At 44.3% G+C, this 574,839-nt stretch overlaps 13 protein-coding genes and 6 long non-coding RNA genes across 47 annotated transcripts; 6 read left to right on the top strand and 13 right to left on the bottom strand.

Moving 5' to 3' along the window:
• Nucleotides 1-9,074: 9,074 nt before the first annotated feature.
• On the bottom strand, nucleotides 9,075-10,785 carry LOC102530315 (metallothionein-2-like). Its single transcript, XM_006214531.4, has 3 exons — nucleotides 10,632-10,785; nucleotides 10,001-10,066; nucleotides 9,075-9,306 (listed from the first exon to the last, which is right to left on the bottom strand). Exons 1-3 carry the CDS (start codon nucleotides 10,657-10,659, stop codon nucleotides 9,215-9,217), a joined length of 186 nt encoding a protein of 61 aa, XP_006214593.1. The 5' UTR covers nucleotides 10,660-10,785; the 3' UTR covers nucleotides 9,075-9,214.
• Nucleotides 10,786-14,351: 3,566 nt separating this feature from the next.
• On the bottom strand, nucleotides 14,352-16,209 carry LOC102531083 (metallothionein-1F). The gene is made up of 3 exons (XM_006214534.4): nucleotides 15,907-16,209; nucleotides 15,275-15,340; nucleotides 14,352-14,581 (listed from the first exon to the last, which is right to left on the bottom strand). The coding sequence occupies exons 1-3, from the start codon at nucleotides 15,932-15,934 to the stop codon at nucleotides 14,490-14,492; spliced, it is 186 nt and encodes a 61-aa protein (XP_006214596.1). The 5' UTR covers nucleotides 15,935-16,209; the 3' UTR covers nucleotides 14,352-14,489.
• A 2,644-nt stretch (nucleotides 16,210-18,853) lies between these two features.
• LOC102530835 (metallothionein-2A) lies at nucleotides 18,854-20,869 on the bottom strand. Its single transcript, XM_006214533.4, has 3 exons — nucleotides 20,390-20,869; nucleotides 19,756-19,821; nucleotides 18,854-19,089 (listed from the first exon to the last, which is right to left on the bottom strand). Exons 1-3 carry the CDS (start codon nucleotides 20,415-20,417, stop codon nucleotides 18,998-19,000), a joined length of 186 nt encoding a protein of 61 aa, XP_006214595.1. The 5' UTR covers nucleotides 20,418-20,869; the 3' UTR covers nucleotides 18,854-18,997.
• A 3,402-nt stretch (nucleotides 20,870-24,271) lies between these two features.
• Nucleotides 24,272-26,022, bottom strand: LOC102530573 (metallothionein-1D). Of its 2 annotated transcripts, XM_031680603.2 has the most exons (3): nucleotides 25,877-26,022; nucleotides 25,225-25,290; nucleotides 24,272-24,504 (listed from the first exon to the last, which is right to left on the bottom strand). In XM_031680603.2, the coding sequence occupies exons 1-3, from the start codon at nucleotides 25,902-25,904 to the stop codon at nucleotides 24,413-24,415; spliced, it is 186 nt and encodes a 61-aa protein (XP_031536463.1). In that variant the 5' UTR covers nucleotides 25,905-26,022; the 3' UTR covers nucleotides 24,272-24,412. The 2 variants fall into 2 exon arrangements, 1 of the variants encoding a protein (XP_031536463.1); XR_012075653.1 differs by lacking the exon at nucleotides 25,225-25,290 and having other exon boundaries at nucleotides 25,877-26,007.
• A 2,859-nt stretch (nucleotides 26,023-28,881) lies between these two features.
• Nucleotides 28,882-34,482, bottom strand: LOC107034566 (metallothionein-1E). 6 transcript variants are annotated; one of them, XM_072967403.1, is made up of 5 exons: nucleotides 34,346-34,476; nucleotides 30,682-30,793; nucleotides 30,115-30,188; nucleotides 29,419-29,484; nucleotides 28,882-29,059 (listed from the first exon to the last, which is right to left on the bottom strand). In XM_072967403.1, exons 1-5 carry the CDS (start codon nucleotides 34,395-34,397, stop codon nucleotides 28,968-28,970), a joined length of 396 nt encoding a protein of 131 aa, XP_072823504.1. In that variant the 5' UTR covers nucleotides 34,398-34,476; the 3' UTR covers nucleotides 28,882-28,967. The 6 variants fall into 6 exon arrangements, with proteins under 6 accessions (XP_072823504.1, XP_072823505.1, XP_072823507.1 ...); XM_072967404.1 differs by having other exon boundaries at nucleotides 30,115-30,167; XM_072967406.1 differs by having other exon boundaries at nucleotides 30,115-30,167; nucleotides 34,357-34,432.
• Nucleotides 34,483-35,564: 1,082 nt separating this feature from the next.
• Nucleotides 35,565-36,493, bottom strand: LOC102531330 (metallothionein-2). Its single transcript, XM_006214535.4, has 3 exons — nucleotides 36,388-36,493; nucleotides 36,017-36,082; nucleotides 35,565-35,800 (listed from the first exon to the last, which is right to left on the bottom strand). The coding sequence occupies exons 1-3, from the start codon at nucleotides 36,413-36,415 to the stop codon at nucleotides 35,709-35,711; spliced, it is 186 nt and encodes a 61-aa protein (XP_006214597.1). The 5' UTR covers nucleotides 36,416-36,493; the 3' UTR covers nucleotides 35,565-35,708.
• Nucleotides 36,494-44,929: 8,436 nt separating this feature from the next.
• LOC116281902 (uncharacterized) lies at nucleotides 44,930-52,486 on the bottom strand. 2 transcript variants are annotated; one of them, XR_012075650.1, is made up of 3 exons: nucleotides 51,940-52,486; nucleotides 47,748-48,029; nucleotides 44,930-46,472 (listed from the first exon to the last, which is right to left on the bottom strand). It is a non-coding gene; the product is annotated as an uncharacterized lncRNA (long non-coding RNA). The 2 variants fall into 2 exon arrangements; XR_012075651.1 differs by having other exon boundaries at nucleotides 52,012-52,486.
• Nucleotides 52,487-53,742: 1,256 nt separating this feature from the next.
• On the bottom strand, nucleotides 53,743-55,940 carry LOC102531570 (metallothionein-4). Of its 2 annotated transcripts, none has more exons than XM_015248104.3 (3): nucleotides 55,831-55,940; nucleotides 54,532-54,597; nucleotides 53,743-54,006 (listed from the first exon to the last, which is right to left on the bottom strand). In XM_015248104.3, exons 1-3 carry the CDS (start codon nucleotides 55,859-55,861, stop codon nucleotides 53,915-53,917), a joined length of 189 nt encoding a protein of 62 aa, XP_015103590.1. In that variant the 5' UTR covers nucleotides 55,862-55,940; the 3' UTR covers nucleotides 53,743-53,914. The 2 variants fall into 2 exon arrangements, with proteins under 2 accessions (XP_015103590.1, XP_006214598.1); XM_006214536.4 differs by having other exon boundaries at nucleotides 54,532-54,594; nucleotides 55,831-55,934.
• A 7,992-nt stretch (nucleotides 55,941-63,932) lies between these two features.
• On the bottom strand, nucleotides 63,933-66,711 carry LOC140698477 (uncharacterized). The gene is made up of 2 exons (XR_012076272.1): nucleotides 66,583-66,711; nucleotides 63,933-64,940 (listed from the first exon to the last, which is right to left on the bottom strand). It is a non-coding gene; the product is annotated as an uncharacterized lncRNA (long non-coding RNA).
• LOC140698478 (uncharacterized) lies at nucleotides 65,041-73,324 on the top strand. Of its 4 annotated transcripts, none has more exons than XR_012076274.1 (4): nucleotides 65,041-65,333; nucleotides 71,038-71,146; nucleotides 71,718-71,845; nucleotides 73,083-73,324. It is a non-coding gene; the product is annotated as an uncharacterized lncRNA (long non-coding RNA). The 4 variants fall into 4 exon arrangements; XR_012076273.1 differs by having other exon boundaries at nucleotides 65,041-65,360; XR_012076276.1 differs by lacking the exon at nucleotides 71,038-71,146.
• An 8,329-nt stretch (nucleotides 73,325-81,653) lies between these two features.
• On the top strand, nucleotides 81,654-108,303 carry BBS2 (Bardet-Biedl syndrome 2). Its single transcript, XM_006214537.3, has 17 exons — nucleotides 81,654-81,949; nucleotides 86,275-86,502; nucleotides 90,543-90,668; nucleotides 90,931-90,993; nucleotides 91,775-91,852; nucleotides 94,754-94,858; nucleotides 94,942-95,028; nucleotides 97,525-97,660; nucleotides 97,900-98,039; nucleotides 98,896-99,040; nucleotides 99,128-99,299; nucleotides 99,934-100,063; nucleotides 101,267-101,398; nucleotides 101,896-102,033; nucleotides 102,801-102,913; nucleotides 106,979-107,127; nucleotides 107,824-108,303. The coding sequence occupies exons 1-17, from the start codon at nucleotides 81,833-81,835 to the stop codon at nucleotides 107,928-107,930; spliced, it is 2,166 nt and encodes a 721-aa protein (XP_006214599.2). The 5' UTR covers nucleotides 81,654-81,832; the 3' UTR covers nucleotides 107,931-108,303.
• A 5,697-nt stretch (nucleotides 108,304-114,000) lies between these two features.
• OGFOD1 (2-oxoglutarate and iron dependent oxygenase domain containing 1) lies at nucleotides 114,001-133,183 on the bottom strand. Of its 2 annotated transcripts, XR_012075648.1 has the most exons (14): nucleotides 132,953-133,171; nucleotides 131,282-131,427; nucleotides 127,642-127,688; nucleotides 125,943-126,043; nucleotides 124,315-124,431; nucleotides 123,626-123,717; nucleotides 123,303-123,431; nucleotides 122,895-123,008; nucleotides 121,333-121,412; nucleotides 120,752-121,065; nucleotides 117,560-117,682; nucleotides 117,061-117,119; nucleotides 116,329-116,552; nucleotides 114,001-114,131 (listed from the first exon to the last, which is right to left on the bottom strand). XR_012075648.1 is itself a non-coding variant. In XM_006214538.4 (13 exons), the coding sequence occupies exons 1-13, from the start codon at nucleotides 133,104-133,106 to the stop codon at nucleotides 116,391-116,393; spliced, it is 1,638 nt and encodes a 545-aa protein (XP_006214600.1). In that variant the 5' UTR covers nucleotides 133,107-133,183; the 3' UTR covers nucleotides 115,386-116,390. The 2 variants fall into 2 exon arrangements, 1 of the variants encoding a protein (XP_006214600.1); XM_006214538.4 differs by lacking the exon at nucleotides 114,001-114,131 and having other exon boundaries at nucleotides 115,386-116,552; nucleotides 132,953-133,183.
• On the top strand, nucleotides 114,071-119,353 carry LOC116281901 (uncharacterized). Its single transcript, XR_012075649.1, has 2 exons — nucleotides 114,071-114,244; nucleotides 117,940-119,353. It is a non-coding gene; the product is annotated as an uncharacterized lncRNA (long non-coding RNA).
• A 165-nt stretch (nucleotides 133,184-133,348) lies between the features above and the next one.
• On the top strand, nucleotides 133,349-148,420 carry NUDT21 (nudix hydrolase 21). The gene is made up of 7 exons (XM_006214539.4): nucleotides 133,349-133,609; nucleotides 136,614-136,814; nucleotides 137,674-137,737; nucleotides 141,844-141,933; nucleotides 145,948-146,023; nucleotides 146,787-146,901; nucleotides 148,137-148,420. Exons 1-7 carry the CDS (start codon nucleotides 133,494-133,496, stop codon nucleotides 148,156-148,158), a joined length of 684 nt encoding a protein of 227 aa, XP_006214601.1. The 5' UTR covers nucleotides 133,349-133,493; the 3' UTR covers nucleotides 148,159-148,420.
• Nucleotides 148,421-155,299: 6,879 nt separating this feature from the next.
• AMFR (autocrine motility factor receptor) lies at nucleotides 155,300-193,110 on the top strand. Its single transcript, XM_072967399.1, has 14 exons — nucleotides 155,300-155,819; nucleotides 163,800-163,892; nucleotides 168,244-168,408; nucleotides 169,771-169,923; nucleotides 172,310-172,350; nucleotides 172,516-172,648; nucleotides 174,073-174,206; nucleotides 175,075-175,185; nucleotides 178,622-178,812; nucleotides 180,547-180,650; nucleotides 186,012-186,146; nucleotides 187,793-187,876; nucleotides 190,512-190,696; nucleotides 191,465-193,110. Exons 1-14 carry the CDS (start codon nucleotides 155,553-155,555, stop codon nucleotides 191,610-191,612), a joined length of 1,944 nt encoding a protein of 647 aa, XP_072823500.1. The 5' UTR covers nucleotides 155,300-155,552; the 3' UTR covers nucleotides 191,613-193,110.
• Nucleotides 193,111-195,475: 2,365 nt separating this feature from the next.
• GNAO1 (G protein subunit alpha o1) lies at nucleotides 195,476-345,863 on the bottom strand. Of its 3 annotated transcripts, XM_072967400.1 has the most exons (9): nucleotides 344,871-345,863; nucleotides 344,608-344,650; nucleotides 269,200-269,341; nucleotides 221,012-221,172; nucleotides 216,012-216,140; nucleotides 215,136-215,265; nucleotides 201,196-201,349; nucleotides 197,762-197,977; nucleotides 195,476-196,726 (listed from the first exon to the last, which is right to left on the bottom strand). In XM_072967400.1, the coding sequence occupies exons 1-8, from the start codon at nucleotides 344,986-344,988 to the stop codon at nucleotides 197,790-197,792; spliced, it is 1,065 nt and encodes a 354-aa protein (XP_072823501.1). In that variant the 5' UTR covers nucleotides 344,989-345,863; the 3' UTR covers nucleotides 195,476-196,726; nucleotides 197,762-197,789. The 3 variants fall into 3 exon arrangements, with proteins under 3 accessions (XP_072823501.1, XP_072823502.1, XP_006214603.1); XM_072967401.1 differs by lacking the exon at nucleotides 195,476-196,726 and having other exon boundaries at nucleotides 197,170-197,977; XM_006214541.4 differs by lacking the exons at nucleotides 195,476-196,726; nucleotides 197,762-197,977; nucleotides 201,196-201,349 and adding exons at nucleotides 208,303-208,869; nucleotides 211,028-211,181 and having other exon boundaries at nucleotides 344,871-345,859.
• A 134-nt stretch (nucleotides 345,864-345,997) lies between these two features.
• CES5A (carboxylesterase 5A) lies at nucleotides 345,998-570,505 on the top strand. Of its 15 annotated transcripts, XR_012075642.1 has the most exons (18): nucleotides 345,998-346,577; nucleotides 347,636-347,737; nucleotides 393,936-394,010; nucleotides 494,071-494,203; nucleotides 548,287-548,415; nucleotides 549,514-549,718; nucleotides 551,624-551,762; nucleotides 553,213-553,346; nucleotides 556,414-556,567; nucleotides 557,010-557,114; nucleotides 558,729-558,833; nucleotides 560,139-560,279; nucleotides 563,059-563,127; nucleotides 564,101-564,248; nucleotides 567,553-567,702; nucleotides 569,568-569,712; nucleotides 569,838-569,910; nucleotides 569,999-570,015. XR_012075642.1 is itself a non-coding variant. In XM_072967388.1 (17 exons), the coding sequence occupies exons 4-17, from the start codon at nucleotides 494,071-494,073 to the stop codon at nucleotides 570,225-570,227; spliced, it is 1,914 nt and encodes a 637-aa protein (XP_072823489.1). In that variant the 5' UTR covers nucleotides 346,004-346,577; nucleotides 347,636-347,737; nucleotides 393,936-394,010; the 3' UTR covers nucleotides 570,228-570,505. The 15 variants fall into 15 exon arrangements, 13 of the variants coding, with proteins under 13 accessions (XP_072823489.1, XP_072823490.1, XP_072823493.1 ...); XR_012075643.1 differs by lacking the exons at nucleotides 569,838-569,910; nucleotides 569,999-570,015 and adding an exon at nucleotides 569,810-569,827; XM_072967388.1 differs by lacking the exon at nucleotides 569,568-569,712 and having other exon boundaries at nucleotides 346,004-346,577; nucleotides 569,999-570,505.
• LOC140698131 (uncharacterized) lies at nucleotides 372,455-410,326 on the bottom strand. Its single transcript, XR_012075646.1, has 2 exons — nucleotides 410,098-410,326; nucleotides 372,455-372,709 (listed from the first exon to the last, which is right to left on the bottom strand). It is a non-coding gene; the product is annotated as an uncharacterized lncRNA (long non-coding RNA).
• On the bottom strand, nucleotides 424,919-429,893 carry LOC140698130 (uncharacterized). The gene is made up of 3 exons (XR_012075645.1): nucleotides 429,714-429,893; nucleotides 425,613-425,744; nucleotides 424,919-424,997 (listed from the first exon to the last, which is right to left on the bottom strand). It is a non-coding gene; the product is annotated as an uncharacterized lncRNA (long non-coding RNA).
• Nucleotides 570,506-574,839: the final 4,334 nt, after the last annotated feature.

The following is a 574,839-nucleotide window of genomic DNA, read 5'->3' as shown; positions in this document are numbered from 1 at the left end:
GAAAGTTAAGTCTGATTGTCTTACCCTTTTGATGTGCTGGGTCGGTTGACTAAATTGGTATTTCCCCAGCCTGCGATGAATGAGATGACCACCAGGTGGCAGAAAACACCCAATAAACAAAGTCAAATCCCTTTCAAACTATAAAGTGCTCAGACTTGCAGATTGGAACCAGAGCTGGGATCTATGATACTGGGAGGGGGAGTATGTACAATTCTGGGTAACCATAGCTAAATTATGTTGCTGATAAAAAATGTATTCAGCCTTCAACCTACTTATGATTCCCCCCCTACCCTTATCTAGGGCTATGATTTTAAGAAAGCACTGACCAGGTAAATGACTCAATGGATTAAACCAGTTTTCTCAACTGGGGATTGTTTTGCCCCACTTCCCCCAGGGACATTTGGCAGTATCTGGAAATAGTTTTGGTTGTCACAACTAGGGAAGTGCTACTGGCATCCGATAGGTGGAGGCCAGGGTTACTGTTAAACACCCTATAATGCACAAGACAGGCCCCACAGCAAGGGAGTATCTGACCCAAAATGTCAATGCTGAGGTTGACACACCCTGGATTAAACCAACAAAGAACAAAATCCCACTCCTGGTGAGGTGAGACCCGGGCTCCCTGGGTCTCTACTTTCTGTATCCCAGTCTCTGTTCCACGGAGGAATCACTGAGTAATGCTGCCGCACTGAACTGTGTGAGAACACAGGAAAACGGACCCCATGGCTGTCTCTGAGGAAATGGTAGTCTATAGGGGCTGAAGTCTCAGATGCCTACGTGGCTGGGGAGTTAATAAAAGAGGGATGATGTGAACCAGAAGAGAAGAAAATGGGGAGTGGTGGGGGCTGTGATAAGCTGGAGGCTCTCAAAGGACAGTCATCACTGATCCCGGCTCGCTGCCACCACGTGGGAGAGTAGACCCAGTGCTGCTGGACCTTCTGCCTTGGGGAATGTAAAGGGGTAACATTTGGGCCAATCCCTGAAGTGTGAGCAGAATTTGTGTAGGTGGCAGGGAAACAGGCCAAAACTAGCATCCCAGACAAGGATGCCCCAACCAGGAGTTACAGATTGATGAAATCTGGCCCTCTAATTTGTGTTTGCTCTACACAATCTTTCTCTCTTTCCCCCTCTCTCTCTCTTCCTCTCTCTCTCTCCTTTTAACACAATTTTAAAAATTGTAGTAAAGTATACATAATATAGAATCTACCATTTTAACCCTTTTTAAATATATGATTCCATGGGCTTAAGAATACTTAGAGTTTTACAACCATCACCACTATCCAATCAACAATCAATAAACAATAAATTAAGACCAGGTTTTTGGTGTTTGCCAATTTAGGCATTGTAAAAACTGCCCAGTTTCAAGCTACCAATGTGATGTCACTGAACGCAGACTTGGGAAGAGATGCAAAGTACTACACTTTTATATAGTATGTTCATCAATTAGGTACAATAGGTGTAAGCAATAAATAATGGCTAGTGGGCCAAATTGGGCCCCAGGCCTGTCTTTGAATGCCCCAAAAATGGTTCTATATTTTTAAAAGGTTGTAAAAGGGGGGAAAAAGGGATATGTAATGGAGACCATATGTGGCTTTCGTATTAGTTATTAATGAAGGGGGAGAGTATAGCTCAAAGTGGTAGAGTATATGTTTAGCATGCACGAGGTCCTGGGTTCAATCCCCAGTACCTCCTCTAAAATAAATAAATAAATAAACCTAATTACCTCCCTCCCCCCACCAAAAAAAAAAAAACCTAAAAAAATTTAGTTATTAATGAAAATAACAATATAAACCTGCATTCATATAGAAACTGCACTTATTCATCAATTGCAAAACATAGATTGGCTGTAGTTACAACAGTTCAGCAAAAATTAAAGCATTCTGTGAAAATCAATAGATGAGACAGACAATAGAGTATTGCATATTTCGTGATATTTTCAAAATTGTGGGCTACATAATCTCTATATCATTAAACATTTATAGTAAATTTATGTACTCATGTGTATGAATGCACATTTTCCCTGGAGAACTTCTGGTCACGGAATATCTACCGTCACTCCCCTGAAGTTCTAGCATCTTGTGATGGGAAGATTTCGGATTCTAAAGATGCCTGCTCTTGTTCTTTCTCTCCCTCAGCTATGTGAGGACAAAAGGAGAAGGGAGGTGTCTGCAAGCCAGGACAAGAGTCCTCACCGAAACCTGACCATGCTGGCATCCTGATCTAAGAACTGTGAGAAAATACATTTCTGTTGTTTAAGCCAAAAGGAAAAAAAAAAAGTCTGTGTTCCCCAAATTGATCTGTGGGATTCAGTGCAATTCTGATCAGAATCCATAGGAAATTTTCCATGGAATTTTTATAAGGTGATTCTAAAATGTGTATGGAAGAGCAAAGAGCCAGAAATACCCAGGACGTTTCTGAAGAATAGCAGGGTGTTGGGAGTAAATGGTGAGCGACAGGGAGCTTATCACCACTAGACATCAGGGCTTAACTCTGAAGCTTTAGAAAAGAGATCCCAGAAGAGATGGCCTCACACATCTATGGCTCTTTGGTATGTGACAGAAGTGACCAGTCCGATCAGTGATGAGAGGAAGGAACATTCACTAAATGGACCTGATCACTCACCAGGAAAAAGATGAAATTGGATCCTTGTCTCAACCCTGTCACAAAAATCTATTCCCAGATGGATGAATAACTTCAATTTAAAAACAAAACTTTACAAGCTATACTTTAGATATTTTTAGACATTCAAATATGTTTTAGACCTTGGAGTAGCAAATGATTTCTTAATCAAGCCACCAAAAAAACTGACTATATAATAAAATTTGGTAAAGCTGACTACTTTAAAAGTAAGACCATTTTCCTGTCAAATGATGTTAGACAAAGAATGAATTTCAAGAGTGTATGATGGAGGGAGGGTACAGCTCAGTGGTAGAGCTCATGCTTAGCATACACAAGGTCCTGGGTTCAATCCCCAGCACCTCCTCTAAAAATAAATAAATAAGTAAACCTAATTATGCCCTAAAATTTTTTTAAAAAATTCCAAAACCAATTATCAAGAGTGTATAATGAACACCTATAACACAATAGGATACAAACAACCCATAAAAAATGGGCACAAACCGGGTTTGCTCAGTGGTAGAGCACATGTTTAGCACGCACAAGGTCCTGTGTTCAATCCCCAGTACATCCATTAGAGAAATAATAATTACAGGCACAAACAGAAGCGATCTGATTTGAAGTGATTTTCTCTTAAAAAGGAAAGAACGAAAACCCACAAAGATAGGAGTATGTCAAAGAGACACAGGAGCCAATTGAAAGAGCTTCCAATGTCCAAAGCTGAAACAATTTGAGCTATAAAATAAAATACTATTGGATTATAACCCAAAGTGTAAAATAAATCTCCATGAATCTATGCTGACATAAATAAACAATAATTGAATGAATGAATGAAGAAAAAAATTTCCTGTGTAAGAATTCCAAATAATTAATGTAGATGCTTGCCCGTAAGGAGCATAACCTCCTACTCCTTAAATGTGGAAGTACAGAATGACTTCCTTCCAAAGAATTAAAGCATGGAGAGGGGGCCGAAAGAGTTCCCGTACTGGGGAGATGCCTGCCAAACACTCCCTCGGCCAGGTGGTCAAAGTCAGCATCAATAGTGCTAAGCCAAGTTGATACTGGATGGTGACGACCTCTGTGGTCGTCCTCCCCCAAATCCATAACCCCAATCTAATAAGGAGAAAAACATCAGACAAACTACAGTGAAGAGGCATCCTATGACACTCCTCAAAATTGTCCAGGCCACCAAAAACAAGGAAAGTCTGAGAAACTGTCCCAGCCAAGAGACACCTAAGGAGACTTGACAACTGGGTGGAATGTGGTATTTTGGATGAGATACTGGAACAGAAAAAGGACGTTAGATAAAAAAGAAGGAAATCTGAATAAAGTATGGGCTTCATTTAATTTTTTTTAAAATGAGCACAAGGTATTGACAGGCATTTCTCAAGGGAAAAAGAAAACATATATGTCAATAAACATATGAAGAGATATTCCATAGCACTGATGTTTGAGAAAATGCAAACTAAGGTCACAATGAGATACCATTTTGCATCCATTTGAGTGGCAGAACTTTAAAAGTCCATCGATCCAAGAGAGGAGGTGTGTCCACAGGTTCTATGACGGCTCTGTGGGCTCTCGTGAGGGGTTTGGCTTTCACAGGGAATAAGACGGAGACCAGGGCAGGGTTTTGACTGTTCTGGCTGCTGGGCTGAGCATAGGCTACAGGGGAGCAAAGGCAGACGTAGGGAGAGTCACGAGAGGGCACACGGTGGCTTGGCCCAGCCTGGCAGCAGTGGAGGTGGCAGGAAGTGGTGGCATCTGCTTGATGCCACATTGCCTTCTGTCACCCTCTGTTGAATTCATCTGTGTTCTTGACTCGCCCCATACCCATACTATGGACAAAGGGCCCCTGGAGGGTGAAGACTTTCTTAGTCATCATTACTAACCAGTGCTTGTTAGAGGCCCACACAGTGGAAATACCCAGAAATGCATGATCAGCCCCAGTCACATTGCTTCCTTGCCCCTTAACCCTTCATGGCTCCCCGTGATCTGGGAAATGATCAAATAAGACTTTTTCCCCATCTGCAAGCCTTTTCTTATGCTGCTGAGGTGGGCATGCTGTAAGGAGAGTCAGGGATGCCAGGGGCCCTGCACACTTGCTCTTTTGGGGAACTTTCCCTCTAGGGAAGATTGCCTTTGGGGCTTCTGCCTTGTTTGTTCATGAGAACCAGGGACCCAGAACCATGTGACCTTTAGGGTCATAAGAACCTCATCTGACTGTACAAATTTTGAATCCCTGCCAGGAAAGTAATTTTCCCAAGCCTGAGAGTGGCAGGCCCTCAGGGCAGGAAACACCTACCTTCTCAGATAAAACCTCACCCATGGGCGTGTCTCACAAGCCCAGGCAAGACAGAATGGGGCTCAGGATGGGAAGTGATGTTCAGGCTCCTGGTCTTATTCTGCCCTCAGAGCCTGGCATCTGGTGAGGCCAGGCTTGGGCACAGTGTGTGGTCCGGTGATGCCATGGAGGAAGCCCCCTTGCCCCATCAACATCTGCTCCACACTCCCTGGTTACAAGCAATAGAATGAAGCTGAGAGTCATTTGCTGGATGATAAGAGATGAGGGACCACGAGACCAGGCTGGGAAAAGGGGCTGGAGCGAGGAAATGCCATAGGATTGGGACGAGAGATCCACAGGCCTGGTCTCTGGGGCCCAAAGGATCTAGTCAGTGCATATGCCTGTGACAAATGTCCTTGGAACTCATTTTAGCCCATGTTTGAGTTCCAGGAAATGCCTGATTGGCTGAGGCTCCCTGGAGAGCAAGGGTCTGGACTTCTAGGTTTTTAACTGGACCCCTGGAGTTCCCTCCCTCCAAGTCTTCATGCAATGGAAGCAGAGGGAGTTCCCCAAAAGGAAGTTGGGGGATGGATGCTGGACAGCTAAGTTGATCAATGACCATCACAAGCTTGAATCCATCCCCAGAGTCACTTCTCTGAGCAAAGCATTTCCCTTTCTGAAGGATCACATGATGCTGGCAAAGCTTCCCAGCTGGGGTGACCCAAGGTCACTGAACTGAGGTTCTGGCTTAAGCCTTGCTCTGGGTGTATAGGGGTGCAGGGGTGCTGGGGAGGTGTCTTGGAGACAGAGCCGAGTCTAGGCAGCCTGCATATGGCTGTACCCCTACCCCCAGTGATGGCTGTGCTCCCCACCCCCAGCCATGACAATGATGTATCAGACAGGCTAGGGTGGCTGGTGATGGGGCTTATATCCCCAGCTTTCCAAGGCAACCTCTGGAATTTCCAACGGGCTAGTCCATTGAGTCCTTACATATCACCCAAGCCTCGATGACAACACTGTCTGCCCCATCTTGCCTCTGCCTCCTCCCTTGAGTGCTCAAAAATTAGTCTGTCCAGTCAGAGGCAGAGGCTCAGAGGAGAAATCTCTGACCCCTGAGAAGTCTCTACTGCTGGCCTCGAGGCCAACCTTTACAACATACCCCAAATTCTCTGCTTCCCACTAAACAGAAGCGTCAGCAGAGGGAGGGAGAAAGGCCACCATGGAGGAGGGAAAGGGCCAGAAAGGGGCTGGGTGTGGTGGTAGGATACGGGGGCCGGGGAACTGGGAACTTTGCTGGAGTCTTAGCTTGGCCCAGGGCAGGAGGTGGATGTGGGCCTTCAGCCAGCCAGGAGTGCCTCAGAGATCACTCTGAATACCCAGCAGGTATTGTGATGCCATGGGTGGGGCCAGGTGAGTGTGCTGTGGGGACACACAGGTGTGCAGTTCAGCTTCTCCTCCCACCCGCCACCCCTCAGGGGCTCTGAGTAGACTTACTGGCCACACCTGCAGAAATGCCTGCAGTGTCCCTCCTCCCCAATCCAGAGCCTCCACCGTCATCCTTGACCCCCTCCCTCCCTCCAACCCTTTGAACTGAATTCATCCTTGGATTAGTTAGATTCTTCCAGGTTGCAAGGAAGAGATGCATGTGGCCTTTGTTGATAGAGGCACACCCTGTCTGTGGGTGCACTATGTGCCTTCCAGATCCACTCTCCACCCTCCCCTAATAAGCCAGGGAGTGGCTGGGAGCTGTATCTGAATCCAACAGTATCTGGCTGGGTTCAGCCAATGGGCACATTGGCGGGAGATGGCAGAAGGAGGACAGGAGGACACAGAATGCGTTTTCCAGGCTCCCTTCTTGCAAGGTTGAATGCCAGCCTAGCTGAAGTTTACAGCTCCCGTTGGAGTGTCCTCTCCTACAGCCACAACTGGTCTCTGGGCCCAGTGACAGCCCCTTCCCTTCACCTTCCAGGCCTAAGCCTGGCAATGGCTCCACTGCTACAAGCCTGGCAGTCTTCCCATTTCTTGCTCATTTCTCTTAATCCTTCCAACTCCTTTGTGGGGAAAAAAAAATCTTGAGGTGATAAACAAATGCTCCCTGAATTCAACAGGCACTTGAATACGACCTCCTCCAGCGAAAGGACTGGATCTTATTTACACATTACCTTCCCCCTCAGTGCCCAGCACACTGATTCACATACAGCAGGAACCTAATAAGAGCTTGCTGAATCAAGTGGAGAGCATTTATGGATCATCTACTGATTGTCAGACACGTGCCTGACTCAGAAGGAAGTAACACTTATTGAGCCCTTGTTATGTGCCAGGGACCGTGTTGGACCCAGTAAACCTCACAACAACCCTGAGGAGTGGGTACATCATTGTCCCCACGTTACAAATGAGATCTGTGATGCACAGATGGGCCACAAAACTTGCCTAAGTAGTGGAGCTATGCTTCTAGCCGGGCAGTCTGGCTCCAGAGCTGATGCATTTAACTGCTTTACCAGGTAAACAAAGTCATGACTTCTGGAATAAAACAAAGCATTCTTATGTAGTCATATCAAATTTTTACAAAATGATTATACATTCATCTATCCCACAAACGTCCATAATGGTCATGACTGGCCCGCCCCTCCAGGAGACGCCACTTCAGACGTGACTTGGAAAATAAAAAAGCTGCCAGATGGATGGTGTGTTTATCAGGCCCAGTGAAAACATGGTGTACTCTTCCCCAGAGAGGTTTGGCAGCCGTGTCTCCAAAGCAGAATTATGAAAGAACAACCACCGGACAAATTTGTGACTTTGGCACCAGGACTTCCAGACCGAACAGGGCAGTGCCACACTGCACCCCTGCCCAGGCCCCACAAGGTCCGTGCTGGGCTCTCTTACCAGGAAACAGTGGCCAGGACATCAGCCCCCGTGACACCCAGGTAGTTTCCGTAGCTGGAGCCCACAGGGAGGCTGCAACCACCCTCTCAGCCTGGTTTCTTCTCTCCGAAGATACTTGCCACATCCTGCAGGGTGAGGCCTGCCCGCCTCTCCCTCCACAGACAGACAGGAACTGGGTACCTCCATGTTCCCTAGGCCTCCAGTACAGGCAGCCACATGTTGGGGCAGTTGGCTCCAAATACCAACTGGGATGGAAATGTTTCCTGGCAGAGGCTCAGTGCATTTCACTAAATGATTCCGTGTGACCACGTCAGGGGATTGTAACCTCAGGTACTTGTGGAAAAATGAGTTCCCCCCACTCATCATGGGCCTAAGAAATCAGATTGGGGGCTGGGAAGGGGGCAGTGGGCCAGTGGCTTGGGACATTTTTTTTAATTGAAGTATAGTTGATTTTTAATGTATTAGTTTCAGGTGTACAGCAAAGTGATTCAGTTATACATACACATATGTATTTTCAGATTCTTTTCCATTATAGGTTATTACAAGATATTGAATATAGTCCCCTGTGCTATAGAGTAGGTCCCTGTGTTTATTTTATATATAATAGTGTGTATCTGTTAATCCCAAACTCCACGTTTATCCCCCTGCCCCAAGGACACTCTAAGTGACTCAGCTCAGCAGTTGAGGAGGGAGTCATTCAGAGGAATGGGTCTCTGCTCTCCCCTCCCCACAGTGACCTTGGACTACTCCCCTCCCATGCTGTCCCTGACACACTGGCCTTTTGTCTCTTTCCTGAACACACCAAGATCTTCTCAGCTCCAGGGCCAGTGCTCCATCCCTCCCCTCCGGCAGGACTGCAGCTCTCAGATCTCAGCGCAGAGGTCTCCTCACTCAGGCTCACCCCTCAGTATTCTCCGTCACAGCCCTTTTGTTTGTTCTATTCAGTCACTGTCTATAATTCTGTCTGTAATTACAGCAGTCTGTACACTTGCTGTTATGTCACCGCTGAGAACCCAATGTCTGAGCATACAGTAGACACATCATTGGTGGCATTGAGTGAGTATAGGCAGTGACACAGATACACAAGACAGGGCCAGAACCAGTTAACCCTCTAGAAGGTAGGAGAGGAAACACTTTGCCATAGTTCAAAACTCAGAGCTGAGCCCTGGCCAGATGGCAGGATGCCTTGACCCCACCCACCTTCCACTGCCCATTCTTCCTGACATTCCCCAGTGCAGGCTCCCCTACAACCCAAGTCCCGAGTTCCCAACACATTGTGAGGCGTTTGAAGCCAGAGAGTCTAGGTAACTATATTGTCATTCAAAGATTTCATAGAAAAAGGGAATGTAACATCAGGTTAGGTTGTATGAAAAATAATAAATGCAGGCTTGTCCACGTTGCTCTATTTACATCTGGGGCAGGGTCTCCCTGACATCAGGCACAGCAGCTGCACTTGTCAGACGCCCCTTTGCAGATGCAGCCCTGGGCGCACTTGGCACAGCCCACAGGGCAGCAGGAGCAGCAACCTGGAAAGAGAAGGCAGAGTGAGGGTCAGAGCACACATTAACAGGAACCACCCTTCCCAACCGCAGGCCTCGCACAAGCTCTGTCCCCAGGCCCAGACCCTGAGTTTAGGACGGGGTGCTCTGTCCTGATGCAAATGATCTCTGACAACATGAAAAGGCTGCCTGCCCCCTCGGAATCCAGCACAGGGCAGAGAGCCTTGGAGAGACAGTGACAGGGCCTCTGGGAAAGTGAAGGTTGACCCAGAACAACAAATAAAGTGAGGAAAGTCCTCTGGATCAGAGGAGGCAAACCTGTTACAGAACTGCTCCCAGGAGGGCTGGGGAAGCTTTGGGCTGCACCTACAGGAAAGGGCTGCACTAGCCAATTAGAAAAAGTACACGTGGTCACCAAGTTCATGTATAAAGAGCTTAGGATACTGGAAGGCTCAGAAGGCTGCATAAGGAGACAGAGGACCTAGGTTCTAGTCTTGCATCCATCTTTGACAATATTTGGTGACCACTCTGGGCTCAGTTTACCTTTCTAGATTGAGAGGTTGGGACTCAATCATTGCTAAGATTTATTCACCTCTGAGTCAGTCCTGAGGGAGGGATGTAGGGAAGCTGGGTCCCTGCCCTGCTCTTGCCTGCTGAGCTCTGGGCTCCCTCCTCTGACTCAGCCCTGACCCCAGGTTCCAAGAGAAAACCCCACACTCACTCTTCTTGCAGGAGGTGCATCTGCAGTTTTTGCATGTGCAGGAGCTGGCACAGGTGCAGGAGCCGCCTGCCAGGAAGGGAAAGACCAGCAGTGAGCAGGACGTGGGATGCAGGAGCTCCAGCAGAGTCAACAATCCCTCCCTGCAGCCTCCTCTTCTGTCAGGACCCAGTTCTGGGAGCTCCTGTCCACTCAGGCAGATAGAGAAACACTACCTTCTCTCTTCCGGTCCAGGGAAGGTAGATTTCCTCCTGATTTTACTCCACGGAGAAAGTCCTAGGCTCCAGATTCTGACCAGGCAGACTGGGGCTGGGGACCAAACCCTTATGACCTGAACCATAAAGAGGTAATGCCCCCTCCTCACATCAAGTCCTGGCAGCTCCAAGGCCAGGACAGAGCACTGGGTCCCAGTCTAACAGTCTCTTGACATCAAAAAGGACAGCCTGGAGCCTCAGTGCCCTCAAATGTAAAACAGAGGCAAAGGGAGACTGGAAATGCTCTCGGGATCCTGGCTAGGAAGAAAGCTCTGGACCAACGACAGGAGCCCACCTGAGCTCACGCTCAAAATCCTCCCTTCTCTAACCCCAGAGACATTCTGTCCCGTGCCTAAGGCTCAAAGTCAGGGGTCCCTTACCAGGGGAGCAGGAGCAGTTGGGGTCCATTTGGAGCCGAGGTGAGGCAGGAGGTCCAAAGAGAGTAGCGACGATCTGCTTGTCTCGTAGGAGGCGTGTTGGAGCCAGGGAGCGCGCGTGTTACGTTTATACCCAGAGAGGGCGGCCCGGGCGCAGAGGCCCCGCCCCCGCCTTGCACCCGCGCCGCCGATCCGCGCCGCCCGCAGCGCCGGGCCGGGCTGTGAGCAACAAGCGGGCCGAGAGCACGATTCCAGGAACCCGGCTGGTCTCCGTGCGCACCGCGGGGGCCTCCCCCTTGGCGCCCGCCAGCGCGGGGGGACTTTGTGCCGGGCGGCACGCAACGACCCGGCCTCCCTGCCCGCCTCTTCCCAGTGTTCCACGCCGTCCGCAGCCACCGGGAAACCAGCATGCGTGTCCTCACCGACTTCCCCACCCCCGGCCCCTGAAACTCTGCCCTAAGTTTCACCCTTTCCCGGAGCCCGTGTTCATCCCAACCTCGCGCTCACGTCCCAGTCTTGGCCCCCTCTTCCCCCAGGATGCCTGTCCTAGTCCCCAGGATGGTCTTTATTCAGCGCTTCTCTAACGGTCCTCCTGTAATAGCAACGCGGCGAACGCAGCCTCTGCCTCTCTTCCTTCCATTCTCCACTGCTGAATGGATGGATGGGCACATTTTGACTGGGTGCTCCTTTGTCTGAACTTTTCAGAATATTCCTCAGCCTAGCTGGTCACCCTACTCCAGGACCGAGGTTCCCAAAGCATACAATGCCCCTAGGGAAGGGATCATTTTAGAAGGAAGGCAGCCCTGGCATTAAACAACAAAGCAAGACAGGTGGTTATTTCCCTTTCTGTATTCCTGACAACTTAAATACCATGGAGTCTGTGTTAAGCCTTGCTTAACCACTTTTGCTCCTTAAATTATAACAGCAACCCTAAAAGGAAATACTGCTTAGGAGCCCGTTTCCAAAAGGCAATGCTACTTAGAGTAGAAGGCAGCTGCTAACCCAGGGTCCCAGTGGTGGGGGTGATGCCCTGGACCTGATTCTGGTCACTTCCCCAAGGGAAAGAGAGAGTCAGTGACAACGTGTCCCTTTGGCCCAGAGGCATGTCTTCAGCACCTCTCTACTGCATTAGCTTAATCCTGGCAGTGACAAAAGTGGTAGAAAAGGAAAGCATATGTTTTTGTGGCTACCGTTTATGTCTAGAAACTAATTCTCATATTAAGTAGTGGTAAAGAGTTTGCTTTTCATATAAATAAATTTACACACACATACACAATGTTAAATAAAATCCTGGTGCAAGTGACAGCAGAAGTGGCAGGCATCCTCCTGCATCTGTTTCAGGGACATCCACTGTCTTGACCTTGGTTTTATATCCCTAGTGCCTATTCCTCTTTTATGGGAAAGAGGATAACCCACTCTGGGCAACAGTGCAAGCTCACATGGTTGTTCAGGGATCACTGGAAACAAAGTCATGCACACCAGTTCTGGCTTATTAGTCTGGAAGGAGGAAAATATCTCCTATGAAATGAGAGATAATAATAAAATAACATCTACTATTACAGGTTAATCACCGTGTGCCAGGCTTTGTTCTAAGGTTGCTGCATGTATTGAATTCTTAAATAGCCGGATACTGTTATTTTGCCCTCTTACAGCAGAGGTGACTGAGCCATAGAGAGGTTATGTCACCTGGCTATAAGTGACACAGGTGGGACTTGCACTCATGCAGGCTGACTTCAGCTTCATGGCCTCACCCACCACCAGCACCATGACATCACACAAAAGATGAGGACACAACACCTGGCAGAGGCAACCATGGAAAAGCACTGAGCAGGCAGTAAGATCCCCCTGCATAGCTCTGCGACCTCTCTGGGCTTCAGACTCCCGTCTCTCCAGCCAGGAGCACAACTGGACTGTCTCAAAGGACCCTTCCAGCTCTGAATAAGGAGAGGCAGGATTCAGCATTCAGTGACATCATAATAGCATCCTATGGCCAGGAGGTGAGTCAGCTGTGGTGTAGGTTCAGATCTCTGACTCTGAGCTGTGTGACCATGGGCAGGTTGCTTAACCTCTCTGGAATTGGCACAATCACTCCACTCCCTGCATGTTCACTCTCTCACTGGCTCCTGGCAGATTGAATGACACCAAGGTGGGGAAAGACTTCTGTGTCTGTCCAAATGATGTGGCAGCATCTGTCCCAAAGGGCTTATGCAGGTCATCCACAATTCCCTTGACACCAGACAGGCAAGGTTCCAATGTCATCTCTAACTTCCACTCAGTAATGCTTACAAATCAATGAGCCTTTCTCCAGGAGCTTCTTGGGGCTAAAAGGCTTCTCTGTGCACAAATGTTAGTGTGGATATAGTGATCATAATGGCCACTGTTCAGGAAGCCTAGATAGGACCAGACCATTATCTCACTTAATCCCCGCATTGAAATATAATCCCTTTTATAGTAATGAGGAAGTGGAAACTCAGAGGTTATCAGTGACTTGCCCAGGTCAGGAAGTGGCAAGGAGGCTGTGAACATGGATGCCTGACACCAAAACCCATGCACCCAGCGCAAGCTGGCTCCTGAAAGCCCCTCTTCACACAGGGCACCTGTGGGCGATCTTGGACCTGACTTCTGAGCCACAGGCCTCCTCTTTCTCTTTGACTGAGCATCAAATAGCAATTCCCTCCACAGTCAGGGGACTAACACTTTGTGTATATTATCATTCACTCAGCACACGCTCCTTCCCAATAAACACCACCACGCCCTGCAAACTGCAGAGTAACATCCCCCTGCAGAGGAAGACATGAAGTCCTTCATCCTGAACCAAGTCTCAGATATACTGCCTCTTGCTGGGAAATTCCCTCCAAATCCAATGCCTTGGCTGGTTTCAAGAGCCAAGGGCTGGATTTTGAGGGAAGGGCAGATTTCAGCCTAACCTAGGGAGAAACTTCCAAAGATTCAGAGCCAAGTCACCACAGGGAGCTGTGAGGGGTGGTAGCGGTTTTGTCAGTGGGACTGGGCAAGCCAAGATTGATGTTCCCTGTGGGGATGCTGGGGACAGAGTGTATGTGGTCCACAGAGTGGGGCATTTGTGAGGTGTTTCCAGGACTCCTGCACGCCTTCAACGAACATATGTGCAGCATATAAAAGCCTCTAATTTAAAAAATTTGTTGTTCCCATATTTATGTGATTATGTGTTTGGAAATGAAAAATGAATTTTAGATATTGTGTCCTTTAACAGTTTTTTTCTTAGCAATTCTTTTTATTCATCTAAATTTGAAACTGTCCTAGAAAAGAAAAACAGGACTCTCTATAATGTTTTAGAAGCAAGCTCTGTACAGAAATCAACCAAGTGGGGAGTTGGATTCCATCCCCTCTGGGTACTTTTGAAGGCTTATATCACTGTGGACTGAGTATGGCAGGGTCCCATAGAGAATGAAAATGAGAAGTTGAGAAGTTTCTGTGACATCAATACTCATAATGAGAAGAGAGGGGAACCTGTGTATGTACGATGCCCTATGTCCTCTGGTCAATACTTTCATTTTGAGCTGAGAACCTGAAGCTCATAGAGGTAACCTGACCTACTTAACCCACTCAGTGTATGGGGGCTAATATTTGCTTCAGAACCCAGGTCTCTGCACTTGTAGTCTTAATTTCCCACCCCAGACCTGGTGGGCATGAAGTCATAAAGTCTCTTATTTCCAAATAAAATAAAGAAAAACAAAGCCAGAATAAAGCTCACAACTTTTATTATAATTCACATATTTCACAGAGAAAGAAATGTAGCATTAGGTCAGGTTGTATGAAAAATAATAAATGCAGACTTGTCCATGTTGCTCTGTCTACTTGTGGGGCAGGGTCTCCCCGACTTCAGGCACAGCAGCTGCACTTGTCAGACGCCCCTTTGCAGATGCAGCCCTGGGCGCACTTGGCACAGCCCGCGGGGCAGCAGGAGCAGCAGCCTGGGGGAAAAAAGGGCAGAGTGAGGGTCAGAGCACACATTACTGGGAACCACCCTTCCCAACAGCAGGCCAGGCACAAGCTGGCCCAGACCCAGAAGACCCTGACCTTACAATGGCAGCTCTGCCCTGAGATAATTACTCTCAGACACTAGGTTAAAGCTGCCTGCCCTACTGGAGCCCAGGACAAGACAGAGAGCCTTACAGAGACAGTGACATGGCCCTGGGGACAAAGGAAAGCCAGCCCCCAGAACCATCAAATGAAGTGATAAACTTTTTGAGATCAGAGTCCAGGCAAACCCCTGACAGAACAGCTCCCAAGAGGGCCAGAGAATCTCTGGGCTGCCTCTACAGGAAAGGGCTGCAGTAGGTCAGAGAAATCACACATGGTCACTAGTTCATGTCCACAAAGTCCTTCAGTCCCTGAGAGGATTAAGAAAAGTTAATCAGAAGATAGGGGAACTAGCTCTTGTGTCAGGTCTGAGAATGTTTGGTGGTAACCCGTTTGGGCCTCAATCTCCCTGTTCTAGGATGAGAGGTTGGGTCTCAATCATCTCTAAGGTGATTCTGAATCAGATCCTGGTGAAGGGGATGTAGGGAAGATGGTTCCCTGCCCTGTTACTACCTGCTGAGCTCTGAGCTCCCTCCTCTGACTCAGCCCACACCCCAGATTCCCAGAGAAGGCCCCACACTCACTCTTCTTGCAGGAGGTGCATCTGCAGTCTTTGCATGTGCAGGAGCCAGCGCAGGTGCAGGAGCTGCCTGTCAGGAAGGGAAAGACCAGCAGTGAGCAGGACGTGGGATGCAGGAGCTCCAGCAGAGTCAACAAGTCCGCCCTAAACCCTCCTCTGTCAGGGCCCAGTGCTGGGAGCTCCTGTCCCATTAGGTAGATAGAGAAGCCCCACATTCACTCTTCTGGTGCCAGGAAATATAGGTCGCCTCCTGATTTACTCCACAGGGAAGGTCCCAGTCTTCAGATCCCGCCTAGGCTGATTGGGGCTGGGGCCAGGGCCTTATGACCTGAACTCAGAAGGAGCAATGTCCCCTCCTCCCATCAAGTCCTACAGCTCCAAGACCTAGACAGTCCCCTGACCAGCTGGGCGAATTGGAAAAGGACAGCCTCGATCCTCAGTAACCGCAATTCAAAAATAGAAGCAAAGGGAGACTAGAAATGCTCTCGGTAGCCTGGCTAGGAAGAAGGCACTGAACCAACGACAGAAGTCTACCTAAGCTCACACTCCAAATCCTCACTTCTCTAATCCCAGCGACACTCTGTCCTGTGTCATCCAAGGGGAAGGGGGCATCCAAGACTCAGAGGAGTCCCTTACCAGTGGAGCAGGAGCAGTTGGGGTCCATTTGGAGAGGAGGGGAGACTGGAGGTCCAAAGGAACGGGCGATGCAGAGGCACTTGTCTGTTGGGAGGCGTGTTGGAGCCCATGAGCCAGAGTGTTCTGATTATACCCAGAGGAGGCGGCCCGGGTGCAGAGGCCCCGCCCCTGCCTTGCACGCGCCCCGCGGATCAGCGCCGTCAGCAGCGCCCGGGGCCGGGCTGTGAGCAACACGCAGGGCCGGCCGAGCGCAGGACTCCAGGAAGGCGGCGGGGCTCCGTGCGCACCGCGGGAACCTCCCCCTTGGCGACCGCCCGCGCGGTGGAAGAGGGGCGGTACTTTGTGTGCCGGGCGGCAAGCAGTGGCTCAACCTCCCTACCCTCCTCCTTCCACTTTTCCAGGTGGTTTTTCCGGAACCCAGCCCCTGTATCCCGGCTGTCTTCCCCACCCCGCTCCCTCACGCCGCTATTCTCGCTCTTTCCGGGAGCCCGTGTGCAACCCCATCCTCTAGCTCAGGTCCCAGGCTTGGCGGGAGCCTGGGAGCTGTGTGCAGAGACCGCCCTCCCCGACCCCAGGATTGCATGTCCCGTCCCCAGCATAGTCTTTAGTCAGAGTTTCTCTATCGTTTCTTGTGTAACAGCCACGCAGCGAACTTAAGCCTCTGCCTCCCATTCTTCCTTCCATTCTCCAGGACTGAATGGTTAGATGAGCACATTTCACCAGGCTCCTTTGCCTAAACTTTCCAGGGGCTTTCCTCAGCCTGACAGGTCCACCCCACTACAGGATGGAGGTTCCCAAAGTATGGATGCCCTCCAGGGAAGCGATCATTGTAGGTGATAAGCAGAACTGGCATTCAGTAACAAAGAAAAAAAAGCGGATATTTCCCTTACAGTATTCCTGCAGTCTCTGCCAAGCCTTGCTCAATTTTGCTCTTTGAATTCTAACAGCAACTGTAAAGGGAAATACTAGTTAGGAGCCCATTTACCTGAGGCTAAACTAAATAGAGCAGAAGGAGGCTACTAACCCAGGGTCCCAGTTCTGAAAAGTGGTGCCCTGGATCTGATTTCTGTCACCTCCCAAGAGAAAAAGAGCCTCTGGACCAGAGGTGTGGCCTCAGCACCTCTCTACTGCTTTGCACTCAATCCTGGCAGTGACAGAAGTATTAGAAAAGGAAAATAATTATTTTTTTGTGGCTACTATCTATGTCTAGAAGTAAACTGATTCTCATATTTAGTAGTGGTAAAAAGGTTGCTTTTCATATAAATAATTTGGGGATAATACACACACAACATACATACAATATTAAGTAAGTAAAATTCTGGCGCAGGTGAGGGCAGAAAAGCCATGCGTCTTCCTACATCTGTTTGGAGGACGTGGACTGCCTTGATGGTGGCTTTATATCCCTAGTGCCAATTCCTCTTTTGTGAGGAGGAGGATAACCCTGTCTGGGCAATGGTACATGCTCACGTGACTGACAACACGGAACACTCAGCCACGCACACCAGCCCTGGCTTACTTGTCTGGAAGTTGAAATATGTCTTCTCTGCTATTAAGGATATTAATAAAGTAATAACTGACATTATAGATTACATGCTCTGTGCCAGGCTTCATTCTAGGTACTTTATATTTATTAAATTCCTTACTCCTACAAGCCAGACAATATTATTTTGCCCTTTTACAGCAGGACAGTCTGAGCCAGAGAGGGTATGTCATGCGACTATAAGTGACCCAGGTGACACTTGCACTCATGCAGGCTGACTTCAGCTTCATGGCCTCACCCACCACTGGGCACCATGACATCACACAAAAGATGAGGACACTGAACACCTGGCACAGAGGTAGCCATGGAAAAGCACTGAGCAGGCAGTGAGATCCCTCTGCACAGCTCTGTGACCTCTCTGGGCTTCAGATCCCCATCTCTCCAGCCAGGAGCACAATTAGACTGTCTCAAAGGACCCTCCCAGATTTGAATAAGGAAAAGCAGGATTCAGCATCCAGGGACATCATCAGCCACTTTTGGCAAGTGAGTCAGCTGTAGCAGAGGTTCAGATCTCTGACAATGAGCTTTGGGTGGGGTGCTTAACGTCTCTGGAACGATGCAAAAGCACCTAAGCCACTGCACATTCACTTATTTACTGGTTCCTATGCAGTTCAAATGACACGAAGGGTAGGAAAGGCTTTTGTTTCTGTCCAAATTATGTGGCAGCATCTTGTCCCAGTGGCTTATTGGAGGTCAACCACACACACCCTGGCACTTGATCACAGCAAGGTGAGATCATTTCTAGCCTCAGCCCAGAGTAATGCTTCCAATGCAATGGAGCTTTTTCCTGGAACTTTATTGAAGATAAAAATGTTCTGTCCCCACGAATGTTGGAAGATATAATCATCAAAATGGCCACTGTTTATAAACCCTAGCTAGGAGCCGGACAGCATCTCATGTAATCTGCCACATTGAAATATAATCTACTTTATACAAATGAGGAAATGGAGGCTAAGAAATTATCATGAATCTGCCCAGGTCACAATGCCAGGAATTGACAAGGTGGCTGTGAACCAGGATGCCTGACACCAAAACCCATGCACTCAGCACAGGCTGGCTCCTGAAAAACCTTTCTTTACACAAGGCATTTGCAGGCAAGTGTGCACAGAACTCCTGGGCCACGTGATGACTCTTTCTTCTTGATTGAATACCAAATAGCAATTCCCTCCAAAAATAGCCAGGGAGAGAAACCATTTTAATATATTCCAAGTCACTGAATGCCTCACTCCTTCCTAATAAAGATCACCACACTCTCCAAATAGCAGAATAGCCATCGCCCTGCACGGGCAGATACAGTAATCTGTCTGGCATCAATTCTCATGTATACTTTCTCTTGCTGGGAAGTGACTGGCCTATTCCCTCTAAATCCCTAGAACTTTTCTGGTTTCATGCAAAGCAAAACAGAGCCAGAATAAAATCAACAACGTTTATTACAATACATGTATTTCATAGAAAAAGGAATGCAGCATCAAGTCAAGTTGTATGAAAAAATTTAAAATGCAGGTTTGTCCATGCTGTTTTGTTTACATCTGGGGCAGGCTCTCCCCACCATCAGGCGCAGCAGCTGCACTTGTCAGACGCCCCTTTGCAGATGCAGCCCTGGGCGCACTTGGCACAGTCCACAGGGCAGCAGGAGCAGCAACCTGGAAAGAGAGGGCAGAGTGAGGGTCAGAGCACACATTACCAGGAACCACCCTTCCCAACAGCAGGCCCAGTGCAAGCTGCCCTCAGACCCACAGGACCCTGACTTTAGGATGGTATGCTCTGTCCTGACACTAGGAAAAGGCTACTCCAGGACAGGGCAGAAAGCCTTGGAGCCTCTGGGCGAGGAAGTCCAGCCCCCAGAACGATCAAATAAAGTGAGAAAAGACCTCAAGATCAGAGAGGAGGTAAACCCCTGACACAGCTGCTCCCAGGAAGGCCAGGGAATCTCTGAGCTGCCTCTACAGGAAACCCCTACATCAGCAGTTCACAGAAGCCACATGTGGTCACCAAGTTCATGTACATAAATTTGCTCAACATATTGGTGGAGGGTTTAGATGGCTGTATCAGAGATAGGAGACCTGGGTGCTAGTTTTGACTCCATCCTCGAAGCTTAATGGTGACATTTCTGGGCCTCAGTTTACCATTCTAGAATGACAGCTGGGACTCAGTCATCTTATGGCACTTTCAAGTCAGATTCTGATTCAGTGCTGAGAGATGGGATGTAAGGAAGCTGGGTCCCTGTCCTGCTCCTGCATGCTGAGCTCTGGGCTCCCTCCTGTGACTCAGCCCAGACCCTGGATTCCCAGAGAAGGCCCCACACTCACTCTTCTTGCAGGAGGTGCATCTGCAGTCTTTGCATGTGCAGGAGCCGCTGCAGGTGCAGGAGCCGCCTGTCAGGAAGGGAAACACCATCAGTGAGCAGGACATGGGATGCAGGAGCTCCAGCAGACTGTCAACAATCCCTGCTTAAACCCTCCTCCTCTGTCAGAATCCAGCACTGGGGGCTCTTGTCCCACTCAGGCAGATAGAGACGCCCCCCTCCCCTTTCTGGTGTGAGGGAAGGTAGGTCCCGTCCTGATTTTACTCCACAGGGATGGTTCCAGGCTCCAAACTCAATCTACGAGGACTGATGGGGGTGGGGAGGCCAAACCTTATGACCTGAACCACAAGATGTCCCCTCTTCCCTTCAAATCTTGGCAACTGGATGGAGCCCTGGATCCCTCTACAGTAATTTCCTCACCAGCTGGGTGACCTCAAGAAGGACAGCCTCAAATTTAAAATAGAGTCAAAGGGAGACTGAAATTGCACTCAGGAGCCTGGCTAGGAAGAAAGCTCTGGACCAACGACCAGGGTCCACTTGAGCTCACACTCAAAATCCTCCCATCTCAAAAGGCAGGGACATTCTGTCCTGTGCCTGGGAAGGGAGCATCTTAAGTCTCAAAGTCAGGGGTCTCTTACCAGTGGAGCAGGAGCAGTTGGGGTCCATTTGGAGCTGAGGTGAGGCAGGAGGTCCAAAGAAAGTGCAGAAGAAGATCTATTTGTCCGGTGGAAGGCGTGTTGGAGCCCAGGAGCCAGTGTGTTCAGTTTATACCCAGAGAGGATGGCCTGGGCGCAGAGGCCCCGGTCCGGGCGCAGAAGCCCCGCCCCCGCCTTGCACCCGCTCCGCGGATCCGCGCCGCCCCGCAGCCACCGGGGCCGGGCTGAGAGCAACACGCAGGGCCGAGCTCAGGACTCCAGGAACTCGGCTGGTCTCCGTACTCACCGCGGGGGCCTCCCCCTTGGCGCCCGCCAGCGCGGAGGGACTTTGTGTGCCGAGTGGAAAGCAGTGGCCCAGCCTGCCTGCCTGCCCACCCCTTCCCAATTTCTCCGCGATCTGCAGACACCGGCGTTCCTGGCTTTTCCGGGAAACCAGCCGGCGGCATGTCCTCACCTTCTTCTCCACCCCCACCCCCCCACCCCACCCCCGCCCCCGAAACTCTGCCCTAAGTTTCACCTTTTCCAGGAGTCCGTGTTCAACCCCAGCCTCGCCCTTAAGTGGCTGGCTTGGCGGAGCCCGGGAGTTGAGTGCAGAGACCTGTGGTGGATGTGACCTTCACCCCAATACCCCTCTCTCCTCTTCCCTCAGCATTGCCTGTCCTGTTCCCATGATAGTCTTTAGCGTTTCTCCTGTAACAGCAACGCAGCGAGCGCAGACCTCTTCCTCCCTCCCTTCTTTCCAGTCTCCACGGCTGAATGGATAGATGGGCACATTTGACTGGATGCTCCTTTGCTTAAACTTTCCAGAATATTCCTCAGCCTAGCTGGTCCACTCCACTCCAGGCTGGAGGTTCCCTAATCATGAGATGCTCCCAGGGCATAAATCATTTTAGATGCTAGGCAGACCTGGCATTAAATAACAAAGCAAAACAAGAGGTTATTTCCCTTTCAGTATTCCTGACAATTACATACCATTGAGTCTGTGTCAAGCCTTGTTAATCACTTTTGCTTTTGAATTCTGAGGGCAATTCTAAAGGGAAATACTAATTAAGAGTCCCTTTCCCAAAGACTGAACTACATCAGCACAAAAAGTTACTGACTCAGGGTCCCAGTATCGGGAAGTGGTGCCCTGGGTCTGATTCCTGTCACTTCCCAAGGGAAACAGTGAGAAAGCTTCCCTTTGGCCCATAGGTATGTCTTCAGCACCTCTCTACTGCCTTGAAGTCAATCCTGGCAAAAGTGATAAAATATATATATATATATGTATATTTATATAAATATATATTTATATAAATATACATATATATATATATGATTTTGTGGTTACCTTCCCTTCAATGTCTGAAAGAAGATGGACTCTTATTCTCAGTCACTATAAATAATCTGCTTTATATATAAATATATTTAAGAAAATATGAATCATTGGAAAAACATTCAGTAAATCCTGGTGGAGGTGACAGCAGAAATGGCAGGATCCTTCTCTATCTGTTAGGAAGATCAGGACTCTCTTGTTTATGGCTTGATATCCCTTTGCCAATCCCTCTTCGAGTAAAGAGAGGATAAACCTTTCAGGACAACTGGTCACATGCTTACGTGGTTGATGAAGACAAGAGAGGACACACAGCCATGCACCCCAGTCCTGGTTTATTGGTCTGGAAGTTGAAAAATGTCTCCTATGCTATTGGTGGTAATAATAAAGTAATATCAAATATTATAGGTTATTCACTGTATAGTATCATCTAAGTTCTTTGTATGTATTATTTGTCCCTAGTCCCAAAATGACTATTTTGCTCTCTTAAAGCAGAGCAGGCTGAGCCACAGAGAGGTTGTATCACCTGGCTATAAGTGACACAGGTGGGGGTTGCACTTATGCAGGCTGGCTGCAGCATCGTGCCCTCAGCCACCACCGGACATCAATGCATCACGTGAAAGATGAGGACACTGAACACCTGGCACAGAGGCAGCCATGGAAAAGCATTGAACAGGCAGTCAGATCCCTCTGCACATCTCTGTGACCTCTCTGGGCTTCAGACTCACATCTCTCCAGCCAAGAGCACAACTGGACTGTCTCAGAGGACCCTTTCAGCTCTGAATAAGAAAAAGCAGAATTTAGCATCCAGTTAGATTATAATCAGCATCCTGTAGCTAGGAAGTGAGATCATATAGGTTCAGATCTCTGACTATGAGCTGTGTGACCTTGTCCAGATTGCTTAACCTCTCTTGAATTGGCACAATCAACTCCAGCCCCTGCATGTTCACTCTCTCCCTGAATCCTTTGTAAATCAAATGACATGACAGGTGGGAAAGGTTTCTGACTCTGTCTAAATGCTGTGGCAGCGTCTTTTCCAATGGGGCTTATTAGAGGACATCCACACTCCCTCTGGCACCAGAGAAGCAAGGTTCCTATCATCTATAGCCTCACGCTGAGTATATTTTGAAACAAATGAGTTTTCTCCACGAGCTTCTCGGGAGCTGAAAGAAATCTTATCCTCACTAATGTCCATGTGCATATGGTGACCATAGAGGAAACTGTTGAGAAAGCCCTAGCTAGGAGCCAGGCCACCATCTCATTTAACTGTCCACATTGAGATATCATGTCTTTTACACAAATGAGGAAACGGAGGCTGAGAATATGGATGACTTGCCAGGGTCTCATGGCCAGGAGGTGGCAAGGTGACTGTGAACCAGGATGCCTGATACCCAAACCCAAGCACCCGGTACAGTCTGACCTCTGAAATACCTTGTTCACACAGGGCGGCTGTGGAAAAGTGTGGTCCCAACTCCTGGGCCACGTGGCCCGTCCTTCTCTTTGATTGAACATCAAATAGCAATTTCTTCCACAAGCAGCCAGGGAGAGTAACCATTGGCATTAATAACAAAGTCACTGGGTACCGTATTCCTGCCAAATAGGCACTACCACACTCTCCAAATTGCAGAATAGTCTACACGGGCAGACATGAAGTCCTTCTTTTGGAACCAATTTTCAGGTACACCCCATCTTGCAGGGAAATGGCTGGGTGATTCCTCCCAAATCCCTAGTGACTTTGTTGGTTTCAAGCAGCCAAGGGCTGGATTTTGAGGGAGGAACTTCCCAGGATTCAGAGCCCAGCCAACATAGGGAGCTGTCAGGGGTAGCGGGTGTCCTCTCTGTGTCACTGGGCAAATCAAGACTGATGCTCCCCATGGGATGGGGGCAGTGCTACACAAGGTGTATGTGGTCCACACAGCGGAGCATTTGTGAAGTGCTTCCAGTGCTCATAAACGGCCTTGATGAACATATGTGTAGCCTTTAAGTCTTATTTTTCTTCTTGGTTCTTCATATAGTAACAAAATTATGTGTGTTGAACCTAAAAATGGGTTTTATATATTGTGTCCTCTAAAACTTTTTCTTAGTAATTCATTTTATTTACCAAAGTTTAAATCTGTGGGTGTTAGAAAATAAAACCTGGTCCTTCAACAGTGTTTTAGAAGTAAGCACTGTGTATAGGTAAAACAGCTGGGGCTTGAATTTCATCCTGTCTGAGTTCTTTCATAGGCTAACATCTTTGAGGACTGAAGTTTGGCAGATGATAAGAGAGAGTGAAAATGAGAAACTGAGGAGTTTCTCTGCCATCAACACTTACAAAGGACAGAGGTGAACCCATGTGCCTCATTCCCTTATCACGTGTGGATGATGCTTTCATTTCTATCTGAAAACCTGAAGCTCAGAAAGGTAACTTGACCTGCTCAAGGCACTTACTGTGTTTGGGACAACTAATTAGGTCCAGAACCCATGTCTCAGCACTTCCAGCCCAATCCCCCACCCCAGTCCTGGTGACCATAATGTATGTTACTTCCAAGACACACCAACAAAAACAGCCAAAATAAAGTCAATGAATTTTATTACAATTCACATATTTTATAGAAAAAGGAATGTAGCATCTGGTCAGAGTAGTAGGAATAAATTTTGAAATGCAAGTTTGTCCATGCTGTTTGATCTATATCTGAGGCAGGGTCTCCCCGACTTCAGGCACAGCAGCTGCACTTGTCAGACGCCCCTTTGCAGATGCAGTCCTGGGCGCACTTGGCACAGCCTGCGGGGCAGCAGGAGCAGCAGCCTGGGGAAGAAAAGGAAAATGAGAGCCAGAGCACACATTCCTGGGAATTGCCCTTTCTAACTGCAGGCCTTGCACAAGCTCTGCCCCCAGGCCCAGAGGACTTAGGTGGGTGTGCTCTGTCCTGAGAAAATTGGTCTCTGACAGTGGGAAAAGGCTGCCCTGCTCTGTCTACCCCAGGACAGGGCAGAATACCTGAAGACTGTGGCAGGGCCTCCAGGGGCAATGGAAAGCCAGCATCCCACCTCACAGAACCATATAGTGAATTCCTTGAGGAAATACTCTTGAGAAAAGTGGTTAAGATTAAACAGGGAGCAAGCTGCTGCCAGAGCTGTCCCCAGGAGGGCCAGGGAAGCTCTGGGCTGCGTCCACAGGAGAGGGCTGCACCAGCAGATCAGAGAAAACGCACCTGGTCACAGAGTTCAAGAACCTAAAGTGATCAGGACACTGGAGGGTTCAGATGGCAGCATCCAGAGAAAGGAAACCTAGGTTCTATTCCTGGCTCCATCTTTGACACTATTTGGTGACAACTCTGGGCTCAGTTTACCTTTCTAGAATGAGAGGTTGGAACTTCATGACTCTTTCACCTCCGATTCTGATTCAGGTTCTGAGGGAGGGATGTAAGGAAGCTGGGTCCCTGCCCTGCTCCTGCCTGCTGAGCTCTGGGCTCCCTCCTCTGACTCAGCCCTGACCCCGGATTCCCAGAGAAGGCCCCACACTCACTCTTCTTGCAAGAGGTGCATCTGCAGTCTTTGCATGTGGAGGAGGCGGTGCACGTGCAGGAGCCGCCTGCCAGGAAGGAAAACACCAGCAGCGAGCAGGCAGGGGATGCAGGAGCTCCAGCAGATGGAAAACAATCCCTCCCTTCAGCCTCCTTTGTAAGGACCCAGCAGCGGGAGCTCCTGTCTCACTCAGGCAGATAGAGAAGCCTCCCATTCTCTCTTCTGTTGCCAGGGAAGGTAGCTCCCTTCCTGATTTTACTCCACAGGGAATGTCCCAGGCTCCAAACCCAGATCAGGCAAACTAGGGCTGGGGGCCAGGGCCTCATGTTCTGACCAGGAAGAGTCAGTGCCCCCTCCTTCCATCAGTCTTGCAGCTGTGAGGCCTAGATAGGACACTGGGTCCCAGTCTAGCAGTTTCTGACCATCTGAGTGACCTCAAAAATGACAGCCTGAAGTCTCAGTACCTTCTATTCAAAAACAGAGGCAAAGGGAAACTGGAAATTCTCTCCTGACCCTGCCTAGGAAGAAAGCACCCGGAGAACTACAGGAGTCCACTTGAGTTCAAGTTAAAAATTTTCCCTTGTCTAACTCCAGGGACACTGTCTTGGTGCTGGGAAGGGGCCATCCAAGTCCCAGAGCCAGGAGTCCCTTACCAGGAGAGCAGGAGCAGTTGGGGTCCATTTGGAGCCGAGGTGAGGCTGGACGTCTAAAGCACGTAGCAAAACAGATTCACTCGTCTGGCGGGAGGCGTGCTGGAGTCTGGGAGGCCCCGCCCCCGCCTTGCACCCGCCCGGCGGATCCGCGCCGCCCGCAGCGCCCGGGGCCGGGCTGTGCGCATCTGGCCGGGATGAGGTCACGATTCCGCGAGCAAGGCTGGAGTTGGTGGCAACCGCAGCGCCGGGGGCCGGGTTGTGAGCAATACGCCGGCCGAGCGCTAGGTTCTCCCAGCGCACCTAAGACTGTTGTACACACCCAGGGCCGTGTTTGGTGCCTGTTCGCGGGGAGGGACAGTTAGCCAGAAGGTACGCGGTGTCCTAGCCTCCCTGCCCTCCCCTTCCCAATTTTCCCAAGGACAGCCGCCGCTGGTGTCCCCAGGTGTTCCGGGAACCCGTGTCCTCGCCGTCTTCCCCAGTCTCCGCCCGCCCCCGCCCCCCACCCCCCACCGCACCTCTGTCCTCAGTGTCGCCCTTTCTAGGAGCTCGTGTGCAACCTCAACACTTGCTCACTTTCCAGGCATGGCTGGAGCCTGAGTTGTATGCAGAGATCTGTGATGGATGCAACCTTCACCACCAGTCTCCCGCCCCGAACCTGCCCCCAAAATTGCCTGCCGTGGCCCCTACGATGGTTTTTAGTCACCGTTTCTCCGAAGTTTCTCGCTTAACAGCAACGCAGCGAACACGGGCTTCTGTCACCCTTCCTTCCTTACATTCTTCATGGCTGAACGGATGGTTGGGCACATTTATCTGGGTGCTCTTTTGCCTAAACTTTCAAGGGCGTTTCCTCAACCTCCCAGATCCACCACTCCAGGATGGAGTCCCCAAAGCATGGGATGCCCCCCCCCCAGGAGAGGGATCATTGTAGGTGATAGGCAGATCAGATATTAAATAACAAAACAAGTGGTTGTTTCCCCTTATTCAGCAGTGGGAAGAGCAGAGTTGGCAGTCAGATCCCTCTGCATGGCTCTGTGGCCTCTCTGGGCTTCAGACTCCCATCTCTCCAGTCGGGAGCACAACTGGACTATCTCAACCCTTCCAACTCTGAATAAGGAGAAGCAGGACTTAGCATCCAGTTAGATCATAATCAGCCATCTTTGGCGAGGAGGTAAGACAACTGAAGTATAGGTTCAGACCTCTGCATGTGATCTCCGTACTCTTGGCCAGGTCGCTTTAACTTTGTGTAATTGGCACAGTAACTCCAGCCCCTGCAAGTTCTTTGTCACTCATTCAATGTAGATCAAGTGACGTGAAGGGTGGGCAAGTCTTTAGTGTTTGCCCAAGTGCTGTCACAGCATCTTATCCTAGGTAAGCTATTGCAAGTCATCCACATTCCTTCCAGCACACATTCAGTAAATTTCCAGTCAAACTTTAACCTCCAACTCAGAGTAGTGCTTGTAAATCAACTAGCCTTTTCCAAGAGCTTGTTGGGCTTCAACAAGATTCTGTCCCAGAAAAGTCACTGAACAGAAGGATGAGAATAGACACTGTTTATTGAGTCCTAGTGAGAAACCAGGCCACTCTCACTTAATACCACATAGAGATATAATCTTTTTATAGAAAATGGAGACTTAGAGTGGTTGAGCAACTTATTCAGGATACACAGCAGGTAAGTGCCTTATTGGTCTGTGACCCAGGACTGCCTGACCCCAACGCCCATGCACCCAACACAGGCTGGCTTCTGAAAGCCTCTCTTCACACAGGACACCTGTAGGTAAGCGTCCTGAGTTTGGGCTACGTAACTCATCTTTCTCTTTGACTTTACATCAAATGGCAAATCCCTCCAAAACTTGTCAGGGGGACCTAGCCATTACCATTATTTATAAGTCACTCAATGCCTCACTCCTTCCTGATAAACACCACCACAACTTCATAACTACAGAATCTGCCTTCACCCTGCTCAGGCAGACATGAAATCTTTCATCTGGAATCGGTTCCCAGGTACTTTCCCTCTTGTTGGGAAATGTCTGGGCATTACCTCTAAATTTCTAGTCATTTTGCTGATTTCAAGTAGTCATGGGCTGGATTTTGAAGAAAAGGCAGATCTCAGCCTGAGTAATGTGAGAACCTCCAAAAATTCAGAGCCAAGTCAGCACAGGGAACTCTCAGGGGTGGCAGCTGTCCTGTCAGTGGTGATGGGCAAGCCAAGATTGATGTCCCCTGTAGGGCTGTGGGGGCAGTGCTTCTCCAGGTGTGTGTGGTCCACACCTTGGGGCATTTGTAAAGTGTTTTCAGTATTCAGTGCACACCTTCAATGAATAAATGTGTAGTTTTAAATTTAAAAAAGTTTTCCTGTCTTACTCTGTTCCTTATATATTTATTCAAACATGTCTGTTAAACAAAATCTGGGTTTTGTATATTGTGTCCTTTTACATTTTTCTTAGTAATTCACTTTATTTTATATTACCAGAGTTTAGGTTTGTGAAGATAGAAAATAAAAACCATGGCTAGAGAGTTCACATCAATCTTTTGGCGCAGGAATTTTGAGTCTCCTAGGTAGGGATTTAGGTAAGTAGGGGTTTGATTCCAAATTCTTTACAGTCTATCAAGCCTGAAATCTATGAGGAACTGAAGTTGTCCAGGGAAATCAAAGGATGGAAAATGAAGAATTGAGAAGTCACCAGCCCTTGCCATCCACCAACCCTTGACATGAGAACAGAGGGGACCCTGTGTCTGCTCCAAATCATTATAGCATCTGGCGTAACGCTCTTCCATCTCACAGAAGATGAACTTAGTGAAGAAGTGTGTCTTACTTTAGGTACTCAGTTTATTATGCATTAGCATTCTGTTCCATTACCCAAGTCTCTGCACTTCTCATCCAGTCTCCTATACCAGCCCTACCTAGATGGCACACAAGCCATTATTCCCATGCACAGGAAAGAAAGCAGAGTCAGAATAGTGTCAACAATTTTTTTTTTATTACCATTCACATATTGGAAAAGGAATTGTAACACTCAGGTCGGGTTTGGATAAAAATGCAGGTTTGCCCACGTCCCTGGGCATTTACATCTGGATTAGGCTCTCCCTTACATCAGGCACAGCAGCTGCACTTTTCTGATGCCCCTTTACAGACACAGCCCTTGGCACACTTGGCGCAGCCCACAGGGCAGCAGGAGCAGCAGCCTGAGGAGAGATGGGGAAAGTAGATGCCAGAGATGACTTTCCCAGGCACCTCCCTGCCCAACACCAGGCTGCCCAACAGCCCAGGCACAAGCCCTGAGACCCAGAGGACCCTTAGTGCAGAAAAACATGCTCTGTTCCAAGACAACTGGGAGGACCTTTGGGATTTGGGTTCCACTAGGAAATGACTGCCCTGCCCCATCTAAGCCCAGGACAAGGCAGAAAGTCAGAAGCAGCAGTGACAGGTTCCAGGGGACAAAGGGAGACCAGCTCCCCAGAACCATACACTCAGAACCAGCTCTTGGTTCCCTCCCTCATCCTAGCTGCACACCCCAGTTTCCACAAGAAGGCCCCACACTCACTCTTCTTGCAGGAGGTGCATCTGCAGTCTTTGCATGTGCAGGAGCCGGCGCAGGTGCAGGAGCCGCCTGCCAGGAAGGGAACGACCAGCAGTGAGCAGGATGTGGGAGGCAGGAGCTACAGCAGATGGACAACAGTCCCTCCCTAAATCCTCCTCCTCTGCCAGGACAGTTAACAGTCCCTCCCCACATCCTCTTCGTGGGTGTAGGGCCCTGCGCTAGGAACTTCTGTCCAGCATAGACAGAGTCTCACCCCACCTCCTCTGCCCTTTAGCTACAAAAGGCTGTGTACTGCCTTATATTTACCCCACAGGAATGGCTCCAGAGCCCATCCAGGAAGCCTGGGTCTGGTGGCCGGGTACTTATGTCTGAGCCCAGAAGAGACAAAAATCCCCTTACTCCCATTCAGCAAAAGCAAATCTGAGGCCTGGACAGCGGCTGACCCAGCAGCCCCCAACCACCTGGATGATGTGGGAGAGGACAGCCTTAAGCCTCAGGCTTTTTGCCTCTTAAATGGAAGCCGCTGGGAGGATGGAAAAGCTCTAATGGGGGCGCTTGATCAGGGAGAAAGTCCATGCTGGGGTTAACTACGGAAGTCCGCTTCAGCTCAAGCTCAGCGTACTCCCTTCTCCAAACCTAGGGACTCTTCTTGATTTGGGGGAAGTGGCATCCAAAGTCCCCGAGCCGAGGGTCCCTTACCAGTGGAGCAGGAGCAGTTGGGGTCCATTTGGAAGCGAGGTGAGGCCGGAGGTCTAAAGCAAGCGGAGAAGAAGCTTCACTTGCTGGTGGGAGGCGTGTTGGAGACCAGGAGCCCACGTACTATGTTTATACCCCAAGGAGGCAGCCCCGGGCGCAGCGGCCCCGTCCCCACCTTGCACCCGCCCAGCCAGGTTGTGCGCACCTGGCTGGGCAGAGCGCAGGGTTCCGTGAGCAAGGCTGGGTCTGTGCGCAGTGCCCGGGACGTCCCTTTGGCCCTAGAACTCACGGAAGGACTGCGTGCCGGGCGGTATTCCGTGTCCCAGCCTCCCTGCCCGCCCCTTCCAAATTTTCCCAAAGTAGGCAGTCACCTTTGTTCTGGGATCTTCCTGGAACTCTGTCCTCGCTCTGTTTGCTACCCCAGGTCCCCGTGCCTTTGTCCTCAGCTATGTCCTTTCCTAGTGCCCGTGTGCAGCCCTAGCCTGTGCTCACATCCCCGGCTTACGGGGGGTGGTGGAAAGTCCCAAGGGTGTTGTGTGCAGAGGCCCAATGTTGGAATGTGACCTTTACCTCACAGTGCATTTCCTCTCCCTGAGCCCACAGGGACTTTTGGCACTATTTTTCTGTTCTTGATTTCCAGGCAGACACTGTTTTCTGCTTCCGTCCTTCTTCCACTGTAAATCTGAAGGGATTTATGAGCACATTTGTCTGAATCTTTTGCATAAAACTCTCCAGGGACTCCACAGCCTAGCCAGCCCACCTCACTCCAGGAAAGCTGTTCAGAAAATGGGATGCCCCCAGGGGAGTGGCCATTTTAGGTGATAGGCAGATCTAGCCTTACTTAACATATCAAGAAAAGTAATTTTTTCCTTTTCAGTATTACTGAGCATTACACAGCATTTTGTATGTCACACCTGGCTGATAATTTTTTTGATCTTTCAAACCTCACAAGGACTCTGAAAGAGGAATATTATTATTTATGAGCCCATTTGGCTGATGGGAAAGGTAAGTCACAAGTATGTTAATCTTCCCAGGGTCTAAGCCCAGAGCTAAGACATAGTGCCACTAGATCTGAATCCAGTCAGCTTCCCAAGGGAAGGAGAAGGCCAAGGATAAAGTTTTCCTTTGGCCCAAAGTTTTCCTTTGCTGTATCTTCAACATCAGTGTACTGCTTGAAATCTTTTAAACGGAGATAATCCTCAAGCTTATCAAGTCTCCAGTCCTATGTCATGATTTAGTTCTCATAGACCTAGACCAACTTTTGCTTCTACAAGACACCACACAGGTCCAGTACATTGATGATATTATGCTGACTGGAGCTAGTTGCAAGAAGCAGCCACTACTGTTGGCTTACTGGTTAGACTCTACAATGGCGGTCCGGAAGGCTGTGGAATAGAGGGGTCCCTTAGGGCATCTCTTAGTACTACCCTGCCCTGTGATTAAAGTCATGGAAAATTACTCTAACAACCCAATACAGGAAGGACTGCCAAAGGCCCAGACCCTTAAAGACTTAGGTCACCCCACCAGGTAAAGAACCATGAATGACTGAGTAGCATGCAGGCAGCAAAAGGAATATGGAATAGGTAGTCGAAGGTGTTTATAAATGTCAGCTATGACCACGTGACCAGGTCCAGAAACAGAAATGACAACTATAACTCTTATGAGTACTTCTTCATTATTTTGTTTTATATATATATGGCAATATTTGTGTTTTCCTCCCTCTTTTATCCCCTTATCATTTGACATAGAATGTATTGACTTTACATCATAGTATTTATTTAGTTATGTATTTAAGTTACAGAATATCAAGTACCAAAGTGACCATCACCCAAGGACTTTGCATCCTCCTTTGGGGAAAGGGTCAGTACTTTTCAGTTGTAGGTAGGATAGTTGTATCGTGTTAGGTAGAAATATGACCTTGTTATTGTCTTTTATGGTTTAAGAAGTTGTATGGGTGCCAAGTTGACAAATGGTGGTCTATAATGGTCTAACACTAACCTGATGTTGCTGTGAAGGTATTTTTTAGATGTGGTTAACATTTAAATCAGTAGATTTTGAGAAAAGCAAATTAACGCTTCATAATGTGAAAGACACTCATCCAGTCAGTGAAGACCTTAGAGAAATACTTGAAGGTCCCTTGAAGAAGGGGGAATTGTGCCACCAGATTGGCTTTATTTTTATTTATTTTTTTATGGGTTATTTTTTATTTTTTAGTTGAAGAATAGGCAATATACTACACACAGCAGACTGCCTTTAGACTCCAGATTGCAACATCACCTCTGACCAGAATTTCCAGGCCACTGGCTAGCCTTACAAATTTGTCATGCCAGCTTCCACAATTGCATAAGCTAATTTCTTAAAATAGATCACTATCTATCTGTATACAACCTACTGGTTCTGTTTCTCTAGAGAACGCTAATACAAATATATTTTAAAACATATAAATCATCTAAAGGAAAGGTGTTAAGTAAAATACTGGTGCCAGTGGTAGCAGACAGGGCAGGCATCCTGTGTATGAACCATAAAGGCGTAGACTGCTGGGCTCAGGGGTATAAATCCCCCCAGTGCTGATCGCAATTTTGTGAGAAGTGTGATTGATTGACTCTTTGGACTACAGGTCATGTGCTCAAATGGTGGATGAGGACAGACAGCAGGGCTTTTAGCACCGCTTCTTTGTCTAGAGGTAAATAAATACTCCCTATTGTCGGAGCCAGCCGACAATGAGCAGGTCCAGGAACCTGTGCTGCAGGACTGAGAAAAGAAAGACGACACTAAAAGGTGGGGTTGAGAGGGTCGCACTCTAAGTCTGCAAGACGCAAGACCAAGAATGGACGACGAGTTTATTTTCAGCAGTTAATTTATACAATTTCAACCAGCTAGAGTGTGCATTCCTTCACGTAGGCAAGTAGGCAAAGGCATTGTCTTCTAAACTTAAGACCACCTGATAGCGTGTAGTAAAATCATTAACTTGTGTATTGTTCCCATAAACCGCCATAGGCTTAGATCAGTAACTTGTATGCTGATTGTATCTTCTTGCCCAAAGGCCATTAGTGTCTCATTAGCATAGGACGTTCCTGAGGTTTTAAGATTCCTTGGCGCAAACATCTCAAAGGGGTGGCGGGACAGAGATTGTCTTTGATAGATCAACCTCAAAGCCTGACGCTAGCACTCAAGATTTATTATCCTGTTTTGTGCCGGCTGTCCTCAGGTCATGAGTGGCTCCCCACGCCCTATGTTATATATAACAACAACAACAATAATAATACACTAACAACAATAATAAAGTAATAGCTAACATTATAGACCGCTCACCACATGCCAGGCACCAGACTAAGTTCTTTACACGTACTAACTCTTTAAACCTCTGAGCTATATCCTTTTATTTTGCCCTTTGTCAGTGTAGGAGACTAAGCCACAGAGAGGTTATGTCATGTAACATAAGTGACATAGGTGGGATTGGCACTCATACAGGCTGACTGCAGCATCCTGCCCTCACCTACGGCCCTACACTATGACTTCATATGAAAGATGGGGATGCTGAAAGCGAGCACGGAGGCAGCAGTGGGAGGAGCACTGAGCAGACAGTCTGCACAGCTCTGTGACCTCTCAGGGATTCAGTTTCTCATGTGTCAAGCCAGGAGCACAACCGGTCCATCTTGAAAGGTCCTCCTAACTCTGAGAAGTGAGAGGCAGGATTGAGCATCCAGAGACAGCATGAACTGCCAGCTATGATGATGGCTGAGGTCAGTTGTAGCAGAGGTTCAGACCTCTGACCTCCGAGTTGTGTGATCTTGGTCAGGTAGGTTAACTTCTCTGAAACTGGCACAATCACTCCAACCCTCCCACACATTCACTCTTCACCGGTTCCTGTGCAGATGAAATGACATGAGGGTGGAAAAGGCTTCGCTTCTGAGTCTGTCCAAATGTTATGGCAGCATCTTGTCTCTGGGGGACTCGTGGCAGGTCATCCACACTCCCTTTGGCACTGGATCAGCCAATTTCCAATCCCATCTAAAACCTCCGACCCAGAGTAACGTTCCTAAACCAATGAGCCTTTCCCCAACAGTCTGTTGGGAGCTAAAAGGAGTCTCCACAAATGCCAGTGTGGACATAATGTTCATAACACCCAGTGTTTATTAAGCCAGGAACCAAGACACTATCATTTAATCCCCACATGAGATATCATCTCTTTACAAACAGGAAAATTGAGTATCAGCAATGTTAGGTAACTTACCCAGGCCATACCTCTTGTCACAAAGTAGGCTGTTATCTGAGATGCCTGACATCAGTGTCCATGCACTCAGCACTGGCTGGTTTCTGAAATCCCTCTTCACACAGGGCACCTGTGGGCAAGCGTGGTCCTGACTCCCGGTTCATGTGACTCATCCTTTCCTTTTATTTTACATCAAATAGCAATTCCCTCCACAAATAACCAGCGGGACAAACCGTTGGCATTAATTACAAGTCACTGAGCACCTCACTCCTGCCAAATAAACACCACCACTCCCTCCAAACTGGAGAATCTTCCAGCACCCAGCGTGGGCAGATGAAATACTCCATCTGGAACCAATTCTCAGGCACACTCCCTCTTGCTGGTAAATGGCTGGGTAATTCCCTCCAAATCCCTAGTCACTTTGTTGCCTTCAAGTAGCCAACGGCTGGATTTTGGAGGGACAGGATTCAGTCTGAGCAATGGAAGAACTTCCAAAGATTCAGAGCCAAATCACCACAGGGCGCTCTCAGGGGTAGCGGGTATCCTGTCAGCAGCACTAAGCAAGCAAAGACTGGTGTCCCCGTGGGGGTGCCAGGGGCGGTGTTATGCAAGGTGTGTGGGGACCACACTGTGAGGTTAGTCTGTAAACTGTTTCCAGTGCTCAGTGGACACCTTCAATGAACGTATATGGGGTGTTTTAAAATTTCTAATTTTTTAATTTGTTCTTCATATTGATATTCCGTGTGTTGTTCTTTTATGACATTTTTATAGTAATTAAACTTTTTTTTTTAACCAAGGTTTAGGTCAGCAATGGATGGGAAATAAAATCTGTTTCTTCATCACAGGGGTCTTTTTTAGAAGTCCTATTTGGATTAAATAAAGCAGGTGGGGAGTTTTCCACCCCTTTAGTCACTTTCAGCCTAAAATTTAATGAGAAACTGAAGTTGGGCAGGGAAACCATGGAGAATGAGAATTCTGGAATGAGAAGTTTCTGGGCCATCGACCCTTGACATGAGAACAGAAGGCACCCTGTACCTACCCAACACCCTTATGGCATCTGGCCTAAGTCTCTTGCGTTTTACTGAAGATGAAGCTTAGTAAGGTAATGTGGCTTGAACAAGGCATTGAGTTTGTTAGGGACTAACATTTCCATCCAGAAACCAAATCTCTGTACTTCTAGTCCAATCCCAACCCCCCCTACCCCCAGCCCTTGAGGGAAAGCCAAGGAAAACAGCCAGAATAAAGCCAACAACTTTTATTATCATTCATGTATTTTATAGCGGGGGTGGGGTGGGGGAATAGCAAACGGTTCAGGTTGTATTAAAAAAAAAGGCAAGTTTGTACATATTGCTCTATTTACATCTGGGGCAGTGTCTCCCCGACTTCAGGCACAGCAGCTGCACTTGTCCGACGCCCCTTTGCAGATGCAGCCCTGGGCGCACTTGGCACAGCCCACTGGGCAGCAGGAGCAGCAACCTGGGGAAGGAAAGGAGACGGCAGAGATGAGCGCTTGGGACAAAGGATTAATAGATTCCCGTCCTCCCCAGTGGAGGCGCCACCTTCCCCAGGGAAGGGGCCCCAGCAGCGGTATTTAAATTTCCCTCCGGGTAGACGCGGTGTATGTGTGTGTCCCTGGCGCGGGTAGGGGCGGGGGGTGGCGTTAGGGGTAGGTATAGAGAAAATTTTACTTACTCTTCTTGCAGGAGGTGCATTTGCACTCTTTGCATTTACAGGAGCCAGGACACGAGCAGGAGTCACCTGCAAAGAGAAAGTCAGGGGTCAAAAAAAAAAAGGGGGGGGGTCCCTGGAGACTTGAACGCGGGCATGGGAGCTAGGAGCCCGAATACGAGTCCCAGTTCCAAAACCAACTCGTGGGAACTTCGGTAAGCCATGAACTCTGATCTTATCTGGTAAAACGGGGCCTCCTAGTTTAACTTCAAGAGTAGAGGTGGGTACACCAGAACGCTTTAGAAAGGGGCAATTAGTACCCAGAAACGGAGTGATGAGTCAGAAATTGCTTCTCAAGCTCTACAACTAACCCAGCCCCGGACCAGATTTCTTACCGGAGGAGCAGGAGCAGTTAGGATCCATGGCGAGCTGAAGCAGAGGCTGGAGTCCAGAGACCAGAGACGGATGCACCAGGTGTGGCGAGTAACTGGATAGAAGGGCGTGCTGGAGCGGAGCGCGCGGTGGGCTGCCTTTATAACGGCAAGAAGCCGGGGCGAGTGCAAAAGCCCTCGCGGGTCGGGCGCCGCCTGCACACGCCCCACGCTGAGTCACTGGCGGCCCGCGCGGCGCACGGGGCTGTGCGCACCCAGCCAAGCTGTGCACACGAGCCTCCGGGCACCAGTTCCCAGAAGCCGCCCTATGTGCGCCCCGGGGCCACTTCGGCGCGGGAGGGGCCAGGTGGGAGCGCGAACACAGAACACCGCATGCAGGGCTGCCGGGCCGTGCGCCGAACCACCCGCTCCCCCCTCGCCCTCGGCCCTCCGCTTTGTGCACGGCTCCCGCCACCGCCTTCCCCCTCCTCCAGCCCCCATCCCCGTGCCCTGTAACTTGAACCCGAGTAGTTAGAGAGCGGATCTAAGCGAGTCTCGGGGATTCTGCTCAGATGGAAAGCCAGATGGAAGTCACGGCAGATTACAAAAAAACTCTTTGTACCTGTCAAGGCTTAATAATTGTGTAGCATCATATTAAACCCTTGGGATGGTTATTAGTGACATATTGTATATTGAGTGCTTCAGCGTGTGATAGGGAAGGTAGTAAGCGTGTTATGTGCGAGCTCTCATTTAATGCTCTAACAACCCTGTGAGGTAAGGACTATTCATTTCCATTTTAGACAATGGCAGTCCAGAGAGATTAAGTAACTTGCCCAAAGTCATAGAGCTAGCAACTGGGAGAGCCTGGTGATTCAAATCGGTGGGCCCAGCAGCTGCTTGAAGGCCCTCAAAGGGTAGGCATCACCAACAGGGCAGAGTAAGAATCAAGAAGACACAAGCCTTGTGCTCAGGAAACTCAGCACCACAGTAAAAGAGGAAAAGTGATAACAGGGTCATAGCTAGGGTAGAGGTAGGGGGAGCAGAGAGGGGAGCAGAGAGGGGAGACACAGTCCAGTCTGGCAGGAGGTGGGCCACTGCCTTCTCACTCTGAGGGTGAGAATGTTTTTGCCGGGCAGGGGAGGAAGAGGAGAAGTTGTATTCCAGCCCCTGGAGAAAGCAGCCAGCTGGAAAGTTGGCAGTGCCCTGGGGCATTTGGAAGGGAAAACCCCTCAAGAACTTTCTTCCCTAGAGGTGCTAAGGGGAAGAGGTGGTGTCCAAATTCCTCTCTGAAGAGGCACATCCTGCTTTCCTGCTGGCATGTGTCTTGACTGCTGTGTAACGGGTCTTAGATCATCATCCTGGGAATATCCAGAGTGTGTCATCAGAGGAGCGGGTTACTGGAAGGTTCCTGGCGGACTTAGGGAATGCTGGTTGCTGCAGTGGGGAGTTTAGTGAGTAGGTGGGCGGAGGACAGGTGGTCCTGGCAGCATTTACTGTAAAGTCTTGTGCAAATGTCATCATAACTCAGCTCAAACGTCACTTCCTCTTGGAATCCTGTCCTGACCCCTGTGCTAGGTCAGGAAGCCAGTGGAACACACTGTTTACCAGGCTGTCCTTTTCCTTCCTGGCACTTCGCATGGCTGTAATACGTAGGAACGTGTGTGGTTCTTGGAGTGATGTCTGTGTCCTTCTGCACCTCAGCCTGCCACTGGAATCAACAGGTGCAGTCATTGCCCCTGAGATGTGTCTCCAGCCCCCAGCCTAGGGCCAAGTTTGCAATAGGCACTTAATAAACATTTGTCAAATCAATTAATGGGAGTAATCTCTTCCCTGTCTCTTTTCTTCCCAGGCCTGGCCTCTTTGCATTTGGGCCAATTACAAAAGAAAAGTTAAAAAAAATGCTTTTCACCACTCTGGAACCTGTGTACTCACTCAAATAAAAACACCAAGCAGAGCGGGAGAGCTGAACTGTCAAAAGGACTAAATTCTAATGGTCACTCTGCCGCTCACTTGCTGAGTGACCTTGGGGCCCATATGTGCAAGGGCTCCCCTGAGCCTCAGTTTACTAGTCTGTCAAATGATGAGAACTAACATTTGCAGGTCACATGCAAACATGCTCTGATTTTAGAGCCAAGGTCTCAGAAATCTCACTGCGTCCAGTAGCCCTGTGGACTGAGAGCACTGAAGGGCTGCTGTTTGGGTGGTGGCATTATTTACATGTGTACACATATATGCAAAATTTCTGGTTTCTAATAAATCAGATGGTCACTTGTCCACTCAAGGGAAACAATCCAGCTCTATGAGGAGACAATAAGGCTTGCTTTCACCCTGAAAAGTACTGAATCACCCTGAGGTTAGGCCATCTGGGTTGGCAGTAAAATTTGCTTCCAGGTCTAAGCCATCTCCCTTGAGTCATTTTGACTCTTTGAGGAGAGAGATGACCAATCAGCGAAGGTGAAGGGGAGCCCAGGCCCAATTTTGCTAATCTCTGTACCCATGAAAGCCTCACTTGGTGGGGGACAGAGATGGAGAGGGAGGAATTTCTAATGCTTGCATTCCTCATATGGTTGGAGGTGAGGAAAAGAAGCCAAGTGGCATTAGATGAGGAAAGATACCCCTCTTCAAGTCTGGTATGAGTCAACAGTGTGAGGCAATGATATGGCCCTAGCCTGCATTAATAGACGTATGTCATCTAGAATGAGGGAGGTAATTTTTCATCCCTTTCTAACTGCTAAGGTGGATATTTGTGGTTCTTCTGCCCAGTCATTCATTCATCCTTTCCCAGTGACAGTACCCTTAGGTTTCCTTTGTAGAATCATTCTTCCCTACTCTTAGTCCATATGGCTTGGATGGAATAGGCCCCATCCATGGGCTCCCTGGCCAGGGTAGTTGGCTCTGATTGGGTCACCCAGCCACGAACCAGAGAGAATCAGTGGAACTTCTGCTGGAGATGCTGGGAGAATGGCAGATACTCTTTCCACTTGAACCTGAAAGGATGTGAAGCTGAGTTTTAAAGCCTTTGTCTCCATGAGAAAGAGCCTGAAAACAAATTCATTGTAAAGGAAATGGAACCTGACAATATCATTGGAACACCTGGATCCAGCCAAGCCTGAAGCCACCATGAGTCAAAAATTTCTGCTTTTGTTCAAATCATTCTGGATAGATCCCTAACTGGCACAGGTGGGCAGACCACCCTGAGGGCTGTGTTCATTGTTGGGCTTCAGTAGTCTAGGAGAGAGTTGATCACAGTGGTCCTAAGACTCAAAGCCCCATCATGTGAGAAACAGCTGAGGGGTGGGCAAGTTTAACCTAGCAGAAAACACCTGCTTTCAGATATATGGACTGTAGTGACACCAATTATGTGTAACTTTGCAAAAAATTACCCAAAACTTAGCCGCTTAAAACAACAACCATTTTATTGTCTCTCCTGGTTTTGTGGGTCAGGAATGTGAGAAGGGCTCATCTGGGCAATTCTTTTGTTTTCATGTATCATTGGCTGAAGTCATTTGGTGGCATTCAGTTGGTGGATGGGCTGGTCTGGAGGATCTAAGACTGCTTGACTCACGAGTCTGGCATCCTGGCACGCGTGGCTGGAAGGCTGAGCCTAGCTGGAACTAAAGACCAGAGCTCCCTCGTGTGGCCTCTTCAGCATGGTGGCCTCAGGGCAGTCAGGGTCCTTATATTCAGCTCAGGGCTCCAAGGGTGAGAGAATATCAAGAGACAGGAGTGGTAGCTGTGAGTCTTTTAAACTAGCACAGGTAACTTTCACCACATTCGATTGGTCAAGAAGTCACAGAGCCTCGCTAAATTCAAGGGGAAGAAGGATGAAGACCCCATGTCTTGATGGGAGTAGTCAACACATTTGCAGTTACCTTGAATCTGCCAGCACCTACTATGTGTGCATCAGGGCATTCTGAGTTCACTTCGCTTAGACCTCCGCACAGCGCTACGTTTCACAGATGAGGTGCTGAAGAGTTCCGTGGCCTGCTCGGGGTCACACAGCTATAAATGGCAGCATGGGTATTTGAACCCAGGACTTTCTGACTCTACACCTGGGTGTTTATACCATGCCAAAAAGAAGAAATTAGACTTGTGCTCTGCGGTCCCAAAGGCAGAACCAGGAATAAAGATCCTGCTCTGGGTGGGAAAGGCCTTTCTGGCAATTAGAGCTGGTCACGACTAGAAGGGACTGCCTTGGGAGATAGTTTCCTGCCACCATGGCAATAGAAACAGAGGCTTATGGATTCAAGCACTCAATTGTGGGATAGAATGAATATTCATATTTATCACGAGAAGATCATCAACATTACGGAAGGGATGAAGCAGCATGAGTGCCTGCCTGAGATGCCCACGTGGTCAGAGCTCAACTAGGTGTCTGACAGTCCCGGGGGACATGCAGCCCCATCTCTACAAGATCTTCTTCCAAATCAGCAACACCCTTGGGCACCTCTGTCACCACCATCATGCGCAGGCTCATCAAAGACATCCTTGCCCATAGATACATGATATATACAGATGTGGAGTTTTAATTTCCTTTAATGTGATTAGCATTATACTATACATGCAACTTTTTTTTCACTTAATGGTAAGTTGTGGAGGTCTTTGCATAGCAGTACCCTGAGCCTAATAGCATTCTTTTTATTAGCTGTTCGTTATGACCATTTTAATACCTCCATCCTGAAGGATACTTAGCTGATTTTGAGGCGTCTGCTGACACCAACCATGGTACAGTGAACTTTCTGGATGGATGGCATGTACGTTTTAAATTTGCTACTGTTTTAAATAACTACTGTTAAAATACCCTCCAACTATTGCCTCAAGACCTGGCTTTCAATTCTTTTAGGTATAGACCCAGAAGTGGAGTTGCTGGGTCATAAGGTAATTCTATTTTTAATTTTTTGAGGAACAACAGTTCTACACTTCCTCCAACAGTGCACAAGCGTTCCAATTTCTCCACATGCTTGCCAACATTTTCAAATAGTAGTCATCTGTTATGATCTGAGTGTTTGTGTCCTTTGAGGCCTCTGGGAGGTTCTTAGGTCATGAGGGTGGAGATCTCATGAAGGAGATTAGTGCTTTTATAAAAGAAACCCCACAGGGCCCTTAGTCCTTTCCGCCATGTAAGGATACAATGAGAAGACTTTGACCCAGAAGAGGGGCTTCATCCAACCATGCTGGCACCCTAAGCTCAGGCTTCTAGCCTCCCAAATTGTGAGAAATCAATTTCTGTTGTTTATAAGCTACCCAGTCTGCGGTGTTTTGTTATAGCAGCCCAAATGGACAGACACCATCCTGATGAGTATGAGGTGATTAAGGTTTGTTTCAATGCTTTTGTAACACAAAGCAAGCCAGAAGCTAACAGAGAAGATAAGCCTTTAAAGTGTAAGGGCCTAGACTTTGGTCAGACAGCCTGGAATCAAATCCTGGCTCTACCACTTTCTAGCTTTGTGACTTGTTAAAAACAAGACAACAGGACCAAAATGATGTTGCTTATGTAAGCCTCTTGTCACCAAACTGAGACTTTGGCTGTCCCAGAAATGGAATCTTTAACCGATCAGGTCACCTGATCAGCTCTAGTTAGGTAATCTGCCTGATGGACCCCAGCCATCCCCTAAAGGAAAGTTACTGCAATAATCAACTTGCTTTTTTTCCCTATTGTAACTTCTTTGTTCCTGCTCCCTTCTGCTATGAAAGTCATCATTTTGTGCAGCTCCTTGGAGCTCCTATCTGCTATATGTGGATGCTGCCTGATTCAAATAGATATTTGCTCAAATAAACTCTTATTTTTAATATGCCTTCGTTTATCTTTTAACAGACCTCGTGCAAATTATCCTAAGCCCTATTGCCCCATCTGTAAAATGAGTATAATAATCATACCGTTCTAGGATCAAGTAAGATTAAGGACATTGCTTAAGAGGACTTAACGGCAAGATAATCTTATACTTATCAATCTTTTTTTGGTATCTTATTTAAGAGTCATCTCTACCCCAAAGTAATAAGCATTCTCCTATTTTCCTCTTCCAAATTCTTATACAGCTTTGATTTTGTTCCTAGGGGTTAAAGTCAATTGAAAATTATTTTTTATATGATATGCAAAAGGGTAGCCAACTGTTTCTACATTTTCCACTAACTAGTGTATCCTTTTGCTACTGATTTGATCATCTCTTCCTTGCAGCTGCATTGGAGTCTGTTTTTGAACTATCCTCTCTGCCCTACTGATCTCTTCCTGAGCCAACACCGCTTCCTAGAGCTTTAGAACCGGTACTGTTAGAGTGTTAGAGCAAGCCTTTTTGGTTGTTTCTTTTCGAAACTGGCTTGGCTCTTCTTGCACTCTATTTTTCCAAACTTAGCCCATTAGGTTTAAAAAAAAAAATCCCAGTGGGCTTTTGAATGGACTGTCCTGAAGAACTAACTTGGAGGAAAACTGGAGTTAATAGAATCATGTCTTCTTAACTGGGAAACTTTTCTCTCCCAGAATTCTATTTTGCTTTTCCATTCAACCCAGGTAGATCTGAGTGTTCCCTTTCATCAAGGGCTGTACCACAACCACTGTAGATAAAGCTCTTATTACCCTACTTCCCCTTAAAGAAGGAAAGAGCTGAGGACAAACTGCCAAATGAGAAGATTTGAAAAGGAGCTGAACAATCTGTTTAGGGGAGACAGGCTTTTCAGGGCAGTGAAACCTTGGAAACGCAGCTGACAGTTTGCCAAGATGGCCCCGGGCCTCCTGGACTCTCCTCTGATGACTCTGAAAATAGGCAGTTTTGCAGGAGCAGCTAGAAAATCCCAGAAACTGCAGGACTTGGGGGCTAGAGTCTGGTTTTAACTTTCCCCTAACCCCATTGTACAGATAGAGACAGTGAGGCTGAAAGGTGGGAGAAAGCGACAGACCTATATGGGTCTGGTCTCCTGTCTTTCCCCAGAGTTGAGCTTGACTTGGTAGGGGGTCATGTGCCATCTGAAGTGAGGGGAGGATGTATTCTGCCCCCAGAGCTCTGTCCCCACCCCAAATAGATCAGTGGCCACTCTCAGGATTTTACCTTTCAAATGGGCAGTTCCCTCATATTAGGCTCCTTCTACCCCCACCCCCAATCCCCTTTAAGAAGAGACCAGTCCTTAGCTTATGCTATTCATAGGATTTATTGTCACTTGCCAGTGGCTAGCAGGGGATGGGGACACACTGCCCAGCCTCACTATGGGGACAGGTGGCACTGGGCCATGAAGCACTATTTACACACGTTTCACACGGAGGGGGCACATCCTCACTGGCAGCAGCTACACTTCTCCTCCTCAGCCTCAGCGCCCTCTCCACCTTTACACGCACAATCCTTGGCGCATTTCTCACACTCCGCGGGGCAGCAGGAGCAGCAGCCTGCAGATAAAACAGGGGCACCCAGTCTGATGGCCTCTCTTCTGCCACCTGTCCCCATCAAAAGGGAGGATGTTCACTGCCCCTTTCCTAGTATTACACCTAGGTTGACTCAGCATCTCTGGTGTGTCAGCTGCATGCTGGGCTACTGTGGAAGAGAGGTATCCAGTAACTAGCACCCAGCCCCTTCAGTGAATGCAGGAGTCCCCCGGATGGTGGGGTTAGCCCGAGCTGGGGGAGTGTGAAGCCTTAGGGAGAAAATATCCAGGGTAAATCGCCTTGAAAAGGGCCCTGAAGGATAAACTGGAGGAGAAGAGATGGTGCAGGTGTAGGGGGTCCAGGAGACCCATGGGGGGCCGGTGCCTAGTCTTACACACGAAGGAAGAAGGGCATTCCCCATCCCCTCACCTTCTACATTCCCTACATATTACACTGCTTTGGGAAGATTCGGGGGAGGTAAAACTGAAGGGATCCAAAAAGGCCCGAAAGGGCCTAAGGGACCCCAACCCCAGATCTAACCCCCAGACTCACTAATGGCTCCCCAGGCACTGGACACTTTGAGGGGAGGGGCTGGACCAGGGGAGCAGTTTTCAATCCCAATTGTCCATTGCAATCTTCCAGGAATTTACAAAAACACCCTGCCACAGGCTTAGGTGTCAATCACTGATGGAGGGACCCTTGTGATTGTGTGTCTTAAGCCTTCCGAGAGTGGTTCTGTTCCAGTAAGGGTAGGAAGCAACGTAACAGGGGACCTAGAGATCGCTGCATATTGCATGGACAGATGCTGACTCAGGGGAGCACAGAGGTCAGGGGCAGAGGCAGAGGAGTCCCCACACTCACTCTTCTTGCAGGAGGTGCACTTGCATCCCTCACATTTGCAGGAGCCAGCACAGGTGCAGGAGCCACCTAGAGAGGGGAGTGCCACAGGAAGGGTTAACGCAGGAAAACTCGGGGTGGAGCCAGGCCTAAAAGGAGGAAGTGGCGTGCCAAATCTCAGTGCCCTTTAGGATGCAGCCGCCCCATCCTTCATGAGATTACAAATGAGAAATAAGGGTCCCTTCCCCCAAAAGTCCTTTAGCCAAGGGGTAGGACATGGGGTTCTCTGCAAGTAAAGGGGAGCGCTCTACCGCAGGATGGGGGCGGGGGCTCACCAGTAGGGCAGGGGCAGGTCTCAGGGTCCATGTCGAGAAGAGCTGCCGCTGGAGAAGGTGAATTGGCTTCTGGCAACTGGACGCACTTAGCGGCAGCAGGTGGCGAGGCTTTTATAGCCCCGGGCGGGGGCGCGCATGCACAGCCGGCTCGCTCGGCGCGCGGCGCCCCCTCTCACCGTCTGGGATCACGAGCCTGGGCGGAGGCGCGCATTGCGGCAGCGGTCCCCACCCCCTCACAGTGTGCCCGGTGAGGGGCACTCCCCCCGCCCCATCCCAATGCCCTTTGCACAGCCGGGCGCGCGCCTCCCTCCCCAACTCGCCGCCGTGCGCGAGCAGCCACCCACTTCCCACCGTGTGCACAGGGGACACTCCCCGCCCGCTTGCCCGCCAGTGTGGACCGCTGCAGCGGCCTCCCGCATGAAGTGCGTGCTTCTCTCCTTTGAAAGTGGAGGGAGAGAAAAGGGTGTTCTTACTTACCAGCTCTTCCCTGCCTCATCCTTCCTCCCCCTTTATCCCTTGTTCTAGGATTTTCCTGTGCGCCAGATTCGCCCAAATGGGGTGCTGAGCCACCCTGCTGCTCTAGGACTCCGTTCCCTCATCTCTCTTCTGGGCAGACAAGCTTAATACAACTGGAAGGGTCTCACAAACTGGCTTGGGGAGGGACCTACTTTGGAAGGCCTCAAGGGCAGGCCTGGGGTGACTAGTGGGAGTTTGGAGGGGCGGGGAGGGATGGTGGTGCTAGCTAGCTGCATCCTAGCTTCAGACGGAAGCAGATCTCCTTTTATCTGTTCCTTCTGCTGAGTTTCTCAGAGTCCTTTGTGCCTGTGGTAGGCTGAAAAATGGCCCAGCAAGAGACATCCATGTCAAATCCTGGAATCTGTGACTATTGCCTTATTTGGAGAAAGGGGCTTTGCAGACATTATTAAATTAAGGATCCTGAGGTGAGATCATCCTGGATTATCCAGATGGGCCTCCAGAATCCAGTGATGAGTATCCTGTAACAGCCGCAGAGATTAGAAGAAGAGGCAGAGATGGCGTGAAGGGGCAGGCAGCCACAGAATCTGGACACAGAACAGTTCATGTCCTTACTCTAAGTCTCAGTGTCCTCACTCAGCAAGTCAAGACACTTAATCCCCAGAAGACAGAGGAGCAAAGAACAGCATGAGACAACTGATCAAAGGTAAAGAAGTAGAAGAAAGGATTGCTAATGGCATTTCAGACAGGGCAGTCACATGATGACCCCCATGGGGAGGCCTCGCTTAGTTTTCTTGCTTGTAGTGCAAGCACCTTTCATACGGTTGTATTGGGCTTCACAAGGGCAAGCCTCATCTAGAGACAGAGTGAAAAAAAACTTATCCCAGGATCCCTGCAATAACATTTGAAAGGTGGAAGTGGAAGGGGTTAGCATCCGGCATTTGGTTGGAACACCTATTGCCTCCCCAAGAATGGAAGTTCCTCCACAAGCCCTTCCAAAGGGATCTTATCCCCTCTCACATCCCAATTTACCTTTTTTAAAAGAGATGCTGAGATAGGCTGGGACCTGGGCCGCTCCACCAGAGTGCTTGCATTTGCAGCTGGACAAACGTCTCCTGGAGCAACAGAATTCAAAGAAACTATGTGTCTAAAAATAACCACATGCATGTGCAGTCGCAGCAATTTATGAATAGTATACAAAAAGGCCACAAACCAACTGCCACTTCTGAGTTTCAAGGAGCAAAAGCAAGGTACTATGTGTGATCCCTGCGCGCAGCACCACCAAAGGGCTGGGCAGCTTACTTAAGCCACCTCTCTGGCCCGATCCACCAATCGGCCCCTACCCTCATCCTATTTAAGGAACCAGCCTGCCCTCCTCAGAGATAGAACAAGAACACCTGTTTATTGTTTTCGCTTCCTGGTGCTGCAGCACGAGCCCCAATAAAACCTTGCCTGAATTTCTTGCCTGGCCTCCTATTGATTTCGATTTCTATTGATCACAGAGTCCAAGGACCCTGGTTGGTAGCAATGTCCCCTTAGGACTTGCAACCCTCCCTTTGTGACAGTCCCAAGGCTTCCCCCTACAATGACTGCGGGTCTGGTGCATCTCCAGACTTTGATTTTGCTGAGTGGGACAGACTGAGACTCGCGAGGAGACTGGATCTTGCTCCAGAAACATCCCCATTGAAAGATGATCCTCTGTTCTAAATCTGAGCTGAGCAAGCACTTTAAAATGTCAGATGGAAACTCCCCACCCCCAAAATATTAGGTTGGGGAGGTGCTGCAAATGGCCTCAACTAAGGGGTTGAGCTAGATGGTTTCTCCAGGCTTTTGCAAGTTTACTGTGTGTTGGCCCACAAGCCTAAGTTTCGGTAAAGTTGAAGGAAGAAAAAAAAAAGAGGAAGAAGGAAGAGTCCAGAGAGGAGATGCTATCTTTTAACATCCCAAGATATTTAACGTGAAACCGAAATTGGTTCCCAATTGGCTTTGTCCAGTTTCAGATGTTAGAGCTCACAACTTCATTTCTTGTTTGTTTTTGTTTTGCCTAAGAGCACTCTGGCCTCAGACTCATCTGGCCTAGGCCCTAGCCTTGGCCGCATTCAAGGCCTCAATATCTAGGACTTTCAGTGCCAGGCGAAATGTGCTGCCAACACACTCAGCCAAAGCTGCCTCCCCGCCGTTTCCCCTCAGGCCTCTCAGATTTCCCTGGGATTAAGTCTTCAGAGCTGGGAGAACCATCTCCCCGCATCTCCCACTGTGATGAGTAATTTTATGTGGCAATCTGACCCGGCTCAGGGATGCCCAGATAGCTGGTATGACATTATTTCTGAGTATGTCTGTGAGGATGTTTCCAGAAGAGATTAGCATTTGAATCAGTAGATCACTCTTACCATTGTGGGTGGACATTATCCAATTTGTTGAGGGTCCAAGGAGAACAAAATGGTGGAGGAAAGGTGATTTGCTCTCTGCCAGAGCGGAGATATCCATCTTCTCCTGCCCTTGGACTCCTGGTTTTCGGACCTTTGGACTTGGGCTGGGGCTTACACCATTGGCTCCTCCATTCCCAGGCTTCCAGACTCAGGCTGAATTACATTACTGGCTTTCCTGGGTCTCCAGTGTGCAGATGGCAGATCGTGGGACTTCTCAGTGTCCATAATCATGTGAGCCAATTCCTAAAATCAATCAATATCTCTCATACTTTTTTTCTCTGTGTATCTCCTACTGATTCTGTTTCCCTGGAGAACCCTAATATAGCACCCCGCACCCAAGGGTGACCAGGATATTGAGAGGTCTGAAAACCATAACATCTTTCTGGAACACCCTCTCCCCCATTCCTCACCTGGCTGGCCCCTCATCCTTCAGTTCTCAGCTTGTGACCTCTGAAGAGCATTTCACATAGATGTGTTGCTCCAGAGGGTCCCTCCTCACTCCTACCTTTATTTCCCTCTGACCCCTTGTTAATTCTCACAATGTAAAATGATTCCGTGCTCCCTCTGCCTGTGATGCTCCTTCCCCAGATATCCACATGGCTCACTCCCTCCTTTCTTCTAAGTTTTTTGCTCAAATTTCACCGTCTCCATGAGGCTCACTATGATTACCCTGTTTAAAACTGCAACACACACCTCAAACCCCCTGGACTCGTGATTCCTCATATTTTGCTCTATCTTTTCTTTTTTTCATAGCATTTAACACCTTCTAACAAACTAAATACCTTATTTATATGTAAAGCTTATGTGCGATCTCCTCCTCTAAAATTTAAGCACCATGATCCAATAAGGAATCATTGCTTTTGTTCACTGACACATCTAAAGTGCTTGGAATAGTGTCCTGTACACAGGAGACATTTATTGAATGAATGAATGAGTAGCTCTGAAATCAAGCCGGCTACGTTCACAGTCTGACTCTGCCACTTACTAGTAATATGGAAAGTTACTAGCAAGTTGCTAATATTTTTGTGCCTTGGGTTGCTTGAGGGTAAAATGGGAACAGGTTTGTCAGGGGCTTAAATCGGATGGCACTTGGAAAGCTCTCAGAGCAGGGCTCTAACCATGTTGGCTCTTACCAACCATCTGCAAATGAATCTGAAACTCAGGAGGTCAGATGAGAACCCTGCAGGAGCCTGAGATCCCTATAACTCCTAGCCAACACCGAGCTCCATTGTTAACCTCAGTTCTGTGCTTCCTGAATTGTAGCTGCAGTTCAAACAAAAAAAGAGGATGGCAGGTGTTGGCTTGGGCCAGCTGAGTCAGACATCAGTTTTCACCCTGGAGGACTGATGCACCCAATTCCAGTGCTTCCTGGGAGAAGGGAGTTCATGGAGATGCTTATCTTTTTAATTAGATTGGGGCCAGCAGGAAGGACCAGGTAGGCTGAGGGCTGAAGATCACTCAGGGTGATCAGATCACTCTTAAAGAGTTTCCCAATTTACTCTCCTGTGACTAAAAATTGGCCAGGAGTTAAGGAGCCTGGGTAAATAGTAGTTTATCAAAGGAGTTTACAAATATACTTAATCTGCAGATGAAGTCATTTCGGGGAGAGATCTGGATTTATTAGTAGAATGAATGTTGAATGAGCAATGTTGGTCACAGGGGCAGCTAAAGCAGGAGAAGGGGCACTGGTCTAGGAGCCCCATGGTTTCTAGTTCCAGTTCTTCCAAAAACTAGCAAGGAATTCTCTTCCCATTTTTCATATAGGCCAACCAGATGACTGCTAGTGACTAATATGGAAAGTGTCCAGCATTTGCTGAGTGCTTTCTATGCACTAAGCACCATAAGCACCATGTGGAGCTAAACACTCCACATATTATCCTATTGACTCCAACCAATAACCCTATGATAGGTACTGTTAACCCATTTTGCAGGGAGAGGAAACTGAGGCTGGGCAGAATAGGTGATTTGGCCTGGAAGCAGAGCCAGGACTTAAATCTAAGCATAGTGCTATTCAGCCTGCTCTGATATCTTTAATTCAATTTGCCATGAATTCCAGTTGTTAAGCACCTATTAGGTGCCAGGCTCCTGGATAGCCAAAGATGCTATGATACCCTAAGCAAACTTTATGGAATTTCAGAATCTTCAGATTGGCAACAAAGGAACTTATCCTGCCTCCTTTCTCTACCTACAAGGCAGGTCTGAGGCCCCTGAAAATGCCCTATATGGGCCCTCTGTGACCTGCAGTGGCCCTGAGTCAACCCAGCCTGGCCCACGGTAAAGGTGGTTTTTCACACCTGAGAGCAGTAAGAGGCCATCAAAGCCCTGACCTTAGACCTCCTAGTATAGATGGACTCTCCACTCCAAGCCAGCCCTAGCCTGGACCAGGTCCCATCCCTACAAAGTCAAGGGCCCAACTCTCATCTCCAAGGGACCACATCTTTGTGCCTGAGACAGTAGTGAGTTGCCATAACTAGGTTCTGGGACCCAATTCTAGCCTTTTGTGACATTGACTTTCCAATTGCCACCAGTTTACTGATGCACCTGGGGTCTTACTCTCAATTTGGCAGTGTCCTTCCCCCTTCCTGTCCTATCCTTGCCCCACTCACCCCAGGATTTGAACAGTGATTTTGAGACTCCTCTCAAAAACCCATGCCGTGGGAACCACCTGTCTTATTTTAACAGATGAAGAGACCCAGAGACAGCAAGGGTCTTGTCCAAAGTCATACAGCAATGTTGTAGTGAAGCCAGAACTTGAAACACGTCTCAACTCCAAGTCTGATACCAGTGGTCCAGCTTCTCAAAGTGAGATGAGTTTATAAAATAACCTGGACTCGCCATTTCGGTTCTCCATCAATCTGTCTGATTCCCTCAGCTTGGTTTTAGGATGTCTTCAATGCTTTTCCCACACTTGCCCAGCTCCTCTTTTTAACAGAGGGAGAGTAAGGTGTCAGGGAAAGGACAGCGAGGGAGCCTCAGTCTGCCACAAGACCTAGCTAAACATGTAATAAGCTTGCTTCGTTTCCTCCATATCTCCATGGTTACTCCATGTTTATGGCAAACGATTCCATTTCTCCTCTACAGTAGTGATACAAAGTTTCCTTTTAAAATAAATATAAGTATGATATGTGGTTATGACTGAAAGCATGCAAGTGGTTCTCGAAGCACTGCAGTTGGGGAACTATTATTGCCCTACACCAGGCTGACCCCCTGAGTGCTCAAATCCTACCTGGCTGCTGGTTCTGTCTCCTCCCCTCCTGCGTCCTCCCTAGCTGGGCATCGGCACATTTGTGTTGTTCTAAAGGCCACAAGGAGAGTCGGCTCTTTTCTTTGGCCATTGGCAGGATGAGGGGTGTTGGAGGGAGGAGGCGGGAAGACCTGCCTCCTCTCTTTCAGGTTTTATAAGGTGGCCAGGATGACCTCAGCAACCATGCCAATATGTTGGTTCTCAGTGTTTATTCCTGGCTCATAGGATTGCAACGTGGAGTGTTCCTAGAGGCTGAAACTCCTCAGTAGAGACAGAGGGGCCTGCAGTCTCCCCTCAGTGGGGGTTCTGGGGGAGTAGTCATTAAACCCTGCATGAGTCAGAGGCTGGTGGGTTGGGGTTCAAGGGTCACTCTGTCATGGAAGTTCTTGTGCATGGCTGGGGCCAGACATCTGTGGCTCACAGGGAGGGAGTTATGAAGGGGAAAGGGTCCACTTTCACTGGGGAACCCAGAGAAAGCCCTCAGGGCTTCTGAACTGCAGGGACCACTCTGGGGTTACTGCACTGCCCACTAACCTGGAGCACCCTGACACTACTGCTAGAATCTTCCTAAACACAGTGAGTGAAGACTGAAGTTCTTAAGAGTGACTGGCTTTGGTGTCAGACAGATGAGTTTGAATCCCCCCAGACCCCCTCAGCTACTCAGTGGGGATGCTAACACCCCTTACCTCCTGGGTTATGGACAGCATTAAACGAGATTTCATGCAGATTGCCTAACATGTAATTGGTGCTCAATGAGCACTTCTCTGTTCAGAAACCTTCCAGGATCCGGAACTAGCAAGTGATAGACTCCAGTTCCCCTTGGCCTACTTTTCCAGTCTCTCCAAGGAAGAGACTGGCCCCCACCTACTCTCACAACCAAATGGAACCCATGCTAACCCAGAAATATACCTCAGGCTTTCCTGCTCCTCGCCTCCGCTCAAGCTGTTAGCTCTTCATGGAATGTCCTGCCACAATTTCTACCTGTTTAAAATCCTGTGTGTTCTTCAAGTCCCTGCTCCAGTGCCACCTCCAGCAGGAAGTCTTCACTCTTGCCCCCAGTAGGCAGATGGAACTGCCCTCTTTGGAACCTTTGTGGGGGTTTGTCTAGAGACCTTCTATCCTGTAGGAAAGAGGACAAGGGGGTCTTCCTTCTACCTGTTCTCCTAAGTGGGAAAAAAAATCAGCAGAGAGTTTACTCTGAGAGAAAACACTTGCCCACTTTCCCCGGGTACGTATTATGTACGTGCATGCGTGCGTGCATGTGTGTGTGTGTGTGTGTGTGTGAGAGAGAGAGAGACACACACTTTATGTCAGTGTGCTTATGCAGCCATGGAATATCTCTGGGAGTTGACACCAGTGGTGAAAATTGTCCTGGGGCTGGGGCACAAAGGTGGGAAGGAGTCTTATACCCTTTGTAGCTTTTGTGTTTTGTACACCATTCATGAAGACCTATTTAAAAATAATTTTAAAAATAGATTTTAAAAAGTTTCTTCTGTATAACACAGGGAACTATGTTCAATGTCTTTTTCGTTTTGTTTTGTTTTGTTTTTTCGGGGAGGTAACTAGGTTTATTTATAACTAGGAGCTATACCCTCCCCCCTTTCAATGTCTTGTAATAACCTTTAATGAAAAAGACTATGAAAACAAATATATGAATGTATATGCATGACTGGGACACTGTGCTGCACACCAGAAATTGACACATTGTAACTGACAGTACTTCACTTTTAAAAAACATTAAAATTTTTTTTAAAAAATCAAGGATTCCTCCACACAACCCACCCTTTGCAGAGCTGTTACAGGGATTAAACGAGGAGCACGTGTGTGCAGTGCTCAGCACGGGGCTGGTGCATTTAGCTGGTGCATAATGGCAGCTCTTATTATCATCAAACTTAATTGGAATTGTGCTGGTGGAGTGAGCACTAGATACATGTGTCAGCAGTCTGGGGCTGGGGGTGGGGGATATAACAAAGAACTCAGTTTCTCTTTACATTGACTTCTGTGAAATGCAAGAGCTTCAGAGAACAGCTCCAGCTTTGCCTGGTCCGTGTCTGCCCAGTCACCCTGTCCTAAAGGTGGACCCAGATAACTCAACCAGCTAATGCCCTTATTGTCTTAGCCTTGGGGGTTTTCTTTAGATCTGCACAGACCTACTTGTTCATGGCTGGTTCGGGGCTAAAGTCCCTTAAACAGCATCATTCGCACAAGGCATTCGGGGCCAACACTGTTCTAGGAGAGATTGGGTTACCCCCAAAGCAGACCCTATACAAGTAGTTTCTTTGGGTGGTGACCCCAGGAAGCCCCAGAAGGAGAAGGGAGAAGTGGGGCACTGAAGGAAGGAAAGCAATAAGGAGTATGTTAATGAGCAGGTCACCTCCATGGGCTATTGGAGTTCAGTGCTGCTGAGGACTTCTGGGAGATGGTATAGAACGTAACTCAGATTTATCCCACTGTCAGGATAAAGATGCTGGTGGTATTAATCCACTAGCTCCTGTTTGTTGTCGGTTAAGGGCTGTTCCCAGGGGCATCCTGCCCTGTGCATGCATCAAGCAAGCTCATGCAGCAGGAGAAACCCCTCAGGTAGAGCGGCAGGATCTCGAGGTTAGCAGCCATCTGCAGAAGGGGTGCAGGCTGGCACCTACGGGATATGCACGGGCTCAGCACTTCTTGGTCCTGCTGGGTTAGGGTAAAACAATGCTCTGAGCCACCAGACAACAAGAAGTGTAAACTTTATTGCTCCAAGCACTTCACATGAACATCACCAACACCTGACTTGGACAGATTTATAAAAAGCACAATCTATTGTACAATCATTCAACTTCTTGACTAACGCACTGTACAGATGCTTCCCAGACCTCGTCTCCAGCACGAGGATGGATGCATTTCAGGGGCAGCAGCTGCACTTGTCAGATGCCCCTTTGCAGATGCAGCCCTGGGCACATTTGGCACAACCTGGGGGGCAGCAGGGACAGCAGCCTGAAAGGGTCAGGAGATGGACAGATCAGCTTTGGGTCAAGTCTCCCATATGACCACTTCCCCCATCACCACTTAGAAGTAGAACAAGAAGGGCATGCCACACACGGGCTCTGATCTACGTGAGCAAAAAACCTGGGACCAGAAGTTACGGGACATTAGAGCATAAAGGGACCTCGGGTCACTCAAAGTCCATCCGAGGCCCAGGGAGGGGAAAGGTTTGGCCCAAGGCTGCTGGACGGTGGCAGACCCAAAGGCTTATGACGCCAGGCCAGTGCTCTATCCCCTTCACCACAGGGCAGGCTCAAACACCCTCCAGTCCTCTTATCCAAACCTCTGAAACACAGTGGATGCCCTCATCCCCAGGTGGGCTGTAGCCCTGGGGGCTCAGCTTTTATTTTAGATCCCTCCCAAATGAGTAAAAGGCACCCAGAACCCCCTCAATCCCATGATGGCTGGAGAGTTGAGGATGGCGGGAACAGACTCTCCCAGCTCCAGACCAGCAGTGCCCCCGCTCACCACACTCACTTTTTCGACACGTTTTACAGTTGCAAGTTGTGCATTTGCAGTTGTCTCCACAGATGCAGATTCCTGCTAGATAAAAGAACAGAGCTACAAATATGAGGACCAAGGTGGAGCGGAGCACACAGGCGTGCTGTAGGCTGTCATGGTGGCAGAGATTCTGGGCTGTCCTTGGGCAGTGGCTGGACAAAAGGGTGAAGATGCTGCCAAGAATCACCCCAGTAAGGACTGTTCAGTGGTTCCCTAGTCACAGTCCCTGGATGGAAACTGGGGTGGCTGCATCAGCATCCTCCTGGGGCACTTGTTAAAATGCAGATTCCTCAGGCCAACCTTGAGATATTCTGATTCATGGGTCTGGGTGGGGAAAAGGGGTCAGTATTTTTAAAAAGCAACCCAGATGATTCTAATGCACAGCTGGTTTGGGAACCACTAGGCTAAGCCAACTCTACAAGTCCAAGGTCCCCCAGGGACTGTTGAAGCCTTTAATATCCTCCTCACCTTTTCAAGGTATCAGGCAAGATGGAAGCCCTGAATGGGTAGGAGGAAGAGCAAAGGACTGAAACAAGCCCAAAGTGAGAGCCCCAGCTACGACTTGTTTCCATGTCATAAAGACCATTTACACTGGAAAAGAAAAAATCCCACCTATAATTTTGAGTTTCAAAATGCTGGAAGCTTTTGTCTTTTTGGCAAATTTTGGGGACAGACATGTCCTTTTAGGGACCAAGGAGGCTTGTAAGACTTCTTGATACTATTTCCCAAGGCCATAAAAACCAGGATGGCTCTGAACCCCAACTTCCTTCCTCCTGGCCAACATGCGTCCATGGAATTAAGCAGTTTCAGACTCGGAGGTCCACCTGTGCTTCTAATAACTCCCCTGACATCTGCAAATGCTTTAAGATGCACTTTCACAGCAACCCTGGGAGGTGGGCAGCTGGGGATGATGAGTAACTCTAGTTTTGAGATGAAGAAACTGAGGCCCGGAAGTAATCAGTGTCAGGAGTGAATGGCAGCAAAGGACTAAAAGCAGGTTGTTCTGGGTCAGAGTTCTTCCCCTGCCCTGGTGGCTGCCTGCAGGGTCTTACTACTAGGTACCCCCCACAGTCATCCCTAAGCCAGGCTATTAATTCTAGCAAATCAAGCTGGTACCCAACAGAGCATAGGAGCTGCCCCAGAGGTGGCCAGTCTGGGATAAACCCCACTGATGCTTCTAATTGGAAAAAGAGAAGCATTAATCCAAGTCCTGCAGGCTCCCTGTAGGAAGCTGGTGAGAGGTCATGGGACCCTGGGGTGGGCATCCTTACTCACCAGACATGCAGGTGCAGTCCCCGGGGTCCATGGTCCAGGTGTCTGAGAGGCTCTGATGCTGTCACAGCTGGGGAAGGGAGGCTGAGTGAGCAGTTGCTCAAGGCGCCCTATTTATAGCCATGTGGGTGTAGACCTGGGTTCACCCCACCTCTCCCTGGGGCCAGACGCCCTGCGCACGGCCCAGCCACTGTCTGGGGGTTGGGGAGAGCAGGCAGAAGGAGGGCAGAGGAGCAGGTAAGCAGTACAGTCATGCTGGTGGCTGTACCTGCCCACCTGCCAAGGTGTCAGGAAGCCAGGCTCAGGCTCACATGGCAGTCACAGTGCTCAGACTAGGAGCTACCTGTGTCCCCTCCCCAAGTCATACCCATTCTATCATCTGCCATTTCTGTTCCCTCCTTCACAGGGGCTGTTCCTGCCCTGGCCCAGGTCTCATTCTGTCTTCCTGGTTGACTATGAAAGCCCTTACCATGGGCATGTGGGGACCCCTATTCTGGGCCCTAGGCTTTAGAAGGCCCCCTTGGGCCCTCTCCTGGCCTTGCTTTCAAAAGTCAGGGGCATGTGCCCAGCCAGAGCCTGTAAGCTCTCTTTCTAGACCACACATGGAGCACTCTGGATTCTGGAATTTTCTATCTTCCCAAGCCCACTTGCTTCTAAGGATTTGCTCAGTCCTCCTCCCCAGGCTTCCAGGGACAGATGTGCAGCCAGTGTGTGTCCCTCTAGGCCTGAGGGGTGGCTGTTCGCCGGTGGTGCAAACACAGTTTGGACGTGTGGGCTGTGTGCCCATGGGTGTACTGAGGGAAGAGCTAGGGGTGGGTAGCCTGGGGAGTTGGGCCACAGATTGGGGTGGGACCATGGGGTGGATCTCCTGGCACCTCCATGCTCCATGTTGCAATGAAGCTGTCTTTGTCGAGGTAGGAGGGCAGAACATATTTCGTTTGCTTATTTGATTTACAACTTTTAAATATTTTTGCCAGGTGGTATGGGGTCCTCCACTTGTACCCTTGCTCTGTACCCTGACCATTAGGGCACTAGCCTGGAACTAGCCTCCTCCAGTCTCACCCCCTCCTCCTCATTCTCCTCACTGCCTCAGAGATACGGCCCTGAAACCAGCATTGGCCATGTCACTCTCTTGCCCAGAAACTTCTATGGCTCCCACCATCTGCTGAATGAACTCCAAACATCTTCACCTTGCATTCCAAGCTCAACTTACCTTTCCAAGTTCCCTGCCCACTACTCCCTTCTTCTTGTTCCCCTGACACCTGAGGACTCCAGTCTCCCTGTCCTTGCCTTGAACTTTCCCCACCTCCAGGCCTTTGCTCTGTTAGGGGTTCATCCTTCCCTTGTCACACTGAACCCAAATAAATCCTCCTCGTTGACTGAGGCATGAGCGCAAATGCCATTTCTTGGGTGGCAGAAGCAAGAGGAGACTCTGGGGAGATTTAACCACCTTCCCCAATCGCCATTATAACCTCATTCTCTGATCTAGGCAGCTGACTACTCTTCAGTCTTATGTAAAGTGCCCGCCAGATGATGCAGCTTCCCCCGCAAGCTGCCATCCTCACCTCACGTTCCATATAGAAATTCCGGTGCTAATGCTGGTTACACTTACTCCAGGAAGCTTCCTCTGATCTCTCCCCTCTCTCAGATGGAAGAAATCTCTTCTTCTCTGGTGCTTCGGTGATATGTTTGTACATTTCTCATGACATTTACTACTTTTTACTCTGCTGTTTGATTATTTGTGTTCATGGCTCTTACACCCCTCGCCCCAATTTGAGAGCTCTCAGGGGCAAGACCTGTGTCTAAAACATTTCTATATGCACACAATATTTTACACGTTTGGTGGCTGTTGAATGAGTAAATGAATCACATGAATAGCCAAATGACTGAAGACATGAGTGAGTGAGGGAGTAAGTGAAAATGTAAGTGAACAAATGAATGAGTGAATGAATCTCTTGCACGTGGGTCCAGAAGACCTCTGCTGAAAGATGCTGTCACCATTCAGAAAGGCCATAAAAGGAGTAGGCCTGGCCACAACCAATAGAGATAGTTCCTCCCATTTGTAGGTTAGTGGGGTCTCCATCCTCATCCACAAGGACCACCAGGGCCTCAGTCTGACCCATGGAATCATGGGTTGGAGCTGAGAACTTCCAATGAGGAGAAAGGGATTCAGCCCTGTGGTCATCAGGGCACTGGGGAGGGTAGGTAGGGGCCACGTTGTAGGGATCCCAAGTAGTCCCTGCCTGAAAGGAGTTTACAGCCTAGTAGGGGATCCAGGCATGTTCATTCATTTGGCACCTTTCAAGGGCCAGCACTGTGCTGGGCACTGGGGAGCCAACGGCGAGTAAAAACAGAGCTAATATTCAGAAGGGCAGAAGGACATCTCAGTCCAGGAAACCCATAACCAGACAGGACTGCTTTCAAAGTCCAGAAGCTGGATCCGTCTAGCTAGGCCTGCATTCTAGCCCAGCTGCAGCCCATCTCCTGGCAGGGCCAGCTTCTCCCATTCCTGCACCTCTTGGGAGTGCCCTGAAGCAGATATAAATGCCTTGAAGGTCTGGCCATACCAAGTGAGCCCAGAGAAAGGAAAGGATTTTCCTTCACCCTAATCTAAGCCATCTCTCCTCCCTCCTCAATCTCTGAGCTAGGAGTTGCCTCTTCCTTGGATGACAGGCACTGCGATGTTGCTTAAGGCCTCAACTGAATGGTAATATCAAAATCCAATCCCCAAGCATGAGGATATTTCCCTGTTTCTGGGCTGTGCAGGTAGAAACGTCCATGTGTGGCATCGGGCAGTAGAGTTCGTGTTGACTCTGTGTTGGCTGCACCCAGGCTGTCCAGTGCCTGGGGAAGCACATCCACATGCCCCTCCTCCCCTCCTGCCCATCTTCTGGGCTCTTGGCTCCTGATCTGTGCACGGCAGCAGGAAAATAAGAACACACACGCTGCCACAAGAACATGCAGGGGCTGGCGGGCACAGCTTAAATCCACGCTTAGACAATACAATCGGCCCTCCGTATCTGTGGCGGCGGAACCCACGGCTGTGGAGGCCTGACTGTATTCGCCGTTTTCTGTAAGGTACTTCAGCGTCCGTGGATTTTGGTATCCCCTGGGGTCTTGGAACCAGTCCCCTGTGGATACTGAAGGATGACTGTATTTCTTTGGAGAAGTGATCCTTAACCTTCTCAGGGGACTCAAGGGGCCCTTTGAAAAATCTGATGAAATCTCTACCCAGGAAAAAAATACACAAATACACATTTTCCCCTACCAGTTCAAGGGTTTTGTGGATCTCCTAAATTCCATTGCTGGGCCTCCTTCTGCTCCCCTCTGAGGTACGAACTGCTCTACAGAGCAGCAGTCCTGCCTGAGCAGCTCTTCTATGGTCACAGAGCAGTTGTTGTCCCTTTGAGCCACTGAGGTCTAAATACTCCTTCTCCAGTTCTGGCCTCCACGTGAGAAAATTCAAGTGTTTTTCTCAGAAGAAGGAAAAGTTTGTTCCAAAGGAGCAGCTAACACTTCCCCTCTTAACCTAAAATGACTGGGTTTTCATTTCCCCCATCCTATAAAAGTGAGAGCTAAACACCTACTGTTTCTGTACCCAGAGATCCCAGGACTCATGTTCTGGGAATGAAGGTTCAGCCACGGTGGTGACAGCAGAAAGGCCTCGTGCTGCCACTCCACAAGCTAGTCTGTTTTGCTCTTGGGTTCACCATCCTTTCCCATACAGGGCCCCTCTGGACATATACATCTCCCCAGGAGCAGCCTGGAGCCATTGGTTTTATTACACTGGTTTATAAACTGACCTCTCTCTAGACTACAAGCTTCTCATGAGCAGAGGCTATGCTTATTAATCTCAGCATCCCCGCGGCCAGGCACACTGAGTGCTGCCACACAGTCAGTGCTCAGTAAATATTTACGAGCTGCTGATGAATAAATGGCTCAATTAACAGAGTTACATCCAGGCTGTCTTCTCTGGCTCTTGTTGAAGAGATTTAGAGGACCTTGTCACTCATCAAGAGTGGTCAAGAGCTTGGGATCTAGAGTCATAATGCCTGGGTTCTAATCCCACCTCTTTTGCTGTGTGACTTGGGGCAAGTTGCTTAAACTCTCTGAGCCTCAGTTTCCTCATCTGCAAAGACTGGCTGATGAAAACCATAATCCTATAGCACTAATGCTGTGAGGGCTAAGTGAGAGGATGCATTCAGCACTAGGTTCAGAGTCTGGCACATAAATATCACCATTATTTCATTATTAATATTATTATCATTATTTACGTCTCTTACAACTTGGCAGATCGATTCAGCCACCCACCCATTTGTGTGTTTCCAGCTCAGAGACTATTCTTCAACTGGTCCCTGGGGTCCTGAGTGGGATGCATTCATCAGCAGTAAATATTGTGAAGAGTTTTAGTCTCTGAGTTCCCCAATTTTGGGGAGGGGGTTAATTAGGTTTATTTATTTATTTATTTATTTAATGGAGAGATACTGGAGATTGAACCCAGGACCTCATGCATGCTAAGCATGTGCTCTACCACTGAGCTATACCCTCCTTTCTACAAGGCCCTCTAATGGGTATTTATGGCTTCCTCTGTAGGACTAGACATAAGATGTGGATGAACAAAATCAAAGCCCTACATGCCCTAGGAGCACCAGCTTGAAACTAGATGGTCAGCGCTGCAAGAACCCTGAGATGTCACAGGCCAGCTTCTTGTCCATATGGGGAAGCAGAGGCCCATGGAGAGAGGGTCCACCCCAGGTCACTGAGCTCAGGTTGCTGGTGGTGGGGATTTGAACATGGCTCCTTAGCTCATTGCTAGCACCCACTCTTTAGGTCTAAGGCACTCACGACAGAACTGCTCAGCAGTTTGGAGTCTTGTGGTTTTCTAAACTATTTAATCATTAATTGTATTATTAAAAAGTTCAAACATACTAAAAAAGTACAAAGAATAGTATTACAACCACCACTGTATTTATCACCCAGAATTAACAGATGTCAACATTGTCATATTTGCTTCAGCTCTTTTATTTATAAGACATAAAAAAATTAACAGGCTCATGGCTTTAAACATCATCTATGCGCTAGTGACTCCCCATTCACATCCCCAGCCCGGGCCTCTCTTTTGAACTCCAGGCTCACATTTCCGGCTGCTACTCAACATCTCCACGTGGAATTCAAACTGCATCTCAAATTTCCCAAAGAAGCTCCTGCTCCCTGCATCACTTCTAACCAGATCCTCTGAACATCTTGTCTGCCTCCATGGCTGCCACCTGGTTTGAGTAACCATCACCTCCGGTGAAGATACAGCACTCAATGCCTAACTGGTTTTCTTGCATCTGCCCTTGCCCTGGGCCCTTTTACCACATTTTCTTTATTATAAAGATGCTACAAGGAACATCCCCATTCATGTCATGTATATGAGTATACAAGACTCACTCACCCCTAAAAGGAGGACGGCTAGGTTAAAGGGGACAATTGCTCTCCAAAGACCCTATATTAATTTACACTCCCTCCAGCAACTTCCAAGAGTCACCATTTTCCCACTTCCTCCTCTGATACTTCCTCTGTTCAGACTTTGAAATGTCTGCCCACTTGACAAGTGCGAAGAAGTGTCATGGTACCTCACTGAAGTATTATTTGCATGTCCCTGCCTCCCAGCTTCACCATCCATTAACACCTAGGACGTGAGCCCTGGTCTAGTCGTTCTTCTACCAACTGTGCACATCTCATCAGCCTTTCACACTCTAGCAAGAATGAGCATGGTGAAGAATAAGGGCTGCTGTCCTTCACACATGGCTCCAATTCTGGCTCCTTTATCTGCTTGCCATACAAGCTCAGACAATCTCCTTTATCTCTGTGAACCTCAACTATAAAATGAGGATAACTTGGTCTACTCATGGAGCTGTGGTGAAGATTAAGAGAAGATGAAGAAGATTAGGCATTTAACACACCAAATGCTTGCAGAATGGTAGGTATTACTGAGATTTCATGGTTAGAGGGAGTGATATGTTTATAGGCAGCTTGATAAAGAGTCAGATATGCCTGGAGTTCCACCCTTGTGCTTTGGCAACGCCTGTCACCTCTCTGAACATCAGTTGGTCATCTTTAGAAGGGAGATGGCAAGGGCAAGACAGGAGATGCTAGAGTAGACAGCTCAAAGGACAAGTAGGAAGCCATGAAGAACATAAAGGGCAAACATCTTAATCCCACATCTGCCCATGTCCAACCGGGAGAAGCGGGACACACAGGGGTGAACACCCACACAGAGCCCCGAACCCTGGCGGGAAGGGCTTCAGGATGGGAGGCTGGTTGAGAGGAGCAGGGGCAGTTCCCCTACCTCCCCTGCTGGGCTAACAAGATGCTGCCCTCTGTGTGATCCAAGTTCTGAGGGCTGGGCTGAGGGGATTTTAAAGATCTTATCATCAGGAAGAGGTTCTGTAGATTTTGAAAAACTCTGAGGTTCTACGTGTTTCCTTTAAATATATTTTGTTCCAGAGATTTGTTTCATCACCTAAGGTGACAATGTGTATCTGTGTGTTTTTGTGTGTGACAGAGAGACAGAGAGAGAGGCAGACAGACAGACAGACAGACAGGGAGATTGAGAAAGCTGTACATGCCAGGGAGGCTGGGTCTGCTGTCTTTCAAGATAGTTCTAAGAAATACTCTCCCCCAACCAAAATATGCACACACACAGAATTCTGCTTTTTTTGGCCCCCATTTCTACTCATGGAGTGTTGGTAAAGAACCCCCACAGCCTGTGTGTAACCAGCCTGGGAAGAGGTGGGTCCCAGCACTGTGGCCTGTAAAAATCAGGCCACGGCTAATTAGGAGCCACCTTGCTCAGTGCCTAATCGCCTGCACACTGGGCAGACTTCACAGACTCTCCAGGGCTTGCGGCTGCTGGTTAATTATATAGGACTCCCGCTCCACAGCTATAATTCAGTACCCACTGGGCAAGTGAAACCCTTCGCTTTGCACACGGTCCCGGAAGAAGGATGAGTAAGGCCAAAGAGAGTAATTACCCACACTCATTGCCCCAAGCAGCAAAGTGGCTAGTCCAGGTTGGCTGGCAGCCCAGAGGCAAGCTTTGGAGATGGGGAAGGAGGCTCATATCCGTCCATCCTTCCTTATTTCATCCTTTCCTCTTTTCCTTCCTTCCTTCCTCCCTCCCTCCCTCCCTCCCTTCTTTCCCTTAATCAATTATTCAGCAAACATATTCAGCACCTACTGGGTGCTGGCTTCGGGCTAGCCCTCTGGATGGGGTAAGTGAGCCAGACACAGGGTCTGGTCCAGCTGAGCTTGCTTTCCAGGAGGGGCAATGAGCAAGCGCATAGCTATCAGAAGAGGAGGAGGGGAGCAGGGTTTCTGTGAGGACACCCAAAGGTGGGGTGGCACTTGAACGACCCTGGGAGTGAATCCTCCCTAAGTGTTGCACCTGAGGTGCCTCTCTTGCCTCACCCTAGTCTCAGTCCTTTATTTCTCCCCATCTAGATTCCCTCAGGCTTCCTCATGGAAAGTGTGGGCTGGATTAGGGGTTTCATATTGTGCAGGCTCGGAGCCCCAGGGCTTCATGGAGATGTATCGCAGGGGCTGCTGTGGATGGGATGCTAGGTCCCATTTGTGTCCCCATCTCCTTATATAAATAGGGCAAATCCTCTTTTTAAAATCTGCTTTGTCTTGTGCACCGCCCCCATCCCTCTTATAATGATTTTATTCGGGACTGGGGGGTTGTTACAGCTAGAACCAGTAGGAAAACCACAGAAGACAAGCCCTGCCTTCCAGATTAGCGGCCTTGCCCAGGGGAGCAGCAGGAACTTACAGATCTGTCCCTGGAATCCCAGGTGGGACTCAGGCCCAATGCATTTCCCTGTTTTCTCTTCTTTTTAAAAAATTATTTTAAAAATTCTGAATGATTTCAAAAACATAAGAATAGTAAGTTAAGTACAGAAACTTCCAGCATTATCAGATATTGAGTCCTGTTCATTTCAATTTTTAAAAGAACAAAACAATCAGAGTGGAAACTCCCTTGTGTGAACCTCTCATATCTCATTCTTAACGCCACCACCAATCCCGGGAGCCAGTTTCGCGAAGTGTTTATCACGCCTGTGCATGTTTTTCTACTTTTAATACATATGTAGGTAGCTATAAAAATTACATAGCCTTGTTTTACAGGTTTATAAGCCTTATATAAAATGACATCATTCTCTACGTAGCCTTTTACAATGTTTTTGGCTTTTTTTGATTAGCATTTTGAAATGTATGATTTTCAGCTAATTTTTATTATCCTATTATGTGACTATTTCACAGTGAACCCAGTTGATGGGCATTTAGATATTTCCACTTTCTCATCACAAACTCTACTGCAGTGAATACCCATGTGTTTCATTCTGTGAAATGTGCCAGAGTCTCTCTGGGGGGCACACCTGGGAGTGGACATACTTATTCTGTTTTACTGGATCTTTCTAAATTGCTCACCACAGGGGTTTACACTCCCATGACCAATGTACTCAATGGCCCGATTTTCTATGGCCTTTAATACTTCTGTTAATACTTGGTATTATCAGACTTCATTTTTGCCAGTTTGACAGACATGAGATGGCGTTTCCTTGGCTGCTGATTTTCGTTTCCCTAATTACCCCTGAGGCCGAGCGTACTATCATAAGATTTTTGGCCCCACGGGTCTCCTCTCTGTGATCCACTCTTCTTCCTAAAATGCCACATTTTACGGTCACTCGGTGGGACACAGCAATAACCAGTCCCACTTTGGGATCAGTCTGTATGTCATTTTCTCAGACACATGGCATGTCTCTGTCTTCCCCCATTCCTGGTTTTTAATAATTTCCCTGTTCAGGAGGCTCAGAGTGACCTTGGTTGATGAAGAAGTTGAACATCTTGGTGTAGACCCAGGTAGGCCACCAGAGGTGGGGGGAGGCGCTGCCGGAGCTGCACCCTCAGCCTTCAAGTCCTCCGCAAGCCCACGGGGGAGCGGCCAAATTGGCAAAGCTCAGCTTAGGTGCCTGCATCTTATCCTCTTTGTTTAGGAACCCTTCCTTTTGGTTGAAATTGATTCCTAGCAAGGAGTTCTGGATTTGCTCTGCAACGCTTCTCAGGAATTCCTGGAAAAGAAGGAGGGAAGAAGAAAGAACTCCTGGGATTAACGTAATTCTAGAATGCCAGAGCTATAAGGGCCATAGTGTGTTCCAAACCTTGTCTCAATCCCAGCCCCATTTACAGATCGGGAGGCTGAGGCCCCACAGGGGAAATACCTTAGCCATCATTCCACCCACAGTGCGAATCAGCCGGGCCAGGTGATAAACTGGGGAGGAAAACCTCCCAGGTCCTGTGAAACCTTTTAGGTGACTATGGAGTCAGCTCATTCACAGAATCAACTGCTTGGGTTAAGCAACCACTGAGGGCCCCACACGGTGCCACACGCCTCACCCAAGGGTACAAAGAGGAAGGCTTTATTGTGTAATTGGGGAGCTGAGACACCAGAGAAGAAACCATTGGTGAGCATCACAGACCCGCGTGCTCAGGTGGGGAAATAAACAAGGGTGCCGCCTGTGCCCATCTCTCCCTCTGCCTCTTCTCACTCCCCGTCCCTTCTTCTGCTTGCCTTTCTTCCTCCTCTTCCTCCTACCTCCTCCTCTTCTCTCATTCCCCCTTCATCCTCTCATATCTCACTTTTTCTCTTCTTTCTTCTTTTCTCCCTCCTAGTGCAAGAAGACCAGCCTGGGAGTCAGGGCTGCTGAGTCCTCTAAACTCACTCACTGACATCGCTCACTCATAACTTCACTTCCCTGTCCTGGGCCTCAGTTTCCCCAAAACAATAAGGAGGTGTCCATAGCTGGATGGCTACTTGGGCCTCTACCAGCTCTGTTCCAGGTACTGGTGAAGAGACAGCTATTTGGAGGATCCTGTCTCTAAGATTTCTAGAGGGGTAATCCCCTCAGCCAGCATCCCCTCAAAGCACTCTATAGCATTGGGATCAAAGCCACTTTTTGGAGAAACTTCACTAATTGTTAATTGTCTGCAGGCCCTTTTAGCTGAGCTTTTCCTCCAAAGATGTGGGGGTGAATTCAGCAGCCCAGGCCCTGCAGCCCCTGCAGCGTGTTCTCCCACGGTGGACTCACCAGATCGCCAGTATTTTCTCCAGTTCCGAAATCCTGGGGCCTTCTGTCAGAACAGGCCTCTCAGATAGAGGGACCAAGGCTAAAACCATAGAGAACACCCCCCACCCTGCCCCGCAGAGATCTCACTAGTAACTCAGAACCTTAGTGTACCAGTTATTGAATTTGTTGGTTTCTCCAATATAAATACATAGTTCTCTGAAAATAATCAGATCATCCCCAATTAACATTAAGGAGAAAAAAAACAAAGAGAACAGTTCGAGGGTTGTATAGAGGAGAATAATTGTACACGGCAGTCATTTCCTGTGTTGTAAAGGGGTTAATGACAGAACTTGTCGCCTCCCTCAGCACCTGTGGGGTTACTGACCTAATGTCTTTGCTTAGCTGTGGTCTGGGAAACCCAGCGTGAGAACCAGGAGGGTGGCCACAAACCCAGATGGTCAGGAACGCCAAGGTGTGCTAGGATTCCTGGGCCAGATACAGGTCTGTGTGAGCCTCAGACAGACATAGATTTACACTGCCACTGCTTTGATTCAACTCCTTCTTTCTCTCTGTAGCCTTGGGCAAGCCATTTGGCCTCAGTTTTCCTGCCAATAAAATGGGGATAATAACATTCTTCTAAAAGTACCTCTTAAGAATAATTGGCCAGTTTTTGCAGGGCACTTTGAAGAAAATTGCTGTGACGATGTTCTACTGGCTGGCCCTGGAATTTTCCTTGGTGCAAATATCAAACAGACGAGGATGGCCAGTGTTCTGATTCTGGAACTCCCAGCTGAACCATTTTCTCCAGTTCATTTGGAAGAGAGGAAGGGGGCAGGGCGGGGGCTGTGATCACAGCCTGGGCTTGCCTAGAATATTAAAGGCACAACCCTGCCTTTGATGCCTGCCTGCAACGCTTGTTAATTTTAATAGGAAACGAGCAGAGGTGGGAAGGTTCTGCCTGGCAGAAGAAAAGAGGTCGAGACTGAAGAGGATTAGTGCCAGTTCGATTCAGATCTTGTTTGGCTTTGAAGTCCTTGGCCCCAGTGCTGGAGTGACAGGACAACTCCTGGATGTCAGCAGGGGGAGAGGCAGGGGGCTGGGGAAAGTGTGGACCTGAGACCCCTCAGTTCCCAGCTGAGCTGGGAGCAGATGGCCCCTGTCTCAATTTGGGAATCACTGTAGGATCTCCCAAGCTGGTGAATTTCTAGGAAAACTTCAAATAGGGGTCTCAAACTCAAGTGACTTCAGGGCCTAGGTAGCTAGTGCATAATAGCACAGTGAACAGATGATAATAATAGAGAGTGGTGGGGACTGTAGCTAATTGTTCTATTGAATCCTGGAATTTGGGAATAAGGGTCAAATTTTGCTGTCTCTTCTGATTCTATAGGGAAAACTAAAAAACTGGATTTTGTGTGTGAAATATTCCAATTTTTGAACATTGATCACAATTATTTATTTGTTATTTTAAAATATTCTCCTCATGAACAAACACACCCACAGGCCAGAACAGCCCACAGGGTCCGGTTTTGTGACCTCTGTCTTGAAATCCTAAAGCTTCAGGAGTGCAGAGTCCCTGAAAATTCATCGAGATGTTTGGTTACTGTTTTTTAGAGACTTCAGGTGGGTCCCTGGTTGAGGGCATCAGAATCACCCAGGAGGAGCTTTTAAAAAACACAGATATTAAGGGATTCTGATTCAGTGGGCTTGGAGGGGGAATCTGGGAAGGGTCTCCTATTTTTTTAAAAACTCCTCAGATGTTTTGATGTGCACCCAGGGTTGGGAAAGGGTGACCTCACTATGTCCTCTCAGTGATTTTTAATTTTTTTTAATCATAAACATTTTTGAGAAGCTGAAGAGAGTTATCAGTACTTTCCTCAAGGAAAAAAAAAAGATTTTTCCCCAGAAAAACTTTGCATATAATGTCAGGGAGTCTGAATCGTTTCCCTCTGAAGGCCATGCAAGACCACTCAGTGAAGAATCTAGGCAGTCCTTGATGCTGGAATCCCATCTATAAGAGCCATGAAAATAGCCTCTGTGTTCTCACTTGTACTCCTCCAGAGACAGGAAGCTCATTACCTTTGGAGGAAGCCTGTCCCCTTTTGGGGAGCATTAGTCTTCAGCAAAGTCCTTTTTGTAATGAGCAGAATCCAGCTGCTGCTTCACACAAACAACCTTCTCCACTGCCTCTAGCTTCCAGCCACATTTGTCTTCTGGCTGACCGTTCTTGTTTTACTGAGGAATAGAGGAAGAGATGCTGCAGGAGGCCAGGAGAAGCTGGGGGATGGCCAATGGGGAGGAGCTATTCCCCCTGGGATTTGAGACTTCAGGAGCAGATTGTTGATCAGATCCTGGTGATTCCTGTTCATGCCACCTCATCCCTTTGTCCTCGTTAGGGACTGCCCCCCACCATGAATCCAGCATGAAATGCCAAACCTACTTCATCTTCACCATCCTCTCTCCCTGTAGGAGTGGCTAACCCTCAAGCCTAGAAGATGCACTCTGTCAGCATGAGTTAGGTGCAGCCTGGAGAGACTAGAAGCATCAAATACACGATCATTTGACTCCGTGGAGCCCAGCACCCTTGCTTTGACCAGAGTCTGGTGGCCACTTGCAGGAGAGGAATGCTGCTCTGACGTTCATGCCATTACTTATTCATGCAACACTGGCCAATTATTGACCACACAGTTGTAAATGGACCTCCAACTCAGCCATAGACCTGTCACCTAGCAATCTGAAACCTTCTTAAAACTGTTTTTATTCTTGCCCATCCTACCTCTACCTTGGGGTAGAAAACATCATAAGATCCTTCTGAGCAAAGTAGGTTGGGGTGTGGTGCATGTGTGTGGCTTTTCTTTGCCTTAAACTCTCTTAAACTTCAAGGGAGACTTCTCCTTCGTCTAATAGTTGAGGTTGGAGGTCCATCATCCTCCCTTTGCATTTTATAGATTTAATTCAAGCCAAGCCTCCTTTTGTAGCTCTGTCATCTCATCATCCCTTTGATCATGTCAGTCACCTGTACTTGCCTGACAAATGTACCCAGGTTTGAATGCAAATACCCTAAGTGCCCTCACTCACCTCTCATCCCAGAGCTTCTGGGAAAAGGGGACACATGTGCTTGCACAACGTGGGCTTGAGTGAATCCCACAGGGAGGTGTGGAAAATGGCCTTCTCTTACCAATCCTGCAGGAAGACAGGGAAGATTCGCCCCTTGTCATTGAATGGATGCCCATGGGCCTGGCAGAATCCCACTCATGCATTCAAGGGGTCATTCATGCATTTATGCCACAAATATTTACCAATTTCATAAGATGGGCCAGGCTCTGGGCTGCATGCTGCAGATGTAGCAATCAATAATATCAAGGAATCCTTGCCCTCTTGGGGTTTATATTTTTGTAGGAGAGACAAAAGCAAATAAATAAACACACCCATTAATAATTACAAGTTGTGATACGTAATATGAGAGATAACTACAGATCCATTAAGGGGAACCCAATTCAGACAGAGGAGGTAACCCTTCAGCCGAGACTTGTGGAGGGAAGTATGTTCCAGACAGCAAGAATAGCAGATGCAAAGGCTCTGGGGCTGTCAAGAGCTTGGCTTTTTCAAGAAACTCAGAGAAGTTTAGGGCAGCTAGAGGTAGTGATTAAGGGGGAAGCTACACTTCAAGAGTTGTGATTTGAATGCCTACAGGGCTCAGTAGGTTTTGTGAATGAGAGAAGTGAGTCAGGTCAGAGACAAGAGGGAGCAGTGGGGACTGTGGTAAATTGACGAACACATACCCTGTGTAAAGGAGACAGTCACTGCTCAGTTCCAGACAGCCTTATACATGTGAAAACGGAATCTTAGCCAGTATGGCCAAACATTTTGATTTTTCAAGAGAACTCTCAAATCTAGATTTTTATAAAAAGTCTTTTTTTTTTTTAAACATTGAGATCATCACAGCACACGTTTGAGGGTTGAATGTGGCCTGTTTGGGTGCTGCTTCTTGGTGGCCTCTGATTTGGGTAAGTCCACAGTAGAAAATTGAGGAACTGGAGAGTCGGGAGGGTCCCTGCACACATGTAGAGAAACTGAGGCCCCAGGTACTCTCTGCTTCCAGCGCTGGCTCCATCTGGTGGTTTCCTGAGGAATGAGCAGCCTTTTAGGCTGATTTCCTTTTTGGTCCTGGGCAAGCTTTTAACTTTGAGGCTCAGTTATTCTAATTTGCAAATAGGAGGATTGAGGCCAAGTTTGGTGGTTCCCTGGGGCTATATCTTGTCGGGTAATTAGAATTTGAAAATGACTTTGAAGCTTCCTAGGGCAAAGTACCTACCAAAGTTCAGAAGGGGATTTCAAAGGGCTTGTTCCTTAAAGTGCCACCAGGGGACACATTCTGTCCCCTCTCCATCTCCAGGGGATCCTCCCAAGATAAGAAATGCTGTGAGATTTCAGGAAGCGCCCCACCCCTGCCCCATATACCCCTATCTTCCCCACCAGCCTGTCCTTTCCTTCCTTCCCTTCTGTTCCCTTTCAGTCGTTGCCCAGAGACCAGGAGAGCTCCTTTCCTACAGTCACAGAGAGTCACAGTGTCAGCTCTAGGAATGCATCCTTGTGGGACTTGCAGCCCAGCAAGGAAAACAGGGAGCCAGAAATTACATATGCAAGCGCCTGTTACAAGATGGAACTTGCAGGGGGTCATAGGAGCAAATAATCCATCTCGGTGGGGTTCAGGAACCCCACCCCCATCCCAAGTAAGTGATGCTTCAGCTGAAAACTGAATGTTGAGCAAGAGTTAGACAGACTGGAGAGACAAGTGGAGGAATATTCCAGGTCAAGGGAGCCTCCAGGATCAGAAGCTGGAGGAGGAGTGAGGGTGCTCTAAGTATTCATAGACCTTAACTGAGGCCCACACTTCCAGGGCCTCAGAGCCCTGGGCCAAGTGGTGGATTGCTGGTTAGCAGGGTACAAGGTCCAGCTTACAAGGGTCTTAGGAACCAGGGCAAGGATTTTTTATTTATTTTTTACCTTGAGAGAAATAAGGTAGTAAGAAGTTGCTAAGTTTCAACCCAAAAGGAAATGTTAGGATTTGATTGAATTATTCCAAAACTCTGGTTGCTCTCAGGCTCATCTCCTTAGAGGAAAGCATGGCCAATGACCATGTATTCTGTGATCTTCAAATGCTCTTTCTGCACCTTCTCCGCAGCCCAAGACACCAGCATCTCACCTGCAATGTAGGTACTATTGTAAATCCATATTTGGGATGAGAACACTGGCTCAGAGAGGTCATCTGCTGAGGTCATCCAACCAAGAAGGGGCAGAGCAAGGATTTGAACCCCCGTGTATCTGTTTGAAACCCCAGGCTTTGTCCATAATGCAGGCATGGTTGAGATAAGGACTGATGCTTGGAAATACCATCCTCAGGCTCCTTCCCAGACAGAAAAAGTCCATTTGTGAGCTCTCCTTGCAAATGCTGGAGGGAAAAAATCCTGCCTCTAAGATCAACATCTGCAGGAGCTGGGTCAAGGGGGAGCTTGGAGGAGCAGAAGCTCTGTTTGCATACTAATAAGGCAAAGACGCCAGTGGCTAATTAATGAGGACCTGACCTCCAGGGTTCCAAGGATGCCAGCTTTTCTGCAAGTCTTTTCTCTTTCAGAGAATACTGAGCTGGTTCCCGGAATTGATGCAGCACAAAAGGGCCTTTCAGGGCCTTCTTTGAATGAAGTGTTCTGTTCCCACCACAGCTTTTTAAAGACGTGGGGAGAAAATAGAAACCCAGAAGGACTAAAAAGTTCTTTTCCTCAGAGGTGGGCAGGCAGGAGTGCTGCGAAGTCTGAGGACAGGCCTGCCGTGGGAGACGCACCTGCATCCTGCTGGTCGGAGAGCTCGGGGCTGCCCTGGGCCTGGGATGCATCACCTTCCCAGGACCTCTGGTAAATGATCATCCTTGGCTTACAGAAAAAACAAGAGGAAACTTGAGTCATTGTGCACGATTGTGGTCCAGATGCATCAGGAGATACAGACCTCTTCTTTTCAGCCCTCAGAGGGGTCCAGAGAGGGCTCAGCCTGAGACTGAGCCATGGGTTTCCCTGTGGGAGGGCTGGGTCCGTGGTCCAAAATTTACAACATTCACATAAGAGCAGGGAGAGATGACAGAGAGAAAAATAATACAAATGACACTTAGGGCAAATGATAAGATACTCATCTATATTTATATTAATAGAAATGCAAATTAAAACTATAATCAGATATCATTTAAAAAAAAAAACCTATCTGATTGGCAGAGAGCCCAAAATGTGAAGTATGCCGTGTGGGAGGGCTGTGGGGAAACGGCATGCTCAGTCCTGGACGATGACGTGCAAACTGCAGGAGAACCACAATGTCTCCCCAGATTTAAAGGACAAGTGTGTGTCAACTTAAAAAAAAAAAAAAGGCAGCACAATGTGAGAGCTGTGAGTTTCAGTCTTACTCAGGGCCCTTACTGAGGACTATGGCCTGGGAGACCGCCTCTCAGATAGTTCTGAGGAACTGCTCAGAAGAGGCAGGGGGAGAGGCCAGTATATATGTGATTTTGGCCAACGAGTATATGCAATCTAGTCTACATCTTCATAGAAGGCTACCGCTAGTCATGAGGAACGGATATCTCAGTTAATGATTTTAATGCTTTTCTGAGTACAGGAAGATGCAAGCAGATGGGGTCATAAAAATTTTTCTCCTGAAATGTATCTAAGGGCCTTCTTTGCCTGTTTTCCCAAAGCAGAAGAAAAGCAGTGGGAAGCCTCCCTCCCGAGCCAGCCATGCAATGCTCCTTCCTGAAGCGACAGCTATTCCCTATTTTTTCTGTCTCTTTCCGTCAATATTTTATACAAGCATCTGGCGAGAGGCCAGAGTGTGGCGACTGTCTAAAGAGCAGCACACAGGATGTCTCCATCCACGGCGTTGTTTCAGGAGGGTGGCCTCTGACCTGCTGCTTCCCAGGATCTCTTAGGAGGCTCCTCTGGAAACAACCAAAATCCCCTGGTGCCCAGCCCAGTGCGGGGAGGTGGGCCAGCCCTCTGGGATCAGAAAGCAAGCTCTGGCTTTCAAGACATGCAATGAGCATCTTTCCATGGTGAATAAATACACTTCTACATTATCATCTAAGGAAGCCTTTTTCTGCCCTACTTCCAGGAGGCCTGAGATCCAAGGATTAGAAGCAAGATGTGGAGGTGTGTGAGCAACTGGGAGCACCAAGAGCAGTTAGGGGTCCAGCCGAGATGCTGCTACTAATCAATTGGCCGGCTGATCCCTGGCAAGTCCCTTTCTCTTTCCATGCCTCTTTCCCCATCGGTAAAATGGGCATAATTCCACCCCTCACATAGGGTTGTTCTGAGGAATGAATAAATGACCTTCTGTAACAGGAAGCCCCAGGAGCTCGATTAGCAGGTGCTCAGTAAAGTAGCCACCTCTTCCCAACCCAGCAGGGAGGTGAAACCACAGCCAGCAGGTAACTGTTGGAGCCCCCCTGGACCCAACACACACCACTTCCAGAGCCACACTGGGCAGCAGCCCTGCCCCCAAGATTGTGGCCACCTCTGGGGCCAGAGAAGGAAATTTTTGAAACGGCCTGGAAGCTCAGTCTCCTGGCAAGGCTCCCCTGCCTAGGAGTTCCTGTCCTGCTTCTACACTGTCATCACCACAGCCTCTTCCAACCCAGCCCTGCCTCATGGCCTGCTACTGTGGGAACTGGCCCTTTTCACGGGCAAGGTCATCTTCAAAGTGCTTTTGGCTTGTTAATTGGCTGATCTACACCAAGCTGACTAAAGATCCCACACATCCCAACAGAGGAGGGCTGATGTCATTGGCATGGGAACACCCTGCCAGGCTGTGGCTGGGCCCCATCCTGGAGAGTCCTGGGCTCTGCGTTACAGACCAGCCTGGGAGAGCAGCTTCACCACTTTAACCATCTCTAGGAGCCTTAATTTTTTTGAAATGTGAGGGTTGATAAGGTTGTCTGGAGGACTCAACAGATCAAGTGGCTGGTGTATAGCAGCTGCCCCATAAATGCTGGTTCCTTTCATCCCCAGATGCCAGTTTTTCCACGAGGCATTTCGGGGTTCCTCATCATCCCTCCTCTAACCTCCAGAATATACCATATGTTCCTCTCTTTTAACACCGACCAGTTCTCTGCTTTGCACTAGGGTGAACTATGCCCCTGGTACAGTCCTTAACTCATTGAGCTTGGGGCTGTGTCTAAGGTGTCATTATGCCTCTCGGTAGGAAGCCGAGAGCCTGGTATGACATTGTTTGTGTGCCCAAGAGGCAGAAGAGCCCTGGAGCCCCACTCTGTGGATGCAGTCTCCATCCTGTCATTCATTAGCTATGCGATCTTAGGCAACTCACTTACCACTTCATGCCTAGGAGTCCTGACCTGTAACATAGAATTCATGAATAATGGTACATACATTATCAGGTTGTTGTGAGAATTAAATAAGTTAATATGCATAGAACAGTGGCTGCCACCTGGGAGTTTTCTAGATGTTGGCTCTTATTATGCCAGCATCTTGCAAAGGACTTTTTCCTGGTGTGGCCTCCGTAAATGTTTGTTAAGCTGAACTGAAAGGACTGTACCCCCATCCTCTCCTCGTGCGTACACACACCTGGTAGGTTTCTGAAGTTCTCTCATTCTTAATTCATTAAGACATTATCCCTTATTAAAATGCAAATGTTGCCATTTTCCAATGTTAGCTGAACACTTTCTGTATAAAAGACTGTGCAGGAATACCCTCTGTGGCATTAAAAGTAAAATGCGGGTATTTGCCACAGCATATTGTTAAGTGCAAAAAGCAAAATATAAAACCCCATGTCTAGTAAGGTATCATTATGGAGTAAACAAAAGCTAGGGAGAAAGATATATATAGGAAGAGAGGACTTATCTGTGTAATCACAGACCATCTTCAGAAGGAGACCCAGGAAACTGGTTTCAGCGGATTCTCCAGGGAGGAAATCTTGGTGGTGAGGATGGGGGTGGAAGGGGTCTTCCTTTCATTGTACGCATTAAAGACAAACTCTCTCTCTATATAATATGATATATATACTTTTTATATGTAAAGTGTATATATACTTTTTTAGATATATAAAGAATTTATATATACTTTTTAACTATTTTATATATATATATATACACACACTGCTTTATTATGGAAAAATATACATAACCTAAATGTTATCATTTAAACTATTTTTAAGTATACAATTCAGAGGCATTAAGCATATTCACAGTGTTAACCATCACCACTGTCTATTTCCAGAACTTTTATCATCTCAAACAGAAACTAGAACCCATTAAACACTAACTCCCCATTCCCTCCCTCCTCCCTTCCAGCCCCTGGCAACCACCATTCTACTTTATCTATGAATTGCCTGTTCTAGTACCTCATATAAGTGGAATCATATAATATTTATCCTTTTGTGTCTGGCTTCTTTCTCTTAGCATAATGTCTTTGAGGTTCATCCATGCTGCAGCAGCATGTTTTAGTACTTCATTCTTTTTTATGGCTGGATAATATTTAGTTGTATGTTATCACATATGGCCATATATACCACATCTTATTGATCCGTTCATCTATTGGTATATACTTGGGTTGTTGCCACTCTGGGCTATTGTGAATAATGATACTATAACATTGGTGTATAAGTATCTGTTTGAGTTCCCGTTTTCAAACCTTTTGGGTATATACCTAGGAGTGGAATTGCTGGATCATATGGTAAGTCTGTTTAGTTTTTTGAGGAATCATCATACTGTTTTTCATAGTGACTGCATCACTTTATATTCCCATCAACAGTGCACAAGGATTCCAACTACTCCATATCTTTGCATATATGCTTTTATAGCTTTTAATTTTGTATGATATCAAAGTGTTACCTATTCAAATAATAAATTAAAATTTAAAAAAAAAGGAATTGTGCTAAAGAGGTTAGGGTTCAACAATAAAACAAAAAGCAGCCCTGATATTCAGAAGGAAAGCATGTCTGAGAATTCGAAGAGTTGAATTTCAGTCTCTGCATTTCACTGGCTACATTACTACAGCCCTCTTTGGGGACTGGGTTTCCTCAAGGGTCGAATGAAAAGGTTGGATTAGGTGCTTCTGAGTTCCTTTCCTGCTCTTGTCAAGTGAGGGTCCTTGGCTTCTCACAGGAAGGAATTCAAGAGTGAGCCATAGTTGAGTGAAAGTAGATTTATTCATAGAGATGCACACTCCATACACAGAGTTGTGGGCCATTGCCAAAGCCGAGAGAGAGAGCTACCATGAGGTGCAGGGTCATTAGTTTTTATGCGCTTGGTAACATTACATGCTAACAAGTGGGAAGATTATCCCAACTACTTTGGGAAAGGGGCTGGGATTGCCAGGAATTGGGCCACCACCCACTTTTTGACCTTTTATGTTCACCTCAGAACTGTCATGGCACCTGTGGGTGTATCATTTAGCATGCTAATATATTGCAATGAGCGTATAATGAAGCTCAAGGTCTATTGGAAATCAAATCTCCAGTCATCTTGGGCCGCAAAATCTATTGGGTGTTGAAATTTCCGCCATCTTGGTGCTAACTGTTGTGTCATTCTTTTAATGGTTGTGTCCTGCCCCCTTCCCTCCTGCCTCACAATCATGGGAAGTATTCAAACAGGGGTCGGATGGTGATTCTTGTCTTGTTTAGAAACCTGGGCTGGTTATCTCTCTGGCTCCCTTCTACTGGGAAGTGCCATGATTTGTAGAAATGGAACTTGGAATTTCCTTTAGCCTGCTCTGCCCCCTGGAGATAGAATGCTCAGATGTGGAAAGCTGCACTCTGCTTCCAGCTACGGGAATTCAAACGAAGATAGAAAAACTCACAACTTCCAGGGCAGGTGCCCCAGAGGTTGGCTTCCCATCCAAATAGGTGGTTTTCAAAGCTGAGTCAGGTCCCAGCCAGCGTGGGATGCTGTCCACACCCACGTATGGCCTCAGGGGGCTATGAGAGCACACTCCTTGGAAACTGGGACAGACTCCAGCCATCAGCTTTGATCTGAACCCTGGGGGTGGGCTGGGCCAGGAGCTGGTTCCTCTGCTCCTTGGATGCTGAACTTACTGCATCCTGTGCAGCCTCCTCTAATTTCAAAATCACTGGAAGACTGTTGGGTCTTTGTTGCCCTGGTAGAGCCGACTTGTCATTGTCAGTACATCTCCTGTCATGCCTCTCATCAATCAATACCATGTACTACTGTGGACTTGGCAAGTGGAGATGAAACTGGGAGGAGTTTTTCAACAATCACAACAATAGAAAGATTAAAGAGTAGATTTGTAGATTTAAAAATAATCACGACTTATGTAAATTACATAAGGATTTTGAAATCAGAAGCTTATGCTTAAAGCCAGAGAATGTTAAAAAGAACGTGAACAAAAATGAATCAAAATGTGCTTCTTTGAGTGAATTGTTTGACAAGGCTATTATAATATTTGAATGCTACCAAAGAAAAGATTTTCTTTACTTTCATGAAGAGTCTTTACATGTAACTTACTGAATAAGTCTTTGAATAACTGAGGATGCAATGCTTTAAAGCATTACTTTATTGTTGTTTCTATTAAAAAAAAATTAACTCCTGGTCCTTGTATGTGTGTAAATGGTAATCAGTCCCCCATGGCTTCCGTTTTTCACTTCATGCTCAGAATCATGCCCAGGATCTCAAGCATGGTCTTGTGGGTGTCATGGTACAAAACAAGAAAAAGAAATAGGTGCCACTTCTCATTGCTTATTAGTACAAAACCATACAATTTATTTTAAATTGTTCAGTGTGGAGAAGTTATATAGGCCAGTCCTACAGGGTGGAATTGATAAGGCAGGGTAATGAGAAAGAAAGACAGGGGGAGTAGGAAGGGGGTTGGGGGAATTCCTCCAGGCAGGCCTCTCTGAGGAGAGGAGTGTTGAACTGAGATTTTATTTGACTGACATATGGGAGCCTGGCTTGAAATGATCTGGGGGCTGAGCTTTCCAGGTGGACGGAACTGTAAGTGCAAAGACCCTGAGGTGAGACCACACTCAGGGTGCTGGGATGATTCACAGACTCCAGAGTTCTGAAGACCAAGTTGAAGGTTTGGATTTTGTTCAATGTAATGGGAAGCCACTGGAGGATTGTATGTATGGGAGTGACATGATCTTGTATTTTGATTTAAAAATGTAAACAAATAAACAAATAAACCCAACTTCCTAGAGGCATCATTTCCATACTATAAAATTACTTATTTTAAATGTACAGTTAATGAATTTCCATAAATGTATACATCTATGAAACCACCACCACATTCATAATATATAACATTCCTATCACCCCAAAAAGTTCCCTCATGCCCCTTTATAGTCATTCCTCCCTCCCACCCCAATCCCCAGCCCCAGGTGAGAGTTCCTGTAGACCCTTCATCCAACTTCCCCTAATATTATCATCTTTCACAACCATGGAGCATCTGTCAAAACCAAGAAATTAACACTGGTGAGATATGACTAACCAAACTGTAAACTCTAAAGAGATTTCACCGATTTTCTCACTAATGGCCTTTTTCTGTTCCAGGATCCAATCCAGGATTGCATTTACTAATCATGTCTCCCTAATCTCGCCCACCCTGTGACAGTTTCTCATTCTTGCCTTGCCTTTCATGACTTTGGCAGTTTTGAAGAGTACTGGGCAGGTATTTTATTGTATGTCCCTCACTTGGGTTTTATCTAATGTTTTCTCTCCTGGGAGTTTCAAGTCCATTGGAAGCATCAGAGAATTCTCCCATCACAAGAGGCCACTGGGAGCTCAGACAAGGATTCTGGCAGCAACCACAAGAGACTGGAGGTCAGAGACCCCTCTCCCCATTTTCTGGCATCACTGGCCTCCACAGGTTCTGATGGGTCTCTGACATGGGGGGTGGGGTAGAGGGGCAATGGGAAGACACCTGATGCTGACTGACAGCATTTCCTACCAGTTCAGTGAAATGTGCAGGTAGGGGTAGGGTAAGCAGAAGGGTAAAGGAAAATTGGAGTCGAAATTAGTTTCTGCATCTGTAAAATGGGGATAATAATAGTACCTGTCTCATAGAGTTATTATGAGGATTAAGTGAGATACAAATACAAGTAAATAATTTAGACTCTGGCACATAGTAAGTGTTTGACAGATGTTAGCTTCTATTATTTATTATCATTATTAAGTAGTAGCTTTTCCCCATCTGCTGACAAAAAAGTCACCTGTTTCTGTTTTTCACAAGTGACATGCTGTTAAGTGGCTCTGAATATGAGTCTTCACCTCCTCATTTCTCACATGTGTGAAACAGGCTGATGGATGAGACTGACATGGACGGCCTCACCCTCAAGGCCCCTGGAAGACTCATCGCAGAGTTACCAGGGAGTTAGGTGATGAAAGACTGAAGGATGGGACATCCAGGAGGGCTCCTTGTGAGACGTGCTCAGTGCCTTCTGCTCTGCCTCAGCGGGTCCCTGGCCCCTGCCCCTGGGTGGGCTGGGGAGGGATCCTAGTGGCCACTCCCCTTAAGTTTGGGGAAACTTAAGACTGGGGTCCTTTACAGGCAGGTTCCAGGACAATCGGTGGAGAGATGCTGTGGATCTCTGAGGGTCACAGACAGCCCCTACCTTCACACTCCTTTATTTTAAAGTTGCATGTATTTGTTTATTATAAAAGTAAAACAGCTTGCTATAAAAACAGCAAACACCACAGTGCATAAAAGAAAAGGCAAAAATCCTCCTCTAGCTGGCTCCCCTGCGCCAGTCCACTTCCTATAAGTCAACCTTGGGACTAGAGGAGACTCAGGTCCCAGGGGGCCGTCTCACCCTGCCTCCCTCTAGGTCTTTAATCCTGAGTCCTAAGGTGTGAGAACCTCTATTATTTACACCTTGCGCACCCTCTAGTGGGGGTGCTTTGCATACACAAGGTGAGGACACAGATGGAGAAGTAGGTGGCAGGGGTGACCTAAGGTCCCTGGAAGGTCAAGATCTAAATTCTTGGTCTCGCCACGTCCCACAAGACCTTGACCAGCTAGGTTGGTTTTTCTGACCCCAGGCCTGAGAGGATATTAGGAACAAAGGTACCTGCTTAAAAAAGAAAAGAGAAGAGAAGAAAAAAGACAACAACTTTATTATAATAGCAACCCTAATAGCTCAAAAGCAGCATTTTCACTTAGAGGTAATAATAATATCCTTGTGATAACAATGATATAACTATTTATGGGATCCCTTATTAAGTGCCAGGTGCTGTTTTAAGTGCTTTATTTATATTAGTTTGTCTAATTCTCACCAAACATTCCACAGAAGTAGTACTATCAATACTTCTCTTTTCTATAAGAGACACCGGGGCTTGAGGCACATGTGCAGTGGTTAGCAGCTCAGGCTCCAGAGCCCTGACCACCTGGTCGGGCCATCTTAATTCTGCCACTTACCAGCTGTATGATCTTGGGCTGACGTTATATAACCTCCCATGATTCAGTTTCCTCTCTTGTAAAATGGGATGGTGACAGACTCTCCCTCAGAGGGTGGTTGTGAGGATTCAATGAGTTAGTGGTTTGAGCGTCTCACACAGAGAAGACACTCAATAAATGTGAGCATTAGGATTAAATGATGGGCCATGTCTCAGCTAGTGAGCGACGGAGGAGGAATTTGAACCCAGGTCTGCAGGCTGTCAAGGCTTGTGGGCCTACTTACTATGGAGTGTGGCCAACCTAGAGCCTACCCGCTCCTCCCTGCCAAGTCCTGGGTCCTCAGGAGCCCTAGATCTCGCTGACGTGAAGATATGTCCCCTCTGAAGAGGCAGTGATTCCTAGAGGGTCATGAGAGGTAGAGGAGACTGTGGGCCAGTCTCTCCTGGCTGTCGGTGGAAAGCCTCCAAGTCCCCTGCCCTGATCAGGGCTCGGCAGGGAGAATGGGGATTCTCTACCCAGTTTGGGATCCACGCTGTTCCTAATTAGGGCTGGGATGCAAAGGCTCAAATACCCCCAATATGGCAAATGCTATGACTGCTGGGGGACCCATGGAAGCACAGAGGAAGCACCTAAGTGCGGTAGCAGCTGTGAGAGAGACAGTCAGACATGACTCCCGAGGTTGGTGCTGCCCAAGCTGTGAAGTGAGGGTAAGGACAGCCCAGGCACAGGGCTATTGTGAGGAGAGGCAGAGAGACTAGAGATAGGATCTGAGAAAGGAGTGATTCTGAGGCAAGAGACAGCAAAAAAAGGAGGCTGCAGAGACCTGGGAGAGCTTTGTGTAATGTTGAGAAGTTTCATGACTTTTCAATTTTGCATGTTTGCATTTTAAAACATACAGGGAATTTTACAAAGGGCCATGGACTATTTAAAGGTGAAGAGTTTAAAGTGTGATTTTGGGGAAAGAGGGCGTTGGATTGATATACTTAATGAAGTAACTACTGTAGGCATTAACCTAACAGCTTAAGTAAGGGGCAAAGTAGGCATTAATTTATTGAATTAATGACCCTCTGGAGTGCGGTAGAAGTGTGTGCAATCTGCAACGGTGCAGCAGCTTGGTTGCGGTGCTAGAAGGAGAAGCCCCAAAGGGGCACTGGCTAGGACACTGACACTGTGAGCTGAGTTGTCGAACCCAACGCGGATAGGTTATTGCAGAAAAACACGCAACCCAGCCACGCAGACCCAATTTCAGCCTCAGCTTCAGCCCAGCGTGAGGCCCGACCGCGCAGCCGCAGACTTAGGAGGGCGGGTCTGCGCAGCCGCAGAAAGAGCTGGTGGCCTGCGGTCCAGCTCCGTCCCTCTCACTTTCCCGCCCAGGCCTGAGGCGGCCGGAGCCTGTCTGGTCGGGTTTGGTCCCCGCGTCCCTCACCTTGGCGGTGAGGCCGGGTCCGGGGCGCCGGTCTCAGGCCACTAGCCCTTTTCTTCTGAGTCACCGCCATCATGCTGCTGCCTGTGTTCACCCTGAAACTGCGCCACAAAATCAGCCCCCGCATGGTGGCCGTAGGGCGCTACGACGGGACTCACCCGTGCCTGGCGGCCGCTACCCAAGCGGGCAAGGTAACTGCTCCCACCCTCTCCTATCCGCACGGGGCTGGGACCCCAGTAGTCCCCAGGGCCTCCGCGGGCCGCGCCCCTGCAACCCCGCCCTTTATTCTCCAACTCCGCCCCCAGCCAGGGTTGCCCGGCAACCGGTCTGTCGTCTAGTTAGCTCTCCATCCTGTGCAGAAATGATGAATAATAACGGGGAACGACTTTTCTGAGCAGTTAACGTTGTCTCCAGGCACTTAGACTCAGCCAGTGTTGGAGTCTCTGTGCAGATAAAGAGCTTAGGGAAGAGAAATCCCCAGGAGGCAAAGGGCTTGGATAGGGTTAGCAGTAGTGGCAGACCCCAGATTTGAGCCTAGGGCCTCTGCCTGGCTCTCTGGAACTACCTAGTATGTCACACTGTCTCTCAGAGCCAAACAACTTTACGGAAAAAAAAATTACAAAGATCCCTAACTTAAATTACTCAGATTGCACTTATGATCTTTATTCATGTATATTCATCTCTTCCTATAATTTATTCAGTAAGTACCTATTAGGTGCTTACTATGTGCCAGGTGCCGTGCAAGGTGTGGGAGTCACAGAGACGAAAAAGGCATGGTCGTTCAACATTCACCAGACTTACTGAACACCTCCTTTGTGCTAGATCTTGGAAATTCACAGATAAATTTGAGTTCTTACTTTCAGAAAGTTTGTAGTCCAGAAGGACAACAGACAAGGCAGATCAACAAGGCACTGTGTATTGATGGAGACATGCCCAAAATACATGGAGTATAGTGACACCAGGCGTAATAACTTCTAACAGGTGCAAAGCCTTATTACATTAAGTATCTCAGGATCCTTTCTATACTGCCAACGGCAGCAGCATAGCACAGGTTTAGTAGATCCTGGCTCCAGTACCTACTAATTTCATGACCCTGGGCAAGGTACTTAATAACAGTATCTACCACATAGGGTTGTTAAGAGGATTAAATAAGTTACTACACGTCATGTGCTTGGCATCTAGGCAGTGGCTGTTGATTGTTAGCTGTCATTTTCTTTTTATTACTCCCACTTTACTGATTAGAAGTAGCGGTTCAGAGGGGTTCAAAGCAATGTTTGAGGCTGCTCAACTGGAAAGTGTAGAAATGAGATTAGAGTGCATGTTCTGTGACCCAGTGTGGATTTAATAAGCTAACATTTATAGAATGATTTATAGTTTTCAAGACACTTTACCTATGTTGTATGTTTTCTCATATGCTACATTTTCGGATGCATAACAAAAAGTAATGATTCATTTTCATTAAATGGTATATAATAAGAGTAAAGCATTTACAGAGCCTGGTGGATAATAATGTTATTTGTAATACTGTTAGGAGGCACTGACAAATACCAAAAATAAATTCATATTTGTTCTGCTATAGATGCACAGCAGCTAAATAAATAGGCTGAAAAGGTCCCATTGATATTAGCTCAGCCCCTGATTCATTGAGGGCTTGCTGTGTGCTGGGAACTGTTCTTAGCTCTGCAGGTACAAGGGTGAATGTGACAGACAAGTGAGGTTACCTTTGAGAGAGGGAGCCAGACAGTTAATACACACATACACACACACACTCACTCTCTCTCTCTCCATAGGAGAGAAACTGAGTAAGGGGATGGGGCTGATGGGAGATTGCTATTTTAGACAGGGTGATCAGATAGGCCTTTGAGAAGATAACTGTGAATCAGAGGTCTGTAGGAAATGAGGAAACAAGCCCTTCAGACAGGTGGAGTAAGTGTCTTCCAGGCTGAGGCAACAGCAAGTGCAAAGGCCTTAGGGTAGAGGTATGTTTGGTGTGTTCCAGTTCCTGGGAAGGCTGCTGGAATGGAGTGAGGGAAATGGGGAGATAGCTAGTGGCAGGACCATCTAGGGCCATGGTAAAGACCTTGGTTTTAATAAAGTTAGTGATGGAATTTGGTTTATGTTTTAGATAAAGGGTGACTGGCTGGTGTTGGCAACAGAGATGCAGGGAGGTGAGTGTGGCGGCAGGAAGATCAGGCAGAAGTTTCTATGGAAGCCTTTTCATTAGAATGTGACCTAGAATGAGAGGCAGGGACACAATTCTAGGTCTAGGGTTTTGGAGCTAGGGGGGAAAAGGAGAGAGAGAGAGAGAGAGAGAGAGAGAGAGAGAGAGAGAGAGAGAGAGAGAGAGAGAGAGAGAGAGAGAGAGAGAGAGAGAGAGACAGAGAGAGAGAGAGAGAGAGAGAGAGAGAGAGAGAGAGAGAGAGAGAGAGAGTGAGAGAGAGAGAGAGAGAGAGAGAGAGAGAAGGTCCTATGTTCCTTGTAATTGGAATACTTTATGCTCAGAACTTTAAACAAATCTGAAAAATTCTGACCCGATCTTTTATCTTGAGACTTAAAAAAAATTGGTAATATTTTATGAGCCAAATAATATACAAATATATTCTCTTTTAAAAACAATTAAACATTTCAGGTAAGGCTACAGCCCTCCTTGACCATTGGGGCCCGTGTCTCTAGAAACAGGATTTTGTCATTTTCAGTGGGACTCTGTTGTGAATGGAGAGCTGACTTATTGGGATCTGGTTTCTGAACCTGAGCAAGGATAATTTAAAAAGGAGTTTCTTGTAGAATGAACATCAGTGTTTTCCTCTGGATGCATGTTTCTTCTCAGCATGGAGTTGAGGGACTTAGTTGGCTTGATATTGTCAGCAGCACCCCCTCAACTAGAACAAATGTGTGAACTTCAACCAGTCCTTTGGCTGAAGGCACTGGGAGTAATCTGTTGTGTGACTGAGCTTGGCTTTCTCCTTGCCTGTGGGACAGGTGGGTCTCCTGGGCACTGATTTCTGTGTGCAGAGAACAGCAGGAGGGGAACTAGGGGGAAACCAGACTCCTGGGATACTTGTTGCTTTTGGCATCAAACCCTAAACTCTTTCCCTTCCAATAACAATGAATATGAAGTCCATAGGTTATTCCCCCTCCTGTTCTTTCTTAGCATCTCTAATTACTAGAAGACTCTGTAAGAATTCTTTTGTTCAGAGCTATTATAAAAGGAAGTAAGATGTGGCTTGAGTTTAGAATCTAGAGCCAGACACCAGGCTTGTGTCAGCCCTGTTACTTATCAGTGGCGAGACCTTGGGAAGGGCCTTAACCCCTCTGACCTCATCTGTATGTCAGGGCTTGTTGTGAGGACCAAATGCAGTAACGTTTGTAAAAGCATATTATTAAGTATAGATAAAGGAGAACGTGAACACAAAATTCAGCAAATACATACCTTTTATACATGTTTATATATTTTTCTACATATTCTATATTTAACCGATCTTCTGAAATTTATTCTTTGTTGAATAGGCTACCTTGTTTATATAATAATTTAGTATGAATCCTACTTAGATTTATACAAAAGGGTTGAAATGCTTATTTAAAATTAGCAAATTTTAGAATTAGAAGGGACTTAAGGGATCTTTAGTCCAAGTTCCCATCCTTTTTTTTTTTAATTGCCTCCCATGGAGCATTTTTTTTTCAGAAAATGAAAATTTCCCGAATGAAACTTAAATACCATAGATATACTGTATATCTGGCTTTTTTTTTACTGGCCCTTTGGGGCTCCACAAGCCATTCTAATGTCTCAGATCCCCCCCCCCACCTAGTTACCCATCTTGGGAGCAGTATCACCCCTCTTGAGAATGCATGTTCTAGTCCAGACTTCCTTACAGGTGAAGCCCAAGGAAACTGAATGATTTGTGTGGACACTCAAATGATTATATTTATGATTGTTGAAATTGTTAAATTAATCAACCTTGAGCAAATTATTTCTGCCTTACTAGTATAGACTATGAAAGCCTTCAAGAAACTTGATGTGTGTGACTCAGTTTAGGTTTGTGAAACAGATTTACTAACTACCACATTTAAAACTACCAGTTTTAAGGGTTAGGAAGTGAATTTGTTAGACACTTGGATGAAAAATACTAACGGAATTGTTTATTACTCTGTTTTCTCTGATGCTGCTGGTATGTAGCAATTTCATTGTAACTGGTAGCAGCTTCCTATAGGTTGATCAAGAAAAGGCTGGTTTTAAGAGTACTTTAACATCCTGCTAGTGGGTAGTGTATAAGCTGCCCTGATAAGCTACAACTAGATCTTGGCCATTACATTGTTCTTTACAAGGTTAAGAACTACTGGATTTCCACAATTCATAGTGATTGAAAGCTTGCCACGCACAGAACTGTGTATGGGTGTTTCAAGTTTTGTATGTGATTAAAGTGACCTATTTGTTGATAACCTGAGTTTTTAGAAAGATGTATGTTGTTTTTACATTTTTGGTATTTTAAGGGGATATAATTAACTGTTTTTGTTTCAGGTTTTTATTCATAACCCTCATACACGGAGCCAGCATTTTGGTGCATCCAGAGTCTTTCAGAGTCCCCTGGAGTCTGATGTTTCTCTTCTCAACATTAACCAGGCAGTCAGCTGCCTGACTGCAGGAGTATTGAACCCTGAACTTGGCTATGATGCTCTTTTAGTGGGGACGCAGACTAATCTTTTGGCTTACAATGTCTACAATAATTCAGATTTGTTCTACAGAGAGGCAAGTATACCCCTTTATAACCATAAAGCTCTGATTACCTGTTAATGTTCATGATTCTTTTTATACTTGAAAAAGATCAGACATTTATTTTGGTTTATTATGTGACTGTTGTAGTACAGTTAAAAAATACGAAGATTTTGCCATTTGTATCTCCTTCATGTACTTGACATTTATTTGGTCATGGTTGGTAACCACTTGTTAACACTCCAGCTTATCTCTCCTGAGATATATCTGGTACTACCGTCTGTCAAGATTTTCCATTGAGAATTCAGCCAACAGCCAGGAAGCCAGCAAACAGGTCTCTTGGTGGCTTTGCATTGAAGTTTAGTATAGTAGTTTATAGGAGAAGCACTTACTGTAGCCTGCCATCTGCAGGCTGTTGAAATTTTAATATCCAAATAATCCATATTTATTATAGAAGAGATATGGAAGCAAAATAAAAATAACTACCTATAATTTCTTCATTTGGAAATAACACTTAGCTCTTGAACTGATTTATTCAGACTTCTTACTAAGTATTTGTGAGTGGATTTTTTTTCTTACAAAATGGGGTCATACTATGTACATGTAGCTTTTACTTTTTTTCTATGACAATTTTATTGAGATAAAATTCATATGCCATATAATTCACCTATTTAAAGTATACAGTTCAGTTGTTTATAGTTTGTGCAGAGAGTTGACAACCATCATCACAATTTATTTTAGAACATTTTCGTTATCTTGAAAGGACACCCAGTACCCATTGGTAGTCACTCCCATTTTCCCCCAACTTCTCACCCTTAGGCAACCACTAATCTACTTTCTATCTCCATAGATTTGCCTATTCTGGACATTTTACTGCATATATCATACTTCATTCTTTTTATGGCTGAGTAATATTCCACTGTATGTGTAAATAAAATTTTATTTATCCATTCATCAGTTAATAGACACTTGGGTTGCCTCCACTCCCTGGCTATTACATGTGGCCTTTTTATTCAATAATATATACATTGTGAAGTATTTATATCAAAGTTATTATATATCTTTGCTTTATTCTGGTTGTCTCTATAGTATTTCATTGTGTTAACATATCAAAATTTGTTTAACCCATTCCATATTGTTGCATATTTATATTATTTCCATAGTTCCTCTGTTATAATTGATAATTTCATAAGCATATATCTTTGCCAACTTCTCTGACTATTTCCTACGGATAAGTTCTTAGAAATGCAAATTTTTCTTTGGTATTTTTTTTATTAAGGTAAAATGTACATAAAGTGAAATCCACATACCTTAAGTGTGCAATTTGATGAGTTTTGATCCCTGTAATCAACACCCCCTTTAAAAATATAGAACACTTCCATTATTTCAGAAAATATTGTGCCTCGTTCCATCAGTTCCTATTCCCCATAGATAGTCACCATTTTGATTTCTGTCACCTTAAATTAGCTTTCCCTGTTTTTGAACTTCATACAGATGGAATCATATAGCATACAAATGAAATCATACAGAATGTACTCTTTGGTATCTGGCTTCTTTCACTCAGCATGTCTGTGAGAATCATCCATGCTGTTGCTTTTAGCAGTAGTTCTTTTATGTTGCTGAATAGTATTCCACTGTGTGACTATGTCACAATTTGTCTGTTCTTCTGATGATAGACATGTGGGATGGACATTTGGGTTGTTTCCAGGCTTAAGCAATTATGAATAAAATTGCTATAAACATTTTTGTACTAGTCTTTTTGTGGACATGTTTTAGTTTAGGAGTAGTTGTACCCTTTTACATTTCCATCAGCAATGTATGAGAGTTCCATTGCTGCACAGTCTTTGTCAACATTTGGTGTTACCAGTGTTTGTAATCTGAGCCATTTTAGTAGGCGTGAAGTGGTATCTTACTGTGGTCTCATTTTGCATTTTTCTCGTGACCACTGACATAGAACACCTTTTCTTGTGCTTATTTTTTTGTTTGTTTGTCTTATTTTGTGAAGAGTCAAAGTCTTTTACCTATTTTTTTATTGGTAGTTTGGGTGTATTATTGATTTGTAGTTGTTCTTTGGATATACTGGGTATAAGTTCTTTGTCAGATTCACATATAACAAATATTTTATCCCAGTATGTGGCTCATTCCAGTAGGTAGATGTCTTTTGATGAGCAAAAGTTGTCGATTTTGATGAAATCTAGCTGATCAGTTTTTTTCTTTAATGGTTAGTGCTGTTTCTGTCCTAAGAAATCTTTGCCTATTCCAAGGTCACCAAGATACTCTTTCTGTAGTTTTGTACAAGACTGAAATCGAGTTTAGGACTGTATTAGGGTTCTCCAGAGAAACAGAACCAATAGGGTGTGTGTGTGTGTGTGTGTGTGTGTAGAGAGAGAAAGAGAGAAAGAGAGAAAAAAGAGGGATTTATTTTAAAGAATTGGCTCATGCAGTTGTGGAGGCTGGCAAGTCCAAAATTTGCACGGTAAGCCAGCAGGCTGGAGACAGAGGGAAGAGCTGATGTTGAAACTCAAGTCCAAAGGCAGTCTGGTGTCAGAATCCTTCCTTCTTCAGGGGAGGTCAGTCTTTTTTTTCTATTTAGGCTTTCAACTGATTGGCTGAGGCCCACCAACATTATAGAGGGTAACTGATTTAAATGTTAATCTCAGGGAGAGGGTATAGCTTAAGTGGTAGAGTGCATGATTAGCATGCATGAGGTCCTGGCTTCAATCCCCAGCACCTCCTCTAAGAATAAATAAATAAATAAACCTAATTACCTCCCCTCACCAAAAAAAAAAAAAAAAAAAAAAAAAAAAAAAAAAAAAAAAAAAAAAGAAAAGAAAAAGAAAAGAAAGGAAAAAATGTTAATCTCATCTAAAAAATACTTTCACAGAAACAGCTGGAATAATGTTTGACCAATGTTGGGTACCATGGCCTGGCCAAGTTAACACACAAAATTAATGATCACAAGGATTCAGCTTTTCAATTGCTGAGTTAAAAACATTTTTTAAGTGAGATTTTGCGTAGATATTGCTAAATTGCTTTTTAGAAAGATTCCTGTCTTTCCGCCTCCCCCTCAGAATATGAGAGTGCCTGTTTTATCACAGCCTAACCAACAACAAATAGTATTGTCATTTTCCATCTTTGCTAATCTGGAAAGTGAAAAATGACATATTGTAGAATGAACATCTTTCATGTTTGTTGGCTATTTGTATTTCTTCCCTTGTGAATTTCCTGTTTATTTTTGCTTAGGTTGTTTACCCTTTTCTTATTTATTTACTTTATATTAACTGTCTTATTAACAAAAGCTATTAACTCTTTGTCTTATATATTGCAGTTATTTTTCCCAGGTTATTTTTTACCTTTTAACTTGATTGATTGACCATTTAGTAGTTTTGATTTCTTATGAATTCTTTTCTTTCTTTTATAGCCAATCTATTTTTTTTATAGTTTTCATAATTAAAGACTATGTAAGTAAGGACTGTTTTCCCATACAATAAACAATTAGTGTTTCCGAAGATGTCCTTGAATCTTCCAAAAATAAATTAAATTATTACGCTTATGTACTTTACTCAAGTCTAAGACATTTATTAATTCTGGATGGTGGGCCTATAGGTGTTTGTTTTATTGTTTGTAGTTTTTAGTGCTTTACAATTAAAAAGAGCAGTAGTAAGAGAATTGGGTAATAAGTATTAAAATGATTTCCATCTGAAATGGTTAAAATAGATTACAAAAGTTTGGCTGTTTTAAAGGCATAAGTATTGATTCTCTAGGGAATTTGGCCTCTAGAACCTGGTGGTCCAAGAGAGCCTGACATTTTCTAGCAGGCTATCGTAGCAGATTAGTGTGGGAGGCCAAGGGCCCGAGTTTATCCTGGATCTCTGATCATCCTTGCATGACCACATAACAGCCCCAGACACTGTCCTCTGTGGACAGCCCTGGCCTGCCTCTCAGGAGACCATGTGGCTTCTCAGAAGTGATGACAGTGGAATTTGAGTATCCAAATAAAAATAAGGATCTGTGTTAACTCTAGCGTGCCTGCGCATCATTGTGTTTGAGAGTTTATGTCTTTTCTTCCTTCTCAGGTAGCAGATGGGGCCAATGCAATTGTGCTGGGGACATTGGGAGACATTTCCTCTCCTCTTGCAATTATTGGTGGAAATTGTGCTCTGCAGGGCTTTGATCATGAAGGAAATGATCTCTTTTGGACGGTATGAAGAACAAAACATTCTCTTTAGTGCCCTTAAACATTTTTACTTTTACTCTTCTTTAGGTCTTGTTTGTTTGTTTTACTACCGACTCTAATAAATAATAAAAACAAAATAGAACAATACTTCTTATTCATACATTAGAAAAGAATATGAGTAATTTGAATTTTAAATTGGTGGTTTGTATCATTCTCTTTCATGTGGCTCATATGTTTGCATTAAGTGAAAAAAGATGCCATATCAATGATTTTGGTTTTATTTTTAGGTTACTGGAGATAATGTTCATTCCTTGGCCTTATGTGACTTTGATGGTGATGGGAAGAAAGAGGTATGTGGGGGAGGAGAGACTTCTTTTGCTCAGCTCAGTGCATACATTTTCCCATGACAGTGACGTTAGTGTTGAGAGAAGTGTTAGCTTCTTATGGTTGATTTTGGTGCTCTGTTACCTAAATGATGAGCCAACTGGCCTCATTTGTCTTTCTCCTCTCTTTTGAACAATAATTCACTTGTGTCAAGACCATGATGTTTCAAAGACACAGGACAGGGAGAGAGGGCAGAACAGTTGATGGGATTGCAGTCATATTCCCAATCTTATAACTCGATTCTGATGCTTTGAGTACCTAGTTCTCCATTTTGGCCATCTTTTCCAAGAATCTAAAAGTTTTGGAGATTGGCTCTTAGCCTTTTTAAAGCTATTCTATTGGTAACTCTAGAAATTAGCTTCTTGAACAGCTGGTGAAGTACTGTGTTGGGCAGTGACTTACCCTCCACCTGTTCACGGATACTAGGCTCTGGCTTTTGAAACAGGGCTTCTACCTGGAAGCAGACAGACACTGAAGCAGGGAGCATTTCAGGTGCCTGGTGGAAGAACTTGTTCTGGTGGGGGGGTTCAGCCCACATGACAGGGTCTGTAGTAGCAACTTTTTCTTCACTGACCGAATCTTGACATCATTAGAGGGAACCTTTCTGAGCATCACATTACTGGGAAATTGGAACTTTTGGGTGTCTGTAGCAACATACAAAATATCATGCAATTTTTTGTTTTATTTATGGAAATTTTGCTGTGTTCACTTGCTGAAAAAATATGCATGATTTTTTTTTCCTTTCAGCTTCTTGTTGGATCTGAGGATTTTGATATCCGAGTTTTTAAAGAAGATGAGATTGTGGCAGAAATGACAGAAACAGAGGTAACAAGTGCCACCTCAGAATTATGATAACCTTGGGCAAGACAGATCAGCACAGTCAGATATAACTTCACAGAGAGCATGGGCATCTTCTCACAACCAGACGGTTTTAGGGTAAAAAGTGTGAAGATTAAACAGAGCTGCACATTACAGAGAAAGAAGCATTTAAATATCCTTTATCAAGATATATTTTGAAAAGACTGATTAAATAGAGAAAAGTTATATTGAACACATAAAGGTATATCTCTTTTAATGAGCCAATACATATTAATAATACTAATGACAACCATTTATTATGCACCTGATATACGCCAGGCACTGTTCTAAGTGCTTTACACGAACTTCCTCACTTAATCCTACAACAGCCCTATTAGGAAGGTATTATTAATTCTCATTTTACAGATGAGGGAACATGTTAAACTTCTTTGTTACATTACTTTCACAAGGTCATGGCTATTAAGTGGCATGGTCTAGATTTGAACCCTTGTGCCTTGTCCTCCACCTCTCCATCATGTGTATTAAATGGGATTGCATATTGAATGAAGGGCATAAATGAGATTTTTATACTTATCCTCTTTCAAATTAAGTACTTCTGAGGCATATTTCTGTAGGTAAACTTAAAAATTAGATGTTGGAGAACTTGACTAGTTTCTTTGTGATTAGAATTACTCATGTAATTGAACCTGAGATGTTTCTTAAAGAGTTAATTTTTTTAAAGCAGTGTCTAAAGTTTGCTCTTATCCTTTGTAGTTTTGGTATTCTTAGGCTATTTATATGCTGCTGGTCTTCCAGGATTGGGCAAGATAGAAACAGAGAAAAGAATTGGGATATTCTGAATTAAGGAGGGAGAAGAGGATAAAGGAGCAATGGCTTGTGAACATTGTCAGTGGGTAGAAAAAAAACCAACAGAAGGAAGTCTTAGAGATCAAAATGGTGGAATTGTGCAAAATTTAATCAGGTGATATTTGGAAGTCTGCGTTAGAAAAGCTTGAGGGCACTGGCCTCAGTACTGACCTTGGCCACTTGTCCTTGCTTCTCGCCACTTACCAAAGCTGTCTGGGAAAGGCAGGCATCTGTTCCCCTAACTACAGAAGGAAGACCAAAAGCAAAGTATGCATATTGGAACATGAAGCGTTATCAATGATTTTAACTAGTTTACCTGTATTATAGATTTTTACTTTTTATATGTTCATAGTTACTATTGTAATTGTAAGCCGATAGTTGTGGATAGAGGAAATTGAAGGGGAGAAATGAGTGCCCAAAGCAGCAATCTGAAGCTGTGTGTCTGTACAGAGGATTCTGTTTGTGTGTGTGTTTAACGTGTGCTCTTCTGGAGAGAAGATCCTTAGCTATCATTAGCTTCTTAAAGGGGGTTGCCATCATGCTGTTACCCATCCCTACAAAAAAAAGCAGCTTGAGCACTGGCCTGCAAGTGCTGTGTCCTGCACTACCATCTCCCTTTCATTCAGATATGTAGCAAATCTTTTTCCATTTGGTGGGAATCTTTGAGGTTTTGCTGGCTTTCTGTTTATTGTCAGTACTAGATGTGAGGGAAATACATTCTTTGAAACACCTTTTTCCTAATTCTACAAAAGGACAAGAGAATATGAAATAGAGCAAGAGGTTTGAGATGCCTGTTGATCCTCTAGTCCACAAAAGAAGAAAGTAGTGAACTAATGAAGGACTAAGGAACCTAGGGAATCTGGGGCTAAATTTGTGAAACTGTGGACTTTATAACGTTGTTCATTTCAGGGCTGTTTTCCTGTCCTCTGGGTTTGATTTTGCTCCTAGTTCAAATGCCTTTTTGCACATCAGCAAAATTATAATAAATTTGGCAGTCAAATAGTACTGCCAAAAGAATGTCTTGAGCTAAATAATTCTGGAGTCCTACACAGCACTTTGTATTCAGAGTTAAGTGAAGTGGGTGGTTTTATAGAAAAGCTGTGGGTGTAGAGGAAATTACATAACTATTCTCTGCTTTACACAGTTTATTTCCTAAATATCTCTTATATTAATGTCAGAGTTAGAAAGTGGATCTGCAGGATCATAGATATCATTAAGCTTTAGTTTTAACTTTGAAGGATAATTTCATTCAGTATCTAAAATTTTATCCTTTTAAGTATGTTAAATCCTCAAATATTTCTGTAAATATTTTGGTATAATATATGCATTCTGTATATTGTTAGATACATACACAAATCCATGTGCTGGGTTTTCACTTTTCAAAGGATTATATTTTCTTCTAAAAATGTCTTTCATCTCTAGCAAACAATAAATCATGTCATAGGAAAGTATACACTTAAAGGATGTTTAATTGTGGGTTTTAACTGTATTCAATACATTGTAATAGTCTATAATGAAAAAGAATATGATAAGGAATATATCTATGTATAACTGAATCAATATGCTGTATGCAAGAAATTAACATAACATTGTAATTCAACTATACTTAAATAAAAAAAGTCTTTAAAATTTAGACTGTAGGAAAAAAACTTAGGCTGTAGGATATTGTAAGTAAGGAAACTAGAATAATCATTAAAGCATTTTGAGTTATTGTGTGTTATGTCTGTTGTATGTATTCCAGATCTTGTATACTAAGCTTATTCCTCAATTCCTCAATTTTATTATTAAAAAAATACTTTTTTTGACACTTGCTACAAATGCTTGATCTAAAACAGTAAGCTTTGTGAGTTTATTTAGTTCTGATTATCCAACTCTGAAATAGATGACACAGATCAAAGAGAAGAGGAATATATTCCCCACTAATGGATTGGAAGTGCATTTAAATCTAATTTTAACCCACTTATAATAGCAAGGCATGCAATTTTATAAAGCCACACTTTGCATTAAATTGAGCCTTAGTGAAAAGATGTTGGTTGTATCTTTATTATTATTTTTTTGCAGATAATAACCTCTCTTTGCCCCATGTATGGCAGTCGGTTTGGTTATGCCCTTTCCAATGGCACAGTTGGAGTTTATGACAAAACAGCCCGATACTGGAGAATTAAGGTTAGTATGATCCAGCCTCTGATATTCAGGGATTTTATACTTACTGAGAGATTTGTATACTAATTATTGAAATTCCTTTTCAGTCCAAAAATCATGCCATGAGCATTCATGCTTTTGACCTTAATTCTGATGGAGTGTGTGAACTGATAACTGGTTGGTCCAATGGGAAGGTAAGTTTAAATAGTAGAGTTCAAGTATAATTCAGAGTAATAATTGTCTAAGATATATTGGCTGTATGACTCAGAACAGTAATGTGAGAATATAAACTTGAGTTCCTTGGCTGTGCTTTCAAATTTAACTTCTTAATCTTTCCACATTTTTTCTTCCTGCTCTAATTATCAACACTGCAGAGTGAATGGGTATCCTTTTGGTCTTATAAGCCCTATATGGGGGAAAGTCTCCAGGAAAGCTCTAAATCTTTTCTTTGAAGGAATGAGAATCAGTTTAATCAGGTTGATCTAGGCATAGGCAAGTTAAAAAAAGAATTTTTAATAAGCTAATAATGAGCTGTTTCTATAGTTCTTTTCTAATAAATCTTCAAGTCTGACTAAAAGCTTAGAATTAATGGGAAGAATCATGTTACATTGTTTTCCCAGCTATAACTTCAAAATAGAATTTTTTGCTTCTTTTTTAACTTCAAATAAGAATTTTCTACCGTCTTTTGGCAAGTCAGGATTGTCTTGTTAGGACTGTCTATGTAGCTGCGAGGTCTCCATGGATACCATTTGCCCCAGCTCTTTTTTCTGTCAGTTTCCATTGCCTAAAGGAGATCAGCTAATTCCATCTTTTCTTCTTTGGTTTTTCTTTACTTTTGGCCAGTGCAATGTAGCCTTCCTTTGCTCTTGTGTGAAGAGTAGATTCTAAAAAACTGTTAGGTTGGTTCTTGCTTCTCCATTTGGTTTTGTCTTTGGTATGGGTATTGACAATTACAAAGATAGATTATGTAGTTGCTTATTAAGAAACTTGAAAATCCATAAAATGGACTCTATTCTGGGGGAATATCAATTATTATGATTGGTCCAAGAATTAGAAACTACCTGACTTGAGAAATTATCAGAAGTCACCTTCAGATCTGACTCTGGACCTAAATTTTTTATAGTTAAATGCTTTCAAAATTTTAAAGAAATCTCTATTATATAATCTGTTTGAGAGCATAAAAAAGATAAGTAAACTACATGGTTCATTACATAAGTAGAAAAACTGATATCTGCACTAAACCAGAATAGCATTAAGGAAAAATATACAGATCCAGCAGGTGAATGTAGGTGCAAAATTACTAAATTAAATGCAATTTAATTGTCAACTATTCAGTTTTAACTAGCCAATTAATTTTGTCTTTAGTATGTCATTTGTTGAGTTGGAGGGTCATCTCTTCCAAAGCAAAACCTTCATGTTGGATAAAGCAAAAAAGTAGAATATACAAAGGAATATAAATTTGTAGCCCTGTTTCTTAGTTAGCAAATGAACCCTCTTCTTTGCTAAATATTGTGGAAATGCAGTGCCAAAGGCCATTAAGTAGCTAGAAAGAAGCAAGTTCAGTTCAGTCTGAGTTAGAGGGTTCTGTTAAAATGCTAAGAGCTTTGGTTAATACAGTACATTCATTACTTCACAGGCTTTAGCATCCATAATTTTCAGGCTTACATGATGTTGTTATTAAGAGCATGGTATTCTCCAGACAAGGGGTGGGAGCTAGTAGTAGACTATGACCTAAATTGATGTATTTGTTTCATTGCAAAGTTTGGCTCAGAAAAATATTTATGGAAAGACAGAAACAGTGAGTGGCACCAGTCACTGAGATGCTTGCTCTGTCAGATTTTCTGCAGCTAGCTGCTTTTGATGATGCATGTGTTCTTGCTTAGAACAAAGTCATCATTTTAAGTGGTTATTCTCGTGGTTTTGAGATGCATTTGTTTCTGATGGGTTGGTTATTAACTTGCCTCTCGTGGGAAGAGGAGACTCAGGATAGGAGGACTAAGGTATCTCAGTAAATTATGTGGAAGAGGGACTCTTAAAAGGGGCTATTATAGAAGGTTATATGGAGAAAGATTGGGCTAGCTTGGCATTTTTCAAACTTTAGACATAACTATACTTTATACATTCACATCTAATGAAGATAAAATCTTTATACAGAGTTAACATGTCTTCTATACCTCTCTGTGCCAGGCCTTGTTTTAAGTGCCTTACATGTATTAAATCCTTCAGGCCTCGTTACAACCCTGAGGTGTCGATTCAGTTATCTTCCTCGTGTTCTTATTATTGATCTCCAGATGGGAGACCAAGCACAGAATGGTTGAGAGACTTGCCCAAGATCCCACAGATAGTAAGTGGCAGAGCTGGAATCCGAACCCGGGCAGTTTGGACTTCTGCACTATGCTTTGTATTCTAAGTGTACTGCCTCTCAGCCAACCCCCTTCTCCAGATGAAATACTATGTGAAGGCCAATATGTGAAACAGCTTTTGTTTAAAAAGAAAAAGAAGGGATAGCTGACTGAGGTCCCTTGTGGTCCCCTTGGCCTTAATGGTTATAGGTGCCTTCTGAGAAGCCACAGGGCTCCAAGGAGTACTCTTGAGAACTTGTAGACTAAAGCTGATTTCATTTTAAAATTTTGTGTGTTTTTTTTTAAATGTAGCATAAGCTATTTTTCAAGTTCTTGTTTTATTTTTAGGTCGATGCTCGAAGTGACCGAACTGGAGAGGTTATCTTTAAAGACAACTTTTCCTCTGCCGTTGCTGGTGTGGTGGAGGGAGATTACCGGATGGATGGCCACGTACAGTTAATCTGCTGCTCAGTGGATGGGGAAAGTAAATTGAGATCCTTCAAGTAAATCCTTGAAAAGTCAGATTTTCAATTTGATTGGGTCAGAATACCAGAAAACTCCACTGTAAAGTATTTGTGTTGATAGCCTTTCATCCTAATAAATTCTCCTAAGTAGGGGAAACGAGAACTTAGGTTTTAAGAACAGGTGATTGATGACTGAAAAGTAGACCTGGCTGTACTTGGGATATTCCTCAGTCTGGTGAGTGTTTTTTCCTCCTGTCAGTCCGGGGCTACCTGCCAGGCACAGCCGAGATGAGAGGGAACTTCATGGACACCAGCGTAGAACAGGACCTGGTCCGAGAGCTGAGTCAGAAAAAACAGAATCTGTTACTGGAACTTCGTAACTATGAGGAAAATGTCAAGGTAAGTCCTTACGTGCAAGGCAGATGAGAGTCTAAAAAGTGGAGAATGGCCAGGAGGACTGGCAGTTTGAAAGAAGGAGAGTTTCAGTGTCTGCCATGGCGTGGGCTCCCCAGCCCACTGGTGGAGGCACGGATTGCTTGGCCTCTGCCAGTGTCCACATTAAGAAGGCATGTATCCTTTAACCTAGAAATTCCACTGCCTGGCAGTTAAACTCTGGAAATGTTCTCATGAACATTCAAAGACATTTACCACACCACTATTTTAGCAGGGAAAAGTCGGAAGCAACTTAAATTCTCATCAGTGGTAGGAAATGTGTGCTGGGAATATTAAGCAGCTTAGAAGAATGAACTATATATATGTGGATTGATATGGAAGGGTAAGGTATTGCTGAGTGAAGGAAATATGAATAGAGTATCTTTTATCTATTTCAGCAACAAATAACATACAAATTGGCAACTACAGAAACTCTGTGTGTGTGTGTTTGTGTGTTTGTGTGTGTATATGTACATGTACATACCAAACTGGCTGGTGGATGAGCTGGGGAGTAGGATTTTAATTTGTCCTGTCATGCATAACTGAGTTGGAATGTGATGTGCTAAGTGAATTTCTGTATTTAAAAAAATACAAAAAAATGTAAAAGGCATGCTAGGGTACAGTGGACCCTAACCACAGAAAGGGATGAGGGTATTTTCCTTTGGGACATGGCCTGGTAGAGCAAGAGCACTACTGAGGTGAGTCCTCTGAAGTCTAAAGAATCAGATTAATAACATGATGGAGAATCTGTCTTCTGAAGCTGAAATTGACATTAGTTTGCTGTTCTGGTGACCAAGTTGGAAGTGCGTGGGGTGTTTCGCAGGCTGAACTGAGCAGTCCAGTGAACGAGGTGGATGGGCATCGGGGGATCATCCCAGCCAACACCAAGCTCCACACTGCCCTCTCCGTCAATCTGGGGAGTGAGGTGCAGGCTGCCCATGCAGAGTTGGGCATTTCCACTTCTAATGGTGAGTTGTTACTTACAGCTGGCATTTACTGGCACCTGTGCTGTCTTGGAGTGGTTCTTGGAGTGCTGCCTTCTCTCTTCCCTGCAGACACCATCATCCGAGCAGTCTTGATTTTTGCGGAGGGAATTTTTCTAGGTGAAAGCCACGTGGTGCATCCCAGCATTCACAACCTTTCCAGCTCCATCCGCATCCCGATTACACCTCCCAAGGATGTCCCTGTGGATCTGCACTTGAAAACCTTCGTGGGATACAGAAGCAGGTGACTCTTTGCAAGTCACAGTTCATTTCCATATCTCACCTAGAGGAGAGCAAAATGTATAGACTTCCCATTATGCCTTGGATTCTCTGGGGCCAGATAAGCCATTTAATGATTTTTTCACACCCTGGCAAGGTTTCCCATGATCTCTTATTTTTCTAATTTGAAATCTTTCAAAAAAATAAATGAAGAGGATAAAGTTTAAGATGGTTATTTTCTGGTTTTAGTCAGATGATCTCATTTTCACAGAAGTTCCAAAAATACCTTTAATTGATGATTTAGTTTTGGCCTCTAAGACTATAAGGGTCAGGTTGTACCTTTACAATAGAGTTATATATAACCTCAGCTAGTGAAGAAAACCATGAGATTCATGGAAGACAGAAGCCTTTTCACATTCCTTTTAGAGTGTTTTAAACCCTTGGTGCATGCATGTATATATGCAGACTCTTATTATCTCTAAATTCCAAACTGCTTTACTATGGGACTTTAACCCCCAAGGTTTTGGGGAAGGGATTTCTTCAGTAAAACCCTAAATGTCAGCTTAATGACCTTGTAGTGACTTTATTTTCTGGGCCTTGCACTTTGAAGTAACAGTCTACACAGGCAATTCTCTTGTGTTCACATTGGTTGGCCGTAGCACCCAGTTTCATGTATTTGAGTTGACGAGACAGCTCCCCCGATTCTCCATGTATGCGCTGACCAACCCAGACCCTGCCAGGGAGCCACTCAGTTACGTCAACTTCATCATCGCAGAACGGGCACAGAGGGTAAGTATCTGGTTTTTTTCTTTCAACACTTTTGCACTTTAGAATCCTTTGGATATTATTTCATAGAAGGGGGAAGTTACGTGAATGTGTTATTTGGTAGCAGTAAATATGACATGAATTATGTAGCTTGGAGTTGGTGTATAACCTGTAACACAAATATTGCTAAAATATCTTCCATTTTGGAAAATTATTCAAAATACTTATTTTAGATAATCAATTCAAAGATATTTATTTTGGATAATCAATTCAAAGATTTTTTTTGAATAATTCACAATTGTTTACCTAAGCAGTCCTTAGTTATAGGTGAATTCTTAGCCGTTTTTAATTCCTGTCTTTCTTTTGTTGTGGTCTTAATGTGGTTGTCCTGATCTAGTGTTTCAAGAGGAGCCTGCATCAAAATGGAAATGGGAACATTTTTGGGTTCAAGTACTCCCTTAACTAATTAAATTCTTGGTGGTCTTAGGGAATTCCCCTTACCAGTCAGAACCCCAGTTTTCTTACCTGTGAGGATAGTCTTACCTCTCAGGAGGCTCCTGAAGATTACATAATTGGTACAACAGCACTTCGTTTAGTTTAAAGGACTAATATCTGTGGATTTTAAGCTTGGCTGGGCTTCAGAAAGCCTCTCAGTGAGGCTTTGTAATCATATAGATTTGCAGGCCCTGGTTGGCCTGTGAAACGTGAAATTCTATAGGCAGCCCCCTTCAAAAGGCCTCACAGGTGGATGGATCTTATGTGGAACCTTTATTGCAAACCACTGTAAAGTATTATAATTTATATTACAAGTTATTCTTAACTGTAGTGTGGATGTATCTCTGTGTGCTGTGTGTGCATGCATACTTCATTTAATTTTTTTTAAAGGATGGGATGGAATGATTTTAAACAGGGTGTAGCCACAGAAGAGCTGTTGTGTAAACAGAATTAGCATCATACCCGAATAGTTTCTACATTTTATATAAGATTATGTCTAACTAGAAAATGATGCAAAATCATGCATGCTGTGGGACCAGGCATAATTATGACTGTTACTTAAGAACATGTATGAGATAGGAAAAAGGAGTGTGAATAGTGTTTTCTTGGTAGGAGGTGAAGTATAATTCTTTTTTTTTTTTAAACCAAGCGGTAAAACTAGAAAGAAGGATAACTCTTAATAATGACTGTACTTTAAAAATGGGAGTTCACTTCATCCTCTTCATCTTTAAGGTTGTTATATGGCTCAACCAGAACTTCCTGTTACCAGAGGACACTAACATTCAGAATGCTCCGTTTCAAGTGTGTTTCACATCCTTACGGAATGGTGGCCAGCTGTATATAAAAATAAAACTTAGTGGAGAGGTAATTTTTACTGTCATGGACATAGATTTATTATGAAATGTTTACCATTCGGTGTAAAGTGAGATGGGTGACACCAATCCCAAGGTCATAAAACCACATGTTTCAACCTAGTCTGTTAGTGTTATCATCTCTTTCACGGGGATATAACCTAGAACAGTGGTTTTCTGCCTCTCTCCCTCCTACCCTTCACCCATTCCTTGGCTAATTTGGGACAGGTTAGGAATACAGACGAGAACAAAACATTTTCACTGTGTCAGTGACTTTGTTTTTCAGTTTATAAGGCAAGAGGATTGATTTTTTTTCTTTTTTTGCCTGCTGCTGGAAGTAATGAATGTGATTTGTAATTTCCTTGAGGGTTAGACCTTATCTTTATTTATCACCACATATAAGTTTATGTTTAATAAATGTGTTTAACATGGGGACATTCAGGTACTATTTCAACTAAGTTTGTCTTTAATATCCAAGGATGCTAAACTTATCTTTTTCCCTCTGGATAGATCACTGTAAATACTGATGACATTGATTTGGCTGGTGATATCATCCAGTCGATGGCAGCATTTTTTGCCATTGAAGACCTTCAGGTAGAAGCAGATTTCCCTGTCTACTTTGAGGAATTACGGAAAGTGCTGGTTAAGGTGAGGGCACCTCGTGAATGCATTTCTGACACTATGGTGGTCTAATGACATTTGAAATATTTCTCTTAATGATACTACAGATGAACATGTTACATGATAGTCATATTTTAAAGAGTTTTTGCAAATTCTTTTTTTTTTTAAACACAAGTATTGGGGATTGAACTCAGGACCTCATGCATGCTAAGCATGTGCTCTGCCACTGAGCTGTACCTTCCCTCAACTTGCAAATTCTTAAAATCCAAATTGAACTAACATTAGTTAAAGGGTTTCTTTTATAAAAGTGAGTGGTTAGCTTGTGACCACCCTGCTTTCTTTGTTTGGTTTAGGGGGATACTTTTAAAAACCTGTATTAACATTTTCCTTTGCTAGCTCTTCATCTTATCTGTTGTATCTACTTTGCTCTTTGATTTAGTGTTTTCCAACAACCCAAAATCGAAAGAAAAGAGAAAAACAAAGATTGTTATTGGCTCACACTTAATAACAACATTCCCATCCCTGATCTCTAAAATGTTACTATGTATGTTGCTTTAGCTCATGATGCTAACAGGTGGAAAGGATTCACATGAATGTCATCTCGAGTGTTGGAGGCAGCATAGACTAATTATTTCATTGACGGGGAGGTGAAACAATGGGAGATAGTTAAGATGGGACAAGTGAACGGTGAAAAGAAAAGGGCCTTGGTATATAGTCAGGCGTGTCTTCTCAATTTGTCCAGTTTTCAATAAGTTTCTGAGGCTTTTTAAGTCCTGGGTGTTCACGGTCTCCAGGTGGATGAATATCACTCAGTGCATCAGAAGCTCAGCGCTGACATGGCTGATAATTCTAATGTGATCCGAAGTTTGCTGGTCCGAGCAGAGGATGCTCGTCTGATGAGGGACATGTGAGTATTTACCATGGCTAGGACAGGTGCATGGTTTAAAATGTCAGCAATATGGAGAAACACATGTCAGATGCTACTAGTGGGAGTGTAAATTGGTGCAGAAACTTTGGAAAATAACATGGCATTATCAGTAAAGTTGAAAATGTGCATAACCTATCACCCAACAATTTTTCCGGTTTATAACCTCAAGAAACATGTACATATAAACCAGGATATTAGTACAAGAATGTTCATAAATGCATTGTTCATAAGAATCCCACATGGAAGCAATCCAAACTAACATCAACAGTATAATTGATAAACTGTGATATATTCTGTATAATGAATACTACATGCGATGAGAATGCATGTGTCTGAATGACATACAACAACATGGACAAACCTTATAAACATTAATGGAGATTGAAACAAGTAAGACTCAAAAGAACATGTACAAAATTTTTCCATTTATAGTTTGGAAACAGACAAAAACTAAACTATATCATTTGGGAAGCATAAATAGATGATAAAAATATAAAGAAATGCAGGGACAAGATTATTATATAAGATAGTATTTTCTCCTAGGGGAGGAGGGAAGCTGTTCAGAAAGAACACTTTGGGAAGCTTCTGGGATGCTGGCAATGTCCTGTTTCTTGACCTGGTTAACAAGCATTTGTGTTCTATGAGTTTTTCTGAGTATGTATTATATTTTATAATAAAAAAAAGTTAAAAAATTTGTGCAGGTCTATCTTCTTGCTAAGATGCAAAATTTAGCTTGGCAATAAAATGTACGGAGATGGATTCAGTAAAATAGTTAACCAATGTCAGATAAATTTATATGTGTATTTTAGAGGTTAGAGCCTAAGGTGCTGCTTGTTTTTTCCTGAAAGGCCTGAATCATTCGCAGATTGTTAAATTAGTCTTGTGCAGGAGTAAGTGATTTTTAAAATAATTATACTGTTGAAAATTTAAAACACATACAGAAGTAGATTGAATTATGTAATGATTTCCGGTATACCAGCCATTTAGCTTCAATAGTTGTCAGTAGTCATCAACTAAGGGCTCATCTTGTTTCGTCTCCACATTCACCTTCTTTCTCTTCCAGGCACTGTATGATTTTGAAGCAAATTCCAGACATCATATAATTTTAGCCACAAAGACTTCAGAAATGAGTCTTGAAAAAACAATAACCACAATACCACTATCGCACTTAGAAAAGTGTAAAATAATTTCTTAATATCACAAAATATCTAGTCAGTGTTAATATTTCCCCAACTGTCTCATAAATGTGTGTGTTTTAAGTTGTTTTGTTCAAATCAAGATCCAACCAAAGACCAAAGATGATGCATTGAGTTTGGTTGATAAATCTTTTAGTCTATGTGTTTGCTTGCTCACTTTTTCTTCCAGGTCTCTCCTGTAGTTTCCCGTTTTGGATTTTGCTAATTGTATCCTTGTTGTAATGTTTAGTATTACTCTTCTGTCTTCTGTATTTCTGTTAGAATGGTAGTTAGATCTAGAGGATTGATCAGATTCATATTCAGATTCAGTTTTTCGGCAAAAATACCTAATAACTGGTGCTATGTACTTTCATGAGGATGCATGTAATATCTCGTTGTCTCTTTTTATTATGTTATCAGCTGTTGATCTTTGCTGAGATCAATTACTTCTTTTGGTACTTGCAAAATAGATATTTTAATTGTTATTTTTTCATATATTAGCTAAAATACTTCTATAAATAATAATATTCTCTCATACACTATATATAAAATAGATAAACAACAAAGACTTACTGTGTAGTACAGGGAATGATATTCAATATCTTATAATAACCTATAATGGGAAAAATATGAAAAAGAATAGATATATATCTATATATGTATAACTGAATCACTCTGCTGTATCCCTGAAACATTGTAAATCAACTATACTTCAATTAAAAAAAAATTACATTCCCTCATTAATTAATAAATTATTTGTTTTCCTGAGGTACAGTTTGTACTGGAAAAGCAGGCTATTTATTTATCAGCTTTAAAATAATGGGTTGGTTCCCTAGCATCTCCAAATTGACCAATGAGATTCTAAAGTCCTTATTAACATATTTAAATCTGCTTCAGTCCATTTCAGTTATTCTTTATGATGGCTCAGTTGTGCTGTCTTTGGCCAGTGGAAGCCTTTTCCGGTTGGCTAGTTACCTGTGGACGGGACCCATCAGTTCCATTAGTTTGTTTTCTTGTATAAGATGTTTTAGGCTTATCTGATACATATTCTGTTCTGAATCTGGAATCAGCCATTTCTTCAATGCTCGTTCTTTTTAGTGGGAAATGGTACGTAGAGATCATAGTCTGAGCGTTAGAGATACTCATTGCTACTGTGACGGTTATTGATTCTAGCCCTTTTCAATGGATAAAGCTAGGAAATGTATTCATACTATTTCCACTTCAAATTTAAGAGTACAAGCTCTTATTTAACTTTGATATTAAAGCTATATCTCTTCTCTCTCACATCGAAAATCATGGCTCTAATCACTATCAACATAACTATTGGCTTTATCTTATAGTACACACAGAACATTTAAGGATGAAACCAATATAACTATCAACAATATGATTGCCAAAAATGGTGTAAGATTTTTTTTTCTAGTTCTTTGTGTCTTTAGAGTCTTTATGTTTGTTCAAGGCATGTTTTTTGTCTTTGAGGAGTGTTTTATGGTTTTCTTCATGTAGATGTCAGACATTGCTGGTCAAGCTTGAGCCTAGGTGTTTTCTTTCTGCAGTTGTAAATAGGATCTTCCACATTGTATCTTTCAACTGGTTTTTTGTTTGTATATATGAACACTGTTGATTTCTGTATGTTGATTTTATAGTCTACTACTTTACTCAGTTATCTTATAGTTTAGTTTTTCCAGATATATACTTGTATTATTTGTAAATTAAAATAGTTTTACCTTTTACTTTCCAATTCATTTTCTTCCAGTTGTTTTCTCTGAGGTATATAAGATTTTCACTTGTTTCTTGCCAAATCGCTAGGGCTCCCCCTTTTTCTCTCTCTCTGGCTTTTTTTTTAAGTCAAAGAGATGTTGCTGGCTTTAGGTATTCGACTGTGCTAAACTTGAGAAGTGACCAGCAACTTCTAAATTCCCCCTTTCCTGGTTTATTTATACTTCCTTTAGAAACTATCGGATGTACATTGTATTTATTTTTTAAAATCAAGTTAGTTGATATATAATTTACAATATATGTGCATAAAATTCACCCATTTTAGGTTTACAGTTAATAAATTTTGGGAAATTTATACACTTGTGTTGCTACTACCACAGTCAAGTACCTTTCCTAACCTCCAGTCCCTGGCAACCACGAATCTAATTTCTTTTCCTATAGTTTTATTTTTTCCAAAATGTCACAGAAATGGAATCATACAATATGTAGCCTTTTGAATCTGGCTTCTTTCACTTACATAATGCCTTTGAGATTCACCCATATTGTTGCAAGTTATCAACAATAGTTCATTCTTTTTTATGGTTGTTTAATACTGTTCTGTTGCATGGCTATCCACACTTTGGGCATCCATTCTGAAATTAATTGACATTTGGGTTGTTTCCAGACTTTGGTGATTGAGAATAAAGCTGCTATAAATATTTACATACAGGTTTTTTGCAGACATGTTTTCATTTCTTTTGAATGAATACCTCATAGTAGGATTGCTGGGTTGCATAGTAAGTGTATATTTAACTTTATAAGAAACTGCCAGTATTATTCTGAAACTTGGAAGATAGCCTATTGCCTTGCTCAGTTTTCCCCACCCTCATATTGTGGGCACGGTAATTCTTGGTTCCTAAATTCAAACAAACCATGGATAAATAACTAAGGAAGGCCACTTATCTTCCATGTATTTGGAAGAAATAAGACTATTTGGTAGAAAATTCTCAATGTTTTAAAAGCAAACTTTAGTATTACCCTGTCTTAATGACAATACAGCTAAAAATCTGGTGTGTGTTCCTTTTTTTGTATCTAAGAAGTTTGCATATCTTTTCATTTAAGCCTGCCATATTGAGGTACAGTGGTGTTAAATTTCTACTTATGTACACAGGAAAACAATGAAGAATCGCTATATGGAACTCTATGACCTTAATAAAGACTTGCTAAATGGATATAAAATTCGCTGTAACAATCACACAGAGCTACTGGGAAGCCTCAAAGCAGTAAATCAAGCGATTCAAAGAGCAGGTCGTCTGCGTGGTAAGTCACTTTGTAGCACTGTATTTTGCCTGTAATTTGGGGTGAGAACCATTGAAGATGGTGGTAGTTTCAAGAATTCATATCAGGGCTTGTATCTATAAAGATACCTTTCACACTCAGGCTGGTGCCGCTCACTTGAGGTGTAGTCAGCCTATTTTTTGGCTTTAGTCTGTCTCCAGACTTCAGAAGGAAAGAACACTTTCAGCTTCTTCCCTTAGATCTTGCTACATCCTCTAAAGAAAAACCTAGTGACATATGACCAAGAGGAAAGCCTTAAATACTCCTGTCAGAAAAAAAGGGAGACGGAAATTTAATGAGTTAAACGTCCAACTTAAAGTTTAGATAAAGAACAATAGAATAAACCCAAAAAAGTAGAAATATAGCCAGAGATTTATACTTGGAATCTGCTGTTTTGGGTCAGTGCTTTGACCTCCTTTTAGAAATAATCTTTGCTAGGTGGATATGAGCTTTGATCCTTTTCTGTGAAACTGGCTCTTGGTTTCTAGTTGTGAGATGGTCTCTCAGCTTGATTTGTGATAAATTCCCTCACAAAGGTATCTTTTTTAGGGAATGGAAAGATAAATTAGTTAAATTTGCACTACCTACTTTTATGTTGTTTAAAGATGGCCTCTGATTTATAATTTCATTTTTAATAATCTCTTGGCTCATATGGATTTGGTGCTTCTTCTCACACAGTTGGAAAACCAAAGAACCAGGTGATCACTGCTTGTCGGGATGCAATTCGAAGCAACAACATCAACACCCTGTTCCGAATCATGCGGGTGGGGACAGCGTCTTCATAGGAGAGGAAAGAATGGGTAACGAAGTTTGTAGAAAGTGTTTTTCTGTAAAAATCTAGGCTGGTTTGCTTTGAATCACATCCTGTGAACCCTCGGTGCTGAGAATGAAAACAACCTTGGTGAATTGTACAAATGAAAGACGAAGCATTGCATTTGAAAAGTGTATTCTTTCTATTTTTAAATCAGTAGTACTGTTGTCAATACTAGGTTTGTACAGAGGAAAAGGAATACTTTTGAAACATTAGGGCTTCAAAGTCCTGTTTTTCTGTACATATGTAAAATCAGTTATAGAAACATCTTTTTCCTTGAAATTGTAATTGAATTTGTAATTAAAAATAGATTGTCTACTTTTTCATTAAAATTTAAAGGTGTTGCACTTTGTGTTGACTTATTGTAAAATAACCACCATATCAGAGTTACATAAAACTGTCTGTATTATGAGGAGAAAAAAATATGGATATTCAATTTGTGTCTTTTTAAAAACAATCATATCAATTTATTGATGTGTATTTATTAAGAACTTACTTACAGTAAGAATGTTCTCAACTTTGGAACCATGCTCAAAAGTGGAACAAATATATAATACTCTATATAACAAAAATAAGTTTGAAATTTTCAGAGTTGAGTGTGGAGAAATGTGAGTGAGGTCTAATGTAGTTATGGAGGTTTGGCTCAAATTATCTATTCCAGTTTTCTTCTAGTATGACTTCCCTTTCCTGTGAAGAGTGGGAAGCTACAACAGAAATTTCTCCAGTTCATTTTCAGCTGGTGACCCAGGTTTGATACAGCTTCCGTTTCAGGTGCAATCACATGAGACTTGAAATTTGAACTGAGATAGGTGGGATATTGGGCATGTATCCGATGTAGATGGTAGCAAATGTGGCATGGTTCTGGAGCCAAACTCTTTGTCTCGAGGGTTGCTGATTTAGCAGAAATAGATTCTGGATAGTAGGAAAGGTGGCATGATGTGAGACCCTGAAGTTAGAATGGCAGCTTCCTGATTTGCAAATGAGGTTTCCTAGATGCTGAGCCAGAACCGTAACTGTAGCTAATTTAGCAGTAGACTGAGGCAGGCCTGTGTATGTATAAGTAATAAGGGGTGCCTCCTGCTTTCACAGGCAGCTTCCTGATCTGGTAGAAGCAGCAGCTACCTTTGGCAGCCTGGTTCTACAGTACGGACTTAAGACTAGATTCTGGAATTGCAGCCTACAGATTTTTATTCAACCACTAAGAATTCTGTAAGCCCTCTGGCATGCGGTAGTCCCTTTATTCAAATTGTCTTGTGAGGAGTCTCTTCTCTGCATCAGAATATTGACCAATATGAAACCCCAAAGAGAATATATGGAACACATAAAAGGAGAGGTTTGTTTTTTTTTAATGGCTATTTTTAAAAAAGTAAATCAAGTAATTGAGTTGAACAACAGGTCTCACATTGCGATTTCTGTTTTAACTCCTAGTTATTTTCTGCTTCTTTCTCTCGATTCCTCATCTGTCGCTTTACCATTCAGAGGAAAGGTGAGAGAATTTTCACCTGTAACATCTGCGAGGAAATGTTCTCTTGAAACGCAGAAGTATCTTACCGCTAGTTTGCATTGTTTGGTTCCTCCTCGACGTGGTGCAATCATCTTAAACTCATTTTCTGCTTTGTCTTCAAGTGTACATTATCTTTTTTCCTATACTTAAAAAAAACTCTTACTCCTAAACTTCCTTCTTTTTTGTCCTCATTCCCTTTTATTTCTTTTGAAAGATTGCATTTTTTAAAAATTTGGTGTATTTAAACTAAAACAAAGCCAAAAAATAGTTCACCCATTTCTTCCCCCTCCCCCCATACCTCTTTAAACCACCAATCTGTTCTCTGTATCTATGAGCTTCGTTTTTGTTTGTTGTTAGATTCCACATACAAGAGATGATACGGTGTTTGCCTTTCTCTGACTTACTTCACTTAGCATAATGCCCTTGAGGTCCATCTGTGTCAACACAAATGGTAAGTTTTCATTCTTTTTTAAGACTTTTTTTTTTAAGGCTTTTTACTAGCTTCCTCCATTCGACCATTTAGGATTACTTCTATTTCTGAGATGTGTGTGTACATCACATTTTCTTTATCCATTCATCCATTAACAGACACAAATTATTTCAATGTCTTGGCTATTGTAAATAATGCTGCAGTGAACTTAGGGATGCAGGTATCTTTTCAAATTAGTGTTTTGTTTTCTTCAGATAAATACCCAGAAGTGGAATTGCTGGATCATGATAGTTCTATTTTTAATTTTTTTGAGGACCCTCTATACTGTTTTCCATAGTTGTAGCACCAATTTACATTCCCACCAACAGTGCATGAGGGTTCCCTTTTCTCCACATCTTCACCAACACTTGTTAGTTCTTGTCTTTTTGGTAACAGCCATTCTAACAGGTGTGAGGTGATATCTCACTGTGGTTTTGATTTCATTTCCTGATGATTAATGATGCTGAACATCTTTTCATGTACCCATCTGTACATATTATGTTGGCCATCTGTATGTCTTCTTTAGAAAAAATGTCCATTCAGATCTTTAGTATGTGTCTTCTTTTTAATCACTGAAAGGTGAGTGTAAACAAATTTGTATTAAGGGTGATTCAATTTAGAGTGATCTATTAGTTGGAGTAATGTTAGCTGCTAAAACAAATAGACCTCAAAATTCATAGTGACTCATTTATTTCTCATTTATGTTAGAATTTCTCTGTAGTTATTCAGGGACACAGATTCCTTTAGTCATATAGCTGTATCATTTCTAGGGCAGCCTTTCTCAACCTGAGTTCTCTTGAGAAATAAGCTTCAGGAAAATGATTTGGGTGACTATTTCACATTCATTGCATACAGTGAAGACCTTATAGCATTGGGGCTTAATTCTCTCACTTGGAACCCCATTTGAGAAGTGTTGTTTTGGGCCTTAGTTATTTATATCAAAGCCACTGGAAAAGCAAAGGTTTTAAAAGCTCTAGTCTGGAAATAGGACACTATCATTTCCACTCACATTCCATTAGCTAACGTGGCCACACCTCATGGCAAGGAGGCCAGGAAATGTTACCTGGTTATATGCCTGCAAGGAAGAGAAAGCTGGTGTTTGTGCCAACAGCTAGCAACTCCTTCCCTAAGAGTTAAAACTTTGCCTTAAGGTAGATTTTAGGGCTGGTTTAGTGCCAAAACATTAGTTTCACATCTTAAAAGCATTCATAAGTAGTTGAGGGAAAAGGCCTTGTCTCTGTGGTCAGTTAATTTTACTAGCTTCCTCCATTTGACCATTTAGGATTACTTCTATTTCTGAAATGTGAGCTTTAAGGAGTCCTACTTTTTATAAGACTGTTTGCCCCTGTAATAACTTTGTTTTGCATTTTCAACCTGTAAGCTCAAAAGATATCCACATATTCTATTTTATTTTCAGTAATCCTCAAAATAGTAAAGTATCTTACCTGCTTCAAAGATGGGGAAACTAGTGTTAGGGATTAATTACTTGCCAGAGTCACAGAGCTACTGGCAAAACTCAGGTCCCACTGTGAAGTCTTTCTGTTTTAGCCATAGTCTTATACGTTCTGAGATTAAAATTTCTAGTTGGTATTGGTTTTAAATTGTATGGCACCATTCATTTTTAGGGACCCTTAAACAATAATCTCATTAAAGATCATTCTGTTGTTCTTTGGTATGAAAACTTCCTTCTTATACCTAAAAATATTCATGGGCAAGGCTTGAAGGGGTCGACCTGCAGGAAGATATCTTTTAATAGCCCTGATATATAGCTTACAAGTCAGTTATTTTCACATTAATTTGATCCTCTTGATATTAGTATCTCTGAGCTCAGAGAGGCAGAATGTAGGGTCCTACAGCTTGGAAAGTTGCAGTGTGGAAGTTTGAAACCAAGTAGTCATGGCCCTTTCTACTATTTCTAACTGGTCCCAAGTGAGTGAAGACTAGATGAGAGCAAAATGTTCATAAAACACTAACTAAATCACCTTTTTTATCCTCCTGTAAGTCATGTTCAGCTTAGGGGAGAGAAAAACTGTTCGGTTATCAGCTACTTCTCTATTTTGTTGCCATATTTTTCTATCCTGTAGAATCTGAGTACCTTCTAGAAGCTACAGCTTTAGCTCTGTTTTGTTGCTGAATTTTGTTGAAGCTTTAAGTGAACACCCTGCCTTTATTTAAAAGTTGATCTTGAGGGTTCAGGTATGTGGGAGAACACTTTCTAGTCATTTTTTGAGCTTTCCCTTTAAAGTCACCCTTTTCACACCAGATTCAGGTATTCAATATTTTAGAGAGAGTATAGTTTTTATTATTTCCCACCATGTCTGCCTATTCAAATGCATTAAGGCTCAGTTCAGATGCTTTCGAGACCTCCCTCTCTCATGTCTATTCTTTAACCCTTTTTACATTCGGTGTTTATATAAATCTTAATCCCCTATTAAATAAGAGCAGAGGCTGCATCTTAATCAGCTTTATCCTCCGCACAGTGCTGAGCCAGTGCCTTGCGCACAGAAAAGCATCTGCTGCTCTCTGTGGGAGTGTCTGTTCTCACTAAGCCTGTCAGTAGCTTCAGAAACCAAAGAACTAGGAACTTTACAACTATTAATTGCAACCCTAGAAGGGCTTTACCAGAAAAATTTTCAACATTATTAACATTTCAAATTTTATAATTAGCAGTTATAAATCTGCCAGTGCAAAGTCCTGTGATCATAGAACTAAATTATCTCCAATTTCACTTTGACACTAAAATACAGTAAGATACCCATTACAGCCTGGTGTTTTGCATTTTTGCCTCTTGCCCATCTGGTCCCTCACCACACTATATGTTCATGAGTCATCTTTTTATTTGTTTGGTACAGAAATCTGCTATTCCTGAAATGAAACCACATGTACAATTTCCAAGTAGTTTTCAAAATTGTCTGTGTGGACTGATTTTAAATCAATCAGAGAAGGAATCATCTGCTTTTGTAGGCATGTCCAAGTTTCCCATGTGGGCTGGAGAGCCTGCCTCTGGTATCAAGGACCCTTTTAACAGGATTTGTGTTTTCTCATTCAGTTGTAGTGGTAAGTATCTAATGGTGTTGAAGAGATAATGTAGCCAGAACCTCTTTGTTAAGGAAATGCTGGTCTGGGACAGATAGCCCAAGCATTGATTTCTCTCAGTAGTCTATGGGAAAGAAACACCACATTCAGAGGAGTTTGGGAGACAGTCAATGAGCTGTAGAAAAGCCAGGTTCACAACCTAACAGCCTCTTTCTCTTCTAGGCTTCATTTTCTATGTCTTTAAATGAGGAACTGAAGTTAGATTATTTATAGAGTTCTTCCTTAAACATTTTACTTTTCCTTCTCCTAAAAGAAATACTAATAAGCTCTCAAATACCTTTATGAAAATGTTCTTAATGTATATCATGATAAAGGGGATTTATGGGGACTTGACCTTACACAGTTGTAGGAACTGGCAAAGTAGTCTCTGTATGTTCTCTAGTCCGATGCTGGAACTTAAAGCCCACAGGACAGGCAGTCAGGATGTAGAGCTGGGAAGGACAAGAACAAGCTGGAACCACAGGCACGAGATGGAGCCTATGAAGACATGTTAAAATCTGTGGCAGTTCTTGCCTGTGACCTTGATGGTGTGGGCATCCTGCAGAAACTGAGGCCCTTCAGAAAAACTGAAGGAAGATCCAGGGGAAGGTGGAGCAGTTGCAGGTGTAGACATGGATTCACACTGAGAAGGTGAGCCAGTAGGTAAGCTACAGGGTGTGTGAGTTACGGAATGGCTGCTGCCTCATTTGGGCCCTCCGTGTCTTGCACAAGAATTTGTGGCTTATCCTAACTGGAAACATGGAAAGGGAATGTAGTTCAGTCCAGCCAAGTTGATATATCACAAAGTACCATGGTGGTTGTCACAGGATGGTGGGGTTCCAGGTGACCTTTACTTTGTATTTTCACAACGTTGTATTAACTCTTCACAATGAACATGTGTCATCCATATAATCTGAAAAAAATATAAAGCTATTCTCTTTGGGGGGAAAAATCTTCCTTTATTAAAAGGAACTATAAGAATTGGAAGTTCATTGTTAAGAATTAAGAAAGGGTGACATATCATACAGGTGACCATCATAGCTTTTATCTGCAAGAAGTATAAAAAGGATGCCCATGTTTTAATTCCTCTTTTGCTACTTAACAGTTGTCGACATTCGTTCCAGGCCCTAAAAAGCAACATGAAGAATGAAATACTGAGGAAAATCAACTTCTTAATCACTGGGTATCTTCAGTGCAGAAAAGTGACCTGCAAGTTACACCATCCTTCACAGTCTAAGAGGTACTGCTGTAGATGATGTAACTGACTGCAACATCACAGTCTGGCTCTCAGGGATTCCCTCCCCTTGGACACCAGAGTCCTTTTCTGTACTGTGTATATTCTGCTGTGTTGATAGACCATAAACACACTGAGATTAAGGAGAACTTAACAAGTAAATTTAATTCCTTGTGGAGGATCTAAGACTTAGACTCAGGGCTCCAGAACTTTTAGATGTTACTTTGGACCGTAAGTCTAAAACTATTTTCCAAGGTTGGCACACATGATGGTTTCTGGGCTCAGCCCTATTCCCTGGGGCTTCCTGGGTGATGCCACTGACAGGGAGTTAACTAGAACTTCACCCTTCTCACTCCCACTCACATAAACACATTAGAAAGCAACTGAGTGAAAGTAATGGTATAGGGATGACCTTCAGTCTGCAGGAACTTGAAACAAAAGGCAAGCTTTGAAATTTAAACCATTAGTGACAGAGTCGCAGTTGTAATCCTACTTGAGTGTCACCAAGCTATGATTAAAAAATTGTGGTCCCCAAAACAGTATGCATGCAAATGGTCCATTGCCATGTGAGTGGGGAAAGACAGTATTAGAACTAGTTCTAGGCATTTCTTTTTATCTCACCCTTTAAAAATTTGTAAGTGTTTGTACTTAATATTAGTAAATGTATAAAATTCATAAATACCCATATAATGGGCATACATGTGAAAACATTTTTTATTGACTGGCATGCAAAATCAAATTTTTGAAACCATCAACCTAAAAGAAAGTGAAACTTATTTTCTTCATTTAAATGGAAATTTTAGAAAAAAGTTAGTACTCAAAATCTTAGGAGATAAAAGAAGATAAAGTCCAATGCTTTTCCTATCAGTTAGTAAAATCCAAAATAAAAGCTACTGCAATAGCTAATAATAAATGTAAAAAGGAAAAGCTTAACAGGGAAACAGCATTGGGATGGAACGAGAATAGCATCTTTCAACTAAAGAGGCAGTGACAGCTTACACACCCATCCACGCACACCCACGCACACAGGCAGTAGCTATTATATAATCCCTCAGTGTAGGGGAAAGAGAATGTAACAACATGGACAGCCTCTTGGCGTCTTGATGTGGCCTTTAGCATTTGATTTCTTAAAGAAAAGAAACGCAACTAGTGTTACAGTGACTTTATTGTACTTAGGAAATGAAAGCCATGTATGAGATAAGCATCATTTAGTTGTACTGGAGCCCTAACTCCAGGATGAAGGAGCCCTGGCCACCTGGAAATGGCTACCCCCAGCACAAGCATACATCTTCCTTACTGACCCAAAGTCTCCTGGGGCCACAGGGTTTTAGGCCAGGCCTTTTCCAAGGGAATATACTACACATCGTCTAGGTCTGTTCAGTCCAGGAAGCGTCACAGTGGGACAAAGCCACAGGCAGTGGGAGGAAGTGTAATGGGCCCAGAATGAACAAGATGTGAAGTTCTGTAATCGTCTAAATCAGTGTGATTAGGAAGGGAAGAATCCACAATCATAAATTTATGAGTATATATTTAAAAAAGGTCACTAGGAACATGGATGAACCTCGAAGATTTTATGCTGAAATAATAAGCCAGTCACAAAAGGACAAATATTCTGCTATTTGTCTTGTGAGGAATATGAGTTGTCAGATTCATAGAAAGTAGAATGGTGTTTGTGAGAGGCTTGAGGAGGGGAAGTAGGGAGTTACTATTTAATGGGGACAGAGTTTCAGTTTGGGAAGATGGAAAAGTTCTGGAGATGGATGGTGGCTGCACAACAATGTGATTGTACTTAATGTCACTGTACTGTACCCTAAAAAATGGTGAAAGTGGTACATTTTATGGCACATATATTTTACCACACACACAGAATTTTTTTTAATCACTGAAGAAGCTAATATAGAAAACAGAACTGAATGTTAAAGAAAAAGCCAAACACTTTTTGTTTTTTAAATCAAGCTATAAGTACCTAGCTCCCAGCTCAAGGTCTACACTGAGGACAGTCATCTTGAGCCCTACTAAAGGACAACCACACAGTTCTAAGAACGCTGCCTCCCAGGTCACCTCGTGGCTCTCCTTCACTCAATGCCTACCTCTTCCAGATGTCCCAGCACTGCGGAAGGCTCTTCTCCTTTTGCAGCTTTGCCCAGCCTTGTCATTCATAATAGACAAATGAAAAGTCCCAGAAACCTGTTCTGTGTGGGAAGGTTTTTTTTTGTTCTAGGCTTCGGTGGTTAATATGTTTGACAAATTTCAGAGTCTCTCTATCTCTGTAGACCAATGCCAAAGAATTGTTTTCTGGATTCACTGTTAGCAGCTGAAATAGGCAAATACAATGATACATCAGAACACAGAACTTAATGTCACCTCTTCAGTGATTCACCACTGAACAGCTGCTGGTTTCCATTATCATGTACTCAGACTGGTGATAGGGGATCCTTTAAAAGATCCCTTACTAGGAAGAGCTATTAATATTGCTCTGGCCATCAAGACATTTTCCAAAACCCCCACTCTGGTACATACCCATAAAGGTTCTACCTAATGCATTTATTTCTCACTACACTGAAAGATTCATAGGATTGCACTATCTGACTCTTTATTTGGAATTTCTCAGCTGGCTAGAATGAAGGCTTAGTGATTATCTTTTAGCATCTTTATTTCATGCTGAGTATTTTCTACTAGAAATTTGAACCTCTGCCAGGCAGACCAACATGGATTTATCAGTTAAAGGCACTGGCAGAAGAGGGTCATAACAGTTGGGTCTCTGAATAACGAAAGTGTCTTCATGAACTAAAAAGGATAGTTTGCTGTCAGAAGCAACTTACCTCTTCATCTTCACCTTTGGCAATGTAGGAGGTAAAGCCACCATATTCTGGCTCCCAGCCTTACAAAGGGAAAACAAACGGTATTCAGAAACCTCTCAGTGCAAGAGTTTCATCATCTGTTTAAATCACTGATCTGCTGCTGCTTAAAACTGGGGGATCTGGGAGTTCAGTAGTAATCAACTCTGACTTATGAGTCTGAACTTGCCATCGAATCAATAAAGAGTAAGAAGTGAAAACTCAGAACTAAATATAAAATATACCTGGAAGGACAATTGCCTAAAAGCTCTAGAGGGTTCCTTAGAGGGAAATTATGGTTCAGTCCATCTGCTATACCTCAATCACAGACACAAATCATACTTTGAGTTGGAAGACTTAAATTCATGACCCCTAAGATTGCTTCCAACACAGAGCTCCTGTGATCTGAGATCCTGGCCATGGCAAGTTACTTTTGAACTTGTTCAGCTGGACCGGGTCCCTCAGGAGAGACTGCCCCTCTTACCTTCACAGCCACAGTAGAAAAGTAAGTCCAGGGCAAATTCAGTCTTGCTGTTGTCATGGATTAAAGTGTAGTGACCAGTCTTCCAATGTCTCAGTTCCCCCTGGCATGTGGGAATACTTGATTCTAAGAAAAAACAACAGAAGGCCAGAAAAAAAAAATTAAAATAATCTTGATGCCACTGCTAGATTGCAAAGGAATGATAATTAGGAATAGTACAGCCCTGAAGAAAGACCATTTCCATAAATCTCAACTGACCTACTGCTCCATTATAATATTATATATAATATGTAAGCCTTATAATGATTAGCAGAAATTACCATTTCTGACTATTTGAGGGAAAAACGTTGACTTTCTGTTTCTCTCTTTACTGTAAATTTCAGATGGAGCATATACTTAAGCTGTGAAACTGTCACTGGTCCTTTAAATCCCCTGCAAGTCACTTAAGCCAGATGGGGACGGGCTTGCAACAATGGGAGGTTGTGCAACAACGATGGCTGCCCACTTCTATGTTTGCACCTCTGGATCAAAAGCAGCAATCAGCAACGGAACCAGAGCCCCAGTATTTGGAGGACAGGGTCCCCTTTGCCTACCCTGGCTCCCGCAAGCTGTGCACAGCTGCTGGCTGAGGGTGAGGAGTGGGTAGCTACTGTGCTAAGACCTGAAACTGATCAAATAACTGCAATCTATCATCACAGCCTTCCCCTGGAAGTTGCAAGCCTTCGAGAGACTCCAGAGGTCCAAAACAGGTACACTGGACAGATTCTACAAGTGCAACTGTCTTCTAGTTGGTGCCTCTAACTTTGCTATCTTCTCAGAATCCTCTGACTATTGTTTTATCTACCCTTGGGGTACAGAAGAGATTTCTAAGTCTATCACCACCAAAAGCAGAAACCATGAAAGGCTAATACAGTCCTGAGTATGGAAACATTTTATGAAACTGAAAAAGTTGTAAATGAAAATAAAAATAACAAAAGCTCAAAGGAAAACTATGCTGAGGTCATGAAAGGCAATTTGTGAAAGAAAATCATCAAATAACCGATAAATACAGGGAAAAATGTAGACTCATTGATCAATGAAAGGCAAATACCGAAAAGTTGGAAAATACAATTATTAGTTTGTCAAGGAAGAAGGAAACCACCATCATGTACCACAGCGCTGGGAGAGCAAGCTGACACAAACTCTGGGGAGGAGAACTGCCTTAGAATCTGGTGCAGTCTTGGATATAGCGCTTGCCTTTCTCCAAGGCTATTCTGAAGAAAGAAATGGTTGCATCGTTGTTTATTATGATAGTGAAGAACTGGAAAGAATCTGAATGTCCAACACAGGGCTGGCTAAGGTCATCTGATGAAAGACACTACAGTCATTAGAAATTACATTAGGGAACAGTGGCTTTCAAAACTTTTAACTGTGGAATACATTCTTCAAATAAAAGTTTCTAGAAATGCAGTGTTGGCAAGGAGCTATCTCTAAAGCTACTTTGGGGGAGGCAAGGGCTTCCTAACTGAGGTGTTGCACAGACCTGTTACATAAGAATGTAACATAACAAGAGATTCATTAAATATTAAGTGGGAAAAATATATCATCCCATTAAGACATGAGTGTATATACACACAAACGCCTGTATATATGCAAATATGTATGTGCCTACAGAGCAACAAAGACTGGAAGGATCTGTTCTAAATGTCAATAGTGGCCACCTGTGGATGATGATTATTTTCTTTTTTCTTGTTTTCCAAACATTCTGAAGTTGTCGTGTTCTTTTTATAGTATTAAAAAATTCATAATTGTCAGGTCTGCAATGGTCCTGGTTCTCTTGCTGGATGTGCCCAATCTCTGCTAGCAATTAATCCTGCTATTACATGCCTCACAGACTTTACAGCTTTTACTTTAGAAAGTTTTATAGCTTTTCTTTAAGAGGGTAAATTTTATAAATAGTGACTTTTCTTAGTTACTTTTGTATTCCCCACTCTAGTTTGGCCCAGGGCATTGCATACAGTAGATGCTCAATAATAGAGTAAAGCATCTTTTGGTTGCCTGTGTAGATTTCCTTCCAAGTTGTAGATTCCCTTAAAAAATGAAACCAAAAAGGAATAGAAGTGGACAAATACTTTTTTAAAAAGCTCTTGAGGCCCCACAGATCTTCACCTGATTCCTTTCAGGGTCTAGGTACAGATGCCAATATCGACTATGAAGGAAAACCAACCTTTCAAAGAAAGGCTGTTGTGTCTATTGATGCCAGCCACCTGTGTCTGGTTTTTCTAAATATCTGTGGTGACCAAGGGGACAGGTCGGTCAGTTTGGGAGGCTACAGAACCTGAGTTATGTCGCTCATGGTTAGCAACTCACACTGAGGGTTTTGATCCCCGGGCGTCCACCTCCCTTGTCTTTGCTCTTCAAACAGCATGGCATCCTCCTCAAGAGATTAGAGAGGAAGCAGCGGAGGGTAAGACTGAGGAGAGGAGCTGGGTAACAGATCTCATCTGATTTAGCAGGTGCTGAAACACGCAAGCTGAATTTATAGCTGCTCAGCTAACGGTGCAACAACGAAATTTCCACAGAAGTGTTCCTCTTAAGTTTCCTGTATCTTTCTCTTTTCCATCTCGTTTGTAGATGATTAAACTTCCTCTACTTTCAATAATTTCCTTCTATCTATTTGTCCAAATTCAAGCAAGTTTTTCTCAGTCTGTTACAGGCTTAACAGAAAGAAGCCACTCACCTTCCTCTCCTTTATGTTCTTGTGTTTTAGTCATTTTAGACGAAGCCACTTGTATTTCTCTCCACCATTTGTATTGCTGTTAGCCTAACAGACCAGCTGTTCTTCCTACCTAGAATGCTCTTCCCACAAATCCTTGTCTTTCAGATCTGAGATTAGATGTCAGCTCCTCAGACAGGCTTTTCCACATTGCCCCATTCACCTGAGAGGCCACCTTCCTCAGCACATAACCCTATTAAAATTGTCTGCACAGCACCTGTCCTTATTTGATGTTTTCTTGTTGTTTGTGTTATCACTGAGTCTATGTCTCCTACTGGAACATAAGCTCAGGGAGAGCACAGACCTATCTCTCTTGATCTCCAGTTCCTGAAACAGGGCCGACCACAGAGTAGGTGCTCCAGAAATATTTGCGGCATGAATAAATGACTGAATTGTGAACACTTCATGGTAAATAATGACAATGCGTACCAGCAGCTTACCTTTCTTTGCTTCGTCTTCCTCTGGCTCTGGGTCTGTCTGCTCACTGCTCGGTTGGCTCTTGTTGCTGACAGCCGCCTGACTCTTCTCTGGCTCAGAGGAGCTGTGGCTAGTCCCTTCTTCAGTGTTATCGGCAGCAGAGGCTGCTTCTCCCTCTTTTTTGTCCTCAACCTCATCTTCTTCTGAGGGGGCCAAGAAGTGAAGTCTCAGGCCTGTGAAGTTGGAGAGCAGCAAGAACATTGCCTCGGAGCGAAATAAAGCCATGCAGTCCTTCAGGACGTCAGGAAGCCCGTTCTCCTCAGCTTTCTCGTAAAACCTGAAAGGCAGCAGTGCCAAGGTGTTCATCAAAGCCACAGATGTAAAATTACTCATGAATGAAAGCTTTGTACCTCTCTCCCTAAACCCTGGCATAACTTACTAAAGTACAAGTTGTTACAATAGTGAGATTCTGTTAGGGTCTGCTACTGGATGTCCCTGGGAACAAAACATCATTAGGGCAAATGTCCTATTATTAGAGGTAACCCTTGTGGACAAATAGGAGGTGCTGAATACAGGAATAAACGTCTTGGACGATGGTTTCTACCTTTTGTTAGGAGGACCTCGGCTGCTCCATTCCACATCTCCTTTCTCCAAAGCCTCACACACCTCTGCAAATTTCTCAGGCTGGAAAATGAGTAAATAAAACAGCAGTTAGCAAGTCTCCTTATGATTTCACACTGGTCTGGCAGGTACAGCAGCTCTGCAGAATCATTCTGGCTGGTTCCTCAAACGGCCAAGTGGCTCTCACACCTTTCACATGAGATTCCCCAGTCCTGGTATGGTGAAGCCAGAGCAAAGACTGGATAAATCATCAGCATTCTTTAGCCAAGTGACCTGAGTGTCAATTTGGGGCATTTTCTTAAGTAGTTGTATGTCCTATGACAAATTGCTAAACCTCTCAAATTCCTGTGTTTATAACATGAGGATCATAATACAGACTTAAAAAAAATTTTTTTTTAATGGAGTTACTGGGTATTGAACTGAGGAACTTGTGCATGCTAAACACACTCTACCACTGAGCTATACCCTCCCCCCAAACTCTTTAATGCATTAAGATGTGAGAAAAATAATTAAACTGCATAAACAGGCAAAGTTACAATCAAAATGTCTATATAATAATACAGATTCTTTAGGCCTTAGCTCATTCCCTTTAATTAGCATTCTCAAAGTCTAGTATAGTACAAGAGGCTGATTAATCTATTGAAATATTCTCAATATAAAGAAGCTTTATAAGTACTTGTTTAATGCATTTTCCTAAGGAGGGTTCTACAAACAGTAATCCTATCAGTTGTAAAACAGGAAAGAGGATCCCCAAGCATGGTTTAGGTAACCAGCTGAATTAAGTAGGGTTAAAGAAGTTTATTTACTGTAATACTTCTTAAATTCCTTGGCAGGAAGGATTTAAGGAATTATGCTATTGGCAGCTATACAGTTCCAAGAGAGGCAGTGTGTAGTCTCTCTCAATCTTTTTTCGTGGAGGGACCAGCTCTTGGGACTGTGATTCCATGGGACCCGGGGCCAACTGGGAAGCACCACGTCAGCGTGTGTGATCTCGTTTGGCCCTCACAACTCTTTAAGATGGGCAAGGCAGGTGTCGCCAGGTTTAACTGATGATCAAATAAAAACTGAGATCTTTAGTGATTTGCTCAGATCAGTAAAACCACACAGCCAAGGCATGACTATAAATTCTCTGACTTTTGATCTAGTTCTCGCTCCACTATAACGTGCCCATCATTCTCAAACACTTGTTAATAGGTGTTGATCAATTAGTAATATATTAGTAAAAGTAACAGTAAACACCATAGTCATCAAGTGAATAGGAGGGGAACTACACACAACCCCCAGTATAGAAGTGTGTGTGTGTACCATTAAAGATTCTGCAGAACTGGGGAGTACCCAAGGGACTCAACCCACTAACAAGCATCTGATACCAAGGTTACCTATTACCATCATTTCTCTATTTTATTTGAAGATGAGGATGACAGACTTTCTAATCTGGAACAAAACAAAAAGCAACATAAACTCTCTTAGTGATGCCTATTCAACTACCCGAAAAGGAAGACTACGTGCCAAACATGACATATTGGACAGGATATGCTGACCTACCTTAAGGAACTCTTTTAGGAGAATTTCAGAGCTTTCTTCAAAGTCTTCCTGAATTTGTACTTGGTACTCCATATTGAGATAAGTAGGGTTGATCCAATCATACAAAATTTCATGCTGCAAAGAAGCAGCAAATGCAAAGAGTGAGTAAATAATTCCTACTGCCTTTGTCCTGACATTATTTCACACTAGTAAAACATATGCAAATCCTCATTTATAATTTTTTCCTTGTTAAATAAAGTTCTGGAAAAGCTCTGCCTTAGACTTTATGAAAGTGTACCTAAGAAGGGTGGAAAGGCAAGCTTAAAGCCTAGTTTCATTATCAAGATGGGCCACTTTTAAAACCAGAAAAACAAATGATACACCACAGATTCTAAGATGAGAATTCCAGCAACAGGAATTTATCCTTACATCTTGCGGGATGTGAGGGCTCCGAGGTACGGGGGGTTCAAAGTAGTTGGGAGGCCTGGACACCGAAGGACCATGAAACCAGCCGCTGATAGACAAACGCGACTTTTCTTCAGACAGGACTTCAGATACCTGAAAAGACAAGACCAGCAGCACAAAGAATATTAACGCATAGAATAGAGGAAAAGAGTACCAGGCAACACACACTGATTTCAGGGCCCTTCACACACTGTCTGAAAACAACCGGAAGCTGTCACATTCAGATAATGGGTGACTGAAAAGCATGCTCTTTGGCACTCAAAGTATTTGTGGCTTACAGTCTTTACCTGGTGAAAGGATACTGGAGACACTTCAAAGAAAACCAGTGTGTTCCACGAAGGGATAAGAGACTTGACAATCTGCTTCGGCTGGAAGTGTTCTGCACCAGGAGAGAACACATCCATAAACGTGGTTTCATGATCATTAACCACTTCCAGGCAGCCTCGTTTCATCTTGACCATTCACATATCTCTAAGGGTATCTAGATGTCCCCTTCAGGTCCTCAAATGCCACCCCTTCCGCTTCTCTTATACTTGCTAGTTCTGCTAGGCGACATCTGTTTCTTACCACACCTTTCATCTAGTACCGATAAAGGGTGGAAAAACTTCTGAACATTTTCTGGAGTCCAACTCTAGTGTTAATCATTCAAACAAAAAAAAGGTCCCTGACCTCCTGCCAAATGGGCTGGTCCGGGCAGATTCATAGCCACAGGCAGCTGTGTACAGCTCTCTTCCCTTCCATGGCCAGCATTCAGAGGCAGGGTTTGACTGTTCCCCATCTCAAATTGACTCTCATTTATCTCTGGAGTAACGATTATTTCAAGTACAACTTAGACAGGTGGTTCTCAGGGCTGGTGTTCATTCCCCCAGCAGTCATCACTCTGGTGGACAGCTTCTGTCTCCTTAGTGGAGTGCAGACACTGTGTATGAGAACTCAGAAGTGGCTGCTGGTGTTGAAGGGCATGCACGGGTCTTACCATCGACACTGTACAGGTCCAGGGTGCCCCCCAAGCTCCTGTCCCAGGGAGGAACCAGGTAGAGAATGAAGGCTATCCGGCGCCCTTCCAGCTCGTCGTCATGGCAGAGCAGGGCATCTGCAACAGTTTAACGCACACCTGCATGTCCCTGAGCGGACAGGGAGCAGCTGACATCTGATTCTGCGCTTCCTAACTGTCCATCTCATAGTCCTCTGAAATGTCAGCTCCTCTAGCTTTAAAATGACACTTATTTCTCCTCTTTTATAATTACAGAAATAGAACTGTCAATATGGGAAACTCTAAAAACACTGAAGAACACATACATAATAAATAACTCAGAGATAATCATTAATATTTTTACATATATTCTTCTAGTACTTTTCCAACATACATGTATTAGCTTTTTAAAAATATTCTACACTGGCTGTTTTGTGACCTGCTTTTTTTTTTGTTTTTATTACACAGCAAGCGTCTTCCACATAAATACACACACTTAGCATCTTTTAATGGCTGGATACCTATTCCACTATATGGATTATGAATTACCTCCCTCCCCCTTTAATCAATCTTCAATTTGTTAACTAAGTTGTTTCCATTCCTTGTCTATTATAAAGACTGCTTTAATGAACATCATTGTATATAGCTTTTTTGTACTTTTTTTCTTTAAGAATATATTCACTTATTACCTTCAAAAGGAAAAAAAAAAAGGAAAAAAGGCATTGAGGGAGATATCTGTTTCCTAGGAGAGTAAGAGTAGAGTTTATAATATCACCTCTGAATTTCCTGATATTGTATGCAAAGTGTGAGTGTGCATTATCAACATTTTTCTGAAAATATCAAAACTGAGCAGGACCCTGCATGGATCTTCCTAAGTACAAAAGCCCTTCTGTGTCCCCCCGTTTCTTGTTTATAGGATAAAAAAAACGCTAGACCTTCCCCGAGTTCCCAAGAGCAGGCTCAAGCAGTTAATGATTAGGACAGCAGAATAACAGGGCTCCTAACTCCTCCTGAAGGGATGTAGATAACAATCTGATGCATGTACTTGAGTTGTTCTGCAGAAACTTAAGAACTCCCTACTACTCAGGTGAAGGATGGTGACTACATGGCACTACATACCACAGGCACTAGACCCCAGACTGGCTGGAACCAGAAGGTTGATGATTGAGATTCCTGAAACATGACTCTGTTACCTCACCACCAACCAATCAGAAGGTTCCATGAGCTGATGATCCTGTATCCTACCACCCTCTCCCCTAACACTAGATTAAGAACCCCTGCCTGAAAGCCATCCAGGAGTCTGGAGTTTTTGAGCATGAGCTGCCTGTTCCTGTTTGGTGCCCTCACTTTGCTGCAAACACCTGCCATCAGAGTTTGGCTTTCTGTGCTGTGGGCCATGAGCTTGGTTACAATATGGTCAACAGCTTTCATCATATTCCCCAAAAGAACCACTGCCTTATACCTTCCAATAAGATGGGCATTTCTGTATATGAGCTGGATCAGATCTTCCTCATTAAGAAGATTCTAACTCTGTGCAGGAACACGTAGTCTAGGATTTTGGTACACAGTCACCATCATTGTTTAGTTAAAGCCTTTAAATCTTAGACACATCAGGGTTTTATCTTTCTTACCTGAGAATTCATATTTAGCACAGGACATGTCAATGGTTGATTCCAGGTCAATCTTGGAAATGTCAGAAAGCCAAGCCCGGAAATGTTCAAACAGAATTTTCCTAGAAATGTAAACAAAAGATAACTTGTTATACCATCATGTGGGCTCCATTTGGATCTACACCACAGTTTTCTCCTGGAGGTTTCAGTGTATGTGAGAACCATTCTCGAGAACGTCCCTCACTTTAAACTTGCATAGTTTAGGACTAATATTCCGACAAGTAAATGTAAGCCTTTCTACTGTAATGTATTTTTGTTCCACTGTTTCATTTTATTTTCTTCCTCCTAAATTTATAATACTGCCTGTCATGGTAGAGGTCTGACTTTTGTCATAACAATTTATCACACCAATGTTCCAGTCTAAAGTTAAGGATTTTTAGACACGTTTTTCAGCACTAATACTTGCTCCATTGTTTAATGAACACTTGGGTAGATGACACTGTTGTAAATTAAAAACTTTAAATTGCAATAATGGTGAATATTATGCTAACTGTGCAATAATCAGTAGACTTTTTCACAGAAGTTCTGGTATTAACAGGATACCAAAAAATGATGGTGGAACACTTCCATTTCCCAGCGTAAGTGGCTCTGTTTAGAAATCTCTTTAATAAATTTAAAACTCACTCAGCCAACTTTGAAATTCTGCTAACCTCGATGAATTAAAAACACTTAATGTCAATTATATCTCAATAAAACTAGAAAATATTTTTGAAAACATTTTAAAGGGTCTATATTAGTTCAAATTTTGCAAATGAGGGGAGTATTTTCTCTATCATCTTAGTCCAAATGTACATAACGGAAATCCCCATAAATTGCAGTTGTGCTGTTGATAACTAAATATCAAGTCTCCATGTTGATCCTTTGACATTTTATTACCAAATATCTTTTTATGGGCAGAGTTGCAAATTATACAGAATAGGCCAACACAGCAAACCCTAAACCAGGCTTCAGGTAGTGTGGGTGCTCAACATTTCTGCCAAGTCTTACGTCCTGATACTTTATGCACCTAATATTATCAGAAGCCTTCAGGCCCTCTTTTACTGGTAACATCAGCTTCCAAAATGTATTCCATAGGAAGATCCTCTTCCAGTCTTGACAGGTGGCCATTTCATTTGTATGTAATTTTTCACCATTATAAACAACATTACTATAAACAATCTTGTATGGAATCTTTGAGTATATCCTTAATTATTTTCTCAGGATAAATTCTTGTAAGTATAATTACACTACAAAAAGACAAGCATCATTTTAAGGGTTTTGATACATCTTTCAAAACAACCTTCTAAGAAAGACTGCAGCCATGTATAAAGGTATCTGTATTTCTGGAGTTTTTTTTTGATATTTGCCAACCAAATATGTCAAAGATGGTACCTCCAGCGTTAATTTGTTTCCTTGATTACTAATAAGGTTGAACATTCTATCATAGAGAACTTGGGCCATGGAATCCGACAGACTTGGGTTTGTAAGGGCTTGTATCTTAGCTCCCTCAATCTTTACCTTGGTAGCTTTGAAGAAGTTACTTAATTTCTCAAGAGTCTGTTTCCTCCTCTACAAAGAGGGCAATGATGCCAACAAAGACTGTAAATGACATAACATTTAAAGCACTTACTCCTCTGCCCAGCACACATTAGGCACCCAACAAATATGAATCCTTGTTTACCTTAAAGCACAGATGTGAGGCTCTCTTCTCTTCTTCAAATCATCAGACTTTATCATGAAAAAAGAAAAAAAGGATTTCCTTCAGAAATCGGGCACACAGAGGAGAGGAGTTCAGTGAGGACTCTGGAAGCACGGCATTGTGGTTAAGGGCCTGGACTCTGAAGCCAAACTGCTTAGGTTTGATGCATGGCCCCTCTGTTTGGCAGCTCTGTGACTCAGGCAACTTAGCCTCTCTGTGCCTTATTCACCCAACAAATACTTACATAGTTATTATAGTGGAGTTTATGTTCTTGAGGGAGAGAGACAATTAACCTAAAAGTTGATTATTAGTATTAGAGAAGGTGATAAATATATGAGGAAAATAAGAGTATGAGGGACCAGGGGTGGGGAGATGGGGAATGGTTTGCAAATGAAGGTTAGACTTCACTGAGATGAGGCAAAGACTTGACGGAGGTTGGGAGGTGTGCCAACAGAATGTCTAGGCAAGGAGGATTCAAGATCCTGAGTGTGTAGAATGCTGGCCTGTTCCAGAAATTGCAAGGGGGCTGTGTGGCCGGAGCAGAGTGGGGGAGAGCAGTGGGAGCCTTAGAACCACTTTAAGTAGTCTGGCTTTTAGTCAGAGAAATGACAACCTTTGGAGATTCTGAGCAAACGAATAAAATGATCCCATTTACAGTTTTAAAAACTGAGATAAAATTCACATAACATAAAGTTTACCATTTTAACCATCTGAAGGTAATTCAGTGGATTTTTAGCATACTCAGATGTTGTGCAACCATCACCACTAAATTCCAGAACATTCTCGTCTCTCCCAAAAGAAACCCTGTACCCATTAGGCAGTCACTCCCCTCTCCCCTCCCTCCAGCTCCTGGCAACCACTAATCTACTGTCTCTTATATATGTTTTGCTGGTCATTACATACAAATGGAATCATACACTATGTGGCCTTTTGTGTCTAGTTCCTTTCACTTAGCATGTTTTTAAGGTTCATCCATGTTACAGTAGTATTCAGAACTCCATTCTTTTTTTCTGGTTGAATAATGTTCCACTGTATGGGTATCTATTCATCAGCTGATAAGACACTGGATGTTTCTACTTTTTGCCTGTTATAAATAATGCTGCTATGAACATCTGTGTACAAGTTTTTATGTGAACAAATGTTTTCCATTCTCTTGGGTCCATTTATATTTTAAAAGAACACAAGGGCTGTAGGTGGGCAAGGATGGAAGTAAGGAGACTGGTTAATACACTAATAATCCTGGTGATGGAAAAAGATGGCTGGGATCAGATATTGGCTATTGGCAGTGGAAGTGAAAAGAAATGGGTTTTTCTGAATATATCCTGAAGGGAGAGCCAGCAAAATTTCCCAATGGACTGGATATAAGATGTGAGAGAGGAATCAAGGATGACCTCAAGGTTTTTGGCCTGAGCCACTGGATGGATTGAGTTTCCATTAATTGAGATGCCATTAACTGAATTGTGGGTGGAGCAGATTTAGGGGGAGATGATCAGGAGTTTAGTTTTGGAGTTAAGAGTGAGACTTAATAGATACCCAAGAGTTGAGGCAAAGCCATCAGACTCCCTGGAATCTGTCTGGAAGGGACCCAAGGGCTAAGCCCTAGAGTACTTTATCATTAAAAAGTCAGATATAAAAGGAAGACATACCAAAGGAAACTAAAGACTCGCCAGTGACAAAAAAGGGAAACGAAGAGAGCATGGTGTCCTGAAAGGAAAGTGAAAAACAATGTCTCCAGGAAGGAGGAACAACACAGTAGGCCAAATACTGCTGAGAGTCAAGTCAGACCAGGCCTGGAAACTGCTGACTGAACTTACTCATGTGCAAGTTGTGAGTGACCTTGACAACAGTTCCAGTGGGGGGGGGGGTAAAATGCGAAAGCCTGGTTACAGTGGGCTTAACAGAGAATGCAAGAGGAATTTAAGACAGTACAGAGGACCTGTGAGGAATGCTGTCAAGGGGGCACAGAGGACTAGGTGATAGGTGAAGAGGGAAGTTAGCTCAACATTTTTTTTTAAGATGAAAAGAACTAAAAGCTTTTTTTTTTTTTTTGGTATGTTGAAGGAAATAATCCAGAAGAGAAGGAAAAACTGATGTAGTTTCTTCATCAGTGGAACAGGAATAGTAAGGTATTGTTATGAGGATTTAATGAATTAATAAACACAAAGCATTTAGCATGGCATAAAGCATGCACTCAATAATGCTTACTTTAAAATAAACACAGAATATCAGGCTACTCCTAGTGACAAACCTGGTTGGGGAATTAGAGGACATTATAAACCCAATTATCAAGTCAATTCATAGCACAAGCAAAGAAAAAGGGACATGAGTGAAGTGAAAAGGGACAGGAGACTGAAAGCAGATTTTCTATTTATATTTACATTTATATATTCAGTCCCAACGTGAGCACAGTAAAAAAAAATATTCACAGCAGAGAAGAGTTTCACCAAGCACCCATGAGAATCTAAAGTAATGGTTTCTTCTTTTCCCCCTCAGCACTAGGGCTCTTATTATTTTGCCTCTCACTGACTTCACAGTTGGAAGTATTTTCATCTACTAAACAGCATTAAGTGAAAACCACTTTGATTTCTCAATTTCAGCAATCAGAGATGCAACTGCCCTAAAGCAACAAAAGAGGCCCAGTGTTATCTGAGTTGATATAATTACAAAGGTAGACAACTATGTTTTTTAATTAACCTATACAACTTTACTCCGGATAAAGTGTATTTTTCATTAGATTTTCTGAATTATTAAGAGTCACACCATTTGTGTAGTCAACCTGGCAAATTCATCATATGTACAGGGTCCAAAGATCGACAGACGGGGGACACAATCAGCTCTAGTGTAAAAAAGTAAAAGCAAGACAGAAATGTTACTGTCTTAGCCCAGAGAAAAATAAATCAAAGGGAAAATGCAAAACAAACAAACAAAAAACCAAAAGAGTTTTTTGTCCTTTTCATTTTTATTTTATTTTCTGTGAATTTAAGGGTTGATATCCTTGAGGTTTTATAAAGGATTTCCAAGAGTGATGTACACCACATACTGAAAGATACCCCCGAAACTGGGGAAACCAATGACCTGCATACCTCTATACCTACACTGGGTCTGTCTTCTTAGAAAAACCAGCCTTGATTTTGCGATAGTCTTTTGTGCCAAATTAAATTATCCACCAAAAACAGAATGGATCTAACTCTCTGCAGGACATACTGTAATACATCAAGCCACCTAAAACAAAGACATGAACTCAAAAATCTAAATGGTTATTATCTTCCAACGTACTCTCTCTTCATTATACCACTCCCCGAAATGTACTTCTCTCCTTTGTTTATAATGTACTTTACTCATTGGCTTGACTATCTTTCACTATCACCACCCACTCTGTTATTTTAGATTTTAAATGCTTTCAGGGCAGCAACTGGCAAAGACTCCCATATAATATAATTACAGCACCTAACGCACAGTTAACACTCAGTTTATGTTAAATAAATGAATGCTTTTAACAAAGTCAGAGCCAGGACCCTCCATGGCAAACACAAACTAAAACCTTAAATCTAAAGGTATTGAATGATTTTATAGAGAATGAGCTTCTAAAGCAGAAAAGCTAATGTGAAAGGGGCATAAATACCTGCTGGAACTTATATAAATCGTTATACTTTTCATGGAAGTCCAAGTTCAAAAGTTCCTTCTGAAGTCCTTCTAAGAAGTTTTGGCTTTGGATGAAGTTTGGGATCACGCAGTGAAGAAAGGGGTCCATGTCCATGGCAATGGCTTCTGTTGGGAGGAAAGCATTATCTATGGCTTTTTCCCTTTTGTATTTTTGACCCGTGAATAGTACAGTAGAGAGAATACAAAAGGGATGGTCATGAATTTTCAGGAACCTAGTACGTAAAGTCTAAGATATGGGGGAAGAATTATAAGCTCTTCCCTTTTTCTCTTTACCCACTCAATACTACTTTTTAAAGATATTGTGCTTAAAAATATTACTCCTTAAGGTGAGTACAGGTGATGTCACTAAAATAAGGCTCCCATTCTTTTTGCTTTTTTTTTTAATTCAATGATTACTTATTTAATTGAGTGTATTTCAAAGTCTTAATTCATTCCTGTCCCCAAACTTAAAATGAGAGCAGCAAATTTAAAATGAGAATAGCAATACTGGTTGGCAATTTTTCTTCAATCCTTTTTTCCTTCTCCAAGTTACTGTCAGAAGAAGTTACAACACACATACTTTTAAAAAAAAAATTTAGGCATAACCGCCTCTAACGCCTTAGTTTTTACCTCAATGTTTTGCCCACTGCTTATAGTGGGATAGATTAAGCACCCCTCTGATCACCACCACCACCCCCCACCAGGTGCCAGGCACAGCGGTGCTTTACATGCATTATTTAATTTAATCTCAACAACTCTAAGGTAGACAGCATCAATATCTTCATCCCACGGATAAGGAATCTGAAAAATCCTTGAATGTACAGAGCTTGCACTTTAAACACTGAGCTATCACTTTCCACAGGCATCTGGAAAACCCAGGATTCACCTCTTCAAAGCACTTAACCACCGAAACAAAAATCATGGCAAACTTTCGAATGGAAAGCATGATGCATTAAGCAGAGTTCTTATCCTATAGGGTGATATTTGAAGCTGAGGCTGGAATCGTTCCATGTAGGTTCCTTCCTTTAGTCAAAATATGTTTATTTTCATGGGTCATGTTGTTGAACTACAGGCCTGCAAAATCGAGTAAGCTTAGGTGCCTGCTATCTGGCAGCTCACAACAATACGCTTTCATGGGACAACCAAACGTGATCCTCGGAAGAAAAATAGCATAAGCCACTCAAGTATGAGTCCAAATGTTTACTGGTCCTTATTCAGGAAGACATGTATTGATGTATACATACATTACTTTATTGATCTCATTCAACATGAGCTCTCCAAGGGAAATACTATTAGTTATTCTACTTTACACAGGAAGGAGCTGAACCCATTGCTCAACCAAGCACAATTAGTGGAGAAGATTCTAACTCAGTAATCACTAATTTCAGAATTTCCATAACTTGCATGTCCTCTACTTCGAGAAAGTCCCTGGCCTAAATTTCTTTCTCTTCTAGGTTTCTAAATCCAAACATAACTTGGAGTGAAAAGAGACAACAGGCCAAGTAGGCGAGTCGGAGGTGGCCAAAGTCACACTCTCTCCAAGAGCCTCTTCCCTTTTCGCCTCGCAGCTCAGGAATCGGCTTGAGCGCCGGGACTTTTTCAGAGGCCCCCAGATCCGCGCTGCGCTCCTCTCTTCACAGTACCCGCTTACCGTGGTGGAACGGCGTCCTGCGGCTCCAGGCCTCAGCCACCTGCTTTTTCAAGATTTCCTCCATGACAGCATCCGAAAACTTCGCCATTATCTCCTTCTTTCCTTTTTTCCCCGGCCGGCCGGGGCCGGGCTCAGCAGGCCGCTTCCCATTCATCTCGCAAGCTACGAGACCCACGCCACACTGATCAAGCAGCTTATTTCCTAAGGAGACTACAATTCCCAGAATGCCCGCTTTCCTGTGCCATCCAATAGTAAGTACCAAAGTGAGAAGAGGCGGGACCAGTAATGATAGACCAATCGAAGCTCCATATATTGCAACTATCTCAGCAGCGATTGGTCCGATGGTGCCCTGCCACCGCCTCTCTACTTCCTGCCGCCAGAGGGTCAAGATGCATTTCCGGCGTGCGTACGCCTCCTCTTGCGCTCTCATCTTAATGGCGGGCGGCGGCTGCTGAGTGGGACGTAGATAACCGCTGCCGGCACAGGGAAAGTCTCCCTGCCTTCCCCTTTCCACTCGCAGCTAGCGCCGGAGCTCGCCAGCATGTCCGTGGTGCCGCCCAATCGTTCGCAGACTGGTTGGCCCCGGGGGGTCAACCAATTCGGCAACAAGTACATCCAGCAGACCAAGCCCCTCACCCTGGAGCGTACCATCAACCTGTAAGTGCGGCGTGGCCTTCGCGCGCTATCTACTGGGCATCCCCTTCCTCGTGAGCGCTCCGAAAGACTCCAGTCTTCTTCCGGTGGACCCCGCGCCTCCCCACCGCCCCCACTCCTGCTCTCGGGGGCGCGTCTTCTAGCTCTCTCACGCCCCTTCCTCGACCTGCAGAGCCATGGTGTTGGAGTCCTACTTGAGAGGGTTTCCCTTTCCCCTTTTCTGGAAAGAAGGTGTATTCCCCTGTCTCTGTATTAAGTTATTGTAGGAAAAACCCATTTGCTTTGAACTCATTCTTTCCCCACCTCTCCAGAGGTAACTAACCGAAGACCGTGGTTTTTATCCTTTCGGTCCAGTAATTATGCTTTTACGTCGCATATATGGTATTGTTTTGTGTGTTTTTATTTAGTATAAGTGGTATAACGTAGCATCGTTTTTGCGGTTTTCCCTTTGCACCAATAGTAAGCTTTTGAAATCTTAACTGTAATGCGCAGGTTTAGTAGATTTTTCTTCTATTGCTTTATTGCTTTTCAGTTCCTGAGTACACCACATTTTATTTATCTTCTCAGGGCTGTCTGGGTTGCCCTTTGCATACACATGTCTTCTCTGCCGCAGCTACAGCATCCAAGCACACTGAAGGCCCCAACTTGGGAAGGTGCTGAGGCTTTCCTTGTGGCTGGGCTTTCAGACCGTGGAGGGGACCAAAATGTAGCTCCAGAGAACCTATTGTTGACCGCGTTTTATTTTCAGCATCTTTCTGATTAACCTCTTCAAGCCATTGCATTTCGAATCCACTCTCGAAAGTAGTCTCGCTGTGGCAGAGAATTGACATTGGACTGTGCCTTGCTCAAGAAATTGTTAGTATGGTCTTTTTTTAAAGAGATCATTTCTGAAAGTTTGTGAGCCACCGTGATGCTGACCCTAATGGAGGAAAGTGGCCAGCTTATGCCGGTCGGTGTTTAAAAGGTGCAAGGATTTAGTGATACTGGTGTTTTGGTAGGACACTTTAGGTGTTTCTCTGTTTTGTATTCAAATAAATGAACTTTTCCTCCTCAAAAGCAATTTGAAATTGAAAAGATAATTATCTTATTTGACAATTCAGGTGCCAGCTTGGAAATACAGATAATAAAAATGTTGGATTTAGGAAATCTGGAATTTATTTAATAGATAGTTACATGTATGCAAATTGATATCTCTAGCCATTACATTAACATAATAGCGTTTTAATTTCATATCACATATTTTTAAAAATCCTCATAGTTTCCCCATGAAATGGAAAAGGCAAATACTCTTTTATGCTCTTTTAAAAAATGGGAAAGCACAACCTCTGGATTACTTTCAGTGGTAATTAAAGCTAGAACTGACAGTTTTTCCTTGATTTACCTTGATTACTGGATCAATTTGCATCAAGCCATTATGTAGAACTAACTTGGTGAACATGTTTTCATCTTGGCTCCAGTAAAGTTATGGATTAATGGTGTTGTAGTATTTTAACTCCTATATAAATACAGTATTCAGAAATAATTGTGTTGTGCACTTAGTTCACCTGGATGAGTAATGGTCTAAATGGAAAACAGGCTCTCTCCCCTCCAATATATTTCATTAGTTGCATGAATGCTAACTTTGTAGCAGGCACCAGGCATAATGCTGGGTATAGAGTGGTGAGGAAGTAAGGTGCAGTCCCTGCTTTGCAAAGCTCACACTCTGATGGAAATGATACAGATGTGTTTGAACTTGATTTCACAGCTGAAAATTCTTAACATTTGATTTTGATGGCATCTCTATTGATGTGAGAGCTGACTTTTCTGGTAGAGATGTGTTAAAGCTATCTTTAATTTTTCTCACTCAGGTTGTGAGAACTAAATGTTAATACATGTATAAAGCATTTTATTTAAAAATCTGCGGTGCACACTGCATGTGTGATTGTTGCTACTAATGATGAAGATGTTAGATTTAGCATTGGGTCTACTGGGAGAAGTTCTTAAAATCTTTAAAGCATCCTAGAAATAGCTCATTTTAGTTATTATAGAGCTGTTTCACTTATGCCTAGAATTTGGCTTCTGGAATTAAAATAAGTTTTGAAGTTCTGGAAACCTTGATTTGTTCCCCTTTTAGGAATAGCTAAGTGCATTAGTTATGTAGTTGACTTTAATGCAAGGCATTTTGGTAGAATAGATACCTTGGGGATAGGGCAGGTGTGGCCAAAGCATTCTTAAAGGCTTCTTACTGGAAGGCTTTTGATTGAGGGGTTACAAGGTAGTACTTGTGATGAAATATGAATACGGGTTTTTAAACTATCTTTAATGAAAAATTTAATCATTACTAGGCAAGACGATGACTGTCTTTTATAGCTATATTTTGAATTCTTGATAAAGGAGAATATTTAAGATTACATCTCGTGGACAGAAGATTCAAATGAGAAGGGAAGAATAAGGATACTGAATAGAATAAATACAGAAGGCTGAAAAATCTAGATGGAAAAGAAGAGTTCATCTGAAGAGGGAAGGTACTGGAAAAGTCTGAAGATAGTTGACTGGGAGAAATAGAAAATAACTGGAGAGATGATGGAAAGTGGTGGCTGAGCTTGTAGAAAAAGAGATATTGGCCATTAGAGCTCATAATTAATAGAGCTTATGATTAGATTAGTAGAGAAACCCAGGGACATATTAGCCAGGTTGACAATGTTAGTATAGCATCCATGATCTAAAACCAGAGGATTATTCAGATAGCCACTCCTCTAAGCATTTAAGGACCATAAGAATAGTGTTATCTGTGCTTGAAAGTTCAAGTATGAAGTAGCAGCTTGATCTAATGGAAGCTCTGGCTTTAAAGTGCAGAGTTAAATTCTGATCTTTGCTGTCTGATTAACTAACTTAACTTTGGACAAATCCTATGTCTCCGAGTGCAATACATGCACATTTTACTGTGGTTTCTTATCTGTGATTGGTATCTGACCTGGTAAATGATGGTTTGTAGTTCTCATATTGGATGTTTGTCTTTGGATCCCAGGTACCCTCTTACCAATTATACTTTTGGTACAAAAGAGCCCCTCTATGAGAAGGACAGCTCTGTTGCAGCCAGATTTCAGCGTATGAGGGAGGAATTTGATAAAATTGGCATGAGAAGGACTGTAGAAGGGGTTCTGATTGTCCATGAGCACCGACTACCCCATGTGTTACTGCTACAGCTGGGAACAACTTTCTTCAAATTGTAAGTTCATTGGAAATTAACAGTAAGATAGCTTTTAATAGGATTGCTCTTTTATGCAGCTTTGGAATATAATTTTAGCCCTAAGTCATTTATCTCAACAACCATTACTGTTAATGGAGTCTTTAGAAAGAGAAAATCACATTTTTTTCTCCAGTGCAGTACTCATTTATTGCCTAACTAGAAATCTGCACGTTTCTATGTATTGTTAATGTTAATGACTACGCTTGATAGAAGCCATGTGAAACAAATGAGTCCAAGTTCAATTTCTAGATGTCATTGTAGCATTACTAAGAACAATTGATTTTACCTCTTTCTTAGGGTAAATAGTGTTTCCTGGTCTTAGAATGGCTTACATTTTGTAGATAATTGTTTGGTTTTCTCATTTTTAAATCTCTCAGTACACATTTAATCCACAACTGTTTCATAAGATTGTACCAAAAAGAGTTCTCAAATATTTAGATTGTAGTTTTTGAAAAATGCCCCACTCTTCAGATCTAGAGAATGTGGGTACACGGCTCTCTGGACGTTTCTAGACTCCATTATCACCAGATAGCTTACAGAGAGAAGAGATTGGGATGTACTAGTTTCCAGCAATTATGTGATGTTTATGTTGTGGTACATATTTTGTTTGTTTAAAACTAGGGTTTGTGTACTGTTAGTCTGTTGAATAGACATTATGAATTAAACTTTCTAGCACATTCTTTCCCCTTCATTTGACATTTGTTTGCTTTGATTGCCGTATCATGTGACACTGAAATGTGTATTATGCAGTTACTTGATAGAAATGGTATTATTTTGTTCTTCCTGTTATCCCCAAATTGTATTAAGTTGAAAGCTGAAATTCTTAACCTTTATGCAGACCTGGTGGTGAACTTAACCCTGGAGAAGATGAAGTTGAAGGACTAAAACGCTTAATGACAGAGGTATTTTTCTGTTTAACCACTTGGACGATTTTATTAATGCTCATCTAAATACCATCAACTTAATGCATAATTAGGCCTTTTTATGTTTTGTGAAAAGGATGAGTTTATTTTAAATATTTGGTTTTCAACACATAAAACTTAAAACTCAGAGTGTTTATTTTCTGCAGGTTGAACTTAACACATCATCTTAACATTCCTTTTCATTGAAATTTTGATGTAGCAATAATGGTTAATAAAACAACATTTCCTGAGTACTGACTGCTAAGCTTTGTTCTAACTAAGTGCTTTACATGCGGTAACTCTTTTAATCACCACAACAACACTAAGAAGTAGGTACTATTGTAAATCTCTAGGACACAGGGAGATCGATAACTTGCTTGATGTTATATTGCTAGTATGTCATGAAGCTGGACTTTTGAATGCAGGTAGTTTTGTTCCAGAGTAGGCACTAATAGAATTTTGACAAGACAATGATTTCTTTTATATACCTATTTTCATTTTTGCACGTATTTTTTAGGCTTTTTCCAAGATGTGCTACTTTTTAGAAGTCATTCTAATGTCTACCTTTAAAGCAATGGGGCCAAATGCATAGATGCTGAAAGTTTTTGAGATTGTAGGTTGTTTTCATTATTAAATGTTTTTCTTTTTTAGCATGTAATCTACCCCTTAATTACAAAACTAATGTATGTTCTGTGCAAAAACCTTGGCAAATACAGAAAGCAGAAGGAGAGACAAAAATCACCTGTAATTATACCACTTTAACCTATTGATTTGTCTTTCTAGTGTTTTTAAATGGACTGCAACTCTTAGATACTGTGCTGTGTTTGGACTTACATTTACATATGGTAGATGGAATCTACCTGCTTATCTCAGCTTTTTCTCAAGATTCCACCAAGAGGCAATAAAGGAGATTAAAAAGATATAAATCCAGTAGGATTGAGGGAGTGCAAAATGAGACAGTAGCAAGAAAAATTTTTTAGAAGCTGGAAAGCCGGTGAGCAAATTGTAACTGACTTAGCAGAAACCTCAGCCCAGCGTGAGGGCAGTCCAAGACACAGCATTGCAGAACAACAAAAAGGCTAAGGAATTGGTACCTATGAAAGTGGGGGCATGCCTGGACTGAAAATTGAATTGACTGACAGTCTGTATGGGATGTATTTATATACCTACATTGTCTTCCCCAACTCTGTACGTTTAGGCAAAGACTGGCTGGTGATTCTCTGTAGAGAACTGAATCAGAAAATGCTAAGCAATCAAAAAGTTGAGAAGGTGGGGAGGATGAGTGAAAAAGTTTACATACTGAATGGTGAGACTTCAAGACTTCTCCTACAAGGCTGATAGTGTTAACAACTGGTTTTACATACCCCAGGCTGAAGGTTGGAGGTTTGTTTCTGGAGAAAGTGATCAGTTCCAAAAAATACTCTAGATGATAGATGGTGTTTGGGAATCTTCCCAAAGAAACATTGTAGTCCTATCTCTCATGCACACTGAGATGGGAATTAAGTATCTTATTTTTTTACCCTGAATTGTGAGCAGATAACCAAGTATTACCAGGCTTTTGGAGAAAGCTTCTTAACAGGAAAGAGATCAAAAGCAAAGTGAACTCGACAGAAACAGAAAATTCAGTGATCAACAGAATTATGATTAATATTCTTGATGTGATAAAAGGAGATTTTGCATCTGTAGAACAGTGCCCTTTGAAAAGAACTGTCTAGCCAACAAAAGAGAACTCATAAGTATTTAAATTAAAAAAAAAGGCAGAATGAAAAATTCAGTAGAGAGTTTAAAAGATTCAGTTGAGTTAACCTACTAGAAAGTAGAACAAAAAGATAGAACATAGGTAAGAAAAGGTAAAATTACTGCATTGTTATAGAAGGGCCAATATAAACTGCAGATAAATAGAACAGAAGGAAAGGAGTTAGCAAAGCAATAATTCAAGAAAATTTCCCAAACTTAATCATCAGTTTTCAGTTTGAAAAGACCTGCAGGCATGCCCTCTCTAATGAATGTTACAAGATTCATGAAGAGGCGTATCATGAAATTTGACGTAATAAGGATAAAGAGAAAATTCTAAACGCTTCTAAAGTTGGGGAGGAGGAATGGGGAGATAGACATGGGTTAAATAAAAAGCATCAAAATCAGAAATGGCTTCAACAATCCCAGAAATAATACTGGAAGCTAATCATGGAGCCTTCATAAATCTAGGAGTACATGATTTGTATCCTAGACTTTTCTGTCTAATCAAACTATAAATCAAGTATGCAGGTAAAATAAAGTTATTTCCAGGCATACAGAGTTTCCAAATATGTGACATCTCTTGTACCTTTTCTCAGGAAGCTACTAGAGGATGTTCACCACCAAAGTGAAAGAATAAACTAAAAAGATACAGGGTTCAGAATATAGAGAGGGTCTAACGACACAGGAGAGAGACCAAGGGAAGCCCTGGGACCCCAGCAGGGCTAAAAGCGTCTACAGATTGGAGCAGGGTGATAGAAAAATATTTCTTAGGAAAAATGAAATTGATAGAATAATTTATACTTGAACTGAGAAGAAATTTAAGCTCTTGTGGAGAATGTGGGAATGAATTAGTGATAGCAAATGAAATGTAACAGTTATTACCTCTCCAAAAAAGGATAGTTGTACAAATAGGGAAATGTAATTATAGTTTACTAAATATTGTATCTGATTCACCTAGTCATACTAATTTACTGAAAATTGACTTAAGTACTGATAATGGGAACATGGTAGAAGAGAAGGTATGAGCGGGGCATGCAGTTTTAAGATCTAAATTCTCATCCACGGTAGAGGGTGTTAATTGGTTTTGTAAAGTTTTTAAAAATGAAAAGCAGTCAGGAAATGGTCATAAAAGAAATGTTACAAATTAACTACAGTGACCTGACAAATACTTCCTCAGTCACGTGATCAAGGTTAAAATCAGTGATAAATCATGTTGCTAGAATATATCTGTGCAGTGAAGTGAAGAGAATGAAACTTTACCTCTATAATTTTCCTTCCCAAATTCCCCGAAATCCATAATCCCAGTCTAACTGAGGGACATTCTGCAAAAAACCTAACTAGTACTCTTCAAAATTGTCAAGATTATCAAAAATAAGGAAAGTCTGAGGAACTGCCACAGTCTAGAGGAGCCTAAGGAGAAATGACAAATGGAATGTGATATCCTAGATGGAATTCTGGAACTGAAAAAAAGACATTAGGAAAAAACCAAGGATATATGATTAAAGTAGGGACTTCAGTTAATAATAAGGCATCAGTATTGGTTCATTAATTGTGAAAAATGTGCCATCCTTGTGTAAGATGTTAATAGGGAAAACTGGGTATGGGATATGGGAAGTCTTTGTACCATCTTTTCAACTTTGCTATAAATCTAATGGGGATAATCAGTTATTTAAAAGCAAGAAGACACAGTGTCCTGGGTTCCATCCCTAGTACCTCCTCTAAAAATAAGTAAATAAAACCTAAACACCCCCCCCAAAATAAAATAAAATAGAAGTAGGAAGAATGCTTTTAAAAATAGAGGCAAATATCTGATGGGAAAATAGCTAAGAGTTGAAAGTTATAGCCAGTGGGAATTGTGAAGTGGGACAGGAAACTTCTGTTTCTCATGATGAACTTTATAGGACCATTTTTGACCAACTAAAATTTATAGAGTATAGCTTTGATTAAAATATGTTTAATTTTATGCGATACAGATTTATAAAAATGAAAATTGTGAGTTTTGCACACCTCTGTAACTTGGTTACAGAAGCTATAGTTGAGTCTGATAAAAAACTATTGTATGCCATTGGCTGATGTAGGTAATTGGTCACCTTTGGTTTTCCATGCATAGCCTGGGTATAACAACAGATGTGTTGGCCCTCCATGATTGTGTTGATGCCAGATTGCCAGTTTTGAACTAATAGTGTATGTCTTGGGCAGAGTGACACAGATAATAAATAGTAAATTATAGAGAGGAAATCCATATAGGAGGTATAATAGCCATTGGTCTCCAATAGGAGTGCTGACAAAAATATTTTCTTCACTGAAGAAGGATATTCGTGGGTATGTGTATTTGGTTGTTTACTGGCTGTATTGCTTCTTTTTGACAGATACTGGGTCGTCAAGATGGAGTCCTGCAAGACTGGGTCATTGATGACTGCATTGGTAACTGGTGGAGACCAAATTTTGAACCTCCTCAGGTCAGTGTTCATTATATTTGCTGGGCAAATACTGGGGGACATAGGAAAGAGATTTAATTCCAGCCATTTAAAAAGATAGTAGAATTTGACTTGAAATTTCCTCTTCCGCCTACTTAATTTAAATAAAAAATTAAAAAGCCAAGCATTTTTTCTTTTAAAGGAAAATTTCAAAATATACTAAAGTTGAATAATAAACGTAAGTAAATACCATTACCTCTCATCTGCCTTCAGCAGTTAGCACTCGTGGTCACACGTCGTCAGTCCTGTCCCCCCCGCTGCCTTGTTCCCGCTGTTCCCATCTTCAGTTGTTTTGAAGCAGATCCTAGATACAATTTCAATTGTAAATATTTTATTATGTATCTTTAAAAGGTAAGGATCTTTCTGAAAACATAACCACAATACTACCATTATCTAAAAACAAAAAAATTCACAGTCGTTATATACGTAGTCACTATTCACATAGCTTTGAGTTTTATTTTTATCTTACTTTTGTAATTTGTTTGAATTAGGATAGTTCTTAAGTCTCTTTTACATCTATAGATTGGCTCCTTGTCTTTTTTTCCTTATAATTTATTTGTTAATGAAAACAGATCACTTAAAATCTTTAGTGTTTTCATCACTGATTGCATCCCCCTGTTATAGAACACGTAGCTCTTTATAAATTGGTAGTTAGATCAAGAAATTGGATTTGGACTCAATTTTGGGGGGAAACAGGTACATGGCTTGACATACGTATGTATATTATTTATCTATTGCTGTATCATATATGTCCCCAAAAATTAGCAGCCTAAAACAACAGACCTTTATTATCCTAGTTTCTCAGGGTAAGGCCTCTGGGAGCTGCTTAGCTGAGTGGTTCTGGCTCATGAAGTTATGGTCAAGTTCTCGGCTGGATTGCATTATCTCCAGGGTAGTCTGAAGCTGAATTACCCGATCCCAAGCTCACACGTATATTTGTTAGCAGACCTCTCAGTTCCTTCTGGGCTGTTGGACTGAAGGTTCAGTTTCTTGCTGGCTGTTGATCGAGGGCCTCCCTCACTTGCCATGGGAGCATCGCCTTCAACAACTCCCATTGAGACAGCTGGCTCCACCCAGAGCCTGTGATCTAAGAGATAGAGACCGTGCCCAAGTAGGAAGCTGCAGTCTGTTACAACCTAACCTTGGCAGTGACGTGTCATTTTTGCAGTCTGCTATTGGTCACACAAACCAACATAGTACATTGTGGGAAGGGACTACACAAAGGTGCAGATACCAGGAGACAGGGTTGTGAGTCATCTTGGCGTCTGGCTGGCATGGGTAGTATGGTGTACTTCCATCAGGAATTTTATAATATCTGGTTGTCTCTTTTTGTAATGTTAGCAGCTCATGGATAATAGTTTTCCTAGATCTATTAATTCATCAGAATTGTGATACTTAGGTAAAGAGAAACTTACCAACTATTTGTGTACCCTGAGGTATAGTTTGTGTAGGAAAGAATATATGCTTCTTTTCCTCCACTTACCAGTTGTCAGAAGAATGAGTTAATTTCTTAGCATCCGCCAAAGGCTTGACTTTACTCAAAAGGGAGAATAAGACAAAGACTTGGGTGCAGATTGTTTGGGAGGTGATCCCAGGAAGCAGCAGAGTACCGGGCAAGGGAGACCAGAAACAGCAGAAGTCTGTTGTACATAATTGATCTTATTACAGCTGTGGGTAACTGGATTAGTCTTGCTAAGGACTGTGGGGAACCATGTGGAATGCACCTCAGAGTTGTCCATTGGAAGAATGGAAGGCCAGGGACTTCTGTCCCCCATTGGATGAGAGTTGTAAAACTCTTGCACTTTGATGTTGAAGCTGAACACTGGTTGAGAGAATATCCAGGGCTTTGGGAATCCTCTGAGGCTGAAAAGCAAGAGTGGGACAGTGGCAGCAGCAAGGGAGCTTTCTGACACTTTGAAGCACAGCCTCCCTGAAATCTGAGGTGGGATGAGAAGCACAAAAAGTGTCTGTTTCAGTGACTCTTTAAAGTGGTATTTGACCTCATGGATTTAAATATATTTGATGTGTTTTAATCCATTGTAATGATGGATAATGTTACTGATGTGCAGTGTTTCCTATTTTTGACTAATGGGAGCCTTTGTAAGTTGGATGTATGAGTTTGATAGCTTCTTTGCATGACATGCTGTTCCAGGTGACAGATTGGACAAAATATCAGTCAGGCAAAAGATTGTTCTGTCTGTCGTCTTCTGACCAGTGTAGCTGAGGGATAGGAAGAAGAGGTGCTGTGGAAGCTGGTGCTGGTGCTCACTCCTGGAGAACTGCCCAGGCTTTGAGAAAGTATAATTGCATCTGGAAATAGTGAAGTTCCTGATCCAAAAATACGTAGAACAATTATTTTGAACTTTTTTTGCTTTCTTGAACATTCCATAACCTAACTGGAAAATACTCTTAATAATAGCAATGTTTTCCAGGCTGCTTTCTGAATACCCTCATTCATATCCCTTACCATGGTTCTAGGACAGTTCTCTTAATTCACTGAACCCTAAGGTTGTCTCTGATAGTATAAGATACAACATAAGGGTTGTGTGTTTGTTTAGTAAACTTGGAGTATTGGTGAGGTGGGAAAAGAGCACGACACCATCTTCTTGTTCTTCTTATATAAAGTGCAGTTGGCTTAAAAAGAGGAGAAATGGGAGAAGGGTTTACACGAAAATGAACATACAGCCTTGAGTAGAAGAATATTGGGGTAATGCTGGTCACTGGTTTGGTCATGGTTTGGGAACTTTTGTTGTGTGTGAACCACAGTTCTCTTAGCCTGTGCTGTTTAAGCTACTTCTCACCTATCTCTCTGTTGCTGCCAGTGTACCTGGTTTTCATGATAGTATAGGGTAACTCCAAAGTCTGGGGTAGCTGTCTTGATTCATACCCTAGGGATGCCTCTAGTGTATACTTATTCTAACCAGAATGCTGGTTAGGTGCCATTGGGGCAGCGCAGTGGGTAATAACATCAGCATTTGTAGTTAGATTAGAGTTGGATAGATTCAGTTGAGTCCTGGCAACACTGCTTAGCCGTATCTTCTTGGGAAAGATACTTAGCTTCCCTGCACAAGTTCTTTACATAAAATAAAGGTGATAATACTTCCTTTTGGCAGCCTCTGTTTTTATTCTCCTTTCCTGTTACGCCTATTTTCAGCACTTTTTAATTCCCTTGCCCTCAAATACTCAAAAAGAAAAATAGATTTTTCTGAATGTGTCATGGGGAGATGCAGGAGAGGTTTTCATTCTATACAAACTGTAGAACAAAAGTCTCTATCTTAGGCTTTCAAAGTCCTCTGTGTTAAAATTCTTTCTCAGGTAGCAGCCTCCCCTTTCTAATTCTCTTTATTCCTTTAAATTCTCCGAAATATTTTCTCCATTTTCCCAGGCAATTTGACTTTGTCTAGCTGGCAAAAACTTCTCATCTGATATTTCTGCAGCATGTAGCCAGTGTGCTCATATGGTGGTTGTGGGGTAGAATGTTCTGCCAAATACCTCAAGAGGTGTATTTAAACTTTTAATATAGTAAACATGTCTGCATCAGCATTCCAGAAAATTTAACTTAGTAATGATATATTTTTAAAAAGACAACTTTTATCAAAAACACTCCACTAATATCAGACTTCGTTGTGTTTTAAATTTATCAAGCTGTAAATCTTGTGTCTTTACACATTTAATTGTCTTGAATGATTGAATGGTTTACTACTTGATATTTTATATTTATTAAATCATTTGTCTGTACATCTGTTAGGTACCAGATCCTGGTAAAGGGAAGACTAGAAAGAATTTTGCTTTTCTCAGCAGTTTATATTGTATTGGGGAATAAGCAAGACCATGGAATACGTGTTAAAATAAAATTGTATGGGGTTATGAGGAACTTGGTCTTAAAGGGCCGATATTTGAGCTTAATGTGTGAAAGGGGAGAAGTTGGGAAATAGAGACATGGTGGGTATAAGAGATGTCTTGGCAACTACAAATTATTCTGTTTTGTTATTTTAGTATCCATATATTCCTGCACATATTACAAAACCTAAGGAACATAAGAAGTTGTTTTTGGTTCAACTTCAAGAGAAAGGTAAGTTACTTTGTTTTTGAAGGCAGCCATCTAAAAACTTTTGTAACATAATTTCAAGGATACCTTTATTTGTGTTTTCTCCAAGTTCCTTATATTTTGATATTTATTATAAAACTAAAAATGCATACCATTTTTATATAGAATTACCTAGTTTTTCTTAGATGTGCTAGCCATGTTATGGTGGAAGAGTAAGTATTTAGAGCCTAAAATACCAGCTTATAGTATTTTTAATAACTGTTTAGCTGCTGGTATTGATTTTCACATTGTGATAAGCTGAAAATTTTAGGAGACAGATGAATTTTTTTAATACCATCTTTAGCCCTGTTGTGCATATTAACAAATAATTATTCCATTCTTTATAATGTTCTTAAATTAGAATTCAAAATAAATTGGAAGCTCAAAGATTTTCTCTTCTCCCCATCCTCCCAGGGCTATCACTCATAAGGTCCTCTTGGTTGGTAATAATAGGATCTCTTTAGAGAGTCAGTTTCAAAGCTGTGGCTATGAACTTTGCTTAAAAGACAAAACCAGAATATACGTATGTGTATGCCTGACTGAGACATTGTTCTTACACCAGAAATTGACACATTGTAATTGACTGTACTTCAATTAAAAAAAAAAAAAGAAAAACCAACCTGTTTTAATGAGAAATACCTCTTTCCTCAAAAGTTTCTCAAATGTAAAATTGGTGATTACAGGTGAAATGGAAGCAATGGTTATATAAAAAATTATGGAAAATGAATACCGTTTTATTTTATTTTAGCCTTATTTGCAGTTCCTAAAAATTACAAGCTAGTAGCTGCACCACTGTTTGAACTGTATGACAATGCGCCTGGATATGGACCCATCATTTCTAGTCTCCCTCAGCTTTTGAGCAGGTATGGACATTTTGTGGTTGATTCATCTAAACTGCTCAATTTAAAATAATCCAAGCCACTTGAGAAGGAATAGTCCATAAATTTTGGTCTTTAAGGAAACAAAGACAGTAGATGGATCCTTAGGCCTTGTGCAAGCCAAGGATTAAATATGACTGTGCATCCTTAGACCCTAAGGTGCAGCATGACTTTTGGTAATTGTGCATCTGTTCTTCCCCAAATCTGATATTCTCCACAGTCAAGTGTGAAGTCTTCATTCAAAGAAGAGATGGTCAAATAGTAGTCAGCAGTATATAATAAATATGAGAGGACGTATATATATAAAAACGTGGAGAATTGAATCTCTTGGTATAATACATAACTCTCTTTCCATCTGAAAATCTATTCAGGCTCAAATTGGGGCATGTGGGATTAAGTCCTTAATTTTTACATGGAGTTTTTGTTTTTGTTTTGTTTTTAATTGTACTGGTTGAGGAGCTTAAGTCAATCATAGATAAGAATTGCAGAATAATATAATGGTTAAGAATACAGATTCTGCAGTCAGTGTTTGGATTTGAATTCCACTTTCAGTGCTTCCTGGCAGTGTGACCTCTGACAAACGATTATACCTATTTATTCATCCGTAAATGGGGATGATAGTCCCAGCTTCATAGAATTGTGAGGACTAAGTGAAATAATGCATATAAAGTGCTTAGAATAGGTGTCAGGCACCTGGTAAGTGCTTAATAAATGTTAGTTAAAGAACAATTTCAGTAGTGGTTTTGACCTTCTATGAAAGCTTGTTTAGTATGAAAACGGGCTTCCTATTTTGGCACACTAATCGGACTTCATCTTTTGCTCCTCTGCTTTGGCCTGCTGATGGGTTACAAGTTGAAGTACGGGATGTGAAAAAAGTCATATTTTTCATTTATTTAAACACTACCTATCAGGTGTCAGGAACTTGCTGAGTGGTCAGAATACAATGAGATAGGTGTAAAAGTTTTCCCTTCCTTCAAGGAAAGTGGATTATTAATCAAATGTACACTCTTAAAATTTTTTAAATTATAAATATTCAGTAATACTTATTTAATGTATAATGTATAATGTGACTGACAGGTGAAAGAAAAGGATGTCTCAGTGTAGAAAATGCCCAAAATATCAAGGGAGGGTTGAAATGTCTAAATTTCTTTATCAACTAAGATATAGCCTATGTAAATAATACTGTATTTAATAACGATATCATTCTTTTTAAAATTCAGGTTCAATTTTATATACAACTGAATTCCTGTGCAACGGAGAAGAAAGAGAAACCATCTCTGTGAGCACAGCTATACACAGTGTAGAATAAACATGCTAGGAAGGTTTTTTTGGTTTTATCTCTTTCCCAGTCCCAAAATTGCCACCTACTTTTTGTTGTTTGAATAGTAAAGTTAATATGGAAAACTAAATTGTGGTATAAACAAATGTGATGATGTTTAATTTACTTTTGGTTTTACTCATACTTTTTTTGTACAACATTAAAGAAAGTAGACTTCTTTCTATTTGTTTTTTTGTTGTTGTTTTGTTTTTTAGTTTCACATTAAATTTGTGAAATTCTTACAGGTGAGGATCTTACCCCACCCTCTCCCGCCACTGAACATTAAGAGACAATGGCAGGTCAAGTTTATGGGACCCTTGCTCTGATACCACTCTTGGGGGTATACTCCAAGACTATTATAGATCTTTGTGCTGAGGATCTTCTGGGAACTAGAGTTTCTTGATTTGAGTCTGAGGTGCAATTCCTGTACCAAATTTTATACTCATGATGAGTTATATTACAGCAGAACTCCCAGTATATTGCTGACTGGTACATTTCATACCAGTACAGCTAGACCTTAGTTCACAAACAATGGACCTTAATTAAGTATATGGGAAGCTATTAAAATTGTCTGGGTCAGGGAAAGTCATGGGAATTGGTATAAAAAGAGACTGATCAGTACTCATTTAGAGTTTTTCCCCCTACATAATGGGGGTATTCATTATTTGTGCTGTTGTGAAATTGTTTTAGACATTCTTAGGGCTATGGTAAAATGGTGATTTGTGAAGGAAGGTTCTAAAAGTGGGTCTGTTAATATTTTGAACTCTTAGATTGTAAAGTTATTTCAATTAATGTGAAGTTGTATCCATAGAGATGAGAATTTGGTTTTAACAGTGACACAAAGCCTTTTCATAAAATATTTTGGAATGAACTGAATCAGAATTAGATTTTGTCAGTCTAAGAGAACAGTACCAAATTTTGAAAACTTTTAAAAACATTGCTAAATTAGGATCAAATTTGAGGGAATAAAAAAAATCTTAGAGCAAAGGGATTTACTGGCTGTGTTATTGCTTAATGGTCAAAGTATATTGTGTATGCCTTACTACAAACTGTTGACTGTAGGTTAAGTAATGGAAATCTTATACAGCTACTTAAAAGAGATTGATAAAGTTATGTTTTTAATAGACAGAAATGAACTTTTGATTATTTGTACATCTTTATGGTACTGATCACAGGGCTGTTCTGAATATTGGGTGATGTGAAAGATAACATCATATATTCTTCCATACTCAGACTTGAGAAAAGTAGACCAAGAGCACCTTGAGCAATTACATTTATAAACATTCAAGTTTATTTAGTTGAGGTCCTGTCAAACCTTCACACAGTTGTGTATCAAGTAGTGACTTAGTAGTAGGTGAGCACCAGTCTCAGACCAAAAATGACCAGTGGTTTCCTTTGAAAAAGGCACTAGTTCTGTGGATAGTCCTTCTCCTTCAGGGGCTAACAGTCCTGTCCCTCTAGTTTATATTAGCATGTTTCAAACTTACTGTAATTTTATTGTGGGCTCACTGATGAGTTGTACAAGATTAGGGAATGCAGAGATGGAGATGGCTCGATCCAGCTGACCTTCCATGATTCCTTCCGGCATCCAAGTGAAAAGCTGCTGTGACTACTTTCAGGTGTGTTAGCTCTTGTCATCTGGCGAGGCTGGGGAGAGGTGGACTTTTTCTTGGTGTGATTTATAAAGTGCTATCAGTAAGGAGTGTTTGAGTTGAAGAGTCATCTGATTCGAGGCCACTCGTGTCCTTTTGTAACTTAAGCTTTGACCTAGAAATTCTTTTTTGATCATTACTTCCCAATATTAAGTGCTTCAGTTAGTCATCCATACCCTGGGGCTTAGGTGAGAAAAACACTAAGTTGACTGAGTTACTAACTTTGGAATATAAGAGATCTGGTTTTGAATGTAAAATCCATAACAAATTTTTAAAACTGATTTTGAACTGGTCAGTTATAGTTGTATCCCAATACTCTCGTTTGGTTTCCTGATGAAAATAGTAGAACTAGGGGAGTTCAAATCTGATGTGTTCCTACAGCATTAGAAGAGTGTACAAGGGTACTGTTTAACACTAAGCTCTTTTGATGTGTAAGTTCTTACCACACTTCTCCAAAAACAGTCTTAAATTGTGCATTCCAGTTCTCTGCATAATAAATACTGACTAATTTTTAAATGAGCTCTTGATTAATGATTTGTATTTTTGAATGCCTCCTATGTTCCAGGTTTGTTTATAAATGAAAGCCCTCTTTTGCATTGTATAATTACAGTCTATGCCATGTTCCTTTCCCTGAGTAATCTGAGTAGTGCATGTTCTATATAAAACTTAATGGCATTGGAAAATATTCAGTAGGTTGAGGGGAAAAAACTAGTTTTACTCAAATGTTTTAAATCATATTTAGGATTGACATCCCTTTGAAGAAAAGTGAAATTTGCTCTTTTTTTTCCCTATGTAATGAAGACTTGAGATTTTTTAAAGAGTAGATAATACTTAAAATAGCATTATGATAATTCTCTGTATGAATTTGTACTTTTAATAGCAAATCCGAAAGATTTTTTACGTATTGTCTTACCTTGTAATTAGCATTGTATGGTTCAGGTTTGTTTTTTTTTAAATTTAAGGGTTCCATTAAATTAACATTTTATTTGGATAAAATATAACCAAACTTGCTAGTCTGTTTTCTGCCATGCTTAGTTAGAAGTGAGAGGTAGAGGTCCTCTAAATTCAGCAGGCCAGCAAGCAATCAACTTAAAATTCCCTTTCTTAAAAGATGTGACTCCCTTAAATTCTGTGACTCTTTACGCTCTCAGATTTTTAATGACTTTATTAAAGTACCTGCTTCATCACTTGAGATGAAATGCTTCCCACGTTGGAATTTCTCAAACTTGATGTTTTCACTAGTTTGTAGTGTTTGGAATAGCATGTGCCCATCACTAAGACTGCTTTAGAGAGTGTGCAGTTTTGTACGTCGCATTGTTAGAGAAGGCTTAGTGGGTTTTGACTATAATACAAGTCAGCTTATAAAAGCATAAGATTTGATTTCCCATAATTATTCCATATGTTTTACATCACTCATTTGGGTTAAACTGGACTCATTTCAAGCAGTTTGCCTTTGTTGTGTTAAATATGTGAGGAGAAACATAATACTGTAATTTGACTTGAGCCATGAAACACATTTTAGTAGTAGCTTGTATTATATTTATCAAGCTTGTTTTTGTGAAAAAACTGACTAAAACCTGAGTAAGTCTAGTTTAAGCCAGTTTAGGTGTAATTTGTATTTTAGCAATGGATATATTGTAGGACTAGAGCTAAATTGGTAAAATGTGTTATGTTCTATTAAGGGAAGGATCAGTGCATTTAAAAACTTGTAAACTTCAGTTACTGTGTTCACATCATAGTGTACAAGTGTCATTTATTGTTTGGCTTTGAGAATTTTTCTGGCACTAAGCTTATAGAAAAATGTATAAAAGAAACTGTAGTTTTTGTTATATTTTTATATTGTAAAGTAAAAGTTTGATTAAAATGGTCACTGTTCTTTTTTTATTTTACTGTCATTTCAATAAAAAAATTAGAATAACTCTGTGTGATTGTGTGTGTGGCTACTAACCTTAGTGTGCCATTAGAAATCCTGCACCATTCTTTTTCAGTGTCATTGGGCAGGGACCATTACATTAGGTAATAGACAACTTGCATAATATCAAGGGCATGAAGACCTGGGACAGCCACATTGCCCTCCCCTCGCATTCTTCCATTGTGTGTTGGCAGTGGTCTTAGGCAGATTCAGTTTCCTGCAATGTGAAAGGGTCATTGGATTTGGAACCTGAAGACTGGGATTTAGAAGTTGCCATACTATTTTGTTAACTGTTTTGTATCACTGGGGACTCAGTTTCCAAAGAGAGTGCTAACTTTAGTTTTTTTAATCAAACATGGCTGGAGGTCATGATGTTCTGTGACACCACTGATACTTATGTAATATTTTGCAATTTAATTTCATCATCTTAAAAGTTACCAAAACGTGAGATAGATGTGTAATAAAACCATAACCTTGAGACTATATCTGAACAAAAGTTGAACAAAACCTGATAAGGTTATTGCAAAAGTTCTTCTGAAAATTTTATTACTGAGTATTTTATAGCAGGCAAAAGAGCTATGAAAAATTATGAAAGAAAAACTAAAGATTGAAATGTTCCCATTAACTTAATTTTTCCCCTATGAAATGAGTTGGTTATTTTTTCCCCTCTTGCTAGATTTAGAAAAGGAACACATTGGTCCAGCTAATGAAAACACCAGCAGAAGTACATGGGCACACATTTAAGGCTACTGGATTAGATAATGAAGTTCAGTTCCTGGGCTGTTGAGATCTTTAAACAACAACAAAACTACTCAGCCTTTCTCACTGGATGATGAAAATCAAATGAGATCATGCACAAAAGGATTTCAGATGCTTTTTAAATGGTAATAACGTACCTAGATGTGAATCTTCACAATTCTGGTTTGTCGGAAATGATTTCCTTTAGATCAAACCAAATCAGAGCCACCATCTCACAAAGATGGCAGGAAATTCAGTCTCAGTCATTATTGGGAGTAGGGGGCCTACCCAAAGTTGTGAGAATCCAGAAAGCATAAAAAGTGCTCTGAAACGAAGGTAGGGTTGGTGAGACCTCTAGCCTCCATCATGGACTTCTTGGTTACTTGTCTAAGCTGGACCAATTTCTTAAATTCTGGTTCTGTTGACTTCCTGCCACACTTGGGCCTTGGGACTCAAATAATGTAGGTGGTCCCTATGCCTATAGTCCAGCCTTCTGGGAACACTAAGTATTCATTCCCCTGAGTCTTCTTTCCAGCTCTTCTCATGATGTAGGATGCAGTACAAAGAACCAGAAGCATTGGTTGACTTCAGGTGGGTTCTCTCGTTGCAAAAAAAGTCCTTGAGGGAAGGATGTGCAAAAGCCTGGCCTACCTTCTTAGAGAAGGAGAGGACAGAATGTTGGTAGAACAAATACTAATTATCCTAGTAAAATGTCCAGACACAAACCTTTAAAATGTTTTAAAATTCAAATAGATAACCTTAAATATAGTTGGGTTAATGTCCCTATTCTCACATTGAATCTTCAAAAATTTGAAGCTTCTGAAAGTTGAATATTAATTTATAGTTTTTATGTAGTCAGAATCAAAAGTTAAAAGTTGCTGTTAACCGCTTCATAATGTCATTCCAGAAAATAGGTTGCCTAATTTTTTTTAACACTTAAAAAGTAGTGGTTATTTCAGAATATAAATCTAAAGAAGAGTATAGCACTTTGAATTCAAGCTGGTGGAGTATTGTACCTTAATAGGGGCAGATCTATTAATAGTAGCCCTTTTCTTAAGATGACAGGACAAGTTTGGTACATGATACGCTGTGGCTAGGACTGAATTTGAATAATCGGATAGGGTGGTTTAAAAATTATGGGGGCTCGCCCAGATAAAGTAGAACAGTTTCTTGGAAAATTACTACCTGTTTTTCATAATAAACCTTTTTACCAATAAAGTAAAAGTTTAGCATTTTAATCAAATGGCTGCAACCAGAGAACAAAAGGGAACTGAAAGTCTAATCATATAGACCTCATATAAAAAAAGTGTGTGTGTGTAAATGTTCATCTTCTGTTCCACTAAAAGCCAAACTTGTGTTTCATCACAGGCACTTTAATAGGATTTTTCTAAAAATTACAGTGTATAGTAATAACCTTGAGCTGAGCCATCATTTGTTTTCTAATTAATAGTTAGGATTAGAATATTAGGCATAAAACACCTTGAAGATAATTTAGTCCTTTTCTTTTGAAAGTTTATATGATTCAACAAATCTTTATTGAACAACAGAGTATCACTTGGCAGTATTACAGGCCAGGGGGATACAATGAGGAATAAAACCCCCAAGGCAACACTTTTTTTGGTAGCACTTCTTTTGGTGTGTGTGTGACAACCCTGTTGGGCTATAACTCATGTATTTCACCATTCATTTAAAGTATATATTTAATTGATTTTTAGTATATTCAGAGTTGTGCCACAATCACAATTTTAGAACATTTTCATCATTTCAAAAAGAAATCAATGTTTAGCTTTTTTGCCTCAGTTCCCTGCCCTCCCTAAGCAACAGTTAATCTACTTTCTGTGTATGTGTATTTGCCTATTCTGGACATTTCATGTAAATGGAATCACACTATGTGGCTAAATGTGTGGCTGCTTTCACTTAGTATGTTTTCAAGTTTTGTTTGTGTTGCAGCGTGTATCAGTACTTCATTCACTTTCACAGCTGAATACTATTCCATTGTAGGGATAGCCCTTATTTTTTTATTCATCACTTGATGGACATTAGGGTTGTTTCTTTTGGCCGTTGAGAAAAATGTTGCTACCCACATCTGTGTGCACGTCTTTTGTAGAGGTACATTTTCATTTCTCTTGGGTATATACCTAGGAGTGGAACTGCTAGGTCAAATGGTCACTGTTAGGTTTAAACTTTTTGAGGAGCTGACTCTTCCAAAATACATTCCTACCTGGTGTATGAGGGAACACATTTTATTTCCTGCTAAATCAGGTTCATTTTAGACTCTGCTGTTGGTTACTAATAAACAGCAGAAACTTAAGACAACTTAATCTGTGAGGAATTTAAGACCACTAATGAATATTTTTTGTGTCAGGGCCTCTACTGTTCCCTAAACACCATCTCCTCTTTCAGCCACCTGGGAAGCTTCTAGGCCCACAGCAGGGCTCCAGGGTAACCTGCTTAAGGTAGGTTAAGGAAACAAGGGACAAGTGATTGGACGCCCAGTGGCGGGGGTCCCCGCGTCCCGCGGACGGGCCACACAGCCAGGGCTCTACCGCCCGTCAGCGCCCAGCGCCGCCGGGCCTGAGTGACGCTTGGGCTCGGCCCCGGGCGGGTGTCCTGTGCGTCCGAGGGCCCGGCCGAGCTGGGGCGTCGGCGGAGCATAATGCTGGGTGCTGGGCCCCAGGGCCTGCAGCCGGGGCCTTCGCCGGCCAGGCGGCAGCGCGACCTCTGGGGGCGGGGGACGGAGTCCGCGCCCCCGCCCCCGTCCCGCCCGCACCCTACTGGGGGCGGCGGCCCGCCCCGAGCCCGCCGAGGCTCTTCCGCGCCGGCAGGGGCAGCAGCGGGAGCGGCGCGGGGCGGAGCGGCGCGAGCGGCCAGGAGCGGCCCGGCCTGGCCCGGTACGGCGGCGGCGGCGGCGGCGGTGGCAGCAGCGACGCCAGAGCCCGTGGGCGCCGTTCGCGAGGCAGCCGGGGCCCGGCCGCAGCGCGGGGAGGCCTGGGGGCTGGAGGCCGCCGCTGCCGCCATGCCGCTGCTCTTCCTCGAGCGCTTCCCGTGGCCCAGCCTCCGCACTTACACGGGCCTCAGCGGCCTGGCCCTCCTCGGCACCATCGTCAGCGCTTACCGCGCTCTCAGCCAGCCCGAAGCAGGGCCCGGGCCAGGGCCCGCCGAGGCGGAGCCGGTAACGGCCCCGGTGCAGCCAGACCCGGCCGCGCTGGTCCGGCCCAACGCCGGGGGACCCCGTGCCCGCGACGTGGCCCAGTACCTGCTCTCGGACAGCCTGTTCGTGTGGGTGAGCGACGCTGCCCGGCCAGCCGAGGAGGAGCGGGACGTGGGGGGAGGGGGGCGCCATGTCACCCATTATCTGTGGGGGGCGTGGCTGGGGTCGGGGTCCCCTCCCCTCGGGACCCCCGAAGGCGAGGCCGGTGGTGGGGCGGGGCCCCGCCCGCGAGCCCGCCGCCGAAGGACCGGGCGAGGGGCTGGGGGGCGGTGGGTGGGGTCGTGAGGAGGGACGGCCGAAGGGGAGGGTCGACTTTGAGGGCTTGAGAAAGGGACGTGGGGACCGGGTTGGGGGGGGCACGGGGCGCGAGGTGACGCGGGCGCCGGGGGCAGGGTTAGGGGCTGGGGTGGTGGTGGGGGAGTAGAACTAAAAGATGGGGAGCAAAGTTGGGGTCGCTGAGGGACCACCGGGAAGAAAACTAGAAGACCTGAAAGAGCAGGTTCACCTGGGAGGCTAGGACCAGCGAGGCCGTTACTAACCCTAGCTGTTTTACTAAATTGTGGAGGCAAGTTGAAAGGCTTTTCGGACTTGGTGAAGCACGGAAATGTTGTTAGCGGGTTTCTAACGAAGAGAGGGCAGAAACAGTTTAGATGTTGAGCATAGGAGAATTTTAGGCATCTGGGTTCTAGTTTGGAGAGAGACCGTCTCCCACAACTTTTTGTTTTGGTTTTTTTGCCTTTTAGTATGTGATTGTTCCCTCTGGGTAAAACAAACACAAATGCAAACTGTGCTTCCTTTTTTGCTGTTTTTACCTGACGGTTCATGACGGTTTCCTTTGATGTCTGAAGGCAGCAAAATATTCGGAGTGGAGAGGTGGCTCTTCATTTTAACTCAGAATTTCTCCTTCTAGTGATCCGTTTAAAGACAAGGTTTTCAGTTTGTCGCCAGTGCAAATAAGCAGCATTTACAAGGCATAGATGCTGGTTTCACGTGTTAGATAATTTCAGATGGGCAGATCAATAATATTTTAGCTAAAGAAATTCGCTTCCACCCGTGGCTTTGAGTGCCTCATAGAAATTTCACAGGGATCAGAAAGAGTTTGCTCCAGGACTGAATTCTGTCCATTGAATTTTTTGTTGTTGTGTTTTGGGTCTTGAGTCTTATTTCCTCCTGTAAGTTCCCTTTTCGGGTTGGGAACCGGCTGTAAATGACTGAGATTAATATTCCAAGTATACAGAATGATATACAACTCATTTGTTATAATTAATCCCACTGTGCTTCATCAGGAAGCAGTGGGATTTATGAACTCTGTAGCTGTGGATTAAGTCTCTTGGTCCTTCTGATGAAGAGATTAGTAGAAGGCAGTGAAAAGTGAAGTTTCATTTCTCCACTGCTGTGTAAAGCTGAACCTTCAGTACTGAAGAAGGGAGAAGGGAAAGAATTCAACCTATATTTCTTGTTTCATTTCTATTAAACCCAGACTTAAAAATCTATTTTTGCATTTCAGTTGGCAGGTAAACAATTTATGTGGAGAGTGCTTTTGCCAAATATTGAGATTATCATGTAGTCTTTGATATATGTATATTTTAAATATAAGATATAAATAAGCCTTTGAGAAGGAACCACTATAGTATTTATATTTATATAACAACTACTAGTATTGTGTAATAATTCCCCCCCAGAGTTTCTTTTTACAAAACTCATGTTCAAATTCCAAGTTAACACCTTTTCATAAAACATTGCATAAAGCCTGTTGATTTTTCTATGAAAATTATTACTTTTAAGAAAATTTCCTTTTCTTCCCAGCTTTTTCATCAAGTCTTGCCTTGTGCAAGTTTACAGTTTCTTCCTATCTGTTGATGATTTTTTCCTTTCTCAGTTGACCTCCATACTGTTTTTCTTCCATCTTTCCTCTTTGGTTTTTCACTTTCATCGTGGCCTTCCTTGTTTCCTCAAACTCTCCATGTGTGCATTTTCCTCATCACTCATTACTAAAGTTTCTGCTTTAGTAGCCAAGTAGGAGTTGCAGTCTCAAAAGCTTTCCTCTGAGGCCTGACGGATAGCATTATTAAGTGAATATATGGTGAGGCCTTTGTCAAAATGGATCCTTTTTGTGCTCTGCCCAGAGATACTCAGATTTTTTTAAATACTCAATTTTTTTAAAACCAAACAAAAGAAAAACTGATCTTTCTGTCATTTTGCAAATCCTGGTAGCTATTATTTGGCATTTTGAAATCTCTAAAACTTACCTTTGCAGAGCACAGTTTAGATTAATATAGATATTAATATGATACATTCATTTTTATTGATGTCCTAGTTGATTTTAGGCATGTTAATGGTTGAGAAACTGATTAGGAAGAGGATGGGGTATGGGGTGAAGGTCAGATTATGTAAACCTTGCCTGGGCTGCTAGGGAGTACGGACATTATTTCATGGTTCTTAGGGTTTAAGTGGGAGTGGAGGAGAGGAGGGGCTGTCATGATGAGATGATATTTTTTCAGGGAAGACCTATAGCAGCATTGGGGAAGATGACTTTAGGTAGAATGGGAAGAAACCAGGAGATGTGGTGACCTAAGACTAGTCCCCGTCAAGAAGATCTCCCCAGCTGGCCCTCTGGCACAGACTTCGAGAACAGGTTTGAGGGGAGGCTCCAGGGTTCTTACACTAGCAGATACCCAGGTTTTGACATGATCACTTATTTCTTTATGTCTTTCTAGAATTTTCATTCTAAGATTTCATTCCAGATTAGGTTTTGTTTTGTCATTCATTTCTGGGCTTATTGTATGTACATTGTTCAGATGTCATTTCCATTAAAGTACCTTTTGATCCATTCTGTCATTGTTTTGAATTGTTTAGGTGTTTGTGATTTTTCAACTTCTTTATTCTTACTCATTAGTTTCATTACTTTCTCCTTTTTTTTTTTAATGGATTTGCTTTTAAAATTGTAAGAGCAGGACATGGTACAATGAAGAAATATGAAACAGGTCTTAAGGTTCTGACTTAATTATATGCAAATAAAATAGTTCAAATAGAAATGTCAAGGGAAAAAGTCACCAAAAACGAAAATGAGTAAAAGTATACTGACCATTGAGAGCAGGGATAGGCAAACTGTGCCGGCCTATTTGGCCTATCAGCTAATAATGGTTTTTACATTTTTAAAAAGATTTTTTAAAAGGAAGAGCATGTGATAGGGAGCATGTGGCCTACTGGAGCCTAAAATATTTACTATCTGATAGCCCATTAGGGAGAAAGTTTCTGACTTCTGCTTTAAAAGAGTCCATCTTCACTTAATTATACAACTTGAGGACTGAAAGTAACATACTGGGTTTGGGCCTTTCTGAGATGAGTATTCCAAAGAAGATTAGAGAAAAATGTTAGCTCCAGAAATGTTAGGACAGCTGAAGAAAAAGACTAAACTTGTAAATAATAGGATATAAGCCTAGATAAACAACTTAAAAATATAGGAAAAATCTTCAGAGTGAGGGGGAAGGCGACTGCCATTTGATTGCTTGCTAGGTGTGTGCTGTGTGCTTTGTATACACAATCTCACTTATTTCCCTAATGGTGTGGAAAGAGGAACGCAGTCATCAATGTAATAAAGGGGAGTATGCATCTTTGCATTATTAGCATTTTATACTTGTCACTGGGAGCCTGCAGGAAAGTATCATTCCAATTGTCCTTAAAAGGAGGAGACTAATAAATGGTGTGGGGAGGTATAGTTAGTGCTGGTGTTAAGTAGGAGACTAAGTATTATCCATGTTGATCATATCCTTGGAACAGTTCCTGGTAGTTAAGCACATTTTATCACAAGGTCATAAATAATACCCCATTGGTGGCCAGCATTTTACAGGATCAAAAATACTTCCAGGGTTACACAGTGATAAATGTGGCTAAGCTGTTTGTTAACATTCTCCTCGCCTCAGGCCAAGCTATCTTATAACTTAGTTTCTGTTTTCTAGAGTAGAACAGTAGAACAGAGAGGAGAGTTTTCTCATAGGGCCTCAGAGTAAAAGGAATTACTTTAAGCCTGATTAAGTAGGGGTTCCTTTGGTCACTACTACCTGACCTGTTCTGTTAAGGCTGCTCAGGGACAAGCAAAACTTGTTTCTATTTTGTGTCAACTAGTAAAAAAAAATAAATAAATAAAGGCATTTGGTGAGGTTTAAAAAATTATTTAAAGTTCTTTTTACACTGCTATAGATACGAAGAACTTTTCTTAAGTATTTTAATATAGTAGAAATACTGTGTATTGAAACAGGTTAACTTGAGACTTAGGCTATCCAGTTTGGGTTTATTACTTATCCATCTCCCATCATAGAATGAGAAAAATAATGTGAAACTTCAGAATTGGTCGGGTTAGTTTAATAGATTCCAAACTTTAAAAATTTTGTTAAAAAAAATAATGCGTGTTCTATGGTACAAAAGTCAAAAGGTACACAAGTGATAATGCGGTGAAAAGTAAACCTCCCTCCTTGCTACGCCTTCCCTCCCAAGAAGTGGCCATTACCAATTTCTTGTAATTAGTGCTGGTGTTAAGTAGAAGACTAAGAAATATCCAGATTGATCAGGTCTTTGACATAGTTCACATCTACACATGATACAAACATCTAGATTTTTCCACACAGAAGTTAGCATTGTAATCACATTTCTACACTTTGCTTTTTTTTCAGTGAACAAGTTATCTTGCAGGTTCTATATAACACTAGGAAATGTAGAACTGCTGAGTTAGTTTTCCTGGCTTCATTGTATTCCATTGAATGGCTGCTTTACGGTTTATTGAACTAGTCTCCCTGTTGGACATTTGTTTTCCATTTTTCTGCCATTATAAACAGTGCTTCAGTGAACCCCTTATACTTAGATTTACTTATATTTAAGTTTGGATTCTGCCCACAAGGAAACATTAATTAACTGTATACAGCAAATAAAATGAGGTTAGTACTTTTACTGTGGTCTACAAGGATGAAGTTCAGACTAGGCTTGCTGGAGGTAAGCCTCATTTTGATTATTGGAGGTGAGAAGTTTTGTCCCCGTTCTGTGGCTTTAAATATGGACTGAAGTGTTGTTTCTGTAAGACTGTCGCTGGTGACCTAGTGGGATCTAATTTGGGATTTGCTTTTAAATGAGGAATGCTACAATTATTTTTCTTTCCATATTTGCAATTTTTCAAGCCTTTGTTAATTTTAAAATTGAGAATTTATCGTATCTTTATTGTAATGACAATTATTTGTGAAATTAAGACATATTTCTAAAAATAGACATAGAATAGTTACTAATAATTGAGTTGCTTTTAAAAACACTTTGTAATCCTAAAATAATTTTTAGTTGCTTCCAATCCTCTCTAGCTTTGCTTTCATGTAAAGTTCACGAAAGGTTATCTCTTTCTAATATCCCTTTCTAATATCAGTTTACTTTCTCAAGCCTTTTCCTTCTTAGCCTTGCTAATTTTTAAATCTTCTGTTTAAATTGAAATGGGAAATGGTTATCTACCGGTGATGGGATTATGAGGGACTTTCATTTTTTTTGGTCAATCAAAGGTACAAAATTTTTATACTTCATTTTTTTAAATTTTATTGAGTTATAGTCAGTTTACAATGTTGTGTCAATTTCCAGTGTAGAACACAATTTTTCAGTTATACATGAACATACATATATTCATTGTCACATTCTTTTTCACCATAAGCTGCCACAAAATCTTGTATATATTACAGTATAATCTTGTTTATCTATTCTATATATACCTGTCTTATCTACAAATTTCGAACTCCCAATCTGTCCCTTCCCACCCCCTCCCCCTTTATACCTCATTTTTGAACTTAGAAAAAATTAAAAAAAATTTTTAACTGAGAAATAATACTTTGTTTCTTACTTTGTAACCCAAGATGCAAGAGACTGTTCCTTAGGGCAGAGAAATGATTAAGTGGCCCTAAATTTGATTTCTCCTTTGTTGTTCTCACAGCAACCAACTTGGTCTGTTAGATGCTTACCAAGTGCTGTGTCCTGTAGCTTCTGAAAGCTCTTTGAGTGCAGGGTCCATATTGCCCTCATTTCTCTTAACCTCCCACATGCTTTGAACAAATTGGTGCTAAATGTGTTGAATTTATTTCTTTATTTCATATGCCTACCTGCAAAAACAGGAAGAATTTTAAAACTAAATTAGGCTGGTGGATTTTTGGCTGATTTTAAAAATCCTGTTCAGCTGGAGGATATGGCATGAGGAGTTGGGGTGTGATTTTATCTCATTATATTTTTTCTTAATTAGTATTACTGGGGTTCCCATTAGCTGGTTTAGAGCAGAATGAAGATGAGCCTTTTAAGCATCTTTTCATCTCCTTAAAATTTAGTATTCTATGCTATTTGCTGGAATGTTTTCATTAGTGCTGTTCCACAGGGAGTCATAAGTTAGGGAAGTGGGATGTTTTGGATAACTAATTTGGGTTTTTTTCTGGTTATTTGAATGATTTAATTATCAGAACAGTCTCATTTTTCAGCAGAACAGTTTTTGTTTCAGTTCTTTAAAAATATATCATACACTTCCCCTGCCCCATGAGGCAGGCAGAATGTAACTAAACATAATTTAATCTTTTTTGATGAATTGCCATTATGTATAATGTATCAGGAATACCAAAGGGCTGTATGGTATGTAGCACCAAGGGGACCTTGAAGATTTCTTGGGGACCTTGTTTTCTTATATTAATCTCATCTGTCACCTTCCTCTATTTACTTATTTTTATTTTTAAGTTATTAATTATTTTTAACACATTTTTATTGAAGTATAGTCAGTTTACAATGTTGTGTCAATTTCCGGTGTACAGCACAATACTTCAGTCATATAGGAACATACATATATTTGTTTTCATATTTTTCACCATAAGTTACTACAAGCTATTGAATATAGTTCCCTGTGCTATACAGTATAAACTTGTTTATCTAGATTTACTTATTTTTGAAATATCATTTGATTCTTTTAAAAGCAGAGGTAAGAATGACCTGGGAAGAGGAATATGGCCACCTTCCTATAAACTTAGTGAATCAGAGATTGAAGCAGGCTCTATGTTGGGTTGCTGTTCATTTTCATTTGCTCTTAATAGTCATCTTTACTATCTTTATCAGGGTCCTTTTGGCTTTTTCTGGTTGTGCGGTTTTAAAAATCATCTGAGCATTGTAATGTGATGTGCCACACTAGCCTAAGTCAGGGGCAGCCCATGTTTTCATTTTGTAAGCTTTAGATTTGTTGTGTAGGTGTTAAGGAGATCCATCTCTTAATTACTAAGAAAGAGAAAGTTTCCTGCTTACTGGTTAAGAAGGCCTTAGTTTTATATTGGTGTCTCATGGTTGCCTTTTAGTTCTCCTTTAGCCCCTCCTGTCAATTTTCTTACTATTTTCTTAATTCCACTCCCCTCTAATGCCCCAGAACCTTTGAGGCCAACACTAACCATAAATATCTTTCAGTTTGCAGATTGTCCCATTGCAATTAATTATATGTATGTATTCTTATTATATGTATTCTTGTTATATGGATTCTGAAATCTTCATGGTCTTGTGACTTCTTTGTGACTATCCACCCTCCTTTACACGTCTCATATTTATTTGACAGGGCAGGGCAGGATGTTTGGGCTCTGGATTTTACTGTTCATGGTAACTTCATTTTTCTGAAAAATTTTCTTCTAAACTATCAAAACTGTATTGTAGGAAATGATGTATCTTGGAGATACCTATGGTTTTATAAGGTGCACACAGTTTTATACGTGCAGTACCAAGGTTACAAACAGTTGAATTAAGACTCAGGGGAAGGTGGCCTGCTGGAGGGTACATGTTGGGACAGGGCTCTGTGAATTAGCCAATAAGCTGGTGCCTCTCCTCCCCACTCCTCATCCCTACCTCTGCCACCCATAAAAGTGTGTACGTTCAAATATTACTTGTCTTGTACTGGTAGAAAATTAGAAAGGCTCAATCAGTAGAAATGATGGCTGAATTCCTAATATAAAAATTTTAAGAACTGCTTTTATTTTTCAACAAGAGGAAATTAATTTCTTTTCTTTGATTTGTGTACAGGTTCTAGTAAATACTGCTTGCTGTGTTTTGATGTTGGTGGCTAAGCTAATCCAATGTATTGTGTTTGGCCCTCTTCGAGTGAGTGAAAGACAGGTAAGTCCAATAGCAAAGATGAATTCTTGTCACCAGATTAAAAAAAAATTATATTTGGTATAATTTCAAACTTACAGAAAGGTAGCATGAATACTTTGAAAGACTTTTGTGTAGCCTTTATCCAGATTCAGAATTGTTACCATTTTGTCCCATTTGATCTAATATGTACCTTTTATTTATATGTATGTATTTTTTCTGATCTGTTTGAGAGTAAATTGTGGATATCATACCCCTGTACCCTCAAATACTTCAGTATGTATTTCCTAAAAGCAAGGACATTTTCTTAAGTAGCCACAGCACAATGATCAAAATCAGGAAATTTAGCATTGATAAAATACTTTATGTGATCCATAGTCCATGTAGTCCATAGTCAACATAGCCAGGTTGTCCCAATATTTTTCTTCATAGCTCTTTCCCATGACGTCTATGAGGTAATTTTTAAACAAGCTCAGTTTTGTTTTAGTTTAAATAATCATATATATCACTCTTAGAATATGGATTTTTTTCCCAAAGGAATTTACTGAGAGATTTTAGTTTTTCCCTCTGGAAATGTAAATTAAGATTCCCCATTTCTACAAGCAGTGTTCAAGTGAGAGGGTCTGATACTTGAACATTACTCTCATACATACTGCTTCCTTTTTCTAAAAATGTTAAATATCAGTTGAAAATGTATAGAAAACATAACCTTGGGAGTATTACAGAGATTTTTAAATATACCTGGAGGTAATCATAATTGGCACAGTTGCTACTCAACTCTACTTTCAGTTTTTTCAGTATAGATCATGTCTTTCATGTTCTGTGATGACTGTTTTTGACCAGTGTCATCCAGTAGCATTTAAAGCACCATTTTGAGTTAGAACCCTACAGAATCAATATGAGTTTGCTTTGTGGGTTCTCAAAGTTCAAGAAATAAAGTGTCTAGAATGTCTAGAGGCAGAAACATTTAATACCTAAAATGGTACAAATATTAAACTGTTGAGTGGAAGTTTAGAACAAGGAAATTTTTTTATGCACTTAATACCTACTGTGGCACTTATCTAAGCAGTGTACATATATTCACTTACTTGTTCCCCCAACTATTCTGTGATATGCTGTTGTTACAAGACCCATCTTATGGATGGGAAACCAGAGCACAGGTATGTTAAGTGACCTGCCCAAAGCCATATGGCACATAGATGGTGGAGTAAAAGTTCATAATCAGGGCACAGAAAGTTCTGTGTTCACCTCATGCTTTCCCACCCCAGATCTGGAAACAGACATTCACCAAGGATTCCTAGTTTTTTTTATTCTTTGAACAAAGTGTACAGTTGAAGTACAGTGTGTAACATTTCTCCAAATAATTCTTTAAGTGGTCATCTTATCAATTTGTTCCAAATGTAGGTTGTTATTTCTATATTTAGGTTCACTTATTTCTGTTTTTATTCAATTTTGCTTTTTTTTTCTATTTTAAGTTTTTGGATTTGTGAGACATTTACATGGTTAGGCATTATATATGAAAGTATACTTAGGAACCATGTTTTCATCCTTGTCCTCTGTACTTGATTCCCACCACTCCCACAGATGGCTTGAGGGTATGTTTTAATATCTGTTGGCTAGATGCCCCTCATGGTCCATTTTTTTCAGGATAGTAAAGATTTTAAAAACTGGACATATTCAGTATAGGGAAGAGTACAGGAAAGCAGATATACTTAAGTGTTGCTTGTGGGAGTATACATTTATATCACTTCTTTTGAAATCAGGTGGATGTTACTTGTTGGAAACCATAACAACATTTGTAACCTTGGATTCCATAATGCTGAAAAAACAGAAACCTGTGCAAAGATACTCATTGTGACATTTTCTGCACAGTGAAAAATTAAAAACATTTCAGTGTCCATTTGTAACCACTGAAATAATATATTCAGAGATTATTCATTCATATTGGTAAGGTTCTCACAATGTAAGTGAAATAAAACAGTGTACAAAAATTGTTATATATATATAAAATGATAACATATAACATATAATAATATATATAACAATATATAGGTTCAGTGCAATCCCTATCAAGTTACCAATGGCATTTTTCACAGAACTGGAACCAAAAATTTTTTTGTATGGAAACACAAAAGACCCCGAATAGCCAAAATAATCCTGAGAAAGAACAGAACTGGAAGAATCATGCTCCCTATACTATACTACAGAGCTACAGTAATCAAAACAGTATACTCCTGGAATAAAAACAGACACAGATCAATGGAACAAGATAGAAAACCCAGAAATAAACCCACGCACTTGCGGTCAATTAATCAATAACAAAGGAGACAAGAATATACAGCAGAGAAAAGACAATCTCTTCAATAAGTGGTGCTGGGAACACTGGACAGCTACGTGTAAAAGACTGAAATTAGAACATTCTTTAACACCATATACAAAAGTAAACTCAAAATGGATTAAAGAACTAAATGTAAGACCAGATACTCTAAAACTACTAGAGGAAAACATAGGCAGAAAACTCTTCGACATGAATCACAGCAGTATTTTTTTGGATCCGTCTCTTAGAGTGATGGAAATAAAAGCAAAAATAAACAAATGGGACCTAATTAAACTTAAAAGCTTTTTGCATAGCAAAGGAAACTATAAACAAAACGAAAAGACAGCCTACAGAATGGGAGAAAATATTTGCAAAAGATGTGACCAACAAGGGATTAATTTCTAAAATATATAAACAGCTCATGAAACTTGATATCAAAAAAATAAACAACCTAATCAAAAAAATGGTCAGGAGACCTAAACAGACGTTTCTCCAAATAGATGGCCAACAGGCACATGAAAAGATGCTCAGTATCATTAATTATTAGAGAAATGCAAATCAAAGTTACAATAAGGTATCACTTCACACCAGCCAGAATAGCCATCATTATAAAGTCTACAAATAAAAAATGCTGGAGAGGGTACAGACAAAAAGGAGCCTCCCTACACCGTTGGTGGGAATGTAAATTGGTGCAGCCACTATGGAGCACAGTGTGGAGGTTCCTTAAAAAACTGCAAATAAACTTACCATATGATCCAGCAATCCCATTCCTGGGCATATATCCAGAGAAAACTATAATAAAGATACATAAACCCCAATGTTCATAGCAGCACTGTTTACAATAGCCAAGACTTGGAGGCAACCTACATGTTCATCGACAGATGAATGGATAAAGATGTGGTAAATGATGAAATATTGCTCAGCCATAAAAAAGAATGAAATAATGCCATTTGCAGCAACATGGATGGACCTAGAGATGATCGTATTTAGTGAAGTTAAACAGAAAGACAAATATATCACTTATATGTGGAATCTAAAAATATGGTACAAATGAACTTATTTACAAGCCAGAAATAGACTCACAGACATAGAAAACAAACTTACAGTAACCAGTGGGGAAAAAGGGGGGAGGGATAAATTAGGGGTTTGGCATTAACATGTATACACTACTATATATAAAATAGATAAACAGCAAGGACCTACTGTATAGTATATGAAACTATATTCAATATTTGATAACAACCTATAGTGGAAAATTATCTGAAAAAGAATATATATATAAATGTATAACTGAATCACTTTGCTGTACACTTGAAACTAACACACCATTGTAAGTCAACTATACTTCAATAAAATAATAAAAAATTAATGTTTTACACTTAGGAAGAAAAATGCATAAAAATGTCAAGGCATCATTTTTATTTTCTTTGTACTTTTTCATATATTATTGATTTTGGCTGTCAAATGAGCATAGTCATATTTTAATCTGAAGGATGTTAAAAAAAGAATATCTAATGTTTTGCTTGTTTTAGGAATCCAGAGAACACAAATATTAGAAATGATACTTGTAGCTGTCACCATTTTTGTGTGTGTTGGAAATATATGTATTATTATTAATACATAAGGTACTAAACTAATATAATTCCCCCTTTTAGTGGCTAAAATTTCATAACTGACTGAAGAATTCAATCTAGAGTGACCAGAGGGGGAGGAGATAGCTCAGTGGTAGAGTGCCTGCTTAGCATGCAGAAGGTCCTGGGTTCGATCCCCAGTACCTCCACTTAAAAAATAAGTAAATAAATAAACCTAGTTACCACTTACCCTAAACAAAACAAAACAAAATACAAGTTACAGAGTCTATAGGTTATTTTCTAGGGTCTTTTATTTTTCAGAGGGCTCATTTTTTTCTTTGTCTTCTATTTTCTGTGGACAAGTGTTAGGAAGTAGAGAATATTTTCTCCATAGAAGCCAGCTTTTGTTATGAGTTAGTTATAATGGTACTCTTTTAAATCAGTTAGGTGTAATGGTACTCACCTTTATAAATATTTTTCTTTTTAGCACCTCAAAGACAAGTTTTGGAATTTTATTTTCTACAAGTTCATTTTCATTTTTGGTGTGCTGAATGTCCAGACAGTGGAAGAAGTGGTCATGTGGTGCCTCTGGTTTGCTGGACTGGTATTTCTGCATCTGATGGTTCAGCTCTGCAAGGACCGGTTTGAATATGTGAGTTTTTAGCCAAGCTCTTTTCCTACTTGGTCACATATTTGCCAGGTCTGAACTGTGTAATATGAATGAGCCATAACACACATATGCAGGATAGCCCTCCAGGGGAAAGCTCTTGGATTGGGCCCCTACTGCTTATTTCTTGAGAAACTTTCTCCAGCAGCAGGATCAAAGGAAGGCAGGGTCTGTGTCTCTTAGGGAGGCTTCCTTCCTGCTCCAATAGTATTGCATTGCAGACCCTGTGGGGTCACTGAACCAATACAAACTAATTTGATCACAGTGTAAGGAAACCTTATTATATAAATTGAAAAAAAGCTGGTCTTTTCCAGATATTTTCTGTTGTAATCTCCTTCCATTTTCCCCATTCTTAATCTAATATTTGGAGCCCTTCTTTCTGACTAGTTTACATTGTTTCCATCCCTGGACAAGGACTGAAGTAGCGTGTCTTGGCTTCCTTGATCTCTGGAGAGCTGAATCTTTTTCTATCTGGGTACAAGATCTGCCCCTTGGCTTGGGATCAGAGCTGTGCAGGTGAATCTTCACTCGTTAGTGCCCCCAAACTAATCTAATGGATCCCAGGTAAACAGGCACCTACATACAGTCCTACCCTGAGTTAAACCCACTCCGCAGCTCTGTTTTCCCCCTTCTTTACCCAATCCTTATGGACCTCACACCAGGTGGTCCTTGCACCTCTGTGCAAAGCTAATCTTAGGCTCAAAGCCTTGAGCTGTTTCACAGTTCATCCCCCATTGCAGTCATGAACAGGAGCTTCTAACCTTTGTAACTGATTTGGTATCTACACTTTCATGCTTGGGAGTCGAAACTCCAGGCCTCCTTTTCCAAGGTGTTGCCTCTCTTTGTATACTATTAACATAGCATTATGATAGTAGTAAATCTGCACCTGGATTATATTTCAGTTGTACTGGCCGTGAACAGGCTAGGAATGTCCTCTCAAGTGACTTTTGGGTAGCAGGGCTAGAGCAAGATTGAGAACACAAGAGAATGTGGTGCTGTCCCGTGTCCTGTTGAATGCTAGAAGACAAAGTTACATACCTTTGGCAAATTGTTTCTAGAGGCTTATAATCTCACTGGTAGGGGGATCCTTGAAAATTTGAGATGAAAATATAACGTATATTGTTATATTCCATAAATTAAATGGTAAAGATCTCAAAACATCAGCTCATATTTCTGTTAGTTGGAGAATTTTAACCATCTGATAATGGGACACTCTTCTGTGCTTTGCATTTGGCCACACAGCTAAGCACAGACCTAAGACACCAAGGTTAACCTTGAGTTTCTCAGTGAAGTTTAGCACTACTGCACAGAAAAATGAGCTTCCTTCTTCTGTTTTGTACATTTCAGCTCTCTTTTTCCCCCACCACACCGATGAGTAGCCACGGTCGAGTTCTGTCTCTATTGATTGCCATGCTGCTTTCCTGCTGTGGGTTAGCGGTTGTCTGTTGTGTCACAGGCTACACCCATGGGATGCACACGTTGGCTTTCATGGCTGCAGAGGTAAGATGCAGACACAAGTTTTTGCTCTAATTATATTCCTGTATATTTTCAAGGAAGTTAGAGGATTATTGACAGATTATTTTCACCATGAAGTGACTGATGGGTATCTGGTCTTTCATGTAATAAGCAATCTTCTGTTTTGTATTGGGCGTTGGTACTGAATGCTTTTGTGTGTGTAGTTTCATGTAATCCTTGCTACAACCTAATAAAAAATACAGTTGATCCTCGAACAATGCAGGTTTAAACTGTGTGGGTCCACTTATACGTGGATGTTTTTCAATAGTAAATACCACAGTACTACACAGTCCCTGGTTGGTTGAATCCACGGGTGCGGAGGAACTGGATGTGGAGGGCTGACTATAGTTTATACTCAAATTACCCCCTGCATTGCCCCAGGGTCAACTAATTATTTTTGTCAACATTTATATAGTGCTTACTATCTGCTGGGGATTGTTCTAAATACTTTACATGTATTGGTTAATTTTATTATTCCTCTTTATGATTGGGGACACAGGCATAGAGGATGAAGTGAACTGCTTAAAGGTCTGAGGTGGCAGAAGTAGTACAATCCTAATCCTGTGGCTTCCAAGTAGGAAGATACTGGAACCAGTGATTTGTGTTGGTCTATAAGGACATACTCTATAATTGGTATTTTTATATAGGGCATAAATTAAGATTTTACAGAGTAATATAATAAATATGTAAACTATGTTCATTATTTTGAAAGAATAATTTGAGAGATTCATGTATATTTTGAATTTTACTTTTAACAACCTTTTTGAAAATACTAATTTCTTTTCAGTAGAAATCAAAATTGTTATATATCCTTTATATTCAGTGGCTATATTTGCTTTTTTCCTGAGTCAAAATACTTTTATTTTGCCCATAATTGCTGTTATTAATGAAAAAAATAAAATAATAGATATCTAATATCAATATCAATAGATGGTTAATATCAAAACACTAATGGAATTACTAATTGGGAATTTGTTAGAATAGGGTTAAAATTTATTTTGCTCTTAATAGTATTCATTTCAGAGTATAATATAGTAGTGTAAGTAAAATTAGAAAAGAACATTTAAGTCCTTAGTAAAATTATTTACAATCCTAGTTGAATAGTTTCTATATATGAAAGATACACAAATGTATTTCTTCTTGAGAAAAAAATCTGCTTAAAATTTGTTTACTCTGGCTTATATTAGTTTGCTTTAGATATATTTTGTTATAAGTCACCATTTCATATTGTGTTTTCCTTTTTTGGTTCTCTACCTTTTAATTACTATTAGGCCAGACTTTGAAAAACATATATTTAAAAATAAAGACATTTAAATTAGGCCTGTTGGGTTAGTACATATTTTTATTTTAGCTCAGTAACGTTTTAAAAGGTAATTTATCGTGTTATAGATTCAATATTTTGAACTGTCATATTTTTACATTTATAGTGTTTCTCTTCTATTTAAATATTTTCCATTGTAAATGGGAGTTTCCTGATCTCAAACATAAAGAATATAACAGTTCTATTCTGCAAAATTAAGAGGAAATTTTTCTTAACATCAATTTCTATAATACAAAAATACCATGAGGGACTTATTTTTTATTTCTTTCATCATATTTTCTTCTGTGTGGAAAGTGTTATGTAGAGAACAGGTACTCATTTCTAGGATGGTAGTACCTAAGCTATACTTAGGTATGGGGTCACCAAATATTCAGGCACCCTCTTAGGATAGTCAGTTATGGTGACTTAATGCTGTATGAAATAGAAGTAATTTCAGGCTACTGGAGTGACTCTCAAGATTGTAGAAGGCATCCCTGGGAGATGGACAGGTATAATTGGTTGTCACCTATTAACAGGAAAAGGCTCAGTAAAAGTTGGGTTTTTAGGTCATGAAAATATTCTATGGAAATAAAATGGGTGGTAAACTTAACAATCTGCATTTTTTCCCTTTCAAGTTTTAATGAGATAGAATTGATGTATAGCACACTTTATACGTTTAAGGTGTACAGCATAATGACTTGACTTACATTTATTGTGAAATGATAACCACAGTAAGGATCATCTTGTATTGATACAAAAAGAAAAAGAAAAAAATGTTTTTTTCCCTGTAGTGAAAACCTTTAGGACCTACTCTCTTCACAACTTTCAAGTATACCGTATGCACTGTTAACTGTAGTCATCATGTTGTATCTTACATTCCTATTACTTAGTTATTTTATAACTGAAAGTTTGTACCTTTTGACTAACTTCCTTCAGTACTTCCCCCCAGCATTGAACAACCTGCTTTTTAATTGAACTGAGAAATGTTTGTCTTTTATCGTCTTGTAAAGTAAGTTTAGTCTGAGCAATCCTAAATTTTGTTAAAAAGATAAAATCTGTCTCTTTTTTCAGTCTCTTCTTGTAACAGTGAGGACTGCTCATGTGATTTTACGGTGAGTAGAAATTTGGGAGGGAGGTGACTGAAGTGTACTCATACAGGTGATTTCAAGATAAACCATTTATAAAATACGTAAAAATGTGACTGTATTATATCATGTTTGAGCCAAATTCAATTGTAACAGTAAATCATTAACATGATTCTTCTCTATTCACTGCAGATATGTAATTCACCTGTGGGACCTCAACCATGAAGGGACATGGGAAGGAAAGGGAACATATGTCTATTATACGGATTTTGTCATGGAGCTCACTCTCTTGTCCCTGGACCTCATGCACCATATTCACATGTTGGTAAGTTTCCCAGAAGGGGCTTTAACAGAGAGGTAACTTTTTCAGAATCAGGAACCCTATTTAGTATATTAATAAACAGAACATTTGTGGATCACTCATTTAAAGACTGTAATAATGATGCAGCTGTGCCCCCACCCTTTTTGCTGCTAGGTGTAAAGCAGTGTGGAACCACTTTGGCTGGTACCCGTCATCCTCCTCGACTTAGTTAACTCTACCAACCAAGTCAATAGATAATTCTTTTAGCATGAGATTAAGGGAATTCCTCTCATAGTTTCTATGGCTTCTAATATTTAGCAGTTACTTTGTAGGTAGTAATGGGAGTTCCCTCAGTGTTAGCTACTTCATGGATTCTTAAATTTCCCATCTTTGTAATGAAAAACAAAGTCTTTATACTTGATTCCTCCTACTTCATTGTTTACATTTTACTCTGGTGTGGAAGAAATCACTATGCTGAAAACCTGCTACACTGGTTAGCACTTCAGTGATCTAAGAATGGTGAGAATCAACATATTTGGTATATTTGGTGGACACTTTATTTAAATTGTAAGCCTACCAAAGTAGCATTTAAAAATTATTGAGTTAAACACAGCATGTTTCTAAGTCTACTTTTTAACAGTAACTTTGAAAACATAGTTTTAAAGGCTCCCTAAACAAATGTCCACAGATAACTGTTGACATTTGTTGTGTCTACTGCTGCTTTACAAATTCAAATTATACATTCATAAATTGAGATCATATATTGGGCATATAGTTCATAGTGTTTTTGTAGCTCGTGTATTATGTACATCTTTTGCTAGCAACAGTTCTTCTGTATCATTTTAATGCCTTTAAGATAAAAATTCCACCACATAGAGGTATGATGATTTAATTAACCAGCCCCCATAGTGGAGTATTTAGATTGTATTCAGTTGTTTTCTGCTTCACATCGTCACATAATTTTCTTTTGTCACGTACTAGTTTTTTTAAGTACTTTTATCCTTTTCTACTTAACAAAAATTATTTTCCCATGTAATTAGCCTTCAAAATGTTATATGTAAAATATTAATATGTAATTATATTTTATAGTAAATATAATTAATGACTATACAATACTGCATTAGTTTACAACCTAACCATCCCCCTACTGTGCATTCTTCCGTTTCCTGATTTTCTTTTTTATAATTGCATGGATGGACATCATTTTGCATAAAGCTTTAAAATTTCTCATTAGTTCCTCTGGAGGATTGCTGGTGATGGAATGACTAGGCCAAAGAGCATGTACATTGTTGGTTTAATGAGATAAATGTATGCACTTGCTTCCTAAAAGATTGTTCCAGTTCACCTTCACTAACAATTAAAAGCCTCTGTTGCATACCTCACCCTCAGTGCTAGTAATTTCACAATCATTTTTATTGTGTGTTTTATTTTCTTTCCCTCTTGTTAAGTTATTTGGCAACATCTGGTTATCCATGGCCAGCTTAGTCATCTTTATGCAGCTGCGTTACCTGTTTCATGAGGTGCAGCGTCGAATCCGCCGGCACAAGAACTATTTACGAGTGGTTGGAAACATGGAAGCCAGGTAAGCGGGCACAAGTGGACGTCGCTGACGTTGGCTCATTTTAGATGTTTAATAATAACAGATCCCAGATTATATGAGCACCTGCTTTTGTAAACTCTCAATGGAATGGTGAAGAGCATAGGCTGTGGAGTCAGGTTACCTGGGTATGGATCCCCACCTACTTGCCATGTGGTTTTGGGCAATTTACTTACCTCCCTATGCCCCAGTTGGTTATATCTAGGAATGATAGCAGAACCTTCTTCCTTGAACTGTTGGGAGGATTCAAAGGGATAATAAACGAAATATACTTAGAATAGTACTGCGTACCTAGTACGCGCTCAGTAAATAATTAGGTTCTTTTATTAGGTCATTGTTTTTATCACCATTATTATTAAAGGAAGTTTTCTTGGGCTTCTGCCCTTTTAATTTATTCCTTACACATGCATATTTACACACACACACACAAACTCTCTCACGCACACACACACACTCACACACACACGTGCACACACCCTTAACCTCACTGGAGGAATCATTCACATACCACCCTGAGGCTAACCTGATGCTAAACCAAACCTGAAAGTGTTAGATTAACAGGTATCTTTTTTGTGTCTGGCTCTCTGGGGGCCTTAATGCCTTTGATTTACCCAGAAATATTCTGTCAGGTCATCGCTAACAGGAGCCATTGTTAAGACAAAGTTAGTTTCTGTGTATGGGTTTCTTACTTGCTCTTTGATGGGCTATGAAGAGAACGCATGGTGGAGATTTTTTACTGAACACAGTTCCTCCGTAACTGCGCTGTTAGGAAGGTGAAGTCTATGAAGTGATGGTCACTGTTTGTGTGTGTAATTGACAGAGATCCCTGCCGGATGCATTTTGTTTTTTACAGGTTTGCGGTTGCAACTCCAGAGGAGCTGGCTGTCAATAACGATGACTGTGCCATCTGCTGGGATTCCATGCAGGCTGCAAGGAAGCTGCCCTGTGGTCATCTTTTCCACAAGTAGGAGCTTTGTGAAGGGCCCCATGAAACTGGTGTTCTGTCCAGGGCATGTGGGTGCTTTTTGTGCCTGGGCTTAAGACCAACCCTGGTTGAGGAGTGGGGACCTTCCTTCAGACTGGATATGGTGCTGTTACTGAGTGGGAGAGTAGAATGGGGAGCTTTGGGGTGTCTTCCTTATTCCTCAGCCTCTTCCTTGCACTGCAGGACTGTTCCCCGCTCACAGTGGCCGTCTTAATTTCTGGAAATGTTAACTATCTTCATATTCCTTCTTCATTTAAGCTCTGAGGTATAGCAAATTATGCCTGTAAGACTTGAAAGAAAAGGATAAGGGAATCCTTGCTTTCAAACAGCTTATTCCCTAATTGGGATGAGAGAATATATATTTTTGCATTTTGCATATGCCCAATAGCAACATAAAAACACACACCAGGGAAATGTGTTGAGGTGGAGATTAGACCAGAAACGCTGAGCAGTCCAGAAGAACTGTGACTGTGGTACCAAGGATTATAAAAAGGGATCTTTTGAAAACCGTCAAGACTGTATTAGATAGATATGTGTGTGATATAGGCTAATACTGTTGCAGTCCTTACTGCCTTACATTAGTCATTTTTACAGGGATCTAAATCATTCTGTTTTTAGACTGGATATTTTTGGTGTTGATGGACCTTGAGTTATCTTTTGGCCTTTTGCATCTCTGGTCAGTTTTGCATATTGAGAAAGTTATAATCTTTGCGTCTTTAATCTTCCTTTATTTTATATTTCCAGATAATTTTTCTTCTCCTTTTTTAATATTAGAAGGGCTTTGGAGCTAGAGTATTAGTAACTTGACAAATTTATTGACTTATTTTTTTAATGTGCTGGGTGCTGTGTTGGGTTCTGGGGAATAAAATAAAAATGACAGATACGGTCTTTGCTTTCATGAAGTTTACGGCCTAATGGCATTTAACATGGATTAACCAGCCTGTTTATGAATGTGGAAGTATAAATTGAGATTAGTGCTTTAAAGAAAAGGAACATGGTTCTTGAGAACTTGTAACAAAGGAATCTGACTCACATCTGGAGAAGTAACTCTTGACAATGAGTAGGAGTTAAGTCAGCAAAAGAAGGGATTGGGCGGAAGAGTGCTTTTAAGACAGAGGGAATGTTTCTGTAGCAGAAGGGAATAAAAGAGAAACTGTGTGACTGGAACTCAGAATGTCGGGGGGAAGTGGTTTTTCCTGAGGCAGGGGAAGGGAGGAGCTGGAGCCTGCAGGGGCTTTGAGGGCTATTGATGGTTTTAAAGTAGGGGTTCGGGATCAAATACGGGTTTCAGGGAGACTAGTTAGTAAAGGCTGCAGTGGTTCAGGTGTGCCTTGGAAGTGGACTGTGGTGGGGGAAGTGGAGCTGGAGAGGAGTGGGCATGTTGAGAAGGAGTAGGAAGCATGTGGTGATAACTGGCCATGGGAAAGTGAGGAACATAAAGTGTCAGTGATTCTCCTAGTTTTGCAGCTGTGTAACTGGATGGATAGCAGTGCTGGTTGTTGAGGTTGGAAGACCAGACATACATTTCTCAAAAAACTTTCAGTTAGTTACTAAGGAGCTTGGAGAGAGTTTGGAAGAATAACTCGGGTATATTTTAGCAGGGAGAGAGGGTATATAGGTCAGTGGTAGTGCATGCCTAGCATGCATTTAAGTCCTGGGTTCAATCCCAGTACCTCCATTTAAAAATGATAATAAATAAATAAATAGATAAATAAACCTAATTATTCCGCCAACAAAACAAAACAAAAACAAATGGGAAAAAGAGTGTATTTTAGCTCAGAAGAAATTTTTTCAAGCATATGATTAGATTAATTTTAGGATTTAATTTTTTTGATTGAGACAGAATTCAGACAACATACAGTTAGCCATCTGAAAGCGTACAGTTCAGTGGCATTTAGTTTATTCACAGTGTTGTGCAGCCACCACTTCTCTCTAGTTTCAAAACTTTTTTATCACTCCAGAATAACACTTCATTAAAGAAAATCACTTGCCATTCCTCCCTCCCCATATTGCCTGGCAACCACTAATCTGCTTTCTGTCTCTCTGGATTTGCCTGTTCTGGACAGTTCATATGAAAGGGATCATACAATATGTGACTTGTTGTGATTGGCTTCTTTACTAAGTATAAAGCTTTTAAAGTCATCCAACTTGTATCATGTGTCAGTATTTCATTCCTTTTTATGGCTGAGTTTAAATATTTTTTATAATAATTAAACAATGTGTTTATCCATTCATCCATTGATGGACATTTAGGCTATTTATACTTTGTAGCTATTGGAAATAATACTGCTATCAACATTTGTGAACAGGTATGTTTTTACTGAGTACCTGTTTTTAATTCTTTTGGGTATATACTTAGGAGTGGAATTTGCTGAGTCACAGGGTAATTCTGTGTTTAACTTCTTAAAGAACCACCAAGATTTCCACAGCAGCTGCACCTGCACCATTTTACATCCCATAAGCAATATATGAAGGTTCCAGTTCCTTCATATCCTCAACAATACTTATTTTCTATTTTTCTTATAGCCATTCTAGTTGGTGGAAAGTGGATTCTCATTATGGTGTTTTTTTTTTAATGATAATTCTCAAATGTAACTTTTTACTGTGGTAAAAAATATATTTATATGTATAACATGAAATTTACCATTTAACCGTTTTCAAGTGTGCAGTACAGTGACATTAAGTACATTCACATTGCTGTGCAACCATCACCACCGTACATCTCCAGAACTTTTTTAGCTTCCTAAACTGAAATTCTGTACCCATTAAACAATAACTCCCCATTCCCCACTCCTCCCCAGCCCTTGGCAACTACCGTTCTATTTTCTGCCTCTGTGACTTTGACTACTGTCACATAATAGCACATCACAGAGTGTTTGTCCTTTTATGTCTGGCTTATTTCATTTAGCATAATGGCTTCAAGATTCATCCATGTTGGAGCATGTGTCAGTTTCATCCCTTTCTAAAGCTGAAAAATACTCTGTTGTGTGTATATATCACATTTTGCTTATCCATTCATTTGTCAACGGACATTTGGGTAGTTTCTACCTTCTGTGAGTATTGCTGCTGTGAACATGGATGTAGAAATGTCTTTTCAAGACCCTGCTTTCAATTCTTTTGCATGTATACCCAGAGATGGAATTCCTGGATCAAATGACAGTATGGTGGTTTGTCAAAAAATTAAACATAGTGATTACACCATTTTTACATTCCTACCAACAATGCACAGGGCTTCCAGTTTCTCCACATCCTCATCAATACTTGCCATTTTAAGTTTTTTAGATAATAACCATCCCAGTGGGTGTGGTTTTGATGTGCATTTCTTTAATGACCAATAATACTGATATATTCAGGGTACTTCTGGTGAACTCTCACAAAATATGCTAAGAATATCTTATTTTGGACTTTTTGGTAGCTCCTGTCTTCGTTCCTGGCTAGAACAAGACACTTCCTGCCCAACGTGCAGGATGTCTCTTAATATTGCTGACAGTAATCGTGTCAGGGAAGACCATCAAGGAGAGAACTTGGATGAGAATTTGGTTCCTGTAGCTGCAGCCGAAGGCAGACCTCGCTTAAACCAACACAATCACTTCTTCCACTTTGACGGTTAGTTGGTCTCAATTCTAAAACCATGCCCAAGGGGTTTTCTTCCCTTAGTAAGTTGCCCTGTGTGGGTGAGTTTAATACTATATTTCAGTTTTAATTGAAAATGTTCACTAAGTGTAGATAGCACTGAGGGGTTATTTTGTGCCAGGCGTTTTGCTAGAGTCTGTGTGAACTTGGAGGAGGGGAGGAGGGGAGGTGGAAGTAGTTAAAACTGAATCAAGTGTACCTGTAAGGAGCACTCTTAATCAGTTTAATGGAAGTTAACCATTGCTAATAATTTATTGCATTGGTCTAATACTTAAGCATATAATGGTCATTGCGTAGCCTTTCTGGTGAGTACCAGAAGCAGATTCTGAACTGGAACCCGTTGTCCATAAAATATGAATATTCCACCTTCCAGAATGTTGCTAGGGGTTGTAATAAAACCATACTTAAAACTCTAAGGCCATGGGCACCATATCAGGGGCTGGTTGATCATCCTTCTTTAATTCACATTACATCAGGCTGTTGTTGATTTTCATCAATTCTAATACCACTAAATTCTGTGAGTTCGTATTTCTTACTATAAAATAGGTATCCCTGGGCTATTTAGTAGGAGGAGTGCTCCTCAGGTCTCTGATTTGAGTTTCTCAGGGTGGAGCATGGTGGGAGTGGTGGCACATTAAAATCTCTGATAGAAAGGATGGGAGGAGTGGAGTCAGCTGTCTGAGAGGAGCGATGATGGCTTCTTGGCTGGCTGGGCCAGGAATGTTGGACAGGTGTAGATGGGCTGCTCTGTGGCTCTTAATTAAGGCCTCTACCATGTATAATTTCTGAAATAGTGTAGCAGATCTTGGACACTGGTCCTGGCTTTGTCATCATTATTTTATGAATTATTGCTGAAAACTTAGTCAAAATAGATAGTCAAATTTATTTCTCCCTAGTAAGTACATGAAATAAGTATCTCGCTTTTTATTGGGCACAATCTGTCAGGCAAGACCTTTGAGACAGCCATTGAACTTATTTTGTATTTTGAGCCTCAGTGCTTCTTTGTGAAAGAAAGGAAAATTCTCCTTAGATGTGTGGCTTGATGCCGAGACCTGGTGGTGGTGGTACATCTTAGGAGCCCCTTTCCTTAGAGAAATGGCAGAAGCAGCAGAATCTCCGTACTGTTAGTCCACCTGCCTGTGTTGTAGAACTCTTTGAAAAGAATTTTAAAGCAGAAAACTAAGGTCTTTAAAGCAGATTGTTAAGTAGAAAATTCTTCGTGAAAATATGCCTCCAAATGAGTAGTAGTGTGAAGGAGAGGAGCAAAACCTTCTCTGTGTAGCAGCTTTAGAACCTTGAAAACTTTCCTTATAGTGTAGGCTGTGAGAGTGGGTTGAGTTAGTGTGGATCCAGAGCCCCTGGAAAGCAGGAAAGTCCAGTAGTGAAGTGTTCCGGAGCCTGACCGGCTTCAAGTCCTGGCCACCATAATTAAATGGCGTGATCTTTGGCAAATTACATAACTTCTTAGTGCCTTGAGGACCGATAAGAGTACTGGGGTCAAATCTCTGAGAAGAGTAAAATGGGAATAATAATAGATGGTTTTATTGGGGATTAATTGAGCTAATATACCTGGAACACTTGGTCAAAAGGCTTGGTATAAAGTAGCCCCAGTGGATACCAGCTGCTATCACAGAGTGGCCGACTGTGGAGCAGATGACACAAGGAAAGGGGTCTCTAAAACTTGCGCTGGATTCTCGTTTGTTTTAGGGTCCCGGATTGCGAGTTGGCTGCCGAGTTTTTCAGTCGAAGTGATGCATACCACCAACATTCTAGGCATTACGCAAGCGAGCAACTCCCAGCTTAATGCAATGGTAAGGACCACTTGAGGCTTTTAGAAGACGGTTAATAATCAGGAGGGAAGTAAGAGACGGGAAGCGTGTGCAGTGTCTATGGGCAGAACTGCAGGATTTTCAGGGACATCTTATTTATTCACTGGGACCACTTAAATTTCTGTGTTTTAAAATTTGAAGCTGATTTGGAAACCAGGTTTTATTTTACTTGTGTCGGAGATAATCTAACCTTTTCTCAGCTACTAGGTTCACCCTCTTGTAACCTGGGCCAGTCTTAGAACTCCCTTTCTTTTTCACCAAAAATATTTGAGGAGTTACTGGCTGGAGTGAATGATGTGATTTTTATTAAAAATTGTAGTAATCTACTGAATGTGTTATTTTGATCCCATCTCCTCCCTCCCCAAAATAAATAGTATGCATTCACACACACACACACACACACACACACACACACACACACACACACATGCATACACATACATTCTCTGTGGGAGTGTGTGTATGTGTGTGTGTGTATATATATATATATATATACTTTGAGATATTGAGGCATGCTGTTGGTTCAAGGATATTGTCCAAATATTTTAAGATTCTCTGTATTTTTCTAAAGCTTTGTCATATGGTGTGTAGTTTTATTTTACAGTGTTGAAGAATCAGGGTTCACCATTGCTGAAATGTAGTGTTCATTTTGCTAGTAAATGCAGGAGTCTTAAAATGCAAACTGTCTTAGTCCTACCTGGATAGGGCCTCTGGCTGTCCTGGGTAAGCCTGGCCAGCACTTCAGAAAGTCATCGGTTCATTTGTTTATTCATTCATTTATCTTAATGTATTTATTCAACAGATTTGCACTGAATGCCTTTCCCGATGCAGGCACTGTGCAGTGTCAGCAAGGTGGACATGAGCCCTGCTCTCAAGAACTGTGAATTCTACTTGAGGGGACTGATTATAAACACAAACAAACAAGATCGTTGCAGATGGAGATGGGGGCTCTGAAGGCAGTAAGACAGGTGATGTGGAGGAGTGATGGGTAAAGGCTGTGCTAGAGGAGACATTCAGAGAAGTCTCAGGAAGTGCTGTTTAAGCTAAGACATGAAGGATGAGAAGGAGGCAGATCGGGGAAAAAGACAGTGGAAACAGTATATACAGAGGCCATGAGGTGAGGATGTTCTGGAAACAGAGGTGATTGCGGTTGGAACTAAGATTGTGACAAAAATTGAGATTGCAGAGCCAAGGCATGCAGGGATTTGTAGGCCACGATCCAGTTTAGATTCTGTAATGAAAGCATTGGAAGGCCATTCAGGACCTTTTTTTCTCCCCCAGGGGACTGACAGCACAGGTAGCAGAGAATGATTACTTCTGAGAGAATGACTTAGAGGGGCCAAAATGGAAGCAGTGAGACCAGCTAGGAGGCGGTTGCAGTAGTTCAGGGAAAAAAAAAATACGGTGGCTTGTACCAGGGCATTGACAATAAAGATGAAAAGAAGTGGCAGATTTAAGATGCTTTTCGAAGATGAACCAACAGGACTTGATTTGGATGCTTTGTTTTGGTGCTTGGATTTGGATGTAGGGTAATGAGGTGAGGGAAGGGTTGGTTTTCAGTTAAGCAGCTTAGCAAATTGTGGCATCATGTATTGAGATGGGCAGGACTAGGGGAGAAACAGGATGGAGGACAGGGACCCGGCCTGCTCAGCTTCCCGTTTGCTGGGAAAGTTGGGTGTCTGTGAGACATCCAAGTACAGATGTCATGTAGGCAGTTCTGAACCCCAGTAGAGAGATCAAGCTGGAGATCGACAATGGGAGTTCTAAGTTCTAGAGGACTGGATCTCTTTGAGTGAGAGTAAGTAGCTCCCAAAGAGAAGAAGGCTCAGGGCTGAGGTCAGGCGGAGAAGGAGGAGCCATGGCAGCGATTGAGAAGGAAGGAAACAGGGAGAAGGCGGCAAGTCAGGCACGTGGGAATTCTGAGACGCTGATGTCAGGGAAGTGCATGTTGGGTTTGGCAGAGTGGAGGTGGTTGATTAGCTGGAGAGGAACAGGCAGTTTCTGTGTCTTGAGGGATTGAATACTAGACGATTGGATTGGAGAATGAGTGGGAGCTGAAGACAAAGCCGCTATCTGGCAGTGTGTTGTAAAGGGAGCTGAGAGGTAGAGGGGGTGTCTTGATAGGAGCGTGCTGTCAGGGGAGTGTTTGTTAATATATTTTTAAGAGATTTTCAGACAGACCATTTATCCACAAATTTCAAAACCTGCCGAGGAGTATCCAGTGAAGTCACGCTCCCGTCCTTTCCTCCGGCCACCCAGACATCCTCCTCTCCCGCAATGAGTTTGATTAGTTTCTTCTGTGTTGTGTTCTTTCAGAATGTTCACGTGCACATACGAGCAAATGCTGAGTATGTATTCTTTTTCTTTTCCCCATGGGTGGTCTTCTTTTCTGTTTGTTTTCAAATTGTGATAAAATATGCGTACCATAAAATTGATGATCTGAACCATTTTTACGTACAGTTTGGGGCTATTGTGTACATTCATATGCTTGTGCAGCTGTTGCCACCATCCCATCTCCAGAACCCTTTTCATCCTGCAAAACTGAAACTCCATACCCAATAAACAGTAACTCCCTTTTGCTCCTCCCCAGCCCCTTGGCAACCACCATTCTACTTTTTTTCCTCTGTGGATTTGACTACTTTAAGTTCCTCATAGAGGCAGAATCATATAGTATTTATCTTTGTGTGACTGGCTTATTTTACTAAGCTTTATATTCTCAAGGTTTGACTACGTTGTAGCATGTGTCAGAATTTCCTTCCTTTTTAAGGTCTGTCCATGGTATGGATAGACCACAGTTTGCTTATCTGTTCATCTTTGGTACACACTTGGATTGCTTCCATGTTTTAGCGATTGTGAATAATGGGACTGTGAACATGGGTGTACAGACATCTGCTGGAGACCCTGCTTTCAGTTCTTTTGAGTACCCAAGGGTCTTTTTTAAAAGATTCTAAAGTATGTTTGGTATGCAAATAGGAGTAATCACTAGAGGGGGAGAGATTGATGGTATAGAACAAACAGGAAAGTTAACTGAAGGCAAAGGCTTTGAGGCAGAGGGTGGGACTGGGAGCAGAAGAGAGGCATTCACCTTTGTCAGGAGGAGGAATAGACATGGCTACTGGTATGTTGTTTTGAGATACGCTTTAAAAAGAAGGCATGGCTCAATAACCGAGGTAGAAGCAACCTGAATGTCCATGAGAGATGAAGAGATTGTGAAAATGGTCTATCCACACAGTGGAATATTATTTAGGCTTTAAAAATGAAGAAAATCCTCTCATATTTTACACCATTGATAAACTTTGAGGCTATTGTGCTAAGTGAAATAAGCCAGTCACAAAAAAGACAAATACTGCATGATTCCACTTACCTGAGGTTTCTAAATTACTCAGACTCTTAGAAAGTAGAATGGTGGTTGCAAGGGGCTGGGGGTGGAGCTGGGAGGGGGAATGGGGAGTTGCTGTTCAATGGGTGTCGAGTTTCAGTTTTGCGAGATGAACTGTTTCTGGAGATCTGTTGCACAGCATTGTGCATATAGTTAACAGTACTTTACACTTAAAATGGTTAAGATGGGAAATTTTACGTTATATGATTCTGAACATAAAAAAAACAACCTAGTTTCCTGCTGGCTTCTGCTTTCTTAGAGAAGAACTCAGCCAGATCACTAGCAGAGAGTGACGACATGAGGGCAGGTCTAGGAGTGCGGTAGCTTCCCGCGGCCACTGACTGGCTCAGGACAGGCTCTGTGTGGGAACTTCAGGGTCAGGCAGCTGTGGAAGCCTTTTAGATGGATCACCTCACCTGCCTGCCCCCTTAAAAAATCAGAATTCATGGGCATGTAACCCTCCCAGGAGTAAGAATTACCTTCTTGGAGTTGGTGTGTTTAAAATTCTTAGCAGGTCCTGGTGCTCTCCAGTTTCACGATGGATTGGAATAGCTATTTATAGCAGAACTCATTTACTGGCACTGTACATTTTTTTATAAAGATCTGATATTTAACTTGCTGGATTTTCTGGAAGAAAAGCTTCACTGAGTAAAATGAATCTTGGATTTTTTTTTTAATTTGGGAAATGAGAGAGGAGCGTTTTCAGAAGAGAGAAGAATGTTATCTGATTATGGAGGTCATTTTGGACTGTTACCCAGTTAGCTTGATTTGACCTGGGTTTTAAAAAATGATCAACTTAAATTCATAGAAACAGTGAGGGGATCTCAGGCTCATGGATTGGCGGGTCCTTGTGCCATACATGCCTGTTTTGTCCTCCCCGCCCAGCGACGACTCCGGGCAAAGCTTTGTGCAGGTTTCACCCTGATCTTTCGTTTTCCGACCCTGACATTGAGACACATCCCCTCTTTCTACAGTTACAACGACAGGCCCCTTAGGAACCGCTATCCCGACAGTAGACCCTAACTAAAGCAGTGATATTTTTCCTCCTCTTTTTTCCTTTTGCTCATTGGGACTTTCCACAAGTAAAACCTTATACGTAAGCATCTTTAAAATAAATACAGATGTATGAAAAAAAAATCTGAAGCTGCTCTGATTAAAGTCCAGGCGGGTGGTGGTGTGCCAAGATCTGTGCCTGCTCCCCACTGTGCACCCCAGAGCCCTGATGGCCTCGGAGGCGTTTCTAGAGTATAGTTTGAAACTACAGCTCCATAGCAATATTAGGAATTCACGTTCTTTATCATCTTTTTTTTTCAAGTTGAGGTTAAAATTTATATACAATAAATTTACTTTTTTGGTATCCATTTCTATGAGTTTTGTCAAACTCTCAGTCATGTAACCACTACCATAATCAAGATTTAGAGCAGTTCTGTTCCCCCTCCCCCCATTTTATTATTCCCCATAGTAATCACTTTCTTTCCCACCTGTCCCTATAATTTCTTTATTCCAGAATGTCATATAAATGGAATCGTATAGTACATAGCCTTTTGAGTAGAGCTGCTTTCTCTTAATATAATGCATTTGAACTTTATCCATGTAGTTTGTATCCAAAGTTTGCTCCTTTTAGGAATTGTATCTTTAAGAAGAACACATTTGTATACCTGAGTTTTACTGAGCTTTCAAATGAACACGTTTTAAAACTAGAATGTTCTAGTTTAGCCTTTCTCAAGATCCAGCTGGATTTCTGTGCCTTTTTTTAAAAGTTGAAGTTATCCCCCTGTTTTCTGTTTGGCATCCTGGAAAAATACTAGAAGGACTGCAGTTTGACAGTGATCTGCAGCATAAAGGTGGCCCCTTACTTGTGTTTTCAAGGAAGGTCACCAAGTTCAGTACCTGCCAAACACCATGACTTTTGTGAGTAACTGGATAGTGAATGTTTCTATGGCCTTTGTTTTGTGTTCCTACAGGCTCATCAGATTCAAGAAATGTTTCCCCAGGTTCCATACCACCTAGTGCTGCAGGACCTCCAGTTGACACGCTCAGTTGAAATCACAACAGACAACATTTTAGAAGGACGGATTCAAGTACCATTTCCCACACAGGTAAACTAAGGTTTCAAACGTGACAAATCGATTCTGTCTTCATAAAAATTTAATCTTCTAGATTCACTTTTTAGTTAACAGCTGAGTATCATTTATGATTTGCTGAAGGGTTTCTGTGAATTCCCTAACTTTCCAAATTATGACAGAGAACAGACCTATTCAAGAGGCTTGGTAAGTTAAGGACAAGTGTATTTGGCTAATTTTTTTGTAGCTGTACACCCCTAACCAGCCTGCCCTTACCAGTCCAGGAAGTCATAGCATCATTTACTTTAGGACAAGAATGGGTAGTCTTTTTCTATAAAGAGCAGATTGAAATATTTTAGGCTCTGCGAGCCATGCATTGTCTATTGTAACTTCTCAATTCTGCATTGTAGCAGTAAAGCGGCCATGGACAACATGTAGATGAATGTGCATGACTGTGTTCCAGTAAAACTTTATTGACAAAAACAGTTGGAGAGGTACTTGGTCCACAGGCTGTGGTTTGCCAACCCCAGCCATAGGAGATGTTGCCATCTGTCCCTGGTTGGCTTTGCATATTGGTATGGCTTTCCATTGGGTATAATTCCTGTCTCTGTGAGGCTTTTATTTTTGACCTTTTTTTAAGAAGGTCGTATTTCCTGATCCGTCATATAACCTCTTTGATGGGTACAAGAACTATTAACATTTTAAAAGCAAGCTTTCTGGCAAGACCAAGGAATAAATTTATAATCAGGGAATCATATACCAAGAAATGACTCAACTTTAGTATGCAAAAGCATGGAAATCTGCTAGTAACATTTTAAAACTTGAGAATCTTTAAAGAGGGAATGAGCCTGGACTTAGGAGTCAAGGGGTCTGAGGTATTGGAGGTGGCTCAGCAGTCCTTAGCTGTTTGACCTGGCTGTTGGGTTTGGATTTCCCCAGGAGCAGACCCTGAAATAAGAATTTGAATGCCAGTAGTTAATTTGGGAAGTGTTCCAGGAAACACAGGGAGCAGGTGGGGCTGTGAGACAGACAAAGGGTTTGTTATCCAGCAGACTACCATTGTGGGCAACTGGAGCTTGATCCCATTGGTGGCCCCTGGGTCCCAGCATAGAACACATTGTCCTTCCTGAGGAGAGAGGAACCGGGGTGTTTATACACCAGCTCCCATAAGTGGTTGGTTGAGGGTCGCCTCCAGGTAGGGCAGTTACCTCACGCAGCCAGAGTGAGTCTTTACGCAATGAGATACAGAAACTGGCCAGTTAGCACGCAGGGGCAGACCTGCAGGGATATGGGCCGGGTGCCGAGGTGTCTGTAGTGTGGGCCACGATCTCAGCCCGGCTAAAAGTGAGAAAAACAGCAGTGCCTTTTTCATAGGGTGTTGAGATGAATGAGATGATCGTGTCAAGGTGTTCTGTCGGTGTTATCTGCTGTTGTTTTGCTCTTGTGGCGCAGTTACTATTATTGAAGGGAAAATTAATTGTGGAGCCTGTTGATAACTCTCAAACTAATGCCTCAGGCTCTCTTGTCTTTCATCTGAGTAGCAGTCTCATTTCTTTGTTGCTGTGGGGTTTGTTGAACTCAGACCGTGTTGCGGTCATAGCTCCCCAACCCTCCAGGTTCTCCCTTACCTGTTCTTTGAGTTGGGAGCGGCTCTACTGTCTGTGGTGCTGTTTCTCTTTCAGCGGTCAGATAGCATTAGACCTGCACTGAACAGTCCTGTGGAAAGGCCAAACGGTGACCAGGAGGAGGGAGAAGCTTCTGCTCAGGTAAGGCCTGTACCCCAGAGAGAGAGCGTGTGGGACTGGGGCAGAGTGGGGGACCTGGCGACGGCCTTCAGTCCTGTCTTGAACGTCTGCGCGGCTGAGGGCGAGAGTGGAAAGGAGGCCCGGTGCCACACCTGTCTCAGTGTTTACAAGTCAGCTGTGCCCAGGGCATGGCCTGCACTTCCACTGGGGCCTGCAGTCCACTCCCTGGGGGCTGTCCTCAGGACCTAGAGGCGAAAGGAGTCGTGCTCTCCTGGGCTGGCCCTGCTGCCGTGAACTTGAGTAGTAGCACCAGGAAGGGCAGAGTGAGGCTGGGCCTAGGACTCAGGGTGACTGGACTCATCCAAACCCAGTGGGCACTGCACATGGCTCCCCTCCCCAGAGCCGACGCCATCAAGCTCTTCTCCCTCGGACCTCACTTGGCCAACTCAGCATTTCTAGGTACTTTCATGAATTTCACAAAAAAGAAACCCCCAGGGATAGGGGAAAGTGAGGTTATCTTGGGAACTAGATCTGCCTAGATACCCGCTTTGGGGGACCTGAGATGGCTGTTCGCAACCAAAGCTGCTCCTCTGTCTGGTTTCTAGGGCAGAGGTACCCATTTCCCCCATGCTTTTAGCCCCACACCCTAGGGGTTCCGGTTCACGTCCCTTCTCTGTATTTCCCATTTACTTAATCACCATACTTCCCAAAACTTTCCTAAGAGACTAGGAAGAAAACCCCAAACAACTCTGTCTTTGTGTTTGCTTGTTTGTGGGACATGTGGGGTTTCCCACACACGGGGCTGGGGTCTGAGGCTGGCGCCGCCTTCTCGGCCAGTGTCGGTCAGGGCTTTCTTTGAAGCAGCTGCTTTCTTTGATAAATGACATGGAGGCTGCTTTCACCTTGTGTATCTTTCTCTGTGAATAGGAAACAGTAAAAACTCCAAAGACTTTTTCAAATCTGTTGCTGAGTTAAAATATTCATACCCAAATCCATAATCGGATTGCACAGCATTTCTGAAGAAGGGGCTCATGTTTGCACTTCTTGGCTTAGCTCAGATTTGGGTGCTGGACTGCCTTGGGGGCATTGTGGGTACAGCATGTTCGATCTGTCTTGATTCCCCAACTCTATTTTTAGAGTCAGCATGAAGGTTTCTGAATTTTTTAACATAGTGGAAGGAAAGTACTTGTTTCACAAGGAAGCTTGCTATATAACATTTTCGGTCATTCTCAGGAAATAAAAAGTTCTTGGATATCAATCTGCTAATAAACACCTCAGTTTAGTCCAATCATCAGATCAGTTCTGTTTGTCACTTAAGTCAGAGTTCCCCCGCCCCTGCCCGAGCTCAGGCCTGCATCGATCAGGCTTGGAGACTGGCAGGGGCCCCAGGGTGGGCTTCCATTCCCTTCCTCTGTCTCCTCCTTCACTCACTAGCTCTTCTTTCTAACCTTCTCTAGGGTCTGGCTAAGGGGAGAGGGTTAGGATGGACCATGTGACCCCAGCGTGTGTGTGTGTACATGTGTGTGCCCATCTGTGTATTACAATTGTTACCATAGAGATCTGCCTGCCCTGTCTAGTGCCAGAAACCTTGACCTATACTTCCTCTGAACTTGGACTGGTTGTTTATGACCACCCCTACCTTCCTGGGGGTCCCATCACCCACCAAGTGATCTTCTTGGGCAATGTCTGTTTCAGCAACCTCAGGCTGGTCCCTCCTGCAGGACCCACATCTCCTTCCCAGCACACATGCAGCAGCGCCCTATAGACAGTGGAAGTTGAACTTGCTCCCCACCAAAGTCTTTTTTCAATCTGTTACAAGCCAGTGTCTCTTAGATTTCTCAAGTGTGTATTAGTCCTCATGTCCCCCAAACTCTAGGTAATATGATTCAGGCCACATGGTTCTCTTGAGGTCTTATCACTCGCTTGGCTGAGAGCAAGGAGATGTAGTGAGGGTGTGTGAGGGAAAAGCGTGCACTCCAGGAACTCTTAAAGATAGGCCTCTCAGCCTCTTCCTCCTCAACTCTGCGTCACTTAGAGGTGCGCTGGGCTGACCCCGGCCAGCCTGGGTCTGGGTCTGGTAGCACGAGCAGCACAGACGGCCGGGCACCTGCCTAAGCCTTGGGGTCCCCGGGTGTTGCCTTGGCCTTCCTGGCTGCAGCCAAAACAGAGAGTCCCGTTACAATACCCTGTTACATGAGGAGCCACGTGATCTTTTATCGGTCTTAAAAAAAATAATTAGAATTTACCCTTTGTGTCTGGTTGACTGTTTTCAGAGTCAAGTGAAGGTATAAAATTTGTACCATAAATGCGATGACTTGTTTGAATTTGAAAGCAATTAGAATTGAACAGACAATTCCCAGAATGCAAATTAGCAGTTAACTTTATTATTTTCCGAGAGTACAGTTTTAAGGTGCTGATGTTTTTCATTAACGTTGACCATGCAGTGTTGTCAGGTCCTGTCCTTAGTGGTACACATGCAGCAGCCTGCCCTCCAGGAGCCCACATCGCCCCTGCACATGTGCTCGCGGTTCCCCGCCTGCAGTCTGCCTCCGTTTGGGTGCAGAAGAGCGTTATTTGGGGCTCTCTGGTCAGGTGGGGACTCTGCTTGGGAGGGCAGCCTGTACTCACGGCGGCCCCTTGCTTTCTCCATGTCCAGACTGAGCGCGTTCCACTGGACCTCAGTCCTCGGCTGGAGGAGGCGTTGGACTTCAGCGAGCTGGAAGCTGAGCCCAGTGAAGGGGAGGACTTTGAGGCCCGGGGGAGCCGCTTCTCCAAGTCTGCTGACGAGAGACAGCGCATGCTAGTGCAGCGGAAGGACGACCTCCTGCAGCAAGCTCGGAGGTGAGCTGATTCTCCAGCCCTCACTGGTGTGAATCTCGGGTCAGATTCCAGGCGCCTGGAGGCCTTTGTCATAGACGCCAGCATTGGAAAACCTATCACGTCACCTAAAAATTCACATTTTAAACCTCTGTTGAAAAACCAGAGGGTCTGGTAACATTGGGCCCAACTGGTAACCTCCTCGGCCATGCTTACGTGGACAGCACTTAACGTGCCGGCGTCTTCTAGGCCCATTATATTAGTTACTCTCATTCTCTTGACAGCTCTGGGACAGACTTGAAGCTGAAGAAACTGAGGCCTAGAGAGGTTAACTCTGGCCCAGTGTCCAGCTCCCAAGTCCTCCGTCTTGGCACCTCTGTGCGCAGCCGGCCCGGAGTGCAGACCGTCTGTGTGCGCCCCCAAGCCCGGGCGGTGCAGCCGGGGCGGGGAGCGCTCTGTGGCTACACAGGAAGGGGCTTGTTAAACTCTTGGGGACAGGGCTAGTGTTCTGTTCCTGTGGGTGGGTTTGGTGCCCAGCGCAGACCTTGTGAGTGTGGGGAGGGGGCAGCCGGAGGACAGGGTGGAGCTGAGCAGCTGCTTGCCAGGCCCTCCCTGGTGCAGGGAACTTGTGCTCCTTTCTTCAGAGAGAGGTGTCTTGTTCTCCGGGTGGTGCAGAGTGACAGCTTCCTGACAGTCAGGGAAATGGGAAAATTACAGAAACATATTGAATGTTTCTGAATGTACGTGTTCCAGAGCTTCCCTCATCCCTCACGCAAATCCTGTTTTTTGTAGGCGTTTCTTGAACAGAAGTTCTGAAGATGACTCAGCCTCAGAGAGCGGTCTCCCCTCTGAAGGCACGACCTCTGACCCCGTGACCCTGCGTCGAAGGATGCTGGCTGCTGCCGCGGAAAGGAGACTTCAGAAGCAGCAGACCTCCTAGCGCTTCCTCGCCTCCCCGCTGCCTCGTCTGGAGCCACGCTCCCACCGGGAGGCTTGTCCTCAGTTTGCCTGCTGTTTGAAGAAGTGGGCTTGACTGCATTGCCGCTGTATAAAGCATGTGGTCTTAATAGTGTTTGGACAGCTGACAAATTTAATCCTTTTTTGTAATACTTTCTATGTGACATTTCTCTTCCCTTTAGAAACCTTGCACTTGTTAACTCTAGGCATGATCTCTTCTGCATTGACCGGACTTTGAGGGGGCGGGGGAAGATCAAGAGGAAGTGGAGACCCTGAAGCAGGCAGCTTCAGTGACTGCCTTATGCAGAAGTCACAGCAAACGCTGGTGTCTTTAGCTCCAGATTTGGCAAGAAGTGTGTGTGTGATGGAGGGTGGGAGTGGGGGTGGCAGGAGGAGCAGGGGGCAGGATCCGTAAAGAGCAGTGTGAGCCTGACTCCACTCCGCTGGATGATCTTGCTGTCTGACTACTGTTCTTAGTGAGGAGGCATTCAAAGTGTCACAGAGGCCAAACCTATGGGCCCCTGGGCCCCTGGGTCAGCAGGACATCTTGGAAAAACAATGCTTGGTTTGATACATGGAGCAGAGGAGGGGAAAGCCCAGGGACGTAGTGGGAGGGGGTCACCCGTCATGTCTCAGTACATTCGGGACTGACTTTCTGAGCCCCCGATCCAAAGCTGGCTTTATTTCCGTTAACGCTGGTGCTCCCGCATCTCACGAGTACACCCTGTGTGTCTGTCCTCTCCTTGCACCCCCCACCCCCAACCCCCGACGTGGGGAAGGTCAGTACTGAAAGGGTTAAGCAGCAAGCTTTGATTCATGGTTTTAATTCCTTGGTCAAGTAAATTAGGCAATGCCAAAGGCTGTGGGTTTGGTCCTTGGAGAAAATGCGAGCCTTACAAGATAGGAGAGTAAATTTTGGGGGGCTTTACTGAAGAAATAAAAGATATCTTTTGTATCTTTCTTCCCCGGAGCCCTTCATTTTCATGACTTTGTTCCTGTTGGTTTAATTAAACATAGAAAGGTAAGATGTTGAGTCCGCCTGCTTTGGAGCAGACCCAGGTCTGAACTTTTTCAAATCCTCAACACATTTAACTTGAAGGATTTGAAACATGCAATCATAATAGGTTACACAGTTCAGTTTTATGTCCTTTCGGATTAAGTTTTTTTTAATGTTTGAAGCATAGTTTTATGGTAGACCTTTTGGGAAGAATCCAGTGTTATCTAAAATTATTGTCAAAGTTAAATGTATTTTACATAACTGAAAGTTTTTAGAATGTTGAGAAGTAATTGCAAATAGAGTGATGAGTAAATGTTTAGGCTGAGATAATTTATTTCAAATAAATGTTTCAAAAGCCTTATCTTGAAATGCTGTTAGTAAATTTCTGTGATTTTTTTTCCTTTTAAAATTTGTTTTGTTTTGCTGAAAGCGTAGCTATTTGTTTTTATTGTAAAACAATAATAATAAAAGGCAAACTAGCCTAGTGTGTTGTGTGTGGCTGTGAGCAAAGGCAGTTTCTTTCAGAGGTGTGGAAGTTAGATACTGTTTTAACTCTGTGTGTCCTATTTTGGTTGGAGGGTTCTATCCTTATACTTTGCATGTTGTACACATTTAAAGATGATGCCAATACCATGTGCTCTTATGTTTCAGATGTGTGAAAAGAGAAAATGTTTTGGAGTCAATTTTAGAGGGTCCTGAGACATTGGAATATAGCAATATGACAGTGATCAAAGTGGATGCCTTTAAATGACCCAAGAAGAGAAGTCCTAAATTCACCCTTAGATTTTACACTTAGATAGTAAAGGATTCTGTCACTAACTATACTGTCTCTTGGCTTTTGTCACTTCGTGGGGGCCAGTCTAGACCAGTGTCCCGTTGCACTGGGTGGTCCCTATCCCGTGGTCTCTCAGCACAGCCAGCCACTGTGTTGGCTGTCTCTAGGAGGGGAGCCCAGAGTGGAGGCCAGGCTGCTGGTTCGGGTCTGTAAACTGAGGAGGCATGTTTGGGTGCTCTGTGAACAGTGATGGAGGCGCCCTTGCCCTCTCCAAGCTCCTTTGGAAGTAGTCTCTGTTACTCCCTCCATTTTCTTTTGGCTCTGTTGACATCTTGGGTTCTCAGTTTGGTTTTTTACACCCTAATTTTGAGGCTCTTACATACCGTAGAGATTGATGGTCCTTGCAGATACTTCACTTGTGTTGATAAAAATTCTGGGTGCCCTGGTGGCCACTTGGGTCTGGCTTCCCACTTGAGCTGTGTAGACAGTGTGCTCCTTTATCTTTAGCCAACAGGCATGCCCTCTCTGGGCATAACTTTCCCCACCACGGGGGAGAAGGCTGGGAGCTCAGCTGGAGCAGGGGCTGCACGTGAGAGGAACCATGGCCCCGCCACCCGGCTTGTCGAGAAAACCTGTGCCTGCCAGCCGGCCCTCAAGGCCCTCCGTCACCCGGAAGCCTCCATCTCTCACCTCATCGCCCTGCTCTTGTTAGAGGTGGTTCTGAACCTGACTACACATTCGAGTCACTTGTGGAGCCTCGTGATGCATACACAGGCTCTGCGCCGACGCGTCTTGTTCTATTGAATTGGTCTTTCTTTCCCAACAAAATGCTTCCTGATTCCACTTTAAGGAAGATAAGACAGAGAAACTTCTGTTGTTTTTATCTACAAAATTCATGTGGAAGCTGGGACAGGGCCCTGTGATAAAATGGCTTATTTTTAGAGTAAGGTAAGCCACATGTAGAAGTCCTGGCATCAGCCTTTGGCTTGCGTTCCCCCAGACCAGTGTTATGAAGTCAAGTTGTGGCCAGGAGTGCAGCCTGCACATCAGCAGAGATGGTTGTGAGCCTCCCTCTGCAGGTAAGTTGGGGTGAGGGGAGCTGGTGGGAAAAGTACTGGGAGAGGGGTGGGCCAGGTTGGCTAACCAGGAGGAGGTCCAAGGGGTGCCCGGATCCGCTCTGACAGGAGGGAACTAGCCTCTTGTTATTTCATGGTTTCTGCAGCAGCATCAACTCATATCTTCCACCCTCGCTAGATTCAAAAGGCCACTGAATTGCCAAGGAGAGGCCTTTGTGGCTGCCGATGTGTGGGGAGGAGTCCAAGAAACTGCCCTCAGCGAGCCCCTCCCATCTCCTAGGTGGCACGATGTAGCACTTAACTGCTTGGCTAATGAGAGATCCATGGGCATGATGCAAGGATTTTGGTGAGCTGTGTTCCCTCTAAGTCCCAGTCTCAACTGATTTGCAATTTACAGCAAAAATCTGGCAACCCAGTGGAGCGATAGTGAGACCCACTGCCTGAATTGAGAACTGACTCCATATGCCAGGCCGTGCTGATCTCAGTTGCTCCGTGTATATCTGGCCTGCAGGGGACTTCCTGGCCTCCAGGTGCAACGGGGGAGGCTTTTACAGATGTACCAAGTGAGCGCACGTGACCCCCTTGGGTGCAGAGGGCCAGGGCAATTTGGCCTCATTCTTGGGAACCTCCCATTCTTCTGTGGTGGAGCAGATTTGGGATCACCTACTCTTCCCGTATTTCCCCCCTTTCCAATCCTCAGTTCCACCCTACACTCAAAAACAAACCAAACCAGCTGAGAGTGGGAGATGCCGAGCTGGGGAGAGGAGGGGATTTGCAGGCAGGAATGGCCTGTACCCCTCCCGCCCTGCTCGCAGGTGGCTGCGCTCAGCAGGTTCCCCTTGATGGCAGCACTGAGGGGGGCCGTGGGGAAGGCCGGGGGAGGGGGTTCCTTGTCTGGCACCTGCAGCCCTACCCACCAGCTTCCCAGTGTCTGCAGCCCAGTCAAATCCCTCCTTCCCTTTCCTGTCACAGTGAAGCCCGAGGGTGAGACTCAGGAATACAGACAAACATTCTCTTTATTGAGCTACACATGAATTTTCCATTAGTCAGAGAAGTAGACTGGCAGTGTGTAAGATATCACAGAAACCTCACCGATTGGGAATAGAAAGGCTTAGAAAGACCCGTGGGCTTTTTTTTTTTTTTCCTTTTTCCCAAGTTTTTTTTTTTCTTTTTTCTGCATTTTAAACATTTTGTGTTTTGTCTTTTTGCCTCTTTATCTGAAATGGCTGTGACTGGTCTTCTTCAGCAAATAAGTCTTAAAAGTGAAACCGTGAAGAGGTTTGGGGTTCGGATACTAGTCAAAGTAGAAATGACATTGGACTGATCATGATAACTGTGGCTTTCATGTAAACACTACATTCCATCTTTTAAAATTTTTTTTGTGTTTTTTTCCATCTTGTGGTATTTAAATTTTTTTGTTTGTTTTTATCTGCAGCACAAACATCCCCACATGAGAAAGAGAGAACACAGGTCACTGAAACAAAGGAAAAGGCGAGGGGCGCGCACACAAAGGGAGCATCCTTCTGAGAGACAGAGAAGCGGAAATGGCAGCGGGGAAAACCACAACCCGGGTCCCAAAGACTATGAAAGCTGGTCCGGTATGTAATACATAGTGCTTATCAGGACTGAAATGATAACAAAAACTAAAACCACTAAAAAAAAAAGTGATAAAGGGTCTCTGTAGAAAGGAGTTGAGGGAAAATTGTTTTCTAGAGGGCTCTGTTTATACATATGTTCCGTATTCTTTTGGGGCAGCTACTGGCCAGTGAGAGCTGTGCTTTTTCTATACAAACCTGGAGTGAACGTGCGGTCGGAGTGGCTCGGGGCTGGGCAGGGGGTGTGATCTGGAAAGTGTGGCCTGAGTGGCCTCCCGGGAACCAGCGCCCTGGGTGCACAGGCGGCACCTCTGCAGGTGGGATGGGGAGGGCGTGGGTGCAGGTGAGTATGTTTCTTTATTCAAAAAAAAAAAAAAAAAGAAAGAGATGGATGAGATGGTGTTTTCCTTTTTCCTCTTTTTTTTTTAAGCTACAAAGCACATGAGAATTGATCTTTTTTTCCTTTTGAATTCTAAATGTAAAGACTCAACTAAAACCGGATTCTACAGCATTCTACAGAAATACACAGCCGTCAGTCACTCTGGGTTGTAGGTTAGACAGGGGCTTGATACAGAAAGGCTGTGTGTCTTACAAAGGCCAAAAGGTCATGCTACCAGGAGATCAACGTCAACAGCAAAGAGTCCATGAAGCAGTCTGTAGAGAGAGAGATAAGGGGGTCCAGTCTGACCATTTTCCTTGATTTAAAAAACCAACCAACCAACCAAAAAACCCTCTAACATGTTTAATAGTGTTGGGGTAGGGCCAGACGGGGCAGCATCACAGTGGGGATCAGGAACCCAGGGGAAGCCCAGCCTGGGCCCCCTGGGAGGCCTCAACCCCAGGGACCCTGACCCTGACCCTGACCCGGCCAGGTCTGCAGCTTGACCCTCCCCTCGGCCACTCCTGCCCCTTCTCCATATCGCTCCCCTTCCGTCTCCTGCCCTCCTGGAGCAGGGCTGGCTTCCACTCTGCAGGTGACCTTGAGCCATGCTTTGCACGGCCCCTCCCCTCAGTGGCTTTTAGAAAGCGGACCATGTCTCCCTTTTCTCTGACTCTTGCCTTGTTAAGATGAATAAAGAAAACTCAGGAGACAGTGGGTTGGTCAGAGCAATGATTCTTCTAGATTCTTGAAATTAACAACCACCACCACCCCAAAGAGAAGTGTCCTTAATTTTTCTGTTGGGAGTACAGGGCAGGAAGATGTTTGAGGTGTTGGCCATTTTTTAAAGGGTTCTGGAGTTCGCACAAGAGCAGGACAGAACCGAGAGCACACAGCTCAGTGGGTGGGAGCAGAGGAACCGGCTGGACTAATACCAGGCCTTTCTTTGTCTGCCCTCTGCTCACAGAAACGGGTTTTGGAGAGTAAAATCACATGGCTGTTCTTAAAAGGATGGACTCCCAAATCAGGACGCCCATCACAACATGTGTGTGTGCGTGCGCGCACACGCGTTCATGTGCTGTCCCAGGAAAACCATGATGATCAATGGAATGGTGGTCAGTTCTGTCTGAAGCTCTTTCTAGTACAAACTAAAAAGAAATTTTAATATATATTTGTCTACATATAAGGTTTGTTATGCCTTTTTAAAGTTTATTGACCAACTTACATTTGTTAGTGGGGTTTGTGTGTGTGTGTGTGTGTGTGTGTGTGTGTGTTTGTGCAAGCTTTTCTGTGAGTGCTGGAATCATTACCAAATAGGTTGCTATACAGGACAAGAGGTCAGTACAAGCCGCAGCCCCGGAGGTTGTTGGCAATGATGATGTCAGTGACGGCGTCGAATACCACCTGGATATTATTCGTGTCTGTGGCACAAGTCATGTGACAATAAATTTCTTTGTTGGGTGAGCGGTTTTTGCTTTCAAATTGTGCTTGGATGTAGGCAGCGGCATCTTCATAGGTGTTGGGGCCTGCAACGAGACAGAGAACAGTGGGGAGGCCCTGGTGAGAGCTGGGGTGGAGCAGTGTGGCCTTGTCTGGGAGGCAGGATGAGATAGGACAAGGGATGGGGATGGAGGAGGCTGTGGGGCACTTCTCCAAGGTGGAGCAGCATCTTACATTCAAACCACGTGTGGCGGAGCATTCGCCTGGTCTGTGACGGTTCCAGTCTTTTCCCTCTGTGTTCACATTGGGTCTCCTGGGAGCCCTGGGTGGGTAGTGGCCACAGGCTACCGCTTTTGCTTTCTAGATAAGCACACTGAGGCCAGCCAGGTCCGCCATCCACAACTCTCACCCTTGGTCTAAATCAGACCCACTGCTTGTGATACAGCAAGACAATAAAGTTTGACAGAAGAGCTCCCGGCAGGGTGGTGGCCCAGGGCATGCTGAGTGCAACGCCGGGCCTGCTCTCCTTCCTGGATGCTTTCTCTACTGAGAAGCCACCCAGCGGAGCTTGGACCATCTCTAGCAGTCCCCGTCCTTGGGTGTGTGGCCAGGAAAGGGGGGCATTGGTACCCCACAGGTGGGAAGTTTAAGGGGCTAACAGTGTGTATAATACCACTTGAGGCCCCACTGCCCCCTGCACTTCCCTGGCTGTCCCTTCGAGCCTGGCTGGGACCTGGTGGGGGATCTGTGGGTGAGGTAAGGACAGCCTGCCCACCAGCTGCAGCCCAAACCCTGTTGCTCTGTCCTGCAGACAGCTTTCAGTTACCGTAAAGCACGGACTAACAGACAGAACTGCCTGAAAGCCCATCAAAGGAAGGCGTCTCGTTTTCCTCTGCTACTAGGATCTGGCCAGCATGGAAATGATACAATCTGATGTTGAGGGTGTGGGACAAGCCCTCCCCTGCCCCACCCTGCTTGCCTCTGACGGCTGGGTGTGAGCCACAGAGCAGGCTGGGGCTTGGGCTGCTAGAAGGCCTCTGCAGCCAGATAAGCAAATGCGAGCGGTAAGGGGTAGGGACATCCCTGGGTGGGGGTCAGGACGGAGACCAGCTCTGGAGGCCCACAGGGCAAAGCCTCCTCAACCCTGCTGTTGGCTGGCCACCAACGGAGTGAGGCCATCAAGTTACTGGCAGCTTACAGGCAAGACACAGCACCAGAGTGGACTCCATCTAGGACTCCCTGTCCAGAGACGGCCAGGTCAGGGCACCGACAGAGGTGAAAAGTGGAAGGGACTGGGGGATGCCCAGTTCCTGCCTTCGCAGAGTCTGCCCGGCGCTCACTTAGAACTCACTTCAGATACTCAGACAACCACCTGCATGCCCCTGGCCCCTCCAGCATGTTTGGTCCCCACAGGCCTTGGCACTTCATGGTGCTACCATGTTAGTGACCATTTGTCATCCATCTTGTTGTCTGAACTCAAACTGGATCTCTCTGGAGGTCCTGCAGAACTCAAACATTTCCCAAATTTAGACTGACTTTCCCTGGGGGGCATCCAGCTCCCCATTAGACACAGCAGCAAGACTGACCACTCCTCGGGCCATGGCCCAAATCAGGCTCCAGTGGAGCCAGGTCCCTGGGGACCAGGAAAAGCTTTAGGGTCAGGTGTTCCCTCTGAGGGTGGCACTGGCCTGAGAGCACCTGCTGGAGCTTGCAGACTGCTGAGCCCCCTCCGGTCACCGCAATTTTCTAAAGACCTGAATTGGTCCCAAAGGGCCTGTGCTGAGGCTGGGAAAGGTCAGCAGTGGCTGCCAGGAGGGCGACAGCAGCTCGGCCGACAGGCACTGCCCTCCTTGGCCCGGGGCAGCATGGGGCTGGGCCTTCCCCGCCTGTCCTGCCCTCCTGGACTCATGCCACCCTGCAGAGGGCACCTCTTCCATGGCTGGTTCCCCCTTCCTTGGTTCCCATCCTCCGAATGGTACACAGGACAGTCCTAGCAGCTGTGCAGGCCTGGCACTGGCCACTGTCTTCTCCATTCCCCTCCAAGCCCGCCCTACGCCGTGGGCATCATTACTGTCTACTCTGGTGCCCGGATCAAAAATGAGGCACAGGTGGTTCACTTGCCCGAAGCTGCAGAGTCTGGCTCCAGAAGCTGCTTCAGCCTGTCTGCCTGCGGGGACTGTGCTCCTGACGTGTGTCGGCCCTGAGAGCCTGCCCCATCTCCCTGTCCGTGCACCCAGGGGAGGGCGGGAAGTTGGCAGGTCACATCAGGGAGGAGACGGGCTGCGCTCAGAACAAGCCAGTGGGCCCTCCTCCACCTCCACAGCCGACGCTGAGGGCAGACTCTCCCCAGTAGTGGAGAAGGGCGCAGGGGCCAGCATCTGTCTCTTCTGGAATCTGGCTGGGCTTGGAGACCCGTGTTGCTGTGGGAGCTGAACCCGAGCCCTGAGCTCTCACTGGGGCTGTCAGCAGGTGGGTTCCTGGCCCAGCCCACCTGTGATGCAGCCTCTCCTGCCAGCCCAGGGGCCTCTAGGCTTCCCAATCTCCAAGGAGATAAAGGCCAGGCTCCAGCCTCCCATCAGTGTTGCCCCAGCCTTTAGCAGCAGCCGCCCTCCCTCAGCAGCAGAGACAGCTCCACCACGGGAGGAGGGGGGGTGACACATTCCCCTGGAACCAGATGGGAAGGAAAAGCCCCAGAGGAGGTGGAAGAGAGGCAGGCGGGGATGGAGGCGGCTGGCAGAGAGTTGAGGTGGTTCGATTTGAGGAAAAGACCAGGTGTGGAGGAAGAGGGGGGTGGAGATGGGGGTGGAGAAGGGAGAGATGGGGCAGGGGTGGAATGTTCTGGGCACAGGCAGGGCCGCTGCTGCGGAGGTGGTCTGTCCCATGTGCCAAAGCAGGAGAGAGGCAGCCCAGGCCCCACTCACTGGTCACATGTCCACCCTTTCTAGTTCAGGCAACTTGCCGTGTGGCCGAGCAGTGGCCCAGGGCAGAGGTTAGGGGGGACCACTGGTGAGACTAGGGGAGGCAGGAGAGCAGAATGAAAAGGGACAGGGAAGCTGGGAGCCTGTCCTGCCACATCACTCCCGAGTCACCTGGTCACCATAATGGTCACTTGCATCAGCAGGGTCCATTTCCCACCATGACCAGGGCTATGCTCCCTGCCTTTCCCTCTGCACCTGCCAGACCCCTGCAGGGGCACCTGTACCCAGCCGGCACCCGCAGCCCGTTCCCTGAGCCTGTGGAGGAGACCCGGCAGGTCCCTGGCAGGGTCCAGCTTCCTCCCTCTCAGGGATGCCACCACACCCACCTGTGTACTCAGGAAAGCAGATGGTCAGAGGTGACTTCTTGATCTTCTCACCAAAGAGATCTTTCTTGTTGAGGAAGAGAATGATGGAGGTATCGATGAAGAACTTGTTGTTACAGATGGAGTCGAAGAGCATGAGAGACTCGTGCATGCGGTTCTGCAGCCCAAGGTGGGGAGGGAGAGAGTCAGACAGACAGCGAGTGGGACAGACACGGAAAGAGAAGACAGTTAGGCATGAGAGGGAGGAACTGGGCTACTTGGCATCTCACGAGGGGCTCCTCTGAAGGCTGACAGAGAGAACCATCTAGCACAGCTTGATGCTTCAAGTTTCCAGTGTTCATTCTACACTCCCTGTCCCAGGGCCAGTGGCAGACACTGGAGTGGGAACCAGCTGGGTGAGGCTGAGGGCAGGGTGACCAAGCTCTCCCCTAGTCATGGGAGGGTCTCCTCACACGTGTGTGTTGGGGGTGCTGGATGGGAGCCTGAGAGCTGGGCTTCGGCCCTCCGTGTCCAGACCTTGCCTGTTGGACCCAACCTGTCCTCTGGGAGTACTGAGGGACTCCAGGTCACTCCTGTGGTCTGAGGAGAAGTCATGCCAGGCTCCTGCCGGCATCCTCAGGGGCCACCACTCCAGGGAGACACCCCTGCCCAGGCTGCCTGCAGGAGGGCCTGGGGACTGGCCATGCCCCTCTGGCCAGGTTAAATTCAGCCACATCTGGCCCTGCAAGGAGTTTTAAAGTACTGCAGACGTAAAGAACTGCTTTGCACACGAGTCTATTGAGTAAATGAGTGAGTAGGACGGGCACTCCAAATAAAGCAGGCTCTGAGGGGGCAGCCTTCTGCCCTGGGCCAGGATGGACTTCTACTGTGGGCTTCCAGCACATGCACCGCTTCTTGGAGTCTGCTCTCTGTGAACGAACCCATTTCTGCCCAGGAAGGTGGCTCCCCTATGAAATATCTCTCTTGGGAAAGGGACAGCCATTCATTTCCCCCAAGAGCCCTATCCTAGCCCTGTGAACTTGTCTACCCCAAACCCAGCTCCGTGGGTCCACAGCTCAACCCCGGAAGTATTCCAGGCTACATGCTCCCTCTGAGGTAAGAAGACTGAAGCACGTCGTAGGACGGAGCAGAGAAGTGTTGTGGGCATCACTGGGCGTTATTTACTGAGATGAACAAGCGAATGGTGGTGCTGAGTAAACTGCTGTCCGGTCGTCTTCCTCCATCTAAGCGGGAGCAGGAGCAAGATGGAGTGACTGCCACCAGTCACCGAGCCCCAGTGTGCCAGCTCTTTACCCGCCTTGTGTCAGCTCCTCACCCGCCTTGTGTCATTTAACCTCACCAACTCATAGGGGACACTGAGAGGTGACACAGCTGGGACCTGGGAGACCAGAGACCTACACTGGCTCTGGGCCAGACTAGAGCCCCTGCAGTGCACGGGGCTTCTCCAGCGGGTGTGAGTGGCCTGTGGGTGTTAGGGGAATAAATAACCAGAGGGTCATGGCTGACTTTGCGAGTCTTCGGTCATCTATCCCATGATCGTGCTGTTACACCAGTGACCGGGAAAGGGTATCAGCCCCAAACTCTTGTTCTTAAGGCCAGTTGGTGGAGGGGGCAGTTGGGGTTCTGAGCTGCCCCTTGGGAGCCCCTAGACAACCACACGGTTTTACTCTGCCCTCTGGGTCTGTAGGAAATGGCATCGTCCTTTCGCTTTGCTGCACAAATTCAGCAAACCCAGATGATCTTACAACCTCCTAGCCTCAGCCAGTCAATTTCATTCTCAGTTCCCCCAAAGTCTGCTGCCGGTCACTGCACAGTCACACTCAGGGAGGCGCAAGACACATCTGCCTGGTGCCATCTCAATGGAACCTGTTCAGAAAAAGCCACACAGAGGTTTCCTGGGAGGTCAAGCAAGTCCACGTGCAGGGCCTGGGCCAAGAACACCCAGGCTCCCTGGGCCACCTGCGAGCAGAGGAGAGCTGCTCTGGGCACTGTGGGTCCAGCAGGGAGGGCCCCATCAGCACACAGCACACCCCACCCTGCCTACAGCTGCCCAACCCAGAGCTGGAAGCCCACAGCCAGGGCCAGGTCCCTGCGCACTGCCCTGCTCTTTCAGCTTGGTCTACAGATGCTGGGGGACGTGGTAGGGACACATCTCTCGAGACAAGAAGGGGCCATCAGGGTGACCCGAGCTGAGAGTGGGGACTCTGCCCATTTGGCACGTGGGCTGGGCTGAAGGTCTGGAGACCAATGAGCTTAGGTCTGAAGGAAAAATCCAGGCCAGCTGTCCAGGCTCCAGAGTTCCACTTGGCTAAGGCTCAGCCCCTCCACACCCCAGGGCTGCCGAGTGGGCGCTCTTCCCACCCATACCAGCTGGACATGTGTGCAGGGCCCTCTGCTGGGCTGCAGGGCCCGTGGGACGACCAGCACAGGCTCCTGCTCTCTCAGAGCTCACAGTCTAGGTGGGGAGAGACGACGCACACACATGAAGGAGGCCGGTTCCCGGTGGCGCAGAGCAGGGGTGGGGAGGCAGCGGACATTCCCTGCAGACAGACCCGGTTCCCAGGGGAGGAGGGGAGGGCCTCGGAGTGAGCCTGGAAAGACAGGCCAAGCCTAGAGATGCAGGGAGGGTGGTGGGGAGGGGAGCCGCTACAGGGAGGGGAGGCGCCGGCACTGAGACCCCCTCTGCACCCCGCAGGCCTGACTGCCATCCCACCGCACCCACTGGAACCCATCACCAAGGAGCCAAGAGCCTGGTTTGTCCTTACAAGCTTGCCTGGAGAACAGGGATGCTGGAACCCATTCAAAATGAGAGAAGCCACATCTGAGAAAAGAGAAGGGAGCCAAGGGCCACAGCCAGCCGACGGCACCCACCCTTGCCCAACACCTTCCTTCTCCCTCAGTCCCCAGGAGGCCCCAGGCTTCAGCGGAGCAGTGGCGTGGCCTGCACAAAGGTGGGCTGGGCGCGGGACAGGCAGCCCCAGTCCCCACAGGGCGCGCCCCCTGTGCCAGACAGCCCCCAGTGCAGTCCGGCCCCAGGACATGTGGCATGGGGGTGCCTGGAGGAAGGAAGCTCCCTGGCACTGACACAACACACCACACTCATGCTAGGAGAAGCCGGCACTTTTTATTAACAGTGGGTGACTAATAAATGCATTACGGCAGCCGATAAATTATCACAATGACTGGAGATTTATTAAACCAACAAGTCACTCTTACAAAATCACGGTTAATGTGGGGTGGGTGGCGGTGGGGGGTGTTGGGGGTGGGACCGCTGCACCTAAGAGAGGAGATTTGCTAAGGACAGGGGGCCTGGGACCTGAGCCCACCTCTGCCAGGCACAGGGAGGGGAGCAGGCCAGCCAGGGCCACAGCCAGGTGGGGAGGAGGAGGGGCAGGGGATGCAGGGCTGAGGCAGAGAAGACCGGGAGGTGAAGGGCCTGGCTGCTCGGGAGGCAGTAGGAGCAGACAGAGGGGGATGAGAGATGGGCTCTGCTGAGAAAGCATGTGGGTTCACGCCGGTGGTCTGGGCGCACTGGGCCAGGGGAGGCCTTTCTGCCTCTGCCTCGACCAGCTCCTCCCTTGACAGGGGCCTTCATTGGGCTGAGGTGGGGACTATCGGGACCCCCTGGGCAAGAGGGTTCAGGACTCGCCTCACTGGGGGCAGGGAGTGGGTGGCAGCAGTTCACAACTTGGCCCTATTCCTGGTCTGGCCATTGTGTCTCACTGCCCTGGGCTGCTGGGACCCTTCACTCTGGAGGCTTGTGACTGTCAAAGGGCGGGTGTGTGGACCTTTGGCACCCTAGACTGAACCTCTGGTGGCCATGGAGCTGGAGCCTCAGGGCTTAGTTCCTGAGAACTGCCAGGTTACGCCTGAAGGCTTCCAGAAGGATCAGGGAAGAGCAGAGGCGGCCCAAAGAGGCCTTACACGCCAGATTTCTCAAAAGAGGGTACTTGGCAGGCCACTACCTGGTCTGGAGACCAAGGCTCGAATTGTGGTGGATTTACTCACCAGGAGGGTTGAAGAGGGTGCTAGGTCAGACCAAAGGACAGGGGATGAGTCAGGAAGGATGCATGCTAGAGAAAAGGAAGAATCAGCCACTGGGGCAGAGACTGTCACCCTGTGAGGGGAGCGGTGGGTACCCTCCCTGTGCAGGACGCATCCTGGCAGGAGAGAAGGGCTTGGATGAGCTTGGGTGAGCTGACTCCTGGGTCTTCCCTGTTGGGGGTTTAAGGACAGCCTGATTATGGGGGCTCTGAGTAGGGAGGGCACTTGTGGCTGCTGGCTGGCCCCGGGAAGGCTCACTGATGTCCAGTGCAGTCGTGGAGGGCATGGCTGCCTCCAGGTCCCCTCAGTGGGGTGTGGAGCTGGACTTGGGGGAGAGGCTGGGAGGCAGAGCTGCCTCCTGGCAGCATACGTGGTGGCGGTCTTCTGCCTGGGCCCTGCCCACCGTCCCATGGTAGGAGCATGTGGCCATGGGCCCTCAGGCTCTGCTAGGGCTAGAGGGGAGGGACAGGGACAGGGCACCAGGCATCCTGGGCTCTGTGGGAGGTGGCCATGGAACAGAATGTCAAAACTGTTGGCCAGAGGCCCCAGCCTGGGCAGTCTGCACAGGGCTGGGGCAGACCCTACACCTTCCTCAGGTCAGAGCCCTTCCCTGGGCCTCAGGCACTGTCCCCTCCAGTCAGGCCGGGTCCTCTCTCAGTTCGTGGTGCGAAGGCCAATACCTGGCTCTTGTGAGGGCACAGAATCTGCCCACAGGCACCTAGATGGCAGGCACAATAGTCACGGGCTTGGCAACGGCACCCCTGATAGAAATCAGTTTCTCCTTGGCTTGATTTAGAGAATTTAAGCATGGCCCCTGTGGGGGACATACTGGGCCACTGTGGGGCACATACTGGGCCACTGTGGAATGAGAGACTCACCAATGTCTGGTCACTCGTAACATCTCTCCCACATCCACATCCACGACGGAGCCAGAACTCATTTGTCCCCTCAGCCATCCCTCCCTGCAGCGAAGCCACCAGCGACGACGTGGACGGGAGACATGGCGGACAGGGAGGGAATTTCGCCCCGGACACCTGCTCACTGGGGGCTTCTACCACACGGCCAAGGACGCCCTGGGTGGGCCAGGGTCGGAGGGTGAGACAGAGCAAGAAACGGAGCAGGGCAGAGCATCCGAGAGAGAAAAGGCAGCACAGGGGACACAAGGGCAGGGAGACCCAAGCAGCACACTCCCAGCCCCCTAATGCTGCAGATGGTGGGGGGGGGCTGGGGCCCGGAGTCCTCTCACCTGCCTGTCACCCTAGTCACTGTGGTTTGAGGGAATAAGCTGGGCGATGGAGAGCCCTTGGCCTGGAGAGCCAGGGACTCCCACCTCCAGGGCAAAGGCATTAGAGGTGGGGCTTGGCCAGCATCCCCTTCTTGTCAGCTGGTTTTGAATCTGGGGTCACAGGGCAGAGCTGGCCACACCCAGGGTGGTGGTGCCAGGAAAGAACGGCTATGTCTTCAGTGTTGAGCAAGATGAGCTGACTGGCCTGGGCTGCCCGTGCAGGACACTGAGGCTGCTGTCTCCAGGGCCTGTCCTCTGCCACAACCCAGCACCTGGTATGAGGTGCAGCACACACGAGGCAGACAAAACTGAAGTGGACTGGGCTGGCGGTGGGGCTCCTGCAGGCAGGCTGCCTTGTGATTTCCCACAAGGACAGGGGCAGCAGCAAGCGAGCCAGGTGGGGGATCGGACTCGCCCCAGGGGTGCCCATCCTTGCAGGCATTTGGCACTAGGGAACGTGCCCTGGGTCTCCCAAGCACCCAGAGCTCTGTGTCTGTTAGAAACAAGAAGCCCGAGCTGTTGGCCTGGGCTCCTTTGGCCGTGGGGCTGTCAGGGGCTGTGCTGGGAGTCCAGGGTTCCTGCCTGGTCCAGGACGGAACAGAGCCCAGAGTGGAGGTTGGAGGAGCAGAGGGTGTGAGGAGGGAGCCAGAGGCCTCTCAAGGGGCAGCTCCTCTCCTCCCGTGGGCACATCTGGCAACCCAGGCAAAGCCTGCCATCCAAGCATACAGGGTCTGCCTGGGCTATTGGCTGGTGGCCTCAGCCAACTGGATGCGCCGAGGGGTGAGAAAGAGGTATGTTCATTGCCCGAGGCCAGTCAGGGCCTGGGCACCAGGAGGAGTTACCCAACCCCTTTCTAATCAGGGATTGCCGCAGCAAAGCCCCTCTAAGGGGTCTGACGACTCTGTCCAGAGGAGGGGCTGAGTAGGTGTTTGAGCCTGTGCCCCTCACAGCATACACTCCAGGGAGCTGGGCCCATCCATCTGCCCTCCTCTGCCCCCGGGGACTGGCAGGACCCCAAGGGCTATGGATAAACTATGATTTCTTCACCAAGACAGAAGGAAGCTGGGACATTGGCTACAGGGGCGGTGTCCACACCTCCCCTGGGCCTCCCTGACTATAGAACCTGCAGTCCAAAGGCTTCCTGCCTGTCCCTGCTGGTCTGCACTGGATTCACTGTGAACTCAAGAAGGAAAAGCACATCTCACACTCCTGAGTGGCCACCTGGGACCTGGGTGATGGGAGAAGTAGACTGTCACCCTTGGGCCTGCAAAGACTGGGCACAAGGCCCCCATCCTAGTCAACACAAGAGCCACTTCCCCTCCATCTCCTGTCCGCACCCCCCACCGCCTTCTACCTCCTCCACCTCTGTCCAGGCACCACAGGACTCGACCCCTCCTACCATCTGCCACATGCTTTTGCCAGAAGTCAGTCTTAGAAACATTTCCAGACCTATGAGGAGTCAGGGATGGAGGTTCCCCAGGAGGGCACTGGGGAGCCCCAAGGGTATGAAGGAAAGAAGGCCCAGAGAAGGAAGGGCTTGTGTCAAGGGGCCGAGATCCTAGGGGAGGAGGAAGGAGGCACTTGCCAAGGACAGAGCCCCCAGACCCACACATAGCTGGCCTGGCCCCACCCTGGCTTTTGGTGACGGAGCTGCCCTCGACCAGAGAGACCCCCAGAAGAGCCGAACAGTGGCTCCCACTGCCCCACCCCTGCCAGCACCTTGTCCCAGGGCCACCCCCACCACCTGCACAATCTCAAAAGACAGGAGAAGACCCTGGGACTCTGAGTACAAGTCACTAAGTGTTGGGCAAGCCCGTTCTGGGCTCAATGGCGGCCTTGGGCCCTACACCCCTCTCCCCGGTGGGGAAAACACTCAGAGATGAAGCAGAGGTCAGTGAACGGCGCGCAGACATGAGCCGCCCGACTAGGCGTGGCGCGGGCACTTGGCTCCCCGCCAGCCCCGTTACCACGTGTTCTGATGTCTGGGGCTGGGGCAGCCGTGAGGGTGCTTCCTCCTCCCCTCTCAGTGCCGGACGCTGGTGCTTCTTTGTCAAGTGCAGAAAGTGGTCCAGGAAGTGGTGGAGCTCTGGTTCCAGGGCCGGGGGGCGAGGGGCAGCAGGCTGGGGAGGGCGGTGGGCGGCTGGGCGGCGAGGCCAAGGCTCAGTAGAGGCCACAGCCCCGAAGGTTTTTGGCGATGATGACGTCCGTCACGGCGTCAAAGACAAACTGGATGTTGTTGGTGTCGGTGGCACAGGTGACGTGGGTGTAGATCTCCTTGTGGGCTGACTTGTTCTTGCTCTCGTACTGGGCCTGGATATAAGCCACGGCTTCTGTGAAGGCACTGGGGCCTGTGGGAGAGACCAAGTGCGGAGCTGGTGAGGTGAGGCCTCCGCCAAGGTGTCTGTTGGGCCACAGGCCGGGGAGCAGACACTGAGGGCCTCTCAGTGACAACCCTGCAGGAGACACCTAATGGGGTGGAGGGAGGCAGGGAGCTTGACAGCTCAGCTCAGTCAATAGCAGGTCATGAAATCAAGTCAGTGGTGCACCTGCAGTTCCAACACAATGAAGGAAACGAGACCCAGCCTCACCGGGCCTCCTGCATTAAGGGTGGTACTGCTTTGCGAAACTCCTGTTTCATTTTATATGTGCAACTATGGGCTCCCAATGCAATGTTCTTTCTTCCTGTGGGTCCTGCCCAAAGAAGTCTGAACCAGCCCTCACACAGGTTCAGAAGTCGGCGCCAGCCCCTGGCTGACGATGCATGGCTGTCCTCTCCCGGCTATGACTCCGCAGAGAGGCAGAGACACCTGCCTCCCAGGCCACCGCTGGGCAAGGTGGGTGGACACTGTGTGGCACCTGAGAGCTGCCTTGGCTGCCTTCCACCTTCCTCTCACTGCCCCCCCACCCCGCCCCCCTTCCCTCCTCCTCCTTCTTGTGTTCACCATCGGGGACTCAGAACTGTCTGGCTCGCCCCCTACATACCTTCTTGACTGCCATACAGCTCTGTACCTGGGGGAGCCCAGGGAGAGGGGTTTCCAGGAGAGCAGCCGCTGTTTGGGGAGGAACACAACGGGACTCCTGGCTGCCACAACCGCTGAGGGAGGATGGGAGGGGCTACACTGTGGAGCCACAGGGCTAAGCAGGGTGGCTGTTGTGCAGACTGGAGGCCAGGGAGTGGCATGCCTGCAGGGGCAACCCAGCCCACCCCGGCATGTGGCACAGGCCAGCAGGGTCTACCAGACCACCAGGATTTAGCTCTTTCCTACATCTGCACTGGAGTTGAAAGAGACTGTTCCTGGGGCCTCGTCAGCACCAAATCAGCCTTGGTGACTCACCCTGTCTGATTCGGCCGCCCCAGGGGCCATAGCCCAGGTCACCCAGGGTGGGATCCATAGACCCTCAACTTACATGTGACTAAGAGGAGGCTGACTGGCAGGCATGGGGGATGCAGAGCCCGCCCTACCTCTGGCTCCATGCTGCTGGGGGCCTGGCCCATGAGCAGTCAGCCTGATCTGGTGGTGGGGGGAGACAGAGTGAGCTTTGCCACTTGTCTGGCTCCAAGGACAGGCCCCAAGTCCACTCCTGGGGATGTGGGGCTCAGCCTGGCGGATCCCCTGGCAGGCCCACCTGCCCCTGTGCTCTCCAGGTGGGGCTGGTGCGGCCGGGGGTGCCCACCTCTGCCTTCACTCGCCTCTCTGACCAGGCACTTGGGCAATTCCAGCCATGCTGCTGCTGTGTGGGGGCCCCTGTCAGGCAGGTAAACCCATGGTAACACTAATGGGGCGGTCTCCATCATGCTCAATACCCTCCACAGGGAGGCCCTGGTCTCTGCTGCTTGCGAAGCTCTCTCACATCCAACAGGCCATTTGACTCTTGTAACTACCCGTGTGGGAGGTGCTGTCATGATATTTTTCAGTTATAATCACTTGTATAATCAGTTGTAAGTGTAACAGCTACTGTTTAGTGAGCACTTACTATGCACCAGCTGCCATGCTAAAACCCCTGTTCCTTAGCTCACTCTGTCCTCCTGGGAGCTCTGGGAGGGAGGGCTGGATAATCACAGTGACATCCCCATCTCACAGATGTGGAAACTGAGGCTCTGAGAGGTTACATAACCACCTGTGAGTGGCAGACATGGGGGGCATGAACTTGGGCTACCAAACTCGGAGCCCCTGCTCTCTTAGCCCCCTCATCATTGGGTGTTGCCACCATACTGATAATCTCTATTTACAGGTGACCGAGCTGGGGGTCCGAGAGGCTGCCGAGATCACACAGCCTGTTAGTGGCAGAGCTAGGAGTCCAGCCCTGCCTCTCCTGACCAGACAGCCCACGCTGGCTGCCCTAGCCCCCTCAGCACAGCACATTCTGGGGGTGGACCCCCTCCCCGCCTTCGGTTTTGTGTTGGATTCTCCGCAGTAGAATCCCATGCGTTTGTAGAGCACGGGAAGGGGAGACGGAGCCCCCTCAGAAGCCAGTGTGGCCCCTGTGAGGAGCGGCGGTCTCTACCTGTGTACTCAGGAAAGCAGATGGTTAGTGGGGACTTCTTGATCTTTTCTTCAAAGATGTCCTTCTTGTTAAGAAAGAGGATGATGGACGTGTCTGTGAACCACTTGTTGTTGCAGATACTGTCGAAGAGCTTCAGGGATTCGTGCATGCGGTTCTGCAACAGAGCGGAGAGGCGAGTGAGGGCTGGGGGTGACCAGGGCCCTGACTCACCGCGGCCAGTGACACAGCGGGACAAGCAAAGGGAAAGTCCACCAGCGCGGCTGGACACGCCACCAGGGATGGAGATGTGAGGACCCACAAGGACAAGGACGTGGCCCTGCTGCATTCCACATACAGGCAGGTGGGGCGGAGCAGGGCGGCAGGGTAGGGAACACTGCCCCTCCCCGAAGAGGGCTGACCCAGGATGGGGTAGCAAGGTCACTGGAGGGACTCCAGCCCACGGAGAGGACATGCACCATGCACGCAGAGGCAGGGCCGCGCCACCATCCACATGTCCACACGGGGCCGCAGGCATGCAGATTTCTCCACCAGGTCTCATTCAGTTTCGCCAGCAGGGGTGGGAGGGTACACGCATTCATTTGGGAAACATTAACCGAGGACTAAGAGGTCCTCGAATTAATCCAGAGTTGGAAGCAGACACCTGGGGGACAGCGTCGGGGGGGTGATCTTGCTGTGGCCTTGGTGCGGCTGGAGATTGGGTGGGTTGGCTGGGCCATGGGGCAGTTCTGGCTGAGTTGCTTATTGGGGCTGGTTTCTCAATAGAGGGGCCAGGAGAACCCCAAGATGAAAGCCAGCAAAACAGATTAAAACAGAGAGGAAGATAAAAACCCAGGAGAGAACATGAGAGAGAGAGAGAGAGAGAGAGAGAGAGACAAAGAGAGAAAAAAAAGCAAAACCCAAATTGGTTCAACCAGTCTCAGGCTGGAAAGTCAAAGCCAGTCCCTCTGGAGGCCCCCGTGCAGGCTCACAGAGGCCACAGCCACCCTGGGACTGTGGACTGCGTGGCTGGAGATGGAAGGCGAGGGTGGGAAAGACCAGCCTAAGCAGAGTGGCTGGTGAGGAGTGTGGGGTGGTGGGGGGAGCAGGCTTCACAGCAAAGTCCCCCGGCGGTGCCCTGACACCTGCTGCTTTCAACTCTTAGCTGACGGTTTCAACTGGGAGGAGGCACTCCATACCTGCCCGGCTTGGAGGGTCTCTCAAAATCTGCTCATGGTTTTGGTCTGTGTTTGGCAAGTTAAGGCCCTGCAGGCGGCGGTGACACGGTACTGGTGGTGCAGTGGCGGCTGGCAGGCTGAGGCCCAGGGCCACTGGGGTCCAGGCTGCAGTGGACAGGGTGGCCGGCCGGTGGGTGGGCAGACACTAGCCCAGGGCTCCTGGCCGGGCTCCCGGAGTTGCCTCCAGACACTTTTTCCTTGGGCCGCCCCAATCCTTGCCCCAGGCCTTGGAGGGAGGTGCAGGGCTGACCAGAGAGGAAGGCTGAGGACCAAGGCCTGGTCACCAGGGTGTAGCTCTTGCCTTCCAGGGACAGAGTGTCCGGGTCCCACAACTCGTCCTGAAGCCGTGTGCCTGGTCAGCACTGCCCCACAGCTGCCACCTCCTGAGTGAACTGTCCCAAGGGCGCGCGCTCTCACAGCCCCGAGCCCGGGGTCCTCACTGCTGCCCACGAGGCGGTTCCATTGTGAGCCCCACTTTATGGAGGAGCCAGTGGAGCAGCTGTCACACTCACACAGCAGGCCCTAGGCCACAGCCACCAGACTTCCCAGCTGCCCAACGCCACTGCCTGTCCCTGGACATACAGATGTTTGCTCAGTTCTACGTCAACGATGCTGTTCTTGCTGTCACCATGGCAATGAGCTGCTTTTGTGCAAAGCCAGTTCCTGTGTCCCGGAGGGGCTTATTGCTCCTTCCTGGGTGGAGAGGGCCCCCGGAAGAGCCTGTTCCTGGCCGTGGCTCCACGTGCCTTTGCTTCCCCAAGGTCCTCTGCTCCAGCCCTTGTGACGTAGGGCAGGGAAACAGGGGAGAAGGAGGGAGGTGAGGGAGAGAAACAGAGAAGGCAGGAAGGCGAGAAAAAAGGCAGAGGAACCTGGAGGGAAGTGCCCCAGGATGGGCCCTGGTGAGGAGTGAGGGCTGGCCAGGCGGGCAGCCCAGGAAGGCCGTTTGAGTGTGAGGCCCGGCACCACGCCGCGTGCACTGGAGACCCAAGGGCCATGGAGCTTGGGGCCCCGTGGCTGCTAGACCCGCCTAGATGTCCCTCCGCTTCTGCGTTGTGCTCCAGAGGCCAGTGCGAGCTCCTGCCCCGGGGCCGATGGGCCTGTGATTTGGGGTTGAGCTGGACAGGTTCCCGAGGAGAGGCCTGTTCAGGGAGGAGGGCCCTTTGCTTTCTTTGAAACGCACGGCTGCACTCACTGCACCATCCCTTCTTCCCCCTCCTGGGCGCTGTCGGGGGAGAAGATGAGCCCAGTGGAGCTCAGACCACGGGGGTGGCCAAGCGGATCACGAACAGTGGGTCCAAAAGCCAAAAGCACAGAGTCAACAACAGAACAGTGAGAAACGTGCCAGGGAGTCCCTGTGCGCGGGTGCCTCGTGGGGGAGCAGGAGCCCACTTGGGCTTTGGGGTGGTCAGTGGGTCTGGGTCTGGTGACCCACCGAGGCCACTGAGAATCGTGACTGTGTTACCAGAAAGAGCTGCATAGCTGGGGCCCCAGAGCCTCCCCTGGAGTAAGGCAGGACCTGAGGGGCTTTGCTGATGCCCGTCTCAGGGGTGCAGCTGGGCCTGAAGGAGGAAGGGCGCGGGGGAAAGGCCGGCACATGATGCAAGTCTGCGTCACCCACCCAGCCAGCAGCTCTGGCCCCAATTTGCCCAAAGCCCCATTGCTGCGTTAAGTCCCTCAGGACGGCGGCTCCTCCTCCTGTCAGCACTGCACCCTTCAGCCCACATCCTAAAGCCCCTCAGATCTCCACAGCAGCCCTGTGGGACCAGCGGGCCAGGACTGACGGGGAGACAGATTCAGTGAGAAGGCAGACCTTGCTCAAGGCTCACCACGACGAGCCCAGCCTCGGGGTCACAGGTCTGCGCACGCTTCAGACTGAAGGAACTACCGACTGCCCAGGGTGTGACCCCCAGCCCACCAGCCCGACTCCAGCAGGTGCCTGTCTGTGGAGATCCTGCAGGTGCACCAGGCCAACACCGGCTTCCCCTGCAGGCTCTGCAGAAGGCCCGCTGCTCTGTGGGCTGCAGCCCACACAGGGGCTGCTCAGCGGGTCTCCCAGCCCAGGACAATAAATCCCCATGACAATTCAACCACCAGCTCAGCGCTACTGCGCCAGAAACGGTTACAGGTATTTCTTGCAAATTCTCTCTACTGCCGACGCCCACCAGGCAGGTACTACCCTTACACCCCTTTGACAGATACCAGTAACTGCAGCAGAGAGCGCTGCCTGAATTCGGCAGCAAACTAGGACCAGGCCTAGATAAAGGCAGTGCCCTCCCCAGGTGAAGGCACCCCCGAAAACCAGCCTGGCAGTTCTCCAAGGCCCCAGACTGCAGATGCATCGACAGAAGGCAGAACCTAGGCTGGCGTTCTCCAGAGGAGGGAACCGTGGCCCGGCTGTCAGTCCCCAGCAGGCCACCTCCCACTGCCCTTCCCGCTGCCAGCTCTGTCCACCATACCTGGCAGCAGCCTGTCTGTCCACTGCTCAGGGAGGGCTATCAGAGCCAAGAACCGCTATTTCTGTCTTACAATTTTGTTCAACTGCACCCTGATTTCTTTTAGGATTTGCTTAATTTAGTTCTGGCCTGACGACCTCTGTGATTCTGCTGTGTTTACTGAAGAGGCACTTAGTGCCCGAGACCCAGAGCCTGCAGAGATGTCCGTGATCGGTCCGCACATGGCCTCTGAGCAGGACGGCCTGTGGCTGCCTGTGCTGCGCCTGCATCACCAGGCGTTTGCTGGGCAACAAAGTCAGAAGAGGGAGCAGGCATGGCCCGCCCAACGACAGAACCCCAGCCACCGCGGGGCCCTGCCCCAGAGCTGCTGTGGGCCACTGCAGCCGAGGGTGGCCAGTCCTGTCGGTGCCCTTCATGCTGGGCAGGCCCAGGGCCACTCACCGTGGTCTCGTCTTCGTGGAGCACCTGGTCATAGCCGCTGAGCGCGACGCAGAAGATGATGGCCGTGACGTCCTCGAAGCAGTGGATCCACTTTTTGCGTTCAGATCGTTGGCCCCCGACGTCGAACAGCCTGCCAGGGACACAGGGAAGCTGGGAGTGGTGGGCAGTGGGGTCCAGGCAGGTGAGGGGAGGAGGGGCCGCACACATGCTGCGAGGCTCCAGGTGCAGACAGACTGACCACAGCCATCCCCAGGGCAGGGTGGCCATCACTGCCTCAGTGCATGAAGGTGACCCCAGGTGGCGGTACAATCCTCCAGCAGGGCCTGAGAAGTCCAACCTCATGCCTCAGACCCTGTTCTGAGGTGCTCAGTCCCTGGGCTGGAGTTATGTTGTACGCCTGGGGACAGCTTTGCTCCTTTCAGGCCTTGGTTTCCCCATAGGTACCTGGAGAGAGTGCGTCAGCTGGTCTCCAAGCCCCTTCCAGCACTGAGATGATGTGGGTCCTTGGGGTCACACACATGGTGATTGGGTTCACCTATCCTCATTCCCCACCCCTCCTACAAGGCGGCCTTCAAGGGGCCACCTGGGTGGTCCACCCTCCCCTTCCTCCTTCTCAGAAGCCACCTAGGGACAAGACTCCTCTCTTTTGTCCACTTAAATCCTCCCTGTTTCTCAGAGCCCCACTCCAGGACCCCTCTTCCAGGAAGTCTCCTTGCTCACCTCAGCCCCTGAACTTGGTGGAAGAGAGGCACACAGACAGTTCCCTTCTCTTGGAAGCCCCCTGAGGCAGGGCGATATCCTGACGAGCTGAGGCCGAGGGGCTGGTGACACCCATCTCCTAGACACCCACAGGGCTCAGGAGCCTCCCTGCCTCACCTGAAGTGGAGGTTCTTGAACGTGAAGTGGGTTTCTACGATGCCGGTGGTTTTGACCCTGGTTCGGAGGATGTCTTGCTCGGTGGGCTGGTAGTCGGCTGCCCCGATCCGATCCAGGCTGTCCAGGTAGCTGGGGACGGCAACACACAGGGGCCTGTGGACCAAGTGCTGGGCACAGCCATCCCCATCAGAGCCAGTCCCGGCCAGGGCACCTCGAGGGCCACAGTGGAAGGACGGCACCGCCTGGTCCAGGACCAGGTGTGGGGGTGGCAGCTGAGGAAGAGGAGCTCACCCCCTGACTGCACATTCTCAGAGAGCCTCTAACTCAGACCAAGGGCCACGTGCACGGCTCCAGGCACACTCAGACAAGATCAGACCTTCCAACTAGCCTAACGTGTTTTTAAGACTGTTTGTCATTTCTTCATCTTAAGATAATGATGACCAACAGTTAGGTTCTATTCTTTACAAGTTTGATCAGGTTTCATCCTTAATTTCCTGAGTTAAATGCACCATTTTACAGATTAGAAAATTTAGGTTTCCTTATGAAGGTGAAGGCCTCGCCCAGCAAGGAGAGGGGACTGGGATTCCATCTATTGATCATGCCCTCCAGTGCCCCTGAGAAGCAACCTGGGCTCCGCCGGCCTCTTCCACATGCCTCAGAGTGTACCAAGGGGGCTGTCACATCTTCCCATTTGATGCTCCTGGAGGGGAGGCCCAGAGGTCACACAGTCAGGCAGGGGCTGGGCCTTGCTGGGACCCAGGCCTTGGACATCAAGGCCCCTCCCATGCCACCACTGGCTCTGGAGACAGACCAGGCCTCTGCAGTTCGCCTGCCAGACCACATGCCGGGAGGGGCTTGAGGGGTCTGTATGGGTTAGGTGTGCGCCCTAAAGCAGGCTGGGATCCAGGAAACCAGGAAGGAGGGAGCTGGGCCAGGCTGGCAGGAAGACGCAGTGATTCACACAGCCAGCCAGGCCATCCATCCCTGTGCCGCACACAGCCCATGGGAGCAGCCCCAAGGGCTGAGTCATGGCACAACGTGGGGTCCCAGGTTGCACGTGGAGGGGCCGCACTTCATCAACACTTGCCCCAGGAGCTGCTGTGGGGCTGGCTCCCCAGCTTGCGGACGTCTACAGGGCTGGGAAGGGCAGATGCCTTCACCAAGGAGGGTGACCACTGGTAAACCAATAACCCAGGCCTGCCTCAAATCCTTATGAAAATTCTTCCTAAGGAAATGAAGCCCACGGTGGGTTCCCAGGCTCAGGGAGGGTATGTTTGGAGCCATACCACTAGGCCTCAAGCCCAGGTCCGCCTAGCTCCAGAGCCTGTGCCTTTAAACAGGCCTCCTGTGGAAGGAGATGGGTTGAGGCTGCTGAGCAGATCCAAAAGCTCTGGCCGCCTTAGGTCCTCCGCTCCAGGCCGTGGTTGTCTGGGCAGGTTCTGGTCTCAGCCTGGAGGAGCCCCTCCCAGCCCTTCCCAATCCTCCCAACTCCTCGGTGTGTGCCTCTTCCTCTACTTCCCCTGCCTCTGCTTAGAAGTTGTGCTGGTTTCAAAAGGAGCCTCCTTCCTGTCGTCTCCAGCTGGACACCAGAGCTTGGAGCCTCTAGTGTTGGCCCCCATCCCAGCTGGGGAACCCTCCTTTAGACAGACCACCTGGCCCTCCATCTCTCTGTGCTGGCTGAGCCTCACGCAGGGAGATGGCCATGGGAGGGTAGGGTGAGCAAAGTGGACTGTGCACCTGTCATGTGCACTGTCTACCGACTGTCCTGGGTAGGGGCGGGGGACAGACCTCACCAACCCGGAGCCTGTGTTCGTGTTCGTGTGTGTGTGTGTGTGTGTGTGTGTGTGTGTATACAAGATAATTAACAATTAAGTAAGCTGTAATAACATGTCAGGAGTTGGTTAAGTGTCAGGAGGAAAGAATCAGGCTATTGGTAAGCGGGGAGGCCTGTTGGTGGCTGCTATTTGATATTGGGTGGTTGGGGAAGGCTTCTCAGGCATGGTGACATTCAAGTGGACACTGAACGGAGTGAGGGGTGAGCCTCTCATGGTCCTGAAGAAGGATTGGGGGGGCACTGAGTCCACACCTGCAGAGGAGGAGGAGCCTGGGGTGCAGGTGTTGGACTGGAGTGGTGAAGCAGGAAGCACGTGGGGCAGGAGCAGGCAGGCGAGACTGCACAAAGGTGGAGGGGGAGCCAGGAGACCTGCGAGAGGTTGGCGCAATCACCCAACCATCCGGTGAGAGGGGAGGTCAGTCACACGACAGCGGTGGTGGTGGCCACACAGGGGATGGGAAGGGAATGTGGGAGGAAGAGCCAGTTAAGCCGCCTCCTCATGGCAGAAGGAGGCTGCACTTGGTGGGAGGAAGAAGGGTGGAGGCGGAGCATGTGTGGGGGCAGGGCAGGAGCCAGGAGCTGGGTTGGCACGTATTAATTTGAGATGCGTTGAGATGTCCAAATGGACACTGAGTAGGCAGAACTCTGGAGGGAAGGTGAGGCTGGCAATATACCTTTGAGATTGTCCGGAAATACGGGGAATTTAAGGCGACAAGCCTGGAGAAAATCACAGGGCACTCTGCATGGACAGGAAGAAATCTGAGGACCCCAGACAAGGGACAGGCAGGAAGCAGAGAGGGGTCTGAGGAAGGCTGAGGCCTGGGAGCCTCGGAGCGGCAGTGCCAAGAGAAGAGGTCCAGGGCTGCTGCGACACAGGGCCCTGAGCCTGGGGGACCCTCGCCGTGGGCTGCCTCAGTGGGTGCAGGCGGGGAGGCCTGAGCTGGTGGGCTCGAGAGAGACAGGGAGGAGAGGACGCCTCACCCAGCAGCACTGACCTTCAGTGGGGAGCTGGGTCCGGGAAAAAACAATCCTACCAAACCAAGGAACTACCTTTTACAGCCCCTGCTGGGACGTGCTCAGGTTTCTGGGTTTCCGGGACCTGTCTCAGAGCCATCATTCAGGGGAAGAGGGGAGAGCCGGCCATGTTTACTAGCCCTGGGTGCACCCCCAGCAGCATAGCCATCCCCCTGGGTGCCCTGAGCCCTGGAGTCTCACTGGTCACATGAGGACAGGTGGCCCCTGGGACTGGGCAGGGATGGAAGCTGGCAGGGTCCTGGGCCTTGGGGAGCCATTCACAGCCTAGGGTGTAAGTGGCATCCCCTGGAACGGTGTCACAGGGTGGCCCTATGAGTTTCCCTCTTCCCCGTCACCACAAATCTACTTTTAACTGTTTCATACTTTGGGCCCCAGCTTTTGTCCGAAGATGAGATTTAGGTGCTAAAACAACAACAGCAAAGCAACTCTGGACCAGAAAGTGCTTATGGTCCTTCCTATCCTGCCTGTGGGTCCACCCTTGCCTCCGAGGAGCCCCGTCCCAGAGGGACAGAGAGAAGGCAGGCGGGTCCCCTTAGCTCACCTGGGGGGGAGTTGGCGGATCCTGACTCAAGTTTCTCACTTAAAGTTATAAAGGTAACCACCAGAAGAACTAAAAATAATCCCTCCAAACTGGGGGTGGGAGTGGGGCAGAGTGGAGGAAGGAAGGGAGCAAGGAAGGTGAAGTCCTCAGCTTTCACAGCTGGAGGCCATTGAATTCTACTCAGAGTTGGAGGGTCAGATTTTTCTGGACAGCACTGGGACAAACAAATGGAGACAGCTAACGGTGGGAGAAGGACAGGCCTGGAGGAGGAGTTCACTTTTAATTTTATACTTTTCTGTATGGTCTAAAATTTTTTTCCCAATGGATTCATACTATAATTAGTTAAGTGGTAAAAATGTAAGTGGTGGGCATGATTTGATGCCCTGAGGAGCCCTGAGAGTAGTGGTGGGATGGGAAGGCCTTGGACTTGGGCCCAGCAGTGGGGAGGGGAGGGGAGAGGAAGTGGAGACTCTCTCCAGGTCTGAATGGCTGGGGGTAGGGGGAGAGAAGGGTGTGGATCTGAACCTCTGGGTGTTCAGATGTCCATCTAGGTGTCCTGCGGGCCCATCAGGGGCTGGAGACAGGGTCCCTACCACCTGGGACTCACAGGACCTATGCATCTGCCCTGTGGGCAGTCTAGGTGTGTAGAAATGGGAAGACAAGTCCCTGGTTTGTTGGCTGTCATCACGGCCAGTGGCAATTTCCCCATGCCCATTAGCGAATGCTGTTTTCTTGGCCCCAGTCTCCCCTGTATCGGCACTGTGTAGATCAGCGTTTCTTATTCTTGGCACTACTGACATTTTGGGTCAGACAATTCTCTGTAATAGAGGACAGTATGATGTGTCTGTAGGAGGTTCAGCAGCATCCCTGGACTCTACCTGCCAGTAGCACCACCTTAGTCAGGACAACCAAAAAACGTCTCCATACATTGCCAGTGTCTGCTGGGGACAAAGTGTCCCTGGCTGAGAAGTACCAGTGAGGAGGCTGAACAGATCAGTACACACGCATCCTAAGATAGAGGGTTTAAGCCCAGAGGCTCCCTCTGAAAACCGGGGCACAAGACTGTAACAATGAGTGCTTTTCCTGAAAGCTAGGGCGCAATCCCAATGTCTCTGAGGCAGAAGATATGTGCCGACCACTGTGAACTACTCCCAGGGGTCTGGAGACTGATCTAAGGGCCAAAGGCAGGTAACCTTCGACACAATGGCACCATGTAAGTTATTTTCTGTCTACGTGGCTCTTGATTTTACTCATGGGGTCAAGGGTTCTCCAGGGAAAAAAAAAGTTGCTACACTGCAAACCTTTCTTCCAGAGGGCCAGGCCCTCTCCAGAGCAAGCGGGTGACGGCCCCTGGCTGGCTGGGAGCACCGTTGTCAGCTGTCTCTTGGGCCCTTCACCTCCCTGGCCTCTTTCTCATCCTGGGGGTAGGAGGAGAAGCCTCATCTCCTGCCTTCCTGACACCCGAGGCAGAACATCTCAAAGAAGCTCCGACCTCAGCCAAGGATGCCTCCCTGCCCCACTGGCCCCCATCCCCTCCCACGCCCGCATCACTGCCCTGCTCACGGCCTCCCTCCAGCCTGGAACACTCACTATTTGGCAGAGTCGTTGAGCTGATACTCCCGGGATCTGTTGAAGCACTCCTGGATCCCGGAGTCGCCCCAGAGCCGCATCATGGCGGACAGCAGCTCCGGGGAGAAGGGCTCCGTGTCTTCCATCCGACTTACCACGTCGCACACCATCTTGGCATCGGCCTGTGAGGAGAGACAGACGGCGGCTTTGAGGCCTTGGTGGGCACAGGACACTGGGACAACGGCTCAGCTCCAGGCCTGGGTCAGGAGCAGGGGCCCGCTAGCTGAACCCCAACCCCCCAGTGTCCCTGGACGCAGTGCAGTCTGGCCTCCCAGGGCCCCAGGGGGACGAGGACTGCGGGGTCTCCTGGCGCACGGGCTCTGAAGCAGGAGGCGGCTGGCAGGGCCTCTGTCTCCACCCTCTGGCTCAACCAGGCGGCTCTGCTTTCGTCTGTTTTGAAAACTCAGGTTTGGCATAGTGTTCATTTGGGGAAAAAAGTTAATGTTCTTGGCTAACGTTGTAATTTTCTATACTGTTGACCCAGGTGGAGCAAAGTCCCTAGAACTGGGCGACGTCAGGGAGAGGGGTGTTTCGGTTATTTGAGAATTCCACTTACCTGAGGGACTGGGCCCAGGGGAATGGCACCTCAAGGGTCGGGGAGGGAGGAGGCTGGTTCTCTGGTTAGTGCATGTGGTGAAAAGCCCTCATATTAAATCTCAAGGGCCTAGTCCCCTTGGAGGGCTCAAAGTTAAAACTTAATTTTATTAAATTTTATTTACTTATTTGCCCTTGACCTATGGCCCACCTTTCCTGGGGAGCAGGGGAGGCCCAGGCCTGGTTAAACGGGGGAAGGGTAAAGAGGTGAATAATGAGACAGATCACCCTTTTCCTGCCTCCTTCCCCCTCCTCCTTTGTCTGTGGGGTGTAATCTGCTTAAGGCACACACGGGTGGCTGAGATGCCACTGAAATTGCATGAAAGTGCCCCGTAATTAGTATGTATCGTCCCCCTTCCCCTCATCTTGGATACCAAAAGCAGCAGAAGCAGGAAGGAGTCAGGGTGTTCAGGCCCCCTTGCCCTCTGTGTGGCCTGGCCCCTTGCACACACCATCCTCGAAGACTACAATCAAATAAATGTCACACTGAAACCAGGGAGACTCAGAGGCTCTTGGAGAAGTCATGGGCCACCACCAGCACCTTGCACATGCACACTGTTTCCTCAGAATTTCACAACCACCTCACTAGGGAGCGGCAGGAGACTGCATTTGTGGGCCTGAGAGCTCCCCGGCCTGTGTCCACGTCCTCTGCCCTGTGTGTTTGCAGTATTTCCCTGCTAGAGGCAGAATGTATTTCCTCTCTCCTTGACTGGAGTGTAGGCGCTCAGTCCTCAGAAAGATGCGGGAGCAGCAGGGTGCTGGTTCCACACCCAGCCATTCAGAGGCCTTGCGTTTTCCTCTAAGACCTCTTGGGCCTCTACCGTCACCATGAACACGCCCAGGCTCTCTGCTTCATCCCAGGAAGAGGATGAGGGATGCACAGAGCAGAGTCGAGCCCACCTGGGCCTCTGACCCCAGCTGACCCCTGCCCCATGAAAAGAAACGATTGCTGCTAAGTGACTGAGTTAGAGGAGGTTTGTTAGACGGCACCGGTGTGGCGATAGCTAGCCAGCGTAGTGGTCACTGTCAGTGTTACTGTCCAAGACATGGGTATCACCAAGACCCATGTCTCACTCCTGGAGAAGCTCCTAAGAATAAAGCTACCAGAAAGAAGCAGGAAAGAGTCAAGGTGTTCAGGCCCCCTCGCCCTCTGTGTGGCCTGAACCCTTGTACACACCAGGCCCCAGATGAGACACAGAACACTGGGGGATGCGGATCCAAGGAGCTGGGCGGGTGTGGGCCCATTTGGGCTGGGCAGTTAGTGCCAGCACTCCCGGGACCCCTCCTCCAGCCTCCTTCCCTCCGGTTTCAGCCTGTCCGGGTGGGAGCCCAGGGTGAGACGGAGGCCCCGGCTGGGGCTGGGAATGGGATGCACCAGGCCCACTATCTCCCTGACCTCACGTGCCCTCCAGAATCGCGGTCTTTTCTTTATGGGCACAATAGTTATTACCAGACAGTTACTCTACTCTCAAGGTCTTTCAACCTCCCTCTTTTCCCCAGCCCTTAAACTGAGCCAGAGAGACAAATTCCTCAGCCCGTGGCACGTGGTTCAGGAAGTGGGCAGGAGGTGCTGGAAATGTGCAGGTGTCCTTTGGGGTGGGGGAGAGACAAAGGAAACAAGGCCAACACCTGGAAGACGCAGGGCTGACAAAAGAGTCCGCAAAAAGGTGTGTGGGGCCAAAGCCTTCTGTGGGGACGTCTCCAGAATCAAGCTGTCCAGCTAAGCAGCTATTTGTGTGCCACAAGCTGTCTACTGCAGATAGTGGGCGGGGAAGTCCTGGCAGCGGTGCCCCCTCCCCACTGCCTGGCCTGGGAAGGAAGCCGCCACTGGCCTAGTGGCCAGCAGGCCACGCCCACAACACTAGCCCCGATCCAGCTCCTAGGGACAGTGTCCCAGAGATCCAGCCCTCAGATCCCCAAGCCTACAGCTGACATGGAGGGCTGCCCACCAGCAGAGCCTGGGCCCTGCCCCATCTTGGAGATGAGTTTCTTCAGCATCTAAGCCTCCCCTGGGGGAAAGCTGGCCCTGGGGCCTGGGCCCTGGGTGCCCTAGGCAGGCAGTGACTCAGGAAGGCAGGGGTGGGTGAGCAGAGGTGGTGCCTCCACCTGGGGCTAAAAACAGGCCTGTGAGTCAGGGCCTACCTGCTGATGCTGCTCCCCGTGTGCCTGGGTGACCTGGGAAGTCAGCCTGCTTCCCATCCATGGAACGAATGTGATAAACCTGATCAAAGTTTCCCAAACTTCCTCCTTTGGTCCCCACCTTCAGGGTTTCTGCCAGATCTGTGCAACGGGAGTCAGGACCTGAAGGGTGAGCAGGGCAAGACTTCCTGCTGGGGGAGAGAGACACTCCAATCTGAGCACCCTAGAGTCGCGTTATGCCTCAGCCACGCCACTCAAAGGTGTGGTTTAGAAACCATGGGCCCCCATAAAGCCACTCTGTGCTCCTCTGTGCATGACCTAGAATCTTGGGAATCCTACTCCAGGGGGATGTCATGCATGTTTTGGGGGAAAGCTGGCCTGCATGATGTCCTGGGAATCCTCTAGTGGACACACTGGGGCCTGGAGCTGTCCTCCCGGCTTCAGCTCATCCCCAGGGTATGGTGGGGGGGGGCGAAGTCCTGTGCTGGCGACACCTCTCCGTCCGCCTGTGCTGTTTCTCTCCTGTCTTCCCCAGCTCAGTGTCTGGTCCTACCATTGGCTCAACTGCTCAGGCTCAAAGACGAGCAGTCATTCTTGGTTTGCTGCTTCCCTCCCAATGTCCAGTGCCTTGTCAGTTTTTCTCTCAAATCTGTTTTCAATCAGTCCACTTATCCCCATCTCCTCTTGCACATCCCCGAATCCAAGCCACCACTGTCTTTCCCTGGCTGCCCTAGTCCCTTCCCAAGGGCTCCTTGCCTCCCTCTTGCTTTTCTTCAATCTGTTTTCCATACAGTAGCCAGCAGGAGATTGGAGAAAAAGAACCCCCAATTTTTTAACTGGGCACACTGATATCCAGCTTAAAGACTATATTTCCTAATTTTCCTTGTGGCAAAGATGTGACTGTGTGACCAGTTCTACCCATTAAGAAGTAAGCCAAAGTATAGTAAGGCCTATGGGAAAGTCTTTTTAAAGAGAAGATGAGTCCTTCATTTTTCACTTCCTCCTTCCTGAAGCTTAGAACTTGGATGTGATGGCTGGAGCTCTAGCAGGCAACTTTGATCATGAAGACAATGTCTACACGGTAGGGACAGTAGAGCAGTGATCTAAAAACAGTCAGGTCCTTGACAACTCTGTGGACACTTCATATCTTCTGGACTTTTCTTTTTTAGAAAACATTTAAATTAAACTTCTATCTCATTTAAATCACTATTCTCTAGGTCTCAGATATTCACAGTCAAACCTAATCCTAATGGACGAAATAATTCTACTTGTTTGAATCCTTTCAATAGCTTTCCATTATACGTAAATTCCAAACTCCTTACCTTGGCTTCCAAAGTCCCTGCCTACCTCTCCGTCCTAATCTCCTCCCATCTTTCCTCTTTCATGGGCCTCTGAGAGTATAAAGCCTTTCCTTCTGTTCCCCAAGCAAGCCATGGTCATCTTACCTCAGGGTGCTGCATCTGCCCAGATCATCCTTCCCTTGGCTCCCCTGGATTTCATGTCACTTCCTCAGGGAAGCCTCCTCCATGCCCCCTGGCAGAGTCTGCCCCCACCGTGCACCAACCACGCCATGTCACCGCTGGTGCTGTATGTGCCTGTTCCTCAGGGCAGGGACAGTCTCCTGATTTTTAAGCCAGGTCTGGCACAATGCTTTGTACATAGTTGGTGCTCAGCAACATTGGTATTTTACTATCAGGCATGGCCCCAATTTCTCACTCCACCCTTCCTATCTCCTAACTCTTCTCACCTCATCCATTTCAACAACATCTGTGTCTAGTTTAACCATGGCAGCAGTTCTCCCAGGTAGCCATCCTATTTAATAGATGGGGAGACTGAGGCTTAGAGGCGAGGTAACTTGCTCAAGGTCACACAGCTACTAAGGAGGAGAGCTTGGACCCAAGGTTAACCTCTACTGTGCTCCAGCCAACAGCCTTGGACTTGCATTTCAGACACTGTGTCCAGTCCAGCCCTCTGAGCAAAGGTGTGGGAGAGAGGTAAGAAGGAAGGTGGGAAGGGTGAGGCTCGGCGGGAAGGAGGGGCCTGACTAATATGCCCTGGAGGGCTGTGGCAGGTGCCAGGCTGGGCCAGCCTCGTGGGGGTCAAGCTTAACAAGCAATTAGTAGAGCCAGAGGAGGCCCTTGTCCCTTTGTCTTCCTGCCTTCGGGGACCTGGGGGATGGGGCTCACACTGGGCCTGACCTTCCTGTCCAGGTCTCCTCCTGGGCCAGTGGTTGGGGGCATTTTCCAGCACCTTTCCCTTCACTTTAGCTCCTACAGCACTGCCACTCTTGCTGGTCGGGCACGCGCAGCTCTCCTGGCAACATGAGGGATGGCAAAGCTGTGCAGGTACCCAGGGGCAGACACACCAGGTCTGACGCATGGAGTTTTACTCTGTGGAGGATGCTGGGGTGAACTTCTGTAGAAAACACACCCTATGCTCCCGCTGGTGGCAGTGACCGGCTCCGAGGTGGCAGTGAAGGGCCTGCTCCCACCTGGTCTGCTCCATCCTTTCCTGCTGCACGGCTACCCTCTCCACCATGCGGCTTCCATTCCCTCCTTTTCTGGCACCAGAGCCTCAGCTTCCCTGAAGGAAAACACTCTTCCCTAACTCATTCTGAGCAGTTTGGGTGGGGCTGACTCTGTCTTACGGTTGCAGTGGTGGACACATGGTCTGGGCCTGGTCAGTCCACCCTGCTGTCCTTAGTGAACAGTTTGGGGTGGAAAAAGAATCCAAATTTGTCAAATTAGACTAGCCCAACCAGCCCAGGACACTTGTAGAAACTATTAGGAAAGAGAGACTCTCAAAGGAAGGGCCCACCTGAATGTGGAGCCATCACTGAGGAAAGAGCTGCTGAGAGGGGGAGGTACCCCGAGTCACAGTAACATCAACACCTGGATCCAGCCATGCCTGCAGCCTCTGGATTTCCAGTTGCCTTAGTCAATCAATCCTCTGACTCCTTCTTAATCCAGCTGAGGACATGTATTTCTTTGGCTGGTTTATCTTTGTACGTGCACCCCAGAGTCCTGACTGTCACACCCCCTGGTATGCCGAGGCCAACATCAGGCTTACCTCCTCCGGGCAGACCCCTCCCATTACCGTGGCCCACACAGTTTCTCTGGCAACTGACTCCCCTCCTTTCTTCCTGTCTGGGCCATGCACTTGGCACATGCACAAGTCCACATGCTGCACTACGTTTCCTGTGGGGGGAGGCGCCAGATGTGTTGTGGTCACATGCTGGACACTAGAGGCCATCTGGTGGGCTTCTGGAGACAGTCCTGCAAAAAGTTTAGGGAGGCTGTTCACTGACACGGTGTCCAGCAGAGCCCTGCACGGTTGAGTGGGTGGAGGACAGTCTTCATTGTGTGCCACTGTCACAAACCATTGTGCTCGGCCCCTAGCCACTAAGTGCCTATTGTGCCCTGGTTAGTACCACTGACAAAAACACCTCATGAATGTCCAAAATGCCCCTGAGGGGGGGCCTCTTCTACTGAGAGTCACTTGTAGGGAGCCATCTGCCAGCCCACGGCCAGGGAAGCAGGCCCTGGCCCCTCTTCCCACCACTGCCCCCAGAGCCGTGAGCCCAGCTGCAGAGGGAGGGGCGCTCCGTGTGTGTGGGAGGGAACACAGCCGCTGCCTTTCCCAGGTGCACGGGCCCAGGGGACACAAGCCTGCAGTTAAGAAGAGCCCAGAACGCCCACCCCTCCCCGGCCACCGTTCTCCACCTGCTGGGGCTGCTCATGCTTTAATGTCCAGTTCCCATGCCACCCCATCCCCCATGGGTCACTCCTTTTCTGATGGTTCCCTGTGGTCACTCCTGCCTTGGGTTTCCTGTCCTGCTCCAGACAGCCTTCTAGGGGCTCAGGCACCACCTAGGACCGGGCTCCCAGCTTGAGTAGGGCCTTACTCTCTCTGAGGCTTGGGGTCCTCCCCTGAGAAATGGGCTGACAGTATCGTCATTTTCTTCACAGGACTGTCATGCAGCAGACAGAGCACAGGGGCGGCCTGAGGAGTGGGCTGTGCTGCTGCCCTGCCTCTTCAGCTGCCTGGGGACCAGGAAGAGATGAGGAGGCCCACCTGCCCGGCCTCGGGGTGGTGGTGGGGGTCACGGGAAGGGGGGAGGCATTTAAGGGCAGAGCTGGGACTATGCATTTCTGAGTGTGAACTGCAGGCAAGATGCCATTCTTACAGTTTAGGATCAGGAGAGGCTATGACCCTCAGGGACACCTGCATGATTCTTTTCGCCACATCAATGATTCAGAACCAGCATTAACATTTCTTTTCAACGTTGCCACTACAACCTTTCTGGTTAAATATCTTAATGTTGACATATGAACGTTGATGTGTAAATGGCCTGAAGCTGCTCTAGGTTGAGGTGAGATACTTTTGGAAAACCCCATGATTCTGGAGAACCCTCTATGGAAACCATATCCTTGAGAATCTGGAGAAAGGGGTGGGCAGGGAGAGGAAGGACATGGAGAATGGGTGGGGTGGGGAGCTCGGCCCAGATTGCCTCCCAGAAGTGGACTGCCCTGGGCCATTGCTTGGGAGCAGGGTTCCCAGGGTGGTGACAGGGACAGCTGCCCCCCTGAACTGGCAGTACCCAGGGCTCCCTCACTGTGGCACACAGGCCAGGGCCTCCTGCCCCGAGGACATGTGCTGCTGCTGCTGGCATCCGGGGGGAGGGGCTCTACTTCTAGAAAATTATCTCCAGTCAGCCATCTAGTCCTTGGAGCTAGAATCCATACTGTGAGGAGGGATGTGGGCTCCCAGGGCCTAGCCATGGCCCTGCATGCCTGCCTGCCCAGATGCCCACCTGCTGGGCCGCAGACAGCCCCCTGCACTAGCTTCTCATGCTTAGCATCTCCTGCTCACCCATCTAGGAGATGCGGCTGGTGCCTGCCTACCCTGAGCCACGTAGGGGGTGATGGTGGGGTGAGTGGTGACCAATGGAAGCTGGCATCAGCCTGGCTGAGCCACTGGTGATGAACAACACACATTTCTGTTCACATGCCAGACACTGCAGGAACTCTCAAGTGCCCCGGTATCCTAATCAACCAAAACTGGGACGGCCAACTGCACGGGAAACACCTCACAACTCTTCCTTGCTCTTCTGGACAATGTGGACTTTTCAATAAACAATCAGCAGCAAAGGGGCTTGAGCCAAAATATGAGAAAGAGCCTTTTCCACCTGAGAGGTGAGATGCAAAGGATCTGGTGGGGAAGTGTATAGGAATTTTCAGTCAGGGGGCCCAGGTTCAAATCCTGGGACAGACCACTGAACCTCTCTAGGCCTCTGCTGTCTTACTAGTTCCCGCCTCACAGAGTTGTTTGTGCAGATGAAAGAGGCTAAATCAATGTGACACAGCTTTGCAACATAAAGAGCTCTGCAAATGCTAGTTATTATAAGCAAAGATGAGGTCCCTGAGACACAAACAACAAGCTGACATAAAATGAGCCTGCTTTGTACAAGACTTCTCAGGCAAGCATGATAATCTTGATAACAATAATCATAGTAATTATAATAATAACCCCTTCTGTTTGAGGAGCTGCTTTGGATCTTTCAGAGTTTTCCTCCTTCTCTAATCTTTTAGGCCAAGTGAAGTGTTAGTCTGTGCCTGTACACACAGCCCACCCCAGTTCTCTAGTTGCCGGAAGTCTCCATCCTGCCCCGCCCCGCCCCGCCCTGTGCACTGCAGTTGCCCCAGCTCCCACCAGGGGGCAGGAGTGCACAGGCCAACGGGAGAGGGAGAGCCAGCGGGACAAGCCCAGCCCACAAGACCAAGCAGGGCAGGGTCAGGCCCAGTGGGCATAGCTGCCTTTCATGGGTTGCGGACCCTGTTCCTCAAGGGAAAGGGGCAGAGAGACCCCCGTGGCTGGAGGCCCAGCCTGGGTACTGCAATTTCAGCAGATGGAGAATGGCAGGGGGCACATTCTGGCACTTCCTAACTGCAGACCCATGCCCGCTCCTGCCCGCCCCCCCTCCGTGCACCTGGGGAAAGGCAGTGGTTGTGTTCCCTCCCACACACTGGGGGCGCCCCTCCCTTCCTCTCTGCAGCTGGGCCTCACAGCGCTGGGGGCAGTGGTGGGAAGAGGGGCCCACTCCCCCAGCCCTTGGGCAGGGGCCGGCCTCCCTGGCCCTGGGCTGGCAGATAGCTGCCTACGTGTGTCTCCCCCCTGCCCCCCTCAGGGGCATTTTGGACATTCATGAGGCGCTTTTGTTACTTGGGGTGCTGTAGGCACTCAGCGGCTGAGGGCTGGGCATGCTTTCTCCACTGGGACTTAGGAGTCTTAGCAAGGCTGTGCTCAGAGCCTGCTGTCAGTCAGTCTCCAGGGACAGCTGAGGGACCTCAGAGGTCTACTATTTGCCTCAGCCATGGGAGTCTTCTTGGCTCCCCAGAAAGATCCTATGGCAGAACCAAGGATTTGGTGCTGTTTCCAATCTGGCCTCCTTTCAAATGTGCCTGCCCATCCCTTCTCCAGCCATCCATCTACATTATCCCACATCGTGTGTCCACCCACGTGGACACCCACCCACCCGCCCATTCCTTCATCTCCCTTCTATCTTCCACCGCATCTGTCCATCCCTTCATTATTCATTTGTGCACCCTTTCCTTTCACTCTTTTATCCGTGTAGCCACCCACCCATTCATCCACCGGTTTACTCACTTATCCACTGTACGCCTACTACTGAGTGGGGTCTCAGCCTTAAGAATTTTCACATTTGGCAGCAAGAGAAATATTTAGGCATAACAAGAGAGTGCCTGCATTTCCCCAGCCCATTAGCTGGTGCCCCAAACACCTCAGGGGAGAAGTGTCCCCTTGATGTTCCCCCACTCTGCCCCACGGTACCATCTTTGTCAGGAGCCTGGCCTTGTAAAGGAAGATTCTCCTAAGAACTCCAGCTGGGTTCAGAGGCCTCCTCAGGGATTTTTTTGCCCTAAGCCCTTCTGAGGACCTTCTGTTTTGGGCCTAGGCTGTCTCCTGAGAAGCTGGAGAAGGCTTGGGTTCTCTGAAGAACCCATTTCTGAAGGATCACACCACTTTAAGCCTCAAAACCCTTGGATCTGCCAATTATTTAGAAGCAGACTTTTCTGCTGGCTTACTATGTATCTTCAAGAAGCAGGGTTGTAGGGGTGACTGTGGTCTGGGTTCCAGGGGTCACTGCTTCTAGTCTCAACACCTAAGTTTCCACTCAGAAACCATCTGTCAGCCCCTGCAACTGGTGTGGTTTCCCACCTGCATCCCCAGCCCAAGCTCAGCAGAAGGCGCCAGCACTAAACCAGTCACGGTTCGCTCACCAGGCTGGGGGCCGGGGACGTGGCAGCCAGCAGGATCTGGAAACCCATCCAAGCCTGCAGTACAGTGGGGGTGTCAGACACGTCAACCAAGCTGTGGAGTCAGGGAAGGCCCCTCCAAGGAGGCAGCCACTGAGCAAGGGCTGCACCTCAAGGAGAAGCCGGTATGTGGGTGGGAGACGCAAGAAGATTACATCTGGGAGACTGGCCGCCATGGGTCAGCTGTGCCTGCGAGGCAGGCACAGTCCAGAGACCAGTCCTCCCTGAGGAGGGAAGGAAAGGGAAGCTGAGGGCCTTGCCAGGAAGCTGTGGGTGCTGGAGAGCATCAGACGCCCCTCTAGCCATCAGCAGGGCCTTAGGACAACGGTGAGCTTGGAAACCCATGCAGCTCACAGACATTAAAGCAAGGACCGCACCCAGCCGGCGCAGATGGTCCAGGAGCACTCATACAGACTGCATCCAGGGTGAAGTGTGTGCTCCCAGGGGGGAGGGCTGGAGGTGGGCTGGGCCCCCTGTGGAGCCTCACAGGGCAGATGCTAACACCTTCACATTCTCGGGCTCCCGGCCCTCCCCAGGGTGCTGGGCTTTCTGCCCTAGCTTTGCTGTTCTCAGGTGAAGCCGCCCTGTGTGTCTCCTAACACCACCCAGGCATGGTGTCTAGGGCTGGGGCAGGCAGGGGGACTAGTAGGTCCAGGGCAGGGATCAGCGCCCAGCTTCTGCACAGGGAAACACCAAGGCTAGTGTAGAATGGGGCGAGTGAGGGCCTACAGAGGGGTGTACTAGGTGGGTGACTGGCAGAGATGGGGGATGCAGGGTGGTGGCTGTCCTGGGCCTGGGGGCAGTGGTGCATTTATGTCACCATGGCTTCTGTTCACCTCAGATCCCTGAGGATGGACTTGGGACGCAAGATTGTCCAAAACCCCAATCACCATCCACTTTAGGACAGCCTTCTGTGGTGTCACTACCTCCTGGTGTCCTTCTCCCCTCAGTGGGTCCAGACCTGCCAGTCTCTACCTCCTGGGCATTGCTCCTGGACAGGGGTGAGGGGGACAGCCAAACCACCAAGCAGGCACCATTCAGTACAAAACAAACTTTAAGGTGAGTGGGATAGAAATTTCCAAATCCTTACCCTCTGCCTCCTTTCTCCTGAGCTCAATGTTCTAAGATAGGAGAAGAGAACTAAAATTGGATAGGCTAAATTTCTAAGAAATGAACAAGGGCAGAATGAAATTACCCACACAGAGCTCAGTCAAAGGGAAAGAAAAGTGATAATGGCCAACCTCGTCTCTTCAGAACACAAAGTGATGATGGTGAATAGTTTAATTAGAGCCGCCTCGGCTGGGAGGTATTTGCGACACAATTATGGAAGAGAAAAGATGGAAGCTGGAACAGCACACATGTGGTGGGAGTGATGGGGGTGGGGTGGGCAGGCGGGCCCTGGATACGACAGGTTTGGTTGATTACTGCCTCTTCCTCAGCTTATTCACTGACACCCTGTCCTGTCTTCTTGTCCCCTCACTGGAGACATCGGTTCCTCCACCACCCATTACAACGATCAGATGATGTTTTTGTTTCAAAGGGAGCAGGTCACCTGCTTCCAGGACCTCAGGGAAAACGGCCTGGGGCAGTGCACCAGGTGTGAGAAGACCTGGCTGCAGTCAACGCTCTGCCTCTTTCTGACCCTGGGACCCTGGGACCCTGGGCAAGTTTCATCTGCTCTCAGCGTCCTTGTCCTCAAAGGCACAAAGAAGGGGGTGGCTAGATTAGTGGTTCTCAAAAGGTGATCTGCCTACCCCCGGGGTCTCTCAGGGGTCCACAAGATCAAAACTGTTTTCATAATGCCATTAAGATGTTCCTGGCCTCTCTGGCAGTGCTAATGCCGGCACCGCTGATGCAAAAGGATCGGGAGGCAGAAGGGCAGCCCCTCGGCAGGGAGCCGCGACACCGAACTGCACTAGTTGTCGTTCTATCCTGTCACCCTGCAGTCACAGGAAAACCAATGCCAGTTCTACTTAGGCATGTGTTTGATGAAGTAGTAAAAATTGTGAAATTTAAATAATCTCTACCCTGAGCGCGTGTCTTTTTCATACTCTGTGCAATGAAACGGGAAGTGTGCATAAAGCGCTCCTGGGGCAGACGGCGGATGACGGTCGTCCAGAGGGAAGGCACATGTGAGCCTGCGCTGCCAGCCGAATAGTCCCTTTTCTGACGGGACACCACTTTCACTTGAGAGAATGCCTGCCAGCCAGACAATGATAACTCAGACTTGGTCTTGGGAAGGCATTTTCTAAAAATAAACCAAGTGAGCCTATCCCTTCAAGGAAAACAACTAACAAATTTGTTACCAAAAATGAAAAAAATTCCCAGCTTTCAAGAGAAAAAGCAGAATTTTGGAAAACTTGTATTTAGCACCATAAGGTTGACAGCTTCCCAAAACCTAAAGACTTTTCTGATAAGACAGATGTTGATGTAACAAATTTGAGTTTTTATATTCTCCACTGAAATGCGTCAGTTTGGAAGATCTGCATAGCTCTGAATTAACATTATCCAAGTGACCAAATGACATTAAAAATCATGCATGGTTGAAACATTCAAAGTGCAAAGTAGACCAGTGGATTTTTTTTTTTAAAGACTTAATGGAGAGGAAGGTACAGAGATTTCCCACATAACCTCTGATCCGTGCCCCAAAATCTATGTTTAACCTTAGGGTTCACTCCTGGTATTGCACATTCTATGGGTGTAAACAAGTGTATAATGACATGTGTCCATTATCACGGTATCATACAGAGCATTTTCACTGTCCTAAAAATCCTCTGTGCTCCATCTATTCATGCCTCCCTCCCACAAGCCTTGGCAGCCCCTGAACTTTTTACTGCCTCCGTAGCTTTACCTTTTCCAGAATGCCATATAATTGGAATCGTACAGTATGTAGCCTTTTCAGATTGGCTTCTTTCACTTACTAATATGCACTGAAAGTTCCTCCAAGTCTTTCTGTGGCTTAATCGCTCATTTCTTTTTAACGCTGACTAATAGTCCATGGTCCGGGCATACCCGTCTCTTTATCCATTTACCTACAGAAGGACATTTGGTTGCTTCCAAGTTTTGGCAATTATGAATAAAGCAGCTATAAACACCTGTGTGTAGGTTTTTGTGAGGACATAAGTTTTCACACCTTTTGGATAAATACACAGGAGTGTGATTGCTGGATTGTATGGTAGGATTATATTTAGTTTTGTAAGAAACCACCAAACTGTCTTCCAAAGTGGCTGTACCATTTTGCATCCTACCAGCAATGCTGGAAAGTTGCTATTGTATCACATCCCCACCAGCAGCTGGTGTTGTAACTGTTCCAGGTTTGGCCATACTCATAAGCATGTAGTGGTATCTCCTCATTGTTTGATTTTTGCATTTCCCTGATGACATATGATGTAGAGCATGTCTTCATATGCTTATTCACTACCTGTGTATCTTCTTTGGTGAGGTGTCTGTTAAGATATTTGGCCCTTTTTTTTTAACAAGACTGCTTATATTCTTATTGTTGAACTGTAACAGTTCTTTGTATATTTTGGATAATAGTTCTTTTTTGAATATGTTTTTTACAAATATTTTGTCCCAGTCCAAGGCTTCTTATTCTCTTGACAGTGTCTTTCACAGGACAGTTTTTAATTTTTATGAAGTCCAGTCTATCGATTATTTCTTTCATGGACTCCACCTTTGGTATTGTATCTAAAGAGTCATCATCACACCCAAGGTCAACTAGATTTCCTCCTATGTCATCTTCAAGGAGTTTTATATTTTTACATTTTAGATTTAGTTCCATGATCCATTTTGAGTTAATTTTTGTTAAAAGTATAAGGTCTGTGTCTAGATTCATTTTTTGGCATGTGGACGTCCAGTTGTTTCAGCAACATTTGTTGAAGAGACCAGTGGAATTTAAGATTACAGAACAGGAAATGATCACTGATAGTTTCAGATTCTATCCTTTAAGAAACTACCACTTGTCCAGTTTTGGTGAGTTTCAAAAAAGAACTATCTGAAAGGGCTAATAAAATGCTCCTTCCCTTTCCAACTATACGCTTGTGTGGGGCCAAGTTTATTCATATTCTTCAGCCAAACAACACATCACAACAAACTGAACGCAGAAGCACATGTGAGAATGGAGCTGTTTTCCATTAGGTCAGACATTAAAGAGATGTATAAAAATGTAAAACAATGACATTTACTTACTGGACTATTTTTAGAATATACAGTAATTTTCATTAAAATGTTACTTACATTAATAGTAATGGGTTTATTATAGTTACTTTTAAATGAATAAATGTTTAAAAGCTTTTTTGTTTTTTATTTCTAATGCAATAAAAATGGATAGATGTAACCTACATAAACAAAATGTTTATTGGGGTTCTCAATAATTTTTAAAAAATTACTATAAAGTGTACTGTAAAAGGTTCTCACACCAAAAAGTTTGAAAACCACTAGACCAGGTCATTCTTTCCCAAACATTATCCCCTAAACATCTTCATAACTTCTGCCCGAGTCCTGTTCCACCTGACACCTAACACTTACTACTTTTCTTAGACACATCTTTCTGCTTTATAAACTTCATATCCTTATGGTAAATGGAAAACCTGCATGAAGCATTTTAAATAGAAGACACCCGTAAGATTAATGACAAGGAAAGCCGAACATTAAATTCCAGCAGGACCCTGCCGCTTGCCTCTCTGTTAACAAGGGGGACGGTGCAGGGGTGTTGAGGTCCTCTTGAGGTTCTCAGGCTAAAGGAGAGGAAGGAATCCCTTTCTGACTTGGTGAACCCACATCAGAAAACACAACCATCTCCCCTCACATATGGCAACACCATGCCCCACCTGGCGGGGGCCCCCAGCCAGCACACCTGAGGGCCACCAATGAGGCCTCCGCCTGCTGAGATGTGACTGATTCACAGCAGACCTCCTCTTGGGCTGAGAGCGGGGCTTTCGGCTACAGTTCAACACTCTCAGGTAGAAAATCAGGAGTTAACAAATTTTTGCCAAAGGCTAGTAGTGGTGGAAGGCTGCCGGGGCTGGGGTAGAGGAGGGACCTCTGAGGTCAGGGGCCACAGCAGGCCAAGCCAACCAGCCCAGAGGACCAGCAAGCCTAGGGCTGTGGCCTCCCCAGTGTCCACTGTGAGCCTTGGAGCTGACAACTTAGTCTCACACAGGTAAAGACACACACACAGAGACACACACATGCACAGGCACAGACATACTCGCCCGGAGCTCCGGTGGTCAACGAAGGGCTCTAAGAGATAATTACAGCAGCCTAGTATTTAGTGAGCACTTCCCAAGGGCTTTGCTTCATTTAATGTTTGCAAGTATTATCATTTCCCCCCCTTTATAATTGGAGAAACCAAAGCTCAGATGTGTTATGAGACTGGCCCAAGGTCACTCAGCTAGTGAGGGGCAGAGCAGGGACGTGAACTCCAGCTGTCTGCCTCCAGGGCTCACATTCTGTGGTCACCAAGCCACACTGCCTCCTCCCAGCTGCTGGATGGCAAGCCCGGGGTCAGCACCTGGCCCGGAGCCCTGCTTTTGCCGTCTCCTTGAGGGCAGGGTCTGGGAAAGCTGGCACGTGGACGCGCTCTTGCTGCTATCACCTGCGTTCCTCGGCCCTGCTACTAAGGGGATGGAGCTCCCAGGAGCCTGGCTGGTGCCCACACTGGGGAACCAGTGTTAGTCATCAATGCTGGCAGTGTTTACACGAAGCAGGTGGGATGGCGACAGGTGTAAAAAACAAGGGTGACAAATACTCCTGTCAAGCAAAACATGGGCCAGGCAGAGAGGTCCTGATGGGCTGCCCTAGGCAGGCAGGATGGGGAAGGCACAGTGGGGCCAGACTGGGTGCCAGCTCCTCCACTCCCAGCACCTGGCTGCAAGAGAAGCACAGGGTTGGGGGCAGGTTGGGACTGAGTGAAGCCTCTGGGGACCTGTCTATCCTGTTGTGTCAGCAGGGCAGGATGAGGGAGAGCTGTGCCCCCACTGCCACAGGGTCCACATCCAGCTCAGGGCCGGGTGGAGAAGAGCTGCTCCAGCCTGGGGGCGACCACCTTGGCAGCTTTCTCTAAGGCCTAGGATCGGGGTGCATGGCCTCTCCTCCCCACTTAGCCCCTGCCATCCTCATCTCCCCGACACTGATGCTGGGTGACACGCTGCCAACATGGCATCAGGACAAGGCCCCAGCTGCAAAGACCTGGGTGTGGGAGGGTGGTCAGGTGCCCATTGGGCAGGCCTGAGGTCTCAGCTCTGCCCTATGCTGCGGCATTGCTGCACAGGGCTCACTGAGTGACGGGGCAGCCATGGAGGCCCCACTTAGGTGTGGCTCGGCTCGGGCTGGCCCTCACTCTCTGAAACAGCAGCGCCACAAACGAGGCCACCTGGAGCCACCTGGAGCCACCTGGGCTCAGGTTCCTCTTCACTCCAAGGCATGCTGGCTTTCCTCTGTCCCTCTCTCCCCTCTCATACTTCTCCACATCCTGCTCCCCAAGCCCTGTTCAGTGTAGAAGCCAGTCCACACAGCACCTTTGCTGGAGTTAGAAAAAGGGAGTTTTTCCTGGGCTGTCTAGCTCAGTGAGGGCTGTATTTTGCCTACTCGTGGCCCCTGGGTTAGGGACTCTCCTGCAGGCCACCACCTGCCATGTGACTGGGCTGGAGTCCATGGAGTGTGGATGTCCTGGGTCCAGGCCCTTCAGAAGTAAGTGTGCCCCTGAACGCAGAGGATGACAAAGTCCAGGGGGCAGGGGGGTGACAACATAAGATGGAAGGAGCATGTCTTGCATCACAGTGTGGAGGAGAGTCACCCAGCCACCCAGGGCACCTGCTGAGACTATTAGATGAGCAAGAAATAACCCTCTGTCGCATTTGAACCATGAAACATTTGGGGCCTATTTGTTGTAGCAGTGAGTGGTACCCTGGCCCACGCATCCTGTTAGCATTCTTCCCCGCCCCGGTCTTTGTTCCCTATGTGACATCTGGCCACTGATCAGCCCTAGATTATGGATTATCTGGTACTCTCTCTCTTCTATTGCTTCAATAAGCAAGCAACTGCCCTCTAAATAAAATTGTAAGCTGATGAAGGACAGAGGTAAGTTTTCTAGAGTATCAAAAAATCTGTGTCCCCCGGCCACTCTCCTGAAAAAAGGAGAAAGTTGTGCCTCACAGCCATGTTTCTCAAGCCTCAGTCACTCACACACCTACCACTGGCATAATTCTTGTTCCATAGAACATTGCATGGCACACAGTAGGAACTCAAGAAATAATGGTAAATTTTTGCTGTGTTTTTATACCATCTACTATAATTTACTTAATATCTTTACTTTAGATTTTTATTCACTTTAATTTACTTTAAGGGAAAGTATATTTAGTATCACTAACAATAATATCTGCAAAAGGATATTTGATATGTTAATTTTTATCTTTTTCTAAAATGCAGTAAAATGAGGTAATAGCTACTGGGATAAAAATCAACCTGTTTGTCCAACATGCTGGCTAAAACCTGCCCACTCCCCAACTTGGGAAGCGCCATCCCACAGCGTGCAGTGTAAGGCAGGCACACAGCCAGTGCAGAAGGAGCGTGATCAGGAGCTGTGAGGCGGGCTCTGGGCCCTGGGCAGGGGTCTGAAAACAGCCAACTTCACCTTCTTGATCTGCACAGCCCTGACCCCCCCGCCCCAGCAGGGCCTTGGCTGTAGGTTCTGTGAAGCTTGCGGAAGCACCCTGATTTACTGGGCGTGTACACTGCTTGCTGGTAGGACCTGGGGGATGCCATGGACTCCAGCTTTCACTGTCCATGGACTTCCTGTTTCCTTCTCTGTCCTTCTCTCCCTCCTTGGTTCCCTGGTTTTGGGTTCACTGGTGTAGGAATGAATGAGCTCACTGGTGGCTCTGGCTCCCAAGGAGCACATCACATGGCATTCTCATGGAAAGGGAAGGGGCATCTGTGCCTTCCTTGCCTTGGGTGGAAGGATGGCAACTGTGAGTCTGCCCACTCCCTCCGTCTCCCCACCCCAAGCAGCCAACCTGAGGCTTCACTTTTGTTAAGAGATGATTGCCCCAAATTGTCTGGACACAGATGCAGGGGAGCAGGTCTGCTAAGGAGCTTTGTTGTCATGGTGACTTCTGGTCTCCTAGCTGCCAAAATCCTCTTGGAAGGGAGCAGGAAGGTAAATGTCCAGCCCCAAGGCCAGCAGGGAGGACAGAAGGAAGGAGGGAGGGGCCTGCCCTGCCCACCTGTCCCCAGCAGCTGTGTGGCTGAGCGGGCACTTGCCTTCCAGTGAGGTGGGCTGTCCTCTCTGCCTGCCTGGGGAGAGGCCGGAACAACCTAGTCCTGGGAGCCATTGAATCCAGCCTAGGACTGCTTGCTCCCGAGCTTCTGGAACCCCATCCAGCAACCGGATGAACTTCAGCCAAACCCTGAAAGGGAAGCCACTGTGCCCTGCCTCCCACGTCAGACTTGACCTGCTGAAAACGCAGGGATGGGGTCTGGTCCCTACTCCATTTCTGCTGACTCTTTACCCCTGACTACCAGCACCCCCTTCCCACTCCTCTGCACCCTCTCTCTGTACCACGCTGTGGCCTCCCCACCCTAAGCCCTTCCTCTGACCCTGCTTCCCCTCATGCCACTGTCCTCCCTTTCCTCTTATCCTCCTCCTTCTGTCCCCTCCCGCCAGGGCCCACCCCACTGACGGCCTGCTCTCTGCTCACTCTTCTTCCTTCTGGGTGCCAGGCTAGTGGACACAGGGTCACTGTGTCCAGGTCGCCTTGGTCCACTGCAAGCCCTCTTCTGTCTCCCTTGTGGGCCCCTGTCCCTCCACCCGACATTTAAGTCCCCAGGGCTGAGTTCTCAAACCCCTTCTTGCTTTCTTAAGCCACCTTCTTTGCGGGCAGGATGCCACCAGGCCTTCTCTGTGCAGGTTCTCTGGGCAGTGCCCCGGCTCACTGGCTCCTCTACTCAGCACATTCCTGGATGGCCCCCCTGCTCCCCTGCTCCTGGTCTCCCATTTCACAGTCCCCAACACCACCTCTGTTCCATCTCAGGCTCCTGGTTTCTGTCATGCCAGCAAGTGAACGCTGCTATTTACTTAATTTTATAAAATGACATTAAATAACTCACTTTAAAAAGTCAGCTTATCCTAAACAATAGTATCTGTGAAATCAGACATCAGTGTGTTAATTTTTCTAATATACACTAAAACACCTACCACTACTCAGACAGAAGATGTGAGTCTGTATGAACGGCCAGGTCAACTTGTATGACTCCAGGAGTGCCTGCACCACTCTTTGGGGGACACACTGCCTTTCCAAAGGCAATGCTGTGTTTTCCATCACACAAGCTGGAGACCCCAAGGCCAACTCTGCTCTCTTCCCTTCCTCTGTCCCTGCAGCTGATTCCCAAGAACTGTCATTTTCCTCCAGAACGGTCTGAACACCTCTCCAAGGCACCCCTGCCTCTCCTGCATGGATGACAGCTGGGGTTCAGACCTGTTTCCTGGACCCCAGCCTCTCTCCCTTTAATCTACTGCCCAGAGAGCATTTAATCACCACAGAAAACCCTCGATGGCTCCCCACGGGGAGGGAACCAAGGCCACCTTGCCCCGCCGCCACCTGCTGGAACTCCTCCCATCTGTTACCCCTCACTCCTCAGCCACTTCACCATCCTGCCTGCCTCCCTATGGAGGAACTAGATGAAGACCTTTGCGGGAGAGAGAGACAGATGGAGAAGAGAGAAGGGGAACAGGACACAGACCTTGGTGGCTGATCAGAAGCTAGGTGGGTGAGGGAGAGTCTAGTGGAAGGAAGTGGGAAGTGCCATGAGTCCACGTGAGACTTGTGGAAGAGTGCAAGGATTTGGCCTCCAAAGGCGTAGGCACATCATTTCAACTGTTTGTGACTTAGTTTCCTCAGGTCTGAGTGGTGTTCTCCATCCACATTCCCCTCCCAGGGTCCCTGTGACAACCCAGGGTCTGGGTGAGTATGCTCTTTGAACTGGGAGATGCTTAAATCATGGCATGTGTGTGTGTGCAAATCAACATTAGTGCAAATCAACAGTGAGTCTGCCTAGGTAAACCGTCTTTATGAGATAACTCGGGGTGAACAAAAGGGAGGATATGCAGGCCCCTTGAGGGCAGCTGGCTCTGCACACAGCCAGGGCTGCTCTGTCCAGAGAGAAGGGGAGCAGGATCTTCATGCTTGAGAGGATGGGTCAGCCTCCGCCTACCTCCAACTGGGAGGTCCATCCACCTGCCTTCCAAACTGAAAGGGACTGGGACTGCCTCTCCCAGAACTCTGGGAGGGAGCAGACCTTTTCTACCTGGTGGGCCTGAGAGGCTGGTGGGGAGAAATCCCCTGAGGGAGTAGCCCCCTCCCCAAGAGGGTGCTCGAGGCTGCTACAGGAGAACCAGGCCTTGTTTCTATGGCACCAGGGGGAGACGAAGTTCGGGGGAGGATGCCTGCAGCCAGTCCAGGCCAAAGCTCTGCCTAGTGAGTGCCCCCAAGATGGCCCAGGCTGGACAAAACTCACTCTCAAAGGACAAGGCCACTGCCTCAATTAGCGCTCCTCTCAAGAGCGGCTCCACTGATCCCCTAAAAGACACAGCAGGCTCCAGGGGACTGTGGCCCCCTGCCGCCTCCAAGCCTTTGCTGAGTCCTGGCCACATTGTGCCCAGGGGCCCCCTGCTGCTCTTTCACTCCCTTTGCCTGGCCTGCAGTAGGCGGCGCCTTTGAAGTCCGTCTTCTGTTTCAATTGGAAACTTTTCTCAGAACCAAAATTAGAGGCTGTACAATCAGCTTGCAATTTAAAATGCCACCCAGGCATCCCCCTAACCCTCCTTTTAAAATGTCATCTTAATTAGATGGAGCCTGGCTTCATGTTTTCTGAATTTCAAGGTAATTTCTCTAGGCCATTTCCCTCCTGGTAGTTATTTTTATCTTCAGCATAAGGTGAAGAGAGCCACCCAAGGCGAATCAGTGGGTCTGTAGACACCTTGGTCCTCCAGCAGTTGGGGGTCGGCTGTCCCCCCAGCTCTGGAAGCAGAGAACACACTGATCTGAGGGGTCTTGGGGAAGGCAGATCCTGAAGTCGGCTGGGGGTTCTCCCCACCATTTAATTCAGCATAAAGCTGTCTGGGCCTCTCTCCCAGGCAAGGGGCCATGCTAGGGGTTGGGAGGAAGCATGAAAGAGCCTGGGCGGGCTTGGCCATCCCCAGTCCTCTTCCTCACCCAGCCTGTCACCTACCTCCCTGCCTAGGCTCTGCTGGCTGCCCTTTCTGGCAAGGTTGAAAGAGGGTGTCCCAAAGCGTGGGCCAAAGGGGACCTGCAGTAATAACCACTGAATCACTCCTGGAAAGTTTCCAACTCTCTTCCATGGATTGTGATTAATCGTGGGTAAGAAAGTCTCAGTTTGGTGCCATTAAGTCTTTGACACTCTTAAATATTTGCTATATCTCTTTCAACAAAGAGGGAGCAGTCTGCTTAGGAGTGTCTCCTCTGGCTTCCCGGGGCATTTGAATATGCTGATCTGAAACCACAAAGCTATCCTCAAAGAGGGCATCAGGTAAGACCCCAGTTATGGGCTGAACTATAGCCCCCCAGATTCATATTTGGAAGCCCTAACCACCTAGTACCTCAGAAACGTCACTGTATTTGGAGTCAGCTCTTTAAAGAGGTGATTAAGTTAAAATGAGGTCATTAGAGTGGGCCCCCATCCACTGTGACCAGTGTCCTTTTAAGGAGACTGAGACACACACACAGAGGGAAGACCATGTGAGGACACAGATATCTACAAGCCAAGGAGAGAGGCCACAGAAGAAACCAACTCTGTTAACACCTTCATCCCAGACTTTCAGCTTCCAGAATGGTGAGAAAAATTTTTGTTGCTTAAGCCACTCAGTCTGTGGCACTTTGTTGTGACAGCCCAAGCAAGCTACTGCAGCCCTTGAGATGGGGCTCCCCTTGGAGCTGGGAGCGGGGGTTCTCTCTCCAACATTCCAAACGCTACGTAGGCTGTGCCGGTCTGGGTCCTGCCTCCCCTTAAACCTCAACCCAGAGACTCCCTTGCCCTCATTTACCTAAATCTGCCTGCCACCCTGCCCCTCTCTAGGCTGTGTGACACACATGCTAAGCTCATTTCCACCTCAGGGCCTTTGCACGACTCCTCCTGCTACCTCAAGTCTTAGAGAGATTGGCTCCTCTCATTCTCCAGTCTGCTTAAATGTAACCCCAGGAGAAAGTCTTCTCTGCTCTGCTCTACCCTACCCCATCTGAAGCAGGTGCTTCCTGTTGTCTCCACGCCAGCATCCTTTTCTTTAAGAGAACTTACCACAGTGTGTAATTAGATACATTTGTCCCCCCATCAACTATTTATCTTCCCAGGGAGACTGTGAGCTCCATAGGGGCAGGGCCTGTATCTGCTCTGTTGACTATTCGGTTCATTATGAAATGAAGAAGTGAATGAATTCTAGGCCATAAAGCTAAGCTGGGCATCAGGTGTCCTCTTCTTGACCCTGGAGACCTGTGACATCAGGGCGAGCCGAGAATGGTGTTAGGAAGCAAAGAAAGGACCACCCAGTGTCAAGGTCTCTGCTCGCCTCAATGGGAAACCCAGGCGAGCCAAGTTATGGGGCAGACTGGTTACGAGAGGAGCTGAAATGTCACAGGTATCAACAGAAACCCTCTATCCTGGGTGCCTCCAGAGTGGGCTGGCTCTGCTCTGGCAGAGGTAGACTGTATCCTTCTTGGGTGTCCACCTGTGGCAGCTGAAAACTGACACAACTACATCTGTGTGGGATGCACATGCAGGGAAGGGCCAGCTCACCGACTGGGCCAGGCCAGGGCGAGTGTCAGTGGAATTCTGGAACTGAGTTGTGTAACAGTGTATTTAAGGGTAAATGGATTTGTTTACTGTCTAAATTTCAAACTCTTTAGTATTCCACCCAAGAAGTTGTCTGGTTTGGAACACTGCAAATGGGAACCAAAGAAAAAACAAAAACTGCAGAAAAGTGGAGAATGTTTGCTATCGTTAGAGGAAAAGAGAAAAACCAAAGGAACTTGAGCCTAACTGTAATTATGTCCACATGGGCTCCTTCTCCCCTCAGGGGCTGTGAGGAACCAGTCTTCTCTTGTTACAAATGGTGGATATGAAAGCCAGCACGTTCGGCACATCTAAAATACTCCTGATTTTGAATAATACAGAAAAACATACTCCTTAATAGAAAATCAGGGTCTCCACACTCACTGAATAAATGATAAACACCACCCCAAGAATACCGACTTGAAGAGGAACCCGGGACCTGCCTGCCTGGGATGCCACAGGTCTTAGTCGGCCTTGGAGACAAGATTTCAACAAGGATTTCAGCAAGGAGTGATGAAACACAGGTGGCTGGCATGATGGGCAAAGCCCCAGAATCAAGTGAGGCAGAGACAGGGGCCGGCCGACACCCACTGTGGGGTCTCTGCTCCCCTAGGGAGGGCGGCCCCGAGTGTGGCTCTCACCACCTGCCAGGCCTCTCCCTGGACCCTGAGCTCCTAAGTCAGGCTCCCTCCTGCATTCAGGATCTCCCACCGAGGGGGCACATGGCAGGGGTTCAGTACACACTTGGTGAACAAATAAACGTGGTAGGGAAAGGGCCAGAAAGCACTATGCTGGGGGTTAGAAGCCTCAAGGGGCAAGACGGGTGTTGTCCCATGGCCTTCCAGCTCATTCTCCCCTGCTGGGCTCTGTAAAATGAGGAAACTGCACGGGGCAGACCTGAGACAGGAAGCTGGCTTCAAGTTGAGGGCCAACCCTGACCAATGCGGCGGCCACCTGGGGCATGGCCACCCCGAGAGGACTCCAAGGCCAGGCTCAGGGCTGTGACTGATGAGCAGGAACCGCCAGGCACAAGGGCTGGCGGTCAGTGGTAGCACACACGCCGCATCCATGCCTCTCTTTGGATGTGATCATCCCTGAGTGGCCAATACCATCACAGTGTGTGTTGCAGCACAAGCATGCAAGTACTGAAAACGTCCAGCAGTCGTGAGGGGCTCTCCTGCCCCAGAAGGTGAAATCTCTACCCAAGGCCTAGCCACCTAAGGTGCCAACTCAAGCTTTGTCTCCCTGCTCTGGCTGGTCTTCCCAAACTTTTCCACGCCAGGGTCCACGCAGAGAACGTTGGCATCTGTAAGCACTTTCAGGACACAGAGGAGAGGATTCCTCGGGCACACTTGTAACCTGTCTTGTGCTCCAGGACACGCCGATAGAGAGTCTCTGCTCTGGGAACACTCGGCACCAGCTTCCATACCTGGCTTTCCTCTGAGTTCCGACACCAGGCTCTGAATCACAGCAGTTGGTTGCTGAATGGGCTTCTGTGTGTTGGTCTTAAGAACAAGACTGTGATCCTGTTGGGGCAATTTCCCTGTCTGGAAGTGGCATCAGCTCTTGAAGGATGCTTATGACTCCTGTGGCCCTTCTCTACCAACTCTACCACAACTGACCCCAAAGGTCCTGTTTCAGGCCAAGGGGAGTTCCAGAGACATCTGAATATTCACGAGCTGCAGCCTGGGAGCACGGTGGCCTGAGTCAGATGTGTGCTGGGTACTCATCACAGCATTTTATCCTCCCAGAAAAATTTTAGGTGGAATGATTTATAGACAGAAAAAAACGTGTTTTCCCCCATGATTCATTCAATTAATTCTAAAGCAGCTGCTTTTAATAATTTGGGACATGTAAGGAAAGGGAAGTGTCAGGGCAAGCCATAAATACAAACCTGAGGACACAGGTTGGGTGAGGAACCGATACACACAGTGATGAGGTTAGTGATGTGGGTGATGGGGACTCACAGCAGGTGGGCTGGTGTGCTGGCTGTGCTCAAGGCACCTTCTGAGCTATATAGCCAGTGTGGCCCGCAGCCCAATCAGGGCATTGCCAACCACAGAAAGGAGTTGGACTTCCATTCCAAGTGAGGTGCGAAACCATGGGAAGGCTTAACAGAGGGGAGAGAAATGATATTCTGGTTCTGAAAGCTCATTCTGGCTGTGGTGTGCAGCCTGACCAAGTGTGGAAGAGTTGGGATGGTGGCCACACGGAGAACCCCAAGATGGCCACTGCAGTTATCAATGACAGAGCAGGATGACAGAGGTTTGCAACGTCAGAGCTGGAAGGGCCCTTGCAAATGATGCCATCTACACTCCTTCATCATACAAGTGGGGAAACTGAGGCACAGAAAGGAAGGGGTTAGCGCAGGGTTACAGGGTTACTGACCGCTCAGCTGGTGGCTCCAGCAAGGAGGTGGGAGCAAGCTCAGGCTGGCTGGGAAGTGGGGCTTGTAGCGGGGGAAGGAGTGGATGGTGGTGGAAACCCTTTAGGGAGAGGCCACAGTGTGAATCACCAAGTAGCCGGGGCTCATGTGCCTGGGCTGGCACTGGAGTCCCTGAGATCTGGATGTTGCAGGTGGGAAGGGGATGTCAGTGGGGGAACATTGCAGGTGGGGAGGAGCAGATGTGGGGTCGCAGAAGGAAGAGACTGCTTACATCAAAGTGAGGCGGGACACAGGTGCCACTGTCTGGATGAGGTGGGCAGACCCTCGGGTGGGGGCACTCAGGGCCCCAGGACTTTTGGCCACACCCACGTTTCTAGACAGCAACACTGAGAGAGTAACTGGGCCCTGGAACTAGGCTGACTTAGGCTCTCCGAGCCTCAGCAGCCACATCTGTCCAGTGGGGTGGTGACAGCAAAGGATGCTGCGCATTTTCAACGTTAGTGCAGTCAAGCGCTCAGGGTGACACACAGTAAGAACTCCACATAACGGCCACTGTGGTTTATGAGTCACCTATGTTCAGAACTGCCGTGACTGAAGCCCTCAATCAAGCAGAATGGTGTGCTGTGTCCCACTGGGAAGAAACGCACAGTAAAAGAAGTACAAGTCAGCGGGCTGGTTAAAAATAACTCACCAAAACAAAACAACAAACCACAAACAAATACACAAAAAGCCCCAATCTCCCTGCACACATAGTAATGATGAAAAACTACCTACTTCTGTCGTAAGTGCTTAGAGGGTTAACAGAAAAACAGCCCTACCTCCCACAGCCCCATCAGTCTCAGGTGGTGCAAGGTCCTGGAACTAGAAGCTAGAACTGGGGTGTGTCTAGATCTTTCTCACCTGCAAAACCTGTGCTTTTGGCTCCGCCACACCTCTTCCGTAAGAGCCTTACCCTCAAAAGCACATCCGAGTCACTCCAAGGTACTGAGTGAAGGATGCCACACAGCCCATTGATACTCTCGGGGGGCTGACACCCAAACCCCTCAATCAGCTGCAGGGCTAACGTGGCCTAGGCTGTTTTCTCGACCGCTGCTGCTATTCGGTGCTGTCAGCCTGTGTCCAGGCATTAACCACTGCCAGCACCAGTGGGCCTGTGTTCACACCGGCCAGGCAGGCCAGCAACGGAGCTCTTGGAGGCTGTGGGAGCAAGGCCTGGAGCTGGGCTCAGGGAGATGAGCCTGCGGCCACCGGGCAGTGAACGGGTGGTGAGGACCGCCACCTCAGGGCTGCCAGGGCCAGGCTTCTCGAACTAAAGCTGCTGTTCCATGGAACTCTGACAGGACAGTGGGAGACAAAGCAAACAAGAGGTTTAAGTAACCTTTCTCATGTTGGTAGTTCAACGGAAAGCCCTGCAGGGGTCTGAGAAAACTCTGGAGCCTCTGCGATGCTGCAGACATGCCATTGGCTCCACCTGGGTTCCTGAGCCAAACACAGGGGTGTGACTCTCAGGCCTATTTGTACAAAAGTTTGTATTTTAAAAACTATTCTTTTTGCTTCTCAGGGATAAGCCCAAATACAGAACCGTCCCATTTTTATAGATGAGAAAAATGAAGTCTGGAGAGGTGAGTGTTTTTCTTTGTGAGGCTTTTGGAGGTGGGTAACCCTAGATTTTGGTCCTGGCTCTCTCACTGTCTGGGTGACCCTGCCAAACCTTACCACCTGAATCTGTTAAACAGTCCCAACTTCTCAGGGTCGGGGTAGGGTTAACAGAAATAACACAAGCCTTTGAGGACAGTGCCTGGCACGTGGTGAGCTGCCAGCAGATGTCAGCTGTCACTGTGTCACACAGTGGCCATGGGGTTAGCTCCAGCAGGAAGCCAGCTGCTTCCCACCTTGACTTCAAGGAGCCACCCATTCATGGCAACTGCTTATTTAAATCCTCTGTCCTGCTCGACCACTATCTGGCTTTTCTTGTTTATTTGTTAGTTTCTCTTCTCTATACTCTAAGTTCAGGCAGAATTACTCTTCTCAGGGACCTCCACTAGCAGCTTACATGCCTGGCACACCGTTAGGCCTTCAGTATAACCTTTTTAGGATTGTAGGAGGCCCCTTTGAGAGGGGACAAGAGCTACAGGCCCTCTCTTTAGAGAAGGCTTACAGTCAAACACACACAAGCCTTTCCCCCCACAGAACTACACAGCCAAATACACAAGTGCACACACACACACACACACACCCATCCACCCCAACTGCCTTTTACTTCTGGGGTTGTAGCCTCAGGATCCCTGGTTAGGAACCCAGCCAACTATAAAACACAGGGATCCAAATGGTTTCTCAGCCACAAGGTTTGCTCTGATTGTCTGATTGCTGCTCCCCCTACGCCTGGGTAAACTGGGCTGATTTCTCCCAGTAGAGAAATAAACCTGGCAAAGTTGCTTGTGTGACTATTTCCATCCTGCTGAAGATGCTGTTTCCTTACCATCCATATTGTGTGGAAGAGGCTACTCTGTCAGCTCCCCATGCAAATTTAACACTGCTCTGAAATCTTGGCCCCACATAAATATAATGTGTGTCCAGCTCCAAGGTTTCAGTCCTCAGGAGGAGTCTTACAGAAATCATTCAGGGAGTTACTTGATATACTGAGTCGACAGCTTATTGGAAAAAGTGATTCAGAGATAAGAAAGAAGGGAAAGGAAGGGCTGGGAGAGACCTGAGAAGAAAGGAAAGGGAGACCAGGAGGGCCTTTTTGGGGTGGGTGGAGATGGGGATGGGGCTGGCTGGACAGAGAAGCCATGGCATCGCGGCTCTGCCAGTCACACGCAGCATCACGCCAGGCACTTTCTGAAAAGGCTTTTATTTGAGAGAATTAGATGCAGCTGATTGGAAGACGAAAGCCTGGAAGGGTCCCCAGAGTGGGATTCACCTCCATCAGCCCTTCAGTAAGGAGCCAGAAAAGCCTTCATTCTCCAGCAGACAGCCCCAGGAAGGCTGGCTGGGGGCCAGTGTTGGGGCTTCACCTGGAGGATGAAGATGAGAATGTTACCTGGGCTGTGGGCTCTAAGCCTTGCTGGGGCTGCTAACCTGCCCTGGGAGTCAGGTAGGCCTTGGTCTGGGTCCTGACTCTGCCATCTATCAGCTGTGTGACTGTGGGCAAGTCACTTAACCTTTCTGAGCCTCAGTTTCCTATCTGTAAAATGAGCATAACCATATTACTTACCTAGCTCATACAGATAAGGCAAGCTTTCCCAAACTCCAATTCTTTCTGTCCTACTTTTGGAATTTTTGCCCAATCTGTGAAACACCCCCAGCCTTAATGTGTATATGTTTCTTTTACTTGACTCACTTTTTAAAAAAGGTTAAGCCCCTGCTTTGGCCTGACTCTAATATCTGAGCAATCATGAGCTAGATGGGCCACATACTTCTGGGTTCATATTAAAATAAACATGTCACCACTCAAATAAAGAATGAAAATGAAGGACACCAGAAACAACAGTGTCTGGCACAGAGCCTGGCCTGCATGTGCTCCACCCTGAGGTAGCTGTCACTGCCCTGCTGTCATCACTGTCACTCAGAAGTGCAGGTGGAGTGGGGTGATGGTGGGGTCTTCTCAGGCATCTGTTCAGGAACCCTTCTCCCATCTGGGCTGCCAGTCCCTTCCTGCCAAAGGCTGGGCCCCAACCTGGGTTCCTCCTTCATTTGCTCCCCCTCTTCCCATCCTGCCTCATGTCTGCACATATAAAAAAAATCATGATGCATAAACATAAATTCAAAACATTTTTCTAGTTCTACATAAAGGAGGGAGTCTACCTTCCCTGGCCTAGCCCAGCTGCACAAATTTTTCCTGTCCTCACAACTCTCTCCCCTCCAATTTTGCAAAATCTGAATTTCTGAGGAGGGGAAAGGATACTCCATCCAGTGCTGCCTGGTTATTTGTCAACTCTGCCTACCTGAGTAACCCAGAATTTCCTAATTACAGCTCCACCAAGAAGCTGTAACATTTTCATTAAAAAAAAAGAGAAGTGAAAAGGGGGGTGGGTACCAAATTCAAGGCTTACCAAAATTTCTCACCTTGTAGAAACAAACACACACACACACGAAACAAGCCAATCAAACAAAGAGGGTACACCGTGTCCGTGGCCTCTGTGCAGTTAGAGGCTGTGTGCACAGAGGAAACTGGCTTGGGCTGGACTCAGAAGAATCAGGGCCAAGTTCAGAATCTGCCCTTACCAGCAGTGCGATGCTGGGCAAGGCACCTGACCCCACTGAGCCCCAGCTGCCTTGGTCAACTGGGGGTCAGATGGCCGGCTCATGAGGCTGCTGTGTGGCCGAGGGGCAGGGTGTGAGTGCTTTGTGAGGCGTGGAGCAACACAAAGATGTCAGGGGTGCGAGTTTTCTGGTGTGAGAGGTCACTTTTGAGCCTGGCCTTGACTGAGCTGGGAGGCAGGTAGAGGTTATCTGACTCCACCCTGGGCACAGGGAATCCCAGGCCTTCTCCCGAAGGTCGGTTTCTCAGTTGGTCCTCAGTGGTAGATGCTTCCCCCTCCAGGGGTATCAGTACTTCAGTCAGGATTCCTAGAGACTAAAAAGCCTTTGAAACCCAAAGGGCCCCATCTCTAATTAGGGCACTTTAGGTATGTGGGAGATACTTTTGAGTGGGGCCTTGTCCCCACTCTTGGATAATATGCCTCTTATAGAAGAATAATTCTGGGGTGGCTACACCTTCCAAACAACAGGGACCCTCTCATTTTATTCCTAGGGAAGGAACTTGGGTCCTGCAACCAACTCAGACTCTGATCTGGAGCCCTGGCCAGCTCCCATCACAGGCTCTGTTCAGTTTCCCAGAAAAATCTGAAAAAGCAAGACACTTTGGCTAGAGACAAAGGTCTGCTTTCCAGTCCCTACCTGCCCTGGGCCCTGGCTGTCAGGCCCTAGGGGGAGGTGACCACCTGGGCAGATGCACCTCAGGGGCTCCTGTCCCTTGATCCTTGGCCTCAGCATCTGAGTGTTCGCTGGGTAGGGGGCTGGAAGCAGCCAAAGCCTGGCCTCACTGCTGAAGGTACTCCAGAGCAACCCGTGAGTGAGCCCCTTCTGTGTCCCTTCTCACCCAGGCGTCCCTGAATGCAGCCTTGTGGAGGGCCACTATAACCCGAGTCTGCATGCGAAACAAATGCTTCAACCTTCAAAGCTGAAGGACTTTGTTTAGTTGAGCTCAATTCTGGAGCCTGTCACCCTGGCAACGGGTCTTTGGGGGATTTACATCTCATGCATCACAACGGAGGAACAGTCATTCAGCAAAGTTGGAGGGGTGGAGAAAAAAATCCTACAACACAAAACAAAACCAGCGTGCCCCTCTTCTCTCCAAGAGTGCAGCCGCAAAACAAAACAGCGTCCACAGGAAAATCTCCCACAAGCCAGTTTGGCCTTGGCTGGCAATCAGTCAAACAGGAATTCAAATTTAATCAAACTTTCATGTCTCCCTTGTAAAGCTCAGGAAATCAGTAATTGGTTTTATAATTGAATTTTCTGATCACGTATCAAAGGAATGGGTCCTGCCAAAGGCCAAGGAATGGCTGTCTCCAGTAAGGACAGCCAAGGTCCCTGATGGAGGCTCCGGGAGGTAGGGGAGGAGAACTACTGCCGGCGGACTAAGAATAGAGCCTGTTATTTATAACCAGAGAAGAAGCTGGTGACAGTGGAGCCCTGCCCTTACAGAGTGGTCTTCCTCAAACATCACCCCGGGGCTCCTGGGTTCTAATTCCAAGAGGAAGCCGTTGGCAACGCAGGGTGGGAGATGGAGGAGGCAGAAGGTGGGGAGACCATGTTGGTAAGGAGCTATTCCAAGAGCACGGCGGAGTAGTACGGAGGCCTGACCGGGCAGAGACCTGGGCAGAGAGAGGAAGGGGCTGATGCTGCAGCCATTCTGGAGCAGGAAGTGGGGACCAGGAGGGAAGGAAGGGAAGGAGGAGTCGGGGTTTTCGGCCTGAGGAACTGGTGGAAGGTGGCACTTTCAACACAAAGAAGGCAGGCAGAAGCAGTCCGCTCTGTGTGGCCTGGTTGGCACGGGCTGGGGCTGGGGTGCTGAGGGGCCCTGGCAACGGGAGCACCAACAGGTTCATCTCCACTTTTCTGTGCCCTTGCTAGGTGCTCTGCAGTCATCATCTCAATTCATCTTCACGGCAGCCCAAGGAGAAGATCATGTATTGTCTCCATTTCACAAACCAGGAAAGCAAGGCTCAGAGAGCAGAGGGGATGATCTGCCCGCTCATGAGCCCTGGAGCTGGGACATGGACACAGGACTGTCGGCCTCCTGAGTCCACAGTTCCACCCCTAATGCCACACCCCCTCTCCACCTGCAGATAAAGGGATCTAGCTCACAGCCAAGTAGAGGGAATTAGAAGAGTGTTCCTCATACTAAAAAGAGGGGTATAAGCTAGAGATGGAAGCTGGAGAGTCAACGAATCAACATTCATTCCTTAATCCATTAAAAAATGTTCATGGGAAAGGCAAGCCACAGACAAGAGAAAATATTCGCAATACACGTATCTGACAATGAACTTGTGTCTAGGATATATTAAAAAAGAAGCAAAAAACCTCTTACAACTCATTAATAAGAAGATAACCCATTAAAGGGAAGAGTAAAAGTTTGAACAGATACCTCACAAAAGGAGATACACAAATGGCCAAAATGATGCCAAATATCATTAGTCATTAGGGAAATGCAAATTAAAAGCACAATGAAATACTATTATGTACAAACTGGAATAGCTAAAATATAAAGGACTGACAACAGGTGTCAATGAGAGTGCAGGACGACAGGAGCTCTCTCATACACTGCTGGTGGAGTTTTAAATAGTACAACACTTTGGAAAGCAGTTTGGAAGTTTCTTGTAAAGTTAACATACCCTTACCATATGACTCAGCAACTCCACTCTCAGGTATTACCAAGAGAAGCGAAAATTTATGCCCACACAAAACCCAGCAGTTTTATTCATAGTAGCCCTAGAGGGGAAATAACTCAAATATCCATCAACAGACAATTATGTACATAAATGATGGTCTATACTTGGGTGAAGTTTGAAGCTTGGTCACAATAAAGTACCCGGATGTTACGGAGAGAGACAGCGGCAAGAATCCACAGCCAGGCAGGGGATCAGGGCCGGGCAAAGTCTGTAGGCATCTGGATCACATCCAGTTCAGTTTTATTTTTGTTTTTGTTTTAAGTAAAGGCTTCTGCTGAGGTTGAAGTGAGAACAGCCCGTACGCTTTGCAAGGCTGGCCCTGCACAAAGCACTGAGCTGATCAATCCCCTGCCCCACGCACAAGGGAGGCTCAAAGAGGGATCCTAAGTTGGTGCCAGAGCCCGGACCGTAGCTGGATTCCCCTCGCAGAGCCCAGACTGGGAGTTAGGCACACCAGGGGTCGGTGCCTGGCTCTGCTAATGGTCGGGCAGGTGACTTAGTCTTTCTTTGCTCATCTGTAAAATGGCAGTAATAACACCTACCACAGGATTGCTAGCACAGTTAAATGATATGATGCTGTGTTTCTTAATAACAACACAGACTGAGCACGTAATATGTGCCATGTACTACCATCCATCTTTTGACACCCTGGCCACCCTACGCTCTATCTGCATTATGAGAACATGCCATGGAGGAGGAAAGTAGGTGCAGAGAGGTCACACAGCTAGCAAGCACTGGGACCACAGCTCCTCAAGGCAGTCTAGCATCTGAGCCTTTTCACCCTATGCCACGTTCCCAAACTCATTCATGTGTCAGTTTTTTTCCCCATATCAGTAGAGCCCTGAAATTAGCCTCATCTTAAATGATAATTTATGTGAAATTATGAGTATGATGTGTTGTGATTTTTTCTAATATGCATGACAATAGACACATAACAAAAGTAAAAATAAAAGGTTTATATGTATCTCATGTCCACCAAAGTAAGCATGCCAGACTAAAGAAACAGCAGCTCCTACCTGGGGCACAGCAAGTGGAATCAAAATTCCAGAATTGTCATGCATTTCACTGTCGGAAGGCCATCTGTTTTTATAGGGTCAGGATAAAGGAGATGGAGGGGAAGGGAGGGCTCTTCCACAATGGCCACCACCAAGTCAGTTCCAGGTCTGCTCCACCATGTCAATGACGAGCGAGGCTCTGTCACTGCTCAGCCCCCACAACTCTGCTGGGTCCCCATGAGGAGTGGCAAACAAACATGGCCGAAGGAGCCATGACAGTGGCCCTCTCACCAGGTTAAAGGCGGGGCTTCGAGGAGCTCAAGGTGATTTGGCTAAAATCCACATCTGCACGCTGTGCCACATACTGGCTTCCCTGGGACAAGAGCATTTTGACTTTTCTTCCTGAGGTCACAGCTAGACATTGCAGTTAGGTGTGACTGAGTGATCAAGTTCTGGCCAATGGAATGTGGCCTGGCCCCCCAAAACTTTCCTTACAACCTTCGATGCGTTTCCTTTTCCTTGTCTGCTGGCCTGATGCTGGGAGTCTAGCAGAAGACCCCGAGGCTGAGGGGCTGGCAAAGCCACAGACCAGAGAGGAGCCACCTCCCGACTGCATGGACCAGAGCACCCCCCACCTTTCATATTAGACTGTGATGTGAACGAGAAACATTCCTTTACTGTATGGACCCATTGAGATTTGGGGGCTGGCCGTCACAGCAGGTGAAGTTAAGCATTGTCTGGAGTGTCAAGGAAATTCTGTTGCTACCATCCTGGGACTTAATCCGAGGGAGGTACCAATATATTCTCTAGAATTTTTGAACAACACTGGGGCTCCCAGAGTAGACATTCACCAAATAGGAAAGCACAGGTAAACTTGCTGCCTGTGAGTCACACACCTGCCGTGCAGTCAGATACACCACACAGCAAATCTTGGCTCCATTTTATGCACAGGAAAGACAAAATACTAGTATCTTTCGAGACCGTTCTGGGGCTGCAGTGGGATAGCGTGTGCAAAGCGTCGAGCGCTGAGTAGAGCCAGCCTCCAGCAGATGTCACCTGTTGCACGTCTCATGTGTGTGACCCCTGCTCCCTCCCCGTGCAGGACTAGGGCAGGGGTGCTGTTTCTGCTCAGTAGTGGAGGAGACTCAGGCTGGGAGATGGCCTATGAACAGGATGGCTCTATAGTTCAGGTTTCAAAGCGATCCTGGTTCTCCACAATCTGATTTTTGACAGCTCTCTGCTCTTGTTTCACAGGGGGCCATACCAGCGGTGGGAAGGGCAATGGGCGAGGTTCTGAAGTATCTGGGTCTAAGAACTGCTCTGCCACTGACCAGCTGCTTGACCTTGGGCAAGTCATTTGAAACAGTCTCAGCTTCCTCCCGTAAACGCTAGTTACACCTGTCCCACAGGTGGGACATCCAGAGCTCAAAAAAAGATGGAAGATGTGAAAAGGATTTACTTTCGTGCCAAACCTACGGCTCGGGGCTGGGAAACAACGGGTTACAGGGGCTGGTCACAGGGCTGTGTAATTGGTAAAAGCCTCATACACCTCAGGCAAATTCATTACCAAGGGCCGAATCAGGGTAGTAGATCACAAAGGCTAAATCTTCTGAATAAGAGTGTTATGGACTGAATGTATGTGTCTACCAAAAATTCACATGTTGAAGCCCTAACCCCCAGTGTGGCTTTATTTGGAGTAAAGAGGTAGCTAAGGTTAAATGAGATTATAAGGATGGGACCTTGATCTGATAGGATTAGTATCCTTACTGGAGACCTCAGAGAGCTCTCGTCTCTCTCCCCTCCTCTGCAGGCATGTACCCAGGAGGGCCACAGGAAGACAGAGTGAGGAGGTAGCCATCTGCAAGCCAGGAAGACAACTCTGACCAGAGACGATTTGGGCCAGAACCTCCATATTGGGCTTCTTGCCTCCAGAACTGTGAGGAAATAAATTTCTGTGGCTTAACCTGCCCAGTCTATGTTGAGCTGTGGCCACCTAAGCCCACTAATACAAAGAGCTTACACATGCTGGTCTGTCAGGCACTGTTCAAGCCCCTACATTGTCCCAAGCACTAAGCAGGTACTGTCCTCATCCCCATTTTATAGATTGAGAAGAAGCACAGAGCAGATGGGTAACTTCCCCCAGGTCACAGCGCTGAGAGAAGGCAGCATCGGGCTCCGTGAGGAGGCAGGGCAGGCTGGCTGCAGAGTGTGTGAGCCTCAGCATTGCTCAGTGCCGGGTGGGGTGGAGGACACAGGTCTGTAAGCTCCCCTTGTGCATGGACTGTGAGGGTCTTGTCCTGGCAACTACCAGGTGCCCTATAAATGTTGGAGAGTATGTCCAGACCCAGGACAACGATGATCAGGGAGTTCCAGGGCCTTCCGGCTCCCACAAAGGAAGCAGTCTCCATCCTCTCACCCCAAATCCTGGGGGGAATGGGTGGGTGGTTACACCCCAATTCAGAGCCTGTGAGTGCTATCAGGAGTCCAAGGTCAGTAGGCTGCGCTTTTCAGTTATTCCAGCTGGATCTTTCAGTGATTCTCTCTGCTACACCCACGGGAAGCCATCTCCCAGCACAACCCTTGGACCTCAGCATGTACACAGTCAAGAGATCCAGTGAGAGCATGTATTCTGGGGTTTTCAAAGGACCACACAGCTAGCTAAGAACAAAGCTGGGTACCATCACTAGATTCTTCTCAGGCCAAGGCTCTGGACTCTACCTTGGAGGCCAAGAGGGCTTCTAAGCAGGGGTTTAGATGAGCACTTGTAAAAGCTCACGCACGCTGTTGTGAGGAGCAGATTATGGGTGACAGAAGAGGCGCCTGGTGCAACTATGTGGGGCTTGCCTACTCAGTAGCTGCACCTCCCACTTCCTGGAGCTCCAGGTGCTCTGATGCTGCCATGGGACACTGGCCCACATGCTCTGCTTTTGGGTGCAGGTCAGCCAATGAAATGTGTGTAAAATGTTTGTGACGATGCCCAAAGGTGTCCCTAGCTTCGTGCCCCCGCCCTGAACCTACTCTGTATGCTCTGCCATCTCATTCTCATCAAGCAAACAGCTCCTGAAATCCACCTTCTCCCTCCCCGCTACCTGGGGAGCCTTCCAGAGGGATCAGACAGAAACTGACAGCTTCACGTGGCAGTTCATGCTCATCTCCCCCCGCGGCCCTGTGACATGGTTACCCTTGACATAGATGCAGTGACGGTAACACTTGACAGTTTTTCTGCTTGATTTAGTGGCTTTATCCCCGTGGCTTGGTGGCCTATGTGTGTCAGCCCACACCAGAGCTCCCACCAGGCTGGGACTGAGCCCATATCTATAGCCCTGGGCCCCAACCCCAAGCTGCGTGCCCGGGCACCCACAGAGGCCTCCCTCTGGTGCAGGGCTGCCTCCGCTGCTAACAGTCTGCTGGCTGTGGAACATCAACCCCTCCCTGAGAGAAGCTAGTCTTTAACTTGCCCTGTCTTTGAAACACTGAGGTTTCTTTCTCTTCTGAATACAAGGGAAGAACCCTGTGCTAAGCAATTAAGTTTGGCCATCACCTAAGCTTAGCAATTGTTTTGCCAGGAGAACTTACAGAACTTTTTTGAAGTTATAGAACTGAGATGGGGAGTGGGGTGGAGGAGAGGTCTTGAGGCCATTTGGCCCCTTTGTAGGACTCTATAGGATGAAGGACTTGTCTGAGGTCACACAGCCAGTGGGGTCAGGGCCTGGAGCCCAGCTTTTCCATGAAGGGCCAGTGTTCTTCTGCCATGAGCTGAAGCCTGGCACACCTCTGATTCAAGGTGGACCCTCACCGACAAAGACCCCAGCCCCTCCTGAGTTCCTGGGGCTCCTGCCCCTCTAGGTGCCAGAGAGGCACAGTAAGGGGAGACCTGGCCCCATTCCACTGGGTGGCTGGTGAGATAAGGACTGTGCGGCTGCGTTTCCCCACCTCCCCCATTTTTCCCAGGAGGAAACAGCCTCCTTGTAGAGGCTGAGCCTAATTCTCCTCTCCCCGCCCAGCTTGGGAACTTCTATGACTTGGAGCTGAAAGTGTGCTTAGGGCTTGCTTCCCGGCTCTGGATGTAGACACTTGGAGTGGTCTTTCTGCCTGCCCACCGCTGGGGCTGGCAAGCCCCCAGGGGCCAGCGAAGGGGGCAGAACCAGACTGGGGAGGACTGGGCGACTGCAGCCCAGTGTCAGAGTTGCCGGCTGGCTGAGGCTGCCCTTGCTGATTTCCTAGTACTAACCCACCCTGCACACAGCCCAGGGCCTGGACCCAGACTGCGGCTCCCAGTGACACTGCAGGTGGGAAAGCTGAGGTGGAGGTCATGGGTCTGCATCCTCATTAGATTGGTAAAAAATCTGGAGTCAGACTGTCTAGGGTGGCACCAGGTCCCAGTGGTGTGACTTGAGCTTATCACTTCTCTCTGAACTTTGGTTTAGTCATCTGTAGAAAGAGGGCAACAATGGAATCTATGTACCAGTCAGGGTCCTGTCAAGAAACACGGTGGCCTGAGATGGGCAGGAGAAGAGAGTAAATGAGCTAACATGCGGACAGTGCTCAGAACAGTGTGGCGCAGGGGCGAGTGTGCCATCAGATACATGGAAGGGCCCAGGGCTGCCCTTCTCTGCACTCCTGGAGGCCAGCAGTGCAAGTGAGGGTGAAAGTCTCAGAGGGATAACTCTGAACCCATGATACTTCATGTGAGGCCGAGAAAAAGAGAAATCACTGGCCCAATCTTTAGTACTTCACCCTTAGTCCCAGGCTGAGCACGCCCCCCCCACCCCCGCGTAGGAATAAGAGAAGCACAAGGGGTGGCCCTGCCCTCTGACTGCTCGGGGAGGCCAGATGCTGAGGGGGTGGGCATGGGACAGGGACCCTGGAGCAGGGAAGGCACAGCTCAAACAGTTACTGGAAAATGGGAGCATGGTTCTTGCTTCCTGTGGGGACAGGAGAGGGGAAGGCAAGTGGGAAAATCCTTAGTCCAGAAAACAGGAGACCTGGTCTTCGTCCCAGCTCTGCCGGACCTGTGGTAAGACCTTGCACAAGTCTCTCCTCCCATGTACCTCAGTATCCCCTTCTGTAGAAGGAAGGACCTGGGTGAGAGCAGCAGGTCCCAGAGAATGGTTATATAACTTTAAAAGGAATACTCAAAAAAAAAAAGTTGGGGCAACTCTGGAAGAGACACACATCAACAACCTTCCTTTCTGTGGGGCTTTGAGGGCCTTGGATACTGTAATGCACACTGTGGCTCCCCCGGCGGAGACACGGCCTATGCTCCCAGACTTACTGAACAAGAAAAGAGAGTGTCACTCGATCACATCGAGGAACTAATGTCTGAGGAATCCTGGACTAGAAGAGTGTCAGCGATTCCTCCAGCACAAAATGGTCTGTTCACAGCACAGTGCTCACTAGGAAAGCTGTGATTAAACTCCAAAATGGCTGCTGCAGAAAGGACAGCATCAGGAAGACAACCCAAGGATGGGTGGGCCAGATGGAAGGCTCTCCTATGAGGATGGCCCTGTGTGGGTCCAGCAGGAGGTGCTGGGCAGGATGGGGACACTTGTCCTGCAGGGAGACTTGCCCCTCAGAGGCTGGTGAAAGGGGGTCTGAGAATCTGATGTTCTGGGCCAGGGAGACCCACTGGGCCTCGGATAAGAGGTCAATCTGAAACACACCGACATGATGTGACAAGTTCCAGGGAGTGGACGGTGACTCTCCTGCCCACCACTCAGTCTCCGTGGAGCACTGCTGGTCACGGGCTCTTCCTCTAACTCAGACACCCCTGGTCCAGGCCATGAGCATCTATACTCCTTGGTCTGACACTCAAGGCCTTCTACAAGCCAACACCTCTTCCCTTTGGCCCGTGCTGCTGGATAGAAGGGGTAACCAGGGCAGTATCTCAGGCCTGGAATGGAGTTAGAGACCTCAAGTGTAACAGAGCAACAGGACAGAAGGGCCTGACCTGTGTCACAGCTGGGCTGATCAGGCAGGAGAGAAATGCATTTCTACCTTATTTATGCCACTGTTATTTAGGGGTCTTTGTTACAGAAGGGAAGCCTCCTGTTACACTGGCATTATTTCCATTTTACAGAAGTGGAATCTTCAGGGTACTTAAGGAACCTGCCTGAGGTCACAATGATAAAAAAAGAAGGATCCAATTTGGACCTTGTATCTATCTGATTCCTGAGTGCGTGCACTTTGCCCCACCACACATGCAGCTGCACTTCGAGGATGTGCACTGAGTTTCTCCACAAGAAGATACCAGAGTTTCAGATCGAATCCTCAGGCTTCTTGCTGCAGGGTGGAACTCTTGGACGTGGTCCAGGGAGGGTGGTATCTGGGAATCAAGGTACTTCACCATTCAGGTGCACAACCGTGGAAACTGAGAACAGTGGTGGGGCCCCCAGCCCGGCCCAGGCCCGCAGCAGGCACCCTGGCCTATAAGGCTGGGCCCAGAGAGCTGCCCTGGGCCGGAGGAGCTGTCTTCCTCTCCTTGGCCAGTTGTCGTCAGGGGAACAAGCTGGTCTCAGCACCATGCAGGAAGAGTGGCAGGAAGGAAAAAGGGAGGAAGACACGGGCTGGACAAGAAGGGGGAGGGTGCCCATGGAGCTGGAAAAGCTAGATCTAATTTGGCAGTGAGCTATTTCAGGACTGTGCCCTGGGGACCTCAGACCAGAGATATTGGGGGAGGGGAGTCTGGTGGCGCAAATGCTCCTAATCCACGTCTCCCCTAGAGCCATCAGCTGCTCCTGGGCTCACTCAGAAGAGAGGAAGGAGAGAAGCTGCTGCCAGCACTTGTGCTGGGCAATGCGAGCTTGCTGCTGGAGCCTGGAGGGGCTGCGGATGTCAGACGTATTAACATGTTCATGCTGTGTCCGGAGGAGCACGCTGTGTTGCAAGGACTCCCTGTCCGTGGTATTTGTCATCGTAAGTATAGAAGCATCCCTATATTATCAATGAGGAAACCAAGGACATATTTTTCAGTATGTTGGGAGCCTTAAAACACGGGCACTGGCCAGCTGTTCTCTACGTCTTCTAGGGCTGCGAGGTCTCCTCGGCAGCTAGCTAGTTTGCCACGTTAAAAGCAGCTACTTAGAGCCCCAAGGATGTAGCTACAATGTGCCCTCTCCAAAGAGGAGGCACTTGGTTTCCCCTGTGGGGTAGCTGGGCAGAGACGTGGGGGCTGTAATGTAGGGGCCCCACACATACCCAAAGGAAGGGCCATTAGTGGGGACCTCACTTGTCCTGATGCTTGAGAATATTTACTTGCATAATTGTAACATTTTCCCACTACTGTAAGAGCCAGGTAATGCAGGGCTTACGGGGAGAGGAGAGAGAGAGAGGAGAGAGAGAGAGAGTGTGCGTGCGAGCACACAAGTCCAAGGTATCATCGCCTGTGGTTTTCATTTACTGTTTCTTGGAATTTCAGGTTTCCTTTTCTTTCTACAGGCAATAAACATGCAGAGACTGGCAGTGGCTCAGGCTTGAACACTCACTCCACTCGGCACGTCATGGAAGGGAAGCCAGGAGGGCCCAGATGGAGGCCAGGGGCTGGCCAGGCCTTGGCAGTCACCAATAAGCCCAGAGAACCGGGGTGAGCGGGGTGGGAGTGGTCTGACTATGCTCTCCTTGGGGAGCCCTGCTCCAGGCTCGATTGCACAGGCTCTCCTCCCAGAGACTCTGCCACAGCTTGGTACCGCCAGGAGATGTACCTGCCACCAGTCGTTTTCTTAGTCTCCAGTGCCCCTCTGGACAACATTCTAGCTTCTGGGCCTTTGTGGTTCGTGGATGAAGGAATGGCGGAATGCAGGAGGCTGCTCCAGCCACCCTTGCTCTGGATGTTGAGATCTAGAAGGCCGGACAAGAACTGCGTTTTGCGCTTTTCACTCCCTCCTCCATGGAGGCGTCTGTCTGTATTCACAGGTGTACCCCTGGCATCTGGCCCAGCACTCAGCCTATGAGGCGCAACCCTGCTGGGTGAACCAAGTTGCTCACAAACTCATCTATTCACTGACCCCTGCTGGGCACGGGCATGACGATGCGGGGAACGCGCGGGCGGACAAGGCTGCCCCAGCCCCCAGACTCACTGTCTGGCTGCAGAGGTGAGGCAATCAGAGGCAGAAGCTGGGGGCAGCAGGGGCTGGAGCTCCAGAACGACAACTGTTCAGAGGACCGGAGAAACCGTTTTCAGCTGAGGAAACCCAAGAAGACTCTGACGAGGAAGGCAGTGGAGGGACATCTCAAAAATCTGAGATTTTAATCCCTCCTCTTCCTTTCCCATCTTGAAATCTATCATCTTTTGAGTTGGCTTTTCCTTTTGGAGGCGGGCCAAGAAGAGCCACTTGTGCCACTAACCTGAGCCAAGGTACCAGCGCCCAGGTCTGGAGGTCCTTATAGCAGCGCTTAAGGAAAAGACACCCGCCCCAAACCTGGAGCTTAGGGCCTGATCCAGCCTTAGACCACAGGAAACGCTCCCCGCAGGCTGCACTGAGTCCAGCAGAGCTGGGAGAGGCCCTGCAAATCAAGGGATGGAATCCCTGCACAGGCTCAGGAGCCCCTCCATCTTTTCAGTTTTGTATCCAACTCCGCTTCCCCACACACTGTCTGCCAGGGATGTGATGGCTCACTAAGCGTTTGTGGGATGACTGACTGATCGAGTGAGGCAAAGAAAATGAGGCCCCAGGTCGGCTGAGTGATTTGAGGCAGGCTGCTGAGATGAAAAGAGAACTGAGCAGTGATTCAGCAAACCTACAGTTCTAGTCCTGGGTCTGCACGTCACCTCTTGAGTAAGTCTGTTTCCTGTTGGGGCCAGATGGGGCCTATTCTGCCATCATCTGCAAAATGGAGTAGCAGAATTAGATGGTTTTGAATGGAGGAATTTCAAGCTCTATTAACCTGTGCGGGCAGAGGGTCAGGGCCGGACCAGGCCTGGACTGGCACTGCTGAAGGGCCGCGGTTCCCAGCGTGTGGCAGGTGTACAAGCTGCTGCCCAGGGGAAGCCTCTCCTGGCCTCAGGTTTGGGCTTTCATCTGTCACCTGCCCAGTCCCCATCAGATCTGACAAGCACTGCCAAGGTTTCCCCAGACCCCAGGAACTCAGGCAGACTCAGACCAGAGAGCATCCTTGTTTTTGTCTGTTTCAGAAACCACAGGGTTAACAGCACTGCTGTGGAGATAGTGCCATAGTATTCCCCTGATTAAAAAGATAGTGTTCAGAGCTCCACTGTGTGACTTAAATGTCAAGATTTCTTCTATCAGAGGAGATCCAATGACATTCTGGAATCTAATTTGAAATTGGATTCTGCCTCCCCAACAGGTACCATTATCTCGAGGGGTGGGGGCGTTCTAATGGAGCCCCTTGGTGGGACATGAGAGTGCTGGGCAGCGATTCCAACACCAGCTCCAGCACTGATCGTTAGTCCTGCTTAGGTCACTGACCATGGGCCGCCCATTAAATCCTGAATGGGTCAGGCATTGTCCTAAGCACCCCACAAGCATTTCGTTTAATCTTTCAGCAGATGAATGGGGATGGTATTAGCATTAGGCCCATTTTACAGACAAAAACACCAAGGGCTAAGGTAGTTACATCATTTACCCAGAGCCATACAGCCAGGGGCAGAGCTGGGATTTGAACACAGTATCCAATACTTCTTGTGTCCAGCTTTGTACTAGATGGGTAAGATCTATATCCTGTCCTCAGGGAGCTTATAATTTAGTGAGAGAAATAGTGACATGCACAAATGGTGAAAAAATGAAAATCAGAGTATTTTCAATGAATAAAGCCTCATATGAGTTCAAGGCATTACTTCTTCACTGTTGTTCCATTACAAGGTACTTTACACACACAAGTACACATGGACATGCATATAAGTTTTATGTATGTTTATATATACACATTGTGTGATTAAAATTTATTTCGTGGGATTGTTTGTAGACTTTACCTACCCTCCTGCTGGTCCAAGTGAACCTTCTAATCCTGTAACTGCCCAGTTTCCCTCATCCTTTCTTCCAGTGTCTTAGTTTAAACCAGTTATACCAGACAAATTTCTCTGCTTTTGTGATGCAGATGCAGGCCCAGGGCTGAGAACCCAGGACGAGGGGAGGGGAGGGGCTCCACTCAAAAGGTTATGACCGTTTACAGGATAATGAGCTGGGGGTGAGTAGGGAGGGAAGGAAGGAGGGAGAGAGAGGGGGAGAGAAGGGAAGGGAAAGGAGAAGGAGAGAGATGGGGAGGGAGGCACAAAGGAAGAAAGAGAGAAACCAAGGAATAGACAGAGAAAGAGAGAGAGGGAGAGGAGGAGAGTGAACCCCTTCCAGGCAGAGAGCAGGAGAGGAGGAAGAAGTCAGGAGGGAAAATGTGGGAGAGTGAGAAGGAGAGAGAGGACTGGAGAGAAAAAGCCTGGAAGGTTGGTGGCAAAGAGATGATCTCTGGAGAACTGGGGGAGAAAGCAGCTCGAGAGAGTGGGGGTGGGACAGACATGAAGAAGGCAGAAAAGGACACAGGAGAAGAGCAGTGGGAGTTGTCCTTTGAGTCCCTTCTCATATTGTAGAGAGACTCAGAACAAAGAAATGGGATTCTTCTGAAGATCTGTTTTGACTATTATCTTGTGCCTATTTAAATGGGACTCTGCCCTGGACCCGAGTCACATGGATTATAGCTTCATTAGGGTTACATATCTATATTATATGCATATATATTTTGTACTGCATGACCTTGGGCAAGACACTTAGCCTCTCTGGGCCTCATTTTCTTCATTTGTAAAATGTGGGTAACAATAGCACCCACTGCACAGGTGTTTGTCAGGATTAAATAATTTAATAAATGTAAATGGTTTAATATGAGCCCTGGAATATAAAAATTGAAAGTGACGATTATGATCGTCTTTAATTCTCAGAGCTTCAGTTCTCTGAAGCCATCTACTTGCTGATCACTCCCACCTGGAGCCTATTAGGTTGAAACCATATTTGGCCCAGATCAGCCCTTCTCCTGACTTTCCGCCAGAGGTTTCTCCTGGTTCCCAGTCATCTAGGCTGGGAACAGTGGAGTCCCAGTTTCCTGATCCTTAACCTTTAGTACCAGCAGCCAATTAATCACCGGGCCCCTTCTTTCATCACCACACATCACTTTGTTGTCCTTCTTTTCCAACCCCCATGGAGACCCTTACTGCAGCTTCCCAACCTGTCTCCCTACCTTCAGTCTATCCCACCACTTAGCCCACCTTGCACATGCCAAAATTTATCAATGGCTACCTACTGCCAACAGGATAAAACCCAAACTCCTTGGCATACTTTCCAAGATCTACCCAATCTGGACCTAACTGTATTTTCTAACTTTCTCACGCCTTCCCATATCCTAATCCTCTGTACCGGCCACTGGCCTCCTCCGTCAATCAAATCTTCTTTGGTTACCACCAACCCACAGCCTTTATTCATGCTTTTCTCTGCTTCAAGTCCCTTTCCTCACCCACACCTGCACCTGTCAAGCCATGTGCTGCTTTGAGGACAGCTACAGCCTCACTTCCACTAAGAAGCTTTCCCTCACCTCTCATGCAATTGCTGGGGTCATTCAGCCTATGAACCTTGTCTTCCCAAGAAGATGACCAGCCCCTTCAAGGCTCTATTTCACATTCCTCTGACTCTTTCCCCAGAGCTTAGAACAAAGTCCACGCATAGTCAGTACTCAGTCACCATCTATTCACTAATGATAAAATTGCAGGTACTTTTCCTTTTTCTCTGAGAACTGAGAAAGTTAGAAGTGTAATTCCATGCAAGGGATTTTTTGGTGAGACCTACTGTGTGCTGAGCACTGTGCTGGTTGTTGGGCTGAGGAGATGACCCAAAGATGAATGACACAGACCCTGAGCAGAAAGCTCTTAGATAATGAAGTTCTTACTCTAGACTCCACTGGTGGGCTTTCTGAGTTCCAGAGTGCCCTGAAATTATATGCAAAATTTCCTGGGTATGTGTGCAGGTGCACGGCTCTGGAGAGAAGTCTCATGGCTTTCATTAGCTGCTCAAATGGATTTTGACCACCCTAAAGTGCAAGGGTCATTGCTCAAAGGAAAAACTGACACAGTGCATGAGATACGGGCTCAATGGAGAAAACACTGCACTGAGCTCTGCTGTCGGGGAAGGAGAGGAAAGCTTCATGCAAAGATGGGAACTCAGCTGGTCCTTGCTGAGTGCTGGGGCATGAGGTGCTTGACGGAGTCCCTGCTATTTGCCTGACGTGGAGGCTCTTTCAGGCTTGGGCTCACGCACTGCCATGTGGCCTCGTGAGTCCGCAACCCAGAGAGGCCGAGGGAGAAACCAGTCAGTCCTCCCTCCACTGGGGGCCAGGGCAGAGGGTGAAGCAGCTGCTGAGAGAAGTCAGGGATGCTTTCCTAATGAGGTACAGCAAGGAAGCATCTAGATGCTTCTCTGTTTGGAGAATGTAAAGCTGGTTGGCCCAAGCAGGTGCTGCATGTGGGGAGGATGGTAGAGGTTGGGAAGACAAGAACAGGGAAGGAGGGCTTTTCTTTAGAGGCCAAAACATTAATCTGGGTCTGCTCTGCATGGAGCCATTTTCCCAAAATCAAAACAGCAGATCCCCTACTGGGGACCTGAGAGAGGAAAGAGCTTGGAAACCCAGCCGTGGGGTCAGGGCATCTGGACACTGACAGGTGGCGGGCCACAGGCAGACTGGACTAGAGGGTGTCCAATCGCCCAGGCCCCACCCCTCCCCATGGGCACAGATTCAGGCTGAATGGAGCCTCTCTTTTGCCAATTTGCGAGGCTCACTCCTCACCTAGGACCCTGGTGGTGTCTGCTTGGAATCTCTGTCCCTCTTCCTCCCATGGCTGGCTCCTTTTCATGGTCAAATTCCAACACTAGTGTCCCTTCCAGGCTCAGGTGAACCTTCCCTGGCTACCTGGTAGCTGCCCCCACTGCCCCCCAACCCAAAATGATACACAGGGTTCCCTGCACCCAGCTGTCCAGACTGCAAATCCACACCAGCCCGCTCCCAGGAAACAGCTTCTCCAGCTGCCTGGCTCATTTTGGCCTAAGGTGAAATAACACAGGGGGAGGTGCCCCCAGGGCCTGGGGGTCTTTGCCAGCCAGAGGGACTGCACCTAACGAGCCTGCGCTGCCCTCGGGATGGGTCAGGCAGCAGCCGTGGTGTCACCAACTGTAACAGGCTGGGCTCCAGCTCCGCAGTGTCCAGTGGACTCTTCAGGGAGTCCCCACTCTGCTCTCAGTCTCCCTTTCCATTGGAGACTTTCCCAATCTCCTATTTGAGGGTTGTCTCGACTGGGAAATCCCACAGAAGAGAAACAGCCACAGAGGCTGAGGGGCCCTGGAGTATAGTCTTTAATATACTATGTTCCTAGCAATTTCCAAGCAATCATCTCTCTATTAAGGATAGTAAAATGGAAAAAAAAAATCCAGGAACAATGAATGTTTCCAAAACTGAAGGAGAAAAGCATTCCAAAGTCACACTGACTATTCTGGGTTATGATCAGGGCAGGAGGTTGGGAAGGAACAGTTGGTTGGGAGGTAGGTATGGCAGTGAACACACACACTCTTGGAAGATTTTGCAGGCAGTGTGTGTGTGTGTGTGTGTGTGTGTGTGTGTGCGGGCGTGCGCGTGCCAGGGTGCACATGCGCATGCCTTGGACACATGAGCCTTTTGCACTGTGTCTGTCATCTGGTTAACTGAGATTCAGGCATCGTGCTCTCTCTTTGGCCAAAGAGGAGACAGAGAGACCAGAGGCCTGTGGCCTGTTCCGTGTCTGAAGATCAGACCAGGCATTTCCTGCTCTGGGCTTTAATGCCTGAGTTGATTAAAGTGAGTTACAGTGCCTGGCAGCTAGTAGGTGCTCAATACATGAGAGCTATTTGTATTACCACTGTGGCCATTACTATTAAAATAAATGGAGCCCTGCAGACCATCCTGGCTACTTCTGGTGATCCGAGTTGCTATTTGCTGCCCAGTTTCTCTGGCACCACTCCTACTGAGCTGGGTCCTGTATTCCCAGCGCCCAGTGCATTGTACCCTCAGTGAATACTGAGTGGAAACAAGACAGAAGAACTCACAGTGCCCCTCGTTCTGCAGGCCTTGGCTCTGTGACCAAAACGAAAGCTGGCCCCTGGGGAGAAGAACTTCCTCTGCAGAACCAGCTCCTGGACTCAGACACGCTCTCAGTCACCCATTGCCCCTGTTCCAGGAGGAGCCAGTGCCTGAGCTGGACGACTCTGCCCCATAGAATTAGGATTTTGTGCATAAAATATTGAATTTTGCATTTAAAGCTATCTGTCACAGATGATTTATCAGACCCAGAGAAGGCGAGGATAGTTTTCCTCTGTAAGGGAGGTGATTTTTAGCAAAGACAGGGTAAGTATATAAACACATAACCAAACCACATCATCATCAGAGATTAATGCTCTGTGTCCAGAGGCTCCACTGAGGGGCCCAGGCGCTCAGAGGCCTCCATCTGCTCCCCTTCTCCATGCTCTAGGATCGCTGGGGTTCAGAATCCCACCAGGAGACAAAGATGCACGTCTGGATAGAATTCTCTGAAGCTGCTTTTCCTCCCTACCCCCTTTTATTGAGTTTTGCCAGTGTAGCTGTGTATAGCTCAGTCTTACAGTTAATGCAAATGTTTGCAAATAAGAGGCTTTTACATACTTATTCCATTCAACACTTATCAGATGCCCGGCAACCCAACTGAAAAAACTGTCCTTGTTCTAGGACATCGACTTCTTACTGGAAGGAGAGCCCCTTAGGTCCTCAGACTCAACTTGAAGAGGCAGAAAACACATCTTTTGATGTAAAGGATGGAAGAGAGTTGATTCAAATGGTTGCTCCCACCCCCAACACAGCAGTGGAGACAGCCCCTCTCTTCACTGTGCCCATGGGCTCAGCGGCCTACCTTTCTCTCCTTGTCACCATATTCGATGCCCAAAGTGTCCATGGCCCGGACGATGGCTGCCAGGGACTGGATGGTGTTGCTGTAGACAACAGGCTTATACTGTTTCACGTCTTCTCCAGAGAAGCCATCTTCATGGATGATCCTAGAGGAAAACCACACATGGCACATCTGATGAGTGCACTGTCCTCACCTGGCACCGAGCGCACCAGGCCCGGGAAGCCCCCGGCCAACCTCCCAGCTCAGCTGGCTGAAGGCCAGGTCCAGTTTGCATGCTGAATTACCGAACTGCTGTGATAAGACCTCAAAATCTGAAGGAAAAATCTACCTGAATTACTGAAAATTAATCTGAAAAACAGAATAGTGGAAAAAGGAAACACAGTCTTCTCACGTTCTCTACTACAGGGGAAGACACATCAGTCGAGGTGCTGATAATACTTGAAAGCACTCAGAACAGCACTCTGAACACACTCAAAGCACTCAACAGATGTTAGCTATTAGTATTTTTAAGCAACGCTCAAGGTCTTAACTTAAATATCCTCTCAGGGGTATACTGCTGAAGACCCCTCCGAGACAACAGAAAAGTCAACAGAAAGAGTGTGCCTACCCTCCTCCCTCTGCTGGGATCTGACCACTTGTCTCTTATTCTGATGGCTTTGAACATGACACGGAGGACACAAAGGTGACGTTGTAATTCTCAGTGGCCACGTGACAGTTCCTGCTCCTGTTCTCAGGTCCCTCTGGGGTCAGGGCAGAGGCTGGACATGCCATCTTGCTCCCTGCAGATGGCAGCCACTCAATGAACACTCACTGCTGACAAGGGCCCAGGGAGAAGACTAAACGTGGGTAAAACTGAGACTCTGAAAGAATCCCCTTATGGTTGAGGTACTTAAGAAAGAGCAAATGGATTTCAAGACTAACATCCAACATTAGTCATCCCCCAATAAACCATGTAAACCCTCCTGTGGTCACGATTTTCAGTCCAAGACTGAATACCACCTGTAACATGGACATACACCTGTGCAAATAACCGAGACCCCCTTTCCACCTCCAAGGCCCCTTTCTGGTCCTTCACTTCCTGCAGTATAGAAGAAAACTGCTAATAAGCCTTCTTTCTCTGTATAAAAGTTTGACTGAGATAAAATTCACATACTGTACAATTCACCCATTGAAAGCATGTAACTCAACGTTTCTGAGTATATTCACAAGATTCGGCGATGACTACCACAGTCTAATTTTAGAACATTTTTGTCCTCCCCCAAAGAAATCCTGTACCCATCGGCAGTCACCCCACCCCCACCCCAGCAGTAAGCAACCACTAATGTGATCTGTCTTCAGTTTGTATAAATTTGCCTATTCTGGATATTTCATATAAATGGAATCACATAAGATGTGGTCTTCCGTGCCTAGTTTCTTTCACCTGGCATGTTCATCCATGTGGTAGCATGTATCAGTACTCCATTTCTTTTGATTGTGAAAGTATATTCCATGGAAGGATATACCACTTTTATTTATCCAGTCGTCAGATGATGGACACTAACGATTCCTTTTATAAAATATGACTTGGTGCTGGGTTGTGAGTCTTTATCCTGAGTTTCTCTGAGAAGCAGATCAGAATGACCCTACTGACTTTTCCCTGACTTTTATTAGCCCTAAATCCATTTTTGTACAAGTTTCTTGAGGAAGCATGCATCCAGGCTGGATCACTGGTGCACTACCCCAGGCAGATCTCAAAGGGAATTGTTAGCTCCCACTGTAAACAACTAGAAAACTGGACAAATACATGAAACAAGTGGTTTCAGAGGCTGGATAATAGGCAGCACAGGGCTATGATCTGGGACAGAAGGGAAACAAGCGTGGCGAGTCCTATGATTGCCTTGGCTTTCCGCCTGGAGGCATTGACTAGACCTCAGTGCCGGGAGGGAGAGCCCAAGCAGAGCACAGCGGTCTTACTGAGGGGACGGACAGAGATAAAAGTTCAGGAAGGCTGAGGCGGCTGGGATTTGAGAGGCAGAGCACCAGACAGAAACGGGCAAAGAGAGAGAAAGTTCCTGATATCTCAATAGGGGTCTCCTTGAGTCTTTGGCTAAAGAGAGTGAGACTCTACACAATCCACAAGAAACAAGTAATAAGTTGAACACCTCCCACCACTCAGGCAAGGCTGGGAGATGTTCAAGTTCTGCCTAGCCAGAGTGGAGAGTGACCACCTAGGGCATTTGGCAGAGACCCCAGAAAGCTCATGCCATGTTGGTAGGGCTAACCCAGTCCCAGAGTAAAGGCTACTTTAGACCTGCCTTGACAAATCTTAAAAATGGGCCACAAAAGAACCAAACTGATCCACAAGTAACTTAATTGCCTGACAGAATGAAATCCAACACTCTCTACATGAGGACAAAATCCAGACACTTAACAAAATAATATTCACAATATCCAGCATCCAGTAAACAATTTCTGGATATGCCAAGAAGGAGGAAAGTGTGACCCATAACCAGGAGAAAAATCAGTCAAAAGAAGCAGACTCAGAAGTGACTGAGATGGTGGAATTAACAAAAAAGACCTCAAAAACATCTACTTAAAATATTTTCAAGAACTTACAGGAAAACATGAATATAATGGGTAGAGAAATGGAAGATACAGAAAAGAAAAAAATGGAGTATCTAGAGATGAAAATACAATATGTAGGATAAAAATTTCTCTGTGGGGATAAACAGCAGATTAGACACATTAGTGAATTTGAAGACATAGCAATATAAACTATCCAAACCGAAGCAAAGAGAGAAAAAAGGCTGAAAAATATATTGTGATGTTTACAACATATGCAGAAGTGGAATTTATGCAACAACAGTACAAAGGATGGGAGGGTTAAAATGGAAATATACTGTTGAAAAACTCTTACTTTATACATGAAGCAGCGTAATATTATTTGAAAGTAAAGCATAAGTTAAGACACATATTATATACTCTAGAGCCACCACTAAAAAGCCTCCATGACCAGTCTCCCCGCAGAGGGTGGTACCTCTGGGCGACCTGAGACGTGCAGCCTGGGTTTGCTGGCCCCCATGACATACCCTCCCAAGAAGCCAGTGCAATGAGTTTCTTCTCATGCTTCATGCAGGATGGGCAGGACGGGCAGGACCTGCTACTCTCCTGGGAATACTCTCTAGCCCCTTGGCTGCTTACAGAGCTGCCCTCTACTAGCGGATGGGACTATCATTTTTCACACCCACTAGTATCAATCTTTACACCACCTAATGAGGTAGGGAGGGCAGGTTTTCATTATACCTGTTTGTAGAATAGGAAACTGACACTGAGAGACATTAAGTAACCGGCCTCGTGGCTGTCAGCAGGTAGGGTGAGTGCCAGATGCAGACGCAGACCCCAGGTCTCCTGGTACACAGTCCTCTCTGCCATACCTCAGTCCTCGGGCTGGACTAGGCAGAATGCTGCCTAGAAGGCTTCACTGGGGCCTGAGGTGTTCCCAGATACAGAAGTTTCATTTGGGGTTTACAAAAAAATGATGCAATTTGCGCAAAAATTGCTCACATCATGATTATTAGTTATATAACTTGTTCACACTTGCTTATATGAGCTTAAAATTGAGCTTCCTGCTTCAGGGTAGAAATTATACCTTCCCTCCCCCGCTGACTACAAAGTAGTATGTACTCAACCCTTGAAAAGTTGCGCCATACAGAACAACACTGAAAAGAAATAGCATTCATAATCCGACCACTCGGAGAAAAATGCTTAATTTTTTACTGGAAGCCCTTCAGTATTTCTTTCATGCCACATTCCTCTTTTGCCAGCACTGATTTGAGTCATATATCCTTAAAAGTATCCCTTGAGGCCACTTTATTTTCTATTTTCCATCTCATTCCAGAGAGGCAGAGCAGAGCGGTGGTTAGAGCTCAGGAGGAGTCAGGAAGCTGTGGGTGACGCTGGTTCTATCACTGATGAGCTGTGTATTCCTGGTAAAGAACTCAACCCCTCAGGCCTTGGTTTCCTCAACTGCAAGGAGCTGTTGTGAGGAATAAATGTAAAGTGCCTATCATATAGTAAGTGTATAATAAGTGGTAGCTCTTTATATAACAACCTCACTCTGAAGTCAAAATTCCCCAAATAGAACTTCTTTTACTGCTGGTATAAAAGCAGCAGAATCATAGAAGCAGCTAATGTTTGAGGGTTTACTCTCCATGCTAAGTGCTTTACATGCACAGTCACATCTAATCTTCAAAACAAAACTCAGAGATAAAAATTATCTGCTCTTTACAGCTGACAAAACTGAGGCTCAGAGAGGGTAACCCAGTTACCCAAGGTCACACAGCTCATAAGTGTGAAAGTGGCATTCGGGGCCCTGCTTGTGACCACCAGGTGGATGGATGCTGAAAGGCAGGACGGCTATTGCTGCCTGGGATCCCCATAACCAGGTTCCCATAGAATCCAGAGATTTCACAGTCAAAGTGCACATCAAAACACCTCCTACAATATCAGCTCAAGGACTGTGGGGCAAGGAAAGGAGGTGTCCAGGAAGTCCATGGAAGTCCATGGAAGTCTGGTCTCTTGTAATAGCCCAGCTCTAGGTCCTGGAGGAGACCAGGCTGGAATCTGGGACACCTTAGTGACAGTCAGTGGCACCTCTGGCACCTCGCACTGCAGAAGCCCCAGACAAACTGATCTTCATCTACATGGTTGAGTGAGAGAGTACAGAATCAAGTCCCAGACACGTCATATGAGCCACTGGAACCAGCCATGACTGAAGCTAACCCTATCCTTACTCTTTTGAGTGATAAGAGCCATATAACTTCCTCCCATTTTTGCATAAGCTAATTTGATTTGGGTTTCTGTTACTTACAACGAATAGAGTCATGACTAAAACAACTTTCATACCTGGAGAGACCATCTCGTATTACATTTGTTTATTAACTTTCTGTCTTTACCACCAGCCTGTCAGCCCCTGGAGGTTAGGCACCACATCTCATTCATCTCAGCTCCCCCACTCCAGATTAACTGGCACAGGGCTAGGCTCTGAATAGTACTCAGAGAGAGTGGGACATAACTACACGAGCCAGGATCGCACAGATGCACAAGAGCCACCCTCTCCACGGAGCTTACTAAAGGAGGCAGATGTGTGTTTATGTCGGGGTGGGAACCCGCCGGATTTCCTATGTCTGCAGAGCCAGGGTAGCAAAGGGGGGCCAAGCTAGATGCTGCATTGGTGCCCACCCTGAACTCAGGGACTCTGAGGGGTGTTCCCAGCTACCAAACCAGAAGAAACACAGGGAGCAAGCAAGGGCTGACTGTGCAGCCCTGAGTGTTCGACTCTGGACAGGAGCCACCAACTGGATTCTGGAAACCTCCCCTAGAGGAGGGAGGAGGTCCAAAGTGGAAATGGGGAGAGAGAGGGAGGGTGGCAGCCAAGGCCGTCCAAGTGGGTCTGAGTGTTCTGGGACGAGGTGACCACAGAGGGGCCCCCAGCCTCCCCTATCCCATCTTCTTGCTTTGCTGCCTTGGGGATCCCACAGGAGGACTGGGCTGGGGCTCCCTTTGTTCTCTGTTCCCGCCTCTCAGTGTCAGACTGCACTTGGCTGCACTGAGACTCCCTCGGCGCAGTGGCCTTATATGGTCACAGAAGCACAGGCTTGGGAGCTGGAAGGGACCTTGGAGGATCATCTGGCTCAGCAGCCATTCTCCCTCTCTGAATCACAGATGCCTTTGAGATTGTGACAAATGCACCAATACACACAGTTTTACCCCCAATTTCTGGAGGTTCACAAACTCACAGATGCTAAGCTGCTGGAACACATGATTTTTCACTCCATCTCCATGGTGGATTAAGTGCCCCTCCTCTGCTTCTTTTTATCAGCATCCTTTCCCCTGCACTCGGACTGTCTCCCCAACCTCCAAAGCAATCCCTTTAAGAGTTCAGAGTAAGGGGGATGCTTCTGGAACCAGACTTGAGCTGTGTGACTGGGCAATTTCCTTAACTGACTGGGGCTTCAGTTTTGTCAGCTTTCCATGGAGAAGGGCCTGGTAACTACTAGTAACTATCTTCACTGGATCGTGATGTGTAAAGAAGAGGGAGGGCCTGGCACAGTAAGCACTCCATCAGTTTAGTTGTTATTATGACTGTTGTTATTGTTGTATTTGGTGAGTGGGGCAGGAGGAGAAAGCACAGTGTGCTGGGTGTCCTCTGCCTGTCCTCTTGAGGACAGGAAGGGACCCAGAACCCTAGGGCGGGGAGGCCACGATGCCCTGGGAGGACCCCTGAGGGGCTCACAGCCACAGGGAGGAAGATGGGGCGGGAGAGGGGGCATTCTCCAAACTGGAGCGGAGAGTCTGCTCATTTATCTGATGTCACAGGAGCAGCAGTGGGTTGAAAAGCTAGATTTCCTGATTTGGGAGCTGCCTTATCAGGTCATAAAATGTATGTCTGCTCACACACTGGCTGCTGGAGTTAGGGTCAGGGCTCAGGGCTTCACTTGTGTGACCACTGACAACGGTTTCCAATCATCAGGGAGACCCAATCAGCCCTGGGGCTTGGGCCCCAGAGCCACAGCCCTCCCCAGCAGAGGTGGGCAAAGACAACCCTGGCTTCAGAGAACACAGTTTTAATCAAACAGTGAACAGTGAGATGCCAGTAAACCACATATCACCAATCAGGGGCTCCGCAGAACATACTGGAGCATTGGACCTGGACGGGACTGTAAAATGAAAAGACCGTCCAGAGTACAATGTGTGCCCTGTGCAGCCATTTGTGTAAAACTACATTTGTGTGCGATGGTGCTGGTAAGAGGAGAGGGTGTGGGGAGAGAAGGCAGGGGAGAGAAAAGATGCTATGGGAAGATGCTTGAAAAAATACCATCAGTAATCACTTTTGGGTGGTTGCATTCAGTGATTTCTTTTACTTTCTTCTTGTTATGTTTGTTTCGTTCACTAAAAAAAATGTGCATTTGTTATTTGAGAGAACAAATCACATTCAGTGGGAGATGGACACTGGTGCCTAAGAGGGGGACCATTTTGGCCTAGAGAGGAGAATCGAATAAAAAGGGGTAAAGTTGTTAATAGGAATTTCCTGACATGTTTCCCTTGGGTTCAGCCTGATGTAAGATCTTGTGACTTCAAAGCCTGTGAGGCCCAGTCCCCATCTTCCCAGGGCTCTAGTTCCAGGCGATAAAGCTGCTGCTGAGAACATGGGACTTAACAGTGTGAAGTGGCATCTGCCAAAGGCCAGCTGAAGGGTATGTGTGTCAGACATGCTGGCTGCCACCCAAAAGCCATTCCCTTCTCACCATGGTGAGCTCCCTTCTCTGTCTCCCTTGCAGCTACGAGTGACCATGGGATCCAGTTCAAGGGATGAAGGGGAGTTGGCAAGAAATGTCTCTGAGAAAGGGTTTTCCTACTTGCTCCAATGAGAAGCCTTTGAGAACAGGCCTCTGTCTCCCCATTTCTCCACTGTTCCTCTGTCCCTGGCTGTCCCTCCAACAGCTATTCCCTGGCTTCTTACCTTTATATGTGGTTGTGTGAGGACATAAATACTGGAGCCATGGCAGCTATATTGTGACCACGAGGTAAAATGCCTGATGATGGCAGATCAAAGGAGTATAGGGAGTTCTCAGTGACACTGTGGAACTACCAACTCAACCTTGAGACTGTCTGATAACAAAGGTCATGCTCCTACCATGATGCCTCCTGCCTAGGTAGGTAACTGTGACTTAGAGAGGACAGACTTGCCTACAGTCACATGGTGAGCTTATGGCAGAGCAGGGACAAAACTCCCAGAGGCCCTTCCATCATGTCACGGCCTCTCATCTACCTCTGTGCTCCCCTGAGGTAGGGGAGATGGTGGGTAATACCAGGTGAGAAAAACATCTATCAACTGCAAAAGGGAAAAAGTTTTTTTCCCTTTCTGTCTTAAAACCTCTAGTTCCCGATAATTTGGAGGCTCCCCGGAAGGTGTTCTGTAAGCTTCTTCACTCACCCCTAATTCACTTTTCACATCCTTTGGGGTGCTGACTCCGTACCAGGCACTGTATCAAGTGCTGGGGATCTAAGAGTGAGCCGACAGACACAATTCCTGCCCTTACATACGAGCTTGCACGTGGAAGACAGAGATCAAGTACTGTTACAAACAGTTATTTAAATTACAATTGGAATAATTTACCCAAGAAGAAAAATACAACCAGAAAGAGCAACAAGAGGAGGCCCTACACTAGCAGTGCAGGGCCCACCTCTTGGGGAGCAGGTGGGAGACAGGGAGAGAGACAGGACTCCCGACAGGGGACCGCACAGGTGGTGCCATGGAGAGCCACTGTCCGTGTGACCTCTGCGTGTCTTCCAGGGCTCCCCGCTGGCACAAAGGGTGCCTGGGAAACGTGTGCTAAACGAATGGAAGGCGCTTCGTGGGCTGGCAGGTGGGACTGGAAGCCAGAGAGCCGGGTCAGGAGGGCTGCTCTGGATCTGGGGCTGGTACAGTTCCGATGTTCCCTCCTGAGGGCAGACTCCGCTGTGCATGTTGTCTCACAGAGAAGTAATACAGCGAGTTAACTCAACAGCGGAATCATCGCAAACACCAGCCAGGCTCCGGGCACTGGCAGGGCCACCGACCAGCGTGAGGCAGGGAAAGCAGAGGGGAGCACCTGAGGATAGGGGGGCCTGCTGAAGCCCCCTCCCTCTTCTCCTATTGGAACCCCACTGTGTTCTTGTATGTACTCTCACTGGGTGAAGTCCTATGCCCAGTCGGGTTTGACCTGCAGGAGAGCCCCTGGCCCCTGATTCGGTGGATGTCACCAATAGTGAAGACCAAGCAGGGCCATCAACAGTGGTCCAGAGGGCACTGTGTGGGCAGGGGCAGGGGTGGTGGGAGGTGGGCGTTTCTAGGACCTGCAGCAGCCCAAATCCCCTGGAGCATACCATTCACACACTGAATTCGTTCTACAAATATACACAGAGCACCTGTCAGGAGCTGGATACACCCTGCCTCTCCTGTTCACTAACAGTGTGGACTACAGGCAAGATCTCAACTTTCCTGGGCCCAGGGCTCTCCTCTAGCAAATGGGGACAATGACTGTCCCTTACAAGGTTGTCAGCAGTACTACAGAATGCGTGAGGCCCAATAACTGCCAGTTGCTAGTATTATTTCAAAGTCACAGACTAATCAGTGCCAAAGCAGGGCTAGACCACGAGTCCCAACTCCCAGGCCATGGGTCCCCGCCTACTCAGTGCAAAAGTGCCTGGACCTGGAACTAAGAGTGAGGGGCTGGGGGCCAGGGGGTATCCATGTTTTGAATTACTGGCTCAGAGACCACTGGCTGGGCAGAGGCATGATGTGTATGTTTCACTAATTATGCTAAGCCCTTGAGTTTTATCTCCCCAAGTCCCAAGGGAGCAGAGGCACTGAGACCTGGAGGCCCCAGATGGGAGGCAGAAGCTTCGCTCTTCTCTAGGCATAAAGGCTGTTTATTGACTGGCAGAGATGGAGACTTCCTCAAGATTACTGCCTCCTGCAATCTCCCACCCATGGCTTCCTTTTCCTCCCCCCTCCCCCACTACATGCCAGGTGCCATTCATACAGCGCCCAGGAGACAGAGGGGAACAGGACAGTCATAGCCCTGATTTCAAAGGACACACAGTCTAGTAGGGGAAGACAGAAAATAAAGATCAAACAAATAGATATTATAGAATGATAAACACAAAAGAGGGTGTGAAGTTAGGAGCCAGGAAAGAAGGTGATATCTGAAGCTGAGATCTAAATGATAGGATGGAGTGGATCTTGCATATATGTGGGGAAGAGCATTTCAGGCAGAGAGAACGGCACGTGCAAAGGTCCCAGGGCACTGTGTGTGTTAGAAGGATTGTGAGGAGCCAGTGGGGCTGGAATGGAGTAAATAACCAGGTGAGTGGAGGGATGAGGTCCAAGAGAGCAGTGAGGACCTAATCACACAGGGCTAACACATTACGCATACTTTTTCCTTAATACACGTTAAAACAAACATTCATTTATTAAAATAGAAAATGTTCATCTGTGTACTGCCCTGACCAAGCATGGATCACTTTTAGATAGCAGCTTTCCCTCCTCCTTCCCTGACTGAAAAGCCTATTCTTAGAACACTTATAGATTCTTAGAACACTTATAGATTCCAACCCACAGCTAAGAAAAAAGGAAGAAAAAAAATCAGCCATCATCCCATCAGCTGGAGGGAAGCACCATCCACGTGCTAGTGTATATTTCAATCTTTTCACCTGGGAGTCCCTGTGCATGTTGTTTTTCCTGAGACGGAATCACACTGTGTGGCTCTGTGTCACCTAGGAGCTGTCACTGGCTGCTTGGTGTCCCATCATCTGAGTGGGATCTGAGTCATTCAACCAAACCCCTACCAGTGGACGTCTGGGAGGCTTGTGGATGGGAGCTCTTCCCACCCGCAACCATGAACCTACACCTCCTAAGGGAGGCAGAAAGCTACAAAACCTGCACAGAACAAACCAGAAGCTGATGATGCCTGGCCTTACAGGCTGGGCTCGAGTGAAGACTGACAGCACAAATGAGATCTCTCAGCTATTTGAAAAGAATATACCAAAGACCTGATTTGAAACCCAGCTGTTTAACTGTGGGGTGAAGTTTTATGGCATGAGAAAAATTATTTAAAAAATAAATAAGATTCCCTACTAATTAATACTATATTTAAAACTTGATACTCTAATATTAGAATATTATAGAAGAATTGGATATTTAAGAAGAATAGTATCAGGCAGACCAATCCCCCAGGGGAATGACTGGTACAAAACAAGGGATATGTCCTACTGACAGTGACTTGCAGAAATCTGTTATAAAGATGCCATTTTTAATGAGGGGTAACTCGGGCCAGAAGCAAAGATGTCAGCTGCCAACTGTCACCAGACAGAGCCAGGGGCAAGGCCGGGACTTGTTGTGATTCCAGGACACAGCCTCTGCTGCCATTATCTGGAAAACAACGTGGCCCCTGCCCTTTCCCAAGACTCCCAGCTCTGGGGGGTGGGCACACGCCAGCTCTCAGTCCACGGGGGTGTGATGCTCAGAGCACTGCCTTCCAGAGCTCTGTTCCTTTGTCTCTTCTCAATAGCATGGGGGGGATCTGAATCCTGGGACCCTGGCCTTGGATTAGAGACATCATGCCTTGGACTTGGAGGCAGGAAACCGAGGTTCTTATGCAGTTTGGCCACTAATAAGCACTGCAACCCCAGGTGAGGCGGGCAGAAAAAGGCCCCAGGGAGCCGGGGCGTCTGGCCAGCCCTTCTTAGGCCAGCATCACTGATCTTGGTGGGGGCTCCACCTTGGTGTTAGAGGAAATCTTTCAAGACAGCTCTGCCAGCCTCCTAATCTGCTCTCAGATTCCGGCCACTGGATCTCCCCATGCCAATGTTTTTAGAAAATACTGGCATTTGCTGTGGCAGATCATATCCAAGTTCTGCCACTCAGGAGACCTGGGGGCTGGTCTTGGCTCTGCCACTGACCAGCTGGAGTGGGTTACAGGGACTCTGGGTTCATTTCCTATGTGTGTTGCCCCAGCCTCTCGGCAGGTCAGGTGCCGGCTGTGGGCCTGGCTTGTGCCAACTCCCCGTGGTCACTCTGCTTCACCCAGGTCAAGCTCCATGCTCATATCTACGTCTGACTGGGATACAACAGCTTACAAAACATGGGGGCAAATAATCAAAGGCGCCCATGGTGGACAGAAGACTAAGGAGCTGTGAAATAGCATCCTGCATCCATCACTGAATTCAAACCCTGCTTAAATGTCACTATCTCAGACCCCTCTGGCTAAAAGGTCCTCCATCTTTCCCTGTCTGTATCTTGACTTACTTTCCTTCATAACAGGTATCACATGTGCTTGATATGTGTATATATATATATATACACACACACACACACACACACACACACGTATTTTAAAATATATATCTTTACTTGTATATTACCTGTTTCCCCACACACCACTGAGCTCCATGAGGGCAGGATCTTGTGTGGCTCACTGACTGCAGTGTCCTAAGCAGTACAGGACACACAGTGAAGGATCCATAAACGCTGTCTGAATGCCTGAACGAGACACTGACTGCTCAGGACCCTGTCAGCTCTAAGACGGCGGCTCTACACACGACTCCTTTCCGGGAAGGTATGCAGCCCTTCAACTGTGGGCCAGGAAACGTGCATCCCTCCCCGACCCAACATGACCTGGGACCCCTGGCTGCCCATCCCCATCCCCACCTTAGGTGCTGAACAGCCTTTTCCCCGGGGGGCCCAGAATCTGCGGTCCTTTTCTTAGTGACATTAGCCAGAATCCCTCCCTCCCCACCCAGCAAGGGTGCACCCCTGCTTTAACCCTAACACCCCAGTTTTCATAGGTTTTTCGAAGGGTAAAGACACACAGATACCTTATGTTGCCCACTCCATGTCACTTCTGGGAAAATCCAAAGCTTTTTTTTTTTTTTTTTGAAATCCAATGGTTAAATTCATCTGTTATGTTGCAAAGACAGGACGGAGAGCTTTATGGCCCCGAGCCCATTTTACAATGCCTTATGTGAAGACGTGAGCTTTCGTCAAACACAGTAAAAGCCTGTGAGTGAGGCAAATTGGTTCAACGTTGATTTTACTGCCTAAATCTAAGTAACATTTCTGGCTTTCCATCTGCCTGATTGGGGCAGCTGCTGGGTTGCCTTTTCTTCTTCTGGTGACACAACGAAGTGAAGTATTCCTATCAGCATGTCATGTTTAATATAAGGATCACATCATACATCGGGGGCAGTCTGCACAGCTTTTTGAGGTTATACTTTGTGGAGGAAGCACAAGTGAGGCTGTGGCTCTTTGTTCCTCTTGTTTAATCCTTGGGAAAAAACCCTTCCTGCCTTCCTGTCTCCAGCATGTTTGTTCATTATTTATGACCCCCTTCATTAGCCCCTGGATGCATTCTCATGAACCACAGGAAAGAAAGACCTCTAGATCCTGCTGTTGCTGGCAGACAGCTCACAGACCAGATGTTCACCTAAAACATCTCCCTTTCTGACCCCGCTAACAAGTTCAAAATGCTCTGTCATCTGAGCAGAGCAGGTGGGGCTCTGACAGCCTGTGGGAGGGCCCCTAACCTGGGCTCCTGCAGGCTCCCTCGCCCCTAGCTGTGGGGTGCAGTGGTGACTCACTGCAGAATATGCCTGGGACCGATGATGAACCTGGGAAATGGCAAATGAGGGCTACGGTGGCAGCTGCTGGTTTCGCTCGCCCAGCCTCCTTTCCCTTGGGGAACCATCCTCCTTCCCTCTTGGGGGATTCTCTCCATCCCTAGCCTAAGTTCCAAGGGTGATCCCCTGACCCACACCTGGATCCAGCCCTGCTTGAGGCGAGTATACTCCTAGGCCACTGAGTTACACGAACCAACTGTTCCCTTTCGTGCATCAGTCGCCCTGAGGCAGGTTTCTGTTCTTAGCAACCAGGAGTTGTGATGACTGCAGATTCACTGCACAGCCCTTGGGATTGTATTTGGAAGGACAGCAGTAGGACACTGGACTAGCCACGGAGACATGCTGACGTGAAAGAGGGTGCAGTTACTGCACACAACCAGTAACTCAGAACTTCTGAGGGCTCCGAGCTGCAGGAAGGCATCTGATCCAACCCCACTTTCCTGTAGCCATGTCAAGCTGCAGATCACTTTCTCTTAATGGCATTTCAGGGACCAGCAGCTCCCAAAGCACTGCCTGCTGCCCTCCAAGCCCAAAAAACATCGGGAACTTCACTCTCGTTGCTTCTCTTCTAGGTCACAGACTCAGGCAGCCTGGAAAACAGGCTCTTGGTTTTTCCCTTCCTGTTCTTTTTAAATGAGGACTTGTTTTCCTTCCCCCTCTCACCACTTGATGGGGCAAGAAGGACACCAAAACACCAGCACCAACCTGCAGAGACAAAGGGGCCTGAAAAGAATCCCCCCTTCTCCGGTTCAGGCTCCTTGGCACACATGCAGGAGGCAGCTTTGACATTTGCCACAGAGCCTCCCAAGCACTGCCCCAGATGGTGGATCATTCTGGGTGAGTGTTTGTTCTGAAACAAAGAGACACACACAAACGCCCTTCTCAGCAGCCTGCTGGGGAGAGGTCAAGACAAAAGGTACAGGTCACCGAAACAGGGTTCCCTGGGGAAGACATTTCTCATGCTCTCTGACGAGATGCTTGTGGTAAAATCTGCCAAAGAGCAAGTCTGAATCCACATTCCTCATTTCTCCCCTAAACCTAATAGCAGTGGTGGGTTGCCATGCCAACTTTTGCCAAAGGGGCTGTGTCTGCCCTCAGACCCCGGAACCTCTCTGACTGGACCACATGAGCCACGTTCTTCTGGTTCCCTGTGTTGCCCGTTTGTTGAGTCTTTGAAAGAAAGTGAGGGAGAATTCCACATGAGGGCATGTCTTGCCAGACCGAGAAAAATACAATCACAGAAACACACAGGAAAACCCAGCCCAGCCAGCCTCCCTTTCCTAGTGGTGGATGTGGCTGAGAGGATGCCGGTCCCCGTGTGGTGGATTGAAATAGCCCTGCCGTGGCCTCCTGGATTTCCCACTCGAGACTTTCTTAGGCAGATGCAAGCTCCTCATTAATAACCACTGTCGCATGGTCACGGCCCAAAAAAGAGAGTCCACAAAAATCACTTTGTGGGCTCCCACATCAGTGCTCCTCTCCAGGGATACTGGGGATGCTGGGGTGGGGCAGTGTGTTCTGCTCTTGAGGCCAAAGGCATCCATCCACTCAGGCTGCAGGTGGAGCGGAGCCTGCTGAGAGCCCACCTGTGCCCTCTCGGCCTGTTTCTGGCATGGCTGGGGCGGACATGTCATGCAGTTGGGGCTCAGGATGGCTCTGCTGCTCATCTGTGAGGCCAACAGGAGGGTAAGTAGTACCTGGTCCCTCATCGTGATCTCCGAGCCACTGCTGAGGAGGAGACCTGCTCCTGGTCTGGTGGCTGGCAGCTGATGGATATAAAATGTGAATCAAGGCTGAAATTGGCTCACACTGAAATCAAGCAGTCCACAGAGGGGTCCCTCAAGCTGTCATCCTGAGAATCTGTCCACGTGGTCAGGCTCTCCTCAGCAGGATTTCAGGTAAAGACAAAGGAAAATGCACACTGCCTGCCTATCATCCAAGCCCGCTTGAATGCACACCACTCAGCTGCACCGGGAGCAGGGAGGGCTGGGGTCTAGGGTAGAATAAGGATGGCCAGCACCTGCTGACCCGCATGGGTGCCAGCACTGTGCCAAGGGCTGGACATTCACGCATTCGGTCCTCCCAACCACCCTAGGACCTCACCTCCCAGTGTTCAGCTCAGCATAGCTATGTGAGTGTCAGTGCCAGCTCTGTGTCCCCCCCCCCCCCACATTCACTTTTGCTTCTTATCATCATAGCCACCTGCTGAGACAACTGTTCTAAGACACTTCTGAATCCAGTATGCCTTAAGCTCCAAAAGGAAGGCTGACCAGCATAGTCTGGGCACAGGGGTGTTTGGAGACCAGGAAGGATGACAGGAAAGGGCAGAGAATACACACAGTTTTCCAGCATCAAATGTGGACACAAACAGGGATCCCAAGAATGGACTTCAATTCAATAAACTCCTCCAACATCTACTAAGTGCAAGGCACAGCTTTTGCCTCTTTGATGCAGATCACGCTCCCCACCAAGGAGGCAGCATTCCCACAACGCATGAGGCTGAGGGTTCTATTTTGGTGTGATGGCTGCAGTGCCCAGGCAGGGAAGGTATGCTGCTGCTGCCCTCGGAAGCCAGGCGGTTCCTCCTGCACTGGCTTCAGCGTCCCCAGCTCCAACGTGTACTGGCTGACTCACACTGACCACAAAACATCCCTGCGGCTCTTCAGCTGGTCACGCAAGAATGTGTAAGCAAATATCCTGCTTCCCAGTGTGGGGCCTGTTGTTTCAAGGCCGTCACTGTGCTCCGAGGCTCAGATCATGGACCGTCTGAAGCCAGGCATGCGCCTGGAGGCGCTTTCCACAAAGTGCCCCGTGCAGGGGCGGCCTGTACTGCTATGTCCAGGTCAGAATGAGAAACACCAGCAGGGCTCTGGAGGCCAGGGCTGCATGAGGCTCCGTTGTGCCACTTCAGACTAACCCTTCACCACATTCTGCCCCAACCATTTATTTCTCCCCAAAGAGAGACAGAGAGTCTCCCTCTGTCTGCTCAGCACCCCTCAATCCTGTGATGGGGTGGGGGACACCACTCAGAGACTGTGAGTGTGTCAGGCCAAAGTGTGGAGGGCAGCTAGCCTGACACCAGCCCAGGGGAAGCTGCGATGGGGCTTCCTAGATGGCAAATCCCAGGACTTCAGGAATATTATCATTACCTTTATGTCCCTGAATGAAATAAAGGGGAAAGAACTGAGCGAGGCCATTCTCAGTCCGGCTCTGCTGCCTCCCTTTGCTGTAGAGACACGACCCAGGGGACATGACAGGTGAGCGGCTTTCTGAGCTGGCTGGTGTGCCACCACCCATAACAGTGACAAGTACCCAGCACTCCCTTTTGGATTTTCCAACCATTTCCACAGGTATTATTTGAACAATAATAATAGTTCCTATTGATTAAACACTAACTTTGTGCTAGGCATCTATGTGTATTATCTCACTTAATCCTCATACCAGAATCTCAGGGATAAGTAACACAGTTATCCCCATTTTACAGATCAGGAAACTGAGGCTTAGGAAGGGTAGCTTACTGCTTGGTCAATGTCTCAGAGCTGGTAAGCAGCAGAACTGCGGGCTGAGCTTCATAATCTCCAGCCCAACAGCCCTGGCAGGGGCTCTGTTTTACAGTAATGGGGGAGGTAGAATCAAAGTAACTGTCTGGCCCACTGTCCCAGAGTAGAAGCCTCAAACTGGCCATCTGCAGCCTAGATTTGGGCCAAAGAGAGATGTGTTTTGTTTGGGCTACAGTGGTTTTGTTTTTTGTTTAGCTTAGTTCTTTGTTTGTTTGTTTTTTTTTTTTTGATTGGAGCAAAGGTTTACAAGTCAGGAGAATTCTCACAAAGAGATACTAATTTCTGGCTTCTCCTCAAAAAAAACTGGATGTGCTAATATGCCTTCTCAGGTGGGACCTGAGCTTGGCTGCCTGCTGTGGGCAGGGTCAGGGCTCTCCAGTGATCCACTGGCCCCCCGAGTCTGCAGCCTTCGGTGCACTGCCTGCTGGCTCTGTTGGCACTGTGATCCCTTCGAAGAGCTAGTTAGTGGCATTAGCTTCGTTCCTGGTAGGCTAAACATTTCCAGTGTATTGGTAGGAAGGAAAAGTGCTAAACTAATGGCAGATATTTTTCGGTCATTCTAATAAGTACCAGTAGGAATAGTAATAATAATAAATGTGGCCAGGAATTTGACAGGTCCAGTGAATCTGGAATATTTAGCGGGAACCATGCTCAAATTGGTGAAACAGGTCCAGCTTGCTTCCATCTTTTAATGCAGCCTCATGGGAGGATGTGACACACCCCATGATCTGACAAGATGCATGGCCAACCAAAAGGCTCTGCATAGCTGCAAGTTTGGCCACAGTCCATGTTTGCACTTAAGTGCTGTTTGGTCAGACACACAGAACACTAATGACAATCACGTGGCCCTGGATGCCGAGAAGTGGCCCAGAAGTGATGGGAAGCAAACCTCTTGAGTTAGTCAGTGCAAAGGCACTCAGCCAATGAGGGGGAAAGGTACCTATGTACTGGCTGGCAAGGAGGAAGGAATCCAGTCTCTGGGGTGCCCCAGGGCTCAGACCTGGACTGCTTACTCAATATCTCTGCTTAGATATGCACTAGGCATTACAGACTAAATGGATTCCTCACTGAACTACCGACTCTCCCATCAGACCTGCTTCTCTATCAGCCCTCTATACTCCAGCTAAAAGCAAATTCTATTGCCTACCAAAGACTCAGAGCATGACACCTGCTCTCTTTTTCGTCAGAAGGGAGATTAGTAAGTGTTATGGAGGCGTCAACAATATAGTAACACCAAACTCAAGAAGAACTGAGAGAGAATTGAGAAAAGAACATTCCCATCATGGGAGTCAATGTTACAGAATACCGGGTCCTTGCTACTATCACAAATCATCTTGGGGGTCACCAGCAGTGCCCGGTCCACATTGTGAGGGACCCAGGAGCATATGATCCTGGAATCCGGTCCAGTGTCTAATCTGATGCAAACAGAAGAAAGAGCAGAGGAGGCTTAAGGGAGTGGTGGGATGTTAGGGTCCCGGGTGCCAGTCTTACAACAGCCTGCTCAGAGGAAGGGAAGGATAGGGGATTATCGAGTCTCAGTAGATCCATTGGAAACAGAGAAGGTGACAGGAATTCTGGGAATATGGCAACCTGAGAGAGATTAGCATCTCTAATCTATCTGCCCATCCTGAACCAGGGAATTGCTGAGGCCTTTGGACAGATAGGGGTACATTTGGGAGGCAAAAGTGAAAATCTGATATGAGGCTCTCTGTCTCTTTTACCTGAAGACCAGCTTCAGAGAGTTCTGGAGCAAGGATCAAAAGCTGCAGATACTGGGAAGGGTCTGACCAACAGAGACCCAGTGCGTGTGCGGGAATTCAGGGAGGAGAGATGGGGAGTGTGAAACTGGCTTTGCCTGGATCCCAGGAAGCCAAGAAGTAGCTGAACAAGTGGGCTGCAATCCTCCTACCCCTGGGGCTGAAGGGGAACAGGGAGGAAAGATTCCTCCCAGACGTTTCTGAGGTAGACCAGTGGTTCACCTACCTTGACACCACTGGCCCAGAAGGCAAGGGCAGCTCCATTCCTACCAGCTCTGCTCCACAGTGGAGAGCAGCCAATCTGGACTCCACAACCAGAAGTACCAACAAACCTCACAACATGCTTCAAAGTCCCAGCTGAAAAAAATCAGTCAGAATGAACAGTGCATGTGCTTGGGGAAGTAGAGCTGCTCTAGAAGACAAACGAGTGAAACAGAAAGACACGTGCAAGTCAGGGCCAGATGTAAAAGACTCTCTGCGTGTTAAAAACCGGTGTTCCCAACTACAATAGGTGAGTCCCTGTTGAGATGTCAATCAGTGGCCTGAAAGACCAAAAGGGAAAATCATCTCCAAGTATAGAGTCAAAGTATAAGACAGAATTCATGAGGGAAAAGACAAAAGACCTGGAGGACAGAGCCAGGGAGATCTAACTTGAGAATACTGGAAGTTCTAGAAGAAAAAGGAATTGATGGAAGAGAGTCAGTAATTAAGTAACAAATAAAAGATAATTCCCCTGGGAATCTGCAGATTGAAAGGGCATGCTCACAAAGTTCCAGGAAGGTAACCCTGGGAAAATCCCTCAACTTTGAGAATGAACACAAAACTGTAAAAGCTTCACAGAGAGGATATATTACCTGTAAAGAAAGAAAGAAAAAAAGACTGACATCGAACTTCTCATCTGAAACACTACAAGCTAAAAGAGAGGAGAACCCCATCTATAGACCACTCAGAGAAGGGAACCAGAGACTATTAAACACTTTGTATCTTGCTCATCATTTTGCAGTGCAAGAGATATCTGCAGATATGCAAGAATTCTACGGAGTTTATTACTTGCACATCCCATCTATGGAAAATACTTAAAGCAGCAAACAACAAAGGCACCAGGACAGAGACCTCAACATGCAGGAAAATGAGCAGGTCAGGAAAGCATGATGAATGTGAATGTTTGCTCACACATTTCCTCTCTCCCCTTTCTCCTACAACTTAACAGAGAAAGGTGGACCCTCTGGGAATAAAATTGATAAATAAGGACTCTGAAAATAGAAGGGGCACATTATCAGGGAAATTCCAACAACAGCCCAAAGCTAAAAATATTAAATTATCCTAACAAAATCAAGGAGTTGAAAGGGAAGGGAGTAAAAGTCTTCCAAGGTCTCATTTTAAGTCGGGGGCAAGGAAATCATTCTAAAGGTCTCATCCCACTGAAGCAGAGAGGAAATGGAGCAACTTGGAGGGAGAAATAGTTATTTCATGTTATCTTGTTTTCAAATAACAGTAGAGCAATATGTATTTGATTGTGAATGAAGGGGAAAAGAATGTAACCTTTAATAAGATGGAAAATTAGAAAACTTCCAAATTGACAGGCGAAAAAGAAAAGAAAAAAAGAAATGCAAAGCAGCTACATCAAACCAGCACAAACAAGAGGAAAGAAAAACATGAAAATGTTTGGAAGGAATGATGGAAGGAAATTAAAAACATACCATAAGATGGAAGGAATAAAATCAAGTACATCAGTTAATAAAGAAGATGTCAGATTGGGTTGAAAAATTAGAACAAAAACCAAAACCCAGGCACACAATGTTTTTTAGACTCTAAATAAAATAAAGGTATGTAGAAATGTTGAAAATAAACACATAGACAAATATATACCAGGCAAATGCAAACAGAAGGAAAGCATAAGTGCCAAAATTAATTAGATAAAGAGGAATTTTAGTTGAAAAACACTGCAGAGGATGAAGACATTTGTGATGACAAAAGGAACACTTTATGAAAAAGTTACAACATCAGAAATCTGTATGCATTAAATAACAGAGAAGCTAAATATATAAAGCCTGTGCTCAGAAATGGAATAAATAAAATACTGATGTGAAATTTCAAAGATGTCTTTCAGAAATGGACAAATCTTATGGGGAAATATTAATTAACAGAGAGACTAAATAATGTAATTTGAATTTCTAGAAATATGCAGGAACTTACATTCCTTGAACACAAAATAAACTATTTTTAGGGACCTGGATCATTTATAAAATTGATCACATGTTGGGTTGCCTAGATAAAACCTTAACAAATTTTACAAAGGAATTTTTTATACACTACAATATCTAATCACAATCAGTAAGATAAGAAATTTTAAAAAAGTGAGAAAAAAATATTGATTTAGAAATTAAGAAATCCACTCCTAGATAAATCTAGGATTAAAGAGGCAATCAAAAGGGAAATGACAACTATCTAGAAAGCAGTTAAAGAGAGCATTTCATACCAATTCTCATGGGACAGAGCAAAAGCCACACTCAGAGGAAATTCAAAGCCTCTATGATTATAGAAGGAATACGAAAAATCAAGAAACTTAGCCCTCTACTAAGAGCTTACAAAAAGAATGAACCAAAACAAAAGAAACTACGATTATAAATTAATAAAGTTAAAAGCTGGAATTAGTAAGATTAAAAAACAGTAGAATAGTGCTGAGTATAAATAAATACAAAAACTAAAAATAAGTAAAATAAAACCTCAATGAGACTAAGAGGAAAAGAGCAAATATACAAAGATCAGAAATAAGAAAGAAGACCCAACCATAGCTGCAGAAGAGACAAAATCATAAAAGAAAACCACATGCAGCCCTATGGCCCCAAACCTGAAAATCTGGCAATCCCACAGCCAAATATAAATGACTAAAGTTGACCCAAGAAGTAGAGAAACATTTGAAAAAAAAATTAACATAGAAAAACTGGAAGGGTGATGGAAGATCTACGACTGAAAATGACATTACGTATTTAGTGCTGATAGCTTCAGTGAATTTTATCCAAACTTTAAATGACAGATGATTCCAAGGATTTAAGTTATACTAAAAAATGGAGCGTTCCCCCAATTAATGCTATGAAGCCACAATAACTAATTATTAAAATATGAAGAAGATAGCACAAGAAAGAAAACTATAAACCATTCTCATGTATTAAAACCAATGCAAAAATTATTTTTTTAATTATCAAATTGAATCTAGTCAAGTATCAAAAGAAAAAAAACATGACTAAACCTGTTCATTCTAGAAATGTGAAGTAGTTGAACATCATTATCCATGACAATCACAAAGATGGGATAGCCATATGCTCACATCAACCAATGCTGGAAAGGTACCTGGTAAAATTTAGATCATTTCTCATTAAAACCCAGGAATAGAAGCTCATTACTTATGCAAAATAAAAACTATTTACCAAAACCCAATAGCAAATATGATTAAAAACAGGAACATTCTAAAATTATTTTAACTAAAATGTAGAACTTGAAAAGGATGAGCATAATCACCATTATTATTTATCATGATCTACTTCTCGTGTCCAATGCAGTAAAGCAAGAAAACGACATCAGTGTCATAAGACAAGAACTAAAATAATCTTTTTGGTGATATTTGGATACTCAGAAACCTAAGAGACTGTTGTTTAAAACAAAATCTTCTGTAATTAATAAGAGAATTGGTAAGGTGGCAGGATCCAAGACAAATATACAAAATAGTTTTTTTCTAGTAATAAATATACAAAAGAGAAAAATTTTAAATAGCCCATTCATAATAGTGACAAAATTATCAATATCTAGGGATAAATTATACAAGAAACTTACAGAACCTAATGAAGAAAACTACAAAAATCTTACTGCCCACCACTTCCATTCCTAGGTACACGTAAGTTCAGCAAAAGCTATGAACACAAATGATCATAGCCGCACGACGGGTGTAGCTCAAAACCAGAAGTTTCCCCTGAGACTCGGAGATTGAATGAAGAGACCTGAGGTCCGTTACACAGGTAATACCACACAGCAGTGAGAAGATACAGCAACTATACCCAATAGTGCGAATATACCTGACCATTGGGTAAAAGACAAAAACAGAGCACATACTGAATGATTCTATTTGTATAAAACACAAAAACGAGCAAAACTGATCTCTGCTGCTGGCAGCCAGGACAGTGGTTTCCCAGGTCAGGTGATGAGGAAAAGAGAGCAGTGCAGGCCCCACCAGGTGCTGAGTGTCCAGGTGCATTCACTTTGTGAAAACCCCTCAAGGTGTACATTCAGGTTTGTGTATTTCCACTAGGTGTGTTATACTACAAATAAAGACATTTTACTGAAGGCTATAAAGCCAGATTTGAAGAAAAGACATATGTTCTTGAATGGGAACACTTAATACTATATTTTTAAAATGCCTCCCCCTTTCTATATTGGAATTTAATAGGAATTTTAACTAGGATTTCAACAAGTTTGTTTTGTTTTGTGTTTTTTAATTGGAAGCACAGTCCCAGGAAGACATGACATCTCCCTCCCACCCCGAGGCTGGAAAGGAGGTGGAGGCTCAGTACTGGCTTCCCTCTCCCACTCAGCCACCCACGCACCCCTCAGCTCTGCTGCCACAAGAGAACAGAAGCACATCGCTCATCAGGGCAGAGCCAGGCCCCTGAGACCTGGGTGTGAGCCTATGCGTACCTCCTAGGGGTGCTCCAATCTGAGAGGGACCCAGCAGCTGTAGTTTCAGCCTTGAAACTAGCAGGGTGGGCCAGTGAGAGTGCCTGCTTTCACTCCAAACAGATGAAAAGAGTGGTCAAAATCTGCTCCACTGGATTGGAAACAATCTTTTCATCTCTCAGATTCACCTCCGGCTTTCTTTAAAATCTTCTCCAACAACTAAGCATTGCCTTATGGTTATCTGATTTGACATCCACACATACCCTATTAAGGAGAAAAGGAGATCTGGTCTCTTCTCCCCATCTTTTTCCAGGAAAGAAAAAAGCTCAGAGGGGAAATGTGACTTGCTCAAGGTCATGAGTGGGCAAGCAGCTGTGCCGGGCTCACCTTCGGCCTCCTGACTCCAAGTCCAGGCCTCCTCCCTGCTAATCTCTGAGATAAGACGAGTCACACGCTACTGCTGGTGAGATGGAAGAAGGGCGGGGGTGACGGGTCCTGGCACCAGACCCATGGTCCTTGAGGGAGCCTTTTTGGGAGAGCTGGCCAAAATCTGGGCCAGGCTAGAGGGGCCTGGAGGGGGTGACACGGTTTCCTGCTCAAACACTTGGCTCCAGAGACGCTGCGGACGCTGCTGCTATCTCATCGGACACTCAGAGGTCAGGCAGGCGCAACTTCCCTGCCGAACTCCCGGAATGAGGCAAGTGAGGCAAGCAGGCTGGCCCACACCCCGAGTTCCCCGGCACCCAGCCTCAGGATGTGGCTCCAGCCCAGCACCTCCTCAGGGCAGCTGGGGCTCCACCTGCCAGATGGCCGCGAGCTGGGGGAGGGCAGCACAGCAGAGCCCCGGGGCATCTCTCCCCTGTGAAGACAGGGCCCACTCAGCTGCCCCTGAGAAGGTACAACAGGATGGAGCTGAGGCCAGGGTTCCCGGGGAGGGTGTGTGGATGAGCTGCTCCTGGTCTGACAGCTCAGCGAGGCCACAGACCCTCAGAGCCGGCTGGAAGTGAAGCGAGCCTCCCAAGCCCCTGGGGAGGACTCAGACCTCAGTCGCGGGATGGAAGAGTGAACAGCCTCACTGCCTGGACACACCGAGGCACTACTCCACGCTGCACGTCGTGTTCAGTGGTTTATGTGCACCATCGCATTTCATCCTCACAGCAACTCTCTGAGGAAGGTACTATCATCATCCCCATGTCACAGAGGAGGAAGTGGTGGCCAAGAGAGATGACCTTGCTTGCTCACGGATACACAGCTAGTAGGTGGCAGAGTCGGGCTTCTGTAACTCCGAAGCTTGTGCTCTCACCGAGGCGCCACCAGCGCCAGCTCGCCCTGACTCCCTCCTGGTGCCCGGAAGCCTGCGGGGCTGCCGGTACAGCACAGGATTCACCGCCTCCCCTAACCCCCATCTGAGAGGGTCCTGCCAGCAGCCTGGCACCTGGGGGCCAAACTGGGGAACTTAGAATCAGAAGACCTGGGTTCCTGGAGTGGTCCCACCCAACCAACTGCTCCTCTGTCAACCAGGGGCTAAGTGGTAACCAGTGAGGAGACAGCACAGAACCTATACTCGCCTTGTACCTTCATTTATGTTCTCAATGAATCGTAGACACGTTTCTGGCCTGATCAGCTCATCTGACAGGAGATTTCCCTCTATCCTTCTCAGTATGGCCCTTCTTTGCGGGTAGGAGGATGATTTTTTACCCTCTTTGTAATTTATCTGTCCATTGCTCCTTCTGTAGGGAATAAGTCTAACTTCTTATCCATAAAACAGGGCCTCAGAGAATGGGAGGCAGCAGCAGGTGCCTTCTGGCCTGAAGCCTTCTGGTTCTGTCTAGATCCCAGAAAAAGTACTTCCAAACAGCCAGAGATCTAACTCAGTGCTTTAGAATCCACCCGGAGCCACCTGTTCATCAGAGAAAATGGTAGCCTGGCTGATGGACTAGAGTTGGAGTTGAGGGAGAGGTGAGGGTAGGCAGATCATGCCCCCGGTCCTGAAACGAGTCCTGCAGGGAAAACTCTGTATGTCAACCTTGGGGGCAGACTGAATTCTGCCACGTGATCTGTAGGACCCTCAATCAGGGGACTGCATGTTGGCAAAGGGAGTGCGGGGCTGGGGAGTGTGTGGAGACTCACCCACAGGCGAGCTCTTCCTTAGAAGGAGGCAGTTAGGAAAATCCAACTGGTACTTGACCACCTGGGGTTCTGTATTATAATCCTTCTTCCGAGGACCCATCTCAGCAGAAGGGAAAATGTTTGCTGACTATTTGCAAAAGTTAATTAACTGCTATTAAAACACATCCTTGAGCTTAATGATGTTCTTTGTTTTACCATTTACATACTGCAAGTTTTTAAGAGATGGTAACTCCTTGAGCAGACTCTTCAACTTGATTTCATTTGTGCAGTTTTAAGAACTTCTCTTTTCAAATACACATGCAGATTCACAGTGAGTCTTAAACATAATGGGCAAGTTTGCTAGCAGAATAGTCCAGAACATTGGACTTGGGGTCAGAAGACCTGGGTTCAAAGGGCAGACCTGCTATGTACTATCTGGATGATCCAGAATAAGTCATTTAATTTCTCTGAGCTTCATCTGTAAAGTGGGATAACTGCCACCGAACCACCTTTACAGGGACATTATGAGGACTGAGCGAGATGTTTGTCACAGCCTCTTGTAGGCTGCTGAAACACATAAGGGGATGCTGAAATCCAATGTGTAGGTTATCTGGGACTTGGAGGCAGAATATTGGGTTGGATAATTGTGGCTTGGGACTACTGACTGTTCCTTCATTTTTCTGCCAGCATCAGGAGTTTGCAGCGCCACCTCTCCCCGACTGGAGGTCAGTGTCATTATGGTGGGAGCACGCTGCATTCCCCAAAGCCACAGTGGCTGGTTCATGGATGGGAACGCAGCAAGCCAGTCAGAATCAGAGAGAGGCAGTAAGCCTTTTCCTGGGATATCCTGGAAAGAAACACGCTTTCCTCGGGGATTTGAAGCTGAGGAGGGTATGGCCTGAGGCTGAGGCAGCGATTTGTGGCCTTGTGGAGTGAGCCCATCCGAGAGCGAAGCTAACGGGGAGGCAAGCAGAGAGGACGGACACCGAGTGCTGTGGGTACCTTTGCAGCCCTTGGATCCACACTTTTCAATGGCTGCCAAGTATCTTTTTCAGTTAAGCCAATATGGGTAGGATTTCTATCATTTGAAACTAAAAGGGTCTGGTACATAATCTGAATGAAGGCAGGAGCGACAAAGCATCAGTATCAGTTTCGGGCTGTGTTTTCCAAAGGAAGACACTGTCCTGCGTGCTCCACTTTCCACCAAAGAGCCACCATCTGAACCCGGCCTCAGCACAGGGCTCAAGTGGAGGATGTTCCATCTTCTGCACGAGTGGAGCTGCTCAGGGGAATATCAGCAGTGGCCTTTCCTAGTCTAACCGCCCAGGCCTTCAAGTTCTTCAAGAATCCCTTCTTTGAGATGTCCTTGGATTTAGGTGTGTGACACCAGCTAAGTGTTTCATTGGGCAACCTTGGGACTGCTTAATCTCCAGACTTCTTGATATGTGAGCTAATAATTTCCTATATGGTTTAAACCATTTTGAGTTGGGTTTCCTGTCACTTGCAACCAACAGTCCCCTAACTGATACGAAAGCTCACTTCAAGCTTCTCTCCTCCTGGGAACTTTCCCAGATCATGCCTCCTCCCCCAGTGCACACTCACTGGATTCTCTGTCAATAGCAGGAAGGTGAATGTTTTCTTTCCAGGAGCGCGTTTCTGAAGCACAGTGCTGAGATGTTGAGGCCACATTTGGGTTGAGCAGGGGAGAGTGTTGTGGCGGTGTCTGCCACGGACTCTGGAGGAGGCTCATCCAGCTTCACATGTCCAAACAAAATTCCTGACTTTGCTGTCCAGACCTGGTCCACCTGTGTTCCTCTAGGTCTAGCAACATTCCATTTTATCAGTTACTCAGGCCCAAAACCCTGAATTCACCCTAGACTCCTCTTTCTCTCACACTCACATTTAGTATGAAAGGAAATCCTGTTGGCTTCATCTTCAAAACATACTTAAACCTGACCGATCTACCTCCTGTCTAAATCACTACAGCCCGGATCCAGGCCACCACAGCCTCTCTCTTGAACAACTCCAGCAGCCCCCTAACCATCTCCCTGCTTCCACTCCTTGTCCCTGGGCTGTTCTCCTCAGTGACATCAGCACTTTCCACAGGTACCCATCACACTCAGCATAAAAGTCCAAGTCCTTACTACAGGCTCACACGTGGCCAGCCCTACGATCCTGCACCCTCTCCTGACTTCCTGTGTCCCCATCCTGCCCCCACTGCACTCCAGCTGCACAAGTCTCTGCCTACTCCTTAAACACATCAGAAATGCTCCCCTCTCAGGGCCTTTGCGCATCGCATTTGCTGTTCCTTCTGTCAAGAACACTTTTCCTTCACTTCCATACTTCCTTCAAATCTGTGCTGTAAACTTACCTTGGAGGGGATGTCTCTGAGGCACCCTCATAGAATAGCTGTTCCCTCTACTCCTATCACTCAGCTTTCTCTTTCTTTATAGCCTATCTGTCCCTGACATGTTCTTTTCTTAAATCTCTTTGATGTCTGCTTCCCTACCCCTGAGAGCTGGGGCTGTGTCTTACTCACAGCTGCACCTCGGGAACCAGAGCAGCTCCAGGCATGGAGCAAGAACTTGTAAATGTCCGTTCAGTGGACAAACTCTTTTCACATCCTCTCCAGCTCTTGGCACACGATTTTGTACACAGTAGGTGCTCACAAGACTTGTCTATCAGATCTCATGCTTATAATCTGATCACATCAACACTTCCATTTCATTTCGGCCAGAAATGAAAGCTTCCTTGTTACATAGGGACAAAGATTAGAAAGCAGCACAGAAAAATAGAAATGGCAGCCAAGGAAGGGTGGTGGAAATTTTGTCTGTTAAGTTCTCTAACCATTGTTATGACAGTAAAATTAAAAAGGCATAGATACGTTACACTGTTAAAAATCATTTCAAAGAACTGTGCATGTTTTTAGCAGTGTCGTTTAAAGCAAGCAGTTTGTGTTTTGTTAAAGGCACCGCCAAGTGAGACCGTGCAGACAAAACCTCTCTCAGAACCCCTCATCCCCAAAGACACCTACAGAGACTTCAAAGCTTTATGAACGACTTTCTGAGAGCTGCAATCTTCAACTGGTGTGTGTGAAAATGCACATTCAATATCACAATTGCTTTTTCTTTACAAGATATTTAATTTCCAATTCCAAGTATTATTTCGTGAGGGTTATTTATCATGAAGCGTTACAGGCTAAACAATTTTTTGCCTTAAAAGCACTGAGTCCATCCCTCCATCTTGGGCAGAATGTTTGCAAATATTCATTCATCCAGCCTGGATTCATCAAGAATCAACCACATTCCTGCTCAAGGAGCACCGGTCTCCTAGGGAGACAAAGGGGTACACACTTTTTTATAGGATTTCAGGGACGAGGATGTGAGTTGGGCTTTAGAGGAAGACTGTTCAATTCACTGTAGTCTAGTTATGCGTTGAACATCTATTATGTGCCAGGTGCTCCACCAGGCCCTGCAAATCAAAGACACGGGGCTGCGCATAAGATGCTTATAATCTAGTATGTGAGATAAGATCTCGAAAAAACTAACATCAGTACAAAGTAGCAAAATGTTGGATGCCTCAAGAGAAAAGGAAAACCACCCAAGTTCTAAAGGGGCTCAGCTGACTGGAGGAATCAGGTGCAGCTCTGGGAAAACCACGACACTTTGTGACCTAGAAGGAGAGGTGGGTGTGACAGGCAGAGATAGGGGACATGTGGGTGGGGGCTATTCCAGGTAAAGGAAGCCATGCAGCCCAAGGCAGGGAGGCAGCAGAGTGCAGGGCACAGGCAGCTCTGTTCCGCTAAGGATGGCCAGTCCCAGCCCGCGTGCTCTGAGCAGTGCAGAGTCGGCCACGTGCATGTGTGCGTGGTGTGTGTGTGTGTGTGTGTGTGGCAGTGACTGTAGGGAGCTGAGCTGAGCAAAGACTGTTTTAGCTGGCATGTGGATATTGGATTAGACTGGGGAGGGAAGAGGAAAAATGGCCAGTTAAAGAGGCTGCTACTCTAGGGATGGGTCACATGGGAGATTTAACTCGGCAAAATGGATATTTTATTAATATCTTATATTGATGTCATATATTCTTTTTATGGACAAAATATTACATAATAAAAAGGCCTATCTGACTAATTCATTTAGTTATCAAACATAAACTACAGTTTTGCTCTTTAAAAAATCTTTCTGAAGAGGCTGATGTCCAGGGAAAGGAGATGAGAGGGTTGTACTAGGGAAAGGGTTGTGGGACAGGAAAGGAGAGCCACAGAAAGACTGTCGTGTGGAGAGAATTTGGAAGCACAGAGAACAAGGTCCCCAGCAGGGTACCAGGGGTACAGGAGTGCTGTGAGCTCTTCCTTATTTCTCGCAGAGGAAAAGCACCTTTGCTGTATGAACACCTGGCTCCCTGTCCTTCTTGGCCCCCAAGCTGGGAAGTTTCCTAGAGCTGCATTTAGCCAGAGATGCTGAACTTGAACATCAGGGCAATGTCAGGGCCCAGGGATGCCTGCAACAAGATCCTTGCTTCTGTATACAGGGCTCTGACGTCTCCGATTGTGACCTGGGCATGTTACCATGAACACAGACACTCTGCTGAAGAGGTTTTCTCACTGATGCCCTTTGTGATTACAGCGGGCAGATTTTGGCAGGGGTTTTCCATAACATGACCTTTGAGGAAAGCTTACCAACTGTTTCAGGAGGATCCGAGTCTTGTAAGCCCTGAGAAGGTGGATGGAAAGGAGAGTTTGGATGTTAGGGCTTTGACCTCACCTCAAAGAGGGCACTGTGGGAATCAGCCATGTTTTCCCATCAGTCATGCAGACAGGGATGTGCCCTGAGTGGCAGGGGGGCTGTGAAGAAAGAAGGCTGCCCCAGAGGGCAGGAAGACCTGACTTCCATCTCTGACTACTCAGGGGCCTGCAGAGACCTCAGCTGGGAAGAAGCAGGGCGGTCCTTATGGAGTGTGCTCTGAACTCGCTAAGACCCGCGCTTGAATCCTGCTGACGTTTTTACCTCCAATGTGCCAAATTTAAATTATAAACCTCCCGTTAGCCTCTCTCCTAAAATGCCTGCATTTTCCATAGTTTATAATAAGATCCATTTGTGTGTTTACTGCCCCTCTCCTACATAAAACTTTATAAGCTCCATGAGGGCACAGGCTGTGTTTGCCCCATTCATCATGTTAGGCCTAGGGCATTACCTGGCACACAGAAGTAGCCACTATTTGCTAAGTGAATGGATGAACCTGGTGAGCAAGTGACTGGACCTCTAAGCCTCACTGGGTGCTTTGGGTGCAAACAAAGCACTCAGCACAGTGTGTGGTCGTTGTCAGCACCTAATGGATGTAGCTGCACATTAGTGCTTCTAAAAAACGAGGAGCTAGGACTAGATTTTTACAAGTCAGAGCAGAAAACGGCTGACCATCTGTCTTACCCAGTCCCACCACTGTGAGGGTGGGAAACCCAGCACAGGGAGGGGAAGGGATTGCCCTGGTGATCTTCAAGGACAAGGACCACCCCTGCCCCCACCAACCCTCCCACCCAACCCGCCCAGCTCCAGTCTCCAGACTTGGTACTTTGAATGTCTTACTGCTTTGTTTTTTGTTCTCAGTGGGTCCTGTTTTGACAGAGAAAGTACACCATATCAGTTCCCAAATCTTACTTACTCCTCAGAGGCCAGCTCAAATGCTATCTCCTCCAGAAACCTCCCGTGGGCCTCTGGCATCCTCTACGCAAGTGTCCCAGCCCTCCAACTGGTTCTAATATTTTCTGCCTTAATTGGTACACAGATGTACCTCCCTCAATACACCCGTCAGCCCCTTCTGGGTCAGGAATACATCCATGTCAACTTCTTTCATACTTCCCCAGTACCTGGGGCCATGCCTACACTGTTTGTGAGCTAACGAGTGAGTCAGTGGGCAGCATTTTCTGGCCGCTCTAGGGCCTTCCACCCTTCAACTGGCCAGGGTTCCCATAAGCTCTTCCACAAAAACCCTGAGCATTGTCCCAGCCAAGTGGAATCGAATGGAATATCAAGGCTGTGACTCCAGGACAAATGCATACAGGCTGAACCCAGCGGCTGCGCGGAGGAGACGTGGCCCTCACTGATTTCAGCGAGTGGCTAAATGACCCCAATGATCAGATCAGCAGCAGCAGCCGAGTGCACGCCGCACCTTCCCGGACTAACGGTGGTTGCAGAGGCAGCTTTTTAAACAAACCAAAAGGATTTCCTCATCTCTAAACTACATGTTGTTTGAGGCTTCTTCCTGGCTCAGATGTCTTAAGACTCTAGCACGGGCTGATCCCGAAGGTACTATGTTACTCAGTGGAAAACATTTTAGTAGAACAGGTTTTGATGGTTAGTGCCAGAGAACGCTAGTGCTGGAGTAGGCCTGAGGGGCCAGCATGCCTAACCTGGCTTATTTTCAGAGCTCTCCAGGCATGAGCGAGGATGGTGTTGATGAATGGGACCTGGGCCTTGCCTTCTGCCTACAGAAATAGAAAAGGTGATGGCTCAGAGCACGGAGGGCCCTGCTCCTTTTTCTGACAGCACAGTGCTTGCTCGGCCTGGCTGTGGTGGCCAGCACACCCACTGTTCCGCCTTGGCTCCAGCCTTCCATGGGGAACTCCTGGGTGGTAAGGGAAGGCTTCCTTCGCTGGGATCTAAGTGACCAGAAACCTGGGGGTCCTGGGTAAGTCCTATGGGGGTCAAATGACCTTGGAGAATCACAGTCTGACAGAGAGGTGGAAGCCCCAGACTTGCAGCTGGCCTTCCCCACTCAGTGGCCCCCAAACAGGCTATGAAGGCTTATTTCATCACACAGCACTTCTCAAGAAATGAAGGATTCAATTTCTTATTCCTGCTAAGCAGACTCAGATACGTAACTGCTAATCAGAGCTTCTCATCAGCCTGAGGTAACCAGGGTTACTGCCCTGGTTGGATGTAATTCCAGCCAAGAGTAAAGACTCTGCGGTCTCGTTAGCCCGCAAAGCCTGATCACAGATAGGATCATGCCGGAGTGTTTTTTTAATGCTAAAGGTCGTCCACAGACCCACATTCCTACCTTCAGGAACCCCAGGACGGGGCCCTCTTGCACCCAGCCTAAGGTATGGTTTAAGGAATAAGGGAATGGAGGCCTAGTAATGCTGTGTCTCAGCTAAAGCCCCAGAGTGAGTGAGTGAGGATGGTCACCCAGACAGCGTTTCTGGGGCTTCTTTCTCTTTTATGTACACATGTTCAAGTAGATGGTAACCCTGCCAGGACAAGGAGCCCTTCCTTCGCCTGTAGTACAGCATGGTGAGTGGCCGAGAGCAGGGGTCTGGTGCCGACCTGCAATTCTGCCTCCACTGTGTGCTCGCTGCATGACCACGAATGCAGCCCTTGAACTCTGTGCCTCATTTTCCTTTCGTGCTAAGGTGAGACTGGTACCTTGGGCAACTCTGCCTCAGTTTCCTCAGCTGCAAGATGGGGAGGGTATCCATACAACAGGGCCTACCTCATCAGGTGATTGTGAAAATGAGTTACTATAGGTAAGAATGCGTAGAACTCTTCCCGCACTTAGTAAGTACTCAAATATTTTTAATAGCTGTATTGAGATATAATTAACATAGCATATAATTCACCTATTAAAGTGTACAACTCAAGGATTCTTGATATGTTCACAGGCATGTGCAACCATCACCACGGTCAATCTTAGAACATTTTTATTACCTCAAAAAGAAACCCTGCAGCCTTTCATTATCACTCCTCTCCCCACTCCCTCTACGCCCCTTTCCACACCTAAGGAACCAGTAATCTCCTTTCTGTCTCCATCAATTTCTCTATTCTGGGCTTTCACATAAATCGAATCATATAGTACGTGATCTTTTATAACTGGCTTTTTTTCACTTAGAATAATGCTTTCAAGGTTCATACACCTTGTAGCATGTGTAAATACTTCATTCCTTTTCGTGGTCAAGTAATAGTCCAATGTATGGATATACCACACTTTGTTTATCCCTTTGTCTATTTGGGTTGTTTTCCAACCATGAAGACATAAAGTCAGACTGAAGAGTCACAAGGCAACTCTTTCACTGTTTGAAGAACCGCCAGATTGTTGCGCAAAGCAGCTACATCATTTTACATTCCCACCAGCAGTGTGTGAGGGTTCTGGTTTCTCCACATCCTTGACCAACACTAGTTGTTATCTGACTTTGATTCTAGCCATCCTAGTGGGTGTCAAGTGGTATCTCATGGTTTTGATTCACATTTGATTTAATTCTACATACTGGAAACAAATATATCATTATTTAAAAAAGAAATTTTATGAAATTTCTTAAATGAAAAACCAATATCACATGCTTTAAATAAGAGATAACCATGAAAGCAAATACAATAGAAACAAAATCATATAATAAGCCATGTAATAAAACGCTCTTTGTTGAAAAGGAAGATTAGCAAGACTTAGAGGGATTTAAAGACATCCTAGTGCCCAAATGAAACTGTCTCCTGACTTGATCAGAAGGACTGAAAGAGAACAGAAAAGGGGCTCACTTCCCCCCACTTAGCGATAGAGAAGTATGCTATGTATAGTCGTCCTTGCACCTTCAATGCTGCACACTAGGCTGAGGAAGGGGCTTGAGAAGTGATGCTTCAACTCCCAGCTCTGCTGCTCAGACTGGCATTCCCTGATGGTGGAATCACAACACAGGTTCTGTGCTTTGTCACCCACTCAAAGTGTTTGAAGCCACCATGGGAAACTCTACAGGAGCAGCATCAGAGCACTATAGGGTCATAGAAGAGTCCTGTGTGGCTCTTGTTGGGATGCATCAGCAGGACTGCCCCTGCTCCACAAAGCCACCAAGCACACGAAGCAAGAAGAGTGTGGAGCCCTAGAGAGAGCCCTAGAGAGTGCCAATGCCACCTCTTGGCAGGAGCACTATTCCTCTGGAGACACCTTGGCCTTGGCTATCACCTGCCTTCTCCCTCTGCACAAGGGTGGCCTTCCTGAGCTGAGACAAATCAAACCAGAGCCCACTGAAAATTTGTCGTATTATAGTTTCTAAACACCCCTCACACACCTGGGCTCTGAAGGATGACCTCACTTCAGGAGAAAACCTTGGCCTGTTTCACAGCTCACAACCTTGTTACCCTTAGCACCTGACCATGAGTAGCCCTGAGCCTGAAGAGAGGGAGGAAATAACAATCTAAGAGCAGTCGATCAAATGGAGATCAAGTCATGGAGCTCCACTTAGGATCTTGTACAGGCATTCCATGTGGGATTGGCAAAGGTCTACAGAAATGGGAAAAATTAGATTCTAATATGAGATTCAGATAAAAGTCCCAGACAACAGAAGAAATGCCATCAAACTGACATGTTCAAATGCATACATGTATGGGACCCACCACCCAATAAAAGCTTTCAACAAGGCCATGATGGAGTGATGGGACAAAACACAGCTATTTTAGGGAAGTGGCTGAAAACTGATACTGCCCTGGGGAGTGAGGTTACCGGTGTTCACATCTGCAGACACCTGGAGGTGAGGCTACATAGGGGGCACCCAATAATGGTTTGCCAAACTGATATGCAGAGCAGCACAATCCCTTCCATACCTAGATGCATAAGCAAGGCCCAGGGAATAGCGTCCACAAGAGAAAGTGTCTCCAAGCCTGCCTCTTGCCACTTCTGAGCCCTACACAGACTGAGCTGAAACCAGTGAGGGTCATTTCCCCAGCGGCTGCCGAGGTGGTTTTCAGATGCACTTGAGGAAGAGTCTCCAGCTCTCCCTCAGACATCAGAGGCTGGCCGAGCCCCTGCCCTGAATCCAGGGTGTGTTATATGAAATCTCCTGCTGCACTTTCCAGATCACCCACCCATTCATCTTCTGCAGTCCCAGGGGACAATGGCAAGTTGCTCTTCTGATTCAAAAGCTTGACCTATGAGTACCTTTGTGGAGACAGGACTTTTATGAATGGCTCAAGGCAGGTTGCTCAGACCCCCTCACACTCCAAAGGACTGGCCCAGCCTCTGCCGAGTCATCTACCCTAAGATGATATATGCTATCTGCTTCTCTATTTTAATGAATAAATGGCAATCCTATTCATTCAGTTTGGGAAAAAGATCCAGGGCTGACGTCTCCAGTGACAATTAACAATGACATTTACAAGGGCCCAGCACCTGGATTATATGCAGTAGTTCCCATATTAGCCAACCTGCTCTACATATGGAGATTCTTAACCTTTTTTTCCCAGAATAATAAACATTCAGCATTTCTCTCTAGAACTCATCACTGAAACGATTCTTCGTTAAAGCCTGCAGAAAATGATGCCGCTGCACTTCTGGACGTAGGCTCCAAAAGGGGACAGATATTCTTATCTGGGGGTGCCTTTCCATTCTCTGGGGGCTCAGCAGCTGGGGATAGGGCCTGCCCAGTATGTCCCTAGGACCCTCTCTGTCCACGGAGGGTTTTTTCAGCTGCAGGAAACCTAGGCTGGGGAGGGGAAAGCTGACCTGGCTCCTTTTTATCATCTAATTACCAAAGAGAGTTCTATTAAAATATAGTCCCTTTTTCTTTGCTGAGAAAACCTACTCAGTGATTCTGAGTGGCACCAAGGCAACTTCCCTCAGTCTCCATGGTGCCAAAGCTGGTGGTGCATTTTACAGAGCTGGCCTTCACTTTGGCAATGGCGGATGGACTAGGCATACTCATAATTACAACTCAGAGCAAGAAGGGTCTTAGGTGGAGTGTTTGTGATAGGCCAGTGCAAAACTATCAGAGGTGCCCAAGATGTGCGTCTGTGATCCAACGGTAAAGTGTATTTTTCTATTGTCTCTGTCTCTGATGGCAAAAAGAGAGACACAAAAAGAAAGATCTTCTAAGAGATCCTCAGGGCACACAAAGTGATATGTAATTGTATTTGTTGATATAGATAAATTTTCAGAGTGTATATTGAGTATAAGGAGGGTTAACAAAATTATGTGCTCAGTTTGATACTAATTTTTGTTTAGAAACATGTACACAAGAATTGAAAGAAGTCTGGAAATAATATACACAAAAATACCAACTGTGGCTTCCTTGAGTAGTGGGAATATATACAGGTATTATTTATGATAAACAAGTATTAATTGCTTAACAAAATGTTATTAATGTGGAAGGGCATGCTAGGTCTGAGTCTATTGCTGTCTGTTTTGCACCCTCCAGGGTGGAAACATACCAGGAGCAGAAGCAGAGTTGGGGGGAAACAATGGCTCCCCTGAACCTGTTTTCCAACAGAAGTAACTTCAACAAATTTGTATAGCATTTAACATTACTAACATTAAAAAAGAACGTCAATATATCCAGAAGAAACTCTAATTTGGAAGGACACATGCACCCCAGTGTTCACAGCAGCACTATTTACAATAGCCAAGACATGGAAGTGACTTAAATGTCTGTCAACAGATGACTAGATAAAAAAGTTGTGGTATATATCTACAATGGAATACTACTCAGCCATAAACAAGATTAAAATAATGCCATTTGCAGCAACATGAATGGACCTGGAGATTGTCATGCTCAGTGAAGTAAGCCAGAAAGAGAAAGAAAAATGCCATATGATATCGCTTATATGTAGAATCTTAAAAAAAAAAAGGACACAGATGAACTTATTTATAAAACAGAGATAGACTCACAGACATAGAAAACAATCTTATGGTTACCGGGGGAAAGAGGGCTGGGGAGGATAAATTGGGGGTTTGGGATTTGCAGATACTATTATATATAAAATAGACAAACAACAAGTTCCTATGGTATAACACAGGGAACTACATTCAATATCTTGTAATGGCCTATAATGGAAAAAGAATATGAAAAGGAATATATATATATTACAGATTAAGAGGGGAGAAGAGGAGCTGCCAATCTGTATCTTAGCCTGTATCTCAAATGCCAGGCCCTGCTGGCATTTCATAGGCTGTCACACATTGGGGAAGCCTGACCCTCACAGCCCCACTTTTTGAAAACCTCATCTTGTGGCCAGGTATTAGGAGGATCCAACAGGTCTGCTGGAAAAAGTGGTCCCACCTAAGGGTGTACATGCACTTGGGTATCTGTGATGGGGATGTATCGTGGAGATTCTCTGTCGTATGAGCCTCATGCATCTCCTTTTACCTTCACTTCCTTAGAATGTGGTAAAATGTATGGAGTAACACTTCTGGCTCAAAGCTTTGAGAAAGATGGAGAAAGGAGGTTATGGATAGCCAGTTGTGGATTGCACAGTTGAGACTGTACGAGTGGTACCCCAGGTAGCTAGATACTGAACTGGCTTTTTTATCCATTGCCAGCTGGCCTTGCGATGTGCAGCTGCTAAATAAACAAACAAAAAAGAATTCACATTTTAATTAGATGACTTTGTGCTCCATAACTTGTCCATTTTTTTCTTCTGGAGCCAGAGTGTTAATTTCTTTGCAATTTCAGAAGTTATGAAATGATTCATGGTTTTGTTGGAGCTGAAGTCAACCAAAACCATTCATAATTGTGAACAATCTCTGTTATTGTTAGAGGGAAAATGCCAAGGCATCTGTGCTTCCCAAAAACACATGGGGGAGAATTCCAGTTTGGAAATGGAACGGCTGTGTTTTTCCCTCTAAAGTTAAATTTGTACAGATGAGTTTCTAGGGAGATCGCTGCGTTCTTCTGGTTGGAAGAGTGGAGTGGGCACCAGAATATATGATTTTGCTTCTCTCCGTCTTGTCTCAGACACAGGGCATCCATGTCGTAACGACACTGCACACTGGTAATCACCTGTTAAATGTCTGTCTCTCCACCAAGAGGGTAGGATTCATGAAAGTAGGACCACATCTGTCTTACTTATTCTAAAATGCTGCTCTATGTGTTGCACACAGTAAGTGCTTAATAAATGTCTGCTAAATGACTGCACAAACCCCACTAGGCTAACATCACCATTCTTTATATTTATTTGCACTGGGTGATAACATCTACAGCTATAAGAGGGATCAGTCTAAACACAAAAAAGGCAGAAGAATAAACTGATGATGATGATAGCAAATATTTTTTGAGTGCTTATTATGTGCCAGCAATATGCTAACAAGCACTTTATGTACAGCATTCTACTTAATTCTCACAATAATTTTATAAATTAGGTCCTATTATTACTCCCATCTTATAAATGAAATAACTGAGGCCCAGATAAATTTAATAAATTTATCCAAGATCACCCAGCAGTAAGTGGTGGAACTAGAGACAGACAGACACCCAAATGCACAAACTCACACATTACACCAACACTGCCCCCGGCTAAAATGCTTCTGACTGCCTTTTCCAGAATGTGTTCAGAATCTGAAAATATTTAACGGTGGTAAAACCTCATTCTCTATTGGCGACTCTGACTTTGTGAAACAAACAGAAGTCGTTCAAAGCCGTAAGGTATGTGATGATTACAGAGGATCACTGAGTTTGGGAACAAAGCTGCTGATGTGACTACAAGGCCATGAGACCAGTTTGCCCTGATGAGTCACAGAACAGGAGAGAGGAAAGGTCACTACAGGAGAGAGGTAACATGGTACAGTGAAACAGAGCACTGGGCTGGGAGTCAAGAGGTTTGTCTGTAGGATAACCAAAGTCTGATACTTCATTTCTCTGACCTTGGCCAATTAAAGCGACTAGGCTGGACTGAACCAAAGTGGTTCAGGCCTACTTGGAAGTCATAGCTGGGTATCTCTAAGGTCTCTAAGAAGGTCACCTCTATTTCCCCTCCCCTTTTCCAATCTACCTCTGACAGTGAATTCCATGGACTCAAATTGAATGGTTTGAGTGTGTGTGTATGTGTGTTGTGAGGGAACAGAAAAGACACAATTTAACATAAGCTCTCTTTTCTCCAACATGATCTATTTTGCAAGTCATGCCTAAGGTTAGATTCTAAGATTTAAACTACAGTAAGTATTACCCATACCATTTAACTCCTTTTCCTTAAAGTAGATTATTGTTGATTTGCCAGCAAGTGTCAACCAGTTCAGCAGCTTCAGAAAAGATCTAGAAAGCAATGATGGGAGAACACGGCTTCCTCTTTACCTAAGAAGTAGAACCAAGAATGTCTGTCTGAACTCAAGGGGAGCCCTGGGCTCACAAAGTCATTTTCTTAAGACTGATGCTTAGTGTCAAATTGTGCTATGACTAAAGAGTCACCATCTCAGGAGAATACAGGGGAGTCTTGATCCCCCTTTGTGATGATTTGAAATGACAGAGACTCATACAAGTCATGCGTATAAAATGCCACTCCATTTCCCTTCCTATTTTACACATGACCATGAGATCCACACATGTCAAATGATGAAGACAAGTATCTTATCTTCTGCCAGAATCAATGCACATCCATCTTAGTCCAATAGGCAAGTGGCTAGCTACAAGGCAGGGTTACTCTTTCTTAGCCCCAGGAGAGAGATGGGTGATGGAGGCAGAGGGTGAAGGACACAGAGGCTGCAGTCTATACAGCAGGCCTGCCAGGGAGGCCAGGGCATACTCCACATCTCCATCAGAATCCCAAGAGAAAATGGAAGGTTCTCTCTTAGCAAGCACTCCATCATTAGCACTGCCTTTGGAGACAAGTTTTAGACTGGTGTGTCCTCTAAGGGAACCACAGGGAAATGGTGGATGAGCAGAGGCTGAGAGAATGCAGGCCGCTCACCCAGGCTGTCCTCTAGATGCTCTGCCCCTCTCTCCATCCTTGTGGTCTCTGCAGGCATCAGCACCCTCGTCTGCAAACAGGCCGGGCTGTATGCTCGCCTAAGCGCCTGTGTTCTCAAAGATTCTAAATCTATATCAAGTTTCTGGATGATCTATATGGACTGAGCCTTATACTAACATTCTGAGGCCCCCTGCAATCAGAGGGAATTCCCAGATTTTTTTTGAGGGAGTCAAATCCTAGAAGAAATAACACTCCTCAGTCATCAGCCCCAAAGAGGGCATGACATAACCTTGATATCCTTTTCCCTGTCTCCAACTGCATCCTGAGAGCCGTGGCTAAGCATCTCTGTCCAGTCAGAGGTCACGTGCCATTTGTGGAACTCAAGCATCAGCCCCACGTTTACACTCTCTGATGAGTCGGGAGTGAGAGAGAAAGGGGTAGTATTTTCAGGGCAAGCAGGTGGCTGAACATTAACCAGCCAGGTGCAGCGCAGCTGCTGACAGCCATGTGCTCACCACTCCAAGTGAAACAGGTCTCTGACCCAGACAGATGACCAGGGGAAGAGAAATGGACTGGTTTCCTCAATTCTTCAGGCTAGAAGGTGCTCTCCTGGAGAAGTACTGAGTTGAAAAGAGCCCCCTGCACACTGACTGTGGTCACCAGAACAAGAGTGTCGGGTAGAGGGGAGTGCTGGTCCTATTTGGAACTACTGGCCCTTGAGAACTCCTAGCCCCTCAGAGAACAGCCTCTGGGTACGAGAAGTAAACGAGCCCTGGACCAGGGGAAATGGAAGCTGAAGAACTGAGAAGCCGAGTCAGCTGTGAAGTAGTTCTTGGCACATCCTGGCTTTTGCTTTTGGTGAGATCTCCCCACACTGGCTATCAGAACCCCACAGGGGAGCCTGGGAACTTCAGGCCTGGCTGAATCACAGCTCACGTCTCTTTGTAGCTGCACTTCCTGAAAGACAGTATTTAGCTGCAGGCCTCAAACATTTCTGTCCATCCCTCCCCAGAGCTCTGCACCCCTCCCCAGCTGTAAGTATCCCCACTCTAAGGACGTTCTGGGCCAGGAGACCAAGGCCATCAGCCTGGCTGGTCACACAAGTTTTGCTAAAGCCTCTGCCGCTCCCTAGAGTGGCTGCTACGAGTAGAGGGTGAGACAGGCAGACTCTCCTTGGGCTGTAACTGCTCACCTCCAGCCAGAGACTGGGAGGGCTGGGCCACTCACAGTCCTTACAAGTACCTAACTCAGGGCAAACCCTGGCTCCTTCAGGAACACAAACAATGCAGGTTTGGGTGTCTGGATGGAATGGAGTGGAGTCAACTTCCCAGCTCAGGCCACAGGCAGAGCTTAGGTTCCCGAAGGCAAAGGGAGGCCAGGGGCAAATCAATATCACGCTTCCCAGCAGAGCCGGGTTAGCAGAGCGTCTTATTTTGGTCCAGTGCCTTGGTTTTGTTTTCTCAAGAGAGGGTAAAATCAACATCAGCAGGCCATGGGTTCGCATGCCGTTTTGTGCTGCCAACCCACAGAAGAGGGAACGTGGAGCCTCTGGGGGCAAGAGTGTTGAGGTGGCCGAGGGGCTCTCGGTCCCCCTAGGATGGCTAGGGGCACTTCCCCTTCCAAAGTGGCTCCACAGGCAGCACATTTTCTGTGGCACTCCTAAGGTGAGCAGTCCTGCTGGCAACTCTCCGGCTGGGACAAACACAGACCTCGTGTAGTAACCAGGAATAGAAATCCACAAGGCTTGGAACTGCGAGGCCCAAAATGCTCAAATGACACTGTCACCTTCCAGGAAATCACCTCACGCTCTACTTCTGTCTTTCATGCAGTGACTTGCATCCTCTGGAGTGCTGGCTCCTCATTCACGCGCAGAGAGGACAAGGCAGAGGCAACAACAGCCCTGCCCTGCAGAAAGCAGCTCGCTTTTACCCTGGCGCCTACTCTGTGGGAATCTGACTCTCAGAAACGTGCTGTGCTCTCCTCACAGGGAAGACCATCCATTCATTTTCTCAGCCATTCAACCAGCCTATAGTAAGCAGCAACTATGTACCAGGCCCCGTTCTAGGCACTAGGGGTACAGGAGTGAGCGAAACAAAGTTGCTGCCTGAAGAAAGCTCTCATTCCAGTGATAATATTAACATGTGAGCTCTCAGTTAGCACTGGCTTTGCACCAGACACCATTCTAAAAGCTAAATGTGGATCATGGGCAATCCTCAAAACAATGAGGTTCATAGTACCTACTATGAGCACCCCACTTAACAGGGGAGGAAACACACAGCCAGATTAAATAACATTCCCTGGTGACGGCAGAATTCAAACCCACTTAGACGCACTGATACTCTGCCTCCCAAGCTATGAGCATCTTTGATACAATTTCCTAATGGTGAATTCTTTCTGGCCTGCCTTGAAAGCCATTTGTTCAGAAGACGTGTTTTGCTATACTCACAAAATGGAAAGAGCCTGTAGGCTTTCTTAGCACAATGAAAACAGAATCACAAGGATATATAGAAAAGGAGATATCTTTGTGAAGCTGTCTTTCTTCTGTCCTTCCAGTTAGAAGAAGCAAAAGGCTGGCTGGAGGGCACTCCACCCCCACCCATTTTGAGGAGGCCTTTATGACACATTTTTTCCAATATATTTTATGATTACAGTTTTAAAAAACAAACAGGAATGTATAAAATAAAGAGTAAAAGTTGGGTGAGTGATCTAGTTAGTCTGTGGTTGGAGAAAGACCAACTCTGTGAGAGGCCAACAGTTTTTCATGCAAAAAGAGTTCTGAGGTCAAACAAGTGTGGGAAACTCTGAATTATACAAAAAGAGCTGCAGGGGTTTTCTTTAACTACAGAACTTCTCAGTGCATTTGATATGCTAAAGTCCATTGTCTGTCTCTGAGACGGGGATATAGGAGACAGCATTTTCTATACTTACTTGACTGTACAACTGTTTTGGGGGCAGGTGTAGAACAAATATTAAAAGCTCATGAAACCAAGATTCCAAGGAATACGAACCTGGGAAACACCTGACTCATTGGAACCACTTTCTCTGCCAGAAACACCATTTTCTTCCCCGCGCACATTTGTGATGGTGCATGAACTTCTCCAGCAACTACCTAAGAGTTACAAGGCTTAAAAGGGTCAATTGTGTTAGAGCAAGTCTTTGCCAAGGTTTGTGGGATTTCTTTTTTTGTAGGGGAGGCTGCAGGAAGAAGGGAACATCAAAAGATCAGCAATAGTAAAGTAAGAATTTTTTTTGGTAAAAAACAAGCAGGTTCTAGTCGGGGTTCTTCTACTGTCTTGCTGTGAGCCCTTAGATAGGTCCTTTACCCTCTCTGGGCATCAGTCCCCACTTACCATTCTGCAATAGATGGGAGTTGACCAGATGGTCTAGGGGCCCCCCTCCAGCTCCCACACCATATCTTTTGCTCTGATCTTCCACCTAAATGGGAAAAGTGCTGGTGGGTAGCCATGGGATGACACTGTAACTGACATACACCTATCTCCTGAGACCAGGCACCACCTTCCCAAGGGTCCTGCCTTGGAGAGGGGAAAGGGTATCAAGCCTTGAAGGAGCAGAAGCCCCTGGGGAAACACAGGCTGGGCAACTAGGGAATTAAAAACCTCAGACGCCAGTGCCTGGCATCAAGCCTGGTGATTTTGGACAGACTCACAGATGAGCCCCATGAAGCAGCTCTTACCTAGCACAGCCTGTGTTCAGGTTTGTTTAACTGGTTCAGAAGGCAGGGGGTGTCTACTCTCTTCCTTGACCCAGTGCCTCCCAGCTGTACCCCCACACCCTCTACTTCAATCCCCACTCCTGTCACTACTGCTCCTTCCCAGTCCCCTCACTCACTCCAGGTGCCCTACATCCTGCATGGTCCCCAAGGCCCATACACTTCCTTCTCGTCCATTCCATATCTTCTGATCTTTCCCAGAACTCCCCAGTTCTTCCCAGTACCCTCACATTGTACCTGGTCCCTCCTATTCCCCACAATCCCCCATTTCTCCTTTTATTCAGTCAACAAATATTTATTAAGCACACAGAACATGTCAGGTACTCTTCTAGGTTCTGGGGATATGGCAATGTACAAAAGAGACTTGGGCCCAGCTCTCAGGGAACACATACTCTAGAAATGGGAAACACATAAGGGGTGGTCATAAGTGAAGAATTAAGCAGAGTAAGGGAACAGCAAGTGATGAGGAATTCAGGGTATCATGGAAGGCCTCTTGGAGGAGGTGACATTTGGGCAGAGACCTGAATGAAGGGAGTCCCTTCCCTGGATAACAATGACTCTGCTCTGAGCTCACCTCCAAATAACTCTCAAAGCCAGGCACCCTGGGTTTCAGAGTGTTGGGATTTGGCCACAGAGAGGGCTGGTCTGGGTCTGAACAGAGACCAACCAGACCCTTTAGAGAGAGTAAGCCAAACTGCGCAGGTCATGGCGGCATCCTCTTTGTGGACGTGAACATCCTTGTTCTCCTCACCTCCTGCTGTGTCTTTGGCTCCCAGCTTTATGACGTATCCGTGGGGTGGAGGTTAACCAGATTGGTAAAGTAAACAAAGCGTCAGTTATTTCCTAACAGAGACAGACATCCAGGGTCCCAACTACACAGCTCTGGACTGTGAGGTTGCAGACTGGTGTAGTACAGTGGGGTGGGGCCTCCCTTTCTATCTCTGGGCCTTAGTTTCCCATCTGTGAAATGCAAGGGCTGGATGGTCTCTAAGAGCCCTGCCAGTTGTAAACCACCCCATGTGGCTCTGGACTTGCACAGACTGGGTTTCCAGGAAAAGGCAAACAAAGACACACAGAGTGGAGAAACCTTATCTAAGAGTCAGTGAAACACCTTCCCACCCACATTAGACAGGATGATCTGCAACGCAGTCACCAAAGCATTAGCCCAAAAAAGATGTCCTTCTCAGAGGCCCTTAGCTCTCCAACATCAAAGTCTTGTGGCCCGAGTCTCAGAGGTCCATTTCACATATCACACTGGACCTCTGGTTTATATAAAACAAACCATAAAGGTTATTCCAACAGCTTCAGGGATATTTCATACTCTCTCCACCCACTGATTGGCGATGAAGGGCAGGGCCATAAAAATCTGCTTGAGAGGCAACCCCTTATCAGAGGCCAGGCAAGGCAGTGTTTGCTGAAAGCTCCGTTCACCCAGGTGCAGTCACCATCCAGGTCTGAAACAACAGATGGCTTGGGCTTGGAAGTGAACATCCCGTTTCCTTTCGGCAAGCCGTGTTTACACAGGCACAAGTGGCATGAGATCCCGCCGAGGGGCGTGGAAGAGACCAGGCCCCACACTGGACTCCACTGGGGCATTTGCACCCTGGGCTGAACACCTCCTGGGGGCACAAAACTCACATCAGGAGCATACCACCCACAAGCTGAGCACAGAACAGCAGCTTTCATTGAAATTAAAAAAAAATTATGTACTGTAAGTGTTAAATAATCAAAACTGTCATTTTTATAGTAGAGAAGCTTTAGGAGTATAAATACTTGGGATTTCTTTCATTCTGCAGATACTCACTGGGTTGTCTATCTTGTGCCAGCCATGGTTTTAGGCACTTTGGAGTTAGATGTACTTGAGTTTCTGGGCCTCAAGTTTGGTCTTTTTTTTTTTAATTTTTAATCTATAAAATGGAGATAACGAAATTTACCTCATTGGGTTACTGTGAATATTAAATTCTTTCTTTTTATCTATCTATCTATCCATCTATCTATCTATCCATCTATCCATCCATCCATCATCCACCTATCTACTTTCCTGTCTTCCTATCTACCTCCTAGAATAGTGCCTGGTAGTCAACAGGGATCCAGTTACTTGTAGCTTCTGTCCCCCAACCATGTGTAAAGACAAAAGTGATGTCTTCCAACAAAGCAGACATCCCTTAAAACAATTTCACTTCCACCCTCTAAATCCTTCTTTCCAGCATTAAAGTCATTTTTCATTTCTCTTCCATCACAAAAGTACACTAAGCAGCATTGGGTTATATAGAGAAGTTTAATTCATTCAACCCAACAACTATTTATTGAGTGCCTACTATGTGCCAGGCACACCCAAGAGAACAACAGACAACTCTTGCTCTCACAGAAGGGGGAAGATAGATAAAGAACAACAAAAAATACACAAACACGCCAGGCAGCGGTGTTTTTAGTTAATACAAAGCAGGGTAAGGGAGTGGGCTGGAATGCTAATTTACAGAGTGGGGTGGTCTGAAAAGACCTAAGAAAGTGACATTTACCCAGACCTGAAGGAAGTGAGGCGGGGAGGCGAGGAGGTGTGCGCACAGCGTGCAGCAGAATAATTAGCAGACCTGGGCCTCGGAAGCCAGGTTTCTGACCAGCGAGGGTCCTTCCCACTGCACTAGCTCTAGGCCAGCAGGCTCAGGTTCGGCTGTGGGTGGAACGGGAGGGAGGACACCGCCATGATCCACAGAACGTGGGAGAAAACATCGCCATTTCTAGTTCTAATTTTTAGTTAACTTTTATATTTCTCTATTTGTCCTCATGCATTTTAATATACATAATATAAAAATACATGTACTGGGGATACAGACTCAAACATCTTTTACTAAAGAGGTGCAGAACCCGCAGCATCTGCAGAGCCCTGCTGCTCCTTCAGTGAGCCTCTACCTGCCCTAGAACAGCCTGGATGAGGCCCGGCTCAGCCTGGGGGGACTCTCCTCTCTGGTTGCACTTGGAATGCACAAACCTGCCCACACGGAGGCAGGCTGGTCTCCTTCCCTGGCTCTGGAAAGTGCCATCAGCTCCAGAATAGTGCTCAGGGCCACCGGGCATGCCAACTATGGGGTGACACCTTCCTGTCAATCTTGCTAAGCTACTTCAGGTAACCCAGTCCAGCAGGGCCCTCTTGTCCGGGGGGCTGAGAGACGCAGCCACCACGGTGGGCTGTGTGCTCCCCTCAGCCTCTCCAACCACAGATTTCACTCAGGTCTAGTGGCACCTGTGATGCTGCAGGGCACCTTCATTGATTACAACACCAGAAAGGAAGGCCAAATGCTGATGGAGAAAAACAATGCCCCCATGCCTCACTTTGTTAGCAAAATAATAACAGTACTACAGCCAGGGAAAGAGGTGGGGTAGTTTCAGTATTTACTGAGTCAGAAAGATCACAGTTCTCATCGCTGAGGTACAGTGGTGCCTTCTGTAGCAGGCACTGGTCAGGAAGGGAGAAGCTGAGGGTGCAAATCAAACACCCACCCCAGCCCCACCCCGGCCTGGGGATTGGGACAGGAGCCGTGCAGCTCACTTCCCGATGTGTGAGGACCAAGCCAAGAACCAGCCTGGGGAGGCCACCACACCTGTGTTCCTCCCTTGGAAGGGACACCTTGATGCCTCCTGGTCCACGCAAATAACACATGTGTAAAGCGGGCAGGTGGTGAGACAGGAGGGAACAGAAGAGCCTGAGGGTGGCAGCTGGAGAATACACTCTCATCTAAGGCAATTATATGTCTGTCTTTCTTCTTCTTCTATTTTTTTTTGAACACTGTATGAATGCGCCAATAAAACAAACTGATTCAAATAAGATAAGCTCCTCCTCCTCAAAAAACCCAACCCCATACAACACATCTGAGAGTGGGTTTGGTCTCTGGGCAACCATACTGCAATCTCTGATCTGAAGACTGTTTGAAAACTTTTGAAAGACCCACTTTTAAAATCTTAAGAAAAGTAGTGTAGAGCAGAGGATGGGATGGCTTCTGGAGGGCGGTATGTGCAGTGGGTAGACTCTGGGGGTGGCATCAAACCAACTAAGTTTAAACTCAGCTCTGCCATTTACTGGCTGTGCAACCTTGGTTCAATTTCTTTGTGCCTTTTATTGTTATGTAAATTAAGAAGAAGCCACTGAACTCATGGGTATTGGAAGGACTAGCATTAAAGTGAGATTAAAGCATGCAACTGCCCAGAACTTAGAAAATAGATGTCTAACATGCATCTAAAACTTAACACGGCCGGAACAGAACTGTTTTCCCACTGCTGCCCTACCCTCCTTCTCTCCATCTCTGATCTTTCCCATCTCAGTGGATGGTATCACTACCACTCTGTTGCTCAGACCGAAGACCTTGGAATGCCTCTCAGTTCTTCCCACCTCCTCAGCCCCCACAGCTGAACCTGGGAGTGTGCTAGTGTTGACTCAGACAGGCTCACAAGAGCTACACTGTGAGACTGGTAGCCTCAAGTCAGCTATGGTGGGAATGTTATGCTCCAGAAAACTGGCATAGCCCACAGGTAAGGGCTTCCTTCCCACCCCGGCGGGCTTACCAGCATACCACTGTCCTAATGATAAGTAAGCCCTATTGACTGTACCTCCAAAATAGCCTGCCTCCAGTCATTCCTCACAGTCCGCTACCACAACCCGGGTCCGGGAAGACCACCATGGCCTTTCCCCGTTGCCCTGCTCCCTCTCTTGCCCCTCTACTGCCAACCTCCCCAGAGTGAACTTTCCGAGTATAAATCAGAGCACATTTCTCTTCTAATTAACTCCTCCAATGGCTTCTCCACATGCTCAGAAAAGTGTCCTGAAGGCCCTGCCGGCCCCTTGCAGTGCTCCCCTCCCTTGGCCCTCTCCCCTGCTCACCTGACTTCAGCCACCCTTGCAGCCTTCCTGTCTCCAGGTCATCACACACTCACCACGGTCCTGTCCCTTCTGTGTGGAGACTTCTTTCCCTAGGTTTGCATAGTTGCCCTTTCCCACCACTGGAGTCTAGCTCAGATTTCATTCCTTAAGGAAGCCCTCCATAACCTTCTTAGCTAAAGCAGCCCCACAGTGACCCTCCATCACACTTCCCTCTTTTGTTCTCTGGATGCATTCAGTTCCTGCAGTTTATTATTTGTGTGTCTGTCTTCCTGAAACTAGAATGGCAGCTCCCCGAGGGCAAGGACTCTGACTCTTTCCATTACAGCTGTATCACCAGTGCTGGAACAGGACACAGCAGACACTCACATCATTACTGATAAACGGGGCTATCATTATTGTGTCACTGTTTAACCCATTCTCTCTCTGCTAGAATAAACTCCATCCTCCCATCAGAAGGCAGGGAAAATGCTCTGGACCCATCAGATCTGGACCTCGGTGCTGACATGACAACCAAGTGAAGCTCAGCTTCAACTGGTTAGGGCCCAAATAATTCCTGCTAGCATCCTCTGGGTGTCCAGGGACTCACCACTTTCCAAGCTTCATTTCCTCATCTGTTAAATTAGGAAAATCATACCTCCCTCAAGGGATTAGCATAATCCGAGTAGGTACCAAGCCCAGGCCTCGCATACAGTAGGAACACATGTTAGTGCCCTTTGATGGTATCACCCACATCTTCCATTCCTCCATGAGTGACCTGGCAATCCTGACAGTGTAACCTTTGACATTTTTTGCCCAGAAAAGAACAATTCAGGTTTTGCTCAACTCCCCTTCAACAACCAGACACAACAACAAAGCCCTAATTCCAATGAGACAGCATAAATGCCACATTCTCTTCTATAGAGATGTAACAGCCTTCCCTGTGGCTCCTAGTGTCAGGGGCGGCCTGGCACAGCTGAGGGCCCAGGGATACTGGGCACCACTCCGTCCTGCCTTAGCTGGCTCTTGTGGAGACAGAGGACACTACCAGCTGCCCAGAAAGACCTCGCTGGCTGCCAAGCTGTGCTCAGCCTAAGCAGAGCCAGGGAGCCTTGGGACAACAGTGCATCTCTGTTCCAGAGTCTGATATAAATGTTTTCATACCATCTCTCCAAAACGGTCCTGAAAACCCAGGGTTGCCACTTGGGACCCTGGAGGTGACTAGATGGGTTAGAGATGGGGCAACAAGCAGAGAGGCACTGACGTAGGTATGAGTGGGCGTCAGGCATCTGCCTGCCGTCCTACTGGGGCGCTGCCTCTGGAAATCTACAGAAGCCTGAGGAACAAGCTGCAGAAAGGCCCTGCCGAAGGTCACCCCCAGGAAGAAAGAATAAGAGCTCTCACTAGTCTATGTTAGTTCCTCTCTTCAAGGCTGGGCCAGGGGCCAGGGCCAGAGTCAACACCTCTATCCCGCAGGACTGGCCTCCAGCTTATCTAAGACCACAGGGTCTAGAAACCTGGACAGAAGTGTATACAGCCTGGTGCAGAGGAAGATGCACTGGTTGGGGGTGGGTACAGGCGACATTCTAGGGCTCTGCCATTACCTGAGGCATCACCAGAGGCAGGGCCCTCCCACGCTGAGCCTCGGATTCCCAGCTGTGAAAAGAGGGGCTGGGACTGGTGACCTTTCAGAGCCCCTCCATATCTGACATTCTCTGAGTCTAACAGTGCTCATACAATTCATTCTTTCTTTCTGGTCCTCAGTCATTCATCCAGCATACACTCCCTGAGCATCTTTTCTGGGCCGGGCACTGTGTTAGGTACTATACGGGATGAAAGAGACAAATAAAAGGCAGTCCCTCCCTTCAAGGAGTTCTGAATTGTATTCCTTGTCAAGTTACTTAGCATCTCTAAGTCTCGGTTTCCTCAACTATAAAACAGGTTTGATAACAATTCCCAAGGCTAACACCAAGTAAGCACTTACCAATGTGCCAGGATAACCTCACAGCCCAAAGGCTGGTATCATCATCTTCCTCACTTAGCAACACCAAGAAGTCAAGCACTTTTCCCTAGGTCACTGTGATGAGCAGAATAATGGCCTTCCCAAAGATGTCCACACCCTAATCCCTGGAACCTTGGCAAAAGGGGCTTTGCAGATGTCATTAAGGTTATGGACATTGAGAAGAGGAGATTATCCTGGATTATCCAGATAGGCCCAATCTAATCACATGAGTCCTTAAAAGCAGAGGACCTTTCCCAATCGGGTCAGAGAGAGATGCAATGATAGAAAAGGGATCAGAGAGACACAATGAGGAAGGATTCAACTCACCACTGTTGGTGCTGAAGATGGAGGAAAGGGGCCACAAGCCAAGGAATGCGGTGGCCTCTAGGAGTTGGGGACAGCCCTTGGTTTACAACCAGGAAGAAGACAGGGACTCCTACACCTGCACAGAATAGGATTCCACCAACAATCCAAAAGAGCAAGAAACGGATTCTCCCTATAGACTCCAAAAAGGAACAGAGTGCCAATGCCTTAATTTTAGTCTGGTGAGACTTGTAGCAGACTTCTGACCTAAAAAACACTAGGATAACAAATCTGTATTGTTTCAAGCCATGAAATTTGTGATAATGTGGAACAGCAGCAATAGAAAACTCATACAGCTGCTACATATCCAGAAGGTGTTGGAGCCGGGTGCTGGGGCTTCAAGGCCTGCACTCTGTGTAGGGCTTTTGTGTATAACATGGACCCTCGACTACACGGTGATGCTCATCTCATGGAGAGTGCATCTGGTACACAGCAAGCACTCAAAATACATCACTACTGTTGTCGTCCTCCCTGTCAGTCATTACAATCTGGCAGCAGAGCCACGTCACACTGTCAAATGAAGGGACTGGACTATAGGCTGCTCTCCTGGGACCTGCCTCTCCTGGGTATATGCCTCACTTCATTTCTGCATTTCCACCTAAGACGGAAGCACGGACTGCCAGGCTATAGAGTGAGCCTCAAGCCTTCAGATGGGGCTGACAGAATTTCCTGCACCTGGTGAGCACACGTGAGGCGGGTAAGGTCTCACAGGGGCAACGGCTTTTATGCTCTTTTTTGGAGGCCACTGATTCAGGGAATCCCAGGGCTCCAGGGCTGGGTGGGGGGCATTCTAATCTAGATCATACCGGCTGTAGAGGGGCAAACCCCGGGCCCAATTAAGGGTTTATTTTAAGGATACCTTTAGATGGCAGTCCACTATGTCCTGCGCTAACAACCCTTGTGTTCTACAATTTCTGGGGAGCAAGAGGGTCCTCCATCAACCCCGTGGGTCTGTTGCAGAAATAATGAAAAGGACTGCAAAGCACCTTGCAAATTGAGGAGGCTGCCTCACTTGCCCTCCAGAGCTGTGAACACGTTGCTGCTCCCTCCCACTGACATGCTCTGTTCTTAATAAGGCTCCCATAAAGATCTCTCCTGCGAGATAATCATAGACTCTCAGGGGCATGCCACTCTTAGCTGTCAGTATCATTTAGGAAGACCTTATAAAGGCTTTCTAAACCTCCTGTTCATCTCAAAGTTGAGCTCTCTTAAAATGCTGTTAAATCCCATTGCAAAACTTCTGTGCTTGACTCCTGAGCTTTTACCTAAGTTTCTCCCACACCCCACCTGGCCTCCTGCTCCCCTCCCGCAGAAGCAGAGGCTTGGGTCCGATGGCTACAATCTCTTCGAGCACCATCACTGGCTCTGGTGCTGGTTTTCTCTCTGCTTTGGTTTTCTCCCCTGCCCTGTGTGGGATGAAAAATTAAGGACCACAGGACACCAGAATATGAACAACATTTTCAGAATGAGAACAATGACTACAAAGTTACACCCGTGCTCCCATCCTCTCTTCACTGTAGCAAGCTGCCTTCGGAGAATTAACAACTGTTCTCAAAGAACAAGGCTATAATCCCATTATCTGGTCCAGAGTTTCTTAATCTGCCATCAAGGCCAGGTGGTGGCAGGTCCGTGGACTGTTAACCCCCATATACAAACACTGCATCTACAAATTAAAAAAAATGTAGGAGTATTTTTCTGAGGACTCTTCATAACTTCCACCAGTTTCCCAAAGGGATCTGTGACCCAAAAGACATTAAGCACCCCAGTTTTAGGAGCCTCTGATGAACATTAACAGGAGAAAGTTCAGTATCAAATCTGTTCTGGAAGCCTGGAATTTATCATGGAACCCGGCCATGGTAGGCTCTCAGCACATGATTTTTAAAAGAATGATTTTGAAAGCACCCTCTGAGGCGATTTCTTTGTGGGAAGAGGAAAAGGCGCATGGAAGAGGTGGGGGTGAATTTCTGCAGGCAGGTGGATACAATGGCAGACCCCCCAGACCAGGAGGACTGAGTCCTTGTCCCAGGTCTGCCACCGTCAGTTTCTCTACCTGCAGAGAGAAACCAGAGACAGCCATCCTGCACGCTGTCCAAGGAGCTCAAGGGGTGTTGCAAAAATTACTGGCTATAGGGGAGCTTTGTCATCTTCTGCTCTTCCTGCCATGCTTCTGGTGCTACCATCCCAGTTCTACTGTTTCTCAGCATCAGGCTGATGTATGATCTTCCTCTATTCTGTTAGATTTTTGGACTGACCGTGGTCAGATTCTCTGACCTTAGAGAGTCCAAGGCACTGGGGCCTTCCCTACTGACAGGAGCCATGTGGCAGGTTTTCCTGCTGCTCTGGGTGCTTTAGTATACACCTCCAGATGCTTCTCTCTCAGGGGCTATTTTGCAGGTTGGGGGTTTCAGGATTCTTTCAGAGAACAGAAGTCAGAGTCATGACAGAGTCACACAAAAAGCAGAATGTGGCAATGGACAAGGGCCTGCATCAAGGGTCAAGAGATTTTGGTTCAAGTCTTGACTTCAGGTATGCTGTTTGACCTAGGAAAAGTTAAATTTCCTCTTTGCGTATTAGAATCTTCATCTTGGGGGGTGGGCATAGGGTGGGAGAAGGAAAGACCTCTAATTACTTAGCAGAAAGAAAAGCTTCAAAGACCTCTGGCTTTCTGGAAGGCTGTTACAGTCATGATGCTCTGACCAACTCAGGGGCCCCTCGAGAAGAGTTTTGCTGTGAGAAAACGTAAGTGAGAGTAAAGATGTGATGGGGAGCCTTAGCTTTCCAAGCCTGGCTGGCCTCTCAACCACACAGGAGCTTCCTCCCTAAGCTGAGGTCCTGCCAGAGAGGGGAGGACTGGGTACTTACTGCCATAAGGTCTCTGGAGCTCCAGGAAGGCAGGGGAATAGGAAGGGCAAATCATAGCAGATCTTAACCCAATATGGTGGTTTCAACCCAAGACCCAGTTGGTTAGAAAGTGTATGGTAATCGGCACCAGTACACTCCCCAAGAACACCACATCTCCACCAGCAATTGAGCCCCGGACATTAGGTGGCCATGGCCCATGGTGTCCCTAGGGTACAGCGGCCTCTCTCTGGAGTGGGTCAACTCAGAGCTGTGGCTGGGGATGGAGGCAAGGAATGGCTCCAACTGAGCACATTCCCTCCAAATAGTATCTTCTACATTTTAAAATAGGTGTGGGCGGACGCCAACCATGAGGATAACAGAAGGAGCAGCGGGTCTGCCTGTTCAATGTGCGATGGAAGCACCAGCAGCCTAGGGTTCAAAGAAGGCTTCTGTGAAGTGACACCTATGCTGGGGCCTGGGTGGTGAGTAGGATTGGCAAAGAGCAGGGTAAAAAGGGCCCAGTGTGGACAAAGGCCTGGAGATGAAAGGTGGAGCACGTGGAATCTGTTTCAGAAACTGAAGGAAGGAAGATCAGTGAGGTTCAAGCACAGAGGGAGGCGAGGAGATCAGCAAGGGAAGAGGCTGGAAAGGTCGGCAGGGGTTGATCTTGCAGAGCCTGGAGCCGGTCCGAGGGAATCAGGCTGCAGGGAGTCAGCAAGTTGCTGCTGAGCTGTCATGGGAGCAAAGTAAGTGCCCTTCTCAAGCTGGTCTATAGGGCCAGTTATAACAGTGGTTGGTGTGGCTGGGCCCCAAGGTCACCATCAGGTTTCATCATCCCTCATTTTGTGCAGAATTTTATGCTGAGATCCTTCTTGCCAAACTTACTGCAGCAAAACATTAATGCTCTGCTTTTGTTTTCTCCACTGATGTTGGTACCTCATTTCCTACCCTCTCCCTACAACTCATGGTCCATCCCCACCTACCAGGAAAGGTATCTGATGTCCACATACAAATCACCTCCTCACTGAAGAAGGTGTGAGCCACTCAGGCACCTAGCTTCAGGAGAGCACAGCTCTGCTCAGTACAGTGGGGCATCTTCCATCTCCAGGAAAGGGCAGGGAGGAAATAAAGATGTGGGATATTTGAGAGGATTTCCTAGCCCACCTGGGGCCAGGCACAGCTTCATAATTGTCTTTGATAATTCCTAGAATATCAGAAACATACACCTGGACATGTGGATCAAAATTACAAAGCATAAGAGAGCTGATTTCAGATTACGAGCTGTTTGGCAGCTCCCTTGCCTCCACCTAAGTACCTCTTTCATCCACGGAACATACAATAGCACATTCTCGGTCCCTTATTGGACTTTACCGTGTGTAACTGTTAACTTAGTTTTGCGTTTTATTTCTCCTACTTGATTTTAAGCTTCTCACAAGTAAGATTCTGGAGGTTCATATACAGCAGAAGGGGAATGGCAACCCTGGAATAGTGTAGCCTAGGGTCCTGGGACAGCTCTTGAGATCATACCTTGGCTATACCCCAAGACAGTGACCCTGGACAACTGACTTAACTTTCTTTCAGTTTTCTCATCTGTAAAAAGGGAGTCCTAATACCTACCTCATGGTGTAATGCCTGATGACTACATAATCTTAATGCCTGTAAAACACCTGGCAATGGGCAGATCTTCCATGGATGTGGCCTTCTTATTCCTTCTCTGCATTCTCCTACAGTGCTCAGCCCAGGGCTTCACAAATATTCATTAGAAAAAAAGCTGGCTGAAGAGTCAACGCTTAACTCTAGTGAGAGGGTCTCCCATTAGGCAGCACAGAAGCCACTATGCCAGCTGTAGATGCTTTTTTCGAATCCAGGCTCATGACAGGAAGATGCAGAAGCTCGGCCTGTATAACTGGCATCGTGAATTGAATATGCACACTACCTCGCTGCAAGCGTTTAGCTAAATCTGGTGTCCTGTTAAAAATGACTATGCAGCAATCACCTTGAACTGAACAAGAATACCAAGTCTGTCACTTTTTCGCTGAATTGTGAATCAGAGAGCTCACAATTGATGCTGCAGCAAAGCTCTTGAAGGCAAGGACATGTCACAGGGGACCTTTATTTATTAGGTAAATGTGAAAGATTAAGGGTTTCAGGATGGAAAACTTACCAAATACAGCAAATAATCAATTTCAGGCCTCTAGTCATGAAGCAGTTATATTCAAATGAGACCTGTTTTTTTTTTCCAGCTTCTGTCCAATAAAGATGTCCTCTCAAGGCTCAGCAGAGAGCCTTGCCTATGCTAATATTAGCTGCATAACTGAGCCCTGAGCCAAGTGCTTTACCTGGATTAACTCATTTAATCCTTAATTCAACGCTGGGGGCAAGTGCTGTCATATTCTCATTTCACAACTGAGGAAACTGAGGCACCAGGAGGTAGGCAGCGCTCCAAGGCCATAGCGCTAGTCAGTGGCAGGGCCAGGCAGGCCAGTCTGCCCCTCGCACCCAGCGTGGCACTATTGGGCTTTAATGCCCTTCAAAACCTGGGGAATGACGCTGGGCTTGTGGGTCTACTTTGTTGATAGTTTATATGAGACTTTCACGTCCATGATCTCATTGGCTACGCCTAGCAACCATATGAGTCTGATAACACAGGTCTTTTCACCATTTTACAGGGGGTAACCACCCTCTCCCTGAGGCTTGGAGAGGGCGAGGACTTGCTGATTCCCAGCCTGGCATGTAGCAGAGATAGGACTTGAATCCCTGTGCTTCACAATGGCAGCCAGGTTTGTATCGAAGAGTGGGCTCTGGCTGGGAACTCATGGGTTGGGTGATTCTGGGCATCTAAAGTGGGTGCTGGGGCATCTCCTTACCCAGTTCTTCAACCCAGGTGCAAATGTCAGGGAAGAGGGAGGTTCACAGATGGCTGATGCTAGCAGTTGAGTAGGCAGCTAGGCTGTATGGGGCATGCCTTTCTCTTTTGAGGACTTAAACACCTCCCATATAGAGTACCCCTCCCTGTTCCCTGCAGAATCAGACTCTCCCGAGGCTGACAGACTGAGAGAGCATTGCTTAATTCCCCGGACATTCCATTGTTTAACAAAACACACTATTATTACCTTTTAAGAAACTGAGATGTAATTTATATGTAATAAGATGCATAAATCTTAGGCATACAGCTCAATAGATTTTTATAGACATACAACCTGTGTAAACACTGCCTAGATCAAGATATTCTCTCTTTTAGATTTTTCGCCCCTAGCAGTACAAGTGTAGAAGGAAGGGCTTAGCACTGTAGCCCTGCCACAAAACCCTCCACAGCTCATACCTGGCCCTAGCATCTGCAGGAATGAGCTGAGAATTTCAAGATCTGTAGAAAAAAGGAGCAAAGGCACAGGCCCAAGCTGTGAAGAAAGGAGGTGGGGCAACTAGAGATGGAAGTCTTCTCCATAGGAGCATGGACGGCATACAGGAAGCGCTCAAAAAAGAGCTGCAGTTTCATAGGTTCAGCAATTCTTCATCCACTGGAGACCCAAATACACAAATAATACATGTCATGTATTTTCACTGGAGATTAACATACACCTTGTGAAAACCTCTTCTACACCCAATAGTCAACCTATAAGAAAATCCTCAACAGGGTAAATGGGCCGCTCTACTTATTATGTAAACTTGCCCTGAATATTCACTGTGCACCATGGACTTATTTGGCTTATGGGGTGGAAAAGAGGACGAATTGGGATTCCCTCCACAGGAGGGTTACAGCCTAGATGAGGAAACAAGTCCTACACATGCCAAATATTTGCCACCTGGTGAACAGTAACAACCATAATTAATATTACGTGCCTAGTGCTGGGCTAAATACTTTCTAATCTGTTTCACAGACTCCTCAAACTTACTTGCTGGAAGGTAGCATAGCCAGGATGCCAACCAGGCGGGCTGACACCAAAGTGGGCGCACGTCACCATCACGCCCAAGCTCCTTCCCTTCGAAGGGCTCCCGTGCAGCGCCCTCTGCTAGGCTCCCGGGAGCAGGACTGCCCTGGGCTGGGGACAGTGCATGGTGTGCACCTGCGCATACGTCGCCTGGGTAAACAAAGGTAATCTCTGCGTGACCGTGACAGCGTATTTAAAAACTCTAATGGTGTGGTGCAGAGGTCATCTACAAAATAATCTGGAAAACACAGACCCCAGTGTGGGTGAGTGTCCAGAGGCATGGCCACAGAGCCCATGAGACTGAGCTGATCCTCAGAGGCCAGGTCTGCACACCCCGAGGAGAGGGTGCAGCAGGAGCGGGTGGCGCACACTCTCTGGGTGCTTGTCTCCTGAAGACCAGCCAGAAATGACTGGTCCTTCTGTGGCCCTGCAGAGTCTGCCCACTTTGTGCCTGGAAGGGCTCCCTCCCTCCATTGTCTCTCTTCCATCAGGACACACACACGGGACACCCTCTCCTCCTACCCTCAAGCAGCAGGCCTTGCAGGGGAATAACAGTCCTCATGCCCACAAGACAAGGGTCCTCCCAGGTCTGTGATGGAGCTTTCTTTCTGATCCCTGCCTTTAGTTGAGACCACACTCCAAATAGTGTCCCCATGAGGGCACTCATTTTCCCAGTTCATTTGTGGCTCCAGCTAAACAGACCTCCTCATGGTTCCTCACATGCACCAGACACACTAGTGACTTAGTGCCTTCACACACTCTATTCCCTCTGACTACAACACTCTTCCTGCACTGTACACGGCTGGCTCCCTCACCTCCATCAAGTCTTTGCTCCCACGGCATCTTCTGAGTGTGAATTTCCCTGACCACTTTTAAAAACCGTAGCATCCCCTCCACATTCCCTACCTCCCCTTCCCTACACAGTAGGAGCTTGATAAATACTTGAGGAGTAAAAAAAAGTGAATGAACAGTAACGTTAGTGGAAAGCTTTTGAACCAAAGGGTTTCAAACACTTTAGTACGAGGACCACAAACATCTGAAAATAGCCAAATTCACATTCCTTCGTCCTTGGGAGAACTGTTAGGTGGTGCAGGTCTTGACCACAAAGTAAAGCGGGTCTGGCCTGGCTTAGCTGAGAGACCTTAAATTCTCATGCAGGTGAGTAGATGTCCACAGTGCCCACCACTGGGCAGGGTTCCTGGGGATATCCTTGTGGGTCCCGTAACCAGACCCTGTGTGGCGCCCATGCTATTCTACAGAAAGGGCTGAGCAGAGCATTTCTTCCAGAGATCCTTTCTACCAGCCTCCTTGCTGCTCAAGACAGGCCAACATCTTTTGTAACAAATGACAGTACATCACTCTTATCTGGAAGCTACTTGTTCAGCAATTTCTGTGAATCGAAACCTTGCCAGGAGCCATGAGGGACAATGAAGAACTCTGAGCAGCAGATTGCACAATAGCAACCTTGTCACCGTCACTTACATTTGTAGAGCATTTCACGGTTGCCAATTCATTTTTACATTCTTAATCCCATGTCGTGAGTAGACAGAAAGTCCAGACACTAAGTCACAAGCACTCTACTTTACAAGAGTTCCCCAGGTCCCCACTTATATCCTACTTATTCTTGCCTTACACACTTTAGTGGCAAACCCAGTCATTTCATTTTTCAGGCCATTGCAGATTCAGAGCAGAAGAAGAGAAGGGGTACAATGATCGAGGTAGGAACACTAATAGAGCAAGATGTGACAGATGACAGCAAGTAGAGACAGGAAAATTACATAAAGCACATCAAAGCAGAATTAATTGCATTCCAGGACCATGGTAGGGGGTGGGTCAGGGAGGAAAGAGCCTGCACATCACTTGACCTTAGGAGCACTGCTGATTTTTAGCACCAAAGCAATAACAAAAAATGATGACTTGCGGCCATCAGGACAAAGGTTAAATACTGTGTTCGGCATTCAATTGCTTTTGGTAACACCATATGACTACTTTCTTTTGTAAATGTCCTTCCTAGTTTCTAAAACTCTCCCTGAATTGATAAACAGGGTTTGAAAAGAACATTTACATTTTTTTAAAAAGTAAAACCGACTCTCACAAGTAGCGCTGTGACAGAACTTCCTGGCTTTTCTCAGTTGCTAAAGACCTTCCTCCCATCAATTGCCAAGCAGCCTAAGCATGCGCGCTCACATTTCAGATTCAGGCTGAGTTCCAGCTTGTCCCTTCCTTTTCCCCACTACTCCTCATTGTTTAACTCTGGAGTCGCATAATTTACAGTCACCCTGCGAAGGGCCGTGTGTTCCAGAGTAGGAAGCTGTCATAGTGAATAGAGCACTGCTGGGCTGTGTTCACAAACAGAGCATTTCACAATTCCTTCGCACAGCCAGCAACAGCACACCTCCTCCTTGAGTGCAGACAGCTCCTGACAATCAGCGGGACTAGGGGAAGGGGTCCTGGGAAGCGCTGCAACCATAAATTCTCGTCCACTGTATAACAGAGCAGGGTCATAAAACCCCAACCGTATTTTCAAGTCCGGACTGAAACAAAAGGCCAGGGCAACTCCTAATTTGGTCCCTAGAACCCAACAAATTGTGAACTCATTTTCTTGGTGGAGACAGAACTATGTAGGGGGCAGGGGTAGAAACTGATCTTAGGACTTTGGGTAGGAACACAACCCAAGAACTGACAATAAGCAGGTCTTCCTGAGTCCAAACGTGCTAGGACAGCTTTATTAGAGGCAGATCAGATCTATAAGGGCTGGGGCCCTGGGAGACAGCATGGCAGGGATAGGGGACCTAGAGAGCTCTGCGGGCGTCAGATTTGAATGAAGAAGGCATGCTGACACATATATGCATGACAGAGTAACAAGACTCCTCCAAGTCTATAATGTCCCCTTAGTGATGAACCAAGGTGTGACTCTGAACAGGTCTTTCAGGTCGCCTAAGTCTCGTTTCCTCACCTCTAACACAGTTATAACCAACAACCTGCCACCAGTGAGAGTTAAGCTGATCGTCCATATTAAACGTCTTAAATAATAGGTGTTCAATAAATGTTTTTTCCTTTTCCGCAACTGGCTTCCCCCAACGCTTCCTGAATATTCTCCCTGGGAAAGCTAAGGAGAAATGGGATAACACTCATTCTCACTCTGGTACTAGCTAGCCATGGGAACCCAGACAGGCCACCCCGTTCTCTAGGCCTCACACTTTACAATTAACCATTAGAATTTATGTGAAAATTAAATACAAAATCCATAAACAAAATCAACTCTATTTCTATATACCAGCAACAAATACAAAATGCAATTCAAAAAAAAAAAAGCAATTACAAGGCCACTTGTAAATATCAAGTATCTAGCTATAAATCTAACAAACAGTATATAAGCTCTCTATGGGAAATATTATAAATATTTTTAGAAGAAATTATGATAAATAAGTGTCAAAATATAACATGCTCATGGATCAGGAGGACTCAAGATTTAAAGATACCAATTCTACCCAAACAGATTAGTGGATTCAAAGAAATACTAATCAAAATCCCAATGGCTGTGTGTGTGGGTGTGTAACATAAACTGATTTTAACATTTACATGCAAACACAAAGGGCTGAGAACAGCCAAAACACTCTGAAGATGTCCCAGGTAGGGATGGATTTACCAAACCAAATATCTAGACCTGTTATAAAGCTACAGTAATTAAGATAGTGTGGCAATGACCTAGGAATAAAGAGTCCAATGGAATACAATAAAGAGCCAAGAAATAGGTTCCTTGTGTGTATAAACATTTGACTTGTAACAGGTGGCTCTATAGGACAGTAATTGAAAAAATCTCTTTCTCAACATGCAGTGCTGGGACAAGTGGGTATCCATTTAGGGAAAAAAGTGAAACTGGACCCCTAGCCGACAACATATACAAGCACCATATACAAGAATCAATTATAGGTGAATTAAACACCTAACTATGAAAAGGAAAAGCTTCAAAGCTTTTTTGAAGAAGGGGGAAAAAAAGAAGATAGGTTTTGCTATCTCAAAATAAATGCAGATGTCTTATATAGGACATAAAAAACACTAACCAAAAAGAGGAAAACTGAAAAATCTAATATTAAAAATAAGAATACCTTTATCATAGTACACAATTAACAAAGTGAAAGGACAAAGGGAGGTAATATTTATAATGAATAAAACTGAAAAAGGACTAGTATCCAGAACACATAAAAAAACTCCTACAGATTAATGAGAAAAATCACAACCTAATTCTAAAAACAAAGTAACAAAAGAACAAGTGCTTTATAAAAGAGGAAATCCAGTGTCCAATAAATGTATGAAAACCTGTTCAACCTCATTAATAACCTAGCGTATGTAAAGTAAAACCACAATGAGATATTACTGGCAAAAATTTTGAAGTTTGACAATACCAAGTATCAACAAGGATTTGAACAACAGGAATTCTCTCTGCCAGTGCAACTACAAAATGGAATGACCACTTTGGAAAACACCGTGGTATTATCTAAATACAGTTGAAGATTCCCAGCAATTTCACTCCAAAGAAATATTTACAAATGAACGTGCCCCAGGATATAAATCTACATGGGTAGATTCCATCATGATTGCCCCAAAATTCAAAATAATGCTGTCACATCAACAGCAAAATGGATTAATAAATTGCAGGGTAGACATAGCTGGTACATAATAGTGTATGTTACACAGCAGTGACGTGAATAATATACAGTGTATTCATGAATATACACAAATATTTGTGAATGCTGCCTAGAAAAGATATAAATATTCAGAAGAGAATGCTATAAAATACTATACAGCAGTGAAAATGAATGAACCACAGCTATGTACAGCAACTTGGGTAAATATTACAAACACAACGTTGAAGGAAAGATACAATTCAGTATATAACAGTATGATTCCAATTATGTCAAACCCAGGTGAGATTAAACTGTATGTAAGAAGATACACAGACAGGTGACAAACTCTACAGAAAAGCAAGGAAGCACCACGAAAGTCAAGGTAGTGGGAGTGAGGGATAGAGCTATGATCAAGAAGGAATATTTAGGGACCTTCTTTACATGAGTGCTTGCTTTTTAAAACACTTATTAAACATGTAAGCTTAATGCGCATTTTGTATGTATATTGATCTATGTCACAACAAAAAACCAAAAGTACCTTTTAATTAAAAAAGGACAGTTTCAATGTCACCTCTACCAGAAGTCCTCCCCTACTCCAGTCCAAGGTAGGTGCTCCCTCAGCATCTTCCACCTCTCAGCTGGTGGCAATGCCCATTAATTGAAGGGCATCTTTGCCCTTGAGGGCAGGCACAGAGCGAGTCTTGGCTCACCATTATATCCCAGTCTACACTGTACTGAGCGCTCCATAAATACTTGCTGAATTAATCAACGACCACATTGCGGGATCTGAGTTGGTAAAAAGTAATTAGCTCCAGACCAATCAACTGATGACCAGTAAGAATGTACTGAGTGATGTGATGGAAGGAGACACACCTAGAGCCAGAAAAACTGGGCTCTGGTTCCCATCATGTACTGGCCACATTGCCTTGAATGCATCACTTTTATTTTCTCTGATAGTAAAAATAATACAAATAGCTACCATTTAGGGAATTTCAACACTGTGCTAAGTGCTTCTAGCTGTGTCACACATTTAATCCTCACAGTGTATCTGCAAGGGTTTATTTTTTAAATCTCTTTTAAATGATTAGGAAACTGAGGTTCAGATAGATGAAATAATTTCCCTCAAATCACACGATAGCCAACAAATGGCAAAGCCAAGATCACCAAAATTCATGCTTCCCTGATAGCGCTACGCTGACTTTCGCCTTGGTTTCCTCGTCTATAAAATGGGGATACAGAAACGTCTGTGCAGCCTGACTAGACTTGTTAAGTAAGGTTCAGAGTCGATAATGAATGTAGAAGCAGCCTGTAAGCGTTAGAGCGCCATTCAAAGGTAAGGAAAATAACATGTAATAAGCATCTACCATGGGCCCACACAAAAGCAGCAGATGGTTTCTACCCACGTTGAGCTCTTAAGCCAGTTGTAAAGGAAAGTTAAGTAAACAGGAAAACTGGGAACACACATCAATAAACTGATTGAAGGAAGCCTTCAGGAACAGCACGCGATACAGGCTCGATGGCAAGACAGGCAGTGGCTGTGGGCTCAGGCTGGGCGAGGCTGGCTCTGTCATCTGTCACCACATAGCAGCCGGAGGGATTTTGTCAAGGCTTACTGAAATTCTTGTTTTGTTTTTTAATCAAAAATTTTACATTTTACAAGTCAGATTAACTGAAGTATAATTTACTTACAGTAAATTCACCCTTTTGGGGTATACAGTTTGATGAGTTTTGATAAACATACACAGTTTATCACCACCACAGTTGAGAGAGATACTTTCCATCGCCTCCAAAAGTTCCCTTGCTCCCCCGTATAGTCAACCTCTCTCTCTTACTATCACTAGAAACTGCTGATGTGCTTTCTGTCCCTATGGTTTTGCTTTTTCCAGAATGCAGAGGAGTCTCTGTAATACATAAGTCAGGTCAAGTTGACCCATGTTTTAATCCTCCATGGCATTCAGAATGAAACCCAAATGCCTCTCCATGGCCACCACGCCTTGAATGGTGGCTCCTCTCTGCCTCTTAAGTCCCATTTTGTGTCACTTTTCCTTCCCTGTGATCCAGTCTCCCCGGCCTCATTTTTGCTCATTTCTGCTTCAAGGCTTTTTTGCGTTTGCTCTTCCCTCTTCCTCAGCTTTTCCTGTTGGGCTTTTTATAATCACTCGTCTCCTCTAACAGCTCCCCACTGCTAAAGCCCGATTTCCTCCTTTGGAATACATCACTATATGAAATGACCTTGCTTATTCATTTACTTGCTCTATCCTTAGAAACTCAGCGCCAACACAGGGCTGGTCTGCCGCTCGGGTATGAACACACATGAGCCGGAGAAGTAGGCACTAGTGAGGCCCAAGTGGTTAAAACTCTAAGGAGAGGAGTCAAAGAAGAAACAGGTCTTATATTGCATGCACATGGGGGAAAAAGGGTAGGAGGGCTGGTCACCACTCAAACTAGGGTCTCCCTGCTGCCATTCTACCATCCCTTCCCTGAAGTCCCCCACTGACGGGGCCAAAGAGTGCCTGGAGGCCCGCTCTGGCCCTCTGGGGCCCTCAGGCTTGTTCCTCTCCTGAGGCCTGGGTCCCTCCAATTCTTCCTCACCCAACTGGCTGGAGCTCCCTCTCAGAGCCAGCTCAGGCTCACAGGTCTTCCTTCTCCTATCCATGGGAATTCAGAGAGATGGGGACTCTCGGGATTGTTTTGTCTTGTACTCATCTGCTCACCACCGGATCTTCAAGCACCTTGAACAATGCCTAACACATATCAGGTGCTAGATAAATACTGGGTAAATGAATAAGTGAGTGATTTGAATAGAATGAAGGTTACTAGTCTTTGGTGTTTGGTAAATGGGCACAGCTGCTTTTTAATTCTTCCCACTTTGTGGAGGAAAATAAATAAGGCAGGAACACCTTCAACTTCTTGTCCCCACCATCCCAGCCCCAAATTTTGGTACAAACTCACCTTGCTTATGACCCTCCTGTCAGTCTCAGGGGAGGAGATGCACATTCACATCCAGATCAAGCCACCCATCCATACTCTGCAACCGCTCTCTGCCCATCCTCATGGGGCTCTGCTTTCTCCACTTCCTCTTTCGTATACCTTCAACATCTCCCTCCATCTGGGCTCTTTCTTTACAGCTTCTCAGTGGATCCAAGTCCCTCCTTGGTATCCAAATGAACAGTAAAACAGAACCCTCCCTGAGCCCCACACTCACTCGCTCCCTCCCTCCCCTTTCTTCTAGAGCTCCAGTTTCTTTTCCAAGAGATTCCTATCATGGCCTCAACTCCCTCAGTCCCACTTGCCTATCTCCACTGCATTCTGGCTTTTCTTCTGCCACTCTATTCAAACTGTTCTTCCCAAGGTTGCCAACAACTTTCCAGGCCCAGGGGACACCTGCCAGTCTTCATCTTATTTGACTGTTGTAGCATCTGACTCTACTGTCTGGCCTTCTTGAAATTCATTGCTTTCCTGGCTTCCATGCTCCTGCTCTAACTTGGTTTTTCTTTTCCATCTCTTAGATCACTCCTTCTTGGTTTCCCTCACAGGCTCCTCTACCTAGATTATTCTCAGTTCCTGGAGCTGGAGTGTGTATGTGTGTTGGGGGGAGGGGATGCATCCTCTGCCTTCCCTCCTCTTCTCACTTAGCCTGGTGATCAGTTGACTGACTTCCATGGCCCTCATTGCCCACAAGCACCACAGAATTTCAAATGACCCTTCCCCCCAGGTGCATCCTATCTTATCCACATATTCAACTGCTTGCCAGTTGGATCTCCACTTGGATGATCCATAAGAATCATTAACATAATCATCAGTCAGCATTTTTCTCCCCAAGCCTTCCCTCTTCCTCCTGAATTTTTCCATCTCAGGGAATGGCATTACTGTCCCACCAGTGGCCCAAACTGGGAATCCTGGTCTCATTTTTGTCTATGTCCCTTACAATTTAGTTCTTCCTCAATGCCATTCCAACCGATCACCAAATAAATTCAATTATCCCACCACCAAAATAGCTCTTAAATCTGTCTCCCTTTCCCACCTCCCGCTACCACATTTAGTTCTTAATCTTTTCCCACCTGGATCACAGAAATAACTTTCCATCTGGTCTCCTAGCCTCAGGACCTGACTTCTCCCAATCCACATAGGTGATCTTTCTGAAGTGCAGGTGATCCTGCCACCCATTTCCTTAAAACCCTCTGGTTCTTGAAAGTTCTCATCACAAGGAAAAAAACTAACTATGGGTGGTGATGGATGTTAACTGGACTTACGGTGGTGATCATTTTGCAGTATATACAAATACCAAATTATTACATTGTACACTTGAAACTAATATAATGTTATGTCAATTATACCTTAATTTAAAAAAAACCCTTTGGTGGCATCTCATATTCAGAATAAAATCCAAAGTCTTTGGCACAATACACAGGCCCTTCATGACAGGCTCTCTGTCTCATCTTTTATCCCTCATCGCTTGATGCTCCTTTGTATATTGTGCTAAAATAATAAAACCTAATTATTTTACATTCCTAGCATGTCCCATGTGGTGACACATCTCAGTGCCTTTTTACATGTTGGTTCCTCTGCCTGGCATTTCTTTTCTCCACCAGCTAACTACCACTCATTTTTAAGGCTCAGCCCACATGTCATTTTCTCCTGGCCAACCTCCCTGAACTTCCTGCCTAGAGAAGGTGCCCCATGTTCTCCCACAGCCTCCTGCTCTGAGGTATAAGGATCTCTTATATGTATCTCCCTTTAGGCTGAGTCCCTCAAGGGTAGGGACTGAGACCTTCCTCTCCATCTCCATGACACCATGTGTATGTCCATCATGCAGTAGGTGCTCAGTAAATGCTTATGGGTGGGCAGAGGATTGATGGTTGAATGGATGGATATCCTACTATCCTGTTTTTCCTAAGTCTTCTCCAATCACTTCCTTCCATCAAAGCCAGAGCCTTCAGTGGCAGCTCCTCTTTGTTACCACCTACAAATGGCCCACACTTCTGAGGCAGGCATGGAAAATGATTTCATGAGCTGTCCAGATGGTGGTTAGGGAACACTCTGGTATTAGAATCAGTGTGATACACGATGGTGACCACCACCTCCACCTCAAGAAGGAAACTTGTGCCAGCCAAACACTTGCTATTCTCTTAGCCACAGACCTCAACCATGACCTCATGCCATCCCGTTTGATGATGGGTACTGAGTCCCGGCCTGTCAGCTCTCCACTGCCCATGTTGGAGATGGTCTAGTAAGAACCATGTGGTGTTAGAACAGAAAGGACATAGGTTTTGGAATTAGACAAATCTTGGTCTGAATACATCTTTATCATTGACTAAGCTGTGTGACTTTGAGTAAGTCACCTAACTTCTCTGAGCCTTACTTCCTCATCTGTAAGATACAGTTTATGACTCTATTCCTCATAGGAGGTTGATGTGAAAAAACAAATGAGAATAATGAATGGGACTGAAAATGATGAACACAGTCTATAATCAGCAAAGGCTTTCAATATTATTATTCAGTCTTACATAGAAGTGAGTTTGCATTCTTTCTATACTTCAGTTCTTTCTCTCTTTTGTTCAGGTAACATTTATTAAGCCCTTCTATGCCAGATTGGGCTTAGTGCTGTATGATGAGCAAAAATAAGTCACCATTCCTGCTTTAGGGAGCCCTGGTAGGGAGGGGGCACCCAGGCTAGCTAGGGAGACAGATACATAAATATCTAATTAATTGACAATGTATAGTAAATACTAGTGCTCTAAGATTCTGGAGGCAGGTGAACCAGGACTACAGCATGGGGAAGTTGTTCCCATAAGTAACAATTTCCCACACACACACACACACACACACACACACAAAAACCCATCTGTTGGCTAAGTCATCAGCAGGGAATACAGGGTAAATCCTTGGCCATGGAGTCCTATCCTTATATATATTATCCCCCCTTTCTCTTCATTCTTGGTGAAGAAATCAAAGGAGCAGGGGGACAAATTCAGGGCATTGACTACCAGGCTTGCAGGATTTTATTTTACTTAAATTTTTTTGGTGCTATGAAAAGCACAATGTTTTTCCTCTTTTCTGTAAAGAAAATTAGAACTAAAGATGGCTCAGCAGATAAAAGCTGTGGGCGGCAAATACTCCCACTATTCCCCCTATATTTCAGGCTTCTGGGTTTCTCTCTGCATTTACTGAGCTGGGAACCCAAAAGAGGCCTGAGAAATTCTATGGTGAAAGCCCATATCCTAAGTAAGAGATGAACAGACGGAGGGTCAGAGGGGCTAAATGACCTGCTCAGAGTCAAATTAGAGAAGGAGTCAAAATTAAAACACAGTTGTCCTGATCCTCCCTTTTAACTAGTCTACAAACATCCTAACTCCCTGGATCTTAAGCACCTGAACCCAGGCAAGTTTCTTCCTGTCTATGCAGCCATCCCAGGTGGAAGCCAGGGCTGTCTCCGTTTCTAAGCATCCTGGAAGCCACAGACAAACCACTTCTTCCTCTAACATGTCACTGGGTTTCTCCTCCCAGAAACATCCTGTTTCTCAATAACAGGATACTTTCAGATCCTCCTCTTTGGTTTGAGCAGGACGTCTGCATGAAAAGTTTGGTTAGAGGTGGTTTTCTCTAAATGCCTCTCAGGGCTATGACTTTCCCGGCTGACAAAGCTCTGCGGTTGAGGTTGCTTTTCTGAAATTATCTTGGCCTAAAAGAGCTCTCATGGGTACCCCCTACCCCCTCAGCAGGGAACCAGAATTGATGATTCTATGTTTAGAACCTTGCAGTGAAGACCTCAAGACCCTGAACATGAAGGCAATTCCCAATTTCACAGACCACCTAGGACAGGAAAGGAGCTGGGGGTAGCCCTGGTCCAACTACTCTGGGAAACGGAGCCCCCAGAGAGGTAGGGGCAGAGCCACTTATCTCGACTCCTGGTCCAGTGCTCTTTCCCACTCTTTGTAACATCACTCCAGCCTCTTGGGCTGAAGCAGCTGCGCCATCAAAAATGTCACATCAGTTATGACAACACAGTTAGTTATATAACTGATGCTGCAGAGCAGGCAAGGGGAAGAAGCCCTGAGCACGAACCACAGCGCCCCCCTTCTGGCTCTCAAGGAAGCTAAGGCCCACATACTTGAGAAGAGAACTCCCTATGGGAAGGGAACACCCACTAATCAATCAAAGGAATAAAAACTGCAGCTGACATTTGTAAAATGATTTCTAGAAAACTGTCACAAGGGCTTTTCATATCTTACATCACTTAGTGCTCACAACCCTCTTAGGTATTTTTATTATCAGCCTCATTTTACAGGCAAAGAAACTGAGGCACAAAAAGGTAAGTTGTTTAAGGTCACATATCTAGTTAATGGTAGAGCCAACATTTGAGGTCAAGCAGCCTGGTTACAGAGTCCACACTCTTAACTGCTCAGTTTTAGAGAAGCAGGCTAATTGGCTTCTCTCAATAGGAAACGACCTCTCTCTCTGAACCAGTAACAGGCCCCTGTTCCTTCCCCTCCTTCCCCCCATGATGCTAATGACTGATTTGTCTGACAGTTTCTTTTCTAACCAGAATTGTGCATGAATGAGAGACACAGAATAAAATAAGAATGTGATACCAGTTTGAACCAATTCTTAGAATGGAGTTTGAGCACCTTCAAGCTTTTTATGATGTGCACTCAGTGAAGTGAGGTGACAAGCCCTTCTTATAGCATCCGCTAACCATTTTAAAATCCATGTAGTATGTGTGTACACATACAAAGACATACACATTTTTTATTTTTTCAGAATCAAAAGTTGTCCTTTGCTAGCTAGTGTCAATATTGGGGGTAATTTTTTTTCCCAGTTTGAAATCATATCCTCACCAGCTTGTCTACTGTCTTTCAACTCAAAATGTGCTCTTGGGATGATGGTCTGTCTAGAGTCACAAGAAATGAGAGATTGAAAACAGGAGAGAGGAAACCAAGTCCCTGCATCCAGATGGACTGAGCACATGTCAGAAAAATAGGGCCTTATTCTACTCAAATTAAATCTCCAGTGTAACAGAGACAGGGTGCTGTGAGCAGCTGAAAAATATAAGTGATCCTGTCCTATCTTTAGCAGATGTGGCATGCTAAGAAGCACAATATAATCTGGGCAGTCAGTCCCAAGTGCTAAAAAGACAAGACTACTCTGACTCTGGGCGCTTTAATCTAATCTAGCCCCAGAGAGAGACTAGAAATTCTGGATTCCTTTTGAGTCATGTGCAATAGTGCAAGAAGCTTCATCCATTTAATCTCATCGGCCACAACCCTTTCAAGCACACAGGTTCTATTTCAGAATCCAACAGGTGACTGAGGTTCAAGAATTCCTGAGCTGATTTCTGAGGAGATCAGGTGGACTGTTTGCTACTCTTCTGGCAGGAAGGTCTGCTGGTATTTACAGCTCAGTGAACAGTAAGGAGGGAGAGAGCACCATCCATCAGCAAAGGAGAACTCATCTGCTACTTGATCTGACATTCTGTTTGCGCTCATGCTGTCTCCAGAGAGTAAGGTACATCCATTTGAATAAACATGGAGACAGGAGGAAGGGGAGGGGGAGCAAAGCAGCTAAAGAGATGACTGCAGAAATAACAAGTCCATAGATCTAGAAGAGTAGCTCTCAGTGGAGAATGGCCTCTACAGGGGACCCTTTGGGGATGTGCAGGAAACGCCCTTTTATACAGAGTGATGGTTGCAAGTTGCCATTCACCTCCACTTATGCCTGCTACTTAGCAGGTGCTGAACATCAGTATGTTGAATAAACACAGGCTTGCCCTGAACCTAAGCCAAATAGCAGACACCCTAACTACAAAGTCAGGGTCAGCTGGTAGGAGGAAATCACCAGTTTTTTGCAGCAGGTGACATCTTTTAAGACTGCCTTCCCTTTCTGGGAGGGTCTGTCCTGGGAATCATTGTCCACTGTAAGAGCTGGGACATTTGCATGAGCCATATTTGCCTTCATCTGGCCAATCCTTCAATTTTGTTTTACCAATGGCACTGAGCAGTCACCTTAGAAATGAACACACAGCCAAAGTGCTCCATTTTACTGTGTCCATTTATAAAAAGCATACCAGCTAGCAAGCCATGCCTCATTGCCACCTTTGGACTCTCTATCTTCCTGAAAATTCACTTAATGCTCCAGAGACAATGGATATCCTGAATGCAACATCACAGAAAACGCAACACTTCAGATGAGGCCAAACTGTGGTGCCCATAGCAACTCCACTGTTGGTTTTATGTTTGCATCAGGCAGAAGGTCCAAATAGCTGTCACTATTTGCTCAGAATGGAAAGTCGCTTAAAGTGACATTCGGTTGATTCCATATGTAATTCTTAAAGAGATTTCTTTGGGAGGGTTTTGGTGATTAAATAAAATTAACACTCGTGTTAAAATTTTAATTAGTTTGAATAAAAGAGTCCCCTGACTGAATGCAAAAATGATGAGGCTGAATCACAGGTGAGGTCACAACCTTCTAACAAGCAAAATTATTTAAAATGCCACATATTAAAAAATTCACTGATTACTCATGGTATGCGTAAAATTATATTTGTGCTGTCTCAATGATCATTGTTTACTTCACAGTACTGAAATGTTTCATTGTCTGACACAGAGCTCCTAATCACTAGTACACAATCACATTCACCAATTAAAAAAAAATCCAGCAAGCTATGTTCAAATGAAATTTCTAATAAAGTATTAATAACCAGGCTTTTAAAATGACAATCTAATCTGTAGCACATCTTAGTGGATGCAAGTTTTCCATTACAGTATGTGTCAAGCAAAAGAATTTCAAAGGTCAGTCTCCCTGCAATGTTCCTAGGTTGATGTGGGTGTTAACACTTTGTTTTAAGTAGCATCTGCCAGCAAGGCCTTCATCATATAACTTCAGTTACTAAGGGCATATAGGGAAGCCTAGTCCTTCTTTTAATCAGCACACTATAACATGGATGAGAATGTAGCTGAATGGCTCTTTGCTCATCTGTAAATGCTGATTAATAAGGGTCTGGAGATGTCTCAGTATCAATATTCTTCCTCTCAATGCAACAGGCTGAGCTATTAAACCTCAGTCCCCATTAGGAAATCATCAAGTTCTCATAGGGCATCACCCACAGAGAATGTGCTAATTTCATCTGCCCAGGTGAAATAAAGCAGCATCCTCATTAACTCATAAGTATGGCCTGATAAGTTGGTCGCCAATGGTATTGCCCAGGCAAGTCCAAAATTGCTTTCTGTAAATGCCCCCTAGATTTTCAGGCCCAGCCCCACCCACAGCACAGTTCTCCTGACTCAAGTGACTCTCAGCCAAGTGGTGATCTGGAAAATCACCTCTGTAAGGGAGGACTCAAAATAATTTGTCACTAGGATACAGTGACACCAATCCCACATTTTGTGGTTAATAAAACAAGTCCTGCATCCAGCTTGGCACAAGGCCCTGATCTGATTTATTTCAAGCCAAGCTGGAGGGCTCGCAGGAAAAGCTGCCATTCATGAATGCCTCAGGAGGACAGGACGCTAGGGCCCCCTTGTTGCAAAATTTACATGGGCCAGAAAGTTTTCTGACTGGCCTTTTGAACAAACTTAGCTTATTTCCTAAAGAGAACAGGTATATTTTAAAAAATACATGAAGAGTTTTACCTACAAAAATCTGTTTTGCTTCATATTTTTCTTCAAAAAGGTGTCCTGGGGGTAATAAAAGGGGGAATTCAGGGAAAAGAGAAAACATGCTAGGATACCTGATTTAACCATCTGAAAAACCTAACTTGACTTTTTTTCCTCCCCCCTCAGTGCAACCAAATGAGACGCATAAGAGTTTCCCAGGGAAGTCTAAACACAGCCTCCATTTAAGATTTTCTGCCCCAGTACATAATTAGGAATTTTCATTCTAAAATGGCACACCTATCTCCTTGGAGAGCTTAGCTCTTTGAATAAAAAAGGCGACGTACCCTTTGGGGGACTCAGTATATATTTTTAAACTTCCTATTAAATCAACCTAATTTATGGGAAAAGCAGGTAAGGAGTTGCTTTGGAGGATGCAAAGTTAATTTGCAGACTCTAACATACCCGCACCTCTTTCCTTCCCCCGCTCCCCTCACCCGAGCGTTTCCGAATGCCTTCGGCCCCCTTTAAGAGGCTCGGCTCTCTCCGCCAAGGCCCCGGCTCGGCTCCGAACATTGCCGAGTCCTTCCGAGCCCCGAGCCCAGCCTGCGCCGAGCCGAGCCGAGCGCCACTGAGCTGAGCCCCATCGACTTCTCTGGCCTCAGATGGGCGCTGTCCACCACTCGCAACGCCTGAAACCTCACCCAGTTCCCGTCGCTGGGGCTTCTACCGGGCTCCAAGCCCGCCACTGCAGACTCCACAGTTCTGAAGTTTTGAAACGTACCCCTTCGGGAGAAAGGGGTGGAGCTGCTTACATTTACCGACCTGCAAGGGTTCCAAGCAGATGCAACATGGACCTTATTGCAAAGAGCAATTCCCCAGGCCCCGCCTTCCCATCCATTTGGGTTGCACAAGCTCCAGAGAAGCCCCAGGCCAAATAAGCCGTGGCTCAGAGGGGTGCAGCGAGCCGAGGGGCCTCTGCAAAGAAAGCCCCAGGGAGCTCTCAAATAAAAATAAGAACATGACAAGCGGTCCGGAGAAATTGTCTCAGAGTCGCTACTCCCTACCATCATGGCGCCGCCTAGAACCCGCTTGTCATGCCTGTTACACATGCAAGATTTTCTGCATCTTGGTTCTGAAACCGCAAGCATGCCTCGTCTCCCACCCACCTTTCCGCGAAAGACGTTTGTATTTTCCATTGTTTTCCTATGGGATGCAATTACTTCGGCTATTCTGTCAAGTTGAAAAATAATCATTTTTGTTTACTGCACAGCAACCCCTAATTAGGAGCTGTGTGTGCACGAAGGTGTCACAGCAAAGCGACGTGGAATCCTCGCTAAACGGTCTTAACGAACTCCTCCGTCCCAAACTGACAGGCGAACGGAAGCAGCAGGGCCAGGAGGCCCGAGGGCGCGCACTCCTTTCCTAAGGCCACCCCCTAACCAAGCAAAGCTGCCTGTGGGCTCACCAGGAATTGCCGAGTGGATGGGGCAAAAAGCAAACCTGAGAGTGGGAAGGAGGAGCGAGGCTCCTTATTGAGAAAGTGTGGAAGGGAAGGAATATCCCATTTTGTTTTAATTTTCAACCATCACTCAAATCCACCCCCAGATAATTAGGAGGATAACTGATATCTAAGGTAGAAGGGGGTGGCGGCAAGTGGGGCCTGGAATCCGCATTGAGGGTAGATAACATGGAACACAGCCTATGCAGAGTGTAAATAAATACATTGATAAAGGCCATGGAGTGAACGAAAACTGCCAGTGTCAGGAGAGCAAAGGCTGTGAGGGTGGGGGAGGAAGGGGGGGAAGCAAGGGGGCGGGCATTCAGTCTCAGAGACAGCATCCCCCCTCCACCTCTGTCTAGGATACAGCTGTGCCAGTCACATACTCTTGGAAACCCACCCCTCTATTACAGCCCCTTCCCCTAACCTTCGTCCTTTGGGGGGGGGGTGCGCAGAAACTATAGCCTCCAGTTCAGCACCAAATCCATGAACAGCAGACACAATCCTCCACCCCAGTCTAGGGCTGGGTCCCCTCCATGTTTTAGCCAAGTTCAAAATCACTGCCCCAGGAGAAGAGCAAGGGGAGTGGGATTATGGATGTGGAGCAGGAGGAGGAAGGAGGAGAGAGAAACAGAGACAGAATGAGACAGATACACAGCCAGAAATAATGGAGGCAGCTATACACAGGACACATTCCACAAGCAAGAGTAATGATCATAATCATGCCAATAGTTGATGTTCTGATCAATATGGCGGACACTGTCATTCATACAACTACAGGCGCTCCCCTTCTCTCACCCCTCCCCGCAAAAAAAGACACCCACCCCGGGATTTAGGGTGGGGGACCTAGAACCAACGTATAGAATGGGGGAGGGGAGTAAAATCCAGGTCTGTGTGTGTGCGTGTGCGTGTGCGTGTGTGTGCACCCGAATTAAAAACCGGGCCTGGAGAGCAATGTGGAGTGAGCAAGGTAATACAAATGATAAAAAATTATTCTTAATAAAAGTACAAATCCCAATGCCACAGGGACTTACTTCATCTGCTTCACAATGGTGCTTTTTCCTGATTCTCCAGCCCCTGTTGGGACAGACGGGGGGGAAAAACTGGTGAGTGTCAGTTTAGGGGAAGGGGGGACAGAAGGGGGGTAAGGCATGCGAGGGAGTGGGAGATCCTGGGCACATGGTGGTGCCAACTCGGGGATCAGGTCCCCCCGGGTGCGAGTCGGGTGGAGTAACTGGTGGAGGGGGGTGCAGAGTGGCCGGGGTCGCGGGATGAGGGTGGCAGTCCCGGTGCTTACCCAGCAGGAGTAATTTCACATCTTTGGCGGCGCTGATGCCATCCTCTTTGAGGTTTTTCTCAATCGCCTTGCTCCGCTCGAGAGCGGCTCGCTCCTCTGCGCTCAGAGTACATCCCATGGTGGCCCCTTCCCTGCCACAGCCCGCACGACTCGGCTGGCACGGCTCCCCGGCTTGGCGCGCCCCCCACCCCCCCCAGAGAGCAGAGCCTGGGCTCAAAGGGGAAAAAAATCACGATAGCCTCCCGCTGGCTGAAAACAAAAATGTCGGGAAACCAGAACCCCCCCCAAAAAGAGAGCCGCTGACAAGATTCCAGCCGCGGAGACTCGCGGCAGCTGGCGGGGCTCTGGGGGTGTCGAGGCGAGGGTGGCCGGGGTCTGGGGTTCCGGAGCCGAGGGAGGAGGCGCCCGCGGTCCGAGGAAGCGCGGGCTGCAGGCACTGAGGCTTGTGCACGACCCAAAATAAATAAAATAATAGTCGAGGAAGGAGCTGCAGCCGGAGCCGGCGGAGGGTGGGGTAGGGGGCAGGGTGGGTCCTTCTGCCGCTGCTGCCGGAGGAGGTGGAGGAGGCGGCGGCGGCGCGGGGTGTGGAGGGAGTGAGTTAGGGGGTGCTGCTAGTGCATGTGCATCGCGGGTGCTCAGCCGTCAGTGCGTCCGCGGCGCCTTCGCCGACCCCCGCGCGCTGGGCAGGGCTGGGCAAGGGGCCGGGCCGAGGGGCAGGTCTCTAGCGGGAGGCGGTGTCGCTGTCTCCCAGAGCTAGCATCGCTTGGTGGAGCCTACCGGAGAGAGAGGGAGAGTGCGAGGGAGCCGCGGGCAGCCGGGAGCTCGAGGGGAAGAGAGAGAGGGGAAGACAGAGAGACAGAGACAGAGAGAGAGAGAGGCTGAGAGGGAGGGGAGAAAAAAAATGAAGAGAGAGCGAGCAAACGAGCGCGCGCGCCACAGCCCGGGCGGGGGAGGGGGCGAGCGCAGCGTGCGAGTGCGCCAGCGGCTCTGCGCACCCCGCACCGCCAGCCGCCCGCTGACGTCAGCAGGGCCGCGCGCCGGGCCCCCGGGACGGGGAGGGGCGGGGGGCGGGGGAGGAGCGCGCGCCGGGTCCCGCGTCAACCGGCGGCCGCGCGCGCGCGGCGCAGTCTCCCTTCCCCCAGTGCCTCCCTCCCTCGTTCCCGCACGCCCGCGGCTAGGTGGGCGCGTGCGGGGCCGGGGGGGCGGGGCCTGGGGCCGGGTGTGCGCCGGGGCGCCCCTCCCCGCCTCCGCCCCCGCCTCGGGCGCCGGCAGCGTGGGCTTCCTGGTCAATGGGAGCTCGGCGCTGGGCAGCCCGAGACGCCGTCAGGTGGGCCTCCCACGTTCGCGGCCCGCGCTGCGTCCCTCCCTCTCCTGCTTCCTCTCCATCTTGGTTCCAGCAGCTCGCCTTCTTGATTGCTCTTCTGTTGCTGGGGCCGTAGCAGCCGAGGCCGAGTGGCCTCAGTTAACGCGAGGAGACTGTGGTTCTGAGGAAACCTGCGTTCCAGATCGTTCGCCCTTGGGACATGGGGACAGATTCGGATTTTTCTCTTCCTGCATCCCACAAGCATTTATTGAGCACCTAGTATGTGAGAGAGGAGGCTGTGAGAAGAGCAACACAGCAGGATGATACAAAGCCAGGGCCTGTTATCGAGGAGTGTCTGCCGCCCTTTGCCATCGCGGACCCTGCTCCGAGATTCCCGGCCATAGGTACCAGCGCAGGAGGCAGTTCCCACCCTGGGAAGCTTTCGGATGGGAGGGACAGGTTTTCACGCGAGTGAGCTTCTAGGACAAGCTTACTTTCTCAACACAGGGCTTAAATGCTTTTGCTCACTCTGTATAGTTTAGTTTGGTTGAGGTCTTTGCATTGAACCCTACCATCCCGCCCCTTCCCCAAGTACGTTAAATGAATGTTGAATAGATTCTGGGTGAGAAAAGAGATTTCCTTCCCTTTTTAGTGTTTAAAAAAAAAACAACACTCCCTACCATCTCTTTTTCAAATAAAGGCCCAGAAACCTGTTATTCAGCGTACAGCTAATGAAATAGTGAGGAAACATACACTTTTTGCCAAAGACTGGTCATGTTCTGGGTGGTCTCTGAGATTTTGAAGAAACTAGTTCTCACTGCACAAAACGGTTTTACAGTAAGTTCCACCAGACAGCCCCAGGGGCCCTCCTAGAGGAAGGGGCCAATAGGAAAGGTTGCGTGGGGATAGGAGAGGCAAGCAGCCAGTGGAAAACGTTTTTTTCTAGCAGTTGGGCATTTCTGTGGCTCTAAAAGCAAACCTGTTTGTTTTATTTCAACAATATAAAAAACACTCCTGTTTTTGGAAATGTTACCCAGCATAAAAATACAAATGCAATGGGTGAAAAATAGGCAATTAAGGCCCACCCAGAAGAAAACATTTTTGCCCTGAATTTTTTAATTTGTTATTTCCCAGTATGGGTTTGCCTCATTCCACAAATAACTGTCTATGTCAAAAGTTGTGTGTAATGTAATTTGAATATTTAAACTTAAATCACATTTTACATAGTCTAGGAAACTTTGACACAGGACTCTTATGAATAATTGTTTTATAAAGTAAATAACTGCTTCCCCCCCACCTCACCCCCTGCCCCCAGTCTCTTTGTGCATGTGTGTTGGGGAGGAAAGTTTAAGGGATAAATCTGGTTTGCTTAAAATCGAGGTGTCACTAAAAATCAGCCTCTCAGATCCAAAACAGAGCTTAAGTACCCAACATTTTATAGAATTTGTTATTTCTTTTAAAGGTTACTAAGATGATTATGCAGATCTATCAGATATAAGGAAAAACTTCAGCCACCTCACCCAGTTTCTGCAATCCCTACAAGGCTGCATCTGAAAGTAGAGAGGTAAGACTATATCCATTTCTTTGCAAATAGAATGGCCTTATTTTTCATTTTAATGCTCTTTCATGTCAAGTAATTTTTAATTTAAGATCTTAGACTTTTGGGGCATTGTGACTTATATAGGTGCGTCAAACTATCCTTGATTTTAGGTATATTTATTCCTTCTTGGTAGCATATCTAGTATGGTAAAGGCACAAACCTGTGTTTTGTGTTTTTCTTTACTCATTTAGTGCTTACTAAGCACCTACCTACCATGTACAGAGAAATGTTCTAGACACTATAGATATTGTATTTCAGGTTTGTCTACCGTGTTTTCTTTTTCTGGGTCACTTTTCATCTTTATAACTGGGCTTTGTAAAAGACTACTAATAATCCACCTCGCCTGTATTGTGCTTTACAGCTTATAGAGAACTTTTATGAAAATTATCTCTTGTGATCCTCCCACTTAAACCTTAGCTAGGCACTGTGATATGGGGAGCATCATGGCTGAGTGGTATGAGCCTGGACCCGCTCAACCTGGATAGCCATTTCATAGCTGAGAAAACTGAGCCTCTAAGGGTCTGAATAACTTGTTCAAAATTGTGCAGTCAGTAAGTAATAATCGAGGTCTCCTTTTACAGGATTGTGGACTATCTGAGAAATACCACACACACACACACACATATGTATCACATTTCCTAGACTCACAGAAAGCTTATAGCTCTGGAAACCAATCATATTCTGCCCACCCTCCCAAAAGAAGTGAGGATGACAACATCCCAGTTCTCTGTGTGATTAGTAATTAGATAATACCACAAGTGTTTAATTATCCACAATTCATTCCTGTGGGAATGGGGAAATTACAGTCCTAACATCAGGAGTGATCAGGGACAGAACCCATTTGGTTTTATTTTATACAATCCTCAGTATTATTTTTCTCTGAATATTGCTGTTGGCCAAAGAATAATTCTTATTTACTCTACCCTCAGTCAACTATACCCCGTGCCATACACTGTTCAGCACATTTTTTTTATTTTAAAGGTAGGTAATTAGAATACTTTATATACTCTTTAAAAGGAACAACAGCTAAAGCCTATACTGAGTTGCTTTTATACTACATGTGTCTCCGAATTCTGGAGGACAGTAATTTAGGATATAAATAAGATCCCCCAGCTCTGACTTACAGAATGTGGTCTCTGATTTGATGAACTGAATTTCCCTATTTGTTCCCTTTTGTGGTTACTTTAATTAAATATGCATGCATTGACAATCTACTGGGTTTAATGTATTGATTTAGACTCAAAGGTAGGTTTAGATATGAGATTGGCTTCTTGAAATCTTGAAATCCCTGAAATGTCTTCTCAAAACCATTCACATCAGAATCATCTGGGGTGCTTGTTAAAAATTCAGTTACCCATAAATGTGACAATGTATAACTGAAAAATTGTGCTCTACACTGGAATTTGACACAACATTTTAAAATGACTATTACTCAATAAAAAGATGTTAAAAAAAATTCAGTTACCCATCTTACTTCTACCAAATCAGACTATTCTACAGTCTGCATTGATAGCCACTAACTAGGTGATTTTTCTGTACACAACATGCTAGGTCTTGTAAAGAATTTGTGCCAATTAGTTCTCTGGTAATTTACATTCTTAAAGTCCACATATCTCACATATTTCTAAATTCAACTTTTCTTTATGTTTAGCAGTTTTTGTATTTCTGTTAAAGGGAAAAAATTATGAAAATTGCTATTCCCTATGAACATTATTCTCTTCATGGGAAGAAAACTGGCCAAATGAAACCAAATGAAATGTCAAGTGTATTAGGCATTTTAGAGAGAACGGTAGATCACTAGAGATTTTAAGTTTCTTCACTAAGGGTTTTTATTATAAAATTGATGTCACACTCTAACTTAGTGAACACAATTTAGAAGAATGTCTGGGTAAGGCTAAGAGATGACTTATGATGACTTAAGAGTTTTCTGATAAATATTTGGCATTAATGAGGGAAGATGCTGGTCTAAATTTTTTATGTCCCTAGAGGATAGCGCCCCCATTAGTTCATATTCATTGCTTCTCTGACTGTATTAATATTAATTTATGCACATCTCTCAGACCTACAAGAGCAGTGGTTATCAAATGTTACTGTGCATAAGAATTACCTGTGATGCTTTTTAAAAATGCAGATTCCTGGGTGAATCTCTAGAATTTCTAAATCAGTAAGTCTGAGGTGGAACCTGGAAGTGTTCATTTTTACTATCATACCTTCTCCCCCAAGTGATGCACTTTAGGAAACACATCACTGGACTATACACTCCTTTGAGGTGAGGGAGTTATCAATTTGTATATCTCCCAAAAGGTCAAGCATGGCCCATTGTCCACAGATCATCAATTTTAATGCCTACTAACTAAATTCACCTATCTATAGGCAAGGGCTAAATCAGATCATATATCAAAGTTCTTCCCAGTTCTGAGACTTTTTGATTTTCTAATTGAAATTTTGTGACTTGATTCTAGAAAACTTTTAAGATTGAGTGAGTTCAAAGAGATAATGGCTTATTTTCAAGTAAGATTCTGAAAAATGAAATGATACTTGTTTTAAACAAACAAATGGGAGATTATTGGTATTTAGGAACTTATAAGAAGAGCATATGCCAAATGTTTTTGATGTTCCCATCAGAAATCCTTTGCTAAATTTTGTCTCTCATTTGTTGTTTTGTAGACTTCATAAAAAAAGTATATTTATCATTGTTAGGAATAAAAGATGCCATAGAAAGAAATAAAGGTTTTGTATACTTTTCAACGAAGGGACTTTCATGAAGGCTTGTCGGTAATTGAGTTGAGCTCTTGAGTTACTGAAGTCCATTATGTAGTCACTGTTGAGAACATTATTTGTTGAATGTATTTCGATGGTTCAAGTACCCCAGAGAGGGTGTGTTTTGTGATTTTCCTAAATTTAAGATGGCAAGGGAATCCCACAGGATGCATTTGGCTTGGGTTGAGTGGAAAGTTGGAGGGGACTAGGACTAGTGCTTTCATGTTGATAAGATTGACCAAAAGCTGAAATTGAAGTTGGAAATTTGGCTTAAAATGAAGGCATTACCTAACAGCCATGATCTCTGCTGGAATATTTTTGGAAAATCTTTCATCAGAAACCAAGGTTCTTATTTGTTATGATAGGAATAATAGGACTTTTCAACCTACCTGGTCTAGAATTGACAGATGAAATTAGCAGGTACATGTTTGTAAAGTGTTTATTTAATACTTATTAAGTCCTCCAGAAGACGAGAGATTTCCTGACACAAAGTTTTCTTGCATTATTTATCATATTTTCTCTCTCCATAGAGCCTTTCACACATGCAGCTCAAACACATTTTAGACATTATCTAATTAGTCTTCTGTAAGCTTCAAGGTCCAAACTCTTATTACTGCAATGATTTTAAAGATAGAAATATTTTTATTTGTTTTGGTCAGTTGTATTTCTGAAAGCAAAAAGTAGTTGAATTTTATGTGAATCCAGTTAAAACCAGTTGCATTGGCTATAACAAGTGTGACTGGGGGAGTGTGAGGCTATCAGTTAATTCAGATTTATTAGAAGTAATTTGAGGGTGTTTGGCCAAACTAGACTGATTCTATTTTGTGACCTGTCTGCATCCTCTAAAGGACATGTAGTTTGGGGTGTTCCCAAAGTCAGCCAAGTACCAAGAACATGGTGTTCCAGCAGGGAAACAAGTTGAACTAACGTTGGGCCTCTTATCTGTTCCTCAAAGGCCTGTAAAACCCTGACCTCTGTGGCAGAGAAAAATATTTTTATGAAATTCCTCTGTGTGTGATGGAGCACATCTATAAAATTGAAGAAGGGTAAGTCAGAGGGAGATGTATTTTCAACCAGACACCTATCCCATAGGACTTTTAGCTAGAATCACTCAGAGCTTGAAGTAGAAAGAAAAGAATGGAACTGACCTTCTTCTCAAGGAGCACCTGCAGATGACTCTTTTCCCTTGGCCACTGAACACTGTAGCCTTTGGAGAAGGCTAAGAGAAGAGGAAAGAAAAAGGAGGAGGAAGGACTGTGAATTAGTTACATCCAATATAAATTAAAAACAGCACTGTTCCTAATGACCAAAGAGAGGGCATATACAGATCTCAATAAAAATGATGAATGTAGGGCTTAAAATGATCAAAATTAAAGAGATGGATGTCTAAAGGTAATCTTAAAAAAATTAATGTTGGGATTAATTTTCCTGATTGAGAGATGGAATGAATAGGGCAGGGAAACAAAAAGGGTAAGTTTGGGGTTTGTTCCGTTTGATTATCCTTTCCTTGGCTCTACCACCTCTGTTTCTGTTCTAGAGAAAAAGTAACACCAATCATTCCTTCTTTCTTTTGCCTCCCCCACCTCCGCTCTACTCCACTATTTGGCTTTACCCACCCCGCCAAACATTTCTCTAGTAAGAAAATAGTGATAAGAATGAAATTTTCCCTATTCTTGCCTTCATTTATTGAATACATTTATTGTGTTTACTATGTTCCAGACTTTGCTCTAGGAACATACTGAGAATACACTGTTGAGTAAACACACATGGTCCCCTGCCATCATGGTGCATATAGTCTCTGATTGTTGAATTATAGCAGTCTCTCATACATTATTTGATTTGATCTTTTTAAAAAAACCCTTTAAGATAGCTAAGATTTCTATTTGCATTTCATGCATAATGAAATTAAGCTAAGGGAAGTTCAAGTAATTTACCCCAGATCATGCAGCTGGTAAATCGTATAATCAGGATGGTCACCCTAATTTTCTGAATTCTGAGACACTGGTCTTTCTGCCACATTATGCCACCTCCCTAAGATCCAAGGTTCAAAGATTATATCTAAGTTGCTCTTTTAAATAGCACTTAGACCAATTATATTATTCATATTTTAGTGAGTTTTTATTTTACTCAATATTCCTTGCTCCCTTTGTCAGATATCATTGATCATCATAAATGAACTTTATCTAAGCAATTCATGATCCCATGATATTTATTCCAATTAAGTATACCTAGCTTTTAATACAGAATAGATTATCTTTGTAGTGTATAATTACCAGAATTTTCTCTGTATTTTGCAACACCTTCTCCCTCATAAAAATAACAATCAGAAATGGGGAGTAGATGCTATACAACTATTAAAGGAAGATATTGGAAAGCTTTAGTCCCAGTAGGTTTGAGAAAGTAATTTTCAAAAGTAAAAAGAAAAAGTAACATCAAGAAGGGCAGCAGGATGAAAAGAATACTAGACTCAGAATTTTTAGTCTTGGTTTGGGAAATTTTAGTCTTGGCTTGGGAAATTCTGTTCTCTTTCCAGGCCATTATTTCCTCAATTAAATAATTGAATTTTAGGCATCTTCTATATTCTACATCCATAATTTAAAATCTGAGTTAAGTGTACAGAGATCCTGGAGAGTGACTTTTGGGAAACTATTGAAGGCAGAGCAATAGGCCCCTCTACAAGGCAAAGCAAGAAAACATTACAAATCCATTCAATTCTTGAATCCCAGTCCATCTGTTCCACTACTGAAATGGTTCCCTTTTTTTTTTCCCTCCCTTCAGATCAAGAATGAACTTTTTGTATGTTTTACGGCATTTGCTTTAGAAATATAACACCTTTATAAGCAAAACAAGCCAATATTATGAAAAGACTGTGTGTAACTTCACTTTGATTTTTCAACTTAGAAGTGATACCACTCCTAGACACACTGGAATTTTTTTTAAGCCCGTCTTGAAAGGTTTTCTCCAGATTGCCTTATATCCCTTTCAGCACAGCAGGCAGATAATGGTTCGTAATCACCATCCAGTTGATTTTAAGAATATTTCTTTGTGAGTGAATAGGATGAGTGGGGAACATCCCACAGGGCTAGAAAAGGAGAGCCCAGGGAGTCCTAGATCCAGGAGTGAGACAGCCAGTGGTAAGTAACCCAAGGGGAGACGAGCTTGACAAGGAGTCGGCCTTCTCTCAACAGCCTCTATTAGATCTATGCAGTTCTGTCCTTCTTGTGATTTGCTCTGGCATTGTCTCTGACAGTTCTCCCAATTCTTCACTCACTTCCCACACCCCTAGAGAGTATTTGCCAGATTAGTAATCATTCAGTTAGTGATTACTAGTTGCTCCCCGCCTACTTGGGTTTTATCAAGGAATGGAGGAATTTAGCATATGCTTCTACAGCCTTAGAGATATCATTCTCCAAGTATGACAGAACGTAAGTATGAAAGGAAGAATTTATGGATTCATCCAGCAGTGAGCTAAGAATTAGGTTTTTTTCCCCACTGAGAAAGTAATCTGCTATTTTAAAGAAAAGTAGGATTGAGCAGAGAACACCTGGGTTCCCTACTCGAGGCTGTGACATTTCAGAATTTCTTGGGGGTAAAGACAACGTGCTATTGGTTCCAGAATCCATTTGCTCCTTGCTCACCTCAGGGAGCTATTCTGTTTAGGAATCAACCTCTTTCACAGCTGGCTGCCATCATTATAACTACTGAGAAGAACCACTGTCACCTCTGTGACAACATCCTGAGGCTTATGTCTGAAAGAATTCAAATAGGGGATGAGAAGTTGGATCAGATAGGTCTTTTCGAGTCCTTTCAGCAGGGCTTCTTAGCTTTCTGGGGGCAGGCTAACCCTTGTAACAGATCCTGGACTGATACAGGCCAAAGGCCAGGAAATCCAAGATGTGCTACTTGGTGGCTGAGCATCAAATTAGTCTCTGTGTTGGTCCTTCTTTGAGCTAACCTTCATCTTAAGGAGTAGGCTCTCATTTTGTTAACTTGTGGCTAGTTCCAGTAATAAGCCTTTTTTAGGTTCTTGCATCTGACTCTGACCCTGCTTTGGGATTAGAGTTCTACTTTGATCTCAACCTCATGGAAATTAGAACCCAATGCTTGATATCCTTTTTGTTTTATTTGCTTTTTTTGGAGGGGGTGGAATTGAGTTTATTTACTTATTTATTTTTTTAATGGAGGTACTGGGGATTGAATCCAGGACCTTGTGCATGCTAAGCAAACACTACCACTGAGCTCTACCCTCCCCTCTTTAGAATCCAATCTTATTACAGACCGCTAAATCTGTGATGCCTATCATTTATTTGTTTGCAACTTTACCTATTGCCAATACCTGACTCCTAACAAATCACTTCACTTTTGAATTTCCAACTGTTGACATTGTAGGACCTTTCTCCCACTCCCAAAATGGTCTACATGAACCATCTACTTACGGTCAGATTCCCTTGACACCATTTCTTGCCTGCATATTTGGATTTTTTCTTTTTGGTACCTATTGAGTGGACCTGATATCCTGCCTAGTTCCAGTGGGATTGCTTATAGTTATTCTCAGACTTTAATGTGCATGAAAATCACCAAGAGTACTTCTTAAAAGCACAGATTATAGGGCTCACCCTTAGAGATTGTGATGCAGTAACTCTGTGAAACAGGGCCTAGACATCCACATTTAAACATATACCCCTAAATAATTTTGAGGTAGATAGTACAAAAACTGGACTTTGAGAAACCTATTCTAGTCTCTGAGACTTGGGCCTTTCTTAGGCCTATCCCATTACCAACCAAACTTGATTTCAACAGATCATGAGAAAATTACTTTTCCATGAGGAATTTCTGAATATCATAATCATTATTACATTTCAGAATTTTATTTTTGTTTCTGTTTTTCTGCTCATTAGAAACCTTAGTGAGGTTCTAATACCTAGCTAGCTGAAGTCTGACTAGTAAGTCATTCAAGCATACTGCAATTTAAAAAGTCCAGATTTTGCTTATGCTTTGGGCTCTGATTTCTTGTGGTAAAGATAACAGAGTATTTCAGAAGTATATGAGTCAATGTCTCTATCAGCAGCCTGCATTTGTTTTAGGGCAAGAGAGGAAAGTTTCTTCTTCCTCTTGGGTTTAGATTCATACTTAAATATTGCCTCATCAGTGTACCTATGTATGCCTTAAAGGAGTAACATAAATTCATATATAGGTGGCATAAAGAAAATGGAGCTGGACACAGGAATTCTGGAGGCAGGAGGAGTACAGGTGCAGAAAAACTGCTCTCTTCTGTAAAGTGCTGGTTTATCTGAGGCCCACCCTGGCTCAGATGCGCTATTCCCCAGATTCAGGTTAAACACTTTTGGAAAGAATACTTCATAGGGCATTTTATGTACCTCCTGTTCCATTATATCAATTATGTGATAAGGTATTCTCACTGCCTTAGAAAAAATTCTGAGCAATTTGGAACCCCTGGGGCCATCAAGAAACCCAGGGAAAGATTTATGGTTCTAGTCAGGATGGAGTAACAGATACTGCCTGTTTACTCTCACTTGAATCAGCCAGAAAAATAAAACAGAACAAAATACATAGAATAATGTTTTTTAAGATCTTGGACATCAGGCAATAAAGAACATTGATTCCTGAGAGACAAGAAACAAATGAGGTAACCCTATGATTGCCACAACTTACTGCCTTGAAGTAGTCCCCAGGTTGTGTTGCAGGTAGGGGAAATCTAGGCAGAGCTCAGCAGATTCCCTGGGTTGAGAAGATAGAGCTGAGAATCCAGGGGGACCAAGGAAGCTAGAGTTCTCACGACAGAGTAGTGGAGAGAAGAGAGCTGCACAGAAAGAGAACTCCAGAGGCTCTCTTGAGTATTCAGATTATTGATTGGTACAAGTGTGAGGAAATTTCCCAAGACTAGGAGAAAAAACCATCAGAGAGGATTAGAGGGAACAATGACAACACTCATAGAGGTCCAATAATAATGCTTGTTCTCGTTAACCAGACCAGAACATCTCATAATTCATGGAGTTCTGGAGAGAGTACTTAGAAGGAAGGGTCTTGCCTCAGTAGTGGGGAGTAATCAATTCCAGACTAAATGCTACATTGATCCTGCTTAATAAGCAAGATCCAAAAGTATCAAATGGTTTCTGGGAATTTAACTTTGTCATGGAATAAAACTCAAGAATATTTAAAGAAATGCAGAATACTCAGCACTCAGAAAGGGAACATTCGCAATGTCTGATATCCAAACAAATATTCCCATGCATTCAAATAAGCAAGAAAATCTGACCAATATTGTGAAGAGCAATCCATCAATAAATACCAAGTTAGAACTGACACAGATATTAGAATTAGTAGACAGGGACACTAAAAGTTATTATAACTGCATCCTGTCTGTAGGTGGATATTTAGAATATATTTTTAAAGGCACAAATTAAATGTTTAGAGATGAAAACTATAATGTCTTAGATGAAAAATACACTAACAGCATATTAAATGTTAAAGAACAGAAGGTTCATGAACTTAATTGTACGAAATACAAACTATCAAAAATGAAACACAGAGAAAAAAATTTTTTAAATGAGGCAGACGTAAGTCATACTTATCAGTAGCTACATTAAATATAAATGGATTATATACCCCAAGTAAAATTCAGAAGTGTGATTCAATAATATGCTGTTTACAAGAGACACACTTTAGATTCAAAGACACAAATACATTGAAAGTAAGAGGATGGAAAAAGATATACCATAAAAGTAGTAACCAAAGGAGAGCTGTATGGTTATACTAATATCAGACAAAATAGACTTTAAGACAAAAAGTATTACTAGAGATAAAGAGGGATACTTTATGATGATAAAAGGAAGATATCAGGAAGATACAACAATTTATAGCATTTGGGTATATAATAATTATAAGCATATAAGCATGTAATAATAGAGTCTCAAAATACATAAAACAAAAACTGATGGAAGTGAAGGGAGAAATGGAGTGTTTAACAGTAATAATTAGAGACGTCATTATCCTGGTCTCAATAATGGATAAATAACTAGACAGAAGATCAACAAGGAAACAGAAGACTTAAACAACATATAAATCAGTTAGGCCTACCAGACATCTATAGAATACTCTACCCCCAAACAGTGGAATGCAGAGTCTTCTCAAGCCCACATGGAATATTCTTCAGGCTAGACCAACGGTAGGCCACAAAACAAGACTCAGTAAACTTAAAAGGATTGAAATCAGCAAAGAGCATTTCCAACCACAGTGGAATCAAATTAGAAATCAATGAGAAGGAAATTTGGGAAATTCACAATTGTGTGGAAAATAAGTAACACATTTCTACATAAAGATGGGCTAAAAAATAAATGACAAGGGAAAATTAGAAAATATGAAATAAATGAATGTGAAAATACAACATGCCAACCCTTAAGGGATTCAGATAAAGAAGTGCTTAGAGGGAAACTTATGAATGAAAATGCCTATATTAAAAAAGAAAAAAATCTAAAATCAATATTCTAATCTTCCATCATAAGAGAAAAAATCAAACCAAACTCAAAGCTAGCAGAGAAGGGAAATAATAAGGAAAAAAGTGGAAGTAAGTGAAATAGAGAATAGAAAAGCAATAGAGAAATCAGTGAAACCAGAATTTTGTTCTTTGAAAAGATCAATAAAATACAAACCTTTAGTTAGACTATAAAGAAGAGAGAAGACTCAACTTACTAAAATCAGAAGTGGAAGAGGGAATATTGCTATTAACCTTAGAGAAGTAAAAAAGATTACAGAGGAGTGCTGTGCCAACTTGTATGCCAACTAATTAGATAACTTAGATGATGTGAACAAACTGAAACTGATTGAAGAAGAAGTAAAAAATCTGAATAGACCTATAACGAGTAAAAAGATTGGATTAATAATTTAAAATTTCTCACAAATCTCAGGCCCAAATGGCGTCACTGGTGAATTCTACCAAACATTTAAAGAATCAATTCCAATCTTTTACAAACTCTTTCAAAAAATAGAAGAATTCAATCTATAACACCAGTACTATCTTGATATCAAAGCCAGACAAAGATATCACAAGAAAATAAAGTTTCAAACCAATATCTACTGTGAATATAGACATAAAAATCCTTTAAAAAATACTAGCAAACTGAATCCAGTCATGGACGAAAGGGATACACCTTGAGAAAGTGGAATTTATCCCAGGAACATATCCAAGATTGGTTTAATATCTGAAAAAAAAATCAACGTAATACACCATCTTAATAGAATAAAGCACAGAAAACACATGATCAGCTATCTCAGTCATTGCAGAAAAGGCGTTTCACAAAATCCAGCATTCTTTCTTGATAGAAGCAGTCAGCAAAGTGGGAACAGAAGAGAACTTCCTCAGTCTGATAAATAAAGGGCATCTGAAAAACCCCACAGATAGCATCATATTTAATGGTGAAAAACTGAATGTTTTCTTCCTAAGATCAAAAACAAAATAAGGATGTCAGCTCTCACTACCTCTGTTTATGGGGGGAGGGTATATCTCAGTGGTAAAGCACATGCTTAGTATGGGCTCAGTCCTGAATTCAATCCCCAGTACCTCCAATTGAAATAAATAAATAAATACATACATGCATACATACATACATACATACCCCTAATTACCTCCCTCCTCTTGACAAAAAAAAGCAACAACTACCTCTTTATCATTTTACTGGGGATACTGGCCAGGGAAATTAGGCAAGAAAAAGAAATAAAAGGTATCCAGATTGGAAAAAAAAAAAAGTAAAACTCTCTCTCTTTGTAATTGACAAGATCTAGCAAGGTTGCAGGATATAGGATCAATATGCAACTCAGTTATACTTCAGTACGCTAGCAATAAGCAATCTGAAAATGAAATTAAGAAAACAATTAAATTTACAGTAACATCAAACACAGTAAAATACTTAAGAATAAATTTTTTAGAAAGAAATGGAAGCCTTTTTCATTGAAAACTACAAAGTTTTGTTGAAACAAATTGAAGAAGATCCAGATGGGAAGCCATCCCATGTTCATGGGTTGGAAGACAATATTATTAAGATGGGAATGCTCCCCAGATTTATCTACAGGTTCAATATAATGTCTATCAAAATCTCAGTTGGCTTTTTTTTTTTAAAGAAATTGTCAAAGCTAATCCTAAAATTCATGTGGAAATTCAGGGGACTCAGAATACCTAAAGCAATTCTGAAAAAGAAGAACAAAGTTGGAGGACTACACTTCTTGATTTTAAAACTTACTAGGAAGCTATGGTAATGAAGACAATGATGGTCAGATCAGATTAAAAAATCATGACCAAACTATATATGTTGTTTACAAGAAACAAAATTGAAATACAAAGACACAAACAGGTTTAAAAGTAACAGGATGGAAAAAATATATGCTATGCTAACAATAATCAAAAGAAAACTGGAGGAACTAACTAATTTCAAACAAAGTAGATTTCAGTGCAGAGAATATTACCAGGGAGGAAAAAAATGTCATTTCATAATGATAAAGGGATAATTCATCAAGAATAAAATAAAAAATGTTACACACATAATAATACAGCCTTAAAATATGTGGGAAAAAACCCTGACAGAAATTAAGGAGAAATCAACAATTAAAGTTGGAGTTTTCAACATTCCTTTCTCAGTGTTTTGTAAGTAGATAAAAATCAATAAAAGTATAAATGACTTGAAAACCGTTATCAACCAGCCTGACCTAAATGGCATTTATAGAACACTTTACTCCCCCAATGCAGAATACAGTTCTTTTCAAGCACATATTCTGGGCCATAAAATACATTTTCATACATTTGAAAAGATTCAGACCATGTAGAGTATGTTCTCTAGCCACAATGATATCAAATTAGAACTCAGGAATAAAAGGATGTCTAAAAAATCCCCAAATATTTGGAAACTACACAACGCACTTCTAAATCACTATGGGTCAGAAGAAATCAAAAGGGAATTTAGAAAATATTTTGAACTGAGTGAAAATGAAAATGTAACACATGGGACACTGCTAGGGAAGTACTTAGAGGGGAATTTATAACTCTTAAAATACCTAAATGAACAAAGAAGAAAAGTTTCAAATCAGTAAGCTAACCTTCCACCTTAAGAAACTAGAAGAATAGTGGGATGGGTTTAGGTCAGTGGTAGAGTGCGTGCTTAACATGTGCGGGGTCCTGGGTTCAATCCCCAGTACCTCAATAAACAAACAAACAAACAAAGAAACCTAATTATCCCACTAGAAGAAATTAGAAGAGTAAGTTAAACCCAAAGTATTCAGTAGAAAGGAAATAGTAAATGTCAGAACAAAGATCAATGAAATATAAAGCAGAAAAATAGAGAATAATAAATGAAACCAGAGTTAGTTCTTTGAGAAGATCAGTAAAATTGATAAACGTCTAGCCAGACTGATAAGGAAAAAAAAAGATAGAGGACACAAATTACTAATACTGAGAATGAAAGAAGTGGCATCACTACAGATTACACTGATATTAAGAAGGATAATGAGGGAATATTATGGACAACTTAGATACTAATAAACTCAACAACTTGGATGAAATAGACAAATTCATTTTGAAAGACACAAACTATCAAAGCTTATTGAAGAAGAAATGGATAACCTGAATAGCCTTATATCTGTTAAAGAAATTGAATTTGTAGTTAAAAACCTTCCCTTGAACAAAGTAGCAGGTCCAAATAGATTCACTTGTGAATTCTAGTGAACTTTTAAGGAAGAAGAAAATACCAATTTTCACAAACTCTTACAGAGAATTGAAGAGAAGAGAATGCTTCCCAACTCATTCTGTAAGTCCAGCATTTACCTGATACCAGAACCAAACAGACATTATAATAAAAGAAAATCACAGACCAATATCCTTCATGAACATAGATGCAAACATTCTAAAGAAAAAGGAACTCATAATTCTTTTTTTTTGAAGTGTTAGGGCTAATTTTATTTATTTTTTTAACCTTTTTTAAAACATTTTAAAAAACTTTTTTTTATTGAGTTGTAGTCATTTTACAACGTTGTGTCAAATTCCAGTATAGAGCATAATTTTTCAGTTATACATGAACATACATATATTCATTGTCACATTTTTTTCACTGTGAGCTACCACAAGATCTTGTATACACTTCCCTGTGCTATACAGTATAATCTTGTTTATCTATTCATAATTCTTTACTAAAAGTAAAACCCCAGTATTTCTCTTAATTTAATTGAGATTTTTGGTAGAAAGCCACATACATTTATATTTCTAATAAAGTATGTACTTTGGTATTTGGTGTTCCTAAGAAACTGATTCAGTGTGAGGAAGCATTAGAACATAAAAAAGCCACAAACAGAAATGGCTTTGCCCTCTGGGGGACTTTATAGCTGCCTGCAGTATATAAAGGTAGGAGACTGGCCACCTCTGCTTATATATCATTTAATTTGTTTGACAGTCTGGACAGGGTTTAACATTAAGGTGACTTCATTCTTTGTTTCCTTTGGCAATCACTTTTACATTAAAAAAAAAATCGGCAGCAATTACCACCTGTAGTTTCAGGGTTTTAAATTCCTCTATGACTTATTCTAGAATATTTAAAATTTTTGATATTTAGCAATATTTCACCCACCTTTGTCTCATTTCTCCTGAAATTTGTCAAGACTTGCAGTAATGAAGGTAAAATAAGTATACTGGATCTATATTTTAAAAGTTCAGTTTTTCCATGCTTCATTTCATTCAGTGCTTCGTATTTGTTATGTGTATTTTTTCATGAAAATCTTAACAGATTATAATCTTAACTCTACTCATAAAATTACAAATCATGTATGTTTTATTCATATGTTGTTTTACTAGAAATATTTTGGTTAACTTTTGCATTTATGCCTGTCTACCATAAATCTTCAATTAATTGGGCTACTTAAAGGGTCTATATAGTACTATCCTTGGTCCACAGAGAGGTAACTGTCTTTATTCTGTTGTTTTTCAGCCTTCACATTTGTTTTAATTCTTCTTCCTAACCACATAATGTGCTTTTTAAAAAGTAAAGATTCTAGCAACATTACTAAGTTCTTGCTGATACTGTTTTATTATTATAATCACTACCTTTAATTTTGAAACTCCAAACACTAAATTAACTCACAAGATCAAATGGACTCTATGGAAAATTTATTGCAGTTTATTGTAAATGCTAACACTATGGGTGCATAATTATTTAGATTAGATTATGTCATGATAAAACTATGTATCATGTAAGAATGAATTAAAAAGCTATTTGGTGAGACACAAATTTTTATTGTGGTTTAAATGAGTACCATGGTTATGCATGGAGATGAGAGACAAATTAAGGATATAATTGAAGGAAGTGCTACTTTGGCTTAATGACTCTCCAAAGGTTATATTAAAATAATTATCCTTCATTTCTAGGTTAATAAAATAAGTTAAAAATGTGACCCTAAAACTGTTTTAGAAAACCACTACTGTAACAACAATAACCATCATGTTAACAAACAACAATAGCAATTATTACTACTACTAGTACCACCATTTGGTGAGCACTTATTTTGAGCCATTCACTGGGTCAATCAGGCAAAATATTACTTCATTTAATCCTTACCACAGTCCTCTAATATAAGGCTTACTATCCTCATTAAATATGCAAGGAATGGTCCCTCAGTTTTCTTTTGTGGAACCACATCTCCTCCATTGTTATTTCACACAGTTTAGGTAGATTTGCTCAGCACCAGATTCCAGACAGGGCAACAAAGCTTAGGCCTGGCCAGTTTGAGAATCTCATCCCAGTGACCACAATGTTTGCTTTAAAGGCGCAAATGACACAAGCTAAGTCAGTGAAGACTTTCCCCAAGACTCGTTTTGGAGTTACTATTTTCAGTAACGGTATAGCCTATCTCAGACAAGATTGCAGCAATACACGTGGACATGGAGGATGTGAAATTCAATTCACTTGTACTTCCTGTGTCTCTAAAGTTATGACAGAAGGTTGGAAACATTTGTGGGCCCACCTGAGCCCTGCTCCTGTAATTCATGTGGGCTGCGTGCGCAAAGGGCACTGCTACAGAGCTATCTACTTTAGCCTCATATTAAGCCCAAGTATCTGTGAAATCATGGTTTTGATGTGCTGGCTATGCTTTTTCTGCTGTAAATTAAAGTTAAATACATAACCATTATGAAAACTTTATCTATGTACTACCTAAAATAATTTCATGTCTTGCAGTGGTCTACATACCACATTTTGAGAAATTCTGGACTACAGAAGATATCACAATTGTAATGTGTTGTTTAGAATGCTGCTTTTGTTTATATATTTATGTTTAAACTTATAACACCTCCCTTCCAAAAAAAAAAAGCCACTATGAGCATTTATGGGGGAAAAAAGCATACCTAAAGGAAGAAACATTTTGGATTGTATTTTAACTCATATTTTATGCCAATATGGATATGAAGCAGTTATGAGGCAGTCCCTTTTTACATATTTGATAAAGCTTTTCTTTTGTAATCCATGCCATTTCTCTGGAGCCGCACCTGTAGCTCTGGGCAAAAGGAGGCTATAGCCTAAAGACTCCCAAGTTAGGATATCTTTCTCTCACTTTCCTGTTTAAATAAGACCTTTCACTTTAGCTTCCTTCTGTTAATTCTTATAGATTAAACTCATGAGATTGGGCCTATGTCTGTCTGGTTTAGTACCATGCAAGTGCTCAGCACAGAGTGGGGGCTCAGTGAATGCTTGTTGAATGAATGAATGAACAAATGAGCATATTCATATACAGGCTTGTAAGGTGAGGAAGTCAGGTATTATTATTGTTGATAGTGGAAGTGAGGCAAGGAGAAATAATGAGGTATCTTTAATGTTATTAATCAGTGACAAAATTAGGATTTGTGTCTTTTACCCTTTGTGTATGTCCTTTAGTTATATTTGTTGAATAAATGAGTTTATGAAACAATAATATGTATTGTTCTCTTAAACACACTCATACTTAATTGGTTATAAAAGGAACATTTTAAAGAGAGACCAACTACTTGTGTGGCTTAATATTCATAGGACCTAAGTGAGGGAGGGCCGGGAATGAGGGGATAGAATGGACAGATTTAAAATAACTGAAATCTCTTAGAAGTAACTGAACATATTGTCTGTTAATAAGAGTAATTTAATGATGGAATGACTGAATGCCTTAGAGTAGCTCACACACCAGTTTTTGTCTTTGTCGTAAAAATGTAATTAATAAGAAAATTGTTTCATGCTGGAAAATGCTTCTTGTGAATTCCATATTTTGGTACACAATGCACCAAAACATTTGTTTTTCTATTTACCTTGAAAAAAATCCCCTTCAGAGATAGCATGTGGAGAGCAGCCATCTGTTCAGGATTACGCTTCTGAATTGCTGTTTCTCTGAACTTGCCTCACTCTGTATATGTTAATTTAAAAAATAAGGACTGTTTTCCCCTTTATCAAGTTCGTTTATCAACACTCTCTTAAGGATGTGCTTATGTTCTAGGGTGCATTAGTAACTGTTAATTGGCTATTGAGTAACAAATTAAACTGGGAACCCTGGAGTCTCTGAATTCAGTTGCTGACTGTTTTTTCTCTGCCATCAGATTTTGGAAGAAGTCATTATACATGTCTTACCTTTCCCCAAAATAAATAGCTTTGAATATTCATGAAATTAGGGGCAACTGAGATGCTTTTTAGCTGGTTATGACTGTGGTAGACCTGGGCCGAGGTACAGGAGACGGTAAAACAGAAGCATGTATGTAGTGATCTTAATTCTTATACCCGCTACTCCAATACTGAACCCTAAAATGCAGTGTACCTTACAAGTGGAGAGAAGCCCAACTATCACCAGCAAAGCGTCTCTTCTGGTTGAAACTATATTGCCTTAACACTGATACAAACTTTTAAAAGGCTGTTTCCATGTGTATAATCTCATGTAAACTTCATTTCAGCCATGGAGGGTAATAGGGCAGGTTTTATTACCCCCGCTTTACTGGTGACAAAATAGAGGCTCAGCTTGCTTAGGTGATATGACCAAATTCACACAGTTATTGGGTGGTAGAGCCAGGACTTGAATTCATACTTTCTAATCCCTCTTTACATAATGCAAAATCTTTGATTTATCTGGGAAATGACTTTGTAAGGGGTTAAAGGGAATTTATCATTTATAGCTGGTGGAACTAGTGGAATATTAACTGCTTTGACCCCCTTGCAAGATTTTACTTGTCTTTGTCTTTATGTAATATCCTTTTACTTTAGCAAAAACGACATCAGACAAAACCATCCTTACAATATATAACCTACATATAAAGAACTAAAGAGCAGCAATCCCAACAGAAAGAAAATATTCTGGGTTTTATTACAGAGCAATTTTACAGGGCAAATAGAAGTGATTATTAACAAGCTAAAAAGTTTTTCTTGTTACTTTATTTGATGAAGTTTCTTTTCTGAACCTCCAAGGTCATCCTCACAGAAAGAAAGCAGAGTAATATATGGATTTCAGAGAAAATTAATCACTTTTTCTTAAAGCTGTCCAATTACTTTGTTAGAAGGTATCATTATTAAGAAATTAAAATGGAAGTATCAGTGCCACCTTCCTAAGATTTGATTGGAGAACCTTCTAAGTTCTGTTCTGTAGTTTGGCTTTTGTTATGTTGATACATCTTTTTAACCTTTCTTAACTCATCTAAAACATGTCTCATAGAGGCTTGTTTTGGGTTTAGAAATGCTTTTGGCTTAGAAAATGGTGAAGTGGTTGTAAATGCTATTCCTAAGAAAGGTTAGAGGCTAATGAAATATTTTTATTGTTCTTTCCAGCTTTCTCCTCTGGAGGGTCAAGGAGCATTTTATTCTTGGGCCATGTACTTATTCACCAAACATTTATTGGTACCACGTACCAGACCATGATCAGCACCCTCCTCTGTTTTCCTGGCATTGTGCCATTGGATAATGCTTCTGAGAACACAAGAAAAGGCTTTGTTTCCCTTATAAAATGTGAGTGCACGGTGGCCACTTGCAAGGACTTCTGTCCTGCTGTATAAGCAAGAATGGAATTTTCTGTCCCTCTGTATATGATGAGTACTTTACCATAGATTGCCTTATTGCTATGAAATGTTTCACAAGTATTTGCTACTAGAACTAAGATCATTGAAGGTGGAAACCATAGCTTATTTCTCCTCCATTTCTCTACTCAGACCAAAACAGTAGTGAAGAATATTTTGCCAGAGAGTCCATGGATGGATGGGCTTCACAGGACTTGTGAGCTCCCTGAAATTGTAAGAAAAATTATTTTTGCAAGTGCAGTTTTCTGTAAAGAGAGTCCATCGTTTTCACTGGATTCTCAGAGGGTCGGTGACTCAATTGCTAACCGCTATGGATTAACCACTCTAACGGGTGTTTAATAAACACTTGAATAGTGGAAACAACAGGAAGACAGATACAACCTTGATGTGTGAGAGAGTGTTGTCATAATCGGAAGACATGTTTGAGGATGGCTCTCAGTTCCACAACACTGGAGATGTTAATAGCTGGATAACCCATCAGTGGTAATATTGTTGGGATGTCAATCTATTCTTTCTGCCCTATGATTCTGTGATATCAGTCTACAGTGAAGAATACTTCTAATTCTTTACGCCTCCCTCTGACCCCCCATATCCTTCCTGTGCGACTCACTCTTTGGACTATTTATATACCTAAATAATCTTTTTGCCAGATAACCAGAGACATACAAATCAAGCTATGAGAACTATGACCCTAAGACTATGTGTGAAATACCAAATAGCATGCAGGGAACTTGGCATGAACTCTGGAAAATAAAGAGAAGGTAGAATGATTTTTGAGTTAAGGGTAGATCAGAAGACAGTAGTTGACAAGCAGGTTCGACACAGTTGCTAATAAATTAAACAGAATAGGTTTTAATTGAGAACTAAATTGGGCTAGTTACCTGTAAATTGAGGCCTCTGAGCAATTTTAGTTTGTACTGCAATTTTGCTACTTTTTTTCAAAGAAATTAGGACAATGCAACTCCAGAGAGGAGTTTCAGAAGTGCAAAGTGATAAAAACACATTCAATTTCAAGTATGTACATGTATAAATTTGTGCATGAATATTTACATGTATAAAACGACTGTGCATGCCTTGATACCCATGGAGATATAGATCCATCCACAGGAATATATTGATTCATGCTTATGCCAGATGTGAGGAGGATTAAATACTGTATATAATAGAAAATTTTCACATGCAGGAAAATAGAGTATTTCAAAGCAAATATCCGATGAATAAGAAGAATATTTTAGGTAATATACTGATGCCTCTTTCAGGGATGTGTAAGGAACTGAGTACAGGCAGAACCCAAGCTGACAGTATCATACGAGGAGATAGTCTAGGTGAGAGAAGTCCTAAGGATATCCATTATAGTCTACAGGAAACTGGTCATATTACGTGCTCCCATTTTCACTGGAGAAATGTGTTTGTTGAATCATGATCATCAACAGCTTCAGTCCCCGTTTGCTGGGTTGGGCATAGGTCCATTTAATCAAATGTTTCCTCAAAGCACTTTCTGCTGATCTTCTGAGCTAGCTGTTTTATTTACTCTTTAGCATTCTGCAGAATCTCACTTAGCATCCTTTAGCTTGTGCATTTTTGATGAGTATGGTGTTGCTATTTTTATATAAGGTTTGTAAACTCCTTTGAGGAATTCAGGGGTACATGGAAAGAAAGAGACAGTGGTGAGCTTCTTCCTTTATTTAATCCATCCATGCCCCAATCTCTCAGAGGCCAGTATGAAGCTGTACCTATTAAAGCTAGCTGATTTGCCAAGTGTTTTTGCTCCAAAGGGACATCACCTATTTTTAGCAACAAAGAAGTGTTAGGAAGGGGAGGAAGGCATACCTCAGAAGGACAGATCTGAAATGAAGCCCAGAATACTGAAGAGAGTGGAGTGGAGAAGCAAAAGAATGCCTAGTGAAAGGTCACTGAAGCAGTGAGTGCAGGTCTAATGTTCTGGATGGTTGTAGGAAAACCTCAATTAAGAGTTCTGTTAACAGAGAATTTAGAAAATGCTATTAAAATGTTCCAATCTAATAAAGGAAATCAGGACATGGCAAACTGAGCTGGTTGTTTAGTTTGTTCAGTAATCTGTATTTTTTTAATTGAAGCAAATTATCAATACATTTATTGAGCAACTATCCTTGTACAAAGCATTCAGTTAGGAAATGTGTGTGAAGGGTAGGAGGATGGTCTCTAAAAAATACAGGATGAGTACATTTCTCCAAAAATACATGGGAAGCTGTGTGTTAAGAACTGTGTTGGGTGTTTTCTGTTTATTATCCCATTTAATCTTTAAAACAACTATCAGAAATTAAAATTATCCCTATTTTACAGATGAACAGCCTGGAACTCAAGAGACTTTAAGTTTCTTTCCTCCCACCCTCTCTCCTTTCTTTCCTCTTCTCTCTGTCTTTCAACACACTTGAGCTAAAAAACCTTATAGACTATGGTGCCTTTACCAATTTTTCACGATTATAGTTATGTATCAAGTGCCATAGTAGAGATATGAACCCAGTAATATAGGAGCTTATTCTGCTTGGTGATATCAGAGAAGGCTTCCTGGAAGAGATGCTATTTAAGTTGAGCCTTAAAGAATGAGAAGGAGTCTATCTAGTAGACAAGGAAGATAAGGCAACAGTAACAGTGTGGTGGACACTACTGGCTGCCCACTCAACACTCATTACCATCTTTCTGGAATTCCTGAGATTTTGCTCAGATATCCCCTCCGCTGCTTGACCTAAGGGAGAGTGACCTCCCTACCTTCAAGAATAAGTGCTGATTGGTTTAAGCCTATTATGGTAAGTCCATTCCTCTTGTTTCATTAGCCTAGTGGTGGGCATATGAACCACTTTTGGTCAATAAGACATAAAAGGAAATCTGCTGGGCGGCAGGGAGTGGGTAGGAGGTGGCTCTTGGAAATGCTTCTTGCCTTTGAGAGGGAAACACTGCGAGAGATGGTCATTTTTTGTCTCTAGATATTGCTGTGCTTGGAAAGGATGCTTAGAACTACCACAGCCATCTTGTAACTATGAAAGGAGCCAATCTGAGGACAAATGAAAATTTCTGAGGATGGCAAAGCAAAGAGATAATAAAAAGAACGAATGTCTTTTATGACATCGTTGAATTCTTAACAACTGTCCCTGCTTTTCAACTTCCTGTTACATGATGTTATAATTATTTTTTGTTCTATAAGCCTGTTTGAATTGGAATCTTCTGCAGCAGCATCCTCACTAATAAAAGAGCAGCTGCAAAGGCATAAGGCTCAGAAAGGTCACAGGCCGCTTAGAAATTGCCGTAGTTCTTCATGACTGAAATGCAGGATACTGTGGAGTGAAGAGTGAAGTGATGACTGGAGATAAGGTGAAATACTAGCCAAGGGTCAGATCATGAAGGGCCTCATATGTTAGGATCAGACACTTGGACTTTATTTCTTAAATAGTGGGGTGGCATTGAAGAGTTTTAAGCAAGGTAATGGTATAATTAGATTTGAAGTTTAGAAGCATTCCTCTGACTACAATGTGAAAGATTGAAGAAGGTAAGGTAGCAGTTGGTGAGATACCAGGGTCATTCAGTTCAGGAGCAAATGGATATACATGTAGATTGGTCTCTCTCCATTATCATTCTGTTTTAGCTTGGAAAGACAAAGATTAAGAAAATATATGCAAAGTGGAATATTACAGGAGGGACAGTAAGCACTTCAAGATTTCATCGAAGAAGAGTATATTGGGGTCATAGGTCATGGAGTGTTTCAAAGAGCAGATTGGATTTAAGTTGAATACTTGAAGGACTTGGAAAACTTGGGGGTTGAGCAGAGCATAAATTAACATAGGGGAAATGACCAGTCAGGCTGGAATGAGGGTTCTATGGGGGGATGATAAAGCTGGAACCACTTGCAACCAAATGGTCACTTGCAACCAAAATGGCAGAGATAAGAAATGAAACTTTGCCCTAATTCTGTCACTTGGCAGTTGTGGAACACTGGGCTTGATAAACTTTTGTTTCCTAATTAGCTGAATTGAGATTCCAAGCATATGTTTTATTACCATCACCGAGTGATATCATATGAATATTGTGTACCCCGTGTTATGTGATAAGAAAGACACTTCCCCTTTGTGGTATTCTTTCAAAAAACACCCATAACCCCAGTCTCATCATGAGAAAAAAAAGACACACCCCGTTTGAGGAACATTCTGCGAAATACCTGACCAGTATTTCTGAAAACTATCCAGGTCATGAAAAACAAAGAAAGACTGAGAACTGTCACAGATCAGAGGAGACATGACAACTGAATGCAATGTGGTGTCCTGTACTAGATTCTATAAAAGAAAAAAGACATTAATGAAAAAAAACTAGTGAAATCTGAATAAAATTTAGAGTTTAGTTCATACGAATTTACTAGTGTTGGTTTCTTAATTTTGACACAATAACCACGGTAATGTAAATAGTAGCAATAGGGGCCACTGATGTCTACCATCACTGCTATCTTCAGAACTTTTCCATAAATCTAAAATTATCCCAAAATAAAAGTTTATTTAAAGACAATATATCCTTCACTGAGTTGTTACGAGGACTGAGTGACGGGACATATGTAAAGCAGCTAGTATGGTGCCTGACACATAACAGAGCCTCAGATGTTTCTGTGTAAACTAGTGATTCTCAAATTTAGGGTGTAGAAAAAGTGCCTAGAGGTATTTTTTCAGAAAAGCAAATGAATCCCAGGGCCTCAATCTCAGAGATTCCGATTTAGCAGCTCTAGGCTAGGACCCAGGAATAAGAATTTGTAGTAGGTGCCCTCTGGATATCTTGATGTGAGGATTGATGCTATAGGCTGTGGGGACCCTGGGGTAAGAGCTGTACATTTCCCCGAGGAGGAAAATAATGGAGACATGATGCCTGCTCTCCTTACCTTAAATCGGTTGAAGGGAGAAGAGGGGGAACATGTAGGAGCAAACGCTTGAAAAACTGTAAGTTACAATTTAAATCATTACAGATTAATTTGGAATGAAAGAGAGATCTAATTAGGTAACCATTTAATAATAACAGCAGTGTGGTTGAAATCTAATTTTTATTCAGTTGAGCCAGCTAAAAATGCTACTCCTCCTGCTGAAGCACACAGATGACCCATAGGACAAGGGCACGGTTCAACCCCTTCAATTACAGATGAGCTAATTGAAGCTGAGAGAAGAGTTGTGACTGGTTCAAGGTAACAGAGCTAGTTACTGAGAAAATGGATTAGAACCCACTTTTTTTCAGCTTTATTGTGGTATCATTGACAAATAATGTTATGTATATTTAAGGTGGAGAACATGATGTTTTGATATGCATATACATCATGAAATGATCACTACAATCAAGCTAGTTAACATATCCATAACCTCACATAGTTACCATCTTTTTGTGTGTGATGAGAACATTTAAGATCTACGCTCTTATCAAATTTCAAGTATACAGTAAAGTATTGTTAACTATAGTCACCATGCTGCACATTAGATCTCCAGAACTTACTATCTTGCATAATTGAAACTTTTACCCTTTAACCAGTATCTCTCCATTTCCCCTTCCCCTCAGTCCCTGGCAACCACCATTTGATTCTCTGCTTCTATGAGTACGACTGTTTGAGATACCACATATAAGTGAGATTAGGTGGTATTTGTCTAGCTGTGTCTGGCTGATTGCACTTAGCATAATGCCCTCTAGTGTGTTGTTTCAAATGGCAGGATTTCCTTCTTTTTTAAGGCTGGATACCATTTATTATTATTATTTATAGCTTTCACATTTTCTTTATCTGTTCATCAGGTGATGAACACTTAGATTGTTTCCATATCTTGGCTATTGTGAATAATGTTGCAATGAGCACGAGACTTCAGATACCTCTTTAAAGAAGTGATTTTATTTCCTTGATAATATACCCAGAAGTAAGATTGCTGAATCAGATGGTAGTTTTATTTTTAGTTTTTTGAGGAACTTCCATACTGTTTTCCATAATGGCTATACCAGTTTACATTGTCACTGATACAGTATTTAAGAGGAGAAGCCACTCTTGCAAACTCCAGTCCAAGTGTTCTTTCTGCTACCAGATGTTCACTGGGTGCCCCACTCAGAGTCTCAGACCTTTCATATGGGTTCTGGAAAAAGAGAGAGGATGTCTGACTTACTGAGGAAAATGCCAAAAGTTTGTTTACTGAAGTCTCATTGACAAGTTTGTTCTTGGCTCGCTTTATTCTAGAATAACTCAGTTTTCACTTCAGCTAGACAGAGTAAAAAGGGGTCATCTGAATGGGAAAATGGTCCTTTGTGGACAGTCTTCAATCGTGCTCAGCTTCCACCTCCTCAGCCAGGTCAGCAATGTGTCATCAACCTCCATAATGCTGACTGATAAATCAGGCAGTCCTCCCTGCTCTGGCTCAGCCTGACCACACTGCCATAAAATATATTGCTTATAGCTATCTGTTCCAAGGTGGTATGTAACCCAAGGCTGCTTCTAGGAGGAATAGAAACCGAGGCATATCACTGTCTGTTTTTCCCATCTAACTTGATATAAGTGAAATCAGATTTAAGTTAGGGTGTCTGCTCAGCACATTTGGCCTTACCCCTCTGCTCACATTGCAACTTTCTGGACTGTGCTCTGTCCAACCATGTTTACTAAGGCCTGTGAGTCTCCATCATCCCTAAGGGTTTCAATTCCAAGAGGGCAAGGCAGAAAGTGGGCTTTCAGTGAATCTTCACTTTCTTGCTTTTTTCCCCCTTAGATATCCTTCTCCAGCCCAGAAAGTTTTTCCTTCTACTCCATGTACTGGGAAATGCCCTTACATCATAAAGTATATCCTTCCTACTCGATAATGTATAACAAAGACACTTTACTCTGAACACTCTGAGTTTTTAACTTATGAATCCTTTTTTCCTGCAACAAATCGTGGCTTTTACAAGTGAAATAAAGCTTTAGCTTTAACAGCTGCTTTTTCTGAAGTAACTTTTATTTAAGAAACTATTATGAAAGTCAGAAGTTGAAAACTGAAGAAGAGGGGCAGAGAGTGAGGTCCTAGACTGAAAATAGGGAGAGGAGGTTAAAATGTGCATATGGATGGTGATACCCCTCAGCTTCCTTCCTTATCCACTTACCTTTTCTCAGGAAGCTGCAGGAGGATATACCCCCACCACAATGAGGGGTTAAACCATGAAAAGAGAAGGTATGGGATTCAGGAAGCAGAACAATGTGTAGAGAATTCTTAGGATGATGCTGAAGGAAAATCCCAGGATGACAGCTGTGCATTAGGCCTAGAGAGCAACCAGCCCAGACTGGCAGGGAGGGTGGAGGGCTCTGGGGAAAAATGATCATCTGCTTGCTTTCACCATATGGGAAGTTGAACTGAATTGCTGTTAAAGGGCATGGGAAGATCTAGCCAGTAGACCAAAGCAACAAAAAAAAACCTCAGCAAATTCCAAGGTGGAACGATTATTGACTCCAGAGAAAAAAATTGCCAGAAAAAGAGAGGTAACCATAGTCAACTGCATAACTCAGCAGTAAACAGTATTTAAATGTCCAGTTAATGTAAACTCTGACTATTGCTTTGATTTAAAAGGAAAACATGGGGTATATTTATGATGGGAGAATAGGGAGAGGAAAATGGATGGAAGTGAGCTATATTCTCACCAGATAGTGTGGTAAGTCAATAGTTAGCATCTAGAATCATTGAATCAAGATATAGCAGTTTAAGCACATTATTTAGAAATATGAAGATAACCACAAAGAGAAATAACTAAAATATTTTAAAATATTTGCCTCTGGGGAATGGACTATAACTCCAAAGTTTTCAGTGGTTCTTTGGAATAACATTTTCTCTCCAACACAAAAACTAGACTCCACCTAACAAATCAGTTTGTTTAGAAACAAATTGTATTGTGTATTTAAAGGGTTGACCTAGCAAGAAACAAAAACAAACAAAGACACCTCAAACTGCACCTGAACCAAACCAATATTTTGCTTGGTTCAAGGCCTCTCACATTTGCTTTGCATCTAATCTTGGGAGAACTTCAGGGTGATTTGTTTTTTTCATATGTACCATGGTCAACACCCTCAGTTAAGGGGGCGTATCAGTCTTTTTAGACTTGAAAAGCAACTACTGATAGACATTGATTGTAAGCTTGTCATGATACCATTGTCCTTATACTTTAAAGTTTTGGGAAGTTTTCTTGTTTCAAACCTGTGATTCTCTGTGGAAGTTTGCACTGTGATTCTTGTTTTTTCCAAAGATTTGTGACATAAACTACTGAACATAGGTAGCTCTAGCAGCTCTTGATTGTAATTGATAAAACAGCAACACATTTTATTTATTCATATTTATGTATCTTACATGATAAACACAATTAACTATCTTAGATACAATATTTAATTGGTGTAATTGTTAAACTTGAGAAAGCTACATGGTTTGTGACTACAGTGATTCCATCTCAGAGCCCTCTTGTAAATATGTTGTCCAGATTTTTTTTTTTTTGCTTTTCATATACTCAGTGGAAACAGCTCTCATAGCTGAGTATATATTGCAGTGAAATATCCCACCAGGATCCCATTTAATGTCTTTATTCGATGCACTTAACTTTGTCCCAGTATCATGAAATGCAGTCTGCAGAGTAGTACTTCTCATCTTTTATGTTACCCTGGTTCTTGTTGTTTACAGCTAGTTAAGGATTTTAATCTAGAACTTCTCTTTGCTGATTCCTACTGCAGTGCTTCTTGCTTATCATTTCCAGAAGTTCCATTTCTTCAACTTTTCCTGCCTGCTTCTTTTCTTAGCGCTTTGTGGAGTCTTCTCTGATGTCTCTTGAGTGTTTTTCCTATCATTGCTCAGAGTTCCTCATACTTTAGCAACTCTTGCATTTCTTCAAAGATTATAAATATTTGATTAGGTAGTTAAATATTAACAATACATAAATATTTGGTACATATAAGATTAGTAAAAAATACTTTTGTGTACTCTGTTAAGCTCACATGGGTGATACACTTTAATGTTACCTAGTAGAAATTCTAAGCTGATTTTGTAAGATTAAATAAATAAAATCCTAGAAATATATGTAATTCTTATAAATAGTTACTCATTACCTGTAAATGTAGTATTTACAAATTAACAGTCATGGATTTTTCATTTGAATACTATATGCTGGCACAGTCTGGAATGAGCATGTGAAAGGCATGTCAGGTGAGTACTTGAGCATCTGCTGGATAGATGGGGAGAAATCTTAGATGCATAAGGAGATAGATAGGTGGGTAGATAGATAGATAGATAGGTAAACTAGTTTCATATTTTGACTTTCTTCCCCCAAGTTATTCTTGAATTACCCCTTTAGTGATATAGAAGTTTAACAGTGCTAGAAAGCTAAGGTTTCTAATTTATACATTTTTATATTTCAGGAAAATAAAACATTTGAAAGTGGGAACTTAACAAATGGATTCAAGAATAATTATTTGTTTTACAAAATGATTTACCTAGACTCCTTATTTAAGGAACATTAGATCTCATGTAATATGCAAGGCAAGCCAGTCCCCATAAATGTTTTACTCCTGTACTTTTCATCTGGAATTGATATATTTTGTCCTCCCTAATTTGTTGGCTGCCAGCAATTCTAGGCATCCAGGGATCAAGTTGAATACAAACTGAACTTAAAATACATATTTACTAAGGTGCTTGTTATTACTTTTTAATTTTGATTGTGGACTGAGCTTCTGTCTGACAAGAAGTCCCTGGAAATGAAGCGCAGCCATGTCACTGGATGTTTTATAAAACCATTTTATCAACTGAAAGTTAACTTTAAAAATAAACAGACATGTATTTTAACTATGATTTTTATAAATATGGAGAAAAGTATAGAGAATATAAAAAATCAATGAATTCATCACCCAGATTTAATAAATATTAAAATGCTGTCATATTTTCCTATACAATATTAAAGGATGCCCCTAAACCATTTTCTTTTCTCCTCCTTAGAAGTAACCACTGTCCTGAAATTGGTGTGTGGGATTCACTCATTGGTTTTGTGTTTTTAAAAAATTGTGTAAATATCATAAAATATTCCATGGTTTTTTGTGTTTCAAAATTTTAAATGGCGTCATACCATATAAATCCTTTTGCAATTTGCATTTTCCATACAGCATTAGATTTTTGAGATTTATCCATAGAGATAGAGTTAGCTCATAAAGAAAGCCAGTTACTTATACTTTACCTTACCAAAGATGCTAAGGTCATTCCTACTCCTTTTAATGTTACGAATAGTACTGTAGTAAACATCTTTATGTATTTCTCCTTGTGCATATGGACAAGAATTCTTCGAGAGAAGTGGCTCTCAATCTTGGGCATGCATCAGAATCACCTTGAATGCTTATTAAAACACTAGTTGCTCTCTCTGGAACTGTATACCCTCCACCATAATACAGAAGCTGCTAAGTTCAGACTTCCATAGCTAAGGGCTCTAGATCCATGTCATGATTTGTACTAGCTGAACAAATCTCTGCATGTTGTTTTTTTGCCCATGTAATTGAGATAAATGTACAATCTGTTATCCAAATCAGAACTCTTTTGAGTCTGAAAGGAAGCATTACTAATAATTATAACATGACATCATATTCATAGCCCAGTTGTACACCTAACAGCAAAGGAGTCTGGGAAATGTAGTTTGGGAATTCTAGTTTAGGAAGGTAGACTTACTCTGTGCAGAAATATCAAAATTAGCCAAAGGCCTTCAAAATTTTTTGGATAGGCCTACAAACAATTTGTAATTATTTGAAGTTTTATTTATTTATTTATTTTCTCATCTTATTTTACTGGCTAGGACTACCAGAACAAGTGTTGAATAGTTGTGATGATAATAATCATTTTTCTCTTCTTCTTTGGTTTGAAATGCTTCAAAGTTTCAATACTAATTATGATGTTTTCTGTAGAGTTGTAAAATATGCTTCTGTCAGATTTATGAAATTTGCTTTTATTTCTGATTTTTCTGAGGATTTTTCTTTTTATTATGATGATGTGCTAAATTTAATGATGCTTTTTCCACATGTGATAAGATAATTAATGGTTTTTCTCCTTTAGTCTATAAATATGTTAAAATACATTAAAAGATTTTCTCATATTAAACCAGCCTTAAATTCTTAGGATAAATTTCACTTGATGATATTATGTATATATCTTATAGCCAATATGTAAAATATTGGCTTTTATATATTGATATATTATTTAGGATTTTTGCAAATATGTTCAGAAATTAGCTGAGTTATAAATTTCCTTTCTAATACTGTATTTTTTCAGTCTTAGTGTCAAGTTGTGTCATCCTCATTAAAATGGGTTAGGGAGGTTTCCATGTTTTTGTATTCTCTTGAAAAATTTTAAGATAATGACCATTGGAGATTTGTCTGTGTTTACCTATAGAACCATCTGACTTGGTGTGGTTTTTATATTGTGCCCATAGACCACATTATATCACAAACTGCTGTCTGCTATTTTTGTTTAAACATTTCTATATCCTCCAAGAGCTCAGTGTCAAATCTCATGGACTTTGATGTGAATAAAAACTGAAAACTGGGGAGGAACCAAGATTGTGACACAGGAGGTTACTGAACTTCCCTCCTTCCACGGACACATCTAATGTATAGTTACACATGGAGCAAGTCCCTCTGAGAGAAAGCTAAAAACTAGCTGAGTAACTCCTACACATCAGGCAACTGATAAAATATCCACGTTGAAATTAGTAGGAAAGGCCAAAATACAGTCTCACTTTATGACTGGGCCCCACCCCTGGCATAGCGCCATAAAATTGGGAGGGAACCTGTAACTCTCAGCTTCTCCCTGAGGTGCAAAGAGTTTGGACTGCATATCTAGTGCCCCAACTTTTAACATGGACACTCAAGAGATGGGCCCCTAAAACACCTAGCTCTGAAAGCCAATGGGGCTTTTATCCACAAGAGGCAGAGGACTATGGAAAACAAAGAAGTAATTTTTTATGGGTGAGTGAGCACTCACTGTGGCTATTCTTCCAGGGCTCACTGCATATGGAACAGATGAAAATACCCATCTCCAGTCTTTCCTTGGAAGCAGATTAACTGCATACTTTACAACCTGCAACGCGAGGGTCTAGCTTCTAATTTGCACACATCTAGGGGCTATCTGCAATCCTCCACAGAGCCTGGGGGAGCTGGTGGCTATCTCTATAACCTTCTCCTTCTGGCTCACTCCTGTAATAAAACCAGATCACCAACAGCTCTCTGGAATGAGCTTGTGTCATTCCTGGTACCCCAGCTTTTGAAGCTGCAGACTGAGGGATTGGCCTCTGAATCACCTGGCTCTGATAGCCAATGGGTCCCATAGGACTGTGGCAAACCAACATTTTTTAAACAGGTACAGGAACACTCCTCCATGGCTATAAATGCAGGCTTAGTGCAGAGGGAGCAGGCAAAAGTGCTAATCTCCCAGATTCTCCCTGGAGGGGCTTAACCACATACTTTTCCAGCTGCTACCTGAGGGTCTAGCTTCTAATCAGCTTGCATCTATGTGCTGACTGCAGTCCTTCCCTTTGGGACACTGACAGGTCTTGGCATACCCTCTACTGGAGCCACTAAGAACAAAGATAGTGGTCTGGACAATCACAAAAATTTGAGAGACAGCCAGGAGCTTGGGGCAAGCTAACTGATGATGTTCATCTTGCAACCAGTTGTTCAACTTGAAGAACTGTCTGTTTTATCTAATGTGCAGGAAACAACACAGAGAGTCAAGAAAAATGAAGAAACAAGGGACTGTGTTAAACAAAAGGATAAGATAAATCTTCAGAAACTAATCTTAGTGAAATGGAGATAAATGATTTACCTGATAGGGAATTTAACAATTATAAAGATGCTCACCAAGGTCAGGAGAGTGATGCATGAAAAAGTGAGAATTTCAACAAAGAGATAGAAAATATTAAAAAGCAGAAATGATATTACTAAAGAGTACAGTGACTAAACTGAAAAATTCAACAGAGGAGTCCAATAGTAAACTAAACAAGTGGAATAAAGGGTCAGCAAACTCAAAGGTAGTGTAGTCAAATGCATCCTATTAGAGGAGCAAAAAGAAACAAAGACTGAAAAAATTTAAATGATTTATGGAACAGCATTAAGTGGAATAATATACGCATCATAAGGGTTAACGAAGGAGGAGAGAGAGAAAGGAGCAGAAAACTTATTCAGAGATAAAATAGCTGAAAATTTCCCTAACCTAGGGAAAGGAACAAACATCCAGATCCAGGAAGCCCAGTGAATACCAAATAAGATGGAGCTAAAGAGACCCACATGAAGACATATTATAATTAAATTATCAAAAGCTAAATATAAAGAATCTTAAAAGCAGCAAGAAAAAACTAACTTGTTTTGTACAAGGGAATTTCCATGAAACTATCAGAGGATTTTTCAGCTGAGACTATGCTTGTCAGAAAGGGGAGGGATGGTGTATTCAAAGTGCTGAAAAAAACTGCCAAACAAGAATATTCTGCCTAACAAAGTTGTCCTTCAGAATCGAAGAACAGATAAAGAGTTTTCCAGACAAAGTAAGCTAAAAAAGTTTATTACCACTAGAGCAGCACTGCAAGAAATGTTAAAGAGAGTTCCTCAAGCTGAAATGAAAGGATGCCAATTAGTAACACAAAAACATATGAAAGTATAAAACTCATTGGCAATAATAAATATAGTTAAATCAGAATACACTAATATTGTAATGGTGATGGGTAAATCACTTGTAACTCTAGTAAAAAGGTTAAGAGAAAAAAGTGTTAAAAATAACTGAAGTAACTGCAATAATTTGTTAATGGAGAGACAGTATAAAAAGATGTAAATTGTGACATCAAAAACATGAAATGTGAGGGTAGTGTGAAATATGGAACTTTTTATGCATTTGGAGTTAAGTTGTTATCAGCTTAAAATAGACTGTTATAACTGAAAGATGTTTTATGTAACCTCATGGTAACCACAAAGCAAAAGCCTATAGTAAGTACAAAATATAAAGAGAAAGGAATCAAAACAGACCAGTACAGAAAGTCACTAAATTAAAATGGAAGAGAGGAAAAAAGGAACAAAGGAACTACAAAACAGCCAGAACATAACAAAATGGCCAAACCTATCAGTAAGTAATTTAAATATAAGTAGACTAAATTTTCCAATTAAAAAAAATAGTCATTGAATGGATAAAAAGAAAACCCAAATATGCTGCCTACAAGAAACTCACATTGGCTTTAAAGAAACATACAGACTGAAAGTGGGGATGAAAAAAGACATTCCATGCAAATGGAAACCAAAATAAAGCAAGGGTTGTTATACATATATCAGAGAAGACAGACTTTAAGCCAAAAACTATAGCATGAGATGAAGAAGGTCATTATATAAAGATAAAGGAATAATTTCAACAGGAGCATATAAGTTATGAATATTATGCACCCACTATCAGAATACCTAAATACACAAAGCAAATATTAACAGATCTGAAGGGAGAAATAAATAGCAATACTATAATAGTAGAGGACTTCAGTACCCCACTTTGAACAATGAATAGATCATCCAGACAGAAAACCAGTCAGGAAACATTGAATTTCAACTATAAATTAAACCAGATAGATGTAACAGACAAATACAGAACATTTCATCCAACAGCAGCAGGATACACATTCTTCTCAAGCACACATGGAACATTCTCCAGGAGAGATCATAGGTTAGGCAACAAAACAAGTATTAACAAACTTAAGAAGACTGAAATTATATCAAGCATATTTTCTGAACACAATGGAATAGAACTAGAAATCAGTTACAAGAAGAAAATTGGAAAATTGACAAATATGTGGAAATGAAACAACGTGCTCCTAGGCAATCAGTAGGTCAAAGAAGAAGTTAAAACAGAAAATTTAAAAATCTGAGATAAATGAAAATGGAAACACAACATACCAAAACTTATGGGATGCAGCAAAAGCAGTTCTCATAGGGAAGTTGATAGCAATACATGCCTACACTGATAAAAATAAGAAAGATCTCCAATAAAAACCTAACTTTACACTTCAATGAACTAGAAAAAGAACAACAAATTAGGCCCAAAGTCAATAGGAAGAAGGAGATAACAAACATGAAAGAGGGCATAAATGAAAAGGAGACTAAAAAGACAACAGAAAAGATCAATGGAACTAAGATCTGATTTTTTTTTTAAAAATTGACAAACCTTTAGCTAGACTAAATGAGAAAAAAAGAAAGAAGACTCAAATAAAAAAGGAAATGGAAGAGGAGATACTACAACTGATAACACGGAAATACTAAAGATCACAAGAAACTACTATGAAAAATTATATACCAACAAATTAGATAATCTAGAAGAAAATGATAAATTTCTGGAAACTTACAACTTAAAAAGACTGAATCATGATGAAATAGAAAATCTGAACTGACTAATTAGTAGTAAGGAGATTTAATCAAATAAAAATTTCCCAAAAAAGAAGAGTCCAGGACAAAATGGCTTCACTGTGAATTCTACCAAACATGTAAAGAATAAAATATTAGTCCTTCTCAATACTTCTCAAACTCGTCCCAAAAGATAGAAGGGAAGGGAACATTCCAAACTCATTTCATGAGCCCAGGGTTACCCTGGTGACAAAGTCAGGTAAGGACACTATAAGAAAAGAGAACTACAGGCAAATATCATAGATACAAAAAGTCTCAACAAAACATTAAATCATATTTAACAGAACATTAAAAAAATCGTAAACTAAGATCAATGGTATTTATCTCAGGAATGCAAGGGTGGTTCAACATATATGACAATACATTTAGATATATCACATTAACAAAATGGAAGATAAAAATTATATGATCATCTCATATACAAAAAAAGCATTTAACAAAGTTCAACATCCTTTTATGATAAAAACACTTAATAAACTTAGTATAGAAGGAACACATTTCCACATAATCAAGGTGATATATTACAAGCCTACAACTAACATATTCAATGGTGAAAAGCTGAAAGCTTTTCTTCTAAGATCAGGAACAAGACTAAGCATGCTCACCCTCACCACTTTTATTGGATATAGTACTGGAAGTCCAAGCCAGAGAAATTAGGCAAAAAAAACCCCTAAAAACACAAAACCAAAAAAACAAAAGAAGAAAAAAAGGCATTCAAAATGGAAATGAAGATGTAAAACTGTCTCTGTTTGCTGATGGCATGGTAATACATTAGAAAATCTTAAAGACGCCATCAAATAATTATTAGAACTAACAAATGAATTCAGTACAGTTGTAGGATATAAAATCAATATACAAAAATTAGTTGTGTTTCTGTACACTTAGCAACAGACTATTGGAAAGAAAAATAAGCTAGACGGAAGAAGACAAATACTGCATGGTATCACTTTTATGTGAAATTTTTAAAAAAGTCAAACTCATAGAAACAGAATAGGATGGTGGTTGCCAGGGCTGGGTGTTGAGGTAATAGGAGACTTGTAGAAGGGTACAAACTTTCAGTTATAAGATGAATAGGGTCTTAGGACTTAATGTATAATATGGTGACTATAGTTGATAACACTGTAGAGTATAATTGAAATTTACTAGGAGAGTAGAACTTAAGTGTTCCCACCTAAAAAGGTAAATATGTGAGGTGCTGGATGTGTTAATTATTTCAATGGTGGGAATCCTTTCACATAACATCAAATCATCACATTGTACACTTTAAGTATATTAAATTTTATCTGTCAGTTATACTTCAGTAAAGCTGAGAAATAGTCATGTCAGGAACTATTACCTGGGAAAAAAAAAGGTGGGGGAGAAATAACACTATCAGGAAAAACATGAACCAAAGTAGACAGAGCCTTGTATTAATGCCCTTTGGAGAGACATTCTTGGAGGTCCTAGTGGAATTGAGCCCTTTTGCCTAAAGCAATGACTTTAATAACATACCCTTTCCTGACTTTCTCCTTCTGTGTCTCACTCTCTCTGCTCCTTCACTCCTACTCCCTAGGCTCACCTGTCAATAAACGCCCTTCACCCAGTCCTAGTCTAAGGCTTTGCTGCAGGGAATCAATCTAAGACATAGCTCTCCTGCAATTTTATACTGTTTATAGGCAGGTGTGGTTTTATCACTGATATGTTTGCATGCATCCAGAGACAATGTATAGTATTCTTTTGCATGTTTAAAAATGCTGTTGAAAAAAGGGAAATAATCATTTTCCTAAAAGGAAAATTTCTCTCTTCATTCTTTCTCAAAATAAAATGAAATAAACTTCAAAAAACCAAAACTATAAAACAAAAAATCCCCTCATAATTAAAACAGCCCATTTTCACAAATAGATCTTCATAACATAGCATCATAAAATGGTGAAAATTGTCCAGCTGTAGAATAATATCTGGGCCAGCTTTCATCATATCATTAGTATGAAACATATTTCAAGGAGGATGAAAAAATGAAGTAGCTTTTAGTATGTGAAAGGCTAGGTGAAATTTCATGGGCTCTGTCACAGTATTTGTGCATCTAAATTTAATGGGAAATTAAGTAACTCTGAAGCTGTGCAGTGTCATTATCAGGAGTTCATCATGTGAAAGAATGAAGATGCTCAAAGGAAAACCTTCAGGCTCATGCCAGAAGATGTTCCCAGCTGCATAAATGCCTAACTCAGCTACTGGTCCTTACAAATTAATCAGCTCATTGAAAATTCAGGCTGCAGCCAGAAGCTCCATTTGGGCTTAGATGTTGAAATCAGTATCTCCTGCTGATCAAACTGTGACACAGCCAAAGTAATAGCCCTGGCTTCTCACTTAATCCTCAATGAGCCCTTCCTTTCCCTCTGCAGTAGTGTGGCATTTAAACTCTAAGTCCTTAATGTACACTGTGAACCATTCCTTCCCAGGGCAGATGGGAGTAAGAAATCTATCTATTTCAGTCTATAGGACTATATTTAGAGCATTAGGTAATGGGTGACCTGGTAAAGTCAGCAGAGGACAGCCAGATTACTTGGAATAATAATTGACAGGTAAGGGACAGGTAAGGAATGACAGACAGGTAGTGAATGATAGGAGCTGCACAACACTTTGGAGAGAAGGATTTTATTTTCAGATGCCTCCAGTAACACTGCTGTTGATAGCAAAGCAGTAAGGAGTTGATATTAATAAATGGGTAAAAAATCATTTTAAATTAGCGCATTTGTAGTTTTGAAGCATTATTAGTATAACAATGGTTCAATTCCATTCCTTAGAGAGGAAACTACTGTTAACAGTTAATCGTGTATCTCTTTAGAAGCTTTTAATTAATATATAAGCATATATAAGCATACTTTGTATTTTTTACACAGAAAAGTCAAGCAACTTGCATCATAAACATCTTTTCATGTCAGGTCATATGGATCTTTAAAATTCTTTTTAACTGTTGAGAATATTGTGAGAAGTACTTTATTCAATCAGTCTCCTAATGATGGACATTTAGGGTGTTTACAGTCTTCAATCTTTCACTAAGCTTATTGGAATTATGGCATCTTATACTAGTGTAGGTATATATATTTTTTCCTAAGATAAATTCCTAGAAACTAGAATTACCAGATTTAAAGTTATATATATTTTAAACTGTGATGGGTATTGCCAAATTTCTATCCAAAGAATAAATTCCTTGAAGTAGAATTGCTGGGTCAAGTTGTATATACCTCTCACCTTTCAGGAAATTGTACCAATTTATGTTCCTGGGCAATATGGAAAACTAGATAATCTGAAACCGTTCTCAAAAAAGACAGCTGGAATATTAAACAACAAATAACAAATATCTCATCTCTAGAGCTAGGCTTGAAAAAAGTAAGGCAAATCCTTGGAGACCGGAAATGAAGAAGAAGCTGAAAACCAAGGGAAGAAGTAGTCATTGAAGCCACAGATGTCCAGTGGCATTTGCTGGTCCAGGTAACCAGGATGCTCAGTGTTTAAAGCCACATGAGGATAAGACCTTGGTAATAGCGAAGTGGAGAACCAAGGTGAAACCAAGACCCACACATGAAACTGGAATCTTCAAGCACCACATCTGTCATGAAAAGATGGGCTAAAAAAATATAACCTGCAAAAAGAGATAATAAAGCAAATTCTCTGCTTGACCTGACAGTACAGTTGGGAAAAAAGTTTCTCCTTAGGACTTATAACCACAGGCCTGCCCTCAAGTAGATTAGGGGTTCAAATATATACTACCTTGGGCACCTTGGGTGCCTAACAGAGGCAAATGCAAATCCTTTCTAAAGATTTGTGTCTTCAACCCAGGCTGCTTAAGATTCCTGCAGGTAAAATGTTTGATTGAATACAAACTCAACAGTCCAAAATTGTGTCATAAAGGAAGAAACAAATTTCCACGCATGAATGTAAGCAGAGAAAACAGCAGTATTAGCAGTGTTTAAAAATAATTGAGCTATTAGCTTGTATAAAATGAGTTTTATATTTTTTAAAGTTTTAAGGAAATAATATCAGAAGTACGATGTAACTAAGAAAACATGTAAGACCTAACAGTTTTAATAAAGAAACAAAGTAGAGCTTCTAAAAAAAAAAAAATAAGAAGATTATATAATAAGAAGATTAGGCTCAGTTGTGAAAAGAATTATCAAACCGGAAAAATCTGAAGGAAGTACCCAAGGTGAAGAACAAAGTTACAAAGATGAAAAATATGAAAGGCGGTGCACATGTGAGCATGAAAAGGACAAACCTACATTGTATTGGTATTCCAGGTGGAGAAGAGAATGGAGGGAAATAGGAAATGTTTAAAGAGATAATAGGTGAGGATTTTTCAGATTGGGTATAAGACATGACTAGGCAGATTCAAGAAGCACAATAAATTCCAAATTCTCCCATTGCATTTTAACACAAATAACATATTTTTATGAAATATCACTATATTTTCCAATTAGTGAGATTGTTGTACAGTTTGCAAATATCTTGTTAATGTCTGGCTCAAGAAGATAACTGGATTCTCATGTCTGCTTTCACATTCAATCTGTTCCAGTATCACATATTATGTAGTCTCTGGAAAACTCCAAGTTGTGAAAGTATGAGAAGGAAAAAGGTAAATCATGTATTATTATTATTACAAATACAGCTTTGACCTTGTGGAGCATTTGAAAGTTTCTCCAGTTTCCTCAGGGATCTCTAGAACACACTTTAGAACCCCTAATTTATAGTAAATTTCCTATTATGGGTCATGGTTGGTGGAGTGGATGTTACAAACAAATATTCTACACATACACACTTATACACTCCACATGTGCTCTACATGAATCAGGATTTTTCAGGGAATTAGAATACAATAACGTACACTTGGATTTGAAACAAAACTCAAGGGACTAATTTTATCTCTCTTCTCTGATTCAGAGGGTACTTCTGGGTCCTGCAGTGCCATCTTTGTGAACATCAAGAACAGTATGTTTGAATGTACAGAAGTCTTGGGTTATACCAGATATTTTTTGGTTAATAAGATGATAGGTAAACTACTTGTTACTGTTGTATGATTGAGCGAGGCATGTCAAAGATAAATATGATTCTTTATGATATAATTGCAAAACTGCCCCAGAAGCGAAAGACAAAATCATCTACCAGGAGACCAACACATTAGTATTTCAGAATCACAAGGAAACTGATGCAAGAATTGATACAGAAACACTGACTCTGGAGACCAGTGGAGGAGAATTAGATATTTTTAATTGCCTGGGAAAGGACTCATTTACATAGCTTGAGTTAGACTTTGCTATCGAACTTTCTTAATTTGAATCTGATATTTCTCATTTCCTATTTTATATCATTAAAGAGATGGCCCTCATCTGAATCTGTTAAGGGATCAGATTCCTGTGCTCTGTTGATCTCACCCACATTGAACAAATATGATTCACATGTTTTTCCTTTCTTATTTATTTCATTGGATAAAATCTAAGATGCAAGGCATTATTTCAATAGTGCCCAAGAGAAGGACAATTATCAAAACCTATTAGATCTCAGACATCTCAATTTCAATTAAAAAGACTAACATTCTCTCTAAATATTTAAGTGAATCCACAAGGCTTAATCACAGTTCATTTCTGTTGAAACATAGATAGTAAATTAGCTGACCAATTTTTAACATGAGCACCCTGTGACTTGCAAAATAATAGGAAGGATTAAAAATTATTTATTCTCTACCTCATTACAAGAAGGATATGAGGTAAAAGAATGATTTGTTCCAGTATAATTTTGCTTATTATGCAAACATATGTTGAATAACTCCTGGGCGCTGGACACTTTGCTGGGTCCTGGGTTATAAAGATAAATCAGAAACAATTTGCCTTTATAGCCCAGTAAAGGAGATATACCTATAAATAAAAATTGATTTAGAGTGTGATAGGTTTATAATAAAGATAAGGTATGAGGTATAGTTATGACACAAAGGGAGTGATATATTCTGCTTATGGAATCAGAAAAACACTCGCACGTTCAGGCATGACTGGAGTGAATGATGAGGACGGAGAGCAGTTGGAAATGATGTTGGAGAGTGGGTAGAAGTCAGTTTGTCAGGGGTCTGTAGCCAAGCTAGGAAGCTTAGGTCTCTGGTTTTCTGGGTTTGCCCTGGCACACCAGGGGATTCACAGACTTACCTGAAGTGTTGGTGGGAATGTGATCCAGGCAAGCAGATAGGGAGTTGTTCCTACCTCTGCTTCAGTAGGAACTGCTCAGTTTTATATGTGTGCGTGTTTTAAGTTGGACTTAATATTACTCGACAGTTGTTCATTGAGCACATAGTAGGTGACAGCCATTTTGCTGACGTATACAATTCATAGCCTCCTAGTATAGAAAACATTCCTTTAATAAAAGTTAGAACTCCACCAGCTGTAATTGATGGGGAACCACTGTAGAGTGTCAAGCAAGAGAGTAACATGATTTGCTTCTTGGAAATCTCACTCTGGTTGCAGTTTGGACATTAGATTAAAGAGCAGAGAGGCTGGGCAGAAAATTAAGGTATAAAATCACTAGGACTTGAGGTACATTGAATGTGGCAATGAAGATGGTGGCATACTTATCTAAGTCCCAGGCTTCTGGCTTAGATGAATGTGTTACCATAAGGAGTCTAGGGGAAAGAAAAGGGGGCTAAGGGAGAACTCTTGGGGCTTTCAACTTTTAGGGAGATGTTGGAAGAGGAAGAGTCAGTGAAAGAGACTGAGGAGGGAGAGAGGAAGGGAGAGAGACAGACAAACCAGGGAAGGGTGTTACCAGAGAAGCCTAGAAGGCAGAATTTCAAGAAGAAAAAGATCATGAGTGTCCAGCACTTTCAGGAAGATCTTGTAAAATAGACTGAGAAGTCTTCACTTGATTTGGTAAATGGAGAGGCTTGGGTGACTTCAGCAGGATCGCATTCAGTGGAAACGATTGCAGTGGGCTGAGAAGTAAGTGGCGAGGAAGCGGAGAAAGTAAGACTAGTTATCTTCATGAGAATGGCTGTGAAGGCAAAAGTGTGGGAGAGCATGATCGCTAGAGAAAATGCTGGGATAGGAAGCTTGGGTTTATCAGTATGCACAGGAGAGAAATCCAGGAGGATGGAAAATTGAAGATGATGTGTGTGTGTGTGTGTGTATGCGTGTGTGTGTGTGTGTGTGTGTAATTGCTAAGGGATATCCCTGAGCAGGTGGGAAGGAACTAACCTCCAGCAACCGGTCTTTATTGAGAAGCCCTAAATATATGAGAATTTAGTTGGAATGTATTCAGCACACATGAGTACATGTATCTGCATCTACACATATTTGGGATACTTTAGGGGGGGCAAATTTATTGAGAAAAGTTTGAAAATTTGTCTTATCAGGGTAATGGAAGATTTGGGGTATCAAGGAATTATGGAATTGAAATCATGCCTTTTTATTTATTAAATTTCTCTATTTAGGACATTCACATTTCTGAACAAAAAGGCTACTTTTGTTTAAGCCTGACTAATACCTTAATAATCTGCTCTGGAGTGCTCAGGAAATGCATGTTTTTATCATTGGACATTCCTTAAGAAAGTCTTCCCTCTTTCACCTTTCCATCCCTTCATCCTTATTGGCTCTGAGTTTTCCATGAGTCACTCAAAGCTGTTCTCCCGTCCCTTTAAATGTACCTTACAGCATTCAGCAGTGGTTTTCACTTTCTGCCTATGGGTCATCCACTTCTTAGGTGAAATATTATTTTCTGTTCCACAGCTGGAGTCTATCAGAGATGCTGGTGACCCTCTGAGACAAACCAGATGTATGAAGTTATTAGCCTTTGGAGGTTAAAATGAGGAATGGCATCATAGTCTCTAAATAGTTGCTGTTTTATGCTTTTAAAACATCATAGCTGTCACTTGCTATCATTCTGCCTGTAGGGCTGTTGGCGAGGGGAATGGATAGGAAGATCTGGTTGACACGTAGCTCTGCATGGGGGTTGAGGAGATAAAAGCCTATATTTGTTCTTCAGTTTGCTACTAACGTCCAGTGTGAGGTGGGAGAAATACATTAAATCCCACAATATGTCAGATTCTCACTCTGGAGGAAGGAGAATCATACAGCACCCACAGGTGGTTCATAGGGGATCACAGCATCTATTTAGTAATTAAGAGGAAGTTCAACCTAATATCATAAAATGTTCCTGACAGTTGGGCTTGTTAAAATATGAAATGGCCCTTGGGGAGAGCTATGCTTGGTACAGGCTTCCCCTGGCCACAGTGTTTTCTAGTCAGTATGAGAGTCAGGCTAGGTCTTTCGGACAGGAACAAGCCTAGCTCCTATGGTGTTTTCTAGGTTTGACATTGATTTTCGGGCAAAGACACATAAATCTCTGTGATCATCTTCCCACCTTAACTTACCAAAAGATACATGTTTCTTCAGCGCACCAACTCTCTCCGCCCCTGGGAACTCCTAAACATGTGCTATTACAATTTCCATTCTGTATTCACTAATTTTGTGGTGCCAACAGTTACTAACTTAGCTTCCACTGGTAGGCCACCTTTCTTGTCACCTGTCTTGATTTTTATTTTCCCCCAAACATACGGAATATATTTTCTCTAAACAGTACCCAAATGCTCAATTGTCAAAAGGAAATTGACAAAAAGTGTGCTGTGCTACACACTGTGAAAGGAGCTAATCAAAGCAGCTTTTTAATTGCTATAGTAATGATTTGGATGTGCAAAAAATACTAAAGTTAAATTTGCATGACTAATTAATTAAGCAGAGCTCACAGTTGACAAACATAATTAGCACATCCAAAATTGAAACCACATCCTGGTCCTCTTAACTTGGAGCCAAAAAAGACAACATGAAGCACTCAAAACCCTCTTCTTCCCACTATCTGTAGGTCTGGCTGCCAGTTCTCATATTTAGGTTTGTTATGCATGGAGCATAGTTAATTGCAAAACATTCCTGAGGATCTTACTTTTTTTTAAACAGAGAATTCTCAGGAGTTCTGGCATTTGTCCAGTCTTTTGGCAGCTACATTTTATGTAAGAGTCGAAATCTCAAATAGGGGAAAAGATATCTCTTTATCTATTATCTCTGTCTGTCTATCATCTGTCTTTCATCTATCTTTCTATGCATTGTTGTTAGAAGAGCTTTTGTGCTACATAATTTTACATGGGAAAGTGGGTTGATCTGGAGACACCAAAAACTATGTAATGTCAGGTCAAGTTACCTTGAAGCTCTATCAGTAGAGATACATGCAGCTTTCTTTGGCAAATTCTTGATGTACCAAAGGAAATCAGAGCCTCTGGGAGTCCTTTCTGAGCCAATGCCATGCTGAGTGTGAGGTTCTCCAACTCGCTCATGCTAATCCAGTAGGTAACACGCTTTGTCACTAGGCTACCAAAGTAGAATGGCTCTCTTCAGAGTAACGTGTGGAAAAGTCACTTCCCATATAGCCTAGACATCCTTCCTCTTTCCATAAAGCAATGACCTCAGCTAGACTAAAGATCAGTGTCTGGGTCAAGCACCATATTCTGTTCCCCAAAATAAACCTTCAAATGTACCTGCAAAAGCAAGTTCCCATTCTTAAGCAATCACAGCAGAACAGTGGAAAACCTCCTTTTATGCAAATCGACTCTTGAAACTCCCAGCTATCAGTACAACACACTTCCATCATTCATTGAACCTGTGCCAACTGAATGTCTGTTATGTGCCAGACCCAGTTTTGGACACAGGCCATGGCATGTCTGATACCACACTGAACTTCTACCACTTACACGTGTGGGTCCATGTACACACAGATCTTCATGTGTAGATTTCATTGCCTTTAAGTTTCCTTTTAATAGCAGATACTCTGATTCTATGTAGTTATTAAGAAATATTCATCCTTAATACATAGATAACAAGAAGCACTATATGATTACTGTTATGAAAACTTTCAAAAGTACAGAAAGATGCTGAGGACAATCCCAGTGTAGACTTCAGGCAGTATTTCCAAATGGCATTTGTTATATTTGCTTCAGATTTATTTTAATCAAAGAGGTAATGCTTTACTGATAATGATATCTTCCTTTCTCATTCTCATTTCTCTCTCTCTCTGTTCCTTCCCAGAGGCACCACTGTTATGCTGGATAGCCATCCCCTATATTGTTTATATTTTTACTAGATATAGAATATGCCTAACATATATGTAATATTATTTTTATACATTTGGTAAATTCTACATAAATGCTCTCATGCTATACACATCATTCTATTATTGTTTTTGAACTTGATTCATTTTAGTGCATATACATCTAGTTTATTTTATGTTTTTTTATTATTATTATTATTTTATTTTTGGTAGGGGAGGTAATTAGGTTTATTTCATTTTTTGAGGCGGTACTGAGGATTGAACCCAGGACCTTCTGTCTGCTAAGCATGTGCTCTACCACTTGAGCTATACCCTGCCCTCCCCATCTAGTTTATTTTAACTGTTGTATATTATGTCATTGTGTGAGCATACCTCAATTTGTCTCTTTTTCTACCTGACTATTTAGAGCACTTCCAATTTTTTTCCTGTTACAAACAATACTTAAGAGAACATCTTTGAAAAATATTCATTTACACACTTAAGGGAGAACTTCCCTAAAGTATGTATCTAGAAGTGGAATCACTGAGATGAATTTATACATATTTTCTAATATTAGATATTGTTCTCCAAATAGTAAAGCCTTCTACCAGCAATATACGAGTCCTCCATGTCTTTGTCATACTTGTTATCGTCAGACCTTTAAATTTTTGTCAATCTGGTGAGTTTCCCTGACTACGTGTGAAGTTTAACACCTTTTTGCATGTGCCTATTGAGTGTTTGAAACGTGGCTAGTCTGAGTTGTGCTGAAAGTGTAAAATACATCAGATTTTGAAGATTTAATATGAAAAAAATGTAAAATGTCTCATTAATTTTTATATTGATTGCATGTTGAAATGATAATAATTTGGATATACTAGGTTAAATAAAATATATCATTAAAGTTAATTTCTCCTATTTCTTTTTACTTTTTTAAATGTGCCTACTAGAAAATTGTAAAATGCATATGTAGCTTTCAGTACATTTCTATTGAACAGCACTGGCCTAGAAAGTCCAGTATAATGCTGAATACTTATGGTGAAGGTAGGCTGCTTTTTTTTAATTTGTGACTTCAGTGGAAATCCTTCTTTCTGATGTTTTCTCATGGTATTTTGTAGCTATCTGTTAAACTAAGGAGAATCTCTTCTACTCTAACTTTATTGAGAGTAATTATAATGAATGAAGATTCAATTCTATTGTTTTGACTGCCTTTATTAGAATAAGCATGTAGATTCTTCCTTTAATCTTTTATTATGGTCAACTATGTTGGTAAAATTTTTTTTTAATGTAAAACCACCAGAGATAAACCTACCTGGCCATTTTGTACTCTTTTATACCCTATTGTGTTTAATTTGCTTCACTTTTGATTTTACTTGAGAATTTTCCATGTGTTTTCTTAGGTGAGGTTGCTCTGTCATACTGATTTTTTGGGGTACTCTTCTTTTTGGTACCAAGTTCACATTACAACTGCTGCTGAAAATAGTCTGCATTTACTGAGCACTTACTAGTGCCAGGGGCTTTGCATGTATTCCCTCATTGACTCCCCACAACAAATTTATAAAGTAGATTCTATGATTATCCCCATTTAATAGAAGAGGAAGCTAAGACACAGAGGGGACAGTGTCTTGACTAATGGTGGTGCTCCATTTTAGGCAAAATGTTAGGCTAGGTATCCCAAGAAGCCCTCCTAAAATACACATCTAAAATGCTGAAGGAAATATTTTCTAAAGTCTTAAGATGAATTGTGAACCTGGAAAGAAAGAAAGAAAAATGCTTAGATTCCCTTGTTGTTTTTATCCTTTGTGCTTCAATTTTAGTAGACCCTTCGTGGGAAGCAGGAGAGAAAGCTGAGGTTAAAAGCAAGATGGGGAGTTGGATTAAATATCTCCAGGGTAAGTCCAGGACTTGACAGGTGGCCCATTCAGTGATTAAGCTGGAAAAAACCTGCTCCTCTCACATTCTCAATGTAGGCAGAAAGGAAGTTTGCCTGTCTCAGCCTTGGCTCTAAGTGAGTCGGCTGGGGGAGCGGAGGTGAGAAGGTTCAGGGTTGGTATTTCTCACCCATCCTATAAGTTTTGAAAGAGCACTTTCAGAGAACAAGTATTTTCACTGTCATTCAGTCAAATCTTTTATAATTCCTGTTGTAATTTTCTCCTTAACCTTTGATTATTTAAAAGTGCAATCTTCATTTGTAAATATGGGGTGTTTTATTTTTATTCTCTTTTCTTCTTTATCTAATTCAATTGCATTGTGGTAACAGTATGCAAACTGTGTGCTATTGATTTTTTGAATTTCATTGAAACTTCCTTTCTGACTTAATTTTTTTGTAAACATATATACATGAAAAATAAATATTCCCTAATTTTGGGGTGTAGTGTTCTTTTAATGTAGCTGTCAAATATATCGTTTGTTAATTGTGTTGTCTGACTTGTTGTCTAATTTATCTATTGATGTCTGAGAGTTGTGTTAAAATCTCCCACAATAAATGTGGAGTTGTCCAATTTTCTTGATAATTCTATCAGTTTTTCACTTATGTATGCCTGAAAGCATTAAATCTGTTAATGCTTTTAGCTTTAATTTCCATTTTGTATACTATCAATAATGCTCAGTAGAATTCTTTTGGTTAGTATTTACCTGCTCTATACTGTCTCATCTCTTTATTTTTAACCTTTCTGTATTTGTTTTTTGGTGTGTCTCTTGAAAGTAGCCAATTGCTGATGTTTGCTTCTTTATTCACAGTTATGGTACCTTTCTTGATTAGCTGAGTTTAATCTGTTTCCCACGATTGTGATTATGACATAGTTGGGCCTATTTCTACCATCTTATGTTATTTTCTGTTTACCAAGATTTTTATCTACCTCTTTTTTTTTTTTGCCTTTTTAGCTCTATTTTGGATTTATACATTTTTATTATTCTTTCCTCCACCTCCACCCCAGCAGTTGGAAAATTTTAGATTCTGGTTTTTTAAAAAGTAATTTCTTCACATTTTAAACATACACATTAAGCTTTCTACTTAAAGTCTGTAACTCTTCAGTTTCTCTATTCTCCTTCCCAACAAGGCAAGGAATTTAGCAGACTTTAATTACCCATGGAATCCTTCCTTCAGTTTGCCATTTTATTGTCATGAAGAATTTTAGTTTTACCAGATTTTTAAAGGCACAGAATTAGTTGCTGTTGTTATGGTTATTATCATTAATGGCCAATACCTAAATAGATTTACCAATACATTTTGTTAATTTCTTTGCTAACTGTGCTTCTCATATCTCACGCCTTCCTTCTGAATTCATTTTTCTTCTTGCTGAAGTATATCCTTTCATGACCTACTTCAGTTGGAACAGCACCGGTTTTGCTCCATATACAATTCTCATTATTTTCCCTTATCATTTGGAAGCTATTTCCCCACTGTCCGCTGGCGTCAATTCACCGATGAGAAGCCTGCTTTCAGTTTAATGACTGCTTCTTTGTAGGTAATCTGTCTTCTCTCCTGGTAGCATTTAGGATTTTCTCTTTATCCCTGCTGTTCTGAATTTTCACTATAGTATGCTTAGATGTGGATTTATTTTTGTTTTTCTGTCTCGGCAATTGATGTAAACATTCACCCTGAGGACTCATGTCTTTCCTTACTCCTCAGCCTGGAAAATTCTTACTCATTCTCAGCTATTATTTCTTCCAATGACGCCTCTTGGCTACCTCCTCTATTCTCTGCTTCTGGCTTATATTGAGATATACATTGGAGCTCTCATGTTTTCCAGCCCTTTATCTCTTTATAATTAATATCTTTTTATTTTTAAAGGATCGCAAAATGATGTATGCAAGTTAAGTACAAGTAACTTCCTTTTCACCAGCTTGAGAATGTGTTGCTGACCTGGCGTCCTGTTACTCCTGTGTACTTTAGTGTATATTTCCTACACATAAGGACTTTCTGCTATAAAATGTGATGCAGCCATCAGTATCAGCAAGTTAACACTTCATTGATCTGAAAGTTAACAGCATCTAATCCTCAGACCCCATTCCACTTTCTCTGGTTGTCACAATAAGGCCTTTTAAAAAGTTTCCAGTTCAGAAGTGTGTTGCATCTCTTTAGTCTTCTTTGGTCTCTGACTAAGTTTTTCCTTCAGTATCTTTGGGGGAGACACTCTGATTATGTAATTATTCTATTTCTCATCATGCATTTGCCCAATAATTTTAACATTTATCAATAAGTCTTGCTGCAGCAATTATTTCTTCTGCATTTATTAACTAGAATTCCACTGTAAGGAAGAGCTAGACCTTCTCCTCTGTTCATTATTTATTTTTGCTTTTAAAATACATTTTAAAATGTTATTGTGATAAAATATATATTACACAAAATTTACCATTTTACTCATACTTAAGTGTACAATTCTATGGCACTCACTACATGAACATTTTTGTGCATCACCATCATCTTTCCCTAGAAATTTTTTTTATCCTCCCAAACTGAAATTCTGTACCCGTTAAATGCTAGCTCCGTATTCCTGCCTCCAGTATTCTACCTTCTGTCCCTATGAACTTGATTACTCCAGAAATGTCATATAAGAATATTACAATGTTTGTCTTTTGTGACCAGCTTATCCCCTGTTTAGCTTTGCTCAATTGTCTATTTAGATTAATATGGACTCATAGATATTTATTGTATATTCTATGGATCATTGTGTTGTTGTTGTTGTTGTTGTTGTTGTTGTTGTTATCATCTTTTTGTTGCTCCAGTTGTCCCAGCTTTGGCTATTGGGAGCTCCTTCAAGTTGGCTTCTGTGTCCTTTCAACAAGTCCATCACTTTTCAGAGCATTCCTCTACTTCCTCTCACCACAAGGTGTTACAGGCTCATCTTCTATTTTTCCAGTCCCAGCTCTAGAACTAACCACTTCTTCGGGGAACCCTGGTCCCTTTCATTGGAAAAGGTTATTTAGAAACCTGGATTTGGGCACTGGGAGTTCTTATTGCTACTGGGTGCCATTTTTTCCAGGCTCTCAAATGGACAGAACTAGGAAACATATGTATGTACACAAGCATACACGTACACACATCCATCTATTTCTGTGTGCATCCATCTGTATATGGATTATAATCCACGAATTTATACTGATACCTCCAATTCCCATTTACCACCACAGGGTTTGATCTGGCCTTTCTCGTTTCCTGAGTTGTAACTTCTTTCTCTAACAGTGGGAAACCTGGCTTTCATTATCCACAAAACGTATAGTATTGTGAAACTTTGTCATGGCTCTAAGGGTCAGAGTTATACAAAAAGGTGTATTCAGAGAAATGTTGCTTCTTCTATCCTTTCTACCCTTTTCCTGCCCTCTTTTTCCTCCCTGTTCCCACTAACAACCAGAAAGTAACCATGCTCACTAGTTACTGGTTAATCTTTCCTGTATTTCTTTTGCACTAATTAGCAGACACTTCTTGCATCCCCTTTTTTCTTATATGAAGGGTAGCATGCTGTAGATACTCTTTTTGTACTTTCCTCTTTTTTTTTTTTGGCTTTACAATATGTCCTGGAAATCTCTCCATATGAGTTTGTAGAGATTTTTCTTACTCTTATTTGCAGCTACATATAATGCAATACTCCACTGTGTGGCTGTACTATAGTTTTTTCAACTACTGTCTTATGTATGGGCATTTAGATTGTCTCCAATATTCTGCAGTTACAATTTGCAGAATAATCTTGTGAATCTGTATTTTTATACCATTGGAGATGTTTCTTCAGGCTAGATTCCCAGAAGTAGAGTTTCTGGGTGAAAAGGTACAGGCATAAGTGTTTTTGTTAGGTATGGCCAAATTCCCCTTAAGAAGGGTTGTATCAGTTACCTTCCTATCAGAAATGTATGAGAGTGCTTGTGTCCCCACAGCCTTACCAAGAGACTATGTTGTCATACTTTAGTAAAATGTTCACCAATCTAATAAATGAGAAATGGTATCTCAGTCTCTTAATTTGCATTTCTCTAATTATGAGTGAGTTCAGTCATTTTTCATATGTGTAAGGACAACTTTAGATCATGTGTATGTGTATGTCTATTCATGTTATTCTTCATTATAGCACAATTTGTCTCTTGATTTTTAAGAATTCTTTATATATTTGAAATATTAGCTCATTGTATGTGATATTTGTTGCAAATATTTTCTCCTGGTTTGTCAAAGTCTTTTAACTTTGTTTATAGTGTTTTTTATTACAAAATTTTTTATGTAATCAAATTTATTAATTTTTTTAATTGCCTCTGGATTTTGATCTATGATTAAAAGCCTTTATCTAATCAACATAGACTAAATGGGAACTTGCAGGCTTTCCAGTATGTTTTAATGTCTGGTAGGAATATTCACCCCTCCCACCATGGCCTCATGGTATTTGTTCTACAGTATTTTTCTGGCTATTTATGCATGCTTGTTCTTCCACATGAATTTCAGTTTCATCTTGTCTAACTCCATAGAAAATCTTTTTGGTATTTTTATTGGAAATAAGAAGAGCCAACATATTTATGATGTTACATCATCCTATCCAAGAATAGAAGAAATCTTTCCATGTGTTCAAGTCTACCTTGTGTTTTTCAGGAATATGCATATTTTATTTTACTTATTTTGATTGCTGTATCAGTTGTCACTGTATTTTATTACTCACTGTCATCTTGCTGTTGGTCTCAATTTTCTGGATATTTTAATCCTTATTTCTATTTCTTTGTCATCTGTGCTCCCATATTCCATTTACATTTCTGTAATTAATGCCATTTTATATTCTTCCCATTTGCTCTTCATGGTAGACTTTTAAAAAGAACACCTGTAAAAGAGCTTTATTAATGGAAACCCAGGTCTGGGTTGGGGTATCCTGGGCAGGAGCTATAATCTGTGTGGTGGGGCTGGGTGGAGTTAGAGTGGTCTTAAGTGGAAGTTTTTAAGTAGTCTTAAGTGGTCAATTACACAGGAATGAGGGCTTATTTACAGACCAATCCATAATAAGATTTGACTGGTAGCAATTTAAACTAAGGGAAAAATGGGAGAATAAGAATAGATAAATGGGCAGAAAGCCTAGGGCTGGGCTGTGTAATAATGTAATAAAATGATCATGGGCTTTGGAGTCAGACCATCTGAGTTTGAAGCTGGTTCTGTCATTTTCTGGTTAAGTTGAGCCTCAGTTTCTCATGTGTAGTAGATATTAATAGTGCCTATCTCAGGGTTGCTGTGACTATTAGAGATGATGCACCACTCAGTCCTGTTAGATATAGATAGAGATAGATAGCTATGTGAATCAGCACAGCACATCACATAGACCAGACTAGAATAGACTGTGATAAGAATATGAGCCTGTTACCTGTAACCTGAATTCTCTTGCTCTTCCCTCATTATCCTAGAGCCATGCTGCAACTTTAAGGCTTTGGAGGTGTGTAGAACAGCAGCTGGTCATTACCCTTCAGATTTGGGGCTGTGTCTAGGACTCCGTGATTTCTAATGTTGGACAGAAAATTACAGACTCAACAGGGGTTTTGGTGTCCACATGGAGCTAATGGAAGTTGAATCCGATGAGTTTGGGGGATCTTATTCATAAGTATATTCTTCTCTGGGTATCCATCCTCCCGGTGGTCTGAGCTTTTGATTGAATCATTAACAATTTGAGCTGCAGAAAACTGTTGGGGCTTTGTTTGGTGAGAAACCAGTGGTTGGGAGGCAAGACTGAAAGAAGTAATTTATATTCAATTGGCTAAGGCTTTTGTCATTTGCAAACGTACATAATGGGAATGGGGGTTAGGGGAGAGATGGATAGTGGCTCATCTTAAATATCTTCATTATGAATAGCTAAAGTGATAAGACTTCAGATGGGAGTCTGAAGATATGATAAAACTTGCAGCTGAGGGAGAGGTTAAGGGCTGCACCCCATTCTCTGCTAGGGGTAGCACATATGCCTATAGACTTGAGAGTCTAGCTTAAGAAAGCTAGTAGAGTTAAAAGTGTTATAGGAAAGGCCTGGAAATCCTAGAAATTCCCGTGCAAACTCAGAAGTAAAATAAAAGGACTGTCATTTACTAAATAAATGTAACTCCTGCTGACAGTGAGAATGAAAAGGGACAAGGAAGGACAAAGGAAGAACTGGCATCTGAAGGACAAAATTAATCAATAAAGTGAAACAATAGGAATGTCAGAGTCAAAATCAAGTGTTATTTTACTTAATTCAAGACGTCTGGCCAGTTTATCATCGGAGAAAGAACACTATGAATAAATCAAGTATATGGAGAACCTTGATTGTCATGTTAACTGTTCCTCCTCTATCTATCTCATCATTTTTAGCAGATCATGTGAAAAGTTAAAATTTGCTGATTTGAGTTTCATCTTCTTTTATTTCCTCTGCCCTGCACGTGAAGAGGCCAGTGAACCTTAAAATAACCAAATGGCAGAAAACCAAGGGAATAGGGACAAGCTTAAGTGCCTGGCCTAGATAATTAGTCTGAATAATCAAGAATGGGGTGCATTATAATCCTAATACTGGCACAGTAATTAGACTTAGAAGCTTTGAACTATGATGTTATAATTTGTATGTGTGACTGTGGGGTTGGATAGTTTGGGGACACTTTAGTTTTTAATTTAACAACAAAATAATTGATCCTGCATTTTCTAAACACATGAACATCTTGATCCACATTTCTGGGAACTCTAGATGGATGAAACAAAAACTTATAAACACCTGGCCGCAGGTTTTTTGTTGTTTTACTAAGGAAGTCCTCCTCCCATATTATTTTAAATGCATACAGTGTGTCATCCCCAGAGCTTTTAGACTCACTGTGTTTTGAGACACAGCTGATTCCCAATTATAAAAGTAAAAGCAATTATCTGAATTCTCACCATGAATTTAAGATGATAGTTTTATATCTATTTATTAAAAATAACACAAGCCAGGCAAATGACTTACTTAAAATGCAGCATGTGCTCAGACTGATTTAAAGCAATAACAATGGTCATATCCCTCAGGATTCTCCAAAGTGTTCCTTTTTTTTCCCTCTGCAATTTGAATCCAAATGTTCAGCTTTGATTTGGGGGTTTCTTCTAAGTTTTGCACCTTTCTGGGCTATTTGTGTATTAGAGATAAAGGGAGAGAGAACAAAGAAACCCAAACTATGGCATTTTAAAACTCAAGTTTAAGAGTTAACAATTTCTATTTTGTTTGAACTGAAGTTACAAGTTTAGTTGTTAACTAAAGTGCCCACAAAACGGAATCTCTGCTTCTCCAAAACAGCATCCTTACCCCAATTCAACACAGAATGGGTTTGTGATTCTGTAGCTCCTCCTTCTTTAGAGGACCCAGAGAAGGTAATGCTCACCTCCAGAACCCTTAAAATAAAAGAAACTAGATGAACTATGATTTGAACAATACAAGTGCTTCCTAATTAGTGGAAACTCTCTTTTAAAAATAATCATCTTTAGGAATTGGATGTGGAAGAATATTTGCAATATCAAAAAATATCATGCTATAAAACATATAAACATATAAAACATAAACTTAAAAATACCAAAAACAGAACACAAAAACTGAAACTCTCACCAGTAGGGCCATCAACTTTACCCTGTCTCATAATGTGAGTCTAGCTGAAAAATAGAGATTCCTAAAGCCTTGGTGATGTTCTGACAACTCCAAGCTTTTTTGAAATGAAGTTAGCATTTACACTCATTCTTTTTCATCCCTTAAACTTTCTGGACTTAGCAGACATGTGCACTGTTCTAATGTTTAATTCTTATACTTTAAGTTGTTTATTTTAAAACTTGTCTTCCCAACCAGATTATGTTTCTTGATAATAGAGGTCATATATTCTATTCATATATGACTATTTATGCAAGGTCATAAAACTTTGTGTATCATCTAGTAACATGCCTTGATACATTAGAAACCCAAGAGATAGATACTTCTTCATTAATTTCATTGCTAGTATTTTTAATACCGTCATATGCTTGAAAATCTTCATTTTCTTTAAATATGTGATCTTAAGGGTTTTGCTCTACTCTGCAATGTGATCTTATAGCACATAATAATTGGATTCCCAGTTAAATGCATTCCATTAACTGAGAGACACATGTATAAATATGTCCCTCTTGCCACTAACACACCAGAGGCAAAAGTAAATGTGATGGTGGAAATGCTGGAGAATGGAGTAAGTCTATCTATTTGCATGAATTAAAGAGTTTCATTAACTGAAGACATTGATAACTGCAAAGGTAGCTTGTTTCCTATGCCAAAGCACACACACAGGGGGAGAGAGAGGAGTAAGAGAGCTTTGTATCCAGCAAAATGAATAATTCTTTTTCTATACCTGGTTTCCTTGGAGTATCTTACTTTGAGGATATAGAAATTTCATACTCCCAAAGACATTGACCTCTGAAGCCCTACTAAGTACCACTGCTTTCCCCCTTGAACTCTGACATGAGGGTTGTAGAGAGCTGGCAGTTCTGCAAGCAAAATTAATCTCCTAAATCCAACGTGTACCTTTGGTGTGGGATAGGGCAGGGGAAGACAGAGTTTTTGGTATTAATATAGTAAATGGCCTCTCTAAGCTGACTTAGTTAAGAACAGGATATCAGCTACTTCATCCTGACAATGAGCCTGATTTTTATTCCCCTCCATTAAAGAGTATTTCAGAGCATGACTCTTTTACCTTGTAGCCAGTGCAAGAGAAACAAAGTGCCCTGAAAGCAAAGACAGCAGAAACAATGGCAGGTCTCACTCAAAAGCTCACTCTCCCTTCTACTTTCTGCCATCAGAAAAAAAAAAAAATCCACCTTCTTAATAGTCACTACTGATAATAGCTCCAGAGTTTAGCACCATTCAGAAACTTCCTAACTTTCTGTTGCCTCTCTGACCTGCTGATCAGTTTCAGCCACTGGCTCTGAGTAGGAATGGAATTGTCAGTTAGTAAAACACCATGACCATCATTGTCTAGATGAAGCCTTAAAATGAATGAGGTTAATAAAAAATAGATCATATATCATATATATATATATGCATGATTTCATGACGTAATAATAGCCTCTAAATATGTGTAAGATGTTTCTGTAACACTTTATCTGCTCCTCTATTGTGGTTTTTATTACTGTGTGCCCTATATTATAGTAATGTCCACATTGCATTTGATCTGCTAGGCGGTAAGCCACTTGAGGTCAGTGTACATATCTCATCTTTGATACTGCCCCCAGTTGCTAGCATGGTGCCTTGCGTTTAGCTGATTTGCAGCAAATACTCACTAAATGCATGAATAAAATGGTATTTGTTACTAATATTTAAATCACATTAAATACTGTATACGATTTCATTGAGTCTGGTGGACCAAGAGACGTGTAAACGGGCCAGCAGGTTCTGTTTTCTATTTCTTGGTGCATAGTCATAAAGTCACAAAGCATTTCAGGAGCAGATGTGCGTCCATGTTGGTTGAGAGAGCTGAAATGGTCCTCTCCTTGATGATATCCTAATTTTTCTGGCTTCAGTGGCCTAACAATGGCCACATCGTAATTCCAAGCATCATTTTTGGGTTCTAACTGGTGGTTCATCATTTTACAAGAAGGGTTTAGATCATTCTCTTCCAAATACACTTGGCATCGCATCTGCCACTTTCTTGCCCACTCCCCCTACAAATGGTCTGTGGCATGTTGGCATTAAACTTCCCAGGAGGACTTTAGGTTGCCTGAATTAGAGATTTATTGCTTACTTCTTCTTCCAGATCATTTATGGTGTTGAATCATGTCAGTTCTTACATCTATCCCTCATGGACTTCAGTCTAATACTTAGTCATCCCAAGAAGCCATGGTTTGTTCTTACTAGGTTTCCTTAGAGGTCAGGTTTAAAGAGATGGGAAGCGCAGGAGAAGAAGTATGTATCTTGCATCTCATAATACACAAGGCTCTGCAGCCATGGTATATGTTTACTTTTCCTCTACTAGGAAAAAAAGAAATCTGTGTTCTACAAAAATCCAGCCAGAGCAGGGCTAGTTGTCTGGGATTTTCTGTAATCTAATAGAGCAAGTTTAATAACTCAAGAGAGGCCTGCTGTATATTGCAACCCATGGCTCATGAAAAGATATACTATGTTAATTTTCTGAACTGGGTCTCTTAGGCTGAATTACATTATTTTGATAGTGTCTCTCCTGAATTAACTGCAGTTATTTGAACATCCAGCATCTTTAGCTAACCAATGGAAAGGAATCCTTGGATGTTAGTGAGCTACTGAATTCCAACTGGACCTCTCCTCTGTTGAGGGAAATGGCTAGTAGATGAAGAATCTTCAGTGCTTTTGGGTAAAATAAATATTTTTATATGGGCAGCATACTTCCCCCTACTAATAAATGTGAATGATGAACATCGTGCACCTCTCCTTTTAGAATACTTCAGTGCTCCTCATTCCTTCAGGATGAACTCCAAACTCCTAACCACCACCCACAGGGACATTTGCCTAGCCTCATCCCAGGCTCATCTCATTGCCTTCTCCCTCTCTTCTCTTCAGCTGGCCTGGACTGATCTCAGGACACCAAATGGCCAGATTCTTTGTCCCCTCTCGGGGACAGTCTGCTGTCCCCTCCCTACATCTGTCTCACTATTAATTATAACAATAGTAGTCATTAGGTTCTGTCTTAGTAGGGCTTCTATGCACTCTCTCACTTAATTCTTACAGCAACCCATGAGTACTCTTAGTATTCCCATTTTGCAGATGAGAAAAATGAGGCTTAGTGAGCATGTACGAGCCCTACCTAGGCTCACACAGCTATTGAGGGGTAGCATAGGGAGTTGAAGCTAAGTAGTCTGACTCCTGAGCCCACTCTAGGCTGTACTGCCTTCTAGCATGAGAGTTAAATATGGCTATCTGGCTAGCTCCTATTTAGACATCACTTGCTGCAGAAAACCTCCCGCATACCTACCACCCTACCCCAGCCCCCTCGTGGGTAACATGCTCTTCCTATGCTTTGGTCGCATCGCACATTCCATTTCTCCCTTTACAGCACTTAACATACAAATACCTCTGTAATTGGGTGTCTACTTGTCTGTGTCCCTCACAAGCTCCTGATACCCATAGAGCAGCATCCCATCTTCTCTCCTGCCATTTTTATCCCCAACAGCTACCGGGAAGTTTGGCATTCAGCAGGAGCTTGATAAATGTATGGAATGAGTGGTCAACTAAGCTCCACTGAAAATTCTGTACAATTCTTCTGGCAGGAAAATATTAACTTTCATCTTACTGAATTATCAAACTTTAATGGAGGAAATACTTAGCAGCTTCTCCTTTCTCTGGGACTCCAGAATTATGTGACTAGACAGAGGCTTTCTTGTGGTTAACAGAGCCAAGTCATGTGGGTCAAAGTCTATCACTTCAATCAGGCTTTTGCTCCCTCCAGCTGTCTCCCCCATTAAATTCTTGTTTACAAAAAGAGATAAACCAGGAAGTGGCTTGTTGCTTTACAGAAAGATTCACCAAAGGATTTTCGCTTCTCAAGTGGCCTGTTACCCAGTATCATGTAACTCAGAATCTGGAAGAGACACTGGACCATTTGCTCATCTAGTCCTTTTTAAGTGCGAGAGACAGGTGAGGTGCAGAGAGGCTCAAATTCAGCTACTAGTAGTGGCTAAGCCAGAGCTATAACCCACATATTTTATTTAAATAATTTATTTGGTGCATTTAAAATATAGTTACTATACAAAACTTTTTTTAACGTTATTTATAACAAATGCATTGTCTCTAAAACAACATGTGACTATTTGCATACTTCAGCAGTGCAGACACAAGAAAAGGTTTTCAGAAAACTTCCTTGAATTCTAACATACATTCAGAAAATGGTGTAGAGCTTGATGAATTTTCATGAAATTAATCCATCCATGTAACCGGCACCCAGATCAAGAAATAAGACATTAGCAATGGAAGATTTTTACTATAAATAATATATGATTACTTTTATATTATCACCTACATATGTTCTATTATATATTACAAGCTTATCATAAGAGGAGATTCTCATGGGAGGTGGGTAGAGAGGGGAAAGAACTTTTGAGATGACAGCTTATCCTCATAAGCTCATGTGTGACTTTCATAACTCCATAATATAGTATTTAAAGGATATATCTCTGCTTTTGTAATGAAATGAAGTTTACTTATTTGCCTATTTGCAGAACTAACACGTGTTTGGGCTGATATCATAAAGTCATGAAAAGCAGTACTTGTATGAATCTAACTCATATTCTATAGTGCTCAAATGTCTACTTAGAGCACTTTCGGGGCATGATTCGTTACATGGGATTTGTAAACATTGGTGTGTGCTTCATTCTTTTTTAGAAGAAGGTGAAATCTCAAATCTATTTATTGGCTACATACAAATGTACTCTGAGCCACGATGGGCTTGCATGGTGCTCATTATGTGTTTTTGTTTAGGCTTTTGGAAAACTTGGATGTATTTCTGAGTGGACTGACTGGCATTAAGGTTTCTGACTGAGGAGCTGACCTGACTCTGTTCTAAGCCAGCTAACGCATGCCTGTGGCCCAGCTCATTAGCACCAGGCTTTAAACGTCCAATTCAATACTACCTGACAAAGAACTTTATTCCCCATTGCCCAGAACTTTGGACAAATTATTCAGCCTGAAATATTCTCTTGATTTCAACTATTGGAGTAGCCAATTCTGTCACACAATTATAATAAACATTTGGGGAATAAAACTTCTGCCTAAAATTGGATCAGAATGTTACACTTATCTGCAAGGCCAATATATTACATGAACATTATCATTGTACAGTTCAATTAGTAGAACAGTGACTGAGCAATTTCTAAAAAATCACTCATGATCTAAAGGTTACTTAGCCCAATGGATTTTTAATATCTAACATCCAAAGAAAGTTTTTTTTCCCCTTTCCCTATCTCTACCCAAGGATAAAATTCGTCTAGTTATTCAGAGCAATAGCTCAACTAACCTTAGTCCAGAAAAAAAAAGTTCTTACCTGTTTTAAACTTACTTCCTGCTGTCTAGAATAGCCCCTTGCAGCAAGCAACATATTAATCTACTTAATTAACATGTATTGTGCCTTGTCAAGGCCAAGCAGGGTCCAATTATGCACTGTAGCTAATTTTACCTTCTTCCTTTTTGTATCTCCTTCTTCTTCCCCTCTGCTCCCCCTTAGCTTTATCTGCTTACAACAAAAGCTCAATAGGAGACTAGCAATAGCTTGATGAAATTAAACAGAATATCACAAAAAGACCTGTGAGTTTGAAAGGTGCCTTTTAACTTTAGCAGGGAGGCAGAATAACATGACCCTTGCCCTTGGCTTGGAGAAGTTTATGTGGAAGTACATGATGGTTGTTCTGTTTGTTTGCTCTTATTGGACATTGTTTTTCTTTACATGAGAATCATGTCTAAGAGGGATTGCTCTTGAGCCTACACATCCCCCAGTAAAGGCAAATGTTGTCATCCTGTTGACACTGCCAAAACCTGTTAGGACTATTAATTCTGTTGTTCATTTAGGCATGCATGGTTGCCACAGCAACAACAATCTCTTAGTTCCTTTAAGCCCTCTGTGCAGTGAGCATCTGTTGAGAGTCCTATGAAGGTGTCATAATTTCTATCCTTCCTGTCACAGATTGAACTCCTTGCTTGCTCTCCTTACGAGCTATATATTTATCAAGAATCCCTAGAGAGAGAAGAGACTCTTTGCTGGAGCCAGTCAAAGGAGAAATTGAAATGAAAATGAAGGCTTTTGTTTCCCATGGGCTGCTGCAGAAGACCTCAGAATAGGTGGTTTGGAAGTCAGACAATTATTAAAAATTTTGGTCAGCTGAAATGTGAATAAGTCCTTGGCAAAGTTCACAGCCAATCTTTTACAGAAGGTGGCCAGGACACCGAGTGTCCTGCTTAAAGCCAAAATTGTAAATTCTAACCCAAACTCCCAGTGGTATGCAGTAATAGGGTGCAATCTCTTGCCAACTGTTTTTCATAGTCCAAAATCTTCTCCTTAAGAACCATATAGTTTTCAGAAAATACGTGTCTCAAAGGGACACATTTCCTCTTTTAATTTCCTCCTAACTACGGGTTGACAGCTTACATGTTTTCAAAAGCCACCTTCTAAGACAACCATCTTCTAAGATACTCTTCAACATGAGTCCTTATCTTTGATCCTGTCCTAATTTATCTCATCTGCAATTTATAGTCAGAACTGGAGGAGAGTAACAATTTATACATAAGTTACATTAGCCAAGTGAAAGGAGCTGGGATAGGGGCAGCCTGTCTTTTTATAGCTCTTGAGAGTAGTTGTCTTAAGTCTTTGCAGAATCCTTAGTTGAACTTACATGTAAATATTAGGGCACCTGACTGAGTAAGTTTATCAAAACATCTTTATAGGTTTCCTACTCCTGTCATTACTCTGATCAAGATGATCAAGAACAGATTTCTGTATTCATTTCTGCAGAGAAGCTTACTCATTCCTCTTCAGAATTCTCTTACCTAATGATACCTATTGTTCAATCATAAGTAATATTTAACAATAAATCTTTTACTTGGAGTAAATTATCTTTGAGAAGAATTCAACTTTAAATTCTCTACTGATCAGTGATTGTCATTTCCACCTTTCAGTTTAGAGAAGAAGCATCTAGACTGAAAACTATTCTTAGCTAAGAAGGTTGGGTCTGACTTCCACAGACAGTGAGTATGTTCTGAGGGCTTCTTTTTTGCAAATCTTTGTGGGGACTTCAGGGACCAATTTTTGTAGGACTCCCCCATTACAAACACCCTTTCTGGACTATTTTTACTTTTTATTCACATTTTATCAACAAAGAACTCTTCATTTTTTACTTCTCTAAGATCATAACATCATGAAGTTTTTGAGCTGGAGAACACCCCTTCTCCCCAGCTGACCCTCTTTTGTGCATTTCTGTCCTCCAAACTTGCAGTGCTTAACTATGCTCATGTTGTCCAATTTTTAAAACTTGTATACATGGATTCGTTAATAGCTGAGCACAAACCAAACATTGTATTATATACAATATATTATACTAGTATGGGCTTATGGGAAATAACCTTAAATTACAAATGAGATTTTTTTTCTAGTTCCAGCTCTGATTTTAATTCATAGAATGGCCCTGGATAAGTCTCTTAACTTGATAGGTCTCAGTTTCTTTATCTGTAAAATGGGAATAGCATTCTCTGATAACTTATTAGAGAGATAAATAAGATACGTTAAGACTCCTTGGAAAGTGTGAGGTACTATCTATATCTATGTCTATATCTATATCTGTATCTGTATCTATCTATATCTATATATATATATGAGGTATATGGATACCTAGCCGTTATGCCTGTCTCTGGAGTCCACATCAGCCTAGTGACTTTAACTGTGACCTTGGTAAAGGTCACAAAATCCTATTATAAATCCACTTACAAAAATGTGGCTTTACCTTTAGCAAACAATTTCACCAATAGCAATCTATATTGCAGAAATTTCGTACATGTGTGATTATTGGCAAATGACGTAACCCTTCTGTATTTCATTTTCTCATCTCTAAAATGGATTTGATTATTTAACCTAACTCAAATAATTTTAAATGTATAGAAAAATCTAGAAGAACACATTTGATTGTTCTGAGACACAGGATAGTGTCAAATGCTTTTGTGAAGTTAGAATATTTGAAGTCTAGTTGTTTTCCCACTTCAACTGTATCTCCTCACTAGAAGTTAAGAGTTTCCCTTGGCCCCCCAGGTAGTGCTAGGAACATGGCAGACACTGAAGATATTATGTTTTCAAAGAATAATGACATCTTGTTGTGTATAAAAAATTAGGATCTTAACTTGAAATTTTCTATTAAGTTACTCATTCATTAGTTTATTAATTCAATAAAGTTATTTAATATCCATTACAGGCCAAGCATAATAGATGTTGGTATACAGTGATAATGAAAGGCTTATGTAAATATCTAATTAGACTGAGTTCTTTCTAACTGTAGGTCTGAACTGGTACAAAATTTGGTACCTGGTCTTGAATAAACTTCATGCTGTCACTTGTGATCCTTCTACTTTGAAGAATACTCTTCAGTAACTCAGATGAAAACTAGAGAGTTAGCTCGTAGGGCCTTGGAGAACCTGACAGAGTATGAAGTGCTCCAGATGATTCTGAAGGCCTACAGACCTTGGGCGTCCTTTCCTCTGGTTGAGAGATCTATGATGAATTCTCCAGTTACGAGCAGAGTTGAAGCTGACACAGCAAGTCTGGGGGTTAAGGGCATTCTCTATGAAGTCACACTGCCTGAGTTTGAAGCTAAGCCCTACCACTTACCAAGTGGGTAGTCTTGGGCAAACCATATACTCTGCCTTAGTTTACTCATCTGTTGAATGGAAGCAATAATATGACCTCCTTGGATTGTTTTATATATGAAAAGAGATGGATATATTTAAAGTACCTAGCATAGTGATTAATATATTTAAGCATCCAACAAATGATAGCTACTGTTATTATTTTTAAAATTAATCTCATGAAGAAATAAAGCAGTCAGTCTGTCATATGAGGGTTAGGGGAAGCCCTGGGACCAGATAAATGTGGAGATGACATGAGTACAGATCATTTTAGGAGATGGTAAATAATGAGAATCAGAGTCAGGGTGAGAGTACAATTGATACAGGTCAAAGAATCAGAGAACCCTAGGATTTCAGAGTCAGAATTCATTCATTCATTCATTCGTCCTTCCATTCCATAAATATTTGTGCCAGAAGCTATTCTAGTTACTGGGTCAATGCAGTGACTATAATATTGCTCCCCTAATGGGCTTTATATTTTAGTGATAGAAACTGGGCCATCTGACTCCCCCCACATCTTATCACATGTAGAAATCCTGCTACAGTGCACCAGATGCAGATCCTCTATTCTCTGATTTTATATGTCTAGGAAAGTACATTAATGAACAGGAATGGTGACTTCTACTCTTGGACAGCTGGAAATGTGAAGTTCGTTTTAAAGTACCCAAGTGTAACTCTGTGTATTGAAAATAACACTGAATTTTGAATAAAGCTAATCTACTTCTATAGGACAGCATTAGAAAGATCCTAGAAGCTCCAGGGAATACAAATTTTGGTAAATACAACCCAGACTTGGAAAGGTAGGGAGAAATAGCCAGAGATCATCCAGGTGCGTGGCCAATAAGAATGCAATGGAGGGTTTTTCTGGCAGAACTATGGGAAAACCCATGGTCTGATGAGGCAGCATCATGAAGTGTGATGAGGGGGCTCCCTTCCCCACCCCAGAAATGTTCACTGGTCTTATATTCTGCTCTCCTCTTAGCCGTATTCTACACAGCTCATTACCTCATGTACTCTACTATCTGCACTGCTAAGCTCTCCCAGAGAAGGAGGCAAAACCTTCCCTCCAGGGAGGTCACCTAGGATTGCAGTGCTTTGCTTCATGCAAGCATCCCTCCAGGGAAGAAGCCTTCACTCTCCCTGCTGTGTGGATAGATTGAGGAGCCCCCGAGGCTTGGCAGCAGGTCAGTGCCAAGCCAAGCTTCCAGACCCAGACGGAGGTGCAGATTTCTATCTGAACTAATTCCTCTTTCAGAAGAGCATTCATGGCCTCTTGTTTATTATTTGAACTTAATCCTCATGGATCACAATTTTTTTCAGTGGATCCATCTAGCAAAACATGGGGTTCAGGGGCTCTTGGTCCTTGACTGGCTCACAGAACTACAGAACTCTGACAAGATCAGCCCTCTCACTACAGATGAGGAGCCAGGTCTAGAGAAAGTCAAGTGACCAGCCAAGGTCAAGTGTCCGGTTGGTGAAAGCACTGGACTAGAAGTAAGGTTACCAGTCTTCATGCAGGGTTCTTGCAACCATACTAACACATTTTTATTAGCAATAGGAAAATTTGCTCAGAACAACTCATAAACCCCTAGAACAGAGATCTTAGATGTCATAGGTAAAAGAGAGTATAGAGATCATGTAGCATAGTCCTCTGAAAGAAGCTTTAGAGTTTTTAAAGTACCTTCTCCCTTTAGTATATTTAAAATAATGTCTGGCTTGTCCCAGCCATGAATTTGAGATGTGTTCTACTGGACATTCCTGCATGTGCACCTGTGTGCCTAGGGGTGATGTCATCTTGGCCTCTTGAAGATTTTAAGAGGATGCTTCCTCTCAGATTTTATTTTGTAGTAAGAATAACTTGTGGTGGTTTTGGTTTTCCTTGTCTTTTGAGCTGGGGGAGTCAGCCAGGAGGCCACTGTCTCTTGATTTTCTATGTGGTCATTATTTGTACTCCATTCAGACCACAGTGAAGACCACTGGATCGTAAATGATCCCCCAGGGACTGATCGTGTGGTCATCTGTGGGGAGGGAAAGGGGAGCTATTCAGGCAATTAACACTGAAATATTTCTCCTGAAAGCTCTCATGCTTGTGACTTCACCACTGGAAGACTGCCATGTTTTCTATTTTAAGGTCCCATGTTCTTTATATCGCTCTGCTGCTCCTCCTTATTCTACCCTGTAGTGTGGAGAGTAGAGATGAAGATAATGGGTTCTGAAGTTGGGCTGCCCGACTTAAATCCTGGCTTTGCATTGACTAACTTGGGGCTTATGGGCAAATGTATTAATATTTCTGTGTTTGTTTCCTATCTGTAAAGTGATTTGACAACTTTATCTAACTCAAATGATTGATGTGAAGACTAACTAGATAGCATATAGACATATACCTACAGTGGCCACTTTGTGAATATTAGCTGTTACTATTAATGTCTCCTGCTTGTGTAGCCCAGCATTATGGAAAGAACACTGGATTGATGGGTCAGGAGGCATAGGATCTCGTCCAGGCTCTCACTTTTACATAGCTGCATGAACTTGGGACAGTCACATGATCCCACTTACAGAGTGCAAGATATGAAAGCAAGTATTTGATCCAGCCTCCTCATTTCATGAATGAAATTGAACCTGGAGTGAGGAAGAGGCTCACCCAAAGTCCACAAGGAATTAATGCCCAGGCAAGGATCAGCTAGTACCGACTCTCTTGACTTCTAGCCCAGAGTTCTTCACATCATTAGTTTGGGGACCAAAGATCTTGCCAAGTGTCCCCAACTTTGCTGAACACCTGAGGACTTTGGGGTTGGCAAGCAAATGGTTCCTAACAAGCTGTCTTTGGGTTGTGGCCATCCCCGAAGCAGCAGCCAATGCATTCTAATATGTTATAGGTGGTAAAAGTGTTGGAAGTAAGAGTGATGCCTTTAAGAAACTACTGAGTGAAAGCCACTGCACTTACGGGGGTCCCAGAAAGACTCATTCCAGGCCAACAGGATAAACTTGGGCAGGTCTTAAGAGCCCAGAGGCTTAGTAGTCAACCACATTTCTTCTTTTCCTTTCTTGGCTTCTGCCAGAGAAACTCACCATGACTGTGTCTCTGTCTTAAGCTGTGGATGTCTCCTTTAGAACACTTACTATAGGCTCCTGGCAACCCTTTCCTTCTCTCTTCTGACATTCACTCAGATCCTGGGAGTATAGGTTGATACTATCCACTCTTGGGTATATGGCTTTGACCTGCAAGATCCTCTTTTCTGTTCTGCACCCAGGCCACAACAGACACTCCACAAAGCCAGTCCTCTGCTCTTTATTCTAAATATATCCCAGGCTTCTGGCTCTGGGTCATTACATATATTATGTCTCTCCATTGATTCTTGCTGAATCCTGTCAGATTAACTATTACACTTCTATGAAGCCCACAATGGTCCTGCTACTCAGAAGTGGTCTCTTATTCCTTAGAACTTTCAAAGCACATACTGACTGTAATTAATGGTTTCCACATGAACATAAAAGTCCTAATCTCTCTTTACAAGCTCCTTAAGAATGACATCTTTTATCCCCCAAAGCATTTAGCAGAGTTCCTTGCTCATTGTAGGAACTCAGACTTGCTTGGCCAAGTGTTGACTGGTTAGCAGGGTTGGAGTAAGGGGCTCCAGCCTTAATAAAAAGGTTATTCCTTCGTAATGAAAAGTGCTTTTTCCCTGGGTGTTATTGTGAGTCTTTGGCAAGTCAGTTATAGTCATTTGAAGGCTCCTTGAAGCTTTGGCAATGCCCAGTCATGTTGACAATTCTACTTTATAGAAATCTGGAGTGATGCATTTTTTTTAACTAACGTCAATTAAAATTAATTTTGCTCTTCTTTTTCTGTTGGCAAAAATTGGCCACCCCAGATGGACGAGCAAAACAAACTAACATACTTTAAAAATGCAAGTAGAAGTTTAAGGACATCAAAAGGCGTGATGAGTGATGGAGTTCTGACACTTTCACTCACTCACTACGCATTCACTCAGTCAGCAAACAGATTCATGCAGTTTGATTTCCTGCATCCCAGAAGGAAACATAGTTGTGTTATTCTATTTATGCAGAGTTCTGTACAGAGTTCTATATAGCCCTCTGCTAAAGCCCTGTGTTTCTGAAATTGTTTGCTAAAATAATGGTCGGATGTAGTTTGTGTTCACAAAGTCAAACTCAGTGTTTCCCTAGGATCAAATACTCCGCAACGAATTTTATCCCCAAATTTGGGAAAAAAATGAGAAGAATGCAAAGATTAATCCTTGGAAGCCATTCAGGAAGCCTTTTCTCCTCCATTTTGTTTGCTTTTTAAATTTTGTATTCAGAGAACAATAGGTGAGCCCTTCTGTGAATAATTAAAACACATGTAAATTGAAATTCTTGGGCCAGTAATTAAATTGAGGAGCTCACTGGATGATGTTTACTTTTTAGCTCTTAGATTGTGTGTTCAATTCCTCTTAAAGCTGCGCTTTTCTTTTTTTCAATCACAGAGATTAAAGCAGCCTGAATTTTACAATAGCATCTTGTGAAAGAAAGGAGTTGGGGGAAAGCCACAGAGGTTTTAGTAAATAATGCGCTTTGATGTCTCCAACTTGAAATCCACATTTTGAGAGCCCTGATGTATCTAATAGTATTTGGAATAAAATTTTGAGTCCCCAAACTGGGGCCATTTACAGAGAAACATGCCTGTGAAAAGTGGATGTTAACATTCATCTCACATCTTACTACTGCCTTACAGTAAAATGCTTCCATTCTTCTCTGTGAAGTTTGTGTGGTGTATGTGTCACACACACGTGATATGTCCACTCTTCTTTTTGACTGCTGTCCACAAAGTTACTTGAGGCTCTGGGCAATTCATTGTGGGGGGATAGTTAAGAAAAAGTAGAAGTAGAAAAAGATTTTCCAGGAATACATTGTTTTCTTTAAAACCATGGAACCATTCCAAGAGCCCGTCTTTTGACCATCAGAAATACCTGTGAGACCTAACCATTGTTAGGGACTTATGACTTTAGCCTTCTGAAATCTATTGGCCCTGTTAGCCTTTGGGAGCAGGTGCTGTGGTGCCGTTTTAAAAATGTCACGGCCCTTTGACCATATTCACAGGCTCCTGGGCAGCAAGCAGCTTCAAAGTCCAATAAATATTAAAACACAAGAATGACTTTTCTGCTAAAATATCATGACAAAATTCTCTTTGTCCTTGCCTTGGAGTCCCTTAGATCATATAGGCCATGAGCATTCAGCAGGGTCTCAGTAACTTGTTTCTTCCGCTATCGCATTGTGTTTACGGTGTCATGAGTGGTTACCATGGAGGTTATTGTCATGATGTGGGAGATGTGTGAATTCAGGTGTGGAGAAACTCAGCAGTGAAAGTTGGGTCTTTGAGAAAAAGAGGCAAACCCCCTTTCATTTCAACTTCCTTAGTAAAAAAAGGGTGAAACAGGAAAAAAAAAGGCGGGGAGGGAATGTAAATATAATAACTAAAAATTATCATATTCTGAACTGCATGTGTTTTATGCTTTGCATGACATGTTGGAAAATCTTCCATTTATTTATTTATATTTTGATCACATCGAGTATGGTGTTAAAAGTAACTTTCATGTTCTTTCTTGGAGGAAAAAAATATGGCTTGTGATAGTAGAAGAGACTACTATATTTAACAAGTTTAACAGAGAAGTCTTTTGAATGATACACCAGGAAGCTCAAAGATAATATGTTTTTGCCCAGTTGGAGGAAAAAGAAAAAGGGGCTGCTGCAATCTGCAAAACACTACAAAAGAAGATAGAGCCAAGCTAACAATGTAGCCAGACAGGCTTGCTGCTGGCATTTGACAAGCTACGAAAATGAGACTGCAGAAATCCACAGGGAATTATTTTCCTTTCATGTTAATGAAGTACCATACATTTCTTTCTTGGGATGAGGGGTGGTGGGGGTGAGGGTCCGGGTGCTGCCTAGCAAGTATTTCAAGGAAATGATCCAGAATCCCCTGCCTCTGGCTTGGCATAATCAATGTCATTACTGCTTGTTTGGAAGCTTTGTCTTTTCTTGGAGAGGACCCAGGGCTGGCAGACTCAAGTACTCAGTGTGGTGGCTGGTGAAAGAGGGACCCTGCCGAGGCAAGTGCAGGGAGGCTGAGTGCCCTTGAGCACTGCATTCTGAGTAAGAGACTTGAGTTCCAGTCCCAGCTTTGCCACTGTGGATTTTCCAAAGCCCTTAACTGCTCTGTTTTCTCATCCTATTAATTATATGAGACTTATAAAAATGAATGTATTTGTATAAAATACGTATTTTTTGGCATGTTGTAAATGCAAAGGATGAGACATTATTTAGGATTCCACGTCAGCACAAAGATATTTGTTTTCTTGTCCAACGGCATTCTTTGTGGACCTGTAGGATGTAAGTGGGTATTCTGGTGAGCACTGATGCTGGTACCTAACTCTCCATGGCATTGCTTTGGGGAAGAGAGGATGTAATAGGATCCTCTGGAGAAACAGAACCAATAGGATATCTGTCTGTCTGTCTGTCTGTCTATCTATTTTTCTTTCTATCTAAAATGAGATTTATTATGAGGAATTGGCTCCTGCAGTTATAGAGGCTGAGAAGTCCCACAATCTGCTGTCTGCAAGCCAGAGACTCAGAAAAGCCAGTGGTGTAATTCAGTCTGAGTCGGAATGCCGAGAAACAGAGGAGCTGGTAAATCTCAGTCTGAGAGCAGAAGATGAGATGAGATGTACTAGCTTAAGTCGTGAGGCAGGAAAAGGGGGCAAATTCCTTCTTCCTCCACCTTTTGTTCTATTCATGTGCTCAATGGATTGGGTGATGCCTACTCGCATTGGGGAGGGCAGCCTACTTTGCTGAGTTCACTGAGTCTAGTGCTAATTTCATCTGGACGCACCCTCACAGACACACCCGGAAATAATGTTTAATCTGGGCACCCTGAAGCCCACTCAAGTTGACACATAAAATTAACCACCACAACGGGTGATGTCCCTAGGCAATGCTCAGCTACCACAGGGTCAAATATGAACTCCTTAGCCTGGTGTTTGGGTCCTTCCATAACCACTCCACAACCAAACCCCTCAATCTCATTTCCTTACTCCTCAGGAGCACTTTTGCTTTGGTCAAACCTGATTTGTCACTGGACATGCTTCTGGCCTTTCTTGCAGGTGTTTCTTCATTCCTTCATTCTACCTGTTCCCTGGCTCAACCGTCTTATACTGATCCCTCCCTGTGAATAACACTTGTTACCGGTGTCACATATACATTGTGTAGGGTGTGCACTGCACAAGGACATCTGGCCAGGGCAGGGCCAAGTCACAAAACCCACTAAGGGGCTGTGTCTGTTTGGAGGAAGGGTACCTTTTCCTAATTTGAAAAAAGACTTTGGAGACTGTAGGGTAGCTCTGCATGTACTGATAAAGTTAACTTTTCTTCTTTGTTTGTCCTATATTTTCATGTGACTCTAAGCTCCTTAAGGACTCAAGCTTTGATTTGTTTCTTATAGATACGTGAAATGAGGCACAACTTTTTTTTTTGCGGCGCCATGCTAAACTTAATTTTTTTTTCTTCTAGTTTTATCGAGATATAATTGACATAAGCACTGTAATAAGTTAAGGTATACAGCATAATGATTTGACTTACAGACATGATTACATGAGATGATGACCACAATAAGCTTAGTGAATATCATCATCTCATATAGATACAAAATTAAAAATTTGTAATGAGAACTTTTTGGATGTACTTTTGTAACAACTGTGTTTTGAATTCTAATCAGTGCACTAGGTTCTGAGTAAGAAATTGTACTAGATGCTCTTTGAAGGCAGAGCTTACTCATTACTTGTCAATGCCTTGTATATAAGAAGAGAAAATGCCTCCCCAACAAATATCTGATTGTCCCCTTATCTACAGTGATAGTGGGAAAACATCAATACCATTTTCTTTCAAAAATTCTTTAGTACCTATCTTGGTTTCTTGGAAGTAGAGGTAAGGAATAGGACCATTTCCACCTGAGGGCTCTGAGACTGGTTTTTAGCTCAGGCTCTTGCGTCTGGCCTGTGTTCTCTCTTACTTCCAGAGTGACACTGCACTGGGGCTTTGTGCTGGGCCAACAAAGTGGGCATGTAGCTTACTGCTCACTCAAGAGCCAGGATCTGCTCTGTATGCTGAGGATGTCAGGAGGAGAGCCAGGAGTCTCTGTCCCCAAGGTGTCGCTGGATCCTTAGTGGGGAAGACACATAAGTGAGTGGCCACAAAATGATACAAGGGGCCCTGTAGCAACAGGAGCAGGTACAGAGGCCTGAGGGTCACCGTGCACCAGCGAGACCTTGTCTCCTGGTGTGGGGGCAGGCACAGCTGGAGTGACTATAGAAGGTGACCGCAAGTGATGACGTAAAGCAGTTTCACTCATGTCCACATTGTCCGTTATGGTCTGAGTGCAGATGGCTCTCGAAATGTACATCTCCATCCCAGACCCAGCTATCACTGATCTTTCCACTTGGAGGCCTCAAAGACTCCCTAAACCCATTATGTCTTAAACCGACTTCAGGATCTTTTTACCCAAATCTGGCCACCTTCTGGTGCTCCATCATTCCAGATGGCACGGCCCACCCATCTGGTTGGGTAAACTCAGGCTTGGTCAGTTCACTTGCTTGGCTCACTCTCCACTTCAAGCTCCTAGCCCAAGTTTACATCTGTATCCCTTGCCTGAGATGGATGCAGTTCCCTCCTTACTGGGCCCCCATCCCCTTCTCCTCACAGCAGCTGGAGTGAGCATTTCAAAATGCAAATCTGATTATGCCCCACGTTCCCCAAATTCCCCTCCTCCACTTCTTAAAACCTCTTAATGCTTTCTCATTTCGCTAAGGATAAAGACCCATGTCCTCAGTAGAGCTTCTAAAGACCCTTCATAAACTGTCCCCCGGCGACTTCCCTGTCTCCATCTCTGACCAGCACCCCCACCTCTGTTTATTGGCACTGGCCTTCTTTCTGCTCCTCGCAGGCCCCAGGCCCAAGTGGCTCCCTTAGCCTGGAATCCGCTCTTCTGTTGCTGCCTCCACTCCCACCCTATTTGCCTAGTTCAGCCCTTCTCATTTTTCAGATATCAGCTTAAGTGTCACTTCTCAGGGGAACTTTCTCTGATGGCCCTCCCCCTGCCCTAGACTGCTTCAGCCCTTCCTCCTTGTACATCTCAGCACATTTCCTTATCAAATATCAGTTTCTAACCATACATGTACTTTTGTGGCTGTTTGATTAATGTCTGTTTTCCCTGGAAGTGTGTAAGCTCTGGGATGCCTGGCTGGTTTTGCCCTCTCCTACACTGCTCGTGCCCAACACACTGCCTGATACACCTTACACTCTCAATTAATCATGCATTGGATGAACAAATGCACGAAGGCCACCCTGTGGGACTGCAGTGTAGGCTACATGGGAGGAAGTAACCAGAGGTGAGGTTGAGTCAAGATATTGTCCCTGAGGCATGGGGGCACTGTGCAGCCTGGGACACAAGGATGTGACAGACCAAGAGCTGTGTTTTAGAGCAGTAGCTCTGGGAGGGGTATAGCGCGGATTGCAGAGAGTCATGAAACTAGGGAGACATGTTAAGATGCATCTGATTAAGATGACCTGAATTGAGGCTGTGAAAGGAAAAAGGAGAGATGGGAGCAAATGCTTCTAGTACTTCCCATTTCCATTTTCACCCATAGTGGATCAAGGGGCTTTACATGATTTCACATTTTTAACCTGCCTGACCCGATGGTTGCCGATGTGCAGGGATGAGTGAGGGGTTTGGAAATTGGTAGGGTAGTGGGCAGTGTGGCAGGTCATGAATCTGTGTCTCCCTCCTTTCCCAGGCACAGGTGGCTTGTGGAAGGCTGAGAGGAGTGGGCCTTCTTAGACCTGCTGCCCTGAGCTGGTGGTGAGTTGGTGTGTGATGGGACATGAAGCCTAGGGAACCTCCTTTTGGGGTAAACCTATCTGGTCCCCAACTTCCTTTCCTGATCTGAGAAGTCTATCATGGAAACCCATCTTAACTGAGACCCTGAGTGTCTTATAATGAATGGGAAGAGTAGTCTTGGGGCCTGGGAGACCTGGGCTTGGGGCCACACCTCTTATTTTGCTTAATCTTTTCTATGGTCCCTGTGGTCCTGAATCACAATGACAGCAGTAGGATGATGTAATGAATTGCTCTACTGTTCCACCACTGTTGAATTGGATAGAAAGCAAAACTTGATGCCACTAAATTTTAACTTTTTCAAATGTCTTTTATGGATCCAGCATCCTCTTCTAGCATCTGTGACCAGTGTAATAATACTGTTGTCTTAACAGTATTCATGGCTAATGTATCACATGTCATTTGATATCTTTTAACTACAGGCAAGGCTGCAACATTTGGCTGTGCCAGTTGTACATTGCCCAGTTCTGGCTGGTGCCCCTCATGTAAACTCCTGCAAGATGGCACCCCTGACCATGAAGTGTGCGAGGCAGGCACTTACCTTATTTTGCTGGCTGAGAATAGTGACATGCCTTGTTCAGTGTCATGTGATTAGTAAATGCTGGCTCTGAAGCTAGGGCCCAGATTCTGAGTCTAAATCGAGTCTTAATTTTGCTGCACTTTATGGCCTCCTGGCTGATCAGCACTTGAGTAAATGAGTGAATGGGGGAAGATAAAAGACTCCACTCAGGAACCAAATGGGCGCACAAGGTCTGTGATTTGTTCCAAAGGTCCTTGAGACCTGCCGTCAGCAGAACCAGCTGCCCTAATCTACAGTCCATCTGCCTGGACCTCATCCATTCTCAATGTAGACTTTGCCCACACAGTGGGCCCCAGATGACACGGCCTTGGGTGTTTTTCTAACTCCCTTCCTAAACCCCTTGTAACACAAGCCCACACCTCTCCTGCCTGTCCTGTTCCCTAAGGGCCTCACTTCCATAATGTATTCATTAATAAAATGGAAGATTATGATTTCAAGGGAGGTGTCAATGATAAAACAGCCTTTAAAACACAAAAGAATTACTCTGTAAGGGTGGAATTCCTGGCTGGCTGGGAGAGTTGTGAATCTGTGGGTCTTTTACATGACAGAGCAGGAAAGGATCTTAACAGTCACATAATGCGGTGAGGAAAGTGAAATCACGTCATGCGGTTGCGGAAGCCAAGGCCTCAAGAGTTAGTGGATTGGCTGGGGCTGGAACCCAGAGGTTCTTCCATTATACCATGTTTTCTCGGGCCATTTTAAGTTGGGGTCTTTCCTGACACCTTTTTTACCTCACATGACTGAGGGCAGCCCTATTTTCAGACCATCTGTGGCCCTTCAGTGTTTGGGGCAGCAGGAGGGCCGTGTCAAGGAGACAGGGAGCTCGGTCAGCGGTGTCCTGGACCCTGGCGTGACCCCAGGATCTGTGCTTTTAAATGCCATTATGAAATGCAGTCTGTCTAGAGCTCAGTGCCTCTTCCCATCAGACTAATGCAGCCGTGGTGGAGGGCGGGGTGGTGACTGGCTGCCTGGCAATCTCCCCTGGAGCCCAGGAGAGGGATTACCCTTGCTCAGGCAGCCTCATCACCGTAATAAAAATGGGAGTTATGTTTATCGACTCATCAGGACTGCCCATTTAGACGATTACCCCATTTCCAATCCCATTTCTAGAGAAAAGAGGATTGCCGGACCCTTCCTCCCACCCCTGGCAGGGCCCTGTTTATCAGTGATTTCATGGGGGGGATGTGTTGAAGGTAGGCACACAGCAGGCTGAGAGCTTTGCCCTCTTTGTCTTTCAGAGCTGGTAAGCCACAGTGGGATGGCCATCCCCTGAGACATAGGAGAGGAGGAGAAACAGTCCAGCAGGGGCCTGGAGATGCTGGCTGGCGTCACTAATTTCCTGCAGGAGATTGTGCCAGCTGAGTGCACGTCACCCTTCTCTTCCCCCTCCTTCTTCCATGTGCTGCTAAACTAAAGCCACCCTTGGGCTGTGCTCATTTAAATGGAGTTATTTAACCTCATCTCTGTGGAACCCAGGTATGAAGCAGGATTATCTATTTGAAACAAGATGGGGAGGAGATGAGACAGAAAGATCCCTGAGCAGCTGGATTACACGTTACAAAGTTTCTCTTTCCACACAGAGGAGCCTTTTGGGCCTTTGCTTGGAGATGGTTGACTCTTAACACATAGCTCTAATTAGCTTGGTAAACTGCTTTCTGATACCTAAACAAATTGGTAGTGGAGGTTAAAGGTGGGGAAAGACTGTCACAGGCTAGAGCCAACTGTTAAGACCTAGACTGAGGAGGTGACGTCTGCGGGGACAACTGTGTCTGGGAATCCTGCTCAAAGGGGGATGTTGGATGAATGGGTCCAAAGATCCCTTCCAACTTTTTGGTTCATGGCTTTGAATGTGTCTGGTTTGACTGTGATGGGGAGGGCCAGACAGGAGGGGAAAGGGGTCATCAGTGGGCAGCTGGTACCAGCAGGAAATGTGGCTTTGTGCTTTGGGGAGGCCCGGAGTTTTGGTGCACAGAAGTCCTTGGCTGCTTTTGCTGGGGTCCTCCAGACACAGCTTCTGCTCTTTACCTTCCTTTAATCTTTGCCCACCACAGTGAGTGCTGGTGGATGTTTCTAGATAGAATTCTGTGGGGTGTTGGAGTGTAATGGATAGACTTGGGTGTGGGGTGAGACAGGCATGTGTTCAGATCCTGCTCTGCACTAAGCTAGCCGGGCGACTCTGGTAAAACCATCCAGCCTCAGTTTCCTCACCTGTGTATCTACTATATAAATTATGCATTATGTACCTTCCTGTCTGTGGTCCTTCACTAGCTCTTCCCTTCCAGGCAAGGGCCTCTGGGAGGCCCAGTAAAATTTGAGTTTCAGGCAAACAACAGATTATCATTTAGTGTGGTTATGCTCCCAATACTAAAAACAAAACCTAGTTGTTTATCTGAAATTCAGATTTAATTTGGAATCCTGTATTTTCAAGTAAACTTTTATTTTAGAATGATTTTAGATTTATAGAAAAGTTATGACGACAGTACAGAGAGTTACCCTATACATTAACATCTTACGTCAGTATGATACATTTGTCACAATTATGAGCTAATGTTGATATATTCTCATTAACTGAAAATCTGTACTTTATTGGGTTTCCTCAGTTTTCACCTAATGTCCTTTCCTGTTCCAGGATCCCATCCAAGATAGCACACCCCATTTAGTTGTCATACTTCCTTAGACTCCTCCTGGCTGTGACAGTTTGTCAGACATTCCTTGTTTTTGATGATCGTGACAATTTTGAGGAGTACTGGTCAGGTGTTTTGTACACTGTCCCTCACCTTGGGTCTCTCTGATGTTTTCCTTATGATTAGACTGGGGTAATATGTTTTGGGCAGGAGGACCACAGAGGTCAAGTGCCATATTTGGTCTATCACGTTAAGGGTACATGCAGGTCCACTTGACTTACTGCTGTTGATGTTGACCCTGATCACCTGGCTGGGCTAGTGTTCACCAGGTTTAGATCCTGCGTTTTTGTTTGCTATACTTAGTAACTCCATTCCAGGCATAGGAATCCTTTGTGACCGGGCAAATGGCTTACTGCTATTGCCGTGTTCTGCTCCAACTTTAGGAACTGCTGTTAATTCCCCTAATGAACCTCTCTTTGTCTGTCTCCCTGCCAGGCCTTAGCTCTTACTCTTTCCTCTACCTGGAGTGTTCTACTCACACACATAACCTCCTTCCTCTGCCAAGGCCAGGTTAGGTGCTGGCTCTCTGCTCTGGACCCATGCTTGGGTGGTACTGGTCCCTCAGTGGTTATGATCTGTTTACATATCTGTCTCCTTGATCCCAGTGCATCCCTAACATCTCACACAGTGCCTGTTGGAACTTAATAAATAATTGTAGATTGAGTGAATGGTTATTCTAGACAATCCAGATAAAGCTTCTTAGCACAGTGCTTGCCTTGTGAACACTGGATATCAGTAAATGCCTGTCTCTGTCTCTTTCAATGTAGAGAAAATAATCTTCCCTAGATCTGAGCAACTACACTAAGTTTGTGCTTGCCCGACATCCCCAACACACGCCCCTACCTGGAGACGAGATTCTGGAGCAGTGGTCTCCTAGGATTCTCTGAGAGCCAGATGCCTGCGTCAAAGCGTCAAGGGGGCCACTTGATGACAGAGACGTTGGGCTAAGTAGGCTACTCTCGGTCAATTTGCAAATTAAAAAGGCATCCTCTCTCAACAGAGAACTACAAATTCTGAACCCTTTGGCCCAAATCTCCCTAATCAGACCCCCTGACCCTTTGTTAATTAGTGAAAGGGACCCACCTCACTCTTTTTGTGGCCCCGACACAGCACATATGTGAACAATGCTTATACCTCGTGTTGCTTGTCTTTGATGATGGTATACTGGTATGTTTATGTGTATGTTAATATGTTCTTTTGACTCATCCAGTGTAGCCATGACCCCATTCCGGAGATCCACAGGAAGGAGGCACCTTGTATTGTGGTCCCCGGAATCTGTGATCAACCACAGGACTTGTCATAATGTCTGTCATTTATTATCTCCTTTGCACCAGGTGCTTCATCCACCTTGCCTCTAATCCTTCTTGATAACCCTGCAAGTTAAGAATTATTATTTCCATATTACAAATGAGGAAACTAAGGTTTTGGGTGCTTTAAAAATTTCCCGAAGTTAGTTTGTAGAAGAGCTAGGCTTGGAGCTAAGTCTGTGGACTTCAGAGTCTGAACTCCATCCACTGGGGCTGGCTGTCTCTCTTATGGTTCAGAAAGTTCTATAAGACAGAGTCAGCATCTCCCAAAGGCTTGTGTTCATCAGAATGGTTCTTTGGTCTGCTCTTCCCTTTGTATCCCCAGGTCCACTCTGTAGAGCATGCGTCCATCAATCCATGTCTACACCTGCAGGAGCCTCCTTCATGGGTTCCCAGTTTCGGATTTCCCACCCACAGCTAGATCACTCCCATCTGCCATTGCCCTACTCAGAACTTACTTACAAGAATGTCCATTTTCAGCCTTATATACTCTCTATATTCTGCTCCTTTCCCATATCTAACTTCATCTGAATTAGCCGCAGACTTCTGTATGGCCACACTGGAGGCCATTCACTTCATTGTGCCAAGCCTTCCCTCCACGCCTCAGAGTCTCTGTTTCCTTTTGGATCCCTGGACAGGTTCCCCCTGAAAGGTATACTAACTAGTCCCTCATCCACCTACCTTTCCTCAGATCTCCACAGCCCCTGGGGATGCAAGGTATAAACCAGTGCTGAATGCCCTTCTGGCTTGTGTGTGATTACAGGGAGCGCCTCTGTATTCTGGATCCAGTTTCCCCATCTGAACTGCAGTCTCCTGTGGGACAAAAACCTCTTTATTAAAAAGTCAACTTTCTTCAGGTATAATATGTACATAATAAAATGCACCTGTTTAAAATGTTCTCTTTAATCAATTTTGACAAATGTACACACCCATGTAATCACCACCACACTTGTGTCTGCGTCCTTTTTGCTCAGCATAGCCTTTTAGAGATTCTTCCATATTGTGTGTATCAATAGTTCATGATTTTTTGTTGCTGAATAAGTATGCCATTGTATAGCTATACCACAACTTATTTATAATTTGGGGTTGTTTCCAATTTCTGGTTATTGTGAATATATGTGTTCATGCACAAGTCTTCATGTGGACATTTTTTTATTTTCTTGGATGTATACTTAGGAGTGAAATTTCTAGGTCATATAGTAAGTGTATGTTTAATTTTATTTGAAACCGACAGATTGTTTCCCAAAGTGATTGCTCTATTTTACACCTTCACCAGTAGTGTGAAAGTTCCAGTTGCTTCATATCCTCACCAATACTTAGCACAGTCAGTCTTTTACATTTTAGTGAGCGTATAATGGCAGGACTAGTTGGCACCAGTTATTCCATCATGGCCAAGAGCAGAGTTCTAGGAGGCATTTTATGAACTTCCTCTTTAGTTGTCACAGAGTTGACTAAGCACTGAGCACAAAACAGTATTAGAGAAATCCCATGGGTCTGCCTACTGGGATGACATTGGGACAGGGGATTTTTGAAGGCTCAAAGCCCCTTGAGAGGTCCAAAGCCTTGGACCCCCTTCTTTGGGAATAGGATGTCATAGCTGTAAGGCATTGGAGATCATTCTTCTCTTCTGTGAACTTCATGGCCACAGACTCTGTCGTCATGTCTGGGAACCATCATAAAGATTCACACAAGGGCAAATTAATGAGGAGCTCAGTCACTCATGTGGCTGACTGTCTCCAGGTGTAAGCAGTGCTTGTAAGCCTCTAAATTTATTCTGTCTGCAGGTCACAAATGGCTCAGCAGTCCCGCAGAAAGTTTGGCCAAAATATCATATTTAATACTCACAACCCTGAATGGTACAGATTTTCACTGTCCCCATTTTACCAATGAAGAAACTGAGACCAGGAGACTGTAAATGAGCCATAGTAACCCACCTAGTAAATGGTCAAGCCATGACTGAACCAAACAGCCTTGTTCCAAAATCTGTTCTCTTAGTCATTGCACCAAAGTGGTTCCCAGTCCAGAGGGAGAGACAGGCAGGAAACCAAGAATTCTACAAATAATTATCTCATTACCATGGCAATAGATGCTGTAAAGGAGAAGTGTAAGGAGCTTTGTCTAAGATAGCTGGGAGACTCAGTTGGGGAAGGATATGTTTCCCTGAAGAAGTGTCCTTTATGCTGAGCCCTGTGGGGGCCTGTTCATGACATCGGCAAGTGGGAGGGATGGTGGTGGGGAAACAAGTGTCCATCATAGATCCAGGGATATCAGGCTGTTGCCATCCCCTCCACACCCCACAAATGGCCAGCCACCTGTTTCCCTTAATGCTCAGTGTGATGTGGTCCCCTTTAGCGTGATTCTTTTCCATGATGTTAACTGTAAGGAAGTTGCTTTGATTGCTCTCATGCCTTGGACTGGGGATTGGCAAACTTTTTCTGTGAAGGGCCACATAGTAGATATTTTAGGCTGTGCTGGCCAGTTGGTCTGTTGCAACTATTTAACTGTACAGCAGTGGCGCAAAACAGCCTTAGATGATACATATATGAATGAGTGTGGCCGTAAACTCATTCCATTAAAACCTTATTACCTCCCGACACTGAAATTTGAACTTCATATACTTTTTACATGTCAAGAAATATTATTCTCCTTTTGATTCTTTCAACCATTTAAAGATGTGAAAACCATTCTTAGCTCGTGGCTGGCCATATAAAACAGGTTGGGGGCTGGATTTGGTAGCTGCATATGGCCAGCAGTGCCCCAGACCATATTCCCAGCTGCCCTTGCAGACATCACTCTCCCACGCCTGCTCGATAAGTCCCCCAAAAGGAACATCTCCAAAAGTCAAGCTCATCACCCCAGTGAAATCAACTCTTTCTCCTGATGCTCTGACTTCTGTTAATGACCTGAGATGTCTGTTCCTCTGGGAATGGTGGGACAGAAAAAAAAAATCACAGGAACCCCTGTTCTGGCCATGCCAGGCTGTTGTAACCTTTCAAACCTGCCGGACACATTCCTGCATTTGCTCAGCTTCTGCCCCGCCTCTCTCCTCCTCTTCACCACCAAGCTGCCCCTAAGACTGTGTCTACTCCCTGTCGCTGTTTCCTCACCTCCCACTCCTCACCCCCTACAATCTGGCTTCCACTCCATTGCTGCACAAAAACAGCTCCCACAAAGGTCACCAGTGACTTCAGTGCTGCTAAATCCAAAGGACATTCTTCAGTTCTCATCTTACTTGCAATTGACCCCGTTGACCACTCTCTCCTTCTGGAAATCCTCTCTCTGACTTTGGCCCTTTCTGTTTCTCCTTTGTGCTCCTTTCCTCTTCTACCTGGCCCTGACCTGCTGGAATTCGTTCAGGCTCAGTTCAGGCTCACTCCAGGGCCTGTTCATCTTCTCCCTTGAGCTCCCTTCCTTGGGTGATCATGCACCTATTGCTTCTCTCTCCTGAGCTGCAGCCCATCTATCCAGCTTTCTACCTGACTTCTCTTAGATATCTGAAGGCACCTTGAAGAATCATCCACTTATCCAACTATCCACTCAATTAACAAGTGGTTACTGAGCACCTGCTATCTGTCAGACACCGTACCAGTTGCCAAGGACACAAATGTTGAGTAAAAAGAGACAGAGTTCTCCTCTTGAGGGGCTTGCGGTCTACTGGAGGAGGCACATATTGACCATACCTTCACACTTTGGATTCCCCACGGCTAGTCTCTCTCTGCCACAGTGGCCTTTTCCCATTGTCCTTACCTAGGATCAGCACTGCCATCTGTCCAGTTCTGAAACCTAGAGGTATCCTCGATGCCTCCCTCTCCCTTACCAAAGCCCCACAGTCTACCTTCCAGTCCTGCTGACTTACCCCTACGTATCTCCTGACATCATTTCTCCCCATTGTCACTGCTGCTTTCCCAGTCCCAGTTACCACCATATCCCTTGCTGGACCATTAGTTTATTCACTGTGGCCCTAATCCAGTCTCCACATTTCAGCTAAATGATCTGTCCAAAATAAAACTCTCATCATGCCACCTCCTACCTCCCCTCACTATAAATGGCACCAATTAAAATATTTTTAAGACTGTCTAATTAAAGTATTCTAAGAATATTTCTTGGAATAAAGGGCAGGAGTTTCTCACCAAGACCGCCAAGACTCTACATGCCCCTGCCTCTGGCCTCGTCTCCGCTCTTCCCCTACATCACATTCCAGCTTCCCTGGACTGTTCCAGCCCCTTGTTCTCATCATGTGCTTTTCCACCTTGAATCGTGCCATGCTCTCAGTTGGGAATGCTGCCGTCCCCTCTCTCTGCCTGATGTCTCTCGCTCCCCCTTCAGATCTTGGTTCTGCCATCACTTCACAGGAAGTCCTTCCCTAACTTCTCTGTCTGGTCAGATGTTCCTGTTAGAGCCTCAGACCAAACTTTGGACCACCCTCATGGCATTGTCACACTGCAACTTACTTCTGAAGGTTTCATGCTTTGGTTAATGTTTGGCTCCCCAAGGCTCTCAAGGGTAGGAATTCTGTCTCTTTACTCAAAATGTTGTCAACAACTAGCACAGTGCTTGACAGAAAGTAAGTCACTAACAGTAACTGTTTATTGGGTGGATAGTTGGATGGATGGATGAATGCCTTTACTCTGCTTCAAGCGTTTTTCCTATCCACCCTTCAAAGTCAGCTCAAACACCACCTCCTGCAGAAAGCCTTTCCTGATATTCTTGGTGGAAGAATTTTTTCTTCTTTTTCACATATGCTCTGCGTGTAACTCTGCTACAGTGTTGGTTGCCTTTTACCTTTTGCCTGTTACTGTGTTCACAGCTGTTGTTCCCATGGTCTGGGTGTTTCCAGAGACCCAGGACCAATCTTGCTCATCTTCGCATCTCTCACTTGGTATGGTGCCTTGGACATGAGGGGTGCTCAATAAATACTGGGGGGATTGATTTCTTTATGTAGTCCAAGTTATTCTAACCCTGACAATGATCCAGCCTCGGAACATGATGTCATAACCACAGAGGGAGGCTGAGTAAGGGGAACTCTATGCCACTTCCCCTCTTGTCATTTCACTGCTCCTCTTGCCCTGGAAGTTACTAGCCACCCAAAAGGCTTCTCTCTCCCAAGCTCACTTGAAGACTTAAAGCAAAATTTCTGTCCTCACTCACTGTTACTTTTCTGAGTTGTTGGTGGTTCAGCAAGTTTATTTACTACCTAGGGATCCATTTCATTCTGCCCACTGATTTGTTACATTTAATTTTTCTAAGAGTTCCCTTACCTGTATGTTTTCTTTTTTAAATCAGAGCTGTGTAGAGCTGTGTTTACATGGTCTTAATTACTTCCTAACTGTGTATATCCATCCCTCTCCCTTAATTTTTCTTTCTAAAGTCTGATGACTAAAATGGGAATACCATAACTCAGTTTCCTTTCTTTCCCGTTTGTGATGAAAAGGGACTTTAAAAGTTGGAATAGCTCATACCTATCCCTGAAGTTATAACTTCATTTTTAAAATTTACAACATGATTTTATTTTAGCACCCCAGTGTTTTGTGATCCCAATTAAATTATTTTATTACCAATTCCTACTTGGTTTCTGTTCCTTCCTTTCTTATGTACCATGAGCTCCAATCTGTCTGGCATTTTGGGAGAGTAGTGTGTTCTGTTTAATTGAATATTTTGGTTAGCTGAATTACAGTTAATGGATATATATGGACCCCCAACTTTTATAAAAATTAAAAGCACAGTAATATTTCCTTCACTGTATTGCTAGACTAATTATTTAAAACACAAATGATGCTTTCTATATGCCAAATACTCTCAAGGGCTTAATACATGTTTCCTCATTTAATTCTGACAGAAATCCTCTGAACTGGCTTGGATGAGGTAACCACTGCACAGAGATGCTGAGTAACCTGCCTAAGGCCACAGGGCTAGGAGTGATAGAATCAGGATTCCTGACTCCAAAGGTCTCCAGCTCTCACGATGAAATTCTTGGTTTACTTTTCTCTGATGATCCAGAGGGCTCCTCTCTTAGGTCCTCCAGGCTGTCATGAGGACATCACTTATCACTATGCCATGACCCAGATGGTGTAGGGGCTTTTACTGGATTGTTCTGCCTTCTTTTTTGCCCTCTGGTCTCCACAGGGGCTTTGAAACCCATGCATTATAAATAGGTTCTGAGATTCTGGACCCAAAGGACTGTGGGAATGGAGAAGTTGGTGCATTAAGTGTTGATTTTAAATCTTAGTTCAAATCCCTTTAAAAAAAATCTAAGAAACTCAGGCTACACCTGATATGGGGCCCCAGATTAATCAATCCATCAACAAATCTTTATTAAATGCCACTAAATGCAAGTTCCCGTGCTCAGTGCTGTGGGCAGCTATCCGAGCAGCTCTGGCTTTTACGGTAGAATTGTGATTTGCAGCTTCTGATGAAAAGAACTATTTATGGCATGCCAGAGCTTATGGGGCTTATGGCTGTTAAGTCTGTTTAAGCCTGCAACTGAGATTGAGGGCTTTTTCTTGAGGAAAGCAGAAAACAAAACCAAGGACCCATCCCTCTGTTTGGAAGTATGTAAGTTGAGCTCTCGTGTTATGAAACAGTGGGAAGTGAACTGAAATTGGCTTCCCTGGGAAAAACAATAAACAGGAGGCCACTTGAGCTCACTGTTTCTGCAGGGAGGGTAAGGACGAGATTTAAAAAGGAAAAAAAAAAAAAGCCCAACATTTTCATGATATGTCTCGAGTATGCCTATTTTCCCTTTAAATGACTCTGAACTTATCTTGCCATTTGAAAATGTTAACTTTGGAAAGGGCAGCTAGCAGAGGGATATGTGGACTGATGGAGAGTGTGAGGATTGTGGGGTGGGGAGGAGAAGGAGGTAATGAATTGTCAACACTCTTAGAGCTGCGTGGAAACATGGTGTTGGATGGTACCGAGCAAGTTTCAAAGATGATAGGTGGGAGTGAGGGTCTGGGGGCATTGCACATGCAGAGAGAACTGGAAAAGGCCAGAGGGACATTTCACTAGAGACCCAACTGAAGGTTTGCAGAGCTGCTGGCCTGGCTGGCAGCAGAGTGGCACCATGGGGGAGAACCTGGTGAGGTGTAGGACTTTTTTTTCCCTTTGTGACCCTACATCTCTAAAGAGGGATCTGTGGATAAGCATGAGGAGCTGTGCACTGCTCTGCCTCCAGCTGAGCCGAGCAATGGCTATTCCTACAGCTTCATGGTGTTGTTGGAGCTCAGCTGGTATGTGCTGGAGCTAGACTGCTTATGTCCAAATCCTTACTAGCCATGTGACTAGGGGCGAATGACTGAATCTCTTGTGCTTTAGTCTATTCATCTGTAAAATGGGTATACTGATGACCCCTACTGCAGAGGGATTTGAGGCAGATTAAATGAGACAGGAGGTGCGATCTGCCTAGAACAGTGCTTGGCAAGCACTTAAACAAGTGAGCTGCTACTGTTGTTGTTGTTGTTATTACAAAGTTCTCTGCAGTGTGGCTGTGGGGGACAGATTTGGAGGACGAGGGCTAGGCAGGTTTCAGGACTTTTAGTTACCTGAGAGAAGTTATAAGACACTAGATAGGACTGGACAAAATGATACAAAGGCTCCCTGGGATCTTGGTGGATGATGATGATGATAATAATGATGGTGATGATTGTCATTTCACTTGTCTTTTGGGGAAGTATCGCCATGATCTTTGATCATGAAAGACAACCATATATAACAGTGTATTTATACATTGAGAAATCAAGAAGAAGAGCAAAGAGATTTCAACTTCTGGTAGAGTGGTCTAAATGTAGGTAATTTCAGCCACTCATTTCAAACTGCTTTTATCTTCATGCAAACAAAGATGGGGGAAAGAAAACGGAATGCCACAGGTAGCATTGCTGGAGAGTGATTATGAGCAAGAAGAGTAGGGGTTGAAATCTGAAAGACTTATTAGAGTACTTCAAATTCACATGTCTTGGTGCCCAAGGCTTGGATAAGTAAGAGCGATGTGCTGTCAATGTAAATATATATTTGAATGGTCATCATATCACATCAGCATGAAGTGTGCTGGGCTGGTGAGTGCTCAGTGTCCATAAAGCCCCTCAGTAGTCAAGGGAGAGGTTTGAGGAGCAGCTAAAGTGGTCTGTTACTGCATGGAGAATGGGGTGTACTTCTCTGAGGACAAATTTCCTAGGACTTTGCTGACAGGTCAGGATGGATACTAGGCAGGACAAGTTCAGTCTGTGTATGGAGCTGGAAGCGCTGGCTGACTTCAGCTGATGGGTAGGGAAGAGCTCTGAGGAGCCTCCAGGCTCTTCTTCCAGGGTCCTCAGAGCCCACATGTGGTTGGCCATACCCTTGCAGAGATGGTATTATGGAGGCAGCCAGCTCTGAGAAGCCAGAGAGCTGTGTTGCACTTGGAGGAGAAAGCTGGAGCCTCCATGGGGACTTAGAACATGTCCTAGCCAGATCAGAAAGGAGGCATCCAGATTCTGGCCAGGCTGTCCCCACAGAAGCTCGGGGGAGCTGTAGCCTCAGGAAGAAGTGGAGGCTGATATGGAAACAGGCCTGCCAGGAGATGACCTTGCAACATCCATAGCACCCACGTCCTTACTTCTGGCAATAGAACCTGGTCTAGGATGATGGTTATTCAGAGACCCAGAGAATGGAGCCTCAGACTGTAGTTAGTACTGACACTAATTTGTATGGTCTGTTTGTTCATTGTATAACTTTTATACGATGCTTTGTGACCATGGCATCTGGAAATGGGAAGCATCTTTGATCATGCTTCATTTATAGTCACTACCTCTGATGTTATGATGCTCTGGAGTTGTTCAGTGCACAACCTGTACATCCTTACGTGGTAGTGACCCTGGTCCTATGGGAAATTCTTATATTTTGGGCAGAAGTTTAATAAATTAAACCTAAATATAGAAAATAGAAATGTAACACCCATTATTTTCTCTCCCTCTTCAGAAAGACTCTGAAAGTTTCCAAAACAACCAGTTCTGCTCTCTATTCGCATCAATGAGTGGAAACCCACTATTTGTTTAGTTTATGTTTAAAGTGAATTTTTTGGGTGGGGGAATTTTATAATCATCTCTCCTGTAATTGATATCTCAAGGGAGGTAGCTTACCCCTGTAGAAATTTCCACATTCGGCCACTGCTCTGTCCACAGTGCTCGCTGACTCTTCCTACAGGTTGACAGGGTTCTGGGAGTCTCTCCATTTGGACCTGTCTATTGTGGGGGCACGGCAGTCTCAGAGTGGCCCTGATACGGCAGCTTGTGGTCAAGTAATTCACTGTGGCCTTACTTTATGGCAGTGTTGCCAGTTCTACTTAACATTACTCCAATAAAATGTGTAGTAGGTCTATATAGTTCAGATGAAATTTGGCCCGCACTGGACTTTCTCAACAGTAAGTACAGTAGGAAGCTGTGGCCAGGACATTTTCTTTTTTTAATCTTAGACCTTAAGCTATTAGGCTATTTATAAAAATGTCTTCAAACCAGAAACTCTCCTCTGGTTTTTCATCAGATCCCAGAAAATAGCCCCCATTACTGTGATGCTTATTCTAGAAAATTCATCCAGTTAGCATTCTGGCAAATTTGAAACACTCTGTGTTCTTTTGTCATCATGGGAACCACACCTGGACTGAGTCCCTCTCACTTGGTTTCACTTGGTCTGTCTTTCATCTCTTAAAGCCCAGCATCAGGTGAAGGCTGAGGAGGACTGTAGCAGCACCTGAAAGACCAGCATTTCCAAGCTGCTCAGCAATTCATGGTGGGGCCATAGGGCTTTGAAAGAAATCCTTGGTCCCCTCCTAGCCCTAACTTTTGATGTAAACTCAACTCCAGTCTATCCAGGGATCTGCATTTTCCTGTCTTTAAATAATAGCATGGACTTGCTGTGCAGACACTGAAACATTCATATTTGGTGCCTTTGTTTTCTTTTGTATAATTTTTTAGAAAAGAGAGGCTTGGTGGGGAGGATATAGGTCAATGGTGGAGTGCCTGCTTAGCATACACAAGGTCCTGGGTTCTATCCCCAGTACCTCTGTTAATAAATAAGTAAATAAACCTAATTACCTCCCCCCACAAAAAAAATAAACAACAGAAAAAGAGGCATTGATGCCCTCCAAAGAAAAGTGCTATAGAAATACAGGTCTTTCCTCTCATTTTCAGGAGATACATACAAGATTCTAGATACATTATTTCAGATTGCTTACTTGAAAAAAAAAAAAAAGGAAGTCTGTTAGATTTCTTTTCTGTCCTGCTCAGCTTAATTTGATCTCCTCATCAAAAAGCATTATTTTAAATCTGGTGCTGTAGGAGTTGTGCTTGAATTGGGCAGCCATTCAGAAATCACACAAACTGCCCCAAGAGGATGCATTGTCAATAGAATAGCAACCATAGAACGAATATATGAAAAGAAAAGAGGAAACCTTGTTGTCATACTGAAGTGCAGGGCAATACCTTTGGAAGCCATCATGAGTAGGATATTAGGTGGAATGTCAGATGTGTATAGTGTTTGGGGCAGAGAGGGGGATTTCTACCTCTGCTCCCTCAGCCTGGGAGGTCTGCCTAGAAGAGGTGGACATTCCCATCTCCATCTGAAGATTGCCATTTTGGACAGTGGGTTTCTCTCCCTCCTTCACCACCTTGTAGTTCAATTCCTGTAGTTTCAGATTAATCATTGTTGGGTTGAGAGCTGACATTCTGGTTACTGGACACCAGCCAAAGCTCAAGACAGCTATTTCCTCACTGTCAGGTCCTGTTGCACCTACACCGAGTTGGATATAAAAGTTCCAGCAAGTATTAATACAAGACTGATGGAGTCTTTTATTATTCTTTGGGCTAAAGTGATGGCAGTCAGAAGACATGGATAAACATGGCAGATTATGTCCTATAATCTCCACTCCCTCCCCAAGTCCCACTAAAATGAAGGCAAAGAAAAGGTATAAACCTGCAAAGACAAAGAAAAAGGGAGAGAGACTGACACCAGATAAGAAGGATCAACAATACATGAAAAATGGGGAGTTGAGTGCTGTCTTGGCAGAGTGGATAATGATGCCCACAGAGGGGAAAGCTAAGAAGAAGCAGGCCAGCTTGCATCCAAAAATAGTCAGAAGACTCAGGAATTGGAGGCACCAATCAACTCTGAAAGCTGGGAGAGGGTGGGAAGGAACATAGGAGGATAGGCTGAAGGTTTTTCTCAGGAGGTCTCTTTTCCCAATCCAGATAGCCAGACAACTGTTCCTCTTCTGCTCTAGCAGGAAATAGGAGATTTAATCCCTGGGTTATTGAACCAGAGAGAATTTAGATTGAGGGAATAGCAGGAGACAGCAGAGAATAGCCCTGAGCTAGATGGAAAATAGAGGATAAGTTCTGAGTATCCTTACTGGGTGGCTCCTAGGATGCTGACCCACATATGCCCACTCCCTCCAAACAAGGGATTAGAGCTTTCCTCCAGATACATAGACTTCCTTAAGAAGAAAGTCACAGATTCTGCCATGTGGGGCGTCCCATGATGAAATGGCTGGCCTCTGCTTGCAAGCCCCCCAGTGAAGCCACCATCCAATAAGCCTTTCACCTGGTACGGACATCCCAATCATCATTCTGTATGTATTTCCATATACAAAGAGACAGCCAAAGATGAGCAGGAATAAATTATATCCTAGACATGATAGCCTAGGACAGATGATAGATAGAGCAGTTGTGGAATAAGACCAGGATGTTATCAAGAGGAACGCAACAGAAATAAAATAGAGAATGGGGTCAGAAGATCAAATCGAGGAAATTGTGTGACAGTAGAACAAAAAGACAAAAATACAGAAAATGGAGAATATACTGCAAAACTTAGGGGATTGAACTAGGCAGTCTCACATCTGACAAGTCAACTGAAGGAGGGGTTCCTAACCTTTTTTGTGCCACAGACCCTCTAGTAATCTGGTGAAGCCTACAGACCCCTTCTCAGAATAATGTTTTGTAGTGCATAAAATGCAAAGAAGTACAAAGGAAGCCAACTGCATTGAAATACAGTTGTTAAAATGTTAGAAAGCCAAATAGTGATATGGTAATATATGCTTTTTATGAGCACATTAAAAAAAATCTAGAGGTGCATGTATTGTAATTTTGAAGTAGTGAAGAGTAAAAGATACTTCACAATACCTGCATCAGTGTGATGTAAGCTCCTGGGCTGAAATCGTTTTAGACGGGGCATCTCTTGGAGACAAAAGCTCAGAAAGTTTCTGAGAGCCTCTCTTTCGCTGCCTGGAAATCCCTAGTCTTGATATCACCCCTGCCTGAAGTTATTTCCAAGTCTGCTCCTTCATCCCTTTCAAGAGCTCTTTCCCAGACCCTTGTCTTTACTAGCAAAGTGAGCTGCTGATGTTCTTGTTTCTCTTCTGCATGTGGTCCTGGTACATACGGCTGTTAATCATGCTGCCTGTCCTGTTTCATCACACCATTAGGCCAAAAATGGTGTCACATCCCTGGGCACAGCGACTCATGCAAGGGGTGGAAACACAGAATCCAACTGATTGGGTACCTCCATTGGATTCTTCTGATTGAGGGTGGAAGGCTAGTTTTTCTTAATTTTAAATCATTAAGAGTTTAATGTCTTGAGTTGCTAAGAGCTGATTCCTCTGATATGTGAAGAGAAATTCTCTGAAATGAAAGAGAATGAGATTATAATAGAGAAGAAATGAGACTGAGATAGAGAGACAGAGAAGGAGAGGAGAGAGGAAAGAGAGCGGTGTGATGTGAGATGAACATAGCCTAGATTCAGATGTAGGGAGTAGAGGGAAGGGAGAAGAGAGGAGAAAGGCATTTTGTAGGCCTTTAGTGGGTTTACGCTTTCTGTCACAGAGTTTTGGTTTTTGAAACTCTTCTTCCCATTCTCTGAGTCAATTCAATATCCTTCTCATCCATGAAAGCCAGTAATTCCCTTCTTGCTTAAGTCAGTTTGAGCTGACTGTCTGTGACTTGTAACCCAAGGGGTCTGACTACCCAGTCAGGTGCCTGCAGGCATTGTCAGGTATCAGTGTTTGCTTTCAGAACCCCTCTTTCTCCCTGTTGATGTGGCTGCTGCCCTAGAGCACACAGCATCCTCAGGCACCCTCCAAGAATCCCAATATCCTTCCTGGAGCCCTCCTCAGGCATACTCTCCACAGAGCTATGCCTGGACCATCTTCCCTGATTCCAAACTGTCATTTGATCATTTATTTAGCAAGTGTCTATTCAGCATAAATGTGGTGGTAACAGAGCAACCAGTAGGGTGAAAATAAAGACATATCCAAGAATTAATGTTAAAGTAATTCATTTCTCTAAATAAGTTAAAAGCTATGAGAGGTCAGAGAAAGGGGTGACCATTGTGGGTGGGGTCTGGAAAGGCTCTGTGGATGTTGTAAATGGGCTGAGAGATTGGGACAATGGAATTGAAGGAAAATGTGTGAGCTCAGTGGAGAGAGTGAACCTCCAGGAGGAAGAGGCCCAGGCAATCACAGCAGAAGCTGGACTTGCACAGCGCTATGGGGAGGCTCAGACAAGGTATTGGACGTGCCCATCCTTCCATGCTCCTGATGTCCAGTTAGGCCATTGGATAGTCCACTTTCAGCTTGAATGTTAATGCCTGGAGGAGAGCTTTACACATCAATATTTTAATAGTATGAGGCATCTTTAATCCTCTACCCGGGGGACTGGCGAAGGGAATAGTTTCAGGCCTGGGGAAATGGGGGAGCTTGTTGCCCTGGGAACCGAGAAGGCTTGTCGCCAACCTGCTCAGTGATCCTTTCACACCAGGGCTGGAGCTGCCTCTTTTTGGCCAGGTCTGGGTGAGGGCAGAGAGGCTGCTGAAGGAGGTGGTTGGCAGTGCGCCTGCCTTCCTAGACAAAACCTCGCCCTCTGCCCGTCCCCTTCCTCCAACTGGAATTTTCCATGGGAAGGTGGAAGCATTGATACTACTTCTTGGCGCCAATTCAGTGGGCTGAGATGGTTTGGCTTCTCATGACATAAGGAAGAGAACTGTGTTTTTATCTGGTTCTGGGGAGGAAAGATTCAACCTATTTCTGTGTGTATATGTCTCCCCAGAAAACTTTTCTCTGTAGAATAATTTGATGCGGGTAGATCAGATCACTTTACCAACTTCTCTTGAAGCTAAACCATACTAGACTAACAGAGTGTTGAGGTTCTTTGTTGTTATTGCTGCTGCTGCTATTGCATTTTCTTCAGCTTCTGTTACCCTTAGAGTTTCAACGAGGTAATTAAAGAGGTTTTAAAATAACTTGAATAATCTAGCCCTCTTCCTTCAGTCCATACTGAAACTGTAGCAAATATGAACCTGTCAAATAACCTCTGCCCCCATTTGGATTTTCAAGCCCTGGAAGTTGGTTATTATATGTCTTTGCCTGAAAAGACTAGACATTTGTAGGTGTTAAAAGTAAAAGGAGTGCCTTTAAGACCCAGCATAAGATCCTTCTCCTCCAGAAGGCTTCCTGACTATGCAAGTCTGTCTTTACATCTTCTTGAGAATCAAGTACAGTGATGATGATGATGATGATGTTGATGATGATGATGATGATAAATACAATTGGTTGATAGCCTGCTATGGTCCAGGAGTTCTGTGGTCACTATCTCATTGTAATCCCCATAAAAGCCCCATGATGCAGGAGTAATAATAATGATAATAGTTACAATGATGATAATGATGATGATAAGAAACTAGCAGCAGATTTATCAGGAAGCTAAGAAATCCTAAATTTTAAGTTTCAAAGTTCCTCACTTGCATGACCCCATTTAAGGACCTGCAAGAAGTCCTAATAATGTTTACATGGTCATGTGTTTTGTGAGTTTTGCGGAAGTAAATTCGTATAACCAGTCAGTTAAAAGTCTTATCTCCTCTCATGCAAGTGTTCCCTCTGTCACCATCCCCTTGAATTAATGGCTCTGTAGTGGCTATGGGCATCTTTAGGATGCATCCAAGGGGAAATTGAATTGAGGATGCATTAATTTGGGTTTAGTGGGTGCACTTAAAGGGTGTTCAGTTAATTCATAATCTAGTTTAATTGTGGCATCCAGGGGAAGACACTCACTGTCCTCCAGGCAAAGTCACCTGGTATAAAGAAACAAGGATATCGAGGAGGAGTTGATGAGTGCTGACCTTTCATAGGCTATCTAAGATTAGTCACTTTACAAGAAAATCTGAAATGCTCTGAGATATTAGCTTATATGTAAAAGAGACTTACTGGAAGTTTTTCTGCATTTAACCACAATCCTAAAAATTAGCATACCACTAGAAATAACAAGTTGTAAAGCTGAAAGAAACTTTTCTGAGCTATCAAAAATTTTTTTAAAAAGAAAACTTCAGCTATGCTAGAGAAAAGGCTGAATTTTAGCTTTTTGGTCTTTCAATAGAATAATCACAAAATTATTGTTATATGATGGGATGATTCAAAAGTGTGGAAAATGTAGGACAAATTATTATAAAGATCTGTCAGGTGGTTAACTAACATACTATATTCTAGATTTTCTGATGTTTTGGGTATTTGTAATCTTTTTATAATTTTGTAAATTTTTGTGATCTCTTTGCTCATCCTAAATTAATAATCTTTTTCATACCTTAGTTTATATCCATCATTCTGGATACTTTTTTCTTAAAGAGGTACTCTAGAATTGTGTAAGAGTCAGGCCCCACAAAGCCTGGACCCAGCCTTGGAGGAAACTCAGGGAAGTCAGAGATAGGGTATTTCTCTCCCTAGTCTTCAGCCAAGCACCTGGCAAAAGCAACAGGTACTTTTTCTTCCTCAAATGTATTTTATTGAATATCATAAGAAAGTGGATGTTAAGACTTTCTGGTCATTAAATACCCATTGCTGTCAATAGCAAAGTTATTTTAAATTTTAGTAGTTCTGGAAAAAACCTTTTTTGGAGGATAGGAGCTATTATACTCTGCCTGCTTCAGCTGTCCGTAAGTTGCTTCTTTGTCTGGGATCAAGATTGGGTGCTGTCCAGCACTGTCTCAGGCCTACAAGGAGCAGAGTACATTCTTTTCCCTAGAAGTCTTAGGGGTTTCAGGAGGAGAGAAACATCCCCCTTCACCGGTCATTAACTGAGGAAGCACTTGGGACCCTTTGGGAAGGAAGACAGAGTCTCCATGCAGAAGGCAACTCAGACAGTTGTCTACTAGGTAAACAAGGCTGGCCTTCCAATTACAGAGGTTCCTGAACTCAGAGCACAAGTTTAAAGGAAAACAGTAGAATGATTTATTAAAAAGTGATTACTATTCACTGAAAATCCTTATATTAGAAGGTTTCTTGGTTTTTAAAGTAAACTCTCTTAAAACATGAATGCCTCTGAGAAGGGTCTACTGTGGTTATTAAGTGAACTAGTTTTTCGCTAGTTTTTCCAAGGTGTCTCTCAGCTAAATGGCCTTCTTCCCCCTATTTTGGAGGCAAGATGAAATTGACAGATAGAAATCTTAGCTTTTCCCTAATCAGTTTTTCTTACAAGTTTAGCAGTAGCAAATGCTCAAACATTAAGGGAGAAAATAGGAACTGGGAATTTCTACCTGTTTCTCCCATTGCCTCATTGCAACTCTACCCAGTTGGAATCACATCCAGTTCTCTAGAAAAAAATGAGAAAGGGTGATGTTTCTCATCAGTCCTGTCTTCCCCTAACTCCTAGGGTCTGTGTCACCAGTAAGTAAGTGATCCATTTTACATTTTTATGACTAAAGGTGTGAATGATTATACATGGTCAGGCTGCAACATCTAGAATAAACACACATCAGATAAGTATCCAGAACCCCCTCAAATGGACAAATTTCATATGGACAGAACCCACAGCATTGTAACCAACTGAGATGGCTGAGGTGAAGGGCATGTGATACAGGAATTCCACGTGTATGAAGAAGCCCTTTTCCTCTCTGCAGAGAGGAAGTCATAAGGAGATACCATAAAGTGGTTGACAACATGGACTCCTAACCAGATAACCAGTCACTTAACTGACTAGGGTTTGTCTTAAGAAAGTTATCTTTCTGTGACTCAGTTTTCTTATCCATGAAATGGGTATAGTAATATTTTGCTCAACAACTGCTAGTTTGTTCTCAGATGCATCCCTGCACCACTTCTGCTCTCCTCTGTATCATAGGGGAATTTGTTTCCTAGACCTTTTGCTCTCCAGCTTCCACGCAGGTTCAGTCAATAGGAGGCCATGACAGAAGATTACTTGTAAATAAGAGCAAGAGGAAGAGAAGAGCCAACATGCTCTCCCTCTTTCCCTCTCTGCTTCTTGAGGAGTGCTGGTAGTAGGTAGTTGTGTGGCTCCAGCACCCACCAGACAGCCCCTCCCTCCATGGTCTCAACTCCTACAAGCAGTTCTCATGATATATCTAGTTCCTGCCCTGTTGGTCCCAACTTTGGGGCCTGGAAACACTACCTCCTTCTGCTGTCTCTCTAGCCCCAGAGTTGGTACATCTTCCTATTTCTGCTACTCTCCTAGCTGCCTCACAGCCCCCGGTTTGGCCTCTCAGCAGTTCTGTCACACGTACAAGTAATTCCTGGTATTCAATTCCTTCCATTTGAAAGACCTAGAGTGGTTTCCATTTTCTGGCTGGACTCTGACAGTCACAGATACCAAACCCACAGGGCTATTGGGAGGATTAAGTGAGTTAAGGTCTATAATTGTTTAGTGTATGTCCTGGAATGTAGCAAGTCCTCAATAATGGTAGCTATCAATATTGACCTTCTCAGCAATGATCCTGACAGTACAGTCTATGGAGTATTATTATTTATTATTTTAATCTAAGTAGTTTCAGTGTGATATCACTTAAAGCAGGGAAATCTGAAATGGACACGCCTGCCAGGGAAGACTACTGAGTGTCTGGCTCATGTGCAGTTTTCAGTTTCCACAGAAACCAAGCAAAGAAAATTTGCTAAAGGAAGCTTGGAAAATAAGTAGATTCAGATCTGTATGATTATGTCTCAAACCCTTTAACACACAAGCTGACTCTTATTACTATTATCTGATTGTCTCTTTGATGTCTTTTTTTCTTATAAGATGCAATAGACGCAGATTCTTTCTCTATGTAGAGGGTGACACGGAGTATAGGATTTCTTTGCCACATTCCCTATCACATCCCCAATAGCAGTGCTTCCAGTGCCACTGTTACTGTGTTTATCTGCCAAATTGCCAACTAAATCCAGCTCTTGCCATTCTGTGAATATTTGGAGGTTGTTTGTTGTCTGCTGTCAACATACAGGAGCAAAGAACCAAAAATACAAGTTTAAGCAAAATCCTAGAGTGGAGACAGACAAACTAAAATTCCAGTTAACATCCTGGCAATGAGGCCTCAGCTCGAATGAAAATATTAAATTCCCCTGCATGGGGAGGAGATGAGAATTCTCAGGTCATTTGATTACAGCCCAAATCCTTGGAATCCCTCTTTAGCCATCAAAATTAGTGGCAGGAATGAGAGAGACAGCTCTGAGTCAAACTTGCCAGAATTTGAATCAATAACCAGGCAATATTGCTTCAGTTTCCAAGTAGTTTTAAATCTTTTCTTTAAAATGCCTTTGAGAAGGGAAGGACTGAGGGTCTGGTAGGGAAATACAAGCAACTAGAATACCAAGGTGAACCTCACCACTTTTCTGTGCAAAAGGAGGCTTGCAGGTGTCCACCAGAGGACTCCTTGGGGTGCTTAGGAGGCTGGGCTCAGTTACGGCTGTTCCTAGCATGCTGGCCTCCCTGGAGTGGTTCACCATTGCTAAGTGCATAGTTAGCTTAGCTGGTTAGAGCACAGAGACAATAAAAACAAGCACAAGGAGCAAGTCCCTGTGAAATAATAAGAAATATGTATCTGTCCCCAGTTTCTGACACAGAGCTCCTAAAACCCTTCTAAATAGAGGTGTTAGGAGAATCCTTTGTTCTGACATTTAGTCTCTGACCCCAGTTCCTAACATAGAGCCCCTAAAACCTTTGTAATTTCCTGAGTGATAGGAGCATCAGAAACTGAGCTCCTAAATCCCTTGGAATTTCCTGGGCAAAAAGGATGTTTTTTGTTTGAATGAGGTGACTCCTGGTGGACTCCTCCATGGGGCTGGTCACCAGAAAGACCAAGCTGTGATTAGAAGCTTGGAACTTTCAGTCCTACTTCCCTCACCTCCCTGTTCTCTGGAGAGGGGAGAAGGGAGAGGGGATGGAAATTGAGTTAATAATTAATTATGCTTATGTGGTGAAGACTACATAAAAATTCCAATAGTGTGGGGTTCAGAGAGCTTCCAGATTGATGAACACAAAACATATCAGGAGGGTGACACACCCCAACTATGGAGGGACAGAAGCTCCTGCACTCAGCACCCTCCCAGACCTCACCCTATGTATCTCTTCATCTGGCAGTTCATCTGTATTCTTTATCATATCCTTTATTATGGAATAAACTGATAAATGTAAGTAACTATTACCCTGAGTTCCATGAGCTGTTCTAGCTAATGATCGGATCCTGGGGGTGGGGGTGGGGTGGTGATGGGAACCTCTGATTTGTAGCCAAGTCAGACAGAAGTTGGGGTAACCTGGAGACCTACTACTTGTAATTGGTGTCTGAAGTAAGGGCAGTCTTATGGGTCTGCACTAACTCTAGTTAGCATCAGAACTGAATTGAATAGTAGGGTACCCCAGTTAGTGTTACAAAGAACTGCTTGGTGTAGGGAAACAACCTCCCCCCCAACACACACACATCTGGTGTCAGGAGTGTTGTGACTGTGGTAGTTGGGGGAAGTGGAGGAGAAACCCAGGAGTGTGGTCTTTCCATTACAGTCCTCTGGAAAGTGTGTGATTATATTGCAGCATGGCTATGGCTGGCAGGCAGAGTGGAAGGAGCTCTAGGCTTGGTGTCAGAAGCTCTGGGGCCATCTTGGTTCTTCCACTTTTGAGCTAAGTGACCCTGGACCAGTCACTTCATTCATTTATGTACTTTCCCAAAGGGCCTGGACAGAAGGTGTATGGCTCAGTGCAAAGCATTGCCAAAACAGGTAAAGCTTGCTTGTGAGGAAGCCTATGATACACATACAAACACCAGAACACCTGTCAGTCAGCATTTATTGAACACCTACTCTGAAACCAGTAGTCTTATAATAATGACATTGTGAAAACAACCCAGAGTAGCTTTTCCATATGGGCTGGGTGTGGAAGTGGGTGAGAGAGCTAATATTTCCCTGATGGCAGTGAAGAGGAACTCCAGATCAGAACCACAAACTAAATGCCTCTTATCAACTTCTTTCAAACCCCTACTTGGCAGAGCCCCTCCCAGTCACCTCTGATTGCTCTTCTAAGGGTTACTCTTCTACCCATGGCTTCTGTAACTGCAGACAAGAGTATTGCCTCTGGTCAGAGTTCTTAAAAGCATCCAGCATTTCCCCCATGCTTCTGCTTCTTACCAGGAACCTAAAAATCAAATGCTTTCTTGCTGCACTTCATTTTTAAAGAAAGGCGAGTCTTCACCTGTCATTGAAGTAAGGAATATGGAATTGCATAGGGAATATAGGGATGAAGGCTTCCATCAGGCAGGCCTTGGTAGCTATGGCATCCAATGACCACTTTAGTCACTCCAGGGAGAGTCATCCCAAAGAGGACAAGAGAACTCTCAAATGTGCTATCATTTATGTTCCTCACTGCAAAGTTCTTCATGACTGTCAGTGAGCTAATCCTCCCAACAGGCCTGATGAGGTGGATCAATACTATTATCCCTTTTAGAGCTCAGTATTATTATCCACTTTAGGGCTCATTATTTTATCAGCCCAGTTACTCCATCTTTAAAGCCTCATCAGTGTCCTGTCAAAGCAGTACCCTATTTTGTGATTGTGAGTCTGTGTTACCTGTGAAACACTGGATCGCCTCTCTCAAGAGCGGCCAGAGCCAGGGTAAGTGATAGAAGAGACACCATGGGGCTGCATATCATCCTTATTCAGGGTCACTCAAGTGCAAGGACGCTTAAGTTGCTGGGTAGCAACTCAGAGGCCAGGACCACCTGCCACTCACTGAGTGACCTTGGGAAGGTTACTTCCTTCTGAGATTCTGTTTGTGCATCTGTTGACTGGAGATCAGGAGAATTCCCATCTCTTTTTGACTTTCCTTTTCTCTTTTGCAAAGTTGTTAGGATAAAATGAGACCATAGCTGTGAATATCCCTTTGGAAGGAAATGCAGTAGAGAAACACAAGAGGTGATAATGATGGTGCATGTCAAAGCCATGATATAACCAGATTGGTTTCTTATAAATATTTGGACTCCAGAGTACAAATGAATGGGCTGAACAGAATTTCTGGCTGGCTGGTTCCAACAGGATGAAAGTCTGCCCATGTGGTACATGAAGAAATAAAGACTTGCTTGAAGTCACTCAGTGGGGCAAATGATAAGGTTTAGGAGGCAGAATCCCATCAGGTGACCAATTTGTCCCAATTGGGTTCACCCAAGAGAGGGACAGAAGATTATTGGTCAGTTTTGGGTGGATGATGTCAGAGTGCTGGTGGTCACTGAGCCTGCCTTCCCATCACCAAGACCATTCTGGGAGCTTTACCTTCTCATAAAGACCCTGAAAAAGGGAATTTCATAGCTTCTGTGAGGAGATACCCTGAGGAATGAAGGTGTCAGGGCGTTCACCTTCAATAATGACCTACTTTCCTCCTATTGTCAGTCCCTGCCTTCAGATAGCTGTTTTAGGGCCCACCCAGCAGCTTTGTCACATCTACGCTGGCTCTGAAGATCTACCTGGGCTGCACACACATAATTATGTGATCATGTTCTCTCATTGGGAAAGTTTAGGTACCTTATCAGAAGAAAAATAAGTATTTAAGATCTTGACCACTTTGTCAGTTTGAGCATGGTATGCAATTATTGGTGTCCTCCATATTTTAAAAATTGAAGTATAGTTGATTTATAATGTGTTAATTTCTGACATACAGCATAGTGATCATTTCATTTATATATATGTATATATACATATTCCTTTTTCATATTCTTTTTCATTATAGGCCATTACAAGGTATTAAATATAATTCCCCGTGCTATACAGTAGGAGCTTGTTGTTTGTCTCTTAGTATCTGAAAATCCCGAACTCCCAACTTATCTCTCCCCGCCTCCTTTCCCCCCCCGGTAACCATAAGTTTGTTTTCTATGTCTGTCTCTGTTTTATAAATAAATTCATTTGTGTCCTTTTTTTTTTTCAATTCCACATATAAGTGATATTACATGATATTTTTCTTTCTCTTTCTGGCTTACTTCACTTAGTGTGACAGTCTCCAGGCCCATTCATGTTGTTGCACTACTCCATGTTTCTTCTAGAGATTTCCATGCGTATACAGCTTAGTCCAGAGTGACATTTTGAGGGTAGTGTCTTGACTTCTGTAGTCTCAAGTGGGAATTTGAGGTCCAGTGCCTGCATTATAGATGGAGGAAACTTAGGGGCAGTAAAAGTAGCCCCTCATATGAAATTTCTTTTGCACTTTCTGTGTAAAGTAAAACAAGCTCCCCATCTTTCTCAGGTGTGCAAGGAAAATGGATTTCCTCTTGTGGGAAGAGGATTCAGGAACGAGCAAAGGGGTCCTCTTGATTTATCAGTCACTGAGCCTTGGCATTGTCATTCCTCCCTGGCCTCTATCTTGGGAGAGAGCTTTCAAAGTCCCTAGTACAGAGTCCTTGGGCCCCAATGTCAAAGCTCTCTTGAAGCTGGCTGGGTAAGGATGGATGGACAACTCAAGATGTAGGATCATAAGGGCATGGCAAAGGCAGCTTTTACCCAGGCAATATTGGGAGCCCCAGGGAGTGAGAAGAGTGGAGAGGAAATGAGTACTTCCAGTGATTCCAAGTGTCAAGTGATAGCTTGGGGTCAGGAAAGCAACACAAGCCTGTGTTTGTAGGTGAGCTCTTCATTTCCACTGGGTAGCTGGGATACAGGGAGGTGATTCTAGTCCTCTGCACAAGAGGGCTGGCCAGATCTGAGTGAGGAGTCAGGACCCTGGCAAATGAGTTCTCTCTCTTATAGAACTGAGATTTTTATCCTTTTCGTGCCTTGGACCTTCTGGCAGTTTGGTGACAAGACCAAACTGTGGTCCCTTTCTTAGAATAATATTTTAAATGCCTAAACCAAAATACATAGCATCACAGTTACATTGAAGTACAGTTATCAAAATACTTTTAAAACCCCACAAATATGCAATATATTAATGTATTTCTCTTTTAATGTTTTTAAAATGATAAGATAAAATGGTGGGTATAATTATTGTCCTAATTTTGAAATAACGATGGGTATAAATGATATTTTAAGATATATAACAGCTGTAAAATGATATGAAAATATCTGTGATTTCAACTGGTGACAGTCATAGGTACTGTGAATACTACTCTGGTTTATTGCCTTCATAATTGAAGGAAATGCTAACTTGTAGTGAGAGCAGAAGTCAGCAAACTTTTTTTTTTATCTGCAAAAGGCCAGATAGTAAATATTTCGGGCTTTGCAGGCATGTGGTCTCTGCTACAACTACTCAGCTCTGTTGATCTAGTGTGAAGGCATCCAGAGATGATAAGTAAATGAATGATAAATATGTAAATGAATAAGCATGGCTGTGTTCCAATAAAACTTTATTTGTGGACAGTGAAAGTTGAATTTCATATAATTTTTACAAGTCATAAAATATTATTACTCTTTTGATTGCGTTTTCCAACCATTTGAAAATATTTTAAAAATTCTTAATACACAGGCTATAAAAAAAACAGGTGGTGAGCCAGGTTTGGCCTGCAGACCACTGTGCAACCCCTGAGTTAGAGGGTAATGAGAATAAAGGTGTAAACGTTTATTGACTTTCCAGGTTTGTGGACTCCAGGTTAAGAACTGCCATCCTAGAGGAGACTGGGGAACTTGGCAGATCACTGCTGAATGAACTGAATGTTTATGTTTTCCTGAAATCCATATGTTGGAAACCTAATGCCCAAGATGGTGGTATTAGGAGGTTGGGCTTTGGGTAGGCAGAACCCTCATGAATGGGACTGGTGCCCTTTTAAAAGAGGTCCCAGAGAGCTAGCTCTTCTCTTTCTTTCGCTATGTGAGTATATAGTGAGAAGTCTGTGACCTGGAAGGAGGCCCTTATCCAGCCATGTTGGCACCCTGATCTTGGACTTCCAGCCTCCAGAGCTATGGGAAATAAATTTCTGTTCTTAGTGAGCCACCCAGTCTGTGGTATTTCATTATAGCAGCTCGAACAGACTAAGACAACTATAGAATGGGAAGCTCGGTGGAAATCCAGGCTCATGAACAGCCCAATTTAGGGATAGGGAATTTGTTGAGGGCAAGGGGAGATGCATTTCGGGAGGCTTCCCAGCACCCCAGACCTGCCCAGTAAGTACTGGCTTCTAGGGAAGCTGATTGTGAAACACATTGAATTTCTCACTGACTGAGGGGTGAAGGCCACTCAAATGCCTGTTGCTATGGTCAGAATTAGTTCTTTAGGAACCAGCTAATCTGCAGTGTCCAGCATAGGGTCTGGCACACAGTAGATACTCAAACACTGTGTGTTAAATGAATGAATGAAGTCATCCAAGGTTTTCAGTGGAGTCAGCAGGAGATGAACCTTCAGGGCTGGAAAAGACAAGGACAAAGAAGGTGTTGATGCCTATGGTCAAAACCTTTTCCCCAACCAGGGCTGTGGCCTGCAAGTCAAGAGCCTCTGATTCTAAATCCCAGCTGCACAGGCTCTAACAATCTATAATTTTTTGACCAAACCATCTGAGATAAGAAGTGGATGGAAAGACAAATGGAATCTCATGTGACATTACTTTAGTTCAATTCCTCTTCCTCCTCTTCCTCTAACCTGGTCAAAGCCCCTCCCTTGTTAGGTAACAAAGGTCATCTACAAGGAGAGTGTACCAGGCATCCTTAGATGAGAGTTGGGGGGTGTTTGCACAGTTTCTTTCCTGAGCACCTCCCTCCAGTCCTGTCACTCATCAGCTTTGTGTGATCTTGAGAGTCTGACCACAGTTAATTGGACTAAGCTCAGCCAGCCAGATACTTTCTTCATCAGGTGTTGATTTGAAAGTAAGAAATACAAGTCATGCCTGGCTGGAAGCCGTAATGTAGACAAGTCTGCCCAAAGTGCTCAGAGAAGTGAAGAGAACTAGTCTGTAGAGAGCAAATAAGGCATCTTTGCAGATAGGTACCTGGACTACTGGGTCCTGGGGAGAAAAAATAGCTCAGGCCCCTGCTAAAAGCTATGCTGCTCTATATGCAGCTGTATGTACAGCACTGCTTCATTCTGAAATGTCAGATTCCATCTATCATTTGTTGTTATCAGTCCCTCTTATGATGGACACCTACATTGCCTCTAATTGCCTATTATTATGATGTTGCAAATGGACATCCTTGTACATCTCTATGTGTGGTGTTTTGTGCAAGTTTTCTAGGGTATACATGTAAGAGTGGGATTTCTGGGTCATAGAATGTACAGCTACTTAATCTCATTCAGTACTGCCAGATTGTCCACTAGAAAGACTACATCATTTAACACACACCAGTGGTACTCATCTTAGCCAATACTTGGTATTACATGGCTTTCTAATTTTTGCAGACTTGATGGGTGCAAAGTGATATCTCATTCTTACTCTAATTTGTATTTATGCACTTGTATTTTTACTAGTAAGGTTAAGCATCTCTTCATAAACTTATTAACTATCAGAGTTTGTCCTTCTATCAGGTGACTATATGTTTGGTTTGCCTGGGACAGTCAAGAATTTTGCTTGTTGTCCTAGTGTAGTTGTTCAAAGCGCCCCCTTTCACTCTTTAAGTGCCCTGGTTTGGTTGACAAATGATATGGCCATCCTTCCCTTCTATGACTTGTCTGTTCACATCCTGTGTCCTTTTTTCTATTGGTATTCCTGTGTTTTTGTTTGTAGGATTTCCTATTAGAGTGTAGATATCAATCTCTTTGTTTAAATGATGAAAAACATCTTCCAATTTTCCACCTATCTATCAACTTTGTGGAGTTGTCAAATGTGATTTCACTGATGTTGTCAGATTCATCAATTTTTGCATATGTTTTATGATTTGGGAATCTAACTCAAGAAGTCCTTTTCCACCCCAGTGTTACAAAGATATTCCCTATGCTTTCTTCACATTTAGGTCCTTAACATATTGGGGACTTAGGTTTTTGTATGGCATGAGGCAGGGACCCACCTTTGTTTTTCTTCATATAAGCAGTCAATTTTCTTAATAATATTTACTAAGAATCTTATCTTTTCCTCACTAGTTTATCACGCTCCCCTATTTGACACCATTTTTTCAGAGCTCTTTATTCTGTTCCATTGATCTCTTTCTCTGCTTATGTGTTACTACCCATACCCTTTATTAAAATTTTTTGACTTGCAGTATATCTTAATATCTGATAAAAGTTATCCCCTCTTTGCTCTCAAAATTGATTTTGTTGCTCATGTACTATTATTCTTCCATAAAAATTTTACACTCAAGTTGTCAAGTTCCTCAAAATTTTCCACTGGATTTTTTTTTATTGAAATTGTATTGAATTTATAGATGAATTTAGTTAGAATCAACATTTTTATGCTAAGTTGTCCTATCAATAACATGGACATACCTTCACTTTTTCATCTCTTTTATACTCTTTAATTGTCTTGATTTTTTAAATATATGAAAATTTACATGCATTCTTCATAAAGTTATCATTCAAAAATCCACAAATGACAAATGCTGGAGAGGCTGTGGAGAAAAGGGAACCCTCCTACACAGCTGGTGGGAATGCAGTTTGGTGCAACCATTGTGGAAAACAGTATGGAGATTCCTCAAAAAACTAGGAATAGACTTACCATGTGACCCAGGAATCCCACTCCTGGGCATATATCCAGAAGGAACCCTATTTCAGGATGACACCTGCACCCCAATGTTCATAGCAGCACTATTTACAATAGCCAAGATATGGAGACAGCCTAAATGTCCATCAACGGATGACTGGATAAAGAAGATGTGGTATATTTATACAATGGAATACTACTCAGCCATAAAAACCGACAACATAATGCCATTTGCAGCAACATGAATGCTCCTGGAGAATGTCATTCTAAGTGAAGTAAGCCAGAAAGAGAAAGAAAAATAACATATGAGATTGCTTATATGTGGAATCTAAAAAAAAAAAAAGCATAAATACAAAACAGAAATAGACTCACAGACATAGAATACAAACTTCTGGTTGCCAAGGGGGCAGGGGGTGGGAAGAGATAGACTGGGATTTCAAAATTATAGAATAGATAAACAAGATTATACTGTATAGCACAGGGAGATATATACAAGATCTTAAGGTAGCTCACAGAGGAAAAAATGTGACAATATATATATGTTCATATATAACTGAAAAATTATGTTCTACACTGGAATTTGACATAGCATTGTAAAATGATTATAAATCAATAAAAATGTTAAAAAAACATAAGATTAATTTAGAGATATTTGCAGTTTTGTTATTTTGGCTGATGTCTTATTTTCCATTACAATTTCCAGTTGGCTGTTGCTGGTAAGAATTATTTTTCTCATGGTAGAAGCAGTTAGACAGTCTGTCACACTCTCATCCTTTCCCCTTGGTAACCAAGGGCATCTGTTAACAACATAAGGAGACAGAGTTCAGGGTCGGGTCTGAACAAAACTGAAACAAAACTGCCAGCTTCTGTGGGACCCTCAAACATAGACATTTAATGAAAGTTTCTAACCAACTGAACTATGGATGTCAAGTCTAAATTCTTCGTAGGAATATAGAGCTCCAGAGCTGAAATGGCCTTAAGAATCATGTAGCTCACCACTGAGGGCTTTTGTCCTCTCCATGCGTATTAGCTCAGCGGCTGGCCAGCTGGTGCTTCAATGCCTTGGGAGCAGGAAATCTGCTACTTTGTGAAACAACCTAGTCACATCTGTCAGCTCTCTTGGTACTTTCTCCTTCTAATTGAGCAATAGTATTCTCTGTGTCACCTCTGTTTATTGTGCCTCCACCACACACACACACACACACATATCTGCATAGTGCTTATATATTTTATATTGCAGCACTTGTGCTCATGCTCATGTAGCTGTTACATCTTCAGGGCTTTAATACTTAATTTTTTTTTATTTAATGGAGTTATGAGGATTGAACCCAGGACCTCATACATGCTAAGCATGTGCTCTACCACTGAGATATTTCCCTTCTCTATAGGGCTTTGAGTGCCTTTGGGAAGCAGGTATGATGGTGATATTTTCCCCTGTATTCTCAGCAAGTGGCTGGTATCCAGTAGGACCCAAAGTATATTGAATTATGGAGGTATATAGAACACCTCTGTGTAGCTCTGAGCTCCTGGACCTTCAGCTACTTTTCCACCTCAGCCATCACTGTGTCTACTCTTATCTGAGAGGCCACTACAGCCACTGACTGCTTGGGTCCATGTGGTTTTACTTCCTAGCATCCATCAGTTTCTGGCCCAGTAGACTGCCTGCCCCCTCTCCCTTGGGTATTACTGTGCAACCTGGGCAACCCATTATGCATCTAGAGTTTTTGATTATTCCTGCCACTCTCAGACTTAGGTGAAATGCCACACCATGGAGTGCTGAACCTGATTTCGCAAATAGTTGCTGAGGGGCCAGATGGTACAGCCTGGAAATGCAGAGGAGTTTACTCCCTGTGGGGTCAAATTTGACCCATGGAAAACAGGCAGTGGGAGAGTAAATATCCTTCCCTTTCTTCCTTCCACAGACTCTTCCAAGGCAGTTTTGCCATCATCTCTGTTTGGGGACAACCTGTGTGACCGAGCAAGTGCACCTAACAAATGATGGGCTGTGCCTCTTTATGGCTCACAATGAAGCATCACTCAGTGTGTTAACCCATCACAGCACATTCTTTCCCAGCCTCACTCCCCTTTCCCTCACTCTCACTGCCTTGGGATTACATCTCTCAAATAGAGTCTCAGCACTTAATCCTCAGGCTCTCTGTCTTCCATGAAACCTGAGCTAATACAAACCTGAGCCTGTAGGAAAAAAAAACTTCAATCCTTCAAACTCACAGTGGTCCTTTAAGAATCTGACCTCAGCTATTATTGCACCTCCACCCCCAAAGTAGTGTTCTTTTTTCTAATTCCTTCTCTTCCAAAGGGTCAATCTGTTTGTTATCTTGAACCCTCTTCTCATAACTGGCTCCAGTTTGTCAATATCCTTCTCAAATGTGGTACTGAGAATGGAATGCCACATACAGTATAAAGTTTTGCTCTTAAAAGAAGCATAACCTGAAATCATTTTTCCCTTGCTTTAGAAAGAAAAAGAAATACAGAGAAGCTGAAATGAGACTAGATTGTATTAGATATATTAAGAAGACCTCTTTGATAATAATCATTATGGTTGGGATTTAAGGGGCAAGGAACTGAGATATGGGGAAAGATCATAGGTTTCCTGGAAACCTTTTATAATGTGCTTGTACATGACCCATTCCTATTTCTAAGACATTTTCATCTCCTTGATCTTATTTGGCCCTAACAGCATCTGGGTAGTGCAGGTGTTACCAGTATCCCCGTCACTCACAGGACAATTGGCTCAGTGATATCAAATGACTTCAATATCTCCTTGCTAATAAGTGATGTGGTGAGGATTTGAACCTATCTCCTAAACTCCTGCTCTTTCTGTGATGTCAAATTTATCTCAATACATTTAGAAAAGTGCAGCAACAATTACAGGGAGCGTATCTATTAATTTCAGGTCTCTCCCCAATCACCAAACTGAAGAGTAGTCAATGAATTAAACACCTGGGCTCAGAAGCACCAAGGCAGCCTGACTGACATGGTGTTCCCAAGAGAATTACATCATCCTATTGTTGTTTCCCCAAGACACTGCACTCTAGCGACTGAATCTAATTCCCAACAGGTGCCCCAAAGGTGGGAGGAATTAGTAAGTAACACTTGACCTCATGGTAGAGGGAGGGTAACTGAAACAAAAGACTATCAAGGCAAAGTATCTTCATCGTACTTATACTGTATATCCAACCAGGGAAGCTGGAATCTCTGTACCTGAGAAACCTAACATAGAGACCCAGGTTCACCCACAGAACGGTGAAAGGACAATACAGCAGAATCTAATCAGTGTCATAAAGGGTGGCTGAGACTCTAAGTGCTGCAGGGCCTGTGATTCTGTGTGCCATAGCTATTAAGGAAGGAATAAGAGCTGAGTTAAGTCTTTTGACCTCAGCAGTAGCTCTGTCACGGTTATTGTGGGGCCACCTGCAGGCCCTCACTTATCTCTTAGACTTTTCTTTTCTAGCAAAGAATCATCCTGCCTGGGATCAAAGACTGAAGATAAATAGCCATGTCTTGAAACCCAAGGAAGAAATGTTGGGGATTGACAGCCCAATATGACTCAATCAATATCACCAAGCAATGTCTAGTGATGGATTTTCATCCACTTACTTCTCAGAGTCAAAGCTCTCCCAATGGAGAAGCAGTTAAGACATCCTCAGTCTATTCTCTCCTCCACTGCAACTGCTGATGCTTCATTTCATGCTTTATCATTTCGTGAATGAATTATAACCATAATCCAAACTAGCTTCTCCACCTTCCCTTTCTTCCTTCCATCCACTCTTTGCATTGACAGAGTTGTCTTTTTAAGACATGTTTTAGTGTGGAAAATTGCATTAATTTCCCCAACTTCTCACTCCTCCCTGCACCTACATCCTTTACCTCAGACTTTGTAGTACCTCCCACAAAAGGGGAGGAGAATATTTCCTACCCTTTGATTTGGAGTTTGACCACGTGGTTTGTTTCAGGCAATAGAATGGGGTGAAAGTGATGATGTGCTAGCTCCCAGCCGAGGCTTTAAGAAGCCTCGGACATTTCCTCTTTCTTACTGTGCTTTTTTCATTACTATGAGAGGGACATTCCCACTGGGTCCAGGAAAAAGATGAGAGACACAAGGAGCAAAATTTCCATAACAAAGAAACCTTAACTAAGCCTGGCCTAGGACAGAGTTCCAGCCAAACTGCAGATACAAGAATTTAACCCAGCCAAGATCAGATCAGCAAATGTAGCCTAGGGCAGAGCCCTAGCTGATTTGTAGACTCAGGTATACTAAATTAATTCTCCTCTAAGCTGCTGAGATTTGGGGGTGGTGTTCTATGCAGCAATAGCTAACTGATACATTTACCATCTAATCACTTAACTTTAAAAAATCTATTGTATGCAGGATAAAGTGAAAACCTCTCAGCATGGCATTGCATATCCTTCAAATTCCTCTCCATCCTTATCCACCATAGCTTCTACTCCTTTTTATCATCCTATATTTGCCTTTCACCAAATCTGCCAAGCACTTCCCCACCTTCAGTGCCCATCCTTGTTCCAAATCCCTGGCTCATCCCCTTCTCGATCTGATGAAAGCTTGGCCATTTTTAAAGCCTAGTTCTATTGTCATTTCCACTGTAAAAAAAATTATCTGTCAACTATATTAGGAGTCCCATTTCCACCTCCATTCTACAATTAATTCACCCTTTCTTTATGCTTCCACATCACTTGATTTCTATTTTGGGTATAGCCCTCAAATATTGTATTAGGGTAGAGTTGGTTATTGTGACAGACTGACTGGTTGCCCACCCAAGTGTGTGTTCCCCCAGTCTTCTTTAATGTTAAAAATCATGCTGTTCCCAATTAGCCCTAAAAGCCTCTCCCTGTTTTTCAGGGCTCTTTTGTTGCGTGAAGATGAATGCAATTCTGATGGATGCAGTTCTGTTTCCACTTCTGCCTCATCCAAAAGGCACGACCTCTAGAAAGGCCAGGAACTAAATCCTAACCATTTTTGTGCGTCTTTAACACCAAGCGAAGTAGTGGGCATGGTAGATCCTCATAAATGCTTGTTGAATTGAGTTGAAATATTCATGACCTGAGAGCTAAAAATTTGAGGGTTCTAGGTCTGAGTTTCATCCTTTTAGTGGAGGTAATAGCAACATCTGTCTACCTGTCTTCCCCCAACCTGACTTCCTTTTTGATTCCTTTTCTCTGCCTCTGAACAGACCCTCATTGTACCCTAGAGAGAATGGAAAAGGTTGAACATTGCTAACAGATGAGCAAGAACCATAAAGAACAGTATTTTACTATCTATAAAAACTCAGAAGCCAAGGCTAACAGGCTTCTCTATGTGTTAATGATTCTGACATCTCATTAGAACTGGAATGAGCTGAGATGGTTAGAGAGACAACTCTCACCTCTCCTACCCTTGATGTCAGCTGAAAAATGTTTCTGAACGAACCTTGCTAACTTTAGGGAAATGTCAATGCAATCCAGCAGAATGCAGCCTCCCTACCCTCACCAAGGGACTGATGGGGATGGGAGGGGTGGTCTCCTGGCCAAAGTTGATTTATCACCTCCAGAACACTGATGCTATTGAAGACTGTGGTAGCTAAATACTGGTCCCCCCTAATACCCATGTTCTAATCTCCTAAACCTGTGAATGTTATCTTATATGGCAAAAGACACTTAGCAAATGTAATTAAGTTAAGGATCTTGATTTGGTGAGATTATTCTGGATTATTTGGATGGGCCCTAAATGTAATCACAAACATCCTTACAAGAGGGAGGTAGAGAGAGATTTAACTACAAAAGAGGAGAAGGCAATATGACTAGGCAAGCAGAAATTGGAGTGATGTGGCCACAAGCCAAGGAATGCTGGCCACCACTAGCAGCTGGAAGAGGTAAGGAACAGGTTCTCTCATGAAGCCTATAGAGGAAACCAGCCCTGCCAACAACTTGACTTCAGTCTAATGAAACATATTTTAGACTTGTAGCATCCAAAACTGTAAGAGAATAACTTTGTGTTGTTTTAAGCCACCAAACTTGGGGCAATTTGTTACAACAGCCATAGAAAACAAATATAAAGACTCTACATACCTTCTGGTGTTTGGCTTAAATATTACCTTTTTTTTTTTTTGGATTGACTCAAATATGAGAATTTTACTTCTGCAACCATACTGTAAGGTCCAAGAGAACAGGGCATTCATTTATAATTTCCAGCCCAAATCTGAGCACAACAGACTTGCTGGATTGAATTCAGTTGACTCTCTTAGATAGGTAAATCTGCCTCCTAAGTAGAGAAATAGTGCTTCAATTGATCAGGACACAAAGCTGATGGATTTGACTCTGAACTATATGTCAGGATCGTTGTGGAGAAGATTCAAATATCATTAAGGTCTTCTGCTAGCTAGATGCTTTCTAAGTTCCTCTTGATTTCAAGATTCTTTCATTCCAAGAGGCTATGGATTTTCTGGACATCAGTGGGTCTTCCCCATTTTATAGTGATGTGGCCTCTGTAATATCACAGATATTCTCAGATCTGAAAGTTAATACCCTCCAGCCAATGCTAATTGTTTCAAGACAAAGAGTAGTTATAACAGACCTTCTCATGTGCAAAATATTGTATAGCTTTTAAAGTATTTCCCACCCACCATCTCACTTAATTCTCAAAACAATCATCCAAGGAAGCGTGGTGGGAACTATTTTCCTGCTGAGAAGTTGGGCTCCACCAAAGTCAAGCCATCTGCCCAAGATCTTGCAGCCACGGTACTACAGCACCAATGGCACCAAACAGTAATTGTGATTTGAAAGCATTCCTGCCAAGGAGTCAGGGAGCCAGTGAAAGACAGAACCCAAGGACCTTCTATGTCTCTGACATTGTCTGTCTCTTTGCTCTGAGAGGCAAATTGAACACTTTGTCCCTGACTCAGCGACGTGTGAAAAGAAGAATCCTGAAGTTCTAGGACACTCACTCTGCCTCCTGGAGACAAATATCTAACAATATAGGATAGAAGATTGTCTCCTGTCTTCTGCTGTTCTTTGGGGATGAAACTTCTGTCGCTGATTTAAATATCTGTTTTCTCTTATCACATTAAAAATAAAGAAATTCTGCAACATATCCAGTTTCCACATTCTTGTTTTTGGCTAAACCGATATCCCTTTCTTGGGACCTCTATCATAAAAATATCTGATTTGCATCTGTTTGAGAGTAAAATTTGAGGTGAAAGGTATTAGGCAATTTTCCCCCACTTTTGTGAGAACATCTCCCTGCAGTGAGAAAAGGAAGAAATAGGTAATAGAAAAATTCACTTCCATTTTCTCTAAGGCTATGTAAGAATGTTGTCCACTTAAATATCCTGTAAGCTTTATTATATTGCATTATACGGTATATTTAAGTAATATATTCATGTTAAAACAGGTTTATTGAGATATGATTCATATACCATATAATTCACCCATTTAAAGTGTATGGCTCCTTTTTTCAGTATTTCACAGGGTTGCACAGCAACCATCACAATCTAACTTTAGCACATTTTGTCTCCTTTAATAGAAAGCCCATACTCATTAGCAGATAGTCCCCTATCTCCTCACCCCAACCCTAAGCAACCACGAATGTACTCCTGCCTCTTGAGATTTCCCTCCTCTGGACATTCCATATAAATGGAATTGAACAATATGTGGTTTTTTGTAACTGACTTCTTTCATTTAGCATAATGTTTTTGAGGTTTTTCCACATTGTAGCATACAAGGACTTCATTCCTTTTTATGGCCAAATAGTACTCCATTGTTTGGACTTAGCACATTTTGTGTGTTCATTCATCTATTGATGAACATTTGGGTTGTCCCCACTTTTTGGCTATCGTGAATGCTATGGACATTCAGGTACAAGTTTTTGTGTGGCCTTGTGTTTTTAATTCTCTTGGGTAGATACCTAGGAGAAGAATTGCTGTTGGGTCATATGGTAACACTGTGTTTACCTTTCTGAGGAACTTCCAAACTGTTGTCAATATATTTATTTTGAAGGAGTTCAGGATAGCTTTATGAGAGAGACAGACAGACAGACAGGGAGACAGAGAGAGGAGAGAAAGGAAGAAGGGAATATTAGATATTCATGGTGGTGGTGCCACTGGAGCTGTAGATTATGCTCAGCCAAGAGCATTGGGTCCCAGGCTGATTGCTGTCATGGGAACCGACCCAAGTTAATCTACAGAAGTGCAGCACATCTCGCTGGGTGTTGGTGGTGCTTTGCCAAGCCAAAAGAGTGGCCTAGAATTAGACCTTTCTATTGGGATAAAGATGGAACAGAAGGTTCATTTTTGACCTTGGAGCAAGATGGAGAGACCAACACATTTTGTTGGTTAGCCGAGGAGATTGCTGTAAACAAGGGGCTCGGGGCTCACTGCCAAGGCTCTTCTCATAACGGCCCGCCCCACTGGATGGCAGGCCTGGCTGCAGTGATATTTTCTGGCCACCTTTGTCCTTTCATCCGCTTAAGCTAGTTACACTGTCACTTTGAGCTCTGGCTCTGCTTTCTCTGGCTCTGATTCCTCTGGAAAGGCTGCTGTCCAGATGTTTAGGTATTTAGTAAATGCACTTTTCTGATGCCTTGGCAGGCTTACTTTCAGATGGGGATGAATATTTGATGCTGTTGGCTGTTGGGAACATGTACACTGAAATGACCAGCAAAGTCCCTGCCTCAAACTCCCTGCGCCTCTAATTCCTTTTATAGTGACAGTTGATACATCATTTAAAGGAAACTCACCAGGGAGTGGAGGGAAAGCCATTCCTGTTTTTTTTCCTTTTGCCCTCTCTCATGGGTGCCCCACGAACCTCCCAGATTTTAGAGAAGGGTACTAGAGGTGGGTCCCCACAGATGATAAAGAAGGACAGGATGCTATTTGCATCTTTTGGGGGTCTTTAAATGACTCCTTCCCCATAAACATTCCACTGCCTAGCCCACTACTTTATGCTCTTTTACCTTTTTGAACTAAGAAAATCTTAGAGAATATTTAGACCATTCTCACATTTTACAGATAAATAAACTGAGAGGGACTTTCTCAAGGTCAACGGTGTATCAGTGAGGGATTTACCTCCCATAACCCTTCCCCGTGCCTCTCTGGCCCAAACTTAACCATTCACCATCCTGGGACTCTGTGGTGTTGTCCATCATTATATTGCTACCTGTCTAGCCCAGTGCCTGGCACCTGTGTTGGGAGCCAGGCAGTCTGGGTTCGAATCCAGGTTCCAACATGTACTACTTGTGTGTTCTTATAGAACTGATTTAGCCATCTGTGTCTCAGTTTCCTTTTCTATGAAATGTATCTAATTATGACACCCATCTTAAATGATACGAGAGGTAATTAATACATTTCAGATGATTAGAATAGTGCCTTGTACAGATGAGGGGCTCAGTAAAGGTTGGCTCTTACCATTATTGTTGAATGAATGAATGAATGAATGAATGAATTCTGTGCTCATCCCCTTAGGGGCCAGCTCAATGTCCTCCAGTATGTTACTCCCTTTTCTAAACACCCAGAGCCTAACCCTGGGCTGGGAGGCTAGGCTAAGAAGGGCAGACCTGTGAGGCTGATGTTTTGGTGGGAGGCCTTTTGGGTGTAGCAACTCTCTCAGATGTTAGTTCACCCCTGGGTACTCTCATGAGGATTGCATTGGGATTTGAAGGCAGAGGCACAGTCTTTGAGCTCTGGATACAATTCCTTGCTTTCATTTATCAATAGTCTGTTTTATAGTAGATCTTGTCGCAACCACTTCATTCATGCAAAAGCTTTTGAATGCTTAATATAATTTTGTGAAGGTTTCCAACTCCTTTGGGCTTTGCTTAGGAACAAAGCAAACAAAATTCTCAGCATCTTGAAGGGAGGCTTAAGCTGATAAAAATATGAATTGTAGACAACAGGAGCATTGAACATTTCACTTCTGGGTATGCAGAGCAACTTGTCTAACATGCTGTCACAGGGAAGTTACCTTGACCCACCATGGCCAGTGGCCTGGCTGCATTGTACTTGGGGGCTTTGGGGCTGTGCATGGATGGTCTGCGCCATAGCCATAATTCCTGAAAAGCAGTTTAAATATATGACACACCCAGGGCCAGGCAAGGCAAAGGAGTGGGCAGAGAAGCCTCTGTTTATGGCATTTTGTCATCTCTTTCTGCATCACCTGCCCATTCCTCCCCCAATTCCATGAATTCAGATATGTCTGGAATGAAAGGGATTGGATGAAGTCTTGACCTCCTGGACAGAGACATTCCAGAGTACAATGCTGTGGGGCAATGAATGGATCCCAAATGTTGACATTTCAGATGTAACACTTATGTCAGAAAGATGCATAGAGGAGCATTAAGCCTTCCTGAGACTCCTCGGCTTTTAACTTGCAACAGGTCCCTGTGATTCCTAAACATCAGTCTGGGGCCTGGCTGCAATGGGCTTACTTGGGAAGCTTTTGAAAACAAAGACTCCTCGAGCTCCAGAGTTTCTTCTGATTTAGTAAATCTCAAGTAGAGCTGAGGAATCTGAATTTTATGAACAACCCCAGCCCCAAGTCATTCTGTCATACACTCAGGCCTGTGAATGCCTCTGTCCGCGGTTCTCATTCCTGGCTCCACGTCAGCAGCACTGCCTGGGGAGCTTTTAACAGAGTCCCCTTGCCTGGGCCTCATTCCTGTGGACTCTCAGTCGATTGATCTGGGGGAGAGGGGATCCTGGGGATTCAATATTTTTTAAAGGCCACCTTGTGACTCTAGGTGCAGCTATAGTTGTGAACCATGAAAAAACACAAATATCTACTCCTTTCCTTAGTAAGGGCAGTGCTGCGCTTACCAGCAGTAGGTGTAGTGATCAGCCGCAAGGGAGCTCGGAGACCATTCAGTCCAGTGGTCCTCAATCCTTTCAGTTTGATGGGCCAGTGCAGCTCAGAAGATATTTTGAGGATTGACAAAGAGTTATAGGTTTTTTTTTTCCCCTTCATTTTACCAAGACAGTAAAAACAAAACAAAGTAAAACAAAACTCAACTATCATTCATTTACACCATCATCTAATTTTTAAAAATGAAGTTTTAACATTACATGTAGGAAAGACCTAAAGTCAGATTGAGGACAGTGTTTTCGATTGAATACATTTGGCTTTAAGAGGAACTCACTGCATAGTCTTCATCTTTTCTCATTCCAGTGAGACCTTTATTATGGACCAAGACAGGTTCAAGAGAAGCCTATTTCCATAGCCAAAGCCATAATTTTACAGATGAGGAAACTGAGACCTGGAGAAGGAAAAGTACTTGGCTCAGGTCCCAGCCAAGTCAGCGGCAGTACTGGGGCTGGAGCCCACTCTCCTCATGCCTGTTCGCATCCCCTCTATGGGGTTCTGATGAAAAGCCTGGTGTTCCAAGCACTTCCCACTTAACATACATGGTGCAGGGCCACTGGGCATGACTGCCCAGACCCAGCCACACCCAGCATGCTAAAAGCAGTACCTTGGTAATGCTCAAAGACTGGAGCTCTTTTTGGAGGGCTCCATCCTCAAACCTCCAGAAATGAAGGAGAATGATTATCCAAGTCTTCTGATTGACAGAGGGGAAACTTCAGTTGCAAAAATGGGAGAGCATTTTATTACTCCATTTACACCAGGATATCTTGAAAGTTAAAAATTCGTGAATTAATTTTCCGATTGTCCTCTGCAGGGTCAAAGCCATCTCTTCCTTTATTATGTTGTTATTTTTAATAAGTCAGCAAGTTGGCTAATTCTCTTGGAAATGCTTTGATTTGAGGAAATGGACATTTTACACAATTCCCTTGGAGAAGGAAGACAGCAGATTTCCAAGTGCATTATCAATACGCGGGATGTTTGGACCCTGTGATCGGAAATGGAGAAGACACGATGAGCTCTCAGGTTCAGATGTTCAATTCAGTATGTGAAGGAGATGATGAACGGGCCCTGGCAGAACGCTCGCTCCCTCTGGATGACGGTAGGCCTGTGGAAGGGCAGGCTTAAAGCCAACTTGGATCTCAAGTCCACCCGAAGTGGTCCAGTTCACTGCCTCCGATTGTCAGGAAACAGAGTAGAAAGGGACATTCTCAAGTGTCACCCTTGGAGCTGCCCCTTGTGAAAAGGGCCATGTCCTATTTTTGTCTCCTGGCACAGGTCTGGCCCCTCACAGATAAGAACACCTATTTGTTGAAATGAAGTGGCTTTTAGGGACCCAAAGGCATTTCCCTACATTGAAATCAGGTGACATCTAGAGAACTAGACTTAACCAGGGCAGTTTTGCGGGGATGGGAAGAGTGCGCCTGGGAGCAGTCAGGAGGGAGTTGTGTCTGTCACGAAGCCATTGGATAGCTGTCCCGAAAATGGGTCATGAAGGCGCCCTCGATGGGAGGGAGGAACACAGAACAGAAATGTCACCGACCTCATAGTTTTGTTGAAACCTGGCCCTGCTTCCCTCAGCCCATCCTTCTAAAGCCTGTTGCCCAGGGCAGAAACTGCATGTTTAGTACCCCAACTCCAAATCCCTCCATTAGCTCAGGCGCCTGTGGGATCCCACCTATCACAGGTGAAAGACAGAATGAATTCAGTTTTCTTTAAAATCATCACCTGACTTCCTTTTGACCTCTTTCCTGATTTCTAATTTAGTCAAATAAACCCACATACCTTAAAACCATGCCCTGCACCCCACAGTTTACAGGTGTGTAAACTCATTTTAAGTACCTTTGGAAGCAGGGAAGGGAGCTCCCCCAGCCCAGCTGGCTTCCTGCATCTGAGCACCTTGGTTTCTCAGGGACTGGAAAGGGGGCACCTCCCCTGTCTGTCATGAGGAAGATGAAGGAAGCAGGAAGAATACAGAACCAGGGAAGTTAAATTGTGCATGGCACCCACAGCCTCAGTTCACGTTAGAGGCCCCTGGAGCACAGGAAGAGATACGACGGGCCTCAACTCACAGCAGGCAGCAGCAGGGTTTGGGCTAGAACACGGTTCTTTGACCCCCTAGACAGCAGCACACTGGTTACTCGATCATACCAATTCCTGGCCACCTGGTTGAATGGGCTCATTTCTTTCTTTGTTTAAAAAAACTCCAGGTTTCCAGATCTTCAGCAATAATCCTTTTTTTTTTTTTTGGTTCAATATAGATGTTAAATGGTTTAAGCCACAGTGGTTTGTAGGGATTAATTTGGAAAATCCCCTCTGTGTGTGTTTGTGTGTGTATATATATTTGTGTATGCATGTGTGTCTGTGTGTCTCTGTGCCTGGACATGCATGTGTGTGTGCTTTGGCTAGGGTGGGAGTGTCACTGGGGTCGGGGAGGAAGGAGATGGGCAGGGCTAATCCCAAGTATCAGAAGGCCAGGCCCATCCTCCTGAGCTGCTGCCCTGAGCACATACCCAGGAGGACCCACCCCGCCCCTCCAGGCTGGCTTGGGTGTGGACCGCAATGAGAGCACCACTGCCCTCTGCTGTATTGAGAGTTGAATGCTGCTGACTGTCCACCTCACCTTGTCCCAGAAGAGGGTAGGGACGTGAAGAAAAGATAAAAGACTGTGCCTGTCTTGAGGCTCAGCTGATCCACCCCTCATGGGGTCATTCCACTCTACCTCTGAAGTTCTTAGCTGTAGGAGGTGAAGCAAAAGCACCTGGTGCTTGGTTGTAGGTGCCTGATTGTGGGTCAGAGGTAGTCATTGCCCCAAGGCTTCCCCAGGCAGAGTCTGCAGATGGATGAATAGATCTAGCAAAGCTTGCGTTGCATTTGTCTTTCTGGCTCCATTGGGGTCAACATTCAGAATTCTTCCAGTGCTACTCTGATTGAATGCACATACAGGTGATGAGTGGCACTATGAGTGCAAATAGCCGGGGACCTCACCTGCTTGAGGTTTAGGGGAAGCTTCCCTGAGGTCAGCTGGTTAAGTGGAATTGGCCCAGTGTGTAGACCTGAGAGAAAGTCAACTTAGCTAGACCACAGTGAGCAAAGGGTAGAATGGTCCAAGGTGAGGTTTGGTGAGGCCTGTAGGGCAGATGTTAATCTTTGAGCCTGGTCCCACAGCTCGTTAGAGGCAAAGTGAGGTCCGTGATCATGTCTCCTTTCTCCCAAGGCTTTAATATCTACCTTGCTTTTCTTCTCCGACTCTGAACCCAAATCTAGTTGCCTTGATTTTCCAAGACCACAGCTCCTCCTTCTCCATGTCATTGCCCCTGCTGAGCTCTCCAGCTGATATACCTGTATCTGTATTTCCACAAGTCAAAAATTCTACCGACCATTTAAGCCAAGAAGTGTAAGCACACATTTGTCAGCAGGTAAGGTCTAATGGCCTAATGTATTGTCAAGTGGTGGGGAGTTGACAAACTGAGCAGGCATGCCCCCATCATATATAAGCCCAGTGCTGTACAATAGAACTTTTTACAATGATGGAAATGTTCTGTATCTTCATGGACCGATATGGTAGCCACTAGTCATATATGGCTAGTTTGACTGAGGAATTGAATTTTTAACTTCTTAATTTTAGTTAATTGAATTTTAAACTTAAATAATAGCTCTGCCTGAGATATGTGGTCCTGGCAAATAAGCCTCTTAATTTCTCTGAACCCTCATTTATACATTTGTGAAGTATGGGGATTGGACAGATGATTCTTAAACTCTCTTTTAGCTCTAATAATCTATGTGATTATGAGGAGATGGAAGGGAGAATATAATATGGTGTGTGGATGGAGAGGCAGGAGGAGTATAGTGTGTGGTCAGGGGGGCTGGAGAGTGTGGTGTATAAGGACTTTGCCCTTAGGTAAAGACATTGAGGTAAAGGATGGTGCTAAAAAGTCAGTGTTAAAAAGGATACATTTGGGATGCAACTTGGGATAGTCCTTGATGATACAGAGCTGAGAAATGATGACATCTCAAAAGGAACAGTGGTGCCACTTTTCATTTCGACTAATACTGAGACCAGAACTAAGTGATAATTATTTAATGATCCATGTGGGAGACACAAAGGAAAGTGTAGTGACCCAGGGTTGGGGGGCCTGACTCCTGCCAGTATAGTTACGTGAACTTGGCGAGTCTTTTTCCTCTTTAAGTTCTTGGGTTGGATTAAATAATACTAAATAACTTGTAAGGCCACTTCGAAATCTAAAATCCTGGAATCCCAAAATACAAAGCCTGTGCATGCTTCATCACATCCCTTTCCCACTGGCATGGGGGCTGTGGAAGCAGTTGTCAGCACAGAACCCCCCATCACCTGGGTCTCTGGAATTATGAGGAATGGAGCCTCAACACCATGGAGAATATACTATCGGTGAAATAAACTATTCACTGAGATTTGGGGGATTTTTGTTACTGCAGCATGCCCAAGTGAAGCCTGACTGAAACAATGCTTTTTGAGGTCCTTTCATAGGCATAACCTCAATTTTTTCTGGGAGGGGCATAGACACTTCTCATACCCACTTTTCAGATGAAAGTCTGAGGCTCAAAGAAGTTAGGTATCTTCAGGGAAGTTCAGTGAGTAAGTAGGTGGCAGTCCTGGATGGGAGCCCAGGCATTTTGACTCAGGCTTTATTCTGTCCGAGATGGGATGTTGTCTCTGCACTGGTTTATGTAGTTCATTTGTGTGGCATACATTCCTAATTTTCTCCACCCCTCACACTGTGATCCCAGAAGAAGCCAAGGCTTCTACTTGGGGCAAATGCCTCAGATCCTTCTAGTCCTGATCTCTATAGGGCTCTATTCTCATCAAAGTCAGATGGAAAGTCCTTGAGAGGGGCCACAAGAGAAGAGAATCAATTCTAGAGTCCAGATAGTTTGGAAATGTGTGCATTTTGAATATAGAAAAATCTAGATAGTCACAAAGACATTTCTTTTGTCTATTTACAGAGTGTAACTTATACTTGTGTACAGTACCTTACCAACCCTTTTCCTAAAGCACCCACACACACGCTCGCACACACACATATATTGGAAATTGGGTTTTGATGAACTCTAATAATTTAGCTGGGTTTAAGGAAACAGCCTTGGTCTGCACTCTTAGTGGTCACCAAAACGTCTATTAAGTGAGTGAGTGGGACAGTTGTGACTTGGGGAGAAGACATTTATCTTAGTCCATTCAGGCTGCTATAACAAGATACTACAGACTGAGAGGGTTATAAACAACAGAAAATTATTTCTTACAATTCTAGAGGCTGGATGTCCAAGATCAGGGTGCCAGCATGGTTGGGTTCTGGTGAAGGCCCTCTTCCAGTTTGTAGATTACCTATTTCTGGCTGTGTCCTCACATGGCAGAAGGAACAAGGGAGCTTTCTTGAGCAGCTTTTATAAAGGCACTAATGCCATTCATGAAGGCTCTCTCCTCAGCACCTAATCACCTCCTAAAGGCCCTATCTAATCATACCGTCACCTTGGGAATTAGGTTTCAACATATCAGTTTTGGGGGGACACAAACGTTTAGATCATAGCAAGGTAATTAAGGACAAGAGCCACTTCCCTGAAAGTATAATACAAACCTCCAGGTATACATCCTGATCTAACGACAAGGTAAGGGGGAACCAGAGAGGTGAGAAGGAACAGGACTCCCATTTGGCTGAAGGGTGGTTAACACAGGGCACTGATCAAAACACCTCAGTAAACAGCACACATAGCTGCCTGGATTAACTGGCAGGAGATCAATAGGCTTGAGCTGAAATGAGAACCATCTGAAGAGCCAAGAAATATTGCCTGGAGAATTGCATTAGACAGCATTACACTCAATAAAGTTTGGTCTTGTCAGCTGCTTGCCCTGCGTTTTCTTCAGGAAGACTCTTTCTCAGATGGGAATTGGCGTGGCTGGGGAAGGCAATTAGCTATATGTAGACTTTTGCTTTGTGAGAATTGGGTGGAGCCCTGTGAACTCTCTGGGGGTCTCAGAAATCCCTTCACTCACAGGTGGAAACTTGATGGTGTGGGACTTACTGTAAGAGGTATTACTGTTGGCTCAGTTTCCCTCTGTCTCCCTGTCTCTGTCTCTCTCCATTCTTTCTGTCTCTGTATCTGTCCATCTGTTTGACATACACAAACACACACCCCACCCACACACACATACACTCTTTTCCCCTTTTTTCTGTTTTTCCCTTTTATCCCTGGAAGCCTTTCATTAGGTGAGACTTGCCACACTCAGTCTTGTTAAAGCATTGTCCATGGCGACCTACGTCATGTGAAACACAAAACTGGGCCATAAGTTAAAACTCAGCGAAAATTGAATTTTTCTCCCCACTGCACCCCTCTCCTTCAAAAAAGTCAATGGCAAATCCAAATAATTCTACTTTCATCATCCAGAATAAAATTTTCATCATCCAGAATAATTAGAAAAAAGGTAATATGCTGTTAAAGAGGACTGTCAAATATACCACACACAGATTACCAATGTCCAAATAATTATACTACAGTGAAGTTTGCTGGATATAAGTCTAAGGACTGCTTCTGGTGATCCAGAATGCCTGTCATCATCTGGGAGGGCCTTGTTACATTATTATGAGTAATTCTCATTATTTAGGACTCCAACTGGGCAAATATAGGAGGCTGAGCTGAACCTTTGCTGACACGTGGACTCCCGGGGAAAATGTATGTATAATCTGTCTGATGTAAGCTTGATTTCTTTGACATTTATCTCTTTCATGAAAGTAAAAGGCTGAGAAAAAAAATGTCTGTTTATTTTAGCTTTACTTTTGTTTGGGTTCTGAGAAGCAGAAGGCTTAATCCTCTGAGCTTCTTACCATCTTCCCAATGATTTTCTCATCCATGATTCTACTCTATTGTTCTAGCCTGTCTATATGGTTGGAAAGAGTCAATTAGTATCATCCCTACACTGTGGACTGGAAAGCAGAGCTCCTATCATAAGGGAATATGTTTCCCAGGCTCCCCTCTCCCTTGCCCCCTCTCCTCCCTTCTTCCCTCCCCTGGGTCATCTAAGCTGGGCCTCCTCTGTATCCATATCCATTGCCTTGCCATCAAGAGCACAGTGGTACAGAAACATCCTTCCTTCTTCCAGGTTCCATACCATGTGTCCTAACACTCTGCCACTTGGGCAAATGGTTTGTAACTTTGGGAGCTCTTTCTAAAGAGGCAACATAGTGTAAGAAGAAAAAGCACTAAGCTAGGAGTTGGGAAATGAAGACTGAAATCCTGGCTTCATTTGAAATTTCTCAGTCTTTACCAAGGACAATTTATCTAAGTCACCTGAGCTTTCGTTTCCTTTTCTGTAAAATGGGCTTAGTAATCTTGCTCTGCCATTCTCACCAAGTTCTGATGCAGAATGAATGAGCTAGTTGGCAGAGAAGCCTGTGCAGGGGCATCTGGATGAGAGGGCCTGGTTTTCATCTGTTCCTGGGACCCCCTTTGTGGAGTTTCAGTGAGTGTCAGGTCCTGGTGAAGAGATGTTGGGAGCTTGGTCTGAAGTTTGGCATTTGCAGGCACTCAGCTGCCTGAATAATGAGGCGTTTGTGAAGAACTCTCTCTCAGTTGAGGTTCCTCTCTAGATGGGGGGCTGGTGTGGCATGGAGGCCAGTCAGTATCCCTGGGATACTGACCTGAACTTCTTACCGCTTGCTCCCATCACTCGCTCTGACTCTGTAAGTGGCCAGATCTCGCCTATAGGTGCAGTACCTGGAAACACAAGAGGTGCACTTTGAGAGCCTTCAACGAGTACTTCTGTTTATGTTTATCTCTGACTTATCCGAATTCTATCATCAACCTCATCACTATCCTAAAGAACTTTCTGAGATAATGGAAATGTTCTCCAGTTGAACTGTCTGATACAGCAACCACTAGCTGCACGTAGCTACTGAATACTTGAAATGTGGCTAATATGACTGAGGAACTAAATCTTTCCTTTTATTTTATTTTAATTAATTTAAATAGCCACATGTGGACATGCAGATCAAAGTGTTTCTCCTTTTCATCAAGGCAATGTGTCCAGTAGACCCCTGTTAAATTGCTTATGTATTATTATTATTTTTAAGTGAGGCCATATGGCCAAAGATGGGATTCTGGCATGTACATGGGGACAGAGGAAGGGAGAAGAGAGGAAACTTGCCAGGAAGGCCAGCTTGCTAGCTCCCAAGAGGCCTCCAGGGGAACATCTGACTCTCAGTCTTGTAGGCGCAGAAACTAGATTTTCCAGGGCATGGAAAATCAAACTGATCTTCAGAGATGTGGGCCCTTTAATCAATCTCCCAAAACTGATGCAATCAATCAGAAAGTGAGCATGTGGAAGTGCAAGGAAACCAGTACCCACCCATTCCTAGGGGGCATGGAGAGGGACTAATAATTATCTGCATGTAAGCAGGAGTCTGAAGAGGAGGTGGTTTGGTGAGCTTGGACCCAGCACAGGTAGCATAAGATGGTTGAAAGGTTGATGGGTCTATGCCCTCCTTGCATGATGGATCTTACCTGTTCCAGGAATGGTCCAGCTGTGTTTCTGACTATAGTTCTCTCTTTCTGAATGGTGCTTGGTGGTTATCAGCAGTTTTTGCTTCTGACTCTATTGTGTTTTCTCAGCTCTTACATCAACCAGTCCTACACCTATTGACACCTTCTTTCTTTAGTTATGTCACATATACAGTCAGGTTCCTGTCATATATTACACACCTGGGGGACATTTATCTCTCTAAGACAACTTAGCCTGACTCTGCTCTGCACAACTGTGGGCTGACTTCACAGTTTAATTCTCAGAGGACAGTCTTATTTCCCTATTGCCAAAGTCTCAGCTGACTGTATGTATTTCCTGCGGGTAGCATATTGATTAGTTATTTTTTTAAACATTTTTTATTGATTTATAATCACTTTACAATGTTGTGTCAAATTCCAATGTTCAGCACAATTTTTCAGTCATTCATAGACATATACACACTCATTGTCACATTTTTTTTCTCTGTGAGTTATCATAACATTTTGTGTATATTTCCCTGTGCTATACAGTGTAATCTTGTTTATCTAGTCTACAATTTTGAAATCCCAGTCTATCCCTTCCCACCCTCCACCCCCCTAGCAACCACAAGTCTGTATTCTCTGTCTATGAGTCTATTTCTGTCCTGTATTTACGCTTTGTTTTTGTTTGTTTGTTTGTTTGTTTTTGTTTTTGTTTTTTAGATTCCACATATGAGCGATCTCATATGTTATTTTTCTTTCTCTTTCTGGCTTACTTCATTTAGAATGACATTCTCCAGGAGCATACATGTTGCTGCAAATGGCATTATGTTGTCAGTTTTCATGGCTGAGTAGTATTCCATTGTATAAATATACCACATCTTCTTTATCCAGTCACCTGTTGATGGACATTTAGGCTGTTTCCATGTTTTGGCTATTGTAAATAGTGCTGCTATGAACATTGGGGTACAGGTGTCATCCTGAAGTAGATTTCCTTCTGGATACAAGCCCAGGAGTGGCATTCCTGGGTCACATGGTAAGTCTATTCCTAGTCTTTTGAGGAATCTCCACACTGTTTTCCATAGTGGCTGCACCAAACTGCATTCCCACCAGCAGTGTAGGAGGGTTCCCCTTTCTCCACAGCCTCTCCAGCATTTGTCATTTGTGGATTTTTGAATGACAGCCATTCTGACTGGTGTGAGGTGATACCTCATAGTAGTTTTGATTTGCATTTCTCTGATAATTAGTGATATTGAGCATTTTTTCATGTGCCTTTTGATCATTTGTATGTCTTCCTTGAGAATTGCTTGTTTAGGTCTTCTGCCCATTTTTGGATTGGGTTGTTTATTTTTTTCTTATTGAGTCATATGGCTGCTTATATATTCTGGAGATCAAGCCTTTGTCAGTTTCATTTGCAAAAATTTTCTTCCATTCTGTAGGTTGTCTTCTTGTTTTACTTCTGGTTTCCTTTGCTGTGCAGAAGCTTGTAAGTTTCATTAGGTCCCATTTGCTTATTCTTGCTTTTATTTCTTCTAGGAGAAAATTTTTGAAATGTATGTCAGATAATGTTTTGCCTATGTTTTCCTCTAGGAGGTTTATTGTATCTTGTCTTATGTTTAAGTCTTTGATCCATTGTGAGTTGATTTTTGTATATAGTGTAAAGGAGTGTTCTAGCTTCATTGTTTTACATGCTGCTGTCCAGTTTTCCCAACCCCATTTGCTGAAGAGACTGTCTTTATTCCATTGTATATTCTTGCCTCCTTTGTTCACGATTAGTTGACCAAAAGCTTGTGAGTTCATTTCTGGGCTCTCTATTCTGTTCCATTGGTCTATATGTCTGTTTTGGTACCAATACCATGCTGTCTTGATGACTGTAGCTCTATAGTATTTTGATTAGTTATTGATAGCCATGTGTATTCCTTTTGAAAAATAGCTTGATATGGTCAGGGGCTGATATGGTCAGAAGTTGCTCACTGGGACCAGACAGAAACTAAATGAGTGAAGCAGGCTTGAAGGTGGGCTGGTTGATGTGTATGCCTTAGATGTAGAAAGCTGTAGCTTAGTTCAGTCTTTTTATATTCATGCTAGAATGTTGGCCCAGAGTTGCCAGATCTTCTGATGTTTAAAAAAAAGTTGAACATCTGAATATTAATGTGAAATTTCCTGATTTTTCAAAGTTGGAAATTAATTCAGTTAAAACCCAACACTGGATATATACATAACCAAGTTGGATTTAACTCATGACCCTCATCTTGGAGTTTCTGGGTGTTGTGGGAAGTCCTGGCCTAGGAGTCTGCCATATTGAGTTCTAGTCCAAACCCTACCTCTAAGTCACCATGAGGTTTTGAGGAAGGCACATCTCCTCTCGCTGCTCAGACTCCTTCTCTGTGATGTAAAAGTGTCAGGTGGGACGATATCTAAGGGTCCCTCTTGCTGTGTCTTAGATGGCTAGAGCTGCCATTTGCAAAATACCACTGACTAGGTGGCTTAAATGACAGAAATTTATTTTATTGCAGTTCAAGGGGCTATAAGTCCAAGATAAATGTGTTGGCAAGTTTGGTTTCTCCTGAGGCCTTTCTTCTTGGCTTGAGATGGCAGCATTTGTACTGTGTCCTATTCTCACACAGCACTTGACTATTCTTACAGTTCTTACTTTACTCCACCTCTACCTTGTGTTATATCATCTGTGTGTTTGTCTTTCCTTCCTTCACTCTGGATAGCAAATGTATTACCAGCTCTGCCCTCTTCATATCTATAACCAGCACTGTGTGTGTGCATCACTAGTGTGTGTGCCTCACTAGTGTGTGTGCATCACTAGTGTCTCTTCTTCTTATGAGGCCACCAGTCCTATTGGATTCGGGCCCCACCTTTATGATCTCATTTAGCCTTAATTACCTCTCTACAGGCCCTGTCTCCAAATGTAATCACTCTGAAGGCTAAGGGCTTCAACATAGAAGTTTGGAGGTGGGGAGGCACAATTCAGTCAATAACATGCTGTAAGAGTCTCTACTTTGTTAACAAGGTCACTCTGACTCACCTGTCTTCCCTTTACCCCTCCAGATCCACCCTTCACTCTGTTCCAGCCCTGCACCTGGGGAGGCAGATGACATCATGCAGGACATCAAGGGGTTTCCTTGCTCTCTGATTATGGTTAGGCTCAGCCAATAGGGAGCTTAAGAAGTGGATTAGAGGAAGAAAGAAGAATGAAATTGGGATATTTTTTTCTCAGCAACCATGCACCAATGTTACCGTGGACTGGCCATGTCCCTTGACTGAAGTTCACTGCTCTTGTGAGACAGCTTGTCTGTCTCCAGGTTCCCCACTCCTTCCCAGGCCCTCAGAACTAAGGGTGGCAATACCCCTACTGTTACACACCCCTGGACATAGCACCACCCCTATGGCTTCCCTACACCTTACCACACTCTTGGGAAGAGTTCCTTTATCACACGTTTCTCAAATCACCCAATTTGTGGATGCTGAGAGTCTGTCTGATACAACCAGAGTGTGAAGGAACCTCATCAGGGGGTCATCTGTCCACCCCCTCCTTTTGCATCCTTACTCTCCTTGCTCCAGTTTCTGAACAGCTTAGCCTCATCCAGAGGCTTGGCTCACTTCCCAGGCCACACAGTTGTTCTCAGAGGTGAACCACATCATGACTCCTGCTCTCTGAGTGGGTTTGCTATTATCTCATCACAGTCCCTTTGGACAAGGAAAGTAAGGTTGGAAAATGCAGCCCCTGCAGCTGTGCTCTGAGCTCTTCCTGATTGAAGTGACATTAGCTCCTTGACCACTTGCCCCAAGCAAGTAAGCATTTCTTCAAGGGCTGTAGAATACGTTTAGATTGAGGTTTGCTCTGTTTCCTCTCATGGTCACAGACCTCTGGGAATAGATCAGTTCCCTCCTTCATCTAAAATACCCACATTGACAGCATCCTCCAGGTTCAAAGTTCTTGCCTCTAAAGTTTCAGGCACTGTGCTGGTTATAGTTATGAAGAGGGCAGAGTTGGTAATACATTTGCTATCCAGAGTGAAGGAAGGAAAGACAAATACACAGATGATATAATACAAGGTAGAAGTGGAGTAAAGTAAATACTGTAAGAATAGTCAAGTGCTAGAGGTTGAGTGTAGCAGGACAGGAGATTGGTTTAAAGGTGAGGGCCCCAGACCCAGTCTACATGGATTCAAAGCCTGTAATAGGGCTGTAATAAGTTGATTTTTCTGCACATAAATGATGTATAATGCCTGTAATGTGCTTAGCCTGGTGCCTGGTATGTCCTAAGTGCTCACTAAATGTTAGCTTTTACTGTTGCTTAGCAAAGATTTTCCAGAGGAATGGGGTTTGTGGTGACCTTGAAGAATGGGAGAATTTCGTAAGAAGAGGGAGATCATTCTAGAAGAACAAGGAATATGGATAAATATACAAGGACACCCTTATTTAGGAATTATTAATCAATTCAGAAGGCATATGGGTGATATTTATTAGGAAGAAGAACAGGAAAAGCTGGCTGAAGCCATATCAAGAAGGACAAAAATACCAGGGTGAAGAATTTGTATGTAATTTTTTAGCCAGTGAAGAGCCATTAAAAATAAGGATTTTAAGCAGGACTATGTATGCTTAGGTAAACTTTAGGAATCTGGCAGCTTTATATAATCTGAGTTGAAAGTGAATTAGAAAAGCTGGGAAAGCAGACATGAGGCTATTACTATTGTCCAGGGAAATAGTAATAAGACCTTCCTTGGGGAAAGTTGATAAATGATGATCAAACCTAACAGAACTAGTTTGGTACAAGATATAGTGGCTGGAAACTGAAATGCCTAGAGACACTCACAGCCAGGGGACAACTGGAAATTAAAAGGAGTCATTTAACAATCTTAATGTCAATCAGTGATAAAGTGACACTCCCTTTAGAAAATTCTGATTTTAATGCATTTTTTTTTCTGTAACAAAACTACAGAACCCACCTGTATTGCCAACAAGTCAAGAACTCTGTCTTGGAATTAGGGTGGGGGAATGGGGTATAGATGCACATGGTCTTATGTGGGCAGCCACATGGAACAACACGTGGCAGGAACTCAAGCAGCTGACAACTGTCAGCAAAGAGCACGTCCACATGTTTGTTCAGCCCCCCTCACAGCTCCTGCCCTGTTCTGACGAAGAAGCCTGCTAACATTTAGTCAGCGTTTTATTTAGAAATATAGTGCCTTGGCTGGTATTTTCACTTGTAGGAGCTGGCTGTCCTAAATGTAGTAGGAAATTGCCCTGGAAACCCACACACCAGGCCAAGAGAGGTATAGGGTAGGGCCAGATTATTTTCCCTGAGAAATGGAAATACAGTCTTTAGGGTGGAGTCAGAACAAAGAGTCTTAAGCCCCCTGTACTCACTTGGAGGGAAGAAGGATCTATAAGGAATAGTCAGCTGGGAAGTCAGCCATAGGACACTGAAAGGAAACCCAAGTATCTAATCCAACAAGACTTCTGAGCACTTAGAACCCTTTGATGAGCCTCCCATCTGATGGGGTGCACATTCATATAGAAATGGAAAAGAGGATGATTTCCTTGTCATAGAAAGCCAGAGATTGTCTAAGTGGTCAAGGTCCTTTTAAGAACCATAGAGTTTTTGCTCCATAGAGCAGGAGGGTAGGCAGCGTCAGCTAGTATGGAAAGAGTCTCCAAAATGGCTGACCATAAGGAGCTGTCCATGGTGCTGTAGTTTCCCTTGCTTGAGCCCACTGGATGGTATTAGCTGCTATATAACAGATGTTGTGCCAGGTACTTTACAAACATTGTGCCCTTTAATCCTCACGACAGCCCTACAGGGTTAGTGTTGTAATCAGCAGGCTTGTCTCTACAGATGAGGAAACTGATGCTCTGAGCTTCACTTTCTGCCTTGTCCAGTTTGAATGGCCTGAATTACCATTTCAGACATCAGATCTGAGGGCTTCTAGCCTAACAAAGGGAGAATATCTGTTTAACACCTTTTCTTTGGTTTGTGTTCCTTTCAAAGGTGGTGGTGCAGGAGCTCTACAACAAAGGAAACAAAGTTTATGTCACAGGGGATTCTTTAATAAGAAAGCTTAAGAATGTGTACCCACATTTTATACTGCTGATTAGAAAGGAGTAAAGGAACTTGAAACATGTTTGTCAAAATAGAGGAAAAATTAACCCCTACTAATTAGAGAAACGTGAAACATGGGTTTTTGTGAAGATCAGCAAAATCTTGTTACTCTTCACCAATTTTCTCTTTTCTTTTCTTGACTTAAGGAGAAAAAAATAAGTAGGTTCCAAAACAGACAAATCACAGGGAAAATAAAGGCATGTCCTTCATTAAATTGGAAGAAATCTTTGCTGGGGAAATTGAAACCATAATAAGGAAAATGTGCATTACCTTTTGATGCCAAACATCTCTAAATCTCAGGACCTGAAACAGCATTTGGGTTGGAGAAGGGTTTTGTTCAAACTCTTAATGCTGTAAAAACTCAAGAGGAGAAAAGCGCATTATTTAAGCTAGGACTAGGACTAGGACTGAGAACCAAGTCAGAGTTTCTTGACCTGAGACTTTAGACCCTGGGGATGGTGAGAAAGAGGGAGTTTAAAAATGTGCTCCAGAGAGTCTATGCTTACCTTCAAAATATGTTGTCTGTGGATGCATTTTACCAGGAGGGGTTGATAACTTCCAAGAGATTCTTAAAATGTCCAGGAATATCCATAAAGTAAAGAGCCACTGGTTTAAATAGTCACTCCAGAAAGTTAGGCCTTGGTGAGCAAAGCATCTAATTATACCTACATATTTATGCATCTGGGTTTGAAATAAACAGAGCATTTAAGTATAGCATTTATGCTAATTTAAATTAATACTTATTCTTGTAATATTTTAGTGAATATATTTAGTCTTCTAGGAAACATGACTAATTAAGTAGAAATGTTGTGTTGTTCTTTTCAGTTAGATTTATTCCTCAAGGGAACCTATAAAATGAGAGAAAACATCAATCAGTCAAGATGCATTACTCAAGAAGCTTATGATGTGGGAAGGCTATCACTCACCTAAGTAAAATTCAATAAAGCTCCCTATATAAGACATTCACATTCTAGTTGAAATGCTAGAGGTCACTCTGTGTCTCCATTTATCACCAAATGGCCCCTTAACATCTCCAAGACAAGAGAGCAAGGGGAGCACCAAGTATGGCTCACTCACCTTTTTGCCCACTCATCAAAATTCCTTACTAAACTCCGATTGCCAAGTATTTCACTCAGCTTGATTCAGGTAAAAATCGAGACTCGGCTGAACTTTTTAAGTCCACAGATTCAACCTGGAGGAAGAATATGTGAGTGCATATAAAATTTTCCTCGTCCTGCTCTCCAATCCTTCATTTTTTTTCCTGACTCCCACTATATAGTGATTTAGAAAACAGAGTGTATGTATGCGTGTGAGGTGTGTGGCAACACCATCCATGAAAAACATTTGATTTCTCTCAAGTGTCTTTGACAACTCAGTGAGCTGACATAACCCAGAAAACATTTGCTGTAATTTTGGGCAGAGCTGAAAAGTAAGTCTAGTTTAGTTATTTCAGAGTTTCCCCTGAAAAGAGCTTAACCTTAGTGAAGGCAAAAAGGATATGATTAATAGCCTGTTGTCCATGGGGTCCCAGAAGATTTGGGTACCTAAGAAGGTGGGGATTCCACAAATGTGGCAGATGTAAAGGACACAGACCCTCCAGCACCATCATTTCATCTCAGGACAGAGATAAGTGTGAATTGGAGGCAGCTAGGACCTGGAATGAGCCCAATCCTGTGGAATGAAGCAGGCATGAGAGCTACAGATCAGTATTTTCAAAGGGTATGGGAGACATGGTGGTCAGCATCTCACTGGGTCCCTGCATGTCAGAGTCTTAGAATTGGCAGGGACCATGGAGGCCAGCCATCCAGGTCAACCACTACAGGGATCATGTGTATAACCTAAGCCAGAACTGGGACTGGAACCATGTGTCTTGATTATCTAGTCATTGCTTTTGTCATTGCTCTGCACGTATCAAGTCCTACTCCCAACTCTGCCGTGTTTTTACTCCCCTTCCTCAACCCAGGAGGATGAAAGCAGGAGCTGTTCATGACTAGTGTAGTTCTGCAGTGAGAAGTAGTAAGAAGGACCTGGAAAGGTATTTCTTTTGGGCCGGCCACAGACTACAAGGAGGCCAGCAGGTGTAGAACGAGCTTAATCTTATGGCTATCTACAGAAACCACATTAGCAATAAAATAGCAAACATGGATCATGTACCAGGAACTGCTCTAGTGCTTTATATGTGTAGTGTCATTTAATCATCCCAACAACCCCATGTGGTAAGCACTGCTACTCTCTCTGTTTCACAGATGAGGAAACCTGTGAACAAGGAGGTTAAGTAACATGCCTAACATCACACTGACGGCAAGTGGCAGAGGAGGAATTTGAACCCAGACAGTCAGGCTTCAGTGTCTAAGCCATTATTTCTTGGCTCTCAGCCACTATTTCTTGATTCTTGGAACTGTCTCTTGATTTTTAGAACAAAACGTTAGGCTGTCCTTGTTCTACATAGTTGTCTTCCCTGCAAACAAAGCCCTACCCTTGCTTACCAAACTCTTACTCACTCAAAGGAGAAAGGAGGGGAGAGCTTCTGGGCATACATCAGGGAACACATCAAAGTTAGGGATCCAAAGTAAACTGTGTTTAGGTGACCTATTTCACCAATACTTCTCCCAAGTCAGAATTGGTGAGGAGTGGGGCTCCTAGTGACACCCTTGATTTTTTCCCTCTGAATTCTACCTGGTTACTTGGCAAGAGGAAGAGGTGGTACATAGTGTGAACTCAACTGACACGGGTAAGGATGGCAATCCATTTTGGTAAGAATGGTGAAGGATGCATCACTTCTGAAGCAGCATGGGTAGACCATATCCTACTGCTGGCAAGTGGTGCCCCTATATCTGCTCATCAGTCCCTGGGGAGCCCTTGTTGGTACATAGAATAGTGCATCTCAGTATTCATACATGGAGATATTGGGACCTACATTCTTGTGAAGTTTCATATGATCTTAAATAAAACTACTATTTCCTCAAATTAAAAACTGAGAGCACTCATCTTGTAAATCAATTCATTTTATTATGAACCTCAAGACTTCTTGTTTATACAGATCTTCCAGGACTTACTGTGGGGTTACATCATGATAAATCCATTGTAAGTTAAGTATATCATAAATCAAAAATGCATTTAATACACCTAATCTACTGAACATCATAGCTTAGCCTAGCCTACCTTAAACATGCTCAAAACACTTAAATTAGCCTACAGTTGGGCAAAATCATCTAACAGAAGCCTATTTAAAAATTAACTATTGAGTAGCTCATGTAATTTGTTGAACACTGTACTGAAAGTGAAAAACAGAATGTCATCTGGGTACAGAATGGTTGTAAGTGTTTGGGTTGTTTACCCTCGTGATCACATGGCTGACTTGGAGCGGCAGCTTGCTCTCTCTGGTCAGCATCACAAGAGATTATCCTACAGCATATCACTAGCTTGGGAAAAGATCAAAATTCAAAATTCAAAGTGTAGTTTCTACTGAATGTATATCACTTTTTCACCATTGTAACGTCAAAAAAATCACAAGTCAAACCATCATAAGTTGGGGATTGTCTGTAGTAAAATACAAGCTCTTAGTGAGCTACTTAAATATTGACAAGAAGCTGCTTTTTCAACTTACTGAAGTAAATTTATGGTATAGTGAAAAGAAGTTACATTACATTCCTGAGAAGGCAGAGAAGAAAATCTGATGAGAGTTTCCCCTTCTCTAGTGAATTATGACTGTTTTATTCATGAGGCTAAATCTAAGTGCATTACATTTAAGCGTGCAATAATGAAGCTTGACCTCAAGAATGATGTATATAGGGAGAAACTTGGGATCATGGTCTCCAGATGCTCTAGAGAAAAGTCAGCTATCTGGAAATCAGGATTAATCTTACTCTCAGCCAAGCATGATTACACATGGCAGTGGCCAAACACTGATGCCATTAAGGACTTGGTTTGAATTCCATGGATGTGTTTGAAGTTGATGGCAGATGTGTAAGAGTTGGGTCCTACTTTGTCCCTTTTCTCCATTTCACATGACATGTCTCTCTCTCTTAGAATCAAGAAATATCAGAGCTTGAAGCAAGTTCAGAGATACTTACTCTGCATTACGCAGATGAAGAAACTGAGGCTCAGTGAGAAAGACTGGCTTACCCAAGTTCACACTGCAAGTTAGCAGCAGAGTTAGGAACCCAGATCACCTAATACTTTGGGGAGCAAAGTGTATAATCCTTACCTAGCTCCAACTTCAGCCTTTTCCTAGAGATTGAAATGGGATTGATTCTTTCACCCATTAACTCTGAGCCATAATTATCTTCTCCCATCTAATATCATCTTCATGGGCCCATCATAAATATTAATGGGTTGTAAATGTGTGGACTTTGCCACAGCTCATAAATGCAATGGAGGCCAAACTATATACACAGAAAGATGGGCAATTTGAATTTCTTGGGGATCTTAGATTTGAATCTTGCATTTTTAGTCTCTAGTCTCTCAACGAATCAATGAACTTGCAACTGGGAACAGTGACTGGTTTGTGGCAGAGGAAGTAGATCACATTGACCTTGGCCTTCAAGGACATATTGACAGTGTGGCTCAGAGGACTACCACCCTGGGAGACCTGCTCAAGGGCCAGGATCAACCCTCCCAGCCAGCCCTATTGACCACAATTTTCCATAGGGTTCCTTATCTTCTAATCAAACTAGGGAGCTTTCTCTTGCTTCTCTTTCAAACTCCTTGCTGTCTTGATTCAGTGGCCTTTCCTTGATCATATTATCTTCATTTTCTTCAATGCCCTCCCACCTAAATATGCATATATTCAAATCCTACCGACCTGGCCCATCCAGATTCAAGTAACTGTGCCATTTTTACATAACATGTCAATGCCTTTGATGAAATACAGTTTTTGCATGGGCTGTTTCTGATCCCTTTGCTATGCCCCTTGGCATCTGGCACTGTGCCTTCTACAGATGTGTTCTTCACTATGTGTAACTTGGGTGAAAGAACAAATGAATGATTAAAGAAATGATTGAACAGAAAAGCAGTCCTTCTCAGGACCACAGAAACTGAAGTTTTTTCATCCCACTTTAAAAAAAAAACATATTTAACATTGTTCTCCTTATCTATTGCTACATTACAAACCCACTCTCAAACTTAGTATTTTGAAACATCAAGTTATTATCTCTGTTGGTTATGTGAACTAAATAAGCTCAGCTGGATATTTTTCATTTGAGGTCCCTCATAAGTTCTAGTCCAATGCAGGCTGAGGATGCAGTCATCTGAAGACTTGACTGGGCTGGATGTCCAAAACAGTGCACTCATGGCTGGCGATTGATGCCAGCTGTTGGACCATGTACACTTGTTGACTAGACTGGGCCATCTACATTTAGCCTCTCCATGGGGCTCAGGCTTCTCATAACATGGAGCTGGTTTCTGGAAGACAGTATCTTAGGAGTGAGCATTCCAAGAGAGCTGGAAGGAAGCAGCAAGGTTTCTTACGACCTAGTCTCAGAAACCCAGAATGTTACTTCCACTTTGTTTCATTGGTCGAGCAGGTCACTAAGCCCAGCCCAATTATGAGGAGAGAGAGTAGCATGTGTGTGCAGAAAGGGAAGGCATTGACAGTGTCTGTCTTTGGAGACTATCCAAGCCAGTATATCCTGGAGAGCAACCTACCTCTATGAGCACCTTCCACCATCAGGTTAACTAAGGCACTGCTGAGCACTGGGAAGAGCTTTAATACTAGGATAATATTAAATACTATAATAATAATAATAAAAATGACTAATATTTTAATATTATTTAGATAATAATAAAAAATACTAATATTTTAGAAAGTTAGGTGCCAGGAAAAAGAAGAGGGAGAAGTCTGTAGTTGGTGATAATGGTTAAGGAATTCGGCATGGGAGAGATAATAGAGGGTATAAAATGGGGATATTAGGGAGAAGGTGTTGGGGGAGGGGATGTGAGAGCTGAACTAAAAACATTACCTACTTCTTTTACTGGCTCTGCGTGTGCTGGGGGTGGGTTGGAGAGAAAAGCAAGCATAACTGATAAAAGTATTGCAAAGTACATTTATTTATTATTTGAATCACATATAATTATAATGAAGATTATTTTAAAAGATTAAAAAAGCACCTGTAATCTCACCAACTGGACACAATGGTGTTCATTTTTCGTCCCAATCTTAATTCCTCCTTATGCATATTTTACATCTCTGTTGTCATACTGCTTTGGGCATGGGTTCTGCACCTTTCATCCAGACTCCTTGTATAAATGCTTCTCCACGTTAGCTACTGTCTTCACCTGGATTGTTACAGGGGCTGCATCCCATTCCAGCTGAGGGAGACATGCTATGGGCCAATGGACTGAGCATGATTAGCAAGGGTGACTCAGGTCTCCTGTGGTCCTGTCACCCATTGGTGAATGGGTAAGGCTCTGGGGAAGCTGATCCTGGCTCCTCCAGGCTTTGGAGGACTGTCTCCGCTCGGGCTGCCCTACTGGGAATAAAGCCCTCCGGGTTCTTCATGACTGTTTATAGCTGCCAGCAGGAAGTACTCTTCCTTTAAGTGGAGAGACGGCCAAGTATTTTCCTCTTTCTCTCTTCAACCTTCCAAGGAGCTGTTGGTTTCCTAAATCAGTTAAGCTAGGGCACAAAGGTTTAGATTTCTCATCTCTTACAAAGGTTTCCATTTCTTCCGGAAAGGGGATTTAATTTTACTGCTGTAGCAATTTTTCACCACAAGAATCTGCTTATTTCTTTTTTTGATACTGAGATGCCAGTCTTGACACTTTCTGGGCAGGTGGAGGGCATCCCCCTCCAGCTGCAATGCCCTCTGCTCTTCACTCATTTAAATCCCATTTTACATCATTCCATGTCCTCCTTTAAGCCATCCTTGGCCTTTCGCACCCACACCAGGGTTTCTGACATCTTAAAACATTTACCATTTGCTCAGAGTCACATTCTCCTAGAGGGCAGCATGATGTTGTAAACAGACTCTGGACTGGAAAGCAAGATAATTCAAATCTTTTCCCATTGCTAACTATCTCTGTGACCTTGGCTAAGTCTTTGCACCTCCTGGTCTTAGCTGCTCCAATTTTTAAATGAGGGGCTGATTTCATTGTTCCTTCCAGCTATGATTCTAATCTGAGTCCTTTGACCTTTGAGGTTGCACTTGTATAGAAATTTGGTCAATTCACTCTCCGTCTTCCCAGTGACCCTTCCTGCTCATCAGACATCATCTGAACAGTGTTGAAATGGGTATTGTTATTGAAAATATGGATTGGTTCTCTTCCACAACTTTCCTCCGGCCCTGTGCCCTGCTTATCTTCTTCTTTTCATCCAATAAGTAGACTTCAGACCCTGTTCTTTCTTCTGGCAGAAGCTCTGAGTCTCTGATGACGACAAAGTGCAACAAATAGGAGCATACTTTCTGAAGGCTAATGCAACATGCCGCGTACCAATCCCAACAGCATGCCCACAAACCAATTTGATTCTCCTTTGATGAGGCAGAGATACAAGACAATAACTGCTCCTCTCAGAGGAAGAAGTGATTAGCTGGAGGGCAGCTGGATCCCAGCTATTTCTATCACCAGAGCATGAAGGCTCATTACAAGGGCAAGTGATCTGTCCTAGAAGTCCATGTTTGCATGGCCCCAAATGGCTGAAGATCTGATTGTGCTAAAAATAAGTTATAGGAACAGTGTTGAGGGAGATGGACATGATTTGGCTTAGAACCAGAAAATAAACAGAGCTTTCTGAGGCTGTTTTTATATCTTAAAATGTAATGTCCTCTAGAGAAGCCACCATTCAGGTTAGCCAGTGGCCACCAAATGACAGAACCCCCATAACATCCAGGCAGAACCCCAACCTGCCTTTATGACTTTCATCCACCATATTCCTCATCCTTGCACCCGGGGTACACACCCTACAGTTCTCTGCCTCTAGGCTTTCCCTCATGCTCTTCCCTCTGCTTGGGATGCACTGGCCCACATCATCCTTATTAACATTCTGTTCACTCTTTGGGGGAAAAAGGAGTTCAAACAATGCCTCTGCCATGGGCTTTGTGGAATCTGAATGACTTGGGTTTAAATCCCAGATCTTCTACTTCTAGCACAGGTTACTTAACTTCTCTTAGCCTCAGTTTTCTCATTTGTAAAATAGGGCTAATAATACCAGCTTTGCAGGGCTATTGTAGAGATTATATGAGATGTCAGAAGGCTTGCAGCACTAAACATAGTTCTTGATATGTAGCACAGGCCCAATGAGTGACATTAACTATTATTTCCCTTATGTATACCTTTTTGGGACAGTAACATGGTACTGTATTTATGTAGATATATGACTCATCCTACTGCAAGATAGAAACTTCTTAAAGGTAGGAATTATTTGATACTCCTGTCTGTCACTTTTGTGTCAAGCATAGAGCTTTGGACAGAGTTAATTCTTAATGTGTTTTGTTCAGATGAATTAGATGTCATTTTACCTGCCTTTTCCTCTTGGTAATATCCAGCAAAGACAGCAGAAAGTCAAAATTGAAAAAAAACTGGGCAAGAAATCATTTCTTTCTACATTTCTTTCCACATCGTATGGAGTTCAGCTTTGGGGTCTGGCCTATTAAGCTGTAAATTCCTGGGAGTGGGGACGGGATTGAGACCATGACCTTTTATGTGTGCTTTTGGTATTTAGTGCTCTGCAGGGCACTTGCTGAATATTTAAGTGTGTTGCTATTCATGATAAAAGCTTGGAGAGTGACAGATGAGGGAGCAGAAAGACAACTCGGTAATGGATTTTCTCTCAGACAAATGCAGGAGCAAGTCTGTTTAAAGGTTGTTGTTGTCCTAACTACTCTAGTCACGTTCTCAAATCCTGTTCTCTTACAAATGAAGCTCTGGAGTTTCTGGGTTTCATTTTTTGTCATGAGCCCCTGGGCCCTGCTCCTGACAGTGGAGGGAGAGGCCTGGTGTTTGGGCAGCCCCTCTCCTGGAGGGCCAGCATAAGGTCCTTTGGGCAAGAATTATTTACATTTTTCTTAGGAGTCATCTAGACTGTGAGGAAGCTGTCACCCAGACTGACTTAGGGTTCCATGTTGGTGACTCTGGCAAGATAAATGAAGCTTTGGGCTCAGCAGAGGCAGTGAGGCACAGTAGATAAGAGTACAGTCTGGAGCCAGACTTTCTGGTTTTCATCCTGATTCCTCTCCTTGCTTGCTTGTGACCTTATGCAAGTTACTCAATTTCATCAAGCCTCAATGTCCACAAATGTCAAATGGGTATGTGTTGGTAAGTGTGTCTGCCTCATAGGGTTGTTGTGAGGTCAAAGTTGTTGAAGTACATAAATCACGTAGAACTGCACCTAAAATGTAGTAAGTTCTCTGTAAGTGGTGGCTATTATTATTTTTGAACCATAAAGGGTTGTTCTCCCAAATACGAAAAACTGTGTATCATGCGCTTCTTTTGTGTGTCTGTTTGGCTGATCCTCATCCCTGGTTTGTGAGGTGAGCCCAGGGGTAGAAAGGGGAAATATCTACTCTGGTCTAGGCAGGAGACAAAGGGAGCTGTGGCAGCAAGGATGGGGTAAAGGGGACAAACTTAGAGATACAAAGGAGGAATCATGGTGATTACACATGCAGCTGAGGGAAAGGGAAGATCCAAGGGTGGCTCCCAGGTGACTGAGACACAGGACTTCTTGGTGGTGACACCATAGTAGGAGAGGTTCATAGGACGAGGCTGGGCTTGAGAAGCCAGTAGAAGGTTGGAATAATAGATGGAGATAGCTGAAAAATGTTGCAAATCTGACTCTGGAACTTGGGAGAGAGGTCCAAATCGAGTTATAGATTTAGGAATCACTAATGTTTGCAGTGAATGTCACAAGAATCAATAAGACCCCTCAGACAACTTGTTGCCAACTACTCAGGGTCTAGACCAGGGCTGGATGGTAAATATTTTAGGCTTTGCAGGACGTATGATCTTTATTACAAGTACTCAACTCTGGCATTTTGGCTTGAGAGTTGCCACAGACAATGTATAAGTGAATGGGTATGGCTGAGTTCCAAACAAACGTGATTTACAAAAGCCCATGGGCCATGGTGTACCCCCGACCTGTTCCAGACCACTGTCTTACACATAGTAGGTATACAATAAATATTTGTTGCCTTAATCTACTAGCTCCAGAAATTATCTGAAGTCAAGATTTAAAAAAATAAGTCTATTAAGTTTCTAGGAATTTAAACTTCCGTTAGTAACACACCAAGACACTCACAAAAGCAAGTAGGAGAAAGGATGTTTAGATTTCTGCTGCCAAACATAAAATAAGAAGCCCTAAATTAGACATGTGTCATTGAATTTCAGAGTATACAGCTGGAAACCTTTTCTGAACCTAGGTTCTAGGCCCTCAGCCAAGTAATGATAAATCGGACTAGTGAATTACGGGGCCAGGGGATGGGAGAACGATTCTATGTTAAACCCCTGAGGACCAGGGGTAAGGTGAGAGGCTTAGAGCTCTCAGGGATCCTGGGTGGTACTTTGGTCAGGTCTGGGAAATTGACTGCAAATATGTTAAATAATTAAGAAACTGCCCACAAGTATTTGTAGCTAACTTTGCAAAGAAGCAGAGATGGGAGGAAATGGTAGGAAATCAAAGAGAAGATAAAGAATTGAAGCCATATAAGGGAGTAGGCACTTTGCACTCAGGGAATTACTCATAGAGGGAGAGAGAGAGAGATTGAGACCTCAACCCTTCTCTCCAAACAATAGGGAGACGTAGCAGATTATAAGTAGTAGTGAAAACGGTCAGCACAAGGGCTGATGAGTTCAGCTACTACATTCTGGTTGAGCCATCCTGAGGATACCCCCTCTCCTTTGTGTCTTACACTGTTGGTTGGTGGATCAAAGCCCCAAAGTCCATCTCTTGCTTTTGAAGACTGCAGCTGCACAACTCAGTTCCCTGGCCACCTTCCTGGGGGTGATTCTGGGGTCTTGGATGTCAAGTAAGGGGAGAAAGCCTAGAGAAGAGGCTTGTATTTGACCACCGGTTGTGAATGGCTTCTATGTCTGTTTCAAAAAGGAATGGGTGAAAGTGTGAAGAAGCCCACAGCTCTCGGGCTCTGAGATAGAGACTGTTGTCTCTGGCTGCAGTGATGGCAGCAGCTGTTAGCCTGTTTTGCTGCATATGTACATATATACACACATGCATGTATAGAAACACATTCACATACATGTGTACATATGTGAGTATGTATACACATGCACATATGTGTGTGGTGTATGTAAGTGTGTGCGTACATTGACAAGTATCTTTAAATGCTGAGCTGATTGCTAATACAAGTATCCTGCATTTCCAAATCCATCCCATCTCTGATTTTGGGCAGTGAGAGTTCAGATACAGGGTGAGTGCAAGAAAGCCAGTGATTCTGCATTTGGTTCCTGAGTTTGAATAGTTAGTTCTTGAATAGCAAGGGATTGAAAGGAATATCAGATTTAAAAAATCAAGATTTTTAAAAAAAATCTATAGATTAAAATGTATTATTTCTGAACCAACTCTCCCACATGGCAGCACCTGCTGGGGCTGAGCAGGGCAGCTGACTTCGCTTGAGCCTCAGCCCTTACTCTCCAGTCAGCTTGGATCTACCTAGCATGCTTCAGGGCTACTGCTCGCCCTGAAGGCTTTGTGATTAACCCACTGGCTTCCATGTTCAAGGCCATCTTCTTCACTTTGCCATTAAACCCTTCTTTCTAGAACACAGTTTCAATCAGATCACCTCTTACCTAGGGCTCCTCAGTCCCTAAGACCAAGCCAGAGCTCTTTGCCTTGCCAGAGCTCCTTGCCTGGTATACAGAACTCTCCTCTCCATCACCCACCACAGCCTCCTCCTTCCCTTTCATTTCTCATCACTTCCTACCACGCTCTCTTCACTCCAACAAAACTCAGCCCTCAACTCATCTAGAAAGTGCTCTCTTCTCTTGTCAGACAATTGCATGTGCTTTGTCCACCAACCCAAACTCCTGGTGGGTTTCTACTGATGCTTCAAAACCCAGCTCATTTTCTGCCTTCTGTGTGAAAGCTCACCTGATCTCTACACCCTCCTCCTTGCTTCCACAGTCCTCTGCTGATGCTTCTTTAGTATGCTACTATTGCTATATTATAATTGCCTGGGCATGGGTTTTGGGGTTATATCTATATTTGAATCCTAACTCTTAAGCTTTGTAGTTTGTGGCTTTTGACAAGTTACATTAACTTTTTTGGGCCTCAGTCTTATGATCTGCAAAATATGGCTGTTAAGACCTATCACAGAGTTGTTGGGAGGTCTGTGTGCAATTATGTGTGTCAAAGGGCTTACTTAGCACAGTGCCTAGGACACAGTAACTATTCAATAAATTTTAGCTTTTCTTCTTTTTCTTCCACACTTGACCTTGGGCTTCCAGGGATCAGGGACATGACTTGAATATCTTGGTAACCCAAGTGCCTAGCTCTGTGTCTCATGTATGGCTGGTTCCAATATTGTTATGTTGCTGATGAAAACACAATCCAGTGAATAATAGGAGATCAGTGCCTATTTGGTTGAATGGTGCGATGGTTTGAATTATTGGTGCCAAGTTTTTACTCCCCTGTAGCAGACACTCATACCTTTGCCATGGCCTCATGATGGACAGAGTGTAATTCCCCATTCCTTAACTCTGAGTTTGTCCACATAACTTTTTGGCCTTTGAGATACTGAAAGATGATTCAAGAAGAGACATGAAATGTCCTATGCGACTGGGTTTATCCTCTTTGTCCTTATTCTGTTGCCGTAAGGAAAATATGCCCTGGAGGCTGGTCCCAGAAGAGTGAGAACTATGTGAAGCAGACCTGAATCTAAGTCATGGCCTGGAGTCAAGCCTAGTCAAACCTAGTCTAGATCAACCAAGCTCTAGCCAATCTCTAATATATAGTGTTATGTGGTGGTCTGCTACATGGGAAAAGCTGAGTTACATATGCTTGTAGAAAGAGCAAAAGCAATGATTACTACCATTTAGTTTTTGTGGTCTGGCTTTAAAGACTAGTCATATAAACTTGAAACAATACATCAGGAGGAAAATTTAAAGGATGGCATTGCTGAAATATGGGAGCGAAGCTGATGATAAAAAAAAATACATTGAAATTCAAGTCATGTGAAGAGTGATGACTGAGCTCCCCTGCTTGAGCTTTGTACCCAGATCTGAATGAAGACAAGCCCCCCAACATCTGGAGTGAGGAGGGGCCCTCTTCGGACTGCCCATTCCAAACGTGGACTCCTAGAATCTCCTCACTGGCAGAGATTTCCAGAGTTCACCTGGCCCAGACTTTTGTCCTATGCACAAATATATTCTGTGGCATCCCTGATGGAAGATGATCCAAATTTAGTCACTTAGCTGCTGTGTGATTTTAGATAACTGCAAAAAATGTTAGAGTCAGACAGACTTGGTTTTAAATTCCAGCATTGTGACCTTAAGAATTTACTCATTTTGGCTCTTCCCTCTCCACTGGAAAATAGAGATAATGAGAATGCCTACCTTACAGAGCAATTGGGAGAATTAACTGGACACCAAAATGGCACATTCATCACAGCACCTGACCCTGGATGCAGTGTGTCCCTTCCTGCTTTGGACCAGCACAGAATACATCAACCCTCTGCCGCACGAAACCCTTCTCACAGCTCTGTAAAGAGGCGAATGGAGAGAACCAAGCTGAGTTCTGCTCGGCCCCTTCCACATCCAGTCCAGATACTGAGCCTACTGGGCCGAATGGGCTATCTGCTGCCCAACTCACATGATAGGGCATTTGAATTTTAAATTTTCAATTGTCAGCACATTTGAATGTCCTGGGACTAGGAAAACATCAGAGGCAATTATTGACTGTTTTGTTGATTTAATCAGATAATTTTGTACAAATTATGGTCCATAAAAATTCTGGGCTTCCTATAGTCATCCACAAGCAGAGTTTTGTTGTAACTTAAAATGGAAACTATTTATCATCCCTATCATGTAGGCTCTGGAAAAGCCGAGGTGGGTCCACATGAGCTCAGATGCATGTAGAAAGTGGGTGAGGGGATGGTTCACAGAACAGAGAGCAATTTCTAAGTGAGCTGAACCGTGAAGGTGAATGAGGAGAAGAGAAGAGAAGAAAAGGAGGTTGGGGCAGGTCAGAAACACCTTGAATAACAGAGGGGTTTGAACTTTGTAAGCACTGGGAAACCATTGAAAGTTTCTGAACAAGAAAATGGCAAAGTCAGCTTTGCTTCAGGAAGATAATTCTGGCAAGAAGGTGAGAGTGGACCGGCTTGGTAGAGGTGGAACAACTAGAGACGGGGTACTTATGAGTCTCTTGCAGTCATCTGGACAAGAGGTGATAAAGGTTGTGCTTGGGTCCTGGAAAATAGAGAACAAATTTGAGACATATTGTAGTCAAAAATCTACAGGACTTATTGACTGACCAGGAAAGGCAAAGAGAAAGGGAAGGATGACTCAGATTTTAAGCCTGGGGAAAGAAACTGAGTTATCTAATTTAACATGCAGGATGTGGAACATTCCTAGCATCACCAGTTTTTCTCATTTATTCTTAATGCATATGCATGTGTATATATAGCTTTATGTACATACTGAACAGTATTAAAGAAATCAGCAGTCCAGTATACACACACACACGCACAAAACTCCATTTCAGTCTTCATTCACTTTGTGTACATAATTATGGATATTGTGAAATGAGGGTATGAGGCTTTCTAACTTCATCTGAGAAATTACAGTTTTCATACTGACAGTGTAGGGATTATAGTTTAGGATTTTGAAACCTTTAAACTAGTCCTACTGATAATAGTAGCTGCAGTTGACTGAGTGTGCCAGTCAGTGTGCCAGTGCTTTTCACACATCACTTCACTTGTCCTCACGACAATTTGTGAGAGGGACCCTTTCTCCCCAAGGGGCTCCCCAAGCCACTCCAACTCCATCTTCCCTTGCTCCCTGCAGTAAAGACTGGCCTCCCTTACAGGGGTAGCCACGTAACCCAGGCCTGCACAAGGAGGATGTGAATGACATCTGCTTAGAATGTTCTAGGTAAGATCTTACACTGGCTTCCTAATAGCAGTGGAAGAGGAGACTGATCTGGCACTTCCTCTGTCCCCAGGTACCTGGCCTGAACATGGCAGATATACTTAAAGCTGGGACAGCCATTTGTGATCATTGATTACAAACATGTAGATGAAAAGCCAGTGGCTCAGGATGTCAGAGCAGAAGACAAAGTGTATGAACTTAGTGACATTGTTGAGCCACCAAAACAGCCTTGGAACCATGATGTCTAGGCTTCTTGATAAGTGAGATAATAAATATCTGCAATGTTCAAACCACCATTAGTTGGTTTTTCTATGATTTGCAGACAAATGCATCCTGATGTTCGGTTGCTTGCCTGGGCCCAGGCCAGGAAGTGGTGGAGCTAGAAGTCAAGCCCAGGTGTTTCTGACTCCAAAGCAATACTATTAGTTATCACATATTCTCCCTTCCAACACCCATGCAGTGGGAAGGCCTTATTTCATTGTGTGTGGTGGATATATCTGCTGTCTTTCCCAAGGTCTCCATCTCTCACTTCTTCCTCCACAGTTTGGTTGTCTCTCAAGTGTCAGACACTGAGTGGACTTAGGAGGTATTAAGATGGTTATGATTGAATCCCTGTTCTCAAGTTGGTCATGATATAGTTTTGGGGTTGGCAAGCTATGGCCCATGGGCCCAATTTGGCCAACTACCAGTTTTGTACAGTCTACGAGAATGGTTTTTATATTTTCAAATGGTTGAAAGAAAATCAAAAGAAAAATAGATCATGACCTGTAAAAATGATATGAAATTCAAATTCAAGTTCAGTGTTCATAAATGCAATTAGAACAGAATACAGTCATGCCCATTGTGTATGTATTATCTGTATAGCTTTCACACTTCAACCACATAGTTGAATATGTATGACTTGCAAAACCCAAAATATTTACTACGTAGTCCTTTACAGAAAAAGTTTGCTGACTCCTGGTCTGGGAGTGGGGGCATCTAGAGAGAGATCAGGCAAATGAACAACACATTCTAGGTAAGGCAAAGAGAAGGGATGGATACTCAAGACACTTAGAAAAATTTCCCAAAGTGACAGGAGAATCCAAAGCTCTGAGTCTTTTGCACTGGAGTTTTCCCCTTTAAATATCGATTCTGTAAAAGAGATCAGAGGTGGGGGTGGACTCGGGTATTTGTCAGGTTTAGTTACCTTTGTCTGATGAATGTCTCTTGTTAACGTGTTATTCCTTAGACATAGGACCACATGCTTCAGTAGATTTCAACTCCACCCAAATGGAGAGAACATGAATTCTTTTAATGCACACTGTAAAATTACCTTGGAAAAAATTGATTGACCTTTTAATTAAGGCCCTCAGAGCCTTCCACTTATTGGCTTTTGCTTGAAACTCTTATTCTGGAGGCTTTTTGTGAGCATGTGAGCCATTTCTCTCAAATCCTAGTTCCTGTCAAGCAGGTCCTGCCATCTTCCGGGACACTACATGACTTGTACACATCCCTGGGTTGGTGGCAAAAGACCTTTCCATGAACCCAACTCTAAAAATCAACAGAATTGTTTAATTTTCTTTCCTTTTTTTCCTCAAAGAAAGTAAGTTCCAGGAAATCTCCTGCAATAATAATGGTGCTTGTCGTTTGTGCGTCATCACACAACTGAGCACTTTTCTGTGCATTTTGATTCTGTGTCTTAAAATAGGCATGACCCAAATAATTTGATCATAATAAAAAATGATGAAACTATAATTCTGATATACCAACAAAACAGACTTTTGAGATGGATGAGTGTATACCCTTTTTGACTTTATTTTACAGATGAGGAAACTGAGGCTTAGCAAGAAAGGCAGCTTAGTCAATGGCAGATCAATGTGTATGCTCTCCAGTTGTGATGAAAACGAAGGCCAAGGCTACCTGGCACTTTTGTCAATCACACGAGTGTGGCTTACAGGTGGGTTGACTCTATAATTTGTTATCCAAACTGGAATACTTTGACTCAATAGGTATAAAGCAAAACTGTTCACCAAGACCGATGGTCACCCCGTATGTAGGTAAGGCAGGTGCATTAGGTCATGTAGACCTTTGGACTCATTCTGATAATCATGTGTGTCTTTAAAATTTACCTCTATTTCCTGACTTGTCTCTCTGGTCCTGTGGATCTTGTAACCTTTGCATTTGATGAGGGTCAGGCCCCTGGAACAGCTTCTGTAGAGATCCAGTCCTGATTTCTCCCACTGATTACTGGTTTTATGCCATGTCCAGAGCCTGAGCAATGGAGAAATCAGGAGCTGGATCAAAGGGGAGAATATGGGTGTGACAGGTGCTCCTACAATGACACAATGATTCTCTCTCTTCAAGGTTAGGATTCCTGTCTTTCAGTCCAGGGAAAATGTTTTCAAACAGGACTGTGGTTGGTTCTAGACAAACCAGCATAGAATATCCAGGCAGAGGAAGAAAGAGAATGAAGTTTTTTTTTCCCCTTGACACTGAGTGTGTGTTTTGTTGTGTTTCGCTTTTAGAAAAGAGTAGCAGTTAATCAATGCTTATTGATTATCAGTGGTGGCCTGATCTCTGAGCTATATGGGTAAACTAGGAAACATGACAGGAGGAGGAAGAGAAAATACAGTTATTTCATTATTGCTTATGATAAAGAACTCACTAAGGAAATAGAGAGCTAAGGGCATTAAAGTAATACTGTACTTGTAAAGGCAACTATTAGAACAAAAATACTAACCTTCCTAAATATCAGAATAGCATAACACAAAATAACTATAGAGTACATAATTAAAGATTAAAAAATAGAACTATTCAACAGCAACATAGTACAAATAATATGATAGAACAAAGACCAAGTGTATTTGACCTGTTAAGAGCAAACTGGTACTGAGATAAAATGATTTTCAGAATGAATCACAAAATGAACCCAATACATTTTATGTAAGAGGTACATCTAAAACAAAGGCACAGAAAAACAAATATACACCAGGGTAATATAAACACAAAGAAAGCAAGGGTTGCTATGCTAATATCAGATAAGGTGGAGTTCAGGACAGATAAGAGAGTTCAGGACAAGGATCATTATATGAGAAAGAAAGGTACGTTGTAATGTAAGAGGTATACTTCGGTAAAGACAATATTTTTTCCAGCTTTACTGAGATAGAATTGACAAATAACATTGTGTAAGTTTAAGGTATATGGCATGATTAATATTACATACATAGTGTGAAATGATTATTGCAATAAGGTTAGTTAAAACATCTATCACTTCACATAGTTACCTTTTTTTGTGGTAAGAACATTTAATATCTACTCTCTTAGCAAATTTCAAGTATGCAATACACTATTATTAACTATAGTCACTGTGCTATACATTAGAACTCCAGAAGTTACTCATTTTATAATTAAAATTACTACCTTTGTCTAACATCTCCTCATTTCCCCCACCCCCCAGCCCCTGGTAACCACCAGTCTACTCTGTTTTTATGAGTTTGATTAAGACAACATTTATAAATATCTCTACACCAAATAACATGGCATCCACATCTGTAAAGCAGAAGTTACAAGAGACACAAGAAATAGGCAGACATACACAAGCAGAAGGGGAATATAATTCACTTCTTTAAGAATAGATCAAGAGGACAAAATTAAAGATATATAATATTTAAATAACTAATTAATGGGATAGACCTGATAAAACCATGTAATCAAAGAATACAGAATAAACTTTTTTGTTTCCCCCAAAAGTTACAAGAATATTTATGGAAAATGATCATATATTAAACCATAAATAAATCTTCAATAAATTCTAAAAATTAGATGTAGTTTAGATAATATTGTATAACTATTATATTATGTAATTTATTAAACACTGATTACAAAATAGAAAGCAAAAAGCTCCTTCCATGTGGAAATTTTTAAAGTCTCTCCCAACTCTCAAAGAGGAAATAAAAATTGAAATGGAAGACTATCTTAGGAAACACCAATAATGAAAGTACTCTTTTTTTTTTAATTAAAGTACAGTCAATTACAATGTGTCTATCCCTGGTGTACAGTCCAATATCCCACTCATGCATATACATACACATACTCATTTTCATATGTTTTGGAAGTACTCTTTATCAGAATTTGTGGGATACAGTTTGTTATGAGTTGAATTGTGTCCCACTCTCCATTCATATGGTAATGTCCGAACCCTCAGTACCTCAGAATGTGACCTTATTTGGAGACTGGACCTTTACAGAGGTAACCAAGTTAAAATGAGTTCATTACGGTAGGTCCTAAATCAATATGACCGGTGCTCTTATAAAAAGGGAAACTTCGGTCACAGAGACACACACAGGGAGATGAAAATGAAGGCAACTGAGGTCATGCTTCTACCAGCCAAGGAGCACCAAAGATTGCTAGCAAGCCGCCAGAAGCGATCCTTTCTTACAGTCCTCAGAACGAACTAACCCTACCAACACCTTCATCTTGGATTTCTTGGCTGCAGAAGTGTGAAACAGTATATTTCTGTTGTTCAAGCCATCCAGTTTATTGTATTTTTGTTACAACAGCCCTGGGAAACTAATACACAGTTAGAGCAACATATAGAGGAAAACCATCGCCTTAAATATCAAAAGAAAGAACTCAAAACAGATGAATTAAGCATTGTGCTCAAAAAGTTAGAAAGAGTATACCAAAATAAATTGAAGGATACCAGAAATAAGTTATTAGTAATGATAAAAGTAGAAATTAATGAATTAGAAAACAGATAAACAGCACTAATAAATTAACCCCAAATCTATTTCTTTGAACCAATAAAATAGATAAATCATTAGATAACATAATTGGGGGAAAGAAGGATCAATATACGAACACACAAAATGAGAACATGAAAGGGATAGGAAAAGTTACAAATAAAATGCCAATTTGCAAAAAAATAAGTAAATAAATAAAAAAGGTCTTTTCTCCCTAATTTAATTTATACATTTAATATGATTATAATAAGATATAAAGCGTTTTGTTTTTAATCAAATGAGCTTATTCCAAAATTCACTTGAAAAAATAAACTAGAATAGTAAGAAAAAATACAAATAAGAGAAATGACTAGCCTTTCCACTTATAAAAACATATAAAGCCTCAATAATTAAAGTAAGGTAGTTGTGGTGAATGAAACATGCCCACGCAATAAAATAGAAAACCCAGAAATAGATTAAAAATACAATGGCAATTCAGAATATGATAAAGAAGATAGCCCAAAGTATTGGAGAAAGGATGGACAATTCAGTAAATGATGTTGGAATAATTGGATAGCCACTTGGAAAAATTTCAAAGTTCTCACAAGCTTAAATGCCAAATACGAAATATGAAAATACACGGAGAAAACATGGAAGAACTCCTTATAATATTGGAGAGGGAGAGGCCTTTCAAACTCTGACTCAAAATCTAGAAGCCATACAAGAAAAGACTGATAAATTAAATTTTATTAAAAACTCCTAAAAATTCTGCATGGGGGAACAAAGGAAACAACAAACTGGAAAAAAGTACTTGCAGCCTTTAACAAAGATATAGTGGTAATTTCTGTTCTTTTAAAAAGCCTTACCTCTCTTACAATTCAATAATAAAAAGACAAAATATGGGCAAAGGATCTGATTAGATATGTCTCCAAGGACGATATATGAATGGCCAATAAGTACATGAAAAGCTGTTCAATGTCATTAGCCATCAGGGAAATGCCAATGAAAACCACAGTGAAATATTACCCCACACTATCCAAGGTGACTACAATAAAAAAGAGAGCTAGTAAGTGCTGGTGAGGATGTGGAGAAACTGGATCTCTCATACAGCGCTGATGGGAATGTAAAATGGTTCAGCCACTTTGGAAAACAGTCTGGTGGTTCCTCTCAAGATTAAACTCAGCGTTACTATATGACCCAGTCTATTCTAGGTGTATAGCCAAGAAAATTGAAAACATATGTTCATGTAAAAACTTGTACCCAAATATTCATAGCAGCATTATTCACAATAGCCAAAAAGTGCTAACAACCCAAATGACTGTCAACTGGATAAATAAACTGTGAGCTCCATACAATATATTATTCAACAATAAAAGGAAATAAAGTACTGGCACATGGTACAATGTGGAAGAACCTTGAAAGCATTATGCTAAGTGAAAGAAGACAGTCACAAAAGACTGCACATGGTATGGCCCATTTATATAAAATATCCTGAATAGGTAAATGCATAGAGACAGACACATGATTTCACTCATACATGGAATATGGAAAAAGAACTAAATAAATGAACAAACACAACCAAACAAAAACAAACACACAGATACAGAGAACAGAGTAGTGGTTACCAGAACAGAAGTAGGGGTAGGGAGAGGGCAAAATGGGTAAAGGAGATCAACTATGATGGATGGAAACGAAACTTTTGGTCCTAAATATGTTGTAGTGTATACAGAAATCGAAAAACAATGTTATGCACATGAAACTTACATAATATTATAAACCAATATTACCTCAATTTTAAAAAATCAAGTGCTTGTGAGGATGCAGAGCAACTGGAACTCTCACATGCTTCTAGTCCAAGTACAAATTAGAACAATCACTTTGGAAAATGGTTTGCCAATATCTGATAAAGCTAAACATTCACTACTTTATGACCCAGCATTCCTCTCCCAGTTATATATTCAACAAAAATGTATGTACATGTGAACCACTATTTGTATTAGCCCCAAACTGAGAACAGTGCATATGTCCATCAACAGTAGAATGGATAAATAAATTAAAATATTTTCACATAATGGGATACTACACAATAATGAGAATGAATAAGCTACTGCTATGTGAAACAACATGGATGAATTCCACCAATGTAATGTTGAGAGAAGCCAGACCCCAAAGAGTACATACTGTATATCTATTGATATGTTAACTATTTATCAAAGTTCAAACACAGTCAAATTTAATTCATAATATTAGAAGTCAGAGTGATGGTAACTTTGGGGGAAGAGGAGGTGGTAGTGAATGGCAGGGAGTGCAAGAGGGGCTTCTGAGGGCTGGTAATATTCTAATTGTTGATCTGGGTGCTGGTGGTGAGTGTGTTCATGTTGGAAAAATTAGTCAAGTACTTTCTGTATGATATGTTACACTTTAATGAAAATTTATTAAAACAAAAAATAAATAATTTATTAAAACAAAACAAAAGAATGAAGGTTTAAACATTTCTTCCTTTCTTCTAGTGGATCTCACAGGATTAGTTAAATCAGGGATGTGAAAAGGCAATATATTTTATCTAAAACTACACACTTATGCATCCAAATTACTTAGGTGCATAATTATTTGGTGTGTGTATGATGTGTAATGCATAATGAATAACATTTGTGGAACAGCTGCAATTTCCTATTCATTTTCTTATTTAATTCTCACACAGAAATACATAGTGTAGCAGGGAGGCCAGATGGTGTCTGGATTTTACAGATGAGAAAATTAAGGTCCAAAGAGGTCGAGGGACATACCCAAGGCTTCTCAACTCGAATTTGTATGTAACTAAAAAAATATTGGCTGTAGGTGTGTAATTCACTATATGCATTTTAAATCTTGCTTCACAATTCAGAAATCCCAGGCAGAGAGAATTTAAGAGCTGAGATCCTTGGGTGCAGCTCTTCCCCTTTCTTACCCAGCCAGATTGCACAATCTTTCCGTGTTACAGTTGATACCCACTAATAGACTCTGGCTGGAACACGACATTTATCTCCTTCTCATTTGTACCACACAAATGAAGTTAAAATAATGGCACTTTGTTGGCACAGAGGAAAACCAGTTCTAAAGTGTCCCACTTTTTCTCTTCTATTGAGTGTTCAGAGTTGATGCAAAATAATAAATGCTCTGGCCCAGTTTGAGAACACAGCCTGGTCATGCAGTTAAGACCAGGACTTACCCTTCCAGCAAGTGCTTAATCACGGGGCCTCCCATCCTACACGGACCCAAGCAAGTCCTTGCTTCTGAGAGAAAGTCCTGGAGTGACTGTCTATGATGGTAAAGCAAGAAGGGGAGACTGAGCTGGTGACTGGGTAGAAGTTCCTGCTGAGGCCTCAAGGGAGGTAATGGGAAGGAGGCTGGACCAGAAGTTGGAAGACCTGGTTGAAGTCTTCACTCTTAATACCCACTAACCATGGGGACCTGAGCAAATCACAAACCACATTATCACACAGTGTCATGCAAAGAGCACTGGACTTGGAGCCAGACAAACTGAGGTTTAAATTCCGACTGGGAGTCTTACCAGCTGTGTTACCTTAATTCAGTGTATCACAGTTTCTGGGTCTCGTTTTCCTCATCTATAAATCAAAGGGGCTATTTGGATGCTCTTAAAGAGCCATTTCCTGCTAGTTCATATTACATCTCCAAGGATCCATGTCCCCATCTGTGAAGTGGGGAGAGTGATTTCTGCCAGTTTATTGGCTTGTTGAGAGAGGCAGTGGGAACAGGCGCCTGGGAGGTTTTCTTAGTATTAAATTGAGAGCTGCTCCCTAGATTCTTAGCACCATAACCATTAACCCCACTTTCTTTTATGGTCCCTTTGATAGGCTACATTTTCTTGAAACCATTATCTTACATTAGCTGCCTTTTTGAGGTCTGTTCATCCCTCAGTGTAGAGGCAATTCAGTCAGCACATGCAACCAGCAGCATAGCATTTCACTGGCTACCAGAGGGAGGCAAAAGTCCTCTTGTGTTCCGATTCCACCCACTCTCTCCTCTCCCACTGCTCTACCATCTCAGTAGGGGAGTAATCTTGCTCCGTGACACCCTGACACTGAGGTTTACTGGATTGTCTGTGGAGATAGGCAAGAACAGAACCACTCCCCCATGGGGAGGGGCCAGAACTCCCTTGTAGGAGGGGCTAGAACACTCAGGAGGTGGGAAGCAGGGATGCTGGCCTCAGTGGTCTCTCTGTCTTGGGTTCATATGACTTTAGGCATATCCATGCTCTTGTAGTCACTCTAAGTGGTGGGGATCTTATAGGATCTCTGCCCTGTGGTGATGGCCAGGAGCAAGCCAGAACCCTCCCTCTGAACCATTAGATTGGCTATCTGTAACTCTGTGGGGGCAGTGTGTGTGTGTGTGTGTGTGTGTGTCCCTGCACGCATGCACCCGCATGTTTTAAAGGAAGCACAGCACTCCCCTGAGGCCAGCATGTTAGTTGTGAAAGAGATCAGAGAGCCCCAGGAGGGCAGACATTGCCAGGATGGAGAGGCTAGGCTGTGAGGTCCAGCCATGCTCCATGCAGAACTTTATGTCCACATGGATCCGGGTCCCCACTGAATGCCTGACTTCTCTGGGAAATAACCCCAGCAAGAGGTTACCTTGCCTCCTGCTTGGGTCCTCCTGAAATCTTCAGAAAGCCTTATTGCTCCTTCCTTCTTCCATTCCACAAATATCATTGATTACCTGTGTGCCCAGCTCTATCCAGTGAGCAAACAGACTTAGCCCCTGCCCTCATGGAGCTTACCATCCAGGGGAGATCTGACCCTGGAAAACTCTTCCTTTGTTGGCCCCTGATCTACCTTCAAAGCAAGCCTGTTCTTGGTCTAGCTAAGTGGAGGTTGTGGTGGTGAACCCACAACACTTCCTTTGAGGCTAGGTGCATCGTGCTCTCACATCTACACTGATACAGGCATGGGGAAAGGGAAATGTTGTTGTTAAAATAGCATCTTCCCCCCCTCTGGTCAGCCTGGATGGCTGTAATAGTCCCCAGATCCATTTTACAAGACAATTGGTATTTAAAACATTGTAACCTCGAGAGACTGGCAACCTCTATGCTTTATCTATCTCCAAATCAAATTAAGTCTCTGAGGTGTGTACTGGAGGGAGTCATTATTTTTATTATGTGGGGCACACATTGTCATAGAATTCTGAGGTGTATTAGCACAGCTGTATTTGACAAAATGCAATATATATGTGTATTATACAATATGGTCTAATTAAAATGATGCTTCTGATATGCTGTATATTTTATTTTTTGTATAAGAAGATCTTTGGTAGGTTTATCAAATTAATTGACAAATCTGATGATATTTCATGGATTTTAGAGCTGGCAATCTTATTCATTAACTAGCATTCTCATTTTTATAACAGAGGAAACTAAATAGAAAGAGCTAACTTGTTATACAAATAGAGATTGATTAAAGATTCAAACTCAGATCTCTGGGCAGCATCCCAGCAGCCATCCCATTTTGTAGATGAAGCTCTTAAGAAGTGAAGGCTTAGCTGGTTGGCTAAGGTCACCTGGCTAGTATTTCTGTATATGTGAAGTGGGCAGTGCTTACAGTGTGAGATACATACCTTAACAGCTGGAGAGAGATGGAGACCAAGTAACGTGTGTTTATTTTCTACTTTAAAATTCTATGGTGGGAGTTGGTCTTCTATTGATGAATAATGGTCTTAATAGACCTTAATAGAGAAGGAAACAAGGCTGGCCTGGGGGGATCTTCTCCCCTGGGGTGGTCAAGATGGGTCTTCATGGGCTCTCAACAGGATGGGCCTGGGACAAAGCAAGGCCATGTACCTCTGTGCTCAGGGAAACTCTCAAGGTTAACAGTCTCCTAAGCAGGAGACTGTGGGGGACCCATGCCAAGTAGGAAACTGGTTCAAGGAAGCCACCCTCATGAAGGAGGCCCCAGAGCATCATGAGGAATCCAGTCTGTATCATGCTCCTGGTCTACATGCCAGTTTTCAGGGCTTTGTCCCAAGACCTCTGCTCCAGAGACACAAGATGGTACATCCTCCTGGTCCCTGGTTTGTTTTCCTCAAGTCTTTGATCCAGGCTCGTGATCATACAGGTTTGTCACAGTGGCCACAGAGAGGGCCTGTAGTGGGACTGGGCCATTGTTAATGATGTCTTGGGGCTCAGCTCTTCTCAAAAGATGCATGGAGCCCACAGACAGTTCTAGGGAAGTTTTCTACCTACCATAGGTGAGGAAGTGAAGTGGGTTGCAGCTGGAGAAAGAGCTGACACCAGTTCATTCATTTATTTGATTCATCCATTCATTAAATATTTACTGAGCATTAGCCATATACGATTCATGCTTCAGGGTGCTGCTAGATACCACAGTGAACAGACAAGTTCCCTGCTCCCGTGGAGCAGAGGCTCCATAAGATACAGACAATAAGGAATCACAGACAATATATTATCACAAAGTGATAGATGCAGTGAAGAAAAGCAAAGTAGAGTGGAAATATGGAGAGTGATGAGATGTACAGTTTTAGGTGGGGTGTTCAGACACCTCTGAAGAGGACACAATCAGGCAGAGAACTGAATCAGGTAAGAAGGTAAACCATAGGTATATTTGGGGGATTGGCATTCTAAGCAGAGGGAACTGAAAGTGCAAAGACCCTGAGAGAAGGATGCTTGCTCTGCCCAAGGGAAAGCACACAAGTGGGTGTGTCTGGGGAAGGAGAGAGGCCGTAGGAGACGGGGGCAGAGAGAAAGCATCTGGCTAGACCAGAGGGCCGTATTGTGAGCAAGGTAGGGGGCCACTGGAGGATTTTGTGCAGACTCTGGCCATTGCATTGAGAAGAGACCTCTGGGGGGTAAGACAGGAAATGGAGCATCAGCCTCAGGCTGCTTAAGGCATTCTGTGGGCTAGTGCCCACATGAGTAAAGGTAGTTGGGAAGGTTTTGGATGACCTTGTTTTGTGTGAACTTACAAAAACATTTCCCCTGGGCCCTTCTGACAGCTTCCTTCCACTAGCTTTTGACACCTACCTCTTCCCTGAAGTCTCCCTGGATTGGACAGGAGATAATCAATGGCTTCCCACTCCCAGTGTTCCCTTCCTTCTTTCTCAGAGGGGAGGGAACGAAGTACTGGACAAGAGGTTAGGAAATACTACCTCTGTTCCAGCACTTTAATACTTGGCCCATGAACTTGGGCACATCACCCACTATTTCTGAGCCTTCATTTCAGCACTCTTAAAATAAGTCTTCTCTTTGTTCTTACCTTACAATCTTTTTGGTTGTGTCAAAGGAACTAATGTGAACATAAACATCTTGTAAACAGTTAAGAAGTAAGCACATGAAAAGGACTATAGTCTTTTGTTTATCATTATCTTGGCTATTCAGAAATAACATCATGTGCTAAGTGGGTGATAAAAATACTTATCAGATACAATCTCAGTAAACTGGAAGCCAACTAATCAGAGTTAAACAGAATCTTTCAAGAAAGTGGAGCTAGAAGGAAACATATTCAAGTCAGCTTGGTGGTTTTTCTTTAAGCTCTGGAGGATTCAGCTCCACCTTCCATAAACCTCCCTATCTCCAGAGGTAGTCCTACCCTCTGGGTTCTTGGACAGAGGGGAAGACAATGATGGCATGGGAATGTCATGAGCCTGCAGCTAGAGGCATGGACAGGCTCCATGGGGCACCGGAGGAGAATGCCCTCCTGCTGCGTGAAGGGCACCGTGTCCCCAGCTACCCTGAGGACTTGGACCACCTGCTAGGGTTGCTGCAGATCCAGCTGGCTTCTGTCTCATTCATTTGTAATCCTCATCCAGCCAAATGAGTGTGCACCTGTTTCCTAAGGTGGAGAGTTCCGTGTAAGGCCCGCCACCACTGGGGACAGGATGCTCAGCATTTGCTGTGCTGACTGCAAGGGAGGCTAGGGTCAGCAGTAGTAATAATAGGGAACGTTTATTGAGTGCTTACCATGTGCTAAATGCTCTAAATGGACTTTCTAATCTAACCTTCCCAGCAATCTGTTGTGGCATGTGCTGTTATCCTTTTGATTCAGCAAGAGGAAGGCAAGGCCAGAAAGGTTAAGGTCTAAGAAGTGATACAGACTGAATTGGAACTCAGGCTGTCCAAGTTCACCATCTCCCTTGATGTGCCATCTCTGTATAGAAATCGAGATGGTCAACTACGTTTCATATATCTCTTCTGGGCGGGGCACTTTATGTCTAATGTTTCACTTAATCCACATAATGTCCTTGGAGGCTAGTGTTAGCATTCAGATTTTACAGGTGAGACTCCTGCAAGGAAGTGACTTGTGCAAGGCCACGCAGAGCCAAGAGCACTCTCTGTATCTTGTCTGTCTGGGTGTCTTTAGCCCCAAACCAAGGGCTGCAAGAGAAGGGGGCTCAGAGCTGCCCTCAAAGCGCTCACAGTCTGGGCAGGAAACAGGTTTACCCAACCTGCCATTCACTCACAACACTTAGGACCCCTCACTAATGTACAGAGGCAGTACACTCATGTTCATGACTTCATTCTTCCTGCAGAGACTGGGTGAGCGTTGAGGAGGGAGGAGTCAGTATAAAAAGGGTCTGGACTCTTGCTACTTAAAGTGTGGGTTCCAGACTGGCAACACTGATGCCATTTAGGCATGATCTTCTGAAGGATCATCCCCTGCAGGGTGGCTGTCATTTCAGGGTATTGGGCTTTCCTGGGTGCCACTGGCCATGGTCCTTGCCCTCACATATCACAGCATGCACAGAGAGTTCAGGTCAGACTGGCAGACACCCAGATTCTACGCTTGCTGTGGGACTTGGGGCAAGTTTTAACCCCACCCTGAGTCATAGTATCTTTTCTGCAAGATGTGCAGTTCAGTCATTTTCAATTCTTATGGCTGTTTGTAATCACTTGGGGAGCTTTTCAATAATTCTGATGTCCCAGGCATTTAGCCAGAAATTCTGATTTAGCTGGTATGGAGTGAGGCCGAGGAACTGGTACTTTTTGAGCTTCCCAGGTCATTATATTGTATAGCCAATGTTGAGAACCAGGAAGCCAAATCACGTCTGGGTGCATCAGCATTACCTGGATACTCCTTAAAGATTCCAGATGTCCAGGCCCACCCAGCCCTTCTGAGTCAGAATTTCCCAGTGAGGGTGTGGGCACGAGTGTGTTTATCAAGCTCCCAAGGTGATGCCAATACACAGCAAAGCCTGAGAACTCCTGGAGTCAATGGCCTCTGAGGTCTCTTTCAGCTCTGACTCTGAGGTTTCCCAGTCAATGATTCTGTTCTTTCTCCTTGTGCTGGAGCCGCCCGGTGGGTGATGAGCAGAGGCCCCATCAGCTTGTAAGCTAAGCTTCAGTGCCCCCCTGAGAATGCAGCCAGCTGGCAATGGTGGAGGAAAGCGGTAAACACATTTGACTTTTCTTTATCAGCTGTGCCATGTACACGATGTGCAGGAGGACTGGGGCTCTGTGTCAAGGCCAGCCGGGCTGCTGAGGCTGTGGGTTAGGTCCAGGGGCAGTACTGCCCCCGCTCTGTGTGCCTGCCCCCTGCCTTCGCCCCAGGGTGGGTATTAGTCACGGGCTCCTACTGCCTGGACCCCAGCCCCAAACCTGGAATGACAAAGATGAGCCGTAAAGCAGATGTGTGTACTCGTCCTACTTTGTCTCTCTGGGTCAGCATCCAGTTTGGCTAGATCAATACTTTGACTCCCAGGAGAATCTGAGGCTCAAATAAGGAGCCCAGAGGCTCTGGGACTGAGCTCTGAGGCCACCCTGGCTCGGCAAGGCCATCCGGGTGTCTCGTTTTCTTCACATGGCATGTGGCGATTTAATGGCAGTGAAATTTATTGTAGGTAATGGCATGTCATGCTCCTTATTGCTAATGGATGAGTTCAAATGTGGCGAAGGATTTATTAAATAAATCAAGCATACACCTCTGAGAGAAGATTACTGTGAGTGAAAACAATTATGTAGTTAAACAAGGAGGAAAGGAAATTTAAATGCATCTTTAAAGTTCTCTAAATCAGTTTAAATGTGTGATTTCAAAAGGTTTGGGGTGAAGGGGAAGATTAGTTTCAGCAAATTACTCATCAAGTCTTTTTTTTTCCCTTTTGATTCAGCAAGAAACCAACTGCCCTATTTGGATGTTCCTTAAAGAGGTTACTGATTGGTATTTGGAGAGGGAAAAAAATGCTAAAGGAACAGGACCTAGTTCCCAGGTTCTGATTTCCTTGGTGTGTGAGTGGGCTGTCCCTGGAGCAGAAGGAAGGAGTCAGGGGGGCAGCAGGAGCTGTCACGCAGAGACAAGATCAGGGCTGTCTTCCTGATACCAGACAATGGTCTGGAGCCTTAGAGTTGGAAGGACTTTGGAGGACCTTTGGTCAACTTTGTTATGCAAATGGAGAAGCTGAGGACCAGAGAGGAAAAGGGAGTTTTCTAAGATCACACGGCTTGCAAGGCTAGAAAAAGCCAGGTTTCCTCATTGCTCTCTCTATGAAATGGGAATAATATTGACCTCACAAGGGTGTCTAGAAGGAGACAAGGAAATAGGCAAAATGCTTTGGGAAGCATATGTGTTTCTACCTGGAAAGGGCTACTGTGGGGGAAGGACTGGCTGTGAACCTCCGTGGTGGGTTCATTTTGGTGAGGAGCCTGCCACTCAGCCACTTCAGCAGTTCTGCAGCCAGGACCACAGTGGTTTAGGTCCCTGGGCCCTACTCCCCAGAATGAGCTGAGGAGAGGCCCCGGCAGCCACAAACTCCTGACATTTTCTTTGAGACAGTGACAGCTGGTGGGACTTTTGACTAGAGGAATAAAGAGCAAGCAGGCAAAAAAAGTGACTGTGTTAAAAAGTGGTTTAAAAATGTGCTGTGCCATCTGTTTGGCCTCCACGGCTTTGTGGGGTACATGTGGGGACAGAGACCTCCCCCCTCCCACTCCTGGATCTCACCTTGGTTAGGGCCCACAATGATGAACTTTATCAAGTCTGCAAGTTTTGTTTTCCATGTCCTCCAGTCTTTCTGCTCCCCTCTGTTCCCAGTACATGCCCTCATTTTGCTTTCTGAAAAGACATTTTCTTAATTTGCCTAATTGCTAATGAAGCCCTCAATCTACAAAGCACTGCACACTTGACTCGAAAGGCAGGTTTTTGGTTTTGACCTTGTCTGAGTCGGGTCCTAGTGTTGGAGAAATGGGGCTTTAAAAGACGGGTATTTAAGCTCCACTTCACCCAGCAATATTGTATTTTTTAATATTTATTCAGGTTTTCCTTCATGTCCTAAAGCTTATCCCTTTCTTCTGCTGACATTGTTTCAAGTTTGAGGTATTTTTCAGGTTCTTTTTTTCCTTTTGTGAATAAAGTTATAAAGTGCATATTCTAATTAGCTATTACTATGGAATATGAAAGTTATTAATTTTGTGATTTTGTTTTATATCTATCACCTTGATTAACTCATATTCAATTATAATAGCCTTTTGGTTCTTGTGGATTTCCCAGGTAGACGGTTATATTGGCTGCAAATACTAATGATATTGTCTCTTTCTGTTTGGCATGAATATTTCTTATTTTCTTCTCTTCTTGCCTTTCTCCACAAGCAAGCCCTCAGTACAGTATTAAAAAGTAATAGAGATTATGGGTATCCTTGTCTTGATTCTGACTGGAATGGAATTATTTCTGGTAATTTATTATTAGCTTTGGTATGTGCTGGGGATCTCTAGTAGAAAACATTATCAAGTCAGGTTTTTTTTTTTATTCAGAAATAGGTACTAAATTTTATTAAATTTCAGCATCAGTTGAGATGATCTGTTGAGATGATTTCAATCTAGTCAGAAACATGGAGGATGTTCTGGTGTTTGTTCTTATATTCATGCTCACAACATATGATATTCTAATACTTTGTTTAGGGTTTTTGCATCTTTGCTCATAAATGATATTGGCTTATGTTGTCCCCTTTTTATCTGTGTTTTTCCTCATCCGGTTTTGGAATTGGGTTATGCTAGCCACATAAAATGAGTTGAATAGTTTCTATTGTATTAGAAGTGGAATAGTGTATCACATGGAATTCTGGATTTCCTAAATGTTTTGTAGGACATTCAAGACTGTAAACTTTCTCACCTTGGTGTACTTTTAGAGGGTAGAGCTTTAATGACTTTTTCAATTTCTTGTGTGATTATTGGTCTTCCAGGATGTGTTTTGTCTTTTTGAGCCAATTTTTGTGATTTATTGTTTTCCAGAAAATTATCTGATTCACCTGGATTTTCAAATGCTTTGGTATCAATTAGCACATGCTTTCTCTTTAATTTAAAATATGCTTTGTCTAGGATGTGTCTTTTCTCATTCTTAACATTGCATTTTTCTGTCACTCTTCCTCACCCTACCCGCAACCCTCAAGTCTCAGTCTTGCCATAGGCTATTCTAGTTCATTGGTCTTTTCAAAGAACTAGCTTTTAGTTTTATTAATCTATACTATTGATTTGTTTTCTAGTTTATTAATTTTTGCATTTTGTCTTTATTAATATCTTCCTCAAATTTCATTGTATTGATTTTATTTTTATTTTTCTAACTTCTGGAGTTGAAAAGCTTAGTAACTTTGTTTTCATTTTTTTTCTCTTTTCCAAGAACTTTAAGACCATAAATTTTCCCAGGTTAGGTATATACCTCAGGTTTTTGATATATGGCCTCTCCTTGTCACTCATTTCTAAATAATAATATTAATTTTTTTGTTAACCTGAGAATTATTTAAAAGGTATTTAACATTTCCAGATGCATAGAAATTTTTGGCCATTTCATTGCTATTAATTTATAATTTTATTGCATTTTGAATTACAAGGTAATCTGTCTGACTTCTTTCTTGTGGGATTTGTTGAGATTTCCTTTGTGACCTAATACATGAGTTCCCTGTTTTTGGAATGTTCCCTGTGTGACTGATACAATGAGCCATCTCTTTTTATTAACATCTTATCTTAAAAATTATGATATACGTGTTATTCAGATCATCTCTATCTATATTTCATCTACAGCTACTTGATCTAGTGATTTCTGAGAGCTGAGTAACAAAGTCTCTTATCATGACTGTTGATTATCATTTTTTCTTTGTATAACTTTTATTCTTTGTTTTATGTACTGGAACTATATTATTGGGTGCATAAAAGTTCATGGCTTTTCTTTTCTGTAAATGTTGTATTTTATCAAAATGGAATATCTCTTCCCTCAGTTCCTTTTCTTGTTTATTGCCTTGAGTTCTGTTTTGTTTGATATTATTACAACTGCCTACTTTGTTTTTATTGGTATTTGCATGGCATAGCTATTTTCATCTTTTAACTTTAAAATGCCCCCTGTCATTTTGTTTATAAGCAGCAATATAAGCTTTAAGTTTTTTAATTTAGTCATTTTTTTAATTGAAATACAGTCCATTATAATGTGTCAATTTCTGGTGTACACATAATGTCCCAGTCATACATATATACATATATGCATTTTTGTATTCTTTTTCATTAAAGGTTATTATAAGATATTGATATTTCTCTGTTAGGCTTTAATTTTTTAGAGCTACTTTAAGAGGCTCTGTCATCTAATAGGCATTTAAACCACTCATCCTTATTGATATTACTAATATATGTGGACTTATTCCTGCCATTTTTGGGGTGCTTTTTATGTATCATAAATTCTTATTTTTCCCTATCTCTCCTGAATTAAAAAAACATTGATTGAGTAAAATTTTATTTTATTTTTTCTTCTCTAATATTTGGAAGTTATTCATTCTATTTGTATACTTTCAATCAGTTGTAATAGATTGGGTGCATTTTTGAGAGGCATAATGATATCTGGAATTAATCACTACCTACATCAGTGAAAAATGCTAAAACCTTTTACTTTTTTTAGTACTTCCTTTCTCCTACTATTCTTTTATCTCTCCTCCCCAACACTTACCATGTTGATATGGTGTGGGATTTGAGTTACAAAATTTTAATGATTTTGTTTTAATATCATCATGTGTATCAATTAGTAAAATTTCTTAATTTCTTTGGGTTCCTTTGCTTAACGTGACTTCTTGAATCCCATATTTGGATACCTTATATGGAAATCCTTTGATTCCTTTTTTTCATTTTATATGGTTACATCCTGTCTAAGAATTCTTTCTGGTATGTTTGGCAATATCTTTATCTTCCCTTCTTTCTTCAAAGATAATTTTACTGGACATCAAATTCTAGGTTAAAAATAAATTCCCTCAGATCTCTGAGGCTCTTTTTCTATTGCCTGTTGCATTCAGCGGGGCCAGTAAGAATTTCGATGGCACTTGATTCTCATTCCTTTGCAAGGTACCAGTTTTGTCTGTAGGGAGGAATTTTCTCCTCTTGCAAAAATTTCCACAAGATACCTCATGTAGATCTTTTTAAAATTTAACTTGCTTAGCACTTGATGACCCTTTCAATCTGGAGATTTCATGTATTTTTTTTCAGAGTCTCCCCACCCCTTATTTAAGTATTTCTTCTTCTTTATTCTCACTACTCCCCCTTTCTAGAACTCCTATTAGATAGATTTTGTCACGATTGGATTTATTCTCCATTCCTCTACTTTTTCCTTATGTTCCATCTATGTTGCTTTCTGTGCTTTGTTCTGAGAGAAGTCCTTGGTTCCATATCCTAGTTTAGTAATTTGCTCTTTAGTTTTATCTATTCTGATATTCAGCCCATATGTTGAGGTTTTTTTTATTTCAATACTCAAATTTGTTATTTCCAAGACTTCTGGTTGATTATTTTGTACGTATGCAATATCCCCTCACGTGAGAATACTAGACTTTTCTAAAATCTCTTTTCATTTGTTCTATTGGTTCCATGGGTTTTTAGTTCTTCAGTTTGTTGAATTTAGTTCTTCATGTTAAATTTAGCTCTTCAGAATTGTTAAATTTCATACTTTTCTTTTATGGTGTTGGCTTTCTTCACTACGAGTCACCTTGTTGATCATCCTTGGTTGAACCTCCTGCTGCCTCTGACTTTGGTTCCTCCAGGGCTGCTTTTCTTCCACTTTTTGCAGAAGGTTTCTCCTTTGTACAACTGAGATGTGCTTTCCTTTTTCAGTCTTCCCCATCTTTCTTTCTACTTTCAAAGATTCCCAACACTTTTTGGTCTGTGTTTTCAACAATGTTACAGATTTATTATATGTCATTATACTATTATACATGTATATAATCTACTTATATTTATTTATATAATCATCAGTGTTTATTATTACTATTATTTCTTTTACTTTTTTTTTTTTCTAGACGTTTAGGATAAGAAGGAGAATGTAGATTGTGCTTGGTTCACAGTTTTACCTACTTACTGAGTTTTTCATACAATGAAGACTGATGCTTTAAATCAAGACTCCAAAAGATGAGTTATGTGACTAGATGTTACCAGAGTTGGGTCCGCCCTCTGGGTCTGGTCGACAGCTGCACTGACAGCCCATGGCTCCACGATGGCGTCTTTCCACCAGGAATTTCCTCTGGGTTCATTTCCGTTGTTAAAATATTCTCCTGCTTCACCACTGGTTGGAAAGTCTATGAATTCAGATGGGTTTGGCGTTTGCTGACCAGCCATGAGGTGGTGCAGGAGAAGGCCTGGATGTAAAAAAACTAGCCTGCCTTCTTGTGTTTGATGTGGGAAATATGGTGGGCATTTTGATGCACCACCCAGATCCTCCTTCTGGAATAAAACCTAGTATACTGAATCAAATGCTATTTTTTTCCAAAAATCCCATCACAGATGCTCTCTGAAATTACATTTTACCAGCTACCTGGGCATCCTGTAGCCCAGTCAGGTTGACACATAAATTAAACACCACGGCCCTCAAGGCCCTCTGTGACCTGGCCCCACCCCAGCGCTGTCTTGCTGACCTTTCCTACCCCCATACTCACCTTACTCCATGCCAAGCTCATCCCTGACTCTGGGCCTTTGCACTTGTGGATCCCTTTGCCGAAAAGGCCTAGATATTTTCTCGGTTGCTCACTTGCTGCTTCTTTCAACTCCATGATTGTCTTAGTCTGCTCAGGCTGCTATAACAAAACATCACAGACTGTGTGGCATATAAACAACAAAAATTTATTTCTTACAGTTCTAGGGGCTAGAAGTCCAAGATCAGGGTGCTGGCATGAAGGCCCTCTTCCAGGTTGCGAACTTCTGAGTCTCATTGTGTTCCTCACACGGCCTTAGTGGGGAGGGAGCTCTCTGGAGCCTCTTTTTAAGGGCACTCATTCCAATCTTGAGGGCTCCATCCTTATGATCAAGTCACCTCCAAAGGCCACACCTCCTAATACCATTCCCTTAGGAATTAGGATTTCAGCATTGAATTTGGGGGGACACATTTAGACCACAACATGGATCAGATGTCATCCTATGTGTAAGACCTTCCTTGACCACCGGTATATGACATTAACCTCCTCTCCCTAAGACCCCAGCATTGACACTCACAGTCCCCCTTACTCTGCTTATTTCTGTCATAGCTCTTACCACCACACAATGAGATTTACTTTTTACTTATTTATTGCCTGTCCCACCCCCAGCACCCCCAGTAGAACGGAAGCTTCAGGAGAGGTGTTTTGTTCACTTTTTTATCCCTAACACCTGGAACAGTGCTTGGCACAGAGTAGGTGCTAAGTAAGTGTTTGCTGAATAAATGAAATCTTAATTACCTGGCTATTTGGTGGTGTATCGAGTGAGGAAATTGCTTAAGCACAGACAGTATTCTTCATTCTGCCTCCTTCTTACCTAATGACCTTTTCGTCTCTGGAAGATGAGGGGGTGGGATATCCAGAGTCCCTTCCCAGTCTGATATTTTATAAAACTGCCATTCGTCTAAAGCCACCAGTTGTGACAAAGAAAAGGTCAGGCACCTGTCATGTGGGTTTTTCCCCAGGGAGATGAGGAGAGAAGGCATTGAGGAAGTTGGGGTTCAGGCAGCCGTGTGCTGTGTACTTAGAGATTGTTGTTTTATTTTTTATTTTTCTGATTTGTATTTCCTCCTTCCTTACCACCCCTCTCCCCAGGGAGACATTCCTGCAACCTGCCTCTATTGCTTGAGTGAATTCCATACGAAGCCCAGTCCAGCTTCTCCAGGATCCCTCCCCTGTGTCATTTCACCCTTGGGGAGTAACCCCTGGGCACCTGACTCTCTTTTTCCATTCTTGCCTTCTTGCTCACAGTCTGTGTTCTGTGACTCATGCTAGCCTCGTGTTGAGCAGAGTGTATGTCCTTACCTTTTGCTCTAGTCAACGGGACGTAAGCTGATGTGATGCCAGCAGTGGCTTGAGATAAGCTTGAGCCACGAACTTGCCATCTTGGGCTTCTGCCATCACCATAAGAGAAACATGCCCCCATTTAGCCCACTCATCCAAGAAGAATTGAGGGGTACCTAGAGCAGACCCGGACCAAACCCAAAGCCAGAGCCAAACTCCAGTGAGCCTGAGGTCCACTGAACGAGATCAGCAGAGCTGCCCAGCCAACACACACATGTGTGAGTGAGAATAAATAGATTATTTTAAACCACTGAGTGTTGAGGTGGCTTTTTACATGGCATTATCATGGCCATAGCTGACTGATACACCAGTCTTCTGAAACCCAGGCCAGGGTACTCACTCTCCTAGAAAACATTTCCTTAACCCCAAGACTTGACCTAACAGTAAGAATTTCAGGTATATTTCAAGTCAGTGGGGTCAGTAGTTTGTGAGGACTATAGCAGAAAGAAGGAAAAACAAGAAGCCAATATTGCTCAACTGTACCACTTGAGGACTCTGCAAATGGCAAGAACAAGGATTAAAGGGATTTACAAAAGAAGCTGCTTTAATCAGGCTGGGTTTGGCATTATACCTTGGAGCCTCTTTCTCAATTGTTCCGCAGGGCCTCCCACCAGGACACAGGGCTAGTAATCCTGCCCTTAGTCTAAAATGTGGTCTGGCCTAGGGCTCCTGGGTGTATCAGAATGAGGCAGGAGGGCACTGCTGTTCCTGGCAGTAGAAATGACACCTTCTACAGGACATTGTAGACTTTTAGAATCAAGTTTTGTCAAAATATATGATTTGCATATTAGGAAAGTCAAGAGAGAAGCTATCTTTGTTCTTTCTTACCCAGTGAAAAGATGATTTTTAAAGAGACTTTACTGCAACTATGTTTCTAGTACTTAAGTGAATTCCAAATGCTACTGTAAATTACATTTATTATTTATACAGCTTCAGCTCCCTTGAGAAGCTGAGTGCCTTACTGGAAGGAAGGAGTGATCAAATCCATGCAGGGTGGGGATACTCGGGGGGTTGGATGGTATTGCAAAAAGAGAGGGTCTGTGGCCGATCAGGGGCCCAGTTGAGTGGCTGTGGAATCAATTGGGACAGACCTGGGGGAACTTCTGAGATCATCTGAACCTAGGATTTTTTCCCCTAACTTTCCTGGCCCTGAGAATTATGAGTCACTTGTTAAAAATATGGAAGTCCAGATCCCTCCCCTGGAGATTCTATTTTGGCATCTGTGAAGTGGGGTCCAAAAATCCATACTTTTACAAAGGTCCCCCCAGGTGATTTTGACAACTAGGCACATGCAGAAAATAGTGATCTCTCAAGCCGTCTCATTTTATTGATGAATACATTTGTGGCCCATGGAGGGGTCTTGTCCCAGTTCTCAAAGCCCCAGTGAATGCTAGAGTTGATTCAGACAAGATCTCTGAGACCTGAGCACACAGTTGAGGATGGACAATTTGCAGGCACCCTGGAGCTGACAGTGCAGTCTGCACTTTCACTCTTCTCTCTATTTCCTGCATTTGGCTGCTTGTATTCTCTCTTTAAGAGCAGCAAAAGGCAGGGATCCTGGAGTCAGACAGAACCAGGCTCAAGTCCTGTCTTTACTTCTGAGTTGCTGTGCAATCTTGGACAAATTTTTTAACTTTTCCGAGCCATTGATATGGGCATTAAATCATGATGTACACAGTAGGTGCTCAATAAATCATTATTATTGCCTACAAAGTGCCAGACTCTATTCCAAGGACCATAATAGCCAAGATTAATGATTTTAAAAAGCCTATTATTAATCCCATTTTAAAATTAAAGAAAGTGAAAAACAATTAGAATGACTAGTTCAAAAATCATGCATTTAGCAAGTGAAGGGCAGAGGTGGATTTGAACTCCAGCAGTCTGTAGCTCTCCTTTTTCCCTTTGAGGGCAGGGCCTGGGTCCCACTTGCTCAGTATGGCCCTTCGTATAAGTAAACATAAGTGCTTGATAAGCTAATTTAAGATTTAAAAACGGGAAAAGAAATGCACTTCAAGCATGGCTGAGGATGGGGCACGGGGCAGGTGGAGAGGGGGACACGAGGCCTTGGAGGAGAAAGACCTGTACCCTTGGATGCCAAGCAGCAGAGACTCCAGGACCAATCCCTGGGAGATAAAGACTGATTTCAGCACAAATAGTTAGCATTGAAATGCGCAGAAACCAGGAAGTTTCCTGCATTGTCGCCTGCAATAAAGAAAAATCCAGACTGAACTGGCTGCTTCCATTAGAAGTGATGTAACAAGCCTGCTTTGGCCTAGTTTTCTTAAAGCAGGCGGCCCCCTGGCTCTCCCACACCCTTCTTTCTAAATCTGCAAGTGACAGCTACTGCCATCTAGTGGTCAGAGTGGCACTGCACCGGCATGGGGAAGAAAGTTAGGTTCTGAACCCTACGGGTTTAAAAGGTAAGATGGCTCTGGCTTCCCTCCCCCAAAGATAAGAGCCCCTTATCTTGATAGGGAGTTTTATTCTGCTCAAAGTATGTCCATCCATGTTACTTCCTTAGGTTTTCTCAGTTATCGAGGGAAGTAGGCAGGGACTATGAACTCCATTTTACGGGTGAGGCAACAAGTCCATTCAGGGGAGGGGTCTTGCTTAATAAAAGCAGCATTGTCAACTATTAATGGAACTGGAACTGGGGCCCAAGTGTTCACAATACCAATTTCTTGGCCCAGAAGTGACACATAGAAGCTGTCAGGTCCTTCAAAATCTCCTAGGATAAGAGAATGGGAGATGATTTATCCTGGCAGTCTCAGGTCTCAGCTACATGGAAGGAGGTCTCTTTCAGCTTAATGACTTGAGGTTTTTCTCTGGAATGAGAATCCTCAGGTGGGATATCTGGGTCAATAGTGTTCATATAGGAAGCTTTGGAATACAATGAATTCTACCCCTCCAGCTCTAGACCCTAGTCTAGGATACTTCCTTAGAACTTACGGAGTTCAGGTCACTTGTATTAAAGATTGAGGAACCAAGACTCCGGGGAGTGGGTGACTGGGCTGACATTACATGGTGGCAGAACCATGGTTAAAGACCTTCTTCTCCAACGAGTTTACACACTCTGAGCAAGGCATGGATGCCCACCAGAATGGCTATAATCAAAAGAGACTGACAATACAAAATGTTGGGTCTGTGGACCAGTTGGAACTCTCACACATTGCTGTTGGGAATATAAAACAGCCATTTTGGATATCTGGCAATTTCTAATAAAGTTATACATCTATCATTTGCGCCAGCATGTCACTTCCAATTCAACAGAAAGGCATACATATGTGCACTTAAAATATGTACAAGATTACTCACTGAAGCCTTAATCATAACATCCCAAATCCGGAAATAACTGGGTTTTTCCGTTTTCAACAGGAAAGTAGATAAGCAAACAATGGTATGTTCATACAGTGGAATACTAGTTGGCAGCGAAGGAAAGAACAACCTAGATGAATCTCAGTAACATGAGGGTGGGACAAAAAAGCCAGGCACAAAAGAGTACGTGCTGTGTGATTTCATCCATGCGAAGTTCTAGGACAGGTGAAACTAAGCTGAGATGATAGAAATCAGAACAGTAGTTGCCTGGAGGGGTGGGAAGACTGACTAGAAATGGGCCCAAGGGAACTTTCTGGAGTGATGGAACTTCCTATCTTCTTTGGGCTCGTGGTTTCACAGCTGATTACGATTGTCCAAACTCATAGAACCAAACATATAAAAGTTATGCGTTTCTATTGTATATAAATTTTTACCTCAATTGAATGAAAAGAAAAGAAACTCTTTGTGAATATAGCACTTAACTTTCTACAAAACATTTTTACACCGATTCCCCTGTACCCTCCATTTGATCTTTCCAACAATCTTGGGAAGTAGGAAGATGGGGTTATTTTATGGATGAGGAAACTAGGAGAGAATGAGAGTGAGGGAGTGACTTCCAAGGGCATGCAGGGTGTGCCAGAGTGAAACCAGAGCCCAGGTGTTAGAACTCCACGTCCAGTCAGTTTGTTTTATATCCAGGATATGGTATATCTTGGTAAATATTCAATGTTCCCCTGAAAGGAATGTGTATGCTACTTTTGACTGGGAAAAACAAGGAATCTCTAAATGTCAATAAGATCTAATTTGTTGTTGGTGGTGTTCAGTTCATCTGTATCTGAGGATTAGGAGTCTTCCTTCCTATTCCTTGAGACAGAATTATAGTTCTTCTAGAGCTCTCTGTTTATAGTAATGCTCCCTTGGGTTTCAGGCTGTGCTTCATTCAGGTCTAGGGATACCACAGGGAGAAAAAGGTAATTTACCACTGATTCAGTAGTACTTCCAACTCTGGTCTTATCCTCCTACCCACCTGTTGTTATTTACTTTGCAGAGTCCTCTGAATACTCCGTGCATTCTGTCCAGGTCTTAAAGTTGGCTTTTCTTTAGGGGAAATATACCCTTGTACTCAGCTTGTGAAGTGTGTATGGGGTGGCCCTCACCCCCAGTTTCATGTGCTCTACTCTGGCCAGTTAATGGAGTCTACCCTGAGGCTACAATGACTGGTTGAGGAAAGGGCATGTGACTCAAATGGTGCTGCAACATAAGTCATTTCTGTGGCTTTTATTGGAACCCGTGGCAATCAGAATCTCTTTCCATTAAGGTTGTTTAACTGCTAGAACAGAATCTTGACAAGCTTGGGAAGAATTTACCTGAGAGTGAAAGGATGCATTAAGGAAAGTCAGTTAGAGAGGGAGAAAGATAAACTCCAAATGAGCTTGCTCAAGCACCTAGATCCAGCCATTCCTGAAGCTAGTGGGCATCCCCCACATTCTAGACTGTTCAAGTACATGAGCAAAAAAAAGTTACTTTTTTTTTGCATTAGCCAGTAAAAGCTGGTGTTTCTGTCACTTAATACTAAAAGAACTTTAATGCAGGTCTTAAATTTCCTTTCAAACCTCTTAAGTTCCTTAGTCAATATTCTAGGAACTCATTGCCCCCTTAAACCCTAGTGTAGCACCCTTTCCTTGAGAGAGCAAATGACTGATTTCATGGTTGTCCTAATGGAAATGGTTGTCTTTAGAGAATCTCAGCATGAGAACTGGCCAGAGAGGCTGGGTCTCAGCACAGAGCCAGAGAGGGTGTGTGCAAGTCTGCATCTGTTGGCAAGATTAATGTGCAAGGTAAGCTGTGGGCCAGGGTTTATTTTTAATAATCATAAGCCAATCTTACTTTTGAAATGTGCTGCAGCTTACTGTGATGAAAGGGAAAAGATGTTTCATTCCTCCTTTCCTTCACCCCATGAAATCTAAATTTCTTGGAATTTGGAGATGACGAAGCTTATTCACCCCTGGGACTCAGTATTCAAGAAGCAAAAAAAGAGTGAGGATTGGGGAAAAAACAGGCTTTTTAAAGATGGGAAAGGAATATTATGTTTCCCTGCAATGTTTTGCTGCATTTGCTAAAATTCATCAGACTCCCAAACTATGGGGTAGATAATATTTTGGGCACGTCAGTGAGGCATATGCCTTGATTGTCAGGATCATGGAACCATAAAACCATGGAGACCATGAGCTTGTAGCCCAAGATTGTACAGATGGAGAAAAAGAGGACCCTTGAAGGAAAGAGCTATGCCCAAGGTCACACAGAGAATTAACAGCAGAATAGGAATTATGTCCTGGTAGACTCTTCCATCTGTGTCCAAAGCCTTCCCTTCGTAGCCCACAGAATACCGATCTCACTTGAAACTTTCCCACATTTCCAGAAGTGCGCCTTTTTGTGGGGGAAGTTCCCAAGGTGTGGATCTGCCGACTTGGCTTGGCCGCTCTCCACCTGTCTGTCACTGATCCATCTGGCGGTCCCCATGGGGGTCTGTTTGACAGAGCTGAATTTGACCAGACAAGATCTGAGGTGTGGAAAGTGCAACCAGAATTATGTAACAGTGGAAGTGACATGGGTCACTTCAGGATGGAGGCCTTTAAGTAAGCCTGGCTTACTGCTCTATCATTCAACAGAGATTATTCCGTGCTGTGCTCTGTGCTGGGGAGACCCTGGGAGCACAGTCTGTCCTTGCCCTCCAGGTGCTCACAGCCCAGCGAGGGGGCCAGATATGGAAGCAGTTGTCACCTGGGGTGATGAGGCTGGGCAATGCTATGACCAGGCAGGATGCATCAGCCAAGGGAGTGGTCACCTCTGCTGGGGGTAGGGGTCAGAGAAGGCTTTACCAAAACACACAGACCTAGGGCTGTTCTTGACGGACATGTCAAATTCTCCAGGAAGGCAAGGCACTAGGGGGAGTTCTAGCAAGGGAACTGCCCCCCTCTGCTTTCCTTTCTCATGTCCTTGATCTTACTCTGCCCTTCTTGATACCACAAATGTCTGCTTTGACTCCTGTAGCCCGTTTGCTGCTGCACTGAATATCTCTGCCTCAGTTTCATCATCTGTAAAGTAAATGTAGTAACACTGTTCCCTCATTAAGTTTTTTTTGAGGATTAAATTGTTTAACATGTAGGAATATGTATGAAGCATATGGAGGGGGACTCTGTGCATGGTAAGCCCTCAGTAAAAGTTGAAGTACAGTAGTTATATATAACACATGCTTAAAAATATTTTCTGCATTAAAGTGGTCTTTAACTTCAAGTAACCCCTCATCTAAAGTAAAAGCTTTATTCCAGTTGTTGGGATCCGATCCTCTTGTAGCCTCATGCCTGCTCTCAAAAGGCATCCCTTCCTTGAATTGGCATATTCTCTGATCCGTATTGGTGTCGCTCAGTGATCAGCCAGAATTGAAGGAGTACCTGCTGCTTAAAGTCAAAGACACACAAAAGAAGATCTCTCAGGCCTGGCTCTACGACTTAAGGACCAAGTGGAGAAACACAACATATGCTTGGATGCAACTGTAAAGAGACACCATGGGACAACTCTGCTTTCCGATTTGTAGGTGCTTTCACATAGAAAGCGTCATTGCCAGGAAGGTGGGCGCGGGGGCATTATCGGACTTGGCAGAGAGATCCCAGCAGACTCTCAGATGGATTCTCCAGCAAGTACTCTAAACAAACCCATTAAGAAAGGGAAGATATTGGCCTGCAGAGCTGCAAAGATGGCATTGTGAAAGCAAACACCAGGTCACTCCTTTCCTGTTCTCTCCTACTGGTTTTTCAAGGCAAGAGAAGTAGATTTCCATATACCGGAGAAAGTCAGGCATGCTGCAGAGGATGGTCCAGACATATTGGCACAGTTACCAGGGGTTCTGGAAGACTGAAGATGACAGAGGCCCTAGGGAGGCATCAGAGTTGAAGGGCACATCAGAGAATACTGAACTGAAGGCAGGAAGAAAGACGACCTTACAACAGGGGCTCTTCTCGCCAGTGACCGTGAAGGACCCATCTCCAGATTGGAATTTTGGCAGCAAAGGCAATTTTAACATTTGTGTGTCATTTCTCTGACTCAGTGTTTTTATGTGTTGCTTCCTGATTATTAAATTCTATTCCTGATAACTTTGTGATGAGAGCGTTGGCAGGTATGCCTGTCTCATATTTCATGTGGTCCCAGGAGAGCTAGGTGGAGTGTGTGTGGAAGGGAGGATATGCAAAAAAAAAAAAAAGGCGTTAATCATTAAAACAGTTTATCAGGAGAGTTCATGGGAAGACGCACTGACACAGCAGCTATGCACAGAGCATCTACCCAGAGAGAACCTGAGGCTGCCTGGTTTTTTAAAAAAACGAGTATAGAATTCAGAGCAAGGAGAAAGTGAGCTGGAAAACTTCATTCATTTAATCAACAAATATTTACTTAGTGTCCGCTAGATACTTAGACTGCATCAGAAAACAAAGTAATGATCTGTATCCTCTTGAAGTTTACATTGCATTACATCTTGAAGTTTACATAGTGGGGGCAGAACAGTAAGCAATAGATATAGCAAGTAAGTTAATAATATAGTATAAATGCTGTAGATGATAAATGCTGTAATATGTTGAATGTAGGAAAGAGGATTAAACATACTGGGGTTGGGATTGCAATTTTACGTACAATAGTCAGTGACGCCTAGTGAAGGAGTGAACCGTGCAGATATCTGGGGATCACAGACCAGGCAGGAGGAACAGCTAGTGCAAAGGCCCTGAGGTAAGAACATGTCTGGTGCATATAAGGAATGGTAAGGAGACTGGTGTGGCTGACTATGAGTGAGTGAGGAGGAGAGCAGAGGTGGTGAGGCCAAGGCTAAAGAATGAGAGGTCAGAGTGTGTCAGGCTTTGTAGACCATTGTAAAGAAGGTGGCTTTGCAAATCAAAATCTGACAATAGATTCACAAAACCGGACAGAAAGGAATTCAAGGATACTATAAGAGAAAATCATCAAACCACAAAAGGAAAAACAAAAAGAAGAAATGAACAAAGAAGAACTACAAAAACAAGTGGAAAATAAAGAATAAAATGGCAATAAGTGCACACCTATCAATAATTAAATGTCAGTAGACTAAATGCTCCAGTCAAAAGAATGTGGCTTTAATGAGGAGACAGGAGCCCTTGCGGGACTTTGAGCAGAATCCTCTAATCTGCTTGACATTGTTAACAGAATCACTCTGGCCCCTGTGTAGCAGTGGTTCAGGTGAGAGATGGTGGTGGGTTGGACCATGGTTGACGTGGTGGAGGTGAAGAAAGTGATCAGATTCTGAATATATGTCTACATCTCATAAACGTATATGCAATATATATAAACAGCTTTATAGAGATATAATTCATACACCACACAGTTGACCCACTTAAAGTGCACCATTCAAGAAAGATGCCAAGGTTTTTGAACTGGGCAACTAGAAACATGGAATTACCACCTGTTACAATGGAGGGAGAGAGCAGGTTCATGAAGTGGGGGGAGCAGTAGTTTTGTTTTGGATGTGTGACATCTGTGCCCAGCTGCCAAAGCCAGAAACCTGGGAATTATTCCTGATTCTTCCCATTCCCTCACCACCACCCCCCGAACCCTACATCTGATCCATCAACAAGCCAGATCACTTCACTCTCCAAAATATATCTTGAATAGGTCCACTTCTGTGACAGGCAAAGTGCTCACCAGGTCCTCCGTGTCCGCCCCTGCATTTCTCATTGTCCTCTACAGTCAGGTGGAGTCATGTGCCTGGTTCTGCCAAGGAGCTGTGAGCAGAAGAGATACAGGGCTAAGGCAGTGAAGAGCCCATGTGCTGGCTTCATCTCTCTCTTTCCCTGATAGAGAACCTTGAAGATCGCATTTCAGATGCCAGCGCTACAAGATGAAGAGCTGCCCAACCCACACTGGACTTCTATGTGGACAAGAAATAAACTATATAGGTAGAGTGCTAATTAACCACAGGGATTTCAGGCTTCCTAATACAACCTTTACCTCCATCATTACCACATTTAGTGGAATAGCCACCCAATTAGTGTCCTCACGTCTATGTTTGCATTCCCCAAATCCATGTTTCACATAGCAGCCAGAGGGATTTTAAGAATCATAGTTTTTTCAGTGACTTCCTGTTAGACTTTCACTTGCCTTTGAGTAGAAGTGAGATCTGACCCCTCCCCACCTCCAGCCTCATGTCATCAGCCCCCTGGCTTGCTGAGCCTCTTCCTCAGCCTCTCTCCCATGGCAGGGCCTTTGCCTCATGGTTTCCTCTGCCTGGTTCCTCTCATGGCTGGCTTCTTCTCATTCTTCAGGTCTCAACTCAGATGTCACCTCCTCAGAGAGGCCTCCCTGATACTACTTAGAGCCACCCACCCTGCCCTCCCCATTATTCTCTGTATTACCCTGTCTATTTCTTTCAAACATTGATAACAATCTATTCTTTACTGAACTAGTTAAGTAGCATGTCTAGTTTCTTTCTCACTCACAGGAAGAAAGTTCCACAAGAATAGGGACCTCTGTTCATCCCTTTACTTCCTTTATCTGATGTATTTGACAAGTGGTAAGTGCTCTCCCACCATCCTATGATTCAGTATCAGAGAGACAGAGGTGCCCAAGGCAAGGTCCCTGTCCTCAGGAATCTTAGGCTGAGCAAGGAGGCAGGCAGCTAAGAGCTCTGAGTGAGAGACCAGGGGGCAGGGTGTCATGGGATTGCAAAGGACAGGCACTTAACCCAGCCTGGGGCAAGGTTGGGAGGGCTTCCCGGAGGAACGGATGCCTGAGGCAGACTCAGAAGGTCTGCAGGCTGTTGGTCCGACAAAGATTACAAGAAGGACATTTTAGAGAGTGGGGATGGCATGCAGGAAGAATCATAAGGGTGAGAATATGGTGTGCTCAAGGCTATGCCCAGTCCAGAAATGTCTGTCCTGTGGGCTATCAGTTGGAACAGTAGGAGATGTGGGTGGAGACAGAGAAGGTACCAGATCATAAGAGGCCGAGGTATGCTTAGGTGCTTGGACCTGACCTAAGGGCAGTGACCAGTCAGACTCCAAGTGTCTTGGGGAACTTTTAAGCCTCTATACTTGTATGAGCCAACCCCTTACAATAAATCTCTATTGATTCTGTTTCTCTGGAGAACCCTGACTAACACACATGGTATTAGACAGAGACGGGGGCAGAGGGGAGAGAGAAGAATGTCTAGAACGGGAGAAGTAGGGGACACTGGAAGTAATTCTTGGGAGGGAGAGAGGGAAGCAGAGGATGGAGTGGAGAGAGCGTGGCACTAGGACTCAGGAAACCAGGTTCTAGCACGGGTTTTGTCACTGATTAGCCTATGGCCTTGGGCAACTCATTTTCTCTCCCGGGCTGGATTTCCCCACACGGGAAATGGGCTTTGGGCTTGCCCTGGTAATCCACCAAACAGGCTCAGTCTTACCGAGGGATGCTGGTGGTGGTATTTCAGGTACCATGACCCTGAAGTGGGAGATTTTTAAATTTTTAATACCTTGAGACTTATCCTCTGAAAGAGTCTCATGTGTCTCCCTCCTTCCCCTCCCCAAGGAAATGGACCTACGATGTGTCAGGTGCTTTTATGAGCACTGGAAATAAAACAGAGACAGACCCAGTCTCTGTCTTGATGGATTCTACCATCCAGTACGGGAAAATGAATCTTTAACAATGACACAAATAATATAAAACTGCAGCTGTGACCAGAACCACGGAAGTAACACACAGTATGAAGAGAGCCTGTTCAAAGGGGGGTCAGAAAAGTCTGGGACAGCTTTCCTGCTGGAGTGACACTGGGGGTGAGACCTTAAGGCTGTGTCAGAGAGAACTGGGCAAAGAAGAGAGGTTGCAGGTACCAGGAAGAGGGAACAGTACATGCAGAGAGACAGGGAGAAGGCAGCGATGCTGGAGTGGAGAGCACAGGAGAGCCTGGTGTAGGATGAAGCTGACAGGCAGGCGATTCTTGAAAATATTGCCTGGGCAGGATCGGGGGGTCCCCAGTTGAACCTTCATGGCCATACAGGTGTGTTCCAGCTGACTACCCGGGCTTAGGGTGGAGAGGTGCCCAGGGACCCAACCAGGAGGACTAAGAGGGCACATGAAGAGTTTTGCTGGCATTCTGACTGTAGTGGGGAGCCACTGCTGGGGTGAGGGACAGGACCACCAGCGGGTTTTTTACCAGGACTGGGTAAGGAAAGTGGGGCATTGCTGTGGGCACAGAATTTAAGTGGAGGCCAAAAAACAGTAAGTAAGATAAATAACATTTTAATGCAATATTAAGAAATTTTAAAGTAATGCAAAAAGTGTACTGTGAACAAAATATCAAAATTTTAAATAAAGAGATCTAACCCTGTATGTCCATGGCATGGCCTCCTTCACTTCAACCCAATCCCCACCCTGTCAGAGGCTGCCTTTATTTAAATTTTTGCTATTTTCTCACTGTGGACTTTTTGGCATTAATTTTGATTATTAAAAACATTGCACAAAAATATTATTTATCTTGATTAGTGAGTAATTTTGATGCCTCCATAAATTTTGTGCCTCACCCACCTCATCCTAGTCCTGGCCCTGATTTTGAGGTTAGAAATTGGGCTTGTGGGGAGCGGAGGCCTGTGGGGCCAAGGTGGGCAGGGGAGCTGGGTGGGGGTGGGGTGCACATAAGAGATATGCAGCCAGATTGTGTGAATGCGGGCAGGAGGAGATGTGCGGGCAGGCCTGCCGCTTACTCTCTCTTCTGAGTATTCTGAGGAGGGGGCAAGAGGGGGATGCTGTCAGCAGCCCATCTGTCCTGCATGCCTGCCAACCAGGACAGTGAGGCTGCTGGAAAACCATTTTCCCAGGAGGTGGGATGTGCCTTATGGATGAACTTGGCCTTGCTTGGAGCTGATCCAAATGGTCCACAGCAGCTGATGGATCCCTGTCTGCCCCCTTCCAATACCCACTCTGACCCACTGCCCTCCTTGATTACAGTCCCCATGAGCCCTGGTCCCAGCTGTGGCTTCTCCCATGTGGTCTGTACAGAGACCACCAGCCACATGCCCTGAGACCCCATGGGCATGTGGACCTGCTTATGTCACTGATGTCTCAGATTGTGCCCAGACCTGGAACCTAACCTACCTAACCTAACCTGTCCTGCAGGCTGCAGCTGGGAAGCAGATCCCGGGCATCCATTAAGGGCCCTGAACACTAAGGCCATCCCGTGATGCAAAATCTGAGTTATGTGGGACCTTTGAGCTGTGAGACATGATTGCAAGACATTGTCAGGTCAGGAACATATTGACTCAGTCTCTGAATAAAGAAATAAGAGGGGCAAAGGGGACAGGGGAAAGGCACTGGCTCTGAAGTTGCAGACCTGGGTTCTAGTCCTGGCTCCTGGGCTACCTACTTGGTGTGACTTTAAACAAATCCCTTTGTCTCTCTGAGCCTCAGTTTCCCTATATGACAGATTAGGAAATTAGGCTAGAGGGGCCCTGGTGTTTCTGTTACCAGAGTGTACACTAGGTACTGGGTTGGGGGAGCACAAGAAGAAAAGAATGTATGGTCCTGTTCTTGAGGGTAAATCATTAAGCTGATGTATCAGCTATTGCCACAAAGATGCTATGTGACAAATCCACCCCACGCTCAGCCTCAGAACCTCAACACAGCAGTCATTCATCCTCATGCTCATGGTTCTGCTGCTCAGCTGCCACTCAGCTGGGCGAGGCTGGCTCCTGAGCTCTAGGCTGCAGGTTGGGTACAGGTTCATCACAGATCTCTTGTCCTCCAGCAGCTACTCCATGGTCACCATGAAACAAGACAGTAAGCCATGCTGGGCAAGCAAGTGTCCAGCCTCCACTCCCTTCACATCTTCTCATGTCTGCTGGCCAAAGCAAGTCATGTGATCAACCCCCAAATCAAGAGGTGGGGATGTTCGCTCCACGCACCATGAAGCTATGGCGCAGGTGTGGATGTATAATACTACTATAGGAGAGTGAAGGATTGGAACTAAAAATCCACCTGGCACAGTTGGGGGAGACAAGAATAACCCAGGGAATATGAAAAGGTGCTAGGCACCAGGTGTGACCATTCTACCTCTACCTGCTCACTAGCTTGCACTTCGGCTTGTTAAGAGCATGCCACTGTGTCTTCATTCCTCTGACAGCCTTTTATCACAGTGCAGAGCTTGAGAAAGAAGCCAACATGACGTGCAAAGCCGAGCAGCTTTAAGGGACCAGGCCCTGACTCATCATCAGAACCCCTCGATGCAGCCGTACGTGGAACCAGGACTTTTTCACTTACATGAATTAAGAAATTCCTTTTTTAAAAATTTTATTTTTAAACAAACATTCAAACTGGGTTTTGTGTCACTTGTAGCAGCAAGAGTGAGCCAGGCTTAATACAAGAGCTTCCCTACCCAGGAGGCCCCCACGTGGGAGAGGGGTGGCAGGTACTTCCCAGGCACAGTGTGCAGTGGAGCCTTGCTGCTCAGGTGTGGTCCTTGGAGCAGCAGAGCAGTAATAAGCATCACTTAGAGGCTTATTAGAGATGTAGAATCTTGGGCCCCTCCCCATATTTTCAGAATCAAACTTTTCATTTTAATAGATTTTAACTAAAGCTCTAGGTGATCCATGTTACATTAAAGTTTGAGAAGCATTTGCATTGAGGATCAGGATAAGCCTTCCCCGACTCCTTCCTTTGTGACTGACTACAGTTTAGCAGTTGACCAGAGCTGGGGACCAGGGTTCAAATTCTGGCTTTGTTACTTACTGGTGGAGGGGCAATGAACAGATGTGATTTTAAATATCTCTGAGCCTCAGTTTTCTCTTCTGGACAATGGAGTTTAATAACAGTAGCTACCTCCAACAGCTTTTGAAAGAAATCTGTGTATTTAACTCATGGAAAGTACTTGGCAAAGAGGACAGGCTCAAAATGTGCCAGCTTTGATTATTCTCATAACTCTACCGTGGGGCTACTTTACATCCAACCTGCCTAATAATTTTTGATAGATCGAATGAGACAACAGATGGGAAAACATTTTTGGAATGTTTAAATTAATGGGAAAGTAGTGATTTTTCTAAATCTTAAAAGAAAACCATTCACCAGGGTTGTTTCAGCCATTTGTGGTTACTGGTTGGTTGGTTTTGACCTCTACATTTGAGTAAGCATGGGAACCAGGTAAAGAGGTCACCAGGATGGGGCAGTGCTCTGAGTCGAGAGTCAGATGGAGAAAGGGGCCTTGTCTTCTAGGAAGAGGGAGGATCGGAGCCTTTAGGCAGTGAGTCCTGGCTGAAGACAGACCCCAGAGAGCCCTGTGGTGGGTAAAACCACTCTGAGCATTACCCAGCAGGCACTGGAGCTGAAACTAATCATAGTGACACTGGCTTCTCTGTCGCCCCTGGCCCCACTGGATTACACGTCTGTTTATCTAACTATGTGACTTCACTTTTTTGCGCAACCCTCGGAAGAGATTCAAGTAGAAATAGTAGTCAGAGAAGAGCAGAGATCTGAAGAGTGAGCCCTGGGGCTTCCCAACAGAGGTTGGGCAAAGGAGAGAGACTCAGCAAAGCAAGTGGGCATGAAGTGGCTCTGTGGAAGGAGGAAAAGCAGGTGGGTGTGAGGTTGGGAGTCAAGAGGAGGTCATGGGTCAAGAAGGTGGGAGGGGTTAATGCTGCTGATAAGTCAGTCAAGGTGAAGACAGAGGAGTGCCTTTTGACTTTGACCATTTGGACTTGGTTGGCGGCCTGAACAAGGGCAGTTGAGCTGAGTGGAGGCCCACCTGGAGAGGAGAGGAGGTGATTTGTGTGCTTGACTGTGTAGCATGAGGCATGCTCAGAGAAATATGGATTTCCCCTTTCAGTTTCAGTATAACTGTTTGCCTTCCTGTGTGGTCCTTGGCCTTGGGAGATGGCTGGCAGGAGAAGACAGAGGCTGGGCAGAATGGAGGGTGGCTTTGGGGAAAAGGACTTGGCTGGGGCAAGTTTGGTGGCAGAACCAGGGAGCTCAAGTTGAGACAATTTCTTTGTATGGCCTGAGCTAGAATTTCCTTTCAGTCATTCAACAAACACTCACTATGTGCAGGGACTCAGCCAGACTAGGGTGATCTGTTGTCAGCTCAGACATCACCCCAAAGGGAGAAGATTCAAGGTCTAGGGGGAAGCAGATGTTTAAATAAACATTATAGGACTTTTTGATTAGTCAAGAGTAACAGAGGTACATCCTGTGCTATGGGTGACAAAGGGAAGGAGAGCCTGAGCTTGCCTGGGGAAACAATGATTGAAGACTTCCTGGAGAAGGTGGCCCAGCAGCAGAGGCTTAAAGACTGAGTGCCTAGGGTTGTGCCCGGTCTCTTCTCTCCCCTCCCCTCCAACCCTACCTACTCTCCCGCCTGTTACAGCCCCTTCCCCTTCTCCTTTCTCTCCTCCCCTCCACCTTCTCTCCCTCTTCCTTCCCTGGCCCAGGATGAAAGGCCTTCCTGGCCTCCCAGCTGATGAATTATGCAAGCCCTTCAGCAGTGTGCCTGGCATCCAATTAAGGCCATGGCCAGGTTGATAACAGAGACAGATTAAAATGTAATTCATTGAGGTTGACATTTAAGCCCCGGTGTGAATGGCAGGGAGGAGAAGCAGTGCTCTCCCAGAACCTTGTGTGTGGGGGTGCTTCTCAGCTCCCTGCACTTGACTCATGCTGGTTTAGCATCGTCGAGGCAGCCTGCAGGCTGGGCCTTCTGTTGCATCACTGGTCTGGGGAAAAGCCCACGGCAGGCTTTGAGCTAAAGCAGTTGGTTTTTTTTTAACCTCTTATTTGGAAGTAATTTGAGATTTACACAAGAGTTGTAACGATAGTACAGAGAGTCCCCATATACCCTTCACTGAGCTTTCCCTAAAGTTAACATCTTATGTAACCACGGTACAGTGAGCAAAACTAAGAACTTAACATGGGAACAATACCATTAACTAACCTACTGAAGTTTTTCGGATTTCATCCAGTTTCCCACTAACGTCCTCTTCCTATTCCAGGATCCAATCCAGGACCCACATTCCAAAACAGGCTTTTGTGGTCATGCCTCCACAGAGACAGTTGTCCCTCTCTGTGCCCTGGACCAGTAGTTGTCAAACTTTAGAGTCCAGAGAATTACCAGGGATTTTGTTTAAAAGGCACGTTCTTCCCTAGACATCCTGACTCAGTAAATCTTGGGTAGAGCCCTGGCACCTGTATTTTTAACAAGCACCCCAGGCAGTCGAGAATTGCTGGCCTTGGCCAGCACTCCAAGCAAAGCTTGGTTGGTTCCTAGTTCCTCTGGCAAGTCACTGTCCTCCAGCAGATTTCCCTCATCCCCTGGCACAGCCTTAGAACAGAGCAAGGGTACTCCTACCCATCACTTATTGCCTCATCCTGCAGGGAGGAGACCTGGGTTATTATACAGGCCAGGGCAAAAACCCCAGGGGAGCCCTGCTTGGGAAGGAGAGGAAATCACATTTATTTGCCAGTCACAGACATACATGTTTTCTCATTTAATCTGCAAAATAACCCCTATAAGTAGATACTATTTTTCCCATTTAATAGATAAGAAAACTGAACAATAGTGATATTCAACGTAGAGTTGCCAGACTTAGCAAATAAAAATACAAGAGGCTCAGTTAAATTTGAACCCCAGATAATGCAGTACCAGGGCAACACTAATCTTAAAAGATAATTGTTGTTCATCTGAAATTCATATGTAACCAGGTCCTCTGTGTTTTATCTTGCAACCCTAAGTGATATCCTTTGGTTGCAGATCTGATAAGTAGGGCCGCCCCGAATCTGCCCCGATGTCTGTAGCATGGCGCACCCTGTGCTTGCCTGCTCAGTGCCCTCCTCACGTGCTGGACCACAAGCAACAGGAGGTGCGGACCATGTGTATGGATCCCCTGCTGTATCTACAGGGCTTGGCACAGTATGGCAGTAGGTGCTTAATAAACATTTGCTGAGTTCATGGATGGCTCCACGCGTGCGCAAATGGACTTACTCCTCTCTTGGCAAAGAAAACTGCAAACGATGGTGACTAAAGCTGGTGTGACAAACCTGCTGATAGGAATGCAAGCGGAGTTTGAGGGACGGAGGTCGCATGCCCATATCCGGGAACCTAGCCCTTACACCCTGAACAAGGGCAAAGAGCCAGCTTTTCTCATCTCAGCCTCTCAGGGCCTCTGCTCTCCCAACTGGGGAATGGAATTGGGTCCCTTCCAGCACTAAGCTTCTGTGGTTCTATGATTTTTCTTCCTAACTCCACCCTCCCAAGTAGGTAAAAAACACGGCCAAATTAGAGGGTTTACTGGCAACTGTGATATTACTCCCCAGCCCACCATTTCCTATTTCTCCTCATCTTCCTCTCCCTCACCCTCCTCCGTGACAATTTGCTAACCACCCCCGTGGTGCCTAGTCTTGGGTTCCTTTCCTCGAATGCTCCCTTCTGCCCTGTCAGATGAAATCAGAAGCCCAGAGAGACCCGGCACAGCACAGTTCTTCGCAGACAAGGGAGGATGTTGGGAGCACATTGTATCTTTTAAAATAGACCCGTTGTCGTCGGAATGTATTTTTAGCTGTGAGAGAGATTGGCATGCTCTCAGTGCCACCATCTGCCAAAGGCAGTTGCTAGGCAACTGACACTGACGACAGCACGGGGATGACTTCATGGAGGATCTGGGGACCCTGGTGGCCTGATCCCTCTCCACCGTCTAATTCCTGCATGCTGACAGTGAAGCCCAAGGGAACCAGCGCCCCTCTCCTCCTGGGAGAGGCTAGGGAGCTGGTTTAATAAGCCCAGGAGCTGAGCACAGAGGATGCTATTCATGTAACAAGGGATACTGGGCCATTGCTGCCACCTTGATTGGTAGATTTTCTATTTAGAAACTTTAGATGCTGCTGCAGTTTAAGGCTGGGCTCTAGACTCGGTGAGTCCAAAGGAGATATATCCCTCTCCCCAGCAGCCCCATAGGCATGGATCTGAGTCATAATAGGAGCTGTTTGGAAATAGCTAGTCCAGAGCAGGGACTATGGAATAAAGCAGCCAACTGGTAGCCAGGACCCCTGAGTTCTGGTCTGGTTCTGCCTTTTGCTCTCTGGATGATGTGAAGTGAGTCCCTGCCCTTCTCTGGCCCCCAGTTTTGTCATCTTCAAAGTAAGGATATGGAACCAGACAAAATGCATTTATAGGAATAAAAAACAGAGGAGAAAAAAAAATCAACAGTCAGACCTGGGTTCAGATCCTGACTTCTCTTCTTACTGCTCATGTGTGACTTTAGGTAAGATTCTGAACTTCTCTGTGCCTCAGTTTCTCAATCTGTAAATGACAGCGGTGACACTCTCATGTTGTGCTGATTCAACAAAGCAGCACATAGAAGATAAGCAGAGCATCTTTATTTTGGAAAGGGGCATTATTTCATTTCTGTAACAGACTGTAAATTGTCCACTGCAATCATTTCTCCCCATCCAGGTTAATACTTTAAACTGGGCACTTTCCAGCCTCTCTTGCAGCTAAGTTGTCACTAAGGACACCTGAAAGGAAGGGATGGATACAACTTCTACCTTACTCACTTGTAGTAGCAAATTGCTTCTCCTGATGTCTTCTTTTTTCCTTCCTATAAGCCAGGGCATGGATATGCCTGTGACACCTCTTTGACTATGCAGAGCAGGATGACATGCTGGGGGTGGAGGAGGGGTAGCAGAGCAACAAGTTGGAAGGAACCTGGGTCCCTGTATTAAAAATAAAACTGAATGCATGTGGTTTGCTTGGGACGGTGCAGGGCAGTGAGTGGGGAGATGGCAAAGGGAAGAGAAAGTGGCCAATAAAGGCCAGCTACCAAAATGGATGACTTGGGGGGCTTAATTCCATGGGGGGAAGTTCTGAAAAAGAGTGAAAAAAGGCCTTCAGAGCTAGCCGAGGGTGAGGAAGCTGGGTGGTGTTTAGCCTCACACTCATCAGTCCCTGGGAGGTGGGGCATCAGTTCCTGGGCACTTCTGGTCTTCTGTGTGTTTGTGGGTGGAGTGAACACCAGCAACTGGAGGGTAGCCCTCTGCCAAAGATGCAGGTACTGGCCTTGGAAGCCAATCTGGTGGGCGTAGGCCTGGTAAAAGGACCTGAAGGAAGGTGAGCCCAGCACCTGCAGCATCTGCTGTGGTTCTTCTGAAAGAGATATTAATTAACTCCTGTGTTCTTCAAGCCACTATATATTGAGGATTCTTTGCAGCTTAATTTTTAACCTAATTTAATTTCCAAATGCTATGCATATGGAAAATTTTGGTTTTATGTAATCTCTCTGAACTCCTGGACTCCACGTGATATTCATGGAGGTTATGTCATGGCTGGGGAAACAAGATTAATGCTAAGGAACAGACATGTCTCAACAGAGCATGCATCACTTGGTATTTCTGGGGCTTGGGCAGTGAATGATGTAGCCCCTCAGAAAAAGGGCAGATAAGTGTGGACCAGCATGGTCGGAGAAGCTGAAATTTTTTCTGCTGGAGAGGACTTGAAGAGATGAGGTGGAGGGCGTCCTCACTGAGCCATGGGGTAGCTCCTCTGTCAGATGTGGGGTAAGCAGGTATCTTGGCTCACATGCCTGCAGGGAGTGGTCCTGCGCCAGTGGATGCTGGATTTGGCTGCATTTGCCTTTAGAGGCTGCAGGATGCCTCTTAGCTGAGAGTGACTTGGTGGAGGGGGTCCTGCGGGTACATCACTATTCTCTCTGTGTTCTGAGGTGGGAAAACTGGTGACAGGTGCCCCTCATCACACAGCTGATGTCACAGATGTCCAGGTGGCGAGTCAGGACTCACTGAGGCTGTGGTCTTCTCACAGTGAGGAAAGAGACATGAGTGTTCTGGGGTGCACTGGGGCTGGATGACCAGCTGGGGCTACGCACTCATGTGGGCAGTGTGTCCCACTGTCTCAGCATACAGCAAGCACTCAAACTGTCTTGAAGGCAGAGCTGGGGGTCCCTTAGAGATCATCTGTTCTAGACCCCTTATTTCAAGGATGGTGGCACTGAGACCAGAGAAGCGCATGAACTTTCTTTCAAGGCCAGCAGAGGAACCCGACACCAGGTTTCTTGACTTCCCAGAGTTGGGGAGGCATTTGACATAGAAATGGGGGCTGCAGGCCTCAAATCTGCTGCCAGCCACCTCTAAGTCACTTGCTCCAGCCATAGGTCCCTTTTACTTATTCATGGAATCTCAGAACTAGGAGAGAGCTCAAGAGATGATCGGTTCAGGCCCTCCATCCCCAGCCCTGTGTGCATCCTTAGTTATGGCAGCTGACTTGAGATCACCTTTCCTTGCCCTTCAAGTCCCCAGAGCTCCCTTCTGCCACCTCCATGTGTTCCTCAGTGGTCTGCTAGTTCTCTCTGATGTCTTACTACAGTCATTCCTGTTTTACTTTTGGTTTGATTTATTTTAACCTCTAGATACAGATTGGTTTTGCTGCATTTTGCATTATGATGGTGAGGAGTGGGTTGAAATTACCCAATTCGCCCTCATTCTCTATCCTAATTCTATAGAAAAGGGGGTGGAGGGAAGACTCTAACCCTCCACCACCAGCCCCTGTGGACTGAGGACAAGAATGCAGCTGTCCACCCAGGTTCTCCGGGTCCCAGTCATCCCCAAGGCCCTGGAGGGAAGAGTGGAGGGCAGTGTCTCTCAGAGGCCAATGGGCGATGCAGCCTTGACCCAAACCCAGGCCCATGAAAGTCGCCCTTTGCTGGCTTGTCACAAATCCCATCACCTCTATTCCCTCCTCATGTCTACAAATGTGGAACGTCTTTTTCCATGTTTTAGATTCTCTTTGCACTTTATTCTCTTTGGGAAGATATGAGCATCTTTCTTTGTTCTCCTTGGGCAATTCAAGTCTGGAATGGAGAGGAAGGAAGAGGAGGGGGTGCAGCCTTCATCCCTCAGGGGAGAGGGGGAACCCCTCTGTAGGTAGTGCCTGTGCCCCGTGCAGGTGGTGAGGTAGAGAGGCCTCTGTGGGGCACCCTGTCTATTTGGGAAATCATCTATGAATCATGGTGCTTAACGGCCAATACAAGTGCTTCTGGGTTTTGTTCATGTACCTATTATTTCCATCGAAGGAAGAAACAACCCTTTTACAAATTTTTTTGCATTTTTAAGTAAACATCTAAATGATATAAAGGAACTACGTTTTTCAACTTCATGCCTCTCCTCTCCCTCCCCTCCCACCCACTGGGTCTGGTGTGGAGCAGGGGTGCAGTAGATCTTCATTAAGTGAAAATGTCTTTCTAGTCCCACTCTGCTTTTTTCCTGACCACTCCGTTCCCAACTCTTTGTTGGGTGGGAGAATCCAGACATCTTGTACAGCTGCAGCTCAGTGTGGTCCATTCTGGCTGGAATTCAAGGAGCAATTACAGACAAATAAGTATTATTACAACCAGCATCAATCAACGTCCCTCTCCTCAAATGCTCTCACCGGGAAACAAGGATGATCTCAGTAAGACGCTGTCTTGTTTAAGTCTAAGTGTCTTTTTGATGCCCAGGGAGTGTGTGAGCCTTGGAGGGACCCCACCGTTGATCTTCTGTGACAGACACTACAGAATATGCTGCTTGTATAGTCTGCTGTTCCTGGCCCCTAGACACAGACAAACCTGCATTCAAATCCTGACTGTTACTTGTTTTCTCTGTGGACTTGGACAAGGGACTTAACTTCCCTGAATTTCAATGTTCTCATAGGTCACATGGAATCATGTGAATTCCTGGGGGTGTTGTTGCAATGATTAAATGAGATAGCACATTTAAAGTCTCAAAAGATTTCCCAGACAATTAATAAATAAAAACCTCCTTTCCCTCCTACTCCTCAATTAATTATTGGGTTCTCTCTTCTGTATTCGGGGTATGGTTCTGTAATCATGATGGCTTTGTGTCAGCAGCTGATGACAAGTCCCAACCTTATCTATAGTTTGAAGCTTCTTGCAGAGCACAGCAGAACGAGTGTAGACAAGCTCTCCTGGAGAATCAGGGCTTGATCTGGGCACAGGAGGAAGGATCGTGTTTAACATCAAATTTTTCAGATCTTTTGTGGGTTACTAGGGTATCCCGGTGAGAAGGAAACTGGGACTTAGAAAACCCCAACCACGAAACTCCCCTTGCTTTATGACACCACCTTGGGAACCATCCATGATTTGTCTGCAGGAGAAGTTGCCTGTGTGATGGAGGCCTGGATGTTGGACTTCGGGCACACTGTGATGGCCAAGGCAGAACTTTACTGCTGTAAGAAGAAATTCTTGTCCTGGGCTGGAGGACTTTGGCCCCAAATTCCAATGAAACCAGTGAATTGGAATGGACCCCTCTCATGATCAAACCCTCCTGGGGACTTGGGCAAACTGGACAGAAGGCAGCATATAAGAACACTTCTACTGCCCGTTCCATTGCCTGTTGGTCATAGTCTCCCAAAGTGCCCAGTCACCATTACAGAGTGGATGTTCGCATTTCTCATTCCCTGCCCCCGGTACCCTGGCCTGCCAGGTGGTGAAGCTTCTATTTCTCTCTAAATAGAGCAGAGGATGTTGAAAATCTTCCATGGCTTCTGGCAGGTGAAGGATCAAAGCAGTGCTCAGCAGCCAAAAGAACAGTCAAAAAGGTTAAGATCAAAGGGAAAGGGCTTCATTTGAGAGTGAACTTTCCTGTTCCTCATTACAGTCTTCACCAAGGCTTCTATCATCCTCTGCTGCAAGGAACAAGGAATGAGGAATTCGGGCTGTGGCTGACTGCTGAAGCCACGTGCTGGCAGGCAGACCATCCCAGAACAGCTGCAGTGTCCTTGTAAGCCTTGAAATTAAAATAAAATTCATCAATTTATGAGAGGAAAGGAAGGTCAACACTGATGGGGTCAGAGAAAACATTTCCAAGAGCCCTTGGGTTGGCTTAAATCCTCCATACAAAATGGGAAGTGGACGTGTTTGCCATGGAAACTGTCAGAGGGAAGCAGAGGGAACCCAGGTCTTGGCAGGTGATTCCAGTCCTTGTTGCTGGTACTCGGCACGCTGCGGGAAATAGCTGAGGTCCTGATAAATAGGGAATCTGGAGGGGCTGGAGCCGAGGCTGGATGTATTCTGTAAGGGGAAGGCCTCCTCGCTGAGGATGGGAAATATGCTTTCCAAACTGTATGGTCAGCAGCTTTATGTGCAACTGTAGGGGGTTATTTTATGTTTATAGTGAATCTTCTTTTTTTTTTTTAAACAAAGCAAAACTTCCAGTAGGACACCCACAAGATATTTGCTTGCTGGTGTTATTTCTCTCCCTGTCTGGGAAAGGATGCCACCCTGGGTATGGGAGAGGTGTGCAGCACATCCCCTGATTCAGGGGAACCCCTCCCCATCTTTGTGCCTCGATTTCCCCATCACACAGTGAGGATGCGAGATTAAACGCACTTCCTGGATGTACTTTTTAGAGAAGTGTTTGAACAAAACTTGGGCAAGGCTCTGGGCAGATGGGGTTTAAGAGTCCTAGAACTAAGATCATTGTGTGCAGGTTAAATCCAAGCTGGCCTTGTAAACTGGCGTGGCTTCTGGCTGCAGAGTGAGGGTGAGCTTGACTCTTGTTCCTCACCCCGTATCTGCACAACTCGGCTTGCTTCTTTTCCCTGGACAGTCCCCAGCGTTCTTCCCAGCTCTGACAAGGAGAGCGCTGCTGTAGGCTGTGTGTCCTCAGCCCTGGGAGGCAGCTGTGACATCACAATTTCATTTTTCCTGGAGGACAAGTTCCCCTGGACTCCTGCAGTCCCCTGCACAGGCTTTATTGTGGGATGGCACTGGGCTCCTTCTTTCTGAGTGAACGTCTCCTCGTCCATCCGAGACAAAATTATCACTCCTGGAGAGGAAAGCCTTGTCACTCCTGACAGCTCCACATCTGCCTGTCTGCTCATGATCAACGGGGTGGGGGGTGGGGGGGTATTAATCTCACTTAATTCCCTGCAGCTGGCCTCACTTTGCATGGCTGTTTAGGAATAAGTTTCTTTTGTTCCCCATTTTCTTCTTTTTATAAGTAAATAGATTTTCTTTTGCGTTCTGGATGAATGTCATTCCAAGTTTTTGGTGGGAATCAGCTCTCTCTGAAACATTTCCTAGGGCAGAGCATTAGAGCAGCAACTAGGAAAGAAACCATTTCCTGCGTTTGGAGAAATGAGGCTGGCTGGAAGCTTCTGTGTTGACAGAAAGGGTTAATAGGGGCATAGGGGCCTGTGTTCGGGTGTGGATCCACTCTCACTTGCTGTGTGACCTTGGGAAATCCCCTTATCCTCTCTGGGCCACATTCATGCCATCTGTTCCAGGAGGAATTTGGATGAGATTAATGGCTTGTAATATTTAAGAATACTTTGGAACCCCCTCTTAAATTGAACTCTGTAGAAACCCAATATGAATCACGTGAAATCGCTGCTTTTGTAAGTCAAAGATTTCAAATATAGACTATATCATATGGTTTAGTCCAGGGCTTCTCAATCTTGGCACTGTTGACCAGGGGAATGAATAACTGTGGGAGGCTGTCCTGCAGGGTGGATAGCAGTATCCCTGCCCTCTACTTAACAGTTTCCAATAGCACTCCTTAAGTTGTGACAACCAAAAATGTCTTCGGACATTTCCAGATGTCCCGGGGTGGGGGCAAAACTGCCCCTGGTTGAGACCCATTGCTTTAATCTAATAAAACAATCAAAAAGCGAGAGTCTTCACTGAAGGGGGATGGGAGGGAATGTGACGGAGATCCATTCTCTGTGGCCCCAGAGATAGATTTGGCAATTAGACTAATCCCTTGTTCTTGGTATAATATAAGTTCCTGGTATGTGGAACTAGAGCTATCGCAAAGGGAAAGCTAAATGGAAACTCTGACCTGCCAGAATCCAGGAGACCCCCACCCCATGGCCAAAATAGGAAATAGAAAACAATATTGTTTCCTGAGCGAGGGATATGGCGTAGATTAGTGCCCCCACTAGGAGACTAAAAGATACAAGGATGGTGGTCCCTCTCACATATCCATTTAATTCACCAGTCTAGCACCTGTAGAAATGGATGGATCCTGGAGAGTTACTGAAGGCTATGGTAGACTCAACCAAGTAACAACTCAGATTATAGCTGCTGTGCTAAATGTGGCATCTTTGCTTGAGCAGACTAGTAAGGCCTCAGCTATATGATATACAGCCATTGATTTAGAAAATGCAGTCTTTTCCATTCCAGTTTAGAAAGAAGATCAGAAATAGTTCACATTCCCATAGGTTGAGTAATATTCATATACAGGGCTGAGTCTCCCACTGTCTGTCATAATATAGTCCAAAGACATCTAGACTGCCAGGTGTCCACAGAACATCACACTCCCATGTTAACATTTACAACTTCATGCTGATTGGACAGGATGAGCAAGCGGTGGTTAGCATCCTGGAGGCCTTGTGCCGCAGAAGGTAAGAAGGAAATCCTTTAGAGATTCAGGGAGTGGACACCTCATTGAAGGTTTTAGGAATCCAGTGTTAGGAGCATATGAAGATCACCCTGAAGATTCACTCCTACACGAGTTTTTCTCAGTTCTTACTGGGACATTTTAGCCATGTTATGCAATTAATTCAGTGAGAAAACCATTTCCTCCCAGAGAAGGAACGCTGTTTCCTTGTTCAGGCCATGCTGAAAACTGGCCCTACTTATTAGCTTTGGGCAGTGTGTGGAGCAGGGTGATCTTGATGAGAAAAAGCATTTTCATGAGAGACTCATGTCATAGATCATGTCTGCTCTCCTCTAGTAAGAAGGAGAGAGCTGTTCCTGCTAGTTTGGAGAGTTTAAGAGCATCTGGGTGTTCACGATCTCAAATGCGCCCATCCAAATGTCTCCATCCCATGTCTCAGGATCTTAATCATTCCTTATCTGGGACCTGACTTTAGCATAGGAGATCTTTCATGACTGCACACTCAAATTCCTTTGTAGCTCTCTCATTCTTTTGGTTAAATCTTGGGTCTAATTTTCAGCATGACCTAACTATGGTTCCAGGAGATAAAGTATCTTTCAGGGCTGCCAGGGGACCTGCTAATTTTCATGGCATACTCTGTGCTAATAGCTGATTAGCCTGAGCCTGCCACTTTCTTCAAGGTTTTCAAGGCAGTTAAAAGCCAGCCCAAACCACAATCCTTATAATTACCATTGCCTCTACACCTTAGAGTTAACCCATGCCCCTCCAGCTGGAGAGAGTCTTCGTGACATGATGCTATCTGACTGATGAGTGATCCGGCTACAGAATCCCACTGAGGGTCTTCTTCCTAGGTCTCCTTCTAGTGCCAATTGACTTAGCTTGGTTCCCTGTGAGCAGAGCCTGGGGCAAGGATGAGGAAACCACAAGGTAAGTGCGTAGCACCGAGACTGCTGCTGTGAGCAAGGAGAGCCCAATTTCTCTAGGAATTCCTGCCACCTGAGTAGCATATAAAATGTGTCCAGAGGCTGGAGCACAGGGTTCCTGGGGGCTTTAACCATCCTGTAATTCCAGTCTCACTTGAACAAAGACAAAGGGGAGAAGATCATGGGGTAGAAAATAGAAAGCCACGTGGCCCACCCATGCTTCAGGTGGTATGCTGTCAGGGCAAAGTGAGGCTGAGCCTGCACAGAACTGTTCACTGCAGCTCTGACTTAAGTCAGATGTGGGCTGAGGTTATGTAACCAAGTGATGAGAGATGTCATCATCATCATTTTTTGTGGCTAAACCAGCTATTGAACTAGGACAGAATATTATAAATAGTATAACAGAGACATCAACAAAATGTATAGGAGGAAAGGAGAAAATGGTTCTCACATTTGAGAATAAGGAGGTCTGTATGAAGAGGGTGATATTTCCATGGGATCTTAAAATACAAGGAGGATTTCACCAGGTAAAGTCAAGGCAAAACATCCAGGAAAGGAAAATGTAATTAACAGAGAATATGCAGAATGATGTGACTGTCAAGGGCTTAATTTCCAGAGTACATACAACTCATACAACTCAATAACAAAACTCATACAACTTAATAACAAAAAAACTCAGACAACTTAATAACAAAAAAATAGCCCAATCCAAAAATGGACAGAAGACCTAAACAAGCATTTCTCCAGTGAAGACATACAAATGGCCAATAGCCATATGAAAAAAATGCTTAATATCACTAATTATTAGAGAAATGCAAATCAAAACTACAATGAGTATCACTTCACACCAGTCAGAATGGCCATCATTCAAAAGGCCACAAACGATAAATGCTGGAGAGGCTGTGGAAAAAAGGGAACCCTCCTTCACTGTTGGTGGGAATGTAGTTTGGTGCAGCCATTATGGAAAACAGTATGGAGATTCCTTTAAAAACTGAAAATAGACTTACCATATGATCTAGCAATCCCACTCTTGGGCATATATCCAGAGGAAACTCTAATTTGAAAAGATATATGCATCCCAACGATCATAGCAGCACTACATACAATAGCCAAGACATAGAAGCAACCTAAATGCCTACTGACAGATGACTGGATAAAGAAGTTGTGGTATGTATATACAATGGAATACTACTCAGCCATAAAAAGGAATAAAATAATGTCATTTGCAGCAACATGGGTAGAGCTGGGTATCGTCATACTAAAGTGAGGTAAGGCAGAAACAGAAAGAAAAGTACCATATGATATCACTTATATGTGGAATCCTAAAAATGACACAAATGAACTTATTTACAAAACAGAAACAGACTCACAGACATGGAAAACAAACTTATGGTTACTAGGGAGGGAGGTGAGGAGTGAGTGAGAAGGGATAAATTGGAAGTTCAAAACTTGCAGATATTAACTACCATATATAAAATGGATAAACATCATTGGATAAAATGTATAGCACAGGGAACTATATTCAATATCTTGTAGTAAACTATAATGAAAAAGAATATGAAAAGGAATATATGTATGTACATATATGACTGAAACATGCTGTACACCAGAAATTGACAACATTGTAAACTGACTATAATTTTTAAAAAGAGGACTGTATATAATCATGATGTGCAGTGATGTGGGTGCAGGAATGGGTGTAGTTATGGGGGTGCAGTGATGGGGATGCTGTGATGGGGGTATAGGGGTGGAGTATACTGATGGGGCACAGTGATAGAGTTGTAGGGATAGGGGTACAGTGATGAGGGTACAGTGATGGGGTTACAGGGATGGGAGGACAGTGATGGAGGTCCAGTGATGGGGTTGTAGAGTTGGGGTACAGTCAGACATCCATCTGGAATGGCAGTGTTTGGGTTTAACATGAATGTGAAATGGGTTTGAAGAAAGGTTATGTGAAGGAAACTCTATAGGTCCAGCTCTGGGCCGATGTCGGACGAGAGGGGCTTGCCTGGTGACTGATTCCATCCCCAGACCATCCTCCCTTTGTTTTGTCAACCTGCAGGCCAATCTCCACCCTGAGGCCACTGTTGCTGCTCTGATGCAGCCTCCTCTTTTGAGAATCGGAAAGTGGGCTTTGATCTCCACTGCCTATCAGCAGGGGTATATTAGTGCATGTTTTAAGCCACGCCTCAGAGAGAGGTCCTCTCTCATTCTGATTTCTCCCTCAGGGTTTCAGCAGAGCAATCTGAGGAACAGAGAGAGCCCATCAAAGGTCTGTGTCTCTCAGGGGCCATCCAGGCCACTGGTCTGTGCTGCTGATGGGGACATCAAGGTCCTAGGAGGTGATGTCAAATGGTTACTCAGCTTCCTAGAAGATGAAGTGATTTTTAATAGTCCAAGAACTGCAGAAATCAGCCATCCTCCCTGATCTTACACCGTGGCTCCTCATTTCTTATTCCATCCTCTCTAAATGCAGAGACTTCAGCTTGGAGGCAGGAAATCTGGGCTTAAGTCCCAGCTGTGCTGCTTTTCAACTTTATGATATCAGACAGTTCATCCTACCTTGCAAAGTCTTAGTTTCCTCATCTACAAGACGGGGATCATTGCATTAAATTAGGGAATGGCTGCAAAGCATTTAGCCAAAGGTCTGACACAAGGCATTCCATAAGTAAAAGCTAATATCCTTGTTTCCTGACATTTTAGTGTCTCCCAGAATGTAGGTCCTGTGTATTAGAGGATGCATGAAATAGTCAAAGGTGATCTAGACAGAACAGCAAATAGAAGATATGCAATTAGAAAACCATATCCTCCATAGTTCTCTTTTTTAAAAACATTTTTTACTGATTTATAATTACTTTACAATGTTGTGTCAAATTCCAGTGTTCAGCACAATTTTTCAGTCATTCATGGACACACTCATTGTCACATTTTTTTCTCTGTGAGTTATCGTAACATTTTGTGTATATTTCCCTGTGCTATACAGTGTAATCTTGTTTATCTAGTCTACAATTTTGAAATCCCAGTCTATCCCTTTCCACCCTCCACCCCCCTGGTAACCACAAGTCTGTATTCTCTGTCTGTGAGTCTATTTCTGTCCTGTATTTACACTTTGTTTTTGTTTGTTTGTTTGTTTGTTTTTGTTTTTGTTTTTTAGATTCCACATATGAGCGATCTCATATGGTATTTTTCTTTCTCTTTCTGGCTTACTTAACTTAGAATGACACATTCTCCAGGAACATCCATGTTGCTCAAATGGCGTTATATTGTTGGTTTTCATGACTGAATAATATTCCATTGTATAAATATACCACATCTTCTTTACTCAGTCATCTGTTGATGGACATTTAAGCTGTTTCCTTGTCTTGACTATTGTAAATAGTGCTGCTATGAACACTGGGGTGCAGGTGTCATTTTGAAGTAGGTTTCCTTCTGGATATATGCCCAGGAGCGGGATTCCTGGGTCATATGGTAAGTCTATTCCTAGTCTTTTGAGGAATCTCCATACTGTTTTCCACGGTGGCTTTCCTTGCTTCCCTCTCCCACTCTTAATGATTTAGATGTCTTCTTTTACAATTTTGTGTTTATTCTTTTTGTAATTCATGGCAGTTATCTCCTTTCCAGTTATGAGTTTCTCATTTTTGTAGCATCCTGCTTCTTTTCTATTTAGAGTAGACCTGTCATTATTTCTTTTAGCATGGGTTTAGTGTTGCTAAACTCTTAGTTTTTGCTTGTCTGTGAAGTTCTTTATCTCTCCTTCTATTCTAAAGGATAGCCTTGCTGGATAGAGTATCTTAGGCTGCATCTTTTTTTCATTCAGGGCTTTGAATATATCTTGTCTCTCCCTTCTGGCCTGTAGTGTTTGTGTAGAGAAATCAGCTGAGAGACTTATGGGGGTTCCCTTGTAACTCAATCTTTGTTTTTCTCTTGCTGCCTTTAGGATCATTTCTTTATCCTTGACTCTGGCCATGTTGATTATGATATGTCTTGGTGTGAATCTGTTTAGGTTCTTCCTGTTTGGGACCCTCTGAGCCTCCTGTACTTGGATATCTGATTCCTTTAGTTTTGGGATGTTTTCAGTCATGATTTCTTCAAATACCTTTTCAATCCCCTTTGTTCTTTCTTTCCCTTCTGGAACCCCTATTATGCATAGATTGGCACGCTTTATATTATCCCATAGGTCCCTTATATTGTTTTCATTGTTTTTTGTTTGTTTTTCTCTCAGCTGTTCTGATTGGGTGCTTTCTGTTGTCCTGTCTTCTAGGTCACTTATTCGTTCCTCTGCATTATCTAGCTTGCTTTGTATAGCCTCTAGGTCAGCTCTCATCTCAGCAAATGAGCTTACTAATTCTACTTGGTTCTTCTTTATAGCTTCTATTTCATTTTTGACATATTTTATATCTCTAAACAATTTCTTTTAGTTCCTTCAGTACTTTGATCACTCCTTTTTTGAAATCTTGATCTAGTAGGCCATCAATGTCTATTTCCTTGATCGTGCTTTCAAGAGATTTCTCTTGATCTTTTAATTGGGAGTAGTTCCTCTGCTTCTTCATAGTGCTCATATCTCTCTGGCACTATGACTTAAGGAGTATCAGTTATCTAGTTCTCCTGGAGACGGTGTGCTCTTAATGGTGTTATCGAGAGGTCTTTGTGTCTTCGCCCTGTTTTGCGAACTCAGCTTGCTGTTTCCAGAGGCCCTCTGTTGGCGCTCTTGTCTGTGCTGCTCCCAGTGGCTGTCGACTAGCAGATCGCACCCCCTCCCAACACTGGGTGAGGTGCTGAGCTCTTATCCGGCAGGTGGGTCACTCCCCCTCCTGATGCCACAGTCAGACGCTGAGCTCGGGCGAGGCAGGTGGGCGGATCTCACCCCCTCCCAGGACCCTGGTCAGGTGCTGCATTCCTGCCAGGAAAGCAGGTGGCTACCCACCCTCTACCGGCGCCAGTCACTCCTCCTCTCTGTGCAGCTGCCCACTCTGCCTCTGAGTGGCGCTATGAAGGCGGGCTCAGGGAAGACTGCTGAATGACCCTGCCCCTGCTCCATGCCAAATCTCAGCTCCTTGTTTGTCTTGGTGGTGCGAGTTCTCTGAGGTGCCAGGGCAGAAAGATCCTATCTGCCTCAGGCTGTAAACAAGTATCAGTCCTGCCTAGGAGGTTGCGGAGCCCCTGGGTGCAGATTCAGGCCTCAGCCCCACCCCCGCCCGGGCGCTGCGCACAGGAGGAGATGGCGGCTGTGGCTGCGCCCCGCCTCTCTTCTCGTGAGAAGCGCCAGTAATGGCGGCGCAGGTCTGAGGAGACAAAGGCTATGGTGCCCCTTCTCCCAGGGCACACCAGCTGTGTTGCTTTGCTTTTTCACAATTTATGGGGGACTGAGGTTGTTCTGCTCCGTATCCCCTCCCAGCTACAGCGCACGGCACCCTGCAGTTCCCCAGGGCTGCCTCAGTGCAGCTGCCCTAGTCCTCTGCCTGGCTCAGACAGCTGTCCCGGCCCCAGCTGCCAGCTCGTGTCTCAGGCTGGGTGTCGCGGGGACCCTTTGTGCCCGTTTAGCTCAGTTCTGTTGGTCAAGGGGTGCTTGGGGCAGATCTGAGCCTCAGAGGCTCCCCTTCCATCCCACTGGCCTCTCTGTTGGAGAGAGAAGACCCAGCGAATGAGTGCCAGCCCTCCTTTGCCGCTCCCTCCCCATGGGATCGGTCCTGCACTGTTTTGCTTTTTCTTCTTTCTTTTTTCCTTTTCTCCTACCAGATTTTTGGTGTCTTTGTCTTTCAAAGAAAGCAATGTTCTGTCGGAGTTCAGCAGGTGCTCTGGTTGGCTGAGTAGGTCCATAGATGTGAATTTTGGTGTATTTGTGGGAGAGGGTGAGCTACAAGCGTCCTTCTACTCTGCCATCTTACTTCTCTCTAATATCATTTTTAAATCAGAAGGATGTGTTTTCAACAAGTGCCCTGGATAATTCTGACTCCATTTGCCCAGCCCATCCTGGGCCCTCAGCCCTCAGTGAGGCATGGTGCCTGCTAGGGGCAGGAGGATGAGGCTCTTGGGTCCTGACGTGGATCTTCCATGACCCAATCAGCACTGCAACGAGAACCCAGAATGCTAAGGATAGGCCCCAACAGAACTACTTATACTAACTTCACCTCCCTAGTCTTGTCTTCTTAAATTTACAGTGGGGGACTGGGTCTAGATCAGAATTGCAGAGTCTTCACCCATGACATAAATCAAGCCAGCAGAAATGCTGTATTGGGCTCACATGGTGATTTTTAAAAATTGAGGCCACATTTAAAAATTGAGAGGTATTACAGACTCCCGGCTTAGCCCATGTACACTGTCAAAAGCGAAATGTTCTTGGAGTTGAAAAATCATTGCCCCTTTAGATAGAGCATGTGCCATCCAGTTTTCCACAGTCCCCACCATTCCCTAGTGTGTCTCCTGGCCAGCTTCATTCACTGCATGTTTGCTGCCTTCTTGGCCCCTGTCAGTATCTGAATTGAGTTTTCTGGCTTACCTGAACCCAAATGTCCTTTCTGCTTCTACCATCCTGTGAGCCCAAAGCCTTCTAAATTTTTTAAACACCTTTATTGTGGTATGGTAACCGTATGTCCTGTACACATATTTCAAATGTACAGTTTGATGAATTTTGATAGATATATACCAATGAAAACACTACCACAATCAAGATAGCTAACATTTCCATCATTCCCAAAAAGGTGCAATTTTCAAATTCCCAATTTTTCCCTTCCCACCTCCTTTACCCCCTGGTAACCATAAGTTTGATCTCTATGTCTGTGAGTCTGTTTCTGTGTCATAGATAAATTCATTTATGTCCTTTCTTTCAGATTCCACATATGATCAATATCATATGGACATTTTTCTTTCTGTTTCTGGCTTACTACACTTAGCATGATGACCTCCAGATCCATCTATGTTGCTGCAAATGGCATTATTTTATTCTTTTTTATGGCTGAGTAGTATTCTATATTGTGTGTATGTGTGTGTGTGTGTGTGTGTGTGTGTGTGTGTGTGTACACCACATCTTCTTTATCCAGTCATCTGTTGATGGACATTTGGGTTGTTTCCATGTCTTGGATATTGTAAATTGTGCTACTTTGAACATTGGGATGTATGTGTCTTTTTAAAATATTTTTTCTCCAGGTATATGCCCAGGAGTGGGATTGCTAGATCATAGGGTAAGTCAAAGCCTACCAAGTTATTTTTCCCCCGCTCAAGAGTTAATCATCAGCTTCTTCTTATGTAAATCAGAACAGGAAATTCTCGCTTGGCCAATTCCTCCAAAAATCTTAGTCTGATGCTGTTATTCTTCACCGAGTCTGTGTCTTGTGTCTGCCTGCTCAACACTTGTCTCCCTTTCTTGCCCCTGACCAAAGATCCCGGAGGCCAGCCGTGGCTGTGGATGTCAAGGGAGTTCAAGCGGGACAGCCAGATGAGTGGGGAGTGGGTGCAGCCAGGCCAGACCCTGATCTGGGCTATTTGGGTCCTTGCAGCCACCGCCGAAGGTGAGACACCCAGTGGGGGAGGAGGGCTCTCAGAAGATGAAATAGGGGGTTTCCCTGCCCTGCCTTGGAGGATTTTCCACTGGTGGAAATGAGCTTACTTCTCAGGAGTCTCTGGGGCTCGTGAAGAGCACCCCATCAATGTCCTAGTGTTGCTGAGAGCCCCAGGCCAGCGTCTTCTTCTCAGGCATGGGTGGAGCACAGAAGACCCGGTCCTGTCCTGAGGTTGTTTGCACCTTGCCGGGGCTTAGAGAGCCCTCTGTCCTGAGCACTGGGGAGGGGAGTGGGCTGGAGCCCATGCTTCTGTAATGCCAACTGCCCAGGCAGGGCTGTTGCTGTTGAAATGACATGACAGCAGGTAGTGCTGAGACATCTGAGTTCTGCTAAGTAAATAGCTGGGCAGCTGACTTCTCAGGGCTCCCTGTTCAATGTGGAAACTCAGAAGCTTGCTTCCTAGTCTCCCAAAGTGTCATCCTCACACCCCTGGAGGTGGATAAGCTGATGTCAGGTGACATCTGCATAAGAATTTTTTTATTTTCATTGCTGTATATGTATTTTAATATGTATTCAGAAGCATACACCTCAGTTACCAAAACCACAATTCCATACATGTTATTGTTTAGAATTCCTCTAAGTAAAAATTTTAAAGTTTATTTAAATTTAATTTTAAGACAGGTAAAATGTCAGTCACATGAGTGATGTACAGACGTGCCAGCAATTGCACTAGTAGGTGTGAAAATGGCTAAAAAGTGGGAAACTCTGGGCCAGAAGATTTTGTGGAGTCCCAGAATCTATAGAGGCTGGCGTGTATCAGTTCCGTGGTAAGGGAAAGCCTTTGTGCAGCAGAAGGAAGATGTGTTCCCAAGGTAACAAAGGGGAATTTTGTAGCTTGGTGCTGTGCTCCTAGGAGAAATTAAGTTGATGTTCTGATGCAGATGACTTCTAAGGGAATTTGAAAGGAAGCAATTGACATGGTGTTCATTGAGAGGGAATTCAGATACTTGTACAGCCTCTGGGTTGAGAAAAAGTGTCCCACTGCGGGGAGCTCTGAGTTCAGCCTCTTCCCAGCCAGCTTCTGACTCATCCTATGTGTCTCCTCAGGGCCAGCTGCAGATGCACCAGTGAGGAACACCAGGCTGGGGTGGGTCCGGGGGAAGCAAGCTACTGTGCTGGGAAATGACATGCCCGTGAACGTGTTCCTTGGAATCCCTTATGCTGCGCCCCCTGTCGGACCCCGGCGATTTGCAAAACCAAAGCCTGCATCACCCTGGAATGATTTCCAAGATGCCACATCCTACCCTAACTTGTAAGAGCTGGCTCTGTCCTGTGCGTGGCCTGTGACCTGGGAGTAGAGGCAGAGCATTGAGGGGGAATAAAGGTCTGGCAGCCCACTGGGGAAAGGGGTCAGGGCATCAGTGAGGAGGATGTGGAGGGCTACAGATGTGGGTGAGGCTCCCTATCTGGCTGGGGAGGGGAACTGCTAGAACCTTGTTTAGAACATGCAGATTCCCTGGGCTCCCTTCCCAACTTCCTGAATCTGAATCCCCAGAGCTGGGCCTGGGAACTTGACTGTAAGGAAACTCTCTAGGGATTCGGAGGCCCAGTCAGGTTTGGGAACCAGTGTGATGGGCTTACTGACTCTTTGGTTAGAAGGGGTTGTTGAAGTGTTTCCCTGTGAACTCTCCCCCAGGCTTAATCTCCATGGTCATACTGAGTAAGGGCTTTAGAGTGAGAATCACACCAGAGGAATTTTAACTCTAGTTGCCAACATGGTGCCCAGCGCAGGGCCTGGCCCACAGTCGGGAATCCATAAAAACCTGTGGAATGGATACATGAGTGTGAGTCTGTGACTCAGGGGAGATGGGAGGGCAGGAGCTTCTAGACATTGCAAATTTTCAAATTTAGATTGGTGACTAGTTCCCAGTTAAATTGTGGAGGTGCCTCATGCATTAGGCGGGAGATAACACTTGGAATTCGCCAAGAATCTTCTGACTCGCAGATTCTGTAAAGCCCTCAGGTTGGGCCATGTTGATTACTGGCATTGGGGTCCCAGGCAGAAGGACTACCCTGATGCCAGAAGACTCCGTAAGCCGCAGAAGACCCCATGTGACCCAGAGACCCAGCGCAATAAGCTGAACCTCGTCTGTTCATTTATTCATTCATTCGTTCAACTTGTATCTACTGAGAACCAACTCAATAGCTGGCTCTCCATTAGGTCCTGGGGGCCATTAAAATGGGTTAGACACAGCTGCCCTCAAGGAACCTGCAGACTGGTGGTGCTAGTCAGGACATAAACAATAATGACAATTAAGGTATAGGATGACAAAGGCAAGCATTAGGGGGGCAGAGAAGGGTGCTAAGGGAGCACTGGAGGAGGTCAGGGATGTCTTTATTGAAAGCAGCGTGCCTCAGTTTCTGAGACACAACGTACAAAGGAACAAAATGGCATAAATGCTTGTGAGGGAGTGGATTTGCAGCAACAGTTTCCTGCTGCCTAATCTGTACACTATTCTTTAAAAGAACAACAGACATTAACTGAGCACTCGGTAGACATATTTACATATACAATCTCGCTAAATCTTACTATGCGTCAGGCTTGGTGCTAGGGGCTAAAAGTTACCGAGGTGACTCCTACAGAGCCCTAGGCTTTTAGCTGCTCCCTAGGAGAGGTTCTAGGAAAGAACACAAAATATGTAGGTATTTCCAAAGAGCTGTGGTCTAATTGGGGAAATCTCAGAGGGCTTCCTGGAGGAGGTGGCACTTTCACAAAATCTGAAAGGGAAGATCATGAACAAATAGACCTGGGGAGAGAGAAGTCTGGACAGAGGGATCAGTTGAAGCAAAGACCTAAATGCAGGAATATCCTTGCCAGTCTACCTCAGTTGGTTCCTGGTGGCAAGGCCTGGAAATGTCCTTTTGTTCCTCTAGGAGCAGAAGAGGGAGCTGTCAGAGCAAAGTGATTGATACACAACTTAGTGTCCTGCCCTCTACAGTCTGGGGGATTGTTGAGCCAGCTTGAGTCTGTGTGTCTGGATTATGGTAGTGGGGGTAGGCATGGGTGGGAGCTGCAATTATTCTGCACAGTGTGCTTTCTTAGCCAGAAACCAGATCAAAGAGAATTATAGTTCATTGGTTTGGGCCGCAAGAACTGGCCCCTCCCAGGCAAGTTTGCTGACAGCAACCCTAGGGGTTTCTCCTCCCCTTTTCCAAGGTGCCTCCAGAACTCAGAGTGGCTGTTCTCAGATCAACACATCCTCAAGATGCATTACCCCACATTCAGAGTGTCAGAAGACTGCCTGTACCTTAACATCTACGCACCAGCCCATGCAGATGCTGGCTCCAAGCTCCCCGTAAGGCTGCCTACCATGCTGGGGGCTCTAGCTGGCAGGTTCTGGGCCTGGGACCCAGGCGGAGGGGCTATGTGTCTGGAATAAGACCTAGGCCCCTATTGGGTAAAAGGGAAATGTAATCACTTGACATGTCAATAACTTTCTTTAAAAAATCATTCTAATGACAGATTCACTTTATCTTCTTTTCTGATTGCATCTTTATTGGCAGTGACTTAATCTTTGGTTTTTGTTTTGTTTTTTTCCCCTTCTGCTGGGTATTTAATGGTCTGTAAACATTCAGAAAAGACTCTGCTTAGAAGGACTCTGATTTGTTGTTTGCTTGGGAAATTCTTTTTTAAGGAGGATAATTGCCTTCCCCAAATTTTCTGTTTGCAGTGAAGACAGTCAGGTAAAAATGTGAACTATTTCACTTAAGAATGTAAAAGATCTCTGTATCAGTGAATGGAGAAGACGCATTCTACCACCTAATTTTAACCACACCCTTCCCCCGTCATCCTCCATCCCCCATGTCACTGCAACAGGAGACTCGCTCTGTTGTATCATAACAGCAACACCTATTGAGGGCTAACTACCTGCCAGGCACAGTACATTATTCCATCTAACCCCCACAATAACCCAGTGGGTAAGGATTATTGGACCCATTCCACAGATGAAGAAGATGAGGCATAGGGAGGACATAAGCGACTTGCTCCATGTTATATACACAGTAAGTGGTAGATCCGGATGTCAAAGCCAATGTTTTGTCCACTTCTCCTTTACCCTCAGTGATTTTTTTTTTCCTGCCCCAGGAGTTGTAATCACTGATATGACCTAAAATAGAGAATAAAAGGGACTTATTGTTAAGTATATGAATCATGATAATACCATTTGGATGTTTTATGTTCCCTGGTCCAAATTTTTCTAATCACTGTGGTAAAGCTTCCACACTTCTCTTCCCCATACTCTCTCCTCTCTTCTCTTCTCTCTGTAAGTAGGGAAAAGTCTTAGATTAAAACAGTTTAAGCAGCTTTTGCTCTCAGACATGACTTACAGTGGTTTCCATCTTCACGTGGGTCGCAAGTTCAATGACATTTAGTTAACATTTTCTGAGCACTTGAGATGTGTCAACATTGTTCTATGAACTTTAAGTGTAGAATTTTATTTAAACCTCATGATAACCTCATAAACGGAATATTTTCATTCTTCACATCTTGTGAATGAGAAAAAAGAACCTCAGAGAGGTTAAGTAAGCTGTCCCAGGTCACACAGCTAGTCAGTGGCAGAGCTAGGAATCAGACTCAGGCATTCGTATGCTTAACCCTGGCCTTCTCCACAAGATGAAACCTCTGATGCTATTTGGAAAGGAAAGTGAGACATTTATATTTCTTTAAAGAAAGAATGTCTCAACGTGCATGGGGAGGGGGCGCGGGTGCCCCACAGGCTGACTAGAAAATTCCTCTCCTGTCCTCAGGTCATGGTGTGGCTCCCTGGGGGCGCCTTTGAGACTGGCTCAGCATCCATCTTTGATGGGTCCGCCGTGGCTGCCTACGAGGACGTGCTGGTTGTGACGATCCAGTACCGGCTAGGAATGTTCGGCTTCTTCAAGTGAGTCACTCCCCAAGTGATTGACATCCTGATCCCCAGGGGGCAGCTGGCAGCAGCCACAGGGGACTCAGTGCCCAGCAACCTAAGGAGAAATGAGCCTTCAGTGATGTTGAGCAAATTTGGCCCAAATTAGTTAGGTAATTTTAGCAGTGATAACATAAACCCCCAAGTCTTAGTTGCTCAAAACTATAAAAAATCTCCTTCTCACTCAAGTAAAATCCAATCAAGTGTTTCTGACTGACAAACATTCTTCCACTTGGTCAATCAGGGACCCAGCCTCCTTCCGTGTTATGTCTCTGCCCTCCTCTAGGGCCCCAGATCCTCTGCACCTGGCCAGCAGATGGAGAAAGAGCACAGAGGATCACATGGTGGTCTTTCTGGGTCAGCCTGGAGGTGACGCTCATCACTCCGTTCATATACGATTGGCAGCGCTCAGTCACATGCCTCACCCAACTGCAAGAGACATGCAGCCTAGCTGTGTGCCCTGGAGGATGAGGAAACAGGGTGTGTGAGCAACTTGTAGTCTCTGCTGTAGGGCCAACTGAGAATAATCACTCCGTTGCATTGGCTTCCCCCCCTCTGATAACATCTAACATGTTTGGGGCCCTCGCTATGGGCCCAGCATGGTGCTGTACACTTGCTATACATTATTTTGACTCACCCTCAAAATAATTCTATGAAAAACATACTGTTGTTCTTCCCATTTTACAGTTGAAAGATTGAGGCACAGAGAGGTGAAGCAACTTCCCAGAGGTCACAGAACAGAGCTGGGCTCTTGGCCACATCTGTTATCCTACTCAGAACATGGCAGGACCTAAGCCTTGGCCAGGGTGCAGTGTGAGCCAAAGGAGTAGAGAGGCCATGGTCAGATATCGCGGGGAAGGCAGCAAAGTGCCCAGCGTGAACCCTACCCTCGAGAGGCTCCCAGTGTCGTGGGAGAGATAACAGAGGGACACAAATACCCATGCTACTAGGCAGGATGTGATTAATGCTCCGAGGGTGAGAGGCAACGGAATTGTAGAAACAGAGCAGGGAGCTGCAAGAAATCAGGGAGAGAGGGGACATTCGAATTGCACCTTAAAGAGAAGTTTGGGTTTGGGAAGACGGGGTTAGAAGAGAGCCTATTTGGCAATGGTGGCTGCCCAAGCAAAGGCTAGGAAGTTGGAAGGTAATGTCGCAGCATGTGGGCCTGGAGCAATATTTGCACACTATGCTTTGGTCATGTAGCCCTGGGAGGTGGCTCTGGGGCTGCAGTGGAGGCAGGGAAGGCTGAGGAGGGTCCCCTGACCAGAGCGATTACACTTTTAGCAGGTCTGTATATTGGGATTCTGCAAAAGATTCCTTCGACAGAAAGGTTCCCAAAAGTTGTTTATAGTATCTGGGTTCTAGTAGACAGGTAGATGAGGTTATAGCAGGAGATGGATGTGGGAAGGCACAGACAGGCTTGATTGGGAAAAACTTTGATCCAGGCCATGTGTGGCAATAAAGAAAGAGACCCAGGAGTGTCCTACAGAGCAGTATAGCAAGGTCACTCTAGAGCAGAGTGCAGGCTGGGCTAGGGGTGCCTGGGTGCTTCAGATAGGGAGTCCAATTGGGCGGCTACTGCACAGCCTAGATGCGGGTCGTGGAGGTGAAGCAGGGTGGGGGCCCAATAGCTAGAGGGACTGCTGACATGTACGTGGCACTTATTGGATGCCTGCACTGTCAATCTTCACAACAACCATGTGAAGCAGATACCGTTATTAGACATGGGAACATTGAGGCAAAGCAAGTTAAGTGACTTGCTCAAGGTCACCCAGATCATAAGTGACCAGATTATGAATGGAGATAAATGGAAATGGAGGAATGAGGACCAATGTGGGAGCCATGATGGAATGGAGATAAAATTGGCAGGGCGTAGCTCCTGACCGGATGTGGGGTTCGTGGGAGAGAGAAGGCGGAGTTAGGGCCAGCCCAGGGGTCACGGACAGAGAATGGGAACCAAAGCGAAGAGCAGTGTAGGGGACTGGAGGATGGAGCGGGAGTCAGTGATCCTAGGGTTACACCCATACATGGTACAGCATGAGTGGTCTAGGCGTTTCTTTGATTCTGTGGTTTTTCCCTTGTTTCCCCATTAATTGTCCACTCGTGCTGGGAAATGGGCTGTTCTGCAGGGGCAGCAGCACAGGGACATGGTTAGGGGAATGGACTCTGGGGCCAGCCTCGTGGGTTTGAATCTCAAATCTGCAACTTTCTGGCTTCTGGGCAAGGGATTTAACCTCTCTGTGCCTTAGTTTCCAGTCTGTGAGAAGAAGATGGTGACTCCGTCAGTATCCTTAGAACATGATCGCAGATATCATTGATGGGGTGGGGGTGGCATGTGCTGTGGCTTCAGAGAAATGCAGCCCCTACCCAAACCACTTCCCCGCAGAGAGGGGCCCCAGGGTGGTGGAATAAACTTCCTAGTCTCTCAGTATCCCACCCCAAACCCCCCGGCTGATGTCTCCCACTGATCGCACACAACAGGAACCCTGGGTGCTGCAGTTTGTGAAGGTCAGCCTTCTGGGAGCAGGGTGGAGCAGGGTGGAGGGAGGACCCAGGGGGATAAAGGAGAAAGACCAGCACCAGGAGGGGAGGGCAGTAAGAGCATCAGGCACAAAGCCCTCGGGACAGTGTTGTGCAGCTGCAGCCACTATTACCATCATGATTCATTTAGTCATTCATCAGCACCTCTGTGTCCAGGGAGGTCTTGCTTCCTGGTGCAGACCAACTCTTAAGCGCAGGACTCTTCTGAAATCCATGGATGTAGAGGAGCCTACGAACACCCTGAAATTGCACATACAAGATTTTCTATGTATTTTTCTGGGGTATGGAGCTTTCATCAGATTCTCAAAGAAACCCAAATCCCAGCAGAGGGTGAGAATTGAGCCTGGTTTTCCGGCTGCCCTGGGCCTCTCACTCTCAGCTCCTCTCCAGCTGGAGTGGTGATGCCCTGATACCAGCCCCTAGCCTCCACCATCAACTCCCTGGGGCTGCGTGAAGCAGACGGTGGCCAACTGATTATTCTCACCCTGACTCTTGCCCACAGCACAGGGGACAAGCACGCTTTGGGGAACTGGGCCTTCATGGACCAGGTGGCTGCCCTCACCTGGGTCCAGGAGAACATCGAGTTCTTTGGTGGGGACCCACACTGCGTGACCATCTTTGGCGAGTCGGCAGGAGCCATAAGTGTTTCCAGCCTTGTGAGTTTTTCTCTTTGGGACTTGAAGGAACCTCGGTTGGGGAGGTGACAAAAATGAGGATAATGAGTCACTCACATCTAATTGGTACTTTCATGTTGAACAAACACTTGTAAACACATTGTCTCCCTGGAGCCTCACAAATACATCCTGAGTTAGGGGCTCAGTCTCATTTCAAGGACAAGAAGTGAAGGAGTTAGCATTCTCACCTCCAGAATGCTTGATTTCCAACTTCATGAGGAACCTGGGCTTGGAGAGCTTGGAAAACTTGCCCAAACCTTCACAACTAGTCCTTGGAACTCCCAAACCAGGACTTTTTTTTCTCTAAGGTTAGAACTCTTAAGGGGACCTCCCAGGAAATTTTCTTTAAAGAAGAGCTGGGTGTTGTGTGTGATGGGTGGGGAGCCCACCAGATAACTTCTGGGTCTCTGTGTTCTCTCTCCAGATTCTGTCCCCCATGGCCAAAGGGTTATTCCACAAAGCCATCATGGAGAGTGGGGTGGCCATCATGCCTTACCTGAAGGCCCCTAATGATGAAAGGAATGAGGATGTAGGTATATTGTCAACACTTCTCCAGCTTCCTCTCCTTGGTCAGGAGAGAATGTGGTCAGGTGTCCATAGACCAGGTGCTTGGCTGTCCTTACTGACTATGACCAAAGAATCTGATGCTGGCCTAAGGTGAACTTTGTTGCTTCATGGAAGGCCTGATTCCATAGGAAATGGGTCCACATACACAGTGCACTACTGCTGGTGTGCATGAGTGTGTGTGTATAAGCATACGTGTGATAGTTCTTTGCCAGTCATATATAACTCAGTCCTCTGCATTATATATGGCCCATCTCCTGTGCTTACTCTATGCTACCTAGAATACTGTGTTAAGAAAGATTCTGAGGTTGTTTCCAGCTCAGTGTGAAATAATGCTGTGACTGATTAATGCTGTCTGGCATGAGGTTGTGAGGGGGAGGTGAATGCCCTAGATATTTGTCATGTATTATTTCGTCTTAGTGCTCTACCAGATATGAGGGCTGGGAGACCAAAGTCCCTCTGTCTTTCACGTCCCACCATAGTGTCTGGCAACCATAAATATTTGCTGAATGAATGAGTTAAAACGAGTGAGCTGATTCATTCAATGAATATTAGTTAAGCACTGGACTGTGGAGCCATCTTCTGGGTATTGTTTGCTTTAGTGGTGCATTTTCTTTGACACCTTGTAGAAAATAACAATATATAACCAAAGGCAGAAACTTAGAGTTATAACATGATAAAAAATACCCTCCATACACAGGGAATATTGATTTTGGTAATGTGATATATTAAGCTACTTTTAGTGTGTGCATATACTGATTCATTCACCGTACACATATTGAGTGCCCATTGTTTTCCCAGCTCTATGTTAAGACTCGTGGGTTGGTTTATAAGTGGAGAAGGCATATACTAAATTGAGAAGACTGTAATCTTTTTATGAAGAGGACTTTTAACCTGGAATCCATGGGGAGTTTGGAAGGTGGTCCTAGAACTCCTGCAAATGTATGGAGACTCCATATTTGTGCATTTTCCAGGGAGAGGGTCTGTAGCTTCCACTGAATTCTCAGAGCATCCACAACTCTCAGAAGAGTCAGGACTACTACTCTCAGAGGACAAGTACTACACACGTGGAAAGTCCAATGACAGGTCAAGAAGGTGTTTAGCAAAGAGCTAGGTAAAGGAGGTGAGGATCCTTGGAGTTACAGGAGATTAGATAAGAAAGAGGCTCATGGGAGCTGCAAAAGTCTAAAAAGAACATCCTGGAGGAGATGGGACTTGGACCTTAATGAATGAGTGGAATTGGTCTAGAGACAGAGAAAGGATGTTCAGTGCATGTTCATATGTTCCAGGCTAGGGGTCAGGGTGGGGCTTGAGCAGAGCTGACAAGCTGGGACTGATTCAGCTCTGGTGATTTGCTGAAGATGACAAGGAGGGTCAGGCAAGAGAGTAAGGATGATGCAGTGCCAGCCTGTCCTCAATGCACACATTCCACTCTGGGCACATGGGGTTCGGGAGGAGCAGCAGGCTGGCCTTCATGTATAAGGCACCAGCCTGTGGCTGGATTGAGGACACTTTCCAACTTTCATTTTCCTGAAGGCCTTCAATCCTATGTGCTGACCTGTTCCTTCTCTGGAAATAGTTGCAGATGGTTGCAAATATCTGTGGCTGCAATGCATCAGACTCCGTGGCCCTGCTGCAGTGCCTGAGGGCAAAATCCTCCAAGGAGTTGCTGAGCATCAACCAGGTGAAGAGGGAGGGGAGAGTCTGGGGACAAGGTTGCCTTTTGAATGGAGTGGTAGACGTAGACTGCCACTCTCGTATTTATTTTGATTTGGGTCTTGGGAAGTTGGGGTTTGGGGATTCATAGTAACAGCTGTGAAAAAGCAATGTAGAACCCTTATCAGTAATTTAAGGAAACTGACAGGCCAGGGTGCTGCTTAGCCTGGAGAAGATCCAAAAAACAACAAAGATCCTACATCTTTGAAGGCATCTCACTGGGAAAAGGGACCACATTTGCTCCACAGGCCACCAGAAGCTAAAGTCAAGATCAAGAGCTGGGAGTTGGGAAGCCATTTTGGCTTGGGATAACCAAGAACTTTCTAAAAACTCGGTTGTCTGAAAAAGAACCAACTCCTTTAGAAGGCTATGAGATACCCACCTCTGTAGGTATGCAAGCAGGGTCTAGATGACGGCTGACAAATTCCAATCATCAGATGATTCATTGGATGGGATGATATTTTATGTCCAATTTGCCCTGGAGAAAATGAGGTCCTTACCTGTCAGATTCCAACATTTGTTAAATAGTTATTTGGCATGGATTGAGAATCTACTGTGAGTTGTGCTGGACTCCAGGAAATGGATAAGTCCTTGACTCAGTGTAGTGTGAAAGCTCTTTTGTGTGCTCTCTTCTACCTCCACTCCTAAAACAGAGACCTAAAAAAATTATGGATAGAGCCAGATGTTGCTTCCTAAGACCCAAGAAATATCCACCTAAATCCAAGACACAGTGTTGAGGAAGACATCTCGGGAAGATGCTCACAGCAACCCACACTACCCTGGCCATCCCCTCCCCTCACCCCTCTGCCCATTGCATTTGGCCAGTGGTTCCACACACGCATCAGACTCACCTGAAGGGCTTTTTGTTGGGCTGAACCCTACCACTCCACCCCAGAGTTTTGTATTCAGTAGGCCTGGGGTGGGGCTTGAGGATTTGCATTTCTAACAAGTCCCCAGACCATGCTGACACTGCTGGTCCAGGTGCCAGGCTCTGAGAACCATCATCTTGGGGGAGTATATTTCTCAGATAGTTACTATGATCATCCCCAAGTAGCAGATGTGGAAATTAAGGCCCCAAAAAGTTGAGCCCCTTTGTCCTAGTGAATGGCAGAGCTGGCCAGGCAGCACGGATGAGCTGGGATGGGCCAAGAGTGGCTAAATTTTTTTCTTAGTGCCTTTTGCTATAGTGAGTTGGCTCAGCTTGGCTAGGGTTTGGGGATGGCTAGATTTTGTGAGGGGAAACAGCTGCTGATTTTTCTCTTCCTTGTTTCAGAGAGCCAAGTCTTTCACTCGAGTAGTTGATGGCTTTTTCTTCCCTCGTGAGCCTGTAGACCTGTTGACTCAAAAATCCTTTAAGCCGGTTCCTTCTATCATCGGAGTCAATAACCACGAATGTGGCTTCCTGCTGCCCATGGTAAGAGTTCGGCTGGGCCTCCGCCCGCTCCCTCCGCAGGGAGGCAGCTGCTTGCTTCACAGCCAGGCCTGACCATTCCTGACACCGAGCGTTCTGAGGCTGGAGCCCCTCTCCCAGTACTCAGTGCTCACCTTTACTCTATCTCATGGAGGAGAGCTGCGCTTGAGGGCAGCCCTAGCAGGTGTCTACCCTGCTCCTCAGGTAGGTTTAAAGACACAACTCTATGAAAAAATAGGAGAGGATTGGACCCATTTGAGCTTTATTCAAAACATTACAAATGATTGTTTTCAAAAAGCACTGGTACTGCCTCAAAGATGAAATCCACACAAGTTTAGAAAACTTCAGTCCTTTGCACTTTGATGTCCAGCCTTGGTTCTGGCATTTGATTTCCAAGACTGCTCATGAAAGCAGTGAAAGTTGCAAAGTTATTGAATCATTTCTTTCACTCAACAAGTATGAACTGAGTGTTTACTACGTGCTCTGCACTCATTAAAAAAAGAGCATCCAACAGTGAGCAAGTCACATGGTTCCTGCTTTCTGCAAGCTTACATTCCTGAGGGGAGAAACAGATGAAACGCAAGGTTGAAAGGATGGTTTCAGAGGGTATAAGTGCTGCGCAGGACACAGACTGGGAAGTGGAGGCTTCCTGCGTGGGGGCCAAAGGTGGTCAGGAAAGGCTTCTCTGAGGGTGGATCATTTGAGCTGGGAGGCCTAAATACTGAGTAGAAGCCATCATTTCTTGAACCTGTGGTCTGAGAAGACCCTCCCCATTCAAAATAAGCGTGTCATCTGTCCTCAGAAGAGCGGAGTGTTCAAGTTCAGGATATATCAAAGCCCATCTCTGCAGACCAGCCTCCACTTTTCAAGCTGAGGCAAGTCAGGTTATGAAATACAAAGGTCTGTCTGGTTACAAAGCAGCTGGTGGTGCTCTAGAATCCAAACCCCAAGTTCACTAGGCTGTTAAAGGCATGTTCTGCCAATTATTAATTTGGCATACAGAGCAGTGTTTCCGGGAACGGGGGGAGGTGGGAATTCTTTTCCTCATGTTTTGAAGGAGGTTAACTGAGTCACTGACTATGGCTTCAGTTAGGTCTTTTAGTGCTCTTTTGATCTGTGCTAGAAAAAAGAAGGCAGGTGCTACTGATGACAGCCGTACTACCAAAACCACTGTGATCGAGTGCTTTCCATCTGCCAAGTGCACTCTATCTGTACAACAGCTTGCAAACTGGCATTATTATATCCCCGTTTTGCAGCCAAAGAAACTGAGGCTCAGAGAGGCTAATGTGACTTTCCTAAGTCTCCCAGCTGGTGAGGAGACACTGGTGTATAAATTTTACATATTTAGGCTCTGCCTTTTAAGTGCCGGGTTCACTGTTCACCTGCTGTGTGGCCTTCAGGGAGCTGCCTAACCTCTCTGAACCTGTTTTCCCTCATCTTTGAAATAGGGCTGATGTTACTACCTGTCTCACAGGTACACGTCAAATAGCCTGGCATATAGTAAGTGCTCAGTAAATGTTAGATCGTAGAATTATTCAAGTGGCAGAACAGGATTTGGTGGCCAGGTCTGCCTAACCCAAGAGCCTGCCTGGGTGCTGTTATTCTGAGTGACTTGCAGTTACATCCATTGCTGGCTGTTTGACACTGTAGGACATCTCCAAAAACAAATTCTAGCTCCTGAACATACAGAGGGGCTTCACAGTAGTTGAAATGTACTTGTGGATTATTTGAATGACCCTGGGGGTTCCCTCAGATTCCAGAAGGCAGATATGTTTAACTATCTACCCTAGTGATTCATTATCCCCAAGATTTTCAGCAGAAAATATATCAGAGAAATTCATTGGACAAATGAAGAGTATTTCTACCCCCTCATGTCTTTAAGCTGTAATATTGGCCAGGGAAGGGTCATTTAAAAAATAATTGCCATCGCTCTTACTATGTACCAAGCAGCACTTGGGTTTTTAAGCATCCGCTTTGCAGCTTCACTGGCTGCCTGCCAGCTGCTGGCTTCTCAGAGACCCTACTGACAAAGTCTTTGGAAAGAGAGCAACAAACCACGAGTTTCAAGATTTTCTGGCTTCTCTTTTAACTTGCTGTTGAAGCCAAATTGTGGCCTGTAGTAGTTCCCTTGGGCCACCATAACAAAATACCACAGACTGGGTGGCTTCAACCACAGAAATTTATTTTCTCAATGTTCTGGAGGCTAGAAGTCCAAGATCAAGGTGTCAGCAGGTTTGGTTTCCCCTGAGGCCCCTTCCTTGGCTTGCAGATGGCTGCCTTCTTGCTGTGTCCTCCCATGCTCTTTCCTCCACGTGCACCCCCCTGGAGTCTCTTTGCACGTCCAAGTTTCCTCTTCTTGGAAGAACACCAGTTGGACTGGATCCGGCCCACCCTAGTGTCCTCAGTTTAGCTTAATCATCTCTTTAAAGATCCTCTCTCCATATACAGTCACATTCTGAAGTCCTGGGGTTTCAACATAGGAATTTGATGGGGCGTGCAGTCCTCCCATAACATGGCCTTTCCACAGGGCAGCCACTCAGGTCCCACCTGACTGCAGATACGACAGGGAATGGCTTCCTTTTATCAAATGGGAGAAGGAGAAACTTTGTTACTCAGCTAACCCACTGAGGCAGCTCCTCACTCGTGGACCCCTGGGGGCTGAAAGGGTCTCTGCTCTTGCCAGCCTGCGCTCTGGAAGGTGGGTGCCTGGGTCCTCGGGGAGACCAGTTTCCCTTTTGATGACATGATGTGCTCATGGAGGACGCCCCACTTCTTTCTACAGAAGGAGTTTCCTGAGATCCTCGAGGGCTCCAACAAGTCCCTCGCCCTGCATTTGATACACTCCATCTTGGTGAGTGAGCCTGGCTCTCCAAGATCCATTCATTTCACAAACCTCCCTGGGTCACACTCAGGGGTAGGGCTGGGTGTATAGATGTTCATCGTTCATTCATTCAATAGATCTTTACTAAGCCGAGTTCTGCAACCCCTTATCCGCAATCACAGAATCTAAACAGCTCTGAAAACTCAAATGCTTTTTGTAGCAAATGGCAACCAAGATTGACCTAGATTGATACATAGCCATTGGTCTTTATTGTTCCTACATGTTCATTCACTTTTTCACACTATTAGTATGTTTCTCTGTGGACATATTAATGTGGGGTCTGGGGTGCTGCCCATCCCCCCACCCCCTGAGCATGTCACATAATAATGCAGCATCTGTACTAAATTATCTGTCTTGGAACTGAAAAGTTCTAATTCTGAAAACCACCTGGGACTAGGGACCCGTATTCACTACATACCAACCAGGCACTGTACTAGGTTCCAGCAATACCAAGGACCACTGCCCCATCATTTATTCATTCAGTCCCTGCACTAGGGAGGACCTAATGGCCGAGTCTGAGCAGTGCAACCTGGCATGGTACATGCGGTCTCCAAATCCCAAAAAAACCTCTGAAGGGCTGTCCCTCTGTCTCAGTGTTAGGGGTTTGAGGTGCAATAACTCGTCCCAGTGTTTCTCAGAGCACCAGACCCCCAAGAACAAGTGATTAAGAGAATGGGATTTGGATGCAAATAGACTTATGAAGGAACCATGGTTCCATTACTTTGGACAAAGCACTTAACTTCTTTAAACCTCAGTTCCCTCATCTGTCAAGTGGAGCAAATTGTGATACTTTCATCGTAGGGTTGCTGTGTGGATTAAATGAGACAGTGCATATGAAGCACTCAGAATGACGCCTGCAAAGGCAACTATTTGGCTGTTGTTGTTGTTGTTGTGTTGGCCATTGCTGTTGACCTGGATCTCTTGCTACCATGATGTTTTACAGCACATCCCTATCCAGTATTTATACCTCGTGGGTAATGAATACTTCTACAACAAGCACTCCCTGGTTGATATACGAAATAGCTTCCTGGATTTGCTTGGAGATGTGTTCTTTGTGATTCCTGGGCTGGTCACAGCAAAGTGTCACAGAGGTGAGTCTCCTCACACCCCTCTCCTGCAAGGTGGGTGGCTGCGAGAATCCCCGTTGCCTGCTGACTGGCCTCGCGTTCTGCCCTTCCGCTCCCTCGCTGAGAGGGAGTTCCCAAGGCTGGCTGGGATATAGCCCTGCATGCTGGCCCCTGCCGTTCCTCTGCCTTTCAGAGTTCAGGAATGTTGATCAGTCTTTGTTGTTTCTATTCTGTCTGCTTCCTCAGGGCCATGTAGAAAAGCCCCACCTCCCTATAATATTCTGGGGCCTGGCCCCCACATTCCTCTCTCTTTGCAAGTGTCTTCCCAAATGTCTTAGCTATAAGGAGTTGTGGGGCAGTCAGATAGAGATTACTTGTGAGGACACACAACTGCCCTTCCTTCCTTCCTTCCTTCCTTCCTTCCCTCCCTCCTTCCTGCTTTCTCTGTCTCTTTTCTCCTTTTCCTCCCTCCCTACCTCTCTTTTCCTTCCTTCTTTTCCTTCTTTCCTTCCTTTCTTCTCCTTCCTTCTTTTTTCTCTCTCTCTATCCTTCTTTCCCCTTCTTCCCTTTCTTCTATCCTCCTTTTATTTCCTTTTCACAGATATTTTTATCAAGGGCCTGCTATGTGCTTGGCACTATTCTAGGCCCCAGAGACATAGCAGTGAACAAAACAAAGGCCCTGCAACCAGAACCTCACATTCTAATCAGAAAGACTGAGAACAAATAAGCAAGTAATACAGAGTACATATTTGTTAGATGGGTGATAAGTGCTGGACAGTAAAATAAAGCAGGATAGGGGACAGTAGTGACAGGGTGCTGTGGGAGGATACTTATAAGACCTGTTGAGGTGACAGGTAAGAATCGGCTCATAAATTTGGCAACATGGAGGTCACTGGTAATCTTGAAAGGAACTGTTTTGATGAAACAGTGGAGGTGAAAGTCTGATTAAAATGGATTCAAGAGAAAATTAGCAACCTGATCTCTATGCTTGATACAACCCCAATTTCAATGAAAATCTCAGCAGTGGTTTTGGAGAAATGAACAAGCTGATTCCAAAAATTGATATGGAAAAATTAATTAATTAATTAATTAATTAATTAATTAAAATTTATATGGAAATGTAGGGATAGCCAAAACAATCTTGAAAAAGAATAACAAAGTGGAGGACTTACAAGTCACCTGATTTCAATAGCTCAAAGAAGAAATATACCTGTGACAAATGAAGATATTGAATCAATAAGAAAAACCTACCAACAGGGGAAATCTCAGAGCCAATTGTCTTCACTGGTGAATTCTAAAAAACATTTAAAGAAGGATTAAAATCAGTCCTTCTCAACCCCTTCAAAAGAGTGAAAGAGGAGGGAATACTTCCTAACTCATTCTGTGAGACTAGTATTACCCTGCTAGTAGAGCCAGACAAAGACATCACAAGAACAGAAAACTACAGATCAACATCCCATATGCATATAAATGCAAAAAATCCTCAGCAAAACCCTCCCCACTGAATCTAGCAGCATATTAAAAGGATTATATTCTATGGCCAATTGGGATTTATCCTAGGAATATAAGCAAGGCTCAGCATGAAAATCAATCAATATAATCTACCATAGTAATAGAATTTGGGAAAACACAATTAATAGATGCAGAAAAAGCATTTGACAAAATTCAACACACATTCACAGTGAAAACACTCAATAAACTAGGAATACATATGAACTTGCTCAAACTGATCAAGGACTTATGTGAAGAACCCACAGCTGATATCTTAACGGTGAAGACTGAAATCTTTCCCACTCAGATCAAGAACAAGATAAAGATATTTCTTCCTACCATTTCTATTCAAGTTCTAGTAGAGGCCAATTAGATCAAATTAAAAGGAAACCAAATTCGAAAGAAAGAAGCAAAACTCTCTCTAGTCACAGATGACATGATCTTATGTGTAGAAAAGTTTAAAGAACCCACAGAAAGCTATGAGAATAAATAAATTCAACAAAGTTTCAGGATACAAGATCAGTATACAAAAATGAATTATGTTTCTACACACTAGCAATGGACAATCAAAAAATGAAATTAAGAAAACAACTTCATTTAGAATAACATCAAAAAGAATGAAATACTTAGAAATTAATATAACCAAGGAGGTACAAGATATGTACACTGAAAACTATAAATTATTCCTGAAAGAAATGAAAGAATAAATGGTAAATGGCAATATTCCCCAAATTTAATGCAATTCCTATCAAAATGCCAACTTCCTTTTTTTCAGAAACAGACAAGCTAAAATTCATGTGGAATTTCAGGGGACCCCAAAATAGCCAAAATAATCTTGAAAAAGAACAAAGTTGGAAGACTCATAGTTCTTGACTTTAAAACTCACCCACTATAAGGCAATGGTAATCAAGGTGATGTGTTACTGGCATAAGAATGGACAAATAGAACAATGTCCAGAAATAAACCTATATATCTATGGTCAGTTGATTTGCACAAGGCTGCCAAGACCATTCAATGGGGGAAAAGATAGTCTTTTTATCAAATTGTGATGGGACAACTGGATAACACATGCAGAAGAATGTAATTGAACCCTACCCTCACACCAGATACAAAAATTAACTCAAAATGGATCGAAGACCTAAATGTAAGAGCTAAAACTGTAAACCTCTTAGAAGAAAATATGATAAATTTCCATGACCTCAGATTTGGCAATGCTCTTAAATATAACAGCAGAATCATAACCAAAAAAAAAAAATTGGACTTCATCAAAATTAAAAATTATCATGCACTAAAGGACAAAATAAGAAAGTGAAAAGACAACCCATACACAGAATGGGAGGAAATATTTGCTACTGAGGGCAATAATCCAGTAGAGAGAAATTGATGATGCAGAGAAAGAGGGGAAATTACAGAGCAAAGACCTTCACTAGAATAGTGGTGAGGAAACGTAGGATGCACAGAGCATCTTGGGAGCAGGAAATAACTACTGTTTTCTCCAGTTAGTAGAACCAGGGTCAATGAAAAGAAGTCATATGGAGGTAACTTGGATCAGCATAAAGGGTTTTTTGTTTTTGTTTTTGAGAAGTAGAACTGTTGTCCTCTGAGGCTGCCCTGAAAGGTAGTGACTTCCATCTTTAGGAGCATGAGGGCCACTGTAGCATGAAACCCTAGCCTCAAATGAGGAAGAGGGAAGTTAGCTGGGTTCAGGTCACCTCTTATCTCTGGGCTGTCCCACCCATGAGTCTGTGAATCCAGGACAAATGGGTGGGGATGCAGGACCAGCCCCCACTACCCCCTGCATGCATGCCTGCCACAGACCCTTCCTAACTTTCTGCAGATGCCGGTGCACCTGTCTACTTCTACGAGTTTCAGCACCGGCCCCAGTGCTTAAAGGACAAGAAACCGGCTTTTGTCAAAGCTGATCACACTGATGAAATCCGCTTTGTCTTTGGAGGTGCCTTCCTGAAGGGCGACATTGTCATGTTTGGTAAGGAACTGGCCTCAGGGGCTCCTGCTCTTGCAGGAACACAAGCTTGGGATGAGCTGGGGAGAAGATGAGACTGCCTACTGTTAGCACAAAGCCTCACCCACACCAACACTATGCAAGAGCCTGGGAGGACTGGCAGGTTGGACTTTATGGTTTACAGACACAACCTTTCCCTGGAGAGTGTCCCCACTTGTATTTTTAGAAACCAAGATGAAAAAGAGGGGCCAACATTTGCTTGATGAGTGTTTCTCTGGACTAAATCCTACAAGGGTGGGCACTTGCGGGCACTCATGCAATCTGATCTTTTCGAAAAAATAAAACCACTTACTGCCTTCTCTCTGACCACCGGTCTCACCGTCCCTGCCCTTCCCAGAGCTCCCATGAGGATACCACTCAGGGCTTTCAAAGGCAAGAAACGTATTTTTCATAATTGCAGCTGAAAGTGGTCTCAGTCCAGGTGATCTGATGTAAATGCTTATGAACTGTTTCTAGTGAGGTTAGCTCATTTATTCCTGAATTTATGACCTGCACAGTGCCTAAAATAATAAGCCAATCAAATGAGGTTATCAAAATTTAAAAAAAGAGGAACTACACACAGGAGATATGACTAACATATTTAGTTTAAAAAATTGCACAATGCAGGCTCTTAACCAGTGCATGCTGGCCTCTTGATGATAAGGACAGAACCTCTCCTGTATTGTGGTGTTTGTGCAGTGTGGTTTATTCATTGTTTCATTTATTTTTTTCATGTCTTTTAATGCCAATAATAACAGAACTACCTCCTAGGTTGTCATAAGGATTAATGAAACAATTCTCATCAATCACAATGACTGCTTAATAAATATTACTGTTATTATTATTCAGTAACTATCACTGAGCCTGTACCATGTGGGCACATGGACTCTCATAAATGGACAAAATGAACAGCATATGTATGTATCAAGGGGTTAAATTCCTTAATATCTAAAGCGCTCCTAAAATCAATGAGAAAAGCACAACCCAGTCAAAAGTGGGGTGACGGATATAAATAGACAGTCTACGGGGAAGGAAACACAAGTGGCTTTTAAACATAAAAATTCACTCAACCTCACTCATAGCAAAGAAGATTAAAAACTAACCTTGACCGCAGAAATCATTTTTCATAGGCCAAGGTTGGAAAGAACATTTTACATAATGTACTTGAGCAGGTGGGGGGAAATAGACAACCTCATATATCAATGGAAACGCTATCAAAATTTAAAATGCATGTAGGCGTTAGTCCAGCAATTCGACTTCTAGGATTTTTTTTGTGCAATTGTGTTTCCACATGTGCAAAAATATATGCACAGGCTAAAACACTGCTTTTACAAGAAGACAGAAAATAAAGGTAAAGATCCATCAATAGAGTACTGGATACATGAATTATATATTTACATCTAATTACGTATACATATATATTTATATATTATACATATGTAGAACAACAAATAGCAATAAATTGGAGTTTCGTGGGCGGCAATGTGAAACTAAGTCCTGGGTATAATTCTTGTGAAAGAGAAAGATGTAGAATACATGTCCATTATACTATCAAGTGTGTGAAAAGGTGTCTGCTTAAACCCTTGTGCATGTCTAAACTCCTTCGGAAGTGCGCTCAAGAACGTGGTAACCATGGTTGCCTTTGAGGCTGATAACTTGGTGACTAGAGGGAAGAGATGGGGAGAAACTGACTTTCATCTGATACTTCTGCATTTTAAATTTTATACTTTGAGCAAGTATTTCCTTTTCAAATAAAGAAACGCAATAATTGATTGAGTGAGAGAAATGCAACAATTAATTGGTTGAGCGAGCAAGAGAGAAAGATTGAGAGAGATGTCTCTGTCCCCAAGGAACTTACAGTCCCATGAAAAGGGCTGGAAGAGCATTGGGTGGACAGGAAAGGTGTGTGTTCAGCCTCTGCCGTTTGGAACCATGATTCCTTGGGCAAGTCAGTGTTGCTCTGAGCCTCAGTATCTGCAAATACAAGTTGAATACGTGAGTAGCTAGGCTGTTAAGGATGCCATGGGAGGAAAAGTGTGAAAGTGATTCATAAAATGTGAGGACCCTTTGGCTTCTACCAAATCATGGGGAGTGTGGGATTTTGTGATTATCTCCTTCAGAAGGAGCCACAGAGGAGGAGCAATGGCTGAGCAGGAAGATGATGAGATACTGGGCTAACTTTGCTCGGACTGGGTAAGTGAACCTTGTGGCTTCCCCTGTAGTTTGAGTGTTTGAAGCGTTTGAGGACTAAAATCTCACCCATTCCTGCTCTCATTTCCAGGGACCCTAATGGGGAAGGCCTGCCTCTGTGGCCAGTCTACAGTCAGACCGAGGAGTACTTGCAGCTGGACTTGAACATGAGCGTGGGACGGAGACTGAAAGAGCTGGAGCTGCAGTTTTGGACAGACATCCCCCTGATGATGTCCATGGCCGGAGCACTCCTCGGTCCTCTTTCTTCCTTAACCTTCCTTTCTCTGCTTCTGCCTTTCTTTTTCTCTTTTGCTCCTTGAGAAGTTATCTTTGCGTGATTTTGGTTTTTCCTTTCTCCTTCTGAGATTTCTGCCACAATCATTAGTTTCATCTTTAGCTACTTATGAAATCAGCTGCTTTAGCTGATGTTGTAGGGATTGAGGATGATCCTCGGAGAATTATTTTCAACATCAAAATGCAATTCGCCTTGGAAGGATACCAGATTTCTTCAGTAAATTTGCAGGAGGACTGGCCCATTAGTTGTCACCATAATGACCTTGTTACTTATATGAAATAAAATCATAATGTAAAATCTGTACAGGGAACAGAATTTAATTCTAGGCTGAAAACTCCCCTCACAACCCCAGCATCCAAGATGAAGCAGACTTTCTACCAGAGAAGGTGTCTGTGTTTGTTACCTAAAATACGAGTCCTCCAAGCCCTATCCTGGGGGATTTCAGCCGCAGTCTAAGCATGGACATCCTGAACATCACTGCCTTGAACTGGGTCTCTTCTCTGGCTCAGGAGATATGTGGGGGAGGGGACATGCCAAAGACTCTCCCTCTAAGTGATGGAAAACAGACGTCCTCCAAGGTCAGAAACCCAGAAGTCAAACACCAGGCAGCAAAGTCAGGTCAAGGACACCAAGAAGAAAAGATGTTTTCCTGATGGGGTAGAGACTAATCCATCATTCAGTAAATCTACAGTGGGTACCCAATGTATACAAAGAATATCCCCACTGAGGATACAATGGTGAACAAAGGCATACTCTGCACCAAATGGTGAGTAAACAGACAGTAAGCAAACATTCACACAAGTGACTATCCTGTGATATGAAGTTGATAACTTCACTCAGAAAGAGTAAGTTGTTCTAAGAAAGTGGAACAGGGGAACCTAATTTAGGTGAAAGTCTTAGGAAGTTCTCTCTGGAGAAATAACATTTGTAATAAGAAAGGATGAATTAAAGTTAACCAGATGGGGTGGGGAGAGTGTTGTATATACAGTCATTCAAAGGATGCACTTTTACTTTTTATATCTGTATAATCCCTATTGCATCTATATAATTTACCCAGGTATTTAGTATTTCTTTCTGATTCCTTCAGAATTACATGAGGTGCATAGAATAGGAGGGTCTCTGAAATGTCAGTAACTTACAGTTCATCTGGGCCAGAGATCTCCAACTCATAGCCTGAATCTGGCCCCCAGAAGAGTTTTGTTTAGCTCACACAATGTCAAGTATGTTTTGGAATTAGTTCCACCTAATTTTAAATAAGGGAAATTTCACATTAAAAGACGTATTTCCAGCTTCTCCAGGAAAAAACAAACCAAAACAAAACAAAACAGATCTGGCAACATTGGAGCTGCATTCCCACACGGTAACCAGAGCTTCTGAAAGGCCGTATAGCACCTTTGTGGGAATTAGTAGGTATCCTTTCCTGAAAGCCTGCTACAGAAAATATCTACATCTGTGATGTGAAGGACACCTTCTCTGAAGCAGTGTCCTTGTGCAGTGCAAGACCTTCATAACTATTCTCAGTGACCCTGTAGAACCACCTGCAGGAGCTGAAACGTGACTATCCCCTTACAAAGCATGAGCTCTCAACTTTCCACAGTCCCCACTTTTCCCCTTGGTCTCATTCCTGGCCCATTTCACTCACTGATATTACCCACCCCCTTAAGGTGTTTAAGTTCGGACCCCGACCTCTCATTTTAGAGTAATCTGCAGAGGTGAAGGACTTCACCCAAGATCAGTTAGTGGGTTAGCAGCAAGTCAAAACCAGACCTTGAATCTCTTGTGTCTCCAGAGCAGGGGTCTTCCTGCCATGCTGCCGGCCTCCCTCAGCAGGTGGTCCAAAGCTGTTGGACTGTCTCTAGCTTAGGTGATTTTGAGAGCTGTGGATCAGTGATGCTTGGGCCACGTTATAGCTCTAAAAAGGGATTGAGACACATGCAAGCAAGCTGGGAATTCAGTTGCCTCTGCAGCTGCAGAAGGCTAATTTCCACATTGATATTTGGCAAAACTAACAGCTAGAAAACACCACTCAATTCATATCTTAAAATACCATTATATTAAATTAAATTACACACATTATTTATATACTGCTTGCAGTCCTAGCATCCTCAAATATGGTTCTAATTTTGGTTGGTGTTTTAGAGGAGGGAGCTTATTTCCAATTCATCTAGATACAGGGCCCTCTTCCTTCCTTGTCCCTATCCACATGCAATCAGATGTTTTACCAAATTAAAGTTGAAATATAAATGACACTTGACATTCTTCTTTTTTTCATTTAATTCAGAATTTTATATAGGGAAGAATAGAAGAATTACTTGGAGAGTTCTTCCAAAATCCATTGCCCTGCCACACCCTAGTCTAACCGAGGCATAATCTTTTTAGATGGGACATGGAAATCTGTATTTTCAGTTTGTACATATTCAGTGCTCATCCTGAATTAGAATTCTGAGCATTAATAGTGTGGCATATGTATTTTCCAAGTTACTAGAGGGTCTTCAAAAAATCAACTTTTATGGGGAGTGGCCTAGATGGCAGAGTAGGAAGACCCAGATTTCACCTACTCTCACGGGCACACCTAAATTACAACTATACAGAGGAACTATCAATGAGAGTGATAGCTGACTAGCAGAAAATATTTTGTGTAATTAAAGATATAAAGAAAGAACTACAGTGAGATGGGTAGGAGGGGCAGGGATGTGGTATAGTCCAGATCCATACATACCCTTGGGTAAGGAACCCACAAACATTATGATTGCAGAGATTCTCCTCAGGAGTGAGGGTGCAAGCCCTACATCAGAATCCCGAATCCAGGGGTCCTGTACAGGGAAGACGAGCCTCCAGAACATTTGGCTTAGAAGGCCAAGGGGCTAACTTTTATGAGAGCCAGAGGCCTAAAGAAAATAGAGATTCCACTCGTAAGGGGACACACACAAATCTCACATACTCTGAGACCCAGGGCAGCAACAGTAATTTGAAAGGAGCCTGGGTCAGACTCATTACAAAAGGTCAACATTACCCTGATACTGAAGCCAGACAAAGATACCACAAAAAAAGAAAATTGCAGGCCAACATCGCTAATGAACATAGATGCAACTTCTTCAACAAAATATTAGTAAATCGAATTCAACAGTACGTTAAAAGGAACATACACTATGTCCATGATCAAGTGGGATTTACGCCTTGTGTTCAAGGGTGGCTCAATATCTGCACATCATCAGTGTGAAACACATCAACAAATTGAAGAATAAAAATCATATGGTAATCTCAATAGATACAGAAGGAACGTTTAACAAAATTCAACATACATTTGTGATTAAAAACTCCGAACAAAATGGGTATAGAGGGAACAAACCAACATAATAAAGGCTATATATGACAAGCCCACAGATAACATCATATTCAGTGGTGAAAAGCTGAAAGCATTTCCTCTAAGGTCAAGAACAAGACAAAGATGCTCACTCTCACCACTTTTATTTAACTTAGTACCAGAAGTCTTTGCCACAGCAGTCCAACAAGAAAAAGAAAAGGAATCCAAACTGGAAAGAAAAAAGAAGTAAAACTGTCACTGTTTGCAGATGACATTATGCTATATATAGAAAAGTCCTGAAGACACCACTAAAAAACATTAGAACTAATCAATGAATTCAGTAAAGTTGTAGGATACAAAAGTAATATACAGAAATCTGTTGTTTCTATACACTAAACATGAACTAACAAAAAGAGAAACTTAGAAAAAATTCTATTTACAATCACATCAAAAAGAATAAAATACCTAGGAATAAATCTAATGAAGAAGATAAAAGACTTTTACTCAGAAAACTATAAGGCACTGATGAAAAAACTGAAGATGACACAAACAAATGGAAAGATAGACCATGCTCACGGATTGGAAGAAATGATACTATTAAAATGACCCTACTCTCCAAACCAATCTACAGGTTCAACACAATTCCTATCAAAACACCCATGGCATTTTTCACAGAACTAGAACTAATATTTTTAAAATTTGAATGAAAACACAAAAGACCCAGAATAGCCAAAACAATATTAAGAAGGAAGAACAAAGCTGGAGGTATCATGCTCCTGAATTTCAAACTCTAGTACAAGGCGACAGTAATCAAAACAGTTATGATACTGGCACAAAAAAAAAAAAGGCATATCAATGGAACAGAAGAGAGAGCGCAGAAATGAACTCACACTTATATGGTCAATTAATCTAGGGCAAAGCAGTCAAGAATATACAATTGTGAAAAGACAGCCTTTTCAATAAGTGATGTTTGGAAAACTGGATAGCTACATGTGAAAGAATGAAACCAGACCACTTTTTTTCTTACACCATATACAAAAATAAAATCAAAATGGATTAAAGTCTTAAATGTAACACCTAAAACCATAAAACTCCCGAAAGAAAACACAGGCACTATGCCCTTTGACACTGGTCTTAGCAATATTGTTTTTGGATCTGTGTCCTCAGGCAAGAGTGACAAAAGCCAAACTAAACAAATGAGACTGTATCAAATGAAAAACCTACTGTACAGTGAAGGAAACCATCAAAAAAATGAAAAAGCAACCTACTGAGTATGAGAAGAGATTTGCAAATGCTATGTCTGATAAGGGGTTAATATTAAAAATGTATAAAA

Source organism: Vicugna pacos, chromosome 9, assembly GCF_048564905.1.
Source record: "Vicugna pacos chromosome 9, VicPac4, whole genome shotgun sequence".
In the NCBI taxonomy this organism is placed as follows: Eukaryota; Metazoa; Chordata; class Mammalia; order Artiodactyla; family Camelidae; genus Vicugna; species Vicugna pacos.
Note: the sequence above shows the minus strand (reverse complement) of the source record. Positions and strands in the feature narration are given on the sequence as shown.

Excerpts from the sequence above, each read along its gene's own strand:
- LOC102530835 (XM_006214533.4), bottom strand. The coding sequence starts at position 20,417 with ATGGACCCCAACTGCTCCTGCTCCACTG. Across the intron at positions 19,822-20,389 it reads CAACTGCTCCTGCTCCACTG|GCGGCTCCTGCACCTGCAGC; the intron begins GTAAGAGACCCC and ends CCTTCCTGACAG. Across the intron at positions 19,090-19,755 it reads ATGCACCTCCTGCAAGAAGA|GTTGCTGCTCCTGCTGCCCT; the intron begins GTGAGTGTGGGG and ends CTCTCTTTCCAG.
- GNAO1 (XM_072967400.1), bottom strand. The coding sequence starts at position 344,988 with ATGGGATGTACTCTGAGCGCAGAGGAGCGAGCCGCTCTCGAGCGGAGC. Across the intron at positions 216,141-221,011 it reads CTCAACGACTCTGCCAAATA|CTACCTGGACAGCCTGGATC; the intron begins GTGAGTGTTCCA and ends TGCCGTCCCCAG. Across the intron at positions 215,266-216,011 it reads TTCAAGAACCTCCACTTCAG|GCTGTTCGACGTCGGGGGCC; the intron begins GTGAGGCAGGGA and ends TGTCCCTGGCAG.
- LOC107034566 (XM_072967403.1), bottom strand. The coding sequence starts at position 34,397 with ATGTCAGGCATCTCAGATAACAGCCTACTTTGTGACAAGAGGTATGGC. Across the intron at positions 30,794-34,345 it reads TGACAAGAGGTATGGCCTGG|ATTTACAGTGGAAGAAGGAC; the intron begins GTAAGTTACCTA and ends AAATCCCTTCAG. Across the intron at positions 29,060-29,418 it reads ATGCACCTCCTGCAAGAAGA|GCTGCTGCTCCTGCTGCCCT; the intron begins GTGAGTGTGGGG and ends ATCTCTCCTCAG.
- LOC102531330 (XM_006214535.4), bottom strand. The coding sequence starts at position 36,415 with ATGGATCCTAACTGCTCCTGCTCCTCCG. Across the intron at positions 36,083-36,387 it reads TAACTGCTCCTGCTCCTCCG|GTGACTCCTGCTCGTGTCCT; the intron begins GTAAGAAATCTG and ends TTCTCTTTGCAG. Across the intron at positions 35,801-36,016 it reads ATGCACCTCCTGCAAGAAGA|GTTGCTGCTCCTGCTGCCCA; the intron begins GTAAGTAAAATT and ends TTCCTTCCCCAG.
- AMFR (XM_072967399.1), top strand. The coding sequence starts at position 155,553 with ATGCCGCTGCTCTTCCTCGAGCGCTTCCCGTGGCCCAGCCTCCGCACT. Across the intron at positions 180,651-186,011 it reads ACTCCCAGCTTAATGCAATG|GCTCATCAGATTCAAGAAAT; the intron begins GTAAGGACCACT and ends GTGTTCCTACAG. Across the intron at positions 190,697-191,464 it reads CTCCTGCAGCAAGCTCGGAG|GCGTTTCTTGAACAGAAGTT; the intron begins GTGAGCTGATTC and ends TGTTTTTTGTAG.
- BBS2 (XM_006214537.3), top strand. The coding sequence starts at position 81,833 with ATGCTGCTGCCTGTGTTCACCCTGAAACTGCGCCACAAAATCAGCCCC. Across the intron at positions 81,950-86,274 it reads CCGCTACCCAAGCGGGCAAG|GTTTTTATTCATAACCCTCA; the intron begins GTAACTGCTCCC and ends TTTTTGTTTCAG. Across the intron at positions 86,503-90,542 it reads CAGATTTGTTCTACAGAGAG|GTAGCAGATGGGGCCAATGC; the intron begins GCAAGTATACCC and ends CTTCCTTCTCAG.
- CES5A (XM_072967389.1), top strand. The coding sequence starts at position 494,071 with ATGAGGAAACTGAGGCTTAGCAAGAAAGGCAGCTTAGTCAATGGCAGA. Across the intron at positions 549,719-551,623 it reads GCCACATCCTACCCTAACTT|GTGCCTCCAGAACTCAGAGT; the intron begins GTAAGAGCTGGC and ends CCCTTTTCCAAG. Across the intron at positions 556,568-557,009 it reads CCATAAGTGTTTCCAGCCTT|ATTCTGTCCCCCATGGCCAA; the intron begins GTGAGTTTTTCT and ends TTCTCTCTCCAG.
- LOC102531083 (XM_006214534.4), bottom strand. The coding sequence starts at position 15,934 with ATGGACCCCAACTGCTCCTGCTCCACTG. Across the intron at positions 15,341-15,906 it reads CAACTGCTCCTGCTCCACTG|GCAGCTCCTGCACCTGCGCT; the intron begins GTAAGGGACTCC and ends CCTTCCTGACAG. Across the intron at positions 14,582-15,274 it reads ATGCACCTCCTGCAAGAAGA|GCTGCTGCTCCTGCTGCCCC; the intron begins GTGAGTGTGGGG and ends TTTTTCCCCCAG.
- NUDT21 (XM_006214539.4), top strand. The coding sequence starts at position 133,494 with ATGTCCGTGGTGCCGCCCAATCGTTCGCAGACTGGTTGGCCCCGGGGG. Across the intron at positions 137,738-141,843 it reads TAAAACGCTTAATGACAGAG|ATACTGGGTCGTCAAGATGG; the intron begins GTATTTTTCTGT and ends TCTTTTTGACAG. Across the intron at positions 146,902-148,136 it reads CTCCCTCAGCTTTTGAGCAG|GTTCAATTTTATATACAACT; the intron begins GTATGGACATTT and ends TTTAAAATTCAG.
- OGFOD1 (XM_006214538.4), bottom strand. The coding sequence starts at position 133,106 with ATGAATGGGAAGCGGCCTGCTGAGCCCGGCCCCGGCCGGCCGGGGAAA. Across the intron at positions 123,009-123,302 it reads GCCCTCACATCCCGCAAGAT|CATGAAATTTTGTATGATTG; the intron begins GTAAGGATAAAT and ends GCTTCTTTGCAG. Across the intron at positions 117,683-120,751 it reads GGAAGACGAAGCAAAGAAAG|AATCAAGTATTCCCACATGC; the intron begins GTAAGCTGCTGG and ends GTTTTTTCTTAG.
- LOC102530573 (XM_031680603.2), bottom strand. The coding sequence starts at position 25,904 with ATGGACCCCAACTGCTCCTGCTCTCCTG. Across the intron at positions 25,291-25,876 it reads CAACTGCTCCTGCTCTCCTG|GCGGCTCCTGCACGTGCACC; the intron begins GTAAGGGACTCC and ends CCTTCCTGGCAG. Across the intron at positions 24,505-25,224 it reads ATGCACCTCTTGCAAGAAGA|GCTGCTGCTCCTGCTGCCCC; the intron begins GTGAGTGTGGGG and ends TTTCTTCCCCAG.
- LOC102531570 (XM_015248104.3), bottom strand. The coding sequence starts at position 55,861 with ATGGACCCCGGGGACTGCACCTGCATGTCTG. Across the intron at positions 54,598-55,830 it reads GGACTGCACCTGCATGTCTG|CAGGAATCTGCATCTGTGGA; the intron begins GTGAGTAAGGAT and ends TCTTTTATCTAG. Across the intron at positions 54,007-54,531 it reads CTGTAAAACGTGTCGAAAAA|GCTGCTGTCCCTGCTGCCCC; the intron begins GTGAGTGTGGTG and ends TGACCCTTTCAG.
- LOC102530315 (XM_006214531.4), bottom strand. The coding sequence starts at position 10,659 with ATGGACCCCAACTGCTCCTGCTCCCCTG. Across the intron at positions 10,067-10,631 it reads CAACTGCTCCTGCTCCCCTG|GCGGCTCCTGCACCTGTGCC; the intron begins GTAAGGGACCCC and ends CCTTCCTGGCAG. Across the intron at positions 9,307-10,000 it reads ATGCACCTCCTGCAAGAAGA|GTTGCTGCTCCTGCTGCCCT; the intron begins GTGAGTGTGGGG and ends TTCTCTTTCCAG.